At 37.8% G+C, this 576,716-nt stretch overlaps 4 protein-coding genes and 1 long non-coding RNA gene across 12 annotated transcripts in view; 2 read left to right on the plus strand and 3 right to left on the minus strand.

Moving 5' to 3' along the window:
• Window positions 1-5,658: 5,658 nt before the first annotated feature.
• CFAP46 (cilia and flagella associated protein 46) lies at window positions 5,659-113,068 on the plus strand. Its single transcript, XM_087964261.1, has 61 exons — window positions 5,659-5,828; window positions 7,180-7,268; window positions 8,325-8,449; window positions 8,663-8,794; window positions 11,540-11,604; window positions 15,902-16,066; window positions 18,213-18,336; window positions 19,626-19,720; window positions 20,404-20,505; window positions 23,897-23,996; window positions 25,275-25,373; window positions 25,692-25,882; window positions 26,325-26,553; window positions 27,063-27,183; window positions 29,470-29,593; window positions 30,541-30,671; window positions 33,588-33,733; window positions 35,008-35,147; window positions 37,965-38,177; window positions 42,892-43,111; window positions 44,702-44,851; window positions 46,437-46,544; window positions 47,454-47,632; window positions 49,488-49,619; window positions 51,423-51,591; window positions 52,360-52,444; window positions 52,552-52,690; window positions 55,138-55,321; window positions 56,785-56,944; window positions 57,324-57,484; window positions 58,535-58,636; window positions 59,698-59,775; window positions 59,865-60,029; window positions 61,150-61,298; window positions 68,920-69,018; window positions 69,331-69,457; window positions 69,709-69,855; window positions 74,060-74,260; window positions 74,548-74,660; window positions 76,905-77,087; window positions 78,263-78,398; window positions 80,917-81,105; window positions 82,711-82,899; window positions 84,316-84,456; window positions 88,053-88,232; window positions 89,442-89,609; window positions 90,531-90,628; window positions 92,499-92,647; window positions 93,552-93,712; window positions 94,572-94,684; window positions 96,691-96,803; window positions 97,506-97,667; window positions 98,431-98,489; window positions 99,705-99,765; window positions 100,718-100,753; window positions 101,459-101,558; window positions 102,738-102,850; window positions 104,273-104,354; window positions 106,315-106,451; window positions 108,853-108,933; window positions 112,006-113,068. The coding sequence occupies exons 2-61, from the start codon at window positions 7,220-7,222 to the stop codon at window positions 112,134-112,136; spliced, it is 8,001 nt and encodes a 2,666-aa protein (XP_087820387.1). The 5' UTR covers window positions 5,659-5,828; window positions 7,180-7,219; the 3' UTR covers window positions 112,137-113,068.
• A 14,719-nt stretch (window positions 113,069-127,787) lies between these two features.
• LOC113413997 (vertebrate ancient opsin-like) lies at window positions 127,788-139,382 on the minus strand. Its single transcript, XM_026670667.2, is given in 5 exon segments — window positions 127,788-128,114; window positions 130,374-130,613; window positions 135,243-135,360; window positions 135,445-135,655; window positions 139,016-139,382. Coding segments are annotated over 5 exon segments (1,263 nt in total).
• A 19,584-nt stretch (window positions 139,383-158,966) lies between these two features.
• NKX6-2 (NK6 homeobox 2) lies at window positions 158,967-164,044 on the plus strand. The gene is made up of 3 exons (XM_026670666.2): window positions 158,967-159,401; window positions 160,125-160,297; window positions 163,497-164,044. The coding sequence occupies exons 1-3, from the start codon at window positions 158,981-158,983 to the stop codon at window positions 163,752-163,754; spliced, it is 852 nt and encodes a 283-aa protein (XP_026526451.1). The 5' UTR covers window positions 158,967-158,980; the 3' UTR covers window positions 163,755-164,044.
• A 12,298-nt stretch (window positions 164,045-176,342) lies between these two features.
• On the minus strand, window positions 176,343-431,395 carry INPP5A (inositol polyphosphate-5-phosphatase A). 8 transcript variants are annotated; one of them, XM_087964256.1, is made up of 17 exons: window positions 430,351-431,389; window positions 380,083-380,124; window positions 354,342-354,442; window positions 350,837-350,924; window positions 302,324-302,387; window positions 300,100-300,203; window positions 299,819-299,878; window positions 294,121-294,173; window positions 290,650-290,769; window positions 268,374-268,458; window positions 225,677-225,772; window positions 223,434-223,508; window positions 206,548-206,621; window positions 185,166-185,277; window positions 180,300-180,368; window positions 178,630-178,717; window positions 176,343-178,418 (listed from the first exon to the last, which is right to left on the minus strand). In XM_087964256.1, the coding sequence occupies exons 1-16, from the start codon at window positions 430,423-430,425 to the stop codon at window positions 178,637-178,639; spliced, it is 1,299 nt and encodes a 432-aa protein (XP_087820382.1). In that variant the 5' UTR covers window positions 430,426-431,389; the 3' UTR covers window positions 176,343-178,418; window positions 178,630-178,636. The 8 variants fall into 8 exon arrangements, with proteins under 8 accessions (XP_087820382.1, XP_026526495.1, XP_087820379.1 ...); XM_087964253.1 differs by having other exon boundaries at window positions 177,322-178,450; window positions 178,681-178,717; window positions 430,351-431,392; XM_087964255.1 differs by having other exon boundaries at window positions 177,322-178,418; window positions 178,681-178,717; window positions 430,351-431,391.
• Window positions 431,396-575,142: 143,747 nt separating this feature from the next.
• The window catches only part of LOC148130847 (uncharacterized), a 3,184-nt gene continuing 1,610 nt past the window's right edge, over window positions 575,143-576,716 (minus strand). The window contains exon 3 of the long non-coding RNA XR_015749635.1: window positions 575,143-576,004. This is a non-coding gene — a long non-coding RNA (uncharacterized LOC148130847). The remainder of the gene's footprint in view (window positions 576,005-576,716) is intronic.

Raw genomic sequence — 576,716 nt, forward strand, 5'->3', positions numbered from 1 at the left:
AGAAGCTGCCTCATGGCAAATGGAACAGTTCAACTGAGTAGAAATATCATGTTCATAGACAGCAATATCAAAGATAGTCCAGGAGTCAAAATATAATAACTACCATGCAGAGGCTGCCAAAATCCAGACAAACATTAAATGATAGCATAGCAAGAGAGTTTTCTCTATTTGTTGTCTAACATCAAAGAGAAGAAAATGGCTAAAGTATTTTAGCAAGATGCTTATTCTAATGCTTATCAACCTCCATCTTCTGATGGAGCAAGACCAGCACAGCTAGTGTCCTCAAACTGAAACGATAAAGGCTGAGCTACAGAGCTTCTGTATATCGTAAGAGTTCTACTTCATTATTTATATATAACCTTTTACTGCTGCAAAGTTGGTAATATGGACATTGTTTTCTGCAACTTCTGCTGCTTGGTGGTGGCTAAACTTATCTACAGAGTCAGAGAAGCAGCTCTCTAGATTTCAAGAAGAGTGCCTGAAAGCAATTTCTTATGACAGACGAAAAGCTGCCAAATCAACCTCTGCATCTTTTACTAATCATTTCCAGCTGATATGCTTGCATACTACCAACTGTTATTTGACCATCTCCTTGCTGCTGAGGACACCTTTAAGGACTCCATTCTGAAAGTGTGTTTTCTCCCTTACATTGCCTATGTCCTGCCTACAGGCAATGTGCAGTGCCTTGGTGAAAGTGGAGGAAGCAAACAACCTGAAATGATGTTTTTTTGTTTCACAAACTTCTGGTTCAAAAAGGTTTTCCTGGTTCCTATTCCATTTGCTCTGTACTCCTGCTCCTCAATTTTCTTTTGGCTGTGAAGAAGACCGAAATCCCTGCTTCTCTGGCTATCTTTTCTTTTGTAAATGGGTTGGTGGACCAGTTGACTCGTCAACCTAGAAATGAATTAATTTGCTTGCATCTGATTTAACTTACACTAAACCTAACTGAAGGGTTGACATAAGTGGAGAGGCAGCTTGGTCTAATGGTTAAGGCACCAGGCTAGAAAACAATTCTTTTGGTACTGGTGACAATGAGTTATGTGTTTCAGAGTTGGCTGGCTGTCAGGATTCCAGCAGTCACCCCATTTAAATCATGAGTCTCGAGCCAAACTTCCAAAACTTCGAAGGATTCATTGGGAGTTAACATGCCAGCACTGCCTGGGTGTAGCTGACTCTGAGACACATAATTCATTGTCACCCTTGATCCTGGTTTTCTCCCCACCCCCTGAGTATATCGTAATTCATATTCTCCAATGGGACACATCCATAGCCAAGAGTCATCAATCATGCTCTCCAGTTAGAATTTTGCACAGCAAAAACTTCAGTCACCTAGTTGCTATCTTTGAAAACATTTATGGAATGCAGTTTCGGTTTTGCAAGCTGTTGCACTGCTCCCCCCTCTCTTTCTGTTGGCAACTCTAAAAAGACCATAGAAATATTTTATGAGTTGACACCCAGGGAGTAGAACAACTCGCCATGGCCAGCTTGCCACTGCCAAGTTGCCTCTGTCGACTCACAGCCACCACTTCATTGTAGGACAACTCAGCATGGCCAATTCGCCCTAGGGACAACTTGCTGCGGGAAGTCAGAGGGAGAGCCAGGCAGGCAAGCGAGCAGGTGGACAGAATGCAGAATGGCGGTGATGGCTGGGACCTTCCCATTTTCTCTCCATTTGCTGTCGCTGCTGACACTGAGTTCCACACTCTTCAGAATTCAGGCCATTCAGGGGTAACACCAGTGTTTGGGCCGTTTGAGAGTGGCAGTGGTGTGTGTGAAAATGGGATATGTCTGGCCTCTGCCACCTCCCCACCACCCATCCCACCCCAGCCACCACCTCTGCCCCCGAACAGCCTGATGTAGAGTTCCCCATACTTCCCGGCAAAATACAGAGTCTTTCTTACAGTCTCCTGCACTTGCCAATGATTTTCAAACTGCTCACATCTGGGAGGACTCTGTATTCTACTTGAGTAGGTACCCCTTCTTCTAGCAAAAAGCAGGACTTGGTTCAGGGATTAGGTGGCGATTGGCCTGGGGTGAGTCTCTTTCCTTCCACGTTCCCCTGAAATATTGCCCCTTTCCTTCTTACAGAAGTCTCCAGTCAAACCCCCTTCCCCAGACTCTCTTGGTTATAACATTTTAGGGCTTGCAAGAGTTTGGGTGTGGCTAGGAATAGCATGGAGGGAAGCCAGCAATGAGTGATTCAGGAGGTAGCAGAATTTTTCTTTTGTTCTTACAAAGGATTTCTTCTCATTCTTGGGGGACTTTTGTTTCTAATGGAGGGGTTACATTTTTAAACTTTAGAAGAGGGTGGTTGCTTCTGCAACACTGCACGCATACATTTCTGTTTGCATTGTCTTTGAATGATGGAATTAAACACTAGCAGTAGTGTTTGGCAATATCCCATTTATCTCTGATAGAGTTTTCATTTGGTACTGTTCATCTGTGAAATATTTTCCTTCTCTAAAACATGCTTGGGTAAGTATACTGAGAAGAGATCAGTTATATTAAGGCTTTCCATCTTAAAGGATAACCATTCACAACCAGTTGATTCTACTGATAGATAAGGGGGGGGGGGGGGGGGGGGGGGGGGGGGGGGGGGGGGGGGGGGGGGGGGGGGGGGGGGGGGGGGGGGGTGGGGGGGGGGGGGGGGGGGGGGGGGGGGGGGGGGGGGGGGGGGGGGGGGGGGGGGGGGGGGGTGGGGGGGGGGGGGGGGGGGGGGGGTGGGGGGGAGGGGGGGGGGGGGGGGGGGGGGGGGGGGGGGGGGGGGGGGGGGGGGGGGGGGGGGGGGGGGGGGGGGGGGGGGGGGGGTGGGGGGGGGGGGGGGGGGGGGGGGGGGGGGGGGGGGGGGGGGGGGGGGGGGGGGGGGGGGGGGGGGGGGGGGGGGGGGGGGGGGGGGGGGGGGGGGGGGGGGGGGGGGGGGGGGGGGGGGGGGGGGGGGGGGGGGGGGGGGGGGGGGGGGGGGGGGGGGGGGGGGGGGGGGGGGGGGGGGGGGGGGGGGGGGGGGGGGGGGGGGGGGGGGGGGGGGGGGGGGGGGTGTTGGGGGGGGGGGGGGGGGGGGGGGGGGGGGGGGGGGGGGGGGGGGGGGGGGGGGGGGTGGGGGGGGGGGGGGGGGGGGGGGGGGGGTGGGGGGGGGGGGGGGGGGGGGGGGGGGGGGGGGGGGGGGGGGGGGGGGGGGGGGGGGGGGGGGGGGGTTGTGGGGGGGGGGGGGGGGGGGGGGGGGGGGGGGGGGGGGGGGGGGTGGGGGGGGGGGGGTGGTGGGGGGGGTTTTTTTTTTTTTTTTTTTTTTTGGTTATGTTTTTTTTTTTTTTTTTTTTTTTTTTTTTTTTTTGGAAACATGATGTTTGATGCAATTACAAGGAACCATAGCCCAAAGCCATAGTTGCTGGTGGCAGTGCCTTCATCTCCAATAATTTTATCATAAAGAAAGGATGGAAGGCAAGGATGCATGTCAATGCAGATTAACATCTGCATGATTCTCTCATCCATACAAAGCTACCATCATCAACTGTTAACAAACAGCTCTTGAAATCTGATAATATTGTATTTACTGTACAGGATGCTTGTTAGTAAACTATGCTTCACTTTAAGGTTTGCTTTTTGTAGTAAAAGAAACCTGCATACTGCTGCCACATAAAAAAGACATATCAAACAATAGCTCTAAGATTGAATGATAACAGACAAAATTTAAGATTAAAGTCTCTCTTTCTTTTTTCTCTCTATTACTAAAGTTATTCAAATGGATAATCTTTGATGTAGGATTTAGCTATCCCAATGCTCATTTCCCAATTAATGAACTTTGGCTTCTTTCCTGGTCCTCAAACTACTGCTGTGCCAAAATAATAATAATGAGGGCAGGCATACCATTTCAGTGATAACTGAGTAGTATTACTGTAAGTCACTAGTGGATAAAAGGTTATTAACCATGAACGTATCAATTTATCATTCTCATTTTTAATGGAATTAATTCTTATGTAAATAGCCCTTGCATAAAGAGAATCTGCTTCTTTATAAAGTCATGATTTCATCTTTTAGACGACTTATTCCTCTCATTCTCCAATTCTCCAAGAAAAAAAAGTTCCAGAAACCAAGCAACTGAAAATCAAAATCTAATCTTGATTATGGCCATATGGCCAACAGTCAAGCTATTCTGGTTTTCATTCTCTGAGGAGTAAAACATTAGGCATATTTTATTTTTTGTAATATTTGTTGGATTATAAATATGCATATAGAACACAGGCCTCATTTAAAGGCATCAAAAGGCAGATTGTCTGTTTTGTGGACCTGATAAGAGGGCTATCCCTACCCTTATAACCAGTGGTGGGATTCAAATTTTTTTACTACAGGTTCTGTGGGTGTGGCTTGGTGGCGTGGCAGGGGAAGGATACAAGGGGTGTAAAGCTCCAGTCAGAGGTGATATGGTGCCGGTTCTCTAAAGTAAAGCTCCAGTCAGAGATGATATTTTCCAGTTCTCCAAACTACTCAAAATTTCCACTACCGATTCTCCAGAACTGGTCAGAACCTGCTGAATACCACCACTCCTTATAACCCTTGCATAAAGATAATCTACACTCCATGATAGGAATACCGTAGTGCACCAGTGCCTCTGCCCACGAAGAAGAGCTCAATAGAGTCTTTGAATCAATAAATCTGCTTCAGTTTGAGACAAAGTAAGTTTATGCAAAAGATTGTAAGAGAGATTTTTTAGTAGGAAACTATACCCTCCAGTAATATTGACATTGGACTATACCGTCCGTCTGCATTGTGTAAGATTCTTGTATGCCATTCTCTTTCCCTTAGCAAAATCCCAGACTGCAATAACGGTGTAAGAATGATTTCACAATTATTGGCAACCATCTTTATCTGTCTCTCATCCTCTCGCACAGAATATTGACATTGAATAGATTCTTGGTGGTGGGGAACATTGGCTTCTTAATGACTTGTAGACTTCAACTCCCAGAATTCCTGAACCAGCCATGGAATTCTGGGAGTTGAAGTCCACAAACCCTAAAGGGGCCATCGTTCCCCATCCTTGCCTGCAGTAAAGCAATGCTTTTGAACCACAAAAGCAGGCTGGCTAGGGAATTCTGGGCTTTGAAGTTCACACAACTTAAAAGTAGTTGAAGTGAAGAAATACTAGCTTAGAGCTTTCTTAAGTCATTTTCACAGGGTCCCCAGTGTGTCACGACTAGATCGGACTGCTACTAACATTCTTAGGAATAAGTTAACCCACCCCTTAAAAAATTGCTTCTAACATTTTTGTCTCAATTCTATTTTCTCTCAGCTTTCCCGGGTATTTTAAGTAACAGCTTAAAGCAGGGGCCTCCAACCTTAGCCACTTTAAGCCTGGGGGACTTCAATTCCCAGAATCCCAGCAAAGCTGGCTGGGGAATTCTGGGAGTTGAAGTCCTCCAGGCTTAAAGTGGCCAAGGTTGGAGGCCCCTGGCTTAAAGCGACAAGCAGAATCTCTAAATCTCTGCAGTTATTTACGTCTATCGGGGCGGGGGAAGGGGGGGGGGGAAACCGTTCGCTTGGGAAGGAATTCTGGCTTCTCAAGGATCCCGTAGGGAAGCGAGCAGGCTGAATGAATCACTTAGGAGCGGCGCGTTGCTAAGAGACCGAGGGACGCGGCGGCGCGCGGCGCTTGGAGTTGCGCCCGGCGTAGCGGAGAGCCAGTCCCGGAGCGCCTCGGCAGCGAAGCCGGGGCAGGTCCGCTTATAGTACCGGCACAGGAACGAGTGGAGACGGTGCTGGACTGGCCGTCGGGGGCGGGTAGGACTGAAGAAGACGCCGAGGAGAGCGGCAGCAGAGCTGATGAGTAATCCAAGCAGGTAACCTCTGTGCGTCTGTAGAGGTGGGTGCACGTGGACACACACACGCACACACGCACGCAGATATAACTGCTCAAATAAGCTCCAAGCAACAAACCTGAATGCTTGATGGTATGAGTCATACTTTGCAATATGTTGTTATAGATAAATCATCATATAAATATAAATCATATAAATATAATATAATTAATATAATATAATATAATATAATATAATAATATAATATAATATAATATAATTAATATAATATAATATAATATAATATAATATAATATAATATAATATAATTAATATAATATAATATAATATAATAATATAATATAATATAATAATATAATAATATAATATAATATAATATAATATAATATATAATATATATACACATACACACATACCATACACACATACACACATACACAGATAGATAGATAGATAGATAGATAGATAGATAGATAGATAGATAGATAATATATAGTAAAACTTTAACCTTAGACGGTCTATTATTGACCTCACCCCTTTCCTAAGAGGTCTGTAGGGGGCGTGCGTGCATAAGCGCACCAATGTGCCTACGGTCCCTGTTCTGTTGTTTCTTTTCTTACATGTATCCATTGCATGTATTCATAACTATATACTTATACTTGTTATCTTATAATCACTTGACTAAATAAATAAATAGATTTGCCACTGGATGGCGTATTTCTCATCCTGCTAACATCATTAGCAGCCAACCATAGGCAGACCTAAACCAGATTTTAGACAGCATTCAAAGTAGATAATAAAAAAAAAAGCTAAGGAGGAAACAAAAAGACCAGAACACCTTCTCACTAGAAGTCAATACCCAATAAGTAGAGATTAACATCAGGCAAACAATTAAGCGGAAGAGACTATCCTAATTAAGGAACAAATACCGAGGATTGAGGAACTACCAAGGAGATAACTCACGAGTTGAACTGTGGAGTTGTTGGTGCTCTTTGAGCTTAGTTGTTTTCCTTGCAGGTGTTTCATTACCCAACTAAGTAACATCCTCAGTGCAAGTGAGTGTGTAACACTGATTGTATATAGGCAGGGAGAAAACCCCACACTCACTTACACTGTGGATGTTACTTCATTGGGTAATGAAACATCTGCAAGAAAGAAAATAAGCTCAGAGAGCAGCAAGAACTCCACATTTCAACCCTGAGTTACACATATATATTATCTTGTATTGGAACTATATATAATTACTCAAAAATACAGCCAGATCTCAATGAGTGCAGATCAAAATCCCAAATAGTCTTGCAAAATGGCTGGTAAAAGAACCTAAAGTATTATTTTGCTTTTCATCCTGGATTGTTTTTTTCTTTTCTTCCAGCAGGTGCTGAACAAAGTCTGAAAAAAATAGCTGAAAAGGCATGGAGATATTGATTAGGCAGCAACTGTCAGATGCTGAGAAACAACAAAGTAATTTTTTTTAGTATTTATTGTGTAGTAGACTGTTAAAGTTTTCTTCCAGACATTAAAAAAGGGGGTGTTTTCCTATAATCAAAAGCATGTTTACAGAGAAGTAAGATCCAGAGAAGTAAGATTCAGGTACTTATTTATTCTTAGTTGAGGTAGACTTTCTTTACATAAGCTCTTTTGTCCAAGTTCATAATGTTTTGCACCATATAAATTTATGATATATGGGGAGGTGGAAGGTAAGGATAATATTTGACAAGTTAAGATGCTGATCGCTTGTCATAGATAATTGAATATCTATTTACATAATGAATATACAAATTATTTTTTAGTTTCCTTGCATGCAAAGCATTGTTTCCAACTGTCAACATTCTTGGAAACTCATTTAATCCCATTTCTACTTGACAGAAAAGGTTAGAGGTTGTTTCCAGTAATTATTTTCAATCTATGCATTGGTCATACAAATTCTCCTTTGCGATAGATCGATGTCTATAGCAGTCTTTTTTAATTAGGCAAGACTAATGAAGCATAATGCTATATGTCTCTGTTTGCATGATACAATTTAACCAGTTGCTTTGCCAACCACATTTTAGTTCAGTATAGTTTGTAGGCCCAGCTGATAGTTTTAGTTTATGCTTCAATGTGTGGCACAAATCTTGAAAACCAGTTGAATTGAGTAAATGGATTAAGGCTATGCAAACGCTTCAAAGAGTGCTTTTCGTTGATGATGCTTCGAATAAGCATCTCTTCAAAGTTGCTTGGCAACAGTTAAAGAGCAAATGTTCTTGTTACTGTGTTTTGTGTGGCGTTTGGATATACTCTGGCTTGCCTAGAAGGCTACTAGAAGAAATCTTTGAAATAAAGGTTAATGAAGAAAAACTCATTGGTGTTTTTTTTTTTTTTTATAAAAACCATAATATTGCTTCTGGGGCTCAAGCATGATATCAACTCTCTCTCAGGCTTATTCCTCAAGCTTCTAATTAGCCTTCCTCAAAATTATTTTCATTATCAATATGACTAAATGTTAAAAAATACTTTTCATCTAATTTTTTTTTAAAGATGTTGATGCTTTGAAAAGTACTTACAAGTTGATCAAATCAGCACACGATGGAAAATCCGCCCTTGATTCCTTGGAGAGTTTCTCTTTTGACTTATATGTCTTATGTGCAGAACAAGCATATCAGGTAACAGCGCGTTCACTTTCCTGGGGATAGCATGCCGTTTATTAATATTGACTAGATCAGGGGTGTCCAACCTTGGCAACTTTAAGACTTGTGGACTTCAACTCCCAGAATTCCTCAGCCAGGAGTTGAAGTCCACAAGTCTTAAAGTTGCCAAGGTTGGACACCCCTGGACTAGATCTTCTTTTTTAAAAAATGAAATACGTTTACTTTTAGATGGGTCTTCCTGAAATAAGCCATGACTGCCTACAAATGTACTTTAAAGGAAAAGCTCCTGTTAACCAATTCTTGGGTAGAGCATATTTGTGCCAGAGCCAGTTATATACTCCTGTATCTACTGACAATTTGGTGAGTATAAGACTGATTTTTATATTGTTAATCTAAAGCAGGGGTGTCAAACTTGCAATGTCACATGACGTATTATGACTTTTTTCCCCTTTGGTAAACTGGGCATGGGTGTGGCCAATGTGTAACGCTGATCTAGAGGCTTTTCTTTTGAAAGGGAAATTAAAGGCAATGGTAATTGTAATGCTGGCTGGAGAATTCTGGGAATTGAAGTCCACGCATCTTAAAGCGGCTACTGTTGAGAAACACTAGGTGTAATGATTATGATACACACAATAGTTTGGTTCTTAAATTAAATCAAGGACATTTATGAAAGTATTTTATTTATGCTTTTTGTTCTGCAGCTTGTTATATCCCTGACAAATGTCTCGCATCATTTATATGATAATGTCTGGAAGCAACGTTTGTTTTGAGATCATTATGCCCATGGTTCTGTATTATTAGATTGTTGAAAACTTGGGCTATGCAAAGCATTTGAAAAGAACCAGTGGTGGTATTCAAATAAAGTTGCCACCGGTTGGGTGGGCGTGGCTTGGCGGCCACGCTTTGCACACATGCACATACTTTGAGTGCACACACACGCCAAACACGCACTTTGCACATGCGCAGAGGTGTTCTAACTTGCCTCCTGCAAGCCTGCACGATGGTAGTCTGCACCGTGCAAAGCAGCTGCACTTTGAATTTTGGCCATAAAAGTGAGTATGGGAGCCCGGGCGGGCGGGCCAACCACAGAGCAGAACCGGTTCGGTCTCCACTGCTCATCGCCGCTACCGGCTCTCCAGAACCAGGCAGAACTGGTCGAATACCACCACTGAAAAGAACCCTTTTCAAAGTGTGTTAGGGCTGACCTCAGGGCCATAAGGCAAAGTGTGTGTGCGTGCATGAACAACAGACACAGATGTCTGTGGACAGCCTTTGGAGGAGCCACAAAAGTCTGGGAGAACAAACTTGCTTTAGTGCTTGGATTGTCATAGTTTGCAAAGTGTCCCTTTCAAATACTTCACAAGTCCCTACTCTGAATGGGATTGTGTTAGTTTAAGTGTGTTAAATAGCATTTGTTATAATAGCATTGTTAATATAATTAATAATATTTATTAATATAGAATTGTCAGGTTCTGCACATGTATAAAATCATATTTACTATTTACACACATATAAAGTAATAGAAGAGACATCCAAAGATTGTATTCAGACGTAATGGACATTCTGCTGTAATCTATACATTGTCCCCATTTAATTCATTAAATAGTTTATTACCTACCAACTGATACAATATAATATACACACATACATCATATTATATAAATTTTTAATTAATTTTCCAAATTTTAAAAAACATAAAACAAAACTTTATACATTGTTATCGACATCAAGACATCTTTTGCATTTCCTCACATTGTTCAGTATATGTATTTACTTATTCCTGTACCATTACATCTTACTCTTACTATAAATCAATATCTTTTATCCTTACATCTCATGGTATATTTACATCTTTACATCTTCCCTCATTCTTTTCCTAATTGCCATTTTATTTTCTTTTTATTTCTAAACCACTCATACCAGGCATCCCAGGCCCTATAATAAATTGAATCTTCTCTTTTGTTTTCATCGTTAGCCTGTCCATCTCTATACAATCTATTAAAGATTGGATCAACCTGGAAAATAGAAGAGCATTGTTGATAGAGGGTCACGACTTGCAGAGAGGGTGGCATATGGGATGGGAAATGTAAACAGCATGTATATTTTCAGAGACACATGATTACAGATTCATTAATTCAGACATGGAACAAGATTAAAAAGAATCATTATACTAAAATACTGAACTGGTTGTCAACTATGGAAGCACAAATATACCCAAACGCAATGGATCTGGGGAAAAAGAGGAGTTACAAAGACCTATTAGACCCACAAGGAAGATTAAAAACGAAACAAGAATTACAGCAACGAAATATAAAGATAGATTGGTGGCCATACATGCAAATCCAGGCGAGATATCAGAAGGACAAAGAACAATTTGGTTTCTGCATGGAAAAGCATCAATTAGATAAAATTCTACAAGAAATGGAAAAGAAAATGATTTCAAGTATATATAACTTTCTACTAGATTTTAAAATAGAAGAGGAGGTGGTCAAAGAGACGATGGTGGTATGGGCGAAAATGTTGGCCATAATATAGACCTGAAAAATTGGGAGAGAATGTGGGGATCATCCACAGAATACAAGGAAAATCAATACAAAATGTTCTACAGATGGCATCTTCCTCCCGCTAGATTGGCAAAAATGTTTAATTCAGACCCAAATTGTTGGAAATGTGGAAAAGAAAAAGGCACTTATTTTCATACCTGGTGGACATGCCAGGGGAAATGAAAAAATATTGGAATACAATTAGACAATGGATAGAAAAAATCACGAATCAGAAAATTGAATTTAATCCGGAAACTTTTTTATTAGGTATAATAACACAAAAATGCAATAAAACAGATAGATATATTATGTTACACATATTAACAACTGCAAGGATTTCGTACTCACAACTCTGGAAGGAAAAAAGGGTTCCACCAGAAGGCATGGTTATTAAAAAAATAATACATATACATCATATTATAAATAGAAAAGGAATTATACGTATATTTGAAGTATGTAGAAGTTGTGAATTCTGAATAGTTTGGGGTTTGTTGGTACTAGAAGAGTGATATATCAGAGGTGTTATTTTTTTTCAAAGTGAAATACTTACATTTCTTTTTAGGAACAATTTGAAAAATTCAATATAAACTTGCTGAAAACCATTGATTTTGCATTAAGTGATTCAAGGTAAGATCTTTTTCATTCCTTTCTTTTTGAAGATCATCTTCCTGACTTCATTCAATAATGTGCTGAAAACAATTGTTGTGCTTGGCTAAATAAATAAGACTTACTTTATAGCAGTGGTCCCCAACCTTTTTTGTACCAGGGACCAGTTTCACGCAGAAACACTTTTTCAAGGAGGGGGGGGGGGGAGAAGGAGTCCGAGTTTGGTGGTTTGCATGCAGACGTTTCATTACCTGACTAGGTAACATCTGATGTTGTTACCTAGTCGGGTAATAAAATGTCTGCCAGCAAACCACCAAGTTCAGGGAGCGCCAATACCTCCTCATTGCAACCCTGAGCGACAGATATTCTCTTCTATTGGGACATTTAAAAGGGTTTCAGCTGCAGATTCAGGAACTGCGCCGGGCTGAGGAACGCCTTCAAAACTGAGCGCTGGGCGGCGGCGGCCCACGGCTGTCTCTGCGGCTCAGGACAAGTCCCTGCAGGACAGCTGAGAAGCCCCGCCTCTCGGCCCTGCCTCCCTCAGCCCCATCCCTCAGGTGTCTCCCTCCCTCCCTCAGCCTCATCCCTCAGGTGTCTGCCTCGTTGCTCTCTCAGTCGCTCTCTTGCTCCTCCACCAGCCCAGGAAGAAACTGCTTCAAAGAAGCCGGCAGGGTGGCTTTTCCTGTCGGCGCAGCTCCTCCGAAGCGCCCATTCACCCCCACCCCCACCAATCAATCCAGGTTCAATCCAGTGCTCCGTTCTGCCTGCCTGCCTGCCTGCCTTCGTTTCTGGTTGTTTCGGAGAAGCTTCAGCTGAGAAAAAGAGGCGAATGGTTATTATTCTCAGCCGAAGCTTCTCCGAAACAACCAGAAACGAAGGCAGGCAGGCAGGCAGAACGGAGCACTGGATTGAACCTGGATTGATTGGCAGTGGGGTGGGGGTGAACGGGCGCTCGTGGGAGCTGCGCCGACAGGAAAAGCCACCCTGCCGGCTTCTTTGAAGCAGTTTCTTCCTGGGCTGGTGGAGGAGCAAGAGAGCGACTGAGAGAGGAACGAGGCGGGAGGAAACCGAAGCCGCTGAGCCGGAGAGCAGGACAGGCTTTGGTTGCTTCCTCCCTCCCCTTCTTTCATTTGTGTACTTGATCCCTGATCCCAGCAGCATTCACCGAAGGCGAAGAAAGCCGCCATTTTTATTTTATTTTTTATTTTTATTTCTTTGCGGCCCGGTGCAAAGTGATCCACGGACCGGTACCGGTCCGCGGCCCGGTGGTTGGGGACCCCTGCTTTATAGCATGAAAAGCATTGTCCTTTTGTTGGCTTCTTGGCAACCTCTGAGCATGGTTGTTTTGTTGCAGATGTTTCATTACTTCCCTAATGATGATAGCACATCAGTAAGAGAGAGAGTTAACTTGTGCTTTGCCATAATGCGGTTATCTATTTTATATGCTAAGGCATGGACAATAATGAGAATAGTTTAGAAGACCAGAATGCTTGATTTTTAATCACATTCCCATGATATGCTACTGCTTATATTAGTTAGTTATATTAGTTAGCTAGGCTTCAGGTTTTATTTATTTATTTAAAGTATGGCATCTACAGAGGCCGTGCAATCACTGATATACAAAGCTTCAGAAAATGTATGTATGTATGTATGTATGTGTGTGTGTGTGTGTGTGTGTATGGATAGATAGATAGATAGATAGATAGATAGATAGATGATAGATAGATAGATATTTAATATTTTCTCTCTTAGATTGTATTCTCCACATATCTGTCTGTCTGTCTGTCTGTCTGTCTGTCTGTCTATAGATAGATAGATAGACAGACAGACAGACAGATATGTGAAGAATACAATCTAAGAGATAAAGTATTAAATTAAGATTAAACCATAATAAATTCACCATAATAAGGGGCCATAGAATTGCAGTGGGATATATGTTATAATTTGATATCTAAGGAAGCTAACCATCTAACTGCTTCTGGTGCAGCTGCGTTGAGACATCCCAGCTGCCTTGACATTTCCTGAGGAAACATTCTTGACCTATATATGTGTGTTACAGTTTTTTTCCGGAGCACCACATCGTGGGCTCTTGGCTATTCCCCACTTAAAGAACTTTGCCTTGATTCAATTCAAGGGGCTCCATATTTTTTGAAACAACTCCATTCCTGGAAATGGTTTTGTTGGATCTGCATGATCTGTTTGGTTGTAGCTATTAAAATTCTCCCATCTTTCATTGCCATTTTTCATCAGATCATAAGACTGTGTTATGTTATCCCCAATTGGTTTCCTAAATTTAAGCCTGGTGAGAGGTAAAGAACCTAATACTTTATGTATTGGAAGATCTTTAGGAGTCAACGGCATGTTTATCTTACTCCCCTTTTGGACTGTCTGTTGTTGTCGCCTGAGATCATGAGGGTCAATATTAAAAAGAACATGGAACCAATAGAGCGGTGTGGACTTAACGATTCCGGATACTGTTCTCATTGTGGTGATTAGGTGCACATTAATCTTGTTGTGTGACAATTTATTCCCTGTACAGGTGCACAGTATTCAGCAACAGAGTGTATTAGTGATTGTGCCACTATATGCAGTGTTTTTGCTTGTGCTTCCCAGCCTGTTCCCATTATATTCCTAATCAAGTTATTCCTGGTTTTCAATTTTTGTCCAATTACTTCAAGGTTTTCTCCCAATGTAAGGCATTGTGTATCAAAAGAAAGTCCTGCGAGCAAGTTGTGGCTCTCACTTTATTAATTGAAGTCGGTTTCCAAAAAGGACTAAAAGTTCCATGGCTTTTATTGATTTGACTGCAGCTTATGTAGTGGTGAGATTCAACCAGTTCTCACCACTTCAGCCGAACCCGTTGTTACATTGCTAGCTGGCCCCGCCTCACCCCGCCCCTTCCAGGAGTCCCCCCGCACTTCATTTTGGCTTCCAGGTAAATGCAGGGAGGCCTGCTAGGCCCAAAACGGGGTGTGGGGGGTGCGGCACAGCTCTCCTGTGGCCCCTTTTTGCTCCCAGGAAGCTGCAGGGAGGCCCACTAGGCCCAAAATGGGCCACCAGGAGGGGGTGCCCCCCCACGGCCCATTTTTGCTTCCAGGGGGTGCAGGAGGCCGAGTGCTGCCTGTCACAACCCCTGGACATGCCCACCATGGCCACGCTCACCCAGCCAGTCATTAGGGCAGAGAAGCAGTTGTTAAATTATTTGAATCCCACCACTGAGTTTATGACATGGTGCAGCTTGACGGTTTGATGCTCAAGCTGAAGAAAACTATTTCATATCTAAAAGTAACAAGCCTTCTAGGGAACATGCTAAAAAAATGATACTTCAAGGTTGCTGTAAGAGGCACCACTAGTAAATCCTTTTCCATTAAGAGTGGCTTGCCACAGGAATCAGTTCTAGCCCCACTCGTATTTAATTTGCATACAAGTGATTTACCAAAAACCAACTTTGAAAAATTGGCTGTGCCAGTGATATGGCAATAGCTACCCAAATTAAGAGGTCACTAAGCCAATATTATGAGAAATGGGGGCTATGTCCTAACCCAGCAGTCCTCAATCTTTCTGGCTTTGCAGACTAGTGGTGGTGTGCCAGCTGTGGAGGGGAGAGGGAATGGTTCTGCACAAGCAGCAGGCAAACACACTTGCATGTGCAACTCCATTTGCACAAGCAGCAAATGCACGTACCTGCTGTTCACATAAATGGAGCTTCGTGCACCAGCATGCACACATGCCACTCAGACAAGTGGAGTGGCACACGTTAGCATGCTCACCCACTGCTTACATGGCCCAGTTCCAAAGAGCCACAGCCTTGTACTGGGCCATGGCCCAGGAGTTGGGGACATGAAGGGTTTGCAACTGTACCATGGAAATGGTTGGTGAGCGTGCATGAGCAGCGGGCAAGTGCATGTTCTCGCAAATGGAGCTGCATGCGCATGTGCACGCTTGCTGGTCGTTTGCACAAACATCCCCCCCCCCCGGTCCACAAAGCTGGAAACATTGGTGAACTGTGCCCTAACCCAAATAAAACCAAAGTATGCACCTTCCACCAAAGCCATCGTACAACAAAGAAAGAGTTAAACATACATTTTTGTGGAAAGAGGATAAAACACAACTTTCATCCAAAATATCTTGGAATAATCCTTGACTTACCCCTTACATTTAGCTGCTGGTTATCCATGAATAAAAACCCCAATATAATAACCTGATGGTAGAAAATCTTGATAGGAAAATGTCCTAGATCCATTTTTTTTTTTTGCATATTTCCATTTGGAGCCAACTAATCTTACATAATAATGAATAATGTATTTTTTTATTCCAGATATTATTTTTTGATATATAATGCATCAGTTATTTATTGGAAAAATATAAGACCATTTTTAAAGCCCGGGTCCCTCTACTTTCTTATACCAAGTCTCTCTCAGATTGTGTCTGCATTGAATCATCCAGACGAGGAAGACAAAGATTGGACAGCAGAACTTATGATGTAAGCTGAGTTCCTATTTGGGAAAAGAATGATTCCGTGTCAGTAAAATCAAGATGACATATTTTTTTTGTTGTTGCACCAATGCTGGCTTTTCCTAGATTATCAATGTCTCCATAGGAAGAAAAGAAGCTGTCCAAGAATTTCTAGTCAATGAGATGCTGGCTTAAATGTAGATTTTATGTCCTATTGTTAACATTCAGCAAAGAGTTGTTAAATTACAGCTTAACATTGATTATTATTATTGTGCATGAAATGCTGTATAATGTCAAGTTTTTGAATCAGAAATCAAGTTGGTTTGATTTGGCAATAGGATGGGTTAAAACTGCCTGCTATAGTTCCAATTTTTTTTAATACCAATCATTAAGTTATTGGTTTGAATATAACCTAGGTTCAGAGGTGGCATTCTGACCAGTTCTGGAGAACCGGTAGTGGAAATTTTGAGTACTTCGGAGAACCAGAAAATGCCACCTCTGACTGGCCCTGCCCCCATCTATTCTCTGCCTCCCAAGTCCCAGCTGATTGGCTGGGTCTTCTTTTGTTGCCCTGCACAGGAGAACGGAGCTGGAAAGCAGGTTAGTGAAATCGGGAGGGAATGGAGATTTTACAGTATCCTTCCCCTGCCACGCCCACCAAACCACACCCACAGAACCAGTGGTGAAAAGTTTTGAATCCCACCACTACCTAAGATACTGTAGTACAGTGATGGCTAACGTTTTCATCGTCATGTGCTGAAAGAGTGCATGGGCCTGCAGCCATAATGCAATGCTCACATGACCACCCCATGCACACTGCACACCTCTGTGCATGCGCACGTGACCACCACCCCACGCCACATGCCTCTGCGCATGTGAGCAAGACCCCCCCCACGTGTGCCCCGCTGACAGATACCTGAAAATCAGTAGGCAGGGGGCGTGCGCGCTTGTGCAGTGGATCTGTTCCGGGTGATGACTCGTGTGCCAGCAGAAATGGCTCTGTGTGCCATTTCCAACATGCGTGCCATAGGTTCACCATCATGGGTGTTGGAGATGACCAGGATGAGCCCCAGAGAGGGTCAAGCATGTCATAAGTCATGAGTCTCTGCATGTCCACAAGAGATTTAAGTCCAGCCCACCTTGAATTCCTCTCTTATCTCCTGCTCATTTCCCTTAATGGCCAGTTGGTCAGATTCTTGTCGAGTGCTTAAGCTTGCAATCAATCATTTGAACTGCCTGGATCTCCTGATTTCCCTAAAACTAATTTAGTAAGAGATTTAAGGATCTTCCCTTTTCGTTATGGTAATTTTTTTCTCATGGGACATGGTTTTTAGTTCAAACTCTATGACCTAAAGCAGAGGTCTCCAAACTTGGCAACTTTAAGACTTGTGGACTTCAACTCCCTGAATTCTTCAGCCAGCTATGGGGGACCCCTGTCCTAAAGTTTGGGTAAATATAATATGTGGACAGAGAGGGCATCCTTTTTGTTCTAACAAAAATGCAGACTAATTAGTCAGATTTCTCAGTAAGAGGAAATGAAAGAAAAGCATGTTTAATTTTATTCTGCTACACTGGACAGATTAACAGTTTTTAAAAACATTATCTGTGGAATAACTCAAATTATTTTTAAAACGTTTGATAGGATTGCATTTTTTCTTATTTGTTTCTTTTTTACTATTGTACCTCTGATAAATTAAGTAATGCCTTTTCTGTTTTCTTATCTTCAAAATGAGTCATCACATAAAATATACATGATGTAAAATATACAAAGCAAACATAGCAACTGCATTCTTTAGGCTTTGTAGTTAAGACTATTTTACTTGAATGTTGTATTTTAAAAAGTCTGGAATAAAAGTTAAAGATTTTATATCCAGTAAATAAGGCAGAAGATCATGCATGAGTTTCACCTATGCTTTTTATAAAATGGGCTTTAAATAGCTTTCAAATAAGACATATGATTAGTTGGTGATATTTTTATTTGTACAGAAACTAAAGTATTGTTACAATAATTTCAAAATAGTATCTTCATTTTCAGTATCTCAAGATTATAAAGTAAAAAACTTTCAAGTTGTCAAAGAGCTTTTGTCAAAAAAATAATAATAAATCACATAAAAGTTGTTTGCCTACCAGTATTTTTGAAAATGATATTTAATGGAAACATTTTTTCGTCCCAGAGAATTGCTTGAGTGTTTCCTGGATGCTTCCAGAATGGAAGAAGCCATAACCTTTTCATCCACTGCAGCCACATTCATTGAAGAAAATGCGCCAAGTAGATATAAGGATTTATTTTCAATAATGGTAATTTTTGAAAATGTAACAAACAACTTAAATTTTCCCCTTGATGCTAACAGAATGCTAGAAAAGTTTCAGGTATGAAAGGTAGTGTTTCATGAGTAATGAGTAATGAATGCATCTTGCTTTATATCCTTCTAATGGGTAGTTTATGGCACATAATAAAAACATGAGAAGGATATATTGCAGTAGGAAACAAAAAAATGAAATAAAAATATAAGAAGAAAAAGGCAAACTGTTAGAAAACAAAACAAATAAGACATTAAAAAGAAAAAGGTGTTATGTTGTGGTCCGCAGGCGGCCTGTGGAGCTGGCAGCAGAGTCGGGACAGTGAGGAAGAACAGGGGCCAGTTCTGGAGTCTGGGGAGGGCTCGGAGGAGGGATTTACGTTTGACACAGAGATGGGGCCAGGGCCATCTGAGAGTTATGTGCGGACTCCGGAGCCTCCAGAAGCTGACATCAGTGAGGCAGCGGAACAGGAAGAGCCTGATCCCAGTGTGCGCTTGCGCACAGCTGCCAGAAGGCAAGAACAGTTAAGACAAAAGGGGCGACTCAAGAGTAAGGCTTGGAGATGATTGTCCCTTCCCATAAGACATAAAGGAGGAGCAAAGGGACATGAGCCTTTGCAGGAAGCAACTTTGTTCATTCTGGTCGATTTAAAATCTGAAGCTCCATGTTGACTTTGTGCTGCATTTGGTCTTGTACAGCTAATTGGCAATTTAGATTGGTAGCATTTCAAGGGAGATAAAGGTGGGTGATTATCAGCCTTATCCCAAAAGACTCTGGCAGACTTCTGTTTGACTATTCATAAACTGTTTGGGACTCATTACAGGATGTGAATGCATATAATTCACAGCCGTTGAAATAATAAAAAAAGTTTTTGAGAGCAGCGTGTGGTTGTTACTGTCTCAGGAAGCCTTGGTCAGAACACGTTAAAAAAGACTAATACATATACACATATTATCCCCACAATTGAATGCTGATTATGTTACTATAATATTAGTTTCCCACCCTTATGAAACAGGCCGAAAGAATTTTAAACTACTGAAGAACTAATTTTATTTGCAAGTTGTTAACCTGTCATCTATATTTATAACAAAATAGTTAACAGGAAGAACAATAATAATAAAAAATAGGATTAAAATTCCAAAACCCTCTTTTAACACATTGTTATTGTAATCAACTTGTAGAAAATTTACCACTACTTCTTAATTATCCCACATCGTCCCATGACTTAACACTGATCATTTTCCTGTTTTCTATAGTGATGATATAGTTACTGTAACTGTTTACAGGTGCGTAACAAACTAGTGGACATTGCAGAAATAGAAGACAAGCTGGAAAGCTGTCTTAGTTTGAATATCATATATAAAATTCAAACAATCAAAGGGTAAGTACCAGCTTTTACTCATGTAATTCTTTGGTATTTATATATCTAAAGATAGACTGGTATCTTGGAAATCATAATGAAAAGAAAATGCACAAATGGAATTTATTGATCTGTTAGAATTACATCCTGTTTTAAGTTCAGTAACTCAAGGCAGCATAGGTGGCATTTTTTTGCTCCTATTTTTTTTACCTCTTATCTATCCTAAACTGAATTTGTAATGTTTTATTTTAAAAAATAAATCCTCTTGCTTAAAGTATAGTTGACTATTTCAGTCTAATGACTGAGCAAAGTACAGAAATATCTCAACATAAGCAAACTCCATATATACATAAATCATTAATAATACAACAATAAAAAATAAGAATACAATGGCCGTCTTCTTTCCTTGCTAATAATCAAAGTTATTGTATATCCATATTTCAGTGATGGGACCATTACTGAGGAAGCCTATCTTCTGACCCAAACCCCTGTCATTTCCTGTGGGAGCAAGAACTTATGTAGATCTGCTCCTGATTATTTGACAAGATGGATTTGATTTAGGCACAGAAGTCCCTAGGATGGATGGATGGATGGATGGATGGATGGATGGATGGATGGATGGATGGATGGATGGATGGATGGATGGAGATGGATGTATATAGATAGATAGAAATATTAATCATCTACTAATAAAATATTTTCAGGGAATTAGATAAAAATCAGATTCCAGAAGATGCTTCTACAGATTTGAATAACATATTTGAACTTTTGAAAGGATCTAAAAAGCAAGTAAACCATAATGAAAGGTGAGTTTCATATTTATCAACATTCTGAAAACTTTAAAAATATCAGTATTTATTATTTATATTGTATCCAGATCCAAAATATAAAATTGATATATATATACTTTGTTCAGATATAATTTTAAAACAGTATTTATTTTAATGATTGGTGAATAATTAGTTATTTGGCCAAATTCTAGTTTGTTTTCCATCTGTTAGTATACGTATGATATTCCAAACTTCCTAATAGCAATAAAGAAATTTTCTTTGACTGTGACACATTCTCTCTCTCTCTCTGTGTGTGTGTGTGTTTGTGTGTGTTTGTGTGTGTGTAAAAGAATATAAGGAAATTGTGTGTATGTGTCTGAATATGAATAAGAGGGGATATATATATATATATATATATATATATTTGTAGAAATATTTTGTTGATGTACTTGTTTTATTTTTCTTCTTGTAGGGAACCTGTAACTATGGTGTTTTTTGCCTTTTTAAATGTAAAATGTGTAGTTGCAGGTTTGTAGTATGTAATGCTTATATTGTTTTGGATGTGTATATTTTTGGTATGTATTTCTGGTGTTCTAAAGAATTTATTTGAGGTGGATGAGTGTTCATGGAACTATTTTTTTAAATTCAAGATTTATGCTTTGTTGCATGGTTGACCATTTCCACTTCCCGGTGCAAGATTTTTGTTTTTGTTTGTTTTACTGTTTTATTATTGTTTTATACTTTACAGTGAACCACCCAGAGTTGATTAAGAATGGCAGCCATGCATTTTTTAAAAATAGATCAACTTACCTAGCAAGAAGTTTTAAACAAGCTTGTTTAAAAAACAAATAGTTTTTTAAACAAGCAACAACCCTTCAAATTCAAGGACGCCAAGGACTGTGCAAAAGATCCATTCCTTCGTGAGAAAGTGGGGAAAACTACAATTTGAATAACTGGGGGTATAAGATACTTTCACCTTTAACACTGGCAGTGGGCTATTAGCTGTTTGATTAGGATTCATTTATCACTGCTGTAAAGTTTCTTATCTAGATGTCTGTGAAATTTCTGTCAAGGTTGTAACCCAGGAAATGAATTTAACCATATAAAGTCAAAAGGTCTTTGCTGCCAAGTCTTGATAAAAGGAGCCTGACAATTTGATTGCCTTTTCCTGCTTCAGCTACTCTAGGAAAAGAGTCATTACCTAGGTCAATGTTTCTCACCCTCAGTAACTTTAAAATGTGTGGACTTCAAAACACACACACACGCACACACATACACACACACACACAGAAGAATTCTGGCTGGAGAATTCTGGGAGTCAAAGTCCACACTTCTTAAATGTCTATGAAGATTCTCAGTCATCCAAGTCACAGTTGTCACAGAGATGCTTTTTCAAGAGGCAACTGGACTTTCTGGTTTTTCTTTGAAGACATTTCGCTTCTCATCCAAGAAGCTTCTTCAGTAAATTGGGAGAACAAAACAACCACTTCATAAACTCATGGCACAACATAGGAGAACAAACCCGTTAGGACTAGATTCAGCAATCCATCTGCATTTAAAAGACAAAGGCCACTTTTTTGAAGACAGCAAACTCCACATTTTGGACAGAGAAGACCTCTGGTTTGAAAGAGGTGTCAAAGAGGACATCTATGTCAAAATTGAATAGCCCTTTCGCAACAGAGGGGGAGGGTTACGACATCATCTATCACCAGTCTACAACATAGTCCTTTAAGCTGTTCCAAGAAGGCTCCACACCCATTTACACCAGTCAGGTGATCCTGATGACACATAAACCTCCAGGTGGCCTTAACAATTCCCTAAAAGAATGTAAATGACCAGTTGTCTGCAAGGAATATAAACCCTTCCATTCCTACCATCCAGTCAGAGCTGAAGAAGCTTTTTTGGACAAGAAGTGAAACGTCTTCAAAGAAAAACCAGAAAGCCCAGTTGCCTCTTGAAAAAGCACACACGACATGTCTTAAAGCTACTGAGGGTGAGAAACACTGACCTGTACGGTAATGATTTACTCAATGCCTACTGGCTGTCTGGCTCTTTCACCGATTGTCAAAATTACTGTCCAGTGCTTCACTCCAAAATACCAAAACTACAGTGGAACCTTGGATCGCAAACACTCCTGTTTGCGACCAAATCGGGTGGCGAACAAAAAATCCACCCAAGTCTCAGTAGGACTCAGACTGACCTAGCCACCACTTGTGATTCAACTGCACACAAGGACCATCGTGCATTGAATATTCTCTTCCCTGCCTAACAAATACCCAAGTAAATTTAATGCCTTCTGTTCTCAGTGTGAACTATTTATCTCCCTGATACCAAATGACTTCTCCACAGAATAAATGATAATTCTCTGTATATTTATCACATAAATCGACTCCTTGTTATGGTTCTGATTTACTCCCTTTCCTAACAGAGTCTTCCAAACATTCTGAAATACGTTCATGATTGAATGAGATTTGCCTCTTTCAAATAATGAGCACCATAGAGAGAAATACCCACAAAATACAGTTGCTGTTTCAGGCCACAAATATTAAGGAAAGCCTGATGGAAGGACAAGGCTTTATTTCCCCCTGTGATGTGTCCCATATCAGGGCTGCTAAGCCTTCTCTTGTGCGGAGGGAGATGTTTAATCCAGTTACTTATAACAAGATTATAGTTGCCAGCTTGAAACATAGAACTATTTATTTAAAACTAATATAGTGGGAGAAGAAGAATATAGCATTCTTTTCTTTCCTTTTCTCTCAATTTTGTCACACCTGTCTTAGTTGCTGTGGCTTGGCATGCTATTTAGCAAGAGAAATAAGGTAGATAGATGATTGTTCCAACTTTCTAACTAAATTTAATGTATGTATGTATATCAGATTTTATTTATATTACTGTTCCCTGTACTTCTACCTTAAGGTAAAGGTAAAGATTCCCCTTGCACATATGTGCTAGTCGTTTCCGGCTCTAGGGGGTGGTATTCATCTCCATTACAAAGCCGAAGAACCAGCGCTGTCTGAAGACGTCTCCGTGGTCATGTGACCAGCATGACTAAACACTGAAGGTGCACGGAACGCTGTTCCCTTCCCACCAAAGTGGTCCCTATTTTTCTACTTGCATTTTTACATGCTTTCAAACTGCTAGGCTGGCAGAAGCTGGGACAAGTAATGGGAGCTCATTCCGTTACACAGTGCTAGGGATTTGAACCACCGAACTGCCAACCTTTCTGATTGACAAGCTCAGCATCTTAGCCACTGAGCCACCACTTCCCTTCTATAAATAAACCAATTGGGGTACTAAATTTGCAGCCACTTTCCTATTTTTCTGTTCATAACTCAGTTGAAATCACTTCTGAGTGAGCACTATGTAAAAGTCACTGTTACTTGCTAGTTTTATTCTGATTCTGGTTTGTTTGTTTTTACTTTTGCAGAATTTCTTTGCTGCTAGAATTGGCACGACTTTCTTTGAGATTAAACTGTATAACTATTGCAATGTTATGTTTAAAAGAGTTGAAGAATTATAAAATTCATGTGAGTGTCAAAAAATCCTGCCTTGAGTTATATTGCCACGAAGCATCCTCATCACAAAAGATTGCTGGTTGTTTTATTTTACTTGTATATTAATATATATTTTGACAGGTGCCATATAAACAAAAGAAACAAATAAAAAATATTTCCAAAGTTACTTAGTTGAAACATAACAATGATCAAAGACCAGGGGATACATTTTCCCCTACAAGCACAGTTGTTCTTTTAAAAACAATAATTAGAAATAGAATGTAGAGGAATGTATTTATTGAAAACATAAAGAAATCACATTACATATAATAGGAAATTATATTACAGTTTATCTGGCTGTGTGTGTTACCTTCAGATGGGTGAATAAGATTTTTTAAATTTTATTGGGGTATGCAAAAATCTTTTTAAAGAATGGTTTGGAATTTGCATAATTACAAGTGAAAATTTGTGATAAATCTTAAAATAATTAAAGCTGCAATTTTCCCCCAAGTGTTTTTTAAAAACACTTTTAAAAACCTAGTGGCCCCCTGCACAGTCCTTTTTTAAAGGATATGGATTATCTAATAAATGTTGTTAGGTTTGTGCCGGTGCTTTGGAATCACTCTAATATTACATTTGTAATAGTCACATTATAAATAAAGTGACACATTTTCAAGTAATGAAATATTTGGAAGGCTTCCCTGGATAAGTACATCCGTTTGGGGGGAGGGCAGGGGGGGCAACATTTTCAGAAGTTGTTTGCCCTTGCTTTTTTCTAGGGCAGAGAAAGAGTGGCTGGCTGGAAGAGGCCTAATGATATTAACTTCTAATAGGCTTGCATGAAATTTCCCATGAATAAAGTAATTTTCTAGAATTTGCATGATGATGATGACCAATTAATATCTCATCATAGATCACCCTAAGTCAGTAAATTTTAGTTATACTTCGTTAAAAAAAAACATCACGGTATAGATTGATGGATCAATCCAGAGATTTCTTTTTTTTCTTGGTTTTGATTTTATTATTGTTGTGAGCCATCCAGCATTGTGTTTTACCAGATGGGCAGTCATATAAGTCAAATAAATAAATAAATAATTCACATATGGTATACAAAAAAAACAACACACCCAACCAAAACAAGAAACCAAACTCCAAAATCACAACCAAAGCATATTACAGCACAATGGTATATGTTAATTAGGCCTACACAGTATCTACAAAGAGAAAATCTGAACATTTTAATAAAATAATTGAAAGCAACAAAGATTGTTCCTGATTATTTGTGTTCTTTAATTATGCTTATATTAATAGGAACCAGGAAGAGAAATTGAATTAGATTGCTTGGAATGTGACTGCGAAGTCCAAGCCCTTGGGCCTAAAATTGAAACTTATAGTAAAAGTGTTGTTGAGGTATGTTTATTCCTTAATTAATACTATTCTGTAAGGGCAGACACACTCTCCGCATTAGGTGTATAATTTCAATGTCTATCTCTGTTGAAATTTAGAAAGCATGAGAATGATCTCTTAATTCAGGGATCCGTTTGTGTAGATCATAAATTGTGCTTCCAAGTTGTGGCTACCAATAAAAAGGCACAAACTATAAAAGTGAAAAAAACTTAATAGTGTTAACAGATCAGTCAGTGTGCTATCCCAATTCTGAGGGGGCTTTCGGATTGGGTTCATTAAAGCATTGCTTCCATAATTGCAAACCGTGTTTTGTTCCTACAGGCTCAGTTAAATGTTACACAGAAACTTGATTTAATTTTGAACCGTGCAATTCGGCTGAGAGATCCTAATATTATTCAGGCAGTATGTACTACCCAATGGAATATCTGCTTACCATTGTTGCAACACAATTTGCAACATCATGTACGAAAACCTCTGTTAGCAATTGCTGAAGTGCTAGAGAAGATTGACAGGTAAATCGGTCTTGGTCTACCTTCCATTTTGTTTTAGATAGCATGTCTTTTAGCTTAGTAGATTTAATAATGTATGTGATGTCAGCCTGATGTCAGCCAATTTTGAAAAAAATGTTAGGAATGGTACGTTACGGTTACAAGCCATAGTAATAGAATTGTGAACCTGCCTGCTCCTTTTTATACCAAAAGAATCGAGGTGGGGCTGTTTTGAGACTTTGTTCTCAACCCCACCCCTTTTACAAGACTAAGTTGTCATTTATTTTCTATAATTGCTATAATTACTATATAGGCCAACACCAGCTAATGAACGGGAGGCTGTGATTTCACATTGTTGTGTGTCATAATAGTCAATCTAATTATAATACATATGTATTGCATAAGGAGGAAAATTTACAGAATATCTTAATGTGTGTAATTGAAAATAGTAATGGTTCCTTTCTAGCATGTTGATTTTATTGCGTTGTCAAGTTCATATGGAAATTGCTCGTATTGAAGAAAAAGCAGACAGAGTAGAGACTGCAATGAAACATCTAGAGAAGGCCATCAACCTTGATAACAATGGACAGTACCATGAATACCTCAAAATGGCTTTCCATCGGCTTAGCTTAAATACCATGCTGTATAAATCATTGGAGCGCCTAGAAGACCAAGCAAGTTTGATGATTGAACAGGTATATATATATTGGATACATTAGAGCAGGATATGTTATTAGAGCATCAATAGAACTGGAAAAAGCAGGACTGCACATGTTTTGAAAAAAAGTTTTCATTTCAAGCTGTTGGAGTGCCCCCCCCCACACACACACACATTACAATGTTAAACATTGTAATCAGTATGATAAGAGAGAAAGGCTTGAGGTCGATACACATACATTGCTGGGAATCCAATAAATGCCACCTTTCTTCCCCTTGTTTGCCACTGAAATGCCATGTAAGGAAAAGAGGGTAGGAAGTGGCTGTTTCCTCCTCATTTTGTTGCTTTCCAGCAGCCAACAGTTACATGCTGCAGCAAAAGATCAAAGCTTGTTGTCACGTGGAAAGAAAAAAGATGAAGGGGGAAAATACTGTATCTTGAAGGGAACGTAGCTAATTGGGGTGAGGTCCTGAACAGAAGGAGTCTTCTTCATTTATCATGTTTTGTTGAAGTTTTACCAGTATAATTAGTCCTTCTTCTCTCTAGGCTAAAAAAGGAACCGCAAATGATAGTGTGAGGAAAAAACGCTCTCTGTTGGTGAATGCTGGTCTTGCACTAGCACCGGAGGCTTTTCAGGTTGTTCTTGATAGTGAAAACGAGGCTAAAGGTAATTTAAGTTTTTAGTCTTGGCAAAACTAAGATTTGGATTCAATGATCCCTTGTTGCAATTGGCAAAATTAAATAACTTCCATGCCAGGTGATTAATTTTTGAGACAGCTCCATTAATAGTGACCTCTCCTTCCCTTAATAATCCATGGCAGCTTCTCACATCTGAATTTGAACTGCACAACGTGATAATTACGAGAACAGGAACTCATTTTCCTGTCTCTGGTCTTCACTTCTGGTGGAGTTATTTCGCCACTGAACAGACCAGTTATAATTAAAAGTAAACATCAAAGTAATAAATCACATTTTCATGAGGTTTTTTCCCCTTCACAATCATGAAATTAATTTGAGACTTAATTTAAGATCCTTATGGGCAAAGAGCATTTTCAAAATATTCCACATAAATTGTTTACGGTAGTTCAATGCTATAGGAAAACTGTTCCCTCAAGCCATAAGAAATCCACAGCTTTTCTGCAAACTTTCTGTATAAATTAGAGATGTTTTGATTAAAGAAAGCTGGTAAAAATGTAGATTTGGAAAACTTGAAAAGATGTTGCTTTAAATATTTGTACCATTTAGCAGAGGAATGATTGACTTCTGAAACACATCCATGTTTTTGTGCATGCATGCGTATATTAACTTTAAAGTGTTTTGTGGTTACAACATCTTTTCCTTTGAATTGTTTATTATTTACTTATTTAATTTTATTTATATGGCTGACACTCTTACCAAAGTGATTCTGGGTAGTGTACAAAATTGAGGGATTAAAGCCATATAAATAACTCTAAAATATCAGCCTAATCTAAACAGAAAATAAATGGCATTTTTGTTACAACAAACAAAAACCTGGGCCTCTCTAACTTCTCAGCTCTCATCCCTGGGCAAGCAGCCAGGTTTTAAGTGCTTTCTAAAAGCCAAGAACGTTTTAAGAATTATTCTCAGAGAATATAGCAGCAGACAGTGGGGAAATGGTGAAAATCAGTTCCTGTCACCTTAGTTTCCTTGTGCAAATTGTTTAAGGAAAAATGAAGCACATATCTGATGGCCTAGTTATCGTTTTGTTCTTGTGTTTCCCTATCTTTGAATATCTCCCGTTTTCTAAACTGTTGAAGGGAAACAGAAAAGTAGAAAGTAACATACTGTAATGTAGCATTCCATTACTAATACTTTAGGTTTCCTAAAACATTTGCATATATCTGATTTTTTAAAAAGAGGTTAAGGAATGGACTTTCTGCAATATAAGGATTTGGGGGAATAACGGCAGACCAGGTTCATTGTACATATTTTTATTTATTTGATTTATTTATTTGATTTGCCAATTGTTTACAAGATAATAAGTATATGTGTATACATAGTTGTGAATACATGAAATGGGTACATATAAGAAAAATAAAAGAAGAATAAGAGAAACAATAGGACAGGGACGGTAGGCACGTTGGTGCGCTTATGCACGCCCCCTACAGACCTCTTAGGAAAGGGGTGAGGGTGAGGTACATATTTTTAGTTGGGGTTTTCCAGAATTGGGAAGATCAGTATCAAAGTAGAGATTGTGATTTTAGCAGACAGAATTCAAAACCAGATTTCAATCAGATTATGAACATTGGAAGGGAATCTCCATTTCTGAACTCTTGCACTGAGAAGCTTTGCTGGAACTCTTGGCAACCTGTCTGCAAAAAACATACTCTCTACTTTGGCACTGATTTCCCTGAGTCCCTGGGTGTGTAGTTGTCTAATAGCCTCCTCTCTGTATATTAACATTTATGGAATGTAGGAATAAACATGTAACACTGATAGTTCCAACAGCAGCTACAGGTAGTCCTCAACTTACAACCACAATTGAGCCCAAAATGTATGTTGCTAAGTGAGACAGTTATTAAGTGAGCCTTGCCCCTTTTTATGACCTTTTTTGCCATAAGTTGTTAAGTGAATCACTGCACTTATTAATTTAGTAACACCCTTATAAAGTGAATCTGGCTTCCCCATTGACTTTGCTTGTCAGAAGGTCGCAAAATATGATCACATGACCCCAGGACATTGCAATTGTCATAAATATGAGTCAGTTGCCACACATCAGAATTTTGATTACATGACCATAGAGATGTTTTAACAGTTGTAAGTGTGAAAAACTGTCATAAGTCACTTTTTAAGGACTGTACTGTGTTGTACTGTACTGTAGTTTCTATAGAACTTTTATTTACCAATCCTAGTCCAATACTTCGACTAATTATTGTGAAATAACAATTCCATGAATCTAACCCAAACTATGTTAAATTTTCTTCCTATTTAGTTCCCCCAAGTAAACATAAAGATCAAGTTAGCTATCTCTGTGCAAAAGCAGAGCACCACGCTAAAAATATAGAGAAAGCAGGTGGACATTTGAAGAGACTAGGACATGAAAATGAAAAAGAAAGGTAATTATGGTTGTAGACAAACATTTAAAAATAAGCTATTTTGTTGTGTTTCTTAAAAGCTATTTTATCTTGATAAAACTATACCCTGGTGTCCACAATTTTCCTTAGCTTAAAAAACACTGGAGTGTTAGTTAATAAGTATTGTTCCTGTTTTTTTATATTTTGGAAAGTTGTAATGTTGGAAAGAAATTGTGTACAGGGACTGGGAATACTGAGCAGAGGTATTAGAAAGGGTATAGAAATGGGATCCAAGCTGTTGTTTGAGTCCTCTGAGGAAAATGTGGAGCTGAGTATTGGTCAGGATTGGGGCTCAGAGAATGCCAGGCTGATTGGCTGGGTCAATTGGATGAGTGACAGGCTGAGGCAGGAGAGCCGCAGTCACAGCAAGTCACAGCAAGTGGCCAGAAGGTTCCATGCTAGGACCGGGAACAGCTGCCATCTGTTAGCAATGAGAAGGAGGTGGAGTCCATACTTCCTCCTGATCCAAGAACAGGTAGAGCAGACAGGCACAATGCCGATCAGCTAGACCAGAGATCGCCAACCTTTTGGAATTCAGGGACCACCAAACTCATTATTTTGAATCCTGGGGACCACTAATATGAATTTTGACTGACAGTGGCTTGCTGACGGTGGGAGAGAGAGGGAGAGAGAGAGAGATCTGATCTAACCTCTCTCTCTCCCTCCCTCTCTCTCCCTCTCCCCCCCCCCTCACACACACACAGACATAGAGGCAGGGGTGGGATTCAAATTTCTTAACAACCGGTTCTGTGGGCATGGCTTAATTTGTGGGTATGGTTTGATGGTCATGTGACTAGCTGGGCATGGCTTGTATGTAAATATTATAAATATTTATATAAATGTTGGTTTTTTTTATTAAAAATGGCAACTTTTACCCTAAATTGTCCTCTTAAAAGAAAATGAATTTTTATTTTAAATCGTTACTACAGAATCCGCCTATGGTCAGAAATAGCAAAAACAGCACGGAAACAAAGTGTTTGGGATGTTTGTCGGGCTGCATGTAGGTTTTGTCTCTTGTATGATGATAATCAAGTGATAAAGGTATCAAAACGCAAAAAATGTAAGTCTTAGTACTTGCGTATAGCATAATTTCATAATCAATCAAATAATCTCTTTTTCTGTACAGACGCAAGGGTAGAACCTTTTCATTCATAGGAAGTGCATTCAAATGCCTAGTTGCTTGGACCGTTAAGATCTGCAAATTAGTTTATTAGTTGCCGTGTGGACGAATGCTTTCTCTCCAATATTCCAAACAATTTACAGATATTCCAAGGAGATTCAACTGATATCCTCAAGCTTGTCCATTTACCTTAGCTATCATCTTCCCTTCTACTTTATTCAGTCTTGCCAATAGTAATAGTCCATCATCTTCTTATATCACATGTCCAAAATATGTGAGTTTTTGTTTGCTAACTATCTCCTCAACTGAAGAGTTTGACTTGGAGGACTGTGGAAATATCATTTTATTTTTTATATATTTGAAAGACATTAAAAGATGACATCTATGAGAATAGGCTTCCTTGCCATAGTTAAGCATTCCTACAGATTTTTAAAAACCTTATTTAAGAAGTGTTAAGGACAAACAATTGAAATGAGTTTAGCAATTTTCTCATGCTGAAAAGTGATGCCTCTCCTTAGAACAAATTTAAAAAACAATAGGTTGTACGGGTGTGGACAGAAGAAAACTACATGAGATATAGTTGGATATCTCAATTCTAATTCCTGAACTAGTATTACTTACATCTGAAATAGACAAACCATTGCCTTTATTACCACTACCATCATATGACATACAGGTTCTGATTTAGGGGGATGAACATTATCCCATTCACATAGAAAGTTACCACAGTTCCTGCCTCATCAACTGGCATCTAAATTTATCTAAATATTTCAGCCAGGTTTTTCTGGCACCAATATAGAATTGGTTTGCCAATGCCTTGATCTTGTGTATTTCTTTTCCTAAGCGAGTTAGGAAATGAGAGTTAGTTCTCTCATGTCTTTGGAGCCACACTTTCCTTCACTCCTGTTGTGAATTACTTTTAGCTTCGTTCTTCCCCTTGCCCTTCTCTTTCAGTCTTACCAGGACTGATGATCCAATTGAGAGCTCATCTTCTTCTAGCATCAAACTCAGGGTCATTGGAGATACAGAGCCCTTTTATCAAATCAAAGTGCTAAACCTCTGGGAAGATACAGGTAGTCCTCAACTTACATTTGGTGATGGTTCAAAGTTACAACAGGGCTGAAAAAAAGTGACTTATGTCCATTTTTCACACTTACGACATTGCAGCATATCCATGGTCACATGATCCAAAGTCAGACGCTTCGCAACTGACTCATATTTATGACGGTCGCTGTGTCCCGGGGGTCATGTGATTCCCCTTTTGTGACCTTCTGACAAGCAAAGTCAATGGGGAAGCCAGATTCACTTAACAACCGGGTTACTAACTTATCAACTGCAGTGATTCACTTAACCACTGTGGCAAGAAAGGTTGTAAAATGAAGCAAAACTCACTTAACAGATGTCTCACTTAACAACATAAATGTTGGGCTCAACTGTGGTCATAAGTCAAGGACTGCCTGTAGTTTCCAATCAAAGCAATAAAAGAGTATTTGGAATATACATCCTAGTGTTTGTCTTTACTGTTTCAAATATGTAGATGCTCCTAAAGACGTTATCAGGTTTCCTCACTATTAGGAAGAGTTCAGGTGTACTTACCTAACTCTCCTGGCAGATCTTTTATGTTAAGATTATGAAGATTTAAGCAGGAGTTAGATACAAAAAGAGCTGGGGTTATTTATTTATTTGTTGAGGTTATTCACTCCTGTACGTACGTCTTGCCCTGACTGTTTTTTGAAATCATCAGTTGAAAATGTTGGTTTCATGTTATTAATCACCGTCATTAGTTTATTCTTGTCACAAGGGAAGATGAAAATTTTAGTACCACTGCTAAAAGTGCTTCTTCTTTTAGTCAATGGGATGTGGAAATTTAATAATTTAGTTTGGATGTCAGCAACTTAGATTGCCTTAGAATAGCATTGCTAATATGATCTGGGCTACAGAATTCCACATGAATATTAGATTGCAGCAAAGAGATACAATGTAAGAAACTCTCTGTGCCCATCTAATTGTTATTGGATTTGCTTTTGCCCTCTTATGTTTTCATTGAAGGTGAACAAAATCTGAACCAAATGTTGCAATGCAGGTAGTCCTCAATTTCTAACCATATTTGAACCTAAAAATTTATGTTGCTAAGTGAGACATTTGTTAAGTTAGTTTTACAACCTTTCCTGCACAATTGTTAAGTGAATCACTGCAGTTGTTAATAGCAATAGCAATAGCACTTAGATTTATATACCGCTTTATAGTGTTTTACAGCCCTCTCAAAGCAGTTTACAGAGTCAGCCTATTGCCCCCAACAATCTGGGTCCTCATTTTACCCACCTCGGAAGGATGGAAGGCTGAGTCAACCTTGAGCCTGGTGGGATTCGATCTGCCAAATTGCAGTAGGAGTAGCTAGCAGTACTGCACCCTAACCACTGCGCTACTGAGGCTCCTTAAGTTAGTAACATGGTTATAAAGTGAATCTGGGTTCCTCCTTGACTTTGCTTGTGACCTCAGAAGGTCACAAAAGGGGATCACATGACTTTGGGACACTGCAACCGTCATAAATATGAGTCAGTTGCCAAACGTCTGAATTCTGATCACATGGACATGGCAATGCTGCAACAGTCATAAGTGTGAAAAATGATAATAATAAGTCACTTTTTCCAGTCCCGTTGTAACTTCAAAGGCTCACTAAATGAACTGTTGTAAGTCAAGGACTACCTGCATAACCTACCACCTCTAACCCACAGAACAGTGTTTTTTTTCAAATTTTAAGTTAGCCAATCTTTCACAAAGAATTTCTAAATTGCAAGTTTCACTAAATGATCACACAAAAAGTTATTAAACTAATGCATTTTATGTGTCTTTTAGTAATGAAGAAGAAAGCTAGTATAACTACAACATCTGATGAGCCTGAAGGAAATGCATTAAGAGAGTCACTGGTGCCTATGAAAGTATTTTCTTTAGAAAGAGATCTACTTAGAACCTTAGCAGAAGTAAGATGTATTAATGCAGAGGTTAGTAAATTATGCAACTATGAGATACCGTAGTTTTAAGATCCTTTTGTGCATTTGGTACAGGATGCTGATCTTCCTTATTCTAGCTTCTTTACATATGGCAGCTTTTTTATGGGGGAAGGGCCTCTGAGAAACTCTGGCCAATAGTAAAAAAATGTTCATATCCTTTATGCATGTAGTTTTGAAATAAAGGAATTATACCAGTTGGATTTTTTTAAAAAATTCTCTTAAGTACTGTTTCATGGGGACCGTGTTTTTCAAACTGACTGTTTTGGGCCACAGGAAAATGAAAACTCTAATATCATCATAAGATTTTACATGTTATGCATACAAGGAAAAATCTTTTCTGGTGTAAAAAACAGAAGTATCAGAATAGAAGTCCCATTCAGTGTGACCAGCAACAGACAAATTATTCATTTATTTTTATTCTGCCCTTATTATTTTTACAAAGAAGTCAAGGTGACCAATATATCCAACACACCTTCCTCCTCCTATTTTCTTCACAACAACCCTGTGGGGTGAGTTGGACTGAGTGTATTACTGGGCCAAGGTCACCTAGCTGGCTTCCATGGCCATGGTGAGACTTGAACTCATGGCCTCTTGCTTTCTAGCCCTGTGCCTTAACCACTAGTCCAAACTGGAGTTACATACCAATATGTGTAGAATGCAAATTCCATTGCTATGCAGTCTGCATAAGAGCTTTTATAACAGAGTAATTTTTTTTCCTAGCATTGGACTACTCATAAATAATGCATCTGAGAATACAACTGAAATTAAGCTTCTGTTGCACTTTATATTAAGAAATAAAGACTAAAATTCTTGTTTTGTCATAATATAGGCTTCGTTCAAATATAATAGATTAATAATAAATCTTCCTTTCACTTACATGTTTTTCAACCAATTTGGTTTCCTGTGATATGTGAATATGAAGAACTGATTTATTGAAACTCACCTTTAGGATAAAGTGATGGATTTAGATCCTGAAATATCCACCAAATGAAAGAAAATAAACCCCAAACCTCCAGGATCAGAATGAATATGCTGGGAGCCAATTTAAAATTAATAACGGAAGGGGTTTTTTTTTTCTACCGGTCTAAGCAATGAAATTGAGAAGTGAACATCCAGCTTTAGCTTTGCTATGGCACCTGTGCATAATAAGAAAACATAAGAATAAGAATAGTCAGTGTCTTATCACTAAGAAATTTATGCACTTTTGATCTTTTTATATTCGTACCTTGATAGTTGTTTTTTATTCTCCTGGTGTCTATATTTAGGCTACAATTCAATTATTAAGAACAGAAGGTGTCAAGCTCAATGATTATCCTGTCCTCCCCGTAGAAGCAAATACACATGTTTCAGGATACTCTCAACATTCAACAAGAGATGGAAAAGAATCCGACTGGAATATATACAGGTTGTTTTGAAGTACTGTTATCTGCTTTGATTTTTTAAAAATGCTTTCAAAGACGTAATTGAAGTTAAAGTTAGATATAGATATAGATATATATTTGTTTTCTTATGTTTTCGTGGGTATTAAATGTATGGTATTCAGCTTGCTTCGAGTATTTTCTCGAACAATCAAGACAAAAAAATGCTACAAAACAGACAGGAGGTATTAGAAAGCAGAACACAGAACTCCAAGACCAAGACTCTCAACCAATCAGGATGAAGAAAAAACCATTCAAAAAAAGCATGAGGCTAGCACCAAAATTTAAAACAGAAATGGCTGCCAAAGCCTGACACACACGATGAAGATGAACCCAATACACGAGCCTGATGATGGCAGATGAGAGTCTGCCGAAACGTCGCTACAACTTTAAAAGCACAATTATAAAGACGTGGGAAAATACCCAAACCAAGCCGAATACCATGTGTGTGTGTGTGTGTGTGTTTGTTTGTTTAGTGACTGTTCAAAATTACAATGGCACTGAAAAAAGTAACTTATGACCATTTTTGACATGACTGTTGCAGCGTCCCAAGGGTCACATCATCAAAATTCGGATGCTTAGCAATTGGTTCATACTTGTGACTGTTGCTGCGTCCCAGGGTCATGTAATCACCTTTTGTAACTTTCTGAGAAGCAAAGTCAGTGGGAAAACCAGATTCACTTAACAACCAGATTACTAACTTAACCAATGCAGTGATTCACTTAACAACTGTGGCAAGAAAAGTCATAAAACGGGGCAAAACTCCCTTAACAGATGTCTCATTTAGCAACATAAATTTTGGGCTCAGTCACGGTCATAAGTCGAGACTACTTGTAATTGGTGTTTTGAATTTTGAATAAGTACATATTTCTTTCAAAATCTGGATATGTAGCAGTGGTAGTCCTCGACTTACAACAGTTTATTTAGTGACTGTTCAAAGTTACAATGGCACTGAAAAAAGTGACTTATAACTATTTTTGCACTTATGCCTGTTGCGGTGAGTTACATACATACAGACCTTGGAGATCTTCCAGTCCAATCTCCCTCCCACCCAAGCAGGAAACCCCACGGTCTCCCCTTAGTCTCCTCTCCCCTGGTGCCTGGAAGTTGAAGTAAATTTTGTAAGATTACACTTACTGTTCTAAGAACCTTAGAACAGGAAGTAGCAAATTTATTTTAACAATACTATAGCACCACTATCAAAGACTTTCGCAGTTTACAGGTAATATAAAAACATTTAAAACATTGACTGTACAGACTTCCATGAAAGCAATTTTATAAGGATCACCCAAACATTACTACACAACAATAAAAATAGAATAAAAATAAAAGCTAAATATGCTATAATAAAATGATAAATTGTGGTTCTGTAACAACGCCATCTTTAACAACTTCTATAATATCAGCAAAGAGGGGGATAGCCTGATCTCCACTGTGAAGCTGCCCTACAACTTTGGCCTTGCAACTGAAAAGCAATGATTTCTTGCTTCCTCTCTTCAAACTCCTGAAAATGTCATATCAATAACAGTTTTGCCCTATTAGAACCGCAGTAATCAAGATGTTACTGACGGCAGTGATGGGATTCAACATTTTTTACTACCGGTTCTGTAGGTGTGGCTTGGTGGGCGTGCTGTGGCTTGGTGGGTGTGGCAGGGGAAGGATATTGCAAAATCCCCATTCCCACCCCACCCACTAACCTGCTTTCCAGCTCCGTTCTCCTGTGCAGGGCAACAAAAGAAGACCCAGCCAATCAGCTGGGACTGGGGGGGCAGAGAATAGATGGGGGTGGGGCCAGTCAGAAGTGGCATTTGCTGGTTCTCCAAACTACTCAAAGTTTCTGCTATCTGTTCTCCAGAACTGCTCAGACCCTGCTGAATACCACCTCTGACTGACTGACCTCTTTATTTGCATGATTTTTAATGAGATGAACTATTAATAATACTCTGTATGAAAGTTAGGGTAATTATGTATGTATACATGTATGCAAGTTTATATTGTGTAAATGTAGGAGAAGATAATGTTACGTTTTTAAGATATCCAAAAGACATCCGAGGAAAGAGAAATTTTAAGGCTAGTCTGTAGAAGAACTTTATGATGGTACATTATTTGAAAATAGTTACCGTATTTATCGGCGTATAACACGCACTTTTTCCCCTGAAAATAGGGGGCAAATGATGTATGCGTGTTATACGCCGATATAATGTTAAGAAGCCTTCGGTGAATGCTGCTGGGATCGGGATCAAGGACACAAATGAAAGAAGGGGAGGGAGGAAGCAAACCAAGCCTGTCCTTCTCTCTGGGTCAGCTCTCTCAGTCGCTCTCTCGCTCCTCCACCAGCACAGGAAGAAACTGCTTCAAAGAAGCGGGGGGCTTTTCCTGTCGCCGCAGCTTCCCTGAAGCGCCCGTTTCTCCCCACCCCACCCCGTCCGCCCGCCCGCCCGCCCCGCCCGCCCGCAGTGCTCCGCTGCCTGCCTGCCTGCCTTCGTTAATGGTTGAATCGAACAGCTTCGCTGAGTAAAAGAGGCGAATAGTTATTATTCTCAGCCGGCTGCTCCCAAACAACCAGAAACTAAGGCAGGCAGGCAGAATTTTTTAAATTTTTTTCCTGAAATTTCCTCTTAAAATGAAGATGCGTGTTATACGCCTGTGCGTGTTATACGCCGATAAATACGGTACATTTCATAGATTGAAAAAAAAAATTATGTTTCATATATTTTCCTGATATACACAATATACACAATGGATTGTTTTCTGGTTTCCTTTTCTTTTTGGCAATTTAATAATTCAAATTTCTACTTGTTAAGCAACTGGATAAAACACTTATCTCAGTACGCTATGGAAAACTTTCTGCGAGCTGTCAGAATTGGAGAGGAATTAAATGAAGCCTGGATTGTGCACAACACTGTGGTGTATGTGTTAAATCACAATAAGCATCTGATTATTTCGAAACGGCAAAGAGAACTTGTCGAACCCTTTCAAATTCTTTTCAATGCTGTAAAGAATATTGGAAACTTTGGGTAAGTTCTACAAGAGTTTAGTTGGATGTTTGATGTTTTTAAGGTTCATAATAGGAAAGTGCAACCTTTAATGGGCTTTTGATGTAAGAACATTGTTGGTTTTCGATTCGTAACAATGTTAACAGGTGAATCTTTTTTTTTACTAAGGCAAGTCTTTATAGTTCTCCATTTATAGTTTTCCATTTTGAAAAATTTGAAGCTAGTATAAGTATTCCATTTGTTATTATTGCTGGCTGAAGATACTCTGGGTGTTTCTTCACAATGTAGATCCTTAACTGGTCAGATCTCTCATGCTATATATTATTTTGTCTGATTGTGATACAAACATTTTTAATACATATATTTGCATGAATAATTTTAGTTCCCCCCTTTTCATTACTGTATATTGCATTGTTTCATTTATGATATGTATATATATATATATATATATATATATATATATATATATATATATATATATATATATATATATATATATATATGTTTCAAGTCATATCGCTGTACTCATTGTGTTAGCAACATCAATCTGCTTCAGGCTTTCAGTTGTGTCAACGCCCAGGTCAGATCAGTAGTTCAGATTTGACAGACGCCTTTGCAGCCAGAATGGTTCTTCCAGGCCGAAGCCATTGTCTCGGATTGATTGGCCACTATAGATCTGAAAGGAAGCCGGGTTATTCCCTAGCCGGAGATCACAGAATCATGGGCTTCGCGTGAGAAGGCTTCTGATCTTAGATTCAGATTTGTGCTCATAGGTCAGGTTTTGAAACAGGTGCCATTGAAGCTGATGCCATGACCTGTGGAGCTCCATGTGCTGGACTAGTCCAACACATGGAAGCCACAGGTCATAGCATCAACTTCAATGGCACCAAAACCCTGGCCACTATAGAAAACCCTAATCACAGAATCATCAGAGAAGCCATAGAGATTGAAAAAGACCAGAAAGCATGAACAGAAGAGATGATTCCACCAGGCTGTCAATCATTTGGAAGCCTGCACTCACAAACAAAAAAATCTCCACACCACAAGCCAGGCAAACACCTGGGCACAAACAGATCCCCTGATACCTCCAGCTCAAACACACCCCAACCAGGCACCCAGATGAAACCCAGCTTCCTAACTAATGATAGCCGCTCCATTTACCCGGGCTGCTGCACTAAAGGCCTCCATTAAAGCAACACAATGCTGCCAGCCAATCAAGATACAAAAAGAGCCAAAAACAGACAGAAGATATTAGAGACACCAATCAATCAGAACACAGCAAACCCGAGACCAATAAACACAGACCAAGACTCCCAACCAATCAGGAGGAAGAAAAACCATTCTGGCACAGCAATAGGCTGCCCCAAATTCAAATCTGAAACTACTGTAAAAGTCTGACTCACAGACGGACACAATACAGAAGCCTGATGATGGCAGATGAGATTCTGCTGAAACGTTGCTACAACTTTAAAAGAACTACAATGACGTGGGAAAATACCCGAACCAAGTCAACACTATACATATATATATATATATATATATATATTTAAAGATTATTAGCATTCAGTTATTTAAATAGCTAAGAGTATTGAGAAGAGAGGAAAGAAAGAAAAATGTTCTATTCTAATTGGTTACAATTTAGGAGTTGAGTTTAGAACTTGAGCATAAAAAAGTTTTTGTTGCATTATAGAGGTTTTGATCTTAAGCTGATTACTTAATATTAAAATCTTATTTTAATTGAAATATTAAAATTCAACCATTTTGAAATCCTGTGTGTGTGTTGAAAAAAATAGATAAATGAGCAAAAGTAAAAAGGACTATTGGATGTCTGACTTCCTCTTTTTAAGCACCTGCTAATTTGCAATATTTGTAGGCCTCCTTAGAAGCCAAGGGAATATGTCTTTCTTGCAGCATAATACCTGGTTATAATTTTTTCATCTCGTCCCTCCTTTCTTTTCAACCTGAAACTGTTTATATTCCAGCTGATTACTGTAAGTACCATGCCAATATGTAGACAAAATATTTTTTTTCCGCTTTTTACATCTTATGTTGTACTAGGCTGAATAAGCAACAGAAACATAAATAGAAAATATTTAAATAATGAATATGGATCTAAACTAAACATAATTGAACATAAAACAAAAATTATATAAAAGTAAGTATCCAACTACCAATATCCTAGTACTGCTAGTGTACTAACATTAAACAGGAAATAAAGGAAGGAAGGAAGGAAGGAAGGAAGGAAGGAAGGAAGGAAGGAAGGAAGGAAGGAAGGAAGGAAGGAAGGAAGGAAGGAAGGAAGGAAGAAAGATCTCTACTTATAACTCCAGTTTGGTTTAAGTTACTTCTCCATATTTGGAAATAAAATAAAAAAAATAAGTTCTATACTCATACAGCAACAACAACTGTTAAAAGAAAAAGAAAAATAGGAAGTTCGTTATTTATCTGATAAGCACAGATTTTTTGAGAACCACAAAAGAAGAATTTTCATCCCCAAATTAAAAGATAGAACATTGTTGGATACAATCCTATTTCTTGCTGAAATATATTCCAAATCAAAATATTTTCTTAAATTTAGTTCATTGAAAGGCAGATCTGGGTAAATTGTTATTTTTATCTCCAGGATATTTCAAGCTGGTAGTTTGTCTTGAAAGTTGTAAAAGGTGGTGTCTGATGCTGAATTCCAAAAACTATTAACTGTCTATGAGACATTGCCATTTTGATGTTAATCTGTAAGCACTCAGTATCTCAAATCTAACATTGGCTGACAGTGAGCCAATATCCTGAATACATAATGCTATGTAAATTAACAACAGCTTCTGCTCCAGAGGTAAATTGTTTCATAAGTGGTTTCTGCTAAGCTACTTATCTGATAGTTTAATTTGCAGCTTTTAAATTATTTATTGTGAAATTGTTCTTTTACAAAAGGTTAAATTCTGAGTTCCTCAGAAATGCTAGTAATTCTTTTCCTTGCTTCCATATGTTTAACAACTTAAAAGGCTTGAGTTTATATATTTTGCAAGGTATCCAAGATATGCCAACATCCAGATTTGCCTCATTAATTCAACAGAGATTACTTCTTCCTACTAACTTGGCTAGTCTAGTGAAGAGAAGGACCAGGGGAAACATGATAGCGGTCTTCCAATATTTGAGGGGCTGCCATAGAGAGGAAGGGGTCAAGCCATTTTCTAAAGCGCCTGTAGGCCAGACAAGGAATAATGGATGGAAACTGAACAAGGAGAGATTTAACCTGGAAATAAGGAAAAACTTTCTGACAGTGAGAACAATCAACCAGCTTGCCCTCAGAAGTTGTGGGAGCGCCATCACTTGAGACTTTCAAGAAGAGATTGGACTGCCATTTGTCCGAAATGGTGTAGGGCCTCCTGCTTGTGTGGGGGGTTGGACTAGATGACCTATAAAGTCCCTTCCAACTCTGATTATCTATTATCAACTGAGATAATAAGCATCAGGGCTCAGTATAGTTCTATATAATCTGGCAGAAAACCATTGCCCCCTCTTCCCTGTCCAGAATTTCAGTTTGATGCATAAGAATAGAGCTGGAATAGAGTTCTTGGCTCAAGATGACTGAGGAGAACTATCTTCATTATTTTACATAGCATACCATTAAAATAATGCTATATCCCAGTTAAAGCAAACTGAGAGTTTGGACATAAATCACTCACTGTTTTCCTATCTATATGAGCAGATTCACCTATAGAGTCAGAGCAAGGTTAAGGTGAAGTCCAAGCATTTTTTAACTCACTATTTTATTTATGAGCAGTGTTTTAAAATATTGGATAGGTCTAATGTCTTTCTATTTCTAGACTCTTAAGTCTGGAAAAGAAAGATGAGCTTTCCTGTTTTTTCAATCCCCAAATTATTTCCCAGATTCTAATTAATTACTCAAAAGGAGGAAAATACTTTGTGTTCAACCAAAATGCTACTGCTCTTTAATTGCTGTTTAAAAGTTGAATTACATCTGCATCCAAACATTTAAGTGACTTACACCAGCATATAGATTTTACTTGATATCAATAAAGGAGGGTTCCTGGATATTTTATTATAGCCAGCTCTCCCTCTTCACCCATACTGAGAATTGAGATAATTGGCTAGAAAATGAATTGGACTTAGTATTTGCTACATTCATTTCTTTAGGGCTATAGTTTATTTATTTGTTCAGCTTATATCCCACAGGTGATAAACGATTATTGTTACAATAATTATCATACTATGTTTTTTTTCTTTTTCCTCACTTTTTGGTTAAAGCACTTTCTAAGTGTGTTTTTTCCTCTTTCACTATTGATGAAGTACTCTGAAAGAAGGAGCAATTTTTTGGAATAATAAGCTAAACAATTTCCTCCTCAGTTGTAATATACTACTTTTTATTGTAAAATTGTCTATACTGGTTTCTACATGATGGAGTTTCTTTTTTTTTCTTTTTGTACCTATGGGCAGTATATTAGGTCTGTCGAGTGTACATGATGGGGCTGGAACACTATGATATAACTGGAAATAGAAATACTAATTATGGAAGGCTGTACAAATAGGCAGTATTCAGAGACTTGTAATCTGAGGATCGATCTGCCTAAACCAAATAAATACATAACTAATGTAACAGATATGTTAGCATATCTGTTACATGTTTGGTATTAATGAATGCGTATCTTAATTTGGCACAGTAAAGCAGTTATGTATAATATTAACTTTAAACAATTTCTCTTTTGTTTTGTTTCAGGAATACTACTGTTTTAGTAACATTATGCAATGCTCTGGCAAGAGGGCTGATTCTTCCTTGGATTCCCAAAATTGTTTCCAAAATGGATGAAAAGAAACTTAATGAGGAAGGGCCCACCAAGCGTAAAAAGACTGCCTTAAAAGGACATGATAAATCATTCACTGCTTTAATTACACCTGTGGATCCAGCTGGAATCCATGATATTAAAGCAGCCGTAGAGGTATATTTCTTATCATAGTGATTTTCTATGAGACAATAAACTATTCATGATTAAACATCTGTTTCAAACTGTGTGAGCGGATTTAAGATGTATGGTTGACTGTTCATCAGAGGTTGATTGAATAAAGTAGCTACAGTTTTGATGTGTGTTCTTTCTTTCATGGAATATGTAAGCATTTTTGTTGGAATCAGGAGAAAGGGCCGAATGAGGAAATGTATCTACAGATCTTAAAAATTGGAACTTTTATTTAAATCAAGCAAGACTTGAGTGGCTTTGGGTGTTTGGACATTCTTGTGCTGAGAACCTTCCATGAGTGGCACTGCTTCAGATAGACCTGGTGGGTAATCTGGGAGTCCTGAACTTAAAGAGCAGGTGGCAACCAGAAATTTCAACTTGGGCAGAATGCAGCAACACATGCCTTCAATGGCATTAGTTATTTGTTCACATGTAACAGCACTATCCATGAGCTGCATTGGCTGCCAGTATGCTTTCGTATGCCATTCAAGATGCTGGTTAAAGCATCATTAAAGCCTTTCATGGCTTAGGACCAGGTTATTTGAGGGCCCATGTCTTTTCTCAGTTGTTTCTATCATTCAATCTGATCAAGGCTAAAGAATGCCTGTTGGTGGACCAAGGAGACATGCCTTTCCTGCCATAGCACCCATCTTATGGAAAATTCACCCTCCAGAGATCAGGAAAGCTCCAACCTTGCTGGACATTCACAAGGTCCTAAAGACCTGGTTCTGTGCCCAAGCCTGAGGCCCCAAGTGTGTGCAAAGACCCACTTCTTGGTTGTATAAGGCAGGGGTCCCCAACCACCGGTCCCCGGAGCAGTACCGGTCCGTGGAACAATTTCTACCGGGCCGCCGGTTTGCTGGGCGCCACCATCTTGTTTTGATGAAAAAGTGCTTCGGTGAGCTTTTCCGGGTAGAAAGCGGTGTTTGGGTGCTGAAAGAATCCTCGCGCCTTAGTTTCATCAAGGGGGCCGAACAAAACTAAGGCGCGAGGATTCTTTCAGCACACATGGCAAGGCAAGCCGGCGACCATCCCGAAGCCGTCCCGAAGCCCATCAACACAGGTACAAAGGAAGAGTTGAAGGTGGCGGGGAGAAGCAGGGGCGGCTGGCTGGCGGTCGCTCGGCTCGCCTTGCCATGCGTGCTGATGCCGGTACCAGGCCGCAGATGATTTTGTGATGCGGTACCGGGCAGCGGCTGCACAAAAAAGGTTGGGGGCCACTGGTATAAGGGATTTGGGTGGATGTTTCTTGGATGCTTCGTATTTAACTTCAGTAATGTTTGTCATTGTTTTTATTTTATTTTAATACTGTTTGCTGCTTGGAGTCACTTATTGACATTGGCTGCCATATAAAATGGATGGATGGATGGATGGATGGATGGATGGATGGATAAACAAACAAACAAATGTAGTTATTTATTGGCAAACCAACAATCCTAGTTTATTTGATGGAAGAGCGTTTTATCAGTAAAACAGATGTTTATTTCTCCATCTCATGCTCCTCAAAATTTGTTCATATGCTTCTGCTTTAGTTTTTTTTTTTTAAGATAGCATTTATAACATAATTTCTTTAAGGTCTGTGAATTTGCTATGCGTTTGCCTAATGGAAGTGCACCTGATGAGCCTGTGCCTATTGCTGTACGTCAACAAGTTATTGCAACTTGGGTAAAAGCCAAACAATTACTTCAGCAACAGATTACGAGGTGGCATGGATCTGAGGAGGAGGTACCAGTGCTTTCTAACACAGAATATGGGGGGGGGGGGGTTGTTCTTGTATTATAAATTACCTAAAGCCAGGGTGGATAAAAATTGATAATTTTTTTAATTTAAATCGGTTTTTTTTTATTTTGATCAAATTTATTTTAATAAAATGTTGTTGGAGTAAAAATCTACAGATAGTTTTCCATTTAATATACATTAATAATTTAGTTTATTCAGCATGAAATGGAGCTTAGTTATGTAGCATGAGGCTATATATCAGGGATGGGATCCGACCGGTATAACTACCGGTTCTGTCTCTCTGCATCGCGCGAGTGCAATTTATGACCTCCTGAGCTGCCCAGACAGCTGAGCAGCGCTGCGTGCAAGTGCTCAGCGGTTGGAAAAGCCCTTTTTCCTGCTTTTTTTAACCACAGCTGTTCCACACAAAGCAGCTGCCGTTGAAAAAGCAGGAAATAAAGGTCAGGTAAGAGCCCGGGCAGGCGGGTGGGCCAAAACAGCAGCAGACATAGAACTGGTTCTATATATGTTCTCTGTCTGCTGCTCTTCAGAACTACCGGTTCTACAGAGGCGGACAGAACCGGTAGAATTCTACCCCTGCTATATATTCTGCAATATTGGAACTGTCAGTGAGTCAACAGCGGGTCAGAGGAGGAGTTGCTGCAAGTCAGAGGTGACAGTTGTTCTTTAAAAATTATGATTTAAATTGAGTTGATTTAAATCAACTCCATCCTGCCTTAAGCCTAATATAAGTGCATACGCCATGCTTTAGTGTTTCTCTCTTCAGAACCGAAGGAAAGTATTACAGGTATTTTTTGATGAGGTGGATGAGGTGGCTGCCACAAAGGGGACTTCAGAGATTGAATGCTGCTTGTGGGCATCAAATTGTTTAGCCTCTAACCACCAGGGAGAACTAGTTTGAAGAACAGAACTCCAGTCTGGGAATTTCATTGTATATAAATAGATAGTAGATCTTGGGCATGGCTCTATTCTCACGGGGTCTATGACAATTCACCATGGCCAACTCGCCATAGCCAAATGGCCACAGCCAACTCACAGCCAACTTGCCATGGCCAACTCACTGCAGGACAACTCACTGTGGGACAAGACTTATGCTAATATCAAAGAAATGATGGAATAGAATCATTAAAGAAAGGATGCAAAGGAAGGGACAGAATGAAATGTGAATGGCAGAAATTAAATTAATCTTTATTTATTGTAAATAATTAAATAGAATTTTTCAATTGTCCCTTAGCAAGTTATCCCATAGCAAGTTGTCCATGGCAAATTGTCCATGGTGAGTTGGTTGCGGTGAGTTGGCTATGGTAAGTTGGTTATGGTGAGGTGGCCGCAGTACGTTGGCTGCAGCAAGTTGTCCTATTCTCATTCTTTCACACATACAGTATAAAGAAAGGTAAATGTTTCCCCGTTCAGTCATTTCGCATGATAGATTGTTCTATGAAACATATTAGAGAAGTTAGGTTGAGCCTGTGTTTGTCATTAACCTGCAAACTTCTAGAAAAAGGTATATTTGTACCTATTTAATAATGATGCCTTGTTCTTTGTTGAATCAGTGCTTCTTTCTCTGCAGAGTAATGACGATGGGACAAGTCCCATGACAAAAGTTTTTATTGGCCTGGAAATGTATTCCTGCAACGGTTTGAGCCTTATGGACTTTTTACTTCCCAATTTGTCTCAGGTATATATATATGTACTTCTTCCTCCTCTTCCTCCTCCTTTTGTCATCAGAGCAGTAGCAGTCGTAGCTTTTTATAAATTGGTTAGAAGGCCACGTCAAACTCAAAACACAGTGGCACATCCAAAACATTAATTATTCTTCTACGTATGTATTGTGCCCACGAAAAGAATGTGCTTAACAGACATTCACGTTAAATATATGAAGGAGAATTAAACTTCAGTTTCTCAGACTGCTACTTTACTGTGGTTCAGGTTAATCAAAGCTTTTTTGGAATACAAAGTATAGGTGTGAAGGATAAGGAAATAAAAGGTCTGGGTGAAAAGAGCAAATGATTCCAGTCAGATGAGTAGTATAAACAGTACAATCAGACCAAGGCTCTAATAAATGTTAGTATCATCAGAACCATGGTCTGATTGTAATCACACTCTCAATCAGATGGGGTAGTAGAAAAGGGATATTTCCCCTTTCTTTTTCCCTTTTCTCTTCCATAAAGGGATTAAACATCCCTCGAGTTTCCATGACTCAGATAATCAGGAGAGTGGTTTTACAGGTTATCAATATTTTGAACCTCTTAAAAAATACGGATTTTTTAAAAAAATCTGAAAACATTTTATCCTTTTTAAAACTGGAATAAAATTCAAAGGAGATATATTCCAAGTACTACTTACTTGGCTCATCTCTCTAATTTGTTTGATTTATGGTAATTATAAACACCTATATGAGATTGTTAATGATCTGCAATGCAGATTCCCAAGCACTTACTGCATCAGTACCATTTTTTCCCCCCCGTAAGCCATTCTTTACAAAAATGTACAAGTCATTATTCTGAAACATTGTAGACTGGATGTGGTGTAGACTGAATATTGGTGTTATCAATTCATGACCATATATTTATCCACTTACTTGTAGTTGGTAAAAATGGCTCTGGAGTGCAGTTGGTCAGACTCGCTTGTACAGCTTCAGACGCTGACCAGACTTATGCATTTTGCACATAATCTCCATGACCATGAACTGGTGATAACTTGTTTTCAGAAGATTTTGGAATTAGATAAAATGCCATTTATCACAGATCCAAAGAAAAAAGGAATGTAAGTAGACAAGTCATCTTTACATACTGATTTATTTTTTAAAAAAACTTGCATAATTCTTGCCTAGAGAGAGGTACAGATATAAAAAAAGCTGATCTCTTAGCTACAGGTTTCCATCCAGCCCTTTAAAAAAAAAAACCTTCACAATGATCCCTATTTCGTTTTTAACAAATATTGTGTCCCTACTAGCACTGCCTTGGATTAAGGTTGTTAGGTTTCAAGGAATCACGATAGAATTTGAAGCTAGTATAAGAACTTGAGTAAGTATGGAATCTGGTTTGCCTTCCCTACCATGTTTGTAGTGATTGTCATTTAAACCAAGCTCCTGAAATGGGGATCTTATTGGAAAGAGTGGGACCATTCTTCACATGATTTGAGGGTAATGGAGCAATCGGCATAACATAATCTTTGTCTTAAAAATGCCTTCTTTTCAAAAGAAGGAAGAATTGTGATGTTCCGCACAATTATTTTGCCACCATATTTAGGTGATGTGAATTCAGGCTTCTTTTAGAGTTCTAGATAGGATTGCAGATGTCCAAATGGCCCTCCTAGTTTGCTAACCAGAGGTAAAAAAAGAGGAATTAATTTATTCAGGTGATGGTGTAAGATGTAGAAACAAACTCTGATATCTTATGTCCTACTACCAAGCACCTTACTATTAGTTAGAACCCGCCTCATACCAGCTGTAACAGTTGATTTCTCTGAACTCCACAGTGTTATTTTCAGATTTTGGTCTTTAATATTATTTTGTGTGAAATGCTTTGAAGCTTTCAATTAAATTTTTAGATGGAAAGTATCTCCAGATTTCTATAACTTTTAAAATTCATCTTAAACCCAAGAGGGTTTTTTATTTTATCATCTTAATACATCATGAATCTTTCCATTAAAATATCAGTAATTGGAGGAAAACTAGTTTCAGACATTTTTAAAAAAGAAAGGAATTACAGTAAATAGAGCAATACTGACCTCTAATGGATACAATTATTATACCATTATATTGATGTACAATAATGCCAATTTTTGCCAATTCCACATGGTGTATAGTAGTACAATATTGCACTGGCGATATCTTAAACTGAAAGCAAGATTCAGACTAAAAGTCCAAGTTAGAAGGGACTATATAAGATGTCAAGTCTGCCTTTCTGCTCAGTGCAGGAATCAGTAAACCATTCCTGACAACTGGCCATCCAGACCCTGAAAATCTTCATCAAGTAGGAACCTATCACTGTTCTAGGCAGACTGTTCCATTGTTTAATATATTAAATATATTAATATATTTAATGTTCAATCGATGTTTTCAGCCTGTTGGTTCTTATCCAGTTTTTTGTTTGTTTCAACAGAGAACAAATACACATTTGTCTGTTTTTCCTCTCAGTCTTTTGCAAGCTAACTATGCTTATCTTCTTTAACTAATCTTCATAGATTTTAGTTTCAGATTCCTTATCATCCTTTAATTTTCCTTCAAACCTGCTACAGCTTCTTCAGACTCCTTTAGTTGTCCTCTAAAACCTGTCACAGTTTCTCCATGCTTTTTTTAAGGTGCATAAACATGAAACATGGTCGTAAGTCACTTTTTTCAGCTCTGTTGTAATAACAATAACTAAACAAACCATTGTACAATGAGGATGATCTAGTTCATCTGAGATTCTTTGTACAAAGAATTAGATGAAACAATACACATTATGACATTAGCTGATAAAATGATAAGTCCCCTCCTAATCCAGCCCAAATGGGAGAATGGAAAGTTTTGATTGTCTGTTTCTCAATTCCTGCAGAGCGACAGATTGCTCTGTTCTGGCAGGATCTTGAAAATAGAGTTATTAGTCTAAAGTTACCTTTTGACTTCTTTACGTAGAAGTGATTACAGTGCCAGACAAGAAATGCTGAGTATTGCTTCTTGTACTCAAGGGAAGAGTATAATGGAAAACCTGGCTGGCAAAAAACATTTGCGGGTTACAGCATCAAAATCATTTGTTGAAAGTGCAAGGTATGTTGTGTTTTTTAAAAAAACATCTTTATTTATTTTAACGAAATCTGAATATGAACACCAGCAAATGTATAAATCCCGGGAAAATAGCAACTGTGTATTGAAAGCACTGAAATAAACCAATAAAATCAGAAACTTCATTAACATTGAGCGTTATTGTACAGGTGTCACTCATAAAGAATACAGTGCACCTCCTCATTTAACCATTTAACAATGAAGTAATATAAGTTGTATCAAACTATTTCAGGAGTAGAAACCTTGGTTGTTATTTTTTTTTTCCCCTTAATTTCCCTTTCTGTCTCTCAAGTATTAGCAAGTTGCAGGAAAGATCTCATATTGAATTTTACAAAATAAACCCGGATGAAATTTTGTCTTGTGACTTTTGATAACTTTAGATAAAATTAAAACTTTTAACTTTCAATGAAATATAAAAATAGGTCAAAAGATTAAATATAAAAATATTAAAAATTGAATCTAAAATATATATTTAGGACATGGATAAAGTTTAGTAGCTACTAGCTTTTAAAAAATTGCATTTTCAGTATAGAATATTGAAAAGTAATTGGCTTAGTCAATACAAAATTTCTAAAATTGTACATAATGCCTCCGTTTCTTCTTCTTTTTCTACAACAACCCTGTGAGGTGGGTTGGATGGCCAGTTGAAAATCACCCAGTCAGCAAAGGAAGACTAGAACTCACAATGCCCTGGTTTCTAATCCAGCACCTTAAACATTGCCCCAAACGTTTTTATTTCAGAAACAAACGCAAACTTAATAACGTTTATTGACAGGAAACAGTTTCAGAAATCTTTGAAGTGTTGTTAAAATAAAGCTGCACTTCATAAATGGAGTGCAAGAGACAGGTCACCCCATAAATTTTGACATAAGGAAAAACATTTGCTAATGTAACTTTTTTTACATTAGATTCACCAAAGGGAAACTGATGAAATTAAGAACAGATGGCATAATACGCATAACAAACTAATCTGTAAGAATGTAGAATCTCCTGAGAATAGAAAATAATAATGGGAGTTGATTGTAATTATGGACTACTTGATTCTTTGGGAAGAGAAACATCACCTAATATTATTAAACATTTATCACGGTACTGAAAAAGAAAGAGAGAATGAAAGCTTTACTATTTGTATTGACATTGAGATGTACATGTAAAACCTATAAATAATATTGATAATTGTTGTCAGCATCCAACAAACAGCAAGTTCTGGAGGGAACTAAGAAATTGGCTTAAATAAATATATTATGCTTGTTTACTTTGCTAATCAGGATAATTAAATAATAATTGTTACAACAACAGAAACGTAAACCATTAACTTTACATTAAATTCATTGGAGAATTTTGGGATTTTATTATGTATAGGAAATATTACATGGGTGTATTCATAACTGTATATATACTCTTAGAGTTTTTTTTAATGAGTCAGTAGAAAATTATTTTAGAAGACAAAATCTCAGGGATGATTAATTACTAAAAATTATCTCTGTTGTATGATTTTGATAAATGGATGGATGATGAATGGATGGATGGATAGAAGATAGATAGATAGATAGATAGATAGATAGATAGATAGATAGATAGATAGATAGATGAAAAGAAAAATTAAAACATAAACCTAATTTTTATTAATGGATAAGCCCTTTAGTTAAAAAAATCCAGTGCCTTAATGTTGAAATATATCCAAGAAGGTGGTTAATCAGAATCATTGCAATTGCATTACATACTGCTTACAACCTGCTACAGCAGGCATGTGGTTTTATTATATTTTTCCATTTATATTTTTTTTAGATATGCAGGAGAAGCAGGAAATCTTAACCTTGCCATGGTAGCAGCTCGAAATTTCTGGAATGCATGTTTACCTTTCATTGGTTCTTCAGCAGACAGGCAGCATCTCAAAGCACCTACTGAAGTCATTCTCAAGAGCATCATTAAAGCATTAGAGGCGAAAAATAAGCAGGTAAGAAATAGCACTTTCCTGCTGGATTCATAGCTAATTTGATTTCCAATACTCAAAACAAAACTGAAACCGGAGCAGGAAAATAATAATGTAACATTGTAATCAGAGGTGGTATTCAGCAGGTTGTGACCAGTTCTGAGAACCCATAGTAGAAATTTTGAGTAGTTCAGAGAACCAGCAAATACCACCTCTGACTGGCCCCGCCCCATCTATTCTCTGCCTCCCAAGTCCCAGCTGATCAGCTGGGTCTTCTTTTGTTGTCCTGCACAGGAGAATGGAGCTGGAAAGCAGGTTAGTGGGATGAAGAGGGAATGGGATTTTGCAGTAACCTTCCCCCAGGAGTAGGGAGGGAATGGAGTTTTTACAGTATCCTTTCCTTGCCACGTCCACCAAGCCATGCCCACCAAGCCACGCCCAAAGAACCAGTAGTAAAAAAATTTGAATCCCACCACTGATTGTAGTGTAAAAAGGTAAATAAATAAATAAATTACAATAAATAATTATTAATAACTAATTGTTTTACATAATAAAATAATGACTGACTACCTTTAAACAACCTGACTTTCCCAGTACAATGGGCAATTTTGGAAAGGATTTCAAACTTCTTGATAGTTTCCTATTTTCTGCCATCAGATAATAGATTCTACTATCTCAGGGGTTTCCCCCCTTTTTTATTTTAGAAGTTTATTTTGTTATATTCACAAAATTAACAATTCAAATGTCAGTGACATCTCTTCCACTACAATCAGCACCTCATATTTTTTTTAGGAAGCAGACCATATGTTACACTTGCATCAATGGCCTACAGTAGATTTTCATAGCATCAGCCCATCAGATGGGCATTTTTTTCCAGGTAAGTTTTTTTCCACTTCATCTTTTAAACATTCTCTTTATATTTGCTGATGATCTACCTGAATAGATTTTGTAATATTTGAGATATTGTGTTCATGTATTTCAAAGGTGCTGAAGAAGATTTGACCTTAAGAACGTTCTTGTATGTGTTACTGTTCCAAGCACACGCTGACAAAAATGACTGGGAGACAGGCCTTAAAGTTTTAGATGAAGCTGTTCAGATTCTTCCTCGCACAAAGCACAGACTGTAAGTTATTTTGGATAGTTTGCAAAATATTCCACTCAATATGCATTCCTATGGCTATGGTTATCTTAAGTAACACAATACCACAGTACCAGGCAGCATGTCAGTGGTGGTATGCTACCGGTTCAGCCCGGTTCAGCCGAAAAAAAAGCCTCCCACGATCAACTGAGAGGAGAAAAAGAGAAAAGTGCATGATCGGGCCTCACTTCCTCCCCTGCGCTTTTCTCTTCTTTATCCTCTCAGCTGATTGGCGCTGCAGGCCTCAGCTGGTGTGTGGAAAGCTGCGCGCGCGATCATCAAACCAGTAGTGGAACAGGTAGGATCCCACTGCTGCAGCATATATCATTAAAAGCATTTACAACTATATATATAGTTCGGGCTATAGGCCTGGGCGCATAATTCATAGCTTTACAAAAGGCCAATAGAGTCACGCTTATCCTAATATCTGAAGAGAGAATCTTCTAGAAGGCAAGGGCTTTGATACAGAATTGACAGACATGTTTCTTGTCTTAAGAACCTGTAATATGCCCAATCTATTATCCCCCCCCCCCAATTTTGCTTTTTTTTCCCCTCCGGTTTTCTTTACACGTAATGAAATATACAGTCTATAGATGTTCTAATAATCCACTAACCGAAGAAATTCCAACGTCATTTTCTTAAGAGCTTCTAATTAATCCTATTCCTCAGGGACAGCTTCCAAATACCTGGGTTTAAATGAAAGGGACAGTCCTTTGAAACAGGGATGTTTCCAGGACACTATTAATATCCATTCACTGCACACGTCATCTTCCTGGAATTCATTTATGCCATTTTTATGGTGCAGAAAAGGTTTCTCTTTAACAAAAGTCTATGTTGTTAAGAAGTTTCCTCCAAGTTAGTCTTCTTTTGACAATTAAATTAGGCAGTGGATATCCACAAATAGCTGACAATCTGTGACTGAGTTTGTTTATTCAACAAATAAAAATAATTTCTCCTTCATGTCAAAGCACCATACAGATAGTCCTCAACTTACAACAGTTCACTCAGTGATCATTCAAAGTTACAATGGCGTTGAAAAAAAGTAACTTGTGAACTTTTTTCACACTTATGACTGTTGCAGCATCCCATGGTCATGTGATTTACATTCAGATGCTTGCCAACTGATGCATATTGATGATGGTTTCAGTGTCCTGGTGTCATGTGATCACCATTTGCAACCTTCTGACAAGCAAAGTCAATGGAGAAGTCACATTCACTTAACAACTGTAGTGATTGACTTACCAATTGAGGCAAGAAAAATCATAAAATGGGCCAAAATTCACTTAACAACATAAATGTTGGACTCAATTATGGTCATAAGTTGAGGACTAGCTATATTTCTCAGTAACATTTCCTGCCTTGAACAAAAGCTGAATGTATACAGTACAGTCACAGTATTTAATAGTCACACATACATATTCCTACATACACATTCTCAATTTATTTCCTTTTCATTCCAATGTCTTGAAGTAAAAATGATTTCTCATTGCATTTCAGCAAGCTTTTTTAGCTCGACTGTTGCCTAAAACATTCCACATTGCAATTTTTTTACTGGATTTGTTGTCACAGCTATATTTTCCTCAATGTGGCTATTACTTAGTGCTAAAACTAAATCTACAAATGAGTGCACTTGGAGGCAGCTTCTGTTAACCTGTAGTAACCTCTTTTGAATACTAAATTAGTTTGTAATTGTTGGAATTCTGCTCTGTATAATCCTGAAATTGATATATTAAATTTCTTACATACTACGTCATGCTAAAATTTGGATATGAATGAACTTTATTCCTTCATGGAGCTAAATGTCCCTGCAATTCAAATAGTGACTTCTGATTTTAAAATCTATATGTATGAAAGCGAAATACCTTTCACGCATCATCACAAAATCTCCAGAACTTTAAAGCCTACAAACTTGAAATTTGACATGTATGCTCCTCTTGGCTTCTAGGTGCTCACTAAAAAAGGATTTTTCGAAATGATCCATCAGAGCATTAGTATTTCGTATGTTATTATTAACACGCTCTGATGCTAAGGAGTTCTACTCCCCCTCCCCACCTGAAAAGAAATCTGTTCCAAATGCAAAACACAAGCAGAGGAGAGGTGTTTCAGTTTCACAGCACCAAGCAGCTTTAATACAGAACAGCTAAGCTAAGCCACGCCCAGGCTCCTTGCCGTCTCCTTGCTCACCTAGCAAATACTGTTTCAGTTTCCAAACAGCCCTCAACTCTCTCACACACTGACAGGATGCTAGCCAGATGAATATCGATGAATGCTGTTAGGCAGAGGCACAATTTTTCCCCCTTATTTTCCTCCCCTAAAACTAAGCCCAACCACATAGTTTCGTAGTGAAGCATAGGTATAAAGTTTTGAAATACCACTTTGTCAACTTATTAAATCATTCATAAATACTGACTAAATAACATTTTCCTTCATAGCCCAATTTTTAAGCATATGGTCATGGTCAAGGCAAGACTAGGACGTAATTATATAATGGAAATCCAGAAATTCCGTGATGAAACTGAGGACTACATGTCACATATGTGGCAACGTTTGGCATCTGTTTCCTTTGATATTGTGGGACAATTATCCTGCTACCAAAATGCAATTGAAGTTTTACAGGTTTGTACATATCTTCTTTTTAAAAGATGCTATTAGTTTGCAGTTCTTGATGAAAAATCAATATCTGACAGTGGTAGAAAGAATATAAGCTTTATGTAATTCCTAATTCTTGTTTTGGATACAGTAAACTAATAGGTCTTTCTCCAGAGACTTCCTATCTTCCTTTGGAGAAGATTAGTAGCCTTCTGTGATTCCCCAGGTAAACATCCAGGGAGGCCTAAGAATTAATATGGTTAAGGATTTTCATGGCCTTAAGTAACTGTCCTTGAGACATCTTTGGAGTACCGCATATTAGAGGCATCTGAAATAGAAAGTCCAAGTCAATGATGTAAACTTTATTTTTGAAAGGTTTCTTTCATGCCATTCCTAAACAGTTTTCCCTTCCTCTAAATTCCTAGTTGTTGTTGTTAGTCGTGAAGTCGTGTCCAATCCATCGCAACCCAATGGACAACATTCCTCCAGGCCTTCCTGTCCTCTACCATCCCCCGGAGTCCATTTAAGCCCACACTGACTGCTTCAGTGACTCCATCCAGCCACCTCATTCTCTGTCGTCCCCTTCTTCTATTGCCCTCAATCTTTCCCAGCATTAGGCTCTTCTCCAATGAGTCCTTCTCATTAGGTGGCCAAAGTATTTGAGTTTCATCTTCAGGATCCAGCCTTCTAAAGAGCAGTCAGGGTTTATCTCCTTTAGGACTGACCGATTTGATCGCCTTGCAGTTCAAATTCCTAGTACTATCTCTAAATTGAAAAAAACTGTATGTATCTTAGAGATATATCAAGAATTAGGCTTATACCCCTGTTGCTACATAACGTAATCAAGGCATTTGGTCCTGACAGACGTAAAAAAAAAAATACTTCCCTTTTCCCCAGTACTTGGTTACAGCAACCAATAATCATTCAACTAGATTAATTTCGTGATCTCTTCCAAATCTATAATTCCATGATTCTCTGATATGACATTGCAGTTTGCCTAAAAGCAATGGGGGCTTTTGTATATAGTTAGTCTTTGAGTTACGACCACAACTCTCTATGTTGCTTAAGTGAAACATTTCTTAAGAGAGTTTTGCCTGACTTTACAACCTTTCTTACTACACTTATTAAATAAATCATTGCAATTGTTAAGTTAGTAATATGGTTGTTAAGTGAATCTGGCTTCCCCATTGACTTTGCTTGTCAGAAGGTCACAAAGGTTGATCACATGACTTTGGGACACAGCAGTGGACATAAATATGAACCAGTTGCCAAGAATCTGAATTATGATCACATGGACATGGGGATACTGCAAAAGTCGTAACTGTGAAAAATGGTCATAAGTCATTTTTTTTCCGTGCCATTGTATCTTTGTACAGTCACTTCATGAACTGTTGTAAGTCAAGGACTGTCTGAATTTACATTACTTCATTTTCTGAAAGGGAATGTGCATCAAGAATTACTCTAAATGTCTGCTCACTGTTTTCATGTAGAAAAAGGAATCTGAATTAAAGAAAGTGGATAATATCTTAGGATTTGCAGAATGGCTGTATTGCAAGCAGTTTCCTCTTAGTGAGGCTATTAAACACCTGGAATGGGCAATAAATAAGTTATTGTATATCAAACCTCTCCAAAAAAGCCCTGATGAAGAAGGTACATTTTTCTAGCCGTCTTCCAGAAATAGCTGTATTTATTCTAGCATTGGGGGTGTACTGTGATATAATATTTTTTCCCTTTGATATTACAAAACATTTGCATATTTTTCTCTGTGGCTTTCTACAGGTGACATTTTTCCTCTTTTTCATTTAAACAAAATATTGTTTTAGGCCTGATGATTTCTGCTTTTTAAATTAAGGGGTAACGGAAATAAAATGAATGCTTGAGATTTTTGGGACTACCTGGAACAGTTGCAGGTGGAGCTTACGAGTTATACAATGCATGTCTGTTATATAAATCATACCAACAACATGTTTATATTGTTATATTGTTATATAAAATGATACTGACTGATTCTTCATATATTTTTTTATAGAATTAAGAAACCAAATCAGTATTGGAGAATTAAGGAGCATAAAACAGTTAGAAGCCTTATTTAGAGCTTATACAATAATGGCAGTCATTTCTGGCCATGGTTCAACTTTTTACGAGCAATACTGTTTGATGGCGTATGCTTTTGTGATTCGCATGTGGCAGGTGAGATAAGAAAATGTGACTAGAAGACTGCTAAATGCATTATGTAAATCTATTAGGGTTTTTTAAGGAACAGTAACTTGAATTCAAAGCACTTACCTCAATCACATTGATCTTCCAAAAAGAATTATTGTAGCTTTTAATGAAGATAAGTTATATGCAAGTGTTTTCTTGACATACTTGAATGTCAAGTCTGTTCCAAAAACTTGTTCAAAAGAAATTCCCACTTATGTAGAATTACAGAATTTGTAATGCTATTAATCTGAACAAAAATGTATCTCATTTTCTGCTGGGTGCTGACATTATAACAAGATTTAATTGGAAACAAAATTACTCTACTTCTTTGATATTTTTATAAGTGCAATTATATTTGCCACACAAAACTATTTAAACTGAATCAGCAAACTTGTCAACATTAAGACAACAAAGGGCAATGAAGCTTTCAAAATTTCAGTCTTCTAGAGAAAAATGTAACCTAAATTGAAATATATCAAAATGAGTAAATCAGAACACAAATATAACAATGTATGTTAGCAGGAAAGTGGTAGATCACTTACTATTTTACAAACCTATTGGCTCATCCCAACCAAGGAAGAAAAACAGTCATAGTAAACACTAAACAGGCTTTTAGCCAGAGAGAAAGTAGTTTTTATGGTTCCACTCTTCATAGAAACCAATGTTCCCCTGCCATTTTAAGAAAAGATTTTTTTTAATTGCCCCTTAAAAATAGTAAAAATTTAGGGATTCAAAGTAGATCATACTGTACTCATTGGCTCAATTAAGTTTTTGAAAAATAAATATGAAAGATCCTTTTACTTTTCTATGAATTCTCTTAAACTAGCTTTTATTATGATACATGACATTAAAATTTATATATAGAAACTTTTTTGTATGGAAAGTAAAGGCAATCTGTAAATGTGTTTTAAAAGGGGGCTTTATTCTCAATAATATTATGTTTTATTTTCCATAACTAATTCAGCATTTAATTGGTTTTTTAAAAAAAATTCCTTGCATTTTTTTTTCTTCCCCAAAGTAAATGTAATTATTTTTCAGGTGTCATTCACAACAGTAGGATTGTTTTTAAAGGCACAGACCAAAGTTTCACCAGCTCAATCAGCAACTCCAAAATCAAAAGACAAAAAAGATGCAAAAAAGGTAATGCACCTCTCCCTCAAAAGCTGACATTGTCTTCATATCAGAACATTTCCTCCCATTGTGAGAGTTTGTGGAGGGGGGAGAAAACAATCACACATATGCCATAGTGTCATCATGCCAATGACATAGCTAACAGACATGGCACAATTTCATAATTGTGTTTACAGCTATGATGACATCATGAAGCATATGGCTTGTTGCAAATACTGCCAGGTTCCATAAATGTTATTTTATTAAGTAAGAGTACTGTTAGTACTTATAACCCATCGGTAGAGAACATCTGGATTTCTAGACTTGTTGGTTTACCAGGATTTATCAACATAAATTAGCAGAGTTAGTGCTCAGGATCATAAGGGTGATAATGCAGTAATATCTAGAGAGGTTAAACTTTGACACTTCCATTATTACATTTATATCTGAGAACATATTAGCAGTGAAATGAATGCTTTTTACTTGGAAACAAATGTATACATCAAATAAATGCTGCCACAGAACTTTACATTGTCAAAAACATTCACGAGCATAATCATCACAAATTTGGTAGTGACCATTTATTAGACAAAGTGAGATGGATGCATTCACAGAATCTTATTTATATAGACTCATCTGTCTAAAATTAAACTGATGCTTGATTGTCACCTTTTTGCTGTTTTTGAGCATCTTTTAATTTGTGGAGCATATAACAACTGTTTTATAATTCCTGTAATTTTTTTGTTGTTATTTATAGTATTTTAAGCCACCCAAAGTCATTTGGCAGAGAGATGAATGGCATACAGATTTAATAAATAAATAGTGAGTCTTTTCTTCCTCATTAGACTGAAGGATAAAACATTATCTCCTTACTGTTCCCAAATTTGGAGTTTCTATCCACTGAAGAAAGAAAGACAGTAAAGAAAGTCATTTTCACATAGCTAAAATATTACAGTACTTTTTATTATTATTTCTGCTTGGAAATCCAAGACGAGAAGAGTTGAGATTTATTTTAAGAAAAAAAGCATTAGTAGGACTGAATGCATTGTTACAAAAAAATCGATCACTGATTCTTTTTTTTCTCTCCAAAGCCTGATGCTACTCAAGGTTCAAGCCCTACAAGCCCTTCTAAGAAAGATAAAGATAAATCCCCAAAAGATGTAAAAAAGGTACATTTCCTTTAATGCAGTATTTTGATTTCATTTATGTTAACAAAGAAAGAAAGAAACTTTCTTAAACATAAGAGTCCAATTTTCAGGAACGCTCAGGCAGTAAAGAGAAGGTGAAAAGGAAGGGGCCAATTGATGCCTTGCCTGGAAATGTGGAGGAATGGGCTAACTATGAGTGCCCTGATGAGATGAGAGAAGCCTTTAAACAGGACTCAAGTGGCTGTGCTATAAACAGAGAAACCATTTTAGCACCTGTGAGTAATATCTTGCAATAGGACATAATTGAAATTATCTATTCCTCGCTCTTTTGTACTTCCAGCTGTGACTTATTTCTGGCTTCTTTTGTTCATTATTATTATATATTGAAGTTATAGGTAGTCCTTGTACAGTTCTGAACAAGTTTACTTAAGATTAATAACTACACCACTAAGTGAAGCATTCATTAAGTGGGAAATCCCATGATTATGACTCCTTTAAGATTGAACAGAGGTAAGACTAGTCACTTTCACACTTTCAACTTTTGCTTGGCTCCTAACTATTCCCATGCTCTTTGGAAAGCTTGAATGCCTGAATACTGTTTTGTACACATTGAAAACAATGCTACTGTGCTGGTAGCCAAGGGACTGGAAGCCAGACATTCTTTATAAACAGCTAACAATGCTCTCTTGAAATCTCTTCCTTTCCAGTCTCTCCACTCTGGGGGAAGGGAGAAGCAATTTCTATAGGCAATGTCTCCTTTACTTGACTCCTCCATGCTCCTAGAGAGCAGAGAGATTGAAGAGAAAGAGATTTCAAAAGAGTGCTGTAAGCTGTTTGCATAGAGTACCCAGCTGTCAGCCACAGCCAACTAGTGTGATTGCATTGCTATTGATGTGTAGAAGAGCAAACAGTTTGCTTTCTTGCAATCCCTTTTTCTCCAATCAATCTGCTCAGCAAGGGGAGAAAAAAAGAATAAAAACATAGGCACAAGACAACAGCTACTGTCCATATTAGCGATCACATGATTGAGGGATGCTGCAACGGTCATAAAAGGGTGTAAAGTTATTTTTTCAGCACTGTTGTAACTTCAAATGGTCTGACTGAATGGTGTATTTTTTTGTTGTAATATCTGCAAGTTAGTCCAAAGTGTTACATGTGCATGTAAGTAGCAAAGATAGTTTATTTAGTAGTTCAAAATATGAAATATTATTATCCTCACATTTGTGTAAGTACATGTTTACCCATTTGCAAACATTTACATTCTTAGTAGTACTGCCTTTGTGGGATTTATTTCAGGAGCCTTTTTTTTTTTTTTGAAGAATTGAAAAGACAAGTATTGTTGAGAGACAAGTATTGCCATCATAGTGAACTTGTCATTTATTCTTTTAATTTTAGACACGCACTTTATATTATTTAGACCTTTTACTTAAGGAACTACAGTCAATGTCGTGTACTCACATGACTCTTCCATTACTTCACTTGGCTGAAATCATTGCTCACGATGTCGTTGAAAGCAAAAGTCTGTCAAATCTCTACCATCTCAGGTCTGTATTCATTACTTTTTAGTAAATGTGAAGCATTTCAATGTCCTTTCTGGCCACTGATAAATTTTTGTTTGTTTGTTTGTTTGTTTTTATGGTGGAACATCTCAGCTCATGTTTTTCATTGCTTCTAAGCCCTTTAGATTGTATTGCATGCCAGTAGAATAGTTCTGCAAGTTTAAAGAGACTGGAATTGGAATATTTGCCCCAAGAAGTATTTGTTTAGAAACTTTTATGCTGAATGTATACTCAACATATATATTTATTTTGTTTATAACAATTATCGCTCTGTAGGATAAGAAGCTGTTTCAAAATAGCAATAGCAATAGCACTTAGACTTATAAACCGCTTCCTAGTGCTTTGCAGCCCTCTTTAAGTGATTTACAGAGTCAGCATATTGTCCCCAATAATCTGGGTCCTCATTTTACTGACCTCAGAAGGATGGAAGGCTGAGTAAACCTTGAGCCAGTGAGAACTGAACTGCTGGCAATCGGCAGAATTAACCTGCAATACTGCATTCTAACCACTGCACCACCACAGCTCTTAATACAGGTTGTCTTTTATGCATCTAAGACAATCTTCTAGAACTTTCTTGGTTCATGGTGTCCTAGCAGTTCAAACTGTGGCTTGCAGTGACTGATTAACTGTTCTCTTTTTAAGTAGTAAGTTCCCTGCAGCTATAGATTATTAACTAGAAATAAACCACCTTGAAAATAGTGGGAAGAAACATATGCTGTATGGGGTTGTTCTGTAAGCCATCTGAATATGAAACGAAGCACAAAAACTAAATTTATGGAATATCTATGTGAAATGAAATATGCTCTTTTTTTTTCTTTATAATTTTAATGTGAAATTTTTGAAGAGACTCCAAGGTGCATGAAACATACAGCTTACTGAACATTTACAGAAAGCAAATACTGAGACAGTTGTGCATAGAGTACAATGCAATGCAGGTAGTCCTCATCTTATGACAATTGGAACCAGAACTTCTATTGCTAAATGATGCAGTCATTTAAGTGTTGCAACTGATTTTATTACCTTTCTGCTGCAGTCATTAAGGAAATCACGCAATCATTAAGCAAGTTGTTAAATCACATAGTTGTTAAATAGGTCAGGTTCCCTATTGGCTTTGCTTGTTTGAAGCCCCCTGGGAAAATCACAATGGTGATCACATGACTCCAGAATGCTGCAATTATCATAAATACTTGCTGGTCACTGTGCTTGAATTTTGATCATATGACCACGGCTACTGCAACAGTTGTAATTGTGACAACCAGTCATAAGTCAGCTTTTTCAGTGCTTTGAACAATCATTAAATGAATGGTCATAATTTGAGGACTAACTGTAGATAAAACAAAATTCAAACTTAGTTCATTTTTCCTTATATCTCTAGTGAATAGATTGGCATTAAATTTATCTCTGTACCAATTTTCTCCCTGGAAAATTATTTTTTCAGGTACTGTACCAGCAAATACTTACTGAACCAATTGCAGCTTAGAATTAAAAGTTGCGAAATCATCTTGGCTCTCTTTCTCTTTCACATCACACCTTGTTCCTTTTCTCCTAGTGTCTTAATTCAGATTTTTAAAAGGCAAAGCCTGAAAAACACAGCAGCTGAGGGAATCTCTTCCTGCTGATATGAGCAGTGGCTTATCTCCTCCTAGAAGATTATGGGGGTATTTGTGTATGCCCTCTCTTTCGTGCTGGGGAAGCAAATGTGGATTCACAACGTATCTTGATTTTAAAAGAAATTTAAAATATCGTTCTGGATGGTATCAGAGATTAATCTTGGTTTCTTCCAGTACAAGAGAACTGAAAAGTAGCCTCAGCATATTTAAAACATTTAACTTGCTCTAGATCAGGGGTGTGAAATTGGCAGCTTGCAGGCCAGATGCATGATGTGCTGGCCACGCCCACCACAGCTCCACAAAGGCAAAAAACGCTGTGATACGTCATGTGACAGCAATGTGACATGGTGAGTTTAACACCCGTGCTCTAGATATTCATATTTGTTGGCCATTATTTCACCTGCGTCCAGCTATCATCTTGATTTTTTTCATTAGAAATAATAATCAACAGGCTATAGAGAAGAGTGTTAAATTCTTCCAGAGCTTGTCACTAGGAATCAAATCAAGCCTTGATTTAAGATCTACAATCAAGCACCAAGTTTCCTAAAGGGATGAAGAGCTGCTAATTTACTTCACTTTAATATGTTGGTCGAAAACTGATCTATTTGAACCCTACTTGCTCCTCTGACAGAATATTTTCCTGCATTAATTCATCTAACAGTTTCTAATGCAAACAATGTAATTGTAATTTGCTGGTCGTACTTTATAAATTGATTGAATGATAATTGATTGGATTAAATCCATCCTGTTTTTTTTTTTAAAAAAAATAGTTGCAATAATAGATCAGCCGAGTCCTCAGGGATGTGAAAGAAGCAGTCTAGAAAAGTGAATAAGGTCACCAAAGTTGGAGCTTACCAATCAATGTTCATTTTCAGTAGTTCAGTGTAATCATATATCCCCTAGGTGGGTTTTCCATTTTTCAATTGCGAGATTAATTTAGAAATGTCAAAGGAGGAAATTAGTGGCTGGCCATGAATACATTCTTGACTTAATTCAAAGATCAATATATTAGCTGAGTCATCACCAAAAATAGTTCAATAAATGCTTTTCCCAGACAGATAGTGGGAGTGTTTCCTCTATAATAGGTAGCTTTTAGGGGTTAGCCATAGGGTAGGCCTCAGAGGACTTAGCTCTAAATTGCCAGAAAGCCACAGAGCTTTGGTTTTTTTAATGATTTAAATTAATCACTGCCAACTATATAATTGTGTTTCCTACTTTGTTTTATACACACACAAATACATAGATATATTTCTCAGGCCATAATACAATTAGATTGGCTTTGATCCTGACATAATCAGAATTTGACACAATGAAATCATAAGTTAGATTTTATAATAGCAGTACTGTTACTGCTTTTGAAAATGATACACTGTCATATGCTGGATATTAGCAATTGGTTTTTCATATATGTGTATACCTTCTCATGACTTTCTTATCTACATTCATTTAATGAATACTCATTCAATGACCACTCAAAGTTGTAATAGCACTGAATGAGTGGTATTTATGATGGTCCTCAAAGTTCCGGCCATACCACCATCACCACAGTCCTATGATTGTGATCCTGATGCTTAGCAACCAGATTACACACCTTCCCCCACCCAGTAGCAGGCATCCCTGTTTCCGATGCACTCATTCTTCACCAGCCTGTTAATAAGCCTCCTGGAACTTGTGATTTCCTGCTGGCTTCCCCATTGACTTTGCTTGTTGGAAACAGCTGGAAATTGCAAGGTGATCTCCAACAACCCATGATCCTCACTTAGCAAAGCAACAGAACCGGTGAAGATTACCATCACTAAGTGATGTTGTTATGTGACATCACGCTTTATGACTACAATGCTAGCGACAGAAATTCAGGATCCCAATTACTGTCGTTAAGCAAGGACTACCTGTATTGGGGACAAGCCACTAGAATTGGGCATAAAATTAATTCTTATAACAAAACTCTTGCATTGCCCTTGCAATGCAGAAGAAAATGTTACGATACAATAACTATTCTGTGGTGGAAAAACATGCTGTCAAAACAATGTGATCACTAAGAAAAGCCACCTCACTTATCACATTGTTTGAGACCACAGTATGACCAATACATTAGTTTAGTTTAGTTTATTGTCATTGCACCTCGTACAACAAAATCAAACACCATCTTCAGTGCACATCATGACCATGACCATGAAAATAAACACAAACACACATCCTTCACCCTTCACACATTGAATCGGAAACCCCCAACACCACACCAACACTGCACTATACAGCAGAATTCAAAAGAGCTCCTGCCCTGGGATAGAAACTGTTTTTCAGCCTATTTGTCCTTGTTTTTATTATTCTGTACTCTCTACCAGATGGTAATAGTTCAAAAAAAAAGGTTCCCAGGATGAGATGGATCTTTGAGAATGTTCTGAACTTTCTTAAGGCAGCGGGAGCTATAAAGTTCTTCCAAAGAGGGGAAAGGGCAACCAATGATCTTCTGGGCAATGACATTAACCCTCTGGAGTGCTTTCCTATCTGCCACTGTGCAATTGGCAAACCATACAGAGGTGCAGTATGTTAAAATGCTCTCCATGGTGCAGCAGTAGAAGGTCACCAGCAGTTTTCCATTCAGTTATTTTCTGAGAAGTCTCAGGTAGTATAATCTCCGCTGGGCCCTTTTGACCAGGGCTGCAATGTGGGCACCCCAGGTCAGGTCCTCTTTTAGGGTAACACCCAGAAACTTAAAACTGGCCACTTGCTCCACTCGGTCTCCATTGATAAGCAAGGGCTTATCAAGGGCTTACTATTTATTCTGGATCCTTAGTCCCCATTCTGATCCATATCAACCACTTCATTTGTAGAATTTGATCAAGCCTTTTGGAAAGATGAGTTAATTACTATCTGTGAAAACTGATACCCTTAGACCAACTATGGCAGTGAGGGCTAATATTTTCATCATCGCATGCCAAAAGTGTGTGTGTGTATGCACACATGTGCCTGCACCCATAATGCAATGCACATGCGGTCCCACCCCCTGCACATGTGCGTGCCCCTCGCACTGTGCACTGCGTGCCTCTGTGCATGCATGCGCAACCTCCCATGCTGCGTGCCTCTGCGCATGCTCGACCCACCCCCCTGCGCATGCGTGCATCACATGCACATGCACCTCCCCTATGTGCGTCTCTCCCCATGCATACACAGCAGATACCCAACAATGAGCTGGTTGGTGGGGGCATGCGCGGATATGCAGTGGATCTGTTCCAGGTGACGGTTCACGTGCCGGCAGAAAAGGCTCTGCCTGCCACTTCCAGCACGCATGTCACAGGTGCACCATCACGGATCTATGGCAACGTAATCTGTATAGCAGTGGCTATTGAAGTGATTAATTGAAACATTCTAGAGTTGAAATTACCCAGTAATATGGTTACAGTCCTAGGATGTTTCAGTCTATGATTGCACTATATTGCACTCTGTTCACCTGAATATGACTATATTCAAGTGAACAGAGTCATATTCTTGCTATTTTGCTTGAAATAACAACACCTGTAGAGGAAAGTAAGCATTTATGACCAAGTAGCTTCATTCTAGCTACAAACTTTGGGCCATCTCAAGCAAGTTGCATAAGGTAAACTTACTTCTTAATCCCCAAAGTTTATTTGAGAGGAGAACAGCAAGACCTTTCCACCCATGTCTACTGGTATGCAGCCTCAGAAGAGTCAACTGCATTGCCTCTCAAATCAAAATTTCCTTGAGCCCATGTCTTTGCTAAAATAATAGCATAAGATTTAATTTTGAATGAATGTTTGTCACTTTTAGAAGATTTTGGCAACATTCCAAAACTATTGTTGAGCTCCCTGCCATCATTTGGTGAACTTTGGAAAGAGTTCCCCAATGAGGGCTATTTATTCATATACATTAGGGTTTCTATCTTCAAAACGATCTGAGAATAAACATTTCCAAATGAGCTGATAGTCAGCTCCTTACCTATTCAATAGAGCAAGAGTCGCCAACCTTTTGGACCTCAGGGATCACCAAACTCATAATTTTAAATCCCAGGGACCACTAACCGGTTCTGTGGGCGTGGCTTAATTTGTGGGTGTGGCTTGGTGGTCATGTGACTGGCGGGGCATGGCTTGTATGTAAATATTATAAATATTCATATAAATATTGAATTTTCTATAAAAAAGAGCAACTTTTACCCAAAATCAGGCAAAGCAGGCAGGCAGATTGAGTTGCTCACAGAATCACAGATTCATTCAGAGATCTACCTATCTGCCATCAGCTAGCTCAGTCTGTCACATAAAATCTGCTTGCAAGCAAACTCACAAAATTAACTCACAACACACCATGTATGTAAATATTGAATTTTTTATAAAAAAGAGCAACTTTTATCCAAAATCAGTCAAAGCAGGCAGATTGAGTTGCTCACAGAATCATTCAATGATCTATCATCGGCCATCGGCTAGCTCAGTCTCTCAAATTTGCTTGCCATGAGTCTGCACTGAATTTGCTTACAAGCAAAACTTCAGTCCTAAGGGAGGTTCGGCTGTGCTTAAAAGCAGAGCCGAAGATCTAAAGACTAGCTAGAAAGCAAGAAATCCAACCATTTTCTGCTTCCTAGCTAATCTAAATCTCCCAGCACAGCAGAACAGGTGATGGTCTGAAGAAGGAAAAATAGAAATTTAGCAGGCAAGTTTGCCAGGTAAGGAGTGAGTGAGCGGGGAGGGTTCCCGCGGGCCATGTGGGCTCAGCCTTGTGTTTCTGCACAGCCTGGATTAATTGCTTTGGAGGGGTGCTCTGGGGGTGATATTTCTCTGCGGCCCACCAAAATTTTCTCACGGCCCACCAGTGGGTCGCGGCCCACCGGTTGGCGACCGCTGCAATAGAGAGTGACCGGCACATTTGGCAGTAAATTTTGTCTCTAAGTCAGTAAATTGGAAACCCCATAGACAACAATACCCATAAGCCACTCATCGGTGTGGGGGGAAGGACTCCTCTCTTCTTTTGGGGATCTTCTGGCTGCCTCTCTACTAGGGGAAGAATTTCTATTTGCTCAGTTTCATCTTTCCATAAGCATTCATTTTCAGGTTCTCATGGATATGCTCATCTAAATATCTAGAAGATGCTAGGTTGGGAAGACGACCTAGAAATGTATTGCATACATTTAGTGGGAGTCATTCGTGCAGATAGGATGTAATACTTAGTTTAGAATCTTGATTGTAGAATAAATAATGTTTGAAATTAGGGTCTCCCAAAAATACATTGGTTTATGCCAAGCATATTCCTTTGCAAACTTTAGGTATCAAATAAATACTACCCTTTTGAGAAGTGATAAGAGGGTGGTGGATATGTTGCAATAGAAACCAGTACTTGGAAGCTGCTTCTTCCATATTTCATTGCTTTTTATGTGACCAAAGCATATACAGAAACTCAACTGTCAATGGGTATGGAGTCCTTTGCTGGGAGATGTAACAGGTAAAAGCATTAAACTTTTAAAAGCAGCTTTTCCCAGCCGCTTTTCCACTTCAGTTGTAATCACAGACATCATTGGCTACTTTGGGTAAGTTTCATCTGAGTTTCCCAGGCAGGCAGAGATATCTGTGTGATTCTGACTATGAGAACTAATTTTGATATTGTTGAAAGTTTTGTGCTGAGTAATTTTCCAATTTATTGAAGGTCAAATTATATTGCTTCTTTTAAGCAATGGTTGATAACTCAGCCTATTACATCGCTGCTTTAAAATGTGAAGTCTAAGTTAAATACAATTCTAAATGGATCTAGGAATAATCCATTTTTTTTTCAATTAGGCTTCACAATTGAAGTTCTCTCTGCATCTCCTCCTCTTGCTCTTTAAAAGCACTGTTGACTGATTTGTTCTTATTGGAAACATCACTTGCTCTTTTATGTGGATTTGAATCAATTTTTTTCTTTGTCAGTATATACTGTATGAATGCTTGCATCTGGGTTATATATATATGATACCAGTGTTATACTGCAAAAAGATGTCTCGTTTGCTTTCACAGGCTTGCCAAAATATGTTTAGATTTAAAAATGTATCAAGCAGCATCTTTCCATGAAAAGGCAGTGGGTGACATCTTTATTAATGAAAAGGAACAAGGAAGGTATGTAACAAATGGCATAATTAAGTGACAGGTTTGTAGTCATAACAAATTGGTATATGTTCCAGTCTAAAGTAGCCTATATGGAGTACTCAGATCATTCGTAAGTACTTTTCCAAAATTTGTTAAAATCCCATCTCATCTCTTTCATACAGTTCCACAATTGATTGCAGCAATAAGTTTTATAAATATATAGGTTATTATGCTGGCATAACAAAGTTATGGATTAAGGATACCATACCTGATAGTAGGCTAATATAATGGGGTTTTGTGTCTATACACCACTTACATTAATATTTTCTTTCCCTGTTTCAGATTTAGACAAGAGATTGCATTTAAAAATGAGAATGCCATACAGGATAATCAAATGGAAAATAAAAATTTTGATTGGACAGAACTAGATATAGAGCAAAGAAAGAAGCTATTTACTGCAAAAGATAAGGTAACCAATATCCCTCTTCTACATACGCATGAAAGTTGCAAGGCAACTCAACCCATTTTTCTGCCTATATATATTTTTATTGCTCTTCTAATAAAAAAGGCAAACTATAAAATTAACTATATACTGTGCTATATACCCTGATTGAGCTTTTAAGTACATATCATTTTAACATAATTAATGTTAACTTATAATTAATGATTTAAAATGTAGATATTTTAAAAAGAATAATTTCTATAATAAATCATTTGCAGTTTTTGGAACTCAATGCAGTTACTGAAAAAGAATTAAATGGGCTTTCTCTCCCCTACTTGTGGATAGAAAAGGCTGAAGTATTAATCCAACTATGTTTATATCAGCCAGCAAGATTACTACTCTCAGAAGCTCATCAAGCAACTCAGGTAACTTAATTATCATTATTATTTTTTGTTACCAATTGTTTCTTTTGATTTGTCATTTCCAGGAAATATTTATCCTATAACTATCAATAAGAGGAAAAACTGTGACTAGTCTTACAATAGTAGGTGCACAACTTTTGATCAGCAGTAGCATACTGTAATTGTCAGAAATTCAAGTGACTTGGCCTTGTTTCAGTTTGTCAAATTTCAGAGCTTTTTAAACTTAAAAAAAATAAAATAAAGCTGTATCTACAGAATATCTACTGTTTCCCATACAAGGATTAAAGGTATAAGCCTATTTGGAAGACATAGAGATAATGGGTGAAAATTTAATTGAAAGGGATTCTGCAAGGATACATAAGATAGTATTGTTATATTAGAACTAGAAATAAACTTAGAAAATGTGAAACAAGTGTGATTAAAATGATAGATAAAATACTCATTGTAATGTAATGGAATGTTTGTTAATAAATAAATGAAATAAAGAGAATGAGAGAATGAAATTAGGAAAAGATGGGAACATTTTAATTATTATTAATGAGTTATAAAAATTTAAGTGAAGAGGAATATGAAAGAAATATGAAAAAATTATGGAAATATAAGTGTTCCTAAGGAAGTATGATATCCCCTTGAAAAGAAATGTTAAAGATGTTAAAGATTATAACTAACATTAATGATAGAGAATAGCATAAGTATTTTATTTATTATTGTTATATATACTTTCTCTTTAAGAACTTAGTGTGTATTTTAAGAATATACCAAGCAGAATTCGACTGGAAGTTATGTGTTATATTGAATGTTATAATTGTAAAGGCATAAATTGAAGTTTAAATGAGAGTTGAATGGACAAAAATTAAAAGATACAAAGGTGTCATACTCCAATCAGTAACTACAGGGGAAAATTTTGTTTAATGAGAAAAGAAAATATGAAATTGAAACAGGACAGACAAAAGTATAAATATGATGACTAGAAAGATATTGAAACTTAGAAAAAGATACATATAATTGAATTTAGAAAGGAATGAGATAATTAAAAGCAAGGTTGAGAAAACTAAGGGAAGGGAAAATTATTGAGAAAATGTTAAAATAGTAATAAGATATGGAATAGAACATTAAGATGAATATGAAATTGAGTTTGTGTCTGTATGGAGAAGTGATAACCCGGGACCATGTTATTCTCAAAAAAAGATATTTTATTTATATTATTTTTTGTGAAAACTTAAATACATTTTTTTTAAAAAAGAATATCCACTGTTTTCCAAAAGAAGAGCTGAATTGAAAGATCACCTAAGGTGTAAAGTATATGTAATATTTAAATTTCATTGTTGAATTCCCAAAAAGAACTCTTATATGGATTCATTGAAAGAGCAATGATAACCCTTTGAAATGCCATACCTCATTACAGGATTGCTGTAATGAGATTAATATCAGTTTTTATAATTAATTGATAATTAATTTTTCTTTTTGAAATTATAAATGATTTGATGTAATTGAAGGGGAAAGTGCCATGCGGAATCTGATTTAAAAGGTATATGTGTGTTATGTAGTTGTTAGGAGATTATTGTTATTAATTCTTAAGGTGATAACTAAAAAGTTAAATGATTACTGGGATTTAAAGACGAACTAACTAAATGAAATATAAGGTATTGGGTGGCACACTCTAATTGGTAATTGTGGGGGAAACTTTTTTGAAATGTTTGAATTGAGATGGAATTCTTGAAATGATGAAATAAGAATATGCAATGAAATTGCAAACCTGACAGATAAAAGTATAAAGCACAATGAATATGAAGATATGAAAATTATTTAAAGTTAAAGGAAATAGGTTAAGAAATGAATTGAAAATATATAAAATAAGTTTGAGAAAAGTATTTGAGAAAATTAATAGAAAATTGAAAAGTAATGATAAGATATGAAATTAAATGTGAAAAATAAATATGTAATCAAGGTCATGTTTGTATGGAAATGTGAAAACCTGGAATCATGCTGTTCACTAAAAAAAAGATGTTTTTGAAATGTGGAAAAATAAAATAAAACTTTTTATTAAGAAAAAAAGAAATGCCATACCTCCTAAGATTTGATTTGTTCTTGATCCAATCAGTGTCAAGGTTCCAATTAATATGTCCCATTCAATAAGAACTCCAAGGCAGGCATATTCCTCAAGGAACATTTTATTGGAACATATCAAATTGGCATTTTCTTGGTGGAAAACTGGCTCTAGGTTCCCACCGGTTTTATATCCAATTAAAAGTAAAACTTTGTCACTTACCCCCAGAATCACCCATCACATGCTCCAATCAGCATGTAGCCCAGTTGTTAGGTGACCTCAGTCATCTCCTTTCAAGCACCTGCATCAACGTCCTTGATTCCCAGGAGAAATAATTTTATTTTGGCTACAATACCCCAGCTATCTCTACACCCCGCTCCCTCGCCCCTTTGCTCCAGGCTGTGTCAGCCTTGAAGCTGTGAGAAAAAGAAACTCCCTAGAGAAAAGCTACAAAAGAAAATGGCCCCAGTTCAGCCGACTTCAGGGTTGACAGTCAGCTTTTCAGAAAGACTTGGTTGTGTTTCCAGATGTGATGGTCATGAGATGTGGCTTTTTTTTGTAGGTATTGCTGTTAATGATTTTTTTAGGATCTTTCTTCCTATCAAGCTCATAAACTGAGAAAAACTTCTTATACTAGATTAGAGAACTTCACTTGCTTACCCTCCCATAATATTTTGACAGGCACAACAAAGGAGTAAAACATATAGTCTCAGAAGACTAACAACTTAAAAGTTTTTTGTATCCCTTTTCCTCATACAGGAGGAGGACTTGCACCATTTCTGATTTTTTAACACTTTTTGGAACAGATTACACAGTGTAATTCTTTTGCAGCTATATGAGAGGACATCCAATGCTTTTCTTTAGATCAGGGGTGGGAAACGGTGGCCCTTCTGGGAGTTGAAGTCCACAAGTCATAAAGGGGCCATCGTTTCCCCATCCCTGCTTAGATGAAGAGCAACTGTGAGAGCAAGAGGGAGTTGCGTTCCTAGCACAGCCACACTATGAATGGAACTTAACCCAGACACCTAGAAACAGCAGATCAAGGAACAGGGGTAGTAGCATTTTGCCAGATCAGAAAGACCAAAAGATTTCAGAAATAAGCTTAATAAAAGACTCATAAAGACAGATGTCTGTTCAACTAAGCAAAACTAGACAAGAAAGTGAGATTCTCCATTAACTATACCACTAGAAAGATATGTGTTATGAATCTGGTGTTGCTACATCTTATAGCCTGTGGCTTTGGTTTTTTTTTTTTTTAAAATGTATTATATGCCATTAATGGCTCAGAGTTGCTCTAATCTGGGCAGTCATACAAAACAACTAAATATAAATAAATAAATACTAATTTTAAACATTCAGATCATTTACCTCTTTCAATAAACATTAAAAATTAAGTACTTCATTTGAATTAAAGGATTACTTAAAGCTGCAACTGCTGAACTTGCCATCTTCTTTCCTAAAGAAAGGTAAAGACTTCCTTAAGTAAAAACCGATTTAGCAACTATTGCCCAAATTATTCAAATTAGCAACTATTATTCAAATTATTCACACCCTTGTTTTAAAAACTAAACAAAATATTGAGCCAAGTTTATCTAGTAGTTTTAGCGCAGATGTAAGCCCCTCTGAATTCAATGAGACTTAATTCAAGGTAGGTGTATAGAAAATTGCAGCTTAAGAAGTCTGCTTCTTTATGACTCGAGTTTCGGAAAGAGTGAATTCTGTGATAAATTGTCTTAGCTTAAGTAAGCTATTCTTCGTTTCCTGATTCAATTTAATTGAAATTATTCTAAAAAAGTTTTTCATGCCATAAATGACAGAAACTTGGAGATAGGTTCTGAAATCTGTTGCTTGCAATATATAAAGACCTAGAGCAAAATCGGAACTGCATGTATCAACTATTAAGCAGACTAAGCACCAGGCATCAGTCCAAAGGGGACACCATAAAGTTGAGAAAGAAAGAAAAAATCAATGAAGATTTATAAAAAAATCTTGTATGTACAAAGGAGGGGAGCACCAAGATTTGTCACTACTTAGGGCACCAGTGAGCCTTAATCCTCCACTGACTGAATGGGATGGAATGGGATGGAGTGCTCTGGCATGTTCTTGATCATAATGTTCCAACTTATGTTTGAAAGCATATTTGAAATCTCTTCTTTTTAGGAAATGAATGATCCATGTGGTGTATCACGATGCCTTTATCTTCTAGCTGTACTAGCTAATTTAGAAAAAAACCATGGCCAAGCAAAAGCACTGCTTGAAAAGGCCCGCTTGATAGGTGGAAATGAACAGTTTTGGTGCAATAGCACTTCTGCTCTCACCGATGCAATTTTAGGAGACGACCAGGAAATAAATGAAAAAATGGTAAGTAAATAATTCATTTATTTACGTAATTCAAATATCCGGTAGTGCATTCAGTATGTATCTTACAGTTGAACAGATTACTCTTTTCATACTAACAATCAATACAGGCAATCCCCTTTTAGTAACCACAATTGGTCTGGAGTAAAATGGTCACTAAGTAAAAACCATGTGACCACAACTGTGTTTACGGTTTTACTCCAGCTTTCTGTTGCTTTACAGAATCAGAGGGATATACAGTTTATCTTGAAATATATTGTCAGTATTTTTGACAACCAGTTTTCTCATAGATGCAGGCTTGCCATTTTCTGCAAAAAAACATAAACGCCTTGAGGCCGTTATTGAAGGAAAGACCCAACCGAGAATCTGAAGTGGGTTTTATAATTGCATGCTTTGAAGCCAGGTAATGATTACAAGTTAAGACAGTATTGTAGCTTGGCTTTACTTTTATGATCAAGTAATAATGCAATCCTCCACACGCCTCTTCGGAAATAACATTGCACCTTCCTCAATCTATTAACCTAGTTTAATAAAGTCATGCCTGCTTTGAAAATGATGCAGGTGTTTTTTTTTAGGTCTTGTGTGTGAGCAGATGTGCTCTTTGCTTTAAAGCAATCCAACTTTTTTTCCCCAGAATTCCACATGGGCCTAGAAAAAAATATTCTTCTGCTTTAAGGAGATAATGCCATGTGACTGTGAAAACAGGAGGCTCTGGATTGAATAACATCTTTGCAGATCCTCCTAAATTATCATTAGCAAGGAGGCTTGCCTCAAGTGCAATCACCAGCATCTAAGCCAGGGCTATCAAACTCGTGGCCCACGTGCTGGGTGCGTCACATGCTGGCACGCCCATGCCCGGTTTAGCAATGGGGGAAAAAGTCCTGATACATGACGTCGCCATGACAACGTGAATTTGACACCCCTGATCTAAGTGAAGGGAAAGGTTTTAAAAAAACTAAGATGGCACTTGCAGCTGTGTGAGTGAAGGTCTGCCCCTTTTGTATATTGAACTTTTTTTTGTGTTGCCATAGAAATAATTTCCTGTCACTTAAATAAACTGTCACTTGCCTGGATTAGTTCTTGCAGGATTTTTTTGGCCAGGTTTTTCAGAAAAGGTTTGCCATTGCCTCTTTCCTAGGCCTGAGAGAAAGTGATTGACCCAAGGTCGTCTAGCTGGCTTTGTGGCTAAGGTGGAACTAGAACTCATAGTCTCCCAGTTTCTAGCCTGATGTTTTTTTAATCCCTACACCAAGCTGGTTGTCTGCATTGCAGATACAATATGCATAGGGGAATCCTGGACTTTGACTGCACTGCCATGCCAGGCCACTGTCTTATCACTTTTGATCTCACCCGCAAGGGATGCTGTTGAGTGCAGTAACAATATTTTTTTTGTTACACAGGCCATTATATAGAGATATTATTTCTATACAGGTAGTCCTTGATTTCCGACCACAATTGAGCCCAGAATTTATGTTGCTAAGTGAGAAATTTGTTAAATGAGTTCTGACCCATTTTACAACTTTTCTTGCCACGTTTGTTAAGTGAATTACTGCAATTGTTAAATTAATACCATGATTGTTATGTGAATCTGGCTTAATACCATGATTGTTACTTTGCTCATCAGAAGGTTGCAAAAGATGATTACATGATCCTGGGACATTGTAAGTGTCATAAATATGAACCAGTTGTCAAGCATCCAAATGTAAATCATGTGACCATGGGGACGCTACAGTGGTCATAAGTGTCAGGCTCCAGACACGCTGCAACATGCGCCGGAGCCCGAGAATGATGTCGGGCGCCTGAGGAACTGCTATTTACCTCGACGACGCCCCAGCCACCACTATGGAGAGACTAGGATGATGTCATCAGGAGGCGACAGGGAGATTGCAGCAGGCTGGGAATGGGTGGCAGCTACTGAATCCAGGAGAGATGAGCGGTGGCTGACATTCGGAGGAGAATGGCCATGGTGGTGGGCAATCTGGGCACAATCGCGGGATAATAAGGAAGGATAGTAAGCCCACAGGTGAAGGGAGCTGTAGATAGGCGGATGTTAGTATAATGAAGGACCGGATGTTAGGCAGATTAGATGAGTGGGAGGGGCAGAACTAGGGTATTTAAAGCACTGAGAGGCAGTGGCTCTCAGCATTGGCTTTATTTGGAAAAGTCCTTACTTGCTGTTGCATTGTTTTGGTTGCTGGAATAAAGCGTAGATTACTCCAAACTGTGAGTCCTGGCTGCTTTTACCAGGTGGGAGACCAAGTCTGAAAAAAGGGTCATAAGTCACTTTTTCAGTGAAGTTGTATGTAACTTTGAACAGTCAGTAAATGAACTGTTGTAAGTTGAGGGCTACCTGCATAGAGAAATTATAAATAAAAGGTCTGCCCAACTTTCACTTTTGGTCATAGATTTATTTGATATTTATTGATTCATTCAATTTTTTTACAAACAAGCTGAAATTTATTTTTTGCCACTGAGTATAACATGAGATTTTTCTGCTTTTTTGATTTGCTGTACTAATTAATTAATTAATTAATTAATTAAAAGTTAGTCAAGCTATTTTTATAGCATTAAGAAGAGTTACTTAAATATATGTGCTACTATGGAGGAACCCCCTGACCTTATATTGCTCATATACTCTTCTGTGCAGGAAAGCATATATACAGATAGATTTGGTTAAATATCTCATTAATACTAGTGGTTTTTCTGAAGAGTTGGCAACAATATTGCTGGAATCCTACGATAAGTTAATTCACATACAGAAGATCTTCCTTTCTTATGGATATAAAGATCGTAGTGCTGATGCATTGATGGCATGTGCAAATATTCATGGGTAAGTCCTCAGATAGAATTTTTCATAAATACATGCATATATACCATGGTATTATTCATTTTTTAAAGCAGCATTTTTTAAGTAACATTTCACAGAATGCGGAAAGGAACAGAAAAGAGTCAAAGAAATTAAAAGCATGAGGTAAGAAAAAGAAAGGGAAGCACCATTCATTTCTTCAAGCTTTTCCATCCTTGTAGGCCAGGCCTGTCAAACTGGCAGCCTGCGAGCTGGATGCATCATACACAGGCCATGGCCACCCTAGCTCCACAAAGGCAAAAACACGATATGTCACGATACACAATCAAGTTTGACACCCGTGTTGTAGGCTATTTTTGCCTGTTTATATACTTCACACATTTCCTTTTGTTCTTTAAAATTCTCATTTCTCTCTTTTTGAGGATCTTATCAGTTCCATCCAAACATGATTCACGTGGTCTTTCCCTTCGTTTCAACCCATTCACTCTTCCTTCATGTATTTGTCCTGCAGTTCTGTTATTCTTTTTTTGTTTTAACACACATATTTTTAAGCATCCTATTCTTACTGCATTGTTTTGAATACTCCTGAATAGGTAAATCCACACTATAGGCAAAAATAATTTTTTACACACAGCCATTTTCACTTATTTTGAGAAGTATTAATTCTTTCATTTCTTTCATATATCAGTGAATTTCTGGTAGTATTTATGGGTCCTAAAAATTGACATTGTTACGTCTTTATTTTTTTAATATCTTTATTTTTTACATATTTAGTAAATATTCTACCAAGATACACAAGTTAATTTACTTTTTCATTTATGTACAGTATGACATTAAGTTATTCATTCCATTTCTCCTGTCAAATACAACTGCTTTGGGTTATAGAAAATGATTCCCATATCTACAATACAATGCAGCATGGCAAATATAAATACAGACTGTCTTCTAAAGGTCATGTACGTATATGCTGGCCATCTCACCAATAAGGCAACTCTATGCTTAAACTACAACATGTGTAAAAAAGAAAACATCGGAAACTCAAAAACTCTTTTTCAATATCCTTTTTCATCTCTTTTTTTTAGCTATTTTAAGTAATTTGATTTTGGTAAGTTTGTATTGCTTATTTGTTTTCTTTTTCCATTCTATTTTATTTAGAAAGGTACTAAATATTCTTTCTGTTTAAAATGTATTTTTTACAGGATACTTGGTAAATATACAGAACTTGCTGCAGACAAGCAGAGCCATTTCATAGATGCATATAGTTTAGCACAATGTGCAGTATCACAAATGGAAGAGCTTTTTCAACATATTAATAATATACTTCCAATTAATGAGGTATGATGTTTATGTGTCAGCATCCACAACACGGAGACTATTGCTAAATGGAAATATTAAAGTATCTCAGAAATACAGGATCGTGTAGATATAAACTGAAAGTATGACAGGTCTTCAGTCCCAAATCCAGTTGAAGCAGTCCCCAATTCAATGTGTGATCCAAATGTTAATTTTGATTGTAAATCCAACTTTTCCATTGATAAGAATTGGAAATCAACAAACAGAACTTCTTTTTTTTCTGTTCAATATAACTTTATCAAAATATTGCAGAATCGTCATGTTTTGGAGATCAGTGTGAAAATTTCAGACAAAATTACAACATTTTAGCAGGTGGATTATTGGCAATTGCCTTACCTGGAAACACCAAATTCACTACTTTTCAGTTTAATTTAAGGTTTTTGGTTTTTGCTAGTTGAAGAGCCCTTGATGACAGAATTATACGTATATAAAGGACATCCCAAACATTTTAATGCACATATAGGCTATCAATCAGACAATCTGCCTTTTCTCCCTCTCCTCACGCAATCTACAATGCCAAAATATGGTTTCTGTTGTTCCATGTGGTATAAACATGGAAGCTGTTGTTTAACTTAAGCAGATCATATTGTAATTAGCAATCCAAAGCCTCTTTTTCTGCACATCACCATATTTAGGTTTGTGTATCAGTTCATATTTCGTTTAGTTTACTTCAGTTTAACTCCTGAATCTATCCAAATATGTCTAATTCAGTTTAGGATTGAGCTAAATCTGAAGTACATTCAGGCTCTAAATAGTGAACATGTATAACCACCAGTGATCTTTATCAATATTCAGTACAGGACTTCTTTAAGTTTGGAATTTTCATGCCAATCTTCTTGTGAAAAGTGTGTGTGTGTATGTGTCTGAAATGTTATATAATCTATATAATATAGTTTCACTCGGGTGGGATTCTATCTAGTCAGTCCGGTTCTATAGAACTGGTTGTTATGATTCTGTCCAGTTCAGAGAACCGGCAAATCGCACCACTGGCTGGCACCATCCCACCCACTCACTCCTTACCTGGCATGCACACCATCCAACTTGCTTGCATTAGCCTAATTTTTGGTAAGTTGCTATTTTTCCTTTTATTTTCCGGCCATCAGCTGTTCCTACTATCAACTGTGCCGGGATATTTAGATTAGCTAGAAAGCAGGAAATCGTTGGATTTCTTGCTCTCTAGCTAATCTAAAAGCAGAGCTGAACCTTCCTTTGGACTGAAGCTTCTATTTTTCAGTGCAGACTCAGGTAGCAGATTGCAGAATGGTAGTGTCAGCATTCCAGGGAACCTCCATTCCTATCAGTAACTCCGAGACAAGCATAATCTCAAAAGTACCTTTATTAGAATAGCACCTGGCACATCTGTGGAATTTTGAAACGAAAAGTTTCCCGGACTTCCCACAATGTCCCAACCTACAAACCATCCCCTTTTCTCTCATCATCACATCACATGAACCAATCCCAAAGTAAGTTCCTTTTTGTTTCTGCACCACACTCTATGACCTTGAATTAACAAAAGAATTATATTTTGTCTACTTAGAGCTACTTAATAAAAATTACCCCCTCTCACTTTCTCAAACTATGTGGCAGCGATGAATAAGGATTCCAAAGCTGACAGATAGATCTCTGAGTGAATCTGTGATTCTGTGAGCAACTCAATCTGTCTGCCTGCTTTACCTGATTTTAGATAAAAGTTGCTCTTTTTTTTAAAATAAAAAATTCAATATTTACATACATGGTATGTTGTGAGTTAATTTTGCAAGTTTGCTTGCAAGCAAATTTTATGAGACAGACTCAGATAGCCGATTGCAGAATGGTAGATCTCTAAATGAATCTGTAATTCTAGGAGCAACTCAATCTGCCTGCCTGCTTTGCCTGATTTTGGATAAAAATTGTTCTTTTTTAATAAAAATAAATTCAATATTTATATCAATATTTACATAAATATTTACATACAAGCCATGCCCACCCAGCCACGTGACCACAAAGCCATGCCCACCCAGTCACGTGACCACAAAACCACACCCACAAATTAGGCCACACCCAAAGAACCAGTTGTTAAGAAATTTGAATCCCATCCCTGGGTTCACTGTATAGCTTCTCTTACAGTGAGAAGCACAGGCCTACTAAATACTGTATAAAAAGAGAAAACAATTGCAAAATGGAATACAGAGGAGAAGAAGGTATGTATGCTTTTAGATATATATTAAGATATATACAGTAATATACTGTATACTGTTTTCTCTTTTTATACAGTATTTAGTAGGCCTTTGCTTCTCACTGTGTGAGGACAGCCAACTTGTCAAAAAAACAGAATAGCAGAAAAGTCAGTGGCTGAAAGGAGGCACGGTGATCATGGTTTTCTTTCCTCCATACTTGTGTCCTATGTTTATCTTGATCTTTTCTGAAATTGAGGTTGGTTTTAAAGGGTTTTTTCCCATGTTCAGTATATATGTGCGCGTGTGTTTGTTTGTTTATTTATTTATTTATTTATTTATTTCAGACTAGAAATATAAATACACCTTTAATGAGAAGACTTGCAAACATGAAGGTGAACTTTGTAGAGATCATTTTGGATATTGTTGTTGTTATCAACATTGAAACAAAGAACAAAGAAGCTAGGGCACATCAAATTGAGCAAATTATTGAGGATTTTGTAAGGTTTACACCTGATTCTGCTTCATGTGAACAGGTATGCCCTTGTGCAATGCATTCATATTTAATCTCTTCCACATACAATCTGTGGCATATAGAAATCATCATTATCATGGAAGTCTCGCTGAAAACATGAGCAAAACACTGGTAGATTTTTTTTAAGGTTGGATCCAGATACAAGTAAGTGCCTCAAAGCAGATAGAAACAGATCTTTCCGTTCTTCCTTACCACAGTAGTCCCTCCACCCTTGAAAAATATACATAGCGAATTCTGAAGACTAAGGAATGAGAAAAGGTAAAAACATAGGTAGTCCTCAACTTACAATTATTCATTTAGTGACCATTGAAAAATATAGTACCCTTGAAAAATATACATAGCGAATTCTGAAGACTAAGGAATGAGAAAAGGTAAAAACATAGGTAGTCCTCAACTTACAATTATTCATTTAGTGACCATTTAAAGTTACGACACTGAAAAAAGTAACTCATGGTCATTTTTTCACACTGACTGTTGCATCATCCCCATGGCCACATGATCAAAATGGAGGTGCTTGACAACTGTTTCGTATTGATGATGGTTGCAGTTTCCTGGGGTCATGTGATCATTTTTTGCGACCTTCTGACAAGCAAAGTCAATGGGGAAGCCAGATTCACTTAACATCTGTGCTACTAACTTAGTAACTGCATTCACTTAACAGCTGAGGCAAGAAAGGTCATAAAATGGGGGCAAAACTCACTTAACAACTATCTCACTTAGCAACAGAAACATTGGGCCCAATTGTAGTTACAAGTCAAGGAATAACTGTAGACAAGGTTGCTATTCAAGTGGGCAACATTATCTGTGAGTCATCTAATGTACTTAATACAAAGGTATAATATATTACATTCAATTTATTGCCATAAATTAAGTATCATCAGATTGAAAAATTGTGGCCATCTCTTGGAAAAGTCTCATAATATTTGGGGAAACCAACCCTGTGTATCACAGGATATCTTCAACTTTTAGGCAACAAACAAAACTACTCACAGAGTACAAACCTATTATTTCTGAAAGAGCAGAAACTTCTGAATGATCTCACTCAGTGATTTTAGGTTGATGTTATTTTTAAAATCTTATGTGAAACTTACTAGTATAATTGCTCATAGAGTACAGCAGCATTCTCTAGTCACTATCCACAATAAGTAGCTATTTGGGGTACAAAATTCCCAGTTCCATCCTGAGTAGCTAGAAACATGCATGTTGACAATATCAAACTCTGCTAGAGGTACCAGAAAACTGAATTTACTTTTCCATTCTTTCTCCCAATGCTGGTCACTGTCAAAGTACTAAAGCAGTTTATAAGCCATGCGGAAGTTCACAAGTATTTGATCTCGTTTAACCAGTGTAAAATATCCTAGTGCAAACTCCTTGCTAAAAAACAAGTATATGGCAAGTGCTAAATATTAGGTTTTCCAGAGGTTTTCAGGAATGTCTCTCATGTATAATTTTTGTAGCAATACTTTAGGGCTATAGCACTAATTTATTTCTATGTCTGGTAAAAATTTTTGAATGCAAGTGTATTTTAAGCCCTTTTCAACACTCAGATTTTAATCTTTGGATCTCCTTAACAGTTTGTTCATTTTATTTTCTGGATTCTTAACAGGCTTGGATCACCCTTGGGCAAACAGCGTGTCATAATGCCCATGCTCAACTTACAAGCCTACCGAGTCTTTGTGGTGGTTGTCCTGACATCAGAGCCAAGTACCTCTATCTCACTGGAAGGAGTCTACATTTCTTAGCTAACCATATAGGGCCTTTTAGTTTGGACATTCAGTGGTGTGAAAATGCAATCGTAAGGCACAGATTACTCAATATAATTAAAGTTCTTTAAATCTCTTTTGTTGGATTATGTGCTTGTGTTGTTTCCAAATAGATTTCATTAGCCATTTTTAGTGCAAGTTTATGATATGTTATATAAGACCCACAACAAAATCTAGTCTCTCCACCAATCAGTATCCGCTGTCTTCTAAGCAGAGGGGCAAGGGTTTGATCACATGATTACAGTCACTATCTTGAATTTTTGATACCACCGACTCCACACAAGTGCCTCTAGCCACACTCAGTCCATACCAGGCAGTTTTTTAGGGGTTGATTTTTCTTCTGTTTTTTCCCTGACATAATTTGTGGTTTTTCAGCAAGTCTCAAAGTTTTTTTAGCAATAGACTTCTATAGCGCTTCATAGAGCTTTACAGCCCTCTTTAAGTGATTTACAGAGTCAGCATATTGCCCCCAATGATCTGGGTCCTCATTTTACCAACCTCAGAAGGATGGAAGGCTGAGTCAACTTTGAGCCTGGTGAGATTCGAACTGCCAAATTGCAGTCAGCAGAAGTAGCCTGCAGTACTGCATTCTAACCACTGTGCCACCCTGACTCTGATGAATCCACTAATACTGCTACCTTCTCTGAGCAATAAGCAAGAAAATTTCATTCCTGAATATTATTTTTGTTGAATCAAATGAGGTTTCTTCAGAAATTACTCTTCCATCTGCTTAGCTATGTGACTGATGAAAAAAAATTCAATGTTGACTTTTACAATTTGAATCTTAACTTTCCAAGAGTTACTAAGCAATTTGCACTGTTCCGAGGAGAATTTGGAGTAATAATATTGAGATGCAGCAAATTATTTCTTTCAGCAGTATTTTGATTTCTTGTGCTGAAAGATAAGGAAATGCTTTAAATCTCCTTTTTAAGTGTATCATTTCTGAAAAATGAGTAGAAAGAAAAAGCTATAAAATAACATCATTGGCCACTTAAGTCAATGTAACATAGAGATAACTCATTAATTATTGTTGAATTCATTTGTCAAGGGTACTGTGGATTGGTGTTCTGCTTAAACAATCAATTTATTCATTTTCTATTGTTGAATTTATTCAGGATTTAATATGAGCTAAAGCAAATGTAAAAAAATACTCTATCACTGTAGACATATTTGCTGTTTATACAAGTAGTTCTGAGTTTGTATCGCCTGCTTCTTCTCTTTCTAAAGCACATGATCCATATGTATATTTTTTGAGAATAATTGGTGTGAACTGAAAGCAATACCACTCATATTTAAATGCTCGTAGAAGACTGTATTTGTAGCATTCTGATACAAACTCAAGGGAAGGGCCTTCAAGTGTTTTTAAACTTTGCATTGGGCTGCATCCTTTTCTAAAACAAGTACATTTCTGTTTGACTATGATTCTTTTATATAATTGTCATATACAGGAGGTGCCTAAAGTTAATTCTGAGAAATCTCCACCACCAGAAGCAGAAACAATAGATGAACAAAATGAAGCCCCAAGTCCTCTGTTGCAACTTACTAAAAAACAGCTCGATGACTACAGGAAAATAGCCAATGAATTAAGGGTATGTTTCATTTAAATTAAGACATATCCTGACACGAATCAATTGTGCTGGATTTACATCTCCCAGTATTTCTTCAGCAATGCTGGTTTACAATTCTGGGAGCTGCAGCTCACAGTACTGAAAGTGTGCCAGATTCAAGAACAGAGACTTGTTGAATATATTATAGTAACAATTATAAGTAAAGATATAAATTAATTAATTTAAAAGTAAGTTGAACAATCAGAAAGATGAGCTATTAAAAATGGCAATTTTTTCTTGCACTGTTTTATGCCTTTCCTGCTCCTTTCCCTGTGTATTAAATCCATTCTTTCCCAAAATAATTTCTGAAAAATGGTTCTCAACTGAGATGAAAACTTAGTGGCTTCTATTTTTCTTCCATAAATAGAGCAAAAAATGGCTCAATAGTAACAGCCTGCAGGTGGGAGTGGTGAGGGTGGAACTATAGGTGGAACTATTCATTTCTTCTCAAAGTTATTCAGATGGATTTAGATCTGTAAAGGATGCAATGTAAGGAAAGATGATTTGGCCTGAACATATTGGTGATAACCATGCTACCAGATATTTGTCTAGGATTCAGGAGAGATGTAGTGGAACGTGAAGTAGTCCACTAGAGATGTTCTCTAAATCAGGGGTCGCCAACCTTTTGGACCTTAGGGACCACCAAACTCATAATTTTAGATCCCAGAGACCACTAACTGGTTCTGTGGGTGTGGCCTAATTTGTGGGTCTGGCTTGGTGGTCATGTGACTGGCTGGGCATGGCTTGTATGTAAATATTATAAATATTTATATACGTATTGGCGTATAAGCGAAGGACCACCACCACCGCCAACCCGCTGCGGGGCAGAGTGCCAGGGCGGGAAGAGCAGGCTTTGATGGCGGCCGGGGGATCAGAGCCAGGGCGCCGCCGTATCGCCAGCAAAATAGAGCAACTTTTACCCAAAAAAGAAACAGGCAAAGCAGGCAGGCAGATTGAGTTGCTCACAGAATCATAGATTCATTCAGAAATCTATCTATCTGTCATTGTCTAGCTCAGTCTGTCACATAAAATTTGTTTGCAAGCAAATTCATAAAATTTGCTAGCAAGCAAACTCACAAAATTAACTCACAACACACCATGCATGTAAATATTGATTTTTTTTATTTAAAAAAGAGCAACTTTTACCCAAAATCAGGCAAAGCAGGCAGGCAGATTGAGTTGCTCACAGAATCACAGATTCATTCAGAGATCTATCATTCTGCCATCGGCTAGCTCAGTCTGTCACATAAAATTTGCTTGCAAGCAAACTCACAAAATTAATTCACAACACACCATGTATGAAAATATTGAATTTTTTATTTAAAAAGAGCAACTTTTACCCAAAATCAGTCAAAGCAGGCAAATTGAGTTGCTCACAGAATCATTCAGTGATCTATCTATCTGCCATCGGCTAGCTCAGTCTCTCAAATTTGCTTGCCGTGAGTCTGCACTGAATTTGCTTGCAAGCAAACCTTCAGTCCTAAGGGAGGTTCAGCTGTACTTAAAAGCAGAGCCGAAGATCTAAAGACTAGCTAGAAAGCAAGAAATCCAACCATTTTCTGCTTCCTAGTTAATCTAAATCTCCCCACACAGCAGAACAGATGATGGTCGGAAAAAAGGAAAATATCAATTTAGCAGGCAAGTTTGCTGGGTAAGGAGTGAGTGGGCAGGGGGGGTTCCCGTGGGCCATGTGGGCGGCGCAACCTTGTGTTTCTGCACAGCCTGGATTAATTGCTTTGGCGGGGTGCTCTGGGGGTGAGATTTCTCTGTGGCCCACAACCGCTGCTCTAAATTGAACTGTGATCTTCATTTTGGGGCCAAACCTCGTGGGAGTCTAATCCTAAGATCAAGGGTCGTCAACCCAATTACCAGGCCAAACGAGAGGCTGACCAGAGCACACGCAACTCAACTGTCGTGAGTGGTGGCCTGCCAGCCCGCCACTCACACAAATCAAGCAATGTTCATGCCCACCAGATCATCACTTGCATGCCAGCCTGCCGCTCACGCAGCCCAGTTTCCCTCTTCCCCCAGCCAGACCCCCAAGCTGCAAAGTTTGGGGACCACTGCCCTAGATGACTTTTTCATTGAAATGGGGTTTCCTCATGAAATTTGGCGAGGATTTCTAGGGAGATGGAATGGAAAGCAAACATGTCTACTAGGCATAAAGAACCTCTAAATTGAACCATGATGTTCAGTTTTGGGCCAGGCCTCATGAGGGCCTAACCCTAACCATAGATTACTTTTTCATTTCAAATGGGGTTTTACATGCAATTTACCTAGTATTTCTACAGAGAGTTGAATGGAATGGAAACAGGCCTATTAAGCATAATTTCTAAAAGTAAACAGTGAAGCCTGTTTGGGGACCAGATCACTTGCAGGGGTTAACCCTAACCCTAGATAACCTTTCCATTTCCAATAGGGCTTTTCGTATGCAATTCACCTACAATTTTTAGAGAGACAGAATGCAGAGCAAAGAGGTCCACTATTCATAAAAAATCTCTCTAAATTGAATCATAGTGTTCTTTTTTGGGAAAGCAGTTTGATGCAAATTCAAACCCTGATAGCAATGATATTTCATATAAAAATCAATATCTTATTTGGAAACATTAAAAGGAGGGTCTTTAAGGATAGATAATCCTTTAACAATGTGGGGAAAATGTGAAAGTGAAGCATGACTGCCCTTTTTATTTAGAATTTACTAGTCTTTAGAGGTCAAACTTACGCCTATGGCTTCTGCAGAGGCACAGGACCTCCTTGCAGAGGTGGTATTCAGCAGGTTCTGACCAGTTCTGGAGAACCGGTAGCGGAAATTTTGAGTAGCTTGGAGAACCAGCAAATACCACTTCTGACTGGAGATTTTACAGTATCCTTCCCCTGCCACGCCCACCAAGTCACAGCCACGGAACTGGTAGTAAAAAAAAAATTGAATCCCACCACTGCCTCCTTGGTTGGTTATAGATGGAAAAGAGAAATTTTGTGGAAAGCACTGCTTACCACAGATATTAGTTGTTCTTGAAATGAGAAACAGATGGGGAAATGTGGGTTGAGAATTTGTAACTAAGGAAATCCATTATGCAACCTTGACTTGAATTTTTGTGCAAAAATGAATCAAAGCTATCACTGTAGAGCAGGGGTGTCAAAACTCAATTTCATTGAGGGCCACATCAGAATTGTGTTTGACCTTGGGGGGGGGGTGGCCAGGGTGGGTATGGCCACTCATGTTGAGGGCTACCTGTGCTAGCCCGAGTGCTCTGCTAACAAAAGTGGGCTCCTGAGCTCTGTTTTTGGCTGCGACTGCCTCCTGCAACCCTCTGCCAGTGATAACAGAGTTCGGGAGGGCTTCATGCTGTTTCCAGGGTAGCCCTGCCCCCCTGGGCCAGATCTAAGCACTCCATTGGCTGGATCCGGCCCATGGGTCTTGGGTTTGACATCCCTGCTATAGAGAAAGGCTAACCATTCAAATTGCCCAGTTGATTTTTGAAGTGAGCAATATATCTTCCATAAAGGAATGTGTTTCATTCTCATCTCTGAGAGTAACTCCAGCAATATTGAATGTTGTTCTTTTTTTAACCGTATAGAAGAGACAGACATGGACTTATGAATACATATTTCAGTCAACTGAGGTTTTGCTGCAGTGCATTAATGTTGCAATTAATAACAACCTGGTCGATACCTTGGCAGCTGCTAGTTTGGAAATGGTGGAGTGCTTTGGACAATTTGATCCAGTTTCAGCAAGTCAGTTTTTAGCCCTTTATCAGGTAAGACAAGAACTGTAAATCAAAATAATAACCACAATGTCTGCTACCAATTAAGCTACAATAGTAATTGTAGTTGTGTGCTAAACACATGAAAAGCTTTGTTCCAACCTCAGAATAAAACAATTCACCTCAGAATGTTCCATCAGAATGCTCTAAAAATACTCTATTTTAATGGGAAAAACCTTGAAGTGACCCAGGAATTACACCATAGGGAACAATAGGAAGTTGAAATAAGTTCCTTGCTTTCTCATTTTTTATCCTCTGGTAACAAAAATAAGTTGGATGGCTGTAGATGAGATCGTCTCCTTGGGGTAGTGTTAAAATGGTTTCAAGATTAAAAAAAGAAGCACAAATGTATAATATATCGCTATCCCTTTCTATAGTAAAGAATTTAAGAATATCTGCATCGTGTGTCTGTTTTTGTCACTGACCCCAGTTGCTTTTTCTTTGTTAGCTCCAACCAATGACAGCCTGAAAGAAACCTATGCTTCCTGGGTTTTTAGCTAATGCATAATTCAATTCTTGATCATTTAGATTTGGATTGAAATACTTTTATTCCAAACTTGGTAGTAATGTTAAAATGTCCATTCTGGAATCAGAATGTTTTTCACAACCCAAACAATAATCAGTTAAATTCATATTAAAATATAAAGGAGCTGTGAGTGCAGACCATTATATTATGGGATGAAATTGTCAGTCTTGCTTGCTTCAACTATAATTGTGTTAAATGTTTATTATTTTGAATATGATGTAAATGTAATTGAGATCTCTTGATCAATGCAAATCATCTTTCTTGGTTAGCATCTAGAGATCTATAGATTTAAGGCACATTGTAAGGAACTCTCCAGAAGAGTTAAGTTGCTTTCAATGCAAAGCAATTTAAAATGCTCTTCTGAGAAAATTACCAATGCTTTTCTTCTGAAATTTTCTTGAAACGGAATGAAGGAAGATCTTTAATAATCAGTGTTTACATAAAAGTTACATAATCCTTTTTTTAAGGTAAGAAAACGGCTAAGAATTATGTATAGGCTGTTCCCTAGAAGAAAGTAAATGGTTGGAAATGTTCTTTATATTTACTGTCAATCTGGTTGAAAATGTTTTTACAATATTTTAATGTATCCATAAATAGCTTGCTTGGGTTTTGAGTAGAAATCTGCTTTTAGAAACATTTGCTTACCTGTTATTAAATCTAATATTCCAATCTTCCAGAGTTGTACGGCATCATTGATTATGAAAGAAATCCTGTTAGCAGCTACCTTGAACAGCAGTAGTTCACAGATGGCAGCCATGTTGCACCTACAGCACCACTTACAACAAAGAGGAGAAACAAGTGGCCTCCTCAAAACTACAGAACACAGGTTGACTGCTATATCAAAGGTAACTCGGTCAGTTAAATGAAATTGAGATTCCCACTCAGTTACAGAGAGACAGGTCATCAAAACACTTGTCAGGATGCATAGATGATACCTCAGTCTCTTTTCTTACAAATTATTCTGAAAGAGTTCCTTCTAAAAAGTGCAGTTATATTACAATTATTTTACATAAGTAATTGACTGCCTAATTCTATTACTGTGCAGATGTTTTACTGCGTAATTGAACAAGTGATAAGTGAACTAATATAGTCATTTCATTTTCCAATATTGAAAGGTTCATGCGTTTATACATATTCTTAGCACCCCAAATAGTTTGTCATAATTTTGTAATGAAGTATCTTTATAGATTAGCATATAACTTATAAGTAGTTTTTCTATACGTTTAAGATATTATGCTTATGAGTAGTCCTTGACTTATCACCACGATTGAGCCTAAAATTTCTGTGGTTAAGTGAGACATTTGTGAAGTGAGTTTTGCCCCATTTTATTACCTTTCTTGCCACAATTGTTAAATGAATCACTACAGTTAATAAGTTAGTAACACAGTTGTTAAGTGAATATGGCTTCCCCATTGATTTTGCTTGTCAGGAGGTTGAAAAAGTTGATTACATGACCTTGGCACACAGCAACAGTCCGAAGTATGAACCAGTTGCCAAGCATCCAAATTTTGATCACATAATCATGGGGTTTCTACAAAAGTCATAAGTGTGAAAAATGATCATAAGTCACCTTTCTTTAGTGTTGTTATAACTTTGGTCACTAAATGAACTGTTGTGAGTCAAGGACTACTGTACATGTTAATCACTGACATATAAATATTTACAATATTTACAATATTTATATCCAATCAAAGAGAATGCTGTTCTAACATTTACGAATGGCATTCTGAAGTTTTTTGAAAAATAATTATTCTGTTTTTTTGTAGGCATGGGGAAGCCTCTCTATTTCTTCACATCATTTTAATATCATGAATGAACTGCCAGCAAATTTTCATATAGTTATTCTCCAGCATTCAGGAGACAGGTATGAATATAACAATGCTCATGAATAACTGGTGCAAGCATAAGGTTTAAACATGGTTACCGCTGAACATCACTACTTTTTCAACATAGTTTCTGCAATTCATGTATTTAAACATGGTTACCGCTGAACATCACTACTTTTTCAACATAGTTTCTGCAATTCATGTATTTACAGTTAGGACAATTAATCAATAGAACAACTTGCCTGCAGAAGTTGTGGGTTCTCCAACATAGGAAGTTTTTAAAGAAGAGATTGGATAATCTTTTGTCTGAAATGGTATAGGGTTTCCTGCCTAAGCAGCGGGTTGGACTACAAGACCTCCAAGGTCCCTTCCAACTCTGTTATTCTAATTCTACATACTGATGATGTGAAAAGTTCTGTTAAAAAGTTTCTAGTATTTAGAGGTTTTTATTAGGAATCCTTTCCCATAATGTGAAATACATGCCCTAGGTATGACTCTTGCCATACTCCCATTTCAGCTGATACAGCTGTAATATATTGGATAGACTTGTGAAATTCATTCAGGAATACGTAGTGTGATGATTAATCACTGAACTTTGTATATATTTGAAGGTCCATTTTACAATTACCAATACTATGGGAATAAACTCCTCCCCATATGAAAGAAACAAGTTTTCCTCCCCATATGAAGGAAGTTTTTGTTTTATTTATGGAATCAGTATAATATAATTATACTGAAGATGAGGGCATATAAGTTGCCAGAAGATGGACAGTGTATAAGTTGAATAAATAAAAAATAAGTAATTTGAGGGTAAGTAGGGTCTTGTAGATCATCCAAAAGGCTTGCTCGATATTATGCTCACATTAAACTCAGTTAAATAAGCAGAATTGGCTTTCAGTGAGACATATGCCTTCGTGTCATAGGTCTCACACCATTTCTCACAGGCCAATAACATCAGAGAGCATGGACATTATCCAGTTAATAGTTAAAACAATGTTATCTGATGGGCATAAACCATAGATCACATAGTATTTTCACATTGCCATAATTCTGCCATTTAAAGATCTCCCCAGGTACTGAGTTAGGAGAATTCCCTTTCATTTTATTGCCTGTAATTAATTAATTAAATCTATGTATTACTCAGCTCCCAGTGACATGATTTTATTAAGCTACTGGGTTTTTTTTAATTCCTGGTTATTCTTTTTCTATATAATGTATTGGATTTGTTTTTAATTATATATTGCCCTGAGTTGTTCTTGAGTTTAGTGGCATTTAAATATAGGAAATATATTCTGAATAGAAGATTATAAGTAATTATTAGCGGTAATTATTAGTAATTATAAGTAATTATTAGTATTGTGCAGCAACAGGTCCAGACAGTGACTATTCACAAGTACAATGATAATAAATGGTAATAAAAAATAATTTTCTGACCAATCTGTACAATTACCACAACTAAAGCCTTCAGTATGAAACTGATCAAGGTCTGGTCAGTTTTGGTCAGGAGCTGTAAGGTGGCCAGAGAGTTTTTAATCAACTAATTAAGGTTACAGAGTTGAGTTTGTGAACTTGAGTAGCATGTAGCATGTTTGGGAGGACACTCCAAGCTGCAAAGAAAAGCAGCTCGGGAAGAGATTCTTGGTTTAAGTCATCCCCCCACCCCCGTGGGGACAAAAATTGGAGAAAAAAGCAGTTCAGGCACAAGACACTGTATGAAAGAACTTTTATCTCAATGAAATGGCAGCAATCGGCAATCTTTGTAGGGTGTTTCTTTCCCTCTCAGTCATGTGGTTTACTTAGCAACCATTTCACCAGAGCCATCCATTTCACCACGACCAGTTGCAGCCACCAAACAAGAACTATTCGTGTTCAGGAAAATAAAGTTACCATTTTTGTTTCTTTTGATAGGTCTTTATTGTATGGCGCTGTGCTTGAGAAAGTAAAGTCAGCCAACCCTAAAGAGCAAAAGGAACAAAAGGAAAAGGGTGGACACCAGAAGGAAAAAGGTGGGAAGGAAAAGGGTGGACAACAGAAAGGAAAATCTGCTCAACCAACTTGTAAGTAATTCTAAGTAACGCAAACTCAATTGCATTTTTCTGCTGCACAGTTGCACTGAGTTAAGTCACACATGAGTATTTGGGTGATGAAAGTACAGTTTCTTAGCAAGCAAAGTATATCCTGGTGTTTACGTCTTCCTTTCATGTCCCACTGATTGACAAGAATCTCAGTATGATTTTTTTTTTTTCTGTAAACGTTGGTACACAGCCCCATCAGATTTGTTTGTATAGCCACATAATAAAGTTAGCTCAAACTTTGAAAATTAATTTTGCCTGGATGAATTATTTTCTCCCTTGCCTTCCCTGTTAATTTCTGAACCAGGGAAATAATTTTCATGGCAGCCCAAAGTAGCCTTTGATTTATTCCCACCTTCATTTTAATTATGGAACTTATAGCTTAAAGCCTGAGTTTAATGGATTCATTTGGACAAGAAGGCATCCATTAAAGGTGTGTATTGGATAAATCCAACTTGCATTGTATGCATGTTCAAAATTGAGAAAGTGGAAGAAGCTTCAGAATGAAGATATGGGCTTAGGCAGGGGTGACTTCAGAGTTGTTAATAGGTAAGATACATACCTTTTGTTGGAAGGACAAGGAGCTCTCTTAAACTGAGATTTTACTGAATTTTAGATCATTTCAATTCCTTGTATCTCTGTTATTTTGCATTTAGAAGAACTGAGAGGGTGATACTTCAGTGCTCATATATCCTTCATGATTGTCTATCTAGAAATATAGCTACTGTGTAATAATAACTAAACACACTTTTATTATTTATCTCTACTACTCATTCATTTCTATGTCTGTATGCTACATAAATGAGGACGTGCAAAAGAAAAAATGCATTGTTTTTTTTTTTAAGACGTTTGAATACATTTTTTTGGTTTGAATTTTTATTAACTGCAGTGCAGGCTAAAGTTGTCCGGAGCCCTGTAAATCCTGAAACATTCTTAAACATTTTGGAAAGAGCTGAGGTTTATAAAGAGGAGACGATGGTGGGTCTTTTGAGAGAAATAGAAGAAAATGAGTTTCAAAGAAAGCAAGTGTCATCTGCCAAACTAGAGAGTGTAAGATTTTTTTTTTTAATGGAATACATAAATATTTCGGTAATTTAGATGGTGGATTCATGTTGATTTTTTTTTACAAATAGTATAACATGTTTGAAAAATAATCATGTATTTTACTTTTATTGATGTAATAATATATAACAGTTGCTTATACTGTGTAAGTTTCTGTCCCCAACAGGGATGTGAATAAAGTAGGGAATGGGTTATTCTGTTTTAACTGCATTCTGGTGCAATAAAACACCAAAGTTGGAAACAAAATTCATGCTTGAGTGTTCTGGCCACAAAAACAATAGACATTCAGAAGAAGCACCTCGTTCCCTTGTTTTTTACCCAGAGTCACAAGATTAGGTTGGGTAGTAATTATTATAATTGCTACCTGTCTGCCAACCTATAGAAGAAGCCACTACATTAATGATTTTTAAAAATATTCTGAAATATGTATTAAAAAGACCTGTAAGGATTAACTAGGGAACGTCAACAATTGAAGGAAGGGAAAAAGAACCCTTACAATCTATTATTAGAAAATTAGAGGTTTCGCCATATACAAGTGTAGGTAAAAGTAGAGGCTAACATTGAAAGTCATCAATTGTAGAGCAAGTTCTAAGAGAATTTTATGAGAATTGCAATTATAATTCTATTTATAATTCTATTTATAATTCTATTTATTTGGAATCATGGTTATTAAATGCCATGCATACATATTTTATTTTTACTGAACAAAAAAGTAGCAAGAGGAAAGCTAACAACACGGAATTATTCTGTTTGTATTTTGTACAGACTTTTGCTTTTTTTTTTTTTACTCTTGGGCCTTTTAAATTGTACATGTATTCTTTTAAAATATGTTAATATTATGTTCTAGAATATAGAAGATGAAGAGGAACTAGATTTGGAATCCCTGTTTGAAACGATATTGTCAGATATGGAAGAATATTTGAAGCCTGTACTGTCACAACTTAATCTTTCTGAATTGAGGTAATTAGTGTATATGTTTATACGTTTATTGTTTTTTACAATATCCAAACACCGTGAAATTCATATAGAGCACATTGCTATAATCTGTTCTTGAGGTGCAGTGGCAAGAATGACCTCCCCCAGAAATTTTATATACATATTTAAAAGCTGGGGGGTGTTTTGCATGTTGTGTGTGTGTGTGTGTGTGTGTGTGTGTGTGAGAGAGAGAGAGAGAGAGAGAGAGAGAGAGAGAGAGAGAGAGAGAGAGAGGGAGAGACCTTGAGACATTTACCATGGGAGCCAATTTCTCTCCTTTCAATTCCATTGATTGAAGCCTCCCACTCAGAAGTGTGTGGTGCATTCACGCAGCCTGCCACTCCTAGCTTTCTCAGGTGAGCCAAACCATACTCAAGGTTACTGAAAGCCATCAAGGGATATAAGAAAATCAAGGAGTTCCCTTATCCAGGACCTGATGAAGATCTTTCAGTAGAGCAACCAGTGTGATTTTGTCTCATGCCCAGATGTGAATCCTGACTGAAAGGGAGCTTTATTTATTTAGTGTATGGCACCTGTTAACCAGGGATCGCCTCTGTGAAAGGAATTTTTTCGGGTGGAGTTATCTTTATTCAAGGGACACCTGAATGCCAGTAGGCATTAGGGGGAGGCTCCTTTCTTGTCCCTGCAGTTTAATCCTTTCTTGTCCCTGCGGTTTCTCGCTCATGGGAATCGAACTGCCGAGTTGCTGACCTCAGTGGTGCGCAAGCCCAGCGTCTTACCACGTGAGCCACCGCCATCCCTGAGAGGGAGCTAATTAACCCACTATGCAATTGAAGTTCCAGCATCTTCTCAATGACCTTCCTTAAAAGGAAAAAGCTACTTGGTCATAGCTATCAAAACCAGTAAGATCTATTTGTTTTTGGTATGCTATAAAGTCCTGAACCTTCCCAGAATTGCTACAGAGCTCTGAACAGAGGTTCCTCAAGGTTGATAGCTGAGGGGATTCCAACATCAGCTCTGCAATGAGACCCAGGGCTCAAAAAGGAATCTTGCCAGATAATAAAAGTGGGTGATACATTAACAACCCAAGTTTATGTACAGGCCTTCACAGCCCACCATTGGCAAGGCTCATTCAATTTCATTGTACGCATGTTGTGCATTGACAATAAAGGTTTGAACTTGAACTTGAATTAGGCATCACCCAGGTCTCTCAAATTATCATTACTGTTTGGTGTATGCTGATGGTGGCCTCTACCGTCAATGAGGGAAAAGGAAGGGGAGGAAGATATCTGTACAATTAATGATAGAGGGACAGAAGCTGCTTGTCTGAAATACAAGTGGAAAATTTCTGGAATAAAGGGAGCACTGATGAAGTAAGAGTTAGAAACACTCCCACCCCCACACACAATTTATGATTTTGATATCAAGAAAAAAATGGAGTAGGAGAGAAAGCCTACTGAAGAAGAAATGGGAATTCCCAACGCAGGAGGGAATGGTAGGAGGGTTTCGAGGGGAGGATATTTTGTCACCCTCTGCCCAATAAATAGTAATAGAAGGAGAAGCGTAATGCCATTCCTTCCTAAAGTAACAGATAACAGGTAATCAGAGTTGGAAAGGACCTTGTAGGTCATGTAGTTCAACCCCCTTCCCAAGCAGGAGACCCTACACCATTTCTGCCCTATTAAAAGATGTACCTTGTGCCCCCAGGTCCAAATAGAGAGGGAATCGAAAAAATAAACAGGAAGATGGCACAAGGCTGAAGCTTGCATGATGGGAAATAATAAGACTCTACCCAGTTAAAATTGTTTTATAAACATGTAATACTTCAAGTTTCAAAGTCAGGGGAAATGAATGGTTAAATTTCTATTGATTTGAAGAGATGTGAGAAAAGAGCCTAGGGTTTAATTTCTGGGATGGTGGATGGATGGATGGATATGGATGGATGGATGGATGGATATCATTAGTGCTCCTTAAAATTTATATCCTGTGTAATATTGTAAAGATGCGTCCTGCTGTTTTGATCTCCTCAGACGCCAGAGTCCAGCAGTATCTCCAGCTGACTCAGGAAAAACCAGAAAAGGGAGTCCAGGGAAAACTAAGACAGATGATTCAGGGAAAACTAAAACTAAAATAGCAAGTCATGGTATGTGTTATATTTCAAAGCATATTTGGGGCACTTAAATAAAAATGATTATTTTTTAATTTGCATGTTATTTACAGTTTGCGCCTGGGTTGATTCTTTTGGAACCACTCAGTGACTGAAATTTGGTTTCAAAGAGCAGTCACAGGCCCACTATGCTTACCCTCCAGTTGTACTCATCTGTCTGACAAGAAATGAGATTGGAAACATTATTCTTACTTTTTCTCCTAGCCAAAATTCTGATTCATAGAAATTAACTATCCCACAAGGGTGTTTTAATTCCAGTTTTCCAATTACAAATTTGAACAAAACAATACCCTATAAGGTTGCCTTAATTTAAGGTTGTGTGCTTCTAATAACATTTATTAATATGAAGGCAGAAGAGACTGGAGGTCGAGTTATATGTTCAAATCTGATAATGCATATTAAAATAAAACAAAATGTTGTTATATTTAAGTGGGTAAAGAAATGTTGCCACATAGTTAATTATAGTTAATTAAATATTTTTTATTGATCCTGTCCAAACAAAGGGGTTTGTAGCTTGTAGCATATACTATATTCCCAGAGCTTATCAGACAGGGTCAAAAATTTAAGGTTGAAAACAAAATTAGTTCATTTGAACAGAAAGGAAAATGTCAAAAGAGATTTTATTTTTAATTTTTTGTGTATGACAGTGGTTGACCTAATTTTTCCGGTTATCATCAGGTGCTGAAGACATAGGAGAGTGTGTGATTCTATTGGCAGATAAAGATATTCTGGAATTACCTTTGGAAGCTCTAACTATTTTCCAAGATGATGCAATAAGTTCTCTGTCCAGAGATTTCTCTCTCCAAATGGTCTACAATCGGATACGTAAAGACGAAGGAGGTGCAGCTATGTTAACAAACATTTGAAAATATAATCAAAACTTCCTGTACTTTAATTACAATCATCCAGAAATCCTATTTAAGTCTTCCTCCACAACCAGTGGTGTTCATTTGTGTAATTAGATTTGAACATCCTGATGTAAGTGTCTCAGGTTAGCCTTCCTACTTCCCAGCAGTGCTGGATTGAGCAGAAAGGTCTGAAAAGATATTCACTTTTATGTAAGTAGAACTTGCAGCATGAGGAAACGGTCCTTTCAGATCTCTGCTCAGCCTAAAGAACTAAGAGATCAGAGCATATGCAGAGATCTCTTTCATGTCTCATACACTTTTCAGATGTTTACATCCTCTGTAGAGATAGACTACCTCACTAAGGCTAGCATTTCAGATCTTGGTTTCTTCTGATGCTGCTAGAGAATATAGTCAGTCTATGAGGCAGTGTTGAAATGGTATGTGCTAAATCTTAAAAAGGAGGTACGGGAACCGAGGCACCAATGCAAGCTTTATATTTATCTGAATGATTTTCCAAACTTTTTAGATTTCTTGTTCAAGAGATCCAACCTGAAATAAAGAAAAATGTGTATCTAGGCTTTAAAAAAACCTCAAGAAGTATGATTGTCAAGTTAAATGGATAAACAAGTCAATAACTTACATGTTTATTGCTTTATTAATATTACCTAACAGTGCTATTGAAATACAAGAATGAAGAGCATGCATGGTCTACAGAGAAAAACGTTTTATTTACATGGTGTTTTTTATGATTATAGATAGTGAAGGAAAAAAGAGTGCAAAACCAAAAAGTGAACAAAGAAGAGGTACAAAAATAGTAAGTATATATTCTGTAGAGTTTCCCTGAAATGTTTAACTAATATCTTCATGCCATTGTCAGTATTACATTTGTTTTATTAATAGTTTTCTTTGTTTATTTTGAGCATACCTAATACGGTTAAAGTTACATGTTTTCTTAGCTCCTTGGTTTTGTCCCATTAGGTATATCTTAGCAAATATAGCAAATAAACTTTCATAAGACTGTTTGTGAAAATCTCTGTATTGATCAAAACTGCATATGGGAACTGGATGAAAAGTACAAGCTAGTAGTAAACTATTTTGCTAAACTGGTTAGCAGATTTCAACTCATCCGAAAACATTGCCTATTACAGCAGTAGCAATCTAGGAGTTTCTGTGTAATCTATACATTCCAGAAAAAAAGAGAAAAACGATTCTTCCCTCTACCCAAGACCTCTCAACAGTGGTCGCTGAGATAACGGGCAGCTCATTTTTCCCAATTAGCACATGTATGCACAAACACATTTGCATTTTTTCCAATCAAATATTTGTATAAAGCTATACAAGTGAAATAAGTGGTGTAGTATATGTGTCATCTGTTGCAAATATAAGTAGTCCTTGCTTGCTGGACTACGTTGTAGGAGATAACCAGGCTGAGCCTGAGGGCAGGGTCAAACATATCATTAGTTTGGAGTTGCTATGCTCCCACAAGAGTCCTAAGTCCTGTAACAAACCAAAGAAGGAAACCTGATTTTCATTTGAAATCTCATGTTCAGGAAAAAAAATACATTTTAAACATTTTTGTGGGGTTTTTTTCTTTCCTGTTTAGATAATTAATTAGACATTTTCAGTATATGTATGTTTAATAGAGAGCAGGAAAAAAGAAAATTGAGAATTGAGAATCATTTGAGGGAAACGTATAATTTTGCTCACTCAGTTCAGTTCCTCATGAGGTTTGCCCATCTTCAGCCTTTTCTCTTCACTCCTGCCAGTGGTATAACTCTAGGTAAAAATGTGAAACTCCATCAAGAAAATGGAGAAAATCCATCAAGGAAAAAAACACTGGGTTCTTTATCACATATTGAAATACCTGCGGAGAAGCATACAATTATGTTTACTTAGATTAATAAACTAGCTTGGTGCTATTTACTTTCTTTGAATTTCAAATTAGGCTTTTGTTTAGAGAAGTTGTTTGGTTTTTCAGCGTTGGGGCTGTGGCATGCAAATTAAACTGTTTTTTTTTATTATAAAACAGCCAACTCTTAACCGTATACTGCCACCCAATTGTATTTCCATTGATGTCCACAATGTGAAATGTATCCTTTAAAAATAGCTGTTTGTCAAATAAAATATCCAAAGAATGACTTTTCATAACAACTTTCATAAATAAGGTTCCCACAGCAGGGAACAATGGATATGTTACTTGGATTTCCTAAAATGAATGAATGAATGAATGAATGAATGAATGAATGAATGAATGAAATTAAATCAAATTTGAGAGCTAAAAAAATACACCCTTAATAGAGCAAAATGTCTGACTTACTAATGGCTAAATGCAAGGATGTTCCTCATACTATATGTTTATTTGTTATTTTATACTATTTCTGTATACACCAATCATATGGCTAGTTTGCAATAAATAAAAACAAAACTATAAACATATGGCTGTGGTAAACACAACCAACTGTAAAATATAATAGCAGCACCCGCAGTAGATTAAGATCCAGAAATCTGGCAAAAGAAGATCATTTTAAGCTTCCTTCTTGAATCTTAGCAGGGATAAAATTAGAATTAAGACGAAGATACAAAGGTCAAGTGAATGTTAGCTAGCATTTCCAGCTAAGGAAGCATAAATGTGAGGAGTTATTGAGTGTGACTTTTGAATAATAAAAAAGAATTGCTGTTAGGATGTGAAAGGAGGCCATTTCACAATGGGAGAACAGGCACCACAAGCTGGAGCATGTGGAATGGGAATCTGCTGATCCATACGACTAGAAAGCAGGAAGGTACAAAGAGGAGAAGAGGATCAGAAGTATGATGATACTGATGAAATTACATTCACATACATTCAGATAAGTTGGGGTGCCGTTAATATTTCTTTGAAAGAGATACATACTCACTGTTGGCCTGTTCTTCAAACCTAGTGGGCCTATTTTTCTGCAATATTATGATTGAGGGTATCTTATAGGTAGGCAGTATGAAAGAATACCTCCATTCAGACTAGCCCATTTCCCACCTTGGTTATAGATTCTTAATTGTTTGTCTCAGATATTGTGGATCCATATAATGATGGCAGAGAAGACGGTAAGGCTGGTAAAAATTATTTCTTAACCATGAAAAATAAGCCTGTGTTATGCTTTAGGCTGTCTTTTTCCAATATCACAGAAATCAATTTTATAGCTAGCAAAGCTAAGACTGACGTTAAAAATTAATAGTCATTCTTATGCCCCACCCCAGTATAATAAGTAGTGTATTACAAGCTTATATTAAGTTGCCTGATTTCTTGTAGGTGACTAGCAATTCTCTTTATCAAGTTCCCCCTGTAATGGAAAGTGTTTCATGACCTTGGCGGGATGAGGGAAAAGATCAGAAAAGGGTGGGTTAGGGTTGGGGTTGGGGGGACGACACAGGCTTAATGGGTCAGAGAAAGAAATCTGATTGGTCAGATAGTTAAAAGTGATGGTAGGAAATTTGTACCTTCAGACTTGCAAGGTTTTGTTAATAAAGTCTTACAATAAAATAGATTTAGCTTGTCTGGTTATATTTCCTGACTGGTTTTCCTCATTGTAACGTGGGCAAGTGATGCTTACGCCTTCTGTGTATTGCTGTCCAGTATGAAATCAAGCATTACAAATCTTTGTGCAGGCTACTTAGGGAGAAATATCAGGGATCTAATTTTTCTGTGCTTATTTATAAGCCTGCTTTTATTATATTTTTAATTAACAGTTATTTATATTTAGACTTGGAAAGTCTAACAAATGCTAATATCTTTTTTTGTTAATTATATAGAAGTGGAAAATCCTGCAAACAATTTTAGAGAGATCCTAGAAAAATTTGAGCCATTTACCATTCGTTGGGAAGGCATAATGGGCGATATACACTTTCCAAGGTACGTACATTCATTAGGAATAGGTGAATTCATTTCTGTTTATTCCCATTTTTTTCTTTTTTTGTGAATCTCTCTAGTTTCATTTGCTGAAAACCTGAGGGGTGTTTTAAAGGCTTACATTAAAATATATATTTTGGGGGCAAATTTTTGTTTGCAGTTTATCCTAACAGACATATTTAGGAAGAATTTTCCATGATGATACGCCTCATATTATTTTTGTGAAGACAGACTGCTCTTGCTATCTGTAGTTCTATTTCTCTTGTATGGAACCACAGTTAAAAAAATACAGAGCAATACATTAGTAAATTCCCCAAATAATGTACAGACCAGGCTTTTGCCCATGTATAAAGTGCCTTTTTCCTAGTCTCATTATTTGTAATTCCACCACCAGGAGTTGTTACGCTAGAACACAATTCCAATTTTTTCCACTTTCAACCAATCCTTTTCCTTTCATCCATTTTTAATTGGTGAACCCCACTGCAATATTTGAAAAAGGATAAATTCAGTATGATACCAACATTTTCATTTGTCCATTGATTTTAGAATTAAAGACGTTTGCATTCATATGTGAACCCCTAAGAGATTTCTAAAAAAAAATAGTCTTAAAATAATATAGTGCATTTTTAACGGAAAGAATCACAATACTTGTTATCAATTTTAGTTTAAAAAATTTAAAAACTCATGTTGAAATTAATAGGATTCAGGATACCTTAGGATACAGAGTGCTGCAGTCGTTTATGACAAAAGTCCACTGAAGTGGACCTTAAGAAACCTAACTGAAATAATATGCTATAGAAATATCCAAATAATGTTTAAAGCATATCCATCTCCAATGCTGATATTCTATGACATCTCTAAAAATTTAAGTATAAATTGCTTTTCATCCCATATTAACTGTAGCAGTATTCTAGACTGGCTGGAGTAAACAATTTGGCATAGCCAGGTGAACGAAACCTCCTGGGTAGCCTTGGGCCAGCCACTCTTTCTTAACTCTAGGAAGAACACAATGGCAGACCATTTTGAAATCTTCCCAAGAAAGGTGCAATGGAGGGAGGGAAAGGGAGAGGGAGAGAGGAGGTTGCAATGAAGGTTGCATTTGTTACAGTACTACCACACTTTGTTGTGGTTTTCCCTAAATAGAAAATAATGTTAAAATTTGATATTTTCCTCCCCCTGCAGTTACACAGAGTGGGAATACATATTGAATAACTGCAGTATGCTTTTTTTCTCTGCAATGGCAAGATTCCTCGCCCATGTAGCACTTGACAAGCTAGTTGCTATGAACATCCCAGGTGATTCACTTAAGCCTAAAAAGGCTCTTTTCTTTCTCTTTGCAGAATGTATTTCTTTTTTTTTTTAATTGATTCAGATGTATTATTGTCAGTGTTTCTATTCCATGAAGTCTTCAACTAATGATTACCTGTTTAACAAGAGTCCAAAAGTACAGCGGCCTTGGAAAGGGTGTAAAGCACTTCCAGTCATCTTAAAACATTCTGCCGCCGCGCCCCCCCCAACCCCCGTGGTCACATGATCACAATCTGGATGCTTGGCAATCTATTCGCACTTATGGCCTGTTGCCAAACACCCTGCAATCGTGTGGTCGTCATTTGCGATCTTCTCTACCAGCTTCTCTAGAAAGTCAGTAGGGAAGTCGGGGAAGATTGCAAGCTGATGCCTCCTGTCACAGACTTGAAATTTCTCCCTTCCCCTCCCCGCACCCCAGAAGGCACTAAGGAATTACTGCAAGAAGGGCTGCAAGAACAGAGATCCAATCCTGGAGATCTGAGCCCTGTTTCTACAGCCTCTCAAAAGAGTTACCCCTCCACGCACAAAGGGGAGGAGAAATCCTTCAAAGGGCTGCAGGAGCAAAAATCACGTCCCAAAGATTTGAGCCCTGTTTCTGCAGCCCTTTGGAGGCATTCCCCTTGTACGCAGAGGAGAAGGGGGCTCCTTTAAAGAGCGTCAGAAACAGAAGTCAGATCCCAAAGAACTGGCCCTGATTCTGCAACCCCTTGAAGGAATTTCCCTCCATGCACCGAGGAGAGTGGGACTCTTCTGAAGGGCTACAGAAACGTAGGTCAGATCCCCAAGATGCCGGTCCTAATTATGGTCATAAGTGTGTGGTGGTTTTGCTGAAGCAACTTAACCTTAGCTTTGTCCATTTCTGCCTCTTCTCTCTTTCTCTGTCACTTCAGCTGACTTCCCTTTTTCTTTCTCCAAAAGGAAAAAAGGAATCCCTGTTTGCTAATCTCTGGACTTGCAGAAATACAGAACAAGGCAGAAGTTTTTACATGGGTTGGGGGAATGGAGGGATACTTTGAGATGAGAGCGGGCAGAACTAAATCCAAGTAAAATGGACAATTGTGCTTCCTTTGGTGATTCCTGGAAGCTCTGACCGAGTTTAACTGTTGTGAAATGTCGCTCCCAAATTACGTTGCTTCCCATAGGTTCCTTAATTTTGACAATTGTTTCAGGTCCTTTTTCCTAGGCTCTGTTCTGTTTCTTTCTTCCCAGACTCTTAATAGCTTTCTATTTGCCCAAGCTCACCTCTGTTACTTTCTGCCGAAAGATGTCCTCCCTTTTTTTGATGTCCCAGGCATACCACAAAATTCTTGAGATTCCTTGATCTTTAAGAAAGGCTCAGGAAGAGTCTGCCCTCAGGTCTTGAGATGCTCCTGAACTGACCTCAGCTTTGCTGTTTCTTTCTTCCTCAGAATGCCAATTGATTATACTTTCAGGACGTGTGCATTCCAAACCAAGTCTTATACGATTAAGAAACCAAGATGAAGGAAGAAGGTAAAATCAATGTTACAACATATATCTTGCAAGAGAAAGGAATGCAAGATTAAAGTTACATTAATCCTTACATTTTACATTAGATGTAATTTAATATCCATCAACATACTTTTATTATTTTAAAACATGTCTGTTAGCAATAGCAATAGCATTTAGACTTATATACTGCTTCATAAGCGGTTTACAGGGTCAGCATATTGCCCCCAACAATCTGGGTCTTCATTTTACCTATCTCGGAAGGATGGAAGGCTGAGTCAACCTTGACCCTGGTGAGATTTGATCTACCAAATTAACAGATAACAGATAATCAGAGTTGGAAGGGACCTTGTAGATCATCTAGTCCAAGCGGGAGACCCTACACCATTTCTGACAAATGGCAGTCCAATCTCTTCTTGAAGGTCTCAAATGATGGCGCTCCCACAACTTCCAAGGGCAAGCTGTTCCTTTGGTTGATTGTTCTCACTGTTAGAAAGTTTCTCCTTATTTCCAGGTTAAATCTCTCCTTGTTCAGTTTCCATCCATTATTCCTTGTCTGGCCTACAGGAGCTTTAGAAAATAGCTTGACCCCTTCCTCCCTGTGGCAGCCCCTCAAATATTGGAAGACCACTATCATGTCTCCCCTGGTCCTTCTCTTTACTAGACTAGCCAAGCCCAGTTCCTGCAACTGTTCGTTGTATGTTTTAGCCTCCAGTCCCCTAATCATCCTGGTTGCTTTTCTCTGTACTTTTTCTAGAGTCTCAACTTTTTTATAATGTGGTGACCAAAACTGGATGCAGTACTTAGGTGTGCTCTTACTAAGGCTTTATAGAGTGGTATTAGTACTTCCCTTGATTGTATCCCTCTGTTAAGACAATTTAGGTTTGCATTAGTTTTTTGGCTGCTGCTGCACACTGCTGGCTCATATTTAGCTGGTTGTCCACTAAGACTCCAAGATCCCTCTCACAGTTACTGTTATTGAGCCTGGTTTCACCCAGTCTATAAATTACCAGTCTATAAATTGGAGGCAGCCTGCAGTCAGTAGAAGTAGCCGGCAGTACTTCACTCTAACCACTGCGCCACTGCGTCTCATTTTAGGTTTGCTTCTATTGACAGTTAAATTTCTCACTCCTTTTTTTCAAAATTGAAATCTCAGGGCTGATATACTACATTACACAAATAAGCTGCTACATATGCATCCTCAAATTTACCCCAGAAGATCTGCTATCATCCAGAGTAGAATTGAAGCATTATAGAAACATGTACCTGAATACATTGTGTCATGGATACCAAATTGCTATTTGTTTATACTTACTAAAATATTGTTTTCATCTGTGACTTAAACACATCTAGATATTCTATGAACAATTTCTCATAATGATCTTATATTACACCTTGGGAATAAACTACATGGAATAAATAAAATGCTTTTACCTTGGAATTTCAGTTTTGAACACTACAAACCCAGACAAAATATATGTGTTCTGATTGTTTTGAGGATTGGAACAAAACTTAATTTAATCCACTGTTTTAATTACAACAGCAGAGCTTCAAATTCATCATGCTGGTTTTCAGTGTATTCTCAAAACAAAAAGTGTGTTCTGAGAATGTTGTTTTAATTTTTTTTAAAGCACTTGAACTGTCCAGCTTTTGTTCTGATACAGTATTTGTCAACTCAGAATGTCTTATTGGAACATTCCAAGTGAGACACTTTTATTCTGAACAAAACTACAGTAGATGTTTCATGCATCTCCTGAACATCTATGTGACATGTTACAGCCTTTCATATCTTGCACATCCCATATTTAATCCCCAGTGTACTGATGAGGGTTGGGTTTAGGGTTAAGAAAATTACAATTATGTCTTGGCAGTCTGGCTGTAATGACAAATTTTGAATGCCCTCGTGTTTGCCTTTTTATTAAAGTTATTCAAGAATACTTGTAATTTTATGTTTCAAGTTTCTTAATATCTTCTTCTTTTTTAGCTCTTTACGCTTATCTCTGGAGAAGACAACTAAAACGGCAATCATTCTAAGCCTTATTGGAGTGCGTTCTGTCATAATCAACCAATGGTTTACTACCCTGGAAGAAAATACAATGCGATTAGACAGTTTATGTGAAAGTATGTAAAAGCAATCTCAGTGAAAAGCATGATTCTATTACATGTCATTTTGTTTTGATTAATATCTCTAATTTTAGAAAATGAATCATCTGGACTCCTAAAGGTTTTCTGGAACAGGTGGTCTTTTTTCTTAAAAAAAAAAAAACTATGTGTTTGTCATGTATTCTATCAAGAATTCTGGAAACCCTGATATTCTCTAAATCCATCCAGGGCACTCACTGAACAAGTAGAACTGTCATTTACCACCAAAATCACATAATCGCTCTTTCCTGTAACTGTCAATAGTATATAATCTGTAACATTTCCAGAAATGTTTGAACCATGTAAAATAAAATCCAGTGGGAACTTAGGGCTTAGGAAAAATAAAAGGGTTTTATGACGCTTTACACATTTGCTTCACTTTTAGTTGAATGTCAAATTATGCTTTGTATAATAATAGTGGTAAATCCAGGCAAACAGCATGTATAGATTTGAATTCACTATAAGCAGTGTTCCTGTCCTATGGCTCTTGTTCAGCTCTTGTTCATGCAGTAGATAATTTTGTTAAATGTTCGTTTAATAAAAATTCACCTTTTAATTTAAATAGAATAGAATAGAATAGAATAGAATAGAATAGAATAGAATAGAATAGAATAGAATTCTTTATTGGCCAAGTGTGATTGGACACACAAGGAATTTGTCTTGGTACAAATGCTCTCAGTGTACATAAAAGAAAAGATACATTCGTCAAGAGTCAAGAATCATAAGGTACAACACAATAATAGTCATAGGGTACATTAAACAATCAAATCATACTAGGAACCAGTCAGTAAAAATTATTAGGATACAAGCAACAAGGTTGCAGTCATAAGTGGGAGGAGATGGATGAAAGGAAGGATGGGAGGATAAATAGCAATAGTAATAATAATGCAGACTTAGTAAATACTTTGACAGTGTTGAGGGAATTTTTATATTTAGCAGAGTGATGGCATTCAGGAAAAAACTGTTCTTGTGTCTAGTCTAATTTATATAGCTTATGAAAAGATAGTAAAATACTTTTACTGAAGACAGTTGCATTATTTATATGCAGCTTTCTTCTTTGGTGGATTCCAAGAACAAGATCTAGGAGAGGTGTACAACTTTTGTGAAGCTTTGATCTCTGGAATAAGTTGGGATTTAAACATCTTGTTTTCCACTTATCTTCCTAGAAGAATAAATGACTGGTTCCTTGTTCTAGTGTACTTAAAGCCTGCCAAGGCAAGATCCATTGTCAGCAGATCTTGCAAATGACCAGTGCAATGGCCATTACTCTTGCCTCTGCCATTGTCAAATGCTAGTTTTCCAAGGAAAGAAATGCTGAGACAAGCATGTACTTGTCTATTGCTACCAGCAATTGATAACAAATCTTTAAGGGCAGATCCCTAACATAGTTACAATATGTAGGGAGGCTCCCCTGTTAACAGCTCAAGCCAGAATCTTACTTTGTTTTCCCTGAATGTAGGCTGCAAACTTAAAGTGTGCTTATTAGGAAATTAGCATTGCTACATAAAATTAAATCCAGAAATCAATGTATTTTCTTTCACTAGTTCAGGATGAATGTAGATTCAGCCTGTTAACTCAGATAAAGCATTACGTTTGAATAAATCGCTGTTTATGCTTTTGCAACAGAGTCATCTGCCATGAATGTGGGCCCATGCCAGCCAAAGTGTAGCCAATTGGAATTTAAGATCCATGACTTTAGAGAATAGATAATGAACAGGCAGCACGAATTTAGAGTTTGGCTCATTTCTAATAAATGTCAAGTGGTTCCTGTAATTCCAGCATTTCTTTGATTATGTCCAAACTCTGGACAGCCATTTCTTGAATCAAGTTTGTACTTTCAAAAATGCTTGAATCAAGTATTTATTTTGCGTTTAAAATCAAAGGCAGAGAATAGTCAGAATACAGGTCAGAGTTCTAAGCTAGCTTTGAAGGAAATTCAAACCATTGCCTGCAACTGCTGTTTGCCCTAGTAAGGTTGTAATACAGGTAGTCCACACCTGTATTGATTACCTTGTACAGGCAATGTTCATAACTATAACATGATGAAAAAATAACCTTGCAACCATTCCTTATATTTACAACCTTTGCAAGTCGGTTAAGCAAAATAAAGCTGTGAAGTGAGATCATAAGCCCAGTTGTGGTTTCAGTTAGCAATCACTTCACTTACTGAATTGTTATCCCAATCGTCCTCACTAAATGAGGGCTACCTATAAATTGATGCTAGAAAATATTTGTTTACAGGGATGGGAGGTGGGATATTTTATATATAACAAATGCCTAAAGCCAATGTATTACATGTATAACACTATCTGTTGAATCTGCATATGTTTTATTATGTATGTATGCGAGTCTTAATTTAGCAACTGCTCTTCTTTTATAGATTTCATAAAAGTAGGCAAAACAACTGGACAAGCTGTTCGTATTCTTCAGAGGAAAAAGACGATCTGGGATAAGCCAGAAAGTAAATTGTTTATTTTTATATATATTTTTTTATTTTTATAATATAAAAGCATATTCCTGAATTGTACTGTTTGTCCTATGAAATAAAATATACAGTTTCATCCATGTAGAAAGTAGCAACTTGGAGATAGGGACTGAGGAAGCTAATTTCAAAATACTTTGAACAAAAAATACTCCATCTGTCTTTACACAAAAGTTAAAAAAAAAAAAGAAGTCCAGCCTACCAAAAAACAAATACTGTAAAATGAAGATTAGGAATTGTAAGCCAAAATAAGCAAGAAAATGATTAGAGAACACCTATCCATTCTGGATGAGTTCAAATTACCAGGATCCGATGGATTACACCTCAAGGTTCTGAAGGAATTGGCAAACAAGCTCACAGAACCACTGAACTATATCTTCTAAAGATCCTGGAACACTAGAGAACTATCAAAGCTGATGGGGCTGGGAAAGCGCTTGGTATAGTTCCCATCTTCAAAAGAAAAGGTGGGGGGGGAAATAGATCCAGGAAACTGGAGACCTATCAGCCTGACATCAATACCTGGAAAGATTCTGGAAAAAATAAGTAAGCAACAAATCTGCAAACACTTAGAGGCAAACATGGGTTTGTCAAAAACAGATCATGCCAGACAAATCTTATCACATTCTTTGACAAAGTGACAAAATTAGTGGACTAACGAATGCTATGGATATAATTTACTTGGACTTCAGTAAGGTATTTGATAAAGTTCACCACAACCTACTACTTGATAAGAAAGCCATGGTGGTGCAGCGGTTAGAATGCAGTATTACTGGCTAATTCTGCCAACTGCCAGCAGTTTAATCCTAACTGGCTCAAGGTTGACTCAGCCTTCCATCCTTCTGAGGTTCGTAAAATGAGGACCCAGATTATTGAGGACAATATGCTGACTCTGTAAATGGCTTAGAGAGTTGTAAAGCACTATGATGGGGTGTATAAGTATATAAATCTAAGCGCTACTGCTATTAATAAGATAGAAAAATGTGGGGTTAGACAGCATCACCATGAGATGGATTTGTAACTTACATTACCAACGTTGTACTTGAAGTGCATTATTCAGTCACATAAATGTTATTTGGTTTCTGTTCATCAGAGATTTCTGTACATTCCGAATAGGTCTTGGTGGTTAGAACAATTTCTGGCAATCAGCTAGAAGGCAGAATTTCCTGACAGATAGCCTTACCGTTAGCTGGCCTTTGATATTTTCTAGCTTTTAGTATTGAATTTAGACACTACTTTAACCTTTGCAATAGCACAGTTTCAGGTCACAGGTTATTCTCTGAGCTGATTTTGGAGCTTAACACATGCCATTATTCTGTGATTTCAATAATCTTTAAAACACCAGCGAAATGCCAAAATGCAAAGCTAATCCTGAATGAAGAAACAATGACCTATCAGAAGAGGCTCAGTGCCTTTATACACCTGACACTGAAACGTAGAAAAAGAATGTAATACATGTGCTCACAACTGTCTGCTGATAAACTTGTCAGGGATCCCTTGTTGGCCACCAATCCCTACTAATACAGCAAAAACAAGTGTCTTTTCCAAGGAAACAGGCACTGCCTTATTTTCTAACAAAACAATAATTCTTTGGTTACTAATAATAGTTCTTTAAATCACATCTCTTTCCTAGGTAGATGAATTTTATTAATTATTGTCTGAAGAGGAAGTGGGACTGGGGCTTTATATATAATGCTTGAATGGGTCTGAACATTTATTTATTTATTTAATATCTATCCTGCCTTTCCTTCAGGAGCTCAGGGAAACATACATGGCACAACTTCCTCTTATATGGATATACTTTGCACAATCTCACAACAACCCATAAGGTATATTAGATTGAGAGAACCACTGGCCCAAACATCCTTCTACGGCTGAAGGGAGACTCCTAGCTGCCAGTCCAACATCTTAACCAGGGCTGGGCTGCTGGAGGCTCACAGGGGCTCAGGAGACCCCTAGCTAAGACTCTGAGGGGCTCGGAGAGGCCCCAATAATCTCAGAAAGACCTCAGAAATAACCTCAGAAAGACAAGCAGCGTGAAAGTTCTTAATAGGCTTAACTGAATTTCTGGGCGTTCAGCCAAAAGCATTTCACACCTCATAAAAGTGTTGCAAGCTAGATAAACAATCCACTCAGCGCTTGTGAGGGAGAGCTATTGAGAAAATCAGATAACATAGTCACTAGCTTCCGAGGGGATTGATTCCCAAATAATAAGAATCACGTAACTCACCAGAAATTCCACTAAGACACCAAGATCCCTCTCACAATCACAGCTATTAAGCCTGGTTTCACCCAGTCTTTTATTTAAGTCAGGGTCCCCAATCACGGTCCGCGGACCGGCACGATCCGCGGAACAACTCCTACCGGGCCGCTGGCTTGCTGGGCGCCGCCATCTTTTTGATGAAAAAGTGCTTCCGGTGAGCTTTCCGGGAAAGCTCACTGGAAGCACGTTTTCATCAAAAAAGATGGCGGCATAGCGCTTTCGGTGAGCTTTTCCGGGTAGAAAGCCATTTCTACCCAGAAAAAGCTCACCGAGCGTTATAGCGCCCCATCTTTTTGATGAAAAAGTGCTTCCGTGAGGTCACCGGAAGCACTTTTTCATCAAAAGATGGCGGCGCCCAGCTGATGCCGGTACCGGGCGCGGTGCCCAGCTGATGCCGATACCGGGCCGCGGCGTAAAAAGGTTGGGGATCACTGATTTAAGTATTAAATGCATGAAATAATAAACAACTTTTTGGTATATATCTTTTTAGGTAATTAGGGCAAAGAAGCGGTGTTGAGTTGACCACACCCATTCAGTCACATGCCCACCCAGCCAGTTTTTAGGACAGAGCCCCTTGCTAAAAAAATGTGAAGCCCACCACTGTATCACTGTATCTTAACCACTGTATCACACACTGGCTGGCTGTTGAAGCAAGCAAAAGTAAACATTCTGAACTCAATTCCACCAAATGCTAATAGAAAAATCTCAATCTAATTCTTCAAAAGATTTGCCTGGGCTCTTGAAATCTCGCTGTCTTAGGATGTAACTCAAATTTTGCTCTGTTCTGGCAGGATCGCCTGATTCCCCTGGAGTTGAGAAAGAAGACCAAAGCAAAAGTCCCAATCAGCCAAACCAGACTCCAGTTCATCCTTCGGTTATTGATTCTATTCTATATGGCTTGCCCAACACCATGTTTACGTGATTTGCAATATGTTTCTTTAAGTGCGCTTGGAGTGCGAAGGGAACAAGTTTTCATGGCATTTGATATTGTTTTTAAGAAGCCAAGAAGCCACTTGGCTATTTTAAAGCAGGGGTCCCCAAACTTGGCAACTTTAAGACTTGTGGACTTCAATTCCCAGAAGTCCACAAGCCTTAAAGTTGCCAAGTTGCGAGACCTCTGTTTTAAAGTTTAAGACTGACAATTATTTAAACTCTTTTGATTTTTAACTCGATGTTTTTGTTATTTTAATTTCCATCAGATGTTTCAGTTATAGGATGAAACCTTTTTAAAATTGGGTTGCGGTATATGGAAGCCTGTTGTTTTTTTACATTGGGTGTTTGAGACAAGGTTGTTATAGAAATAAAATTAATTGCTTGAATGGCATATAAGTGATAAAATAGTGATACTTAATAATTCATAGAAACACAGAGTTAGTATATTTTTAAAAAATACAAGCCTATTAATTAAACAAGATCATTTGATATGCCTGATGAAACCATATCTATTACACTCTTAAAATTACAGTTCTCAAAATTCCATCTACTTTCTAATTGATCAGACCAAACTTTCAGTCGGTTAACAATCCATCCACAATCACTTCGTATAAGTCAGCTGTAACTATCATCGCTATCACTTTTTCCTGTTCTTCAAGGACTCGAAAATTTGCAAAAAAAGAAAGAAAGAAAGAAAGAAAGAAAAAAGAACTGAATCCACCAGCGATACTGTTCAACTGTCACCACTTTTCTGCTTTTATTTCTAATAGGATACATTGCTGAGGTGATTCAAAACTATGAATTTGTATGTTCTTCTAGTTCTTTTTTTACTGTATATTGGTATGTTGGTATGATGTTATTGTTCTGTATTTTGTATTTTGATATGGCCTCATGGCTAATCAATAAAGTGTTATTACTATGGATGGCCGCATACTTAGCCAATGTTTAGACTGGATTTGCCATTTTTATCTACCTGTCGAGTCCTTCCAAAAAGATTGACCGATTTTGCTTGATGGTATTAAAGGTATCATTTGCAGGATGTAAGTTGTAAGATCCAAGAGATGATCTGGACTCCTTTCAGTTGGGTTTCCTGCTGGCTTACAGTACAGAGGCAGGTTGATTACATTTGATCACCTGCAGCAGAAACTGGATGGGGATAATGCATCCTTCCTTGTGCTTCTTGATCTCTCAGAAGTTTTCATTGCTGTCAATCATGGTATTCTTTTGAACCAGCTCAAGGTTTGGGAGGAAGGGACACTGTTCTGTGGTTGTTTTTTCTTTGTGGCCAGTTTCTATTGGTGTTAAGGAGAGGTTAAAGAACAAAAGTCTGCAGCCCATCACCTATAGGATGCTGAACGTTTTTCAACACTGTCACTCCTTCTGTTTAACATCTACATGGAACCATCAGATGAAGGCATCCATCAGTCTGAGGTCAGAAATCATCTATAAATTGACTGTACTCAATTATATATCTTGATCCTGGGCTAACCAAACAATAATATTGAAGTCTCAATATCTGGCAGTATGGATACTTAGGAAAAATATTCAGGCTCCGTCATGGCAAGACTGAGTAGCTGTGGATACCTGGGCCCCCGATTGAAGAATTTTCATGTTTGGTCTTGGATGGGGTTGGACTTCCTTAATCAAGGGTGGGGGCACAATATTTTGAGGGGGGAGTTATCTTGGACTCAGGGCTTCTACTTAAAGAGCAGGTGGCAACTATGACCAAGAGGACTTTCACACAGGTAAGTCTAGCATGCCATCGGCTCCCATTCAGACAGTTCCCTTCGGATAATGGCTCATGACTTTATCATTCTACCAGTGGATTACTGTAATGCACTCTATATGCCTTTAAAGACTCCTGGAAGCTTCAGTGGGTCCAAAATGTAGTGTTATGGTCAGTGATGAGCATACCTAGTTTTGCAGTGTAACTCCACAAACTGCATTGGTTGTCAGTTGGCTTTCAGTGCAAGTCAAAGTACTGGTTACAAACTGATTTATAACAAAGGGCCTAATTATTTGACTGGCTACATGACTTTAGTTGTTTCTTCCCATATGGTGAGACTGGGCAGATTGGCCATGTTTAGGTCCCATCAATCAAGCAGTGTCATCCAGCAGAGCTCAGAAAGTGTGCCTTCTTTATCATGGTGCCTGCCTCCAATATGCTATTCTCTTGGACCTGGTGATGGAGTGAAGATTGGCCCTCTGCTCCATGGGGTTGGATTGTTTAATATGTTTGTCTTTGGGTTATTCAATATGTCCCTTGGGGGAGGTTGTCCTTTTTAACTTTTTAATTGTAACCCACCCAACATTGTTGATAGTCATATTGCATGCATGTATGCATGTACATATGAATGAATTCATGCTGCTGGAGTTGACTCCCTGTTTTAATTCATATCTAATTTTTTTAAATGTAAATGTATCAGGTTTTTAATACCTGGTACCTGGTACAATGGTACAACACTTGGTACTTGGTACCATGCCTCAAAGGTGCTTTTTCAAGAGGCAACTGGACTTTCTGTCTTTTCTTCGAAGACATTTCGCTTCTCATCCAAGAAGCTTCTTTAACTCTGAGCTTCTTGGATGAAAAGCGAAACGTCTCCAAAGAAAAAACAAAGTCCAGTTACCTCTAAAAAGTACCTTTGGAACAACCATGACCTGGATGACTGAGAATCTAGTCTTAGAAAGTATGTATGATTGTGTATGAATATGATCCCAGTTTGCCAATGAAGTTATCAACCTGGCAATGATTCCTATGGCCACATAACATCCCAGCTCTCTGCAGTGAGCTAAATCAAACACTTAGGTATGTTATGCCTAGGGGTGGGATTCTGCCGGTTCGGATCGGTTTGGGTGAACCCCTTGCTCCAAAGATCAGCTATCTCCAAACCAGTTCACTGCAACAATCATATGGGCCCACCTGCCTGCCCCTGCGCAATACTAACCTTTATCCTCCCAGCTGATCAGCGTGGAAGAGCGGATTGCCACTCCTCAGCTGTGTTACTCTCTCAAAGTAACAGAGCAGGTAAGGACTTTGGCATTGTGTTGACGCATGCGCAGCACGCATTAGGCACGAAGCGCGCAATCACCAAAACAGTTGTTATACTGGCAGCATCCCATCCCTGGTTATGCTCATACATTATATAATTATATTGCATGTTATCATCTTCTTACTTCTGGTTAATAGAAAAAGTAATATCAAATAAAATTCCCAAAACCAATTATGCCCATGTCCTCTCAAAAGTTTTAGAATATTTCTTTCTCAGGAAGTTAGACATGTCTGTTTGCTACGATAAATTGTTTGTGTTCCTTTTAAGACATGAATGTGTCACTGGAAAATGCTACTGGAGGCTCCCCTGCTAGGCTAAAGTTAATTACAACACGATAAATAGAAATAAAAGAGGTCTGTTTCACAGGAGTATAAATATCACAACATCTGTAATATTTTGATGTTTTGAGAGTTTATCTATGGATAGAAATAAATGGAGTTTCCCCTTTCTGCCTGCCCAGCCTGATCAGATAACTATGTCAACCATGTTTCTCTCATCAAATTACTTACTTGAAAGCATCCATGGTTCCTTTCATATTTGCTCCATTTCATTCTTAGATATTCTTAAGCTGTAAAGTTAATTGAATTTTAGGGCAGTTGAAGTTTTGCCGACCTCTGGCAATTTGAGGGAAAGTGGGGCTTACATGAGGAACAAAAAGAATGTTGTAATTATTATGACTCTTGTCCAAAAAGCCACCGCGATGCATAATGTCTGCCTCCATCCAACTTTAAGCTCTTGGATGCTGTGGTTTCAATCCATAGGACAATTTTTAAGTTCATTTAAGCTGGAGACCAAAACGCCTTCACTGAGGCTTGAATTGGTCTATAGATTTTATCATGCCCTTGGTAGAATCAGACTCTGAGGGAGAGGAGGAACAGCCGACGGAGTGGAAATATGGCTCCGGAGGTTGTGGAGGAGGCTGGGGAAGGACAGAGGCCAGCTGGGTAGTCAGAGGAAGAACCAGGCCCATCCCCTCTGCATCCTAGGACACGCAGGGAGAAATGGAGAAGGCAACAACTTGGCTTAGGAGAGAGGAAGCGGGCCCATGATCCTCCTCATTGGTTGCAGCTGGGGAGACTAGTTTATAAAAGAGATGATTACAACACAGCGTTGCCAGAAGCAAAGCGTGTTTTATTTTGGGTTGAAGTTATCTTGGTTGGCGTCCTTCCAACAGACTGTGCCTTGTTATCTCCTTGAATTTGGTAATTACTTATCCTGGTCCACTGTGGAAATTTCGTCATTGTAGTTTGTTTGGTTTTCTTTTTTCACCTCTATCTGCTCATTAAGTTCAGACTGTGTTGCTTTCTTTTGAAGACTATTTTTTTGTACTTTTTATCTCCAACTGAGAATTATTGAGCAGTGGGGCCAAGTTGGAGGCATTAAAGGACATTTATTTATGTTTTGGATTTTGTTGCGTTTGTGTTACATTCCGGGTCATCACAGATTTGGACAGGAGTCAGAGACAAACTAAAGGGGGTTTACAGCTTCTCTTTCTGGACGTGTGTGCATTACAATATTCATTCAGTTAGCTTTTGATTCATCGATTGGGTTACAACATACAGGATGTGTGTTAACATGTGTGAGGGTATGTGGGAGTGACCTTGGGAGACGGCAGGAAGAGCCGCAACCTCAACAACTGTCTGTTAAATGAAATCTTAAGTCCAAAGGAGGGCTAGGGGAAGAAAGCATTTCAGAAAGGGCCCTCCCTAATTTTGGAGAGAGTCAACATGAGGGACAGGAAAGATGTTTTCAGGCATGCAAGATTCTGTTTAATGTAAATCCCTGTTAACCAAGGGACCTCTGCCCACTTTCTCTCCCTAATCTACTTCATAGTATTGTACTGAGCCTTAATACAATGCTATATTTGTAGCAGATAAACCATATATTTTTCCTGATATTCCTTTATAACAATATTTCTCAGCTTTAGCAACTTTAAGGTATTTGGACTCTCGTTCTCTGGCTGGGAAATTCTGGGAGTTGTACTCTCATCTTAACATCTATGGAGATTCTCAGTCATCCAAGTCATGGTTGTCCCAAAGGTGCTTTTTCAAGAGGCAACTGGACTTTCTTTTTTTTCCCTTTAAGATGTTTCACCTCTCATCCAAGAAGCTTTTTCGGTTCTGACTGAATGATGGGGGAATGGAAGGATTTGTATTCCTAGCAGTCATCTGGTCATTAGCATTCTTTCTTAGAGTCATTGAGGCAACTTGGAGCTTCATCTGTGCCCTCAGGATCACCTGAAGAGTGCAAAGAGGTGTGGAACCTCTTTGGAGCTGCTGAAAGGACTATGTTGTCTCATCATGCTGATAACTAGAAAATACATTAAGATTAAGCAACATTTATGGATAGAAATTAATTTTCAGTCTTAAGAAAATAGTTTCTCAGTGCAGAAGAAGTTTCCAGAAATGTCTGATAATTTAGATAAGACATTTATTACCTAGATTTTTTTTCTTTAATCTACTAGCTTCGGTTGCATTTTTCACGTAGATCTCCCATTTCAACCTGCTCCATTTTTAATAGCTTTTCATTTTGTACAATTTTAAATCAGGCTGAAGTTGTCTTCAGCATAATTGTTAACAGATTAAAAATAAAGGCATGTGGTTATTCTTTAACTCAAAATGGGAGATATGTTTGCCTATTTCTTACAACAATCAGCAGTGGTCTTTTAAAATGTGGCTCAACCCTGGAATTTTTTTTTCCTGCTGCTCTAATACAGCATGGAGTTTAGCAATAATTGTTTTAGTAAATGACATGAGAAAGTTCAAACATTTATTTTTAGCAACAGGTGACAGGCAAAAATTTATCATTTGCAGCTATTAATGTTGTTTCTTTAAAAAGATTGTGTCAATGCTAAAGCCAATTGGCATTGGGCAACCAAGATGAAGAATGATTATCCATCTATGTCCGGCATCAAGGTATTAGAAGCTAATTTGATAGTCTACAAAAGTTCGTTTTCTTGATGCAGCTGATGCAAAATGTTTAATCTTCCAGAGTGTTTCCCCCCAAAATGTTGCCATGTTTAATAGATGTTTTAGCATTGGCAACTACCCCACTGTCTTCTGTCAGAAAGATGGATGAGGAAAACCAAGAATTTCTTTACAGCCTGACAGCCCTACTTTATCATAAAGCATTGATAAAGAATTATGCTGAGATCCAGGAAACAACCAACTTGGAATCTTGACTTTTGGAGCCTAGATTCCAGGAAATATTTATCAATAATACTGTGGACTTAGGAACATTTGGAAATACATACCATTTGCATTTATTCTACTGTATACCCTTTAGTATTGTTGTTAGAGGTGGAAAATCTTGGAATATAAGCAGACTTACATAAAGAAAATAACTAAATTGAGCAAATCCGTGTCTCAAGAACAGGTGTGTCGAACTTGATTGCATTGAGGACCGCATAAGGGTAGTGGTTGACCTTGGGGGGCTCTGGGTGGGTGTGGCCACCTCACTCGTGTTGGAGGTACCTGTGGTGGCCCAAGCACTCTGCCAGCGAAAATGGGCTCCTGTGCTCCATTTTCAGCTGTGACGACCTCCTGCAACCCTCTGCCAGTGAAAACGGAGATCCGGCCCATGGCCCTTGAGTTTGATCCTTCTGCTCTAGGAAGTGAACATTTCTTCCAGCTTTTGCCTCAATAAATTGCTTTTGAGACCCAACCTTCAGAGGATCACTTATTAATGTATAGAGTCAGAAGGAATACTACCATTTGGGATAGAATAGTTCTCAAAGCTATTAGTATAGTACTATCAAAATAGTATAGATGTCAGGGCTAAAATTCCTGCCACAATTGCAAAATTGCAAATTTTTCTCTGATATAGAAACAACACAATAACAGCAAGAGCAATGCCAACAACATCTCTGTCATCATCATTATTCTATGCTAGACAGCCTTGTGACCTTGGGCTTCCTTTGGTCATATCAGTGGTGCACCAAGGATGGGTTGGCAGGAGTTGCCTACACTGGGTAAAGCAATCCAGAGCTGCTACATGCCTGAGGAGGCTATTTGGAGGGTCTGAAGATCTTGTGAAGAGGAAGATCTTATGTCTATGCAAACTCTCATGAATATGTACATGCAAACATGTCAGTTTGCCTGCAGACACATATGTTTATGCACTTTGGCTTTGCTCTTCAAAGAAATAGCTTTTCTAAAACTTTAGTTTGGGGAGAAAATAACAAACTTGCCTTCTGAATTCAGAAACAGGAAATAATAATTCAGTAAACACTTGAAGTAATAAACAATTGAGAAGTATAGTTTACACAAATAAGTATACACAGATTCAAATAAAATGGCAGTGGGGAAAATCATTTATCTTAGCAGAGAAAGGCAACAGTATTTACAAATGGATTAGGAATAGGGAATGCTAAGAAAGTTATGTAGTTATCACTGCAAAGATTAATGAAGCTCAGTGGACAGCATAATGTTCTCCTCAAATTATCTTTAATCTCTGGCTGCCCAAATTATTTTAAAGCTGCAACAATGATAACTAGAAGTGCTCCAAAGCATTAAAATGTCTGACTTTTCACTTAAAATGAACACAATAGCTATTTGCTAATAACAACTTTTTTAAAAAACATACCTTTAATATGCATTTTAAAAATCTAGTGCTTTATACAGAACAAAATATATCTCCCAATATATTTAATTAACAAATTTTACTTGGGCTTTAAACTACTTTTGATTTACTAGTGAAACTATTTTTTTCTAAAATTTATATAATCCTTGTTCTTTCTTAATAAAAACACATATGCAGATATTAAAGAAATATGTTCTGGTCAAAATTACTTAGAAAATAATGACCTTTCCATTAGAAAACCATTGGCAAAATCCCAAAACAAGAATAAAAGCTTCCAGAAATATTTCATTTACACAGCTCTGTTTTTTTAAAACCTGATGCTTTCTTTGTTAACACAATAAATATTAAACAATACTGTTTGTGTATTGAAGCCTTTAAAAAAGCTTTCTGAATTATGTATTAGCAACACAACAAATCACATTATCAATTAGTTTTTATGACAGGAATGGCATTTGCCTAATATATTTCAATAAAAAGAAAAAAATTGCCCTGCTTAAAACCTATGTAACCTTTTTTTTTTAAAAAGTGAACAAAGGGACTCGTGATTGAATTTTATTAATAATATTAAGGGAGAAGACCATTATTTGTCATTTGTGTGAGAAGTGGTCTTCCCAGAATCGTTTGCAAAATGCCAAAGCTTGAACTGTGTGCAGGCTAGAAGAGCAAATAAGATTTGAAGAATGTAATGTTGAGTATTTCCATGCTGCGTTGGTGCAAATGTCCATATTCTGACAAAAGGATCATTTACCCAAGATTTTTTTTTTCAGATATAAATTAAAAGAATGCACTTTTAGGGACGTCTATGGAGATTCTCAGTCATGGATGTCCCAAAGGTGCTTATTCAAGAGGCAACTGCAGCAGTGGTGGGATTCAAAAATTTTTACTACCGGTTCTGTGGCTGTGGCTTGGTGGGCGTGGCTTGGTGGGCGTGGCAGGGGAAGGTTACTGCAAAATCTCCATTCTCTCCCCACCCCTCTAACCTGCTTTCCAGCTCCGTTCTCCTGTGCAGGGCAACAAAAGAAGACCCAGCCGATCAGCTGGGACTCGGGGGGCAGAGAATAGATGGAGGTAGGGTCAGTCAGAAGTGGTATTTGCCAGTTCTCCAGACTACTCAAAATTTCCACTACCGGTTCTCCAGAACTGGTCAGAACCTGCTGAATGCCACTTCTGAAATGGGCTTTCTGTTTTTCTCTTTGAAGACGTTTCGCTTCTCATCCAAAAAGCTACTTACTTGCAGAAGCTTTATATTCCTTGCAGACAGCTAGTCATTTGCATTCTTCTAGCAAGTTGTTAAGGTGACCTGGAGGTTTATCTGTGTTGTCAGGGTCACCTGAGTAGAGCAAATGGGTGTGGAGCCTTCTTGGAACCGTTGAAAGGGCTGCGTTCTCTGCAAGGACTATAAACCCTTCCATTCCCCACCATCCAGTCAGAGCTGAAGAAGCTTCTTGGATAAGAAGTGAAACATCTTCAAAGAATAAAAAACAAGACAGTCTAGTTGCCTCTTGAAAAAGCAATCTTTGGGATGCTTTTAGGAAGTAGCCTCTGCCACAAATAAGTACATCCAGGTAGTCCTCGATTTATAACAGTTCATTTGCTGACTGTTCAAACATACAGTGGCACTGAAAAAAAGTGACATGATCATTTTTCACACTTACGACTGTTGCAGCATCCCCTTGGTCATGTAATACAAATCCAGACTCTTGGCAACTGACTCATATTTAGGACATATTATATGTCCTGGGATCATGCGATCCCCTTTTGCGACCTTCTGACAAGCAAAGTTGAGGGAGAAGCCAGATTCACTTAATGTCCGTATTACTAATTTAACAATTGCAGTGATTCACTTAACAACTGTGGGAAGAAAGGTCGTAAAATGAGGCAAAACTCACTGTGTTATTTAGCAACAGAAATTTTGGGCTCAATCGTGGTCGTAAATTGAGGACTATCTGTACTGTATTATTTCCAATGTTAGTGATTCATTGCAACACTAAGCCTGAGAATTTGTTTTGGTTATTGGAGCAGTCCCATTGCACAGATGAGTTCTTGGCCTGTACTAGAGGAAAACCACGGACAATGGGGATGCCACAATCATGGATTATCATATAATCATCTTCATTTAACAAACCCATAATCCCTTGAGGAGTGGAGACTAGGCAACTGAGTGGAGCTCGCAGAGTGTTTTAATGGCCGGATGTCCTTCCTGTCACCAATGTGGAGTTTTGTTCAGCAGATATATTCTCAGTATGCCTAGAGAGAGAAATATTTGCCTGTACCTAGGTGTCTACCCATAAAACATTCCTATGCCTGTGTTAGTAGTTGCCTTGAAGGGGGTGGGGTGGAAGGAAATCTGGAAGAGCAGTGCAACAGTTGAAAGTGAAAGTACATTCCAACTCTTATCTTTAAAAGATTGTAACTAAAATACCAGAGTTTTTGCCTGCTAATATATTTAATTGGAGAACGTGAATGATGACACCCAACCCATGAACCCAGCCCATGTGCTCAATTGGAGAACCTGGTTTATGAGACACCTGGGGGGAGGGTGGAAACAGATGACTGTAAGTTACGTAGGCCAGAGTTGGCTTCATACAGGGCAGTGCCAGTATGTCGCCTCTAATAAATCCTTTGAAGTTTTTTGAAGTTTGGCTTGAGAATCATGATTTCATTAGGGCAATTGCTGGAATCCTGACACTAGGATCGAACTCACAGCCTCCTGATTGTGATCAGTGGTCGGGAGTGATCAGGAGTGGTGCAGTGGCCTCACAATAATGGATTATTATCATGTGATTCTTGCAACTGCCTCAGTTCAGATTTTATCAGCAAATTTATGTATCACTTAAAGGCGATGAGAGGCTCATCACCGGGCCTTGTTCTTCACTGGGCTCATCCAGCGGTGGGAGATGAAGAGGAGGTTTCTGCTTGTCACTTTTCTGAGACAGCTAAAAATGCAGCTAGTCCTCAACTTACAACACTTCATTTAGTGACCATTCAAAGTTACAATGGCAGTGAAAAAAAGGAACTTACAACCATTTTTTTGCACTTATGACCATTGCAGTGAGTTACATTTGGATGCCTGATAACTGACTCACATTTATGATGGTTGCCGTATCCTGGAGTGATGCAATCCCCTTTTGAGACCTTCTGACAAGCAAAGTCAATGGGGAAACCGGATTTACTTAACAACCCTGTTACGAATGTAAGAACTGCAGTGATTCACTTAACAAACGTGTGGAGAAAAGTCGTACAATGGCACAAAACTCACTTAACAAATTTCTCAGCAACATAAATTTGGGCTCAGTTGTGGTCATAAGTTGAAGGTTGCTCTAGCCAGCATCTGAAAACTAGGACAATCAAATGTAAAGGCTGCCATAGTTTTGAGATAGAGTTAGTGCAAAGTACATTCACAACTTGTTTGTATAGAATAAGATTTGTATTTTTTCTTATAAACCATCCTCAGCGTGATGGATTGTCCCTGGTATGTTCTTTAAAGACAAACACAAGTAATTATCTTCCAATGTCATGGAAGATTTATAAGAGGTCAGTCGGTTTGTCTAAGCTGCATCATTAAAATTAAATAACTGACTGAGAAATTGAAAGAAAGCCTTTGGCTTTAATTTAGCAAATTGTAGATGGCAGCCCCTGGCCAACTTTGTCTCGATTAGAAAACTAAATCAGGTTGGGTCTGGTTAATACAGGATACACCAACCAGGGCCAAAAGAATGGAGACATTAAAAAAAATTGGAACAACTGTAAACTAACTGATTTGGATATGATATTAACGACTGGCTTTAAAGAAAATATCCATAATACAAAATGATTTTTGGAATTTATTTAGAATATATTTGCATGTAGTAGAAATGGATAAGCCAACCTCCAAAATTGCAGCCTAAATACCAGGAAAAATGGAATCTGTTTTGGAAAATAAGGTTTATTAGGTTTTTTTTCCCCATGTACTTTCTCTGGCAGCAATTTAATTGTTCATCTCCTCCACTCATCTAGTAACTTTTAGCTTAAAGGCTTTATCATCTGATACCTGTTAGCAATTTATAGTATCATTTAAAGACTTTTTCTTTAAAAGGCTGAGTTTTGGTCTTGTGGATAAGCCAAACACAATTTGGGGGGTATATTTTCAAGAAAACAAATTTGGGCGTTTACACAAGTATATATGGAATTTGTTTTCCAGCCTTGCCTGTACAATTTCCTGAATTTTCTTGGTAAGATTTTTCAGAAGTCATTTGCCATTTCCTCTTTCCTAAGGTTAAGAGAAAGCAACTGGCCCCAAAAAACTCAGTTGACTTTGTGCCTAAGATGCTAAAAATCCAGCTTCCCAAATAGTCTAAAACATGTCCTCAACCTGGGATCAATTAAGGCAACTAGAGATTTTTGTTATCATACATCGTAGCTCGATTCCTATAATGGCTGATTTATTAAGCTGGTAAAGCAGTGAGTCACATAATAAATATTACATAATGTATTATGTACACAAATACATGATAAAGTAGTCACAAGAGGACTTCTGTTTTAATTCTAGTAATTTTTTTCATCGTCATTCTTTGCACGATTTTGAAGAAGAATACAATAAAGTATAACGGTGAGAAAAGCTTTGTGGTGGCGTCTTGGTTCTTTGTAAATGGGAGTTGAATGAGTCTGTGTAGAAGCCATAAATTAAATTTGGGAGGTGTTGCAAATTCCTCAACTCAAATATCATTGGACAGCTGATCCAAACTATAACAGGTCCAAGAAGATTCCACAATCAAACAAACCCTGATTCAAGTGACCTTGAAGGCACAGATAAACCCCAAGTGGCCTCAAAAGCTCTCTGAGAGGGCTAACAATGACTGCAAAGAAATATAATCCTTCTATTTTCATCCACGGCCATCCTATCAGAACCTATCTTTCCTTTCCCCACCACTACCACCACCACCAGAACTGTTGACATTTCTTGGGTGAGAAGGGAAATGTTTTGTTCTTCTTCCTTGAGGAAAAAACAGTCCAGTTGTCTTTTGAAAAAAGCACCTTTGAGACAACTATGACTTGGATGACCAAGAATTTCCGCAGGCTTTATAAGCCAGTTTGTATTAGTGAGTGCTAGTAACAGAAGGCATTTCTGTTACCATCCAGGACCACAGTGAGTAACTTCTCCTTGATCAGGGGTGAGATACCTGCAAATCCTTTAGTCATTCTGGTTACAATTCACCAATTTGTGGCCCTGAGGAGAAAATTCAAAATTCTATCCAACTAGGGGGCTCAAATATGTTCCTCTTGCTTATGTACATGTTGTCAACTCATAAAACATTTTGTATACACGTTTTATAGTTGACAACAGAAAGAAGGGGGGAGTTTCAAAGAGCAGGCGGCAGTGTGGAATCGAAAGTACATTACATTCATATTTTTTTCAAACAGTGATTAGATGACTGAAGCTTCTGATGTGCAAAAATCTAATTGGAGAGCATGATTGATGACTCTTGGCTATGGATAGGTGCGGGGGGGAAGCAGAATCAAGGGTGACAGTGAATTACATATCTCAGAGTTGGCTACGCCCAGGTAACTGCTGGACATAGAATGTTACCTTCAAATAAATCTTCTTTAGTTTTGGGAGTGTGGCTCAAGGCTCATGATTTAATTGGAGTAACTGCCGGAATCCTGACACATGTATTACATACAAATAATTGTGCCCCTTTCTTGTAATCTTCAAGCCTTGTAAAGAAAGTAATACAGCTGGAAGACACAAGATGCATTTTATTCACGAATGTATTATTTACATTTGTCCCATCATCATCAATCCAGATCTGATGGTTTACATGATATGAAAAATAATTTTAAAACATTCACTTTAAGCAGAAAAGTAAAAACAAAAGGCAAACACATCCATAAATCTAAATGAAAATAATAAAAAAGCAAGAAAATAAAAATGTTTGATTAAACATCTTTTTGGAAAAGCCAATTTTCAGCATCTTCTTGAAGTTGAGCTGGGGCAGAGAGTTGTATCCGCTACAAGGAGGCTACCAAAAAGCAATTCCTTCAGGCCTCAGCTCCTCATACTTCCCAAAATTGGAGAATTAAGAATAATCTCTCCCTAGATTAGTGTTTTTCAACCTCAGCAACTTTAAAATATGTGTACTTCAACTCCCAGAATGCTTCAGCCAGCTTGAAATTCTGGAAGTTGAAGTCCACATAACTTAAAGTTGCTAAGATTGAAAATTGCTGTTCTAGATCAGGGCTGTCAAACTCCTGGCCTGCAGGCCAGATGCATCACACACTGGCCACGCCCGGTTTAGCAAAGGGGGAAAAGTCCCAGCAGTCATGTGAAACTGCCGTGATGTGAGTTTGACACCTCTGTTCTAGAGGATCTAATACAGGAAGTCCTTTTAATTAAGCTTGGAATTATGGTCATATTACCAATCATTAAGTCACCATGCCCAAGGGTTTATAGGTCAAATCCAGCACTTGAAATTACATTCCAAAGTCAACTGGTAGTCAATGCCAGGTCCAAAGCCATAAGTTGTCTCCAGCAGTGGGAACCAATTAACACTCAAGCTACTGGATTCTGGGCTAATTGCAGCTTTTGAGTGGTCCTTAAAGGCAGCTTCATGTAAAGAGTTTCTGGGGTAACTAGGATGTGAATGATGGTTATGAAAACTTTGCCACATAATAATTTAATAACAACAATAATAATATAACTAAAACTTCCTCCTTCCTCCTCTATTTTATTTTTTGGGGGACAATTGCACATAATGTTAGCCAAAGGGTTAACAAGCAATTTTATGGACATCTAATAGGAAAGGTATCTTACATGATTGAAACTCTTAGCACTGGTATCAGTTCCTCCACTTTTCTTTCTATTCTGTTTTGCATTTTCTAAATTAAAGCTACAATCACATAGGAAAAAAGAAACAGAAACAAGAAAAGTGAACGGCTATATTGCAATTTACATTTGCAATGTTGGATTTCAATCAACTTTATGGCAGAACTTTCCAGAAATGATTTCAAGTTTATAAATACAGAGTGTGCATATGGTCAAAGCCACAAAAGTTATTGATCACAAACATAAATGTATACTGTAGATAGATGCACAAATACATTCCTGAGAGCACAGTAATTTATAGCCGGTAGATATCACACTTTCAAAAATTAATAAGAGTAATCAACTGGAAAATAACGTGACTGTAGACACTGCCTGATTTGATGAAATAATTACTTTGAATTAGAATAAAGAATAGAGAATGGAGGGAGATGAAAACAGAAACCCAAATGGCTGGGGGGGGGGAGTTGTTTGAGAACACCTGATCTATCTTCCTTGAATAATTATTAAGAAATATCTTTCATATATATAAATTTTAACTTTTCTCCAGTAGAATCTTTTGGAGTTTTCTGCTTTGAAATGACTGAAGACCCTCTGGTTAGAGACTCAGTCTGACTAGCTTTGCTTAACAAGGTCAATGCATACGGACTATTTCATTCTACTAATTCAGCTTCAGCCAGACAAGGACAGAAGCATCTGAGAAACGCTGTCAAGTCCTCCAACCCAGGAAACATTTTCTAAATGCCAAAGACAGGTTAAACTATTACAAGAACAAGCACATTATGCCACCTTGAGAAATGGCAATTGTCCAACCCTGTGGATTTGCAGTCTTTTCCAATCACTACTCTTTAGACACAGGTGGCTTTCTTCTGGGTGCTGAAGTTCAGTATTTATTTACTTATTAGATTTTTATCCTAACTTTGTTACTTAAAAGTAACTCAAGGCAGTGGACATACATAATAGTCCTCCCTCCTATTTCTCCCACAACAACTACCCTTTGAGGTGAGTTGGGCTGAGAGACAGTCAGGAGCACAAAGTCATACCTTAAAAGGGGCTAGAACTCATACTCTCATGGCTTCCAGATCAGCATCTGAACCACCACAGAAAGCTGGCTCTGAATAGCTGGAGTTAGTCTGTTTGTAACAAGCTGGGAATAGGTAAGAGCTCAAATGGATGTCAATTAAATGCTGTAATAAATCCTGTTAGAAAGCTATTTCTTATCTGTTTTTGTCTTGCCTGCCATTTTGGAATGGAAAGGATAATGGAAGGCAGAATTCTGACTCCATCCTCTCAGAAAGTGAGATAGCCACATTGGACAGAACTTGCTTTCCGAAACGGAAAGCCAAGCAAAAGATTATCAGTTACTTCTCTCCTCTTCATTTCTCTGGTTGAAGACAGTCACACCGGCTGTAACTGTGGAGACCTTGCCAAACGTTTTGGTACGTGTTAGCACTCTTCTCTTTGAAATCTGATTCATGTTGATGTCTTCTGTTTCTTGTCCACTGCACCGGAACAGCCGGATTAGACATTTCTGGAACTTAAAATGAAATAACAAATGGTTACAATCGATATTTCATCAATAAATCAACGTTTATGAGAATGTTCAAGAGGGAAATTATGAGAGGGCAAAGAATGGTAAAGTTCCAGGCACAAATCATGTAATTCAGAGGAGGGGAATTATGGCCCCTTTATGACTTGTGGACTTCAACTCCTGAATTCTGGTATTGTAATTGGATGATTGCAATCCCTTGGACTGCAAGGAGATCAAGCCGGTCAGTCCTAGAGGAGATCAACCCTGACTGCTCTTTAGAAGGGCAGATCCTGAAGATGGAACTCAAATACTTTGGCCACCTAATGAGAAGGAAGGACTCCCTGGACAAGAGCCTAATGCTGGGAACGATTGAGGGGCACAGAAGAAGGGGACGGCAGAGAATGAGGTGGCTGAATGGAGTCACTGAAGCAGTCGGTGTGGGCTTAAATGGACTCCGGGGGACGGGAGAGGACAGGAAGGCCTGGAGGAACGTTATCCATTGGGTTGTGATGGGTTGGACATGACTTTGCAAATAGCAACAACAATTGGATTATGTTAAAATTTGGATGTATTTGCTTATGGAATGGCTGTGCAATTTATTGAAAGCGTGTATAAGGAGAGAGTGAATACAAAAGTGAATGCAAAACTATTGAAGGGTTAGTTTGTGAAGTATGACTAGAAAAGCGTTTGGCACAATGAAAGGCTACAATAGATAATGGGGACCAACATTTGGAAAGTTCAGTGTGACTTTATGCTGGGCAGGAGGTATAAAGGGCAAAAGGGTATAATTGAAAAGGATTTAACAAAACTGCATGATGAATTGAATAGGCTTCAATCATGGAAGACTCTTCATGGGAGTGGTGGAGTGGCCTAGAGGTAGAGATCTTGCCTCACAATTAGGAGGCTGTGAGTTCGATCCCAGGTAGAGGCAGATATTTCTCTCTCTCGGCACACTGAAAATATATCTGCTGGGGGAAAACCTCCACGTTGGTGACAGGAAGGGCATCTGGCCAGTAAACACTAAGCTCCATTCAGTTGCCCAGACTTCACACCTCAAGGGATGATGGGGTCATTAAAAGAGGATGGATGATGGAAGACTTTGCATGAGTTAATTGTACATTAGTTGTTTGAAGATTAATAAAATAAGAGCAGTAAACAACAGAAGTAAGCAAATGAAAGAGAATACACATGTCCCAGGATAAGTTGCAGGATCTGATCTGGGTCGGTCACCAGGACCAGAGGTTTGGTCTTGTGGGGGGGGGGGGGGGGGGGGGGGGGGGGGGGGGGGGGGGGGGGGGGGGGGGGGGGGGGGGGGGGGGGGGGGGGGGGGGGTTTTGTATTTTTTTTTTTTTTTAAGGGGGGGCAAGTGGGGGGGGGATTGGGTTTTTTTGGTGGAGGGGGGTGGGGGGGGGGGAAAATAGGAGGAGGAAGATGTGTTGGATATGTTTGCCGCATTGGGTTATTTGTAAAAAAAATAAAAATAAAGGTGGGAAACAAATTAAATAAATACATAAAAATAAAACTGGAGGATGCATATAATTTAACTAATGATGATTTTACGATGACAGGAAGGTATGAATAATGTGGTAAATGATGTTAAGATGAATTAGATTTAGCTATATTTTCTTTTCATATCCCATGGCTTTAATCTCTTTGGCTTATTGCTGCTTGCTCTTTTTCTGTGCTTTGCATTACATTGCTTGCTTCAAAAGGCAATAACAGCAAAATAGATGTATGTATCAAAATTGCACCAGATTAGGGAGCACTGCAACAGTTTCAGCCATGGGTGGCTCAAAGATGTTCAGAAAATAAATTAAATGCAACTAAATGTGCTAAAGAACAACAATCACCAACCAGTGGTCTGTGGACCACTGCTGGTCCATGAGAAAATTTCGGTGATCCACAGAAAAATTATGTGCATTTTTTTTATATTACACTAAATACTATTCATCTTTTTAAAAAAATCATATTAGTGATCCGCGGAATTTAAAATTATAAATTTAGGGGTCCCTGAGGTACGAAAGGTTGGTGACCCCTGCTACAGAAAATAAATGGGAAAAACTAAACGGGGCCCAGTGTTTGAAATCTACCTCACCAATACTGGGGGTGACTATTCCCTGGTCCCTTTGAATGACAGTTGTTTCCCTTAGAGCCCAGAGTTAATATGCTGTTAGTCAGATTCATCAATTTAAAGAATACGTAGTAAAACCAAGTAGGAACTTTCTTCATGGATTCATGAGAGTTTGTGTTTTTAACTACCAGTACCTGGTTGTTCATAAAGACGTAGATGACTGGATTATAAACTGTGGCTGTTTTGGAAAAAAAGGCTGGGATTGCAGCAAGACGAGGATCCAGCTCAATCGAGGGATGGCTGGTGACCAAGATGGAAAAGGCTGCATACGGAGTCCAGCAGATTAAAAAAGCAAGGATCATAATCACCACCATTCTGGCAACTTGTCTTTCTGGCTTCTGTACGGACCCTAATCTGCCTTGAGCGTCTGAAACCTAGAAAGAAAAGAGAAACATCTAGAAACATCCTGCGGGATGCTTAGATCTGGCCCATGGAGCCACCCTGGAAACAGCAAAGGGCCGGCCCACGGTGCCTCTGCCAACGAAAATGGAGCCCAGGACAGCATGCTGCCCTCCTGGGCTCCATTTTCGGCTGCAACGGCCTCCTGCAGCCCTCTGCCAATGAAAATAAAGCTCCATAAAGCTTCGCAGGCAGAGGGCTGCAGGAGGCCATCTCGGCTGAAAACGGAGCTCACAAAAGCTGCACACAGTCCTCCTGAGCTCCATTTTTACTGGCAGGAGGCGGCCGCAGACAAAAGCGGAGCTCAGGAGCCCATTTTCACTGGCAGAGTGTTCGGGCCCCACAGGCAGCCCCGACACGAGTGGTATCAAGGTGACCATGCCCACCCTGGCCACACCCACCCCAGCCCCTTGAGGTCAAATACCACCTTGATGCAGCCTGCAATGAAATTGAGCTTGACACCCCTGATGGGTCAGCAAAGTTAGGGCTTTTGCCCAGCATCCTGATGCAAGTGTGGATTAAACAGCACAAATGAACATTAGACCCTCTTTACTTGCAAAACCTAAATCAGTCTGTGGCTTACATGTCAAAATTTAGAATAGATCAAGCTAAGGATGTTACAGATGCTTATCATCAACCCAGGCAAAACAACAACGCACTAAATGCAAAACAATGACTAATTCAGTGCATATATAGCTTCAATTCTAATGCAATTAAAAATAGTAAATGATTGAAATTTGCAAGGCCTCGTGTTACTTTTCATAAAACTGCCAGAATGCATAAAGACAAATCAGGGCTAGTTCTTAATAAGCCTATGAGAAGCTTAAGTAGGGCTGAGACTTCTTTAAGCAAGACTAGAGATTTCCAGGGTCCTTTTTGAATATAAGATAATACACTGAAGAATTCTTAACATGTGATCTTAGACTTCACAAGAGCTTTGAAGAAATGCACCAGAGTTTGTAATACTTCGTGCTTAAAACATCAAGCAAAAGTTATGAAGGCCCAGGTTCAAATTCTCACTATAAACCATTGTTTTGTTTTAGGCATCAATCCATCAGATAGAGTCAGGCTTTTGTAAAATGAAAAAAGGGAGGGAATAGGAAGGGAGGGAGGGGGAGAGAAAGGAAGGAACAGAGGGAGGGAGAAAGGGAGGGGATGGAGGGGGAGAGAAAGGGAGAGAGGGATGGAGAGAAGGAAGGATGGAGGGAGGGAGAAAGGGATGAGGAGAGAGGGGAGAGAAAGGAAAGGAGGGAGGGAAGGAAGGAGGGAGGGAGGGAGGGAGAAAAGAAAGGAGAGAAGGGAGGGAGGGAGGGAGGGAGGGAGAGACAGAAGGAGGGAGGGAGAGGGGAGAGAAAAGACAGGAGGATAGGGAGAGGGAGGGAGGGGGAGAGAAAGGGAGGGAGGGAAGGAAGGAACGGGGAGAGAAAGGAAGGAACGGAGAGAATGAAAAAGGGAGGGAGGGAGGGAAGGAAGAAGGGAGGGAGGAAGGGAGGGAAGGAGAAAGGGATGGGGAGGGAGGGAGAGAGAAAGGAAAGGAAAGGCCTTTTCCTTGGTGTTTCAAATGCATCCAAAAAAAATTTATGTCCATCTTCTGGCCTTCCATCTTACCAGCAATTAAGGATGCGGTTGGTCCCGGCTTTGCTGAACTGCAACACCCAGGTACCTTAAGCAGCTTGGTCAATGGGAAGGCAGGCTAGGGCTGCAATTCAGCAAGATTTGGAGGGTAACTGATTTCTTGTTTGTTAAGCATATTAATAGGATATTCATATGGCTAATAAAAGACACTTAAATCCATGGAGGTAAAATACATGCACAGCAGTGGTGGGATTCAAATTTTTTTACTACCGGTTCTGTGGGTGTGGCTTGGTGGGCGTGGCAGGGGAAGGATACTGTAAAATCTCCAGTCAGAGGTGGGATTTGCTGGTTCTTTGAATTAGCCAAAATTTCCGCTACCGGTTCTCCAGAACTGGCCAGAACCTGTTGAATACCATCTGTGGTGCACATGAAGTTCATTTAGCACCATTCAAAGTTACAATACCACTGAAAAAAGTGACTTATGATCATTTTGAACATTTATGTCCGCTGCAGCATCTCTGTGGCCACATGATCAAAATTCGGAAACTTGGCAGCCGACTCATATTTATGATGGTATTCAACAGGTCACCTGATCACCTTTTGGGACCCTCTGACAAGCACAGTCAATGAGGAAGCCAGATTCTCATAACATCCATGTTATGAACTTAACTGTAGTGATTCACTTAGCAACTGTGGCCAGAAAGGTTGTAAAATGGAGCAAAATTCACTTCTCTATCTCGCTTAGCAACAGAAATTTGGGGCTCAGTTGTTATCGTAAGTTGAAGGCTATCTATCCAGAGGTGATATTCAGCCAGTTTTGACAGGCTCTGGAGAACCGGTAGCAGAAATTTTGAGTAGTTCGGAGAACCTGCAAATACCACCTCTGACTGGCCCCGCCCCCATCTATTCTCTGCCCCCCGAGTCCCAGCTGATTGGCTGGGTCTTCTTTTGTTGCCCTGCACAGGAGAATGGAGCTGGAAAGCAGGTTAGTGGGGTGGGGAGGGAATGGGATTTTGCAGTAAACTTCCCCTGGAGTAGGGTGGAAATGGCAATTTTGCAGTATCCTTATCCTGCCACGCCTACCAAGCCACACCCACCAAGCCACACCACACCCACCAAACCACACCACACCCATAGAACCAGTAGTAAAAAAAATTGAATACCGCCACTGATTATGTCTCTCTCTCTCTCTCTCTCCTCTCTCTCTCTCTCTCTCTCTCTGTCACACACACACAGAGCATTCTATTATTTTTAATTTTAAATCATTGCTTTACTTTGCATTTGAAATGGAAATTAGAATCAAATATTTTGTTTGATTGGAAGTGGAAAAGGACATTAATCATTTTTCAGTTTTGAAATTTGATTTTTCAAAGAGGAGCTGAAAACTCCAGAGAAACTGCGAAGGAAGAAGACAGGACTGAAACAACAGGAAGCCAAAATTTGCTTGTGCATAGGAATGTGCTCAAAACAACAAAACAGAAGAAAAGCAAATTAGATCACATGAAAGCAGGAATCGTTCTCCCTAAATTTCAGTCACTCTTGACAGATTCCCAGAAACATTTTGAGATGTTGATATTGCTTTCCAGTGCTTCTACTCTATGCAGTAATATCCTGCAACATAAATTGTTATATACTTGTTTCTGGGGACATAAAGTCCTTCTTCTATCCCTCTGGGGGTTATGAAAAAGGATGCTTAAATTGGCACTCCAGCAAAGGCAGATACATTATTTTAACCTGGCCATTTAATTTAATATAATATGGTTTCAGCTGGTTTAATAATTGTTTTATTGCTTCCATTGGTAAGGTTTCCTATTCCATTTATGTTCTGCTTTTGTCTGATACTCTTTGTGAATTGACTGAAAGGCTGGTTCATATTTACAGGAGCGCATAGATATGGTTTAAAAGAATAACGGGCATTTCTTCACGCTAGTGGGGAGAAGGGCAAGAACCACTTGTCCATCTTCTCCCACAGAGACTCTCTGAACTTCTGTGGTTTAGTTATAACTTCTGTGCAAATATGCATTGTTCAGAGCAACACCAAAATGGGTGTTTTGTTACTGTCAGTTAGGATTGTATGAGCTCACAAAATTACTAGCGTGAAAAAAGTGGAGTTGAAAAGGAATAGTATCTAACACTTCCATTATTGCCACAGAGAAAATATGCATCATCCTCAACGCAATCGATGCACACTATTATTAGCTGCTTTGTTGCCTGTGAACATTTATTTGTACATAAACATATACAGTGTGTGTGTGTGTGTGTGTGTGTGTGTGTGTGTGTATTTTTGTATCTATGTTCTACCAAGACATTTAGGCAGGGACTTATCTGAAGGCTAAATTTCTCTTTGTTGTTCAGCCCCAAGCTCACCCCAAGACCCAAAGCAATTCAAAGGGGAGAAGTATGGAGAAAGCCACCAGTCAATCCATTTAGCTCCATGGAATTGTAGAATTGTACAACTGTAGGAAATTTTGGTTTATTCTTCTGCTGAAATAGAAGTCCACTTTCTATCACTTCCTATCAGGTTATCAACCAAATGACATAACGTGGAAAGTGTCAAGTTCTATGTTATTGGCTTTCTTTCTTTTTCAAATAGGTGAGCGTATTCATTAAGCAACAAAGAATATTAAATTATATATTCTAATTATTTTGTAGAGATCAAAGGAAATGAAATAGAAAATAATATTAAAATGTTTCAGTGAAGTCACTGTAATTGTCCATTGATTTGGTACTTGCCTAAGATTTCACTCATAAAATAAAATAAACTTTATATTTAACTTTGGAGGCCAGTTAATATTATTCAGGGCATCGTAGATGTCCTGGTTTCTAAGGATGGCATATTAAAGATTACATATTTACCATTGCTAAAATATTTCCCCTTAACACAAAATGCCATGCCTTGAAATTCATCTTTATTTTGTGAGCTGCCCAGAGTCGGTTCAATAATGAGATGGATGGCATGTAAATTTAATATAAATAAAATAAATTATATTACAGTGTATATTTCTACAGTAAAAAACATTTGCACCTACCTTTCTAAGTTTCCGCATCAGTTTTCCATAGGATCCCAAAATAACCAATAAGGGCATTATGAAACAAGTGGTGAACAAGGTAATAATGAAAGTATGATCGTTATATTCTCCAGAATACCTACAAAAGAGGTGCAAGTAAACCTGTTAGATTCTGTTAGATGAAAAGTGGTTAGACAAACGCTGCTTCTCTGAACTGCCTTACCAGTTGGGTTCACAAGTGGTCCCAATCTTGCTGGGAGTGTAGCTGCTCCATCCCATTGTTGGAGGGATCGTCCATATCAAGGAGAAAACCCACACAAAGGCTATTCCTAGAGCAGCATGCTTCCCCTTGAAGTGCCAATTTCCCAGGGGACGGCAAATTACAACATAGCGCTCAAACGCAAGCAAAGCAAGCGACCAAAGGGCAACGATGCCTGTAATGAGAATAAGAGACATTACAGAGCAAGAGAATAGACCATAGTTTACTCAATTAAGGCCAGCTTTCCAGCAAGGAAACCTAAGTCCAGAATTCCATTTATAGGACCATCTACTCCAGGGGTGTCAAACTCAAGGCCTGTGAGCCAGATCCAGCCTGCAGGGTTGCCCTGGAAACAGTGAAGGACCGGCCTGCAGTGCCTCTGCCAGCAAAAACGAAGCTCCACTTTCACTGGCAGAGGGGGGCAGGAGGCCATTGCAACCAAAAACAAAGCTTGGGAGCCCATTTTTGCAGTCAGAGCACTTGAGTCACCACAGATGCCCCTGACATGTGTGACACCAAGCTGGCCATGCCCACTCTGGCCATGCCAACCCCTGAGGTCAAACACAACCTTGATGTAGCCCTCAATGAAATCAAGTTTGATATCCCTGCTCTACACTAAAGCTCTCTTCCGGATGTAACAATACATTGTCTAGACCAGGGGTCGCCAAACTTTTGGACCCCAGGGACCACCAAACTCATAATTTTAAATCCCGTGGACCAGAGGCCCTGGTAGAATCCCCAAAAAAGTCTGCAGGAAAATTCCCCCCACCCCATTTTCCTACTGATCGATCATTCTTTATTTGGAATTGCAGGATACTGTCTCCAGCTCCGTTCCCGGGGGGGGGGGGGGGGAGAGAGAGACTTTTGGCTTCTTGCAAGGAAAGCAGCAGAAATCTTTCTTTCTCTCCTCCAAATTCCGCCAGAAATGAGTCTTTGTGAGACTTGTTGAACCAGCACAGCCTCTTGAAGCAGGATGCTTTGCAGGGTCCCAGAGAATCGTTTCTGGCAGAGTTTGGGGGAGAGAAAGAAAGACTTTTGCTGCTTTCCTTGCGTACAGCCAAAAGCAGAAGAAGAAAGAAGCGGAAAGAAGCAGCACAGTGGCCAGCAGACTTATGGGGCGAGTGGGGCAAGTTCTCCCCCTCCACCCTTTCCCCCCTCCCCTCACTACCTCGTGTTGTTCACAATGCAAGCAACAGAAACCTTGTGTTCCCGTGGGCCATGTGGGCAGCGCAGCCTTGTGTTCCTATGCAGCCTCGATTAATTGCTTTGGGGGGTGCTTTGTGGGTGACATTTCTCTGCAGACCACCCAAATTTTCTTGTGGACCACCAGTGGTCTCCAGCCCACTAGTTGATGACCACTGGTCTAGACTGGTGGCTTATTTTCCAGAATACCAGACAGTAATTTTTCTCAAGCCTAGTTGAATACATCAACAGTAATACTGTAACTTTGGCCACCCAAAGCATGTTCCTTTAGTCCTGAGCCTTGGCTTTTCCCCAAAACTAATACAAGAAGCTGCCTGGACACTGATCCAGGGTTTCTTGGCCACAAAGCTCTCTGGATAATTTGGGGAGAAATTTGTCCTAGGATCATTACAATCAATTAGAAGGAAATGAACAGAAAGTTGTGATACAAATCAGTTTACAATATCAAAAGTTTGAAAGCAAATATCAGAACATTCAAATAGTCTTGTTGCTTCAGTCCAAAACAGTGTGGCTGTTTGGAATGTGAACTGTTTGAAGGTATACAGCATAACCTATGTGCCTGGTTCTGCATGGCTCCCAGACTGCAACACTGATATACGGTAGAGATGATGTTCAGGCACTGAGGCTTTACATCAAGGAGTGAAGATAGTAATACAGTAAGGACTGACACTTAAAATGGAATCTTTATTTTGAATTTTCTTTCTCTACCTCCTTCCATAATATTTAGACACATTTCCCTGTCTACTGACATCATTGTTCTGATCAACTTTCCTGTCTGATGATATCTAATGATGTTGGTGGAACTGAGCATGTTATTGACAACAGAACATGGAGAAGATCATAGGCATCCCTAACTGTGATGACTCCAAAGTGATAGAACACGCATTGTGACATCACCACAAAAACTCCATTCTTTTGTGCTTGTATTGTGATCAATATCATCATTTACTGACTCCATAATCCCTTGCGGTGTGGAGTCTGACCACCTGAATGGAGCTGAGTGTTTTCTGGCCGGATGCCCTTCCTGTCGCCAATGAGGAGTTATATTCAGCAGATATATTCTCAACGTGCCTAGAGGGAGAAATATCTCCCTCTACCTAGGATCAAACTCACAGCCTCCTGATTGTGAGGATGCTTATGCTTATATTGTGATGACACATATAAATTCACAAGGGGACACAATTGACTTCAAAATAATGCAATGTTTCATCACTGCCTAGTCCTATTCCAATGGATACCAACAGGAGAAACTGGGTGCCCTGACATGACATGACACTTATGGAGCTTCTTCCTCCCTCAATTGTTGACAACATCAGGTCTCAGGATTAGATGGTGAAGCATGTTTCACAGAAATTGAATGTGCTGAATTCAGTAGGTTTCCCTCACTGTACTTAAGGTTATAGATTTCTTTTTAAAAAATCTCAACACTTAAATTTACAAAAAAACAACAACAACTCCTGTACTATACATTATTATTGAGTAGGAAAGTTCTACAGTAGGATTACCCCTGGACAGTATTTGCAGGGAGGTCTTCTGGGTAAAACTGGATTGAAAAAGAGACCAAGAAGAAACTGTGGCAAATCACTTCTATATCTTTACCAAAAAATCTACAAGAATGTATCCATAAAGTCACAAAGAATCCAGCTTCACTCCAAGAAGACGTAATTTACAACACAGGATAACCCAATGCTTAATCTTAATCCAATATAATTTTATTAAAACAGTACTATGGACAGTGAAGTAGAACAGCTTACTAAATTTAACCTAGGGAGTAACTGTAGTCGCTAGAAAATATACTAAGATGATTGGAAAATATGTAGGATCCAGCTTTTTTTTTATGTGTATCTTAGATGCAAACTAACTGACCAGTACTTGATCAACTGAGAACATTATAGTTACCTTGGGATGCAATATTATTTGACAAGGAGACACACTTCATAATGATTGCTTCAAATTATATTACAAAAGTAGGTATTATTCCCACCTCTTTTAAAAAACGTTTTTTCTTCAATCTTTTAAGAGAGACATCTCTATAAATAAATGCATATATTAAAAAGGGCTGCCTTGCAGTATGTACTTTTCTCTGGCTTCAGAAATGAAAACAGTTACTAAGAAATCATTTTGTGTCTGATTCAATAATCAACATCAGCATTAGCAAATGCCAGCTTGGCAGTATTAGCCGGTGTCAACTGTGTACACACTATGAAGTTTGCAGATTGCGTGCACACATGTCTTTTACCTGGTCCATAACCACACAAACTATAGAAGTTAAAAGTGCAAATGTCACTTGTTCTAAAAGGTTGTGGAAAAAAAACCCAAACTTTCCACTTACCAAAGAAGGTGACTGCAAAGCCTTCCAGGACGCACGCCCAATGGCCCATATAAAAATAACCCTTCAGATTAGTGAGGAAGCTGATTGTTCCTCCAACCAGAGATACAAGGAAGTCAGCTACGGAGAGGTTCACAATGACATAGTTGAGAGGTTGCCTCAACTGTTTGAATTTAACAGTGATGAAAATGACAATAAAATTTTCAAATAGGGACAAGGAAGTCACCAAGAACATCAGAGCAGAGAGTAGATGGAAATTCCAGGATTCAATGAAGTGCAATGGTTGTGAGAAGGGATCCACCAGTGGGAAATGTGAGGAGGCATCTATCAGCAAAGACCCATTTTCAGATTCTCTCCTGGCTCCATCCATGTCTGTCTTTTACCACAGAAGAGCAAACAATATTAGGAAACTAGTAGTCCATTCAGATTGTATTCCTAAAATAAATAATTTCTCTAGAAGCTTTCTTCCTCCTCCTCCTCCTCCTCCTCCTCCTCCTCCTCCTCCTCCTCCTCCTCCTCCTCCTCCTCCTCCTCCTCCTCCTCCTCCTCTTCTTCTTCTCCTTCTCCTTCTCCTTCTCCTCCTCCTCCTCCTCCTCCTCTTCCTCTTCCTCTTCTTTTAAAATCACATCCAGTACATTAGCAAAACAAGATTTCACATGAAAAGATGCTTAGCATTCCAGGGGGTTCAACTCAAAACAAAGATGCAGAAGAAAACAGCCTGGTCTCCTTCGTTTTCTCTCTTTCAACTGTGCTGCCTCCGGACCAGTGAAGACTGAAAGATTTGCAGGGTTTCTGCATCTGACTCTTTCATGCCAGGCATAGCAATGCAGGGATGGCCCCAGCAGCATCTAATCCAGTGGAGACAAACCAACCACAGACAAGAAGGGGGCAAAGATCCTTCCCAGGATCTCTCATCCTGCTTCTCCTCCAAATCTCAGAGACTCGTTGGCTTTTATAGTTTCCAACTCTGGCACTGTTAACACATGAACACCAAATGCTCCCAGCTGAACAGCAGCTGTAGTTTTTAATGGAGCATTATAGCGGAAATTGCTGTGTATCCCATTTTTTCTGTCCTCTTTTTCCTCCAGTCCTGCAAGCCAGTATTTCTAACTAATAAAATTATTCTGGAAGGATACACATCCTTGGAAAACATCAGTCATATCAATGATTACACTGCAGCGAACTTTGCAATTTTTAAATTCGATTACTGCAGCATAGCTAATGAGAGAAGAAGATGGTACTCCTCTAACATGTCTGTAAAAAGCTTAAACCATTCCTAGTTGCAATGCTACTGTCTTTCAAACCTATTTCAAATGTGTGCGTTTTAGATTCCTGCACACCTTCCTACGATGCTCGATAATACTAGAAAAATTGTCCACATGGCCGAAAGGGAAGATGCTGCTCATTCCCACATTAACCAAGCACTTGCTAGTAAATACACTCCATGTGGTCCATTTTCTCTGAAGGGACAGTTAGTGTGAATGGGTCTTCAATAAGTCAAGACCTTCTCGCTTGAAATTTTTCTGGCATGGGTATGTGGCCTTGTAGCAGCAACGATGGCTCTTAATATTATTTGAGTCGTCTCTCAGAAACAAAGGAAGCAACCTGCCAAGGGAATGTTTGGCTCACTTGGGAGGGCATGGAAATGACAAGCTCAAAAGGATATTAAGGGAAGCATCTTCCAAGGGTTCTGTGCCAAAAAAGACAGATGATACCTTGGATTGCACCATCGCATGGAGAATTGTCATTTCCATTTCAACCATCTTGGCTAAGGGCCAGTGGTGGGATTCAAAAACTTTTACTCCTGGTTCTGTGGGCGTGGCTTGGTGGGGGTGGCCATGTGATTGGGTGGGCGTGGCTTTTTTTGCAGCCCCCACCCATTTTTGGGAGCTTTCTCGCCACAGTGGAGCCTTAAGGGGGGGTTGGTTTTGCTCCCCTAAAGTTCCTCTAAGGCTCTGGAAGAAAAGGAACAGAACATTCTGTTTTGGGAGCTTCCTAGCCTCAGAAGAGCCTGGTGGGCGTGGCCATGGCTTGGTGGGCGTGGCTTTTTTTGCAGCCCCCACCCATTTTTGGGAGCTTCCTCGCCACAGTGGAGCCTTAAGGGGGGGTTGGTTTTGCTCCCCTAAAGCTCCTCTAAGGCTCTGGAAGAAAAGGAACTTCCTTCCTTCCTTGTTTGGGGAGCTTCCTAGCCTCAGAAGAGCCTCAGCGTTTTTGCTCCCCTAAGGCTCCTCTGAGCCTCTGGGAAGCAAAAAATAGAGGGGGGTCTGAGCTCCTCCCTCCATTTTTTGCCTTCCTGGCCTCAGCAAGGGGAATCCTGGCACAGCTGATCTTATCTACAGCTGATTGTCGGGAGGGAAATGTCAGGCAGGTGGGCGGGGTGAGCAAGCATTGGGCGGGAGGGCGACCGGGTGGGGGGGCGTGGCCAGACAGAATGTACTACTGATTCGGCGACCCATGCCAAATTCTTCCTACGGGTTCACCCGATCCGGTGCGAACCGGCTGAATACCACTCCTGGTAAGGGCATATTGAGTTGCAGCTAAATCCACCCAACATCAAGTCCATTTAAGAGTTTCAAGCATCCATCGGTCATAATTAGTATGTCTTTACAATGTTATATTTTAGCTGGAACAAACCCAAACTTTTTAAAAAGGCAATAATGTAATCTGAAGGAGTTTATTCATCATCTACAGCTAATGATCCTAACATGGAAGTCCTAGTTCAGATCGTAAAGGGTTGTAGGAAAATACAGAGGGGATTCCTTTTGTAAACTTACTCAACATAGCATAAGCAGTATAAAAGGAAGCTGGCAGGCAGGGAAATGTTCTATCAGTAAACAACTGAATGAAAAGATTAGCAAAAAAAAAACTGCAGCTGAGATGCGACAGGGAAGGTAAATGAGTATTAGGAAGGGAATGCCTGTCAGTATTAATAGAAACCTTCAGGATTCACAGCAAGCAAAGAAGCCAATCTAGACTAGCAGGATGTTGTACTGATCATAGTTCTGAGTTCATGTGCAGACTGCTATCTCATCACCTTCCTTAATATTCTCCACTTAAGGCTGCTGAATCTCATCAGCCTGAAGATAAAGCTAGCTCTTTTCTTTGATTTCGAGATAATTTCATGTAGTGGCAGCAGTAAATAGAACATTCTGATGGAGTTTTTAGTTCCTCTTTATCTTTTATTCTTAGGTTTCACCAAAAAAAAAACACAACCCTACATTTTATCCTCACTTGGATGATCTCTGGCTGGATTCATGATGGAATTACATGACATGATAGTATGTCCTCACTTCTCTAGTAAAATCCAGGACATACATACTCTTTGTGAAACAAAGGCTACAAGTTTTGGGAATGAATAATTCCTGATTGCCTACCCTCCAGCAATGTAAGAATAAGAATCTATAAGATCCTTGTTTGTGGGTCAACAGATTCATAGTTTAGTATACCCTATTTTTAAGAGCCAACGTTGCACATGTGTCCGTTGATTCTGGAGGTCTGTTTAAAGATCATCTGAATAGGACAGCAAATATATGTTCAAGATCAGTTAGTGAACAGATTATAGATAATAGTAATGTCTACAATTGAAAACAGTAGCAATCTAATGTTCTTGCTTATTACAGCTATAAGATAAAACCTAATGAAGAAAAGCTAAATGTCAGAGGAAGATGCCTATAATAAGACAGGACATAAAGTTTTTATGAAAATTTATTATGAAATCCTTATTTTGAAGAGATTTATTTTTTAAAGTGAAACTGACCCAAAGATTTAAGGAAATTTTTATTTTGAAATGTAATTTCCCCACACTTTGATTCATTTTGATCCATTAATTTGGTTTAAGTCCCATTAATTTCAAAAGAATTGATTTCTGATCAGAAACATATAAGGATTAATTACATTATTAAATCTTTGTATTAAAGGAATGATATGCATTAGAAGTGTTTCACTCTAAGCAGTAAATGCAAAAAGTGATTATTCACTACTTATTGGGGCCAGAAAGATCTTTTTTTTCCATTGGCTATACACAGTGAAGATAGGCTATTAAAATCTTAGCTTTGTGCAATAAGGCAAGTTCCAGCATTGATTTACCAGGTATCATACCTTGCTTTCTTTTTCTGGCACTCAGCTAAACTCTCATGGTGAACTCACAGCCATTCACCTCTTCATCTTAACAGAAGAACAAATATAGAAGAATAAAAATGAGTTTTCAGGGGGAAAATGTGAAAAATCCTGAGTGATTGAAAAGGTTTAGGAATGAAGAATAAAGAGAAATTAGACATAAGATTTGAGAGGGTGACAAATGATACAAATAAATAAGACCAAATATAAACTGGTTGGAATTAAGTTATAAACTTTTCATCAATTCACGTAAGTCACTGAGTCCTGTTTGATCAAGTCGATGGTTGGCAAAAGAAAGTATGGCATCTGACTTTTTAAAAATTTCATCTCAACAAGTTTCATTGCAACACTGGCTATATTGATGTCTCTTGATTGTGTCAGAGACCCCTCTAGTGGACAATTACAGAATTAGAGAATTAAATTATAGAATGTCAAAAGCAATTCTTTATTTTTATTTTTATTTGTCAATTGCTTACAAGATAATAGGTATAAGTAAAAACATAGTTATGAATACATGGATACATATAAGATATATATATATATATATATGGTATTCAGCTTTGTTCGCGTATTTTCCCATGTCATTGTAGTTGTGCTTTTAAAGTTGTAGCAACGTTTCGGCAGAATCAAATCTGCCATCATCAGGCTTCTGTATTGCACAACTACAACGCACAACTACAATGACGTGGGAAAATACCGAACAAAGCTGAATACCATACATTAATACCAGAAAACTTAAGAAAACAAATATATATATATATATATATATATATATATATATATATATATATATATATATATATATATATATATATATATATATATATAATGAAACAATAGGACAGGGACTGTAGGCACATTGGTGCGCTTATGCACGCCCCCTAATTCTGTAGGAACCTCACATCTAATTCTTTTCTAATCTGCTTTTCAAAATTCACAAATCTCTAAAGCAGGGGTGTCAAACTCGATTTCATTGAAGGCCGCATCAGGATTGTATTTTACCTCAGAGGGCCAGAGTGGGTGTGGTCAGCTCGACATCACTCGTGTCAGGGGTGCCTGTGGTGGCCCAAGCCCTCTGTCAAAAAAAAAACAGGCTCCTGAGCTCTGTTTTCGGCTGCAACGGCCTCCTATAAGTAACCCTCTGCCAATGAAAACAGAGCTCAAGAGGGCTGTGTGCAGCCCACCCGAGTTCTGTTTTTGCTGGCAGAGGCACCACAGGCCAGTCTTTCGCCGTTTCCAGGGTGGCCCTGTGGGCCAGATCTAATCACCCCGCAGGCCGAATCTGGCCCCCGGGCCTTGAGTTTGACACCTTGCTCTAAAGCAAAACAAAATGAACAGCATTTCTTGTTTGGACAGTTTCCAAATTGCTGCAGCATGTTTTCCATGTATGTTTGTGTGTTATTTAAAAAAATTGAAATATTGACTTGATAATAACACTGTAAAACAAAAACATCCTATTCCTGTTTGTGTTTCCTGAATGCTTATAATTTTAAGGTGCTCTCTAGGATCACATAGAAACCACCTCTCCACCAGATTGTCATAAGGCTGTTCGAAAGAGAAGCAGGATCTTTCTATCCTAGTTTATGTGGGGATATAATGGTTCTAAACCAAAGATAGTTTAACTCAGGGGTCTTCAAACTTGACAGCTTTAAGACTTGTGGATTTCAACTCCCAGAATTCCTCCACTAGTCATGTTAGCTCAGGAATTCTGGGAGTTGAAGTCCACAAGTCTTAAACTTGTCAAGTTTGAAGACCCTTGCCTTAGCTGTAGAATTCTTGTAACCCCATTCTATTCACCTTAACAAATCTTGCTAAAATTTCTGAGAATCATTCTTAGAAAAGGGTATTTTTGGTTTAGACAATTGCTTGTTATTGTTGTCTTTCACACTTCAGCATGAAGACCTCCAAGATCAAATGGTGTAGGTATTTAAAAATAAACAAATAGCTAACCAACACACTGAAAGATATAAAAAGGTTGAAAGAAGTAATAAATTGTTTTAGGTTAACAACAGCAAACATTTTCTTTAACAAAAAGGACATATTGTTAATTTAATTAATGTCAAGAAACCTACCCCTACTTAATTTCTCCCTTCTAGACATTAACATTGTAGGATTCTTTTGAAGGAAAAGGGAGCAGGCCTTTTTTCTTTTTATCCATAAAAATAATCTACTGTATAAAAGTAACAGAATATAAGCAACTCTTTTGTTCTCCTTTAATTTAGTGGAAATAAACCACTTATTAAAAGCTGCAAAACAATAATGAGACAAGCAAATGCCGTTACATGGGAGGTTTTAGATAGCCGATGTATATGATATGATACACAGTAAGCAATCCCACAAAACCTCTGTAGGAAGGTTGTTAAATTATCAGTTTTTTGTGAGGTTTCTGCAATTCAGGGTGATAATCAGCAGGTGGCACTACCTGCCTCTTATATTGATTCCACTTTTTCCCCAAAATTCAATGATCAGAATCTCTTAACTGGAAGTTTTCCAGTTCCAGAAGCTTGTGGGTAATCAACAGAGTTGCAAATGATGGCAATCTGGAATAAAATCATTAACCAAAAGGACAGATTACGGATCCAACTACAAATTACTACAAATTAAATCCATCACATGCAGCAAAATATTTGTTTATTTTTTAATATTTAGTGCAGAGTTAGTCTTCATTGGACTACAGGATGCAGGGAAAGAAGCTTTACATTCTCCCTTCTCTGCCAAAATCCCAATAAAATGTTATTAACAGCAAGTTTGTAAAAAGGATAACTACAACCATGGTGCATCTTCTCATTGCCGTGTGCTAAAAAGTGAAAAGTAATCCAACAGTGAATAATCCAGAAGTAATTTAAAACATTTGACTTCATTCAAGCTTTGCATTTGTTTTACATAATTATATTTCACATGTATAAGTTATTTTAAAAGGCTTTTTAAAACCATCCAATTAAAGAGTATGCTGTATATATCAAGCATTCTCAGTGCAACATGTGATGCAAAGCATACTTGAGAATCTACTAAATATTTAGCCAACTTACCATTTCTCCTGCAAAAAAGCATTGGGAGGGGATCGTCTCCTTCAGCATTTCCACTGAGTAAAAACTTTGAATCCCCTACCAGCTGAGCCACACCTGCCCCAACAGATTAGGAACAGTACACCAGATACTACTCTTCCATATCTTGTGTAGATACTAGGAATAATTAGAATAGTTATATGCTATTAAATATAATACATTATAACTACAATGTATATGTCAATCTTAGAAGTTGAAAGATTATTATGTATACCTAAATAATATTATTATTGTTATTAGTACTTTGTACAAAGTAAACTGACGCAGACAATGTACTGTTCACTAAATATTTATATATGTTGAAGGGGGGGAAAAGCATAAATAAAATTATAATAACACAGGGAAAAGAAAAAAAGAATAGTTATGCTGCTCTCACATCAATATCCGTGAAGAATGAATAATTATTAAGCAAACCTCCTTCTTTCAGATATGAAACTATCCAAAATTGATGTGGTGGCTACTGTAAATCTTACATTAACACAATGAAAACAAGACAACAAGTGAGGCAAGCCAGCTACTTCTTTGTCCAATTGGAAGGAGGTAATGAAGCTCTGCTAGTATTCTTTTGCTACAAAAAATCGTGGTACATTACCGAGTTCCTGGGAAAATGTAGGAAGGCCCTCAGTGAATCAGAATAGTGCTTTCTAACCTGGTTAATAATGCTGTGTGCAGCCAATAAAGATTGGATTGGATTAGTAGCTGATCTGAATTTAGCTGTGCTAAACAAGGTGCGCTCTACTTGAATATTTACTTACTTCCAGGGCATATAAAGCTCTCCCATCAGACCAATGCTGAGTGTCACACAATTCCACAAATCTATATAATTTGGGTTAAAAAAATAAACAAGGTAAGTGCAACATGTAAAGCAAAGCCACAAATACAATCCCTAAATTGAAACACACACAAAGATGCAAACAGAAGCAAAATCATTGTGCAAATGAGTCGTATACCCAAGGCTTGATGGAATAACCAAATCTTTAGACTTTCGGAATATCAGGAGAAGGGATATTGGAGGACCAACAACTCAAAAGTAAGCTATCCTAGTTGCTTTTAGACAATCTCTGAGAAAATATGGAGAGAGCCCACCTGACTGGATCAGGCAAGCAGTGGGAATGGGAGAAGACGATCCTGCAAATAGTCAGCCCCGAGCATGAAGCAAATAGCATCTTGAATTGTACCAGGAGCCAATTGTCTATCAATGGAGCTCTCCAAGCATTGAGGTTCAAGTAGCACTTGACTCACAACTACAATTGGGACCAGAATTTCCATTGCTTAGAAAGATGGCTGTTAAGTGAATCTGCCTGATTGTACAACCTTTTTTTTTTTTTTTTTTGGCCACGTTTGAAAAGCAAAATGCAGCTGTTAGGTGAAACATGTGGACATTAAGTGACTCTGGCTTTCCCCATTGACTTTGCTTGCTGGAATGCCAGCTGGGAGTCAAAGTTCTGACAGCCAAAAGCCCCCTGTGGTCAGATCAAATCATGATCACATTTAAGGGCACTTGGCAACTGACATAGCCAATGGCCATAAATACGAACCAATTGCCAAGCATCTGAATTTTGATCATAAGATTGTGGGGATGCTACAAAGGTCATAAGTATGGAAAATGGTCACTGGCAAAGGTGGGTATTCAGCAGGTTCTGACCAGTTCTGGAGAACCAGTAGCAGAAATGTTGAGTAGTTCAGAGAACCAGCAAATCCCATCTCTGACTGGCCCCGCCCCCATTTATTCTCTGCCTCCCAAGTCCCAGCTGATCGGCTGGGTCTTCTTTGGTTGCCCTGTACAGGAGAATGGAGCTGGAAAGCAGGTTAGTGGGGTGGGGAGGGAATGGGGATTTTGCAGTAACCTTTCCCCTGGAGTAGCGTGGGAATGGAGATTTTACAGTATCTTTCCCCTGCCACGCCCACCAAGCCACACCACACCCAGCAAGCCACACCCACAGAACCAGTAGTAAAAAAATTTTAATCCCACCACTGGTCACCCGTCACATTTTTCAGTGCTAAATGAACAGTCACTAAATGAACAGTTGTTAAGTCGAGGACCCATACTTTAGAACACGGGTGTCAAACTCACTGCGTCCCATTGCCATCTCATGACATTTCATGATATTTTTCCCCTTTACGGAGCTGGGGTGAGCGTGGCCTATGCGTGATGCATCCGGCCCGAGGCTACCAGTTTGACACCCCTGCTTTAGAACATAGAATAATAGGGTTAAAAGGACTTTGGAAGTTTTCTAGTCCAATCCCCTCCTGAAGCAGGAGACCCTATATCAGGGGTCCCCAAACTTGGCAACTTTAAGACTTGTGGACATCAACTCCCAGAATTCCTCAGCCAGCTATGCTGGCTGGAGAATTCTGGGAGTTGAAGTCCAGTCTTAAAGTTGTCAAGTTTGAAGACCTCTGCCCTAAACCATTCCAAACAAATGGCTATCTAGACTCTTCTTAAAAACCTCCAGAACCTCTACAACATCCAGACATAAGCATTCCACTGATTAATTGTTCTCAGTCAAGATATTTTTCCTTAGTTCTAGATTGGATTTCTCTTTCTCTTCCACCTGTTACTTCTTCTCCTGTCCTTAAGTGCTTTGAAGAATAGGTCAATCCCTTCTTCTCTGTGACTGTAGACCAGGGGTCCCCAAACTTGGCAACTTTAAGAATTGTAGACTTCAACTCCCAGAATTCCTCAGCCAGCTATGGAAGAGGAATTCTGGGAATTGAAGTCCCCAAGTCTTAAATTTGCCAAGTTTGGAGACCTCTGCTGTAGACTGTGGAACCTGATAAAAACCTGGCTTTCCCAGAAGGCCTTGGGGACTGACTCCAAATCAGATTCATTTTTTTAAAAGAGACTAATTTTCCCATATAATACAAAACCAAAATGAAGAAGATTTTTTTCATTACAGCGTTGCAGATCGACTGGATGAGAGATGATAGTAGGAATGCTTTCCAAGGAAATATTGACAAACAGTTAGGAGCAAGTTTCAATCCTGCAGACTTAGTGTTCATGGCTGCTTGCTGGACAAGCAAAATCCCGTGATGGAAAATGAGGCTAAAGCACTTCCTCCAACCATGTTCTCAATGCTGTGCTGTTGAACTGGCACAGTTCCAAGGACAGACAAGGCTGGCCTCCATTACTGCACAATGAAGCCCATTTGCGTGAAAGGCCTCTAGGTCACAGAATACAATTCGTAGACAGCTTTAAGCCTCCATATTCCTTCTTTAGGAAAAGAATAGCGAATTCCTGCCTTCTGTACAAATTGCCATAGTTTATCGGTTCTGCAATCAGAAAGTGCAAGATGAACAAGAAGGAAAAGTCTCTGGAATGTAAACGCAGGTTTTATACCAGCGGGACAGGAGCTTGCCGATAAAATATGGAATGTTTTATGAAAGCAGAAACTATTAAGACACATTTCTGGAAGAACTAGAGAGAAATTCACAGAAATTAATGCACATATAGAGGAAGCACCATGATCTTCAATAGGCCCTGTATTTCTAGGAAGGAGAACTAATTTGATGACCTATATTGCAAGTTTTTTTTTCACAACAGAAAATAACTCCACCACCTCTCAAGACCTTCCAAAAGCTACCTTCACTAGGTTGGTATGGCAACTCTATTTATTTAAATGTCAGTGATTAATTAATCAACTGAAGGTCAACCTGTTAAAAATCTTAAAGTGGATGTTGGATCTACAAAGATTATTATATGCATGACTTTTTAATTGATGTTGTTAAGAGAGAATTAGAGGATAACATCACGGATATAATTACAGTACATGACATACGGCATTTGATACTGTATCCTTAAAAAGACTTTGTAACTGAGTGAAATTGAAACTCACATGAAACTGAATTTATATTTTAACTTCTCTGTAATGCGTTGTCATCTGTGGCCCATCCAGAAGTATCTTCCTCTCTGAAGGTGCCCTGGATATGTCTGTGTTTTCACAAGTTTTACCTGGGTGGATCTTAGGTATAATAATCACAGCATTCCCTAAAGTAGATTTTTGTTTATTATTAACATTTATTTTTATTAACTGCAGGTCTTTTATTGGTGTATTATGTTTTGAATACATAAACTATTCAGGTGGCGAGCAGCTAAAATTACTTTTACAAAGAACAAATTAAATATTTGAATGTTAAAATATTTTTTTAATGATTTTTTATCTTTCCCAGACAAAAATCTTTCTCCTGAGCCTGAACCACTTGCTCTTAATGCCTTAATGCAGGGGTCCCCAACCACCGGGCCGCGGACCGGTACCGGGCCGTGGAGCACTCTTTACCGGGCCGCAAAGAATTTTTTTTTTTTAAAAAAATGGCAGCTTTCTTCGCCTTCGGTGAATGCTGCTGGGATCGGGGATCAAGGACACAAATGAAAGAAGGGGAGGGAGGAAGCAACCGAAGCCTGTCCTGCTCTCTGGCTCAGCTCTCTCAGTCGCTTTCTCGCTCCTCCTTCTTCCTCCAGGAAGAAACTGCTTCAAAGAAGCCGGGGGAGGGGGCTTTTCCTGTCGCCGCAGCTTCCCGAAGCGCCCGTTTCACCCCCACCCCGCCCGCCCGCCCGCCCGCTCATGGTTCAATTCACAGTGCTCCGTTCTGCCTGCCTGCCTGTCTGGTTGTTTAGGAGCAGCTTGCTGAGAATAATAACTATTCGCCTCTTTTTATCAGCGAAGCTGCTCCGAAGCGAAGAAGGCAGACAGGCAGGCAGGTAGAATGGAGCACTGTGGATTGAACTGGCGGGCGGGCGGGTGGGGTGAACGCGCTCGGAAGCTGTGGCGACAGGAAAGCCACCACCCCGGCTTGGGCTGCTGGAGGAGCGATAGAGTGACTGAGAGAGGAACAGGCAGACACCTGAGGGAGGGAGGGAGGGAGACACCTGAGGGATGGGGCTGAGGGAGGCAGGGCCGAGGCGCTCCTGAACTTGGTGGTTTGCTGGCAGACGTTTTATTACCCGACTAGGTAACAACATCAGATGTTACCTAGTCAGGTAATGAAACGTCTGCAAGCAAACTACCAAACTCGGATTCTTCCCCTCCCCCTCCCCCGGTCCTTGAAAAAATGTTTCTGCTTGAAACCGGTCCCTGGTACAAAAAGGTTGGGGACCACTGCCTTAATGCATCCTGGCTTATTTATCAATACAGCATATTTAAGAAACGTTGGGGGATCTGGAGATCTTGAGGTAGCAACTCTATATAATTTACCAACAAATGCCTATGATTTGGTGTTAAATAGTGAAGAAAGTTCCTGCTTGAAAAAAGCCATTCCTGCAGGAAAGAAAGCCTAGGACGCATGACTTCGAAGTGCTTTGATTATAGGGATGACTGGGAAAATTGTATTCAAAATGACCTGATAAAAAAGAATTGTGTGATGACCCAGAGTGTAACACAAATGTAACAAAATCCAAAACGTAAATAAACATCCTTTAATGCCTCCAACTTGGCCCCACTGTTCAATAATTCTCAGTTGGAGATAAAACTTATGCAAAAATAGTCTTCAAAAGAAAGCAATACAGTCTGAACTCAATGAACAGATAGAGGTGAAATAAAAAACCAAAACAAACTATAATGAAGGAATTTCCACAATGGACCAGGATAAGTAATTACCAACTTCAAGGAGATAACAAGGCACAGTCTGTTGGAAAGACACCAACCAAGATAACTTCAGCCCAAAATAAAACACGCTTTGCTTCTGTTTTAACCGTCTCTCTTATATACTATTCCCCTCAGCTGCAACCAATGAGGGGGGGTCATGGCCACTTCCTCTCTCTTAAGCCAAGTTGTTTCCTTCTCCATTCCTCCCTGCATGTCCTAGGATGAAGAGGGGATGGGCCTGGTTCTTCCTCTGACTGCCCAGCTGGCCTCGGCCCTTCCCCAGCCTCCTCCACAACCTCCGGAGCCACACCTCCATTCCCTGTCTGCTGTTCCTCCTCTCCCTCAGAGTCTGACTCTAACAAGGGCATGACAAATTGTGTTAACTGGGAATGGGCCATCACGATGAAAACTGGAGAGAAAGAGAAAGCAAGAGAGAAACACAAAGAAAGAGATGGATAGAGTACATCAAGGTTCTCATAGCCAAAGACCTTGGCCAAGATTAGGTAAAGATAAAGGTAAAGGTTCCCCCACATATGTGTGCTAGTCGTTTCCGGCTCTAGGGGGCAGTGCTCATCTCCGTTTCTAAGCCAAAGAGCCAGTGCTGTCCAAAGACGTCTCTGTGGTCATGTGGCCAGCATGACGAAGGCGCACGGAGCACTGTTACCTTCCCACCAAAGTGGTCCCTATTTTTCTACTTGCATTTTTATGTGCTTTTGAACTGCTAGGTTGGCAGAAGCTGGGACAAGAAACGGGAGCTCACTCTGTTACGTGGTGCTAGGGATTCGAACCGCCAAACTGCTGACCTTTCTGATCGACAAACTCAGCATCTTAGCCACTGAGCCACCACGTCCACACTTGGCCAAGATTAGACATCTCCAAATGCAGAGTGATGAGAGAAACTGGGCTAGATAGTAAACCAAATCAAACTATGGTTCATGAAGACAGACCAGAGTGCCTGGAGGTACAGGTAGGCCTCACTTACTGCCTCGTTTAGTGACTTTCAAAGTTACTACAGCCCTAAAAAAAACCTTAGCCTCACAATTACAGTATGATCTTCCCTGTGTCCTTCTGCTCTTTATTTTCTCTTGCTTATTTATTCCATACCAAGATGTCTTCAAAGAGAAAAAGAAGGAACATAAGGAAGTAACAAGAAGCAAAGAAAAAGTGAGGTAAAATCCTAAGCACAGTCATGAGATTTTCACATAGTAACTGCTTTGTTTAACAACTGAGATCCTGATCCCAATTGCAGTCACTAAACGAGGACTTACTGTAATTCAGTTCAATACAGAACTATCTTTTCTTTCATATGAAAGTGTCTCATTTACATATAACTTTTTGTGTCATTTCCAACAAGAAAATGACACTCATTTTCACACAAACCATCTGTTAATCCTGTATCAATAATGTTAGTATAATTTAAGTGATTTAAAAAAAATTAAATACACTTTTAAAAACATTATTGATGTGGAAATCTTTTTCTTTGTGCTGTTTTTTTCTTATTTCTTGACTTTTAGAGAAATTGAATTACCAGGTAAGTAATATCCTGAAGAACATAGAATTGTGGAATTTATGAGGGAGAAGGGAATGCTGATTGTGTCAGATGCTTTGTTTGCAGGTAATACAAAAGGCCATTTGAACAAGGGATTCCATTAAATTTACTTAGCTGTACTATTGCTAACAGTTAAACCTCAATTTTACTCCAGCAAAGCAGGACCAACGTTTTCTAACAAACATTAGAGAGATGTTTAGAGAAGGAAGAAAATAATGATCTTGGAGACTTTATAAATATATAATAAAACTCGGTATTTGAAGTGCCTGAAAAGTTCTGCAAACCTTTTTGGGACACTGTTTGAGCTTTAAATTCCAGAATGACTTCTCAGGAATTGCCTACCTGTCCATGGCTGTGGATTAGACAGCTTTCTAGCCACTTCACCTTTGGGAAACCATCTTGTGGCCTGATGTTCTCTCATCTTCTCTCACAATAAAAAGTGGCTATGTTCCCCTCTAGGCCCTGCTCTCCAACACTCCTTGGAGAAAGGAAGAAGACGACACCATCTTTTCCTGGGTCAACAAATGAGGATACCTTCATCTTTTCCACTAAGCAATCTCCACATGGAAGGGTCTTCAAACTTGGAAAGTTTAAGACTTGTGGACTTCAACTCCCAGAATTCCTGAGCTAACATGACTAGAGGAGGAATTCTGGGAGTTGAAATCCACAAATCTTAAAGCTGTCAAGTTTGAAGACCCCTGAACTACATCCTCCATCATTCTCAGCTCTGCTTGAGGATTAGGTACCCCAGCAAGGGGATATAAGCGATGTCTTCCTTCTTCAAACTCATGTCTTGGCCGTCCTTCTGGGACAGTAAGGATTCCTCAAAGGCTTCAGGCTACATAATAGGGGTTCAATTTTACCTCCACTCCCACCGCTGGTCGGCTGAGAAGCACGCATGGATCCCCCAAATGTTGAATCATTGCTTGGTTGCCTCTCCCGGTCCTGACCAGTCGAAGAAGTTGGATTAAGTTGGATTCTCCAGCATTCTTCTTCCACCACCGTCTCTCTTCCCTTCGGGGGACGCACCAGCCTCCCTCTTCCTTCGGGTCTCTTCGGAGCAATCACGGGGGGGTGAGGGAAACGACAGTCTGGGTGGGGTGGGGGCGTGGCTGGAGGCATGACGCAGCCTTCGGAAGTGGAGGGAGTCCCTCTGTATCTACTGCAGCTAAAAGCAGCACATTGGCGGCCGTCTGAAAGCCAGGAGCGGCTCTTCCCGTCCGGGGGCACCTTAAAAAAAACAATGGAGAGCTAGCAGCGCCTCCCATCTCTTTGCTCTCGGAGTAGGATAAATGGGGCAAATGAATTCCCAGAGAAGATGCGGAGCAACAGGGGTCCCCAAACTTGAAGACTTGTGGACTTCAACTCCCAGAATTCTCCAGCTAGACTGTATAGACATATAATTACATACAGTATTTTGCAGACCTTCTTGGCAATTTTAAGATTTACTTCATAAAGAAATCTAGTCATCTTTTCTAGTCATCTAGTCTGCCTTTTGCGTGCCTCTGAGAACTTCGCGCATGTGTGTATTTTTCTTATTCTTACTCTTTCTTTCCCATCTTATTATGAGGGATTGTTCGCTGCTGTCACCTGGTTCTGTAAAAGGAGGAACTCGGGAAAGAATAGGAAAAGCGGGGTGGGGGGGAGGAAACCAGGATCCTTTTTAAAAAAAAAAGAGAGAAAGAGAGAGAACTACTCGTGTCCAAGCAAGCTTTGGCTTAAAAATGCCAAAGTGGATTGTCGGAACAATCTGTTCCACACGCGTGAATAAGCATCACATTGCAACTGTGAGTCTGCCATTGGAAAGGCATCAGACTAATAGGAAAACGTACAGCAGCGTTTCCTTTGAACTTCTCCTGACAAGAGACCCGTTGATTTTGTCGGTTGGAAATCCCACGGAATCGATCCGGTGTCCTCTTTCGACATTTCCCCAGAACTGATCACCTCGGACGGCCCCAGATCAGAGCGCTGAGTAGCTGCAGTCGCGGTACTTCCTCTGACTCTGGCCAGAGCTCATAAAATCCGCCAGCCCAAATTCCGCTACAAGATCCCAGCTAAATGAAGCATTCATTGGCTGGCAGAAAATCAGCTCCGCTGAAGTTTATCGCAAGGCACCTGTCAATTGCATTTCATTGGAAGCGTGAACGTGCGTTGGAAGAGGGTGAAATTAAGAGGGAAACGGGGAATCTCTAGAACAGAAGTTTCTCTTCTTTCTTTCTTTCTTTCTTTCTTTCTTTCTTTCTTTCTTTCTTTCTTTCTTTCTTTCTTTCTTTCTTTCTTTCTTTCTTTCTTTCTTTCTGTCTCTTTTCTTTCTTCCTTTCTGTCTCTTTTTCTTTTTTCTTTCTTTCTTTCTTTCTCTCTTTCTTTCTCTTTCTTCTTTCTTTCTTTCATTCTCTCTCTCTTTCTGTCTCTTTCTGTCTCTTTCTTTCTTTCTTTCTTTCTTTCTTTCTTTCTTTCTTTCTTTCTTTCTTTCTTTCTTTCTTTCTTTCTTTCTTTCTTTCTTTCTTCTTCTTCCTTTCTTTCTTTCTTCTCTTCCTTCCTTTCTTTCTTCTCTTCCTTTCTTGCTCTTTCTTTCTTTTCTTCCTTCTTTCTTTCTTTTACGAGAGGGCTTTGTTTCCTCTCTTTCTCTCCCCACCTCCCCTCATTCACCCCTCCCCCCAGGATTTAAACTCCCCACCCCCCAAAAAGTATAACCTAATGCCACAAGGACGCTGGCTTCTGGGGCTTCCGGGCCACACCAGCCTCCCTCTTCATTGCTTCTGGCTAGCACTCACTCTATGCAGGCAGCTGCGTTTGACGAGGGAGGGGTGGTGGTGGAAACTGCAGTTTTTGGAGACGATAGGAAGGATACAAATGCAACTTTCTGAGTTGAATAGTTAGGATGCCGTGGGAGAAACGGAGAGAAAAAGAACCAACTAAAATATCGGTCCAAAAGTACTATAGTCACCCACTGGTCTGATCGAAAGAATATATGAGGAGAAGGAGATGTTAGAATCCAGCGAGTTTAATGGCACTTAGAGCCAATAACTGCGGAAGAGTAGTTCTCTATTATGTGAGACACGTGTCTAGAAAATGCTCTTTTCCGTGCAAGGGAGAAAAAAGCAAAACCTTTGCGCATATTCACTATCCCAAATTTGGTGGCAACTGGATGTTCCCTTCACAGGTACAATATTGCTTGCGAGGTTGGTTCGTGGAAGGCAACAGGTTTAATGTTCCCACTCGCGCACAGTCATTGGGTACAGCTATGGCCGGGGCCGCCTTTTCCTCTGCACTGAAGACCACCAGCAAACCCAAATAGGTCTTATATAAAGATCTCTAAGGATGGGATCCTGCACGAATCCAAAAGCTCGGAAGACCGAACTCTGGTCCCGGTGAGCGACCCAGATTAGATCCTCACATAGGTCTGGTTTTAAGTCTGGGTTGCCTTTGCACAACCTTTTTTCTTTTAAGTGCTGCAGCTTTTTTTTTTTAACTTCTCCTTCGTCTTGGCCTTTCCTTCTCAAGTCCTTTCCTAGCATTCACAAGTATTAAATATCCAGCAAGGGTCAAGAGAAGCTGCCGGGTTGACACGGAAATGTTCCACTTTAAAAAGCAAGGCTTTTGGTGGATCCTCCACTGTAATTCAGAGGTTTTTGTCTTCAACGCTGAGAAGTCAAGGTCTGTTTCCCAAGAGTTTTTGGGAAGAACGCCTCTTGGGCCTTGATAGGATTCGGATTCCAATCAGTTCATTTTAAATAAGTGTCGTTATTATTGCTGGTTATGCCATCCTGGACGGTTTAAGTATTATTAGGCCGATTCCGGATCCAGCTTCTAAATAGGAGCGCCAGACGACTGCAGATGGTTACAAAACTCTGCCAGAAAATCTCCAAGGTTTATTTCTGAGTAATTAGTTAGTTTCAGAAGTGGCCTAAGAAACTACCCCTTGTCTAGGAAGAACGAAAACACAATTTCTTTAAAAAGTCAAAATATCACAAACACCGGGCGTCGTGGGCTGCAGGAATTCGAGATGTTCTTAAAGCCGGGTCGGAAAATGCACTCAACTTTACGCATTTGGGGGACCTTATATTTTTCAAATAAAAAAAAAGTAACGGGCAAGGAGAAACACGTACCTAAGCGGCAAAATAAACTCTTGACTGAAAGGATGGACCAAGAGGAGTTTCAGAAAAGATCTCCTCCTCACCCCCTCGTCCTCCCTTTGCTTGTTATTTGGAAAATCAGGTAATCCTAAGGTAATCGAGCACGGGAAGCGGCAGTCCTAAGGTAATCAATAGAGACACGGAATCTGCTATAAAAGGTATTTTTCAGGGGGAAAAAAAAAAGCATGAACCATCCTCGGAAGGGAGGGAAAAAAAACAAGAATATATATATATATATGTGTGTGTGTGTGTGTGATATATTCCATATATATATATTCCATATATATTCCATACACACACACACACACACACACATATATGGAAACGGTAAATCCACAGATTCCGTTTTATTTCTCTCGGTTTCTTCTGAAAACCGCGAGCTGCCGTGGGAAAAGCCGCGTTAATGTTTTTAGCGGTCTCAGAAAATCAGAAAAGCGGAATGAGCCGGATTGGGTGGGGGGGAAGAGGGCTTTCATTTGTAAAAGTGGCTTTGAGTAATGGTGCGAATGGTCTGGAGGACTTTAGTGACATCAACGCCGTACTTATTAATTTTTTTTTAATTTATTGCTTCAACCCAGAAGGGGTTAAAAAAAAAAAAAAAAGCAGCAGCAGCAGCTTACGCCTAACTAAACTCCCATTCCGCGGGATTTATTTAATCTTCGGAAAGATAAATCAGCTGGTAAATTTACAGCCATTTAAAAGTATCCCGACCGACTTTTATCACGGAAGCTTCAAGCAAGCCTCGCTCCCCCCCCCCGCGGCTCCTTTGCCCCGCCTCCGCCCGGCCCGAAAAGACACGCCGGCGGGGCGGCGGATGCAAAAGCGGGAGAGCAGCCTGCCGAGCCATTGGCTGAGAGCCGCGGCCTCGGCAGAGATCCCGGCCAATCGGAGGAGCGCGGCGGGCAGGTGGCTGCGAGGTTATCAGCGCATCTTGTCCCGAGCGGAGAGTCCTTCGCCGAGGCTCTTTTCGCAGGCAGGGGAAGCTCCGCGGAAGCCGGGAAGGAAAAAGGGGACCGCGCGGCAAAAGTCGCTGGAGGGAAGGGATCCCTCTTTCCCCCTGCAGGATTTCCACTCGGGCCTTTTTCGTGTTTTCTTTCTCTCTTTCCAAAGCCGCCAGGAAACTGGAGCGGGCCGGGGGGGACTTTCTCCCGCGCCTTCTTTCCCGGGCGACCGCCACGCCCTGGCCTGAAAACGTCCCGCGCCGGGCGATCGCGGCTGGGCTGGCCCTCCTCGTCAAAACAAGCGGGACTCGGGACCATCGCGGCTTCTACCGTCCACGTGGGGCCAAACTTGGTGACCCGCCTCGGTTCTCGCTCCTTTCTCTGCGCCGGCTGGGAGGCCGAGGGTTCCGCCTTCGCTTGCTCCGATTTGGAGGACGGGAAGCAGCGGCGGCGGCGGCGGCGGCTCCCTTTTCTCCCCTCATCTCCCTCCCCGTTCCCACCCCCCGTGTTCTTCCTCTTCTTCCCACCTCCCCCCACCCGCCCACCCCCGCAGCCGCCGCCGCCCCTTGATGCTCCCCAATGTTAGCCGTGGGGCAGATGGAGGCTAACCGCCAGGGCGCCTTCGTGCTGAGCGGTACGCCGCTGGCCGCGCTGCACAACATGGCCGAGATGAAGACCTCCCTCTTCCCTTACGCCTTGCAGAGCCCGGCCGGCTTCAAAGCGCCCGCCCTGGGCGGCCTCAATGCGCAGATCCCGCTGGGCACGCCGCACGGCATCAGCGACATTCTGGGCAGACCCGTGGCCGCCGCCGCCGCCGCCGGTAACCTGCTCTCCGGCCTGCCCCGCCTGAACGGACTCACCGCCGCGGGGATGTATTTCAACCCGGCCGCCGTCTCCAGATACCCCAAGCCCTTGGCTGAGCTGCCCGGCCGGCCTCCCATTTTCTGGCCCGGAGTTATGCAGGGATCGCCCTGGAGGGACCCCCGGCTCGCCTGTCCCGGTAAGGCGGGGTTTTTTGGGGGGAGAGGAGGCGCTGAGGGGGGGGAAGGGAGGCCGCAAAGGAGCGGAGGCGGCAGGTGGAGATCCGAGCGAGGGGATCGTTTGGGTCCCTCTCAAGTTTTTCCCGCCCATTAATTCGGGCTCCCCGCCAGGCTAGAGACTCGCTTTTACCAACGCCAGCTCTCTGCTCAGCCAGGGCCCCGGGAGGGCTCCCCACCCTGCTCGGATCCCGCCGCCTTGGACGAGACCCGCCTGGCGCTGCAGCCGTTTCTAGGACGCTTGAACCAAAGGCGGCTCTCGGACGGGAAGTCGCCGAGCTTGCCACAGGCAGCGGACTCCGCCGAGGGGGGGTCCCGTCCCGAGGCCCTCCGTTTGGGCTCCTCTTGCTGTCGCCTCCGTCGTCCGTTGAGCCGGGCGGGGGAGAGCGGAGCGCTGAGTGGGGGGCGGGGAAGCGGGCGAGGCGGCCTTTCCCGAAGGCTGCGCGGGGCGGGCAAAAGGCTTCTTTCGCTTGGCGCCACCGAGCCGCTCGGCCTTCGTCCGCCCTTGGAGACGGCGGTTCCGTTTCCTTGGCTTTCCCCGCCGTGGCTGTGGCAGGGGGCCCCCCGAGTCGCCCGTTTAGGATTCCGGTGGAGACCGAAAGGTAAATTTTCCTGCCGGTTCTCCAAAGACGCTCCCCTTGCGGAGCTGCTCGCTGAGGCGCTCTCTCGCTCTTCCTCGTTTTCAGCCCAGGCTGGGATGGTTTTGGACAAGGATGGCAAGAAAAAACACTCCCGACCGACCTTCTCGGGCCAGCAGATTTTTGCGCTGGAGAAGACCTTCGAGCAGACGAAATACTTGGCCGGTCCGGAGAGAGCCCGCCTCGCCTATTCGCTGGGGATGACGGAAAGTCAAGTCAAGGTAGGGCGCTCTCGGCCAGAGTGGCGCCGAGCTCGGCTTTGAGGCGTAGCAACTCCAGCGCGGATTCAGAAGCCAGGAGGGAGAGCTAAACGGCACTTACGCCTTGCAAAATCCTAAAATCTCCGGGGTCTCAGCCCCAGTGAACTAAAGCGATGGTCTCCAAGGAAGCCAGCAGACTATTAAGTTAAAATGTTCCCAAAGTCGCACTAGCTAGGATTTCACAGCTTGCCTGAATACAGGTTGTGCCACTTTCCTTAGAGAGACCTTCATTTTGCTGCTGCACTTAAATGAATGTGAGTGAACACAAACTACTGTTTTCTTAGATCAAAATTAGGTTTATTGTCAAAAACCTTAGGTTTCCTATCAGATACTTCATATTAATGCGCACAGTTCATTCCTGAATGCCCAAAACAAAACAAAAGCAAATCTTGAACTTTGGGAAACTTTGATATTTATCATACATCACATTCTTCATAGCAAAATGTACTAAAATAAAGCAAATGTCCATTGCTACTATTAAATAAGAAGTGTTATGAAGAGGTTAAATGCAAAGGCTGCCTTTTCAGCTTCTTTCCCTGGCTCTAAACTTAGTCTGCTGCTCTCCCATCCGTGTCCATTTCACCTTTCCACTCATTTTAAGTTCTAGCAATGAGATAAACTGAAATGTTTAAAGTCTGGAGAAAAAAACAACCCAGACCTTACATAACAACCTGTTGAACTGAAAATAAAATACCTATATGCCAAACCTAAAATATGGTTTGGAACCAGATGCTTTTCAAATTCAAAGATTATTTCTTCCTGAATATAGAAAGCCTCTTTTTAGGCAAAGTTAGTGCCTATGTGTTTTAGTCTTTCTAGAAGGCTGGAATTTCTCTCACAACTCTATACTATGGTCTTTCTGTGAATTGTCCTGAAAACAAAAGAAACAATCATCTTAAACGTTGCCTTATTTTCTAGTATTACAGAAGGCCAAAAAAGGATATTAATACGAACATGACTTATGCCTTTAAGAGGCCATGGGACTTGCTTACTGTGTAGCTAACAGCCTGATGCACATTGATTCTAGGTGGACCTCACTGTACAGAGATTTAATTCTGAGCAAGTTTTTTTTTCTTATTTAATTTAGAAGAAAGAAAAGCTAACTTTAAATAAAGTTAAGATATTTAGATGATATTCATTAGTGGATTGCTGCTAATACTAAGATATCCAAAGAATTTCAAAGCCTTCCCCCCTGCAAAGTTAGCAATTAATTCCAAGGGGGCTTCTTAGAAAGTAAGCTCTATTGAATTCAGCTGGTTTTTGTTTCTGGTGAAAGTGGTTCATCTGTATTTCAAAGAGGCTTGCTGGGAGTCCTCCTTAAATCAAAGGGGACTTTACTTTGGAGTAAATCTGCTTACAGCACAATTGAAAGCCCTCCTATTTGAAAGCAGGGTTCTTAGAAATTTCCTTCCTACAAATTACTAATTTTGGAATTGGTGGAATGAGGGAATGGTGTGACCTGGGTTTAGAGGCCTGTGCACCTGCACACAGACAAATTGTTCTGCAGGTGTCTTCTGCAGAAGGATTGCAAGGCAGTCAGTTGAATAATTATACCAAGTTCCAGATTCCAAGGGCAAAATGTGATTTTTTTAATATACATGATGAGTTTCCACCTAACCATAGGACCCTAAAACCAAATTTTCTTGGAATTGTACAGGAACTCAGGGGAAAAAAGATATAGTTGCACAAAAGTGATATTGACACTGTGGGCACCCACATATGATCTTCAAATCCAGATTACTACACTATTTTAGCAGAATCCTGAATGTCAGGGCGCTCAAAAGTTGGATATAGGGAACCCATTGTAGATGGATCTCCAGAACAATACCTTCTGGTGTTTGTATATTTGCATGGAAATGTCTATTTTTGTGGCTCTGGGGTAGAGCTAGTCATACTGGTAGGGGATTCAAAGAGCATATTATCTTTAGCATTAGCAGTCAGGATATTATTAAGCAGCATTTTTTTTGCCTTGTGCTCATTTTAAATATCTGATACCTATTTAGGAATAAAACGTACAGTTCAAATTTATTTCTTCAAAACAAGCCCTGTTGCTCCTCTATCTAAATCCCACTCGGATTCTGGTATCCTAATTGTGCCCTATTTACAGTTTTGGGGAACCGACATTTTACAGACTGAAAATCCAAATTCCAAACTAAGACAATGCTAGCTCAAATTAGAGTGTTTAAAACAGCATGCATTCTTTAAAACAAACAACACAAAAGCACAATTGATAAAATGGCAAAAAAATAATTCCAGAGGGAATGGAGTATATGCAGTTCTACTTTGAGGATGAACACCCTACCCTGCCTTCCTTCTCTTTCTCCCTGATTCTTGGCTGAGCGAAGAGCTTTTTTTTTTTTTTAATCTAAAAAACACTTTAAAAACTTTTGATAAACGATTAGTAAAATTCATGCCTTGAGTTTTTCTCCATCCTCCCTCCCTCCCTGAAATTTAAAATAATTTCTTTCACATTTTTAGAAGTTCGTTCATTTCTAGCTATTTGTAGCTAATTCCATTGGCCGGGCTTTCAACCAAGGTTGTGTGTTGCAGTTGCGGGCACTGAAAAATCCGGGGAAGCCCGAACATCCCAATTGGAGGAGTTTGCTCCAATTATTCGGCGGATGATTCCCAATTCGCAGGATCCCCGTTGCAAACCCCAGCAGGGGACGGCCGACACAGGATGGCTAGCCAAGGACGACGTCTCTTAAGCATCGGCCCTTCCTTTAGGGACTCCTTCCCCCCACTCCCACTTCGGCTGCAAACCGAGTTCGAGGCTTAAAAAATCTCCCCGAAGGACGCTCGGTGCTGCAACCGTTCCTCTAGCGCGGCTCCTCCTCCTCTCGGCTGTCCCGGCCCCCTTTGCCATTTCAAAGGTTGGAGGGAGGGGTCGCCCCCTGGCACCCCGAGGGGGTAATTCTGGGTCGTTTCTTAAGTGCCGTCCGGCTTGGTGCGGGATAAAGAGGGGGCCCGGAGGGGGAGATGCTACACCGACGGCTCCCTCAGCATTGCCATAAAATGCGGGCCGGGGGGAAGCGGGGCCTCGACTGGGTTTGGATGAAGCGGAGGGGTGGGCAAAGCAGCTCTCCGGGTCGTCCTCGGGCGGCAACAGGCTCCTGACTTTGACCGTCTTTCTCCCTCTCTCTCTCTCTGGCCGGCCCAGGTCTGGTTCCAGAACCGGCGGACCAAATGGCGGAAGCGGCACGCCGCCGAAATGGCTTCGGCCAAGAAGAAGCACGACTCGGAGACGGAGAAGCTGAAGGAGAGCTCGGAGAACGAGGACGACGACGACGAGTACAACAAGCCGCTGGACCCCAATTCGGACGACGAGAAGATCACGCGGCTCCTCAAGAAGCACAAAGCGGCCGCCGCCCCGCTGGCCCTGCTCAGCCCCTGCAGCAACGCCTCGGAGCCCTCGTGACTGCGGCCCGGCCCTGACCCTCCCGCCCCGTCCTCTCCGCCGGCCAAGCAGGGTAGTAGTCGACGACAGCCTCGGGACTGGCCGCCGCCACGTCGTGTACAGGCCGCGCGTCGGGAAAGTCCTTTCTGTACATATATATATATATATATATTTACTGAATAAGTTATGGCAAGGAATGGCCGCCCTTTTCTCTTCACCGCTGTCCGTTGCACAGGGAGGAAAGAAGAAGAAAAGTTATTCCGGCCTTCGTGGGGTAACGCCTGGCTTTCTTTGCCTTCCTCTCTTTAGACATCCTCCCCCAGTTCCCTCGTCCCCAGTTCCCTCGTCCCCGCTTCAGACTGCTGGCGGTGGGCCTCGAAAGAAAGCAACGCGCAAAGCAAGCCGGCTTCGGGGGCCTTTAAGCGGGCTTCGCGAGGGCCCGGCAGCGTGGCTAGCCAGAGGCTAGGCCCAGGCGTAGCTGCTAGGCGGAGGGCAGCCCCTCGTATCCGGGACTTGCGCTTGAGACCCGGCTCTCCAGAGCAGCGATCCCCCCCCCACACACACACACATACCAAAAAACAAAACAAAAAACCCCAACCTTTTGGCCCGCAGGGACCCTGTTCCATGGAGGGTCCTTTATGTGTGTGCTGCCTCGGATGGGGTTTGGCTTGTTTGCGCGGGTTGCTGGCATGTCGCGACCCCGGCGCCAGGGGGTTGGGGACCGCTGCTCTAGAGTGTCATCCTAGGCCCCCTAACTAAGGAGCAACCCCACCTCCCTTGAAGGGGACATGTCTCCTGTCCAAAAGGAAGGTAGGATTGCAGGTGATGAACAGATAATTGATTTGGGCCAAACTGGATTGCGGCTGGGTTTATGCATTGGGGCCTTCATCAGGGCTGAATAGGAGGCGGTTGAGTCTCTTCTGCCCCAGGAGAGTCCAGGCTGCATAACCTTGGTCTACTCTAAGGGGCCTATCTGCACTTAGGTGAAGCCTCTTTTAATTCCCTGCAAACTAACAGCTTTAAATGTCACCTGTAGCCTAGAACTTTCACCCCATTGGATTCTAGTCATTTGAAAAAGGGGTTGTCCGTAAATGCTGCTGGGATATGTCAGTGGGCTGAGGATGGAGTAGCTGCTGCCTTTGAAATTGTGATTTCCACCCCTCCATTTCCCCCACCCCGTCCCTTTCCTGCTCCTAACAATCAAGCTGTTGTTACTGTTTTGTATATGAGTGGAGGATACCAGCTCAGCTGTGTATATAGAAAATTACAGATTTTTGTCATGTATATTTCTAGTGTAAAGAAGAAAAGGTTTCTTTCCCTTTTTTTAAAAAAAATGTTGGGTTTGGATGGCTTGGCTTCCTTTGATTTTTTTCTTTTCTAAGAGAATGTAAAGGGAGAGAGAACTGCTTCACTTGATTTTCAGCTGCTTTCTGACTCATACAAGTTGGAAAGACTTTGTATGAATCAATAAATTATTTAACAAGCTTTTTTTCTTTGGAAAATATCTGCCTTTGGAGTGTGATGGAATGATGGCTGTCTTGGGCTCGTTTCACTGGAGTTTTGTGGGACAGCCCTTTCTTGTGTAGAAACACCACTTCTTTGTAAAATTTGTTGTTTTAGTGGAAATATTTTTGACTTGGATTATTTTCTGTAGAACAAGAAGCATAGAACTGGTCTTGTTAATGGGCAGAACACTTTCTATTTTAGAAATAGAAATAAAGAATACAGTACCAGATAGTTTCAAAGCCTTAACCTCCATTTCAGTGGATAGTTCCAGATAAAGCTACAAACTTGATTTAATAGGCATCAGATATATTTATTTGTTAAATATTCAGTCTTGGAAGCATGTTTGCTGTGAAAGGAAACTTTTCTGGGCAATTTTCTCCTGATTAGATGCTAGTTTTAAAAAAACTTCGTACTAGAAAAACTCTTTACTTATGGAGAATAAGTTATTTGGGTATTTGAAAATTTGACATTTATATTTCTCAGATCAAAGCCACATAGAAGAAGGAAACCTTTAGATGCAATACAAACATTTCTTCCCTATGATAATATAATATCACCATCACCATCATCCTTAGTGAATTTGTAAATTGTTGTCCCAAAGTATTGCCAAAGGAAACATTTTTTTTCAGGGTTCAGAATGGCTAAATAGGACCATTCTAAGGAGTGATGCCGTTTCCATTATAATATCCAACTATTAGAAAACATTTATCCTACTGAATCTCTCACTTATTCCATAATTATTAGGACAGACACAACTATTTGTAGCCAGACAGAACTATTTTTGGACTGATAGTATGATCTGGTCTTTGGCTAACCTTTTTACATAAAATCAGGGGACCAGTGAGTGAGCAGAATCAAGATCAAAATTGAAATTTGATGAACTCAAATTAATTTTACTTTAAAACTGTACATTTAATATGATTGCTTCTCATATGTTTAAAAAGTTCCCCTTCTATCATATTAATTAAACTGTGATCATAACTTTTGAATGGGTGCACCTGGAGACGCATACAGAACACATGAAATCAGTGTAAACAACTTGGTGTAACTCAGGCTAACTACCATCCTCATTTTGGTTTGATGTCCATTAAGAGTTGAAATATTTTAATGGGATCAAGTAGAAGAACAAGTCAAACAGAGCATGTTTCAAAGAGGCAGACACCGCTGTATGATCCAGTCATCTTAGACTGCAATATTGGTGTATGTAATATGAATCTTATTATACTTGAACAGGCTGCATCGGCTTCTGTGAGAAACATGACCTTTCATGCACTTAGTTCCGAAACAATATAGCCTTTTAGTCATAATGCAGAACTATTAATGCTATTTGGTTAGACAACAAAGCATAAATTGAAATGAAATTTGAATACATTTCTGACTTAAAGCTACTTTAGAGCTATATAGTTTCAAACATGTTGCTATGGGATTTTATGTCTGCCACACAAATAATGTGAGAGAAATGATATTGAGGCTTTGGGTTTCGGTGCTGTGCATGCTTATTTGGGAATATGTCCCCTTAAAATGTGAGAGACTAACTTCTGAATAAGTTATGTGTAGGCTGCATAATCAGTTCTTTGGTGGAAAGTGCATAGACTTTTTTAAAAAGTCAGAAATTGCAAACAAAATAAAAAAGGGTTAAGGCCTGTCAGAATGAGTGAAGCTATTTTCTGAATTAGGATGTTAGCAGAAAGGCCACATTAGGTTTCAGCAGGAGCTGAGTTGGTTTATTTGAGCATTTGATAAAGTGTGCCTTCTATAATTTGTGACTTTAGGCAGATTACATCAATGATTTTTTAAAAGTCAAAATGTAAATACAATACAGAACCAATATAACACATGGCCAACACAGCTGTTGAACACAGCTTGATGTTGGAGGCAGAAGATCCAAGTGGTAATTCCAATAAGAGTGGTGAAACCGATAATAGAACTATTTGTCCCAAGAACAACTGCTTAAGGTAGCCCATTTCATTTTTCTTGGTGGAAAAGTGGGGCAAAATATGAGCATTTTTACTCAATTCAGGTCTGGTTTTAGTTAAAGATTAATATGCAAAAGGGCAATTTATATTAATATTTCTTGTGATTTCATTTTTAATCTCATAATTTCTAATAATTCTATCAACAATGGATGATGTTTATTTTCCTTGTTTTTACAAAAGCACTCATATTTATGCACTTCTAACTCAGAGGGCTATTTAAACTGAACCTATTCATGCTTATTCAAAAATAAGATCAACAGGCTTAAATGAAGCTCTGAGGTAAGTGTACATGGATTGTAGTTTTAATTATTTACTTCACAAGGTTTCAAATATATAATACCACTAAGCTGAACAGATATGTTTCTGAAGAACGCAGTTTGTCTGCTTGAAGTATTTTTATAGCAGTAATGAAACATATTCCCAATTTAGAAATCATTGAAATATAATTCAACAAATTAAAGGAATACAAAAATATCACAAAGTCTGTGAAATGAGGTGGAAGAATAAAATGTTATTTTTAAAAGTCAGTGAAAATGAAAACTCATCATATACAAATATGGTATATTTTTATTTATATAAAAATGTCTGTCCGACTCTGAATGATACATACGTATTATAAAAGCAGAATATCATTTTTATCTGAATAAATAGGAATACAATGAACTTTCTTCTAATTGTGAGAATTTTGTTTAAAGAAAAAATATCCACCCATCTGCAATAGGACAATGCTTACATTAAGCTTCCTCATGTGTTGTAAAATATGCAGGCTTCCTAGATATACTGATATCTTCATCAAGCTAAATTTTAAAAGCAGTTGGAAAGGGAACAAGGAAGGATGCTGCAATGAATGAGGAAGTTTTCCATAGCTGGATTGTCACTACTGGGACAGTCACTTTACATGGTGGCTCCACTTTTCAAAGCAGACATGGATATGACACTAAATCCATCAAAGCAAGAATATTATCCTATGGTAAGATGAGCAGCCAATATGTTAGATAGACAGAGAGAGAGAGAGAGAGTGTGTGTGTCACTATTGTGTGATTCTTCATCTTATTGTGACACACTTGGTAATTATTTTCATTCTACTAATCATAACCATTATCTTAGTTTAGGTCAGGGTGGGCTTTTAAAATTTTCAGAATCACTTATTGCTAACTAAGCCCTTCCTTCCTTCCTTCCTTCCTTCCTTCCTTCCTTCCTTCCTTCCTTCCTACCTACCTACCTACCTACCTACCTACCTACCTACCTATATACCTTACTGCATCACCAACATTTAGCAACTGCTAAAAGCAGGCAAAGCAAGTAATGTGAGTTGCAACTGTTATAGAAACCTGCAAAAAGCCGTGCCAGGAACCTTTCTAGTCCCCCATCTACATGCATGGCCCAATTTCAGCCAACTGCTGCCACCTGCCTCCTAAAAAAAATAAGTGTGGCTTCATGGACTCCAAAACGGTGCCCTAGGCTGAGCTGTATCATGTGACAAACGAGGGCTAAAACATTGGAATTAAAACATTTTCCTATCCAGCCAGTCTTTTGGGATTGTCTCATCCTGGAAAATACTATATTTTTCAGGCAAAAAAGAAAGGAAGGAAAGAAAAAGAAAAGAAAAAAGGAAGGAAAGAAAAAGAAAGGAAAGAAAGGTTGCATTATCCCACAATGGCTCAGGAATAGTGCCAAATTAGTTCATGCTGAAAGTGTTGTTTCTTGATGAGAAAGCTACATTTTAAGCATCTGCTGGATGTCAAATATGTTAAAAATTTCTCATTTCTAATGAGGTTCTCTCTAAGCTTCATAATTTCCTTATGATATTGAAGCATTTAGTTTTCTCTTTTGTTTCTTTTGTGCTGTATTTCAAGTAATGAATGTAAATACGGCCCTTGGGAGGGGTAATTATTTTAGATGAAAGGGCAAAGATGTAATACTGCCTGCACTGTGTACAAGCATTGAATTAAAGAGGAGAGAGAGCCCACGTTTTCATTATTTCTGCACAGAATGAAAATATTTTCACATCCAGTAACTTTTTAGGCCTGGAGAAAAAAAAATCCCATTTCAGAGGAAGATTGTATGTAGTACTCATTGGAACTGTGCGTGCTATTTTCCTTCCAGGAACTCTTCATGGTGTTTTCTCCATGAAAAAACACATCATCAACAAACCTATGAATCTGATTGGGTATAAATACCCTGGCATGGCCCCATAGGCTTTATGTCTTGAGTATTTGGATCTCCCCAATACTCAGCACTACACCATATGTTTTTAAAAGCCTCCCCCTCTCTTTGAAGGAGAAAATTTATTTTGCAAGAAATAAATTCTTAGATTGAACATTACGGTGATATCAGTGTCTGTATGTGTCAAGTCTCTAATAAAGATGTAGAAGATTTCTTTTGCTTCTCCAATTCACAGAGCCACAGTTCAGGCCACATATAAATTCCTTTGGAGTTAGATCCCATTGGGACTGATTGGCAGCTTAGTAGTGTGACATAGCACTGGCAGGTAGAAATCCCCATTTTCTGCAAATAAGGATCTTTTCCAGCCCTATCTAAAAACAAGGCAGAACCTCTTCCAATTAATACAATATATTCTGCACTAGGTGAATCAACAGCCTGATATACCTTCATTGTTCTATATAGGTTGGGATGTTTTTCAAGGTATCTATGCAAATAGATTGCATGTAAATGGCTCTTTAACACTAGGGCTCAAAAATACCCAGAATTACTTCTATAATGTGCAGCACTGGGACTTACTGAGATTTGAACCAACAGCATATTACGCTAATGGGTAATGGAAGCTAAACTTAGGCTACCTTCTCTTTAATGTACAAATTTGAGCTTATCTTTTCTTACATTTTGAAGTTAAAACCTGGAAATAAATTGGAGTTTAGCTCCCCAGCCATTAAGGATACCTTGGAAGATCTAAAAACAATACAGCCCCTGTTCTGCAGGAAAGCCCAATTTTATAAGTTGTCCTAAACCTAGGATTTGCTCCTGTGACCTTCTAGAAGTGACTATGTTTCAGTTATTCAACTCTGGTTATGCATTGCTTGGTTTTGTAGCTCAACATCCCAGTCCGGAGGATTGCGGCAATTACAGGAAACACCACTGTTGGTTTTAAGCAATGTAAAAGTTGTTTTTAGATCAAACTTTAGACCTGAGCTGGCCTGGATAGGCAGAACTCCTTGGCCAAGCCCATGCTTATCTTCCTAATCTAAAATACAGTTTTGCAATGATAACCACTCCTTTCCCCAAAGTCAACTAGGTCTGAGCCAAGCCTCAAGTGTTACTCTCAACATTAGTTAACCTACATTCGGTGAACTTTAGGCTCACACACTGGTTTGTTAAACAGACCAAACTAGTTTCAGCCTCTCTGGCCCTTTCCAAAAGCTGAGAGCCCCCACCCCTTCTGGAAAACCTGACACTGATGCACTCACTACAGTGAGTGATAGATTGCTCCACTTTTAGGGACATGCTGGTATACAGGTAGTCTTTGAGTTATGGCCACAATTGAGCCAAAATTTATGTTGTTAAGTGAGACAGGTAAGTAAATTTTGCCCCATTTTAGGACCTTTCTTGCCATAGTTATTAAATGAATCACTGCAGTTGATAAGTTAGTAACCTGGTTGTTAAATAAATCTGGCTTCCCCATTGACTTCGCTCGTCAGAAGGTTGCAAAAGTTGATCACATGTCCCTGAGACACAGCAACTGTCACAAATAAGAACCAGTGGCCAAGCATCTGAATTTTGATCACACCATCATGGGGGAAGCTGCCAAATTTGTAACTGAAAAAAAACAAACCAAAAAACCGATCATGTCACTTTTTTCAAGTTTGTAACTTTGAATGGTCACTAAATAAACTGTTGCAAATCAAGGACTATCTGTACTTTGCTAGTAGTTGGCCTGTTCTGGGTGAAGGGAAGGTGCTGCTTGAGTGGAGTGAGGTTGTGACTTAGGGCAGGGGAGGGGGAGAAGGGGAAAATGGGCATCTCTGGGGCAAACTCTTTTTTGGAGGCCTGCTGATCTGGTGTTATTGATGGTGAACTGGAGTGACCTCGGAAGTGAAGGAAACCCACTTCAGCCACAAGGTTGCCTCTTTGGTCGGAGTCTTCTTGACCAGACCCCCTAACTTGGATTATGGCCATTGCAGGGGAAGGTGGAGGAGTCCCCTGGCTTGTGTAAAGGGCACTGGTTTAGGCAATGTAGAACAGCCTATCCCAACCTTTGAATCTTTCAGGTGTTAGAGTCCATAAAAACCAACCTTGGCAACTTTAAGACTTGTGGACTTCAACTCCCAGAGTTCCTCAGCCAGAAGTCCACAAGTCTTAAAGTTGCCAAGGTTGGAGACTCCTGTGTTAGACTACAGCTCCTAGAACTGTCAGCTAGCCTTCAACCATCTCGGGAGATGAAATCCAACACACCTGGGAGTGTGCTGTCCGGACAGTTTAGAGTTAATGGGATTTCGGATAGTTACTTAGGAATTGTGAGCTGTACCCTTAAGGTACATGGTAAATGCAGTGAAAGGTATCCTGGGTAATGTAGTCCATGTCACTTGACCACATCTGTAATCCTGATTGGTCACTATATTGACCCTTGTTGGGTTGGGGGAGGCTCCCTCACTCTTGCCTGTGACCACCATACTATACCATGCTTCAACCATCATGGGGTTGAGACCTTTTTATCTTTCTACGCTACAAGACAGATATGCAAAGGATTGGACATTAAGAAGAACTTCGTCACAAATGTGAGTTATGAGGCTACCTGATGTATCAATTAAAAAAGACTTCGTTCTGGATGTTTTGTGGAGTGACTCCGTCTGCTTTACACCATCCAGAGAATAATAATAAGCAGAACAGTAGAAAGATAAAAAGGTCTCAACCCCATGATGATCGAAGCGCGGTATAATGTGGTGGTTTCAGGCAAGAGTGAGGCAGCACCGGAGAGCAACGGCGATGCGGGCAGACCAAGAGGTTATGCAAAGGGAAAGGAGGGAAAGGAGCAGCGATTCTTCCTGCCGCCGTTTAGCTGTTCTAATGTTTTTCTCTCCTCGCGACTGAGAAAGGCTGGCCGGGCAGCCTTCAAGGGCCAGCGGTGCTATGAATACTTTCTATTCCAGAAGGAGCCTCGCCTACTCCTGCCTGGGCTTATGCGGGAGGGGAGGGGATGGGGATCAGAGATGCGTTGGGACCGGCTGCCTCCTCCTCTCGCCCAAAATCTGCAAAGCCCCCCAATCGCAGGACGGCCATTCTCCCTCGGGATCTTACAGGGCTGGGCGGGCAGGAGAGAGCGAACAACGACCTGGGCGCCTTCATTTGGACCGAGCCCCTTTCGAAGTCCCGGGGCAGGCTAAAGGCCTCCTTGCAGAAGAAGTCGGGCAGGCCTGGAACGCAAACCTGGTTGCGCGGAGTCTCTATGGAGATTCTCAGTCACGGCGGTCCCGAAGGTAGCTTGTTCAAGAGGCAAACTGGCCTTCCTGGTTTTTCTTGGAAGGCGTTTCGCTTCTCATGCAAGGAAGCTTTCCTCTTGCCTCTCGTAAAGGCGCCGCTGGGACTTAGTGGCGCCGAGGATCAGCCGCGCTCCTCCTTGGCGGCTGTCATTCCCCGGGGACGCAGGGTCGAAGGGCCTGGCCCGGGTTCGCATCCGCTGAAACAGCGCGGGTTCGCGTCCAGCAGCGGTGCCCATTGCGTCCTCCTCCCCCCTCCCCGCGTCCGTCAGGGCTGCTGGACTACAGCTCCCCTCTTTCCCGACCCACCTTGATGTCGACGATGGGAGTTGCACCGGCTTGCCTCTGCATCATCTTCTCAAGGTTGGCCAAGATTGATGGGACTTTGGATTTTGCAACATTGGTTGGCATCCTTGGTTGGAGAAGAGCGATGCTCACGCCCCCCCACCCCCACCCCCGCCTGCCAGCCTGGGGGCGCTTTCCTCGCACTCAGGTTCATTCATCCCAAGGGAGAGCCACCAGCAATGCCCACGGCTATTCTTCCTTCCTTTAAAAACGGAGCGCTGCGAACCTCGGGTGCAATGTGTGTGTGTGTGTGTGTGTGTGTTTTAAGGTAGGCGGGTAGGCAGGAGTTTGCTTCCTTGCAATACGGCAATCCGCTCCAGGGTTCAAAGGCCCTGTTAAACCCCTTGGTTGCTTTTAAGCCAAGATCTTATGTCATAGGCCGTAGTGGCCTGACTCGCACATAACGACGATCCAGACCTCAACGGAGGGGGTTTCGCAAGGTATAGTATGGTTTAAAAAAAAGTTGACGGTCGTGACGGTGCGAAACAGCGGGATTCAATCGCACCAACAATCTTAATTGTTTTGACCTTAACTCTGAACACCGCTGTAAGACAACACACACACACACACACAAAAGCTAAAATTAAACGCCACGTCCAGTTGCTGGGTCAATTATTCTGATGACCAGTAAACCAGAGACGGGCCGTGCAAATCCAGACTCTGCACGTTCTGAAACCCGGACAGATCCGGCCTTCAGCCCTTGGCCTCGTTTGCATTGGTAAACGGCAAGTTAGTGGTCCTCATTAAGTCGTTGTTCTCCGTCCGCATCTTAACATTAGCCTTTATTTTCCCCGTTTCCAAAGGGGTGGGAGTCAATTTCGTTTATTCCTGACCAAAATCAGAGAGCGAGAGAGAGGGAGAGAGAGAGAGATTAGATAGATAGATAGATAGATAGATGATAGATATAGATATTTTTAGGGCTCTCCCTTCCACAACGACGGCTGTGCTTAATCGCTTCCCCTTTGGCAAAAAAAAAAAAAAAGTGGGATCGTTTCTTCGCCAGTCCAAAAACTGACTTGGAAGGAAGATCCTTTTCACGTTCAACGATTTGGGCTCACCAAGACATCGATCCACACGCGTGATGGCTAATTTCAGGATCTAGAGCGGCTGGGCGGAAAAAGCGTTTTGGCTTCCGCCTTTTCGCTCCTACTTGGTAGCTGAACGGGCTGTCAATTCCAGGACCCTCAGGGCGCAGCTTCCTCAGTTCGCCTCTTCTGAAAGAGAGAAACCGCCGTTCCCTCCAGACCAACCTAGTGTGACAAACGCGGAGGGCGTCAATTTTATATAGGCGCGATTAAGGTGAGCGTCAAGCTTTAGGCTTCCTTTGCGTGAAATATCCGCTAGCGCAGGGGTCTCCAACCTTGGCCACTTTAAGCCTGGCGGACTTCAACTCCCAGAATTCCAGCAAAGCTGGCTGGGGAATTCTTGGAGTTGAAGTCCGCCAGGCTTAAAGTGGCCAAGGTTGGAGACCCCTGCGCTAGACCTGTCCTTTCAATCCAATGCAAACTTTCTCTGGGAGCTGCATGGCACGGGGGTTATATATTACAATAATATATATATATATATACTACGCACGTATTATAAGACGCGTTTTGCTATTGCTTTCACTTCCTTCCCGGGATGTATTCGAATTCCAGCCAATAGCCCCCACGTGCAAACCAAGGGGAAGCGGGCTGGACGCTGGGTTAATTTTCCGAGTTCGCATAAGACGCTGAAGTATGAACCGAGGTTTGCCTGACATTCTTCAACTCTACGGGGTTCGGTATTCTCCTGTGAGCAAGGCAATGAGTTCCATCAAAGGAATGCTTAATAGACTCCAGGAACAAAATTTCCAAGATCACCGTGCACAATTAACTGAATCTGGTGTAATGGTCGAAGGGTCAGATTAACAGAGAGGTCATTAGGGGTGATGTGTAGGAGGTCTCTCCTCTTCCCCATTTTCTCTGGTCTTGACTCCCAGAAACCGTTTGTAGAGAAGGGAGGGAAGGAGGAAGGGAGGGGAAAGAAAGGGATTAAAAAAAGGAAGAAGGAAATGAAATGGAGTGCAAGTCAAAAAGTGAAACATTTTGTATCAATTGAAGCGGCAACTTCTTGGCCTCGAATGAATGAAGACGGCAACTGTGTATTTGTCCCCTTGATTTCATCGCAGCTTCCTTCCCCAACAGGTCTGTGCTGGGGTCGCATTCATTGTTGATCAATTGAACAGGCTGGTGACCAATTCAATCGATATAAACCGATTTAAACAGGACTCGGGCAGGTCCTTAAGGCAGAGGAAACCAGGGATAAAAGAAGCAGCGCATCTTGATCGTTCAAGTTGTGTGGAAAAGAGCGTTTCGGGTTTGGCTAACATTTTTGGCCGGGGGCAGCCTGTTCTTAAGACGGGGACCTGACCTGTTTTTTTTTTTTTTAAATATCTCCCGAGTGCTGTTTGACTTCAGCATGTTTCCTTCTAGCGCAGGCGGCAAGTGGCCTCGTTGGCTTCGTGTCGTTCACAACGGCTGCTTTAATCTACCACAGCAGAATATATATGCAGAATGAGATTTACTCGCATTGAAAGTTTTGCACTGCTTGAGTTGAGATTTGACAAAAATGTAGTTAAAAGACCAGCACGGAATTCACACAATACGCACACAAGTCTGCCAAACTTGGGCTAATGGGCACATTGTGTGAGGATAGCCACTGTTAATCCATAAAGGGGAGTTAATAGGATTGGCAGCCTTTCTTAATTTTTCTGTAGCTTTAATGGGAAATCCGCAGGCTGAAACCCGCATTTAGGCTGTAGCCCTTCTCTCCCGGTGGACAACCTTGAGATAAATCCCTCAAAATTGGGCGCTGCTTTCGATCAGAGATCCAGGGGGTTAGGATCGGGAGAAGCCTAACGCAAACTCCGCTGAAAGCGAGGCTCTGCTAGGGCTGCCTGGCAGGAAGAACCCGGGACCACCCGGCAACTTTTTAGCCATGGGATTAGGAAGACGGGTGCATTGTTTCATCCCAGCCAGACAACCGGATAACGCTGGTCAGCTTGTGGCTTGTGTTAAAAAAAAAGGCACGCATCGCCTTAACAATCATCCACGCGATCTTACGGGAAGCCGGTTTCCTTAGGCTGATGCTCGCCACCCCCCCACCCCCCCAGCTGAGTTTGGCTCTTAAACTCTCGCAACCTTCCTCCTATCGGTGCGTGGGGACGAGGAGCTTGCACGAGGCAGGAAGCACCAGGCCAGGCAGGGTGCTTTAAAACGAAGCCTTCTACACCCCCCCCCCAATCTTTTTTTAAAAAACAAGAACCAATCGCTGTTTTTCACCCCAAAAGAAGACAAGGGAGGCGCAGAAAAAAAAAAGCCAGACACCTATTGAAACCATGATCATCTTTTTTTTATTGCTTGAGAACCAGAATGCTCGTTTCTTTCGCAGTGAGCCCGCCACGCAACAACCCCCCAAAAACCCCACCCCCAAGCCTTAGGCGGCCGCGTGTCCTTCCACCCGCGTCCAATGGCTCCCACTCCTGTAGGGATTCATCAGGGACCTAGGAGGCGTTGCCTTCCTTCCTTCCTTCGGAAGTTTCTCTCCCTCTCGTTCTTCTCCTCCTCCCTCTTCCCAGCCGCAAAGCTTGATTTGTTCTCCAAAGGCGTCTTCCGACTCCCCCCACCCCGCCCCCGCCCGTTCCCTGAGCTCGGTAGTGTTCCCAATAAATTCAATAGCGCTCCCCGCGTGTGTTTCTTCAACAGACTCCCTTAATCACCTTTTAATGCTGTACTGCGGAGGGCGGGGCTGGGGAGAGAGCTCTCAACGAAGCTTTCCCGACCCTCCTCTAGTCCAGGGGTCTCCAACCTTGGCAACTTTAAGACTTGTGGACTTCAACTCCCAGAATTCTCCAGCCAGCTGTCTCCAACCTTGGCAACTTTAAGACTTGTGGACTTCAACTCCCAGAGTTCCTCAGCCAGCTGTCTCCAACCTTGGCAACTTTAAGACTTGTGGACTTCAACTCCCAGAGTTCCTCAGCCAGCTTTGCTGGCTGAGGAACTCTGGGAGTTGAAGTCCACAAGTCTTAAAGTTGCCAAGGTTGAGACCCTGAGTCAACAAGCGCTCCCCGACGAGGGGCTGGTCCCTTTCCTCCTCCCCCCCCCCCAAATCCCCGATTCTTATGTCTGGTCTTCACGAACGTGCTTCGTTTGGCCCCCGAGCTGCGGGGGGGTTGTAGCCCTGGCCTAGTGGAAGGGCCCATGCCGCATCCTTCCCACGGGAGAACTAACTGGCGCTATGGGGTCTGCTCACGCTCGCCTCCTGAAACGCGCCTCACACCTGGTCAGCGCTGAGCCCGGGCGAGACGAGACGCCCCCGGAGGGGGGGGGTGTCTCCGTGAAAAGCCGGCCCTTTCTACCGTGGAGGAAACGCGTTTCAGGAGGGGTGTGTGTCTGTGTGTGTATGTGAAGCGTCCAACAGCCTCCCCTTCCCACGGCGGACCCTGCCTCCCTTTTCCCTCGGGTTGCAAGTTAATCCAGAGGTGAATAACCCGGTGGCAGAATTTCCTGCCGGACAACAGGGATCTTATTGTTGGAAAAAGTCTTATTTGTATCAGGAAAGACAAGACCGTTTGTAATTATAAATTATTTCTATATCTGTGTATATATATATATATCTCTATACACACTCACATACAATATATATATAAATATATACACGTATAGAAAGCAGCTGCTGTTGTGTGATTCAGAAACCATGGAACATGGCAGTATAGTAAATAACATGAGAAAACAAGTTATAAAAAGGACAACAAAACAAAACCCAAACAAAACAAACTTGGATCCTTTTTCCCACCCCCAAATATCACAGGATCAAACAACAACAATAATAACACAGCAGGACTTCTATACAAGGCAATATATAAAATCCCAACCTGGCTTTAAGCTAGGGAAGGGTGCTGAAAAAACGGTCTTAACATGGAAAGTGTGTCTACATATATACATGTATGCACACACTCATTCCACATTGACCAACTAAAAACACAAACCTCACAGTGAAATCCAAGACACAAAACACTGTGGAAAAAAAAAATTAATATGAGGATTTTTTTGTAGGTGTGTTTTGGCAACCAGACTGTAGTATAACATAGGCATTGCCATATAAAAATAAAAAGTCCACTTTTGATGACACAAGAATATACAAGACAGTGAGGTATAAGAGATTTTTTGGGGGTGGTGGGGACTTGTGTCCACGCCAGAAATAAGCTAGTGGAGCATAAACAGCCTAAAATAACAAGAACAGTAATAATAATAAAAGAAGAACAGGGCACGCAGGACTTGATGGATGGATGGCTAGAGCTGTCACGATTTAAGCGATGGGCGGGAGTTTGAAGCTTCCTCCTCCTCTTCCTCCTCGCTATAATGAACTTTCCCGAAGTATCTTCTCATGTCGGAGGCATCTTTTTCCTGTTGTAGAATTGATGAACAGCTGTTGCTCTCTTTTCAAAACCAAGAAGATTTTTTTTTAAAAAAAAAAGAAAGCCAAGAAGAAAAGCAAACAATGCCCCACAAAAAGAGGGGTGGGTGAGAAAGGGGAAAAGGAAGCAAAACTAGACCTTCAAAGGGAGGGAAGGGAGAGGGAAGAGCAGATAAGAAAAAAATCTAACGTGATATTTACCACCACGTCACTGCACGACACAACACTTGTGCATATTGGCAATAGGTTTACCTGCCCCAGCGGCTATTCGAAAGGACAGGAACACGGGCTGCGGAGGAAAAAGAAGGCAGTTAAAAGGTAAAGCTGCCATAGGCTGCACACCCGGAATGCTTCTAGGGCTTTAAGTCTTGTAGACTTCAACTCCCAGAATTCTCCAGCCAGTCCAAAAGTCTTAAAGTTGCCAAGTTTGGAGACCTCTGTTCTAGGGGGTGGCCCTTCCCGAGGCGAGGTGCTACATGGCTTCTCCCAAGCTGGATCCCAGGAGGCAGTGGGGGCCTGTAGCCATGCTGCTGGGTCAGGGGAAGGGGGTTAAGCTCAGGTCCTCTGAAATCAAGGACTACAGTGGGTCCACTGTAGACATTACTGAGCCTGGATCAAGTTCTGATTTGGCCCCCATCCTTTGAGGTGAAGGAAAGAAATTCCCAAACCGTTTTAACTTCACCAGAAGAGACGTCATTCTGTTATTAGTTTAAACCAGAATTTTCCAATAATGACGTCTGCCTTTGAATTAAGGACCACTATTCATGACTTCACGGAAGGTTCAAGGAGTTTCCTTGCCAAATATATGGAAGGGGTTTCCCCCGCTGCCTTCTTTTGGGATTCTGTTCCCTGCCCTCCAAACTAGCCTTACCTCCCCTCTTTCAAATACCTGTAAATCTTATCAAAATATGTCTTTTGAAGCACACAAGGCTGCTTTCTGTGCCAATGCAGTTTTAGGCAAAAAGTGCCAACTCATTCAAGGATGCAGGCAGCTCTATTTTTTACTGCTTTCTGAGATGTTTCAGAAAAACCAATGCTTTTCAGATTTGGGAGAACAGTTTCTAGTAGGCTGTTTTTAAATCATGTTTCTTCACCCTCTTTTTTCTCCCTTTCCAACTTTATCTCTCTATTCTATTAACTGTCCCATAAAACACTCTGAAAAGCAAAGTCTTTTTGCCTCACCCCTCTTCTTTCACCCTACAGGTTTCCTCAAGTCTTCTCCTATCCAGATCGTATTGAAATATGCCCTCAAATTAGACCTAATCCGTTCCCTGGGTTTTATATGAGGGCACTCTTTACGATAGCCCTAGACTACTTTCTAGAGTGACAGTTCTGATCAAATGGCAGCCTAGAACTTGTATTTTACATGAATGAATGCTTACGAGGGAGGAAGCGATCCTTGGGTCTCCTATAAAATTTTCACTGTCTGTAAAATTCCATGAGCTAGTTTCTAATACTGTATTAACAACAATAACAAAAAAGCCATAGCATAGCTATACTGTGTGTTTCCCCCCCCCCCATGGTTTATTTTCTGTTTTGAAAAAATAAAAAGTTGTTTGCATAATTAGGACAATATTACCTGGATTTTTTTCATAAAAGCTATGTGAATAGTTAATGCAGGTTAATTCTCATGAAAATAAACATGTCTGCAGGTAACTTTTGAATAAGGCTGGGCAACTGCACAAATGCCTGCCAAGAATCCTGCTCATCCTTTCCTGTTGCACTAGGTCCATATTCTGCCAGAATAACCAGTATTCTGGTTACTGTCAGAGGTCGGTGTCTTTCCAGATCCAATTTACCTGCAACTGCCCACCCCACCCGATCTGCCCCAAATGAACTGGGGTGTCCATAATAGAAGTAAATAAGATTACCTTGTGGTCCCCCATGCAGACATTTGGTCCTATATGGTCATACACCACTTGCCGTTCATCATTTTCAGACTGAGTGAAAACATAAAAGAAGCTTCTAGTCAGTATTGATATTTTGTGGAAAGCATTTGCCCAGGGTTCAGAAACATAGTTATGTAGATCGGTAAACCAAATTAACTGAAAAATATTTTTTTTAATTATTTACCATACATACATGATGTTTGAAAATAAGGGTTATTAAAATTAACAGCATCATGAGAATGCAGTACTCTGATACTATTATTTGACTTAAATATTACTTTAGCTATAGATGGAGAAAGCAGTTTGCTTTCAAGGATATTAATTTACAATGGATATTAATTGGATATTAATTAATGGATATTAATTTACAACCATATAGCAACTTAACAGGGTGGGTCATATTTTAACTAGAATTCTGGAAATCTGACTATAGAACTAAATGATCTCTACTTTTAAAGAGGTACACATAACTTTGGATCGCTAATGTTAAAAACGATACACTCTCACATTTCAAAACGAAACCAAGCAACTTGCTGCATTCAAGGAAGTTTCTCAATGCACCCATTATTTTTCCAAAGTCTACAGAGCATAGAGTTAAACACCTTCAATTCTGTTACTGCACTGCAAACAATTTCTACTTACTTGTATTTGACTTAAGTCAGCAAATACAAACAGCGAGAAGGTGTAGAACTGGGGATTTCAGCAACTCTTCCTGCATTCCATGCTTTCTCCAAAGTTAGCAAAGATCATTGGAGCATCCAGTCAGAAGCCCATGTCCATGTTATTTCATTGAGTGAGTTTTAAAAATTACAGGACTTAAAACTGTTAAAATTAGCTAAAATGAAAGCTTAATTGGAAATGATCAGGTCTCTGAAGATGCAGTCATTAATACATCTTCTATAAAACACTGTCAACAGATCAAACCTATTAATCAATTATCTTATGAGATTTTTACTAGTCAATTAATTAACTAAAATAAATAAGGCTGTATCTTAATCCAAGTGACTCTGTTTAGCATGTGAATTAAGGATGAAACTTCATACACAATAAATTGAATTTATTTTAGTATCAAGGCATCCACTTCCATTGTAACCATGTTGGTATAGTAGAAAAACTTGAGTTCAATTGGTTTGAATGGATTAATTTTAACATAATGTTTAAGTTGATAAGGTCATCTAGAGCTGGTTCGTGGCTCAGTGCCAGGCCATGGCCCATAGGAATTGGCCCATGCAAGCGGCAAGTGCGTGCACGAAGCTGCATTTGTGCAAGTGGCGCATGCACGAAACTATCCCCTCTCCCCCCTCATTCAGTCTGTAGAACCGGAAAGGTTGGGGACCGTTCATCTAAAGTGTTTTCAGTCCTGTTGTCTTTATCTGAAACACTTGTCAATCTCAGATTTTTAAGCTCCCAATTATTCATTCATTATTAAAATAGTCATTTAGGTGAGATAGGAGCAGCGTTCGAGACATGAGAGCTGCCATGTGGCAAGGTCCTTTCATGTCTTCCAGCTCATGCCAGGGGCATGAAAGGAGTCCCCAACTGGGGGTCCCCAGGGCAACAGTCATGTCACCAGCTAATCCTTTTAACCAGGAAGCACCTCAGTGCTTCTGACATAAATGCAGCAACTTAGGTGAAATGGGTGGTGTAGAAATTTCATCAAATAAACAAACAAACAAACAAACAAACAAACAAACAAATGAAGTGTCTTAATTGATTAGGACACTCATAAAACTGATTTATGCATCCAATTTAAACTTTTTACCAGAATAGATATGAACCTTGGTTAAATTTAAATGTAACCTTAGTTAAATCTCTTGATAAAAAATGGAAATAACATAGAAACGGGAAAAAGAACAATATGACACACACACACACACACGCACGTGTATGTCAGATTTCTTCACCAAGACCCATTTTTAAATAAAGTTCTTTGGAATTAAGTTTTGATTTCTGTGGTTCTGGCTTTCAATTAGATGTTGACACAACTACAAGCTTCAAAGAGTGAAAACAGTAACATCAAGGACAATTGTGCCATTGACTTTAGTAGCAGCAGCCGAACATTATTAAAATTATTACTACCCAGTTTTATTTCCATTCGGCACTGGCATTTTATTCCCTTCTTCCCTTCAAACAGATAATTACATTGCCACAGCTTTTGCTACTGCATCGACCACTCCAACATCTGTTTTGTTTATCTAGCATAATGACCTTGCTAAAGCAATGACTTAAGAGAGAGAGACTGCCTCGCAATTTCTCAGGCTGGTTAAACTGGGAGATAATTAAATCTGGAACCCATAGTCTCTCCCCAGATCTCTCATACATACGTACATGCGCAGCTGTGCTTGCAATTGGTTTACCACCCTAATTTATTTCAAATGATAAACGGTCAAGCTTTCCCTCATCTATAATCAAGTCAAGGTTGACTGGGTAAGAATTTTATATAAAAACAGCCACATTTTGGACTATAAAGTTAAAACTGAATTATTTTTAATGCAGTAGGAAAGCTTAGGGTCACATTTGCTTCCTAGCATGCTTGCCTAGAAATCTGTATCTTTATCTATCTACACGCGTGCGCGCGCACACATACACAACCGTAACCTTCTGCATTGCATGCATGAACACTTTCTAATATTTCAAGCTCATAATGCCACTGCTATCGGAAGTGGAGATACATTCATCAAAAACGACTTGATAATTTACAAAGGCAGCATCAAATTGTAGATTTTCAAGTGCATAATCTTTAGACAGATAAACAAATTACACTAGCGCATGAACACGCTCCACTCAGCTGAGCATTCATTACACTATGCTCTCAGGCAGTTCTGTGACTCCCAAACAGCGGGCAACCTTTGGTGTGTTAGGGCTCAGCAAGCATAAAATAACATGCTAGGGAGGTAACGGACCATGGCATGATAAATGAGGCTGTGCAAAAGCTGTTTACAACCCATGTCTGTACAATCTGTAAAGCCCACTGTGTGGAGCTGATGGTTATGGCTGTCTACTAATTTGGGCATAGATAAAAACTCTCCCCCTCAACAAACAAATATCAAACAAAACTGCAGGGGCTCACAATGCAGTTGTGAAATCTTATTCTCACTACTTCCCATGTAGCATCTCAAAGCTAGCAAAGGGCTTTAAAGCTTGTTTGTTCACTTATCTCAATTTAAAAATGGGAAATTCAGATTGAGAACAATGACTTTCCCCATTACGTTTTAGAGTCAGCATTCGTATGGTAAGGTTTTAATAGTAAATTTCTCCACATACAAGAAATTTAGCAAGGGAAACTTTTGATCAGTACAGGTAGTCCTCTACTTACAATAGTTCATTTAGTGACTGCTAAAAGTTACAACAGCACTGAAAAAAGTGACTTATGACTGTTTTTCATACTTATAACCATTGCAGCAAACCCCATGGTCATGTGACCAAAATTCAGATGCTTAGCAACTATATCATATTTATGAAGGTTGCAGAGGTCACACAATCACCTTTTGCGAGCTTCTGATAAGCAAAGTCAATGGTGAAGCCAGGTTCACTTAACAATTGTGTTGCTAACAACTATAGAGATTCCCTTAACAATCGTGGAAAGAAAGGTGGCAAAATGGGACAAAATTCACTTAACACCTGTCTCGCTTAGTAACAGAAATCTAGAGCTCAATTGTAGTCATAAGCTGAGGATTATCTGTCCAGGTCTGGAAAAATTCTCTATGATAATTTTTTTTATCTGGCCCCAAGGGTTCCAGAAAAAGAAATCCATTCTATGCATTAGTTCCCAGAAAAGAAGAACTTCAGATATGCAAACAGATCTGCCCTGAACTAAATTAACAGATCTAGCTACATCCTGAACCATTCCAGCATCTGAACCATATCCTGAACCATCTTAATCATATATTGCTGCCATGTTAAATACTACTGCAAGAAGAAATTAAAAACAGAAAGTTATTTCATTAAAAAAGGGAGCAGTTAAATGTTGGGCTTCAAAATGAAGGGTACAAATATCAATGAATTAGAAATCCAGCTGGTACAGAGAACAGCTACATATTGGTGAAGTAAGGTGGCTGTAATATCTGCTAATGTTACCAGCTGCAGTGTCTATGGAAATTCTCAGTCATCCAGGTGATGGTTGTTCCATCAAAAGGCAACTGGATTTTCAAAAGGCTTTTTCAAAAGGCAACTGGATTTTCTTTGCTTTTCCTTGAGGACGTTTCGCTTCTCAAGAGAAATATGTTCAAGGAAAGACAAAGAAAAGGATGAGCATATCCTCCCGAGGAAAGCGATCAAGAAGATATTTAGGTGTCCAGCTATAATGGTGCCTTAAAAGTAAAAACCAACACTTTGAATTGCACTCAGAAGCTTACTAAAAGTCACTGCACAGTCTGCAACACAAATATAGCTGTAGCAGCTTTCCCTAATCAGCATGCAGGCCATTGTTTTCTCATCCATAGGAACTTCTAAGTGGTCTTCAGAGGCAGACCCATTGTACTGCAAGAGTTCATACATTTTGTGATAAGGGAACAAGTCAAATGTTAGTTATTTGTTAGTTATCCTAAGAACTCAGTTGGTGAAAAAGTAGGATATGAATTTCAAGAGGGGTCCAGAACTGTTTTTCCTTGGTCACAGCATTCATTATATGAAACATTGTTCTGTTTGAGGTTCATGTTTTGGAAGGCTTTAAAAAGTATTGTGTTGACATACTTTTGATGTGGATGATGGAGCTAGGTTGCCTTGGTACATGTTTTTTTTTTAAATTCTCCATTTCCATTGTTTATAAACTACCTTGGGTCCATGGAAGTGGATAGAATACAACTAATTGTATAAGAACATACCCAACTGTTTCAAATAAATTTTTACCTTCAAAACAACTTCTTTGGCAGAATGTGACATAAGGATTCTGTCACACCAAGCTGGACATCTAGTGTTCATGTATTGCATTCCCTGGCAACAATCTTCACTATATGGATAGCTGGGAAAGTGGGAGAAAACAAATGGAATATCTGTTAGCAATTTACATCCTTTTAATTGCAAGACATCTTTATCAGTCTTCCATTCTATTAAACTCTATAAAAGCCAAGCAAATATGCAAATGTTTCCCAGTGTATTTACTATTCAGTCTCCAACCTTAAACTCTTTTAATGTTCAACACTATTTGGGATTATTTAAATAAACAAAAGGTCTGCTACTATGGAAATACAACATACCAATATAACCACGCAAGATAGAAAGGGGTATCTTAACATGCCAGACAGGATGTAGTGTTGAGTCTGGGCCATTGGATACCATGCATTTTCCTTTCTTTCTGGCAGCACTGCTTACCCCTCTATAGGAAAGTTCACACAAGCATGTTACTCAGAGGTGGCATTCAGCAGGTTCTGACCAGTTCTGGAGAACCGGTAGCAGAAATTTTGAGTAGTTCGCAGAACCAGCGAACCCCCATCTATTCTCTGCCTCTTGAGTCCCAGCTGATCGGCTGGGTCTTCTTTTGTTGTCCTGCACAGGAGATTGGAGCTGGAAAGCAGGTTAGTGGGGTGGGGAGGGAATGGGGATTTGGCAGTATCCTTCCTCTGCCACGCCCACCAAGCCACACCCACCAAGCCACACCATGCCCACAGAACCGGTAGTAAAAAAATTTGAATCCCACCACTGACGTTACTGGATGGAGGTTCTTATCTTGAATTTAAGACTAGGGACTTGAAACTGGTGCTTAAAATCAGAAAGTAATTTTAAGAATGTGAACATTTGCTAAATCTTGGCAACTTTTAATCCCTCAAAGCTTGACAAAGAGGACCTTCTACAAGTTCTTTCACTCATTATCTGCAGCAGTGCTAATTGTTTTATTTATTTTTTATGTAAGGAGAGGACAATCTTGGGTAACTGACGGCTGCATTTAAACATTTTTGGAAAATGCTGTGGAGTGCAGGAAACATTGCAATCATGTAAAGTTGCTCACATGGGCATAATAGAGATTCTGGTTTTTGCCTTGAAATTGAGAGGGATGGTTGGGTAGTTGTTTTTTTAAAAAAACAATGGTAAACAATACTGCTGAGTTTTAGCAGTTGGGTCACAAAGATTATGTGTGTATGTGTGGGGGATGCACACAAAGCAGGATGTTTTGTGGCTGCAGGTCGGTCTATGATCTCAGGTAGCATCTTTCAAAATTCACATCTACAGCAACCGTGACCTATTATATTTCTTTTAAATTTTTGCTCATCTTTTATTTTCAGGATATATAATCAAATGCACATTTTTTGAAATCCTTTGGAGAAAAGTTAAGGTAAAGGTTTAACAGTGTCACAGAAATAGTTTCCAACATATTTAATCAAATTTCACATTTTACTTTATCTGCTTTTAACTTTATGAGAACTTAAATTGAAGTAGACATAGAAAACATGACACACTTTTAAGTTATTATATTAATGCTAAAATTTATTTAAAAGGAAAAAAGGCTGGAAACTGCATTGCAGAAAGACCAAATAAAAAGCATTTAAAATCTAAAATGACATCTTCCTGATTCTTGGGAGAATAACAGATCATATAGAGTTTAATCAAACCATGACTTTGTTTTACTTGAATTTTATTTTGTTTTGAAAAATGAATTCCTTACGAAGAACATATTAAGATTCGAAAATCTGAAACACTTTAACATTTAGTTTTATTCTGGAATCCTTTTCCATAACTTGGGAGTTCATGAAGTTCATGGCAAAGAGACTCGTATTATCAAAATGTTAATCTCTTTCACATTTTTCAGTTTTGGATCAAGATCTTTATTATATTATTTTGTCTTTACTAATTTAAATCAAGTTGTATTGTCAGTATTTCTTGACTTACAACCAATTGCTTTGTTCAATCTTATGACGATCACCCCGCCAAAATACAGTACTTATGATCTGGATGCAAAGTTCCGATGGTTGCCTTTCCCCTGTAGTCACATGACTGCATTTTGGGCATTTGGCAACTGGCTCACATTTATAGCCATTTGCAGCATCCAAAGTCACAGGACTGCAATTTGTGTTGTTTTTGTCGGAAATCAGCATTAACTCCCAGTTTCCGGCAAAAAGAAAAGCCCCATAGCAAACAATGGGTTTTTTAATGAAAGAAATGGGGTTATTTTCTATATTCACTCCCAGCTACACCAGAACCTATACTGAAAGATAATTTGCATGGGGTTAAGGCTCTGATAGTTGGAATTTATGCCCCAAACAAGGAGAAAGTAACATTAAAAAAATTATGGATAGACTAATGGACATTTTAATGAAATTTGGTGGTGGAATGGAGGGGTTGGAATAGAGTGTTTTCCTATAAGAAGAGAGAACTTCTGAGTGAAATACTAACATTACACAGGATAAATTACAGAAAGTTTTCTGTGACTTTACTTAATTCAGAGCTTATTAATATATGGAGGCACAAATTGGCAATTCAAGAGAGTATATTAATTTTTCTGAAAAACACAGATTTTTTCAAAAATAGAAATGATTTGAATTTTAAAGAATTTGGCTACTAATGTTCATAAAGTATCTATGTATCACCTATCTCTCCCCATCTTTGCCCTTTTGGACTCCTGCCACCCTGTTCTCTGGTGCCCCAGTTGACACTTGTTGTCTTGTTGTTCCCGTGCTGACAAGGCATGCTCAGTTTGGCTACTGGGCGGGGCTAAAGCAGGCCTTCAGCTATTTAAAAAAGAGTCAAAGCAGCGCCCGAGCTGCAGCATGCCAAAATCTGATTTCATTATTAAATATTAAGATTCTGGTAGGTACCATATTGCCCTATCCCTATAAACCCCCAACCATTAGAAATACAGACAAAGCTCTAGTTTAATATGGACAATTATCTACATAATAATAGTTAATGTAAAACCATAATACACATTTTCCTTGATGACATTGGATGGCAAGAGTTTTGCCTTCAGGCGATAACTATATATTGTTCCCGAGGTCAAAGTAGATATTATATAAAAAGTGTATTAAGAAACCAGATGCCTCCTTTGCTGCTTGAGAAGCTGTTTCAGTAAGTTATTAGCAAAGAGGGGGTGTATTTTGCTGCTATGCTCCTGGTATTTCTCTAAATGAAACCCTATGATAAAGTGGGATTGTTATTGAGATAAGGAACTAAAAACTGGAATCTACGGTCTAAGGTTAAAGTTTTTGGGGTTTGTGGAAGAAACTACAGAGTCGGGTAGAGTATTCCAGACATTGACCACTCTATTGCTGAAGTCGTATTTCCTGCAATCAAGTTTGGTGCGGTTTACTTTGAGTTTGTATCTATTGTGTGCTCTTGTGTTGTTATGGTTGAAGCTGAAGTATTCATTGACAGGTAGGACATTGCAATGTATGATTTTATATACCATGCTTAAGTCAGACCGAAGACGGCGTAATTCAAGGTTTTCAAGTTCTAGAATTTCAAGTCTGGTGGCATAAGGTATTCTACAACGAGTAGAGGAGTGGAGAACTCTTCTTGTGAAATATTTCTGGACTTTCTCAATTGTGCTAATATCAGATACGTAGTGTGGGTTCCAGACTGATGAACTGTATTCGAGTATTGGTCTAGCAAATGTTTTGTATGCTCTGGTTAGTAGTGTGATATTACCAGAGAAAAAGCTACGTAGGATTAGGTTAACAACTCTTAATGCCTTTTTGGCTATGTAGTTGCAGTGGGCTCTAGCACTTAGATCATTAGAGGTGAGTATTCCAAGGTCCTTTACAGAGCTTGAGTCATCAACAAGATCTTGACTATTCAGCTTGTATTTTATTTTCTGATTTTTTTTGCCAATATGTAAGACAGAGCATTTATTTGTTGAGATTTGAAGTTGCCATTTGTTTGACCACTCTGATACATAGTCAAGATCTTTTTGTAGGGTAGCAGTATTGTCTGTGGAATTGAACAGCTTTACATCATCAGCGAAGAGAACGCAATTGCTCTTAATATGATCACAGAGGTCGTTTATGTAGAGTATGAAGAGAGTTGGTCCTAGAACACTACCTTGGGGAACACCACTATTGACAGGTACTGGATTTGATAGTACGCTCCCGATTTTGACCATTTGTTGTCTGTTTGACAGGAATGCTTCTATCCAGTTATTCAGTTGTCCAGAGATACCATAGGATTTTATTTTTAGGAGTAGTTTGTCGTGTACCACTGAATCAAAGGCTTTACAGAAGTCTATGTAGATTGCGTCTACTGCTTTGCCCTGGTCGAGTTGTGTCGTCCATATGTTTTTGCAGTGTAAGAGTTGCAGATTACAGGATAGTTTTTTTCTGAAACCAAATTGTTTATTGGAGAGTAGGTTATTTGTCTCTAAGTGAAGGATGATGGATTGGTTAATAATTGATTCCATGACTTTACAGGTGACGCAGCATAAGGAGATTGGCCTGTAACTTTCAACTAGGCTTGGGTCTCCCTTTTTGAAGATGGGGATGACTGTGGCTTGTGACCATAGGTTAGGCAAGGAGCTGGTTCTGAAAGATTTTTCAAAGATTATGCTTAGAGGTTTGGCTATGGCAGTGGATAGCTTTCTTAAGAAGTAGGCACATATTCCATCCGGTCCAATAGGTAGAGATGGTTTTAGGTTGCGTAGTGCTTTTTCAACATTGTCTTCTGTGAAATCGATATGTATTAGATCATTGTTGTTATCTGTGGTGCGGCTAGGAAATACTGGGCATGATCCATTGCTGTTTACAAATACTGAGCCGAAGAATGTGTTAAAGATGTTGGCTTTAATGGTGTCGTTGTTGCAGTCTTTACCATCAGGTCCTATCAAGGGAGGGATGGACCTTGAGTCTTTTAGTTTGTTGTTTACAAAATTGTAAAAAGCACGGGTGGAATTGGTGCTTAGAAGGTTTTCCTCTTGTTTAATGTGATAATTGGTGCATTCGGTCTTTATCTGGTGGCATAAATTTTTGTATCGGTTTTTGAAATTGGCAACGTGACCAGATTTGTTTTTCCGCCAGAGTGATCTCTTTTTGGATTGAAGTTTCCTTATTGATATGGGTAATCTGCTTTTTTTGTTTTGTTTTGGGAGTTGTTGTTGGTACATATAGTTTGATGACTCTTTTGACTTCAAGTAAAAATATGTTGTAATGGTCTTCAACAGTATTGCATCCAGTGAATAGAGATTGCCAATCAAGGGATGAGAGATCGTTGTGTATAAGATCATAGTTGCCTTTTTTGAAGTTACAATTGGGAATTACATCATTGTGGTGATTTTTGTGTGGACGTATGTTGAGACAAAAGTCAATCATATTGTGGTCGCTACTGGAAAAGGGTTCTTTAGTTTGTATTCCGTAAATTAAATTCAAACTATTGCAGAAGATGAAATCGAGGCAGTTGTTTAGTCTAGTGTTGTTGGTTACTAGTTGTTCCAGTCCCAGATTTGTAGTAGCATTGTAGAAGGTTGTGTGTATGATTTCAGTTGTACAATCATTTAGGGTCCAGTCAATATGAGGTAGATTGAAATCACCAAGAAAGATAAAAGGGTATGGGCAGGATGCAGCCCATGTTAGTAATGTATTTAGCTTGTTTACATGTTCGATGTCATAATCAGGTGCTCTGTAACATAGTAAGAATCGAATTGTGATATTTAAGGATAGTTCACAGATGATGGTCTCAGGAAGAGCAAGCTCCTGGGTAACTTGGATATTTTTAGATGTAAGGATTTTTATAGAAGATAGCAACACCACCTCCTCGACGATTTTCACGATCTGATCGGTAAACATGATAGTCTCTTACTGTGGTAATGGAGTCGGGAGAGAGATGCATTGAGCCATGTTTCACAGACAAATATAATGTCAAAGTTAGCCATATTTAGGAGGATGAGAAATTCAGGTATTTTATTCACGAGGCTTCTTGCATTGAGTAGTTTGCATTTAAGGCCGGCAGTAGTTGGAATTGAGGTAGTTGGGGGCGTGCGTGCCTAGTCTTGGGTGATGGTGGATCGGTTGAGGTAGGGTTGTGGTTGAAGGTAAAAGCTGAGTATTGGGTTGCGTGGCTTACTTTTGATACAGTTCCCGTGCTGACAAGGCATGCTCAGTTTGGCTACTGGGCGGGGCTAAAGCAGGCCTTCAGCTATTTAAAAAAGAGTCAAAGCAGCGCCCGAGCTGCAGCATGCCAAAATCTGATTTCATTATTAAATATTAAGATTCTGGTAGGTACCATATTGCCCCATCCCTATAAACTCCAACCATTAGAAATACAGACAAAGCTCTAGTTTAATATGGACAATTATCTACATAATAATAGTTAATGTAACCATAATACACATTTTCCTTGATGACATTGGATGGCAAGAGTTTTGCCTTCAGGCGATAACTATATATTGTTCCCGAGGTCAAAGTAGATATTATATAAAAAGTGTATTAAGAAACCAGATGCCTCCTTTGCTGCTTGAGAAGCTGTTTCAGTAAGTTATTAGCAAAGAGGGGGGGGGTGTATTTTGCTGCTATGCTCCTGGTATTTCTCTAAATGAAACCCTATGATAAAGTGGGATTGTTATTGAGATAAGGAACTAAAAACTGGAATCTACATTCTTCTCTGTCAATTTCTCCAGTTTTCAGGATTCTTGACAAATCACCTTTGAATTTCTTTTGGTGATTGTTCTGAACTTCACTGTTGGAAATGGCTGTGGGTGTTATCATTGGTGTTGTTTTCCCTCGTTCCTCTTTCCATAATGCTGGAACCTCCATGGTGTCGATGCCACCTAATTTTGAAAAGGGTATTGCGAGGTAGTCCCTCATAATGACTTTTCCTGGCATTTAACGGAAGTGTAGACTACTGGAAAAATGGATGTACAGAGGAAGACTAGACAGTTACAAACATCTGTTGATCATCTTGTCAATAAGATTGTGCAAGAACATCACATTCTGCCCCTGAGAATATTACTGAATGTTTCTTCTATTTTAAAATAACTGTTGCAGTAAGATCTCTTTCAACAGGCTGAATGAGATGCAATAGGAAAAAAAATGCATGGCATTGCTTATCAGGTAAAAATGTAGTGGGTTTCATCCAGAGGACCAGTTATCCTTAGGGTAATTCAAGTTTACACTATCTTCAATTAACCACAGAAAGAAAAAATGTATTTGTGAATGGTTTCAAGCTGAGTTATATGCTGTTATATTTTAAACTCTGCTGTTATTAGGTTTTATAATGGAATTGCTTTATTTAAAGTGTCACAATTTTAATTATAACTCCTTAGAAGGATTTAAATTTTTAAATAAAACAATTAAATATTTCAAATAAATAAAAATTAAATCAGGGTTTACACTAAGGAATGCTTATTTATATTAGCAAGTGTTTACATAGCAAATTTATATGAAAACTAAGGATAATCAGGACAGGCACATTTTTGAAAAACAGAACAATAAAAGTATAAGGATTAAATACATGTGGAAAAGTATTCTAGTTGTTGCTAGATTCGAAAAGAAATCAAGGCTTTCAAGGTGAACGTTTTAAAAAAAGATTTGTGGGATTGAAACAGCAAATGCTTTCATGCTTGAACAGAAACTTATTTACCACCCTACTTGGTGTGATATTCTAAAACTGAGATGCATAGCTCTCTACCAAATGGGTTTACAAGCTACACTGCCATTAAAAAGATTAGTTGTGGCAAACAGCCAACTAAAGTATACTGAACGTATTGGAACAAACCAGTGAACTCAATACCTTTTCCACCTCATCAAACCTAACAAGGCTCATTTTCAAAACATATTATGAGAATTCAATTTGCTGCTTCACTGCCATACAGAAGTACAGCTTATTTTCTGAATCTTCGTGGGAGGCTTTGATGATGTAATATTCTTGCTAGCAGAAGCTCTTTGTCTGCAATTTAAGGCTTGACTTTTGCAGAGAGCCTATTAATATAGTTCTGCTTTTAAGTTGTGCATGAACCTGACATAACAAGACTATTCTTTTACGAGAAATTATTCAAATCCATCATATTTGATATTGCTCATCCTTTTCATAGCACTGACTTTCTGAGCTTGCTAGTATTATGCTCCAAGTATAGTTCATAGGTCTGCCAAGAACTGTGAATAAATTAATATAAAGTCTGCAAACTGGTATTCTGAAGTTTCTTTTAATGTTCATATAGTTTGTAAAATTGGTATTAATGCATCCTAAGGTCTTCTAGTTACAATGGCCATATGCAGAATTATTGACAATAGATATAACAAATAGAATGAATGTTATCAGTTGAACAGGATCATGACTTCTGTAGCAACCATGGACCTGTCCCAAATAATAGAGGGCCTCTGCCCACTGGGGACTGAATTTTAGATGAATGGTGTATCTCAGGGCAGCTGTGATGTGATCTGATTTTGGAAGGTATTACCATTGCTGAAGACAGATTACTATCTGCTTGTTCTCTTGTTTACTGGTGCTATGGGAAGTTGGGTCCTGTTCAGTTGGTCAGTCTCAGGTGACCAATGTATCCTGTCGGGTTTCCAAAGAGAGCTTAAAGGTATTTCCCAAGGACCGGATGGAAAGCCCAACCAAGGTCTTGGTTACAACCTGGAATAGGAGGATTACCAAGGCCTTGGTCTGGATTGTTTTTATGTAGTCTGTCTCGGTGTACTGATCCCAGGGTGTACCTTCAGAACATGAAACATTAGAAACAACAACTGGAATGCCACCAAAGGAAGACAAAGAATGAATCCAAATGAAGAGCCCGTATTTGGTTCTACATCATGGAGATAAAGCTGGCAAAACATTATTTTTTCCACCATTGTTGCCTTCTCTGAGAATTACACCACAGCCCTGTTTAGAGTGGCTATTTTCTGCTGCAAAGGACAGATCAAAGATGCACCTACAGGTCATTGAGGGATTGAACTTTTCTCAAGGGTATCTTTAGCTTTTTTTTCTTAGTCAAATCAGCTTTGATTTTTCATTATTTGACTACCTTGAAAAAAAAAAGACACTGGACTACTCTGCAAGGTTATCCAGTGTCATTCTTTCTTCCTATAGATATAAATAAGGTAACACTGCAAGACCTGAATAATTTACAATCTCTTAGCTGCTCTCTTGCTTTTCTTGCTTGCATATACACATCAATGATAGCATTGAACTTCCAGGACACTTAAACAAAACATATTTTAAAAAAAGTTAAGTTATGAATTTAAAATGCCTCTCTTTTCTCCTATGTTTTTGTTTTAGCTATATCTTGTCAATTCACAGCGATAACACCCAAATTTCTGAGTTGATTTTTATGAGGCAGAAATCATTTCTCACTAGGGAAGATTCTCCTGACAGAGATTAATCACTATTTAAACTATTCCACTATTGGTTAAAAATACTGAAAAGCAGCCTTTTAAAAAATATTAAAATGTTTTGAGGATCCTCAACAGCCACATTTAGGTCAGAGCACAAAATTATGTATCTCTAATTTTTGACAGCTGTTAGGGTAGCCTGCATACTTAAGAATACATATTCTGAACATCTCAAGAAGGAAGTATTAAAAATCCATGTAAGAAAAAGCATAGAAAAGTAATTGTAATAGAGGTCTATTAAATATTATCCATGGAATAAATAGATAAGTTCTAAGACAGGGGTGTCAAACTTAAGGTCTATGGGCCAGATTTGGTCCACGGGCCAGCAGGGCTGTTGCCCTGGAAACAATGAAGGACCGGCCCACAGTGCCTCTGCCAGCCAAAACAGACCTCAGGAGGGCCAGGCTGCAATGGCCTCCTGCAACCCTTTCTCTGCCAGTGAAAACAGAGCTCAGGAGGGCTGTGTGCAGCCCTTACAAGCTCAGTTTTTGCTGGGAGAGCGCTCGGGCTGCCACAGGCACCCTCGACACAAGTGATGTTGAACGGCCATGCCCACCCATCCCCCTGAGGTCAAACAAAACCCTGATGCGGCTGTCAATGAAATTGAGTTTGCCACCCCTGTTCTAAGATATATACACACTATACTTCATAAAATTCCTGGTGCTTTAAAGCATCAAAATAAAAATATCCATAAGCCAAATATAGGTACCTGATAAATATTATAAACCCATCAATAATCCACCCTGGTACCCTGAGTCCAAATGATGGTTATTACAGATAGACCTTTCTGAACACCGAGAAAACTCCATCCAGATGTCTGGGCAAGCAATTCCAAACAGCTGGAGTATAAAAATATCCTCCATAGGAAAAGACACACAATCCATATATTTGTCTATTCAATGCACCTGATAGTTGAGATTCACCTATAAGCAGAGTTGTCAAACTCCCAGCCCACAGACTGGATGTGTCACATGGCTGGACACACCCACACCCAGTTTAGCAAAGGGGAAAAAGTCCCAATATGTCACATGACTCCTTGACGACATGAGTTTGACACCCCTGACCTACAGGATACCAAGCTAGTAGAATTCAATTGGTTAGTTTGCATTTAGAAACCATAATAGCCCTTTCTAATGCTCTGTTAGCCAACGGGCCAAGATGTGTATCTCATTTAGTCAAAATCAGGAGGGTAAACATGGCTTGCAAACATGGAAGTTAAGGTACAACGTCTTAAACAGCTGCTGCTTGCATAATACAGATCACCATGGTGACTAAACTAACAAAGTCAAAGGTCGTAAAAAAGAGGTGTGTGCATATATAAACCACACAATTCAGTAGCAAAGGGAAATGAGGGTAAACACAGTCAAAGTTTAATATAGTACTTAATGCAAAAACAGAGAAAAGATATGAATCTTTCCAGTTTGGTTTACGACTGTATACTGTATTTCAATAAACTCTCTCACAGACATTGAAAGTAATTCTTTTGAGTAGATCTATATAGACCTGGAATTTCAATTTGACTGAAGTGGCATAGGTGATACAATAAATATTTTTCTACCATTACAAGTTATTTGACTTCTACTATGTTGCAATAACCCCAATCCAGCTGTCCCTTACATAGTTAGCTGCTTTAGCATCATGAGTGAAATGATAATGTTTCTATTTGCCTAACAGGCCAAAACTAGTTTTATTTTCATTATCAGGTAACAAGTTATTTGCTCCAAAATAAAATATCCTTCAACAGATTGAAAAATATATCTATCACTAAAGCATAGAATTTTGGGAGTGTTAATGCAATACAATGACATATCATATATTTTCCTGAGTCAATTTAGTTGCAATGGCTATTGTAGAAAAGGCAAAAAATGCTGACTATATTATATTTAGAAAATAAGATTCTGTATTCAACAGTATCCAAATAGTATCCAATCTGATCTATACAAATAGTATAGTTCCAGTAACTGTATTCCAAGATTTACAATTCAATTACTCATGGGTAAGCCCATCTATGGACAAGCCAACTCTGAGTTTTCGGGTGTATTTTGGCACTAAAATTCCTGGCTTATATTTGAATATACAGTATATGGTAAGACAAGTAATTAAGATATCATTAGATACACCAGTACAATACTACCTCTTATAGAAGAAATAAACAGTTTTCTAATCTAATATTGTTGTAAAAATCAACACAGCCAATCGACAAAACAAACACTGGACAATTTGTAATATTCATTTTTTCCATCTCTACTTTCTTATGGGAAGAGCTGATTACAGATAGTCCTCAACCTACAACCACTTGTTTAGTCACCATTCAAAGTTATGACGACATTGGAAAAAAGTGACTTATGACCACCATGGTCACATGATTAAAATTCAGATGCATGGAAATTAATGATATTTATGACGATTGCAGTATCTTGGAATCATGTGATCACCTTTTCCAACCTTCTGACAAGCAAAGTCAATGGGGAAGCCAGATTCATTGAACAACCGCTTTACTAACTTATTAACTGCTATGATTCACTTAACAACCTGGGAAGAAAGGTTGTAAAAATGAGACAAAACTTACTTAGCAACTGTCTTTAGTAATGGCAATTTTGGGCTTAATTCTTGTTGTAAGTTGAAGACTACCTGTAGTTCAAGATACAGGATAAATCTTGATAACTCAGATCCTGACACAGATGGGAATCAGTTTTATAACATTTAAAATTAAACTTAACTAATTGGTATTTCTTAGCTACCAAGGGTTGTAATGGAAGCAGTGGAAAACTAAAGTAACAAAAGGAGTGCCTTCTAAGAAGGAAAGAACAAATTGCTGTAACCTTGCATGATGCTGTTCAACATGACACACAGCAAAAAGAACTGTGATATTCTGTAATTAGAGACATCTGGAGGAAAAATCAGAAAAAGTTAAGATGGCAGCTGCAACCATGTGAACACAGCAGGTATATAGTTGCAGCAGCTATCTAGACTTTTTTGGATTCTTCTTCAGATGCCCTGTGTTTAGTTGAATAAAATGAAAATATGTTATAGAAGTAAGATTGTGAGAGAATGTCTAACAATTCAAAAGTATGTATAGGTTAGAAAAAAACCAAAGAAATCAAATGTGAGAAGAAAATCCCTAGCATGGATGAGATTTGACCTATTATTTTTTTCTTCTAAGTGTCAGGGCAAAGAAACTGTCAGCTCAGAAGGGGTCTGTTGAAAGAGAGAGGGAAAAAATTACAGAGGAGAGAAGATATCTAAGACATGAACATATGTCCAAGCAGTAAATTACATGACAGCCTAATGCAATGACAAACAAGAACAGGTCACTTTAAGAGAATGATTAATACATGAGATTACTGTGCATGCACACTTATCTTAAAGCAAACCTTGTAGGTGGGTGTGAACCCCTGGTAAGTCAGCTCCTATCTCCTCCATACAACAGCTACAAGAATAATTATAATTAATGGAGAGAGGTGATAACGTTAACAATTGCCCACCTGTATCGTGGCTAACCACAATGTCCTTATTTTGTTTTTCACACCTACTGCCTTTCCATAGTGATTATAGTCTACCAAATACCCATTTCTAGCTCACCCTGAGCTTCCTGTTTGCCAAATGTCAAGGTATCAGGCAGCTGATAGAACCTACAGTGCTCAAAAGAATGACAGTGTGTTATAACTAGCATAGTACAAAATAAGAATACATTAGAAACAAAAAAGGCTTGAATTTTGCTGCAGACAAGATTCCTGAAAAACAGGACTTCTCAGGTGTCAGGCAAATTGGTTCTGACTCCAACAAGCCACAAGTAGACTATGCCAATTGACTGGCTGGCAAAAATGCAAATATAATGAAATCAAGGTATGCTCGGCAAGCACATTGTTAGTTGAGCACCAACTTTCAGCAGAAGAGAGAAGTTCTCAGTTCACATATGGGAAAAAGTTGAACAATCATTTTCCTCTTCTTTTATGCATACTGGTATAAAAGCAGAAAGCTCTTCGTAAATAATCAATAATTATGATTTATACCTTTGGAAAAATGGGGACATAACTTGACATTAATTAGATATCTTATCTCTGCTCTGAAGCGATTAACCATAATGTTACTCTTTAGTCAAGACTATACTATATTTAGCTGAAGCTTCATTGTTTATTTTCCAGCTGTCATAAATTACTGCATGTTCAGAAATTATGACTTCATTGCACAAAAATTATGTACAGAAATTATGACTTCATTGCACAAAATAGGAGTCAAATCATGTCATTTGTATAATTCATGTCATATACACGATGATGTCAATAATGCACCGTAAGTCACTTGTTCTTCCGTGAACACCCATATAGATAAACTGTTTTAGCACTGAACTTTTGAAAATGTTCACTATTAGGTCATATAAAATAAGCTAAGATATATTTTAATTGCAGGTAGTACTCAACTTAAAAATAGATCATTTAGTCATGATGCTTGCAGCATCCCCCTGGTCATGTGATCAAACCCTTGGAACCTGACTAATATTTATGATACCTTTTGCTAGCTTCTGACAGGCAAAGTCAATGGGGAAGCCAGATTCACTTAACAATTGTGGCAAGAAGGGTCATAAAATCAGTCAAAAGTCACTTAACAACTTTTTGCTTAGTAACAGAAATTTTAGGTTCAATTGTGGTCCTAAGTTGAAGACTACCTACAATGATGTTCATTATTGCTTTATTCTAGATTAATATAAACCATTATATCCCACTTGTGCAATGAAGCCAGAGAGTTTCCTACAAATAAGACCACTTGTCTAAGTCACTGCAGACACCTTTCTTTATTTTAAGGCCACCTGTTGCATTAGTGCCATCTCTGGGAGTCTTGGGGCCATGACTAGTGAATCATGACATCACTTGAGTGGGTAGAGCTGAGAGGGATTCTGTCTCTCTCTGTCTTTGCATTTTGGGAAGGGTTGTTTTAGTGATAAAATGGGACAAAGCTGAGACAGAAAATGACAAAATTGTCTCAAACTTCCCAAACGTAAACAAAAATGGACCAAGTGGTTTTGTTAATTTATGAGGTTATTTCTAATTCTTTATTTCATGAGTGTTAAACTCGCAGCATCTGACATTTTGCCATGTTTTTTCCCTTCACATGGTGGGCATGGCCTATGCGTGATGCATCCAGTCCGTGGTCCACTGGTTTGACGCTCCTGGTTTATTTTCTTCGTTAACATAACTAGCTGTGAAAAAACTCAATAAAGGTAAAAAAAAAGTTTAATCCCATCCCTGAAAACTACAAATGGGATGATGGCAGATGCAAAGGGTGTGGTAACTGACTCTTTTTTTAGATAATGGAAATAGCACTTTTTACATGATGTTTATTTAGCTATGCATTTCTCTTTTCTTTCATATGGAACACTAGGATTTGAACAATTGTATTAAAAGTTACAAATTCATGTGGTGATGGATGTCAGTTGGGAAACGCCAGAATAATAATTTGGGGAACAACTTATGAACAATAAAGGATTTTGTATAAGTGAGTTTAAATTATTTCTTACAAATGTTTATTCTAAACCTGACTGGAACAACTGGAATTTTAAAATACATCATTTTAAACTGTAAATACATTGACTAATATTTAAAACCATTTCTAAAAATATGCATTAGAATTATTCTTAGTGATATTTATGAAAATGCTGCTAATTTCTGCTTCAATTTTTGGAAGAATCTGAAGTTCACATAGATTGATGTACAAGTAATTGGTTGTGAATTGTTATTCATATATATGAACCAATGTCCTAGGATAATCAAATAGTTGTTACATCTAAAAATAAATCATTGCATATCTATTACTGTTATGTTTTACAATCAAAAAGAGAAATAAACAAGTATATGACATTTGGAATAGTATATTGGAAAATTGTTTTTTTTTTCCTGGACACAACATTGGATGCTAATGACCATTAGTTTAGGGCTCACTACATATGTTAATTACTGTATTGCCTTATACTGCCTTAAGAACTGTCGACAAGACAGCTACAAATTACACGTAGTTTCCAAATTACTTTATTAAGTGAAATAGAAGATTATCATCATTAATATGAAAAGAGGGTTCCTTGATAGCAGACATTAAACGCTTAAAATTCTTTTTTATACTTCATAATCATCATAGGAAAAAAAGTAATTTCAGAATATGATAAGAAAGCAGTTTTTATCATATTTGCTATGATAACAAAGGTAATTTTGGAAAATAACTGAACCATACAGCAATTCTTTTCAAAAACAATAATACAAACTTCTGGGTGGAGAATTACCACAAACCCAAAGCATTTAAACAACATAATTTTAAAATGCATCCTTATATTTGTCACAGGATTAATTCTGGGGTAATATAATCACTTTATGAAGGCAGGCATTCTAAACCCCAAGAGTGATCCATTTCTGGGACTTCTGTTCCACTTTGCTCTGTTCATTTTGTTCACTGAGCTACTTTTGGGAAATAATCTATGTAATTGAGGGTATTTAATACATAGTCAGCAATATATTATTCAGAAATTTGAACATTTTAAATCAACATTTCTTAACCTTCAACAACTTTAAGGTCTTTGACTTCAACACATGCTGTAAATCCACAAATCTTAAAGGGGCTGAGTTGAGAAATGCTGGTTTAAATGCAGGTAAAGACATACACTGCAATCCAGGCATATTTGAACATTTTGAAGGATTTATCTTTCATTTTATATTCCATGGATCTTCAAAGGTACTTGGCTGCATGATGCTTATGACAGATTTGTTAGATGAAACAATTTTCAATTCTTTTGAAAATGTTATTAAAAACTTTCAACTATTTCAACTATACTTTCTTTCTTCCTCCATCTTAAGAAAGAGACTGTCTAGAACTAAATTGCCATTTTCAAACTAGTCGGAAACAAATAAACAAACTCTACAGGTTTGTTTGAATGAATCACAATAGAAACCTGGAATTATTTCATTTTCAGTCTCATTTTTGTCAACCTTCTACAGTATATACGAGTGATAGGATATATATCATATATACTTCATATCACTCATGTATTAACTTAAATTGTGATGCATTGCTATATTGGTGAACTTATAATGTACCTGAGCTTAAGAAGAACACTTGAAATTTTGAGTATTCCCAAAATTCCGATTTCACAGAAAGGCAAACTGATGAGATTTTAGTGGAGATATTCTCTCCCAGTCACCCAAACTCCTTTCACTTTCACACATACATGTTAGGAAATCATAAATCCTGCTAGAACAGCAATCTTGCAGTTACAGAAAGCAAGATCTTGGGAAACTATCTGACAAGGTCTTCTGGCATTGACCGTTTTGTTATTTTGCATTCTCTCTCTGTGTGTGTGTTTCTTATGTAGATTATTTTTGGTTTATCATGAGGTATACAACATAGCCAATACAATTTGTGCAAAACAGGTCATTTTCACTTATTCAACATATCAGAATTTTAAAACCTTGGTTTAGTATTATTTTTTAATATAGACAATGTGTTAGTGTTTGTTTACAATTTGGGACTTTTGATTTTTCATAAGTTAATTTTTGCATATGGAAAATGTCTTTGTGTAACATGCAAGACAAATCCATTTCCTATAGAAAACCCCATTCATCCTTTCTTTAACCCACTTACTTCACAAAATAAAAAGTGATTGTAACGTATTAACATATAAATGATTATTGTCACAATGCATTAAAATATAACTGACTCATTTCAACTAAGCATAACTAAATCATTTTAAAGGCAAATTTCCTATGACCTTATTTGTCTTTTTTTTTTAAAATATTGTGTGTCTGGTATTTGGATAGCATTTGGATTTACAAGAACCCAAATTATTCTGCATAACATCATACCAGAAGACAGGTTATCCACTCATTAATTTCTTATAAATCAGGCTCTGTAATTCATAATCCAGATAATAGTGTGAATCTGTTACATGCCACATATATTGTACAGTATATATTATAACATACTATGATATATGTAGTCAGCTAATATTTATAAAGATAAAATCAGTAGTTCCAGATAATATAACAATTTTTATGTATTGCCAAAAGAGCAGAATATACTAGTACTAAATGTGTCAAGTAACAATCAAGACACAGAAAGGCAGATTGGCAATGCTCTTTTCCAGTCATGTCACCTTGTAATTCTTTGTTTCTACTATTAAATATTCATTTATTTGTTTAGATATCTATTTAAATTGGATTTCAAAGACTGCCTAATCTTCCCATTGCCACTCAGGGAATGTAGGGAGAAAAGATGACCTTGAAAAAGATATGCAGATATACAGATTAAACAATGGAGGCTGAAGCATTTTTTAAGAGTGAGATAACTTTAGGAAGCAGTTCAGGCAAATGTCCTCCAAATTCACTGGAGTATAAAGAGGAAGAAGTACAATACAACATTACCAATCTAAATAAAAGTATTTGGCTTTGCTGGGGAATCGATTCTCTGTCCTGATCTATCAAGTGGGTTAACAGGAAGGTCTAGGACAACTTTGTACGGCCAGTTCACCACCGCCAGCTTGCCAATGTCAGCTCATCTCAGCCAACTCACCACCACCAATACAACCAATTTGCTGTGGGGCACAACAAATTGACTGTGAGGACAACTCACCATAGGCAGTTGCAGGGAAAGCCGGGCAAGCAAGTGAGCAAGCAGACTGCAGAGCGGTGGCAGCAGCCGGGGGGGGGGGGGGGGTCCTAACAATGGGAGAGCCAGCTGGCCGAGCAAGTAGACACAGTGCAGCAGCTGGAGGCTTCCCATTTTCACAACTCCTTTCACCACTGTCCTGAGCTCCAGATTGTTCAGAGTTCCAGTGGTTTAACAGCAGCCGTGGGCGAGGACGTAGCGGAGGCTGAGTGTGTTTCATTTTCAGTCCTAGTGTGAAAATGAGTGTGTCATGGCCTCCGCTGCCTGTTCCACCACTGCTGCCACTCCAAAATGGCCCAAACTCTGAGATTGGTGACAGTTGGGGTATGTGAAAATGGGAAACTCCCAGGCCCCAGCCAACACTGCTCCGCGCTCTGCCCATCTGCTTGCTCATTCACCACCCAAATCTGCTCTGGCTGTGAGTTGTCCCTTTGGTGAATTGAGCATGTTGAGTTGTAATGTGTTAATCACTGAGTTGCAATGATTTGGCAATGGTGAGTTGGCAGAGGCAATTTGGCACTGGTGAACTGGAGGCAGTGAACTGGTTGTGCTGCGCTGGCCACACCGAGTTGCTTCATTCCATAACAGGGAGGCCTATAAACACAGTATAACAATATAGAACCACCTAGAGAATAAACAAAAGTAATATTTAAAAACTCAGATTATACTTGCAAGTTCACATATTACCCTCAGTCTTAAAAGGCTCTCCTGAAGGACAGCAGATTAGGGAGCATGGAGAAAATGCCAATATCAAACATACCATAGGTATATAGAATATTTATTTTAAAATGCAAAATCTAAAAAGTTAAATGGGCTTAACAACCAAGAGCATTTCACCACCAATTTCAGTGGTTAAAAATTAAGCTTTGCACACTCCATGAAATTCAGATACTACAACAAAGATCCTTGTTAATAGCAAAAATAGATTAGTACTAAACTGATGCTGATGTGATTTTGCCTAAAATTAAAATTCCCAGAGAAAAAGTAGGATTTCTGATCAAAGCACAAATATCAGATCGGAAAATTCTTGTTACCACTACTTTTTACAAGGCAATGGTGATCTTTTCAGGTGAATATATGAATGGAGATTGTGGATTATTAGCACCTATGTGTCGGGCACATAGCAGATGCAACCATATAAACTATCCAGTATCACTCCTTATGAATGTTAATAACTATATTATTGTGAGCACATACTTTATTATCCTTTGGATTCTGTTTAGAATCTCTCTCTCTCTCTTTCTCTCTCACAAATGCACAACTTTTGCATAAAGAATCATTTAAAAACATAAATGGAGATGTCTGAAAAATCCAATTCATGCCTTGCATTGCTTTAATAAATTGATTTCCGAAAGAATAGTTGTTATAAGGAACTCAAGCAGTCTTGAGAACTATTTTATTAACTTGAGGCCATTTGATTTTCTCAATGGAAAAACAACTAACTGATTTGTGGGAATGTTTCAGTGTCTACGATAACTTCGTATCGTAAAAGTAAATCCAACGGACTTCAGTTTTTAAACTGAAAATTAGATTTGCACAATGTTAAAAACTGAGATTGATGTATACATTCTATACATCAATTTTATTTGATATCTAAATCAGAATACACTATTGGTAATATGGATTGAATTTTTCATATTTTATACTTGGGTGACTTATACTGTGCTGACCATGAGTTTTGTTATTCATGCTTAGCTTGAGTTTAATAGTAACTTTTAGTCTTTTAAAGCAATACAATATGTCCAGCCACTCATAATTAATCTTGTTACATTGGAAAATTATCACCTGCATATTATTTTTAAATCCCTTATCTGTATTTCATGCTTTTATCCCTTGTTCCTTTTAATGTATCATTTTAAAAAACAGTTCATAAATCTCTTTCTCCCCTGAAAAAACTATTAGTATAATTTGGAAGGAGAGAAACTAGTAAGTTGATAATACAAATTATGTATTATAGAAAATGTTTAAGCTATTAATCTGATGAATTTTAAGCTATTCATACTTAGTGTTACAACTTGTCTATGAAATTATCTTTGAATTTAGGGACATAATTATACTAATCATCTATTTATACTATCATTTATTTATCTATCAATGTTATATGTACAGTACTCAGCAATTTACATTTTCAAGATGATCAATATTAACATTTCAAACAATAAAAATAACAACTGAAAAACACAGGGAGAAAGGAAGATAAAATAAACTACTTGAAAAATAAAGCTAAATAACAGCTTAATAATAGAACTTGGTGACTTGATGGGTGACTTCCACTCTACAAGTGAAATATTATTACTATAAAAACTGTATATTCACAACGAGTTTTCAGAATGTACTCTTCAACCTTGGATACAAAATAGGTTCTTTTTATTCTTTTCTATATGTTCCTAAAGATGAAAGCAGCCATTTGTATCAGTTTAGTTCCTTATTCAATCAAGCGGCTGTTCCACTCCTTCATGAAGACTTACAGTTGAGCCTACAAGTTTAATTTGATAATTGGTTTTGCTGTTAAGAAGTTTCACTTAATGTCAGACTGGAATTTCTTTTCCAATAATTCAAGAGCATTATTTCAGTCTTGATTTTGAAACAAGAGAGACCAATTTCTGTGATCCCGTTCAGAAACTTCAAGAGTGCTTTCATTTCTTTCCGCTGTCTTCTTCCTAATTCCAAATTTCATTAATGTAATTTGGACTTTTTTCCAGTCCCTTCTATTGAACAGTTTGCATGAATTCGTCTTAAAGTATGATGCCTTGAATTAGACAGGTTATACTCAGGGCAGAACATGATTGACTCAGAACAGAATAGAACCTTGTTTCTTGTGATTTGGAAATTATTTCTTTTTTCTCTTGATAACAAGAAATGGATGTTCAATATTTTTATGTGCACTATAGCACTGGAGGGACTAATCCAGGCAGTTGTCAGGAATCAACACTGACTCGAAGGCACAGAAGCAAACAAGTAAACCAACAATCCTATTCTCATACTATTCTAAGAATATGATAGCAGACAAAAGCAAACAACGAAAATGTACAATAAACAAACCAGAAAAGAAAACCATAAGAATATTAAGGGGCCGTCTGTAATTTATATTCAGCAAAACATCCCATACAACTTACTCCTAGTTATATTTGCATAAGAAATAGCATTTACAAATATAGATATGTAAAAGTACATTCTGGTTTTGATTTAAAAATGTTGAAATTTTGAGATGGAATCATATCCTTTCACAGACCCAGTAACAAAAATCCTATAATGACCAGGAATTAAGTTTACTATATTTCAAGGCTATTTAGGATCAGGATGTTAAGAAATAAACAATTTCTGTCTCTCTTTCTTACCTGGGAGGAAATGAAATGTCCAGTTCATATAATTTGTCTTTAAAGACTGACAGCTCTTTGTCAAATTCCAAAAGCTAATGGAAGAAAAACAAAGATAACATTAAAATAAATACAAGTTCTGTTCTGCTTAAAAATAAAAATAGTTGAGAACATATGACTTTGAGATTTTGCTAGTGCCATACTTCATTATTTCATGGCACATAAAAAAGCATTTTAAAATATTAGCTAAAAGCAAAACATAGAAAGAAATAATGAAGTTTGCTGGAAATTCTATAAAGTTTTCTAATATGCTGAGAAAAAAAACAACCTCAGCATTAAAAATTACCCTGTTAAATGTTTTTAAGAATGCACAACTTCAGTGATAATAAAGATTAGATCAGATTTTTAAAAGTAAGGTATAAAAGTAAAGTATGTCAGAAAAATTGCACTTTCTGATAAAACAAACTTCCATTCATTTTATTATTTAGTAATAAAAGGAAAGGTTAAGGGGAAGAAGATGTGAAAATTGAATTTTTTGTTCACAACCGCACCCCCAGGAAATATTTCTATTCAGCTACTTTGAGACAGTTAACCAATTTTCTCCAGGTTAAGAGAATAAAACATTACACTCATATGGAGACTGTAGAAATCTCAGGAAGGTACCAAAATAGAACCAGCGGAATTATATATTGTAAGCCATTTTTAATATTTATACATAGAATAGTTTGTCCACTATGAAAATTGGTGCATAGTCTAAGCTTGCATTCAAAATTAGTGGACATTTCAATCCAAGAAATATCCTGATGGACAATAATAAATCCCCTCCCTCCCCATTATTCCATACCTAACAACTGGTGGTGAATCTGACATGCAAATGAACGTGTAACATAATTGGCCCTTTGCTGTCTAAGCCACTTTCAGTTTTGGCATGCATGCCATTGAAAACAACACTCCTTATAATACTGGTGTGTTTACTCCCTGTTCATTAATCATGTCCCAACTCACAGCTGTGCTGATACCATTGTATCAATGGCAGAGGTTCCGAATGAAATTAGATTATGTTCTTCTTTCCCCTCTGCTCCCTCATAAATCATTCCTGAAATGTGCAATTAGCAGCTACTTGTACACATTAATTATCTGTGTGAAAAGCAGATACCTGAACCACCTGCACAACTGATTAGCTCCCTCCCTTGTGTCCCACCTATGTTGCTTTCAGTCTCCAACTGCATTGTTCCTGGCCACCAATCTAGGTGGATGTTTGCCAACGGTGGCTATGCACAGATGCCAACATTAAAACCTATTCCTCTTTTTCTTGAATTACTTCTTGTCACAGTGAGCAAAACTTCGGTTCTCTAAATGGAAATATCAAAAGTTCAAAAAAAAAATCAGAAGTTTACAGTGAGATACCAATATCCATAATGAAATTCCCAATCAAATGTCTCAAAGGACACAATAAAATAGTGCAAGTTGTATGCTTCATAAATGCCTTTAAATCTATTCTTGAGAATCAAAATTGAGGACATCTAAGCACTATTTAATTTTAAGAGTTCAAGATCCCCTGTGACCTTATAATTTAATTGACATCCCACCTTTCTACAATGATAGCTTATGCAAAAATAACATCAGCCTCCATGAGAAGAAGAGAAGGAAGGAAAAAAACCCAAGCTGAATTTAACTAAAACTAACAGAAACCTACAACAGTTTATAAACAAGATGCTACAGACTGCTTAATAGATGAATACAAATATTTGTATTGTTTCCTTCCCCTCATATCATACAGCTCAGAGTCGATATATCATGGGCAGCATAGACATTTAATATATAAGTAAATAAGTAAGTAAATATCTGATACAAATCAATTTGACCTGCTTTAATTAAAAAGTATCACAATGAAGTGATATGTAAATTATATTAATAAATAAAATTATTCTCTCTTAACTATGATGTGAACAATAGATTTGGGTTGCTTTCTGTATTAAGACATTTCTAACTCACATTAACAGTGGTTCAAATTAAAGCGGATAATGAAAGATGAAGCTTTATTAAAGTCAGAAAGAGCAAAACTATTTGGAACAAGAGAACTAAATCAGGTCAGAATTATGTTACATAGATGGGCATCTTTCCCTTTAATTTCATGCCTAGTTCATTTTCATATAAGTCACTGTATATTGGTATATGCTGTGTATTTAACCACTAGTATTATCATAGCATAATATGTGATCAGGGTTTATTATAAAGTCATGTATGTATGAGGGAAAAATAAAAAGGTACATGCATAAGATACATACATGCATCATATAAAGACACATACGTGTCTTGCTTTTCTTCCTGAAAATGGATGGGAAGGAACTTCTCTGACCCTTCTGCTTTTGCTGAAATCCAGCTGCTAAGGCATTTTCCCTCACTGGCCTCACATGTATGAAATGATTTTTTCTCTCCCAAATTTTAGAAAAAATATTATTATTAATATCCAGAATATTAAAATCTTCTACAGGATATCTGGAAAACTGCTATACATTTCTCCTTTTTGTAGGCCAGGAAAGTATCTGCTTATATAACTATCCCTAAACTCCAGAGAATGCTAACCGTAACATATTTTAATGTCCTCCTTAAGGCAATTCTTATGGAAAAAGTCCATGTGCGGTAAGACTCTTGAGGAGAAGGTGTATTAAATCCATAGTCCATATCTTGATATACTGCATTTTTATAAGGATGTGAGGTTTACCTCATCACTCTTATTTAACCAAGTACCCAGACAATTCTGATTTTTTCCTCTGTGCAGCTGTTATTATCACAAGTATAATTCAGTTTTCACGAAAGCAGACAAATTTTGCTATATTGTAAAACCATGTAGATATTGATTGTATTAATGGGGTACCTAAAAACAATATTATTACGCTGTGTTTTATCTGTTGTTAATTTGCTGAATTCTAGTCAGTCTAGACCCATGGTGGCGAACCTATGGCATGTGTGCCAGAAATGGCTTAGTGAATATCAAATATAATTAGCACAGCACTGAATAGCATCAGAATAATTATATTAGAGAAAATTGTATCTTAGCACACATTTCAAATAAGTAGCTTTTGAAGCATATTTTTAAAAATGGACAGAAAAAAAAGACATTTAGATGAAGGCAGATTGCTTGTAAAATGTAAAAAAAATACAAACAGAATAAACAATGTTTCATAGAACACAATGGTAAAACATACTCATTAAGAATTCCAGTGGACATGGAAAGTTAAATAGAAGCATTGTCTTCCTGGATGAATTCAAAATATCTACAGTGTATGCATCCAGCTTCTTGGTATGTACTTTTTGTTTTGTTCTCTTGATGACAATATTCAAAAGTTGACAGAACTAAGGCTGATAGTATTGAAAATGTAAACTAATAGAGCTTTCAGCTAGTTTCAACATTTTTAATATACTATGGGTAGCTGCTTGTATAAATGTGTTGTATGTTGTATATAAGCTACTGATATTGTTGCAATACAGATGACAGATAACTGGAATACAAATATACTGGCAGCTGTTGGAGCCTACCAAATTTTCAAGTAGTAACAGGATTTTTTTTGGGTGGGGGGGCAGATGCTGGAAGCAAAATTGTTTAAAGATATTTAGTGTCAGCTGCAGGAGAAGTGTTATTAACAATTTCTGCTTTTATTGTTATGTTGTAGTTTTAATTACTAGCTCAGGCAAAAGCATCTGATTTCTAAAGAAAAAGGAAAGAAAACACTTTGAAGTTTGGTTCAATAGATGCCATGACTTAGTTGGAGTCTAAAAATGTTAAAAGCTTTTCTCTAGAAATATTGCTTCCATGTAATCCTTGTGTGGTCTTTTAATTTTGCAGCTTTAACCCTGTTTGGAGGAGGGTGGTCTATTAGGGACCTATGATGCATGGATACTATCTTTCAGGAAGGTTATTTGAATAGCTATGTCAATGAAGTTCTGAACTAGCTAAATTAAAAATTAAGCAATTACTTGGATCGGGCAAGAGTTGTAATGGTAGTTCAATGTGAAAGTTTTGATCTGTTAACAAAACCATGTGCTTTGTAATAAAACAGTAAGTCTAAAAACAGTAAGCGCAATAGATTTTTAAAAAGGATTTCCAGCTTTTTAAAAAGGGAATACAGAAATTAAAATTTTATTGGCAAAACTCTTCTAGGATCTAGTGATTAGGCAACATAGAGTTAGTTGTAAACAACAAACAAATATAAGGAAACACACTCACAAAGAAGTGTTGAGTAAGAATTAAAAGAAGTCCTGCATCACTACTGATTTCACTTAGCCACTAGGCCAGGGGTGTCAAACTCATGTCGTCATGTGACGTATCAGGACTCCCCCCACTTTGCTAAACTAGGCGTGGGTGTGGCCAGCGCATGATGCATTCGGCCCATGGGCTTGGAGTTTAACAGCTCTGCACTAGATGAACAGGGTGATTCAGCTGAAGTTATATTCTTAATCCCATTTTTTTTGTGTTTTGCCATTCTTGCTTCTTAGTGGCCCCATCACTACTGCATTCCATTTTTTATATTTTTTTTTAATGCACCCAACTCCAAGTGGAATGAATAGCAAATAAGATAGTGAAGAACATTGAAAATAACATCTCCCAAAGCAACTTAATAGACAATAAAATGGCAACTGAGATTTACAAAGGATGTAGAAATCACGATGGAAAGCTTAAAGTGTTAAGAATTCAATGTCAGGAAAATTTAATATAACTATTAAGAAAGGCTTTTAACATAAATGATCCATATCATATTTCTATGTTAATGCTGCCATATTTACAACTTTTTCTTTCTGAAAAACAAGTGGAAAAGATGCAAGAAAAAAGAATGTAATGAATAACTAGAGCACATTTCTATACAGAAAGTCATTTTATATATTTTAGCTCTCTTATTTTAATTAAAAACTCGTATATGCTTTTTCCCTATGGAACAACATACCTTCTCCAACAGTTTTTGCCTTGTGCCAAGTACTAAAGACTTGGTTGATCTCTTGGGCATTTGTGCTGGGATGTGAATCAACCCTTTTTGGTTAATTTGGCTGTTTTTTCTTATTATTTGTAAAATAGAGCCATTTTTTCAGACCTCTGGCTTGTGACTGATATTTCTGTTATTGTTTTGTTCTGCTGTTTTATTATCTTAATTTCTTGTTCAGTGCCAGAGGAATAGTTGTGAGATTGGTGGCCATATAAATTATTTAAACAAATAAACAAACAAAGAAAGAAAACAGATTTTAAAAATTGAGTGATTTGTCCTTTCTGTAAAATAATTCTTAATTCATAAGAACTGCACAAAATACCTTAAAGGAGTTTCTATAGTATGAAAATATAAAATAATGATAATAGTAATTTTTGTCTTTTTCATAAGCTTACTTGAAGTTTTAATCGTTTATATTACTATTAATAGAAAACAATGTGAAATGTTTTAGACTAACCATAATTTTTGTGAGGTAATTATTTCAAGGTATTTAAATCATCCAGTAATACTTCAACTGTTACAGGTTTTCATAGTTATATTACAGATAGTCCTCAGTCACTTAACAACTGTTTGAACTTATGTCAGCTCAGAAAAGGCTGCTTTATGACTTGCAAATGATTTCTGAACTTCATAAAACATCATGTTCCCCGGTTATGTGACTACATTTTGGTCACTTGGAAACCAGTTTGCATTTGCAACTGGTTACAGCTTCCTACGGTCACTGGTTTGCAATTATTTTTTGCTGTTTTCCAGCAGAAAACAGCCAAAAATATCAATTTGATATGCTGGATTTCCTTAATGACCATGTAATTTGCTTAATGGCTGTGGTAACTTGCTTTATGACCATCATAAAAACAGTTGTAAAATTGAGTCAGTTCACATGGTGACTCACTTAATGGCTGTCCTGACTTAGGACCAAAATTCCAAGTCTAATTATAGTTATAAATTGTAGACTACCTATATAGCCTATTTAAAGTATACAAGATCTATTGTAGTTAATTGGTTCACCAGATAATTTGCAATAATAATAGAGTCACCTTTAAGTGAGATGGATGACATATAAGTTTAATAATAATAAAAACAAATAACAGGAGCTCAACTCTAGCTGCTTTTATAACAGCTTTGGACTGATTGATAGGAGAAAAATCAATATTTTCAACATTAAATTAAATATGAGAACATAGAAGGGACATTTAACAATTTCCTAAAGGCATGGTGACAGATGAGTAAATAATCCCATTTGAGGTAACCCTGGCCAAGGACTAGAACTCCCCATTTCAATTCATTTAATAAAAAAAAGATGGAAATCTGTTATTTGGCTAAAATTTGCTCCAAAATTATCCATTTCACTATATCAAAGGCCTTTTCCATATCCAACAAAACTGTCTTTGCTGATTCCAGTTTTTCCTAAATGTATATTTCAAATACCAATAAGTAAATTAACAATCTGATGTTTGCCTCCCTTTAACAAACTTAGATTGCTCTGGATAAAGAACTGATGGTAATATTGTCTGTAGTCTAAATGCTAGGATCACCATCAACATTTTGGCATCAATGTTTATCAAGGAAATTGGGCTGTAACTTCCACATTGGGCAGAATCTTTATTAATTTTCAAGATCAGAGTTATATAACCCTCATTAAAAGGGGTTAGAAAAGTTTATTAAAAAACATGATTATAAACCTCTATCAGCTTAGGAGCAAAAAAAGGCCAGCTTTTGTTTTCATATAGTATATTATTTCCTTATGTGTTACTTCCTATACAGATAGAGTAAAAACATAATAATACTTGATATTTGGAAGAGCTATATAATTTTAAAGTGACTAATGCTTTTTGTAATTGACAGTATTTTAAAGTCAAACACACACAAAAAAGGCTGATTTATTAGTTTATAAAATTATTATATATTTTTGCCTTGGACCTCTTTACTTTTCTTGTTACAATTTCAGGTGAGAGGCCAATAAACTAATATTGCTTTGTTCCCAAGGAGGTGCATCGGGCAGGACCTAGGAGAAGGGCCTTCTTTGGGGTGGCTTCCTCCCTTTGGAACCTCATCCTTGCAGAGATTAGACTGGCCCCTACTTTGACACTCTTTTACAAGGCCTTAAAGACCTGGAACCCAGAGTGGAAGCGAGCCCATCAAGCGGCTTATTTGATTGCTTGTTGTTGCCAGAGGGCTGGCGAGTTATGATTTTTATATGTTTTTGAGTCACTGAAAGTGAATGGGCAGCCATATACATTTTATAAATAAATAAATAGATAAATAGATAAATAAATATTCTTTCCCTGGGGTTGAGCTAGAATTCCCTTCCAAGTATGTTTCCATGACCTTTCTTTTATGTGATTCAATAAATATCTGTACCCAACATATAAAGGAAATTAAGTTTTAATTTAGGAAACATATACTTCCTTAATTTTTTTTTCCAAATGTTTTTTTAAAGAATTTTTATTCTTTTTTCATTATTCTTTATTTTATTCTTTATTCTTTTCCATGAAACATGCAATACTTACAAACGTTCTTAACAGCATTTCGAAAAATACATTCACCAAATTCGTAAAAATTCTTCACAATCGTATTTCATTTATTTAAAAAAAGTGAATTCTCTTCTTATAATAACTGTTAGTGTTACTGGAACATGATCAGATATTGCAGGAGAACTCACACTGCATTTATTTGTCAAATCAATTAAAGATTAGGATATTAGAAATTAATTGCATTGGAAATAAGTCCAATATAGAGTTAAAAATAAGAAACTTAATTTAGTGAAGATATGTGGGCCCATCACGAAAGGACACCTCAGATTAATAGACACAATAAGAATAACTAAGTTAAATAATTGGGATTCTTGGTGGCATGCAGGTCCATTAGTTATTCTTTTCTCCATCACTTTGTACACTTGAACAATATAGTGTAAAAAATTAAGAAAGTGCAAAATATTATTTGCTCAAAGCAAAATTGGTATGTTGAAAAACTGTCTGTTAGATTACTATTATAAACTGATTGGCTAAACTCATGAAAGTATGAACCCTGTACTAGAGAACAACTTAATTCAGTCATTGGAGTAGAACAACAGCAATTATTCATCAAGACCTACAGACCAAAGTCAGAGCACTGTTAGATCACAAGGTGATATTAGCAGCATTTATCAAATCTATCTACAACAACCACAAGAGAATTCACAGCTGTGGTTGGGAAATTAAGGTTTAAACCTTTCAAAATATTCAAGAAATCTTACAAAAAGTATTCATACACAGCTGAAATAATGGGACCTGAATAATTCACAGATATTGTTTGCAAAAACAATAGGGAAAATATCTAGCGACCAGTTTTGCAGCCTTTGTATCAGCTTGATGATGCTGATAATACACTGAATATAAAATAGAAAAATAACTATGCTTTCTATTATAAGTGATGAACAACATGATGTTATTTCCATCTTTTCCATGCATGGTAAGACTGGTGTATAATGAATGCTCAACTTGGAAAATTCGACACATACAGAAGGAATAAGAAATATTTTAAAGTTTAAAGTTTGACTGTTTCTTATTCACTTTTCTAGAGTTTTAATATGCGCAATCGGAAAAGATACTGCAGCCAGAGACCAGTATTTCACCATCAAGTTCAATTCCTTTCCTAACTGGCTGGCATTTCATAGTTTCTAGATCATTAGGGAAATGTTGGGAACTAAACCTGGAACTTTTTGAATGAATTTACATACAGAATCAACTTATATTGAATTATGTCTTTTTTCTTGGATTGTATTCCTCCATCTACCACTCTCCATGGGATCTGAATCTAAAATCTTGTCCTCTGACTACTCAAGGTAGTCACTTAATTTAAAAAAAATCAGTTATTTATTTTATTTTTCTGTTGCCACTATTAAAGCTCTGTTGCCCTTACTAATGTTACTGTATTATAGGATTTTATGTAATGTAAGACAGGTGTACAGAGTTAAGTATCTGTCAGAAGTCTATAATTCTTATAATCCCATTGCCATAGCTTGCATTGAGGTCCAGAAATACTGGAATGCATCTTAATTGCTCATACCTAGAATTTCATCAAAACATCTTCGCTGGATTTGCTAAAGAAAAGAAAAAGGTAATTTCTATAAAAGAAATTTAAAAAGTAGTTAAGATATGATACAATTTTCTCATGGAACAATTGTGAGTTCAGGAGACTAATATATAGGACTATATATACTCTCAAGGTTTTGTTTGTTTGTTTTCCATTCTGTCCTAATCATCCATAATTAGTCAACTAGATGCTAAGCTATAAGTTTTCTTTTAATGTTTATCCTAATTTACTACTTATACATCAATCTAAATATTTTACTTGCCTGGAGACTGGATACTTATCCCTGCTTTTCACCTCTGGGATCAGGGTTCAAGTCAAACTCTGATGAAATGTATTTAATTGTCTTAATCTAGTTCTTAGTGGACAGTATTCCCATTATCTTTAAAAGGGTCAGAGCTAAGGCCATTGGGAAGGGTGCAGCATGCTATATCTTATCTATTGATTAATACGTTTTCAGTGATGCCAGTTCTTTAACCTTCATATGCACCTATTCATATACCTATCTATCAAAGCTTCAAAAATATTTTTGGTCAGAAATCTTTATCTGAACCTCATATCTCATTTGTTCTCCTGTTTTATTTTGATGTACAGTGATATTTTAAAATTTAAAATCTGATTGCTTTGTTTTTCTTTAAAACAAATGTCTTGATATTTTAAAAATAAAGGTTAATATTTATAAATATTAAACTGTTTTAAGCTCTGGCATGTCATATGCAAAATACAAATTCTATAAACTAAATCACTTTGAAATACTTATATATTCAAAAGCTTGCTTTTAATCTATTTTAGGAAAGATATTTTGCCCTCATTTTTTTCCGGCCTCAAAATGGCAACATTGTATTTTTCCTTTATTTGTACTTATTTCAATCCCATAAGAAAACAGGAATGGCACAAATAAAATATTATGAATTTAAGTCTTCTGTTTTCCCATATTCAAATTCTACAAAAGGGCAGATTTCTTCCACTGATACTAGCCATCAGAATGTATGAATGTATTTAAACAAGATAGATAATTTTGTTCTTGTATGATTAAAATTCTTTTCTATACAACCTATCCCTCTACTTCCAGGTCAACTTTTCACAGAGAACTCTGTGACTTCATATTAATCCAACCATATGGGTACTGTGCCCCATTTTCTAAATCCCTCTCATCTACTACTGTGTACTATAGTATATACAGTATATAATCCAGAAACCACAATCTAGCACAGAAAAGGTATCTAATGAATTGAACCAGAAGATTGAAAGAAAAAACAGTACTTAAACATCCCTTAAATAAAACAGATGATGCCAACAGAATCAATCTTAAATGATCATCAAGCTCATCAAGTACAGTATCCATGTATTGTTCAAAATGCATCGAATAAAATATGGAAATTATATATGCCAATACAAAAAATAGTTATATTAATGATATTAAATAGAAAAAGTAATGTTTTTTAAAAAAACAGGAATGTAATATATATAAAATTCAGGAAGAATTCTATCTCCCAAGCAACCAGAATTTACTTCTATCTGTTGCAAAAATAGAAAAATCATTTTATAAAATTTATTTGCTGTTGTATATGTAAAGTTAAATTAGAATCAAATTGGCTGCAGAATTTTAAATCCCCTCTTTCCATCATTGTCCCTACATGTCTATATGACCTTTTAAAACTTTTAATGTGAATGAATAAGTGAGTGAGTGAATGTATGAATGAGTGATCTAAATGTTATTCCAACCAGTTATACCTGGTTAATAGAACTAATCCAGGTCTCAACCATATGCTGATATTTTATCACTCAAAAATTCAACAGCAGGCAAATTCTATGTGTGAAATGGAACTCATACACCAAAAGCACAGAAAATATTTTAATATAAACTCAACCAAAATGCCTCCAATCAATAACATACTAATGGTATTTAACAAGTGATAAATAAAAAATGGTATGAATCAGATTGTTGGTGAATCAATGCAGGGGATCAAACCAATATATCTATGTGACATATTTTGAGGAAGGATAAAACATAGGCCTTTCACCACTTTTGGGGGGAAATAAAATATGTTTTAATTGACTTTTAAATGTGAAGTGGAAATACACTGTACTTCCTGCTCTCTACTTAATATAGTTCCCATCCATACTATAAAATGTTCTATGGCTTTCAAACCTTTAAATTTGTAAATACTTATAAACTTTTGTATATCAGCAATGTTATTATTAAATTAATCAATTTATTACTAATCTTCATGGTGAACTTCTATTATTTCCTGAAGTTATACCTTATGTTTCAGCTATCGCTATCTTGAAAGTCCTTAAATGCATTTACTTAAAATCGACTTTTATATATGTGGAGTTTAAACTGAAGCTCTTGGCTTCATGACAAAGGGTTTTTGAAAAAGATGAAGTGTCCTGGGGATTGGAGTGACTACCTGGCACATATTATAGTAAGACTAAAATGGAAAAAAAGCCCGTAGGAAAATACAGCTCTCAAGAAATTGTACAGTATTTTTACTGAATCAATCATTTGCATGTTTTAGATTTCTCAATAGGTGGCTTGCAATTTCTATATCTTTTCTTTTGAATTAAGAGATAAAAAAGAAGAGGAGGTAACAGTATATGGACAATGATAAAGGAGCCTGTTGATAATAAATATTTGTCAGATGTTGTCACATCTGCACAAATTCTGCTGTTGCCAAAGAGACATCACACTGATAAAAAAGGTGGCTCTGAAGAAAATCAATGGATTTTGAACTAAAGCACTGCTATACACATAAGAACACATCTCTATCCAACAACCATGCTGCTGTGAAAATTCCCAAGCCTTGCATGGTATAGCTAAGGAAAATTTAATCTTCCCAAATACTCATCAGAGCACTCCATCCTGCAGACCTGACAGCCCCACTTATAATTAATTATACAATTTCGATGGGAATATCGACTAAACAAAGCTATAAATCATAGAAAAAGTCAATAGGCATGGACACATTCAATCATGTCCTGACCAATGATTACTACTCTTAAAATACAATAATTATTTTCAGGAGCCAGCTTGAATTAAATTTCTGTCAGCATGGTACAAGCCTGGTGGGTGATGAAGGATGCGATGGATTTTTTGGGGTTGAATTTGGCCAGGGACATTTATCCTTTTAGATAGGTAGTTTGTTTTTAGTGATCATGGTGCTGTGTGTTTAACTAGACCATGAAGATTAGATTATCTCCAATGGCTCATTATATCATTTATCTTTTTCTTCTGTACTTGATCTGGAAGATTTCCTGCTTCCTGGTGTGTGAATGAAATGGCTACAGATTTTAAAATATAATGTTCTGAAGTGGCCCATCCATATAAAAATCTTTGGCGGAAAACATGTGAAGAAGCATGCACGGAAAATTAACTTAATGCTTAAAAATGCTACTGGCATGCCAAGAACTGCTACGGGCAGAAATGATAATCTTTTAACATTAAAAAAAGAAGAAACTGAAATATTGCACAACTATAAATCAAACTGTTTTAAAAATAAAATTATATGCTATATCAAAAAGGAAATGTTGACTTTCATATTTATTTATGGATGTTCATAATTCTACTGAGTTAGGATATTCTACACAATGCTCATGAATTCTCCATTTACTTCATGCAGCTGGAATTATCTACATGAGCAATAGGCTAACATCAACTACTTTTTATTCTATTTAGGAGACACTACAAACCCTAGAGATACGAACTCCTAATTCTAATAACAATGAATAAGAACTATATTTTTACATATGTACTCTCCATTAATAGGAGTGTCAACAGATTTCTCATTTCCAAATATCAGCCCCTGACAGGTAGAACTTTGGTTAACCCTTTGCTTAACCGCTTTAGTAAAGGGAACGTTTTTTTCTTGTGGACAATAATGTTCTGGCTCTCTATTGCTTGTGTTGTCTGAATGGTTGATCCAGTATGTCAAAAGAATTTGACATCTCTAAAGCCAAACTGCTACAGTACTTTAAAAGAAAAACATGATGTAAGTTGTCATATAATGCCCTATAATGTTTCCACAGCCGTGAAGTGGGCATGGTTGTTAGTCAAGATACCAAATTATTCATTAAGGGTATACCAGCTACACGTTTAATCATTCCACCCCTCAGAAACATCCTTCTTGCTATCTTGTAAATTGTTCTTGTTTTCATCATGCACAGACTTTCTGTACAAACTGTCCACCACTCTTTCCATCTGATGACAAAACAATACAGCCAGCCCCTTGCCCCCATCTGTCTTTCTTCCTTGCTGTAGTTCTTTTCATCACGAGGGGGGAAAAAGCTGCCCCTCTGTTAAGTAAAATAGTAGCAAAGCACCATGTTGCTTCAACTTCTACTTCAGCAATTCCAGTGAAATTCTCAAGAAACAGTTTCCGGGCAGAGATGAAGAGCAAAATATGTATGCACTGTAGCTTGCATTCATTTTTGGGGGAAAAATAGATGACAAGACTAATGTCAGTGTAGAAAGTACCCTCTGATTTAAAAAGTTTTCCTCTGATTATTGAGGTCTGAAGAAATTCCAACATTACTGAATGGTGGAAGGAAGTTCTTTTTGCTAAAATGCAAGTTGAACCCGGGGACCAATTAAACCCTGTATAGAGCTCTTAAATGTGACCCACAATGATTTTACACACTACATGGATAGTCCCCAGATAATCAATGTTAGAAAAAATAAAGATTTGGTACATCCTTTACGTAGCAAAGGATAAAAAGACGCACTCTGGGATGGTTATTATACCCTTTATAAAGGCATTAGAGGCGACAAAGAGAATTTTATGCTGCTATAGTAACACGTGACCTTTCACCATAAGTTGATATAAATGTAATATATAGACAGACCTAGCAATATATTAAATTCTAAGAAACATTCTGTGTATGGACATTTCTCATAAAATTATTTGGAAAAAGGGCTACAAACTTCATTCACTCTTTTTTTTTAATTAAAGAGCAAGATTTTTTTAAGTTGCTGAAGTTTCAAGGACTCAGTAAAATTAAGATGATTTTAAAGCATCTGTAACTTTTAAAAAATAAAGTTCAAACTTTAATCTTTAATAGCTGTAAGTGCTGCTCTAAATATCAATACTACGGAGGTTTGTGGCTTATCATATGAACTGCTAATGTTTAGCACCTGAAGTTGTGGGAGAATTAAATGACCCTCAGCCTTCAAAATAAATTTGCCAATGTGGAAATCTGTATCAAAACATAACTGTTCTCTTCCTGTAGTTTCTAATAATATTTTTTTCATAAGGAAATGGATATGAATCTACTTACACTTTCTTAATTTAAACGTTCTGTGAATAATGTTAACAAGCTGTGACTTTGGTGGAAAATACTAAATTGTTGTAAAAACTATATTCTGTCAAACAGTTACTAAGTTAATAGTTGATCTTACAAGTGCAAAACTGCACCTAGAAGTTTGTTCAACTGTTAAACTTTCCATAAAATTATATGTAATACCCACATCCCACAACCTTCTTTTACACTATATATAATACTATTCTTTTACACTAATACTATGACAGCAGTGTTCCAATATTTAAACGACTACTACAAAGAAGAGGGGATCAAACTATTCTCCAAGGCACCTTAAAGCAGGACAAGAAGCAATGGATGGATATCAATAATGGAGAGAACCTACCTAGAACTAAGGAGAGATTTTCTGACAGTTAGAACAATTAATTAGTGGAATGACTTACCTCCAAAAGTCATGGGTGCTCCCACACCAGACTTTTTAAAGAATAGATTGGGTAACCATTTGTCTGAAATAGTATAAGAATTTCCTGCTTGAGCAGGGTGTTGAATAAGAAGGCTTACAAGTCCCTTCCAACTCAGTTAGAATGTTCTGGTCTAATACAATTTCAAATTCAATTTCAAATTGTATTAGAATGTTAAAAGATTTGTGAGGCAAAAGATCAAGCAGAAAAGAATGCAATTGTGAACTATGTATTCATTTTAGTTACAATTTATGGATTTAAAATTAATAATCAGCACTATGAGTTCATGTATAAATATATTGGTAACCAGTGTAATCTTCTCCCTCCAAATAGAAAGATTATTTCTGGCTGGGCACTGTTAAAACAGTCAAACACTTCCTAAAAGTAGCTCTGCAGAAATGTAACTAGATTATTAAGAATAACATTTGCATCAGTTTTCTTAAAGCTTTGTAGTGGCTGTATCAGTAGATACAAATAGAATCACAATCCTCTGTTTCCATAAACAGTACCACATGATGGACTAACACATCCTTCAGTCTCAGTTTAGCTACACAATCTAGTAGAATATATTAAAAAGGCATGATAAACAACAACTTCAGCCTTTTCTAAGTGCCCTTCAGAGCTTTGGCTCAAGATCACTGGCCTTCAATACAGGTAGTCTTTGATTGAAGAAACAATTGACCCCAAAATTTCTATTGCTAAGTGAAACATTTGTTAAGTGAGTTTTGCCCCATTTTACGGCTTTGCTTGCCAACGTTGTTAAGTGAATCATTGCAATTGTTAAGTTAGTAATACAGTTATTAAGTGAATCTGGCTTCCCCCACTGACTTTGCTTGTCAGAAGGTCACAAAAGCTGATCACATGACCCCAGAATTCAGCAACCATCATAAATGTGAACCAGTTGCCAAGCATTAGAATTCTGAGTTTGTGACCATGGGGATGCTATAATAGTCATAAGTGTGATAAATGGTCATAATAAGTCATTTTCTTTCAGTGCCACTATAACTTCAAATGGTCACTAAATGGACTGTTGTAAGTCTGTATATTTTAAATTTTTAGAACAACATAATGTGGGCACAATTACAAAAGAATGGATGAGTCAAAAATGCCAGTCTATCAGAAATCAAAGTGGAAATGTTGCTTCTTATCCCATTGTATGACTCTCCAGGATACTCTTTACTTCTCTTGAGCTTACTAGTTCCAGCTTTACTTTTTCTGGGCAAGAGGACCCATTTTCAGTGGTTGGATATAGCCTCTATTTTTTTAAAGAACACTTTGGAAACTAAGTGAGAAGTGCAAATTATGCTGGAGGCTGGAATTTTGCTTCCTACTTACCAGTTTGCAAGCTACTGATTCATTTTTTTATTTATTTAAGAGAACCTAGATATTATTATTTCAAAGCCAAGTGAACCAAAGAGCCTAGTGGTTTCAACTGAGATGTTGGAAGAATTCTGTGGATTCAATTTTAGTAGAAATAAGTATGGTAAAAACAACAAGGATCTTCCATCAGGGAAGTTCAGACAGTTCTGACATTAAAACCAGAAATATTTTAAGTCTCAGGAAAAAAGAAAGAATTAAGCAGCTGTGCCTTTAAACTACTCAAAAGTGACCTGGGAAAGGAAAGATCACATTTTAAGGAACATATACAGTTTTAAAGATAGAAATGTTTCAAGTATGACAAAAGGCTTATGCGTTTTGCACTTTTTACCTGGGCCCAAAAATCCTGAAACATCTACAACTCAGATTATTACTATACTATCTATGTATTATATGTACTTGTCCCTGAAATCAGGATCTTTAGAACTTAAGACAGCTAAGCAGTGAGACTGTTGAAAAAATTGTCAACACAGTTATATAATCCAATTATTTAAAATACTTTAGTTTGCCTTTTAACATATTGTGGTTTGCATTTTAATATATTGCAAGGTGTACTGCCTTGATGTCATTTTTCATAAAGAGAAGCATAGATATGTAAAAATTAAACTACACTAATAAAAGATGTTCTCATTAAATAAAAGATTATTATGTGAAGGATAAACAGGATATGAACATTTTTCAATTGCATTTCTTGGAGCACCAGGTTTCTTAAGAGCAAAGGTTATATCTACAAAATGTAATTTTACAACTGGAAACTCACCGCAGTGCCATTGTTATCTCTAAAAACATCTTGATTAAAATAGTCAAAGAGTTTCTTTTCTAACTGTAGCATAACCTAGAGAAAAAAAATGAAGCAAAGCTTAAAAACTAAAACAACTATCTCCAATTAAATTCTGTATAATCATTATAAGTAAACCTTTGCAATTTTATTTTTAAACTTTTATTACCTTCCCCATTAAATTATATCCTTTTCTGACTTAAAGAAAAATAAATGCACAGAATCTTAAATAGGCTGCATATATTGCTTTAAAAGATTTGAGGTTATTATTCACATCCTATTCCCTGTAACTAAGAGAAACATTGCTGTATAGAATACCAAGATTACTGTAAGAATTAACTGATTGATTGACTGATTATGTCCCATCAAGCAAGTGTCAACTCTTAGTGACCACAGAGATAGATTTTCTCCAGTTTCTAACTGGTCTTTTAGATTTTCCAGCAGTGTACTCATTTCTACTGTAACTATCTATCTTGCTGCTGGTCATCTTTTTCTTCAATTCCCTTCCACATTTCTCAGTTCTTCTCCAGAGAGCTAGGTCTTCACCTAAAATGTCTGGAAGACTACAATTTGAGCTTGATCATTGTGTTTCAAGTGATAAACCTGGGTTAATCTGTGATCCATTAGCTGTTTTCTTGGCTGTCCACTGAATTCTCAAGAGGTTTTTCCAGCTACTTTTCTAGAAGACTGGAAAGCCTTTATGGACTTTTTGCTGAAAATAGATAAAAATGAACTGTTTATTTTGAAATTTATTGATTAAAAAGGTTTATCTTGGGAAGAATGGAACCATGACAGGCAACATGGGAGGGTGGAGAAAGTAATTTCTATGCTTGTAACTGCTGCAAAGAAGAGCAGAAGTTGCTTCTTTAGATACAATTCTTTTTTTTTCCCGTTTTTATCTATCAGCCAAATTTTAAGAGTCTTCTTCAATATCAACATTCAAAAGCATACATATTTTTCTTATTCTGCTTTTTCGAAGTCCAACATTTGCTTCCTTAGAGTGTCACAAGGAATATCATAGCTTGCATCATACTTATTTGACGGTATAGACACATTACAATACCTAAATATCTTTTCCAGTGCCTTCATAGTTTCTGTAACCTATGGCCTATTTCTTGACACTAGTTCCTTTACTATTGATGATGGCAGAAGCTATGTCTTTCATGTCTTCATTGTCAGTTCTAAGGTTGTTTTTTGGCTATTGATATTTCTTCTTCCACTTTTAAAACCACATTCATCTTCTTCCAATCCAGCTTCCTTTAATATGTATTCAGCATATAAACTGAATGAATAAGGGAAGAGTATACAGCCTTGTTTTATTCCTTTGTCAACTGAAGGTGTTCTGTTTCACTATGTTCTATCACTTTGTTACTGATAGTTATAGAGCTTCCCTATAAGAGGATTGCAAATATTTTAAAACATGAATTAAGAAAACTGATTTGAAAAGGTACAGGTACAGGTAAAGCTCATTCCTGCAGCACATATTTTATGAAATATGCAAGTCTTAGGCATTGATCTAAGCTGTGTTGACATTATTTTTTAAGAAATCACATTTACTAGATTAGAAAAAAGTTGTGGGAGCAGTGGTATGGGAGATTAATATGCATATTACTTTAATTGCACAGCAATGAATTGGGAACATTGAATATAATTTGAATGAGTGACAGATTTTCTCTGAACAATATCTAGTTTGAGAAATTATGTTGTTTCCCAAGTGAGGTTCTTGCTTGATCTTTCTTTTTTTAAAGTATATAATTTTGCTTGCAGCATATTTCCTGCAATATATATAAATTATTGAGTTGTGCTCTGTCACTGAGAATTGGCACACAAAGTTTTCTTTTTTGTTTGCCTTCGGTTTTAGGTAGCTTAAGGCACACCTTTGCTTTCCTCCCCAACACCTATGAAAACTTTGCTTTTTTCACTGGCACATATCATTATATCTACACAGAGAAACAGCTGCAAGAAACAATGCAGACTTCTTGAAGATTTACCATGGTAGACTCAGTAAGGGGTAAGTGCAATTATAATCTCAGTACAAATGCAGATCTCACGTAACTCATTGGGATCACAACTTAATGCACACTTCAGTAAGTTAATATTTTGAAATAAGTCACCTCCATTGAAGCAAAGAAATATTTTGTTATTGGAATTTTGAATAAGAGGGGGTGGTTGCTTAGTTGTGTTTGCATTCTCTTCAGTGACAAGAATTGCATTTGGTTACATACCTTTCGGTCATTATCAGATTCACGGAATATTAGTTTGACTACTTCATTAGTGTCAGCAGCCCGGATAGTCTGCATTGTAGCCTTTGCACAAAGTGTCTGTTTTTAAAAAAAGCAAATGGGATAGGGGAGAAATAAATACGTTTGTCAAAAATACATTACAAAGATTCTTAAAGAGATTAAAAACTTTGGTCAAAAAATTAAAACATAAATATACAAGCATATACTTTTAATTCATCCTCAATTATTAATATGAAGAATACAATTCTTTAGTTTACTTTGTTCTTCCTCAAAATTGGACAGCAGTTTGAAAATTTAAGGATTTGTTATGGATAGTACTGTAGAAAATTTTTAAGCCCCATGATTAAATTCATTTATTATTATTTTTTAAAAATTAAATTAAAATGTGAAGTTTGTATAAGGACTAGTTTTCTACTTTTGTATTTTTTTTATTTTCCAATGGTTTTTGTTTCCAAAAAGATAAACAGATCCATAGGGCAGAAGCCTACTACTCTTTTTGTACTACAAGCAGAATCCTCAAGTGAGAAGCAGTATATTATGCCATGTTATTGGCACAGCTTTTCAACTTGTAGCTCCATGCAAAACCCCTTAATGCCCTAGAAATTTAGACTTTTTAAAATTACATACTGTTTGAGGTTTATTGGATTCTTGTTGGATTTGGACAGTGGAGATGCTGAGTACTTGTTAATTTGACTTTAAGAAACACTTTGAGATAATGCTTAATACACTTTGTTCTGATTAGGAGTAAATTGCTTATTTTATTCTTTTATCCTAATAATGCTAAGAGAAACTGCTTGAGTACTCAAAGTATTTAGCTCAATGCTTTCTCTTCTGCCTGGGTATGGTTCTCTTAATTTCCCATTCATGTATTCCTGGAGTTAACTAAAATTTGTCTCTGGGATTTTCTATGTATAATCCATCTAATTTTGAATCTTTCTTTTTGGCCTAGATGATATCCTTTAAAACCTATTTCTATTTATATGACTAGAAGTGTGGAGAGAGCAATGGAGTTTCTCATTTTGATAATACATACAGAATCTGAGACAAAGAAAGACATTTCATTTCTGTTATTATTTTTATTTTGCTGTATGAACATCAACATGACAATCTGGCTAAAAGTCTTCTTTCTTTCAAAACTCCATTCAGAATTTTTCTAAATTCTGGCCATTCAGAATTATGGTTAGAAGCCATAACATTGTTAGAATAGCTACTGAGAGCACCGGAAGTTGTTCTAACTCCAAGTATTCCTTGTCCGGCAGAGAAGCAAGAGAAAAGGTGGCACACTAAGATTTTGGGAGCAACCACTGCTTTAAAAAAAAAAAAAAAAAACTTTGTTTCATTTAGCCCACAACTAATCACTTTTTCCACTCATCTTCACAATTTGATTTGGGTCCCATTCTGTCTCTTTTGACAAGTAATTAACATTTTGCCATCTGTGTCTGTATGCCGTTAACTGTGAGGTCATCCACCAACAAGCCATTCCCAAAGTGCCTCTCCTTCAGATACCAACCATTGAAATTCAAAGCACAAATTAGCTAATCAGGTCAAGCCCCCCAAAGTAGCCTTTTGGACTCATGTGTCACAAATCAGTCTGGTCGCCTTTAAACAGTGCACCAGATTAGAACAAGCAACCAAACAAACCAAAGCGGAAAACCCACCTCTCTCTAAAGCTGGTTTTCTAAAGCCCTAACAAATCGCTCCATCTTTCACTCATTTAAACCTTCCAAATGAGGGTCAATATGGTCCCCAAGCATCCAAATGCTAATGCGCTTAAGTGCGCTTAAGCAGCTTTTTGGAATGAATGGGCCGAAGAGCGGCTCGAAAGGACAAGGCAGAATTACTGTCACTGTCAAAAAGACATTGTAGCCACCCCTAGAGTGGCTGCAATTCAAGAAATTCATGATTTCTGTCTTTTAAAGGCATCTGCTTGGGAACATTCCCCCCTCTGCACTTCGCCTAAAGCCCCACCAATCTGCTTCATAGCTCTTACAAGTTCAGGTCTGTTCCTAAGGAACCATAATCATAATAATATGGAAGTGTAAAAATCTGGTACTCTCTTGACCACTAAAGAGAAGGCGCTACAATTGCATGGAGACAAACACTTATCTTATTCACAAGCAAAAAGTGATTATGCAAAGGTTCATTTCTTATACAATCTGGAACATTCCTCCTCCCCAGCCTACCTCTTTTCAATTTCTACAAAGTCGTAGTCACCCAAGCAGAAACTTTCAGAAATATATGTGTGTGTGTGTGTGTTTGTGTGTTTGTGTGTGTGTGTGTGTGTGAATTTTAAAGGAAAGCCTGCTTGCTTATGAAGGGTTTTTTTTTTTTTAGTGGTGATGGTGGTAGTATTTTAGAATGGGAGAAAATTGAAAATACACAGCCCTTTTCATTCTTATAAAAGTTACATTTATGAAGGATGCTTAAAATAATGAGACAAAATCAGAATAAAATTCTGGGGTTTTCTTGCCTTACCTAGAGATTATTTTCTAACATTTCTTTATAAAGCAAAAACAAAAAACAAAAAACCCTTTGTATAAAATCTGAGGCACATGCTTTAAATAATATGGGAAAAATATACGTACGACCAGAGAATTACAATCTGGAAGAAGACTTGTTGATGATGATGATAATAACAACAACAACAATAATAATAATAATACTGCAATAACCCACATACTCTGTTTGTTAGGAACATACAGTTAGAAACACACAGTCAAAAGTGTATTGCTGAAAAGTGCACTAGTCTGGTCTTAAATATACCAAGTACACGTTAAAAAAAGAGAAACTGGAAAATAACTATAGGGAAACAAGACTTAAAACATTCATATTTAGTCAAATATGCTTAAATGATATAGGCAAACAGTATGTGAAATATGTTGTATGGTGTACTTGAGAGGTAGAAATGAAGAAGTGGCTGAAACACTGAACAAAATTATTGGGAATGAGAATAAGCATTAATTTTAAAAAAATATAACAAGGTAATTATGTTTTATCCAAATTACCATAGATTACAGCATACATATAGTTTGAACATACATACGAATAGTTTAAAACGTTCACTTTTAAAGTCTAAAGAAATTTAATAGTTACATTTCATTAAAGAACAAGCCCTTTAAACCTATTTGGAATGGGAAATAAAATAAATTGTTTTCCAAAATATTCAATAGTAAACCATCAGCATAGCATAAAAAGCTTTTTATCAAGAAAGATGTATTTGAACCATTTAAGTGGGGAGAACACCCCCCTCCCCCAATCTAGCATGGCAAGAAAATAGTACAGAATCTGAGATTAAAAGACTTAACCAGGAGATGATCCAAGAGCTATCCATATTGTATCATTCTTGAAGCTGAACAGTTGTGAACATGAAAAGTGCCTGAAAGAGACTCTTGGGAATATGGCTAACTGCTCAGAGATTTTGAAGGCAGAATTAGTTCTGTGTAATGCACATCGATGGGCATTGCACTTCACAGAGTACAAGACTGATCCTTATCCAGAGCAGTTTATAAATGCTAATTCTTCATAAGGAAAATTCAAAGAAGTGAAGGAAGCTATAAACAAAAAAATATGTACAGAACTGCTTTATTTTAGGAACTTATACTTAGATGTCGTTAGAGAATAGAAGGGAGCTGATGATTGTTCCAAGTCTTCGTGTGGATACTAAATAAATGAAAATAGTTGCCTTTCCCTTTTGAGAAATTTTTACCACTGGTTTATATTTATATGTTTTTTATTATATGTACATATGATTCTTAATTTTATATACCTAAAGGTGGAAAAACATTAAAAAGTTTACTAAATGTTAGTGCTAATACTATCAATTGAATGTGCTAGAACAAAACAAATTTTGCTGCTTCTAGACTAAAAATTAGAAGAATCAGAACAGTGTTATTTCAATACAAGAAACATACACTTTTCCCTAAAATGATGCCATACATTATTCGTCTCTTACATTTTAGTATAATGTTTTCCACAAGTTAATGAGTAATATAATCTTCCATTAGTGTTGATTGTGGAAATAAATTATTCAGACTTACCTAACAAATCTTATTTTTAATTCAAAGAGATGAAATGAAAAAAGGTACAAGTTTAGATAAATATATGACCATCCTTTCAAAGTCGTGTCTTGTTTCTTGCATTCAGAATTGATAAAGATTCTCCAGGCAACTGAAAAAGTTTCATTCTTCCAGCTGTTATTGATATAGTTGCATCTGTGTTAAGGGAGTCTAGTGTGAAACAGATTTAAGTATCCTTATGTCTAATTACAATATTTTATGCAACATCACAGATAAAACAGAGATATAAATGACTAATTGAAAAGCTAAAAAAACAATTTGTCATTTAGATAGAGATGATGGATAGTGCTAAGGGTACTTATTTAATAACACGTTAGATCTGTTGGCTTAGAGTAAAATAAATGATAATGTGTTTTTCTGGAATGAAATTAGGGATGTGTAAAGCCAGGATCTTTTTGATATTGAAAATTATATGAATGCAAATTGTGTGGGAATATGTACTGCTGGAACAAGCTGTATCTCAGGTTATCACAAATGACTTCAAGCTTTTGAGACATCAAGAATCTCTTATTGGGATTTGGACACAATAAGAGATTTAATAAGCAAACACTTGATTGGGAAGATTTCAACCCTTCACTGGAGACAATTCTATGAGTATATATAAATACTGTAAGCTATACAAAAACCAGGCCTATAAAGAAAAGACTTCTGTGAAAGTTTTATGAGTGTAATATACTTCTTTGTTTTACCTGAGTCAAATGGCTGAGTCAAGCAAATGTTTTGTCATGTTTGAAATGAACTTTTATCAGAATTTAACTGAGGAATGGCACTACAGTGTACACTTGTTTTTATCAACAGTGGTTTCAATATAATAGTTAACACATTTAAGTGACAATTTTGATAAGCTAAACATTCTTACTGCAAGGTGACAATAATATTCTGCAACATAGTGACAAATTAAAAGCATTTATCAAGGAAGCTGGACATTAGAAGAATAAAATGGAAAATACAAATTGAGATGAGACTTCTACTTTAAAACAGCTTATGAACAGTAGTAATAATGAATGAATATCTGGATCTTAAGTCACCTTCCTACTCTGAAATTACATTATTTTCTGAGTTGGAGACAGAAAAAAAAATAGCCAGTCATTTTCTTAGAGTCCCTTTATGCTGAACTGACAGCTGGCACACTTGCTATGACCTACAAGAAGCAATGTGTTGATGTTTCTTCTGCACTTCTTTGAAAATAAATTTTCTAGCAATGTATTTTCCTGCATTTTGGAGGAGTATCAGTGTGAAGTGAAAAAATTATGAGCATTTTTATTCAATTTATAAGATCCTATTTGTATAGGATAAAGGGCTGCAATAATACAAAACTAAATAAATTGATCCTTCACATGTTAAAGGTGATGATTTTATATTTTTATTTCCAATGAAAAGGTTTTTCTTTTATACAATTGTACTCCCACTGTTTTATTTTACATTAGGAAAAACTAGGGGTATGAGTATTTATTTCTTGCCCAGCTCTAAAAGTCAATAATGTCATTTGTTTTATTCATGAGAGTGAAAGGATGCCATATAAAACAATAAGCAACAAAGGAAGACATATTCACAGAGTAGGGTTAAAAAAAAGTCAAGAGGGTGGCCATTGTGCCTGGCTTGTCATGATGTATAAACATGCTCGAAAACTTCGCCTAGTTTTGTATAAAAACTCTACTCAAAACTCTACATTAAGACTAAATCAAAGGACTTGTTGAAGGGTATGCTGATGGAGTTGTAGGCAATAGTAAAACCTGCTATTATTCTGTAGGATAACATTACATGCATCAAAACATACATCCTTCTCTTTCTAATACGGGTAGTCCTCAACTTACAACCATTCATTTAGTGACTATTCAAAATTACACCACCATTGAAATACGTGACTTGTGACTCTTTTTCACACTTACAACCATTGCAGCATCCCAGTGATCAGGTGATAAAAATTCAGATACTTGGTAACTGGTTCATATTTATGACGGTTGTGGTGTCCTGGGGTAATGTGATCCCCTTTTACGATCTTCTGACAAGCAAAGTCAGGTAGTAGCCACATTCACTTAACAATCATGTTACTGATTTAATCACTGCAGGGATTCTGTGGCAAGAAAGGTCTTAAAATGGGCCAATACTCACTTAACAACTGTCTCACTTAGCAACAGAAATTTGGGCTCAACTGTGGTTGTAAATCGAGGAATACCTTTATTCTGTAGTTCAGTTCTTATTTGTAAATCCCAAGTTTCACCTTGCAGTTATTCTTTACTCCCAAATTCAGATAAATGATTACTGTGAAAAGTAGTTGAGGAAAACTACTTCAAAATTTGGTTTACCATCTTGACTTCTTTCTATAAAGCCTAGGTAACACAAACACTATTTTTGGACAAGCTAAAATTTGAAATAAATGTTTCCAATCTCCCTTTGATAATGCCAGATAAAAAATGATAAGCACTCAGTTCAGAGGTTAACAGATTTTTACCCCAGTTATGATTTATCATTGTGTCTGAATGTACACAGTACACTGATATTTGTGGAAAGGTAAACTTGAATTTGGTTTGTTTTACTTTAAACTGCTGAGTAACTAACATTCATGTCCCCCTACCCGGCCAAATTATTTGCACAGAAAAAGTGTTAGGAAAGAGAAATCTAATCTAATGTTCTCCTCTACATGCCATCTGTGAATGTTTTGTTACACAAGGTTTCAATTGTATCTGAAGTATTACAGCCCAGACACCATTTTATCACCTCTATGAGAATGATATCAGACTCAAATTAATTATTCTAACTCAGTTTATTCATAGATAGACAGATAGAATGAACTCCCTGCCTGAATTCTTCAATGGGTTAGGCCGTTAGCGTCTCTATAAAATAAATAATGGAATGTTATATGTCAATCATGAAACATACGTTGCATATGTTCCAGAAGAACATTACAACTTTTTCCAAATACTGTAAGGGACAAAGCACTGAATGTTATTAGAGAGAATGACCAATGATGACTAAAAATGCATGATTGAAGAAATGCGGTACATGGGCTGAACTGTGGTCAGCTTGGTAATCAATGTCCAAATGTATTGTCTAATAATTTTTTTAGAATGATCTTTAGATCTTTAGAAACTAGAAAGAAAAAGTTTGGGAGAAAGCCGGAAAGCATAAAATCTCTATGATATTTTAAAACCAGCTAGATGTAGAAGAATTTAGACAAATCATTGGGACAAGGTCGGGGGAAATTGGCTTATAATAGAGCATGCCACCAGGCCCTAACCTCTAATAACTTTAGTCCCACCCACCTTCAGGAAAAAACTGCATCTCTAAGATGGCTGGAAGTAGCCAAGAGACACTTTGATAATTTAGCTTTCAGCACAATAAGTTTCCAGAAGGTAGATACTATAGAAAAAGCGAGAAATCACTTTAGCTTTAAACAATTTACAAGTTGTTAGTACAAAATAGCCTCTCTCTATCCAGAATATTTTAAGGATCACATTCTTACTCTTAAGAGCACAACTGCCAAAATACTTAAAGTTCATGACAAAGAGGCTTATAAACAAATGCCAAGATACTTAGAAACACATACTTGTTTCTATTCTCTTGCTAGATGTGATTTTTTTTGAGCTTAGATCAATAGTTTGACTTTCTGATAGCTTACACCCAGGTTTTCAACTTTGCAAAGGGCAGCTGAAGATGTCAATACTGTGCTTATCTCCTCAGTATATTTGGAATACGAAAATGAAGCAATATAAAGGCAGATAATGTTCAAGAATAACTTTGAGTTAATTAAATGCAATTAATTTTGTAATCACATTTAGCTGTGTGATTACAAATGTGATGCTACTCCCTCCCAAAACCAGGGCAGTATTTTGGACAAACAAAATAGAGGCCCATTCTTAATCAGTTCAGGTAAAACAAGGGAATATTACCTCAACAGGGAAGTACTGTATTAAAAACGTGCTATATTTGAATATAGAAGCAACTTCTCCAACTTCCATGCCTCCTTCTGCTATTTAAAATAATAAGAGAAGAACTCTAGCTATTCCTTCTTTAAAATACTAGAAAAGATATGAAGAGAGAAGGAGAAAGAGCACTACTACTGTAGTTATTTCTTTTTAGTATGAAGAATTTTCATATGAAAATAAGGCTTGGGTTCCTGGAATATTCTAAAGGCAGCATTATATTCAATAGCAAATGCTGTAACAGTAAAATAAGGCTTGGGTTCCTGGAATATTCTAAAGGCAGCATTATATTCAATAGCAAATGCTGTAACAGTAAAAGCGATCACGCTCTTGGGTGGTAGTGGTGCTGAGGAAGATATGAAGCAAATTGATTATTTATGTGATCCAGCCAAAAAGGGGTTGGACAGCCTAACTTGATGCTTGGTTTGCCAGGTACTGTGGGTCAGTAGCTGTGAGCCATCTCACAAGTCTGCTGCCCCTGTTCTTTTTCCTCTGATGACTTCAACAATGGAAGTAGTTAGTTGGCGGGAGTCAACTTGCTTTTGTTTCTTTCTTTGTGGTCTCAGTAATTGGAATTATGAAAGTTCATATGCACTTACAGGACATTTTATTTAAAGTAACATGCAAAATAGATCCTACATTGATATTTATAGCTGGCTGTTTATCTTGGAGACAGTTCGGCAAAACAACTAAATTAAAGATGCAATTTTAAATGTAGCTAAAGATTATGCTTATAGTTTCCCTCTATTATCTACATATTCCCTGTAATTCCTAGATAACTTCTATATTATGATCTATATGACTACTATCTACATTTATATTCCAACAAGGCTTAAGTCTATTACACTCATTTCTGATCCATCAGATAACTGTTATAAAGAAAACCTGGGATAAATGTAATATTAGTATGAGGCTTCAGTTCCAGAATGATTTTCTAAATGTCTGAAACACAGAACAGAAGCATACTTTAATTAAAGTATATTATTTTTATATTGACAATAAGATAAAATCATTTCAGCAATGAGAGGAGGAAAGGAAAAGAAATTCAAACACTCTTAGCATGAACTGAATAGAACAGAACTAAAAACAATCACTTCAACATATCCGTGTCACTGTACTATCTTTTAACAATAGGAACTGCTATTCTTTCCTTTTAGTATAGTATATTTTCAAGAACTATTAAATGCATTTGTCACTTGCTCAGATGCCAAGGAGTCACAGATCTGAGGGCATCTCTAATAGTCTGCACTGACAGAAGCATTCTGTTCCACTGTAAAAGTACACTGGTGTGCTCCTCTGTTTAAAGTTATACATGCAGTTTTAACTCATCTGCTTCCCCATTCTCTCTGGGCCAGGAGGACAAATTGCCCACAGTGGCTCCTTTTCAGAAGAAGCACAGCGCGCAAAGAATCATGACTGAGCAGAAACACAAGGAACAGGCACATAAAAATTCATCACTTTGGCCTCTTGACCTTATACCACTGGGCTTGGCACACCCAGTCTCAAAAAGTAGCATCAGGGGAGGACTAAGCAGACCAGCTGAGTGAAATTACTGACCACCACCACCCCCTGAAAAAAAAAACCAAAACAAAACACAAACCACCCTACTTTGGACACAGGAAAAGCCCACCAGATGCTTCATTGTCTTTGTGGAGAAGTGGTGCTGAAAAAAAGGGGTGATCTACCACATGACATATTGGGTGGAATAAGTAGTGTCATTGTTTCAGGCCAGCTCTGTCACTTTACTGACTGCAATACAAAGGGGTGTAAAGCAAGATTTAATCCTGACTTTTTAGCTAGCAGATTAAAACCAATCATGCCAGATGTCCACAAGACTGTTTAACATACAGAAAGCTTTACCCCCACCCAACAATTTGTGACGAGTCAAAACTTCTTTTCTGCATTTACTTTCTGAAAAGGATAAAAGGTACTGTAGTGGGCTTTAAGATGGGCTTTAATTTCTCCTCCTAAAGCATTTAATTATCAAAACAAAGCATTAATGTATAACGTCCAAATTAAGTTAATAACACCATTGCTAAAATAAAGATAGCCATGAAACAAAAGAGAATTAAGAGAGATTGGGTTAGTCAGCTTCCAACCATTTCTTTTCCTTATAAGAACAGGTTTATATTTTTCATGGTAAAATTTTATACTGTCCACTAGTGTTATGCTAGTATTTCACTGCAGCAAGCAAAGGGATGATGTTCATACACCTACATATTCCTTTAAACACGTGCACTCGCTTATCTGGACTCTGTATGTCCAGCTACGTTTTCCAGATATGTGCATATATAGACATATTCCATATTAGAACAATGCCTTTTAATATGGCATCAAAAAAGTCACCAAATAGCATACAACATTCTAATTTGTTTAAAATTGCTTATCAATCAATAGTAAATAAAGCCCAAAATATGAAAGGCAGAGAAGAAAAATAAATAATATGGTTGATATGAAGACATGAATTCTATATTCAGTTACAGCTGTCAGATGATTTGGGGGATATGTTTTCAGACATTCAAATTAAACTCATCCAGATGCTCTGATAAGTTTTCTTTATTTTATCAGGTGCTGGCATAAAAAACCAAATCATCATTACATGGCTCACTCTCTCCATCCTAAAGTAAAGCACCTTCTTAATAGATGAAAGTACAAATATAAAATATATGGAGATTCTCAATCCCTGATGAAGAGCTTTGTATCGGTAGAGATTTCCCCACAGTAATTTCTATGAAAGCATAGCTAAAATTAACAAGCATGATACAGTGTTTACTCTTTGTGTGGATCTTCTGTGAGGGACATACAGACAGGTAAGTCTTTCCTTATCGATTGCCTTGTTTTTTGACTGTTATGGTCTAAAATAATAGCTTTGTGATAAGTCCTCACATTTATGACATATGGTATTTATAACCATCACTATATCCTGCAGTCATATGATTGCCATTCAGGTGCTCTGCAACTGGCTTGCCATAAGCAAAGTTAATAGAGAAAGCCAAAGTAAAATTTTACTTCTGTCATATTAACTTTGCTTATTGGGATGCTGTGATGGTCATGGTATCTTTTGCTTAACGACCAAGTTGCCAGCCACAATTATAGTTGCTAAGTGAGGACTATGTAGTCAGCAGACTGTATCAGCAAAAGTGTTTGGCATAACACATCTCAATAAAATGTTTGGAATAGAATATCCCACAAGGAAGGAATGGGTTTTATTAGATGTTAGGGACTAGTGAAAAAGAGAGGCTAAGAAGATAAAAAAACACCTTGGCTTATGCTGACTTTGCTTTTCCATTAAACATGAAAGAGAATAAACAGTACATTCTACAGGTCTGGCACTAATCAAGTGAAAATTGATTTAGAGAGAAAATAAAATGTAAGAAAACAATTGTTAGAGAAAGGAAAGAGATTCCCAGAATATATTAGGTCAGTTGTTGGAAAAGGAGCTGAATGCTAGGAACAAAAAGAAGATACTGAGAGAGAACAGATTGTACTAACATTGTGACATCCATAAGGACAACGAACTTTGGAAATTGACAGTGGTCCGCCATCATCCTGAGGAATATGATAAAGGAAAGTATACTTAGTGAGACAGCTATAAGATGGGAAAGCAGCCCCTACCTTATTTCTCTGATTAAAAAGTCAACTATTTTTCTTGTGTGATACAATATTCTCTCAAATAGGATGTAGAGCCAAAAGGAATAGAGTTTACAATAATAATCTGGCTTATCAAGAGATATGTATGGTAAAATTGCTTATTAGGTATTTGCCCATTTCCAACATTCCTACTTTCTGTCTCTACTTCCAATGGTACTTCTGTATCAGTAACTAAGGAACACATTCCTACATTACCCAATCTTATTTTTTTTCTTTGTTTTCTTGCTCAAAATAGAATATTTATGAAACTTTTTGAATTCTATTGCTACCTGCACCATCCTTATCCCTATGTTGAATACAGAGTCCACAGTAAAATAAATGAACACAAAGTTTTTCCCCACCCCGGGTGAAAAGATAGCGACAGCAATAGCTCTTAGACTTCCATACTGCTTCACAGTGGCTTTACAGCCCTCTCTAAGCAGTTTTCAGAGTCAGCATACTGCCCCCAACAATCTGGGTCCTCATTTTACCAACCTCAGAAGGATGGAAGGCTGAGTCAATCTTAAACTCCAGGCTGTGGGTATAGTTTGTACTGCAATTAGTATTGCATTCTAAACACTGGACTGGGCACCAAATATTTGTTTTAAAGAAAAGAGGATGATTTTTTTTCCAGGAATATTGAAGGATGAGGAGGCAATTTAGAGCCTATATAATTTACTTCAGGACTATACGGTAATCCTTGCCTTATGACCACTTGCTTAACAACCATTCAAAGATGCAACTTTGTACTCCCCAGAGCTAATTATAATCCAGATTCAAACTTATAGCAGCTGTCCCCAAATTGGCAGCCAAATTATAGTAGTCCTATTGTATTTCTAGCCTTAAATGAACGAATTCATCAATGAATGTACGACACAAACAGGATTGTAGGACAAGCTCTGTTACCTGCAACACTCAGATGTTGCCCTCCACCACAACAGGACTTTTCAGTTAACAAGTTCTTGGGGAAGAATAGCAGCAGTGGCAGCTTAAGATGATCTTTTGGGTGTGGGATGGTTCCAGTAGTTTGCATCAATAACAAGATTACCAAAACCGGTTGACAACTAGATGGCAACAAAGAGTTAAAACAGGTGTCGTTTTGTGAGGGAGATGGGTTGTCTTTGATAAATAATAAAACACATGTCTCTTTGTTGCCATCTAGTGGCTATCTTAGTAAGTACCTGGCTGCATGGCTCACTGCTGTGCAAACACATAGCCTACTATCACCTAATTTATTTTATTTTTTAATTTTTTAATTTTGATTTATCAATTGCTTACAAGATAATAGGTATAAGTATATACATAGTTATGAATACGTGAAATGGGTACATATAAGAAAAATAAAAGAAACAATAGGACAGGGACGGTAGGCACGTTGGTGCACTTATGCACGCCCCCTACAGACCTCTTAGGAAAGGGGTGAGGTCAATAGTAGACAGTCTAAGGTTAAAGTTTTTGGGGTTTGGGGAAGAAACCACAGAGTCAGGTAGAGTATTCCAGACATTGACCACTTTGTTGCTGAAGTCGTATTTCCTGCAATCAAGTTTGGTGCGGTTAACCTTGAGTTTGTATCTATTGTGTGCTCTTGTGTTGTTATGGTTAAAGCTGAAGTATTCATTGACAGGTAAGTCGTTGCAATGTATGATTTTATATACCCTACTTAGATCAGACTGAAGACAGCGTAATTCAAGGTTTTCTAAGTCTAGAATTTCAAGTCTGGTGGCATAAGGTATTCTACAACGAGTCGATGCCCTGTCCCTATTCACTGTATTTCTCTAGTCTAGTCTAGTCTAGTCTAATCTAATCTAATGTAATCGAGGCAAATGCCTAGGATTCTCTATATTGCAAGTTTAATTCAGCCCAGCTGGTATCATGGCTGGTATTACACACACACACACACACACACACATACACACACACTACACACACAAAAATAAACACCTAGTAACACATATACAAAATTGTCTGCCACTGTCTTCTTTCTAGAACTAAGATAAATTGACTGACCCCAAATCACCAGCTGACTTCGGTACATAAAGTAGAAGTAAAACTAGTGGTCTCCTCACCTTCTAGTCCAGTACTTTTAACTGCTATGCACTTTCTATCATGAAACATATAATAATTTCTAGAAAACTTGGTTATTATGCTATGTAATTTTATGCTACTGAAATGGCTAATTTAAGATTTATAAATGTTGCAGCAACTATTGCGCACAATTTCTTTCTTTCTTTCTTTCTTCCCAGTGGAAAGTTCCCTAAAAGGAATAGCTCTATTCAGCTTAGGCTTTCTTAAGGGTCAACACAGTTGTGACTTCAGAGATACATTAAGAGAACATTTGCTTGCTTGCTTACAGTTTTTGGACATAGCTGTACACAGCTTTTCATAAAATCAGAATGAAATACAGTATAAAAGCTTTTGTCAAGTTTATCAAACTAACTGAAATTTCAACTTCAATTTGGTGGTTGAGTAGGATTGATTTATTGTACTACCCAGTTGCAATTAAAAAGATTGGCTCTTGATGGCTTACATAGAATAAATAACAAATAATACAGCTAAACATTTATGGTACAATTTAAAACCCCATAATCATAATCATAACATACATCATAACCATAAATAAGAATAGTATCAATAAGAAACATTAAGTGAAAGATACAGTAATACAATAAAGAAGAAGACAAAATAAAGATAGTAACACTAAACCAAGAAAAATATCTGAAACAACTTAAGTTTTCAGGGGTATTTTTTTAAATCAACAAAAAGGCCAGCCTCCAAAAGGCATTTTCCCATATTGTTGCCTCCTTCCTTCATTTAAGTGAAGGATTTGTAGGGACTATAGGGTTGTAAAAAGGGAGATTTTTAAAAAACTGTATTTGTATCTCTATGGTAGATCTAATATTGCACCAACACTGCTGGAATAAATGATCTGTGGCTATCCAGGGGCCAAACTTTAAAGCCAGTTAAACAGGACTCAGAAACCAATTCGTGCAAGACCTGTAAAACCAGTGTTATATTGTGAGGGCCAAAAATGTGTGAGCCACTGCATTTTGAAATAATCATGATTTCCAATATTCTTTAAAGGTTGCCTCAAATACAGGGTTTTACAGTGGTCTAACCAAGCAGATCTCCCCTAACTTTATCCTTAATTTTTTAAAAAAGCCCTGGGAAATACATTGGGCTGAGATATAGTTTTTAGGTCAAAGTCATCCAGTTCATGTTCAAGTCAAGAAAAAACAAAACAGCTTGGGTCATATCAGTTTCATCTGAGTACCTCAGTCATTTCATTATGCTGGTTCTCAGTAACAGATTTTAGCTTGATTTATTTTAATTGAATCTGCTATTCAAACAAAATGCCACATTATTTTTATTATTTTCCTATTAGAGACCTTTCTGTTATAGATGCAACATTATTAAGCTTCGCTTGACTCAGCAGTATAGTCATAAAGATATCTCAGAAAGTTTCTAAGTGCTAGAGACTCGGCCAAGAAGTCAAGGAATCTATCCTTGTTAGAAACTTTGTAAATTCACTATAACACATGCAGCGTATAAACATAACGCAATCATTCTCTATATATGTATTTCTCCAAGCAATGTTCTGGTGGTGGGTGGGCTCCAAGATACTTTTTACCAATTTTTCATGCCCATCCCTCTAAATCTGACCCCGCGCCTAGGCTTTTATCTTTCTGACAATTTCACGCAAGCAAACATGCAGCTCCTCTGATAGCATGAAATTGGAAACAATGGTCTAAGGAAACAAAAGCAGAATTGGAGAGCAAAGAAACAGCCCGAACCTGATTTTTAGACACAGATGTTTGTAGGGCCCAATCGTGAACTGGATGAAAGGGGGAAAATGGGGGAGGGTTGAATTAAAAGTGTATAGTATTAAAAAAAAAAAACTAAGTGAAGCTAGGTAGGTTTTCAATGGCTGAATCTTTCAAATAAAGTAAGTTGCCATTGTGAACTTCAATCACATTTCCTCATTTCAAAATTAGCATAAAAAACAAGCAAGGCAACAAGAAGAAACATATATGCACAATGAACTCCAAGACAGGGATTCCATCACTATCTCCATGTGTTTCCCAGGCTCGATGTCCTCTATCTGATATATACAGTATTATGAAATCACTGGCTAACAGTCGCATCCAGTTTCACAAGCATTGTCATTTACTGAAACTTCTGTGTTTAGTCCTGAAACAGGAACCAAAGTTATTCTGAAAAGAGGCTTAGAGCACCAGCAGAAAATGTCACGCTCAGAGAATTTTGATTGAAAAAAAGATTTAAGATTGGGTTGGAATTATGGTTTCTTTGGCTTCTCATTCCCATTATTTTGGGCTGAACAAAAAAGGGGGCTATGTGAAGACTCTACGATATGCACCATTATGAATTGAGCAGGGGGTTTTGTTTCACAAAAGGCGATATGCACCATTTACAAATGAAGCAAAGTGGAGAATTGCTTTGCCATGTAAAGTTTCTTCCTTTGTGATTAAACTTCTCTTCCTTTTTTTCTGTATAGCCCGTTATCCAAAAGGCCAAGCACCATGCTTCAGTGCACAAAATTCATGTATTCATTAAAGAAGGGGAAAATCCTTGAAAAATTAGTACAAAGGCAGATGCATAATTTAAACTCTGGTAAGAGTAGCCCATATTGGAACTCTTTCACATTTACATAGTTTAAAAAAGCATTTATGGAGCTTGCATGCTTAATAACAACAACAAAAAACTTTTCTCTCTCAAAACCAGAATCAATAGCTATTTTGTTTATGGAGCAATTCTGAAGAAAAACTTATTTTAGGGGGGAGGGGGAAAGAAATATCTGCTACTATATAGAAAATGGAAATCTCCCTCTCAACCTCCTTTTAATCAAATCTTGAAAAAGCTTTCCTATCTGCAACTTACATACTAATTTTAATTAGTCTGATCAGTGACAGATCTTGGCGTACTTCTATAATCCTTAAAGCCATTATTTGAATTGGTTTCACAACTGATTCCTTAAATGTATATTTTCAGACATACTGTGTTTTCCTGTATTTTCCTGTATTGAAAATATTGAATAACATCATACATAACAGCAAGGAATCTGGTAACCTATAGACACATTTTTATGACTGTAAGCTGCCGAGGATTACCCTATGGTAAGATAGGAAGTCAATAAATTTTATAGATGAATGAATGAGTAAATAAATAATAAATAAATAGCTATTGGGTAGATTTGTTTCACCAAACAGATTTATGAATATCTTTTGTTTTGTCTTCTTCCTTTGAAGAAAACTATGGATTTTTTTATTTGATTCTTTAAGTTTAAGATATATATGTTATGTACAGAAATAATATCTATAACTTACTTTACATTTGCATTTGCATTTGCCTAAATATTATATTTAGCCTAAATATTATATTTAAATATAATAAATATTATATTTGCCTAAATATTAAATATTATATTAGTTATTCATCATTTAAAAAAACCACCTTCAAACTGCAGCAAAATCTCAGAAAGTTCAATTCATTCGCTTAGGAATTTCTAATTTGGGGATGTGAAAAATACAGGCTTTACACCTGAACCAGTAACTAGATAATTAAAATATAAAAAGATCTGAATAGCTGCCGGACAGAATTCCTGTGAGCCCCAAACCACCTGGCCAATGGAAGATATGGGAGTTTCAGATTAAAAAAATCAGAAAAGTGGAAATTAAAGTAAAAATTAATTTAAAAAATAAGAAAGACATATAAAATAAGATATTGTTAATCATGTATCAGATATTTGTGAATAACTATTTGTTATTTGATATTTGTGAACTACTGTAGTACAAAATATGGCAGTACTGTATATGACAGAGGTTTCATCAGGCTAACATGGAACACATACAAACAGGAGAGGAACAAGGTTTTTCTCCCCACCATCAATGTAATAGTAATATTAATTGGCCCCCAATGAGTCACTATCTTGATGTGGTTGTGGGGCTTGTGTGCTCTTCTGAAGATGAGAGCTGTGCCAGTGGTTCAACCATACTGGACAGGTTTCATCAGAGGAGTTAGTGTCTCTCCCATAAAAAATATAGTGAGACATCAATTTCAGAAACCCATATTGGCTCAGTTGTTACCAGGGAAAACAAGGACTGTGCCAGCTGTTGGATTTCTTGGACATCTGGTGAAAAATGAGTTCTGCCTCCTTTCACAAAGCTTTCTTGCTATAGTTGGTAAGTTAGGCTGTTGGTTTGCACTCCAAGCTCAGCAATTTGGTTGCAAACGTTTCATCACCATTTGAGGAGACATCATTGACGATGTCTCCTTGAATGGTGACAAAATGTTTGGAACCAAATTGCCAAGTTCGGAGCTTGAACTGCCGAACTACCTGAGCTACTAATATTCAAATACATTTCATAGTTGTTAAGTGAATCACTGCATTGTTATGTTAGTAACACATTCATTAAGTGAATCTGGCTTCCCCATTGACTTAGCTTGTCAGAAAGTTGCAAAAAGTGATCACATGACTGCGGGACACTGCAATTGTCATAAATATGAATCAGTTACTAAGAATATAGATTTTGATCATGTGACCATGGAGATGCTGCAACGGTTGTAAGTATGAAAAATGATCAAAAGTTATTTTTTTTCAGTTCTGTTGTAATTTCAAACATTGATAAACAAATGGTTGTAAGTTGAGAACTACCTGTACCTGATCAAGAAATATAACCCTGAAACAAGGAAGATCGAGGAAGCACTGGGAATAATAAAGCAGAAAATAATAGCTATAGCTATTATATTATTCAGCTCAGATTGCAAATTATAGGCAGAACCTCCAATTTCAATCTTATCAAAAACGTTTCTACCATTTCATCAAAGGAGGGACTGCAGTGAATCAGTCAATACTTGGCAAGGAAAAAACAGTTCTGCAGTTCTGGATGCGGATATGGGATAACCAGAAGAAATACAACAGAAATGCAGCGTGGTTATAGGAAGTGGATAAGAATTTTTTAAAAGCTGAAATAAAGGAACTTGCAATAATGGCAGAAATGATGGACAAAAAAAGGACAAGGAAGATCAAAAATTGGTCAGTACCAGGTGAAGATGAACTGCATGGTTTCTGTTGAAACATCTGACTAGTCTACACCTACTCGTTGCCAAGCAATTTAACAACATAATGCATGGAGGTGAAATTGAAGAGTGGCTAACATCTGGGAAAATCTACCTTACAATAAAAGATCCAGCAAAAGGGGCAGCAGGCCAATCAAATTGCTAACTGGTGTGTCAGCTGATGTCCCACAGCATCTAGTTCAAAACAAGCTCTTTCCATCTGAACAGAGAGGAAACCACCCAAACAGCAGAGGAACAAAGATCAATTCCTAATTGACAAGATGATTCTGGAAAACTACAAGAGAAGGGAAACCAACTTGAGTGTAGCATGGATTGATTACAAGAAAGCATTTGACTCCAAGCCACATATTTGATATTAAATGCCTAGAAGTAACAAGAGTCAGTAGAAACATCAGAAGCAAAGATTGATGGCACAATGGAAGACATTGTGGTCATCTTAATAGGTTGGAGAGATTAATTTAAGAGAGGACTCTTCAATGAGACTCAGTATCACCATTATTGTTTGTCATTGCACTGATTCCTCTATTAACAACACTGAATGGCTATCAAACATAAAAAATATATGCCAGGCTATCCCACCTCCTTTACACAGATTGTTTGAAGCTGTATAAAAAATACCATTGGAAACAGACTCACTGCTCAAAACTGTCCACGTATACAGATATTATAATGGAGTTTGGACTGGACAAATGTGCCACACTCACCATTAAATGAGGAAAAATAGTAAAAACTGAAGGAATCAATATTCCCTATGGAAATAACATCAAGAATCTATATGAAGATGATCACTACAAATACAAAATCAAGCATACTGAAGTCAGGAAAAAGATTAAAAGAGGATACATGCAAAGAGTGAAGAAGATCTTAAAGTCCAAACTCGGTAGAAGCAATACCATCAAGGCAATTAAGAACTCTGCAATTCCTGTCACATCTGTAATAGAACACTTAACTCAAGCAGAACTAAAAGTCCTGGAAAGGAAGACCAGAAAAATAATGACAATGAATCATGCCCTTCATCTACTCAGCGATGTTGACAGACTCTACTTACCAAGGAAAATAGGTGTCCGTGGAATGTTGCAAGTACACTAGATGGTTGAAGAAGAAAAAAGGGCATTGGAAGAATATCTGAAGGTTAGTGAAGAAGATGCATTGAAGCTGGTATACTAGGAAGGTATACTGAGTACTGGAGAGAGAAAACTGGCCTCAGCCTGCTCTGCTCAGTCAAGTCCAAGACAGAGCAAATCTGAGCAGCTTTATCCACCACGTAGCCTGAATAATCTGAACAATGGCCTAACAGATGGGATGCTTACTCTACTGAATAGGAACAAGCCACCCTAAATAGGGCTGCTGAATAACTATCCCCAGATGCAATAAGGGTGGGAAAATATTGATGTTTTGCCACCCTTATCATCACTAATATGGGCTCTTACCCATATCCAGTCTGATTTACTTCAAGTCTCCTCCTGGTTTCTCCATGTACCCTAGGTGGCTCTTCATCTTCCAGAGTTGCTCAGTAAACCAAGGTGCATCCCAGGATCAGCATAGTTAGAGAGGTAACATAGGAACAATCCAATCCAAGGCTCCAACTATTTGCCCACTCCAGATTATGACTGGTCAAGCCACTCAGGAAAACCCCCAGTTCTTCTTGGAACACTGCTAGGCCTATCAATTGCCCAAGGTGGGCCAATCAAATAAGCCCTACCTCTCTGCAGGGAGAGCAACATCAATAAGCCGAAAGGCAACCAGGAGTGATCTGTCCATGATAAAGGACTGATGTTATTATCCTCCACTGCCAGATCACGTCAACCACTCTGGAACAAAACTCAGATCTAACATGCAACCTCTGGTATGCACTGAGCCATCAATGACTTGGGATAGTTTCATAAATAGCCAACTCTTGAGCTGGCACAGACTCAACATCCTTAGATGGCAAATTGAAATTCCCAAGCCCTGATCTTCTACTGCCATCCCAATAATGGAATCCAGCAGTTCAGGTAGGGAGGCTATTAGGCAAAAGACCATTCACAGCAACACTCGCAGTTGTTTTCTTGAGTCCAAATTCAGCCAAAGCACCTCACATCCCATTATAGGTAGACAAGAGTCCCTGCAAGCCTGTAATGATTCTTGGATGACAATAGCTACATCTCCTCCCTCCCCTGATTTCAGCTTGTGCAAAACCAGAAACCCATGTTTTAATCATTGACAGGGTGAGCCTTTCAAAGATAAAAGATTAATAATTAAGATGGTCAAAGTATAGGAGACAATTAAAATATATACAGTATGTACTATGCACTGTATCCACATGCATAATTTGTATGCTGCATTTTGGGCAATTTATTGAGTATAACTAGAGACAGATGGACAATAAGTATGGGATGTATGTGGGCCACTAATTTGTAACATTCTACATGTGGACAAAGGAGCACAAAAGAAGAACCCAAGGCTCTTTTTGTCAGAGTCAACATGGACTAGAAAACAGTTCCATGACCTGAACACAATTGGTTTAGAACTTTAGAGAAAAGGGGAAGACTAAATCTCCTGTGGTTCTATTTTTGTCAAGCTACAGATTCATTTGCCAAAGGAAGCCAATGGAAATCAATAAGGACCAGTACAAAACAAACAGTGAACGATAAAGAGGAGAAATTCTATTAGTATGTCTATGAAGCTTGAGAGTTTTGTACTGCCTTCATGGTATCCTCCAGAAGTGTTGGCATATAAATTCCTACCCTTACTCAACATAAGGCCTGGATGATGATGTAGTACAACAAATCTCTGTATTGAGTTGGAGAAACCTACCCTAAAAGAAGTGATCATAAGTTCAAATGCCAATTTTCAAGAATTGTTTTAATTTTCTTCCTGGACTGTTGCAAAAGCACACGCCCAACATCTATTGCTAATTTAGAATAACACCAGACTTTATAGGTCAAAAATTGACTGACATCACTTTGTACAAGCAGTATTGAGATACACAAAGAATCTGTTGTGCTTTAGAGCTTATGTTACATTGTAATGCAGTAAATGAAAAGCCACTATTATGAGGAGATGTTTATGTCAGTATCTGGAACAAATCTCCTTTTTCCTGGAATAGTATTGTCCTAAATAGTAATGTTGCCCTGATAAACAACATGTGATGAAAATCCTATAATCTCAGCTCATAAGATCCACTTATTCACAGCTTCAGTTTATTGTGCTCATTCCTTCCTAGTTTATCTCTAAAAGTAATTTCGCTTAGTTGTGAAATTACCTCTCTTACCCCCAATTGTATTGTTTACTTGTAATATTCTTATTTTATTCCTGTAGTTTATTTTTAGAAAGTATAAAATAGAACCAACTTAAGAGAAGAAATTGACACACTTATCCTTAACATAGCAAATGGAACTGGGAAGTAGATATGCTACTCTTTCCACCACATTCTCCTGCATACTCTTTCTGCTATTGCTGCTTATCTTTTAAGTTGGTCAACTGATTGCAATCAATCAAAATAATTCTTTGTAAGGTGGAGTTTGCATTTTCCTATACAGGAATCATTTTTGACACTCCATGCGGCCTAGTGAGGAAGAGGAAACAGTCAGCTTACTATGCATTTCCTTGATACTACTGTTATAATGACGCAGATTAGATAGGGATAGAAAGTTTTTCAGGAAAATAGCCTTAGTTTTCTTAACACTTATTCATCCAAGTTCATCTTTTTGGATTTCTGTGCCACTGTATTTTTTATCATACAGCCTAGTTACTCCTTTGGCTTCTGTTTCTTCCTAACAAGTTTTATTCTTCAATTGCTATAGTACAGTTATGAGAAAGTATCATGACATTAGGCCTCCATTATACGTGTTAAGTCACATTGGCCTTCCTGAAAAGTAAAGTTCATTTCATCCTGTTTGTATCTTTGAACATCTTTATATCACTATCAGTATAAACTTCAAAAGAGTCAATGTTCTTTCTTATTTTTCATTGAATGATTTTAATAGGTCTCAGTACTACTCTTCACTCACTCTTTCAGTGTATTAGTTCTTGTTGAACGCTGATAACAACACAAACATATTTATTTATTAAACAAATTCATATGGTCACCTAACTTACACATTGTAACTCTGTGTATCTTGACTGAGTGGCTCATCTTGAAAATTAATTGCTTATGTTTTAACCAATTCACCTTTTTCAAAGGAACAGGGAAACAACTCAAATCTGAATATAACTATTTTGAATTCTGTAAAGTTTTATATTTCAAATCTTGGGCTAGGAAGAATAGTGGCCTTGTAACAAGGTGTGTTTGTGAATGGAAAAACCTCATTATACAGCTGAGTACAGAATATACCAAGTGAACTTGAATTTTTTTAAAAAAATTTCACATCCTTAAACGATGAAAACTGAAAGACAATTTTATTTTAAGTTTTGAATTATAATGTTATATAACAGCATGATCTTTTATCTCTATCTATTTTGTTGATAAAGGCTGACAAAACCCATAATTTTTCTTCATGAGAAAGGACCATTTGATAACTGAATAATGGAAATATGTAATTTTTTTTTAAAGGCAGTTATGTAACATTCATGGTAGATGTGGAATCACAGAATTTAGAATCAATGATGCATAGGGGTAATTTTGTACTTTCTACACTGATTCAAAAATTCCAAACATATCTGAAATTCAAATCTGGATTGGCTTATATTAAAAATAATTTCAGTACATCTTAATGAGCATCAGCAATACGATTTTGAATAATATACTCCAAAATAAAACTTTTTATCTCTAAATTAAATAACAAACATACTCAGTCTTCAATAATTTTAAGATTGGTCATTTTTCAATTTACAGAACTTTTCTTGAATCCAAGAAAAAAAAAAGTACCACAGAGATTTTATTCAATGTCATAATTATCTTACATGCTATAACTAGCAGAACTACATTCAGATTAACATGATATGAAAGTGACAATGTGCAGACATTCCATTTTTTTCTTGAGATTTGGATGTTACCTCCAGTCTAACTTTAGGGAAGTGGTAATAACATTGAATGCTCTGCAAAAGCAACTTTATGATATTAGCTTTGCAAATTTAAATGTATTCTCACTTGGCATATTACATATTGGAGTTAAACGTATATATAATATCTACAGTTTAAACCCAATGCCTAAAATCAAGCCTAAATTTGGTGAAATATCAATACTGTACTATACAATGCTTTAATGGAGAAATGGCTTGATAACAAATGCAACATTCTGCTTCCATAAATCTTTTGAAGAAATTTTCATTACATCTGCAATATAATAGAGATGTCCATATATAGACAAGGCCTCTGAAAAAATAATTTTATGCACTGGAGCTCATTCTTCTCATGATGAAACCAGTCCTTTTGCTTTCTGTTTTTAGAAAGGATATGTAGACATATCTATCAATATATTTTGAATATTTGTCAGTTTTTATGCTTTTATATTTTATCTATGTTGTTACATTTTTAAGAATAAATTTGTTGTCATGCATGTACTTTTTCTGCTAACTATCTTGAGCAATTTTGGGGAAGTTAAAAGTTAAGCTATAAATACTGAAAGCTTTGCAATGAGAACAGTATAGAAATTATTTAAATACATGAAGGAAATAAATAAATCTTACATAAGTCAGATATAAACACTTTGAGATTCTAGTCAGAAGCAGCTTATTTTCAGGAGAATATCATAAATATAAGCAGATTTAAAATGCATTGGTTCTTAATCCAAAATTATGATATTCAGTAGTTTGGAATATGCTTTACATATTTTGTTAAAGAGGAAAATATGTCTGGCTTTAATAAATTCAACCTCTCAGTCATTCTTGGACAAGGCCAGAAGTACATTTAAGATCTAAATTTGAAAACTCTATTTTCTTCCAGAGGATTACATTTTTAACAGTAAATGGTAATGAGTGCTAAAATAAAATCCAGGAGAAAGAGCTTCACTGCCATCTAGGTGATGAATGGCAGGTGTAGCAGCAGCCAGCCAGTTCTACTCTGGACTCAGCCGCGACAAGCGTTGCTGGTACAGCTTTCACTCTTTGTCACCCAGTGCCAGCTGAGTCCCCCAGCTGCCAGTTGCTGCCACACAAGGCATAAAACATACACTTGGAACAATTGCAGTGGCACACAACACATAAGACTGCAATATTAATTAGCTTAATGATGCTCATCTCTATTAGAAAGCATGCAGTAATTGTGTTAAATTTGTGTACACTTTTAATTATTGCTACAAATGATGCCAAGAGTTTATTAAGAGTATCATTTAATTCTGTTTGGCTGTGTAAATAGGGTTTGTATTCATTTGCATCTGAAATGTAGGAAGGGCTGCAAGTTACTTCCTGATGGGAAAAGTATTCCTTTTTATTTTCTAAATGCTGTCATCTTTCACATGATGATGCCAAGCAAAACCCACATGCCTCCTGAGAAGTGTGTCATCTTTTCCTGTCACCACAAATTAAAAAGCAAGTTTATAGCCACCTTGCTACCAGGCCATTCTAGCTGAACAACAGACCAGCCAGTCCATCCTTCTTCCCATGATAGAAACAATTGCATCAATTACTGTAATTTACTATTGCAAAGAGTGTATGGCTCATTGGCCTGTCATTATTTTGAAGATGGATTTAATTAACCTCCCTTGAATCTTGCCAGGAAGTGTGAGAGTATTAGTATGGAACACTGGAAGTGTCAAAAAACAGCTGAAGAGATGGGTAATCGGTGTACTGAAATCCAGCTTTACCTAACTACAAACCCTGCTCATTTTAATAATGAGGGAGCAACAATAACAAACTACAAAAGGAAGTATAATCTCACTTCCAATACAATTCAGGGTTTTAAGCAATGTCTGTATTGTTTTTTAAGCATGCAAGCACTTTGCCACCCACAACAAATAAATACATTGCTAAATAGATATTCAGTCCTCTGGAAAAGAAATCTGGACTAGAAGCTTGGCAATGACTTGACATTTATTACAACATTCACCACAAAATTTATGCTGCATATTTATAGGTGCTTCAGGTGGACAGATTTACTTTGCTTTCATTAAGACAATCATTTTTACCAGAAGTTACATCTGATAATCATTTATTATGTATTCATTAGGCACATGGTCATCTTGAAAAGTTAATTTACTTCACAAAAAGTGATTAAATCCAAAGAATGAATAAAATACTTTAACATAACCTGAAAAGGCTTGTGATGAAAGCTTATATGCTACTAAACATACTGAAAACATTCTGAAATAATGGGATGTCTTTTGTCTTGAAGTAAGAGGACGTCCTTTGTCTTTTACTAACTGTATGTTTGGGATCATTACTCAGAAAAGTAGCTACTGTGCTTAGTTCCACTAGAAGTGGACTTAGTTACTTGTGTTTTCACATAATTGGTAAATATAGGGCTGAACTTGTACACTGTTTGTATTTGCAATATTTTTGGTATGATGTTCTGAACAGCCAGAAGTACTCAACCAGCATCCAGCCATTCCATTTCTCAGCAATTCCAACACCTCCAAATTCTTAGCAGCATTTTCCAGAGTTCCTTTATGTTTCTGGTGATTTTTTTTTTTGATTTTTAGTTATTGTCCAGGGTTTTGGGAGCTGATCTGTCAATTCTGGGCTTTTGCCCGTCTTGGCCATTGTAAATTTCTCATATGGGAGAGGGAAATACTGGCGTTCTTGAAGAAGCTATTGGTATACCATCTCTTTAAAAGACCAACCATGACCTAATTAAAGAGGATTATTACACAGTCTTCAACCTTCCGTTCGGAAAAGGTTATTGTGAAGATGGAGAGCCAATCAAGAGATTGAACCACCTACCCAGTGAGATCAATAGACAAATTAATGGAACCATATCAATTCCCAGAGAGAACCTATTAACTTCTGTAAGTGACATGGGCAGTATCTAAATTTGACAAACAAATAAAGCAAATGACAAGTGTCATGAAATAGCCTCTGAGAATGAATGAAGAGGATTCTTTTTCACAGAATATACTATTTTAATAGGTAGCTTCAATTTCAGTTTCTTGAAGATATATAGGACATTTTATTTAATATGTTATGTACAAACACACACAATCTGTGCTCCTTTGAGTCATTATTTCAGAGACATTTCCAAGGGTAGGCAGAAAAGCAAAAGGAGTGGGAGTTTGCCAGCTTTCCCAATAAGTTTCTTTGTGGGAATCTGGCAGGGAGCATTGGAAATCTTCCTCTCGCCATCCCTCTCCATTCCTGCAGGCAGATAGTGATTGCTGCCGGATGGGGGAGGAAGTGAGGGATTCTGAGACTGGCTGGGAAACTGACACAGAATATTGAATATGAAGATCATCAGCAGCAGCCCAGCACTACAGCAGCCAGTAATACTGAAGAAGGACAACTTCCCCAAATCTCATTCCCTTGGGGTCACGGATCCTGGATTTTGAACATTCTGTAAATTAGTTCTCTTTTTCACGCATGCACACGCAACATCACACACACATGCCTGTGTGTCTGGATATGTATTTATAGTATAATATATAATAAAAATCTAGAGGAAATAAGTTATTTGATTTGACTGAACATAAGTACTGTTTAGGCCTCAATTAATTTAGCATCTCTGCTGGAAAAGAGACCATCGCAAGAGAACTTACTGCATTAGTCTTCATGTGGCTATGCCTTTTGTTGCATATGAAAGCTTCTTTCTATATGGGGCATTCAAAATAAGTTCTCTTTTTTTACCACAATTATTGTGTCATGACAGCTAAAAACCTCTTCATGGACCACTGCTTTGTTGTGATTAAGGGGATCAATGAAGCTATGAGATACGCCATGCAGGGCCGTCCAAGATAGACAGGCCATGGTGGACAGTTTTGACAAAATGTGGCCCACTGGAGAAGGAAATGGCAACACACTCCAGTATCAAAAGGCTAAAAGAAATGATGGCAGAAGATGAGCCCCCTCAGACTGGAAGGTGTCCAATATGCTACTGGAAAAGAGTGGAGGGCAATTATAAGTAGCTCCAAAAAGAGTAAGGCAGGCTGGACCAGAGCATGCAAAGTGAGTAGATTAATAAGTACCACTTTGATGGGAACGTAACAGCGTAACACATGCCTTTAACCTACAACCATACTGGCTACATAAGCATGGAAAACATCTTCAGATAATGCTGATTCCCTTGGCCAAGAAATAGAGATGAGCACCGCACCCTAGAATTCGGACATGACTGGACAGGGAAACCTTTACCTTTTACACACGTACGTACACATACACACACACACACTCACTAATGCCAACTGCTAAAATCCAATTATAAATAAGGAGAGCGGGGCAAGATGGGGCGAAGGTGGGACCTGTTGTTAATTTGATCAACCATCTCCACTGTAATGCTCCCCCATTGGGGTCCCATGCTAACTGGCAGAGCCAGGTCTTTAGGCCCTTATGAAAGATCAGGAAGGTTAGGCTGACCTCACATTGTGGGGCATGATGTTGCAGTGGGCAGGTGCAACAGCAGAGAAGGCCCTTCTCCTGGATCCTGCAGGGTGAAATAATCAAGCCAATGGGGCCTGCAGCATGCCTCCTCTTTCGGCACAGATGGGACAGGCCAAGCCCAGTGGGATGAGACAATCTCTCAAATAGCCTCGACCCATGCCATGAACGGCTTTAAAGGCGATTACCAACATCTTGAATTGCATCCGGATGCAGACTGGCAACCGATGCAGCTCGCAGAGCAGTGGTTTTAAATGGGCCATTCTTTAGGCACCAAGAGCTGCCTTTGTCCCTGCACTCTGGACCAGCTGTACCTTCCAAATGTTCTTCAAGGACAGTCCCATGTAGAGTGCATTACACTAGTCCGTCCATAAGATGACTAGGGCCTGAATGACTGAACGCAGGGATTCCTGATCGAGGAGAGGCCACAACTGGGCACTATCCAAAGTTGTGCAAAGGCTTCCCTAGTCACAACTGCCACCTTTTTGGAGGGTCCATCATAATTTCAAGCAACTGGTCATTAAGCAAAAAGTATCTGTAAGCAATCAGAGCACTGATGGATAATACTGGATTGTCAGTCACATGAAAATCTTCAAAAGTTTTGATATGATCTACCATAAACACCTTTTTATTTTTATTCTTCCCACTAACTTATCATTGTTGCTGCTATTGCTCCCACTATTAATTTTCTACAAGGCCTAAGAACTAGAACCATATATTATGATGTTTTTTCTAACATATCCTTGCTCTAGTTTGCCACACTATAATCAAAGATATTACAGTAATGATATTCAGAAAGGGATTAGATCACTTAATCTTTTCTACAAAGCAAGACTGAATAACGCTTCCATTTGTAGATTAATGTAAAACATTTCACTGTGAGGCCTAACAAATTATTTTATCGAATTACCTCTGAAATAAATTAGCATATTTATATAATAGTTTATTATGCTACTACGCATGGAAAAGACATCATAGTGACATTAATCTGTCAAACTGCTGAAGGATAAATAGTATTGAATTGTTGACTATATGAAGCATGATCTGATCAGATTTAATCTAAAACTGTGGGAAATAGACCTTAGCTACCTATTTATCTTTTCTTTAGAAATAATTTGTGCTGGCTCATCCATAACATAGATGGTACCTTATTATGTTCAGAGTAATATAATCTAAGCAGTTAGTTATGCAGTACAGAAGGTAACAACAACAATGAAGTATACAAATGAGAATGTCATCAAATATTCTCTAATATGAACTACAATTCTTAAAATCCACAACTGCAAGATATGGAGTAAAGAATTAAGTTTTCTTTTTTGAATTTATTTATTTTAATATTGTTTATTAGTAATTTTTACAACATAAACAAGAACATGTGTATATAAAATCAAAACACTATAAGATATACCTAAAATTTACATAGAAAAGAACAATAATATTGCAACAGTATTTTTGAATATGAAACTCAAGCGACACAAAGAGATGATGAAAAATAATGTTGCTATCAAGGTCAGGTTGATGAAAGAATTAGAATTGCAATTTCCAGAATTATCTTAAATGAGTAACTTATACAATTTGTCTAAAATCTGGGGCTCATGACTCCCATGGAATTGAAATTTGGCACATTTTATAAAACATTTTGATGTAATACAAAATGTCATAAAACATTCCCTGTGATCAACTCTTGAGGTGCTGCAGTGCCTACTTTCAAGGCAGATACATCTCTAAATATCTCCCTAAATTTTAAGAACTTTTCATGTACATTAGAAGCTTTCCAATTTGATGAAGGCATTGAAGAATCTGGTAAGGAAATATCTCAGAAATGATGACCCAAGGGCTCATGGGTTGACTAGTTTATTTATCACAGTATCTTCTGATAGAAATTGGCATTACTTTGTGCTTTTCACAGTTGAATAAAAACTCAAACTTAAACACCAAGTTAAAAGCATGCCTCTGTCTCCAACTGTAAAACAAAGCATTAAACTGACTTATAGTTTCCACTGGAAGATGACATAGAAGTTCTGATTAGCAATTCCTTGAGTGAGAAGATCTCTCTAATTTATAGAAAACTCTGTTTCCTACTTTATTGCATGAAGAACTATAGAAAGCAGACAATTCTTTGTAAGTCAATTCCCTCTCCCCCCAGCTAATCAATCAAAGACATCTACTCTAACAAACACAGGGGAAGGGGAACCTCTGCATGCTAAAAAGACAAAATAACAGTCAGCCTTGCACACCAATGGAAGGCACTTTACAAATTTAAACATAAGTTGTGACCTTTTTACTAACACCTTATGTGAATTACGGGGTAAAAATGGAATTATAGGATTAATTTTGCCACCAATTTTACTATAGTTGAAAATAAACTGTAGGGTTTGATCTACAAATATAGCAAGACAAGATATGATTAAAGTAAAATAGCAAGATATAGTCAAAAGCAAGTCTGTTCAATAATAAAGCCTCAAGAGCAAGCATGAAAGACAAGTGGAAACAAGCTATATTCTCTTTTTCTTCAGTTATAAAATTTTAATTTGCTGAAAAAATCTTGACCCAAAGGTGAGTTTTCAAAAGGCAACTGAACTTTGTTTTTCCTTGAGGATGTTTCATTTCTCATCCAGGAAGCTTCTTTATTTCCAACTAAATCAGAATGGAAGATGTTTCTTGGATGAGAAGTGAAATGTCTTCAAGGAAAAACAAAGTCTAGTTGCCTTTTGAAAAAGCACCTTTGAGAGAACCATGACTTGGATAATTGAGAATTTCCGTACACACTGAAAAAGGTATTGTGATTGCTCTTTGAATTGGTTTTCCACAAAAATTTGATAATCTAATCTAAATTTGAGTATACTATAAATGAAACAAGCTTTCTCAATTTACATTTACAGATTATTTCCAAAAATACCATACAGCTAAAATTTATTCAGAGTAAAGTTATGTTTCAAAGACAAAATTAGGCAGCAAAATATATATTAAAACAACAACAACAACCCTGTTGATTCAGGCCAAAGACCATCCTAGTCAAGTATTTTGCTTTTAAAAATGCCCAAACAGATGCATCTGGAATTTTTACATGTAGCAGATGGAGATTTGTACCTTTTCTATCATGATTCCCCTACAATTAGTGTCTGAAGACAAACCGCCCTCAACTGGAGATCTCCTTGAGTCTTCATGTTCAATGAACATGAAGCCCTTAATCAATCTATCTTCCATCAATTAGTGGTAATTTTGTCTTCTAGTTATGAAGTCCATTGGTTAATTGTGGACTATATGAAGAAACACTTCCTTTGGTCTCTTTTAAATCTCCTTCCACTCAACTTCAGTGGATGGTTCCTTGTCCAAAGGGGGAGAAATTGTCCTTGTCCACTTTCTCCACACCATTCATAGAATAGAATAGAATAGAATAGAATAGAATAGAATAGAATAGAATAGAATAGAATAGAATAGAATAGAATAGAATAGAATAGAATACTTTATTGGCCAAGTGTGATTGGACACACAAGGAATTTGTCTTGGTGTAAATACTCTCAGTATACATAAAGAAAAGATACATTCGTCAAGAGTTGAGAATCATGACGTACAACACTTAATGATAGTCATAGGGTACAATCAAATCATACTAGGAAACAGTCAAGTGGGAGGGGATGGGTGATAAAGAGTGGTGAGAAGATTAGCAGTAATAGTAGTGTACACTTTGTAAATAGTTGAACAGTGTTGAGGGAATTATTTGTTTAGCAGAGTGATGGCTTTCGGGAAAAAACTGTTTTTGTGTCTAGTTGTTCTGGTGTGCAGTGCTCTATAGTGTCGTTTTGAGGGAAGGAGTTGAAACAGTTTATGTCCGGGATGTGAGGGGTCTGTAAATATTTTCACAGCCCTCTTTTTGACTCATGCAGTATAGAGGTCCTCAGTTGAAGGCAGGTGGGTAGTAATTGTTTTTTCTGCAGTCCTAATTATCCTCTGAAGTCTGTGTCTGTCCTATTGGGTTGCAGAATCAAACCAGACAGTTATAGAGGTGCAGATGATAGACTCAATAATTCCTCTGTAGAACTGTATCAGCAGCTCCTTGGGCAGTTTGAGCTTTCTGAGTTGGTGCAGAAAGAACATTCTTTGTTGTGCTTTTTTTTTTTAAACAAGTTTTATTAATTTTCAAAACACACAAGTCATCATTATCCATTACATATTTAAACCTTTTTCCATTATAAATTTAACAAGTCAGATGAACTATAATTCTGTTTTAAACCATTTCCATATAAACATACAAAACCTCTTATCCAATTTCTCTTTATTTCTCTTTACTCTTATTCAATTTTATTATTATTATTTCATCTATTTCTTTCTGACTTAATTACCATTATTCTCATTCTATATTTCTGCAAGGTTTTATTAATTCTCCCCAAAAAAACCATATATACACAACACACAAAACATAAAAAAAATCTTTTTGGAAAGTAACTTGGACCCAGGTATCTCTCTCTCATGGACTTCAACTGTATTCATGCTCATCTTACATATCATTACTTATTTTATTTACCATTCTAAGTCTTCTATATTGACTTCTCCACATATTTCACTCTTCTTAATTCTATCTTAATTAATCATCTTAATTTGAGTCATTATATTTGTATATTTTGTCCATTCTTTATTGTACCTTTGTCTCATTCCTTATAAAAAAAAAAATTTCTCCTGAAATCACTAATCAGAGTATGATGTCTTTCTATCTCCCCACTAAATTAATCAAGTTAATCTTTAAAATACCACCCAATACCCAATCTGATTTTGCTTGGTACATTCTATCTGAATAATACATTCAGAATAATTAAATACATAGTTAAACAATAGATCTAAATATTAAAAACAAATACTATAATAAAATTTTATAATAACATCAATACCATAATCTTATTAAACTCTTTAATTAAAACTCAATATTCTAAACCTCCCTCATATTATTAAATTTTAAAACCCATCATTATTAACATTTCAACATTTTAATCTCTTATCAACTCTTAAGCCATTTAAGTTTTCTATTTCTAATACAATACTACAATATCATCTTATGTACCTTGCAAAATCTCTTTGAAGAAATTATACTTTATCCTTTATCCCTAAAAAAGATTCCTTTTTTTCCATTTAATTTCAAAACTTTGTAGCTTTTCTCCACCTTTTCCCTTTCTTTCTTCTCCCAACAAACCTTTCTACCCCCCTTCTTCTAGCCTCTGCCTTACTGGCTTCCCTTCTCTGTCGATTCCTTTTCCCTTTTGTTTACTATCCTTATATTGATTTTGCACCTTATTTTTCCCTTTCTTAAATGTTTTTTAAATCTTAAGTCCTTTATTTCTCTTCCTTTCCTCTTCCTTCTTTCTTGGTCGAGTTCTGAGATTTATTAAAGATGGCTTCCTCTCCTTCTTCTTCTTCTGCTGTCTTCATCTGTTGTAATGTTTGTTGATAGTTAATAAGCGCCATTTCTAAAAAAAGGAAGGCTTCTTTCAAACCAGCTTTACCATTTTTTTGCTTGTTCATAATCTTTTCTCAGTTCCTCAATAGAAAGAGCCATTATAAATCTTTTCTTTTCTTTTCCCCTTCTTTCTTCTTACAACAACCAGAATATTCCAAAGAAAAAATAAAACAGTCCCAAAGTTATCAATCAGTCCCAACCAAGGCAGAGTTCTCACTTTCTCCTCCTAGGGTAGTATCAATCAGAGAAAAAGAAAGTCCAAATCTGTTTCTGACATTTTTAATGTTAGGTGTCTATTTTAGGTCATGTGAACCTAGAAATGTGAAGGTCTCTACTGTTGATACTGTGTTGTCTAGTATTGTAAGAGGTGGTAATATAGAAGGGTTTCTTCTAAAGTCTACCACCATTTCTATGGTTTTGAGTGTGTTCAGTTCCAGATTGTTCCAATTACACAAGGCAAGTTGTATAACCTCCTGTCTGTATGCAGATTCATCGTTGTCTCGAATGAGACCAATCACTGTTGTGTCATCAGAAACTTCAGTATTTTAACAGATGGATCATTTGAGATGCAGTCATTGGTATATAGGGAGAAGAGAGTGGTGATAGCACACAGCCTTAGGGGCCCCCTGTGCTGATTGTACAGGTATCGGATGTGCTTCCGCCTAGCTTCACCTGCTGCTTCCTGTCTGTTAGGAAGCTTATGATCCACTTACAAGTGTGTTCAGGTACTGCTAGTTGGTTTAATTTACTTAGAAAAGTGTCTGGAATGATGGTATTGAATGCTGAACTGAAGTCTACAAAGAGGACCCATGCATAGGTATTTGGAGATTCAAGGTGTAATGCAGAGCCATGTTATCTGTCGACCTATTTGCTCGATATGCAAACTGCATGGGATCTAACAGTGGATCCGTGATGGTTTTCAGGTGGGACAGCACAAGCCTTTCAAAGATTTTCATAACTACAGATGTTAGAGCAACTGGTCTGTAGTCATTCAGTTCCTTGATAGAGGGCTTCTTTGGCACTGGGATGATGGTAGAATGTTTGAAGCAGGAAGGAACATAGCACATCTCTAGTGATCTATTGAAGATTCGGGTGAAGATGGGGGCCAATTGGTCAGCACAGACTTTTAAGCAAGAAGGAGTTATTTTGTCTGGCCCTGGTGCTTTTCCTGGCTTCTGTCTGTGTAATAGATCTTGCACTTCTTTTTCTGTGATCACCAGAGATTGTGAGTCCAATGGATTGGGGCCAGTTGTAGGAGGCTTGGCTGTTGTTGGTGTGTTTGAGATGTGGGTTGTGGAGATAGGTGGCTGTAGTTTCTTTTCAAACCTGCAGTAAAACACATTCAGGTCATCTACTAGTTGTTGATTTCCTTCTGTCTGGGAAGGAGGTTTGCTGAAGCCAGTGATGTTTTTAAGAGTTTTCCACATGTTTACTGGTTCATTTGTTGAGAATTGATTCTTTAACTTTTCAGAGTAGCTTTTTTTTGCTGCTCTGATCTCTCTTGTTAATGTTTCTGGCCTGGTTGTATAGCATTCTGTATCATTAGAGAGCATTTCACTGAGGCAGCCGTCGTTGGCGCCATCTTGGCTGAAAGATTTTATGCACCTTAATTATTAATTATTAATTTTATACACCTTAATTATGCTCCTCCCAGTTGCTTATTTTATGCACTTTCCCCACTTCTATTATATATATTTTCAAATCCATTGACCAGATCTGTACACAGAACTTCAGAAGATAATACTCTGGATTACAATAAGGACATTATAATGTTGGGATTTTTTTTATTTTCAATCCCTTTTCTAATTATTCCTAGCATGGAATCTGCTTTTATCACAGTTGCTACACATTGACTTGGCAATTTGATTGAGCTACCCAACCAGATCTTTTCTTAGTTACTTTCAGAAAGCTTGAATCTCATCAGTATATTTAGAGGGGTTTCTTTGTTCCAATGAGAATCACTTTACACTTACTCAGTGGTGGGATTCAACTGGTGCAACAACCAGTTTGGTGAGCATGTGCTTTGCACACGTGGGGTGCATTTGAAAACAGCTCTAAAACTTACCTTCTACAGCAGCCCCAGTGAGTAAAACAGCTGAGGTGCAGCAATCCGCTCTGCCGTGTCTATCAGCTGGGCTTCAAACAAAGAAACTATAGGGAGGACTAGCGCAAGGGCAGGTGGTAGGGGCCAACTGATCATTAGAACTACCGGTTTGCCCGAACTGGTCTGTAGAATTGTGTTTGTGATTTGAATGATTAGCTCATATAGGGAAAAGCTACTCACAGTCTCTTTGGAATGATGAGGAGGACAGAAGCTAGATGCCATTCTTTCTGACAATAGCAATGTTTTAGAATGGATTCCACAAGGGGACTTCCGGTTTGTCGGCTTCGCGAGCGGCAGGGATTTGCGAAGCTGCGCGATCCCTGCCGCGCTAGCCGCTTTTGGGGCTCCGACCCAGACGGAGTGCGGAGCTAGAGCTGCCCTGCAGGGGCAGCTGAAGGTAGGGGGATCCGGAGAGGGGTTTGGGGTGTTGCAGACCCCTCCCGGCCGGTAGAACCCCTTTCCCAGGACAGTGCAGCGGCGGTCCGTAATGGCCGCCACAAAGAAGCTGGCAGCCGGGTAAGAATGCGCAGGAGGAAGTGGAGAAAGTGCTTGAAAAGAGAAAGTTTTTCTTGGCTCCTAGGACTCTAAGACATATTTAATAAAATTCCTGAAAAGTATGACTTTTTGAATAATACCTGCCAGAAGAGGAAAAAAGCGGCAGTTTGATGGTGCTGAAAGGATAGCTTACCCTCTTTTCCTACGGAATAAATAACTGGATATTAAGAAACCTATTTTTTTTAGGTGAAAATTGGTTTTAAGCGATGAGTGGGAAGAGAGAGGATTAAAAGAAAATATTTGTATGCTAAGACTTTGTTGGAGGAGATGCCTTAAGGATTTGAAGACTAGAATATATTGCAATAAGATTTTAAACAGATTTGGACTTTCTTTCTCTTTGATTGATATTACCCCAGAAGGAGAAAGTGAGAACTCTGCCTTGGTTTGGACTGACTGATAACTTTGGGACTGCTTTATTTTTTTTATTTTCTTTGGAATACTCTGGTTGTTGTAAGAAGAAAGAAGGGGAAAAGAAAAGAAAAGATTTATAATGGCTTTCTCTGTTGAGGAACTAAGAAAAAAATATGAACAAGCAAAAAAAATGGTAAAGATGGTGTGGAAGAAGCTTTCCTTTTTTAGAAATGGCGCTTACTAACTATCAACAAACATTACAACAGATGAAGACAGCAGAGGAACAAGAAAGAAAGGAAGGAGCCATGTTAGGAAGCTTATGATCCACTTACAAGTGTGTTCAGGTACTGCTAGTTGGTTTAATTTACTTAGAAAAGTGTCTGGAATGATGGTATTGAATGCTGAACTGAAGTCTACAAAGAGGACCCATGCATAGGTATTTGGAGATTCAAGGTGTAATGCAGAGCCATGTTATCTGTCGACCTATTTGCTCGATATGCAAACTGCATGGGATCTAACAGTGGATCCGTGATGGTTTTCAGGTGGGACAGCACAAGCCTTTCAAAGATTTTCATAACTACAGATGTTAGAGCAACTGGTCTGTAGTCATTCAGTTCCTTGATAGAGGGCTTCTTTGGCACTGGGATGATGGTAGAATGTTTAAAGCAGGAAGGAACATAGCACATCTCTAGTGATCTATTGAAGATTCGGGTGAAGATGGGGGCCAATTGGTCAGCACAGACTTTTAAGCAAGAAGGAGTTATTTTGTCTGGCCCTGGTGCTTTTCCTGGCTTCTGTCTGTGTAATAGATCTTGCACTTCTTTTTCTGTGATCACCAGAGATTGTGAGCCCAATGGATTGGGGCCAGTTGTAGGAGGCTTGGCTGTTGTTGGTGTGTTTGAGATGTGGGTTGTGGAGATAGGTGGCTGTAGTTTCTTTTCAAACCTGCAGTAAAACACATTCAGGTCATCTACTAGTTGTTGATTTCCTTCTGTCTGGGAAGGAGGTTTGCTGAAGCCAGTGATGTTTTTAAGAGTTTTCCACATGTTTACTGGTTCATTTGTTGAGAATTGATTCTTTAACTTTTCAGAGTAGCTTCTTTTGCTGCTCTGATCTCTCTTGTTAATATGTTTCTGGCCTGGTTGTATAGCATTCTGTATCATTAGAGAGCATTTCACCGAGGCAGCCGTCGTTGGCGCCATCTTGGCTGGAAAGATTTTATGCACCTTAATTATTAATTATTAATTTTATACACCTTAATTATGCTCCTCCCAGTTGCTTATTTTATGCACTTTCCCCACTTCTATTATATATATTTTCAAATCCATTGACCAGATCTGTACTTCAGAAGATAATACTCTGGATTACAATAAGGACATTATAATGTTGGGATTTTTTTATTTTCAATCCCTTTTCTAATTATTCCTAGCATGAAGATAATTGAAGTCCATGAAGAGAGAGATACCTGGGTCCAAGTTACTTTCCAAAAAGATTTTTTTTAATGTTTTGTGTGTTGTGTGTATATGTTTTTTGGGGGGAGAATTAGTAAAAGCTTGCAGAAATATAGAATGAGAATAATGGTAACTAAGTCAGAAAGAAATAGATGAAATAATAATAATGATATTGAATAAGAGTAAAGAGAAGTAAAGAGAAATTGAATAAGAGGTTTTTGTATGTTATATTGAAATGGTTTAAAACAGAATCATAATTTATCTGACTTGTTAAATTTACAATGAAAAAAGGTTTAAACATGTAATGAATAATGATAATTTGTGTGTTTTAAAAATTAATAAAACTTGTTTAAAAAAAAAAAAAAAGAATGGATTCCACATAAAGTTCAGGCAGGGCCCTCTGTTGCTTTTCCAGAAATATTAAAAAACACAACTAATTGGGAGAGTATGCAATGTATCACCTTTTACTTTTCAAATTCTTTAATTTTATTTTAATTTTTGTTCCAGTTTAGTTAAGTTATATTGTATACTTATTTCTGGGATTTTATGACTGTTAATTGTCAATTTAATCATTTCATGAGTATGTTAAGTGTTTTCTGTACTACATACTATACCAAGTGAGCTGCTAAAAGTTGCTAGATGGCAGTGGAATATGAAATGCAACGATAGATAACTAGGCCATTCATCCAGTTTAAGAAGCCCTTCCTGCAATTCTTTATACTCACTTTTGAATTTTATTCCCTTTCTGAATATTTTAGTACACCATATTGTTAAAGTCAAAATCACTGTCAACACATAAAGAACCACTGCCACTAATAGAAATCTTTTTGGGACTCATTTCTTATTTTCTTTTATTTAGAAAATTGCCCCTTTATTCCTACTTTTTGCTTTCTGTTTTTTAACCAGTTAGCAACCCATAAAAAACATACCCCCTCACCCACAACTACTACATTAGCTCAAAAACCTTTGATGAAGAACAGGCTTATAAAAATCTAAACAAAAAATGTACATGAGATTACGTCTATCCTCATGTCTGTTGACATCTACAAAAATCCACTCTAATAAAACTGAGGCAGGATTTCCCCTTGGAAAATCTATGCTGAATGCAAGATTTGTTCCCCTAGCTTCCTAATTAATTTTCTTTGCTTTTAATTTCTAATAAATTGCTTGGAATAGACATTAAGCTAACTAGCCTTTAATTTCCCAGATCTCCTTTTAAAAAATGGATTCATATTGACTATTTTCCACTTCTCTGGCAATGAGCCTGATTTGAGCGATAAATTACATATTTTTGTAGGAGGTTACATTGTGGTGTTTCAAGATACTGAAGCATTATTTTCTCATGTAAAATAATTTACTGCTATTTTGATTACCTAAGTAGATTAATAAAGACTCAAGTAGCTAATAGCTTTTGTAATAAATACAGATGTAAAGAATTTACTTAATCTCTCTGCTTTATCTCTTATCATAGCTTGTCAGGATTGTTTCCTGTTGCACATACCATCTAAATAATTTTTTTATTCCAACAATAAGGGAGGATCTATTTTGGAGAGATCTGAATATGTCAAACCAAACCAAGTCAAACTTTTATTCCCAGACCTATCATAGCTAAGCAATATATATTGTGGACAACAGTTATTTACACACACACAATCTCTCTCAAAAAGATAAAGGTTTCTCATGTTATGGTCCAATTCTAGGTGGTGGTGTTCATCTCTGTTTCCTAGCCAAGAGAGCCAGCTCCAATGGTAAGGGGGTTGCTGGACTTCTAACCTAAAACACCCAATGGCTACCACATGGTGTACATGTTTCCTAGAACATCTCTTAAATGCAACCAGAAAACGAAGTTTCCTACTTAATTTCCCCCCACATTTGTAAAATTGTAGGCAATGCTGTGAATTGTTTGGTCATCCTTTCAGAGAGTTTTTTAAACAGATTCCTCACTGCCTTCAACAATGTCAGAACTTCTAATGTACTGTCTTCACTGGAAACTTGGGATACATTCATAGATATATCTGCCTTGAAAATATATTACACATATAGCACAGTCAAACATCAACATGTTTTATGACATTTTGTATTATGTCATAAACTGCTGGGTACAACGGACCCAGAGCAACATGAGGAGTTACTTCAAAGTAGTTCCTTTATTGTTGTCCACTATAGAAGGAATCCTGCCAGAAAAAAATCTGCATAACTATTAGATATCCTGTGAAAGCCTCTGGCTTTCTTCCTGAATACCGAAGATTCCATGCTAAGCTGTCTCTTTGATCCTTGGGAAAGACCCTGCCCTTCTGCCACATATTCCACCACATAAACTGTTTCATGATCATTTTATGTCATAAAATGTTTTATAAAATTTGCCAAATTTTCAGTTCCATGAGAGTTATGGGTCCCATATTATGGACACCTTCTGTAAATTAGCCCGGTTTCAAAACCAGTTTCCCTATAATGCATGATTTTGCCCAGTTAAAGGTTACAGAAACAAAAGTTTTACTAATAAATAGTTACTTATTTCTATATTTTAAAAAAGTTTGATGTCTTCCAACTTTCAAAATCACTAGCTGGTAGGTACTATGTTGGAGAACCTGGGCTATATGTAATCCATTCCTTTCCCCAAATTATAGCACTTATCTTTACATTCCTTAAATTTACAGGCAACGTGTTATTTATTGTGCAAAACTACCTAGACAGTTTCCATTATATAAGGATGGACTGACTTAATATTAATGCTACTATTTTACAAAATGTTTTAATAAACAAGACTCTTCTTGCAAAAGTTCCAGACATTTTTGCATAGGAATACTTCAATATTTATTACCCTGTTTCTCCAACAATACGGCCTCCCCAATAGGAAGTCCCAGCATGTTTTATAGGCATGAAATGAAATTAAGCCCTCCCCCAAATTAAGGCCTATATTAAAACATGCAAAATGGGGGAATGGTGGGGGCTTGCCATTAGGAAGTACTTTGTTACACACCCAGATATGGTGCTGCCTGCGTTGACCCCGATAATGGGTGCCCCACCAACGCCGAGGTCAACATCCAAGCCATCGCCGCCGCCCGAAGATGCAAGGGGGGAAATTAAGTCACCCCAAAAGACGGCCTAGCCATTTTTTCAGGGCTCAAAAAAAAATAAGACCCGGCCTTATTATATGAGAAACACGGTAATTAGAAACTAAAGGGCTTTTAAAAGGATATTGAAAACAAAAGGAACTGTAACTTTCAGGTTCAGCAGCCTCTAAGAGATCTGTGACATATGTCTTAAAAAAATTAAATAGGAATTGAACAGCAATCTACCAAATACTTTTGTTATTCAAAACATGTTTGAACTTTCAGACTGCACAACAGCAGTGCAAAATGGAATAAGTACAAAACAACAACAACTTGCTATAGCCTACTACAACAAACATAACTAGAACAGACTTGCCTTTTAATTAGCTAATCAAGAGCTAAAACTTCAACCTACTCTATATGAACAGTGACAGAGTAGGTGCCAATTGATGATGGATTAGTGGATCCAGCCACTGATTAAGTATGCAAGAAAACAAAACAAAGTAATGGGATTATTTTTTATCTGTTAATAGGGTTAGGATAAATTGGCAATTTACCAAGAAGCTTACAACTCCAAGTAAACTTTGATGGCTTATTGTTACAATAATGTAATAGTTAGTTCAGCTACTGGGTTGACTGACAGATATAAAATGATTTTAAAAGTTTGTGAACCCTTCTGATTTTTTGAAATATCTCTGACTCATTTGTATAACAAGGTTCTCCCTGCCCAGTTTTAGAACTTGTGTGCAGAAGTGATCACATTTTAAGTTATATTTTTGTAGAAGTATTGAATATTCAAAAAGTTCACAGCTTTTAAGCACCACTATATTACAGAGAGTATTTTTCCTACTCCTGCAAGAAAATGATTCTCGTATTATTTTACAATATAGTAATTCTTCATCATGAAATTTTTGTGAGAAAACAAGAGATGGATTGCTTTAATTATCACTCAGCATTTTTCAGACTTCAGTCCACAATTTTAGAAATGTTAAAATGAATGAATGGATGGATGGATGGATGCTGTTCCCAGCAACTATTTTTTGGCAAATATTTGAATCCTTCCAAAGTGGTACAGATCTTTGTAGCATCTTTGTAGGCCTTTGACCTACAATGGTTTTCAGTGTTTCATTCACAGGAAATATGAATTAAATCAGAAATGTTGGAGAATTTAGCTTGTATTCCTAAGGACTGAAATGAACCAAATCAATAGCTACCAGATAAATATGATGACAAAAGCAACATATTGTTTGCTAGCAAACAACCAAGAAAGACTCCATAGATTGTTCATTTCTGTCTATGGCATCAGAGAAGGAACATTTCTCAACCATTCAAGCATAAATCCCCTATTGGTGTAACCTTTGACTCCTTGTATTGGAATAATGGATTTACTATACATTCAATATATTATGGTTTGATAGCTATTTTCAAGTTTTATAAAATTTACTTTTTTGGCAAATTTAGTATTAATTTAAATTGCTTACTAATTGTTTTTTTTTAATTGAAGAATTTTGAATGGAATGTAGATGTAAACAAAGAAGAATGTCCTACCTCTACCACTGACTTTGAATCCAGTCGAAAATTGAAATCACCAAAGATAAAATATGAAACTCGTTCAAACCGCTGATCTATAATTCTGAAAAGACAAACAAACACAAACATTAAATGTTTAATTTAATGTAAACATTTAAATTAAATGCACATCATCAAAGAATTTGGATCAAACAGTTTTCTGGAGGAGGATGGGGAATCAGAAGCCTTGAATGATCTCAAAAAATATGAATGGATTAGAATAAACGGAGAAGACCTGTACTTCTTTAAATTTACTATAAATCTCTATAGCTTTTCAGATATTTGCAAGATCTCTCCCTTCTCAAATAAAAGTTTTGTAAGTTGCATGTAATTGTGCACTATATTTTCTTTTGAACATGCCATGAATCACAGTTCCTATAAAAATTGTGATTACTCACTCAGAGGAGTGATAAATTTCAATAGAATAAGAAAGAATGTAGCCAAGTTATGTCACCAGAATTAATTTTATGTTTCTCAGTGGGAGGATCTACTGCTATTTCAGTTATTGTCTGATGCTTGTAACATATTATCAAATGTATTGTAATGAATCTGCAAGACTTACAACTCAGTTTTACAGTGCTGCCAAATACATGATCAGATTAAATTATTTTAGCAGTAGAATGAGTATAGACCTCATAGCCTTCAGCACACACAAGCACATTCACTCACACTCATAAAAGATGATTTGTGCTTATCATAGAGGTGCTATCTATCAATACACATGAAATTTAATCTAAGCTAATTATATGTAATCCATCAATCCATCACACAAATATGGGATTTAGATTCAATTACTTGGTATCTCTTGGTATTATAAAAGACATTGGTACCAATAACTAGATATTCCTGCCTAAAATTTATGCACAACAGACAATACAAAGCCATTTATAAAGTTGTTTGGGACAGAAAAACAATATTGTATAGTACTGCCATATTCACTACATCTTCTACCAGTATATAATCACATGTCCTGATAAAATTTAAGTAGCAAGTAATATTTCTGTTTGTCAGAAGATTGATACATACAAGGCAAAAATGGTATTATCTCAAACAATTGCTTTTTGTGTATGTTCTAGAAACTGATTTTACATTGACAGGCTACAGTTTTACCAATCTTATGTTTATCTTTGGACTATCACTTCCTTCCTGATAATGTCAAAGAGTCTATTTCTGCAAATTTTCTTGTTTGGCTGAATCAAACATAGAAACTGAATGATTAATCTCAGTTCTAGATGTTTGCCCTACACAACATTAGTACTGCAAATATTTATCTTCCATTTATTTCTTGAAGATACACACCACTTTTTGGCAGTATTGAGCAATGAGACTTATATTGTCCTCCTGAACAGAATAATTCATTTCTAATGATTCATATTTATAAACTGCTATCAGGAAAAAAAAGTTTAAAAGGCAAACACTGAACTTCTGAAGTCCACTACCTACTTTAATTCAACTGTATAGGGGAGGTCATGTCATCCCTTCCAGGTAGAGCTAGAAAAAATGTTATGAATGCTAATATTACTTTTATTATAAGGTTATAGTACAGTAACAGAAGCTCACAAATTTTAATACTGCATGCTTCCCCCTCCCTCCTTTTATCATGATGAGAATTTGGGAAGGTCCTATTTGAGTTACTTTCTCAAATTATATTTCTGTCTCTAGACTCAGATTTCTTTTGTCTTGGCCACAGCTCTTTCTCCTGTTCTTCAAGGTTATTCTTACTGTCCATTGCAAGTAATGGTTTTAGCAAGTTCATCTTCTCTATAGTTGCTTCTTAATTTCTGAAAGAGGATTACTAATTTCGATTCCTTAAAGCATCCAACTACTCCAATAATCATTCTCAGAAAACTAAATACCCAGCTCAGACATACCAAATTAAATCTGACTGAAAACAATCAAGATGAGACCTCAAGGAAACTGAAGTTTCCTTCCAAGAACTCAAGAAAAACACACATTTTGAGAAAAAAAGCAACCATCAATTTTCTTTGACATTTTGGATTCACATCAACTTATACAGCAAACCCAGGTAATCTATAATATTGGGTTAATACGAGCAGTAATAGAGGTTACCCTTAATTGCTCTGACCCCAAAACATGCTGTTCAGACCTCAAAGAAGTGTTGTGATTTAAAAGTGGGCCTTTTGAGGTGTTTCAATCACAAAACATTTTTCACACTTTTGGCAACTAGGACTTGTCTGTTTTTTTCTATATAGCCATCCAATTCAAAACAACTTGGGGAGAGATGGGGGAAATACAACCAGTTTAAAAATCATGAACAAAACTAGCCTCCAAAACACCCATCAAGAAAACATTTCTTAAAACATTGCTCAGTTTATTTCTATCAATCCCCTGGCCCAATTCTTGTGTGAACAGCCAGGTCTTTGTTGCTTTTCAAAAGGACTGGGGACTGCCTGGATTTCAATGGATAGATATTCCACTGGTCAGTGACAGATAAGGCGGGTTTTCTATCAGATTGCATTATTTAATAGAAAGTATCAGGAGCATGCCAGTTCTGTCAGATCTGTTGGGATGGACAAGAGGTAATAGGAAACAAATAAGCTGCTAAAAATCCAGTAAGACAAACAGGAAGTGATTAAGGTATGCATGATAGTAAGCAGGATGCTTGCTCCAGGAATGGGTGCAACTGGTGTACAGGCCCTCCTGCCCACAGGTGGTATCTGTCCCTCAAGCAGATGCCAACAATTAGGATAATCCTCAAAATGTGCATCCAGTTCTGCCTCGGGGAGGGCCATCCCAACCATAACTGAACATTGAAAGTCTCCAATAAAGGCCATCCCTAAAATCTATGCCACTGAGTCTTTCTAGAGTTAAGCATAAGCCAAATGCTCACAGCACTCAGACACTGATAAAGAATCTTAAAGGCGTCACTTGGTTGGTTAGAGATAGAGGTGCACAACTGAATATCATCAGCATACCATGAGGTCTCATCCTATTCTAACAGATGATTTTAGTGAGCAAGTTTGATCAATGACATTTCAATAGGAAACCCAGACCAAAAGCCTGGAATGAGGCAAAATGGGCCCTATAAAACTGCAACTTAATATATTCTCCATAAACTTTCATCAAAAGAGGAAGTTGAAAACTGGATGAAAATTATCCAGTATTGTTGAGTCCAGGAATGGTTTCTTGAATGTGAGTATATACCGTTGTATCTTTAAGTAAAAACAGACTACCCTCTCTATTGTGGATAAATTAACCACTGCCTAGACTTAATCACACATTACCTCCTCAGGCAGCCTAAACCTACCATGAAAGATACAGATCTAATGTACAATTCCAAGAGCTCTGTCCACTTCTTCAGGACTAGAGGTATCATTTCTACCCCAAAACATAATGTGCCTCAATTAACCTCGTAGAATCTGCATTTCCTGAGTTCAACTCCAAATTTATCCATCAGATGATTTGAATACTCCTCAGAAGAGCCTTACAGATTGTTCTGTAGGTTTTTCCCCAAAATTTCTTAAAATCTTTTGTGAAATACAGTATATTCAGATTTTAAAGGTTTCTGCATCTCTTGGCATGTAGTAATCCTCTGGAATGGTAGCCACAGCTTCCAAGCCCCTAGTTTAGGCAATGACTCCAATTTATGGCCTCCCAATTAGCCTTGTAGCTAAGATGTTGCATATGAAACACTGAGAGTGGAGCCTTTCCTTGGCCTGGGTTGCAGTGGGCACGGGGCAGGCAGATAAGACTGAGGGCAAGCAGGAACTCAGGGAGGGCTAAGTGTTGCATGGGGAGGTGAAGTCCTGCTTAGGGGCCCACAGTTTCTGCAACTTTTTCAAGCTGCCCTCACAATGGTTCATGTGTACTTTTGCATTAAAGATATTTATGAACAGAAATGTGTGTTTGGAAAAAAGCATAAATATAATTCATTTTTTCTCTTGGGTAATGTATAAACAGTATCAGTACTTGCTCTGTAAATCACAATAAAAATAAAAAAATAGAAATATTGGACATGTTAAGAGACCATTTAAAGAAGCTACAGCCTCCCCAAAATCTACTTCAAAGTTACAATGGCTGCATGCTCTCATGGTCACATAATCACATTTTGGGTTCTTGGCAACCATCTCACCATTTATTGATTTATTTGTTTGTTTGTTTGACTGTCTATCTGTTTGTTTATTTGACTTGTCTGCCACCCATCTTGTCTAATGATATTATGGGATTTGCAATGTTCTGTAGTTACATGATCACGATTTTCCTCCTTGTTTCCAACATTTACTTCCAGTTTCTGGCAACCCCCAGCCCCCAATAAAAACCTATCAATAGCTGGAAAAAGTGCCATAAAATCAGTCTGGTCATGTGATGGCTCGATTTATGACAGCAACAACTAACTGACAATCATAATTTCATGCTCAATTATGGTTGAAAGTCAAAGAAGGACTACCTGTATAGGCTATTGTTTCCAACATTTATCAATTGTTCAAGGTTGATTTTAACAGAAAAATTTCTTTAAATTAAATATTGGGTTTGATGACAGCCTTCTTTAAAATCCATGAAAGTATGTGAAAAGGTTTGCTTATTTAATAGGAAAAATATCATGTATATATGTTTACAAATGCTCAGTAATATATTTGGGCAAACATGTTACAGTAAATTATGTCTATTTTGAAATAAATACACTATATCCAAATAATATTCTTTCCTAGACAATGTATTTAGCATCTCAGCTCTGAACTATGAATTCACTGAACTATGAAGGCACTTTTGGGGTATTTCTTCCTATTTAAAGTGAAAAATTAAAACATATTCAAAATGATGAATATGACAAGAGCTATATAACTGAATTTTACTATTTATTCTCATATTTATTTCTAATAAGATGGCCCGGAGATGAGGATGTAGTGAAGAAGAAAAAAAAGTTACATATCAGTGATTTTGTGAGCCTGGGTTTGTGTGCATGTTGGGAGCTGGTGAACATGATTCAATGTGACAAGAGGAACATGATCTAGCTAAACCATTTCTCAGGGCACTTTGTAAGAAGGATCAGCTGCATTATTCCTTTAATAGCCATGTCTAATGCAATAGGCCAGTGCTTTTTGTCCCAAGTCAAGGTATCAGCTGCAGGTCAGAAGGTAACATTCTGTTTACAAGATTATTTCCTAAAGCACTTATCTTGCCTTCGGTGTGAAAAGTTGACTTTTCTGTTTGTAAGGGGGCCAAAAGAATTGAAGGAATGGGAAAAATTAGCTACACTGAGCTGGAGCTGAATAGAATTAAGTGGGAGGTCTGAGAAAGGCCCGCTGTGGTGCTCAGCGGGATACCTTATTAGCCACGTCATCACAGTTCATTCAGGCAAACAGTAACAGTGTCACCAACATTCCCACACAAAGACAAAGTTCTTTACACAGTCTATAAACATGCTTCCCTTGGCCGATTCATCCTGGTTTGACACCACTGAAAGGATGGTGCTTCACGCACTTTCTCTCCCTCCCTCTCTCTTTTCTGAACAAGAAAACAAAATCTCAACCATGGTCCAACAAGATGAATAAAGGAAACAAGGAATAACATTTTAATATTTCTAGGGAAGAAGTAATTTAGATGACAAAATATTTTTATGTATAAAAAGTTTTTGGGTGCTTTCAAAAATTAATGTTAGCCATAATCTTATTTATTTTTGTGTATTTATCAGCACAAGCATGTATGTGCCTTGAATGCTAATGAAAGGAGATCATTTGACCCCAAAATGAAAGAAATTACTAAGAGCACAGGACAAATTAATAAGAGCAAAATGAAATGTAAAGTTTGAACAGTGTTAAGACAGAGTGCTATGTTCAGCAGTGGCCTGGACAGATTTTGAAAAATCTCTTCAAAACAGAGTTAAATGCATATTTTAAGTATTTTGAAGATCACTTTTTGCTTTTTAACTTTGTATGCAGAATTTAGTAAAGCAGCTTACCAAGTTTATTAAGGTAGTTGATATAAAACAAACCTGAGGTCTGTATGGTTATCAGTGCAGTATGGTTTGACGATATAGAATATATTTCATTTTTTTAAAAAGAAAACAATAAAAATAACCTTAAAAGGCTAAATACTGTTGCAACCAAGCACCAGCATAAACTGACTGCAATGATAAAGGTGTTCATTTTTGTGTGGAAGGACTTGGTCTGCTTAAAAGAATCTCTCTTTGAGGAAGATGGTCTAGAAATGCAACATATAAATAAATTTTTTAAAAAAGATAATCTAAACATCAAATAAACTCTATAAATACGAATATCCTAAAAACAATGTTGTTGCATGCAAGAACTGCCATATCATATCATGTATCTATATAAGGCTATTTAGAAGTAATTTTACTAAACAAACAATAGAGGTATTTTCATTTGTGTGCAATGTTGAATGTCCTCTGGTCAAGAAAGGGGCCCAGAGAAGTTTTGAAACAAGGTCATAGAAAGGTGACTCTATAGAAGATTTCACATCTTTTATTTCATTTACACACAGTTGTTCATCGAAGCATATTGGCTATAAAGGACAGCTGACAAATAATTAAAGGAGTAATAGAATATTAGATTAGATTTTTCAATGGTTATATGAATTGCTTGAGAAATTCCACCATTTTTTAAAGTTTTAGGTACTACAAAGCTGTACTGCTATGATGGAACTACTATGACAATTCTTCCTTCTAGCCCAAATTTTTCTTTGCTTGCTCAAAAGCAAAGGAAGTTTTCATATTTTATGTCAGACTGCTCTGAAGCAAAAGAAATCTGTAAAATCAGTATGGTATGTAGTCTAACCACTCAAATCAGAAAAAAGCATTGAAATCTCAGCACACTCATGCTGATTTTTAAAAGTTGTATTACAAAATATGAATTTTATTTTATTTGACTCCAGTGGACTAGAGTTGGTCTCTTGTGTGAACTCAAACACCACTTTGGATATTGGTTACTAAAAACTGGGGGGGAAACTCCATAATCATAGACACATAAATATTAATATAAAATCTTCCTTCACTTATCAGTACAGGGGTTAACAACAGAGGAGAATGAATTAGCATTAGCTCCCAAATTAATAGTTAAAATAAAAGCTGCTGATATTACAAGTAGTCTTCATTAAGTGACCATAATTGGGACTGGCAGCTATGTTGTTAAATGAAACAATCACTAAGCGGGAAATCTTGTGCTTTCCTTTTTAAGAATAAGTCATGACAATGTGTATTGTCTGAAATAGTAATCATGTAACTAAGGGTTGCTGCAGAGGTCATAAATGCGGGCATTAGTCATAAAGCTATATTTTTTGGCACCATCATAATTTCAATCACTAAACAAGTCAGTTGCTAAGTGAAGACTATCTATATAAAAGCAGTAATGTGGTCAAATTTATAAAACAGTAATGTTAGACTATTTATTTACCAACAAATGAATTTGTCTTGTTGCTTAGCACACTATGCACTCCATAACTTATCTTGGGACAGTTTTTAAACATTTTTTTTGCTTTATTCCCCCACCCCCCCCAAATTTATACAGCCACCATCTGAAACAAATGATTCTGGGTTGTGGGCAATCATAAAATCAATTAAAACCAAATTACAAGCATAATACAAGGAAAATTAAATATATTCAACAGACAAGAAAATTATAATCTGTAGATGCCAATAAATCCAGGAAATGGGAGCCTTTGGGGAAAAATGAAATAGTGTCAGTGTAGAGTAACAAAAAAAGATCTAAAGTAAGTGTTTTCACCAGCATGTTGTAATGCTGACATTAAAAAGCTGAACTTTATCATATTTTTGAACCTTTTTGCTTTTCGATATAATAGCCAAACCTATTAATAATATAAAAACATTTCAAAATGTCAGGCAACAAACAACAAGATAAAAGGTGTTGTCAAGAGTCTTAGGTAATCATCTTATTACTTAGGGCATTTGCCAGGATCATTTAACTAATATGTGAGTTCACTTTTAATTTCATTATCGAGCCCCATGAACAACACCAAAATAGCAATATTTTTTAAATCAATTATCACGTCAGCAGATATTAACATGGCAAGAAAGACCACATCAATAATATATATTTAATTTAGGGAAAGGATTACAAGAGCTATGAAAATCAATTTTTAGAGCTGGAAAAATGGCTCTGTTTAGTTAGAATGATTTTCCCCTCTATTGACAAAACCATGATCTTATCTGACATTGACATTTAAACTAATGCAATGTTAGATACACATAGTGATATAAGTACTTGTCAATTCTGCTACAATAAAGCACGACTACTATTGTAATGGGCAAAGCTCTTATAAATGTGAATTGTTTCCTAGTAATAGAATTCTTGTAGTACAGCACCCTGGCTTCAGATCAAAATCTACAGTTCATAGGCATGTAAGAAGCATTAGATTTAAAAAAGAACAGACAAGCAATTATATTCAGTAACTGGACAGGCCAGATATGCAATATTTGGATTGTATAGTTCTTTATTAATCATAATTATAATAATGTGCAATGTGGTAAAATCAATGCTGAATCTCCAGTTCATAGTAAACTAAAAAAAAACCAAACCTCAAATAATCTTTAATTTTATAAACTATGCAAAATGGTTTTCTAATTTAAAGACATAATTCAATTAGGTGGAAAGTGAAGCAAATGACCTTGGACTGGTCATCAGAGGTGGTATTTAGCCAGTTCTGACAGGTTCTGGAGAACCGGTAGTGGAAATTTTGAGTAGTTCAGAGGACCGGTAAATACCACCTCTGGTTGGCCCCACCCCCATCTATTCACTGCTGATCAGCTGGGTCTTCTTTTGTTGCCCTGCACAGGAGTAGAAAGCAGGTTAGTGGGGTGGGGAGGGAATGTGGATTTTACAGTATCCTTCCCCTGCCATGTCCAAGCCACACCACACTCACCAAGCCATGCCGTGCCCACCAAGCCACACCCACAGAACTGGTAGTAAAAAAAATTGAATACCACCACTGCTGGCCCTTCCATCTCAACCTTAGGAAGTAGGCAATGGCAAACTAATTTTGAACACTGCAGGAAAACATTGCTAGGAGTCAAAAATAACTCAAAGGAATGATTTTTATATTTTCTAGTTTCTATATTTTAAGAAACATTGTAAACATTTGACATGTCAGTATTACATGCATTTGCAATTTATGTATATACAAATTTGTACCTAGTTTGGGAAAAGCTGCAGAAGACAGTATTTTCCACACAAGGGATATCAGGAATTAGAGGGAGTCTGGGATAATCCATCTCCCCACACAGCACAGATGTAAATGGAACCATACTCACATACAATTTTTGTTCTATATTAGCATTCTTGAAATAACCTTTTCTGATTGGTCGACAGATACTGTAAACTGATTGGTTCAAATATCCTACTGCTATTGGTCCGCTAAGAATCACCCGCGATTGGCACGGCCGATCACGGGAGATTCAAAGAACTGTCATTTGTTGCAAGCCACGGAAATTCCTATAAAAAGCCTGCTGCTGCTCCAAGATCTTGTACAGATCTATACATGAAATAAAGAGCTGAAAAGTCACACTGGTCTCCGCTCTCTTTCCCCGCAATCTAACAATTTTAGTATAAGATCACTCCTTTTTTCCATAAAGAAAAGAGTTGGTACAGGAATATCTATCTATCTATCTATCTATCTATCTATCTATCTATCTATCTATCTATCTATCTATCTATCCATTTTAATGTTCACAATAGTTGCAGATTCAGTTGGTTTAAAATGAAAACATAGTTATTTTTTATAATCCCTGTCAAAAGCAACAGTGTCCTATTATTGGAAAAATATATTTTTAAATAACAACAGTAAACTAGTATTTACAAATATGCCAAGTGCTCAGATTTTTTCCAGTGACCTGGATCATTCACACAAGGTTTGCCTCTGCCTAGAAACAAAGTGGCTTTTTTTTTCAGTTCATTTACTTGCTAGTTCTGGGAAAAGCCCAAAAAGAAACCTTTAGAGTAGAGGGGTCTTTGAGAAGATTTGACAGTTGACTGATGAGCATCTATAAAATGACAAAGCATTGCTCTGTGCAGGCTGTGCATCACATTGCCTCACCCTGGGAAAACTAATTGCTTTGAATTGTTAATAGTAACATTATTTTTCTGGCAATCATTTCTTTTGAATACTCAAAATGAGCATGAAACAGCTCCTTTGACTGAACATAAAAGTTAAATGTCCCAATGTTGATCAAATTAACTTCAGCTATGTGACAATGGACTATATTTGTGAGAAAATAATGAGGATCACAAAAAGGGGCTTTATGGCAAGATTTCACAGTTGTAATGTAAAAAAAATGTTTTTGTTCAACTAGGCCAAATTATGTTTTGAAGAGACAACAGAAGATCTATGTCAGGTTTGAGGGGATGGGAGTTAAAGAGAATATCAGGATAAATTTTGATTTTAGAATTGGCATATTAAGCACAGCTGTGTGTAATTACTCCTCTTCCATACTATTACTGTCATTACTGTCCATACTATTACTGTATGGTAATACTATTACCTACCATTTTCATTGAAGACCTGCTTATTCAATTCCTTATATTAAACATTTCTTGTGTTTTGTTCCTCTCTATGAATATGATCTGCGTAGTAAGCAGTATTTGCATAGTAAGCAACTAATTAGAGAATAGTTGTTCTATTTCAAAAGGCACAAGATTTATCAATTAAATATTTATTAGGAACTTAAATACAAGGTTTGTAAGACAAAGATTTTCATAGGAAACTACTGGCCTCAAAGCAATTCTTGTTATAAGTTACTACAATGACTCTAAATGTGACAAAAGTTCATAAGGTTACTCTTAAAAAATCTGCATGCCATTAATGAAAAGCCAAGAAAACAATTTCAAACAATGTTAATGAAAATCAAAGCATGCTATAGATTTGGTTCATTTTTCTTGTGATATTTTTTATTCTTTTCAATACTGTTTTACTTAACTACAATATTCCAGGACTATATTTCATTTTTGGATATATATTTTTTAAATATTTAAACTCATTTTCAAAAAATAAGAACCCTCAATTTTCTTTTCTTCGAAATAATTAAGACAAAACACAGTCTATGATGCTCAGTTCAATCTTGCATAAGCAGACATAATTAATTGGGATTCACACTTGCATCCAGCTGATGGAACTGTTTTACTTACTCCCACAAATCAAATGTGAAAAGATGTTTCAGTTTCATTCAGTGAAGGTTTAGCTCATTAAATTCTTTTCCTTTTTAGCTTTGTTCCTGAAACTTGAACTGCATTTGCTCTTAAATGCTCTTTAGCAGTTTAAAGACTATAGAGGAAAAGACTTATCAGCTCCTGGTTTTAACAGCACTAAATCTGCATCATTAGAGGATGCAGATAAGGGGATTTCAAAGCCCAGCTTGAAATTTCTTTCTTCTGTCTTTATCTGATACTGCATAACTCCTGTAGCTCAGCTGGAAATGTAGATCTATGAATCCTTAAAGGGAGATTAAAAGGCAAGAAAAGAACTACTTTCTTTCCTATAGATGCTCTTACTTTCCCCTTTTCTACTGTCTGAAGGAGTGATGACAGACAATAGTCCAAGATGGTTCCCAAAACCGTCTGAATGGGGGCACTGTTGGTGGTAGCATTCATTCAAAGTGAGCTTCAGTGTATTGTCCTCCCTCATCAGCAGATCAGAATAGAGTTTGCTGGTGGCTGCCAAAAGGTTAGCAGCCCTGATGAAAGGGGTTTCCCATTATTCACTGCTCTTACAGAAGTCCCTTTTGTGCCGAGAAGCCCACCGTTTCACTACGGAGGTCCGGATCTGCGGCTGGCTGCTTTCTCAAAATGAGCAATCTATGTGAATGCAAACCCTCTGTGATAGTGCCACCTAAAACTGAAGATTTTCTTTTCTGAAAGGCAGGAGAGTCAAGTCTGGTTTTGGCAATGTCACATCGTAATGATATACTGCCATGACATATTTGACCTACAATTAGTGCTATTGCAACTGAGCAGTTTCCTTACTTTCGCCAAGATGTTTGTGGAAGCATTCCAAAGCCTGACAACATTAAAAGAAAACAAACAGCAAATCACAGTAATATACAAATGTTCCCTTGGAACACTATCATAATCAAAAGAGATGGAAATAAATTCCACATCAAAAATTAATTCATTCCCCTTGAAGTTTATGCACATAACTGCATGCTATTTTATAGAGTGGGATAATGGGTCAATTATTTTCATTAGACCACCTACTATCTGCTAGTTGCTAGGATCAGCTACAAAGAATTCTGGCCCAGGTAGAGCTTAATCTTATCCACCAAAGGATATCCACAAGAAAAGTAGACTCACAATCATGTTACCCAGATTAGTTATGCCCGAATTCTAAAAGGGACACCAAATATTTTTCTCGGTACATTGGCTCACATTGGTATACTACAGAGACTAGGGGCCCACACAGATAATAAGAATGAAGTCAAAATAGTTTTATCTTAGAATAATTAAAATAAAGCAAGAATCAAAACAAAAACTTTACAATACTCCATTTTTAAGATGGGGAGTTTGGGGAAAAGAAAATTCATGAATTTCAAACAACTGGGTAGTTGAAGCATACCAATTAATACATTATACAAGAATCCTTTGCCAGGTGAGGAGTAACCAAATCAACTGACAGTGCAATATTCTAACATCCACATTTCTTTTTCCCAAATGTTCTTCATTCTGAATATAGAACAGTAGGCATGAGAAAGCATGAAAAGTTGGTTAGAAATAAAATATTAAATTTGTATTTAGCATTATGTTACCCAAAAAGTGAGGATTAGAATACAGTATTGGACATTTTTATCCTATATTATTTTGTAAGCTCTTAAATATTGCCAAACTATGTACAATGAACAAATTTAGCCTATCATTGATACCTTTAGAAAGTAAAAAAATCCAAATTCATTTTTACTGTATAAAATGGGAATATTCAAGGACAGAATGGTAGTGTTATTAAACTATGGAACAAAAATGTTGAGTCTATTAGAATTGAAGCCTACTATGTTTTAATATTATTATGTTATATCATTTAAAAAAAAAACCTTGCACAAGATGAATTCCTTTTCTGGTAACCGCATGGACAAGTTCATATAATTCATTGTATCAACATGGAATTGATTCACCATTCTTTCTTCCAAGATATTTCTTTGATTTTTCAATTTATCTTCCAACTTTGGTATTTCCTGGTGATACCCTATCCAAGTATTACAGTAACAATGTTTACTTCTATTTAGCTTATTTGAGTTTGTTGATGAAACTCAAATACTTTGGCCATCTAATGAGAAGGAAGGACTCACTGGAGAAGAGCATAATGCTGTGAAAGATTGAGGGCAAAAGAAGAAGGGGATGACAGAGAATGAGGAGGCTGGATGGAGTCACTGAAGCAGTCGTTGTGAACTTAAATGGTTTCCGGGGGATAGTAGAGGACAGGAAGGCCTGGAGGAACGTTGTCCATTGAGTTGCGATGGATTGGACACGACTTCACGACTAACAACAACAACAACAACAAAGGGTGTTAGGTATAACATTGATACCAAATATGGTTTGGGTGAATAAATATATAAAACTTAGATATCATGGTTTAAGTGCTTATCACTTTAAGCACAATGCAGCAGGCAATTAGCCGATTAAGGGTGCGGTTAGAAGTTACAATATAAGGAAGCATTAGAAGCTGGAAAGCTTACTGTAACTGTGTGCTGCTGCGACTTACTGTTACTGTGTGTTACTGCGACTAACTGTGATTACTGACTGTGAGTGCCTGTGACTGAACTGTTATTGTTTGCTACTGTTTGCTGATTTACTGCGTAATTCTACTGAATATCCAGCGTTTGTTTCTCTGGAGAGTGAAACCGGAGGAGGAGAAGATATCTTTATCGGCTGATAAAGATATTGCAAGGACTCTTAACTTGGACTATACTAGTGAGTCTTACTGGATGGAAATACTGTGAATGACTTAATGGACTGAATGACAATGCTTAAACTCTAACTGGATTAAAAACTATTTAAACTACAAACAGTGTTTGTGTTCAGTGTGTGTATACTCTGGGGCCCTTCCACTCTCGCTTGGCATCCTGGTTTGACTACTGCTGCAATACTCTTCTAGGGTTAATCCCCAAACCCTAACATTGGTTATGGGCCCAGCAGCATAGTCTAACTAACCAGGATATAGCAGAGAGAGTTGGTGTGAGTTGCACATTACTGTAAAAACAAACTGTTTTAATTAGTTTAAAATAGTCAAAATATCTGAAGAGTAATGGCACAAGTAAATTTGTCACAACTGTCCATGATATCCAGGCTGGATGGAACAAACTATGTTTCATGGTCAATGAAATGTAGTTTACTTCTACGCAGAGAAGGTTTGTGGGACATTATAGCAAACCCACCAGATGTGAGTAGCTGGGATCCTGCTAATGATGATGATAACGAAAAGTTACAAGACTTTAAACTGAAGAATGAGCAGGCTTTATGCATCATAGGACTGACTCTCTGTGATCAGCAGCTTGTCCATATTCGTGGAGAAGAAAATGCTGCAAACTGCTGGGAGAACCTCAGGAAGATTTATGTTCGGGACAGTGTAGGAGCACATATAAATCTTACACGGAAGCTTTTCGAACGCATCTTCAGAGGAATGGAGATATGTTAGTTCATTTAAACTGTATGAAGAGCATTTTTCAAGATTTGCAAGAAAAAGAGCTTATATTTAATGAACTGCAACAAGTCTACATAATATTATCTTCATTAGATCAAAGCTATGATGACTATGTGACTTCGTTAGAGGTATTGCCAAAAGAAAGCCTCTCATTAACCGAGATTACAGGCAGGCTACTAGAAGAAGCCAGAAGAAGGCGTGATCGTGACGAGCTGAGAGAAGATAAGAAAGAAGAGAAATTATCTTCAAAGCTTGAAAGAAACCAGCAAAGCAAAGTACAGCACCTGGAAGACGAGAATTTATCTTCAACAGCATACACAATTAAAAAGTGTTTTAATTGTGGAGGCAGAGGACATTTGGCAAGGTTCTGCAAAAAGAGAAAAAGCCAGAATATAAAAAAGCCAAAGAAAGCATTTGAACTAGCCACGTTTAACAACTCTGATGTGAAGAATAATTTATGGGTGGTTGACAGTGGCGCATCCCACTGCATCACAAGAGATAAGACAAAATTTATAAAAATGTCTACAAGTTCTCAACATATATCTCTTGCTAATGGCTGGAACCTGAAAGCGAAAGGTCAAGGTTTTGCACGTTGTCCGTACATAAACCAGGATATAAAAATGTTGTATGTACCGCAACTAAAGTTTAATTTGCTTTCAGTAAGGGTATTAGATAAATTAGGTTATGTAATTACTTTTAAGGATAATAATTGCATAATTGAAAAAGATAACAAAAGGGTAACTGCAGCTTTAAATGGAACATTATATGTATTAGATAATTGTAAGAAAGGGGAGGCACAAACTGTATTTAATAATATAAAGCCTCATGATGAATGTATCCATTTATTGCATAGGCGTTTGGGGCATGTAAATTTTAAAATGCTAAAACGTACAGTTGAGTTATCTGAAGGAATAAGGTTAAAACCTTGTGATAAATATTTGCGTTGTAATGTTTGCTGTGAAGATAAGAGCAAAGTATTGCCTGCAAATAGGCTAAATGGTTTCAAAACAAAAGAACCTTTAGAAGTAGTATTTGCAGACATAATAGGTCCAAAGAAACCCAGTATGGGGGTGCTAGATATATACTGAGCATTATGGACCATTATTCTAGATATGGGTTTTGCTATTTAATGAAAAGCAAAACTGAAACATATCAACATTTTTTCAATTGGCTTAGGTTTGCTGAAAGAAAGGCTAAAAGGCAACTGATAACCCTGGTGACAGATAACGGTACGGAATTTATTAATAACAAATTCCAGAACAGACTTAAGATAGCTGGAATAGAGCATAAGAAGTCTGCTCCATACAGGCCAGAACATAACGCTTTTATTGAAAGAAGAGGCCAAACACTACAGGCAATGGTTAGAACAATGTTAAATGATTCTGGGTTACCTGATTCTTTGTGGGGAGGCTACAATGTGTGCTAATAACATATTGAACAACGTTGTTAATACAACAACAGGTGAAATTCCATTCACCAGATGGCATGGCAGGAAACCTGATCTAAGTTACCTGCACACATTTGGTGCACCAGCATGGGTGCATATTCCTGCACAAATCAGAAAAAAGGGCAACATAGAGCTAAAAGATTTTTCTTCGTTGGTTATCAGGCAAACCATAGGGCATATAGATTTTGGGAGAAAGGCACATCTAAAGTATTATGTAGTGCTAGTGCCCAATTTCTAGAACATGAAGGATGGGAGAAATTAGAACAGGATGCCAATAAAGATGTAATTATTGAATCCTATAGAAATCCCATTAGTTATCCCTGTAACTTTAAAAAATAAAGTAAAGAGACAAATACAGGATGAAATAGTGCCCATAAAGGAAGAAACAGATTCAATAGCTGAACAGGATGAGGAAGATGAACAGGTAGTAGTTCAACAAAGTCCTCCTGTAAGCCCTGTAATTCCCAGAAGAACTACACGTATATCTAGACCGCCTGATAGGTACCAGGCTAACACAGTGTGCCAGATTAATCAAGTTCCTAATTCTGTAGAAGAAATTAAAAAGTATCCTACTAAGGAAAAAGAAAGATGGTATGCAGCAATGAATAAGGAACTGAATTCATTAAGAGATATGAAGGTGTATGAAAATGCTAAATTACCTGTAGGTAAGAAATCCATTGGCTGCAAATGGATATTTAAGGTAAAAATAGATAAAGATGGTAATTTAATCCATAAGGCAAGGTTAGTAGCCCAAGGTTTTAGGCAGAATGCTAATGACTATGATGAGGTGTTTGCACCTAGTCTTAAGGCAGCAACCTTGAGGGCAGCTTTAGTGTGGGCAGCTAGTAAAAACTATATAGTTAACCATCTAGATGTGGAAACTGCTTACTTGCACGCCCCATTAAAACATACTATTTATATGAAAAACCTGTTGGTATTAAAAGTGAAAATAAGGATAATAATGATTGTTGGTTGTTAAAGAAAAGCCTCTATGGTCTTAAACAATCAGGCTATGAATGGAACCAGTATATTGTAAAGGAACTAGACAATATAGGATTTAAAGCTGGTTTAGCCGATCCATGTCTGTTTAAGAGGGAGAAAAATGGGAAAGTATCATTATTATTACTATTCACAGATGATATTGCTTTGATAACTGAAACTAATGATGAAGCAAATAAAATAATAGCATCATTAGGAAAGAGAATAAAGATCAAGCAATTAGGGGAGATAAAGAAGTATCTCGGTTTGAATATAAAGAAAACACTAAAAGGTTTTAAGATATCTCAGGAAGATAAGATAAGCAAATTACTAAAAGATTACAAGATGGAGCTTTGTAAGCCAGCTAAGACTCCAATGAGTCAGGAGTTTAGCAACACTGATGAACAAAGCCCTGAGTTTGATAAGGTGATTTATCAATCTTTAATTGGTAGTTTGAGTTATATTAGTAATTGGTCTAGACCAGATATATCGTACTGTGTGAATCAGTTGGCTAGATTCAATTCTGCACCATGTAAAAGACACTGAAATGCAGCTAAGAGGATATTAAGATATCTTAAAAAGACAATGAATTATTCATTGTATTTAGAACCAAAGGGTGATTTAATTCTGTGTGCTTATGCAGATGCTAGCTTTGCATCAGAAAGAGACACTAGAAAGTCGACTTCAGGAACAGCCATAATGCTGGGTAAGACATTAATAGGCTGGAAGTCAATAAGACAACAGCATATAAGTTTGTCTACTATGGAGGCAGAATTCTCCTGTTTATCATTGTTATGTACAGAATTAATAATGTATAAACAAATGTTAATTGATATAGGTATAACAGTAGATTATCCTATAATTATACATGAAGATAATCAGGCAGCAATTCAAATGGCCACAAATATTGGAGTAAAAACAAGGAGCAAGCATACAGATCTAAGATACCTAAACGTGAGACAATCTGTAAGAAGTAAGATGATTCAGCTAGAGTACTGTATGTCGGAGGACAATTTAGCTGATAATTTTACTAAAGCCCAAGGTGCCAGTAAGCACCAGGAGAGTTGTGAAAAATATGGGGTTAGATTGTAAGGTATTATATATTTATTTCACCCAAAAGGGGAGTATGTTAGGTATAACATTGATACCAAATATGGTTTGGGTGAATAAATATATAAAACTTAGATATCATGGTTTAAGTGCTTATCACTTTAAGCACAATGCAGCAGGCAATTAGCCGATTAAGGGTGCGGTTAGAAGTTACAATATAAGGAAGCATTAGAAGCTGGAAAGCTTACTGTAACTGTGTGCTGCTGCGACTTACTGTTACTGTGTGTTACTGCGACTAACTGTGATTACTGACTGTGAGTGCCTGTGACTGAACTGTTATTGTTTGCTACTGTTTGCTGATTTACTGCGTAATTCTACTGAATATCCAGCGTTTGTTTCTCTGGAGAGTGAAACCGGAGGAGGAGAAGATATCTTTATCGGCTGATAAAGATATTGCAAGGACTCTTAACTTGGACTATACTAGTGAGTCTTACTGGATGGAAATACTGTGAATGACTTAATGGACTGAATGACAATGCTTAAACTCTAACTGGATTAAAAACTATTTAAACTACAAACAGTGTTTGTGTTCAGTGTGTGTATACTCTGGGGCCCTTCCACTCTCGCTTTGGCATCCTGGTTTGACTACTGCTGCAATACTCTTCTAGGGGTTAATCCCCAAACCCTAACAAAGGGTTTGTTGAGGAGCTTTCTGATTGTAAACATATCTGAATTCTACAATCATCAAACCCTGATGAGTTCTATAAAAATAAAAGGATATCCATATAAACTGGGGTTTATGAATATTACAATTCCAACTCATTTGGAGGGCACGATCTGGAGAAAGCTGCTGAACTTGTAAGTAATTAGAACATGCCTTTTATACCTGGCACATCCCTCATTTACTTTCAAAACATACTGGCAAGATTTCATAAGTCTAGTACAGGGATGTGAAACTCAAGGCCCATGGGCTGGATCCCACCCGTGGGCTGATTAGATCTGACCCACAGAGCTGCCCCTGGAAAAAGCTAAGGACTGGCCTCTGGTGCCTCAGCCTGGCCAGGCCAACCGGATTCTGATCATGGCAGCCATCCAGGCCAGAACACGGTCAGCCTTAGATCCACGGAGCTGCCCTAGACCCAGCGAAGGGCTGCCCCCTCCTTTCCCCATGGGCACGCGCAGAGGAGGTGGTGAGTGCATGCGAGGCTTGGCATCCCCGGGGACCATCTTACCCCGCAGGCTGACTGCGTTCAGAGTACTTCCCTTTCTGAAAGGACATGCAGGGGTGAGGCCAAGGTGACAAGGCAATCTGTCACTGGCTCCAGGGGGCCACGTAGGTTGTATCTAAGGCTGACCATGTGCTGGCCCGAATGGCTGCTCTTCCTCCTCCTCTCTTTCTCCAAGTTCTTTCCAAGTTCTGGCACGTGCGTGCATGTGTGTAAGTTTCTAATTACTAGATCTTTGAACAGTGGGTGCTAGAGATTCATGGCTGGCAATGAGCACAGGCTGGTTGCTGCTGGAATTTGGCAAAGAAAAGGGAGGGAGGAATGCCTGAATATGATTTTATTTTTCTGGGGGTCAGGGAAGAAAGCCATGCAGGCCTCTCAAGGAGGGCGGGGGGCGCAGATTGGAAATATGCAAAGAGAATGGGGGAGCTCCCATTCATTTGCGGTTAATGGGGGAAGCAAATGAACAGGGAATTTTTGGTTTTTTTCTGGTCCTTCTTTTTACAGCTTCTTCTGGGCCTCTGACAACTTTTAATGTCCTTTGTCCCAAGTTCATTCATTTGGGGAGGGGGGGCTGGGGGAGAAAATTGACATCAGGGATGAGAAAGAAAATCTCAGTGGAAGGGGGTATCTGTATACCAGTACATTTGGGGAGAAAATTGGAATACGCAACTGGGGGAGAGGAATCAGCGGCTAATGAAATGCAAAGCGGTATTTTTTTTTTAAAAAAAGAAAGTGCCCAGGAGAGCAGGTTCTAAGATTTCAGATTCTTCAACTGTAAAGTGATGATTTCTCCCCCTTACTTCTTCCTCATCCCTTCCCACGCAAAAAGACTTTTCTTTCCAAAGAAGCGAGGAGTTTGCTCGGCTCTCGGAGAAGCTGAAGCTCGCTTGTTGTTGAAAAGTTTCTAGCTCCAAGTTCAGGTCAGCTCCAGACTGTTGCTATGGGTGGGTATGAATTGGGTGCTGAATTTTATTTTATTTTATTTATTTTTTAAAAAAATGTTCCAGCTGTTCGGCTTGCCTTTTTTGGGTTTTATGGACACTGTGTTTGGCTGTCTGTTTCTTGCTAAAGCTGGTAGGAAATATAGACTCAAGATTTTGGAGCAGAAGAATGTGGTTTTAAGTTGCTCAGAAATCGAATGGCTGGGAGAGGCGCCCAAGTCCAAAGCAGTGGCACTTCGACCCTTAAATGCAGTGGGCGCTCCGGTTGATTTTACTGGGATTCCTTCCCATGCAGAGCAGTTTTGTGATAGGAAAATTAAGAGGTTTTGTTCCTGCTCCCCCCCCCTTGCCCACTCCCAACTTCTGTTTAACAAGCTCTCCCTTCGTCTGCGCTCCTCCTTTCAGCTGCCTTTTCCAAGAACAGAGCAGTTCTTTGCAAAATGCTTAATTTTTCTTGGCTGGCTGGAGGTGGAGTTGATCATTCTGCCGAGGTTTTGGTAATTGCACCTCCCCACACACCCCTCCCCTTAAGATAGGAAAGGGGCGAGTTTTCTCATTGCCAGTGTCAGTCTCTTTTTGTTGGGGTGATTCTTGTTAACACTTCCCGTGCAACGTTTCTCCGGTTCTTGTTCAAGATAATTGCAAGCAGCAGCTTTTTGCTCAGTCCTCCCACCCAGACTGAGCCTCAGTCTTTGCTTTCTCACTTGCTCTGCATAGTTTTCTAATTCTCCAGCTATTTACAAGTGAAGCAGTAGCTTTGCACAGCTGATTTGATCCACGGAAAAGAATAAAAGTTTATATGTTTCTGCAGTAACATCCAAATTTAAAAGCTTACTCTCCCTTTCACCATTCACTTAAATAAGGAATGGATAAAACTTACCATGATTCTTTCTTTTTTCCCCTCCCTCATTTAATTCTTTTCTTCCTTCCCTGCTTCAAATTCCTTCCTTCCTTCCCTGATTCTAATTCCTGTCTCCTTCCTTCCTCCACACTCAGGAAGGGATGAAGGGAGGGGCAGAGATTGGCAGCGCCCAGAGCCTGGCATCCTGGATGAAAGTGAAGTGCTCAGAATACAGTCAGCTTGCAGGGCAAGACGATTCTCAGGAATGCCAGGCTCTGCACGCTCACCATATCCTGTGCACATGCCCGGTGCTGCCAATCTCTCCCCTTCCCCTCATCCCTTCCTGAATATAGAGAAAAGAAGGAAGAAAGGAAGGAGATTATAAGAGAAAGTGGGGGTCTGAGGGAAATCCTGCCTTAGCACTTGGCCACTAGCAGCCCAGCTTCCTTTTGCCATCCCTTTGTCCCCTCCTTCTGATCTCTCCTGGTGGTTTCCCATCCTATCCCTGAGGATGCCGTGGTTACAAACCCGGGTCTCCTCACAAGGAGAGGGAGTGGGCCTCCCTCTGATCCACACACTTTGCCCTCCCGCACACACAATGAACAACCTGGCCAAGGAGAGCAAGCACATCAGCAGTGGGAACTGGCCACGCCTACCCCAGCCACGCTCATCCTGCCCCCCAGCCACGTCCTCCCCAAGGTCCACCAAAACCCTTATGCGACCCTCAATGAAATTGAGCTTGACACCCCTGGTTTAATACCATATTTGGAAATTACATATTTTACAAAAGGCACAAGCTTTTTATACCTTTTAAAAATTTGCACAAAATAAAACATGTTAATTAGAAAAAGTGTTATTAGACTCCTGATTTTTATTACATGGACTAACACAGCTTTCACAATGTCAGAAAAAAAAAGCAGAACATTCCAGTAATTTATTTTTATAAAGGACTGGATCAGTACATTGACCATAATTTTCAACATTAAACTTTTTTTTCTTTTTAAAATGCTTTTTGTTAATTTATGCTTTGAGCTCTTCAGGGATATGGACATTTTTTTTAAAAAAAGTATCAATAACTACCACCACCACAATAACTTTTCATATTGGAAATATAACATAGATATAATACAAGGAGCCAATAAAGTCTATTGCTTACCTGTCAAGTACATAACCAAGGGCCTTATGCCTTATTCCTGAGTAAACAGATGGGCTTGTTTCCCAAGCAACTAAATTGGAAGCATCATGGAAAAGATGGATGTTTACCAAGTCAAAGGCACTGTGACAAAAGGAAAAAAAAGATGATCTCAGAATACAAATAAGAATGTAAAAAATGTGAAATGCACAATGACAATCTTTAAAATATCAATATACTACATATATTGTAAAAGCAGTAAATAAAATAAAACAGCATGGCACAGTAAAAATAGCCAAATACAAACCAGAACAAATCAGTGTTTAAGGATTCATAAAGCAGAACCCAGGACCTTAGAAGATAATTCCCAAAAAAGTACACAGAAAAGACCCTGTTGTACTCATCATTCAGTTCTTACTTGTGAATTTGAAAGGAAAGTTTAGAAACTGGTTTTAAAGTTCATCAGGTTTGTGCAAGGACTGATCCATGGCATGGCATGCCAGAAATTGGGCTGCACAAACAAGTGAGGCCCCATCTGTGGGATTTAGGCAGCATGCAAAATCATGCCTCCTCCAGCTCATGGAAAAACCTTTCCCCATGGAATCAGTCCCTGATGCCCAAAAGGTTGGGGGCTGCTGTTCTATAGAGTATTATAGACTTGAATCTAGATCAACTTTAAGTTCCCTCTCTCCCTAAACTGTAAAGATTAAGCTTCTACTTGTCTTCTTGCCCCCAAATACCCTTTTGATAGGATTATCATATAGCTGTTCATTTAATATATATTTCATATTATAACTTTTTAAATGTGATCAAATATTAAATTCCACCTAGGCATAAATCAAAGAAGGATTTATTCATCTATTGAGAAAGAATAAATTTTTTTTGAGGATTTCTAGTGAGAATACATGGCAAACTAGATGTCCCTGAAGGAGGGGGCAGCTTTGCGACTTAGATCAATAGCCCAGGCAGTGAAATCTGTCCGACAAAATCTCTTTTGAAAAAGGAGAGATTTTTTTTAACTTGGAATATAAATGGAGGCAATTTCCCCCACACCAAGAAAAAAAGTATTCTATTACCTAAAATAACTAAAACAGCATAAAATTTACCTTCAGGAAATACTTATTGAGAATAAAGTTGTAAAATATTTAATTTGCAAAAATTACAAGAAGAATTTATTTTAGTAGGATCAAACAAAACCAATGACCAATAGGTTGATACACATCAACCCCTGATTGAAACCACAATTAATGACCAGGATGGTAGAGATAGCGATATATAGGAGTAGAAGCAGAATTAGATGGATAAAAAACTTGTACGAACTTTAAAAATTGGACACTAGAGGGAAGCAGAAAGAACTAAAGTTTACAATGAAAAGAATATATTTTTATTAAATTTTTTCACCCTTGTCCCTTTCTTTTCTCTCTGCAATTTTAATTTTTTTTAAATTTTCTTAATTTATATATTACAATTATAAGAGAAGAACATTTTTTACTTACTAATACAGAATGGAGCAAAATACTTTTAACACTGGAAGTCTTGAAGGATATTTGTGAATAATGGACCAGAAATTAATTTAAAAACATGCCTGCCATTGTAGATAAACTGTTTAAAAGATTGTATGGTGGAAGAACAAGCTTTATTGGACAAGACTTAGTGATTTAAAAATGACAGGGTATAGGAATGATATAAGAGAGCCTATTTGGTCTAGTAGTTAAGACAGGAGGCTAGGAAGTGGAAACCATGAATTCAAGTGCCGCCTTAGCCATGAAAGCCAGTTGGGTGACTTTGGGCCAGTCATTCTTTCTCAGCCCAACCTACCTCACAGAGCTGTTGTGGGGAAAACAAGAGGAGGAAGGTATGTTGGATATATCCGCTGCCTTGAGTTACTTGTAAAAATAATAAAGGTGGGATACAAACAAATAAAATATGGAAAAAGATGCTACAATGGACCTAAAAGGAACTGACTAATATCGTAATAATGAAAAGGAATATACAAATAACAACCGAAGAGAATGATCTGAACAACTTTCCTATATTGGATTTATAAAAGAATCTTATCAAAGTTTTGAAGAATTTTGAGAAGGAACAAAGAAAAAATGAAAAGAAATCAAGATCTAGAATATCATTTAAAGGGAATAAATATCATATTAAAAAGAAAAGAATATAAAGTTGGATTATTTGATAAGGTTAAAATAGGTGTATTGTTATCTCTGGTACCACTTAAGAGATTTTGCTGGCCAGGACTGAATGATGAAGCTTTAAAGATTTATTTATAGACAAGAGATGAGATATGGGAAGAAGACATCATTTGTTGTATTTTAAGAGAAGGTGATAAGTTACTAAAATTAATTATGCTTGTGATGAAGGAGGAAGGAATTTCTTTATAAATTTCCTTTAGTTTTTTTTTTTACTATATTCCATTATTATTTCCAAAAATATTCTATTTTTTCTTTTCTCTTTCTTTTCCCCCATTACTGCACTATTTTGTTCTATTTTTTAAAAAGTTTATATTTTATGAGGCATACAGTAATTGTAATCCTTAATAAAATTTCAATAAAAAGTAAAAGCCAAAAATAATTTTCCTTGGTTATTATTTTTTAAATGTAGCTAAATATCAGTTGCAGGGAACTGGTATTAATGTAAGATAACTTAGAAACATGGCAGGGGATTTAATTATTGTCTACATATTTTCTCTTTAAGATAATATAGTATCTTAGGGGTCTAATTCAAATACCAACTATATCCTTTGGCTTCAACTCTTCCCAGAAAGTAAATGTTTCCAATATCTTAAAAATTAAGAAAATAAAATACTAGTTTATATCTAGAAAATAATGTGGCAATATTTAAGACCTAATGTTTTTCATGTGACTACTAGCCTGAATAAATTAACCATAAGTCATAATAGTATAGTCTAACATAAAATATGATAACATAAAGTAATAAAGCGTTAGATACAAAAAAGTCAAAATGAGATCAAGTCAATTAAAAAATTATTTCAGAATTTGAATAATGGAAAGAGAGGTGGCATACTATAATGGTTAAGGCATCAGGCTAGAAATCAGAAAAATGTAAATTCCAACCCCACCTTAAGCACACAGCCAACTGATTGCTTTGGGAATTCACCTACCAGCAATAATTTGCCCCTAATCTCATTGCAAACAGAACAGTGCAGAACACAGAGAATAATGTCTTCTTGGTTGGCACCACAGAGACAGAGATGCTTTCAATAAACTTTCTCTTCAAGATATGCCACTAAGTCTGTAAGCAAAAGTGTAGTTTTAGGCCTAATTTTAGGCCTAGTTCTAATACTTTCTTTATTCTAAGAGTTAAGTTCCTTTTGATAGGCAACGAAGGTTTTATATATGCCTAACAATGCCTAAAGATTGCTTCAGTATTTAGATGGAATATGCACCAGCTGTTCCAAACCTTATGTCTTCCTTAATAACTAGGCATTCATGCAAAACTTGATGTTCAATTCTCCTTCATATTACGTACCAGTCAGTAATACACCATCTTGTTCGTATGAATCCTTTTCTGGACCACTTGCACTAAAAAGTAATAAAGCACAGCAGCAACATATTAAAATATAGCAAAACAGTAAGAAATGAATCTACTTGTAAGTTTCACAAAAATTGTGTTAAATATTTTCATGGAGAACGCTATAGAAAACATGAGGCTTAATAATACAATAATGCCAGGATTATAAGCAGTCTCTGGAGAAGGTTCTAATGCTGGGACAGGAAGAAGGAAAGAGGAGAGGACAACCAGCAGGAAGATGAATGGATTCACTTACAGGAATGATGACTGCATTGTTGGAAGAACTGAAGAATAAATAGATCATCATAGAGAAAGTCTATCACTAAAAGTTGGTCACTAAAAGTTGATAAGAATTGATGAAAAAGTTGATAAGAATACATAGTTAATCTAATGATGTGGTCTTCAAATTTTTCCCTGTTTCACCTCCCTCCACTTTCCCATATCCCCATATATCAGAATCACAGCCTGGAAAATAAAAGTATACAAAACTTAGCCTTCTATCCAAATGGAAAGGAATATATTCAACATTATGTTAAATATAATGTTATATTTAACATTATTAGGAACATAATAATATATTAACTTGCCAAAAGTTTTCATTTACAGAGATAAAGGGTTAAATGAATTGTTAAATGATAAAGGTACTGATGAATTAAATGAATTAACCTTTAAATGATAAAGGTACTGATGAATTGCAAATATTTCCAGTAAAGTCATTTTTCCCAGGCAGATATATTTCTTGCCTCAGAGCCTATCTGAATAAGAATGTAGGAGTATAAACATGTCTTTCCTTGTAATTTTTCCTAAATTATAAAGTAGTATAGGTATTTGGAAAATAGAAATTGGCCAAGCCAATCTCTTTCCACAGGGCTGAAGTAGCAAAGATTCCATATATCAAAATGAGCAATTTTCCATCCCATGAACAAATCAACTTATTACAAGCTATGCTTGAGTGGCATAGAGAAAAGATCTCCAAGTCTATGAAAAGCAGTTATGAATTTATTGGAATAACCTCGTAACAAAAATGCCAATTGTAGCAAGTTTTATTTTTTATTGGCTTCAACCTAACTAAAATGACAATATATTAAAACATATATAAAACAATTAATAACTAAGGCCTATATCTAGAACAATGCTATCTGAATTCTGTTTTCACAATGAAGTCTGACTGCTTCTTCCTTCCAGGTAGATTCTCATATCCTTGTAAACCATTTGCTAGACCAGTGGTGGCTCACCTTTTTGGGCTCCTGTGCTAAAAATTGTGAGTGTGCTTGTACGCTCATGCTCGCGTGCCAGCACCCAGAAGGCAATGCGCGCCCCCACCCTCTACACATGCACACGCACTCCCATCCCACTCTCGCCACCCCCTTACCTGCACTGTGCCTCACAGCTGATTTTCAGCCTGTTTGAGGCCTTTTTTGGCCTCCCAAAGGCTTGAGGAAGACTTCTTCAGGCTTCTACAAACTTTGTAGGCTGAAATCTAGCCCCGTTTTGTCACTTCCGGTTTTTTTTCAGAAAAAAACCCGGAAGGCCAAAAATCAGCTGTGAGGCGTGCGCATGCCCAGTGAGGTAAGTTTGCCTGCAGCTTGTGTGCCAGCACAAATGGCTCTGCGTGCTACCTGTGGCACGTGTGTCATAGGTTTGCCATCATAGTGCTAGACTATCAAGATGCCTGGTAGCACAGTTGTTAGCCCTGGGTTCTCCAGAGGGAATGCTTCTTTAGAAAGGTTTGAAAATAATATTTTGTTGATGATTAAAAACCTGTATAGTTCTAAATGTACATTTGCAGCAATATAAGACAGCCTGCATTTGTGATAAAAGTTTTGAGGATGGATTATCTTCTTTCTTTTGCTGTTACTAGTTATGGTCATTTTATAATCTTTAGCTACTCTGACTTGCACTATGCTAAAAGTACATTAAAAATGGACCAGCTAAATATATGATATGTTTGTTTTCAAGACAAAGTTCTTTCTTCTTTATTGTCAGTCAGCATTTTAACGTGCATCTCCAAGAATGGGTCTGCTCTCTAATGAATTATCCAGTCCAAGAACCTGGGTTGGCTATATGTCGTGTATCAACATAGTGTTTTCCAGTTCTATTCATTGAAAGCAGGGACAGTTTTAGAATTTTCCATCCCAGAAGGGACTTTGATCACTCTCAGTCCAGAGTTGTCCCATGTGTCATAATACTGGATGGCGAAAAAAACCCTATTAATGCCTGTACACGCCTCTTTATGCTTTTCAAACATCTTTGACTAATGATCTTTTACAATGTTGCTATTAATGTGAGTGAATAAATGGAAGCTTCTATTATTTTTTTAAAAAGCAAAATAGATCACAAAATTATTTAGATATAAACTGAGTCATACCTACATAACATTTAATTAATATAGCATTAATGTTGAATTCTTTTCACTAGGAAGCCTTTGCCTTACTTGATATTTTTACAAATATTAAAATTGAAATACAATGTTGCTGTTCTTGTCTCCAGTGCCAACAACAGGAAATGAGCATGTAACTGATTCTCTGTTTCAATTTTGAAGTGGATTATACCTAACATTAATTCTGCATGTCATCTAACTCAGTGATCCCCAACCTTTTTTATGCCGCGGCCCGGTACCGGCATCAGCTGGGCGCCGCGGCCCGGTACCGGCATCAACTGGGCGCCACCATCTTTTTGACGAAAAGTGCTTCCGGTGACCTCACCGAAGCACTTTTTCATCAAAAAGATGGCGGCGCCAGCGCTCTGGTGAGCTTTTTGGGTAGAAATGGAAAAGCTCACCGAAGCATGGCGCCGCCATCTTTTTGATGAAAAAGTGCTTCCGTGAGCTTTCTACCCGGAAAAGCTCACCGGAAGCACTTTTTTATCAAAAAAAGATGGCGGCGCCCAGCAACCAGCGGCCCGGTAAGACTTGTTCCAGTCTGCGGACCGGCGGTTGGGGACCCCTGATCTAACTGATTAAATTAGAGTAGAAATGCTAGTCTTTTAAAAAGCCAAATATGAAGAAATATCAAGAAGCAATAATTATCTTTGCCCCTTTCTCAAAGACAGGTTAACTTTTTTTTTAGAAGGTCAAGTCCCAACAAACCATTAGTTCAAAATGATATTAATATGGAGTATTTTCAGCAGCACTGAAAATAAGTTGCAAGCAACTAATCAACAGCAGGTAAATTTGTGTTCACAGAAGGAACATGATGACCACTGTAGAAGACAGAAGTAGCCTTAATTTGGCAGTTCCTACAGAACTTAGTTACAGAACACATGATTAGTCAGAAACAGAAACAATATTAACTGACCAAATTTTAATTTGCTCTAGAGAGGCATTTCTCTATTTATGCCATATTGCTTTGAATTCTATTGGCTGCCCTGAAAAAAAAAAATGATATAGTTTTTAAGGTGGTTCCATTAAAATGATAATGAATAATCTGCAAAAATAGCAAAGCAAAATGAGTTCAAATTCATTTTAAAAATTACAGTTTTGACATGTAAAACTAAAAACCTCACTCTGAAGACTTAGAATATATAAGCTAAACTAAATATTTGGTTTATAACTTTCATAAAATTCAGCCAGTTCATGGACAAATATTAACAAATTATAGGAGACGATCTAAAACATTGCAGCTAATTCTGTCTTAAACCATTTTGCTGGCCTTGGCATTTTTTAAAAACAAGATATATTCTACTATACCATGTTATGGATGCATATATACAATAATTTTTCAGAGAAGGCTGAAATTTCACAAAATTGCTAAATCTGGAGACTCAGCATTCTGACACCAAAAATCTTGTAACATTTCTTAAATCTTTCTTACAATGAAAATCTCATGTAATCTGGAGAGATTTTGGACATTTTAGAAGTATTTCTTTGAGAACAGATTCTAATTCCCCCTCAGCCATGGAAGTTTACAGGATTATTACAGGCCCAACCTTTCTCACAGGATTGTTGTGAGGAGAAATAGTTATGTATGCTGCTTGGGAGCTTCTGAAGGAAAGTGGGGGGCTTGGAGCTTTTGAAGGGTGGGGATGGAAGTCAAATAAACATTTATATGAGTCTTTGATATGAGAAATTATATGACCACTCCAGGTGCTCACTGTTGATCTCTGTACTATGTTTTCCCTTTCTGAATATGGTACTCATTTACTATTTTATTTTCAAGGACAATAAACTCTTTGGGAGACAGAAAGGCAGGCAACAGAGTCTAATAGGAAAAGAAGCTTTTGATTCAGGCATAGAATGAAAGCTAACAAGAGAGTCCCAATTTAAATTAATACTTGAAATTAGATAATTCCTTCCTTACTCAAAAAATACCTCTAGCAAACACATCAAAACAGTCCTCACACATTATTATCACTAGACACTTCCAAATAGTGACTTTCCTCAGGAAATCAGAGTAAGTAAGCATTAATGCAAGTAAGCATTAAATATCAAAATACTGCAAGATTATCTGTTACCATCAATAATGTGCTATCTAGATTTTAGAATATGGCTTCTTTTCTGCCATAAGAAATGAGTTCAGCATCTTTCACCTTATACAATATTAAGTCACTCTCCAGTTTTCCTGTTAATAAGATTCCTTTAGTCAGGAGACAGATTGTGAATATAGGCAGTTTCATCTACTAAAAGACAACATAAATCATCATTGAGAAAGAAGAGACTGCAGTAAGGTTATCACCATACAGCCTTTACCATGAAAGGTTTGCATTAAAGCATTAGTGAAATTAATTCATCTTTCACAAGAGCTTTGAGCAGTATCCGTGATCTATGATAACAACCAATTTCTCACTATGGAAGGGAGGAAAATTACTCAATCCTGATAGACTACACAAATCTGCTTTCTTAAAAATGACCTAACATTATCTGGAGTGTTACTCCCAGAGGCATCATTTGAGACTCATGCACAGCCAAGAAAAGCAATAAATCAGCAGAGAAAGTTTTGTTACTTTTACATGCAGTGGGCTGTAATTATTTTGAATTGCATTATGGCTCAATCATTGTAATTAATTTTAGATCACTCTTAAGCAGCATTAATAAAAAGAAATCTGTTTTAAACTAAGGGCAATGCACCCCCTAAAAGAACATAAATGGTACATTAAAACACGGTGCCAACAGTGTAGTAATGCAAAGTTGAAAATCATTTTGCTTTCAGGCATATAAATGTTTTAGTGTAACAGTCTTATACACAATGAAATTTAGTCCTATTGAAAGCTGTATTGATTAGCCACAAATATGTTTATTGATTTCTTATGTATATATTTGTATTTGCATTAATCTAAATAAAGTGTTTGATAATGAAAAAACAAACAAACATTGCACCTGGATTGAAAAGCCAGATCAGTCACCATCATGCCAAATATCCTTCCCAATTGATTAACCATATTTGGCTGGCTTGGCTGAATTGTAATTCAGTGACACATATTATTATAGCTAGATTAGGTTATTGTAATATATTTTGAAGTGACAGATCCTGGGTTCAGAATGTGTTAGCCAAAAGGTCTGAGCATATGACATAATTGCTTATTTTGAAATAGTTTTAAAGTTTAAAATTCCGTTTAAAATGATGGTTTGACCTTCAAAGATTCTAGACATTTTGAAAATAGGTTATTTGGAATTCATACTCAATATGACCTGGCCAAGTTTTCAAAACAACTCCAGTACCTTTGCATTTTGACTCAGTGATAACACCCAGAGTTGCTCTGTGAGAAAGATGGGTGATTTCTAATAGAAAGATATAAGATATATAATAGATAAAATATATAAAATAAGAAATTCTTCCCAAAGAGGCTCAAAAGGCTTTTAGTAAACAAAAGAAAAGGAAAATAATTGATAGGATTATAGTTTACTTTAGATCAGGATTCAAAAATGATTCCAATTAAATGAATAAAGCAATCACATCCACACGCTTCACTTTCAAATATTACTATTTTGTCTATATTTACCTCAGGGAAATAATCCTGTGGGAACTTTTCTTTTTCCAGCATAGGTGTACTTTCTAATGTATCTGAATAGATCTCTTTCCCCGTAACTTTTTTGTATTTCTTAGCTGAGAAGAAATAAGATAATTTAGAATATTAGTTTTAATATGCCCAGTATGAGGAAAACAAATATAGTAATTTAAGAAACAGGTAAGTAATAAACATCCAAGGAAACAAATTAAGATGCCTCCATAAAAATTCAGTTGAAACGTGTTCTTAAAAAGTAATCAAAATGAAATAATTCTTTTTTTGCATTTCATGTTGATATAGTGATAAATGTTGTTATATTAATAACATATTTCTACAATGCTACAAAGAAGATGCACTAATTCCTCAATGGATAATATTCTGTTCCTTTTTGCTAGACTAATATTCTCATTAATCTATCTGCTGTTTTCATTTAACCCCATCATGCAGGAATGTCCATAGAATTAGTGGATATAAATGAGGATTTAAATTTCTTCTTTAATATGGAAGTGTGCATGTATAAACTCTCACATTCTACAGTAACTCCATATTTCAAACTGTCAGACTTCACAAGATGCTCACTGTCCTTGAAAACTTGTGTATTATATTTTTGAAAGAATTAACTTAGTGACACTGCTTCTCCAGGTGCTGTCCTTTGTACTCTCCAAGTTTAGCTACCAGTGTATAAAATTTTGGCCATCACACTCTAATGCAGGGGTGTCCAACCTTGGCAACTTTAAGACTTGTGGACTTCAACTCCCAGAGTTCCTCAGCCAGCTACAGTTTTAATGAGGTAATGTGGTACAAAGGTATAGAATGAATGTGACTTGTCACAACAAGCTAAAAGAAATTTAAGATATTTTTATACTGAAATTAGAGCAGTCATTTATCAAATCCCAAATAGTTTTTAAACAATCAAGGTTGTTCCAAATATTGGAAAAAGCATTATTTAAGCTGTTATACTAATATACCAAAGATGTTATTATTCAGTGTACAAGTAAAGAAAAATGAAATGCAAGTTTTGTTAACATTTATCTCTTTGATTTCAAGAGCTGGGGTGTTGTCACAGTCAGAATTGGATAGGAGCAAGTACCAGGGAGATGTCATTCAGCCTTGAAACACATTGGCAACACACTTACAGCTTGTAAGCTTTAATGTCTAAATGATACCAGGAAAAGCTTCTATTGCCTACTCCCGGATCTATTTGATGCAGATGTCAAAGATGAAATGCACAAATTTCTGCATGACAAGTGAGTAATAGCTCTTCCAAGCATGATCTTCTTTGGTTAAGTGCTTTACAGTCCTCTATAAACGGATTACAGAGTCATCATATTGCCACCAACAATCTGGGACCTCATTTTACCGACCTCAGAAGGATGGAAGACTGAGCCAACCTTCAGCCCGTCAGGATTGAACTTCAGACTGTGGCCAGAGTTAGCCTGCAAGACTGCATTCTGAGCAGGGAGCCACTAGGGCTCTAGATCAAATGTACAGTTAATTGTCCTTTAATAATATTGTCACTGCCACTTCTAATCCTTTTTCTGGTGACTAAGGTAAGTCAGTGAACATTAAGCAGCAGTCATAAAAAGAAATGTGTCTAAGGGCAATACAGCCCCTAAAAGAACATAAATCATCCAATAAACTTCCATGGCTGATAACTAACATAAATCCAACATTTTCAATGCTGTATTATATTGGCCTATGAAATGATCTGAACACTCCAAATATCCTGAGCAGAACACTGATTGGCGAAAGTAAACAAGTGGCAGACTGTTGTGCCAAAGCCCAGAGATGACACATTAAAACCCAACTGAGTCCAATCCTTGATTTGCTTATCCTTAGTGGACAGAATCTTGGTCAGGTAAAGCTATAACTTTCGAGCTTATGAGATAAATCCTGAGAGATTCTAGGATATGGTTACCCTGAACCTCTTCCCTACCTCCCCCTTCCAGCTCAGCTCTACACAGACTCTTAATCCAACTCAGTGTTGCCAAAACTCTGTCCCTTAGTTCCTGCAGGGGCACATTTCATCACACAAACTCACATTTGCTGTTTTCAATGTATAAAAGCTCTTAAAACTCTAAGGAGAGTGTTTCTTCTAACGTGAAAAATGAATAATATAACCCTCCAAATATTTTTAGTCGAGAGCATCCCTCAAGTCAATGGAAATCACTTCTCTATTGAATATGTATAGTATTGAAGCACTGTTTGTGTTCCTTACCTTTAAAGTCAAATTGGTAAATATTTTTCAAGGATTCATGTAGAAAGTAAAAGCTGCCCAGTGCCTGTGAAAAACAAAAATAAAATCAGCAAAGCACACAAATAAATAAAATCCATACACCAATAACGGATTAGAATAAAGTATACATTCTTGAAGTATAGTGAATTGAAGGGGCTTTCAAAGGATGGTATGGTAAACTGAAGTTGGGTTGTTGTGAGAAAGCAGAGCTGATGACTGTGGCAAAGACCAGGCATCTGGTGAGTATACCAATTATTTCGAACCTCTCCAGATAAGGAGAGAACAGGAGACTATCCATATGTGCTCTGGATAATTTCTCCTTGCAAGGATCAAGGACATTCATTTTCTTTTAATTTTAGCACAAGGAGTTGATGGCATTAGCAAGCGCAGAGGAGACTTTTAAGGGACGCTGAGTTCAAAAATCTCACTTTCTAATCACTTTTAGAAATGGCTTATTAACCATTTTAACAAGTCTGAAAAGCCTTTATCAGGTGAGTTTTATCTCCAACTCTGAAGAAAAAAAAATTAATTACTGTATAACCTTAAAGAATTTGAAATAAACAAAAAGCTAAATATGATTTTGATCTAAGAAAGTTATAACTGGGTTAAGGGTCCAGAAAAATTTGGAATAGGTGTGCCTTAACTTCAACTGGTTGTTCATAAGTCAAGATCTACTTGTACATGTAATAAATTTGAAATTTGAAGAGACTTTTCCATATATATTTCTTTTATTATATTCTCCTTTTTATTTTATTTTTCTTGCAGTTCTTATTCTTTCTTTTCATTCTTTTTTCTTTCTTTTAGTTTTGTTAGGTTTTACTATTGTAGTCAAAGTTCCTAATAAAATTGTGTATGAGTGTGGTATGTTTCAAGAATAGATCAAATTTTATAGCAATTAGTATCTAGTACATATTATATTTCAAAATCTATTTCTTAATATAAACATGTATCTCCTTAAGGTTTGGGGCACCTTAAATGCTGAGCCTTAGCAAACTTGTATAGTTGCAGAATACAAAAGCATGAATACACGATTTTTTAATGTAAATGTGAGATAGGGTTAAATAGATTTATGTCTACAAGAATATGTCCTTCCAGGATATTCCTATTTACAGAATTATTATGATTCTTAAAATGATGCATGTATCTTTGAGATATTACCAGATGTTAGCTCTCATTTTTTATTAATTGCAAATAAAAATTATATTAGATTTCCTTATTTTTACCTTATTTATTTCTTTAAAAAAACTCACTTATCTTTCCTTCCAAAAAATAGCTGTTCTTGGAGTTCTGTTTTTAGGAATGACTGCTAATTGCTTGTACTTTTCTCCTGAGTGAATAAATGCTTAATAACAATATAACACAATAAAACAATAATAGTAACCAAAGAAAGCTGCCTGATTCATAAGAAAGTGTACTCATTAATTAAAAATGTGTGACAGTGTTTTCTGTTGGATGAACTGATATGTCAAGAAGACGAGCAGGTGCTCATGTTTGTGTTTTTGACGAATCAGCAAATGTTCCATCCTGAGATATGCAATTTCTCATACATAATGCAGCAATCAGTCAGCCACAACTTAGCTTTGCCAGAAGGGTGCCCCTGTCTTTTCATTATTGAGTTGTTTTTTAGTTGAAGAGTCAGAAAATAAACCATTCCTTTAATTAAAAGTATAATCCTGTTTTTCTGTTACCACCTATACCGTGAAAAACTTGAGATGTGTGCCTAACATATTTACAGATACAGTTTTTACATTCCCACCCCTCACCTTCGAGTAATTTATAAATCATAAATAGGTTCAATGTTCAGTTTCTAGCACTACTTTGTCAATTGAAGACATTTTTAATCTACTGAAAAGCACAAAAGTCGCCTTTCTTTGTGTGCAAAATCACCCAAGAATTTTTCTTGAAACTGAAATCAGCCGTTTTAAAAATACACAGAGCAGGATCATTAATACATAAGGTCTGTTTTTTAAACTGCATTATGCACTAAAATCACTTTATTGCCTAAGGCGCAACCCAAAAAGCAGCTCCCTCATCCCAGCACATACATACATACATACATACATACATACATACATACATAAAACATATTTTCTTCTCATTTAATGCCTCCTGAAGCAAGTTGCTTTTCCCAATGCATGGGAAAGCCTAATCTGCTTCTACTTAACAAAATACTGAGTTAAAAAAAAATAAAAATAAACCGAGGTAGATAAACTATTTCCCTCTGTTTGTGAACAGTTCTTATTTTTTAACCAGGAAAAACAACTGTTAGATAGACTGAACAATTAATATAGATTTAAACGCCTGTTTATATAAAAATATCTCAGGTGAACACAAAAGATTGTAAAGTGGCAAATAAATTGTAAAGTGTAAGTATTGAGTATTAAAGGTGCCAGATTACCAGTCTCTTCTTTTTAAATTAGATAATCTTTTAATAAGAAAACTGTCTGAATTTTTTTTGAAGAATTACACTAAGAGTGGTGTTAATATCCCCAATTGTCATGCTTCTGTTGCCACACTGTAACAGCTATCCCAATATAATTGCTTATGGTATTGAGTCAAATTTGATTCCAGGTGACCTTTAAGATAAATGCATACATTTTTGATTTTTGGTATTAAGTGGCCTTTCAAGAACATTCTACTTCCTAGCTTCTTTGAACTAATACAACCACCACTGTCTTCTGCTTCTTGTATTTCCTTGGTCTAGTCCAGGGCTGTCAAACTCCCGGTCTGCATGCCAGATGTGTCACGCCCACTCCCAGTTTAGTGAATGGGAAATAGTCACAATACATCACGTGACGCCGCCATGATGACGTGGACATCCTTGGTCTAGTCAAATATAATCATCTCTTTATATCACATACTTAAGTATACAAGATTCTGCTTGCTGATATTATCTCACAGAAATTGTCAGCTTATTCTTGATCAGGAGTGATTCTTCTAATGATCGCTGATACTTGGGGAAACCATCTCCAAAACTTATTTGAGGGTATCTATTTTCTTCCTTTTAATTTTTACCATTCAGAATTCCTCACAATCCAAAACACAAAATCATGGTGATTAATTACATCATAATAGAAATAAAAATCAAGATCCTTTCAGTCAAAATGCACCCTCATTGCAAGGAATTATGATATAAGGTAGAAAGAGTTGTGGTTGTCAGTTGTTTTCACAGGCTGCTGATGCCCAGGGAATTCATTTTCAAATTAGGGATTTTACATGAAACATTGCTCTCCTGAGATTAGGTTAATTGAGCCCTGGAGGATTTTAGAATTTAAAGTTATCTGTGAATGGGTAGTTACTTCCATTAAAATGAAGCAGGCAACTATACTGTACATGCATTACATGAGGATTGATTACAGGGACAAATATACAGAAGAACACAAAGCATTTAAGAAAGAATACATTATATTCTAGATGTTTTCGTAAACCATTCTGAGTTGATTATCATTCATCAGAAACAATATCTAGAATGTTTTGGTTGTTCCAAGTTTTAGATGAAGCAACATCACAAAATCCAAATAAATTTGGATTTATTTTACACGATTAGTCAGGCACAACTAATGTGCAAGAAATCCTTCCTTACTTTTTCTTCTCAAGAGATTCCACTAGAGCACACCATAACAATTCCTTCAATGTTTCAAGGGCTTTTCCTTCTTTCTCTGCAGCCTCATTGATATCCCAGAATGGCATATCTCACTGGCTCAGTGGCTGTCTGATCTTTTCAAATCATTTATTTCCCTCCTACCACTCAGCTGCAACTACGGCTGATGTACTGGCCTATGTTACTGTGGCTGACTCAGTAGCAAGGAATAGTTCCTTCAAATATGGACTCTCTAATTTTGAGGCTAAAGAGGAGAACTAGGCAGACTCTCAAACCTGGGGTTTCAGAGTCAGCAACTGCCAGCCACCTAAGAATGACTTAAATCCAGCACTTAGAACTGCCAATTCAGAGAACAAATTATTTGATCCTGAATTTGGGAGATTGCCAATCCCTGAAATACCCCTTAGCTAAGGAGGGCTGAACAATGAAGGTCAGCAAGTTTCCTTAAGAAAAAAAAAGGATACAAATTCCTCTAATCAAGCACAGTTTCAAACTTTAAGAACAACCACCCCCAGAAGTTCCCATCTATTTTTGTTTTCCTGGCCTCTCATTTTTGATTTCAATATTCCTAGCTTCTTACAATGCAAACAGATCCTGCCTTACCATGCTTGGAGTGGATACTGCAGATTGCAACAGTTCAAAGTCTATAGAACAAGATCTGCTCACAGCTATGAGTCCAGGCAAACAATACTTTCTCTAATTTACAGCCTATAGCTATAGCATTATTTGTTAATCGATGAACAAGCTTACAAAACTTGTGAAGATGGTGTCTCCTACTTGTTGCAACTCAGATGAAGTCAGATCTCAAGGTGACATATCCCACTGGCTCACTCATCTTATTTTTGCACTGCCTTTCCTTCCCTCAGAGATCATTGTTGATGTCCTTGGCTTTTCCCTATTCCATCCAAGATAACCTAGCTGATTTAATGCCTAAGGCTGGATTATAACTATGGTCTCCTGGTTTTTAGCTTGGTATTTTAATTACTATGTCAAACTGGCTCTCTTGTCTACATACTCACAATAAAATTAATATATACATCTCATGAACAAGTGGGATATTTCTATGCCAAATAGATATGTCAAATAAAATGCCTATGTTGTGATGTACACATATTGTACATCAATTGACAAACCATGAGAAGCAATAAAATGCTTTGTAAATGCAAAGCACTTTTGTCAGATATACTACTATCATTCAATTTATTGTTCTATTCAACTCAAAATCCACTTTCAATCAATAGTCTTATTCAATGAAATATGAGAAATGAAAAAATATATACAAATCCCGATTAATAATTTTTATATTGACTAAATAAGAAATTACTCTCTTAAAAATATATATATATAAACTGTAATGTATATCTAATTGTTAATTAGATACTGTTAAGTATGGCATTTTACTTGTGCAAACTTAACTACTACAAGGAAGTATTTAAAATAAAATGTTTAAATAATTATCACACAGAATAAACATTCACCCCTTTAATCACTGAATGTATTAGAGCTAATAATGTAATTATGAAAAATGCTTTAAATATATGTAAAATAAATGGCCAATGACAACTTGGAAAATGCAATTCATGAAGTCATAAAATCCATAATTAGCTCTAATGAATATTTAAAGTCAAAGTTCAACCTAACTTTTTCAATGATAAATCCACTGCATCAATATAACTCAAGCAATACATTTATCACTGCAAATGACAGCAACTGAATATTAATTAGAATAACTCTCTGCTGACAGCAAGTCCTTATCTCTTGCTAGTCCTTTTGACTATAGTGCATGTCACCAGTATGTTTGTCACGTCTGATATTATTGATTATCTGCCTGTATGGCCAAAAACAATTAAAAAGATTTCTTTTTTAAATATTTATAAACCTGACTGTCGAGAGCACTTATTTTTCTATTAGAAAAATATAGTGAATTAGCTGCCATATTTCAGTTCAAAGAGCAGTAGCAAATAAGGAGTTGCTATCACTCTAGACAGCATGACATTTTTATATAAAAGCACTCTTTGTTGTAAGCACTCTTTTGTTGTTTAATTTTTAAAAATAGTTCATTGTGCTCTTTTGTACTGAAATATAATTTATTGTTATTGGACATAACCTATTTAAAAAAACGTAGACTGAATCTTTTGTATTCTTAATGGCCTAATGCAGATGTAAATAAAACAAATTTAGTTTTCGCTTATATCTAGAGCTATATGAAGACATATTTCAATTCAACCAGTTCTGGTCAAATGGTCTTACAGAAATGGTAGTTATTTTTGAAATATAGACTATAAGACCATCTCCTATCAACTGATAAATATGATATTGAAGTAAGTCCAAGTACTAGAGATCAAGATCAGATAAAAGATTCAAAATAAAGTCAAAAAAGCAATTATGGTTTTTAATAATCTTATGTTATTAATTAAAGTGTCTTTGGTTCTCTGAATAGTAGTAAATGTCTATTCTAAATGGAAAAGCTGGGTATACAAATCAACTCATTAAAAAATAATCTATCACTTTTATCTGCAGACAAATTAGTTGTCCATCAATTTATCATGCTTTGCATTAGCCTTATCAGACAAAGTACATAGTATTAAAAAGCTATTGCTTTTTGTTTTCACCTCAGGCCTTGTCTATCTAATATGCAGACTTCTGGGAAGTTAAAAAAAAGAATATAATTAGTTGTATTATTAACTCTTTAATAACATATTTTATTTATTTATTATTTGTAAAATTTATTGGCCACCTATCTTACCTCAGGGTAACTCTGGGTGGCTTATAGTCGTAAAATCATCAATGTGATCCCAAGGCCTGGCATTGAACTAAATTATTGTCAACATACAAGTTCTAAGCAATGTAAAAGCTAAATCTGTCATACAGATATTAAGGCAACAATGAGGACCAGGATAGGAGACCAAAGTCCATTTAACTTTACTGCTGTCTTTTGGAAATACAGAATTCATTACAAGTTTTCTGAAGTTGCTGTTTTCTAAGTATCTATGCCTTCCAGAAACTGCAAATTCTAAGAGATCAATATAAATTCCACTCTCCACACAAATCATGACTTAAGCTCCTGAGCCTGGCAACTGCAACAAGGCAATCAGTTAGCTGGTTTCTCACTGGTCTCCTTCTATTCCACAAAATGTATTTTTTAGAAATGTGTACTTTAAAATTGGGAAACAGAATTATTTATGTCTGATGATTTGTGCCATCCTTGTCGACTGCATTTTTACACAATTGCATATGTGTTCTTTTACATCTGAGCAAGTAATCGAAAAAGTTATTATCAATATCATAGTGCATTCTTGTTTATTCTTCTGAGCACATTTAATATCAAAATATGGTGTCAATGATTTTAACTGATAATGTAGAAATACAAATCAAATCATAAGTTAGCCATGCACTTTGATTCTCTTCCCACAGTATACACACAACAGGATTTTTCACTAATTGAAATGATAGAGTTTATAGAGAAGAGTTATCTCATTCAACACCTCTCTTTGCAAAATACAATTGAAAGCCTGATTACCTTTAAAAGAAATGTAAGAGCCTGACATACTGTCAGGTAGTTGTGGGTTGACATTTATGCCACGTACAGCATAATCTTATACATTTTACGCAGAAGCAAGTCTGAATAAGTTCAATGAGGCTTTCTCTTAAATAAATAAGTTTCCATAGAATTAAAATCTTGCTGTTTATTTTGTCCACACGTAACATATTTTGCCAGTTTTTAAAAAATTAAATTGACTTTTAATTGAAGTAGCCAAGATGTTAATAGCTTGGAGATATATTCTATAAATGATTCTGCTGAGGATAAAAAAAAAATCTAGATTTTTAAGCAAGTTTTTAAAAAGCTTAAGCAGTTCTATAACTCTTCCCCATTAAAGAAATTGAAATGTTGCTTCACTTTCTAATTATATTTCATAAAAATGAAAACAATTAAGATAGATATCTCAAAAGTTTTTTTTTTAAACTGATCCTTTGGCTTTGGTCCAAGATATAATAAAAATAGATGTCATAACAAACATAACAAAATGGATGGCTTCTGGTTAATTTTTGAATTTAAAAACAATTGTTTATTTATTCCTAATACATAATTTAATGTCATACTTTTTAAAAAAAAAATACCTGGGGTGAAGAGGTGAAAGTCTGTTCTGCCATTTACTTTTAACAGGTATGAAATACCATAACCTTTAATATTCTTCCATTAAAACTGTGCCTGAAGCTAAACCACACCTCCTTTGCTTCCTTGTCTTTAAACACTAATTAAACTGCAGCTCAGCTTTGGATCAATTTAATATTTCATAGATCTCTTCTTCTCTAATAGACTCAGTGAGAGAAAATTCAATCTGTTGGAAAGCATTATTGCCCATTTAGTTTAGTATCATTCTGATCAGCTGTCAATCCGAAGGATAGCATGTGGCAAAGATGGGTATTTAGCATGTCAGAGTCATTGGATGTTGTTCTGTATTTCTAGATATTTGGTAAACTGCCTTGGAATAAGGGGTGATTGATTTACAAAGTAACAAATTTCAAATTTCATATTCTAAGACTAAACACAAAATAATTGGACAGAGCTATTCCCTTGCCTGACCCAGTACAATCAAGCTTGTTTCAAGGTTGACTGCCTGCATGAGAAATATGTGCATTATTTCATTTTGTCTCCGATCCAATGTTCAATGTTAGAAGTTAATTAAATTGCTTGTCCATTGTATTCATCCTCTTACAAAGTTAATGATATTCTGTCCTGAATTAAGGAGAATTTTATAAAGCTTGCACTATGGAACCTGGCATGCTGTACATGGAGGAGCTGAACTCTGTCATAGCTTTGGGTTGCAATTCTTCTAATTAGGAAATAAAATGAATGTTTCTGTGTCTGCCAAAGTAGACGACAATTCATTCTGGCAGTGAGGCAAAATGCTTTGACAATAGCAACTTAATTATATCTTGTGTTTGACTACAATAAATTCTTCAGAATTAATAAACTTGTTAAAGTTTTTAGATCACCATAGGAAAGATAAACAGGAGTATAACAAGACAGTCTTTTAAGAGAGCACAAAGATTTGTACCCAAAATGGAATTATTTCAAGGACTTAAGCCCTAAAAGTTTTGCAAATTATCAAAATGCTCTCTCTAAGTCAGTTGTTAAGTGAATCACTGCAGTTATTAAGTTAGTAACACAGTTGTTAATTGACTCTGGACTTCCCCAAATGACTTTGCTAATCAGAAGATTGTACAAGGTGATCACATGCAACGGTCATAAATAAGAACTAATTGTCAAGCATCCTAATTTTGATCTTGTCATCCTGGGGGCACTGTAAATATTTTAAGTGTGAAAACAACCATAAGTAACTTTGTCAGTGTTGTTGTAATTTCAAATGTCCACTAAATGAATGGTTGTTAAGTCAAGGTCTACCTGTGTTTCAAAAACACTCTCACAACATAGACTTATGATATGATTTGAAAATTGATCTAAGAAATTAATGAGTTAAATTGCTGTGATTATTGTGTCAGCACCAAGATGGAATCATACTATTAAACTGATTTTTAATAATTTTAACATTAATGTAATAAACTACTATGGAAATGTTTTTGGTATGACATCTTGAAACCTTCTTTCTTCCTAAGAACTATGAATAACTTATGGAATTGTTGCTCAATTCATTTCTCAGCTATGCTATGAGATACATTACCCTGAAAAATAGTGCCTGATTTGAGGTTAACCAGTAACCTTACGGTTTGAGTAGCTACTTACATTCTTGAGTAGAGGACTTAAATTCTTAATTTCCTAAACTAACTACTGCACTATATAATAGGCTTCTTTGATTCTCTTCATGTGTCTGTATAATCCAAAACAACTAAGTTGGCAAATGTCAAACTGGACTACTAGAATTCACTGGCTATTTATGCATTTTGATGTTTGTAAGGACTAGTACCCAACAGCATGCAGACAGTTGATGTATATAGATCATTACTTTTATAGTAATTGCATAGTCATCAAGATGAAGTAAATAAGCTATACAGGTTCATGTAGCCTCAATGACTGATGGTCCTTGGAGACAAATTTACTTGTAGTTCAGCTTTCTGATTAAATTGATGGTCATTTATTACACAGTTCTGGAAATGCTGGCTGCATTTGAGTTCTGTCCTTCCTCTCCCACTCATATTATTGAACATTGGGCTCTTTCTGTCTCTAGCCCAGTTGTCTGTTGTTGAGGCAGCTGTGAATATTGATGCATCACCATTTGTGTCACAATTACTTTGCAAGTTTGAAACTGATGGATGATCTACACTGAAGGTCTCCCTACAGTACTCATTATGCTGAACCAGAACTTCTACAGCAACACAATATTTTAAAATATTTTGCTGCTTATTTGCTGCTTATTTTGTATAGTGAGGAGATAAAGAATGATCAGAAAATTTTGGTTACTATTTTCCCATTGCAGAAAAAATTTGTATGTGAGTAATTACGTTAAACCTCCGCCAAAATAACATCCTACTGCCTAAGTACTAATTTACTAAATGTAGGCAATATATTTACATATGTAAGGATTTAGAAACATATCTTCCCACCAGCTGTCAATCATCTTTGTTTGAGTTGCAGACCAATGTAAGAAATTCCAGGACTTAGAAATTAAGATATAGAATAATATATTAATAACAAAAATTATAGAGATTGCTAACAGAAAACTGTGTAAGGGATAGCTTTTAGAATTCTATCTACTATTTATATTAAAACTAAAAAGAATAAGATATGGCAAAACAATATAAATATGAAACAGAAGCATAAAGTAAATAAATAAAATATATTAAAATACCATATCAAATAATCTAGGCTGCAGAACCACTTTCATAGATTTTATGTCATAACAACTTCACTAGCATCATAAGCAGACTTATGATTAAATTACAGTAATTAGAATTTAAAGTATAAAATAAGAGATTATGGGTTAGGTAATAAGGATTACCTAAAAACTTTAAAAATCTAATTATAGATTTATTATTGATATTAAGACTATAGAGACTCTGATAGGGCAAATTAATGTAGATGATAAAACATTGGTAACATGAACACAACAAAGCATAGAAAGTAAAGGTCAGATCAACAATCAGATCAACAATCCAATACTATAAGCAGTAACAAAGGTATATATCATTAGCATTAAACTGTAAAAGATTCAGTTAACCTAGTGTATCAAAGATCAATACTATCAATATACTGAAAATAAAACCGAAACATTTTAGCTACTGAGCATAATTTTAATTTTCAAAAGCCTAGAAAAAAACTGCTGTACAAGTGCTGATTTATCTCTGCTTATATTTTAGTGAAAATGACAAGCAATATGCTTGCAGTTAAAAGTACATTTTGAAACAAGGTTGTATTTTATAAACGATCACTTGGATAAACATCCCACTAATAAAAATTAATTTAGCAAAGTGCTTCCAATCAGACTTTTAATTATGAAAAATGAAACTATATTATGCATTGCATAAATACAAATCAATAATATCTCATGTTCATTAGATCATGAAGTAAATTTGCATCATCATTAAAAGTGCATTAATATTTTCTTTTTAATCTTTTCTGAACATTTAGCTTGCACTTTGTGTTATTATTCCATTTACTCAGAAACACATCCAATATTTCATGCATACTAGTCAATCTAAGATGCATTTGAAAAGAGGAAAAACCTTTATTGCTGTTATAGAATTCAGCAAATTTAAACTCTCAAAATCAATAGGCAAAATGACCTATCTCATGTAGTGGGTATCAAAGTATTTAACATAGCACCAAAACCATTAACAGTACTACTTGAATTACTCATAATACAGTTTCACCATGATTGAAGACTAATCAGTGCTAATAAATAAAAACCAAAGCCAAATCTGATACACATTATTAAATTATTAGCTCCGTGAATGAAATTAAAAACAGTTTCTTAATATGAAGTATTTTAACATAAATCTGAATTATTACTACTTCTTCAACAGGTGTAATTTCACACATACAGATTCTTTGCTGTATGCTAAACTATCAGGTATGTTTCAAATTTTAGAAAGTTGAACTGACATAATATACTGAGTTCTGAATGCTGAGACAGTCCATAGATTCAAGACACCTAAATTCACATATAATTACTAGAAGAATCATAATTACAGATAAGTAACCAATCTACATAAGGACTTACTCCAGTGTTTAGCAGTAGAGTTCCTGGAAGTAGGACAGAAAAATAGAGAACATTGTTACACCAAGCCACATCTTTTATTGACTATAGTCCTGTAGGAAGGTATGATCTCAAGGAGTGGTGGGCTGATGATGCCAGCACCCTATGTGAAAGCTCTCTAACAGGAGCCAGACATAGACTATGTGTCAATTTACAACACCGTTAATGCTCCTTATGATGCACATGGGAAAGCACTTGTGTGACACCAGGTACTTTGAGAGATGTTGTTAGCGTATAAAAATCTTGAAGGGTGCTCTGAAATAATGAAATATTTCAGGATAGGGACCAATTAACATCATATGAGTGCAGTGCCATAGGAATCCATAGTAAGTCATGATGGTGCCAACATGTATATCATAATTTCATTGCACAAATTACATAATGTAATGGGTGTATATACATGATGGAAACAACCACAACCACAACCACAACCCCTGAATAGTCTTCTTTTGAATCGGGCTATATATCTCATACACTAAGTTTGTATTTGTGGGCCAAGATAAAATACCTCATAGAATCATAAGGTTGGAAAGGGCCTTGGAGGTCCAACTCTGCTGAAGATAGAGTCAATTACAGGGTTAGATCTCATTCAGGTAATAAACTTCCATCAGTAAACGGTTGATGAAAACAGTGAGATATATCTGTGATAACTATCTGACAATACAATACAGTAAATATAAGAGAAGCAAATCAGACCTTGAAATGAGCAGGGTGTTAACACTCAAAAGTCAAATAAGTCATGTATTCTGTTGCATTGCTGTATTGTATAGAGAAGCTGTACCTTGAAGCCCATTGGGTAAGTACAGTAATCAGGTATCTCTGGAGGAAAATACCAGTTAAAGAATGGTACCAATCTGTCTAAGGAAAGTGTAATGGGACAGATGGAGACCTAGCTAATTTCATTGTAAGCTTTTGGGAGGTTTGAAAACCTTTGATTTTTTTTGAGACATTTATTAAGATGTCTCAACAAAAGTTTTTTGGCCAGTGGCATTTTCTCATTGGTAGGACCTTCAACAACCCTTCATTCTGTGGATTCCTATGACTAGCTGCTTGTAAACCTTGCTCAATCCCATAACTAGGAACTTGGAGCCAGACCAATTTGTAGTGTGATCTTGTTCTTCTTTTGACTCAGCAGAAGAGCACTTGAACTTTTGATAGAGCCTGTCTCTAGTTTACTTCCCAGCTATTTGTTGTTACCTAAGACACAAGTTCTCAAATATTGTGGTGCCATGACCCTTAAAATAATAAATAAATTTGTCTGATACAACCCATGAATAAAAAAATGAGAGTGAGAAAAGGACAAGAGAGAGAACATAAGTTCATTCTTAAGTCACCACTATACATATTGTTCATAAAGTACCATACAAAAATCCTTTTCTCTCCCCAACTCCCTTTATATTGTACATTTTCAACTGTAATCTGTTCGGGACTGGGACTTGGCCTTTGATACTCTGCAAAGATCAAGCACAAGAACAGTACTATAAATAAATCACAGTCAAGACAATAAAGAGCAAATAATCTGGGGAAGCAAAAGGTGATGATTCATTCCCATGCCAGGATGCCCTTCTTTTCAACCTTATTGTTTTCCCTGTTCAATCTAATCGTGCATGGGAACTCTGAAGGCCCAGTGGAGCTTGTTTTGCTACCCTAACTCCTAACATGCTTTGCTGCACTGAATACGACACTTGATGATCAAAGAGATACTGTATGTTTCAGCACCCAGCCTATAAATGTCAACTATTGGCCAGCATTGCCTCAGATTGACCTGTGAAAAAGGTCTCAAACTTAGTTTCCATATTATTGAGGGGAAAAAAAAACCCAACATGGAAAATTAAATCAAATTCTAGCTACACAATTCAATCTTATTCTTTGCCAAGAAAATTATCAAAAAAAACGGAGCTCAGGAGGGCGTGCGTGGCCCTCCCAGGCCCCACTTTTGACTGGACAGCCTCCTACAGCCCTCTGCCAGAGAAAATTGAGGTAATTGGCTATTGCTTTAATATTTTATGTTTAATAGTGGCTTTTGCCCATCTACAATTTTCTATTACTCAGTTCAACTAGATGAATAAGGATTTCATATTATGAAAGGGTTTTTTCCCCCTATATTGTTAATAATGACCATGTGGATTGGTATTATCACACCTCTCAAGAGCACTCAATTGGAGAAAAGTAATAAAGAACTCAATTATTCATATATTTATAAATATTGCACAAAATAGGTAAAGTATCATGTAATCTGCATGCCAATCACAACCCAGCTGACTGTGTACCTATTGGATGAAAATAGAGCCATAAAGTCACCTCCAAAACCATATTCTTAATCTAGGATGATATTGAGTTTATATGCCAAAGAACAGGTGGTATTCTCCTTCCTCAGAATTTTCATGAAAGCAGAACTGTTAAACTTGGAGTAGGACACTGTTATCACATTCCTAAAGTTTATATACATTATCCATTTGTCAGGAATACATTACTCTGAATACACATCCAGAGGCAAATAATAAGTGATAATTTATTAAATTTACATTTAATAAATTAATAATTAACAGTGATTCTGGGTGATTTTTACAAATCGTTAGAAACACTTAAAATCAAATACCAATACAAGAAAATATAAAATATATATTTGAGTAATACCAGTTTGTTGTCCCCACTTCCTCATCTGTGAATGGCTGCGCACCTGTAATGAAGAATCTTTGTTCACATTTTCGTTTGACTGGTTGCAGCTGGAGGATCTTGAATAACAATCACTTAAGTTTTAAAACAACCTTGGCCCTGTTTGTCAATCCTTTCCTTCCAGCCCTCTAAAATAAAACTGCTTTCCAGCTATTCCTTCAATAAAGACAACATTATGTATCATTACAGATAAACAAACAAAGCATTGACAATAACTTGGGTCACAGTAGCTTAAAAACGAACAGATAGAATCTACAGAGACTGAATTTATCAGAAACTGAATTGATGAGATTTTAGTTTATAGTACACATACGAATAGGGGCAATAAATTAGCTTAAAACCAAGATTTGTTCCTGGCTTTAAAATATTATATATTTAAGTACAATAAGCCATGAACCCAAGTTTGGATTTAACACTAAATGCATTCTTCGTTGATGTTTTCTCAGTTTGCATTCACAAATAAAATAATGAAGCACATGCAACAAGCACACTACTTAGATCACATTGCGATTTAAGAAATCTGAATTTTACGCTTGTTAAAATTTTATAGCAATACAGTAATACCAGAAAGGCGGGGGGGAGGGGAAGGCACAATGACATTTCATACACTGAATGACATAGAAGATCATGAATGGCAGCTAACCGAGAACATATGATTACAGATGCTATTTAATTTTATTTTTGACTGGTTTAGTTAAATGACTTATGCACCATTCATTTGATGAGACAAAACGGATTAAATCACATCAAATAATATAATCATATAATTATAATTAATACAGATTAATTTAGCCCTCTAGGCTTGCACTTAATTTTGAAATTCAAGAATAATAATACTAGATTTCTGAAAGACAGTATTAAATTGAATATGTATACTAATATAATTTATATAGATTTCCCAGAAAAAAATTAACAAAAAAATTAGTTTCTAAAACTTGCATACTTGTGAAAGAAATATTTTATAAAATTAAGGAAAAAAGGAAGTTAAAACATATGTCCAAAATGATCCAGCAAAATAGTAAAGGCTTTTAATAAGTCAGTACATGGAAATGAAACATTTAACAAATCAGAAAGGAAGGATGCCGCTCAGTTTAATTTAGTTATTTGAGCCTGACATAAGAGATTAATCAAGTGGACAAAACTATTAATCAAAAACAATGACTATAATAAATCTTCTGTTATATTGCAAATGAGAAAAGAAACAATCCTAGAGGATTGTTTTAATACTAACATAACCTGACTGGATGCTTTGTCTTTTTGTGACAAATAGAAATTATTGTTATATTTATGTATTTACATGTGCACACAGATATGCTAGAGAAAATATGCTGCTTCTTTATCAAGGAAAATATTTGACATTCACATTAAAGTTGCTGATTTACTTCATACAAAAAAATAGATTAGGAATCAAATCTTGAATCTAAGCTACATTTATTAGCCATAAGTAACACATTAAGAAATTCAATAGACAACATTTCTTGCTATTTACAAATAAAGTACAGAAATCCTTTTATTTCCACAACGATTCTGATTTTTTTTGCAAGGATTATTCATTTTCATTGAATTCTATGGTAAATATTAAAATCACTAAGGATCACTATTATCATTTTTTCCAAAATGATTTTGGACTTGCAGTTCCAAATGCTACGCAGAAATCATTTGAAACTAGTGATACTTAAAATGGCCAACCATTTAAAGTGCAACAATCTAGATTATATGACTAAATTTTTGACAAGGGTGGAGAACTCATAGCCATCCAGATGTTTTGAAACTCCAACTTCCAGTATCCTTCACCATTAGTCCTGCTTCCGGAAATGAAGGTAGCTATAGCAGGATGTTTGGGAAGGGGGTGTGGAGAAAGCAATATCAAAATGACAGATGCAGTCAGGCAATTGAAGCCCTGACTTTCGTTATGCAGGTTATATGCATATAAAAAGTGGGTGGGACTTTGACCCAGAATCATTCCTGACATCTTAATTTTTTTTATCCCACCCCCCTTTAAGACTCCCATGAATCTTTAGCAATATCTAAAGATTGTAGGCTACAGAATTTTGACCATGGCCCTTAGGCCTATTACATAGAAGTTTCACTGTTGGTGAATACTGTAAAATAGTGTAGGTAGGTAACTACTATAAAAATAAATGTTGACTCTTAAATACTTGTTTACAAGAAGGGCAATGCATAGGGATGGTTCCTGCAAATTCAGTTAAATTTGCAATGTCATTCTGTTAGCAAATTTGTGAGGTTCTCAATTCACAAGCAAGCATTGAGAATGGCACTTGAAGAAAAAGCAAAGGGTGAAGACTTCTGGGGGAAATAATGGCAAACTGTAGATGGCTCCATCAAAAGCAGAAATGTTGACTTATAAAATGAAAACTGGCAAATAGATCGGTCTTCATAATTCCTCTCTGGACAAGGAAAGTATTTGAGATTGTTCACAGATGTTTCAGTCAGTTGCTCCTTATAAGGAGACCACAATACAGCTATTTCCAGTGATTTAGAGCTCTGTGAGAAAAGAGAATAGCCCTTTTGTTCAGACTTTGGCTAGTACCTTTGAAAAGACAGACTTCCTTTTTTTTAAAAAAGGACTTTTTTAAAAAAAAAATCTGGAATATAGAGCAAAAGTCTGGACACTAAAGGGAACTAGAAAGAACTAAATATTATAATTAAAGGAGAAGAACACTCTAACTCAACTTACTAATGTAGAATGAAGCAAATTTTCTTAACACTGGAATTCTGAAGAATATTTTTGAACAATGTACCCAGAAGTTAATTTTAAAAGTATCTGCCTCTATAGATGTTTAAAAGATGCTATGGAAGAGGATCAAATATTACCTGTCATGACTGAGACTGATAAATCCACTTTCAAATGACAGGCTATAGGAATGACATGGAAAAAGATGTTACACTGGACATATAAAAGAGACCAGCTGATCACTTAATAATTAAATCACAAACCAAAATAGTGACTTGGATAATTTTCCTATAATTGTACATTGTAATTGGATTTACAAAAGAGGCTTGTTAAAGCTCTGAAGAATTTTGTGAGATCAAAGAAAAAATGAAAAGAAATCAAGTTATTGGTCCTTATTTGAAGGGACTAAATATTAAGATTGTTAGAAGTAAAAGGAAGAAAGCAAAAAGGAAAGTTTTTTTTAAATCAAGGTTAAACAGATACGTTGATATTTTTGGTAATTTTAATGAATTTTTGCTGACATCAAGAAATAAATTATGAGGTTTTATGGATTTGTTTATAGATAAAAACTATAGAAGAAGATATTATTCATTGTATTTTAAGAGAAGGTGATCAGTTAATAAAATTATTGATATTTAGGATGAAGGGGGATATCACTTTATATACTGTGTATGTGTGTATAAACACACACACACACACACTGTGTATCTTTTTTCTTTACTTTATTCTTATCATTTCTTTCTATTCTACTGTCTTTCTATTTTTCTCTTCTGCACCTATTCTTTCTTTTTCTTTTAGTTTTAGTTATATTAATTTCTATTGTAGATTTTAGTAAAAATATGTGCTATTAAAAAAGCAAAAGCAAATGTCTGAAGTAATATAAATAATGCACACTTATAATTATGTATAACTGCATTAAATCAGTGAGTGGTGCAGAAATGTATTTGAAATCTTGAGAAATCAGATCTTTGTCTGTAAATTATATAAAATGAACCATAAATATTAACAATTGCTATATATTCCATTTTTATTCCCTGCAAAATGACATTTTTATGATAGTAGCCCAATGGATGATCCTGCAATCACAATTTTGAAATGCTGCCCAATTAAACAGCAATAGACTTATACGCCCCTTCATAGTACTTTACAGCATTCTCTAACTGGTTTACAGAATCAGCATATTGTCCCCAACAATCTGGGTCCTCATTTGGAAGGATGAAAGTCTAAATCAACCTTGAGCTGGTCAGCATTTAACTCCTGGCAGTGGGCATAGTTAGTCTGCAATACTGAATTTTCACTTTTGTGCCATCATGGCTCCTACTTTTATATATGGACTGTGTTGTCTTTGACCAGCCATACAACAAAATTTGTTATTCAACTTCATTTTTACAGAGGAATTGCTTGAAATGCTCTAGCACTTCCAAATTAATATTGTTGGGCATAAATGCAAGCCAGTGGGAGGCCTTACATTAGAACAATAACACACATGTAAATAAAAGTAAAGAAAAACCCTGGGGAGATGAGAGCTCCAATAAGCTGAAAACACTATTACTATCTATCTATCTATCATGTGTAAATAGTAGGTTTATTTGAAAAACCTTCAGGCATTGTAGGGACTTTATCAATAAAGTTATATATAATTACATGTTGTAAAAGTTAATCTTTTTAAGCAGAGATATTCATAAATGTATACTTCAAACAAGATACTTAAAATGTATTCTATGCTGCCACTGAATTAGATAGAAATCTAATTGGTTATAGGCCAGTAAAGCTATAAATATAGGCCATCCTTTCACCTAAATAATTTTTGTGATCATGCCCAACTCTGTAATTCCTTTTCCTTGGATTTGTATATTTTGCTGCCGCAAAAACCCATTGAACTGCAAAGGATCCAAGGCTAACCAAGGACTTATCCTGAGCAATAAACTTTCAGTAAAATAAAAGAATTAAGCAAGTGATTAGCTGAATCATCTTATTACGCATTACAACAGGATTAGTTACAACACTTTCTGTCAGATTAACATGTACAAATGTACAAATACAGCACAGGCTTGATGTTTATGGTGGCAAAATGACTTTAATGTTCATAACTGTTTAGGCATTTTTCTAAATTATTTAGGAACACTGTAAATTCAGCAGGTTGGACGTACATATATTTGAAGAATTAAATCATATTTAACACTATGCAGAAACAAGAATGATAATATTTTAACAAGTTACACCAGAGAGATTTCATTCGGCCTGATATTAAATGCTCTTAGCAAAAGGTCATAACTCTTAAATTTGCTAGATAAATAAATGTTGGTGAATTGGATGAATCACTGGAGAATTGGTGCATGGCAGCGAATGAATAACCTGCAAATGCTTCCCAAACCCCATTATTTCCCGTTTTCCAGTAGGCCAAAGATTCATGTCCCCGCATACTGCCAGTTCATTACGGAAAAATATCATTCCTCTTCTGGCACACTCTAGATGGCCCTCTCAGCCCCTTGAGGACCCTTTAATGTTTAATTCCCATCATCTGCTCCAGTGAACAGCTTAATCTCTGCTTGTATGATCAATACTATATCAGTGTAAATTAAAATGACAATTTTAAAGTAATTAAGCCTGTTAATGCTCGATTCAAATGTCATTATTTGCACAAGGGATTGAAGAGAAATTACATCGTGTCCAGGGTGACAGGAAAATGTTTGAGTGTTCTCGAGCCTGTTGCCACTCTGCCACTGGAGGCTTTAGCAAAGCAGATTAACTTCTAGCTTCCACTGCCAGGATACCTATCCAATTTCAAAAGAGAATAACGCAATTTGATAAATTTAATTCCAACTACAAACTCAATTATTGTGATAATGGATGAAAACTGGGAGGAGACACTAAACAAGACCCATATAAAAATACACTTAACTTCAGAATAAGATACAACAGTAATTGTTTTATTTGATTTGTTCTTTTCCTTTTGAAAACCCTTTAAATAATTGTGATTGTTGGCAAAATAACCAACATTTATTAAATAGCATCCATTCATGGCTCAAACAGCCTGCCATTTGAAATAAATTGGCAACAGTGAATACGTTTACTGTCCTTTACCTGGGTAGCAACATTTATTAAACTAGTAGCGTTATACTACTACATTATTAAATCTCATAAATAGATTTTTAAAGCTCAACTAAGTTCAGATGAAATCTCAATTTCTTCTGCATACTTGTCTTTCTAGACTACAGGTAGACTATATACATTTCTTATTTCAAGGTTGAGTTAAATCATAAAAAACTCTTTATACATTATGTTTGTGGTCAGTGTATATCTCAAACCTGAGTGTAGTTTAAAAGTCACAACTACAGTAGAAAAACTCCAAACATTTCCATGTCATAGAAATATTATTTCACAGAGACATATTTTTGCTGAATAAATGTTTAAATGCCGGAAGTCAAATTATGTCAATAAAATAAGAAATACAAATATAAGTAACTGTAAACTTATGCTTGTGTACCTAGGTATCTTTAAAAGCATGATTTCTGAACCTAACATTTCAATAAGCAATGAGGTATTTATTTTATTTTCCTTTCTAGTTATTTCTTCTTTCCTGAAATCCTGTATAGTTTTCTATTAAGAGTATATGTTTATGATTTATGTATGTGTAAGCACACTTTATACTCTCCAGTATCTTGTAGAGGCATTGGCGGAAAGATGATGGATAAAGATTTTGAACAATGTTAATACTACCATTTAATAAAATCATTAATTTATATATACGAGAAGAATTCTCAGGCAGACACTGCCATTTGTCACAAGCCAACAATGTAAAATTGTATATTCCAAAATCTTGTAGGCCCAGTGTTGGCAATTGTATTCCCCCTTGGTCAAATCTGTGCTGGCGCAAATCTCAGCTCAGAGTCGGCAGTTACATGAAAAATGAAAAATACCAAGTCCTCACTGTACAGAATCTATTAATTTGAGAGAAAGGCAGGAAGAAAAAGAAAATACCAAGTCCTCACTGTACAGAATCTATTAATTTGAGAGAAAATGATAGGTTTTGAATCATTATGTGTCTAAGTGGCACTTATCCTCCCCTTACTTTGATTCTTATTTGCAGTAAAAATTCGTATCTAGCCAAATTGTTTCTGTAAAGTGTCTAGGAAATGTGTCCTGGTCAGAAGAGAATAGTATCCATCTAGTAACAATACTATTCAGTTACCTGGCTCTTCTGACCAGGACACATTTCCTAGAGTAGGATTCAGCATATAATAGGATTACAAAGCCTTGCAGATTATATTGTTACTAATTATTAATTAGTTTCCTATGCAAGGCTTTGAAATCTTAAATATCAGTTTAGTAAACAGAATCTTTGATTTGTGAAGAAGTATTTCTACCAATCAATATATTGTCATTTCTACCAGAGAAAAGTTGTTGTGATCTCTCTCTATATATGTATCTATATTTATATACTAATTTGTTAAAAATGTATTCTGTTTAACTCCTGAAATATGTTTTTCACGCTATAATTTAATTAGCATTTGCAACCAATATTAATCTAATTACAAATAATCATCTTTTTTATAATGAAACAAATGAGTGAATACGGGAGGGGTATCCACAATAATTAAAAATTATTGATTTGGTTTACCTGTGGATGGGGTTATCCATAAGAATATATAAAAATACTTTTTAAAGTACCCACATTTCCCATATATATTAGTGCACAAATGTATTCTTTACTTTGCTGGATCACTAGCTTGCCCAAATTTCCTTGTCTCTCCTTGTAATTAATTCTACTTACTTTTATGAAACTGTGTGGTGCATGTTTTCTAAATAAATAAAATGTCAAAAGTTCTGTTGATATGGCTATATGGAGTTTCCAGCTTTTCTTGCTATTTACTGGTTGTGCTGCTGGCTGAAGATATGAGGAATTATACTGTAGTTCAGCAGCACATGCAAAGCCACAAGATCCCTGCTTTTAATTTAGCTAATATTAAAACAAATAAAAAAAACAGTTTTCACATGTTGCAACTTGCCAAATGTCTTACAAATCAGCTTCAAGCTAGAATAGGATCATCATGACTAAAATTATGCAAGCCCTGGAATAAGGTCAACTACACCATGTTCCACTGCTTAATTTCCTTGTCTCCTTTTCTGTTACAGTTATGGAAGAGCAATATTGATCAGAAATCCATTTTCTTAGAAAACAAGAATGAACAAATGAGCAAATGGCATCAACAGCAAGAGCTGAAAACCAAAGCACAACCAATTTTACTGTAAAACAAGAAATAATTATTATTGTGACTAATCAGGTAGTTAAAAGTAACTTTCATATGACACCAAGGTTGAAATCTAGCTCCCTGTTGCTTTGAGTTAGATTGAGTTGCCTGTTAAAATGTACAGTATTCAACCAAGCAGGAAATGCAAGTTTCAAAGAATGAAATATCAAGAGGAAGGGGACCAGGCAACAAGTTGAAAATTAATGTTTAAAGAATAAAGGGAAGAAATGCTTTCCTAAGGAAGCTTGGTTCAAATTCAAAATGCATTACTTTACATACTATGCTGCTATGGCTTTCTAACAGAAATGCTAACAAATCTTAAATAAATGCATTTGTTCTGGTTATATACCAATGCATTTCTCACAGAATATTTGCTTCTACTGACCAGAGTTATGACAAGCATTTAGTCATTCTTGTCTGTTTTCTGATATATGAAGTGGCTCACACACAGCTTACTCAGGCCTTTCACCAAAGTGTCATATTTTTTACTATTTGTGAAATGGCTTGTGACAAGTGATTGACAAAACCAAAACATTTCAAATCTGTCACTCCCCACTTAAAAAAAAGTGTTACTCTAATTCAATGCACTGACAAAAGCATGATTCTGCTGTTATTTACTTTTTGGTTCTCCTGGTTAGCTGGCTTTTATTTTTTTTAGAGAAATAGGGAAAAGAAAAGAAGAATGTAATAAAAAACAGAGAAAGAAAGAAAAAAAATGCAAAAAGTCTAAGTTTTCTTGTCTCCCTCATGATCCCAGCTGTAAGTGAACATCAGCACATTAACACACAGAAGAAAACCACTCACTTTGCACATTGCCATTCTCTGATACAGAAATGCTCCATCCAATCTACTGTCACCCTAAGCATCTATAAGTAATTCTAACATGGATTGGGATACTCTGTGTTGTAATTCATATTTATCACTTAAACTGATTTAAGATTATATTTGCTATCAGGGCGACATAGACAAAAATTGTTCAGATGTTTTTAATAAGTTGGCCAATTCACAACAAAGTGAGACAAAATGATACGTGCATTGTCATCATCATGGTAATATAACCATTACATAATCTGACACATAATCTGACACAAGTATGCAAATTGTGAAATTTGCATGAAGACATTCTTACATGTCTTTCTTTGCCCCAAGGATACAACACAGATGCCCATGTGGTTAAGATCACTGTTGGAAAAGGACACCTAGTAATTTTTATGACAGCATATTGTTCTTATCTGGTTGTTATACATTCATTCTTTTCTTATATTGTAAACTGAGATGTGTCTTTAGAGAGGCTAGCAATTTATAAGTCCAGTAAATAACAATAAATATTCCACCATGATTTTTAAAACAACACAGCTATTATGATTTTACTACAAGCACAATTTATTAATGTAACATTTGCAGTGTTAAGAAAGGTGCAGCTGTGCTGCAAAAAATGTAAATACTGGGTCTTGTTATTCAGTACATGCCATAATGACATCACATCTATCACAATGCAAATGTGCGAATGATGTGTCATGACACATATGACATCACCCCTTTCCCCCAGATATTCTATAAAAAAATTGATAACTTGATAGTGATTAGTTTGGGAGATATTGGGAAGAAAAGGGAGCATCTTCATTATTTTTGCTGAGTTAAACAGGTATTGTGTCCCAAGGAGATAGAAACATATGGTATTTAAAGACACAGTTCTCAGCAGCATAAGTTCAGCAAAGAGCTGGATGATCACAGTGTAAGTTAGGCAACTTGTGTAATTTGCAGGATGATAACATGATACAATTTATCCAAATTATATCATTTTCATCTATTGTGTGGTGACGTAAGTGACATATGTAACATCCCCTCCTTCCTCTTGAGTAAGTTGAGATCAGCCTCACACTAAGCTCATGGCATAATTCTAAGTATATTCCTGGGCATGTTAATTGTAAATACAGGTAGTTCTTGACTTATAGCAATTCATTTAGTGACCATTCAAAGTTACAATGGCACTGAAAAAAGTGTCTTATGACCATTTTTCGCACTTACAACTATTGCAGTATCCCCTTGGTCGTGTGATTAAAATTCAGATGCTTGGAAATTGTCTCATATTTATGACAATTGCAGTACCCTGAGGTTATGTGATCACTTTTTGTGACCTTTTGACAAGCAAAGTCAATGGGGAAGCCAGGTTCACTTAACAACTGCAGTGATTCACTTAACAACTGTGTCCAGAAAGGTCATAAAATTGGGCAAAACTCCCTTAACAAATGTCTCAGCAACAAAAATTTTGGGCTCAATTATGGTCAAAAGCATCAAGACAAATTCCTTATGGGTCCAATCACATTTGGCCAATAAAGAATTCTATTCTATTCTGTTGGGACTAACTATTAGTTGATGAACTGAGCTTTTCAATAAGGTTCAAAAGATGGAAAAACAACTGACATAAACAACAAAAAAGCTGGCTTCATGTGTATGCTTTGCTGTTCAAAAAGACAACAAATTGCAACCTGCTTTTTTTCAGGAAGTGAAATAGAAAGAATGATACACTTTATTTAAGTAGAACATAATGTATACATACTTCTGGTACAGTTTTTAATGGAATAATCTCTATAGCATCTTGGACTTCAGAAACTTATGGTACCAAGCAATTTATGATGTAATCACTATGAAGTTAGCCTTCATCTAACAATAGTTCTTAACTGATCATTATACAGGGCTATGCAATATAATTCTGCCTCATCATTTCAGTGCAGGTTAGTCTCCTTTAGCAAACTAAGCTTTAATATGCTCCAGTCCCATTAAATGTTTCCTCAGTGACCTCTTATTTATGGTCACCTATTTCCTCAATAGATTACACAACATATTATTCAGCTTCAACTCTTGAGTCATAAACCATCTTGCAGTAATTCAAAAGCCAGAAAATCTGTTCAGTATAATAAGGGATGCGGGGGTTTCATACATTAATTTTTTGAACTACTTGTAAATTACATATTTATGTTCCTAAAACACAAGAAACCGATGGGAATTGCCAAATCATTATTCCTATGTGTATTGTATAAAAACATATTTTCTTTGCCACTATCCATTTCACTGCCAAAATGGGAAGAAAAAGTGATTCTTTAGGTTTTTCTGTAGATTAAAAGTAATGGCATTTGTATTTATTGTCTTTCTGGAATGGACATAATTAAGCCACCTTTTAAAATACTAAATAGGCTTCCAATAGAAAGCAGATAAATTCAAAGAATGTGAAAATTACAGTGGACATTAAGTGTAAAAGGGAATTCAAAATTCTGCTTAACTAGACCCAAGAGAACCTGGAATTGTATTTTCTGAACAGCAACCCCCCCCCTCCTCATGTGTAAAATATGTTTCATAGCAAGGAGCTTTGAAATGAAAGGGAGATTAAAAAAAATACTGCATTCGGGGAGGATTTTTCTTCTTTCTCAATTCCTAAGGGGTATAATTGAATTACATTCCGTTTTTGATAGCTTGTGGAATCTTTTTCTCAGAGTCTATTTTGATGGAATCACCTGAGAGTTCTTTAATGTAGGCACTTGTTAAACAAATATCAGTCCATGAGACCAACCTAATCTTTATCAACTTATCCATTATGGAAAGTGCTGCTGCCTACAAAAGCAGGGGCAGGTTTGCAATACCTTGTCCAGCAGCTTCTTTTCCAGTACTACTGGTTCACCTGCAGTTTGTGACTGTCTATATTGGAGAGTGGTTTTGAGGTACATTGGGATTAACACTGATTAAGTATTGTTAGTGTATCGTTTTACCTCCTGTAGCGGATGAGGTATATGCTGCTTTGCAATTGAAGTAGCTCTATGTCTAACAAACAAACGAATAAATGGTACTCAATATATAAGAAGAAGGCCCTATGTGGTTAACAGAATTACAGTGCCACCAATCCCACATTTCAAAATGCAGCAGTTACCCGTAAAAAATTAATGGCATTTATTTCCATTACAAATTCTTCCAAAATTTTAAAATTTTGAATGGACACAAAATATTAAGGTAATATTTAATGTATCTGCAGAAATATGAAAATCTTTGAAAATGTAACATTAAGATATGCAGCTTAGTGCTGAAAAATAAGGAAATTCAATGCAGCTTCAGGTCCTAAGACCCTTACAACATACTAATAGCTAGGTATAGATATCTTTACCTAGGCACATATCTTTTCTGGATATAACATAAACAGATGGCATATAACAATTTGAGGAAAGCCTGCAGAGAAGGAAAAGGAAGCAAAACAACTCGAAGATCACTGCAATAGATACTAGCAACATCATCAAGTATTAGTCCTAAAAACACTGGACATTACAACTAAGTTTTTGCTTCCTGAACACTTTTGCGTGTCTTGTAGATTTTTGGCTGTTAATCATGAAAATAACATATAATTTCATCTATCACATATCGCAGAGGTCTCCAAACTTTGCGACTTTAAGACTTGTGGACTTCAACTCCCACAATTCTCCAGCCAGCTATGCTATGCTGGTTGGAGAATTGTGGGAGTTGAAGTTCACAAGTCTTAAAGTCGCAAAGTTTGGGATCTCCTGACATATTGTTTTATAGCAGTCTTCTATTTTGTGGGTGTGTGTGTCTATAATGTGTGTGTGTGTCTGTGTGTGTGTAAACAAATAAAATTTTACTTAGGTTATAAGATGCTAGAATGGCATGTCTTTACTGATTCATCAGTGTTACGTCTCATGGCTGTCTTGTTATACAGTGGCAATATATACCCTTCAGTATCGGTTGGCTATGTTGCACACATGAAAGAAACATATGAAAACATGGAACTGTTGTTGAAGCACATCCTGTATACCAAGTACAACTGGAATATTTGTAGAGATCTAATGGCTCTGGTGCTTGGAATGCAACTTGGATACATATGTGAATGGGGCAGCCATGTAAGAATCACATTACATTAAAAAAAAGGCCACTCTGAAATAATTTGGTTCAAAAACAGGAAAATGTGGCACATGAATCACTTGTTGATCTGACAAGGATAAAATGAATGAATGAATGAAGGAAGGAAGGAAGGAATGATAAAATTTTTGCCTCTCTTCACATAAAACTTGGACTGATGAAAAATTCTGTGAAAGCGATGAACAAGGAAAGAGAAGATTTGCATTATTTGAAACAAATGTTCCAAGAATAACTGATGACAAGATTAAGGAAGGCATTTTTGTTGGGTCACAGATCAGATACATCATCAATGACAAGCAGTTTGAAAATGTGTTTGTGGGGCCAGGGAATGCTTGGAAAGCATTCAAAGATATTGTTGAGAATTTTCTTGCCAATTAGAGAGCAACAAACTACATTCAGCTGGTGACAAACATCTTACAACATGTGCATATGTCAGTTAAGATTCATTTTCTGCATTCATATTTGGATTTCTTTCCCAAAAATCTAGATGCAATGAACGAAGAACACAGTGAAAGTTTTCACCAGGACATTGCCCCATTGAACAATGGTTATCAGGATTACTAGAATACATCAGTGCTGGCTGACTATTGTTGGACATTACAGCAAGATGCATCAGATACTGAATACAAACAAAAATAAGCAGCAAAACACTTTTAGCCCTGTTGAACTCATATAATTTGTTGGAAACATTATGTGATTACATACATTATAGTCATTAAAAGGTAATTTTACATGTCTCATTCTGAATTATTTGTGTTAAGTTTGAGGGGCTCTATGATAATCACCAAAAGTTGTTCAGGAAGCAAATTTTTTGAAAAAAAAAAGTTGTCCTGGGTAATTACTGCCACTTCTTGTTCTTGGGTCCACATAATTCATCCTTTAGGATCCGGATAAGGAACCACTGATAACATACTTTCACTAAAATTATTTTGTGTGAATTTATTAGGAAAATATATGAAATGTTTTTATTTCAAGAAATATTTGCTGAGAGAAATGAACCAACAGCGTGATTGTTTACCTAGAATAAAATACTTAGGAAACCAAATTGCAGAATTCTATCTCATGCTCTATTAGGACCTAGAATAAAATACTTAGGAAACCAAATTGCAGAATTCTATCTCATGCTCTATTAGGAACAGGCAACCATTTCACTCACTTTACTGCATGAATAACATTACAATAAGTGTTTTATTACTGAAAGCTTGTTCTTTCCTTGAACATTTAAATAATATAAATATATTACTGAAATAAAATGTTCTGTCCCCTCCTGTTTGCTCTGCAATACATTTATATAAGTGGATTTTTGTTGTAGTTACTGTGCTCCCATTCATTTTTAAGCTTTAGTGGTTCATCAGCAATTTATCAGTCGGGAGTGGAAAATACCTAACACCTACTTAAAATGCATGGAACTGGCAATAAAATTAACCCTGTGGCAATTGTTTTCCCACATGTTTGATAGTTCAATGTCAGCTCATCTGTTAGAGGGAAATAAAAAAGTCAAGCCTAAATGTACAAAAAATTATGATGGAAGTCTTAAATAAAGCAAGGGTAATGCAAGTTTATTGAGTCAAAAATCAATCAATCAATGAGTGAGTGGATTAGGAGCACCTCAGAAGCTCCAAAGAAATAATTTGCCCGAACACTGGGATTTAGCAGTGGAGGACCAAATTCCAACACTTTTAGGAAGTAAATAATGAAAAATCAATTCAAAAGGAAAAACAGATCAAGAACCCTGGATTCTGACACGCCGACACATTTACTGCTGAATACCATTTCTCGGCTGACCTGAAAACTTCGGAAGGTGTTTATTTACTTTCAACACCATCCAGAGATCAATATTTTTAATTTGGATCCAAGTTATTATTTTTCACATCACAGCATCAGGGAGCAGAGTAAAGTGGCTCATATTTTAGAGCTAAAAAGATCGATATGACAGCTTCACCTTCAGTGTGGGCCCCTGCAGTTGCCTAGGTGCACATCATAATGTCCCATGGGGGGTGCAGGTGCCATGGTGCAGGGAGCAGGTCATTACCCAGCCAGGGAGTGAGACAGCCTGTGATTTAGCTGATCATGAAGGGCCTAGTGCCCTTAGAAAACCAATCTTGTTTCCTCTCACTTTATCAGACCTGTCTTCTGCCCAACATAAAGGGAAGCGGGGAAGGATGGGAAAGGATAGAAAAGGAGAAAAAGAGACAATCTGTTTTATAAAGCAGACGTTGTCCTAATCATGAATGCTTTTGTTCTTTCTTAAACTCCCCTCCTCCACATTTTACTAGGCAATATCTGAAATGCTATCATTTTTTCATACATTTCCCAAAATATTAAAAAAGCAACATAGGGCGTGGGAATGGAAAATGGGAACTTCAGCAGTAAAGAACCATCACCCATCGATTCCAGCGGTTCTATCAATCGCAAGAATTAAGGAGGAAGGAGGAAGAGTCAGGAACAAAGTCAGCAGATCACCGGACCTGACATCTTTGCACCAAGATGTGCTGCTTCCTTTTCATCAGAAAATTAGATGCTTTTCTGGCAGCTAAGTAACACTTATCAGAATTCAGGGAGTATAGTCAAGGACGATGTAGACATTAACAAATAAAGACTACAACAAACACAAAGAAAAATCTTGTGGCACTGATTCATTTTGTTAATGTTCACATTTTATGTAATAAGTGCTCAGTATCTAAATACAACTGCTCACACAATATAAAATTAGAATGTTGGGGAAATGCGACACTTAGAAACATGCTTTGATATGTTAATTCCAATCCCTCAACTTCAGTTTAAATGTCACACAAAGGAGGAGCAAAATAAATTAATTTCTGTGTGGTAATATATCATATATCAATGCATCTTTCCACCATGAAGGGATGCAGAGTTATGGCCAATAGAAAGAATTGCAGCTGTGTGTTTTTGTATAATCTGCAGCAATGAATGGTATACACTAGCTTTTCAATCAGCTTGCTCCTGAAGAAAACATGTAGGTCAGTAGGGAAACTATGCTAATAATGCTCAGGTACAGAGGTGGTATTCAGCAGGTTCTGACCAGTTCTGGAGAACCAGTAACGGAAATTTTGAGTTGTTCGGAGAACCGGCAAATACCACCTCTGACTGGAGATTTTACAGTATCCTTCCCCTACCCCCCCACCAAGCCACGCCCACAGAATTGGTAGTAAAAAAAAATTGAATCCCACCACTACTCAGGTACCTTTGATTATTACAATGATAGATATATGGAGTGAATAGCCATTTTTAATGAATAGCAAAATCTTCAAATGACTACCTCCAGATGCTAAACCCCAGAAAATATGGTGGTACAAATATAACAGACCAAGGTTCCCCAATTTGATGGCCTGCAAATTAATATGTCTAAAACTCTCATCATCCTTCAATGAATTCTAGACTAAATTATCTGACAAATGGAAAATTTGGAATGTACCTGGCGATACAATTTTCTGCATGCACCAAGTTGTTTTAACATTTGGGGTCACTCAACCAGAAAAATCTAAAAATCTATGATAAATACCTCTGTCATAGAAAACAAGGCTAGATATCTTAATTTCAAATTCTGTTAAGTTTCAATTTTTTCACCAATATCAAGGGACTACTAGACATTATTTTATTACCTCCTGCTAATGCCCCGTTGTCCTTTCGGCCCTCCTTTCAATGCCACAATGAAACACATGGAAGAATCTACTCACTGAAATTCAACTGCCTATTTCAACTATCCTAAAATGTCTGAATTGCTAGCATTTTATTTTATTCTTCTAATACAGATTGATGTTTAAGGCAGGCAGAAGGTGACAGGACATAGTCCCCCACCCCAAAACTGGATACCAACAAGAACTAGGGAAACCGGATAAAGAGACGTATAAAGACTACAAAAGCTTTCATCCTAGCCTCATTCTAGTGTTACTCCTTTCTTTCTTTCTTTCTTTCTTTCTTTCTTTCTTTCTTTCTTTCTTTCTTTCTTTCTTTCTTTCTTTCTTTCTTTCTCTTTCTTGCTGAGAAATAATCCACTTATAATACATTGTTTTCAAGTTAAGACCATCACAAAGGAAATGTTTGTAAAATATAATGAAGTAACAAAGAACAGTGATGCAGAAGAAATAATCTATAATGGGGACAAGAGATACTGTATTAAATACTCAGTTGTTTCGTAAATCAACTTGAAGATCTCTGTTATAAAGATATTCTTTATTTTACTAAATGGAATGTGACACCAAATATCATGTAAGACTCTGTTTACATAATAATACTAATATTTATGGTGGTGGTGGTGGATAAAAATGCCAATCTAAACATCTGGATGACTGCAACAAACCACAATAATATCACACAGCAGTGATACATTAGAGTTGAGATACAACACTTTAAAATAAAGGCAACAATCACCTAAACAGAAATTTCATTTGGAAAGATGATAATTCTGAGCTGGTATCAGCAATATGAAAAATTTGAAGGAAAAAAATAAGATCAAGAAAAAGTTACAGAAAATCTTATTCTGGTGCTAAGATGATTAAAGACGTATCAGAAAAAAAATCAGCTTTTTCAAAGAAAATTGAATGATATTGAGGTAAATAAATCAAACCAGCATTTGTTCTATAAAGTACTGCTGGGAAATACTATAAACATGTTTGCCCTGCTAAACATGAAACATTAAAATTTTGAAATGACATCTGGCATAATCTAAAAGAACATAATAAAGATGAAACATGAATAACTGAAAGTGGAAAAATCAAAATGGATGATACAATCTTAACATCAGAAATTATTAAAAAACAAGCAAAAAGGTTAAAAACAACAGAATAAAAAGAGTATATGGATTTTGATTGAAATATCTGAGGAATCTCTATAAAAGACAAATTGAAAAAGTTGAAGAATAGATGACAATTAGATTTTTTTTCAAATAAAAGAGGCAAGGATGCGGTTTCAAACAACTACAGATCATTTTACTTGTCAGCAGTGTTTAAGCTGCTAACTGATATATTAGCAACCTCAATTTCAAGTTACATATCAAAAACTAATTGTACCAATGCAAACAGAAAAATAACTGCAAAAATTTACATAAAAGAAAATGATTTATTGCTAAAACTTCCAGTGAAGACAAACCAAGTTACAAATGGTTTATATTGATTATAGAAAGATTTGATTCTCTTACACTTCCATAGCTGGATAAGAGAAATGCTTGCATTACGCCAAACATTCAGAATTTTGCAACAGAAGCTATGAAAAACAAAAAACAACTTTGATGATAACTAGTGAAGAAAATGGAAATGTAAACATATGAGAGGATTTTTTCAATAGATTTCCATTGCTTTATATCACTGATACCCTCACTCATATACTGAATGAAACAAAATTTTGATATGAACTGTTAAAACAAAGTGGAAAGATATCCCGTCTATTAGGCAAGATGTTTTAAAGCAAAGATAACAGAAAATCAAAACTGAAATGTTTAAATCTTAATCTTATAATAATATAAGGTAATAATGGAATTTTGATTTGATAAATGTGCGATGCTCAGCATAAGGAAAGAAAAAAGGGAACAAAATGGAAATATATAATACAAAAATGTGAATCTCATTAAAGCTTTGCCCATAGGGAAAAGCTACAAATACCAAGGAATACTTGAATGGTGTAACATGATGAAATTAAAGTTTAGTCCATTTAAAAACATTAAAAAGTTAAGTTAAACAGTGGAAATACAATCAAAGCTATAAATATATGGGCAGAATCAATAACCATATATACTACTGGTAATGTAAACTGGACTCAGTTTGAACTGTACAAATTAAACTCCTGACAACACATCATGCATTGCATCCACGAAGTGGTATTAACCAACTATTCTTAGTATGAAAAGTGAGAGGCTGTGGTTTATTTCAAACAAAATATTCAAGCAGAGAGCAAATGCTGGTTGCAGTTTACAAATGAAACACCCTGAAAGTAGCAGAAAGAAAAACGTGATTATAAAAATAAATGGTTAAAAACTGTTTGGAAAATTGGAAAAATAAAATATTACATGGCCAATACATGAAAAACCCTGAAAATAAAGTGAAAAATATCAGGAATTGTCAATGGCTACAAGTTGTTACTAAGAAGGAAAAAGAAGGTACTAATTTTTACAGCTTAAGAATGAACATTACAAACAAAAATGATGAAACCAAGGATTTAATATGTATTAGCCAACAACAACAAATGCAGATTTTTTTTAAAGAAAAGATGAAACCATGAATTACATAATTATTGGGTGCAACAAAATTTCTCAGGCTGACTATAAACAATATCACATCAAAATAGCCACTATGACTCATTGAGATCTGTGCAAAAAAAAAAAAAAAAAGATTTTCCCTGAATGTGATATAAACCCCAAACTGGAAAAGTTGAAGAAAATTACGAAATTACAATTTTATGGGATTTTTGCATTTAAACTGACCACTATCTAGGATACAACACACCAGATATAATTGTAATTGAGGGGGAAAAAAGAGTAATTATCCTGGGAAATGCTCCAAGAAAGATTTGGTTTGATGCAATTGTTGAGGCAACAGTGAAAAACTTGGAGACTGTAAGTTCTACTTCTGCATTAGGCATGAAGCCAGCTGGGTGGCCCTGGGTAGTCAATCTCTCAGCCCTAGGAAGGACAAAATGGCAAACCACTTCTGAAATGTTGCCAAGAAAACTACAGAATTAATCTAGGCAGTTGCCAGGAGTTAACACTCATTCACAGGTGCACATATAAGTAAATGAAAACTCAGGATAGAAGAATGAAGGAAAAAATTGAAAAAAATGTTCTATCATTCAGAACAGACAGATTATAGAAATGATCTTTCAATGTCTTCCCTATAGCAATTTGTGCATTAGGTACAGCAACAAACTAAATGTTTTTTTAAGAAGAATAAAATATTTTGGTTACATCGAATATGGATTTATATCCCCTCTTTTACTTTTTGGATGGAATTCAAATTCTCAAAGAATATCAAATATGTGATTCTTTTTGTTTGTTCTTTGTACAATGGTATTCCCTGATGAGTAAAAATGTAATGATAATGATGATGATAATAATAATAATAATAATAATAATAATAATAATAATAATAATAATAATAATAATAATAATAATAATAATAAAAAATATTTAGTACGGTTAGTCTTTGACTTACAATAGTTCCCTTAGTGACTGTTTGACATTACGAAGCCACTGAAAAAAGTGACCTGTGACTATTTTTCACACTTAACGACCATTGCACCATCCCCATAGTCACATGATCAAAATTAAGGCACTTTGCAACTGGTTCCTATTTTTGACAGTTGCCGTGTCCTGAGGTCATTTGATCACCTTCTGCAAAGTAAATGGGGAAGCCAGAGTCACTTAATAACCATGTTACTAACTTAACAACTCCAGTGATTCACTTAACAAATATGGCAAGAAAGGTCATAAAATGGGCAAAACTCACTTAACAAATAGCAACAGTAATTTTGGGGTCAATTGTGGTCATAAATTGAGTACCTATTTGCTATCATTTACTTAGTTGCCAAAGGTAATGTGATCATGAACATTTTAATTAACAATGCACATATTTTAAAACACATTGGAAGTATATTTTGTTAGGAAAGTATATTAAATCTATTTTGCACTATTTAAATAGGCTAATGCAAAGACTGAGAAAACCCAGTTCACTAATTTATATTAATCCTAAAACAAATATAAGTTTTTCATATTTCCTGTTTTTATAAAGAAGAATTTTCAAAATGCTTATATAAGACTCACAGAATAAAATCATAATACTATATAAATCTCATTATCTCCAAGCTTTGTTTCTTTCAGACTTTAAAAATACGCATATCTAAAAGCCATCAGTGTATCATCTGTTTTCATGCACCATATTGGCTAAGGGATTAGACTGGAGCTCACTTGGAAAAGTGAAGTGTCAAAAGAAGACATTCACATCACCTTACAGCCTCAGCCTCCGTGCATGTGTATGCCACTTTCGGATTTAAGTGTGTAAAACTGCCATTATAAAAAGTAACAAAATCTCGGTGGATATCACAAAGAAATTCAAGGTTAACATGAAGTAGAATTACTCTCTCTTTCTGAAATTAGAAAAGTGTTCTTTTCTTTTAGACACTCAAAAAAACTGTATCTGAATCGATTCCTTTTATTTGCTTACATTTTAATAATAAACCAAACAGCAGCATAATTGCATTTTTTTTAAAAATTGCACCTCCTTTGTTAGAAATTTGTTGGACTGACCCTTTATATTGAAAATCAATATCCAACATTACATATTGTTAATATAAAAGAACAATTAATAAGTAGAACAACTTGCCTCCAGAAGTTGTAAATGCTCCAACACTGGAAGTTTTTAAGAAGAGATCGGATAACCATTTGTCTAAAGTGGTGTAGGGTTTTGTGCCTAGGCAGGGGGTTGGACTAGAAGACCTCCAAGGTCCCTTCCAATCTGTTATTCTATTCTAATATACTAAGAATAAGCTTTTATATAAAACTGCCTGGAGCTTAAGAACAGCACCACATAACTTCATTTATCTTTAATTGGCTTTTTAAAAATTATAATTTGCAATATTCAATGTAATACAAACATTCTAATCTAAAAGTACATTAGAGCTATCCTTATTTAATAGTCCAAGAACAGTGATTCCTGTCTTGGACAATTTAGCAGTGACAATGTAGTTGTAGACTTCCAACTGTAAAGTTCAAAGTGTAGTAGATTCCTCCTATTTACATATCTGGATCACATTCCCCCCCCCCCCAAAAGGCATTTAAAAGATATAACTGTGCTTGCTCCTTGTTTTATATGACACCCCACCCCCCTGGTTTGAATGCTACCATATGCATTTCATATTTCTTCCTCCTTATGTGATTTCTATAAAACAGTACTGCAATAACTTTATTCTATGCATGCTCCAGATATGTATGCCAAAACTTTTCAAGGAAACCAGACAATCTTCTAGATAGGAACCATCTAGAGCAGGGGTGTCAAACTCAAGGCCAGTGGGCCGAATCTGGCCCAAGGGGTGCTTAAATCTGACCCATGGGGCTGGCCTGGAAATACCAAAGGACCAGCCTGTGGTGCCTCTGCTGGCCAGAGTGGGCCACGGGAGTCCCTGTTTTTGGCCTCCCCAGCCTCCAGCAGTACTCTGCCGGCCAAAAACAGGCCACGCGGCGGCCTCGCGGGGCCTCCACATGGCCCGTTTTAGGCCAGCAGAGTGCTGCTGGAGGACGTCAAGGCTGAAAACAAGGCACAGGGGACCACGCTACAATCTGATCCAGCCTTTGAAGAAATCCAATTTGACACCCCGATCTACAGGACAGAAAGGAAACGCTTTCCTCCATTGAATGCTCATAAAAGTAGTTGGACTCCCAAGTTGATTAACAAATACCTATGTACCTATACTTATGAAATATAAATATAAAAACAGTATATATTTTATAATGAAATCTCATATAATATTTCATTTTTAATTCAGAGATACTACTTTTCTTAGTCATTTTCAATATTAAGGATCAGTCCAACAAATGCCTAACAAAGGAGTTGCAATTTAAAAATGTGATTATGTTGATACTTGATTTATTTTTAAAATGTTTTGCAACTGTCCAATTTTATTGTATTTCTATCTTACCCAGCACATGTATGTATTGGTTAAAATGGCATGGCTCTATAAACCTAATGATTATCCTACTTTGTTTGAAATGGTCTTGGAAATAATGACAAATGTAATTTTATAAGAAGGCTAAATCCTATTACCAATTTAGACCGTAATAATATTAAGCAGATACACCCTATAATAAAGACGGAATTTTTTTTCTGTTCCAAAGCTAATGTTATGGAATAGTTAGACTGATTTAGACTGACTGGTGAGATCCATGTGCAAATCTCAACTCAACCATGAAGCTTGATGAATGGTTTTCCCCCAATCACTATCTTTAAGTTTAACAAATTTAACCTCCCAGGATTATTGTGAAAATAAAATTCCATGTTGCTTTGTACACCTGGGCAGAATTTAAGATTTCAATGCAGTATATAAATAATCCTTGTGTAACTCTATCCCATTTCTTTAAGCAATTCGTTCTTATCCCTGTGCAGAAACAGAATCCAGGTACCTCCTCCCCACTTGCCTTCAGTTTTCCACCCCCTTTATTACTTACATTTTGTAAGAGAGAACATTATGTAATCATGTCGTGTATATCCTATATGCCTCTCCCTAAAAGCAGGAAATGCAGAAGAGAAAGTGAAAAATACTCAATATTATAATGTCCATGTGTTTTTCTTAGTTTTTTTTTTACATTGAAGGACATTTTATATAAAAACCATGATCTGCTTTCCTGTCGCTTCCACCAGCACACATTAGGTTTGCCCAGTGTTCTATTATATGTACTCTAGCAGCTGATCAGCGGGAAAACGTGTCAGGAAGTTGCAAAGCTGCGATTCAAATAATTGTAAATTAAGTTCCATAGTACTCACCTAGGAGAGCCCATGGCTTGGCTCTGGAGTGAACAATCTTTCCCCCTTGCATTGTGAAGGGAGGGGGCAGGGAAAGGAAAGCTGCATAGTTTGCATGTCAGACAAATTGTTAGGAAAGAAGTCTTAGTGTGACATTTCACTCTTAATGCCTTAGCGTTGCAGTAAAACAAGACAACTGGTAAAATTATAGGAAAACAAATGCATAATTTCTTCCCCATTTAGCCATTTTTGAGGTTGCAGTATAGGAAAGTCATTAATGTTATGTCCTCCTATTGATATTCTAAGCCTTTCAGGGGATAACTAATGCTTTTCCTATACTCCTCCATGTGGCCAGTTAAATTAGACACATTATTTCTATGCTGTTGGAGAACACTGATCAATAGACACTTGGAAAGCCCTCTACATCTAAGTAAAAACATTTTCTTAGTGTCAGAGAGTGTCTAGTTTGAGTTGTACATTGCAACTATTGTTAAATTTAACAAAAGAACAAATAAGTATTTTTGGCATTTGAATACTCAAGGCAAAGAACAAACAGCTAAAAAAAGTTAGGAATTAGTTACCTTTTGTTTTTAATAAAGTAATAAAACTTGCTGCAAAACCTCATACACATTAAATTCATAATGCAAAACAGGACTTTTTTCTGCTTGTAAATTGCAGAAAGTATTGATGCAAAGTTTTTCTTTTTTCAAAAAGATTTTTCATCCATAGGCTACATTTAATTTATGATAAATAGACACACATACACCCAAGTACAAGATCTGATCAAGACATGTTTGTGTACAAACAGAAATCTTTTTTTCCAATTGGTACTGCAACACTTCCATGTAATTAATGAAACACCCACATCTGTGATTCACCAAACTCCATGCATACTGTTACCTGATCATTACCTTGTATTCTGAGCTCTAGAGCAAATTTACAGATATTGAACCTGTGTTCAGTTTATTTAATTCATTTATATATGATATACAGTTGGTTATTAGTTATGATTAGTATTTTTGTTTTATGTTATTTATTACTGTGTTTTTATAATTTTTTATCTTTTTTATCTTTTACACTGACTGTTTTGTTTATTGTTGTGCACCAGCCAGTCATTTTAGGGAGATGTGAAGCTGTATAAATGTGATAAACAAACAAACAGACTACATAATTTTATATTGCCATATTATTTGAAAACAGCTAAGATTTGTTAATATTTACAGCAGCACTTTACAATAATACCTCAGTAGTTCCTATATCGTCATAACGACTAAAGGTTGTTAAGAAACACAGCTAAGAAACTTTTGTAACACTGTCTCATTTAGCCTCCATCTATAAGTTTTGCCTTCTCCTTATATATTTAAGATATAGGGTTATGCTCCAAGAAGGCTTTTGGTAATATTTCTATTTTGTTAGTACATATAGTTAGTTCCTTAAAAATACAAAATGTATCAATTTCTTGGAATTCATCTCTGGATAAAGGATAGGACTTGGGATCACCCATAAGTGCTCCAGGTAGTGGCTCCCTATGAAACAACGGTAAGACATTAGTCTCCGGTGGGTTTAGAGCTCTTGGAGCCTTGGTATTGCCATCTTTGCCCAAGCTCAAGGACATAGGTTCACATTGTATTTCTTTATCACTTCTGGAAATTGCTTATTTTTGGACAATAACAACCTTCAGAATGGCAAATTTCATTACACTGTGTGAATCTCCCTCAATTTTAGGATAGCAATTTATACTGTCTGAGATTTTTTTAGGAAGGCTTTCAGCATACTATATCTTCCCACAACACTAGGTGCTTTATTCAGGAGTCCCCGATTGGTTCCCTCTATATCCTGCAAATTCTCCTTCAATAAATTACTCTTTGGAGCTCGTGGCAATCTCAAAACCTTTCCCTTATCTGGTGAAGCCCTGTTAGTTTGGGCATTATACCTGACTATTGATATTTTGCTTTGGTGACAGTGCCAGTTCTGTAAAGACATGTCAAGTCCACCATGTTTTCCAGCTGAAAATTGCAAAACATAGCTGAGAAACAACTTGAATATCATACAGTTGATGCCAAGTAGAACCAACTTGAATCTGCCCATCAGATTATTTTCTTCTCTTGAATTTTGCATACATATGCAACAGTGTTTAATTTGTTCTATTTCTGCACAGTATTATTTTAGTAACAATTTATACATAGCTCTAATAGATTATCTTGATTTTGTATAAGCATTACAAATGCTAACATATTCCTCAATATCCTTCATTCTTTTTAAATATCTCTTTTTTACTTTTCCAGTTATTTGCAGACACAATAACCATGGTAGATCCTTTGTTGAACAGTTTCTGTTACGTCTTTCATCTATTTTCTGAATCTGGATTTTTTAACAATCTAAATTAAGCATAAAATTTGTTTAGCATTTGTCACAGGTAGGATTAGTTTCAGTGTATTAGTACAATATAATCCCATTCAGATATATCAGATATAAATTGCACTGTATCCAATGGGGCTTAACTCTATGAAATGGTTACATCAACAAGTTACAGTATATCAACAAGTTATCAAGTTAGAATATGTTTCACAAATACTGTGTAATGTTCAACATTACTGCTTTTATGAAACAGAAATATAAATCCACAAATAAATATTATGAATTAATGCTTCTAGTGTGAAATTCTAAATAGATAATACACAATATATTAGGAAATAGGTTCATTATTTAAAATATTAGCCTATCCATTAAATTCATTTGGTACATATTACTGAAGTTTCTATTTGGAAAATTATACAAGAGAATATGTGACTTTGGACTGGACTTTCTTATGATTTTAATATAAAAAGAGCATATAGCATGAAGTGCTGCTTTGTTTTCTGCCATCAATACTTCATTATGGTAAATGCAATAGTTCTAAAGCTCTAATATACCCAAGAGTTCATAACACTAATAGCATTCATGCTATTTATCCAACAAGTCACAGAGTTCTTATTTATGAATTAGCTGAATGTCTACTGGCACATGCATTAGCAATTTTTTTTTCACATAGCACTTCATTATTTTGTAAGCAATTATGTCCCATTTTATCATTGGAGACACAGTTCTATTCCAAGAAGATAACTTTATCTAGCCTAATATTTGCCTTTCAAAAGGTTCGTTTTCTACTTCCATCACTGCTACATTACACTGAAACTTTTAAAATACCATTAGTTTGTACTTAAATTTCACAGAAATGAGGACACTATGTGTACTCACAGATCAAGACAAGCTGTTGAACAAACTGTTTTCTCCTACTATATTTTCCTTGAAGACCACAGCAAAAATTTTCTTTTTCTTTTTATAAAACTTATTTTTTAAACAACAGCATGTAAAATCTGAATGTTTAGTTTAGTAGGACTTACTTCACAGTAAATATGTATACAATGAAAACCTAATTAAGTCTCTTTCTGATAGACTTTAATGCTAATCTTGTCACTAATCCCATATAGACTTAATGATTGTCCTATTTAGTGACTGTTTGAAATTGCCATGGTGCCAAAAAAAGTTAACTTTATGACCAGTTATCAAACTTATGACTATCACAGCCTCCTCATGGTCACATGATCAAGATTTGGATGCTTTACAATTGATGCGCGTTTATGACCATCACAGGATCCTGCAGTCATATTATTGTCATTTGGAAGCATCACAGCTGACTTCTGACAAAATCAATGGAGAAGCCGGCAGTAAAGTCACAAGTCGGAGCCCCTTGATGCCTCACTTAATGATCATGGGTGATTTGCTTAATGGAACACCGTAAGTCAAGTGTGGTCACATGATGTTTCCATTAATGATATGTTGCCTAGGAATGGGATTCCCAATCCCAGGTATAGTCATTTATATAAGGACTATCTGTAACTTGTTGGCTATGTCAAAATTGCCTAAGTTTGGGCAACAATAAGGCTTCAGTCACAGAGTACAAACTAAAATGGCTGAATCCGCCTATGCCAAAATAAGACTAAGAGTATTATCATTTAGCCTGATATCTGAATCTTGCCACATGTTGCTCTGTTTTGCTTCATTCTCTCCCATTTATTCCAATATACAGCTTAGCAAAGGGAACACCCTCTAGTTGCTTTCAATCTTGAGCTGGGATTCTACAAAGGGATCTTATTGGGAAAGCGAGTCAACTAATGCATAAATACAATCATACGCAAATGCATTTGTTGTGATATTAATTCACAGGCTTCTGGCAGTGGTGGGATTCAAATAATTTAACAACTGGTTCTCCACCCTAATGATTTCTTCCAACAACCAGTTCACCAAACTGCTCAGAAAGTTAACAACCGGTTCTCCCGAACTGGTGCAAACTGGCTGAATCCCACCACTGTTCTGGGCTTAACTTGATACCTCATGAAAAATATCAAGACGATAGGGAAAATATTCAGAATGGTTTCTAGAATTCTTTGAAATCCTTTTCAATATTGGCTAGAAGAGGCATTAATATGCATATTTTCCCTTCAGTGTACGTTATGTGTGGCTCTGGGAAGATTGGCATGGCTACATATATTCTGGTCACATGTCCCAACTATTTACAAAGTCTGCATTACTATTCATCTTCTCATCACCCATCCCCTCCCACTTGTGACTGTATGACTGTAACTTTGTCGCGTGCATCCTTACTTTTTATATTGACTGTTTCCTAGTATGATTTGATTGCTTATTGTACCCTATGACTATTATTAAGTGTTGTACCTTATGATTCTTGATCCTTGACGAATCTTTTCTTTTATGTACATTGAGAGCATATGCACCAATACAAATTCCTTGTGTGTCCAATCACACTTGGCCAATAATAATTCTATTCTATTCTATTCTATTCTATTCTATTCTATTCTATTCTATTCTATTCTATTCTATTCCATGACTGAGAGAGAGTGATCGTTCTAGCAGAACACAACAGTTGGCAATATTTTAATCCGCTGCCCAATTGCCTCTTCCATAGGCATGCAATGGAGGAATTTTTACTTGCAGTTTCTATTAGAATATTTTCAGACTTAATTTTTTTTTATTGTTCCCACATCAAATCTGATCCTACTCATTTCTGTTTTTAGAATTCTACTGCGGATAAAGTAAAGTCTTCAGTCCCTTTGCACAATATCTTTCCAACATTCCCTTGAGTTGGAAAGAATAAAATGAGTAAATGTATAAGCAGATAAGTTTGCCAGACAAATACCAATTGAAATCAATTCCCCACAGAAATATTGAGCACAGAGCCAAATATGCTCCTGTGATTTATTAGAAATAAAAGAAATATGTAATCAATACTTATCCAAAGCAATCAATATAACATATATACTTACAAATAATTATGCAGTAAAATCTTTTAACTTTTACTTTGAAGAAAATAGGCAAACATTTTAATATCCAAGGATAAAGTTTATGACAAAAATGGGTTGGAATTAAGATGATCAGTTTTAACCATTTTCACTAAAATCAAAGTAATAAAAAAGACACTAATTTTGCAGTGGCTACTTCAAAGTGGCTGTATGTACACTGATAAGCATTTCACAAGTAGAGAGTTTGTAGGCTGTACCTTTTCCCTCCAATGTGAATAAAATATTTATTTTTTGAATGGCATGACTTTTTCTTACAATTTAAAAAACCATAGCCATAGCCAAAAACTGTCTCAGAGGAAGAGGAGTTTTATATATGTAATTATTACTACATATTGACAAAACATTTTTACTACGTACAATAATGCACTTTTTTAAAAAAAAATCAGCTTAAGATCTACTAATCTATAAAAAACCCTGTTTATTTTGAAAGCTAACCCAAAGACTCTTAAACAAAATAGCACTTACTTCTAAATGAACACATATAACATTACAGTGTTGAACTGTCCTTTTCCTATATGTGAACCATAGGTTGTGTTGGAGGACGTATTATTTTATTTTAGGAATCAACTGTTCCTTGAATAGTACTGAAAGTAAGTATTAAAAATTACTCCAAAGGTTACATTTGAGAATAATTAATCAATTAACAGTGTAATGTTACTAAAAGCAAATGAACCAAATATTGTTTCTTCCCATGTTTCAGGTCCAAAATCTTTGGTTGGGCTCATGGTGTTTTCTGAGCTTGGCTGTTTAATTGAATATGTTTTGTTACCAATAGTTCAATTTATGAGTTATATATACTATATTCTACATATATTCTCTATAATTGAACCATAATATTCTTTCATCTTTTACTTTTCAAGCTGCATCATTGATTAAAACAACATTTGTAAGTCTGTATTATTATTTGGGGGGAGGATCTATAACAAAAAGATCAAAGTATTATGTAGTTTTTGCCTTTCTTCTAAACAATTGAAACTATTTTTAAATAATCAGTATAATACCAATCAACAAAGAAAGATCAGGAAGGGATCTTTTTCACGTTAACCATATGTGAAGTTTTGTATGCATCTTTTGAGTAGCATCTCCATTTATACCTTATTGAATAGCATCTCCATTTATAACTTATTAAATTAACATTTATTATATTTCCTCCATAAGTGTGTGCGTATTTATGTTAATCTGCATGCACAGAGATTATGCAGTTACTATTGCTAGTGCTCTGTTATATGCAGAAAGATCAAAAGAACTTTGCAATTAGTTCTGCAAACACAGCAGCTTTATATGTACCTTCAACAATAAACTCTCAGCTGGCATGCCGGTGCCACTGATTATTAATATGGAGGTGAAACATTTGCACTTTGAAAAAGAGGCTGTAGTTTCATAAGGTTACTTGATGATAAAGACTATGCCAAACACGATTTGTTTTAAACCTGGCTTGAAGAAAACATTGTTACTTGTTTCATACAAAATGCTAACTATAAATGGTTTACAAACCATGCCTGGTTTAGCATATCATTTCAAAATCAAATGGAAGTGGTGAGTGAACACAGCCAATAAGGATTAGTAGACTATTTATTAATATCAGAAAAATTGTCAACAGGTTTCACAATGGAAAAGCTATTAAAAAGGCTTCTGTTGTAATGTCACATTTTTTTAAGCATCAGAGTTGTTTTTAAAGAATTAATGTGTTTTACTGATAAAATATATGATATCTGGAAAAAGATAGAACATATAAGGAAAAATTGTATTTATATTTGAAATTTGTATTCAATACATTCATGGTTAATATCACTATTTTTAGCTGGAAAAAAATCAATTAAATATTTGAGGTATGTTTACGTGTGTGTGTATGTAAATTAAAATAATAGTTTATAGTCACTAAAATGAAAGGAAGTAAGGGGAAAGTCACTTCCAACAATGATTTGCCACATGAATTTTTGAAAACTTTCAAATCATTTTGCATGCCTAACTGATGGCAAATAGTTAAACCTCTTTTAAAATAATAAAAAAGTTAGATATTCAAGTAAGAGGCTTCATGGAAAGGATAACAAAGAGAGATAATAAAGAAATTAGTGGCTTCTTCCAATCCAACATGCATAGGCCTAGAACTGGCATACTTGAAAACCAACTTGTGTGAAATAAAAGCAATTCTTAGTAAAGCATATCCAACTAAGATTATGCATCCAAATGGGGAGCACTGTTGATAAGAATATAAAGCACAATTTCTATGCCCATTCAAATAAAGTTTTAATCTAAACTGGCCTAATATGTTTTTGACTCAGAGATAATAGTCAATTATTCCTTGTGACTAAGGACTGAAAAGAGAATCACCTCTATTGAAAAAGAATGGCACAGAAGAAAAATGCAACTAAATAGAACATCAGCTAGATTTTCAAATTACAAAGTTTAAATCTCAATCCCATATTTATAAATAAATATACAAAATTACTACATGCATTGGTTAAATAGTTTGTTCATTTTAGAAAGAGAAATATTATTTTAAACAGAAATAATAATATGATCATCTATTAGACGTTTAGTTAAGGTGATGAACAGAAAGGAGGCAGAAGACTGTCCTCTCAATTTTTCCACTCTCTATAGTAAATGGGTGCAGAAAATGAGATTTGGAGTGAAGAGAAATCTACTCAATTGCTTGATGACAGCCACCATTGGAAACCAAATGTGGCACAGGAAACCAGATCCAGTTCTATAATACACTCTTCTGAATTTCTCCAAATTTGCAAAAAGAATAAATCCTTTAACTGATTGCTATAATTTGCACACAAGGCTTTAGTTGTGTGTAAAAGTAATGCCCTGGCTCCACCTCGTGGTGAAAGTGTGCTCAGCATGAGAAACAGTGGGGATACAAGGAGTCAAGAAAATGTAGTCTTCCTCCCGCCCCCACTCCCCAGAGCTAAAATGATCTAAAGTGAACTAATCAAATATTTGAATTCTCCTTGTACTAAATTAAATTATATCAGTCTTCCTGAATCATTTTATTATATTTAGAAAAGTTCCTTCTGACAGATAATATGCTCATCAAGATCAAGCATGCATTTTCCAATTCTGGGAACACACTGACTTTTCTGAAAGCCATTAATAACACAGGATTTATATACAAGATAAATTCAATTTCTTTTTTCAGTTAATGGCCAATTAATTGAGGCAGGCCTGACTGAAAATATTGCTCAAATGTCATTAATCTAACAAAAATTAACTTTACAATTTTTTGCAATCAGGAGAACATGATTTTAAGGTAATGTTATTCAATACTGCAGCATAGTCCCTATCTTATTTAAAGGTCACATTAGCTTAAAGTACTGAAATTCATCAATGTAGAGACATTTATATTGAAAGTGAAACATCTTCAGCATTCATTACATATGCATTTCTGTTAGCTCACTGTTTGTTATTTGGTTGATGTACTCTTCCCTTGTTACTTTCAGTGTTTAGGTTTTCAAATAAATTGATTCCAAACAGTCACAATTTTGTTCATTATATACTTCTTATCTGTTACGACAATATCACAGATGTTTATAAACAAAGTACTCTCTACCACAAACCAAGTATTCATTCATTTCCTTTTTATCATGACTTATCCCTGAAAATTCAGCATGGAACACTTGGGAAGGGTCTCCTCATTTCATCCCCAAAGCAGTAGTGGATAGACTAGGAAGTAACAGAATTGAGAGTGGCCTGAAGTTACCCAGTACTTTATGATTGAGTTGGCACTTGAACGTAGTCCAAAATCAACATCTGAATAACTACAGTGCATTCTCCTATCCTGGCAACAAACAGAATGAGATCTGAGAAAAATGAAAATGGCATTAAGAAGATAAGCCATTTTTAACATACATTCTTAGTAAGCCAGGGGACAGGTTGAATACAGAAGTGGTGTTCTGACCGGTTCTGGAAAACCAGTAGCGGAAATTTTTAGTGGTTCGGAGAACCAGCAAATACCACCTCTGACTAGAGATTTTACAGTATCCTTCCCCTGCCACATCCACCAAGCCACGCCCACAGAACCGGTAGTAAAAATTTTTGAATCCCACCACTGGTTGAATACATGCAGTAGTTTATATAGTCAGGGTTTGCTGTGGATTTATGGTAAGGTATGATGGTTTCTGATTCTTAAACTGTGTCCACATGTTAACAATTTTTAATTCGGTTTCTTTTTAATTTGTGTGACTAATAAGGAGTTTTGTGGGGTTATTTTTCTTAGCTTGTATTTGTAAGAATGTGTCTGTGAGACAGTTGCTCTATTGAGGACATATGGAGTTTCAATGCAAATTATAGTAATCTATAATTAAGCAACCCACAATTCTGACCTCAAAACCATGACTGACTGGGGAGTAGTGGTGGTGGTGGTAACATTTCAGACAGCATCCAATTCTGGTTTAGAATTATGTACTTGTAAACTATGTACCATGTAAACTTGTACTTTATGATCATTTTATGATAATATGCATAATATATTACTAACATCTTACAATCTTGTGATGATTTTTATCTTAGAAAGCAATTAAAATAAGTAATTACTTTTTTGCAGGATTCAATCTGGGTTGGTCACCGGGACCAAAGGTTTAATCCAGAGGTGGTATTCAGCAGATTCTGACCAGTTCTGGAGAACCAGTAGCGGAAATTTTGAGTAGTTCAGAGAACCGGCAAATACCACCTCTGACTGGAGATTTTACAGTATCCTTCCCCTGCCACACCCACCAAACCACGCCCACAGAACCGGTAGTAAAAAAAATTGAATTCTACCACTGGTTTAATCTTCTAAGCTTTCAGACCTGTGCTGAAGCCCATCCTCAGATAACTTCTCTCCACGGGAAGGGGCTACTTTGCTTTGGGCTACTCTATGAGTGGTATTTATATGGTGCCTGGTTGGGTATGCTTTCTTATTGGGTGTTTTTTGTTATCATAGCTGAAATTTTTGTTACTATATGGATTTATAAAGTCATCTATTTTATGTGGTGAATTATCTCCAGCCATTATCACACTGCTGCAAACAGATTTTATTAATGCCTGTTCTGTCTCTTTAAAAATGAAGCTAACATCTAGAGTGCTCTTTAAATACATTTGTGGCTGCAAATTAAATGCACTATACTTCTGACCTTCATTAAGTTTCCAAGAAAAGCCTTCCTCAACCCGATTCCTCCATATATGCCAATAATGCAACTCCTGGAATTTATTTGACCAACATTTGATCAAAGTTATTGGGAATTGTATCTAAAGGTTAACAAAAGCCACTTTTTGTAAAGATGAGTAAGTGAAGTCATCTATAATATACAAAAAAATGTCAGGAAATGTACCGTAAAGTGTTCCTGTGACTTGAAATTTTCATCCAGATAAACCCGGGCTCTGTTGTAGTCTTTCATTGCATCACTAGATAGCAATTCTCTGGGGAGGAAAAAATTGAAAAGAAAATATGCAGAGTAAATTTCTTTTGAAATATTAAGGAACTGTTTGAGAAAAATCAAAGCATATTAACAGCCCCTTACTTTTTGGGAGGTTACTAGAGAAATCGGTTACAAATGAACAATGGAAATAAATTGCTGCATTCAATTAATTGCTATTCTATTGTTTATTTGTTGAGTTCTCCTTCACAAGTCAAGCCATATATCTTTGCAGGCACCTTTCAAGTATGTTCCACTAAAAGGAATCTTAGTATAATAAAAATCAGAGGGGACTTTTTTCTTGTGCTCAGGAGAGGGCACTGTTTCTCTTTTTTTCAGCAAAGGAAAAAAAAACATTTCTTTTTATATTCACTTATGTGGTAAAAATATGTCTAAAAAAATTATACTCCAAGAATAAACTATTATTAAACCACATCAGACAGAAGATCTGTGGGGACTAATTTTCTTTGAAGTGGAATACAATTACTGTTCTGTAGAGGTAAAATAATCAGAAAAAAAATCCATTCAAAATGGAAAGTACTATAGCATTCCTCCTCCTCCTCCTCCTCCTCCTCCTCCTCCTCCTCCTCCTCCCTCCTCCTCCTCCTCCTCTCCCCTCCTCCTCCTCCTCCTCCTCCTCCTCCTCCTCCCTCCTCCTCCTTCAATAAACAAATTGTCTCGTCCAACACATGAAAGCCACAGGTCATAGCATTAATTTCAATGGCACCAAAACTCTAGCCACTATAGAAAACTCCAGCTACAGAATTATCAGAGAAGCCATAGAGATTGAAAAAAGACCTGAAAGCATGAATAGAAGAGATGACTCCACCAGACTCAATTATCTGGAAGCCTGCACCCACAAACAAAAAAACACCACAAGCCAAGAAAACACCTGGGCACAAACAGACCCCCCTGATACCTCCAGCTCAAACAAACCCCAGCCAGGCACCCAGATGAAACCTAGCTTCCTAATAAATGATAGCCGTCTGTTTACCTGAAGCCAAGCTGCACTAAAAGCCTCCAATACAGGAAACACAATGTTGCCAGCCAATAGAGACAACAAAAAAAAAAAAAAGCTACAAAACAGACAGAAGATATTAGAAACACCAATCAAGCAGAACACAGTAAACTCCAAGACCAATAAACACAGACCAAGACTCCCAACCAATCAGGATGAAGAAAGATGAGACTCTGCCGAAACGTCGCTACAATTTTAAAAGCACAACTATAATGATTTGGGAAAATACCCGAACAAAGCTGAATACCATACATATAAATTCCTGTGAAAAATTAAGAAAACATTAATTTCATGTCCTGTGGCTTTAAGGTGCTGGAAAAGGGAGAAAAGAAGAAAATACTTCATCCCTTTTCCAGCACCTTAAAGCCAGAGGACATGAAATTAATTTTGAGGGAACCAAATTAATCTCCAATACTGAACACTTCAACAAGAGAATAATCAGGGAAGCCATCAAAATAGAGAAACAACCCCATAACATGAATAAACGGGATGATGCCTCCCGCCTACCAGACATCTGGAAACTAGCCCTTATCAACAAACGAGTCCCAGCCACAAAAACCAACACTGGACCCAAAACAATACACAACACCACCACCATTCTCCCTCACCAGACTCAAACCCAAACCCATCCCATAGACGAAAGACAACCACCGTCCAGAAACCAGACCACGGCTGTATCACCAGCTGCCACACACCCCGACTCCCAAACCAAGCAAACAGACACATGCCATGAACACATATCCAGGCCTTAAACTTGGAGCCAAACCAAAACCTGGAACGTCACATCACTACCTCAGGATATCACATCAAGGAACTCAGGAGGTTACACCACAAAACCTCAGGATGTTGCAACACAGCCAACGACCCAGGAGATTACAGCACAAGACCCAGGTTGTTACAACAATAGAACTCAGAAGGTCATCACACAGCCCATGACCCAGGTCATTACGGCCCAGGAGATTACAGCACAAGACCCAGGATGTCAAAACAATAGAACTCAAAAGGTCATCACACAGCCCATGACCCAGGTCATTACGACCCAGGAGATTACAGTACAAGACTCAGGATGTCAAAACAATAGAACTCAGAAGATCATCACACAACCCATTACCCAGGTTGTTACAACACAGGAGGCTGATAGACACACAGCCAATACCTCAGCCACACATGTTCTTACGAAAAAGCCAATCTGCAAACATCAACTCCATCAACCAATCAAGAAATGACAACACAGCCAACCTCCCCACCAGTATATATAGGGCCCCGATCACGCTTTACTTGCACAAGCACAAAGCCGAAAGCACCAGCCTGAAAATGGCGAGTGGGACCTCATCTAAACGTTGCCAAGATACTCTCAATCTTACACGGGAAAAGACCCAAACACGCCAAGACCTGCATACATACATACATATGACCTCTATATTCCTCTTATCATAATCTCTTATATATCTTTTGCCAATCTCTACAGAGCTACACACTTGTCTCGACAGAGTTCAAGCTGTCTTTTCTTTTAGTTAATCTTTTCTATTTCTGTTCTGTCAATGTTATTGCATTTCTTCATATTTCCTTTTTACTTGTTCATGGCTGGGCTTTTTTCATTCTCCTCCTCTTCTTCCAAATCTTTGTTCCACCTGAAGGAAATGCTCAAATAACTTTTACCTCATACCAGTTCTGCTGAGGGAAGGCAATAAAATGCCTCTTTCCCCCCAGTGGTTGCCTTCTTTCCAGTTGCCTCATCATGGCTTTTATTTTGTTTGTTTGTTTATTAAATTTGTTTGACACCCATCTGTTTGGCTGAGCTTTCCCTCTGCTAAATTACCCTATTCTTCATAAGGCCTATAGCTGCAGAGTTCCCGGGAGCCATCTTGTCTTCCCTCCTGCCTAACACAGTCTGATTGGTAGCTGGGTGGTCCTAGTGATGGGGGAGGGCATGTTTACCTACAAAAAATTAAGCTGCACAGAAAATCCGTAGAGCCTGTGCAGAGTCCAAGGGCATTCTTGGAAATAATAACATAGAGGCTGGACTTTGCTCTATGCTTGTTCCTTTTTATTTAGAATAATATTTTAATGTATCAAAACAATAGAGCAAAACAGGGCCTGGCAGGCACTGAAAGAGGAGTCTAGGCTGCAAAGGTCTATGGCTTCCTCTTAGTGTTAGATAAACAAACAATAAAAATCTTATTTTCCAAAATGGTTGAAGTAATAGCAAGACAAGTCAAACAAGTAGTGCAAACAATTCTCCTTCTATAAGTAATAAAATAATGTACTCATTGTAGAGGCGAATAGAGTAGTAATTTGAAAAGGATATCAAACTATTTGCATTTATTTTCTTTTCAAAAATAATCAAAGTTGACTAAGCAAAAGTATTTATCTAGCTTTGATCTGCCTTTTTTTGTTACTTACTTAACAAACTTGTCCACGTGAGACATAGATGCTTCATAGTTTTTCCCTCCAAACTCTTGACAATGTAATGCCATGAAGTGTGGCTTATGTGCATGTACAATCTGCAAAATAAAATAAATGTATGAATATCGCATCCCAAAATGACATTAGACGAAGCCAGCTAAAAATCAATGTTCAACAAATCAAAGTTCAACAATCACAGTAATGACTCACTTCAAATAAAAAATTATCAAATCCCATTTACTGTACATGCTTTTCTAAATACTATGTTAAGGTTTCTGAGTCTTTAAGGTTTCAGAATGCATATTTTACTATATCATTTTTGTTCAGCTTTTTTAAAAAAGGAGATAAAGACAGGAAGAGACATGTAAAATATTGATCAATCAATCCTTGGGTACAGATGTATGAGTAAATAAATCTAATTTACTGCTCATTTTCATGATACTTTCTCAGTTAAACATGACACACCTGCAAAGCAAATGAGATGAAACGACCCAAAGTTTTATGGAAGTTTTATGGAACTGGAATACCTGCACTTTGTATACTTGGAAGCCACTGTAACTATTCTTCTCCAACTTAAGTAGTATTTTAAGTTTGCATGAACAACTTCAGAAGCTTTGACAAATAAAATACAAGAAGTGGGGATGCATCTTATGTACACATAAACCAAACTAAAATATTGTGATATAGGCAAATAAATCAGCAGCTTTCATTCCTACGCAGATTAAGAAATTGACAACAAACTTGTCCTCGGGGCAATATTAATTTATATTTTTCCTGTTGCTTAAGTGTCAGAAACCTATGCCTGTTGAAATTACGCTGTCCTGGTAGCTGAATTCTATTCTGCCAGAGTAATGAGTCTTCCAAGTGAGGCTTAATTTCCCTTCCCAGTGAATATCCCTGCTGGTGATAAAAACAATCACCAATCTCTGTTCCTTATGCATGGTAAAGTAAGACTGGGCCAAGACAGATAGCGGCTTAGATCATACCTTTCAAGATTTCAAGCTGCTGATAGGCCACTTGTCAAAGCCAGTGACTTGTTAATTGAACTTTTTGTAACGTTTTGTAGAAATATGTATCCAGGAATAAAACTGATACTAGAGACACAAAATGGATGGAGGGTGGGAGGGCATCACGCCCCACAAACTGAGATCTGCATACAGGTAGTCCTCAACTTACAACAGTTCATTTAGTGACCATTCAAAATTACAACGGAACTGAATAAAGTGAGTTATGACTATTTTTCACAATTACGACCTTTGCAGCATCCCCCATGACCATGTGATCAAAATTTGGATGCTTGGCAACTGGTTCATACTTATGATCATTGCTGTGTCCCAAGGTCATGTGAACACCTTTTGTGACCTTCTGACAAGCCCTAATGGATCAAACAATTGAAAGTGGCAGCCAGGAAGTTTTGTACCTTCAGACTTGCAAGGTTCTGTTAATGTAGCCTCACAATAAAATAGATTTACCTCATCTAATCATGTTTCCTGTCTGGTTTACCAGGGAGGTCTGACACGACAACGGAATGAATCACTGTAACAAGGTCCCCCACCCCCAGATGTAGCTTCCATCTGCTCTTCTAATAATCTTCTTTTAAATATTTTATTTTAAAATTCACTGTGGAGTTATTAATGCTGGATTTGTTTGAATCCTGTTATGATGCATGTTTTATTGTTTTGCTGTAAAGCACCATAAATCAACAAATTGAACTCAGTGATAAGCAACTTAAATAAAAAAATATAAATTAATAAATGGGAATTATCCTTATGTATATTTAAAATAATTCCATAAAAGGCCAAAGTAACATAGTCTCAGTATAGTTAGATTATTAGTATGCGCGTGTGTGTGTGTGAGAGAGAGAGAGAAAGAGAAAGAGAGAAAGAAAGAGAGAAAGAAAAAGAGAGAAAGTGGGGAGGGGAAAAAGATGGAGGGAGGGAGAGAGGGGGGAGATAGAGGCAGGGGAGAGAGGAAGGGAGGGAGGGAGAGAAAGAGAGAAGAGATATGTGGGTATGTGGAGAGACAGAGACAGAAAGAATACTTATAAATTATGGAGGTACACAACAGATGCAGAATTAAACCAAAATAGCAATTGAGAGTAAAGTGGAGACAGCACACACGCAGATAGAAGGCTAACTGTATTCGCTCCAAATATAATTTTAAAAGAAGAAGTAGGAAATATACAAGGCTAAATTATACGACTGAGAACACCTTGGCTCTTCTACCACCACATAAAAGGGGGTGGGGCGAAGAGTAAGATTACTGGTTTTGGTCATCTAAAATTATCTGTCTGAATGAAGAATGAAGTGGGACAAAATGGAATTCTTCTAGTTTTTAAAGCTCAAATGGGAGAGCCACAAAACTGCTAACCACACAAGTTAGCTTCTCATTTTTGGCCCAGTATGTAATAATGGAAAAGGTGGAGCTGTAAGATAATTTGTAGGAAACAGAAGTATCAGAGACAGCCATTGATCACCCAATCACCTCACAACTGGATTACAGTGATGAGCTCAGCACTGGGTTCTCCTTGAAGACCAACTGGCAAATACTTGGTCCAGAAGGCAGCAATGCAGGCACTGATGGGGTCACCATGTTATGCACATGTGACTGATGTTTTGTGACCTGAACTGGTTCCCAGTTGGCTTCTGCTGCAATTTAAGGGTCTGGCAGAGACTTTCATATCATAAGAGGGCCTGGCTAGCTGAAGGATCACTTATCACCTGTTGTCTCTGCCTATGCACTTCAGTCCAGTAGAGTGAGTGAACTACAGATCCCATCAATTAAAGAATATCATCTTGCAGACCTAGGAAGCACTTCTACTCTACTGCAATTCCAGCCTTTTGGAATGATCTCATCCCTGTAATTTTGTGTGGCTATCATCTTTAAGTTCTTCAGGAAACTACTGAAGACCTGGTTGTTCTCCAGTGGTGGGTTTCCAAATGGTTTCCTACCAGTTCTATGCGCACGCATGGAGGACTCAAAGACCAACCTCTGTCAATGATGGTAAGCTGAGCTGTTTTTTTTAGCTCAGCTGAGGTATGCAAATCAGCTGAGCTAAAAAAACAAGGGAATATAGTAATGGCGGGGCGGGTGGGTGGGACCAACCAGAGGTGGTATTTGCCGGTTTTCCAAACTGGTCAAAATTTCTGCTAGCGGTCTGAACCGGCTGAATACCACCTCTGTTGTTCTCCCAGGCCTTGGAAACAGGATGATTGTGGAGGCCCCTTTTTATTTTGCTGTATTTTAATCTGATTTATTTTGGACTTTTTGTATTTTGCTATTCTGCTTGGTTGCATTTCTTTTAATATGTTGGACGTAACTATCCAGTCATTCAGGAGTTGGGCAATCTATAAAATAAATTAGCTAACTTAAACAAGGGGACATTAGGTTCAGATCTGACTTTTTTCTCAGTTTATGTATTATTCTCAGTTTTTTCATAATAGCGTGTCACTTGAATGAACTTTTAAAAATCCCTTTATTTTGTTGTTTTGTAGAAATGGTGAATCCTCTGGATTCCAGCTATAAACTGCAAAGCAATAAACAAACCTATCCAAAGAAATCAACGTTCTCAGCACAAACATCCACAGGCTATCCCTCAATTACATGGGAAGTTCCTTATAGGCCTTTTGCTGGCAAATCATATGACCAAAAGAAAAACTGTAATTAAATTTATATTTTGAGAAAGTTAAATATCTAGTTCTTTTTTTAAAAAAAAGATTTATAAAGTGAGCTGTTTTTTAAATATAGAATGTTCTTATGTGCTATTTTTCAATTTCCACTTTTCTGTAACCATAAATCTGCTTCTTCTTCCAACTGTGTTTCTCTGGAAGGCGTCTTTTGGATATAGATATATAAAAAACTGGGTCTTATTTTTGGGGAAACACAGTAGCTACCATATAAGAAATGAAAGCACTACATTCAGTCTGAAAATGTAATAATAGTGCCATCTACTAAAATACTCTATACTCTAACTTATAAATGCAAAGTATAAAGTGCTGGTTGCAGCCAGACATGTTTCAATTTATATCTGCATGAACTGCATGGTTTCTATCTAATGTTCAACTATTTTTATAATATAGGTAATCCTCAACTTACAACTATTCATCTATGAACTGTTTGAAGTTACAATGGCACTAAAAATAGCTATTTGTGACTGGTCCTGACATCTAGGACCATCATAATATCCTCACGGTCACATGATCAAAATTTGAGTGCTTGGCAACTGACATATAATTACCATGGTTGCAGCATCCTAGTTGTCATGTTATCACTATTTGCGACTTTCCCAACTGGCTTCCAACGAGCAAATTCAACGTGGGAAGCCAAATTTACTTAATGACCGCATGGTTCACTTAACTGAAGTGATTTACTTAACAATCATGGCAAAAAAAGTTATAAAATCGGGCCTGACTCACTTAACAATGGAAATTCTGATTCCAATTGTGATCGTAAGTTGGGGACTACCTGTAGAGGAGAATAGGCTTATGCTGATCATTCTCTGGACTGAGTTCTGAGCTCCATGGAGCTAAGGCAGTGGTTCCCAAACTTTTTCAGTCCACTACTGATGCTACAAACTCATCCTCAATGCCCCCCACTCAGGGGAGGGATTCAAATTTCTGTGGGCATGGCCTAATTTGAGGGTGTGGCTTGCTGGTCACATGACTGGGTGGGCGTGGTTTGCTGGTCACGTGATAGGTGGTGTGGCTTGCTGGTCACGTGACTGGGTGAGTGTGGTTTGGTGACTGGCAAACCAAATACAAGTGGTCCTCACTTAATGGCCGGTTGCTTAGCAAGTGTTCTAATTTATGACTGGCCTCCCCAGAACCACTTGACCTGTTTTTGGAGTTTTGACAGCCATGCACACACATATACACATACTCCCTTCCAACCCTGCTGGAGCTGGTCATTGGACTAGAATCAGCAAAGCATCTCTGATTAGATTCTAGTAGTGAATAAAATCTAATCAGAGATGCTTTGCCGATTCTTGTTGATTTGTTTTATTTGTATTTCTTTATTTTATGTTGCTGAATTGCATTGACATGTGTGTCCCTTCTTGTGCACAACCCAGAAGCTTTTGTGATTCTTTGCAGCAAAATTACCAACCTCTGGCTTTGTTCTACTTTTCAAATGTGCTGGCACTGCCGCGTTCTAGGTGCCGGCCCCGCAGGTCCACCCCATTGAGCCCGCTGCACTGGAGGGACCTGCCCAAGCAAGTCCAAGTGGAGCGGTGCACCAAATCAATGGGGTGAGCCTGGGAGAGGGAAAGAGAGAGAGAGAGAGAAAAAAGAGAGAAGGAAGAAAAGAAAGAGAAAAGGGAAAGAAAGAAAAAGGGACAAAGAAGGGGGGGGCATGGAGGGTTGGAGGGGGGAGAGGGAGAGGGAGAGAGTGAGAGAGAGAGAGCGCTGATGCATCAGATTGAAATGAGGCCTAGTTTAGAGGCCCTTTTCCACATTGAAACATCTTTGCCAGCATCTTTGCCAGCACATTGAAACTTCTTTGGCTTCTATTAATTAAAGGTTTTTGTGGACGAAACATGACCAAAACTATCGGGAAGCTCTCACATTTTGTTGAGGCTTTAAACAGGATCCATTGGACCAGATCTCCACCCTAAAAAATTACTTTTCCCCAATGGATTACAGGGCCAATTCTGAAGAAGGCAAAACCAAAATGTACTGGTAAATTACAAGGAGAACACACATGCACACACTCCCTTCTAACCCTGCTGGAGCAGGTGATTGGACTAGAATAGATATCTCATTATCTTTCTCCTCCCTCCCTCCCTCCCTCCTTATTTCTTTTTATTTCTGTCCCTTCCTTCCATCCCCCCTCTTTCTTCGTCTGTCCCTTTTTCTTTCTTTCTTTTTCTTTCTGTCCCTTCCTTCCATCCTCCCTCTTTCTTTGTCCCTTTTTTTTTCTTTCCCTTTTCTGTTTCTCTTCTTCTCTCTCTCTCTCTCTCTCTCTCTCTCTCTCTCTCTCTCTCTCTCTCTCTCTCTCTCTCTCTCTCTCTCTCTCTCTCTCTCTCTCTCTCTCTCCTCTCTCTTTCCCTCTCTCAGGCTCACCCTTCATGCACAGCTCCGTTCGGACTTGCTTGGGCAGGTGCCTCCGGTGCAAGGGGCTCAATGGGGTGGAACACGGCAGCGGGAGGATGTTTGAAAAGGAGAGCAAAGCCACTCTGGCTTTGCTCTCCTTTCCCAACACTGCGTTCGTGGGCAGAGCTCCTTGCACCAGAGCATGCAAGCCAATGGGATGATCCTGCGGCATTTTTTCTCACTCCTGAATTGTGCCCTGCCGCTCACATCCAGCGCCCCCCTGCCGCCTCTTAGCACCCCCCTGCTGGCCCCCTTGCCTCTCAGCGCCCCCCTAAGGCACCCCACTGCCCCCCAGGGGGCAGTACCACCCACTTTGGGAACCACTGAACTAGGGTGTGGAGCAGCTGCTTTAAGACTTTGTGCAAACATTCCCAGCCTTTTCAGAGACGTTCTGGCATGTTTGTTGTGGTTGTGTCTTTGTATATCCAGAAGGCACTCTGCCAGGGTAGCTAACAAAATGAAACCGGTCTGTGAGCAAATCATCTCAGTTAAATCAATTGATGCTCAGCCTAACAAGGATACCTCACGGATAAAAAGTATGGGAAAATAAACTCATTCTTCACCTCAGGGTGTTTGCAAGATGAATGATATGAAAAGGTAGTACTTAACACAAGCAATGAATAATGCAAATAGTGTAATAGATAAATTAAATATTGGCACGAGCTGACCAGGAATAACCTACATCCACTAAATTAAAATAAGAAAGCACAAGAACATGGCATCCATAAGGTTATATAAGGTTTAAATATGTGTATAGCATGGTATAAGTCTGCTATAAAATGTCCATTAGCTCGACAAGTTTGAAACTTTGATTAGGGCAGTCTTGGCATGATGAAGGTAGGTCTCTAACTTGGGTAGAGTTCATTTCATACTGTTAATTTACTTCCAAACTTTCTAGAACAGCATCTACCTAAATCTTGTTATTACTGACAATAGGAAGGGAACCATTGGATAAACACATTAGCAACCAGTCATGTAATGATGGCTTAAAATCATGTTTTATGGCCTGTAAAGCACATCCAACCATTGTAAATGTTCCACGTATATATGCATGTAACTGCATTTTGGGTACTTGGCAACCAGCTCAAATGTTGCAGTGTCTGGTCCTAATTTGTGATTTGTGATTCTGTTCCAGCAAAAAATGTCCAAAAAGCCCATTAAATATGGTGGGTTTGCTTAACAGCCATATGATTCAATTAACAACCATGGTTATTTGCTCTACAACCATCATAAAAACAGATATAAAATTGAGTCAGGCCATGTGGTGACCTGCTTAATGACTGCCCAACTTCACGACCAAAATTGTGGTCATTAAGCGAGGCTTACCTGTAATCCATGCTGATTCAATTATTATATGGGTCTCTGAAAATGAGAAAGATCCTTTTTTTTCTCTCAAAAGACTGATCATATAACTCTAACAATATAGTCATCAAGGTTTTTTTTTTCATATTTTTACAGTATTCTACAGCAGCTCTGAGCTTTTCTGAATTTCATAAATCAAATATTTCCTGCAATAAATCAATGTGACTAAATCATTTGAATGAGTTTGAGAAATCCTTGGAAGCTTTATTGTTTTAAAAACAATTTGTTCAACAAACATCTCCACAAATATCTCCATTATAGTGAATTCTACGCAGCTTATTAAAATATAATAATATTGAAAACTAAAAACATACAATCAAAATATAAAAAAGTATACCTGGCTAAAAACAACAATTGAAACAAACCACAATAGCCACTTGCCCCCCGCAAACCCATTAATTCTAGACCTGAGACCAAAAAGCCAGGGTTTAGGGGCTTTTTGGAACCCCAAGAGAGAGGGAGCATTATCACTTGTCTGAAATGATATAGGGTTTCCTGCCTGAGATGGGGGTTGGACTAGAAGACCTCCCAGATCCCTTTCAACTCTGTTATTCTGTTATTCTAATTTGGGAGGGGAAAATAGTGTTTCAGAGGGTGGAGCCCTCAACAAATTTGGTTCTCTATCAGATTACTATGGATCAAGACAATGCAAAGTAATCAAACATTGCACCATGAAGAATTAAAAAAATATTTCTAAATTATATTTAATTATTTTCATGTCAACAAAATAAAATCCTTTATATAAATATTAAGAATGTTCCAGCTTTATGGTTTAGTTTTCTTAGAAACGTGTTCCAATTAAGTCCCATACTAAATTAAAATCCCCTGTCTGCATTATATGGTCTTCCTGTAAACAGAAAGCTTAGCAAAACCTCTATGTAAAATAATTAGTTTATCTGTGATTGGCCCATAAAAATCAATTACAGTGTTCTGACTCTCACTATTTAACTAAAATGATATAATAACATCCAAGGTTTGAAGTGTATTGTTCAGTTATAAAATGAGAAGCCTTAATTAATGTAAAACTCCTGTAACCAATTTTGAGTTGCCACAATTACAAATCTTGCTAATCCCAATTTTTTGCATGGAAATATTTTTCATCAGAAACAAAACTTTCAAATTTCAGCATACTCAGTTTATAAAAAAGTGCCTTCTCTTGAATATACATCTCAATCATCTAACACTCCATGATACACAACCAATCCAACAGAAACATTAAACTGTTATAACTATGTATAGAAGAAAACTTAACATGACCCTTGATTAAGGTCAAACAAAATAAAAAAATCTATCAGAGCAATTGAAACTTACTCTTAAAATAAAAATGAAAAGATATGCAGTAAAAGTTAAAAATGAAAAATGAACATATAAAAACCCCTAGTCACGAATTAGAAATTAAGGGAAAAATGGAAAAAGCAACAGCAATGCTTTAAGAAAAAAAGGTGAAAAGGAAAACAGAAAGAAAAAAAGGAAGAAAATCCCTATTTCTGAAAGGACTCCTGATGAGACATATCTAAATTGCAGACTTAACTACTCTATTCCTCTAACCTAAAAACATTTCCAACTGCAAAATTAAATCTAAAATATAAGATCTACTACAAACCTAAATGTAAAGGGAAAAAAAATCCTTTTGACATTTACATAATTATGAGGATTGCTTTTGTAGTCCCAACTTCAGTTCATGTTTTTCATTTTCATATGTGTGTGTGTGTGTGTGTGTGTGTGTGTATCCCTCAACTTACAATAGTCCATTTAGTGACCATTCGAAGTTACAACTGTACTAAAAAAGCGATTTATGATTATTTTTCACACTTATGACCACTGTAATATCCCCATGATCACATGATCAAAATTCAGATGCTTGGCAACTGACTTATTTATGACAGTTGCAGTGTTGCAGGGTCATGGGGTCCCCTTTTGCGATTTTCTGTCAATGGGGAAGCCAGATTCATTTAACAACCATGTTACTAATTTAATAACTGCAGTGATTCACTTAACAACTGTGGCAAAAAAAATCGTAAAATGTGGCAAAACTCACTTAACTAATTTCTCACAACATAAATTTTGGGCTCAACTGTTTGGGCTTCAAAAGTTGAAGACTACCTGTAATCATAGCATGTTCACTTCAAAAATTGCAGGGCAGAAAAAATAAGTCTTTATTTCTATCTATAACTAAATATTAATTAATTTACCACGGTTTGTACTATCTTGGAAGGCAATTCAGGAAAGAACTTTAATTTCCCCACAAGTTCCAAAGAGGTTGTTTGTCTGGAAAGCTTACAATATTTTTAACATATGGGACTTCAAGAAATTTCACTACTGCTGGATTCAGTCTACATCAAGATTGGAACCTTGATGGAACATTTCATTTCATTTCAACACAATCTTTCACATTAAATAGCTCCCTAAAACATTTCCACACAGAAGCAAGGGATTTACAGGATTGTAAAAAACAAAGCAAGAAGGCTCCCTAAAACATTTACCCTTCAGAGCCACTAGAGGATGCTCATTCTTTATGTATAGAAAGTTCAAAACTAATTTTTTTTCCTGCAGCTCTTATCTTGAATCTGTGCCAGTTTCTCTTGACATACTGGCAGCCCCTTTAAAATTAAGTCTTTTTTCTTTTCATTTTTTCAGGAGATATATGCATTATTTTCCTAAAAGTCTTTAGTTTTCCTCTACACAAAATTCAACTTTAACTAACTTTTAAAAAATATTATGAGCCTTCTACTTATGGAGTGTAAATGAACTAAAATTAGTTCCATTATCTTGACTTGATTTCATATTGCAATCAAGAATTGCACAACACACACCTCCAATGTTATATACAATCAGGCTAACAACTAAATCCACTGTATTTTCTATTGTAGCTGGGTTCTTAAACAGAAATGTATGGTCCTTTGCTGCAGCTGTTATGGATTTTTCCATTTCCAGTTGAGATGGTGCCATTGTACCAGGAAATGAATGGGGAAAAGCAAGAGAAGGGAAATAAGCAGTCCAATTATAGTTTTCAACAGCTTAAGAAGGGAGACATCACCAAAGTGATGCTCAATTCTTCTCCACCTTGGCTGGAACTCCTAAGTTCATTAATTTTTTATTAAGATATTTTGCTTTCTATTTAACATAAAAAGGGTCTGTTAGACGTCATCAGGTAGAATTTAATTCACGGTGACTGCAGAGAGAAAAGCTTACCATCTCAACCTGTGTCCAGAAATAACCTCTTCCAAGGACATCACAGTAATCTCTTTGATTTCATTTTACGCATCGTCTTCCCCTTCTTCTATTTCCTTTAACTTCGCCAAGCATAATAATTTCTTTGACTACATCATCCACTGGCATCATATGCCTGAAGTATGTGAGAATTTCCACAAGGGTGATATCAGCTTTTATATGTAGTTCATGACCAAATGATATTTTTTTTGCACTCTTTTGGTACTTTTAGAAAATATATCTACTTCCATAAGATCTCCTTGACCTTTCTAAGGATTGCACTGGCATACATTACCTGTGGAAAAACCACTGTATTTATTCTGAATTTTGTTGTCACTAAAACATCTATCACTCTTGCCCACAAATCTTAAAGTTGCCAAGGTTGGAGACCCCTGCCCTAAATTATAAATGTATTACCCATGCAAGCTAACATTGTATTGTTGGCATTTAACGTTAACTGGATTCTCCATTTTCTGTTTTACTCCCATAATGAACTTTTCTTCTTTAGCTAAGTAGTCTACACATATTTCAAATAGTAAGTGCTCAAGCTGATTCTGATTCTAGCTGTCATTTCTTCTATCCTGCCTTTCTTATAATCTATACATTGTATATCAGGACAATATTTATCCTTGTTTCACTTGCTTCCCCACTATGAGCTACATTATTTCTCTATATTAAGTTCTTACAGTATGTTCTTGTTCATTCTATAGATTCCCAAAAGAACAATCAACTCCTAATATAGCACATCTCCTCTGGACTCCCAAACTTGGGAATGGCCACCAGATAGCAGTAAAGAGACTAAATATTTTTCCCCTCTTACCGTCTCCACTATACATCTTATGGCAATATCTGATTTTATATCCATCTGGCTTTCTGAAACCTGTATGAATTTCTCTGTCCATAAGAACTTAAATAACTTGCTTTTGTGAGAAGTTAATCCAATGGTAATCTGCATATTCTCTTGCCTCTTTTTTTTAAATATAAGGAAATGCACTGATTTTACAATCTCTAGCAGTTTTGTTCCATGCTTGTTGACATATAATCATTATCACTTAAACTACCTCTTCTCCTGAACCTTTAAGCAGCCCAAAGGTATCAGATCAGCATCCAATGCTTTTTCTATTTGACAGCTGGCCTATTTGTTTGTGCACCTCACTTCCACATAGAGTTAGTTGAGGAATATACAGGTATATTCTGCTGTTCTACCATCCAATTTGCAAAAAATGTCAGTACAATCATTCCATTTTTCGTCAACTATATTTGCCTCTTTCAGCTCTGTTTGATTGCTGTTTTGTATTCTTTATTCCTTGTACCTTATCTGGGTTTTAAAAGTTTAGAGAATTGCTAAAGAATTGCATAACGGTCATTGATATTTTGGCAGCCCGATATGCCTACCATTCCTACTTTTGACCTAATTACTTTGATTATCTTTAAAAGGATTTCCCTTTTTCCTTTTCTCATCATATTTCTGCTTGAGTTATAATTCATTTTCCTTTCTTGCTTGACACCGAAAGTCTGCATTTCATTGTTGCATGTCCTTCTTGCTGACCAAAGCTTTCATCTTCCATCTTTCCTCAGCTCTTGTGAAAGCTTGTTCTGAAACCCATTTAATTTGCCCCTTTGCTCTTCTTCTCTTAAATATTTTTCCACTTCAGTTTTCCCAGACGTGTTTGTAATTATTTTCTCTGCATTTGATGTTGAGTTCCTTTTCAATGGTCCGTTGGCTTCTTTCACAGCTGCAAAGCTCCCCCTCATCTCACTCCCTGGCGCATGCACTTAGTCTCTCTCCTCTTCTGAACCTCACCAAGTGTGACCCTCCTAGGAGCACCTGCTGGTGCCAATTTTGGGGTCACCCTCCAGGAAGGACAGAAAATGGGATCCAAACAATAATCTTTATATGAAGCTATGGAAATGGATTCATCACTCGGTTCCTAAAATATTATAATCAGTAGCAGGACAATATTTTCGCTAGGCCAAGTCATAAAAATGTATAAAATTTGAATTGATGTAATTAATATGCTTACCCAATATGAATGTTGAATGTTATTATGGCCAACCTGGTTGTGTTTACTTTTTCTGAGTCTGTTTACTTATTTATAGGAATCACACATTTTTCAGCCAACAAACTAACCTTTACGTGCTTAAAATAACTTTTTCTATCATTAATCCCTGAACCAAAAAAATATCCAGAGGTCCGGTTAAGCAGAATAGTACTATAAACCAGATTTAAAGGATATGATGTAACCCTAAAATCAGATCCGAAAGTTATTATATGTATACAAAATTGTTAATTAAATAAACACTCAAAAGAGGAAAGCTCTCACTAATGACATAATCACTACTCTTCCTTTAAAAACAAAACTGTTGATGTTCCATGTTGTTGTTTTTCCTGTACCATCTAGCTAATGTACTAAAAGCAAGGATCCAACACATATTTTGCTATCCAGTTCATGCTGGATAGAGGGGACTGAAAACAAAGTAGGTCATTATAAAATACTGCATGGAATAAAAGCTTTTAATGTACAAAACATGGAACGGTAGTTTCATTAGCAAATAACACAATGCATTAATGCTGAGACTATTTCTTTATTCATACAGCTGAACCTTTGTAGCAAAAGTCAGCATCCTTTTAAAGTACATCACAACTTCGCAATGTACAGTGGGACAGGGGCTAAAATAAAAAATACATTTAAAGTGACCAAAAGTCTACATACTCTATCAGTATATTGATAGGGGACTTCACTTGGCAGTTACATGTAGAGGTTACAGAGAAATAGTGAGAAACATATTCTAGGGGACCCACAATTCAGGAGCCTAGAGCTTGACCTCTCCCATACCATAATGATTGGAACTAGCCCCAGAAGACAATGGAGAACCACTGCAAAATAATGCCCCTGTTCCAACCACTAAACCTGGCTGAGAATAATAGCAAAGACAATAGCACTGAAAGCCACTGAGGAATTAGATAGGATGGGGACACTACCCTATTCCATGTTTACCAGAAACGCAATCGTTGCTGCCTTGATTCTACAACCCAGCCTAAAACTTAAATGAAAAGGGTCTAGATTAGGGATTCTTAACCTGGATCTACAGTTATATTTCAGGGTGTCTGTAAATGTGGATGGGAAAGAATATAACTTTATTCTCATTAATCTCTTAACTGAAATATAGTTTTCATTTAATAGTGAATGTAGACCACAAAAAGGTAATTTATGATCTCTAGATTCTAAAAATATTAACTTTTGCAGGTCTCACTATAATTGAATATTATAAAGAGTATTGTGTTGCTAATGATTTAATGGATTAATAAAGATGCCCATCTGTTATTTTTTAAATATTTCTATAACTGAATTTGAGCATAATGGGTCCCATTTGTAATACAATCTATGCTTTTTCTACTTTACGCATTTAAATTCATTTTTCTGAGAAGGGGTTCATAGGTTTTAGCACACTCTCTAAGGAATCCAAGACACCAAAAGTTTAAGGATGTCTGTCTAGATCATGCTGCCTAGAGAATTCTAGGAGTTGAAGTCCACAAATCTTAAAGTTGCCAAGATTGGATATACCTCTGGTCAATATTACCCAATCCAATTGGATCCAGTGATGATGCTTAAAGAGAGCGCGAACCAATGTTTCTTTCAAAGCAGAAAGAACCATGCCCTCCCTTAAAAAAAGCATTCACTACCACAAGGACCAACCACAGGAGGTCCTGACCAGATAGATGGGACATGGAGCACCTCACAGCCCCAAGGACCTTGTCCACTTCCAAAGACACTCTTCGGAGATAAATAAGCAGTATAATGTCTCAGTCACCTCCATGGGACTTCACAGCCAAAACTGAGTCACTTCATCCAACAAAAGTCTAGGAAAAAAATCCTTTAAAGAGCTACTCCACTTAGAAAAGAGGAAGCATCCTGAATTGTATTCATTATTGTTGTCTTTTTAGGCAGCCCAGACTCCCTTGCTGAGAAGCTAATAAATCCAAATCTGTTAATAAATAATAAATAACTTGGCTGCAGACACAATGAGTGGAAAAATAAGCATGTTTTGCCGCTCCTATCACTGTGAGTAGTTAATAAAATATTGTACCTGTACTCAGGTGAGCTCACAATTATCTTCCTCCAGTGGCTTTCCAGGTGTCACGGACGGTATTTTATTTTCCAGATATTTGTGGAGATTCTCAACCATCCAGTCATGGTTGTCCCAAAGGTGTTTTTCCCCAAAATATAACTGAACTTTCTTTTTTTTCTTTGAAAATGTTTCACTTCTCATCCAAGAGCTTCTGCAGTTCTGAATACTAGAACAATTCAGCAATGGCCCTCACCCCCCACCCCCCTTTATAATTGCTCAAAGGTAAATTCCAAACTTTTGGAGTATAATTCAGTATCAAATTAACATCTTTACCATTTAGAAATTTCCACATAAATCTATGTATACCGAAATGTTTTTCCAAAAAGGTACCAACAACTGACAAGACAGATCACAAATTTCAGTGATTCCTCAATTTTTATTTTCTATCTCCAACCAAGGAAATGACATCCTTAAATAACATTCTTTGGGGAGTCTAGTAGTTATAAAATGCATTTTTAGATGAATCAATTTTGCCTGTCAATTCCAGTGTAACATTTTAAAGGACCATTGAAGTGGCATTAGTGATTATTCCAATTGTTTATTAAATTCCAAATCTAACAACAAATAAATTCAATCACTGTTTTATTGAGCTTCTGCAGATCCTGTAATAATAAAAATAGCTTCAGCTCAAATCTATTCATGCAAATGAGAAAGAAAATCAACTGTTCTCTCTCTCACATACACATATACAGCACGCACACACAACAAAAATCTTAGTGCTTCTTAAGAGCAAGTACTGAAAATTGTCTTGAATGAGCAGAAGCTGAAAATCGTGGTGAAGATTTTGCAATAGAGTAATCAAACTGCCTATGAATCTTACAGAGCTCCAGCATTTTTATTATTATTTTAACTGACATTTCAAATAAACCGTACAGTACAATAGATATTTATCAGCTCAATTTTTGAACACAGCTGATGCCATGGGATCAGAGAGGTCCCGAATGTCTTTTAAAATAGCAGAACCCTCTCGAAGATTATTTCGCTTCTGTGCTTTCTATCCAGATCACAAAACAGGGATGCTGAGGATGGCATTAATGCCAATGTAAACGAATTGCCTTATGCAATTAGTTTTCACAAGAAAGCTGCATCACGATTTTTATCTCCCCTTTTTTTTGTCCTCCTAGCATTCTCTTCACCCATCCCTTTTCTTTTCTTTTTCTCTTTCCTTTAACTCAGTTGCCTGCCAACCTTTTGGGCACCAGGGACCGGCTCCATGGGAATAAGTTTTTCCATGGACAGGAGGGGACGTGGTTTGGTGTGCTGCCTGCAACCCTTGGGTGGGGCTTTGCTTGTTTGCACGGCCCGGTTTCTGGCATGCTGCCGCAGCCTGGAGCCGATCCACAGACCAGGGGTTGGGGACCCCTGCTTTAACTTTTAAACAGTCAGATTTTTTTTAATTCCAGCACTGAGTGGGTTTGGATTTAATGACCTGTAACAGAGGATATAACAAAAAATCTTTTTTTGCAGTAGTACTCCTTCCGTAGATAACATAGATTGGACCTTGGAGGACAGAACAAAGAGCCACTACCAAGGCAATGATGAGCTAAGTTTGACTTAAGCCCGTTCCAAGAAACTAACTTGAGAAAATACATCAGACAAGTCACAATTCACACCAAGATAAAGAGGAGGAGGGGGAAGCCCATTCAGACTTGCCCATTCTGTTATTACAGGTAGTCCTCAACTTACAACAGTTCACTGATTGGCCATTCAAAGTTACAATGGCAATGAAAACACGGACTTATGACCCTTTTTCACACTTACAACCGTTGCAGCATCCCCATGGTCACATGATCAGAATTCAGATGTTTGGCAACTGGTTCATATTTATGACAGATGCAGTGTCCCGGGGTCATGTGATCATCTTTTGAGAAATTCCCACAAGCAAAGCCAACGGGGAAGCCAGATCAATTTAACAACTGGGTTATTAACTTAACAATTGCAGTGATTCACTTAACAATTGTGGCAACAAAGATCGTAATATGGGGCAAAATTCTCTTTTAACTGTGTCACTTAGGAATAATAATTTTGGGCTCAATTGGGGTAAGTCGAGGAGTACCTGTATAGCTGATCTAATGGAATTAGTTCTAGACCTATATGGCATTTTTATTCTTTTCTTCCCTAAAACCCATTAAAGGACAAGGTGCCCACAAACAAATGGCAAACCCTGAAAGCAAAATCCAATTTACAGTTGCTTTGCTGTAATATTGATAGAAAGGGAATACAGACTGTACATAAAAAGAGAGAGGTTTACAGTTCTCTGTCAGAACTAATACCTAAGCAAGTAATTGATTGCCCTAATGCTACTTTCTGCAAGAGAAACGTAAAATAGCTTAAATATGTTTAAACATTCAAACATTTTACCTTGCAAGATTGCAAGGAGAAAAAGATTAAGCAGATTTATTTGAAATCTGGATGAGGGTGATAGAGGAGTGTGCAGCTATTTAATTAAGGCTCTGAACTTAATGCTCTTACCAGGAGACGGGGAGTGGCTTTAGACAGCCTTCTGTATCATTTCAGTTTGGATGCATACATAATTTTTCTTTTCACTCTCTACTACATTCCTGATATAATTAGAGAAAAACAAACAAACAAAAAACTCACAATATTCTGAGCATTTGCAATTTCCTCTTTTTAACTCACTTAAATCATGGTGGTTATGATAGATAGATAGATAGATAGATAGATAGATAGATAGATAGATAGATAGATAGATAGATAAAATTTGTGTTTGCATAGCAAATGGTTTTGGTGATCCAGGTGCTCTTGTACCTGCTCTGGTGGGTTTGATTTGTATAAGAAGCTGTTCTTTCAGTGACCATGTGGGGCACCAGAGTTGCTCCAAACCTAGCTACCTGCACATACTGGTTTGCCTTCAAATGTTGTTCTCATCTACTCAGAAAGAAATTGGCAAAGGACATCTTTTTCTTCCTCCTACACCCCAGCTCTTCCCTGTATCCACATCAGAAGAGGCAAGTTCGTATGAAGGAAACAGTTCCTGTACATGGATTGGCCCTCCCTGGATTTGAATGCCCGTAGCTTAGCATAGTTGGCTGACCTAAACTCCCTGTAAATAGTTTAGAGAAAAGAATGGAACGGAAGTATAATGCAACTGTGTTTTTGAATCTTTGAAGTGCCAAGTTAGCTTATTGCTTTAAAAATAGCAATTAAGCACAGCTTAAGATATCATTCTGATTGAGTTCTCTAAAAGCTTAACATCTATTCAGAAAACAGGGCTGTGTGAGCAAAGTATGCATTTCTTGCTGCTATAACACAGGATACCACAAGTTTCCATGATGTCACAGGCATTGTCACACACACGGCTTGGCTGCAGTCCCAAGCGTGATAAATTCTGAGTTCTTCTGTCCTTCCCTTCTGCACACTGCCCGTGATTCAACAATAACTTTATGCTCTAGTTTTTCCATTAGAATTGAAGTAGTACCCATGTGTGAATTTTGTAGCACAAAAAAGCAAACTAATCAGAATACAGGGACTCTAAAAGAAATTCTACTGATCTGTTTGATTACAGAAAAGACCAATATTTATGTTTACGGCTGTAAACCCCTTATGTACTTTTTGCATAAAATAGAAGAAAATGAATCTATGGTGCTGATGATTAAGATAGGTTAGATTATAGAAAGAAGAGAGTCATAAGAATCACAAGAAGAGAGTAACTTTAGAGAAACAGGAAAATACAATTGTACTTTTAACTGCTCTCAAGAAAACTGGAAGCCATTGTTAACTTTTTTCCTATTTTTCTTCTCCCTATTTTTTTTCCTTTTTGTACTTATTTCTATTTCTTCCTTTTTCTTTTTAGTTTGTACAGGCAGTCCTCGATTAATGGCCACGATTGGGCTTGGCAACTTGGTCATTAAGCAGTGGTTGCTAAGTGTATTTATGATCTTCAGCTTTCATTTGTTTTATAGACCTGCAAAAGTTATAAATGCAAGGATTGGAAGCAAAAACCATCACCATTATACCTGAAAATGATCACTAAATGATGCAGTCGCTAAGGAAGGACACCCGGAATTAATTTTTACTTTTGTTTTTAAAACTGTTAATAAAATGTAATTTAGTGTCATATTATAAATGTTTCTTTCATCTTGGGTTTGGCACTTTGGAGTAAAGGAAGATTTTAAAAGATTTAAATTTCATAGTGCTCTTTATTGCAGGCTGTTTTCAGATTAGATAAATTGGTGTTATGAGGATTTCCAGATGGAAGAATAAGTCTATTATTTTAAAAAATGAAATTATTTAGTATTTAGCAAAGAACAGAGTCCTTTCCTGCTCACTTAATTGACCTTCGATCTCTAACATAAACTCAAAGCCTTCAAGTGCAGCAAACCAAGACTCACATAAGGAATGAGGAATTTTGGTAAGAGAGAAGGGAAGAAGAAAAGAGGTTGTATATCAACTTTCATCATTTTTGGCAATTAACTCAGGTTCAGTGTTGGCTGTTAGCTCCAATCTAAAAATTCAATTAGATTAGGATCTTGTGGATTGGGTTTTCATTGAGAGGAACGGAGTACTAATGTTTTTCCATTCCATCCTGGAAAGCAGGGTAGAAATTCCTAGAGGGAGAAAAATACTGAATACTGAGCTCCAATTGTAGCTTTGAATCCCCAAAAACTGCACAACTGCACTATATAATGAGCATTGCAATGTCTATCTGTAATTTCTTTTTTTTTTCTTTGTATTTCTTCTTGTTGTGACATATCTGTCATCGGATGTTGGCGATCATGTTGGCAATCCAAGTACACACAGACTAAATAGCAAGTAAATCCCACTACAGCCTATGAAAGCCTAGTTTGGTGCTGGCTGAGAAATCAGGAGATTATGAGTTCTAGTCTCCCTTAGCGGTGAAAGCCAGTTGGGTGACATTGGGACAGTCACTGTCCCAATGTCACCCAGCCAATGCAAACTATCTCATAAGAACACTGTGGGAAAAATAGGAAGGAGGAACATTAAGTATGTTCGCCACTTTGAGCTATACATTTAAAAAGCAGGGTGATAATGGCTTTTTAGCATGCCCAAGCCTCAAGCCTAGGGACAGTTAAAAATGCCTACCACAAATACTGAGTCAGGGGAAAAAAGGAAACCTTCAATCTTGCTCTATCTAGGGATTTAATGTTAGCAATCAAAACAAATATCGTATAACACCAACAGCTACACACTGTGTGATTCTAAAGCCTATCCTATATCTGATGGTATATGTTCCAAGTGAAATAACATCCACAGGGAAAACTGCCAGCCAGCTTTTTCCATAACATGGATAATCTGCAGAACCTCCCTGTTATTCTCTTCTTTATACAGTGATTAAGTCTACCACTCTTGACCTTATGATGACATGCAGAGCAACTGTTGTTTTATTATGTCTTCCATTCACTTCAATTTTATCTTTTCCTTGTTGCCTTCTTCCATTTCTATATTTTATCTCAGTATTTCCTCTCTGCTCTTGCTGATAGATTATTGTAATTAACTTCAACCTTATGACTGCTTTTTTCTCTCCTACTGAACCAACGTCCATCTCCTTCTTCCAATCAAAACAGCTAATATGGTGTAGTTCCACTTAGAGCATACAGATATGGCCAGAAACATATGACGGGAATGTCCAAAACACTAACAGTAATTGATAGAGAAGCCATTTTAAAAAATAATAATTGGCCAGTACAATGCCTTCAATGAGTTAGCTTGAGAGTTGACTGATTGATCATTGGCAACAATTTGTCTTCATGGTAAAAGCTTTCCTAAAAAACTCCCATGATCAAAGCTGATGACAGCTTTGGGTCATTAACAAGGACAACTGGGGCCCCATATCAATATTTATCAGATCCTATTCCATGATAGCAATAGCATTTAGACTTATATCCACTTCACAGTGCTTTACAGCCCTCTCTAAGCGGTTTACAGCGTCAGCATCTTGCCCCCAACAATCTGGGTCCTCATTTTACCAACCTCAGAAGGATGGAAGGCTAAGTCAACCTTGAGCCTGGTGAGATTTGAACTTCCAAATTGCAGGCAGCTGGCAGGCAGCAGAAGTAGCCTGCAGTACTGCTTCTAACCACTGCGCCATCGGGGCTCTTGATATCTCTGATCACTACCTTCTGGTTACTTTTAGCCAGAGATTTCTGTAAAGAAGCAGCTGCAGCAACAACAGTATTGACTAAAAAAAAGGTACACTGGTGCTTGAGGCCAATTGGAGTTTGCCATCATTTTCAGGTCATAGGAGGCAATGCCTCCCAATGCCTCACATTAAGGCTAGGAAAGTTGGAAAGTGCTTGGTTCCTCTTGTCTATGCTGTCATAACATTAATCCATTTCAAAAGGAATGTAAGATTAATTCATGGTTGCATGAATTAAACCACTACACAATATTGACATAGATATCTGATGTTTGTTTTTAATATTGTAAATTTTTCAACCAACCTATCGAAAATGGCCCATACTTAATCATCCTTGGAATGATTGTCCACCCAAACATTTGGACAAAGACTATACGAGCTTTCTGTGTTTGACTACTTAAAACTGTGAATGCATTGACACAATTTGGAAGAGGTTGTTCTGATTCTTTATTGGTTAAGGTTACCTCTCTGATACCTTGCCGTAGTTACCTGGTAAATTTAACACATGAATCACTGGAGTTAACAGGTACAAGATACCTGTCACTTCCACCATCTGGATGATCTTAGCAAACTATAGGTAGTTCTCGAATTATGACCACAATTGAGCCCAAAATTTATGTTGCAAAGTGAGACATTTGTTTGTCCTATTTTTTGACTAGTTCTTGCCATAGTTATTAGGTGAAGCACTGCAGCTGTTAAGTTAGTAACATGGTTAAGTGACTCTGGCTTCCCCATTGACTTTGCTTGTCAGAAGTTTGTAAAAATTTATCATGTGACCCCGGGACACTGCAACCATCATAAATATGAACCAATTGCCAAGCATCCAAATTTTGATCACATGACTGTGGGGATGCTGCCAATCATAAGTGTGAAAAATGGTCATAAGTCACTTTTCTCAGTACCGTTGTAACTTTGAATGAACACTAAATGAACTGTTGTAAGTCGAGGACTACCCTGTTTTTCAAGTTGTTGTCCCACAAGATGTCCCCTCCCCCATTAATTTCCTTTTGAATCTTAGCATGTGGATTCTATTTAATTGGATATAAAATTTAGATTATTCCCATGTAGCTCTTCTTTTTTATCTTACACTGTTGTACGAAGAATCCTAAATTTGTAAAACTGCTTGATATATTTTTTGTGATGCATACCAAATCTTTGTTTCTACTAGAAGTGTGTTAAGATTTTTTTCCTGCCAGCATAAATAAAAATCCTTCCAGATTGCTCATTATCATGACCCATCTACTCATGACTCCGGTCAAGATGCTTTGCCCAGTTATTGCTAACAGCTTAAACAAACATGTATGATCATTTTATACAAAGATATATGGCCTTTCTTCAAATGACCTGGTCTGGATAACTTTCCCAAATGTGCCAGTTGGCAACTTTTCTTAAGTTACTCCTAAGTTAAGGCCAACTTTTCTAAAACTGAAAGGATTCCAAAACTAAATTGTCAGAGAAAAACAAGCCAGACTTCTTAGTCTTATTCTAAGTCAAGGGTGTCAAACTCAAGCCCGCAGGCTGAATCCGGCCTGCAGTGTGCTTAGATCTGGCCTGTGGGGCCGCCCTGGAAACAATGAAGGACCGGCCCGTGGTTCTTCTGCCAGTGAAAACAGAGCTTGGGGAGGCCATGTGCAGCCCACCAGGGCTCCATTTTTGGCTTCAATGACCGCCTGAAGCTCTCTGCCAGTAAAAATGGACCTGAGCTCCATCTTCACTAGCAGAGGGCTGCAGGAGGCCGTTGCAGTCGAAAACAGAGCCTCGACGAGTGATGTCGAATTGGCCACACACACCCAGCCACGCTCCCCAAGGTCAAACACAACCCTGATGCGGCTCTCAATCAAATTGAGTTTGAAACCCCTGTTCTAGGCTAAACAAACTGTGGAAACAGTTTCGACAGATTTAGCAAACTCCTTTTGGTAGGAGGAGCCAAAGAAGAGAGTGAAAATTCATTTCACAATATGCCAAATTTCTTCAGAATTTTTGCTTAGCATGTGCAAATATACTGTCTCTTTCACTGTTTCTTGTTTTTGCCTCATAGTATAAGGTAATTAACAAACCTAACACAGCTTCATGAAAGCTAGAAAACTGATAAGTAACAAGTTGGCATCACAATAATACAATGACAGTGATCGTTTTTATGATTTCAAAACACACACAAACACACATATGAAAAATCTTTATTACCTCTTCCATTATTGTATAGGAACATAATGAATCAATGTAACTGAACTATTTAAAAAAAAATATGTTATAGCTATTCAATAAACCTTAAATTTACCAATCTTCTCCAAACAGCAAAATACAACCAGTACTTTTAATCAAAACTTCAGTTGAAACAGTTAAAATAACCAAGAAAACATGACAACAGTGTTTTTCCAAAAATTACAAAAAGGGATTTGGGTCATAAATTGTATTTTCTAGAAATTCATGAGAGTGTCACCAAGAATATTCTTCCTCATTTTAAAATACTTTACTCAAAGAAAGTTGTACAGTTGTTGGTTGACACAATGACATATGTAAATTCATAGCCCAGAAGAGAATAAAAGGAAATGTGGTTTGCGGTTTATCTTAGTTTTTAACTTCCCAAAACAAACCATCTAAACTTTAGCTCTAATTCTTCTGCCGCATAGGTGAAACATCTCTGACTGCAGTGATTTCCTCATTAATAATAGAACGTTTTAACCTTTATTTTTACAGGATCTAAGGTGATGATGACCATTTTGGGGGACTCGGTGTAAAGGAACTGTCTTGCACAATGATTAGTGGGACTTGAAGGAGGAGAGCAGGAAAAGATTTGTGTGAGTCACAATGACCAGCTTAATACATTGTGTGATGGAAGAAATGGAGAAACAGAACAAATTAAGGAACAGGTTGAAAAAACAAACAAACTCCCAATACAGTGATGTCTTGACATACAGGTAGTCCTCAACTTACAACCACAATTGAGCCCAGGATTTATGTTGCTAAGTGAGAAATTTGTTAAGTGAGTTTTGTCCCATTTTATGACTTTATTTGCCACAGTTGTTAAGTGAATCACTTCAGTTGCTAAATTAGTAACACTGTTGTTAAATCTGGCTTCCCCATGGACTTTGCTTCTGAGGAAGTTGCAAAAGAGGATCACATAACTCCAGGACACTGCAACCGTCATAAATATGAACCAGTTGTCAAGCATCCGAATGTAAATCACGTGACCAAGGTGATGTTGCAATAGTAATAAGTGTGAAAAGTGGTAATGTCACTTTTTTCAGTGCTGTTTTAAGTTCGGTCACTAAATGAACGGTTGTTAAGTCAAGGACTACTTGTAAAATCCTGATACTTGACAGCATTTGGAATCCATACAGCTCTAGTTTATGGACTGGAAAAGAGAGATTTCAGAGTCGAAAAATATGCTGAAAAGAATAAGCAAAATATTTAGAGGACTAGACCATTTTCAGAGACAGGGGCATCCCCAGGCTGGTTAAAAAAAATGGCAGTTGCAATTGCATTTTTTTTAAACCTATTCCCTCTAGACTCTCCAACTGTGGGGATGGACTGGGGAAACAGCATTTGAAGGTTGCAACTTGAAGAGGAGGATGACAAGGGGCAGTGTGACAGAGATGCACAAAAACAAGCTTGACTTGGAAAATGTGGAGATAGGTTAGTATTCAAAATCATATTATTTGTTTCTTTGTTCAATTTTTATAGTCACTCCACTCAGCCAAGTGACAGTTCTAAAACTATTTTAAAAAAACAATTAAAAATAGTTAAATAAAAACCTCCAGAAAGAATTAATGACAATTCAGGATCAAAACAATGAAGTACATCATAAATGGTAATTAAAATGTAGGATTCAGTGCCCTCAAATTTCATGACCGCCATCAATTTCAACAGTTTTTTTTAATTAAATAGTAATAAGTAACATGATGTAGAAGCCATATCTGATTGCTGGAGATTACATCCAGCACCCAAGCAATAAATACAAGTTGCTAGAAATCCTACAAGTGCTTATTCAAAAGGCAACTGGACTTCCTTTGTTTTTTCTTGAAGACATTTCATTTCTCATACAAGAAGCTTCTTCAGTTCTTCTCGGAAGCTTCTCAGATTAAAAGTGAAATGTCTTCAAGGAAAAACAAAGGAAGTCCAGTTGCCTCTTGAAAAAGCACTTTTGGGACAACCATGACCTGGATGACTAAGAGTCTCCATAGACATTAAGCTCCTAGAAAGTCATAGAGAAAGAGACTTTCAGTTCTTGGAGTCATCCAGTTGGCCACAGACTGATATAGACAGTCAGCTTTGGTATCTCTTGCAAGAGGATTGTTGCATGGAATAAAGATGAGGGAAAACTTCTTATGGTTTCAGTTCTTTGGGTAAGGAGTGGGAGGGGTGGAGAAAGGTAAGATGTAATGAACTACAGGTAGTCCTCGACTTACAACAGTTCATTTAGTGACCGTTCAAAGTTGCAACATCGCCGGGGGGAAAGGACTTATGATCATTTTTCACAGTTACGACCATTGCAGCATCCCCACAGTCACATGATTTACATTCAGACTCTGACTCACATTTATGATGGTTGCAGTGCCCTGGGGCCACGTGGTCTCCTTTTGTGACCTTCCGACAAGCAAAGACAATGGGGAAGCCAGATTATTCACTTAACATCCGTGTTACTAATGTAACAACTGCAGTGATTCACTTAACAAATGCGGCAAGAAACATCGTACAATGGGCCAAAACTCACTTAACAAATTTCTCACTTAGGAACATACATTTTGGGTTCAATTGTGATACTAAGTGGAAGATTACCTGTACTTAAGGAACAAAACAAAAACTGAATGAAAACATAAACAGGTACCTGATAGAATTCCCGAAGCCAGTTCTTCTGCAGGTTTTCTGGCTGGAAAATAAATAATTAAAGTGAGTACATAATTAAACTATGTGAGTATCAATAAATATTAAAACGAGTCATACATAGAGTGTCTATATTTGACTATAAAGACCAATGAAATAATCATTCATGTCAGTACACACAGGGACATACACAAATAGACACAGATAAAAATGTGAAGATTGTAAAAAGCAACCATGCATTAAACTTCAAAATCACAGAATTTGGAAGCAACTGTTTATTAACCTGAGTGGATTTGATTTAAATCACTAGTAAAAAGGCTTAAGTCAACTCGATTTAAATCATAATTTTTAAAGAGCAATTGTCATCTTTGTCCCGCAGCGGCACTTTTTTTAAAAAAAAGTACTAAAAAGAAATACTCAGCACTCTTCCAAGAATTTTAGAAATCAAATTTGAAATGAAATATTCATTCATTCATTCATTCATTCATTCATTCATTCATTCAATTTCTATGCCACCCATCTCCCCCATAAGATGACTCTGGGCAATTCTTCTTACGAGGCATCATTTCAAAACATTTTTAAAAAATCACAAATTATTAAGATACATGTTCATGTCTTTGAGAACAACCTTTGCACATTCTATGAAATCAGACTGGGAGCTTAAACTTGGAGAATATGAAATAAAGGCAAAATTAACAGCATATGTTCACAACAAAAGTTAATCAAATTTAAACTTTCCTGAATACTATATATAACACAGTGAGGCAAATGTAAATATTTAGAGAATGGTTGTTAAGAGGGAAAAGAACTGAGTAAACCACTGAAATCAGAAATACACAAAAATTTAAAATGTTTATAAATACAGTGCATCAGTCCAATAAGGGAAAGTTATACGCTATTTTTTATTGTTTATTCATTACATTTATATGCCTCACCATCTCACTGTCAAGCAACTCTGGACAGCTTACAACATTATAAAAGCAGAATATAACACAATCCGAACATGAGCAACATTAAAAGCATTTAAGCATTAAAACTAAAACATTAAAAATGAACAACAACAAAAAGATAAAAGAGAATATATATGTAAACTGGATGGAGATGGGATCTTCTCCTAATCTACTAACCACCCCCAAAGTGGGATGCTCCATTGGAACCCCACTCAAATGAGTTGACAGGTTTTCAGACCATTTTAGAAGGCCAAGAAGGTGGAATAGATTTCACTTCAAGGGGCATAATGCTCCAAAGGGTGGTAGCCATGCCAGAAAATTCTCTTATCTCTCTCTCTCCCTCTCCCTCTCCCTCATCCAACATACTGGCAATTGCAACAGAGCCTTTTAAATGACATAGAGTTTGATAATTTCACTTTGTAATCATTTTCAGAAATTGCTTATTTAATTATCCTAAAGCTACTGGAGATCTTTGGAATAAAAAATTTGAAAAACCACCTGGTGAGTTTACTTTCTTGAACAAGAAAAAAACCCCACAATTTTAAGAATGGAAATAAACAGCAAAAGGCTAAATAAAATTTTAATCCAAGAGTTATAAATTTAATTAAAATCCAGACAAATTTAAAATATTGAAACTTTTATTATAAGATTTTAAAAATAATTAAATAAAATACACATCTTTCTGTGGGAACCAAATTGTTAACTCATAACAGACATTTTAGACTTTAGGATTTCAGAAATTGGACACTAGAGGGGACTAAAGATTATAGGTAGAAAAGAAAAAGAGAAAAAAGTGTAAAGTTTCCTTTGGTTTTCATTTAGTAGAGGAATTTACAAAACGACACTAAACATTGGAAATATTTCAGATTTCCAAAAAGAATGGGGTCAGAAATTAGCAGCTGTGATGTCAGCAATGATATCTGCTTTCATGAATAGTATGTCCAAAACATAGGACTGGCAAGAATAAATTTTACCTGATGCCAAAACAGCATAACAAGAAATACTTAATAATAATAATAATAATAATAATAATAATAATAATAATAATAATAATAGTAGTAGTAGTAGTAGTAGTAATAGATAGAAAAGGCAGCTAAAGTGGAACTACAAATGACAAGCTATGAAAATGACCTGATGAGGACTTTTTATTGGATATATAAATGTTGGTTAAAGTTTTGAAAATCAAAGTGGAAATACAAAGGATAAACCAAGGGAATAAGCTGGATAATACTTTTTATTGGTTTTACGAAAGATGTTTGCTAAAGCCTCAAACAAACCTTTAGGGTGGAAAAAGAGAAACTGAAGAGAGAACAAACTCCATGATAACATTTTAAAGATCATCAGAAGGAATATAAATCTGTTTTGTTTGACCAAGGTTAAAATAAGATGTCTCTATAAAGCTCTGATCATCTTTACAGATGTTTGCTCCTACCAAGACTGAAAAGGTGAACAATTATTGACTTGCATATTGATAAGGGATAGAGTACAGGAAGAGATATATTTGTTTATAATCTCATAGGGGGTGAAGAATTATCAAATTTGCTTATATTTGTTGTGATGAACATTGGAAGTCACTTCTTCGTGTATTTATTATCTTTTATCTTACTTTCTTCTTTTTCTTTCCTTGCACTTTTTCTTTATTTCTCCTTTCTCTGAGTTTAATTTATATTTGCTTCTACTATTGTAATTAAAATCTTCATTAAAAATTATTGTAAAAAGAATCAGTTTACCATCAACTTTTAACCGCAGCAGTTACATGCAACAGAAGCAGCTGAAATGTTGAGCTGGGTGGGCTCCGCATTTACAGATAGTCCTCGACTTACAGCCACAATTGAGCTCAAAATGTCTTGTTGCTAAGCAAGTCAGTTGTTAAGTGAGTCACTGTACTTGTTAAGTTAGTAACTCAATTGTTAAATGAATCTGAGTTCCCCACTGACTTTGCTTGTCAGAAAGTAGCAAAAGCTGATCATGTGATCCCAGGACATTGCAATTGTCATAAATATGAACCAGTTGCCAAGCATCCAACGTTTGATCACATGACCATGGGGATGCTGCAATGATTGTTAAGTATAAAAAATGGTCATAAGTCACTTTTTTAGTGTAGCTTCAAATGGTCACTATATAAATGGTTGTAAGTCAAGAACTGCCTGTACTGCATGTTAGTGTGTTTTAGAGGTTTGGAATTTCATTAAGAGGACAAAGTTTCAAAATCTCAGCTTAACAAAAAGAGGAAGGAAGGAAGGAAGGAAGGAAGGAAGGAAGGAAGGAAGGAAGGAAGGAAGGAAGGAGGGAGGGAGGGAGGGAGGAAGACACTGAACCTCTGTTCTATTTATTTGTGAAGTTTTTCATATTTAAATATAGATTGTTTCACAAAATTAATTAACATTAAAACCAAAGTTGTAATTAACACTTTTTCAGATTATTATCCCTAGGGAACACATATAATTAAGTGCAGAGTTCTTCACATATTCTAATATTAGTGTGTCAACATTCTTCAGTGCCTGCCTTTTTTCTTTTATCCTTCCAAGCCCTTGGAAGGGATGTTGTGGGCAGTGCAAGATTTATCTGGAAAATGCGTAAAACTGTTAGTAATTTTGATTTACTCCTCAACAATTATGCAATGAAGATTAATAAAGGAGAAATGTGAAGGAGAGGCAGGGCTTGAGGCCAGTGGATTTAAATTTAAAAGACTCCTTCAAGGTTGATGATGGACCCCTTGTGATTGTACAGACATGAATAGGAAAGAAAGAAGAATTCAAAAACAAAGAAATCCCACATAAAGTGTTCTATTCACCATGTTCTAAGTGCTAAAAGTCTTTTAAAAATGAATATGCCAGACTCAATTTGTTATATAAACTGGACATTAGCTTTTTACGGTTGGAATTCAGATCAATAAATCTCTGATGGGCAATGAAGAGCTGACTCACTCATAGCAATACTGAAAGACTGAAGAACAACGTTGTACCCAGAAAAGGAATTTGTGGAAAAAGCAGTCAGTCAACAGTGTTATGAAAAAGAAAAATGCTCTATAAAATACTTTATGAGAGCTGTTTTATAGATGTCAAATAATTCCAGTATTACATAAGGTTTGAAAGAGAAAGGAGTATGGAAGAATTCAGTCCATGTACTAAACAGTTTGGTAACTCTTCATTACTGTTTACAGTAATGATTACAGTTACGATTATTATTGTTCATTTCTTTGTTCTTTGTTCTGGAAAATTTCAAAGAAAGTGCACTTGAACTACAAGTTCCTCAACACCTAGAAATATATGTGCCAGGTACTATTTGAAATTATATAAACATATTATATATCATGACGGTATATCAGATTTCTCTGAAAACAATAAAGCTGAGGAACTAGGTGATAGTTTTGGAGTTCCTTTCAGGAGGAACAGCAAGCAATGAAGAAGGAATATTCCAAAATCTTTCCTTTTTACCAAGCCTTTGCTTCATGTTATCTCCAAAGTTTCTGTTACAGCTGGCCTCAACTTAACAACTGGTCATTTAGTGGCCCTTCAAAGTTAGCAATGGACATCCAGAAAGGATCGGGATTATCACCCTGTTTTGAAGTTCTGGTGTTGGGTCACATCATGTGACTACATTTTGGATGTTTAGCCATTTTTCCTTATGGACTTGCCCTTCCAAATGGAAGGGTCAGATATCATTCTGTTGTTGGAAGGATTTTGTGGGTGCCTTCAAGTCAGTTTTTGACTCTTGGTGACTATTTGCAAATTCTTTTGAAAATGGTTTGCCATTGCCTTCTCTTTAGGGTTGAAGGAGAGTGACTGGCCTAAAGTCACCCAGCTGGCTTTGTGTTTAAGGCGGAACTAGAATTCATAGTTTTCCAGTTTCTAGCCTGATGCTTTACTCCAGGGGTATCAAACTCAAGGCCCGGGGGCCAGATCCAGCCTGCTGGGTGCTTAGATCTGGCCCGTGGGGCCGCCCTAGAAACAACAAAGGACCAGCCCACAATGCCTCTGCCAGTGAAAATGGAGCTCGGGAGGGCTGTGGGTGGCCATGCCCACCCTGGCCCCACAAAGTTAAACACAACCCTGATGCGGCCCTCAATGAAATCAAACTTGACACCCCTGCTTTACTCATCACACCAAACTGGCTCTTAAAACTACACCTTATCATCTTCTATTAAATAATTGTGTGCTAGACAGCAGTGTATACTAACAAAATGCATACGACGAAATGAGTAAAACAGGAACTACCTACAAATAACAGATGTGAACTCAATTCCAAGTTGAGATGGAGGCTGAGAAATAATTTCCAAGGCACACTATTTTTGGACAGAATTGGCTCAATCAATGTTTTGGCCATCTTGCATCCAACACTATGCTTAAGAGAGAAATTCAAAGTATCATAATTTCTATCAAAATTTAGATGCAGTCATTGGTCAGCACAATATTAGTGCAACTATAGAAAGTAATTACATAATTTAAAATACAAAATTAACTAAAACAAACTCTTCAAATTGTGAATTGTCCTAGCTAAAAAATCTAGGACAGAGTATGACAGAGATACCTGAAGGAAATAAATTCACATCAAATGATTTGATCTAAATCTTTGCCCCTTGGCTAATGCTGAGAGGTTATGATTTTAACATTTTGTAGTATTAATATTTGAATAAAAATAATCAATCATGTGAATATCGTATAATATTTGGATATTTGGATTTTATCATTATTTTAACATTTTTTTCTCAAGCTTCTCCATGCACAACCTATTGGCTTTGGAGCAGTATTATTTGACATAAGCAATTTTAAGATGTGTGAGCTTCAATTGCTAGAATTGCTAGCTGATGCTGGGGAAATGTTGCTCTAGACATAAACCTGTAACAAGTGTCAGATTCTAGAAAACTGAGGAGAATTGAACAAAAAGGTTTGAATATACCTTCACTGAATTTATTTGTAAGGTTTATTTATTGAACTTTGAGGCGAGCCAACTCAAGAACAATTCTGGTGGCAACCAGCAGCTTTAATTTAAGAAAATAACCAAATGAAGTAGGATATATATTTCTTCTAAGTAAAAAGATTTTTGATAATCCAAGCTGCTTCTCACTTCATATCTGGAAAGAAATAAAACTGGCAGAGGTAATAATGGAAAAATGCCAGCCAATTCCTAAAAAGCCAAAGCTCTGTTCCTGGACAAACAAGCTGGTATTTCATTGTTATTTAGTTAGCTGTCTGAATCTGGTTGAATGTCCATTAATAAACTGTGATCAGCTCAAATGTTGATCAAACATGACATAAAAATCGGGACTTCCCACAGCAGATATAATTCCTTGTATTTCTTCAGCCAAAGACAATTTGTTTTTTTAGGACAGATATAATATAGGATGTCAGCAGGAAAAACTACTTTCCATTTCATGTCTCATTTGTATACAGTTTTGTCCTAAAACTAGAGATGAAGATGATAGGTTGCAAAACCTCTGTGGAGATTTGATCATATTCTAAAAGCAAGGTTCAAGGAGGACTACAAGGATGCAGAAATTCAGCTTTCAAAGAGCATAGTATTGTACATTAAATACAGAGCTGATATCAGATGTGATATAAATAAAATATAGCCAGCGATGACATCCCAAATAGACAAGTTAATATGGAACAGTAACATGTAGATAAGAAGCCTTGGTAAACTTTCTACAAGTTGAATACAATAATAAATTGTTAACAGAGGGGTTTGGAATTTTAATTTTGCTTTTTTATTGTTCTTCCAGTTAACCATTTTGTTTTTAACATAATAGCTAGATAACAGGTCAATAACTTGCAAATATCTAGAAATTTTTAAAAAATGATCTGCTTTGCAACAAGTGGGAAATTAATATTGTTGCAATATATTTATCAGTATTCAACTAGGGGGATAATATATGTATATATGTTTATGTCTTTTTTTAATGCACTTTTTTCAAAGTCTTGTTTATTTTTCTTGCATTTTTGTAAAATATTTTTTTTCCTTTTTTGGTTTGTATTTTAACTTTTTGAATTAAAACAAATAAAATTTAAAAAAAACCACTGAACAATAACATGATCTGAGGGATCAGATTCCCACAGCGGGCTAATTCATGGTCTGTTTAACTGCAGTGTGTTGAACCAACCAGACATAATGGATTATGCATCTTAATGGATACAAATAAAAAAACAGTTTACAAACCATATATGCTAATCCAAAAACAAACAACTCTATTATGATTTAGTGCAATAAGTAAATCCTATCCATAAACAATTACTTCCTAAGTTTGCTGTTGCACAGTTTTATTTCAGAAAACATTTTTTATATTACATTTCTCCCAAGGAACTCCTAATTTTTGTATTCCTAGCATTGTACCAGATACAACAATATGCCCTCTGGCATCTTCCTAGGATTCTGCCAAGCTTCCTGCATTGATTACTTTTATTTTTGTAATGTTCTTTTTCAAAATAAATTGAAAACTAGAATACTGCAAAGGATACCAGCCTCAAATATAAAATATATTTTCAACTATTTCAGCGAGTCCCATATGGACTGCACAGGCATTCATAGACAATAAAATTGTGAGTGACGTCCCTTAAAGTATAGCCTTCTGCCACATGGAGGTACTGATCCTGATTCTACCTATCATGTTGGTTTTGTGAGAATACCTATAATATACACTCAATATTCAAAATGTCCTGACTGTCCAAAATCCCCAGATGTGATACATGTTCTATTGGAGGAATCCTATTCAAAATCCTGATTCAGATTTTATCACAATAATATGTGAACAGAAACATTGGCCTAGAACTTGGATGTTAAATGACACTGCAAGCTGCTTTTGAAGCAAAACATCTGCAGAGGTGAAAAAAAAGAATTTTAGGACAACTTGAGCTGAACTCTTAAAACTGTATTTTTGGTTAGTAGGAAGAATGATTCCTTTACTCAACTCTTCTGACTTACAGAATACTGAACATAATTTGAATGGACTTCCTCTTTAGTTAGTCCTTATTGCTTCTGCTAGATTTTTTTTTCTTTAACATTCAGAAAGCATCTGGAATCTTTTAAAATGGCAAGCCTTGTGCACAGTTCATCACAGTTCCCTTTAATTAGGCACTATTTTGACCTTTCCCTGGAATGTTGGGTCCCAGAAGTTGAGTTACTTATACACAGTTTTGTGTGGTCTTTGTTCATTTTAAATGCTAAAAAATGGAAATCTCCCTCAGCCACATTGCTTACAGACCTACAGCAGTACATTTACAAGCACGTGAAAACCAAATGACTTGCTCAGTTATTGAAACAAAGAACATTCCACAGCACAGTTAATTTGTTTCCCTAACATTCAAACTATTTTTAAAGATTTAACTGTAATAATATCAGCTACCAAATAAAGATTGCAAATGAGAAAAAGTACACAGCAAGTTTTCAGAATTATTTTTAATTGCTTCGTAACAAATGTTACTTGTAAATAGAAATATGTTTGCAGGAGTAACACTGTGAATGAAATTGATTTGGAGAAAAGAACCAATAGCCTTAATTAGGTGAAACAGTGATAGTGGAAATTATTTTTCAATGAACTCTGCTATAACATCCGGTTGGCACTGGAGGCATCTAAATTGACAGTCTTAACTGCAGTATCTGCCTTTCTAATTTTTTCTGTCATAGCACCTGAACACCATCTCTCCTGAGATTTACCTGGCCATCACTCTGACTGTTTAAAAGGGCCTTGAAAACTTGGCTATTTCCCCTAGCCTTGGATTCAGCAAGTGGTGGGACCTCCATATTTCTTTTGGCTAGAATGGCTGTTTTTCAAGATGTTTAGGGATCCTTTTTATCTGCTTTTCATTACTGCTTTTCACTGTATGCTGCTCAGAATCCTTACAGACTTGTACGTTTAATTTAATGCAATTAATTGATTAGAGCTCTCCTTTAGTCCAACAAGTTCCATTTGTTGTTTCAGGTTCCTGCCTATGAAATTGGAGGGTTACCAATGGGACCTATGTAAGTAGCTGGATGAGACATCCATGAGGATTTTAAAAGGGTAGCTCTATGCCTGTCCCACATTTTGAACAGAGTAAACAAAATGCTCAGTATAGATATCTACTTGCAACAGTTCATTTAGTGATCATTCAAAGTTACAACGACACTCAAAAATGCGACATGACCGTTTTTCACATTTATGACCTTTGCAGAACCCCCATGGTCACATGATTACAATTCAGATGTTTGCCAACTGGTTCATATTTATGACTTTTGCTGTGCCCTGGGGTCATGTGATCATCTTTTGTGACCTTCTGACAAGCAAAGTCAATGGGGAAGCCAGATTTCACTTAACAACTCTGTTACTAATTTAACAACTGCAGTGGTTCACTTAACAACTGCGGCAAGAAAGGTCGTAAAATGAGGCAACACTCACTTAACAAATGTCTCACTTAGCAACAGAAATTTTGGGCTCAATTGTGGTCATGTTGAATATACCTGTACTATATTCAGGTGAAACCAAGCTCTAAATATATAATTAAAGCAATATAATCCTGAGTGCAATTTTTAAATTATTATATTTTTTTTCCAAGAATGCCACCTGCATTCCTGCCTGAATTTTATTGGCAGAGAAGGTATCACGTCAAGAACATCAGCCAAACGGAAAAATACCAACTACTCAAACCATTAATTAGCAGTGGAAAATTGCAATGCTTTGCAAGCTTACAAAAGCAACACAATTCAGAAACAGTTTAAAACAAAAGAAAAACCTGACCATCATGTTAAAAGGTAGCATAATGGAAATATATACATATATATATACACACACATACATACAGTATATGGAAACACACAAAACACACACACACACACACAGAGGAATTATGCAACAATAGCATATCATGAAATATTTTAAAACAACTCCATTAACTAGTGACAGAGAAGCATAAGAACTAGAGAAAAACTAGCGCAAAACTTAGTCACCGAACCAGTAGTAATACCTGTTGAATCCCATCACTGGGCTGGTTTGTCTGCACATGAGCTTGCTTGCGTGTGTGTGTGTGTGTGTGTGTGTGTGTGTGTGTGTGTGTAAACAAACAGTTTCTTAAAATACTTATATTTCCCATATACACCATCGAATAAGCCCATCTACAGATAAACAGACCTTCAAATTTTTAACTAAAATACTATGAAAAAAACAAGTCAGTTAATCCACAATTGTTACTTTTTTATAGTATTTTGGATAAAAATTCAAGGGTTGGCTTATTCAAACTTGGACTTATATAAGAATATATGTTCTCTCTCTCTCTCTCTCTTTCTCTCTGAGGGTACTATGTATACTAAACCCTAGATCTGAACCTGCTGTCTTTCATCAAAACCTTAAAATATGTAATGATAGTTTGTTTAAAAAATAAAAACAAGCAGAGGGTGGGGGAGAAAGGATACTTCTAAAATCATACCAGGAAAAGACATCTCAGAATATATATTTGTTCCCTGAACAACAGAGATACCATCTGGATGTGCTGAAATTTTGGGCTGATACTATAAAATTTTATTCTAGTACGAAAAACACCTTTAGAATGCATGGTAAAAACGGCCAACACAACAGGGGAGATCCACTGGTTGACTTGTTAGATTAAATCAAGATCCATAAAACAACTTATTAGAAAAAAGGCAGATAGGATTGCCAAAATTGAATTTATTTTAAAGGCCAATTTTATGCATTTGTATAAAACACAATGCTTTTATTGTTCATCACAAATTGGCTGATAGAATACATTTAAAAAGGAGAAAGCTTGGGATGCTTTCCAACACTAGCCCATTAGAGTAAAATTTGCACAAAAGACATTGTAAAAAATAACTATCAAATATTTTTTTGGGTTGATACAAAAGGGAGAGGGGGTGGAGAAAGAGGGAGGGGGAAAGGGAGAAGGGGAGGGAGAGAGAGAGAACCCCTGATAAGAAAATAATGACTGCTGCATGGGCACTGCAGATACTGGAAAGCCAGGAAATAAAATAATGGAACAAAGTACCTCAGAAAAGTGACTAACCAGATGAACTAGTAAGGCTCAATACAAACGACATGCACATGATTAAAGAGTAAAATGAGACAAAAGGAATAGATTCTTGAAGGAATCAGTAGGGCTAGTCATGGGATTGTATGTGTATGCTCTCTTTCATTCTCTTTTCCAAGTCATAGATAACTCAGCAGACAAGACAAGTATCTATACTGTACCAAAAAATTACTCCATCCTTAAGAGAGATGTTCTTTTGCTAGAGAGCACTGAGGAATATCAAAATCCATGCCCCGAGAAGGGCTGTTTTGGGATTAAGCACAAGATCTTCGATCTTGCATAAACATTTCAACTATAAAGAAGGCGAGAATGAAGGCAGAATTAAGAGAAATCACAGACTAGGAGGAGAAAAATAGTACAGCTTACTTGTTTTAACAGAACATTAAATGAAGAAGGAAAACCTAAAGGCATCCTATTAGCTGCACAGCAAAAAAAATGAAAAAAAGACAGCAAAGAACCAAGTTCTAAGTTAGAAAAAAAAAAGCAGCCACACCTAAGGCACAGAAAAACTAAATGGAAGATTAAGTAGAGAAGGCACACCTTTGATAATCTGAAGGATATAACTAAGAATTTATTAGCAAAACTGATGCAAGATATGGGAAACTGAACTCCTTTCTTTAAAAAAAAAAACATTTATGAAGCTGCCCAGAGTCTATACAGAGTTCACAGTTATTTACAAGTGGCTCAAGGGTGTATTGGAGTGGGTGGTCATAACAAATTTAAGTAAATAAATACTTTTCCAAAAGTAGCAGAGTGAATGAATGTAAATCTGCCATTTGGGGCTGAGCCTAAACCAAGTCCAGTTTATTATGCATTTTTAAAAGGTCATTTTCTAGTTTAACAAGTTAGCTAGCAGGTGTGCTTCTCAATATGCAAATCATTAAAAAAAACAGAACACTTGAATTCAAGCCATTTTAAGTCTCCAACCAAACACACATTTATTTAAAGGAAAGAGACAAAATTCACTTCCAAGTAAGTAAACAAGGGGATAACAGACTTGTCGCCTGAAATGATTGTTCAGTTTGTCCCAAAGGTAATTTTTTTCCAAAAGGCAACTAGACTTTCTTGGTTGTTTTTTTTCCTTTGAAAACATTTAGCTTCTTGTCCAAAAAGTTTCTTTAGTTCGAACTGATTGGTGGGGAGAAGTTTTCAAAGAAAAAACCCCCAAGAAAATGATTTTGGAAAAATCACCTTGGGGACAACCATGACCTGGATGATTGATTTCCATAGACGTATTGTTCAATTTAGTTGCCTGCAACTATTTCTTCTGCCCTCTACATTTATTGGCTTTGCAACACTGGCAACTTCCAGCTGGGATTATACCTCCCAGAATCTCCACCCATACCTGGAACATCAGGCTAAAAGCTAATATTTAAAAAGTCTTCAAAATAAAACAAGTACTTATGGAAGATCACTTCTCCTGACTGTTAGAAAATCAGAACTCTCTTTCTATTGCCTTCTTGGTGCAACCTTATGGGGACTGTTCTTGAGTCTTTTAAGAAACATCAGCATGCCTCTAAAGGCAGCTCTGGCTCTTATCACCCTCCATCTGCGTTTCCCAAAAACACCTTACATGGAATTGCTCTTGCTGCTGTGCTATGGTTGCTTCTGCCAAAAAAAGAAAGAAAAAAAATCATGCTTGCTTTGGGGACAGCAACAAGCAAATCAGACAACTTATTTCGAATTTGAATTGTATTTGGGAGAACCTCTTTCCCAACAATATTTTGCTCCTATATAAAGAAGCCAGCTAGACTAGAATATCTATCACAACCAGAAGAGGTTGGGAAATCTTGATTAAGAAGCAACTTAGTTTGCATTAACTCTTGTTAACAGCCCAGATACTATCCTCAAATAAGGAATCCTGGTTATCCAATTCAACAGGGCATCATCTACAGTAAAAGTTTTCAGCCTATGGCCATGATGGCTGGTGCCCTCTGAGTCCTATTTGCAAACTTTCCATTGATCGGAGTGCCATCTGACTCCCACCCCTTTCTCAGTGTCTTGACAGTTTGGGGGTTTCTCTTTCCAATAAATAATAGTCCCATATTATTATTTAGATCAGCAGCCCCCAATCTTTTGGGCACCAGGGACTGGTTCTGTGGAGAGATTTTCTGCAGACCAGAAGAGGCAGGGTTTTGTGTGCTGCCTGCATTCCGCGGATGGGACTTCTCATGTTTGTGCAGCCCATTTTCTGGCATGCCATGGACAATGATGGTCCATGGTGGATGGACCGGGGCTGGGGACCCCTGATTTAGATGGCAGGGAAAATGGAAAGACCAACTGGTATGAAAAAACAAGAATGTAATCTTGAAAAATTACAGATAGTTCTCAACTTATGACCATAATTGAGCCCAAAATTTCTGTTGCTAAGTGAGACAGCTGTTAAGTGAATTTTGTCCCATTTTACAACCTTTCTTGCCACAGTTGTTACTTACTGCAGTTGTTAAATTAGTAACACAGTCGTTAAGTGAATCTGGCTTCCCCATTGACTTTGCTTGCCAGAAGGTCACAAAATGTGATAACATGACCTTGGAACACTGCAACTATCATAAATATGATTCAGTTGCCAAGTGTCTGAATTTTGATCATGTGAACATGGGGAGGCTGCATTGGTCCTAACTATAAAAAATGGCAATAAGTCACCTTTTTCAGTGCTGTTGTAATTTTGAACGGTCACTAAACAATCTGATTTGAATATGCTAAAAACATGTCATTCATTTTAATATTCAAATTTAAGTGTAGAAATCTATATAAAACTGGGGGATTCCAGGTTATTTATGAATGTACTTATCCAAGAATTTTGATAATAACTTGGTTCCGGAGTTATAGCTAATGGAGCCAACCAATGACACTTTAATCCTATAGAGCATGGATGGGAAACTTTGGCCAGTTTATGACTTGTGGACTTCAACTCCCAGAATTCCTGAGCCGTGCTTACAAATTACTAAGCCTGGATCCAGTACAGACTTAAAGAGAACTACCCTTATTCTAAAAAAATAATATTGTTGTGCAGTACTATAGCAAGATAAAAGTCCTCACTGAAATATTCTCTTCTCCTATCAAAGGAGAATTGAAATCAAAATACCTGTACGATGGAACGAGTGCAAAATAAATGAAGGAAGATAATTACAGTCATTGTTTTTAAAGTGTATTTCTATGGCTCAGTAGAACAGCAAGGACCAACAGAATGATAAACACATACTGTTCCACTAACAAACACATTAACAGACAAACTACTGGACAAACAAGTTGTTTTCATTCCATCAGCACCACTTATGGAGAAATATTGGGTCCTCCCAAACAGCTCAAAAATCTTGTTATAGGCCTAAAGAGACCAAGGCTGTTTAAAGTTAGGAAGGAGCAAATGTGCACGTGGGCTGTGCTAAGAATACCATTTCTCTTACATGGGCCGCCATACCTGTTTGTATGATATATCTATTTTACAAAGAGAGATCAATTTGACACACTATGGTAATCCAGCTCTAGGAAGCTGAGCATTCAGATCCAAAATTCATGGCTTGATCTCACATTTTTAAATGCGGGAAGATCATATCAAAATACTACCACCTTAGACAGTCATCTAGTTCCACTCTTCTCAAAATATATTACTGCAGTAGAAAGGATTGCACTAATGGATAAAGAACATTCATTTGGGCATCTCTTATTTGTGTGTCTGTTAAGGAAAAAAATAATTATTGCTAAGAGTTCAAAGCAAATGTCTGGTTATAAGGAGTATCAGTTTCCCCAGGAAATCTTATTCCACATTCACTCTTATCCTTGCAGAAAGATGTTTCCGTCCAGTAGAAAAGATCACACTGTTTACTTCCATGCAACAGCAAGTAGATTTGAGAGCTAATAATAGATCAACAAGGAAGGAAGTATTAGAGACAGTCCAGAAAAGTTTAAAAATTATTGTGTTCCATATGAGATGGTATGTGCTTTGGTGAAAACTACACTGTATGTCAAATCCCACATGATCTTGTTGGAATAATGCCAAAATAAAAAGATGTATTAATTTCAACGGAGACTTTTGCATTTTGATACTGTATTATTACACAAGTATTTGTTTACTTTTCTTTTGTCCCCTTTTCCAATTTATCTGGCCTCCCAACTACTGGTATTTTACAATAGTTTCATAAAATACTTGTTGATTCAATATGTTTTCCCTATGTTAAAGGGCCTTAGGAGATGAGTGCCCTGCAAATATGTCCCCATGTTTCAGTCTCAATGCTTTACTAGCTGTTCATATTTGTCATACACGGTTTTTGAGAGAAAGAGACTTCAAGTCAGTTTTGATTCCGTCAGGTACTTCGTGGAGAAGTTTCTTGGCAATATCTTTTGGAAGACATTTGGTCTTCCCTTTTCTCTAGGGTTGAGAGAGTAAACCGACCCAAGGTCACTCAGCCTGCTTTTTGTCTAAGATTGGGCTAGAACTCTCAGTCTCCTGGTTTCCAACCAGGTGCCTTAACCGCTATATCAAATTGGCTCTCTTGCAATTAATAGTATCCTTCATTATTGTAGTAGTGATTTATCTCTAATGAAGACAAGCTGTGTACTGCCATAGCAATGGATGTTATCAATTTTCTAGTGTGGAAATGTAAAAAAACAACCTTATTTTCCTTCTAAAGTTTTTATTGGCAGTTTAACAAGCCATTATTGCTGTTTAACAAGTCCAGTTTACAAAACATTTCTCTCAGACCACATATTACAGAATTATTTTCCACACTCCTACTTATTACTAACACAGCCTATTAATTCAGTTGCTCCAAGAAGTACTCTTCTCACAATCAAGCGTAACATTAACAAGCCTGGTGCTGGAACCCTGATTACAGATTCTTATAAACAGCCTGTATGGGATCCACTTTTAAACTCCCACACTGCATAAAAAATAAATCTATGACACAGCCATCAATTACTCCTATACATCACTCATTTGTAGAGATTTCAGTTTAAAAAGGGAAGGAGGGCAATGTTCTCATCCATATAAGGTAAAAATGAGGACTACAGAATTCTGGATGTAAAGATAAAAGGAACCTTCAGAGTATAGAGGTCTTTGTGTAACACCTATCTCCAGTTCCTTAAATCAACTGACTTTTCCTGGGGTGACACTGCAAATAAAAAGGGCAGCTTTGGATATTAGGAAAACAGGTAGTGGTTTTAATGAGTTGTAGACAGTGCTACATGAACATTCTCATTCCATAACATCTTGTTGCTTTCAAATCCAAAGCATTGCATAATTCTAGTATAGGTGAAGGTTCATGCTCCAAGCATGTGAGTTGGTTAGTTATCAGGCTAAGTAACATCTTCAGCAGAGTTTAGGGCAGCTTATGGTCAGTGGGCCGGATGCATCACTCACTGGTCACACCCAGGCCCAATTTAGCGAAAAAAGTTGTGATATTTCATGTGACAACGCAAGTTTGACACCCCTGGTTTAGAGGATGTCAGTGTCAGTGTTCTTCTGTTTATAATGGCTTCAGGTGTGGGTGTGTCAAGCGAGGGTCTTGTGATGAGATTACACCAGATTAGGGTCACTGGGATGAACTGCAGGTGGGGGGGCTGAATGGTTTGGTTGAGGGACGGTGCTGTCTCTGGTTCGCTGCGTGGTTGATTTGGATTCTGAGGAGCTCTTTGAAGAACACAGGCAGAAATTAGTAGCTATAATACCAACTAGTTTCAGTAATGATGTCTGATTCTATGGACAGATTACTCCAAAAATATGTCAGGGAATGACAGATGTGGAGCAGATTTTGTCTCCACTGAAATTGGAACTGCATATGACAGGCCAAGGGAATAATTTGGAAAAGGATGCTTTACTGGATATATAAAGTTTAAAAATTAAAGAGGAACTACAAATGACAAACCATGAAAATATTTTATTGTTGGATCTACAAAAGGGGCTTTTTAAAATCTTGAAGATGACTCTGCAATTGGATCAAGAGAAATCAAAACCTGTGACAATATTTGAGTGAACTAAATATTAAGAAGTAATACTACTGTTAGAAGTAAAAGGAAGAAATATGAAGTTGATTTATTTCAGCAATGTAAGTAAGGCATTTATTTACAAAGTTCTGGCAAACCTGTATGGACTTTTTGTTTTTGTTTTTTTGTTCACATCAAATTTTAAAAATTGATGTTTTATGAATTTGCTTATAGGTAAGCAATGGGGTATGGGATGAAGGCAGAACAGTTTCCTTATTGTTACTAAATTTGTCTCTACTTGTTGCAATGAAAGGTTAAGGTAACTCACTTAATTCATACCCACACCTTCTATTTTTTTCTTTTTCTTACACTTCATATTTTTCTTATTTTTTTAATTTTAGTTTTATTATTGTATTGTCAAATATCTTTGCACCTCTTTAGTCCTAGTTGTGTATCCCTCCATAGTAGGTTACATGGTAGTTACCTCCAGGGGTGGGATTCAAATTTTTAACAACCGGTTCTGTGGGCGTGGCTTAGGTGGTGGGCGTGGCTTGGTGGTCATGTGTACATGGCTTGGTGGTCATGTGACTGGCTGGGCGTGGCCAACTCAATATCACTCACATCAAGGCACGCATCTCCTTGCCTGGCCTCTCATGACTGTGGGGATGCTGCAGCAATCATAAGTGGGAAAAATGGTCATAAGTCACTTTTTTCAGTGCCATTTAACTTTGAATGGTCACTCCCCACAAGCAAAGTACCAGCAAAGGAGGGGAAAAGAAACTCCAGATAAGTTCCTGAGACAGGAAGTCTAGTCCTGCCAAGAATGTAATAAGGGTTAACGGAGAGGCAGTTTCTGTAAGCAACACCAGAATGTTTCCTTCCTGCCTTCCTTACAGGATTAGGCCAGTAATTTCTTCTAACAACCAGTTCTCTGAACTGCTTAGAATGTTAACAACCAGTTCTAGCGAATAGTTGCGATCTGGTAGAATCCCACCCCTGGTTACCTCTTTGCCTAACATCAAGCCTTCATGTAGGTTCAGAGAACAACAAAACCTCAGTTATGCTGAATCCCTTTAAGGAATTACAGTTAAGGCAAATCTAGTGTTTTCTGCAAATTTTAATAGCTGACTCAGATCTTCTTGGACCAAACCCAGCACTATTTATTTAGACAGCTCTGAAATATCTCTCACAGTACTTGAGATGGTTACAATAACATAAAGGAACAAACAAAGAGAACTGCCTGATATCAACATGTACACTCTCTGATGTTTGATTACCACACTGTAGTTTCAGGGAGGGCGGCCTTTTTTGAAGGGAGGAGGGCTTTAGGATCTTTTATTACTGCCACTTTCATTGTGTTACTTTCTTGGCCTGCTTGTGTGCTTGGTTATAATTTTGAATTTTATGGCTTTTGCATGTGAGGCAGCTTAAACATTTACAGAAAAATAATTGAACTAATCTCAACAGAATCTTGTTGGTTTATTTATTTGACTGTTAAAAGTTTTCTCCTTGGGGTAGTCATGCACAACTGCGGCCTAACTTTTTAGAAGACTTTTCTTACTGTTACAGATTTTGTATTAAATCAATATAAAGTAAAGGTTCCCCTCGCACATACATTTAACAGATTTAACAGATAATCAGAGTTGGAAGGGACCTTGTAGGTCATCTAATCCAACCCCCCGCCCAAGCAGGAGACCCTACACCATTTCTGACAAATGGCAGTCCAATCTCTTCTTGAGAGTCTCAAGTGATGGCGCTCCCACAACTTCCGAAGGCAAGCTGTTCCATTGGTTGATTGTTCTCACTGTCAGAAAGTTTCTCCTTATTTCCAGGTTAAATCTCTCTTTGTTCAATTTCCATCCATTATTCCTTGTCTGGCCTACAGGCGCTTTGGAACATAGCTTGACCCCTTCCTCCCTGTGACAGCCCCTCAAATATTGGAAGATTGCTATCATGTCTCCCCTGGTCCTTCTCTTTACTAGACTAGCCAAGCCCAGTTCCTGCAACCGTTTGTTGTATGTTTTAGCCTCCAGTCCCCCAATCATCCTAGTTGCTCTTTTCTGTACTTTTTCTAGAGTCTCAACATCTTTTTTATACTGCGGTGAATAAAACTGGTTGCAGTACTTTCTCCCCTTCACCTCCCCAAAAACATCCTCTTTGTCTCTCACAAATACAGAGAATCTGCAACAAGAATATTTTCCTGGATTCACTTACTTCAGCTTAAGTCAGCATTTCACTAATGGCAGCTGTCAGTCATTTCACTAATGGCAGCTGTGCTCCTTGGCTTGGATATCCCCCTGTGTAAACTCAGATTCATTCTCCATCAGGAACAAAGCTGTTGTTGATATTGAGATCCAGGAGAGTCACCTGCCTTCCCTAGGTGTTTCATCGATCAAGTCAAAGTGGCAACCACCATCTTGCCTTTCTTTCCACTTCCAGCTCCTCTAATCAATGAAGTAAAGGAAATTCTTGCCTTTCCCTCCAGATCTCGTATCCCTTGGGTTTTTATTGAGTATTCGTTCCAAAATAAAAATACTGACACAACATTAGGCCTGTCTTGGAGAAGCTCTCTTGTGCATTCTACGTAATAGCCAAGGGACAGTATGGTTAAATATGGAACACCGGATGCTACCTAATGTTAATTAGAGCTTGGGCTCAATTACAAGGATCTCCCTTCAGGATAAGCCACAATTTGTTGGAAGGTAACTCCCATAAGCAACATGCTAATAGGCCTTATGGAAACTGTACTCCAAAATATCTAGACAGCAGAAGATTGCTTTTCCCTAATCTAATTTGAATGGCAGCAGATCTACAGAACCTCAGGCAGAAGTTCTTAGAGTTTTAATTGAAAATGCCAGGGGTCTGAGATTTACTACCCATTGAATTTGTATTTTACCTCTGTGATGCTTTGCATTTTGTCAGAGTGGAATTTTAATCTCATTTTTAATTGATTTAAGAAACTATTTATAACCCAGATCTATCCAGAGAATATCATGGTGGACTTCAAGCCACAAAATAAGAAGCTAAAATCCAGTAAAGGAAATAATAATTTAAAATGTACTGTTTTGATGCTAATAACAGTGACAAGAAGAGAAACAAGTGATATGAGAAAAATCCTAAGATTCAGGATTGTTCATATAGCATAGAGACTGTATTTGTCAGTAACTATGATACAGATTGACATGTGTGTATCACACATACCAAAAGCTAACACATATTCCTGTTTCAACTACTACCGTATTCATATTTCAGACAATGTAGTGGTCCAATTCATGCATTTAATTATCTCATTCCAGTTTCTGAAATCAGTACAACTTAATCACTCAATTTCACTGAATCACACTCTAAGTCTAAATGTGTGCTACATTTATTTATTTGTTATCTTTCCTTATTTATACAAGGAAGAATAAATACTAGTTCCTAAGAAGTATTCAGGTTTTGATGGGATAGTCTACATTTATCTTTTCTGGTTGAAAATGCATTTCATAATATTAACATTTAAAATGGCATTGGAATTACTTTTTTCCTGTAAAGAAGCCAAATTTCCAAACTACATTCAAATATTCTGCACCTGTTTCCATATATTTTATGATCTCCAAGCTTACAAGAGCCCCACTGAAGTCACCCTGACTTACATATGGTATTTATGCACTGAAATCCTAGGCTACTTGACACCTGTGTATAAACCAGCTAGAAATGAAATGCCTTAAGAAATCCCTTTCCATATTTCAACCTCTTTTTTTTTTTTTTGCTTTAGCCATTGGGATGTCCAATGTTCTATCTCAACAGCACTGACCACTATCTGATACCACCCACAGCTTCTTTTCTCATTGCTCCCCATCAGCAAAGCATGGACCAATCACTTGCCTTTCCATGAAGTGGCCTTGCTGAACAAGTGGCTTTCTTTCTTACCCCAAGCAATAAACAAAGAAAACCGCATAGTTGTATGATTATCCCTGTCACTTGATTTAATAGGGAAATTAGCAGAATCTGATCCAGCCCAGAATGAAATAGCCCATGAGGACAGCAACAGAGACTGGAAATGTGGGGGCACTCCTGCATTAGCCAGGTGACTGAATGGATGGGGTTGCTTATCACAAAATAAAGCATTAGCACATAGACCAGAAGGTACAGCATTACTTGAGCCAGCATATTAGAAAACTACTTTTGACTTGTGGCAGGAAAAGAAGCTGGAGGATGGCATCCAGGTGAATACAGGTAGCCTTTGACTTACGACCACAACTGATCCCAAAATTTATGTTGTTAAGTGAGACATTTGTTAAATGAGACATTTGTTAAGTGAGCGTTGCCCCATTTTACGATTTTTCTTGCCACAGTTAAGTGAATCACTGCAGTTGATAAGTTAATAATCTGGTTGTTAAGTGAATCTGGCATCCCCATTGACTCTGCTTGTCAAAAGGTCGTAAAAGGGGATTACATGACCCTGGGACACAGAAAAGGTCATAAATACGAACCAATTGCCAAGCATCTGAACTTTGGTCACATTATCATGGGGATGCTGCAAAGGTTGTATGAAAAGTCACATTTTTCAATGCTTATAACTTTGAACAGCCACTAAACAAACTGTTGCTAAGTCAAGGACTACCTGTAAAAGATATTGCACATATGGAAAAACCAGCCCTTAAACATGTAAGATTGTGCTGCAAATTAGTGCCTCAATTTGCAGCTTCTAAAGTTCAAGGATTAAAGTTTAATACTACAACGGGACAAAAGTAACCAAAGCAGCAATGTGCAGTTCTATGTTGTATTGTGTTAGTTCTGTGTTTCCATATTTAACTAGATCTGAACAGTATCTACCAAGTCATTAATTAAGCACATTCCTTTGTTGTACCTTCACCTTAAACAAAGATGCCCCAGCAAAAGCACATGTTTGTATATTGCACACTTTTTACAGCTAGCTCATTATTTGATTTGACTTTAGACCAAGCCAAATAATTCTGAGGGGCACTTGACATTTCATAAATACACCCACAGCAAAAATAACTTATGAAGGCTCAGTGCAACAACTGTTAGGTTGCCAATTGTTCCACAGCACAACACAAGAACAGTTGTACTTTTTTTTAAAGAAAGGGCTGATCCAGGCTAGAATGTAATCTGACAGCATAAACTCTGGTCACCGTAACATTTTGGACACACATGGCAATCTTCCTGTTGTATTTCGGGGTAGTCAACTAGTACAATCTGTGGGTATCAAGACGCCATGTACCACTCTCTCATGCCTTCCAATCTAACTTTTTTGTTTTGTTTTTATGCTTGTAATTAAAATAACAAAATTTGGTATCTTCTATAGAGCAAATCATCAACGTTTATTTCCCAAATACAAGACAACCTTGGCAAAGAATAATGGATTGGGTTTAGAGAGAGACAAGCGTTTTGTCACTCTAACATCTCTGGAAACAGTGTCACCTGTCCAGAAAAGTTAAATAGTGGATTAAAGAAGAGTGAGTGGTAGAGGTAGAACGAAGGGGTAGGAGAACACCTTCATCAGCTCCCTTCTAAGATATTGGTCTTTTGTATCTGGTCTCACTTCAGCAGCCATTCTGTGATCAAAAGACCCCCTCCCATGGCAACCAATTTGTGAAGGCATCTACATTTCAAATCTAGACCCAAAAGAAACTAATCAAGTTTAGATGCTCTTCACTGCAAACAACTCACCAAGGATAAAGTGCTTTTTAAAATGGTGAATGTTTCGTTCAGATTTCCAATACTTTAAAAAAGTCTTCAACTTGTATACTTGTAGAGTTCATCAAACCATCAAACAAAAGTTAAAAAGTAAATAACTCCTGTATTATTATGTTGTTTCTATTCTAAGATCTTTATATCCTTCGGAATGAAGCTGACATTTCCCTATCTATTTTCATTTAACTCATCAATCCTCCTGCAAGAGGCCCATGAAAAAGCTTTCTTAAATACAAAAGAATATAGATTTAGCCTTGGGAAAGAAGCAATAAACTATTGAAAAAGAAGACTACTCAGTGCTAGGAAGATGGGGGAAGCATGAAAAAAAAAATTAACCCCAACTTGATTTTGCTTGATAGAAGAAAGATGGGGCAGAAGGAAATTCTGAAAGGGTTTCAAGTTTCTATTATCCTATCCAACAATAAATTATTCTATCCTACAATAAAAGTTTCTGGATTCTCTGCTACTTCTGTTTCTTGCCCTTACCTAGTTTGAAGAGCTGAAATCAAGCCTTTCATTTCTCACTAAAATCACACAAAATTCTTTTATCATTTTAAGCGACTTCAATCCAGCAAATCTGGTCTACATTAAATTTGGCTTCAATTAGATTCAAACATAGTTAAAAATTCATAGCTCACAATTTGCCATGAAAAGCCGTGGTGGCGCAGTGGTTAGAGTGCAGTATTGCAGGCTAATTATGCTGACTGACAGAGTTCGATTTCCATTGGCTCAAGGTTGAGTCAGCCTTCCATCCTTCTGAGGTCAGTAAAATGAGGAGCCAGATTGTTCAGAGGAATATGCTGACTTTGGAAATTGCTTAGACAGGTCTGTAAAGCATTGTGAAGCAGCATGTAAGTTTAAATGCTATTGCTATATCAAATATATTGCCTAAGACAACCACCTTGTTCTGTCAAATTCAATCCTATCTATGACATTTCTATCGATTCAACATTCTTCCTGTTACAGAATCAACATATCGGATCTCATCATTCTCTCTATACCAGGGGTGTCAAATTCACATCGTCATGGCGGCATCAGGTGATGTATTAGGACTCTTTTCCCCTTCGCTAAACTGAGCATCTGGTCCACGGGCTGCAAGTTTGACAGCTCTGCTCTATACAGTGCAGTTTCCAAATTCACCCTAGAATGGAAGAAGCTGTACATCAAACCCATAAGGCTACAATTTCCCCTTTAAAAGCTGCCCTTCATTGTGTTGTTTATATGGTGCTGGAATGGATTTTGAGACCAAAATAACAGTGTAACTATGCCAAATCCTAGTGCCAAGAGAGACCTGAAAGATATTTATAAACAAACTCCCAATCCTGAAAATGGTTTCCAGAACATTATGGCTACATAGGGAACCAAAGTGAACAGGCTGCATCCAACGCAGCAGTGCAGGAGCCAATTCAAACAAAGGCTCTGAAACATGCAGGTGCAAAAATTAACACACTAAGAAAAAATGTCCAAGTGAGAATCTGGCCAAGTGAAAAGTCTGAAAAACGCATTTTGAAACAGTGACTTGTTTAACAGCCTTGGGGAAAAAAGGTTGTAAAATCCACTGCAGTCACATGATGCTTCATTGCTTAACAATGAATTTTCTGATCCCTATTGTAGTTATAAGCTGAGGGGTACTTATATAGCCTTTGCTTACTATTGGAAGAGCTGAAAGACCAGGTTAACCATAGATCATCATGGAGAAAATCTATTTATGTAGTTGCTGAGAGTCAGATGATCCCATCTGCTCAATTAATCAATCAAGCCCTCTCTTGTAATTTTCTTCTTTTCTGGAGCTACAATGGGATTACAACTAATGGAATTCAGCCCTCTCTCTCTAGATTGTTATTGCCAATACCAGCAACAAATAATATTGCTGAAATAGCAAATGCCAGAATTGTGATTTGGTATCCACAGAGGAGCAATCGTTAAAGCACAAAGAGGTGAAGATAGGGCGAAAGAGTTGCCAGAAAATTGCAGAAGCCCCAATAAATCTGCACTTGGAATGAATAATTGGTCATATTCCTTCCATGTGGCTTTTATAAAGGCAAACACAGCTTGCCTTCAGAAGTTGTGGGAGCTTCATCACTGGAGGGTTTCAAGAAGAGACTGAACTGCCATTTGTCAGAAGTGGTGTAGGCTCTCCTGCTTGGGTGGGGGGTTGGACTAGATGACCTCCAAGGTCCCTTCCAACTCTGTTAATCTGTAAAATCTGACTTTGAAAATTTGAAGGAAAAAAAAAAACCCTCTGTTTCCTTCCCAAAACTCACAATGTCTGCCCCTAAATCTCATTACAAGCTTTTACCTATATGGAGCTGTTTCAGGAACTGAATAGAATTTCTATATATATATAGAATATAAACATAAATACATATATACATACATACATACATACATACATACATACATACATACATACATATATAAATAAAAATAATAATTTAGAACCCTAACCCTTAAATGACTGACTACATTATGGAATTCTTTCATTTCAAGTAGCATTGTGCTGAATGAGATTACTATTATTTATTTAATTTGTTGAGATTCAGGAGTGAGGGCTTAATTAAATGAGTAAGTGGAAATGGAAAATGAGAATTCTTTTTTTAAATTCCTGGTAAGGAGGGAGTTGACTGAGACAACCTTGCTTTGGATTTGATTTTTAAAGCTTTTTTTTTAAAAGCAGCCAAATTCCCAGAAGTGTCATGCATTCTCTATTGCAAGAGGTTAAGCTGATCACGTAACAGAGAAGATTGTACTGCATGAAACTACAAAACGAGAAGCTCTTTGTTCTATAAATTAAAGAAACACAAATCATCCATTTTCAAGGTAAATGATTTCCACCATTACTACCCATCCTTTTTTTTTACTTTCTTAAAAAATAGTCAGAGGTGGAAAATCTCACCTACACATTCATTCCAGTATGTATTCATATACTGTGTAGAGCCCCTATGGAAAATACAATTTAAAATGTAAACCTTTGTATCTTCCCTTTCCCTCTCACTCCCCCTACAAATCCCTCCATCTAAGCCTAAATTTGTGACCAAGAAAACAATGGCAATTGCTATCTTTGATATATATCAGCTCAACACGTGAAATTGTGTTGACAGCATAAGCTGTAATCTGCAGCAGTTAATGAGGACTTGGGTACTTTGTTTCTCCAAATACGAAGCCAAAATCTATTGCTCCCTGCCTACTTTCCTGTTTGCTTGGTGACATTTCCACAGGAAAAGGGTTAAGAACAAAGAACAAACATTGGCAGAGCTTAGAGAAAAACCACAGCCACAGCATCCATCCATCCAACTGGCCTGGAGCCTTGAATCCATTAGTATCCCATCTTCTCCAGGTGGAATTCAGTTTCTTCCCACCAATTCATTTTATTTTCTCTTAATAAACTTTTTATTAGACTCTGAGAAGCAGCTCAAGATAATTTGTTGCACTTAGCACTAAGAATAGCACTTAGACTTCTATACCGCTCATAGAGATTTACAGCCCTCTCTAAGCAGTTTACAAAGTCAGCATATTGCCCCCCATTAACCTGGCTCCTCATTTTACCAACCTCAGAATGATGGATAGCTGAGTCAACCTTGACTGGGTCAGAATGGGCGTTGGTAGAAGTTACCCTGAACGCCCTTTCTCTCTATGCTACGAGAGAGCCCAGGATGGGTTGACTCCTTCCTATGACGTCATTTAGCTGAGTCTGTACTAAGATATAAAAGCCAGCCCCCGGAAGAGACCCCAGCTTTGGCGAAAATACTTGACAGACTGAAAGGTGTCTCTGAAAGCACAAATGAATACAGAAATATGACTTACCCTCTCCGGACGAATCAAGGCTGGGCTCTCTTGCAGCATAGATAGAAAGGGCATTCAGGGTAACTTCTACTAACGCCCATTCTCCTCCATGCTGCATCGAGAGCCCAGGATGGGACATACCAAAGCTTGCATGTCCACTGGTGGGTCCTCGTCCGGCTCATCACACCGACTGTTGAACCACTCGTTGAAGCACCCGTCTGCCGAAGGCTGCAGTTGCCGAGGCAAAGACATCCAGAAGGTAGTATCTGATGAAAGGAGACGGAGATGTCCACGTGGCTGCACGACAGATCTCCTCCAAGGGTGCTTGGGTCGCCCAGGCAGCCGAAGTGGCCACGGTTCTGGTAGAGTGTGCCGTCAGACCTCGAGGAACCGGAAGGGCCGCAGCTTTGTAGGCCTGCTCAATGCAAGATCTGACCCACTAATAGGAGAAGAGGCCTTGTGCCTCAAGTGAGAAGGGAAAAGGAAACAAAATGGTTTCAGACTTCCTGAAGGAGGAAGTGTGCTTAATGTATATTCTAAGAGCCCTACCTACGTCTAGCAAGTGCCACTGCTGCTCTAAGTCATGGTGCGGGAGGAGGCAGAAGCCAGGCAACATAATGTCCTGGGACCTGTGAAAGAAGGTGTTAACCCTTGGAATAAATGAGGGGTCCAGACTGAGGACAACCCTATCATCGTGAAAGGAACAAAGGTCCTGTCTGATGGAAGGAGCAGCGAGCTCGGATACCCGCCTGGCTGAAGTGATGGAAACGGGGAACACTACCTTCAGAGTCAGGAAACGGAGAGACAATGCTCTAAGGGGTTCAAAAGGGGGCTTTGTAAGGGCATAAAGGACCACATGAAGATCCCAGGAAGGATACCTCCGGCGTTCCGAATCTGAGGGAAAGGTCCCTGAACAGAGAAGGAGGAATAGACCATTCTGCCTGGTCGACTAGGCTCCTGCTGAGCCAGTCGGCCTGGGAGTTGTTGATCCCGGAGAAGTGGTCCGCCAAGATCAACAACAGGTGTTGCTCTGCCCATAACCCAACCCTCCCATGAGGGCTCTGGACCTCGTCCCCTCCCCCGCTGGTTGACATGAGCCATGGCTTGGGAGCCGGTCACTGAGTGCCTGAAATGCTTGAGAGCTAGAAAAATGACTCTGAGCTCTAGCCAATTTATGGGAAGGGCCTGCTCTGACCTGGACCAAGGTCCTGAGCTATCTGGCCCAAAGCATTGCCAAAAAGCTTATCTCCCGCAAATGGAACTGAAACCAGCTTCCATTTACGGCGTGACTCCGCCTGCCAATTTCTGAGCCATAACAGTGTTCTTGCTGCTACTGAAGATGCCATGGCCCTCGATGCAAATTTGGCGGAATTGAGAGTGGCATCTTCAGTGAATTCCGCCACTGCGATAATCTTATTAAGGCCTTGGTGAGACCGAAGGTCAGATGTAGGCAATCTAATCTGGAGTTGGTGCAGCCACCGTATGGATGCCCACGTGAGAGTGCCAGAAAATGGAAACGAGGCCAGAACCGGAATGTCAACAGAAGGCACTGCCAGGGAATTGTCCAGTGCTGCGCTGATGTTGTAGAAACACTTATCCAGAGAAGATGGGCGAGGACCTGCCGAAGAGGAAGCGCACTGTTCCTTTACCATGTCCAGGAACAAAGTGGGAGAAGGCAAAACCTCTGCATGCACTACAGGCTTGGAGAAGAGCGAGTCTCCCTGGCTAGAGGGATTTCCTTGTGGCTCAGGAGCCACTTCCTCTGGTGACAGCTTGACCAAGGCCTTGCTGAGCAATGGCCTGAAGAGAGAAGGATTGAAGACCAATGCAGAGGATGTCTGCTCTGGGCGAGAGTCCTCTTCCTCTGAAAGATTTTGGTCAAAGGTCTCGCCCTCTTCACGTTCTGAACGAGAGGAGTAACTGTGTTCAGATGGTGAAGCCCTTCCCTCCTCATCAACCTCCTCCCATTCTGGTAGAGAAGAATGGACCCTGAGGTCCTGGGACCTGTGTAAATCAGGGTGATGAGGCAACTTATAGATTGAGAAGGGAGAAGGGCCTGAACCCTTTCCGAAGGTCAAAGGATTTGCTTGAAGCCTTCAGCCAATCCCTGCCTAATGGCCAATGAGACAGCATCTTGGATATCTCCTGGTCTATGCTCAAAGGTAGGGGCAGAAGGCCAAAGGCCCACTGCTGAGGGAGTGAAGGTGGCTTCAGGCCTAGATTGAGAAGAGGTTCGAGGCCTGGAGGGAGGGGGAGGGGGAGGAGCATAGGTCCCAGAAGCCTGTTGGAAATAAGGCCCAGATCTGCTTAGATCTTGAGGATCATTGTACTGCAAAAGCCTCAGGAGACCAGGATGGAGGATGGAAAGGCTCATATATAACTTCTCCTCCCCTGGGAGGGCTTGGCTGGGGCCCACAGGTATCACCTGAAACATGCTGTAGTTGCACTCCCTTCTGTTGAATAGTTCTATTGAACTGCCTCTCTAGGGCTGCATGTCTGAGCTTTTCTGCCCTCAACTCAGCCTGAGTTGCCTTCTTAGGGGCTAGAGCCTTAGCTCTGATTTTAGCAGCCACCTCCCTCTGGACTGATTGGGTACGTTGCCTACAACTTTTTCTCTTATTGGCTTAAGAGACTGTTCCACTGGGGGGGGGGACTCTGCCTGACCCTTATCTTGCTCCATTTGAGGAATAAAGGCTCTTACGATGGAAAGAAACTGTTTGTAAATTTTTTGTATTAAGCCCCTTAGGGTATAAATTGGCCCCCGGGCTTACAAAATGGCCACTCACCTCGTGGTGGAAGGCTTCAATCCAAGATGGCCACTGACTATGGGAAACAGGCTCCGAGATTTGAAGAATTTATCCTTAGGCTATAAAGAGACCCGAGTGAAGTCAGCAAAGGAAAGGGCAGCCTCTGGCCACACGATCAGCTGGCTGACGCTGGTATCAGTTTGCCGATCACTTTTTACGACTGCTCAAACCGCAGGCGTGGGGGAGGTCTACAGACGCTGCCCAACTTTCCTGAACAGCGCTCTGGCAACGCTGCTCCCAAACTTGCAGGAGAGAGAGAGAGAGAGCCCTGCTCTCCTGGAAGAGCAGCTGCCCAGATCCTGGGGGCTGCTTGAAACGAGGAAAAACTGAAGCTTTCAGAGACACAGCTACTGACTGAAAGGAGCTGAGTCAAAAGCTGGGGTCTCTTCCGGGGGCTGGCTTTTATATCTTAGTACAGACTCAGCTAAATGACATCATAGGAAGGAATCAACCCATCCTGGGCTGTCGATGCAGCATGGAGGAGAATCAAACTCCTGGAGTGAGCTGTGAGTTAGCACTGCATTCTAACCACTGCACCACCACGGCTCTTATGGTAAACTTATGGTAAACAGAATCACAGAGTTGGGAGAAACCTTAAATATCCCTGAGTCCAACATTTGCTCAGTGCGGGATCTATTATTTCATCTCTGACCGATGACCATCAAGCCTTTATCTAACAATGTAGACATCCTCTATTCAAGGGGAACTTACCACTTCAAGTGGTAGCCTGTTCTACTAGCTACTACAGTTAAGGCGTTCCTCATGATTCTTACATTCCTACTACAGCCACATAAAAATGTCCTGGCTATAATAGAAAGAGGGCAGTTTTCCTCCATTTACTGCCTCCTGGGAATGTATTTGATGTGCATTTTCCATAAATTATTATTCTGTGACAGTGCAATGCATTCAGCAGGAACATGTTTTTACCTAGTCAAGGACAAATCTCATTTATCAAGTGACTCACTCCACATGTTGTCTAAATTATATCAGAAGATCATTATGAAGTTTCTCTACTCCAGTTTGTCCAGTAAGTCTGAAGTATGTGACTTGAGTGCTCATGGCCACATCTAAGGCTTTAGATTTATTATAAAAGATTTAATGTGGTAGGAGAAAATGATTACTACGTATAAGGAGAATCAGTTAAATGAAAATGAAATGAAAACGAATTAAGTTTGCTTTAGTCCTCTCTCACTTCTAAGAATGCAAGCCATTCTGTGCCAGTCTAAGATCTAGCCTGAAAAAAAAAATGCACCTATTTTATAAATGAAAAAGGATTTTTAAAAAGATTTTCTAAAAATCTGATTAGTATAAGTGTAGTAATTATTGCTTGAATTACATAATTTGATTTCTGGTTTATATGTACTTGTAATATTATTACAACGTGGATAAAACTGGACTAATCCATAATGTAGTAGCTAGAATTATACACTGATATTTTCTTGGCTGCAAGGCACTGGGAAATGCATGGAGCTTTTATGCTTTAGCTCAAGGGTCTTCAAACTTGGCAAGTTTAAGATTTGTGGACTTCAACTCCCAGAATTCCTGATCTAACATGGCTGGAGAAAGAATTCTGGGAGTTGAAGTCCACAACTCTTAAAGCTGTTAAGTTTGAAGAGCCGTGCTTTAGGTGAAGGATGGGAAACCATGGTTCTCCAGATGTTGTTGAATTACAATTTCTAGAAGTTCTAGTTGGTATGATCAATGATTAAGACTGTTAGAAAATGCTGAAGACCCACAAATTCCCTTCTTCATTTTAGATAAACAAAATACTTATTTATTATGAATCTGAATACCAATTTCATTCCACTCACCAATAGGATTTTTAGAGGCTGCTAGCACAATTCTTTCGTTTTTCTAAAATTGGTAAATCTAAACCTGATTATAACTTGAAAACAGCTAAGATCATTATGAATTCATTCCTCTGATAACCAGGAATCCTTAAGAACAGTCAAGCATGGTTTCAAAGTTCAGGAATCGGTGAAGAAAAAAAAATCCCAACTTTCAAAATATAGTATTAATTCATTGAGCATCATGTTCAAAAGAGAATTGTGTTATGAAGGCATGGCTTTCAAATGTATCATGATTGCTTCATGTCTCCCTTTTTCAAATATCCAAGCCACTGGCAGTACAGCAGCATAGAAATGTTAGTAATAAATAAGCCTAAATATTTAGAATCTGCAGCATCAATATTTTGGGACAGAAGATAGATAAGAAGGAAATGCATGGCACAGGACTTTCACAGGAACTATAACTGATGCAGAATATAAAACTGCCCAGGGCATGGATTACAGTCCTGACCTTCATTCGTTTTCCAGGACAATTTAATGGGTTGTTGTGAGATAGAGCATTATGTGGTGCATTGCAGGCATTGCAACTGCTAAAAACCATGGCTTTGAAGGCAAATGGTGTGAAGGCTTTCAGCACCTTCAAGCAAGGTTCATTTGGAATCATTAAAATACGTCATGTCTTCCATTAGGAAGAATTCACTTCCACATGAAAACACAAACACAAATGAATCAAGCTGTACAATGCTTCAACAGCTTGTAAAACATTACCACAATGTTTGCTTCACTGTTAATCCCCAGACAGTTTTAGTTTAGGCTTTTGCCTCAAGAATACCAAATACCATTTTAATGCATAACAAATACATGCAGTTTAAGTTGTTGTAGGCGGCAGACCACTTCAATAAAGGTGTGAGATTTGTGCCTCATATGTATATGTATAAATAAATGTTTGCATGTTTGTACAAGAACACAAACATTTATTTATAGATATGTATATTCAAACAAAGTTGGGGGAGGAAAATAAAGGAGTAATTAGGAAAAAAATCACACGTAGAAGATAAAGTCAAAAGCTTTAATTCTGATTATTCATCAAACAGATTTTGGATACTTGGAATTTAATATGAATTTAAACAGTAAAAATAGTCTTAAACATCATTTGTCATAGATTACTCATATTTATGACGGTTGCCCTATGCTTTGATCCCAGCACAGGGCAACCGTCATAAAAATGAGTCAATTGCTGGCTGTTGAAGTCCCTGCATCTTAAAGTTGCCAAGGTTGAAAAATATTGCTCTAGATGCTTGTATGAAGCTATCATCCAATAGTGGCCTTCAAACTTTGACAGCTTTAAGACTTGTGGACTTCAACTCCCAGAATTCCTCCGTCAGTCATGTTAGCTCAGGAATTCTGGGAGTTGAAGTCCACAAGTCTTAAACTTGTCAAGTTTGAAGACCCTTGATCTATACTAAGAATAGTGGTCCAACAAGTCATACTGATAGACAACAATGTTTCAGAGGTTTATATAGAATTCTTTTCTACTCCCATCAAACTCTTGTTCATGGCCACAGCTCCTTCTCACTCTCTGTTTCCATCCTGATTTTATCATGTTACCTACACTGAAGATATAAAATTATTAATTATGCAAGAAGAAGGATTTTTTTTTTTAAAAAAAAGGACTTATACATTGGAATGAAGCATTTTTTTAAAAGACAACTAAAATCCCAGTATCAGTTTTCTTTTTCCATGTGAGAAAAAAAGAGAACTGTGAAATCAGTTTCTAAGACATTATGTCAAACTCAATGAATGAAAGGTATGAGATTGTGGCCATCATGGTTGACTTCAGCCTTATCCATGGAATTCCCAGAAATCTTCTCACCAGACAGTTCAGTACTCAGTCTGGGGGACGGGGGGAAATCTTGAACTGCTAAAGTCCATGTCATGTTAATTTCATTAATGGTCCAATAAAAGCAGTATTCGGGGATCCAATCAACAGGATCCTATTTTATGTAGGATATATAATATTACAGTAGCATCACATTGCTGTCCTCAGTTTCTTAGGGTCAAGAAAATAAGCTGGTGACATAGTTCCAAACAGAGTTTCTGTACCCATCACTTAATAAATATAACAGAGATCCCTAATCTGATATCCTCTATGTGTTTTGGATTATATACAACACAATCCATTGCTGAATGGTGCCGATGGGATGTGAAGATCTAATATCTGGAAGGCACCAGGTTGCCTACTGATGGCCTCCAAATATTCAAGTGTGCATCCCCTTGTAATTCTCAAAAAAACGTGGCAGCTGCTCTAAACCCAAACAGTGAATTGGAAAATGAGTTTCCCATCTAACAAGAGATATTGCGAGTACATATCAATTTCTCACACTTTCTCTTGCACACATCCTTTGACGTAGAAAGAGCTATTCCATATAGTCCCAGGGTTCCAGAAATAGGTTACTTAAAAAAGATTGTTTAATATTTGTTGAGACAGGATAGAAAGATGACTGCCATCTGCCATACTCTCCCAACAGCCCCATTCAGGATCTTCTGAGATGAGGATTTCTCCGCTTAAGAAAAAGTTAGAAGAAGCTGGCTGGGAGATCAGAGAAAGAACCAATGGCCAGTTTATTTTCCTCCTGTCACTCCCCAATTAATGTTATCTTTAATACATGTTACAAAGAAACGCAGTTTAACAAATGGTCAATGCTGAAAGCATAGTTTTCCAATGTATCACAATACCTAAATGTGCTCTGTAAAATATCACTTGCACTTCACTCTTTCCCAGTTGAAGTACGCCAGTTCTACCAAGAGAAATCATCACTGAAGTTCATTTAAACTTGACACATGTTTTTTGTTAGTGAGTTCTTTGTCCTCCATGTAATCTGCATGCGTTATCCCCATAAACACTGTCACCTAACATTAAACTTTATAAACATTTGGAAGCTAACCACTGGAACAAAGTCTGTATTTATGACTCCATCTTTCCAAACATTAACTGTTCTTTATGAAAATAATTAACCCTTCGGGGTCCTATGGTTAATCTGTTCTTTCCAATGCTCCAAACAAGGATTAATTTAGATTTTTTTAAAAGCCACAGCAAATATTTTGGCATTGTCAAATTACACATATGACTACAATTGGAGCCAGAATTTCTGTTGCTAAGCAAGGCAGCTTTTAAGTGAGTTGTACACAATTTCATGAGCCTTTTTTTGTCATGACTTTGAAGTGAATCACTACAACTCTGAAGTAATTTTTGTAGTTGTTAAGTGAATCTGACTTTGCTTCTTGGAAGCTGTGGTGATTGCCAAGCACTTGAATTTTGATCACATGACCATGGGGGAATGCAGCAACGATTGGGTGCGCACCATTTGTAAGTCATTTTTCCCCCCTCGGTGCCTTTGTAACTGTGAACAGTTGACAAAAGAATAATCGTAAATACAGACTACCTGTACATCCTCAAAAAAATTAGCCTTATTAGGATATATAGACTGCCGCAGTCAACATGCCGTGTGACATGTTTTAAAAAGGACAGCCCAGATAGCTGTCCTACATATGTCTCTTAATATTACTCTCATGCCTATCAAAATAGCTGCTTTCTCCTCCACCTCCAGGTTGAGCATTGTAGTTTACTTATTCAGCATTGCTGTGAATGGCCTGGTATTCAATTTTTTTTTTTTTTAATAAGGGGCCACTTGTATGAAGTCATCTAAATGCTGGCTCTCTTCCACACTCAAGGCTAACCATTCTGTTTAGAGTTACTGTTTTGGCCTAGAACTGTGATGGCAAACCTATGGCACACATGCCACAGGTAGCACGCAGAGCCATTTGTGCGGGCACGCAAGCCCCAGCCAAACTTACCTGCACTGCGCACGTGCGTGCCTCCCAGCTGATTTTTGGCCTGTTTTTGGCCCCCCAGAGGCTCGAGGGAAGCCTCTGCAGCCTCAGGAGGCTGAAAAACGGGCCTTCTGGAAATACCGGAAGTGCCGAAACGGACCTGTTTTCAGCCTCCCGAGGCTCCTGAGGCTTCTTTCCAGCCCCCCTGGGCTGGAAATCAGCCGGGAGGCGTGCGCATGTGTAGTGCAGGTTAGTAGGCAGGGATGTTGCACACGCATGCGTGGGGGGGGGTGTGCATTGCACTGTGTGTGCTAGCACATGAGCATGTGCGCTATCGTGAGTGCGCACGCTTTTGGCACACCTCAACAAAAAGGTTCACCATCACTGGACTAGAAAGTAGGGTATTGCCACTTTGCCCTCTCAGGCCGCTATGCTTGATCCGGGTGCCAGAGACTCACTGCTGTTGATGCCACCTGCCGCCTTACCCCAGAGAGGTAAGGTTTAGCAAACTTCGGTCCTGTCACTCTGCAGCCGTCCTTCACTTCTCACTCCCTGTGTTGCATTTGAACCCCCTGGGCATTGCTGACTGGCCAAGCAGACTGCTTCATAATGTAGCTTTGTGTCCCGGCATTAGGGCTGGAGGAAGGCAGCCTCTACTCTTGTAAATTTGCCCGCCTGGATTCTAAGTGCAATTGCAGCATCAGCAGAACTTGGATTTCCTATACAATGGGACACTTCCCCTAGGCTTTTTTCAATTAGGTAATGAAAAGAATTACACGAATGACCTATCTTAATGGTTTGGTTTGTGTATTTTAAAATTTTGGAGGCCAGATATGAATAAACTGCTTAGAATAGCACTATGGAAAGAGGTGGCAAATAAATAAATACATACATACACATAAATACATAAATTTAGCTGCATACTCACAGCAACTCTAGGTGGCTTACAACCATTAAAAATACGATATAGAATTAAAAAATAAAAAATGACATCCCCACCCAATCATGACAGCACATGATTAAAATGCAATGCAATGCAATGCAATACAATACAATATAAAAATGACTCAACAGATAGACAAAAATGCCAAATCCAGTCTGAACATCTGGCTGACTGCACGATGAACCATAATAATGGTTCTCTAGTTTTGCTTTACGCTTCCACAAAAGTAGTATAGTAATACTAAGCTATAAACTATTATTCACAATTCAGAGAAATAACCATAGATACCTGCTGATTGCTTTAGAAAGAAAATGATGGGTTCAACTAATAATTCCACTGAGTAATAAATATCCTTACCTAGCAAAACAGCCTTATGTAGCTTCATGTCATGCTACATCATACAATTATTGTTTGAATCAGTTCACTTAGGAATAGGAAAGTATGAGTCAGTTGCCAAATCAATATATAAGCATCTGCAATCCAGATTCCTTAGGATTTCTAAGATTTCTAAATAGTCCGATAAAATTCTTCTTTAAGTATCAAAAGAAAACTAAATGTTTCAGGCCACAGTACACAGGAAGTCCTCAACTTGGTTCAGTGACTGTTCGAAGTCACAAGGGCCCTGAAAAAAGTGGCCTAGGACCATTTTAGGACCACTGCAGCATGTCTGTGGTCACATGATCCAAAATTAGGATGCTTGGCAATTGGTCCATATTTAAGAGTGCTGAGTGTCCCAGGGTCATGCGATCAGCTTTTAAAACCTTATGACCGGCAAAGTCAATGGGGAAGCCAGGTTCACTTAACACCTGTGTTCTTAACAGCTGCAGTGATTCACTTAACAACTGTAGCAAGAAAGGTCATAAAATGGGGCAAAACTCACTTAACAACAGAAATTTTGGGCTCAATTGTGGTTGTAAGTCGAGGACTACCTGTCTAATGCTAAAGGGTTGGGCTAGGAATAAGGAAACCTGAGTTCTAGTCTTGCCTTAGGCCACGGGCATCAAACTCGATTGCATCATGTAACATATCGTGACTTCTTTGCTTTTGCAAACCTGAGATGGCCTTCATGTGACACATCCGGCCCGTAGGCCGCCAGTTTGACACCCCTGCCTTAGGCCAATGTTTCTCATTCTAAGGAACTAAGATGTGTGGACTTCAAGTTCCAGAATTTCCCAGCCAACATGCTGGGATGACATGACTGGCGAGAGTCTTCTGGGAATTGAAGCCCACACATCTTAAAGTTTCCAAGGTTGAGGAACACCACTCTTGGTGGTCAAATAAATATTCAGAGATTCCTAAAAAGCAGGGTCAGCCTCTTCTAACAGAATTGTTTATATTCACAGCCGACTAACCATATTCTTTCTCCTCCTTTCCCAGTCTAAACCTCCATCCACATTCCATGGCTGCCAAGCCTGCTTAGTTCTTATCAGGCTGCCTTTTCTTCATATCTATTTCTTCTCCTTTCATGTTGTTTCTGTTTTGCAGGACACACTTCTGTAAGGTTTGGGGTGCTCTGGCTTTGTCAACACTTCCCCAACTGGATTTATGATACCAGAATTCTCCACCAATAAGAGAATACACAAACCACAGAGGTGCACTCTCTACTGAAAGCTTCATTAATTTATCAAAAGGGCACAACTTCCATATGGCTGCAGCCTTTAGAGTTGCTCCAAACATTGCTGCTATTTTTCTTGTTTTTAATAAGCCAGAAGGGAATACATCCATGATTCTTCCAAACCCAGCCACATTTTGAATGGCGGCTCTTAATGTGTCATTCAAATGCCGATTATGGCTCCCAATTGTGAAAAAATGATAGGGAAGAAAGCAATTTCTCCACAATGGCAAATAGCTAAATTCCTGCCCCAGAAGAATCCATGGTAAGGATTGTCTGTTATATGAAGTCTACTTCTACTTCTCCTTCTCAGAAATTTGGGGCAGATGATATTCGAAGCAATAATTTCTCAGGGAATCAACAAGGTACCCTGGTGAGATTAAAAGCATTAAAGCACCACCAATGCAACTTTGTAGAATTTCCTAATAAACAATCAAGAAGCTTTACATGCTTTCTCAACCAGTCTTTCAAACCAGGCAAACACATCGTGTTTTCTGAAGCATATAAGATTTCATCCCCCACCACTTTTTAAAGCTAGACTAGCTTTCCCCAACAAAAAGAAATCTTAACCTCTGCTCAAGAATAATTTGGGTTTCATTTCTAAAAAGTGGTGGGGGATGAAACCAAGACTCCTTTCCTATTATTTTAAAGTATACAATGCTATACGCGGCAACACCTACATTACGAAGTACAGGTAGTCCTCAACTTATAATAGTTCCTTTAGTGACCATTCAAAGTTACAACAGCACTGGAAAAAAGTGACTTGTGACCATTTTTCAAGTGTAGGACCATTGCAGCATCCCACAGTCATGTGAATAAAATTTGGATCCTTGGCAACTGACTCATATTTATGACGGTTGCAGCGTCCCAGGGTGTCCTCCTTTTGACCCTTCTGACAAGCAAAATCAATCAGAAAGCCAGATCCACTTAACAACTGTGACAAGAAAGGTCGTAAAATGGGGAAAGCTTCACATAAATATTTTGCTTAGCGACAGAAATTTGGGGCTCATTTGTGGTCATAAATCGAGGACTACCTTTGTACAAGGACTAGAGGTATTGGCCTTCTCTATAATTAAAGCAATTTAATTATCCTATCATATTTACTTGTATCTATACATGTATTAAAAATGTAAAATCATCATTAACATTTAACATCACAAATGTGCTGTTTGTATCTAACAGCTGTATACAGGATCAAGACTGAAGTGCATTTTCAGTCAGTTCCACCAAGAATAAATTACCAAAAGGAATAAAATCCCAACAGATAAGCAGATTATCCCAGCCTAAAAAATCTGTACAATCTTTTAAGGAGACAAATCCTTAAATTTATCAAATCAAATTGTAATACCAGAGATGCGACTAGAAGGAAGAAATGAAAAATTGGGACAGATAACATTTCTAACATCAAATGAAGTTCAGTTTTCCAATGGTTCCTATGGGAAAATGAATTTTGTGGTTCCCGTGGGAATTTTAGGATTCCAATTTTAGGTTACTTGATGCAATAACATAAAGAAAGCAGGTTTGCAAAGTCATGGGAGGGGAAATATTTGTTGCTCTCTTGAGTCACAACCCTGATGAAATTGTATGAGACCACACTTTAAAAAGAGTACATAAGACTCCCAAGGGTTCTTGACAGATGCAACAAATGTGAGTCATTTCAAATCTTCACTAGGGACACATGGAACTGAAACATGAATATTGGGAGAAAATGAGAAGATGCACCCAATGCTTTTCTTCTCACTAGCCAGAGAAGCTCTGCAAATTGGCAGTTTCTCAATAAACTGGGTAATTCCTATCCTTCACAGCAAGGGTACAAAATACAGAAGTTATTAATCCAAAACATATGGAAGGTGTCAACATGGGAGAAAATTGTTCTAGAGATTTCTCCATGACGACATAGTTCAACCTGGGGGCACTATTCAAACATAGGTGCTTCCATTTGTCTTCTGACAATATTCTGAGATATTTCATAGCTCCCTTTCAGAACGGTGTAGTAAGACTTTCTGCTACTTCATGTTTGATACTTAAATTGTTTGGGGTTAACCGTATTAACCATTAAGCAGACTAAGCACCAGGCCCAAAGGAAACACCACAAAAACTTTTATGTAGCCTAAGTTTGGCTTCATTTGTACAGTATGTACAAAGGGGTGGGGGGCACCAAGATTTGTCAGTGCTTAGGGCACCAGTGAGCCTTAATCCCCACTGACTGGGAGCTAACTACATGAACTGGCTTACAGTTGCTGTGGTTAGTTTAAATGTTTTTTTTAATGTATTTGTATTTAATTAAAAAGTCAATATGTTTCTATATGATCACATACTAGGTGAGTTATGTGGGAAAGTGGTATTTGCTGTAGGAAGCCCAATGGAGTTACAAGTAACATAATAACCCCACCCATCCCTGGACAAAAGAAAGGAGTCCTATTCCATCCTATTGATTAACAAGGTGCTATGGACTTCCCTAAACCAGTGAAAAGGGAGGTTTCACTTAGTGAAACTGGATGGACTGGACCTCATCACTCCAGAGGCCTCTGTAATGGGCTCAGGAGATGTCCCACTTTGGTAATGTGGCAGGCTGGGTTTTCAGGTCACAGGAAAGGTAATGGATATCACATCCTAGGGGTGTGGAATGGAAGCTGCTGGGAAGGGCAAGACCTATGGAAGATAGACGAAAATTGAAAGCAGGAGGGAATGGAAAACTAATTCCAATATTTCAATGATAAGAATGAACTGTAGTTAGCCTGCTTCCCACGCATACAGGAAAGAGCTTAGATGTTTTGATTAGCCCCAGTTGACTTTTACATCCCTTATGATTAACTTATTACCACAATAGATAACATTAGCACATACATATGTTGCTTATGAATATTAACTGTAGTCAGTGGTGGGATTCAAAAATTTTTACTACCGGTTCTGTGGCCGTGGCTTGAAGGGTGTGGCAGGGGAAGGATAATGCAAAATCTCCCGTCAGAGGTGGTTTTTCCGGTTCTCCGAACTACTCAAAATTTTCAAAATTTGAGGCCCACAATCTTTAGCCTTCAAGGGGAGCTGTGAAGATCTGGCTCTTAACGCATAAATTGGGCTAGGATAGAAGCGAGTAAAAAATACAAATGGAAATGTGGGTTTGATGGGATGTTATGGTACTATGATATTTTGAATTTATTTTGTCCCATCTTTATTGTTTTTATAAATAACTCAAGATGGTGAACTTACATTAACATTCTTTCCTCCACCTTTCTATTTTTCCCAGAACAACAACCCTGTGAGGTAAGTTGGGCTGAGAGAGAGTAATTGGCCCACGCTCACCCAACCAGTTTTTAGGACTAGAACTCACAATCTCCCAGTTTCTAGCCTAATGCCTTAATCACTAAATGAATTATAAGTCACCTAGAATATCATGTATAAGGACAGGTAGATAAATCATATACGGTATGTTTTCTAAATAATTGAGTGAATGTGGTTTCAAGGAATCTGATAGTTGCAATAATACCCCAAAAATGAAAATTGCCAGCATGCTCTGATCTTCAAAGGAACTTGCCAATTTAATATGGCTGCCCACCCATTCAGACTCAACATTGAGCCTAAATATGTTGGACTAAATATGTTGGTCAATTTCTCTGTATTTGTTTATGACTGAACTGCACATTTTTGATCTGTGAATATAAATTCATGCAGTGGGACTATTTCCAGAAGGAAGAGGCCAGATTTCACCCTAGAAACCATTCCATTTATACTTGATAATGCCTGTGTAACATATTTCTCTGCCACAGTCACAGAACTGTGAAAAAATGATGACCCTGTCAACCAGCTACAGACCCAAACAATTCAGTCAAACAGTTCAGTCATGTATTGTTTCCTTAGTGTGTATCTCCTCAATTTTCTTAGGAGTAAAAGTGTAAGATAAATACTGTATTACTATTTAAATATGAAGCCTGCATATAATACTGCATATACTTCCATGGGGTGTAATCCATAAAAATCCTGCATTTATAGGTTATGTAATTACTTTTCAAACGCCATGATAGCCCTGTCAGCTAAATGCAAAAGCAACAGTGCTTTCTGCCTACCCACTTTTAAAATAAACCTTAAAATGCTACCAAATCTTCCTCACACCAATTAATGTCAATCAATACATCATGAACACCAGACTGACTAGAGATTACAGGATTTTCCATCAGGCAGACACAAAATAAGAGATGACTGATCTTAGAAGTTTCCTAAACATCAGCAGCTGCATTTCTGTTAAAGAAAATGCTGATACACTGTTCATTCCTCTTTACCATCCATTTTTTTCAGTTTCTTCTAGATGGATTTGAAAATTTAAGACTTCTTTATTTTATCATACTAGCGAACCTAGGGGAAAATCAAATGGCAATGATCAAAGGTTTAGAGGTTTATACAAAATTTATGTTGTCTTGTAGCTATTTTGAGTCTTTGCTCCAACTATAATTAGAGCAATGTTGTTTAGTTTTTTGGGACAGACTAAGGGGAGGGAGAGTTACTGTTTGTTTAGTGTTGAAACTTCAACTGTAGGACTCCTTTCTCTGCTATTTATTGCTTACACATTTAACCTGTTTTGCCTTGAAAGATCTTGTAATGCATGGAATGAAGGGCATTTTTCATTTATTGTCATGTCATAGACCTGAAAGATAGATTAAAATCATCCATTGTGGATGGCTCCAGATTATCAATAAAATGTTTACAAATTTAAACTTTAGTTTTCCCATTTCAATTTGATATGACAATATTCTAACTTATCATTTGATACAGGATTTCAATTTCCACACAAAACTTAGTATTACATAAAGTAAAAGCTTTGGGGAGGTGTGAATCCTTTCAAAGTTGTTTTTCCCATGATGGATTGTGGTCACAACTTCATTGTTTTTCTGTAGAATGCTAAGTATGTTCCCCTCTTCCTATTGGGTGTCCAAGTTACCATAATGTTAAATTTTAGTCATAGTGGGAACAAAAGACTTAACACTAGTAATGTTGAACAATGTTGTAGTTAAAGGTAATTGCTTTCTCTAACTTAATTCTGTTTGATCTGAATTGTTGTTGTTAGTTGCTTTTTAAGAAAAGTAAAAAAAAAACCCAACCATCAAGACAATAAACCAAGATCTAAAGGAAATGAAAATAGAGAAATTGCTTGGGAGTGTGTGTGTGTGTGTGTGTGTGTGTGTGTGTGTGTGTGTCTTATGTGTATGTTTGTATGTTTTATATTATGTTCAAAATTACAAAGGAAAATGCATCAGGAATAAATGTTAATGTAAATATGAAAAGAAGAAACGTTCCATTATGTGTTTGCATGTACATAATTATATTTGTAATCATAATGAAAAATACATTTTCAATATATTCAGTATAATTAAAGTTTTTATTATTTTATTATTTAAGTTTTAGGAGTAGTGGTTACCCCATATACCTTTTGGAAAAAATCAAAGTGGAATTAAATCATTTTTCCAGGCAGCATGTTCAGATGTCATAGTAAGGAGATCCACCTAAACTAAATACTTACCAATATTCTGTTCCCACTTGTTATTTCTCATGCTGTATCCTTCATTTAATGGGCAGATGTAGCAATATACTTATCATGAGGTACAGCAAATGTTATGAAAGGAATGTCAGTTTATAGATTTGCATTTCAGGAGGCTCAGTCTAGTTATTTTCTTTCAAGTTTGGCTTGGTCATATATTGTAGATTTCAAAATGCTTATAAAGAGTCCTTGGTGTTCTTTGAGCTTGTTTGCTTTCAGATGTTTTCATTTACCCAACGAGGTAACTTCAGTGCTAGTGAATGTGGGATTTGCACTCTGTTTTTATCTGCCAGGGTTTTTTTGTTGTTTTTTTTTGGGGAGAAAGTTCCTTGATTGGGGTATTGTTTTCTGCTTGATAATTTATCTGGTGTTAATCCCTGCTTATCTGGGCACTGACTTCTGGAAAGGATGTTTTTGGGGTGTTTTATTTCCTTTTTAGCTTTTTTATTGTCTTTTAAATGGTGTGTGAATGTTGTTTATCTCTATGTGTATACCAGTGGCTGATTTGTTGAATGCCAAGCTTCCAGTAATTCCCTAGCATTTTTGGATTCAGCTTGGTCCAGGATGTTCAGTTTCTCAGTCCACTACTTTTCATCCAACACTGTTCTTCTTTTGTGATTTGACATTTCTTAGTTAGGTCGTTGAAAATTCTCTTAATCAACGTGTCCAATTTCTATATTGGGTTGCTGATTCCTGGGATGTAGGTTTCTTTTTCCAGAAGTAATTATTTGGCTTTTTGTATGTATTGTGTTTGTGTCCATGATAAATGTGGTTCAGCCTTTTTTATAATCTAATTTTTTAGTCTAATCTCACAATCTTATTTTTCTGTGATATGATATCTTTAAGTATAAAGGAAATCTGAATTATTATCACTTTTGAGCAATGGATCAAAATAATAAGCAACAGCACAGGTTTATGGCACATTTTATTACTGAAATATTCCAAATACTGTTTTCACTATACTAATCTATTTTTCAACTGCTAAATCCTTGCAGAATAGATGTTTCAGTAAGATGGGACTGTATACAAAGAAAATATTTTTATAACTGGTATTTCTAAATATTTGTGTACTTTCTTTTTCCATTTAATTTGAGAAAACCACAAAAGCAGAAGCCTGGGCAAAAAGAAGAAATGTTAAACCAGAGGTGTGCACTGTTGGTTTGAGTGTCACACAAGGTTTTGTATAGCACATGACAGCCGTACTTCAAAACAAGGCAGGACAGGGCCTATTTTGAGTAAAACAGATGTCTTAAGCATCTTTAAAAACTGAGAAGTTTATTTTACTATAAGTATGGGTGGATTAGAGTCCACTGTATCAGAAAACCGAGGAGTTTTGCTCTTATAAATTTCTTAGCCTTAGCCTTATCACCCTCTCCATCATTCCTCTTCCAAAATTATTTTCCAGGAAAAAACGGTAACAGAATATTGCAAATTAAATGCAAATGAGAAGAAAAGCCATTTATAAAGACTAATACTCATTTAGATTTGTAATAGTTTACAATCATTGTTCAATAAAATCTCTAATACACGTGAGGGGACTAATAAACACTCATAAAAACTCTATGTCTTTTAAAGAATTTAATACTAGGATTTCAAGAACAATAGAAAAGCAAACCCCTAACTAATTATTTAGCATATTCACTGAAAGGGAATCTATACTCAATTTAAGGCAGTTTCTCCCAAAAAGAAATATATAAAACACCTGGTTCTCCATTGGACTACGCTAAATATCATTCAAGCCTTACTCTTCACGAGAGGAGGGCAATCAATAGTATCTTTCTGAATGCCAAAGCAGTTTAACCTATCTCAAACCAAATCAGCGAATTTTGCACATCGGTAATGCTGCTTGGCAAATGGAACAATCCCCTCACCCTCCTTCCATGATATGGAGAGCAAGGAATTTGCTGGCGTTTTTTGAAGAAGGTTTTTCTTCCAGGCACTGAGGCCAGATTGCTGCCTAAGAGAGCTCAGTCAGGAGTGTATATGAATTTTGCATGATCTGAGATTTTCTTGTGGGACAACTTTTATTTGTGTTGGAGTGATGTTTTTACTCTGTTTGTCTTCCAAATTTTTATTGGCTACACTGGCTAGATAGGTGGCGGTATACATTTAATTAATTGATAATTTAAAAAACATACTTGCCAGAAGCCATAATTCTAATAGAAGGCCAGCAAGAATGAATAAATGGAGTTGAACTAATACATGCTAATTAAAATTGTCCCCATATGGTGTTCCATGTGTAAAATTGAATTTACAACTATCTGCATATATTACCTTTGCACAAAGAGTTCTGGAGTTCACACAAATATAGGCTTTTCTCTCTTTCCAGGAAAAACAACAAAAGGAGAAGAAAACAGGATGGCAATGGGAGTGAAGGAAAGTGTAAGAAAACAAAAAGGACACAATTAAAGAGATGAGGCGAGAGCCAAAACAAACTGTAAATAATATTGCACAAAATACATAAATGCAAATATCCTACCACTATCAATTGGGTAACTATTCTATTGTCATCATTATTTTGCCTCCGTCCACCATGAGGATAAATCGAAAGAAACTAAAATGTTTATTTGCAATTCAACAACTGATTTGATTCCAAAAATTAGATTGAAGTTAATGAAAACCAAACCAGAATTGGGGAGAGGGGGGGGCAGTTTGCAAATGTAAACATTAATTTACTCACACCCATCAAAACATTTAGGTTTTTTTTTAAGCCCAAGGGCTTAACTTTGTTTTAATTAATTATTTAATTATATTCATTATACTTTGTTTTTGTATAATGATTTCCCTCCTCAAATAATAGAAAGGAAATTTATCTGCTAGCTTAGTTTATAAATGTCAAACCTCATTGTTCACCATGTAGAAACTACTCTATTTCTTCATAGGACAACACTTTTAATTATTGTCCCAATTCTTTTTTTTTTTTTTTTTAACTTTTCAGTCTCCAGCCCTATTCAGCCAGCTGGAAAAATAGGTCTTCTCCCCCGCTCCCATTAAATACAACTATTTTAGATGATATAAGTTTCAAGAAGAAATAAACCTCACTGAAGAAGAAATATAGCTCACTGAATAAATATGCATAACATATTCTGTGCACATCTACTCAGGAACTTACTCATGATTATTCCCATTCCTGAGCAATTAATAAATCACACATTCAGTGAAAGTAGCTTTTGATGCAAAAGTCTCTGCAACTACTAGAGAATCACTGAGGAACAGCTCTTAAGTATCACCAGAAGGGAATGTGTATATAGCAGCATTCATATTGGGTACAACAATCCAGAAATCATAGTTTTGGGAACAGTATGTTCTTAGGTCACAAAACTTTAAGTCTATTTGCAGGCCCCACTTTAAAAATGCAGCACCCTGCACGCAGCCAGTCATATTTCACTTTTGTTGTCAAGACTACTTCATTCTCAAACATGCACTGTTTATTTAGAATCCCTGGCTTGGCAGTTTGTGAGGTTAAAACAGGCTTACTACTGCAGGAACTGGCCACAGATAAGCCTTAAATCAAATTTAGGCTTCATTACTGGAGCTGTGGCTACAGTAGTTCTCAATCCAATACCCCCTAAATTGGGAAGGGGGAAAATGTTTCATTTCTAAATTCAGTCACATTCCAGTTGTTATTTATTCACTGCAAAGCATTTTATCCCATCACTAAGTGTGATGAGTCTCACACTTCTATGGTTTCCGTAGAATTGTGAAGTCTGTTTTACAAGTGGCAGAAGTGTCTCAGGACAGAATTTTTAAAATGAATTCTATTCCACAAAACTCTTCCCTGAGAGGTGTCTGACTACCTGACACTTGTATTACTTACTATGCATGGCATTGTCCCATTCTGAAATAGAACATGGGCTCTTGATCCAACTTGCAATGGTTGTGCCATGTTCGTGTTATCTCCACAATCATTTACTGGAATATTTTTTAAAAATAATTTATAGCTTTTCCTGAACTAATAAAAGTCACACATGTATTCTTTTTCTTAACACTTCTCAGATTTCAACGCTACAATAAAAACTTTAAATTTCGTTAAATTGTGTATTGCTGAGATAAAAGGGAGCATTTTAAAAGAGGGGACGCTATTGCAAAGTGCCATGGAATTCTAATCTCACAGGCTGTAGCTCAGATTTTCATTGCAATCTAATTTGCAATCACAGGCAAATTTCTTTGGCCTTGGATAACCACAGCCAAAGTCCAGTCATATCTGCTTCATACTCTAGCGGCAACAGAGATGGGAAGTAATTAAATAATTCTGATTTCCCCCACACAACTCTGTTGATGCCTGCAAGAGCAAAAATGCCATGGACCACTGAGGCTGTTACTTGCAGCTCTGCCAATGTAGATAGAGAAAGAAGAGAAAGTTGCCACAGGCAAGTAGCAAGCGAAATGGGCAGCAATGGGTTTGAGAAAACTTGGAAATTTTGGGCCCACCCTGGACAGAAGCTGCTTCTTTGACCACATAAACTATCAGGCAGTGATTCAGGCAATGCCTGGAGCAAGTTCTGACAAAATTTCAGCCTTACCTGTTATAGGCTTGATGGCTTTCACGCAGAATTGCCCAGTGCAAAAAGTCCATGGTGTCAGAAACAGTTTTTAAATTCACTGAGCAGACAATAAGTTTTTTAAAAAATAAGTAAAAAAGTAGTCCTCGACTTATGATCACAATAGAGCCCAAGATTTCTTTTGCTAAGCGAGACATTTGTTAAGTGACTGTTGCCCCATTTTACAACCTTTCTTGCCACAGTTTTTAAGTGAATCACTGCAGTTGTTAAATTAGTAATTAGTAAATTAGTAATACAGCAAATCTGGCTTCCCCATTGACTTTGCTTGTCAGAAGGTCACAAAAGGGACATTACAACCATCATGAGTCAGTTGCCAAGTGTCCAAATTTTGATCATGTGACCATGGGGAGATTGCAAAAGTATAAGTGTGAAAAATGGTCATAACTCACTTTTTTTCAGGGCTGTTGTAACTTTGAACAGTCATTAAATGAACTGTTGTAAGTCAAGAACTACCTGTATAATCATTCATAGGTGGTACACATAAACTCATTTACTATTTTAGGGATCCAAGGCACCAGAGTTGGAAAGTGTTGACCTATAGTAAAATTGACGTGTTCTTTTTAATATTACCGCATCTCAATCTATGAACAATTTCTGTATTTATGGAGATCTTTGTCTGTTCCCAAATGAACAAATTGAAATGGAGCTGGAACATAAGAGACAGCAAATATATCATACGTTCCTTAACATAATCCAGTTCTGCCTTCTGCTCATGTATACACATACACACAATAAACTTTCACCAATACCCTTTATGTATAGCTATCAACACTCTTAAGTAACCAAAGTGATTTTCTGCCCTATTTTTTCAAATAGAAGTGCTCAGAATGAACTCATTTCTATCCTGAAACTAGAAAACTTTTTTTCATATTTGCATTTTTTTAAAAACATAGTGTAGTCTTCTTTCAAACAAAAGCTGACCTATTTAAGATATGCCAAATTTTATTATCAGAAAACATTTTAAAGACAATATGACATAACAAGCCTAGAAAGACCCATCCCTTTAAAGAGCAAAATCCGTATTTTTAAAGGAACAGGTTATGTTCACAACCTTTCTCACTCCTTACATAGTGAGCCATGCAAAAATCTGCGCAAGCTTTAACAAAACAACAGAAGGCTTGTACATGGTTATCTCCCATGCTTATTTATTTACATATTTATTTATTTACATTATGATTGCAGGTGAGCCATCTCACGTCTAATTCTTAAAATGCAACTTTTTTTTCCTAGTCAGAAAATTACGGAGGAAATTCATTGAGGAAATTCACCAAGGTTTTCTCTAAAAACTTATCATTAAGACCACATAATACAAGATGTGATTGTGGGAACCAGATCCACCCATGTAAAGGTGAGATGTAAAAACACAAAAAGCTTTCCATGCTTTATACAGGTAGTTCTCGACTTATGGCCACAGTTGAGCCCAAAATTTGTTGCCAAGCGAGACAGTTGTTAAATGAGTTTTTGCTCCATTTTACAACCTTTATCACCACTGTTAAGTGAATCACTGCAGTTAAGTTAGGAATGCAGTTGTTAAGTGAATCAAGCTTCCCCATTGACTTTGCTTGTCCAAGGGTCGCAAAAGCTAATTTTATTTATTTATTATTTAATTATTTAATTAATTTGTCAAGCAATTATAACAGGTATAAGTTATGAATACATGAAATGGATACATTTAAGAAAAATAAAAAGAAACAATAGGACAGGGATGGTAGGCACGTTGGTGCGCTTATGCATGCCCCCTTCATTCATGACCCCCAGGACACTGTATGAGTCAAGTTGCCAAGTGTCCGAAATTTGATCACATGACAGGGATGCTGCCATGGTTTTTAAGTGTGAAAAATGGTCAGAGGTCACTTTTTTCTGTGCCCTCATAACTTCAGTCACTAAATGAACTATTGTAAGTCGAGGACTATCTCTATAAGTATGTGAAGCCTCACTTCCACATATTCTTATAAAAATAATAATAACAAATAAGCCAAATCCAGTCTACCACCCCTGACTGGACTGGGCGATAAAACTTTAAAAAAAAAAAGTCAGGAAAGATGGGTGTTGAGAGGAAAAGCCCCGGGGCCACCCCAGAGCGCGATTCCCAAGGAAGCCGGAGCTGCCCCTCGGGGGGTCAGCCCGGAGGCCGCTGTTTCCTCGACGCCGGCTTCCCTCCAAGAGGTAAAAGGGGCGAGCAGGTGGAGAGCGCTCCGCGCGCCTTCCGCCTCCCGACGCTGGGCGGCCCAAAGGGAATCCCCGTCCTGACGCGCGAGGCGTCGCCGCTGGCGACAATCCCTAGAACTGAGATTACACACCGAGTTTGCTAGCCCAGCCGGAATGCGACCGGGTTGTGGGGCGGAGGGGAGAGATGGGAGCGAAGCTGGGCAGGTCTCCTCGCACGTCTTCCTCCAGGAGAGAGAGAAAGCGCGGGGGGGCGCTAGGACCGGAGGAAACCCACTCAGGCGCGCACCGACTGACCGACCTCCTCCTCCACCGCCGCCGCCGCCGCCTCTTCCGAGCCACCAAGGAAGTCGGCTGCTGCGGTCATGATCGCCGAGCGCTCCCGGCAGAGATGCGGACCGGGGATCCCGCCCCCCCCTTTGCAAGCCTCCCCAGGAACTCCTGTAACCCCACATCACCCCCGGTTCTCTCTTCCCCCCCCCCGGGGGGGGGGGTTACAAGGCAGGCCCGCCCGCCCGCTCCCCGTCCAAGCGCGCTGCTGCTGCTGCTGCTGGCCAAGCTGCCACAAACCTGCCCTTTTTTTTTACCTTATTTGCAAGGGAGAGAAAAGCAAAAGTGGGTGCCTGGGGAAGGAAGGCAAACGTACCCCGCTCTCCAACCCCAATTACTTACATCATCGAACAAGGATCCGACGTTGGCCGTAACTAACAAGATCCCGGGGTTTGCGACAACTCCTTTCATCGCCATGATATTGGCCAAAAATAGTTCTGTGTGTGTGTGTGTTGTGTATATTTTTCAAAGAGCCGATTGCGACGCCTGGAAAAAAACTGCAATCAGGATAATAATAATAAAAAATAATCTCTCGGCCAGGAAGGCTCCGGGGCCAAAGGAGAAGCGCAATCGGGAGTTCAAGGGAAGTTCAGCGGCGGGCTCGGGAGTCTTAAGCGGCCGAATGGAGTTTTCCTCTCCCCGCTTTTCCCCTCTTCTCCGGGCGCTTCCCGCTCGCAGCTTTCGCGGTCCGCGGTGCCCCACAGGAGGGAAGTGTCCCACCGGGGAGGCAACGGTGCCAGCATCAGTGCTGAGCCCCCGGGCTCATGGTGGCTTGCCCGCCTCTTCTTCCCCTCTGCACGGCTCTCTTCCCGGGGCAGGATGAGGCGGGTGTGGGGAGGGGGGACTTCGCGCTTAGAGGTTCACCTTCGCAGCCATTAGGTTCCTGTTTGGGAAGTTCCTCCTGCCGCCGCCGCTGCCGCCGCCGCCGCCGCTAGCGGTGGTTCGATCCTGGTGCATGGCAAGGAGGACAAGCGAAGGAAGGGGTGGGGGTTGAGCGAATTCAAGGAAAACTCTCAGCCGCGGGGAAGGGAGGGCGCTCCGTAGAGGCGGCTTCCAGCGTCCTTGGTTGCGGAGCGGAGCGGCCCAAACAACCCCGAGCCGACAACCCCTCCGGCAGTGGGAGAGCCAGCCGCCTCCTCTCCCGCTTCCCCGCATCTGCCTGAAATAACAGAAAGAGGGGCGAACGGCACCGCCACTAGCTCGCTGCACTCCCCTGACGTCACGAGCTTGACACGCTGCGTCTTAAAAGGGCAACGCCGCCCCACTCGCCGAGGTTGTCCCGCTCGCCGAGGACGGGGGGGTGGGGGGGAGAGGGAGGAGGAGGAAGAGGGGAAAGGTTCGCGCTCAGCCCGGCCAGCCTTCCAGCCTGCTTTCTTGGAAAGGAGATGGCCGCAGTGTGCGTTGGAAGGGGTGGGTTGAGGGGATGGTGAGGACGGGGAGGGGAGGTGGGGGGGGCAGAAGCAGTTCGGCCGGCGGAAAAACACAGCTTTTTTGTTTTGGTTTGGTTTTGTTTAGCAAAGGCTGGCTTGGGTCGCGCGCGCGCCTGTGGCGAAATTGCGCAACGGGCGAGGATGTGAAACTGGAAATTTGCGACGGAGTCTGAATCGCGCAACCCAGCTGACAATTAACTGGGAACGACCGGGTGTGCATTCATAGAACGGGCTATATAAGTTAACTTCCGGTCTCTTTGGACAAAGCCAAGAAGGCGTTAAGAGTTGCTAACCTAATCCTACCTAGCTTCTTCTCTGGTAATATCACACTACTAACTAGAGCATACAAAACATTGGCTAGACCAATACTCGAATACAGCTCATCAGTCTGGAACCCACATCACATATCTGATATTAACACAGTTGAGAAAGTCCAGAAATATTTCACAAGAAGAGTTCTTCACTCCTCTACTCCTTGTAGAATACCTTATGCCACCAGACTTGAAATTCTAGACCTAGAAAATCTTGAATTATGCCGTCTTCGGTCTGATCTAAGTATGGTATTTAAAATCATACATTGCAATGTCCTAACCTGTCAATGAATACTTCAGCTTCAACCATAACAGCACAAGAGCACACAATAGATACAAACTCAAGGTAAACAGCACCAAACTTGATTGCAGGAAATACGACTTCAGCAACAGAGTGGTCAATGTCTGGAATACTCTACCTGACTCAGTGGTTTCTTCCCCAAATCCCAAAAACTTTAACCTTAGACTTTCTACTATTGACCTCACCCCTTTCCTAAGAGGTCTGTAGGGGGCGTGCATAAGCGCACCAACGTGCCTACGTCCCTCCTAATGTTTCTTTTATTTTTCTTATATGTACCCATTTCATGTATTCATAACCTATTGTAAGCAATTGACAAATCAAAATAAATAAATAAAAATAAATACGTTTTCGCCCAGGGTCAGTTTCTTGAATAACCATCGCCTTCAGGCTGCCAGGTTGCTGCTCTGCTGTTAAAGGTCAAGAAATTGCCTCAACGTTTATGCTGTTTCCCTGGAACTGTAGCATCCGCTAACTCTTCATGGTAGAAAAATTGACTTTTCCTGTTGCTGGTGGGTAAATAAGACATCATTGCAACTGTCTTGGGTACAGAGGGGTTGATTGTAGCACTAGCACTTAGACTTATATACCGCTTCAACAGTGCTTTTATAGCCCTCTCTAAGCGGTTTACAGAGTCCGCCTATTGCCCCCAACAATCTGGATCCTCATTTTACCCACCTCAGAAGGATGGAAGGTTGAGTCAATCAGAATCGAACTGCTGGCAGCCGGCAGTCAGCAGAAGTAGCCTGTGGTACTGCATTCTAACTGTGCCAGGAAGGCTGATTTAATATGTGCCTGTACAAAAAACAAACAAACAAAACAAGCTTCCAAACCCTGACCCCAAGGAAAGGTGGATACACAAGGTTTTCACACTTTATGTTGCATACTGACTTGGGCACAGTTGGGTCCAAGTGAACATGGAAATGATGGCTGTGAACTAAAGTCCTACTTTCCATCTTTCCATAGAAGAACAAGAAATTACACCTAAACTTGTGATCCGTTCTGTGAATTTTAGCCAAATACTTTGAACTTTACAATTCTGTTCAATAAAACTCACAGCTACTGATAATTAATAGTTTCAGTGTATTGTTTATTAACCAATGGACCGTATCAATTGATAATTAGTACTCAAACTTAAGGTAAGTTTCAAGTTTCCTAAGAAAATATATACAATCTTTGAGAAAGAAAAACAATAACCAGCAAATAATCCCTTTGACATATGCATAAATTTCAGACTGCATGGAAACTATTCTCCTAAAAGAAATCTGTGTTTAAAATACATATAATATTTCATTAGCATCTGTATTTTTATTGTTCTGTTAAAAAAAAAATACTGAGGTCTATCACCTATGCAAAACTCGGATGCAAATTGAGTACAGTGTACAGAATCTGACTAGCTTCTTATTTGCTTTTGCAGATAAAATTCTGCATCTGATTTATAGATAAAAGATTCTATCACTTCACAAATGATCAGTGGTGCTGCACAAAGTCCTCAATCAGTTCATGTTTTAAATTTGAAGAACAGAAAGCCTAACAACAGATAAACAACTGACATGTGGCCAGTCATAGCAGCAATTTGCTTTCACAAGTATTTACAATGGATAAATCTCTATAATTAGAAACCTGTGTGGATCTATGCAAATCTCATAGACCTCTGCAAACAGTTGGATTGTGTGTGAGTGCTATATTTTGAAACGGCTTGGATTTACAGGGCAGCTCTCTTAACAGTCATGGTGTAGGGTCTCCTACTAGGCAGGGGATTGACTAGATGACTTCCAAGGTCCCTTCCAACTCTGTTAAACTGTAATCTGTAGTTTCAGGCCTTCTGATTCACACTTTGAAGCAGTCTGGTCATTTGAAATTTGCCAGCCATGTCTTAAACTATCCACAAGATGGCATCAATACAGATAAACAGATAAGACTAGTCTTCCTTAGCTTTATAGAAATCTGTCCCAAGGTTCACCTGTGATGGACATATCAGGTTGAATGAATTGTCTTAATCTCCAGAAACCAGAAAGTGCCTGGTTGCACCTTTTAAGAACTACAGCTTTATTGTTATATGGGTAGTCCTTGACTTATGACCACCCAACATTTCTGTGGCTGAATGAGACATTTGTTAAGTGAGTTTTGCCCCATTTTACGACCTTCCTTGCCATAGTTGTTAAGTGAATCACTGCAATTGTTAAGTTAGTCACACGATTGTTTTGTGAATGTGGCTTCCCCATTGATTTTGCTTCTCAGAAGATCTCAAAAGGTGATCGTGTGACCCTGGGATGCTGCAACCATCATAAATATGAGTCAATTGCCAAGCCTGTGAATTTTAATCACATGACCACGGAGATGGTGCAACAGTTGCAAGTGTGAAAAATGGTCACTTTTTTCAGTGCTGTTGTAACTTCAAATGTTTATTAGATGAACTGTTGTAAGCCAAGGACTACCTGTTATAGTGTTTAGGTATAGAGAATGAAGCAGTCCAAATGACCTTGAGATGTTTGTTGAAGGCAAGTTTTTCAGGTATAATTTTGGCCAATGAATTTCACTTTTTGTCAATTTTATTGTTTATGTGGATCTGTTCAGCAGTTAAAGAAACATATAAAGGGTTGCTGTATTTGGGAACTAACAATGCGGGATTTTTAAAACATAGCCTAGGGATATTTTTACAACTAATGTTTCTTCAGCCCATTCCTACTCACTCCCAGACCACATGCACACACAGCAGAGCAATAATTAGAAAATTAATAAGGATTAAAAAAATCTAACCTTATCTAAATGTCATTCAATAAAAGCAAAAATGTTTTAAGAGCTTGGTTTTATATGTAGTATATTTTTGCTGTATCACATAGAACTCTGTTTTAAATTCTGTGCCTGACTGTGCTATTAGCGTAGGTACATTTAGATGATGATGGGAGGTGATTATGATACCATGTTCTTGCCTCAGAAACTGAGGAGGAGTTCATATATTTCTGCTCCTCCTCTTCTACTTTTTTGTTTTACAAAAGAAAATTATTAAAAAAGATAATATCCTTTTTCATATTTCAGTTAGATAGATACTATAGCTGGACAGACAAACACACAAACAGATAAACCAAGGTTAGGCAGACAGATAGAACATGCAAATATTAAAATGATAGGAAAAAAAAAACCAATCTTATATTTCCATAAATTAGAATATTGTGCTTTTGATAGATTTTCCCTGAGGTGAAATGAATGCTACAAGCTAGTGAAACTTCAGAAGCAGATAATTTGGGGGAAAGATTGTCACATCATTTCAAGGTATTAATCAACCAATACAAAATCTCCCATAGGTTATATTACCTATTGAATGTATTCACATCGATGTCACCTTTATTATCCTTATTACTTTAATTATTTAATTAGAAGCTGTTTCATACTGACTAAAGTGTTGATTAGTATCAACAGAAATCTTGAATCCTGTGAAATGATTTATGCTAAGATCTTATTTCATCTTTCTGGTCCACTGAATTTAATAGAGCTTATTCCTCTTGGAAGATATACATAGTAGTAGATATTATTGTAATAAAAGCTTTTCAGTTAAAAAAAAATGGAGCCAACATAAAATTCCAAAAGGCTTCAAACAGTAATTTCTTTTGGAATCAATAATTGTACTCCAAGGAATTTATAGAGTGATTGCTTAAATCAAAATATTCCACATAAATTTTATTTTGTGCTTCTTTTAAATTTGCCTTTCTTATTCCATATTCCATCAGATGGAAAAACATTAGCATCAGTGCCCGTTGATTGGTTCTTCGATCATTCTCTTCTGTTTGACTGTGATTAAAAAGAGCTAAGCCTCACACATGTGCTTCTGTTAAGTTTGCTATAAAATAATCTATTTTTAAAAAAATCAATTTTCCTCAACGTGATGCCCTTCAGAAGCATGAGTATTAAAATATAGAGACAGACAGAGATGAGGATTTATAAATTTAATTAAGGAATGCCTCTCATTTTCCCATAACTCTCTTTGAAAAATAGGATAAAAATATAATGCTTTAATGTTTTAAAACCTGTAGATCAGGGGCGTTAAACTCATGGCCCATGGGGCGGGATGTCTCACACACTGGCCACCCCCACCCCCTGGTTTAGCGAAGGGGTAAAAAGTCACGATATGTCACATGATGACAATGTGATGCCGTGAGTTTGACACTCCTGCTGTAGATGATCAAGACAAGACTAAGTAAGAAGCACAAGCGTGGTTCCTCTGGTTATGGACAGGGTGGATTTCCTGCAATCTCCTCCCCCCCAATATGCTACTTAGAGAGCTAATCAAATTACAGGTAGTCCTCAACAACCACATCCCAAAACTGCTGTTGCTAAATGAAACATTTGTTAAATGAATTTTGCCCCATTTGACACCCTTTCAATTTTTTAGCAAAACATAAACATCGGTTGTTGTTAAGTGAATCATTTCGCCGTTACATAGTAACACAGTTGTTAAACAATGAAGCTGGCTTCCCTATTGACTATGTTTGTCAGAAATTCTCAAAATATCTAAAATTAAAATTCATAGGATCATCCAACCATTAAGAAACCCAAATTTTATAGAATATATCCTCTTGTTCTATTGACCCTGGGATACCATAATTGTCATAAATATGAGTCAGTTGTGAAATTCTCAAAGAGGATCCCCTGAAGCACTACTCTGAATTTTGATCACATGACCATGGGGAATGCTGCAATGGTCGTAATGTGAAAAATGGTCATAAGTCGCTTTCCCCAGTGCTTTTGTAACTTTGCACAGTCACTCAATGGACTGTGGACTACCTGTATTTCCACAACAATGGTGATGCAGCTAAGAAACAGCTCCTCCTGCAGTGGTGGGATTCAAATATTTTTTATTGGCGGTTCTGTGGGCATGGCTTGTTGGGCGTGGCAGGGGAAGGATACTGTAAAATCTCCAGTCAGAGGTGGTATTTGCCGGTTCTTTGAACTACTCAAAATTTCCACTACCAGTTCTCCAGAACTGGTCAGAACCTGCTGAATACTGCCCCTGCTTTGATCCCTCTTACCTCCCATAGTGTTGAGCACAAGAAACCAGAATGACACCATGAGCTGATAGGAATTTATTCTTTATCGTTGCTAACTTTTACACAAGAATCTCACCAGACTGACTGAATTATCTTGAAAACCGCTTCAGGGAACCGGAGTCATGTGTGCATCATTTCCTGACCTGCAAAGGCCTCTAAGCTCACTGAACTCTTCACTCCTCCTCCTCAATTTAACTGGAGATTCCACCATGCCTTTTGGAGAACTGTGAGTTGCTTCTCTCAGAAAGTTCATGTCCATCATTCTAGTTCCAGTCGGAGAATGCTGTTCTGAAGATGTCCATAGTAGTTGTCAGCTGCCTGTCTCCCTCTTGATGGTAAAAGACTTGTGGCAAAAAGTCTAGCTGGAGTAGTATATTTCCTCATGTGCCCCCAATTTGTTTGTGTGCCTATAATCTATTATAAATTAACCTCCTTACAGGCTAACTTACAGGCTCATATGTCATTTAAGATTTTGGTTAAAATTGGTGTTCAGTTAAAGGCATTGCTAAATCCTTGGATCCTTAAAAGACAAATTTTCATCATCTAGAAAGAAAGTTACAGAATTAAATCTCAAACACTGTGAACTCTCTGCTCCACTTGGATTTGAGAAAGTCCATTTGCAGCAGAAGCAATGCTTCTTCAACTCTGACCTCTATAAATAATTGAGCCACAATTCCCTATTATTACAATGGTGGCTTGCTTGGAAGACCTTTTACTTTACTAACATTTATGTGCTTTTTACATCAGACAACTTTGTCTTTAAGCAGAGCAAAAGCCCTATTTTATTTATTTGCTAGCTAACTAAAACTTCTGCTGGTACTATTGTATATTCCTTTGTGGATGCTTTTATAATGTATTTTATAGAACAAATTACATAATATGGTACACATTTTGAGTAATTTTGTATTTGTACATCCTACCCCATATTTTTTTTTTAATTGTAACATGTACTCAACAATTGGTCTTAGGTTGTAAGTACAGCATACTAACAATGGTGGTGAGTAACTGCATATTTTCTGCACAAGTTAGACTTTGTAAAGTATCCATACACTGTACATGTTAAATGCCTTTTCCCATTTGCTGTAATCAGATTGAACAGAATAATTTTGAGCTCTAAACTCAGTCTGCATATCTTGCATTGAACTTTAGTGCTGAAACTTTGACCTAACACTTTTCAAGTCATGTCCTCTGCCAATACAGTTCTTAAATGAATAAATCCCAAATACTCCCTCCTTTACAGAATAAACCAGTAAGGATTAGTTTTTTAAATCAGGCACAGCATTTTAAGGAAATGAAGTACATCTTTATATGTTAACGCATGCATACATTTGTTCAAACAAGGCAGCACAATCAATACTGTTCTTATAAAGGTAGTCAACTGACCTAACAAAATCGACCCAATAAAACAACACAAATAATAGATTACTCTAAAATTCCAAAGAAAAAGATCAGAGGGCAAGGCATATTTAAACAAGTCAACCCATGCGGTATCAGGACTCGGAAATCCAATCAAAATCTTTTGGTACGTAGTATTTATAGGCTTCAAAGGAAATCCTTTAAAACAAATATTTCTCTTGTTCTAAAAATACACCTCTTTTTTTTTGAGTGGAATGCCAGGAAGCTTCACCTACTACAGGTATACGATACACACAGCTGCTATTGCCCTTCAGCATAATTTTCTGGTTCTTGAATATCCAGAATCACAATGACGAATTAGTCATTCTGGCCAAATAATTAAAAAAATGTGCATGTGATGAACACTCTCTCATTTTCTCTCTCCATATTTCCAAGACTATCCATCTAAAAATAATAATATTGAAAAAAAATGGTCTTGGCCCAGTCTCCCAAAGTTATTCCCACATGCCATCAGGGTGGTATCAGCTGGATTTGTCATTACTTATACCTGATGAGTTCATTTATATCACCTCTTTGAAATCATTGTCTGCTTTGGACAACCGATAAAAGGCTCAGAAAGGTGGCTTCGTTTAGCCTGTCATTTTTATCTTATATTTGATCATCTATTTTGCTGTATTGATTTAACCTATTCTCAGTATAAACCGACATTTATGTAACAGTTAGATTCTAACCATTCTGGGGAATATGATGTAATTTTACATTATCAGTTCTGCACCTCATGTTCAGTTGGTATAGTAACATCATTCACAGTCCCTGAAACATATTAAACCTCTTAGTAGGGGCAAATTTGCAGGGCAGTTTAAAATTAGACATCTTACTCATGGATCTGGTGTTGAATCTAATCAACACTCTAGCCTCAGTGCATGGTGTGTGAAGTGAAGTGTCATATGGATTTCACAGCCACTATGATTACTTTTTAATTGTTTTTGTTCTGCTTCCTTTTGTGTTGATGCTACCAGCCAAGATTATTTCATTAAGAAGGAAGATGGTAACATTACGCTAATATACTTGTTCTCATATTGTACAGAAAGCAGCACGTACAAAATCTATATATTACCATTCTGTATATAAACTATAATAAGACTAGAATCTTAAATACATTTACTTGATCACATGAACTGTCTTTGGTGAAGCTGTAACTCTGACACTAGATTGCTTCATGTCATTGATAATATTATGTTGCATTGTTTTTCGTGCATTATTGTATAGTAGGATTAACCTTTTGGGGTTTTTTTGCTTAATTTTTAAAACATTTTTTCTTGTAAAGGGAAGAACTGGCAAATTCATAATAATTATTTTAGCAAAATGGAACTTCTGGTTTGAAGGGCTTCGGTGACAGACAGAAATCCGCGATTGTGCGTGGTTTCTGTCTGGGCTTGCCGCTGGAGAGCCCCGAGCCGGCTGGTTTCGGGGCTAAGCCACCCCGTAGAGGTGGTGAAGAGGGGGGAGACCGCCAGCAGGGTCGAGGAGAGCCGCATCTCTCCTCCTCAGCTGGCCATTACTCCCTTTCCCGAAGGCGGTTGCAGCGGTGGTCAGAAATGGCCACCACAAAGAAGAACTTGACCAGAAAAGAATGTGCAGGAGGAAGATAAGAAGTGACAGTTTTGGCTGACCGGGTTAAATTGTAAAAGCAACAACCAAGGTACCCTGGAATTTAAACTTACAAAAAATAACATTGCTCCCAAAGAAGAGTTAGAAGCAGCGAAGGAAAGTGAAAAGGGAAAGGTTTGGCTTTTTTTTTTTCTTCTCTCTCCTTCCCTATACTGACAACTAAGAGACTTAAATAAGAAATCGGAAAAATCCGCTTTGACATCAATAGGCAATTAAGCTGAAAATACAACAAAATGCCCAAGGGATAATAAAGATTTCTGGACATTAAAAACTTTCTTTTTCATAAGCAGGAAGGAAGAGAAAAAGAATAAGGGCAGGATCTGGAAGAGGAAGGAGACTGCCTGGAATTAAAAAGAATCTAAAGTAAAACTTCAACAAGACTTCTAAAAGATACATTTTAACTGAAACTTTGCAACTAAATAGTAACCCCAGGAAGAGAAAGTGAAAAAAAAAGAGCAAAAAAGAAATAGCTTGCGTGTATTTGGATTATTTGGTGATTTTTGGATTTTTGGTTATTATATTTGAATGACTAAAATCAATCGGGTGGTTGTTTAAAAATTTATACAATGGCACCACTTCTGGATGAATTGAAAATGGAACTTAAAAAGTACAAAGAAGATGCACAAGAAGGGAAGGGTTCTTTTGGCTTCGTTTTTCAATTTTTAGAAATGGAGATTTGGAACTGTGAGAAACAACAAGAAAAGACTGCAAAACAAGAAGACTGGGACAAAGAAGAAGCCATCTTTAATGAACAAGTAATTCTATGTGGGGAAGAAAAAGGAAAGGAGGGGGGGGAGAGAATGGAGAATTTAAGACTTAAAAAAACAACCAAAGAAAAGAAAAATAATTCGAAAAATAAGTATAATACTGGAAAGCAACAGAAAAGGGGAATAGAGAAGAGAGAAATAGAGGTAGAGAGACAAGGGGGTAAAAAGGGGAGAGAGAAGAAGAGAGGGAAGAAGGAAAGGAAAAGAAGTTACAAAGGACCGGAGCAAGATATAGAGAAACAGGATCTATGTAGAGATAATGGGTGAAAATCTAACTGAAAAAGGGATTCTGTAAAGGTACATAAGATTGTATTGTTATATTAGTAATAGAAATAACTTTAGAAAATTGGAAACAACGTATGATTAAAATGAGGGATAAAATAGTTAGTGTAATTTAGTGAAATGTTTGTGAATAAAATAAGTGAAATAAAATAAATGAGAAAATTGAATTAGGAAGGAACGGGAACAGTCAATGTTTTATAAAATATAAGTGAAGAGGGGGGGGGAATTAACTATGGAAAGTTTATAATTGTTCCCATAGAAGTATGATATTTAATTGAAAAGTAATGTTAAAGATGTTAAGACTTTAATGAATATTAATATTAATGATAGAATTGAATTGGAATGGAATGTTGTTTTAATTATATAAATTTATATATTTTTTTCTTTTTTTAAGAATACAGTGTGTATTTTAAGAATGTACCAAGCAGAATCCGAATGGAAGTTATGTATTATATTGAATGTTACAACTTGAGGGAAAGGTGTCATACTCCAATCAGTAACTACAGGAGAAATTTTGTTTAATGAGAAAAGATAATAGATAATTGAAACAGGACAGACAAAAAATATAAATAAAATGATTTGAATTGAGATGAGATAATTAAAATAGATAATAGATAATTAAAATAAAATTGAGAAAATTAAAAGAGGGGAGAAGCTATGCAGAAAATGTAAAATAGTAATAAGATATGGAATAGAATATAAAAATGAGCATGAACCTGAATTTGTGTCTGTTCTAAGAAATGTAATCCGGGATTATGCTGCTCTCAAAAAAGATGTTTTATTTGTATTTTTTTTCTCTTTGTGAAAACTCAAATAAAATTTACAAAAAAATAATTATTATTATTTTAGCAAAATATACTTTCCATGAAACAAAAGTGAATCATGCAACTGATAGGACGTTCAAGAGATGCTGTGTTTGATCCAATGAAATGTATTGCTCTCATTCTTAACAAAGGGAAATCAGTAATTTTTATAAGCACAGATTGGCAAAATCAGAGTCTTTATCTGCTAATTAGTTAATGCTTACAATTTAGTTAAGCACTGTAGTTCCCTTTCCTTATATATTAGTTTCAAAATGCCTATGTTTATAAATCCTCTACCACAGTATTTCTCAAATCTGGCAATATGTGGAGTTCAGTTCCCAGAATTTCCTAGCCAGGGAATTGAAGTCCACAGATCTTTAAAGCTGCCAATTTTAAGAAACACTGTTCTACAATGCTAACCTCTAGCCTTGCTCCAAATAAATCTCTGAGGACAGAATATATTCCTAAATAACAAGTGATCTGTGATATATTTTGAGCAAAGCCACAGATTACAGGTTAGGCTACCAAAACCAGGCTTCCCTCTGGTTGAGCCAAAATGATGCAACCTTTCTCAAGCAAAACTCTGTCCTTTAGATCAGTTACCCTTTCCATGCAATTAAGAGGAGGAACCATTGCCCTATTTTCTCTCCAAAGAGAGAAAGAGACAGGAGAGAGACAGCGTTCATCAGGAGGCACATAACCAGGGGTGGGATTCCCGCGGTGTAACAACCGGTTCGGTCATGTCATCCACAGCCTGCCTGGAATGAGCAATCTGCAGCGCAAGGGAACATGTGCCTATAACCTAATTTCACAGGGTCTTTGTCTTAATTTAAAAACTCACAGCCTCTTTACCCTGCAAACAGCTTCACCATTATAAGGTAGTCTTGGTCCCTGTTTAGCAACAGTTCGCATTTGCAACAGGGATGAAAACGTAATTTTACAGCCAGTCCTTGCATTTACAGCCTTTGCAGGTCTGTAAAGCAAAGTAAAACTGAAGTAAGATCAGAAGCGTAGTTGAAGTTTCTCTTAGCCACCAATTTGCTTAATGGTGGCCAGTCTTAATTGTGTCACTAAATGAGGACTACATGTATAGGTTAATATCATTCTGTATCTAGCTATACTGCACAGAGCTGTTGGAAGAAATGTCCATCTGGGTTCAGTTCCAAGTGGGGGAAAAAGACACTGGAATCATGGAAGTTGCTTGGAAAGAAGGTTTATTGATGAACAGGATCACATGCCTTGGAGCTCTTGGGCAAAGAAAAGGGCAGAGATGCTGAGAGTCCGTGGGTTTCATGAACCTCCCTGGCACAGGAAGAGTGTCCTGACTGGTTGCTGTCAGAGGTCATAGATAGCTTTTTAGGTTATCTGTGTGCTAAGTTTGGTTGAAACTTGGTGGGTGATGCAATGAAGGGCAATTAAATGGCTCTGCCTGAAGGAGGTAGATCTTTGTCATGTAGAATAGACTGGCCCAGGCATTAATGGCCCATTAACAAAGGGGGGGGGGTGAGTTTCTGCCTCTCTGAGTTTCTACTTCTCTTTTGGTGAAATATTCTGCCTTTTTAATATATCCTAAAATATTTCATTTTTCTAGGAGAAAGGTGGGTTTTAACTTCCAATAGAGCTACAAAGGAAGCAACCAATTCTGAATTTCTAAAGTGTTCTTGCAGAGCTTTCATCTTTTGAGGTTCGTTGGCTGTCTCTATAATTTAAAGCCGCTTCAGGATTACCTCATCCATTTCTGGATCTGACAGGCCAGCTTTCTTCTCCCCTGGCACAGCCTTTGAAGATACTTGTTCTTCTGCCCCAACCTATTTTCTCCATGCGGATGGCAGAGAGTCAATTATATGGTAGGGAATAACTCTTCGAGTGCTTTCTCTGTTGCACAAATGTGAAGCTGAACAAAGGTGAAATTGCCCAAAGTAGTCTGTTTCAGAGGAATCGTTTTCAAAGTTGAGTTGCTTGGGGGGAAACATTTAATTTAAAAACAATTTTGCATAAATTCACAGCAATAAAAAAAACCCATACCAAACAAACTGCTTCTTACATAAAGCATACTGTTTTACTGGCACTCAAAAATAAAGAAGAGCAATGCATCTCCTAATTTTAAAAAATGGCAATATTTTACAATATCTTCCTTTTAGAATAGTTACATGGTCATAGGTCATTTTTGGCAAAATTGACAAGGTCTGAAGCTGAATAATATAAATGGTGATGACTGACATTGTAAGCCATTATAGAAGCTATCAGATTGTGCCAGGGTATGTGACTCACTATAAATACATCAAAAGATATGATGTGCTTTTTGGTAATCCTTGCCAAATAATCTAAAATAAGTTAAAGCAAATGATTGGTAGCTTCTTCACATTTCTGCATGTCAAAGGAAGTTTTGAAGTTTTGTTTTCTGTTGAGCATGAAAAATCTAGGCTGGGTCAAGAAATTTCACAAATATTTTATGACAAAGAATAAAATTTCATATGGCTCTTTCAATTCTACATACACAGACAGAACCTGAATGGGTTGAAACTTACTTCTACCACAGTTCAAGGCAATAATAAGGTAAAGGTAAAGGTTTCTGGCTCTAAAGAGCGGTGCTCATCTCTATTCCAAAGCCGAAGACTATTACACTATCTGAAGACGTCTCCGTGGTCATGTGACCAGCATGACTAAATGCCGAAGGTGCATGGAACACTGTTGCCTTCCCACCAAGTGGTCCCTATTTTTCTACAGGCTTTCGAACGGCTAGGTTGGCAGAAGCTGGGACAAGTAAAGGGAGCTCACTCCATTACGCAGTGTTGTGGATTCCCACTGCCAAATTGCCGACCTTTTTGATCAACCAGCTCAATGTTTTAGCCACTGAGCCACTGCATCCTCAAGGCAATAACAGTTCATCTCAACCCAAATCTGTGGTACATATCCAGTGTTCTGACTAGATCTAAGCACAAGTGCCCTTTCAAAATTCCCCACCAAATCTGGGGTAGTGGTGGAGGATAAAGGATGGACGATTCCTTTCAATTTCTCCAGGTAGGGGGAAAGTTCTCCAAATATTTCTCAGGGACATGACTCCCTCAAATGATGCTTCTGAAAAAGCCCTGGAAGATATTCTCTCATAATCTCTTCCCTTGGAATTTAATTGAAATATGGAAATTCAAGGATGCTGCAGCCTGCTGCAGAAATGACTGGAAAGGTAGGATATTCACACACATCCCTTGAAGATCTTATCACAAAATACGTCAATTTGAGAGTTACTCTGGAATGTCCTTCCTACATTTTGCAAGCATCTTTTTTTCCCCATCAAATTAAGCGAGAAGAAATGCAGGAGAATTTTCTCTTCCTCGGATACGTTCTGACTTTCAGTATTTGAATGTCATTCCATGTCGCTCTTGCTGGCATCTGCCACTTAAAGGCTTGATTCATTCTGCTTAATGATAGGGGTAGCCATAATGGCTGCTTGTCAGGAAGGAAACGATTTCTAGGACAATCTCTTCTTTCTCTTCTTACATACGATCCATTTAGAAATATGATATAAACATTTATTTGAATAAAGGGTCAGCCCCAAAAAACAAATGTGCAGTTATAATAGGGAAAAATTATCTAGAAGAAATATTTTCCTTGCTGGAACTTTTCCCAATAAGTATCTCTGAGATGCTCATCCAGTGAAACAGTGCTGTGATGTGTCAGTGAAAAGATAATATCTTGCCTCATGTTCTTCAGTTTCATTCCTGTTCTTTCATCCCTTATTCAAAGAAACTCAGTGGCATTCTGAAACTCCTTGTTTCTTGGAGATATGCTGGAAATTTCATCAACAAAAATTACTGTTTCAGTAATCCAGGAAGAAGCTTACAATATTCAGCATATTACTCTGATGGGGTCATCTGTTCTGTATTGATGATACACCATATTTTTCTTGCAATTTAAGTTAGATATAATGTTTATAATTTTGGTATATTTTTTCAATGGAAACATATGATTGTCCAAGTCTCTGATTCAGTAGTTTTGGAAAAAATACCTCTCTAAAAATATTACATGTGCCTTTCTAGTTTTCAGTATCAAACACATGCAAATATAATATTCTCTGATTTACCAGATCCCGACAAGTCAACTGCAAATATTCATAGTTTTAATCCCTGTTGTTGTTATCCATTTGGATGGGCTAATTCGAACTCTAATTTTTAGTTTAGAAGCTAATTCTGTTAAGCATTATATAGCTACGCTAATATTAATAATTATAGTTAGAGCTAAGCCACATATAGTGATCATGGCTATAATACCTTTACATATTGTTATGAGCTGAGAGGGGTTGATTTCAGTAGTGGGATTCAACAAATTTTACTACCGGTTCTGTGGGCGTGGCATGCTTAGTGTACATGGCTTGGTGGGCGTGGCAGGGGAAGGATACTATAAAATCTCCATTCCCACCCTACTCCAGGGGGAAGGTTTTTGCAAAATCCCACTCCCTCCCCACCCCAGTAACCTGCTTTCCAGCTCCGCTCTCCTGTACAGGGCAACCAAAGAAGACCCAGCTGATCAACTGGGACTTGGGAGGCAGAGAATAGATGGGGGCGGGGCCAGTCAGAGGTGGTATTTGCCAACTGGCCAACTCTGAACTACTCAAAATTTCCGCTACCGGTTCTCCAGAACTGGTCAGAACCTGCTGAATACCACTTCTGGTTGATTTAAACTCACTGACAAGGTTTAAATCCAAGGTTCCTCAGTAAAAGATGCTCGCTATAGGCAAGCAGTCCAGCAGAACATTATGATGCTTTCAAGTCTGTCCAGCTTGTGAGTTTATATTACTTTTACTGTGGTCATCTTCCCCTTTTAGCACAGCCCAATAGAAATGAAAGGAGTGGAAAATGGATCTCTCTGCCCAAAGCCCAGAAGAAGAAAAAAGACAAAACTCAACAGACCTTGTGCCAAACCTACAAGAAGAGGATATAATGAGAAATTTGCTTATTAAACATATGGCCAGATTTGGGGGAAATTAAAAAAAAAAAAAATTATTTGAGGAAAGGGAAATATAAGGGAAAGGCAATAATCACACAGGGAGAATTCCATCTAAAATCAAGACAGTCATCCAAGCTGAACTAAATTATTTTCTTTAAATAAGCTCTTGGTTATCAGCACTGTTCACAATTCAGATAGACAATGTTGTAGACTGAAAAGGGCAAGGGAAGGGTCTGTTCGGCTTGAATTAATATAAGGGTTTGCCTTACTCCTAACAATAAAAGCAAATAGAGTAAGGTTGGTGGACACAACCCCTTTCCATTGCTCTCCCTAGCAGCTCCCAGCACAACATATCCCCACTGTCTGCCTGTCACTCATACCCTCCCTGTCTGTCCCTTCCCTTAATGAATGCCAAGATCAGTGGTGGGATTCAAATTTTTTTACTACTGGTTCTGTGGGCATGGCTTGGTGGGTGTGGCTTGATGGGTGTGACTGGGGAAGGAGACAGTAAAGTCTCCATTCCCACCCCACTCCAGGGGAAGGATACTGCAAAATCCCCATTCCCTCCCCACTCTGTGCAGGGCAACAAAAGAAGACCCAGCCAATCAGCTGGGACTCAGGGGGCAGAGAATAGATGGAGGCAGGGCCAGTCAGAGATGGTATTTGCCGGTTCTCTGAACTATTCAAAATTTCCAGTACCAGTTTTCCAGAACTGGTCAGAACCTGCTGAATGCCACTTCTGGCCAAGATCCTAGTGCAATATATCCTATAGGCCTACCTATCTCTTCTACCTTCCCTCCATATTCTCAGCCACCCTCACCAATCCTCACTTCACCATATCCCCATTCATCACATCTTATTTGTCAAATCCAAAGTCTGTTAAACTGAGCCATTATGTCAACTATACAATTGGGGGAGAGGGAATATGAGATTTCTGGTTTGCATGTTGATAAGCAGTATTTATTTCCCTAACCATTTTCTATTTGTTCTTCTTCCACTCTTCCATCCCTCCCCTCTTTTTGAGATCCATACTCGTTTTATATAATTTTTAATATAATTTTTTATAATTGTTTCATATAATTTTTAGGATAATTGAAAGCAAGGTGCCTTTGGGGAGGCTGACTTGATTTGCCCAATCAAGGAAAGTGCTTTATCTCATATATCCTGAGTCTAGTAAGTGATAAGAAATTATCTGGTTGCCGAACCCACTTCCCTGTCAGCCCTTGATGGAATTATAAACATGCAATCTAGTTTTTACCAATTATATTATTGTATAAATAATAGCATATGAGAAACATTCTTTGGAGAAACAAGAGTTGAATTTATTAGGGGCTTGAATTTACAGTATTCAAGGCTTTCAACATGAGCCCAGTAAAAGATTAAATGAATTGACTGCATATTGGCATCATCTAATTGAAATGTACTGGAAGCCTACTGCTGTGCCAGAATGGTTTTTTCTTCATCCTGATTGGTTGGGAGTCTTGGTCTGTGTTTATTGGTCTTGGAGTTTGCTGTGTTCTGCTTGATTGGTGTTTCTAATATCTTCTGTCTGTTTTGTGGCTTTTTTTGTGTCTTGATTGGCTGGCAACATTGTGTTCCTGTATTGGAGGCTTTTAGTGCAGCTTGGCTCCGAGTAAATGGACGGCTATGATTTGTTAGGAAGCTAGGTTTCATCTGGGTGCCTGGTTGGGGTGTGTTTGAGCTGGAGGTATCAGGGGGGATCTGTTTGTGCCCAGGTGCCATAATTGACAGTCTGGTGGAATCATCTCTTCTATTCATGCTTTCAGGTCTTTTTTCAATCTCTATGGCTTCTCTGATAATTCTGTGGCTGGGGTTTTCTATAGTGGCTAGGGTTTGGGTGCCATTGAAGTTGATGCTATGACCTGTGGCTTTCATGTGTTGGACTAGTGAGGAAGTGTGTTCCAGCTTTTTTATTGCATTTTTGTGCTCATCCAGGCGGGTACTTATTCTTCTATTGGTCTGTCCAATGTATGTGGCAGGGCATGATGCACAGGGGACTTCATATATGTCTTGGTTTTCCAGGTCAATTTTACATAAGAGGTACTACAGACAAAATCAGTAAGATCAGTAAATCACAGGCATCACATCAAGACTGCCTTCAAATCAGACAGAAAAATAGCAGCCATCCTAAGAAACCCCAAAGATAAAATTGACCTGGAAACAAATATAAATATAAATATAAATATAAATATAAATATAAATATATATATATATATATATATATATATATATATATATATATATATATATATATTCGTAGATTTTCACGGGTACAGGTATGCAGGTCTTGGCGTGTTCAGGTCTTTTCCCATGTAAGATTGAGAGTATCTTGGTGACGTTTCGATGAGGTCCCACTCACCATCTTCAGGCTGGTGCTTTTGGCTTCATGCTTGTGTGAGCCGAGCGCGAAGCCGAAAGCACCAGCCTGAAGATGGCGAGTGAGACCTTGTCAAAACATCACCAAGATACTCTCAATCTTACACGGCACACACAAACACATACATATACACCATTTTAAAGCAGACTGTTAAGCAGATCTGAATCTTAGAAATTTGAAGACAGAGGAACTGCAAAAGGAAATCACAGAAGTTGTTAAAGATGGTCTCTCTAGTCCTGAAGAAGATTGCCTTAGCTAGAGAGGCTCCTTTCAGCCTTGAGAAAGATGGCCTTTTGGCCAGAAAGCTAGCAAAGGCCATTTTCCTCAAGACCAGCGAGTGAGACTTTCTTGAGGCTGGCCAGGAACAGGAAGTCAGCCAGCTAACCCTCCTCTTTTTCCACCATTTAGTGAGGTTGAGCTGAACTCCAGTTTGGTAGGATACAACAAAGGTTTTTTTTTCTTTTGCATTAACATTTTTATTGAGTTATAAAGTAATGTAAAATACAAAGTACAAAGTAAATAGGAAGGCAGTGGGGAGGAAAAGGGGAAGGAGACGTGAGGAAAGGTAAGAGGAAGAAGAAAAACACATTTTAGTTTTGAGTCCTATTTAATTGATTTTGTTTTAGTAGCATGTACCGTTTTCCTTTTGTATGTTTGTGTAAAAATTTTGTATACAATCCAGTTTTGGGTAGCCCTCTAGAGTTTTTTTTTAATTAACTAAATTTACAAACAAAAGAAACAATACATAAAATTATAAAAGAATAAAAAATTCTTTAAAAAACATACAAAAGATATATTCAAAAATAGACATAACATCAATAAATTGAAGTCATGATTCAGTACAGTCACCCTAGCTGTTCTATATTAACAAATTCTGCAGATCACAGTCATGTTTTCTGCTGAAGTATCTTTTGACAATAAGCCCATTTTCTTTGTCCAGAAGTCAACGCTCATGTGATAGAGATAAACTTCAAAAGAATATATAATCTAAAAATATTAAGTCTCTTTTTATTATATTTATTAAGATTTTTCTATAGAATAGACCAATCAAAAGAAAGAAAAGGTGAGAACAAAGGAGTATAAGAAACAAAAAAGATAGAAAAAGAATCAAAAATTAAGAAAAATAGAAATGACTTCTGATCTTATTTTCAACAAATAATTACAATCTTATTGTCCTTCCTCTGTCTTAGTTGTTATACAAATTCAGTTCCTCATTTAATCCATGCTTTTCTTAATCATCAAATCATCGAATGAAATCATCATTTCATGTCTTTCTTCTTTCAGCAAAAAGTCCACATAAAGTCTCCAATCTTCCAGAAAAGATTTTTTTTCCTGACTAAGCAGGTCAGTTTTGCCTTTTCTACCAGTTCTGACATTTTCACAAACTATTCCTCCACTGTGGGATGAAAATAAATCTCACAGTTGACTTAATACATGTAATTCTTTCTTATCAAAATGGAACAATATATTTAAATAGAACATTACTTTCATTTCATCTCCAACAACATAAATGCAATGATATCATTTCTAAAAATCAATGACTACAACAATGGGATTATCTGTGGAAGACCCAAAGGGCGAGGTTGAATGCAAATCATCCAATGCATTGAAAATCTATTGATATAGTTGCTAAAAATTGATACAGACTTCTTGGTATATTATCAATTATTGCATCAATGTAGTATTGCATCAATGAATATGCAAAGAGATAAAATTGCCCATGGTTCTAGTCATTGACTGTCTTCACAGAAAACATCAGTGTGAGCCATTGTCTTCTGAAGAATTTTCAATATAACAATGTAATGTGCACTATATTTCCAATATTCTTACCTCAAAACACCACTGAGATATGCGTATAAAGGATGGTTAACCAAGCTTTTGGCTTTTGAGCAGCACTGAATAAAGAGGAATTATTTTGGGCTGCATATAATATACATAATATAATTAATGTATATAAATAACAAACTTTTTATTTTAAAATTAATATATATTAATTATCTTGTGGGATCACATTTCTAGCTGTGCAAGACTACATGAAGCCCGTGGACTATGGATTGGATATGCTGAGGAAAAGGCAATAGTAACTTTTCAAACCAGGCAGGAAAGCATCTCAAACCATTTATGCTGTTTTCAGTCTGAAAAAATAGAGCCAATCTAGAACTGAATTGAAAAAGCAATCTTTTGCCCTGCTGAATTCTTCAACTGGATAAGCCATTTGTTAGTTACCACCTGTTTTTGCTGATAGCATTCTGCAAATCAGTGTTTTCTTTTCTATATTAGTTGTTTTTAATATAATCTGTATTAAATTCATATAATAATATATGTATACTGTATATATGGTTATTTCATTCTGTGATGAAAATTGTAGTCTATTTCTAAGTCACAGGAGAAAAGTCTGTCTTGCTAGATATGATTGGACTGTAACTCCTGAAAATGTAAAACAATATATTTAATGTTCAGGGTGAGATCATATCCAACATCCAGAGAGGCACAGATTCTTCAACCCATCTGTAGGTTTTTATTTAATTTTCTCCTCCTCCCTTTGAATATACTTTTTCTTAGTAATTTTGCCTGGAATAAATTTGTCTTGTTATTGTCTTGCTTAAAGGGTATCTTTAAAGCCCCATCATTAATGCCAGTGGAGCCTATTAAGACATAGGAGGAAAAAGCTAATTATCAACTGCTGGTAGAGACAGAAAATACTCTTTGCAATTAGTAGAGTGAGTCAAGCCTGTATATGTTACACATGTATCAATAAAACACATCATCATCATTTTCAATCCTATGCACGTCTTATTTTCATTCTTGTACAGGTGGTGCTGATTTAAAACAAATGATTGAATCTGTTGTTCACATTCCAAATTGAAAATCTACTACACAAATCCATTTTCATAATAAACTATGCAAGTTAAGAACGATTATTTGCTTTTTTCCTGTGACTTAGAAATAGACTACAATTGTCATCACAGAATGAAATAACCATATATACAGTATACATATATTATTATATTAATTTTCCAGATTATTGTTTTCATAATTTATTCTGCTTTAAGATTTTGTGCTTGAGTAGAAAACCCATGTTTAACACCACTATCCAGCTGACAGTGAGAACCAGAGGTGGCATTCAGCAGGTTCTGACCAGTTCTGGAGAACCAGTAGTGGAAATTTTGAGTAGTTCGGACTTGGAGAACCAGCAAATACCACGTCTGTCTGGCCCCCACCCCCATCTATTCTCTGCCTCCCAGGTCCCAGCTAATCGGCTGGGTCTTCTTTTGTTGCCCTGCAAAGGAGAATGGAGCTGGAAAGCAGGTTAGTGGGATGAGGAGGGAATGGGATTTTGCAGTAACCTTCCCCAGGAGTAGGGTGGGAATGGAGATTTTACAGTATCCTTCCCCTGCCTTGCCCATCAAGTCATGCCCATCAAGCCATGCAGTGGTGGATTCAATTTTTTTTACTAACGGTTCTGTGGGTGTGGCTTGGTGGGCGTGGCTTGGTGGGCGTGGCACGAGAAGGATACTGTAAAATCCCCATTCTCTCCCCACTCCACTAACCTGCTTTCCAGCTCTCCTGTGCAGGGCAACAAAAGAAGACCCAGCCAATCAGCTGGGACTCAGGAGGCAGAGAATAAATGGGGGCAGGGCCAGTCAGAGGTGGTATTCTGAACTACTCAAAATTTCCTCTCCCGGTTCTCCGAACTACTCAAAAATTCTACTACCGGTTCTCCAGAACTGGTCAGAACCTGCTGAATACCACCTCTGAAGCCATGCCTACAGAACTGGTAGTAAAAAAATTTGAATCCCACTGCTGGTGAGAACTGTTTTCAGTCACTTGATTTGCCTGTTTATATTAAGCTTGATAGAATTGACTTACACAAATATTAATCTAATCTTAATATATGTATACTTGAGAGTGGAATGTAAAGAGGATCTTCTTAAGTGTTTCACATAGCAGTAAATTTTCATACAGCAAAAGTGTGAAGTTTAGAGGAGGGTCCACAGAGATAACAATCAAAAGTTGTCTTGACAGTAATTTGTCCTTTCCTCTTAATAGAAAAAGACAGAACATTCCCTTTACAATAACAACAAAAGGAATGAGGCTGGATATTGATACAAAAACCATCTAGCCTGGAAGGATTCTACTTAAGCATTATTTCTGATCTCATACTATTTTAAAAGTGGTTGGTCCTTTCCAGGGGGATACATGAAGAATTCCTGGTATTAATTTTCAGTACTGGCTGCTATTTTCAGAAGACTAAATCAATTTTGAAATTTCTTAGGAAAGGGAGGTTTTTGTTATTGTTGCTGTGGGTGTGTATCTTAGTTACAAAAAGTTGTTACAAGTAGTCTTTGACTTACAACTACAATAGAGTTTAAAATTTCTGCTGTGTTTTGTTCCATTTGGTGACCTTTCTAGCCACAGTTGTTAAATGAATCACCAAGTTGTTAGGTTAGTAACATGGTTGTTAAATGAATCCGGCTTCCCCAGATTGTCAGAAGGTTGCAAAAGGTGGTCACAGGACCCTGGGACACTGTGATCATCATAAATGTGACTTGGTTCCCAAGCATCTGAATTTTGATCATGTGACCCTGGGGATGCTGCAACTGCTATGTGACAACTGGTCATAAATCACTTTTTTTCAGTGTGGTTGTAACTTTGAATGGGCACGAAACAAATGGTTGTAAGATGGGGACTATAGGTACACTATGCCTGCCATCTTGCCAATTTTGTGCCCCATGGTACCATATTCCATGTTTGTTAAAAGAAAAGTTTGCTGCACTTATGTTTCCACAGACTGTTTTCTATGGACCTAATATAGTATCCTCTAAAGTGGGGTCACAAAATCTGCAAGCAAAGCGTTGCAATCAAAGACACCCCCCCCCCCCGACATACACATGGTTTGGATTGTGTCACTGTGCCTGCCATCTTGTAGCTTTTGAAACCCTCTCCCTGCATACCCTATAAATAATACCTTTTTATCCCCCTTAATAACAGATTAGAAAATTATCACATGACTTTAGAGAGTTAAGGAGATTAAGCAAATGGGTTTGTAAGCACCATTAAGAATTAATGGTTGATCAAATTGTATCACTAACTTCTGTAAATAAAACTGAAGTGATTCCACCATTCACCAATCCAGCGGGAATGGCATTAATAAAATAACATCCAAGAAAGGCTTCATAGGTCATAAAATGTTTAAAACTAAACAGAAATGTAGGCTCTTGTGCCAAGAAAGAGGTAAAAGAGGGAACATTTTCAGGAGAAGTAGCATTTACCTCAGAGCAATTTGTTTCAACTTTGTATAAAACTATATAGAGCAGTGTTTTCCATCCTTGGCAATTTTAAGATGTATGAGCTTCAATTCCCAGAATCCCCCAACCAATATAACTATTCCTGACCATTCTAGAAATTGAAGTCTGAACATCTGGAGGACATCTAGGCTAATGGGGCTGTACAACTACAGACAGTCTTGTTCTTCAATAAACAGAAGTTTGAGGGTAAGAAAGATAGGCAAAGCCCAGCCATGGTTTGCTGGCTGGAAACTTCTGGGAATTGAACTCCATACATCTTAAGGTTGCCAAGAATAAAAATTCCTTATGCAGAGAATTGAAATAAACTATATTCAACCCCCAAACCTGCAGCTTCAACAGTCAAATTAATAATTTCTCTCAAATCTTATGGAAGACGTGAGTGGAGTATAAAACAAGCTGTGTTGAAACCATTCAGAGTTTTTCATCAGTATTTCTGACATTTAAAAGTACTACTTTCAGGCCCTGTTGTGGACATTCTATTTATTTATTTATTTATTTATTTATTTGATTTGCCAATTGTTTACAAGATAATAAGTATAAGCGTATACATAGTTGTGAATACATGAAATGGGTACATATAAGAAAAATAAAAGAATAAGAGAAACAATAGGACAGGGACGGTAGGCACGTTGGTGCGCTTATGCATGCCCCCTACAGACCTCTTAGGAAAGGGGTGAGGTCAATAGTAGACAGTCTAAAGTTTTTGGGGTTTGGGGAAGAAACTACAGAGTCGGGTAGAGTATTCCAGACGTTGACCACTCTGTTGCTGAAGTCGTATTTCCTGCAATCAAGTTTGGTGTGGTTTACTTTGAGTTTGTATCTATTGTGTGCTCTTGTGTTGTTATGGTTGAAGCTGAAGTATTCATTGACAGGTAGGACAGGTAGGACAGGTAGGACAGGTAGACATATTCTAGATATGCTTCTAGATATTTGATGCAGATTTAGCCTAAATTTATGGCACTCAATTATTTACACAAATTATAACAAACTTTAGTCCATCTAATGTCAATAAGCCAATTCTAAGTATGACTAATTGGATGAATGAATTCAATCCAGACATTTCACTTTGATTTTTCAAGCCCTCTTAACTGAGTGTTTCAAGAAGAATGCTGCTGGATTAGACAGAACCTTTATATGACAACATTTTGTATCCTACAATGGCTTGAGCGGAAGTAGGTAAGTGCACACCTGAGTAAAGCTGAGGTCACTTTCCCGGAGCTGGCATTTAAAGGATACTGCTTATGATTTATGAGTTACTATATGACTGTCAAAACTAGCAGCCACTGGGAGCCACTATGACACATGAATTTATTTCATCTCCTTTTAAAAGTGTCTGAGTTAGGAGGTCATGCCCCCCCCCCCCATCTCTTCACAGGGGATTCTATAATTTAATCATCCTTTTATTAGTCACGAATCTGCTTACATTTAGCTTTCATGAATGATCTCATGTTTTAACTCAGCTAGAGAAAGATAATTATTGTTCATATCATGCATGGTTTTCAGTATCTCTATCATATTCCCCCTTAGCTATCTTTGCTCTTAGCTAAAATATTTGAAATGTTGGAAGCTTTTCATTTACAGGATCTGCATCACTCTGGTAATTGCTTTGATATATTTTTGTGGAGTATAATGAGCAATGGTGAGAAGGTATCCCAGGTACAGATAAATAAAGAGATTTGTTAAGTTCAAAGGGCTTAATAGTTTGTAAAATATGGACTAGTAAATTTTTCATCTTGCCAATAAGATTTTTCTTGACAAACCTTGGTTGGAAAATTGGAACTATGACATCGAGACTGCAAAACATCTTGATAATGACTAGATGACAACATATTTCATCCATGCTGTCCTCTAATGGCATTGTGGTTCACCGGCAGCAGATGCAGAAAACTGAGGTTTTGGAGAGCAAGGACTTAGATGAGGAGCCTGCGTGTGAGGCAGGGATGGGGCCAGGACTACCAGAGAGTGGAGTGCTTGCTGCCTTTGGAGCTTGTGGAGGCTGGCAGCAGTGATGCAGAGGACCCCAAGGAGCCTGTGCCCAGTGTGCATGCGCGCAGGGCTGCTCGAAGGAAAGAGCAGCTGCAGCAGCATGGGTGACTCGGGAGTAAGGCTGCAAGGTGATGGCCCCTCCCTTAAGGGATAAAAGCCAGCCCTCAGAGGTGGGATTCTTTTCAGGAAGCAAAGAAGTACTTGCACTTCAAGTCTTGTGGCAGTTCAGACTATCCTGGTTTGTGTTTGGAGACTTTTGATTTTAATTATTTCCTTGCAATTTAATCTAGTGTTCTTGGCAGCCTTGCACAACCTTGGCAAGGCTTGTTCTTATCTGGGACAATTAGTTTTTACTAGCGTTTTTACTGTGAATGAACAAATTCACAGAGAAGCATTAAAAAGGTTTTGCTTTTGTCTTATTTTGTTTGGTGTTTGTTTGCTTTGACTGAGGCTTGGGTCAGAACAAATGGCTGTTTAGATTTTTGCAGCCCTAGTATGGTAGCGCTAGCATACACTAAGCCAATGTGTATGACTTCTTTACACAAGCAAAACAGGATTGGCCTGGGATTAGAGCTGTTGAATACATTATATGGCATGGCCCATATATTTTCTATGGAAGTAAAGTTGGCAGATAGCTGGAAAATTGCATGGTACTTCTAATTGCAGGTTACTGTCCTCAATAATTTTTTTAAATACTAAAGTTAATAACCCGGTTCTCTGCTGCTCTCATAATTTGTAAACTTACTGGGACACCGACGTGATAGAGGAGCTCTGGAAAACATCTTGTCCAGGGCCCCTAAAATTTATTTATTTATTTATTTATTTTATTTATTTGATTTGTCAATTGTTTACAAGATAATAAGTACAAGTGTATACATAGTTGTGAATATATGAAATGGGTACATATAAGAAAAATAAAAGAATAAGAGAAACAATAGGACAGGGACGGTAGGCACGTTGGTGCGCTTATGCACGCCCCCTACAGACCTCTTAGGAAAGGGGTGAGGTCAATAGTAGACAGTCTAAGGTTAAAGTTTTTGGGGTTTGGGGAAGAGACTACAGAGTCGGGTAGAGTATTCCAGACATTGACCACTCTATTGCTGAAGTCGTATTTCCTGCAATCAAGTTTGGTGCGGTTTACTTTGAGTTTGTATCTGTTGTGTGCTCTTGTGTTGTTATGGTTAAAGCTGAAGTATTCATTGACAGGTAGGACATTGCAATGTATGATTTTATATACCATGCTTAAGTCGGACCGAAGCTTCAAACTATTATTATGGCTATAAGATCAGCAGCAGCATATACAGATAAAAACAAATGGAAACACTAACCCTGAAGGGATAACAGTAAAAGAGACGATGACTCAAGATCTCTTGATGCAGGGGAGTCTTTTGCAATGCCCTAACAGAACCACAAAACTGGCCAAAGTGAAGACCCAACAACATTTCAGGATTATGATAGAGGGGGGTTAAGAGGCTGGCATATACCCATTTCAGAGACTCCAATGCTGCAAGTGGGCACCAGACCTTGAAGATCAGTATCCCAAATAAGCTTTTTGAGGATACTTGGATGTTTTCAAAGTCTAATTGATAGAGGTTTTCCAATAAGAATCCTAGAAAGTCAAGATTACCAATAACTTTTTAAAATCAAGTTGACCTAAAACAGTCTGAAAGAACTGGCGGGGCTAATATACTTTAGCCAACATTTACAAAGGATAATAGTTCTACAACCATCGAGACCAAGCCCGTTTCTAACTGTTCTGTATAAGTAATAAAAATCTAATAAATAAGTAGTAGGATGGCAAGGATAATCTTTGCTTGACTAGCTTCAAGGATATCAAACTTTCTAAAAAAAAACAAAAAAACCTCAGACCTGGAGACTATAGACGAGTGTTTTTGAAACTTGGCAACTTTAATGTGGATAGACTTCAACTTCCAGAGTTCTCCAGACAGCATTCTGACTAGGGAACTTTGGATGTTGAAATCTACCCATTTTAAAGTTGCTAAATTTCAAAAGCTCTGCTGTAGAAAAGCTGGGAGATGAGCTTGGCTACAAAAATATTTTAAACTATAAGAGTAAAAGCTCCTTTTTTATGGAAAAAAACTCAGTTAATAGCTATGCCAAGCAATACTTGCTGAATACATATACATATATACACATAGTATGTCTGTCTGCATATTCATATATTTATCTATCTATGATAGTGAGGCCCAAAAAGGTACTCTAAGCTTAAGTGCATATCTACCATTAATTTGCCAATTAATAAATCTAACTGCCCAGATAAATTTATAGTAAATTTAAAATTTCCCAAGGTGAAATGCCTAAATGCAATCAGCCTTAATTTGTCTGGGCCATTTCACCATATTTTATAAGCATCTGTATCTCCTAGTTTACTTCTCTGCTTTCATCTAATTAATCATTTCAGAATAATTGTGACTCTATTAATATCACTCCATCATTGTTTTGCAGACTTTGGAAATACAAAATAAGAGAGAAACTATTGGCATCCCATATGTCTAATCTGCCTTCCTTACATACATTCTTTCTTTCTATTGATTTCTTTTCATTTAATGTTCTCTAATACTTTGTCAGCAACGTTTCTGGTAGCGATTGCCTGATCTGGTAAGATAGTTTGGATCATTCATTTATTTTATCAGGAAGCAAAGCTATTCCTGATCTAACTTGAAAGAACTAGGGAAATAGTTAGCTTGGCTGGAATTAAAATGTAATGGGAAATTGGATGGAAAAAGATACCAGCAGGTAGTCAATCAAAAGGATAATTACAAGTAAACAAAGAGAGGGTGAAGACATTGTAGGAGGCAAGCTGTGTTAATCTATGGTGGCAGGAAAAAGAAAACCAAGATATCTGATAGCACCAGGAAGCTAAAGAAGAGCAAAGAGCAGGAATGGATTGAGAGAAATTTGCTGAATAGAATAACTTTATTGTCACTTTCAATGTACACTAATTGGTATACATTAAAATGAAATTTCGTTGCATAGAGCTCTTGAAGGGTCACCACCTCCAATACACACTACGTAACCATGACAGAATAAATAAATAAATAAATATGCATATACCTAATATGTTATATGATACAGAGAAACAACACAGTCTAGTTCAGATTTATACATGTTCATGGCGAGAAAATCAAATCATACCAGATGGATGGCATAGAGAACAAAGCTGTTACAGAATCTGGTAGTCCTGCTATAGATACTTTGAAACCTCCTCCCAGAGGGGAGCAACAGAAACAGACCGTGAAATGGGTGTGTGGGGTCTCTAACAATGCTTTGAGCTCTAATCACATAGTGCTTATAAACAGTATCCTGAATAATGGGAAGTGAGTTTCCTACAGACTGCTCCTGCACTATCAATTGGAGAGTGTTATAGAGTTTTTATTTTTCCTGTTTAAAAAATTACTTTTTTTTTAGTTTTCAATTTCTTATCCGAAGAAAAATCTGAAAAGGTGCATGATAAAATTCAGAACCATTGTCAAATGAATGATGATTTTTGCAATGGTATTCCTGTAGAATTTGAAAAAGGAAGCAGGATTATTTTACAGTCAATGCCTCTTTTCGAAGCACCTAGAAACACATGGTGGGGCAAGAGAAAGTCAAAGGGGAGAGGAAGAGAATGAAGTTTGAAGAAAAGGTGAGCCCTCAGAGAGAATTGAAGCAGAGTGGAACAAGCAGCAGGAGAGCTGGAAAAATAATGAACAGATGATAATGGAGAGGAAGGGAGGGGCCTGAGGAATTGAGGTAGAAGAGTTTGCAGTAGCTTTTTGAAATCAGATTTAAAGAAAGCACTCACTTTATGTTTCCCTTTTTTCTAATTGCTCTCTCTCTCTCTCTCTCTCTCTCTCTCACACACACACACACACACTCACACACACTCACACAGTGTTATTTTTTGAAATATAAATATGAATACAAACTAATATTAAATGAGAAAAAGAAAAGAACAAAATCAAAGAAAAGGTTAAAAGGGCAAGAAAGAAGAAAAAAGGAAAATAAAATAAAGGTGGTATAAAAAATATAATAATAAATACACAAAAAGAATCAAGCTTGATTCCTGGTAATTTCCTGGATTTTCTTGGCCACAATAGGAAAGTAATTTGTCTTTGTCTTTTTCTGAATTCTCTGCTTGCTTGTTTATTTGACAGACCAGTCTAATCTAATACACTGGGGTTTCCTAAGGGCTAAGCTGTATGTACATTCATCCAATTGACCTTGGTAGTAAAAGAAAAATGTAAAAAAAAAAGCCCAGATCCTCAATCAGATGTAACAACCAAACGTGTTGGCTGGGGAATTCTGGGAGCTGGAGTTCTTAAAAATACTGGTTTATATATTATTCTCCCATGGTGGCACAGTGGTTAGCTGCCATCTTGACTTCTCTAACCTGCCTTGAAGAACCCCTGGGAGTTTAACCTGAAGTGAGACAAAGAAGTATAGTAGTGATTGTTCCCAAGCTGGACTCTTTAAAAGGGAATTTTGCATTCTCCCAACTGTAGCCCCATTAAAAATGTGGATGAAGGTTTTTCCCGAAGTAGATTCAATAACTCTTTTTGCCAAATGCAGAAAATAAAAATAATTGGATTATAAAATTACTTTTGAGCAAATTAGAGGCTGCAGTTAAGGTTGGGTCTGTCCCATATCTGTATTTTTTTCCCCTACCACTTTCTAAAAATGTTATAACACTTTCTAAAATGTTATAGAAATGCTAAAATATAATGCTAAAATACCACTTTCTAAAAGTGTTATATAAACGCCAAAATATCCTTAAAACACGAGGAACTAAAAAAAAGGATGTTTGCAGATTTATATCATCTCTAGGAAATGATGCAAATGCCGAGTAAATGGAGTTTATATAAAAGTCATTAATTCTTCTTTGCTTGGAAAGAAATCAGGGTAATGTTCTCTGAAATACATATTCTCTTTCTTCCTTCAAAGCACATCGAGGCTATGTTTAAGCGTTTGCGTTAACAAGCAAGAGACTGAAAAGCTGATTTGTTCTCACTTAAATTTACCCAGAGCAAAATAGCAAAGATAGAACTCCTCCTTTTGAACCAAGCAATGGAAAAAATGATGTAAGAGATCTAGTGAACAAATATGTGCCCTGTGACCCTTTGGAAAGAAAGAAAGAAAGAAAAAGGAGAAAGTATCGCTCCGAATCAGACCAAAATAGCAAAACTTTGCTTTGCTGAAGATTAAATGCCTTGGTAATAGTTAATAAAGTTATTTATATCAAGGGATTGGAAAACAGATTGCAAACATTAATTAAAAAAAAAACATTGAACAGGGGATAGAAGTGCTGAAAAAGAATCAAAAGATTGGCTTTCATTTGTTTGTTTCCAGCTTGTGTTGAATTGCAGCTGATGCTGTTAAGGATTTATTCAGTCCTAAGGCAAAGCTTCCCTTTCTTTTTCTCCCCAGGTTCAAAGTAACAGCTATGAAAAAATCACATAATAACTTTGGGTTTGTCGTTTCCCCTCCTAGCTCAACTTACCTTGCAGAGTTTTGGTGTGTCGTTTGAAAGTTGAAAAGATATGTATAAAGATTTTTAGCTTTCCTAGCTGAGTATGGGTTTTTTTTTTCCTGTTTAAAAATTGCACCCCTTGTACTAGCTGTAGAAGTGGAACTATGTAAAAATCACAAAAACTTTGAGGAGCCCAGAGATCCTTTGGCATTGTAATTTAGTTTGGTGTGACCCAGGGATGGAATGCAGCCGGTCTAACAACCATTTCGGTGATCACAGCCTGACGGACGCTGCGCATGTGTGAACAGTGATACAAAAATCCTTACCTGCTATGTTGCTTCAGGGGAGTAACACAGCTGAGGAGTAGCAATCCACTCTTCTGCGCTGATCAGCTGAGATGATAATGGTCAGTAAAGCGCAGGGGCGTACGTGTGTGTCCACATTATCGTCAGAGCGGTCAACCGGTTCGCTCCCAGCTGATCTTGGAGCTAGGGGTTCGCCCGAACTGGTCCTAACCAGCAGAATCCCACCCCTGCTGTGACCCTGAGGAAAGGAGAAGTCAGCTAATAAGGTGTAAAAATGTCAGGAAAAGAAGGGTATAAAAGAATCACTTTATAATACTTTAAATAGTGAAAGAATGTAGATCAAGGGTGAAAGCTGCACTGCAACACCAGCCTCAGATTTGGGTGATCATTGCTGATATATAGTTAGCTGGGTTTCCTGCCTAGGCAAATGTAAATAATTATTCATTAAGTATATAGCTATTGTCTTTCATTAGCTATTTATTTATCAAATGGATATGCCACCAATCTCACCTGAGCGGTTTACAAATAAAAGCCAATACAGCCATAGAAAACGAGATGCAGTTAAAAGCAAATTTAAAAACAGGATTAAAACAAAATTTAAAAGGTTAAAAAAAGGTGAGAGGGGGCACCTGGTGCTACCAGCCACTCCCATGGATGCAGGCTTCTTGTCATTAATTATATATAATTAATTATGTACCTTTTGCAAAATTGTATTCAGAACTGCAATACACTGAACATAGAAATCCAGTGATAGTGAAAGAATGGTGCTGGAGAAAAGCCCAATCAATGCAGAAATAGACACCCACACCCACACCCCTAATAAGACATTTACTACCAAAAGAAAGAGCTCTAATAAAACAATATACAGTAAACATTATTAATGATCACAAAGGGAGTTACACAAATGGACATAATCTGGAACAACCAGTAGTACACAGAATACCACAAAATCCATTGCCAGCTGTGATGGATAAGCCAACCTAGATTTAGAGCACTTAGTCTGATTGGCTGGAAATCCAGTGATCTCAGTTTTAGGGTATTTCAACAAAGAAAAACAGTTTTTTTCTTCATTGCTTTGTTCATATAATTCATATAATTTTCCTAAAAAAAAACAACAACGAAGGAATATTGTGCATATTGCTTTTATGTTCCTGTATCTCAAGCCACGGAATGAGTGAAACTCAAGTCTTTTCCATAGTGAGGAAGTGTCTGTAAAAATTCTGCTTCCTAGCTAGATAACTCATATGCCATGAAATTGCAATTTTTAGTGATCACATAGGTAGATTTTCTCCAGGATGATCTGGTTCCTTCTTGGTCCTTCAACACTTCCAAATAAAACATCACTACTGCAATTGAGTCTATCTACCTTGCTGCTTCTTTTATGAACTCTTTATAAATCCCTTTTTATCTATAAAAACTTAAAAAAGGAAAGGAAAGAGAAAGAAACACAAAGAAACAACCTAATGTGCTAATAATCCATCTATCAAAAGTAACAATGGAGAGAGTGGATAAGATTTAAAAGCTAATGTGTTACTGTTTGACTGTATGATATCAAAGTCATTTTAAATGCAGTTTATATTGGTGCCACTTTACATATGCATCAAAACACAAAGTATGTGTCAGTTCAAGTTCTTTCTTATATTTTCTGACAGCTTAATTAAAAATTAGAATAAGAAATCAATCATCTGGTGTTTGGGATTTGTAAGAAATATGCAGAAATTGACATCTCAAATGAGGATTCACGTAGTTTAAAAATCTACAGCAAATTCTCTTTTTTCTCCTTTTCTTTAGAAAAAGAGGTTCTTTTCTTTCCATAATCGTTTGTTCATAAGTGCATAGGTTGAACAAGGTTCAGATTCGATAATCCATTGAAACCAACAGAACAAGTTCATTCCAATCAGCTTTGGTCACACTTAATTTTCAAAGTTTAATAATCTCTTGGCAACAATTTAGAAATATTGACTGAAAAAGTTGCTAGTGGTATAAAATATTCTTTGGCACCTGTGCATGAATTGCCTTCAAAATCTGTTCATGGCTACCTGGGAAGATCTGGTACCCATACTAAATACGTTTTAATCCATGCATTTATACCTCTGATTGAAGTTAATTTCTCCAATTCTGCAATTTCTTGGCGAAGATCAAAGAGCAGGATTTAGGGTTTTGGTATTATTGTCGTTTTGCTCAGATGCCATCTTTTTTTTATTGCAACATAAGTAAATGTAGAAGACAGCAAAATATTTTTGTTATCACCTATTCTGCCTGTTGTAAGCTGGTATTTTAAAGAATTAGGACATTAGTTGCTTGATGTATTCCTAAGCAATGTAGCCTTCTGTGTATCTGTTCAAAAGTAGATCATGAAAGATTAATATCCAGAAAAATAGTACAAAATTAGCAGCATGAAACTTCAGGAATATCTTACAACTTTCTAAATCCAAGAAATCAAAAGTCAATTCAGAGTACTAACAGTGGGAGAGCAGTGACTGTGCTATTTTAAGTGCAAATGTGGACAGGACACACTTCCTTGGCCCAAAACAGAAATACCAAAACTCTGGGCCTGAACCTCTGCTTAAACTGGGAACCACATTTGGCTCAGCCAGAATATCCTTCTGTCTCACCATGGGTGATGACCTGTTGTGTGTGGGTCGACACTCTGCACACATAACATTAGGCATTTAGTGGAAAAGGCTAAGCAGCAGAAATGGAATCTTACCATGAAGCAAGAAAGCACAGAAATGTGGAATTATACTTAAGGAAACTATGAAAAAAATATATGACAAATGATTGAGGGAATTAGGCATGCCTAGGCTAACAACAACAACAACAAAAAGACTAAAGACGGTATGATAGCAGCCTTCCAGTATTTGAGAGGCTGTCACAGAGAAGACGGAGTTTATTTATTCTCCAAAGCACTTCAGGACAGGATTAAAAGAAATAGGTGGAAGATCATTAAAGAGAGATCCAACCTAGAACTAAGGAGAAATTTCCTGACTGTGAGAACAATCAGTCAATGGAATGGCTTGCCTCCAGAAATTGTGGGTGCTCCTCCAGTGGTGGCTTACCTTTTCAGCACCAAGTGCTGAAATGAGACTGTGCACATGCGTGGGAGTGCCAGATACCAGAAACTTAGCTTCCCAACACGTGCATGCCAGTGGTGGGATTCAAAACTTGTTACTACCAGTTCTGTGGGCGTGGCTTGGTAGGCGTGGCAGGGGAAGGACACTGTAAAATCTCCAGTCGGAGGTGGTATTTGCCAGTTCTCCAAACTACTCAAAATTTCCACTACCGGTTCTCCAGAACCGGTCAGAACCTGCTGAATACCACCTCTGGTGCATGCGCCCTGGCCACCTGGTTTTCCAGTTTCTAATGCGGTGGGTTGGACTAAAAGACTTCTAAGGTCCCTACCAACCCTATTATTCTATATTTTTTGAATGATGAAGTAAAAGAAGCTATAAAGGAGGAAAAATTATATAAGGAAATGATTGCTGCAGAAATGAGAATGAAAGAGAGATATTGTACAATGTATATAATGTACAGAGAAATAGTTGGCAAGAATAGAATCAAGGAGAATAAGGAACCATTATAATTAAAAAATAAAGAAAATGCAGAGCAATTTTGATGGAAATAAAATGTATTGGAAATACATGAAGTAGGATATAGAAGGGACGTCCAACAGGGTGGATTAAGAGTAAAAGTGAACTCCAGAACTCCGTTTTTGCTGGCAGAGGTACTGCGGGCCAATCCTTCGCTGTTTCCAGGGCAGTCCCGCGGGTCAGATCTAAGCACCCTGCAGGCTTCAGCCCCTGGGCCTTGAGTTTGACACCCCTGCACTGGAGGCAACAACAGATTCTTATCTCTCTGTTGAAACATTTTTTTTCAAATGCAGTCAATTGATACCAGAAATATCATGCCTTTTTAATAATGCACATTCTTGAGTCAGCTCCTGTTATTTTAGAAATATATATTTAAGGAAAATCAAAGCTGTTTGATGATTGTGGTGGACCAGCATAATTGGAAGCCTTGACAAGTATCTAAAGCACCCCATAATCTAAGATCTTATTATTCCTTTTAAAGGCACAGTTTGTTCCATATTTATATTGTTTTTTTTAAATACATGGCTTAATGATAATGCAGTGATTCCTCAAAACTGAAATGAGGTTACAGCTGCTCTTCAGACTTGCCCCATCAATGAGTAGAGGTCTGGGGTGTGAATGGGTTATGATCTGCAGCTTCCATTGAGTCATAAGATTACTGAATTCTAACAATGACTCATGATGTGCTATGGCTGGTCTATTGCATCTTCCCAAGCCACAATGAGGTTTGTTTGATTTGGGTTTAGCTTCCTGAGAAAATTAGTAATGTGCAAACTATGGTTGTTTATGATTATACGTTGTGTGCATTTACGTTTTTAAGATTAAATAAATCATGATTTAATAGGTAAACTCATGGATGCCAGCCCTTATGGCTTGTAAATCATGGTTTATAGTTGCTTATTGTATTAAATGTATAATTGTGGGTTAACGTTGAGTCCAGGGGTGGGATTCTACCAGTTCGTACCTATTTGCTAGAACCGGTTGTTAACATTCTAAGCAGTTCAGAGAACCGGTTGTTAGAAGAAATTACTGGCCTAATCCTGTAAGGAAGGCAGGAAGGAAACATTCTGGTGTTGCTTACAGAAACTGCCTCTCCGTTAACCCTTATGACATTCTTGGCAGGACTAGACTTCCTGTCTCTGAAATTTCTCTGGAGTATTTTTCCCCTCCTTTGCTTGTGTGGAGTGACCATTCAAAATTACAATGGCACTGAAAAAATGGCTTATGACCATTTTTCACACTTACGACTGTTGCAGCATCCCCACAGTCATGAGAGGCCAGGTGAGGAGATGCGTGCCTTGATGTGAGTGATATTGAGTTGGCCACACCCAGCCAATAACATGACCACCAAGCCACGTCCACCCAGTCACATGACCACCAAGCCACGCCACCAACTAAGACATGCCCATAGAACCGGTTGTTAAAAAATTTGAATCCCACCCTTGGTTGAGTCTTGTGCTGAGCGGGTAGTTATTTGAACTGAGCTAAGGAAAAAACAAAGGAATCAATGTATTGAACCAGTTCCATAACAAAGCAAAGGATGGCTTAGCACAATGTATAAACTACACCTCTCTCTGTTTCGTGCCTGCCCTTGATGTGCATTTCACACCCATGAATGGCAGGGCAAGAGGACCACTTGAAAATTGAAAGTGCTACACAAATGCACTTATGCACAGATTGCCAGACTCTGTCTGGCAGCCGTGCTGTAGATTCTTCTCAGGGATGTGGCAACAGTGACCAAACACTGTTCTCTTGCCTTTCAAAATATAACACCACAATGAAGGAGCACATGGCAGGAAGTGAAAGCAGGCAAGAGAATCCAAAGTCTCTTTTTCCGCTGACGGAAAAAGTCGTCTTCCAACAGAGGAAGCCTTCCTCCCACAATGGAAGCTCCTTCTGTCAGAGGAAGCTAATGTTTGGCTCCCAGTCAGGATGTTCAGCCTTGTCACATTTTGATATAGCATGTAGGATCCATTTTTAGTTCTTTCCCCCAGTTTAGCATTAATTTGGGCAAGAGGTTCGTTCTGGCTGTGTATAATTCTCAGCTGTTCTTTCTTTATCCATCGCACCAAACTTATTGCTTAAAGAGTATTCAATGGGGCAATAATACTATTTCGAAAGCTCAATTTATTAAGAGAACTAAAAGCATGTTGATGTGAAAGAGAACATTTAGGTGTCCAGGATCACAGCCGTTATCCCTCCTAACATAGTGTGTGTATATTGAGCCGAGAGTTGAAGCTTACAGTTCGTGATTTACCACCACTTGTTCAGAGTTATGACAAACCTCCCCAGGGAGCACTTAAAACCTGGTTCCAAAGTTCTGATGCCATTCTCCTCTTGTGGTCATGTGACCACATTTTGGGCACTCAGCAACTGGGCTCATTTGTGGCCATTTACAGCATCCTGCAGTTATTGCGATCATGTTTTATAACTGTTTTGCCAAAAACTGGCATTTACTTCTGATTTTCAGCAAAACAAGCCCGTAGCAAACAACTGGTTCTCTTAACAGCTTCAGCATCCCTTAACACTACCGTAACAAAAAAGGTCATAAAATCAGTTTGGTCATATGGGTGATCTACATTATCACAATTTATTACTCTAATACAGGGCTGTCAAATTCCCGGCCTATAGGCCGGGTGCATCACATGCTGGCCACGCCCACGCCCAGTTTAGCCAAGGGGGAAAAAGTTCTGATACGTCATGTGACGCCACCATGACAACGTGAGTTTGACACCCCTGTACTAATGGGCAGGCTCCAGTCGTAAGACAAGGACTACCTGCAATTATTGCTGGACTGTCAGATTAAAACCAGAAATATCTACTTTCAGAGCACCTATTCCAGCTGCCAGGCTGAAATAATAAACTGAATTAAGACTGGACACTCATGTGTTTGTGTGCGCGGGCGCATTTTTAGTGTATAATAAAGTAAATGAAGCTTTGCTTAAGTTCTATGAAAAATATCATTTATCATAATGTTTGTGTGATGGAAAAGGGCTGTATAATGATCTTGGGCAACAACAAAAATCAGATGAGTTTTAAGCTTGATACTTTTATTTAAAATAAACTTACTAAGATTTTGTGAGTGATAATTAAGATGTGGCAGAAGAAAAGAGACTAACTGCTTCTGTTTGCAGACAGTCTCTCTCTCTCTCTCTCACACACACACATACAGCATAGCCATTCCTCATTTATTTATTCAGTCAACGGCACAATCTTTCCATTACATGTGAAATCCCACTGTTTGGACAAAGGCTCATGGTGAATCTTTTTCACCTGTGAATGAAAAGCTGCTTGGTCAGAAAGATAACTGCCGTACTTCCTTATCTAGCAACAAATTTCATCTGAGTTGGTTTTGGAGGTCTGCCATAATTGTCCATGCACGGCTTTCTTTCACAGTCCAATAGAGTTGGAAAGTTGAGGTGTGAGATAAAAATGTCATCCCCCAAAGAGCTTCTGTCTGTGTTGGACACAGAGTTGAACCAAAATGTCTCTGCCCAGATTTTCTTCAAAGGACTGTAACCCAATTTTTTAAAACTATTTTTGTCAGCCATTAACTCAAGTAAGTCTTGCATAGGTTAATAGAAGACTATTTCCATTGTATCAGCATAATATAAAGCACTTTTGCAGTTTTTATTTTCCCTGATTGGCCTTTAGTCTTTTCTCAGGATTTCTCAACATAATATTTTCTTGATTTGAATTATTTTTCAATCTTGGTGACTTTAAGATGCGTGGATTTCAACTCCCAGAAATCCCCTGGGAGCATTTTAGACTAAAGCAGAGGTCTCCAAACTTGGCATCTTTAAGACTTGTGGACTTCAACTCCTAGACTTGAAAAGCTGGCTGAGGAATTTTGGGAGCTAAAGTCCACAAGTCTTAAAGTTGCCAAGTTTGGGGACCGCTGGACTAAAGAATCAAGAGAATAAGGCTAACAAAAGCAAATACGTCACCTTGAATATATCAGACTTGGGGCTGCAATAATCACAAATACTCTGCTGATGAAAGGAAGAGAATCTTTATTTCTTGGACAAAATGACAGCAAAACACATCTCTATAATAGGAATCCTGCCTAATTTAATGGGTGGGCTTTTTTTTGTTCCCTCTGTATGCTGGAAATGGGAAATGTTCAACAGACACATCTCTAAAACATCAAACCAAGACTCAAATTCACTACAGTTCAGCTTTTCAGTCTGCTTCAAGCACATAGTGTAGTTATTCCATATTTATAATGAGGTTGGCTTAGCTTTGATTTGTTACATTATGTGAAGCTGTGCTGGCTTTAAAACTATGGGTTATTATTTAGTGTACACTGTAAACCCACTGAGTGGCTGAATTCTATATCAGATTAAGCCATTACTTTTGGTTCGTTTTAGCCTTAGCATACCCACTGTGTTTCATTTGTGACACAGCCCATTTTGGGAACCCAGTCAAGAAAAGATAACTAAATAGTCCATGTTGTGTGCTATGATCAATTCAATTCTAAGGCACGATGAAAGGCCCCCCACCAGAAGCCTTCTCCATTCCCTCCACATGTATTGAAACTTGCTAGGAGTTCTGGAAGTTGTAGTTCCAATATATTTGGAATTTGCCCATTGAGGATAGCTATTGGATATATTATCTTGGCCTATAAACTGTTTCTTTCAGGGCGCAGAATATAAGAGAAGATCACTTGGTATTCTAGTTGCATCTATACTCTCCTCCTATACTCTTTCATAAAAGGCTTATATTTGGGGTCCTCCATACTAATTTTTAAAGTTTATTGTGAGGCACCTAGAATTACATAAAAATGAGGCAGTTATATAAAATAAATAAATGAACCTACACACTATTGTTTCCAGGCAGGGTTGAATTTTACTCTGTCTTGTGATATAGTTCTAGAGATAACTAGATCATGTTAATGCCTGCCTATTGTTCGTGTCTCTCTACCTGTTTCTGCCTGTATTTTATCCTGTTTTTGCTGAGTTGGTTGTTTTGATGCTTGCTGGTGTTAATGAACACAGAGTATCTTTTGCTAGCTGAGCTGAGTAACATGTGTTTTTGTTCTGATTTGGATAGAGAACTGACTGGCAGTGTGCTCAGCGCAGCTTAACTGGAAATTACTCCTAATAATTTTCAGATAAAAGTTTCTATTGTGTGTTTGTGTGTACCTTTAAGTCAGGGCTGACTCTTGACAACTGCTGGGACCAGTTTTCTTGGCAAGATTTTGGAAGTGGTTTGCTATTGCTTCCATTCCAGAACTGACAGAGAGTGACTATTCCAAGTTACTTAGGTGACTTCATAACTAAGGTAGGATTAGAACTCAGAGTCTCATGGTTTCTAGCCTGATCCCTACACTAAAGTGGCATTCTAATACACAGTAGCTTTTTCAAATTGCTGTAGAATCAAATTACACCCATATATATCTAATAAGGTCAAAAGGCTTTTAGGCTTTAGTGTGCAATCTTTCAGCTAAAATAGTGTCCTGTTTACATTTTCTGATAATGTGGAAGATAACAAAAAAATCAATTAGACAATTGCAAATTCTTTTATTTTTATTCATTTTAAAGTGTACCTTCTAAAACACTTTTTCAAGAGGATAAGGAGAGGTCTTTTAAGATCAGCTGCTTGCAATGCCTGTGGCTTCTCCAAGGAATGTCTTTTATATCTTCTGCAAATTGAAACGTGAATTATAGGATTATAATTAGAATGTCATATTTATGATGAAAAAGTTATTCAGTGAATTAACATGCTGCTTTTCTTTTCTCCTCCTAACAGTGATTCACTTTCTTACAAATCACCATGTTGATAAGGAAAATAATTTAAGAGGGTGGAGTATGGAGTAAACTACAGTTTATTTCAAGGCTGCCTGCAATCCTATATCCACACCTGGCTTTATAGATGGTGGTAGATGGTAGTATACTAAGAGGATTCACTGGCAAATAGTTGAATTTAGCAGCAATGTCTCAGCATAAGTGTAAATACAATTTATTAAACAGAACAATTCTATCACAAAAGTAAACCCCACTGAAGTCAGACATTGTACTAACCATATGTGTTTTTTTAAAAAATTTGCTTTAGCATATTTGAACAAAGCGGTTAGCCTGAGTTCACACATCACATTCATTCATGCTTTGTTATAACTATTTTAAAGAAACCATGATTTAGTAGATATAAAATGAAACGTGGCTAAACCCAAAGCAAATTATAACTTCAAGTATGGGCCAAGGCTATCTGAAGGCTATGGTTAAAAAAGAAAATCAAGATGTGCAATTGAATCTTGCCATATTTTCTGATCACACCCTTCAGAAACTTCTGAAACAGAGACATAAACATTTCCAGTTTTGTTCTTCATTCATTCCAGTCAGATGGTTGAGCTCCTAATGCCTCTGGCATTTAGTTCAATAAAGGCACAAAGCATTTACATTTTATTTCATGTGGGAGAAACCTTTTTCCATAAACAACAATAGTGACACACATCATCATGGTGCGTGCACACAACCCAGTCACAGGGAATAAGGAACAGTTAAAAGATCTATGGGTGTTTAAGCTGCAGAAGAGACGGTTGAGAGGGGACATGATAGCTATCATCAAATACCTGAAGGGCCGTCACTATAAGTTTCTTTTAAATTCCTTCCAGCTCTTGATTCAAAAATTAAGAATAGGCGTAGGGTAGCGGGATTGCAACTTTTGCTTGTTAAACTAGCACAAGCACGTTGTTACTCTGCAATACTAAAATGCTTGAATGTGTATGAGAGAGAGAACGAACGCAGGAAATTATTATTATTTTTTTTCAAAGGCCCAGGCCAAGAGTTTCTCACATTCTTAAGAAAAGCACATGCAGGTGAATGAGGGAGAGAAATGAATCTAATCCATATTTGTATCCATAGCAGGTTCATGTCATTCTTGCACTTGTTCAGCTGTTACCCTCTCAAATCTTCCTGTTTGTCTTCATCTCCTTCCAAAAGGACGTCTTTGCTGGAAAGAACGGCAGATTTCTTTAAAAGTCAAACTGCATGTTCCGGCACTGTGTGGCATTTGCCTTCTGATGAAAGATAATAAGAAAGTATTATTAGCTGAGATGAAAGTACAGAGGAAAAAGTGGTTCAAGGCTTATTATGGGAACAGGCATTATCGGGAGATAACAAAGATTGCACAGATGTCATTTAAACTAAGAGAGGGACAGGTTGGGAACACTTGATGATGGTGATGTCCTTGAAGAAAGACATCCACAGGAGATATTACACGGTCTGTATTCTTTATTTCAGCAGATCTACTGAGGCCTTTCTTGCATCTGTATTTTAAGCCTCTTTAAACATCAGAATATCTGTCTCTTTAAAAGGACTTTGCAGGTGGCCTGGCTTTGCTTGTCCTTCTTTCCAGCTCATGCAGCTTGAACCCCCCCACCCCTCCACAAATCCCAAGGGAGAAAGCAATTCTATTTCTGGATCATTAGGTTGGGAAAATAAACTTTGGTTAAAGGAACATGCTAGTTATAGCAAATCAGCAATCAACTGCCAAGAATCATGTCTATTTCTGGTCCAGTTTCTCTGTTGTTTGGGGCTAGTGTTCATTTGTTATGTGGTGTGAAGGAGAAAGGTGACATCACCCCAAGGCCCTCTGCTCCAAGCTTGTAGGAGTAGGAGCAGCTGCCACAGCAGTCAGGTCAGCCAGATGTGACAGAGTTACAGAAGTACTTCTCCAACACATGGATTGGGAAATAATCATGGGGTTATGATTCCTCTTCCACATCAGAATCAGAGGTGGTATTCAGAAGGTTCTGACCAGTTCTGGAGAACCGGTAGTGGAAATTTTGAGTAGTTTGGAGAACCTGCAAACACCACCTCTGACTGGAGATTTTACAATATCCTTCCCCTGCCACGCCCACCAGGCCACGCCCACAGAACCAGTAGTAAATTTTTTTGAATCCCACTACTGATCAGAATGTATGCTTTGGAGTGCATAGCTCTTCTTGGAGTGCATAGCTCTTCATAAGCCATAGCTTATGAACTAAATTAGTCTCATGGTTAATGAAAATTACATGGATGGGTGCAGCCTATTGCACCCATCCTATTGCACCTATTGCACTCATCATCATTTCTGGTGAGCTGAAAGATGTAGTTATGGGATAGGTGGAGTGATGATGGCAAGTGCAATCAAAGTTCAGGATAGCCATAGAAAGAGAGGTGCCCACTTTTTTTAAAAAACATATTTCCAGCATGTTATAAATAACAACTACTGTGCAGAGTTACAACAGAGATATCCTGATACTCCAGACAGGCATTATAAGTAGCAAAGAGTTAGACCAGAGTTGACAATACTTGTTTGTATGTGGCCAGATCCTGTACTTCTTCAGCCTCTGTGGGTATACTTGGCAAATCTGTAAGCCAACAACTGAGGCAACTGTTGGACAGTACAGGGCCACAGGCCAAAACACCATCAGCCAACCATTGCACTCTGCCTCTCACCCCAGGAGCAATCTGTTGCTCATCCACCCATTCTCAGCTTGCAAAACAAGCAGCAGCCTGGATTGGGTCTGTTTGTCGACCCTTACATTAGACTTTTTTAAAAAAATTTGCAGCCATTTAATGTCATCTATATTTTTGCCAACTATATAGGGTAGCTCTACATTACATGATGTGCAAAAGTGTGCATGGATCTTTTTTGCACTTTGCACTTACCTCCCCCCTTTTTTCCCCATCACATTTAGAAATGATGATCCTGTTTCTCTAAAAGTCAGTTTCTTCTTCTATTGATGCTGCTCTTTCAAGACTCAGAGAGAATAATGAGCTCAGAGCCAGTGTAAATAACAGATGTTTTGCATTTGCCTCCCACATTCTTATCCAGCCCTTCCTCTTGATCAGTTATACTGTACATCTTTCCAGCAAACAGCCATTACCTAACATGTTTGTTTGCAAATACAGGTAGTCCTTGCTTAGTGACCACAATTGGGACCTGCAATTTCATTGCTACACACTGCAATTGCTAAGTGGAAAAACATGTGACTGTGATGTATTTAAGATATCACTTCCTATTCAGTTAAACTGTGGCCATTAAGTACAATTTTACTTCTGGTTTCTCCATTGATTTCGCTTCTCATAAGCTGGTTGGGAAACATGCAAATGGTGCCCATGAAGTGCCCAAATGGTGTACATGTGAACACTGGATGCTGTGTTGATTATAAATGTGAGAACTGGTTGCAAAGTTGGGTTTTCTTTTATACTGTTGAACTCTGGTTGCTAAACAAGGCAGTTGGTAAGCAAGGATTACCAATAAGGCTTTCTAATATCTCTTAAAATTGTGGATAGGGTTTCCATTATAAAACATTTGTTTGAAAAGTTGGTCACTTTGACAATCACTACTAAAATCCAAAAAGCACAATCTTAATAAGAAATGTTTTATTTATATTTTCAAACTCTTTGAAATGTTTTGGAACTCTGTTTTATTTACATTTCCAAACTTCCAGTACTCTAATATGAGTACAATCTGTGAGACTTTTAAAAACTAAAGTAAATATTTGATAAACATATTTCCAGAGGTCATGTTCTAGAAAAGATCCAAATGAGCAAATTAAAAAAAAAAAACTAGCTTTTTGCTGGAATCAGATGGTCATCCATTTTTGTCCCTGTTAATAAAATATCACAATATTCTCCAGTTTTGCTGCTTTCCAGAGTTCTTTTAAAAGTGTCCAAGCAAATTCTTCTTCCCCTTCAGATGTCCAGGATTTAGTGTTTGATATTCTCCACTTTTCATTAACAGACTTAAGAAAATGTGGGGACCTTTTGTGCTTAAGTGCATTTTAAGAGGATAGCCATTTTAGTCTATAGTCCGTTTTTAATTGAATGCATTATTATGCTGTTTTAGAGTTTTAAAATTGCTCTAAAGCAGGGCTGTCAAACTCCCAGCCTGCGGGCCGGATGCGTTACATGCTGGCCATGCCCATAACCCGGTTTAGTGAGGGGGAAAACAGTCCTGATACGTCACGTGACGCTGACATGACAACATGAGTTTGACGCTTCTGCTCTAAAGATTTAAATATTAGATCATTAGGGAGGATATTTTCAAGACTGAAAGATGACTCTGAAACAATTTTATAAATTCAAGCAAGCTACCTTTCCTTTAATAGGTATATGAGAACTTAATTATAATCACAATTTTTGAAATGTTACAATCTAATTGAAGAAAATTCAATGTGTATGTGACCTGAAATGCTTAATTGTGGGGACAAGACTTAAACATTGTAGTCAGAAACTTTGAGTAAAAAGGTGCCATTCCCTCCAAGAAATCTGACTCTATGGGCATCCATAGTTTCTTGCTGCTTTCATGAAATGATGGTAGTGTGTTGATGTGATAGAAGCTCTCCTCCTTTTTTATGTGTGGGCAATGTCATAACACATCTAAAAGGTGTGGTTTTGTATCATGACAACATAATACTGTATTACTTTTTTCAGGTCGGTATAAGAAGGATGATACTGAAGCTCCCTCCCTGGCAAGACTAAGTGATTATGCTTACTGGATTCTTTGGGATCTATTTCAGGAATTTTAAGCTTGGTCTAGGATGGGGTTGCATTTTTCCCAACTAACTCCAATTCCATCTTTAAATGCTCTTTGATCATCCCTCCAGATGCTACTGTTTGTTGCCCTACTCAAGGCAGAAATCCAAATTAAACAATTCTCTATAAATATTGGGTAAGGTAAGATAACCTTTATTGTCATCTGTGGGCACTCTGGCACACATTAAAAATGAAATTCTGTTGTTTGCTTTCAAAAGTGTACACAGACATAACACACACATAGATTTGCTATATGCATACGTATGGATATATACCTACACCCTAACATATAAATATTAATCACTGTCCATCTTGAATACATAGCAGAAAGAGGAAGCTTGAGAGTTCACAAGGTTGATGCCATATGGAACAAAACTGTGGCTGAAACTGGATGTTCTGCTTCAGATACCATGAAGACTCCTCCCAGAAGGTAACAAGCAAAACAGGTACCTACTTAAATACATTTCACAGAAGGGAGGCCACTAGGAAGGTACAAAACTCACCAATGAATGGCCTGGCTGACAAGTGTGCTTTTTGCCTCTGGACCCTGCTGTTCCTTCAAAAGTTTGATAGCTTCCAGAAGCAAATCCTCCAATCCTTTAGTAGTGAGTGGTATCCAAGCTGGTGAATTTTGTGCATCTCTATAGCCTATGGAGTTGAATTGCTGTTAACTTTTACAAAGCTTTTGTGAGTATTCAACCAGAGTCCACCTACTTGTTAGATAAGACTATAGTTCATCTTTTGTTCTAGTCCTTTCCTTCCACTGCTTTTGTCCTTCATCTGTGTAACCATTTTCAGTTCTTTTCTCATAGGACAATGTTTCCAATCCCCTGATCATTTCATTGCCTTTGTTCCTGTCCCAGTTTATCTGGATCTTTTTTTAAAAAAACACAGGTAAATTATTTCTGAACATTATAGTAGAGTAGATCATTTTATGTGGCCTTCTCAGGTGTCCTCAATCTATATCTGAATTCACAAGAGAGAAAATAGTCAAGGTATTCCATTGCCTTGCCCTGAGATGAAGGCTCTCATTAAATCAATAATACAAGAAATGTAATTGCTTTTCAGTAATATCAGGTCTTCATTAATCTTCTTTTTAAATTTACCTCAGTGGTTCAATATGGTAGCTGAAATCAACTCCAAAATGATACTTCATGTTCTTGTGAGCATATGCTACATGAGCATGGCATTTCTTCTTAAAGCCATTGGCAGGAGACCAATTGCAGCTGTGCATTTGCAAGATTCTTCATTTCTTCCCTTTTCAAAGGCTATCTTGTTTCTCCTACTTATCTTGAGTCAGCTGAAATATCATTTATAGAAAGAAATAGATGATTCTGAATCTTCCCACACAATTGATCAGAAATATATACTGTGCGTGCACATCCAGTGAGTAATTTGTTCTTGCGTGCTCAGATTTTCAGAAAAAAGGTATCAACTTATATGTGTGTACATGTTTGTATCCAGATAATTGAATGGAAATGTTTTCACCAAAATGTAGTGCGTTTAGCAACAGCTGCTGTTGGTAAGATGGCAGAGTGTTATGATAAAAGCTCTACTCCTTTGGTATATTTGTACATGCATTCAAAAGGGGTTTGATTGCATTGCAATTCTTTGTCTACTCTCATGCTGATTTTATCATACAAACATAAATACTGTAAGCATTTAGTGTTGCATTTATTAGTGTGCAAAATATTTGAAAGGAGTGCTTTGCAAAGAATATCAGCTTGACTGAAGCATCCTTCCTTAAAGCATGAAAGCAGCCGCATCTTCCAGAAGAACTGGGCAGCCATTTCAAAAGCTTTCTCTGTTATCTCCACATGCATGTAAAGTAGAATTCTAGCATTTTTGTGATGTGTGTTTCCATAGGCATATTAGTCAGTGAACCTGAATCACTGTAAATGTATAAGCAGACAGGAAAAGCTGGAGGTGGAAGTTCCTAGAGAAGTGTTTCAGTGTATATTGTTGTTATGTTTTGTCAAGTTGTAGGTGACTCTTGGTGGTTTTATGACTAACTGCTGTCTAAGCTGTCCTGTCTCTCATTGCATTAAAAATGCAAATGCTTTTTGTGGCTTTCAGTTTGGTGCCTATCCACCTTATATGCTGTCAGCCTGTTTTCTCTTTCCATTCACATCACATACCATTAATATAGTTTCCATAATCAGTGGTGGGATTCAAATTTTTTTACTATGGTTCTGTAGTCGTGACTTGGTGGGCATGGTTTGGTGGGTGTGGCAGGGGAAGGATACTGTAAAATCCCCATTCCTTCCCTACTCCTGGGGGAAGGTTACTGCAAAATCTCCATTCCCTCCCCACCCCACTAACCTACTTTCCAGCTCCGTTCTCCTGTGCAGGGCAACAAAAGAAGACCCAGCTGATCAGCTGGGACTTGGAAGGCAGAGAATAGATGGGGGCAGGGCCAGTCAGAAGTAATATTTGCTGGATCTCCAAACTACTCAAAATTTCTGCTACCGGTTCTCCAGAACTGGTCAAAACCTGCTGAATACCACCTGTGCCGTAGAAGCATCAGCCATTGTGATGTATCCTAGCTACGATACATGATACCTCTGACCCAGTTTCTCTAATAGTGAACTGTTTGAGTGAAACCAGCCTTCTTCAGCACCACAAAGAGCCAGCCTCCTCCTTCTTGCTCTTGTGCAGAAACTATGATTCATATCCATGCATTATCAGAGGGAATAATGAGTTCTTTGCTTTTAAATTTTCCTGTCAAGCCTACAACCCTGGATCCCCTGGTCATCTCCCTTCATTCAGCAGCTATAAGCAACATGTTTCATCTGAAGATCTTGAGACCAAACATGGGCTTCAGTTTTTCATCCACTCAGGACCTAAAGAGGTTCTCCTGTAGTTGCACTAACATCTAGAACTGGGAACTGAAGTGGCATAGGATACAAACTCAATAGGTAGAAAGAAGGAGTGCCCAAACTCCTTTTGAAAAAGGGTCTGGTTTTGTGTATATATTTTTTTTAAAATTATTATTATTTGTAGAAATTCTCCAAAGCAATTCAAGATGGCCTGCAGGAGTTCTTAGGCAGAGAACTAAAAATCAGGTTTCAGAGCTGCAGCATCTGTTCAGTAATCTTTCATTTGTTGACCTACAAAACCACCTGTCTATTTTTTTTCCTGTCTTCCCATCTCTGAACATTAGTCTTTAGTGTACTTAGTGCAATTTTGTTTTCAGCAGGACAATTCTCACAAATTCCTATTTCTAAATGATATTTGTTCAGGGTTAAGTTTTTAAAAAGCTAGTTCACCTTTCCTTCAATCATTGTACTTGAAAAGCAGCTGGAAAACTACCTTAATGAGAATGATTAATTTCCTTCTACCCTCTAGTGGATTGCAAAAATAAATGCAACAAAAGTATAGTGTAACAAGGAGGGCAGCTAATTAGTCCTCTAATTTTCCATTGTTTATCTTCTGCCCTCCTTCCCCAAGTTACAGAATTAACTTCTAATTTACTTAGCTTTATTAAACTGGGTGCTAAGTATCAAGGGCTATTTGAATGGAACAATCAGATATAAATAACTTTTCAAGCCAAACATCAGTGAGCAATTCAGCATTTCACACAGTTTGTGATAAACCAAGTGCAGATTTGGAACCCTCCTGTTTTATGAAAGGGCCTCTTGTATGATTGTAGTAGCACAGATCCAGTGCAGATCCAAGGTTTATATGCCTGTGCAGCCAGCCCATGGCTGCTAAGTGGGCACCGTTTGTATTTATATACTCATTCTTATAAATAAATGCACTAACCTGTCAGACACGAGAAACCACAAGCCCAGTTAAGGTTAAAAAAAAAAAAGCACTGCAAATTAATTCCCTGCAACCTATACACAAAAAAATGGTTAAGGCAAATTGGCACCGGATAAGAGTCAACAGACTACAAGGGGCAATGGACTTAGGTCTGGCATAGGGATTTCCAGACTGATGATGCATTTGACCCTGCCCTCCGGCTCAGCCTGGTCGTCTCCTACATCACCAAGGCTTCCTATCATTCAAGAGCACCTGTTCAAAGTCACTGGTTTATATAGTAAAAAACTGGTGAATTCCTATCAGAGGTAGAATATCTGATCTGGACATCAAATTTTGCATGCCATTTCTATGTATCTTTGCGACAGTCTACATTTTGTCTAGTCTACATGACTAGATTAATAGTCAAAGCAGGGCAGGAGCACTACTTTCTTCTTCCACGTAACTCTACTCAAAAGTGGTTGGGGGGGTTTGGTATAAGAAGGAATGGGAATGATAAATGAAAAGGGCAGTCTGGTCTAGTGGTTTAGGCACCAGGCTACAAAGCAGGAGATTATGAGTTCTAGACCCACCTTAAGCACGAAAGCCAGTTGAATAACTTTAGGCCACTCATTATCTCTCAGGCCAACTCACCTCAGGGGTTGTTGTGGGGAAAACAGGCGGAGGAAGGTATGTGGATATGTTTGCCTTCAGTTATTTATAAAAATAATAAAGGTTGGATACAAATGAATATATGGTAAGTGTGGTATAGATTAATGCAATCCCATCCTCTTATATTAATCAACAGAGCCCTCACGTCTGAAAAAAGGTGATCTATCCCTTCTTTAGAGGGGATACAATCCCTTAAAGAATGTAAAAACAGGTTGGTCCTGGGGGAAACAATTTTTTGGGATCTTTTTTGTTTTTACTAGAACTCTAAAATCTATCAAATTGAGGTAGAGGCAAACACGATTCTCTGTGTGGGTTTTTGTGTCTCTCTGTGGTGTGTGGGTGTAGTATATGACCAAACAACAATGTACATTGGAGCTATAACACCAGTTTTACTTCTTAAAATAAGAGTCAACAGACTTCAGTGAGGGGATTCTTGCTTTCCTGTGGGATTTTATATATAAGTATATATAAAATCTGATTTGTTGACAGTTCTAATAGATGCGAGTAGATAGGATCTAATAATAAAGTACAGCCTTTATAAAATTAATTAAAATTAATCATTAGCAGGGAAAGGTTTTAACTGATCCAATCAGATTTCAATAGCAGATAAATATTTATTATGAACATTTGCTCAAGAATGTTTGGATTAGATGGAAATTAGGAGTGTTCAACCTTTAGGGCTGGACCACATTTAGAATTCTGAGGTGGACATATTCATAAAATAACCACAAGAGGCACCTGGAGTATTGACAAAAGACATGGTCTATCAAAAATACTAATTTAATGGGGGGAAGCCCCTCCCCCAATATGCTGTCTATCAGTTAGGTATATCCTATGTGATATCCAAAGGCATTATATTAAATAAATACAGTGCTGAAAGTTGGGACATGCTTTGCATGCCACCCCCTTCTTTCTCATTTCATTTTTTAAGAAAAAAAATCAATTGGGACATGTAGCCTGGAAAGTTCCAAGAATATTGGAATATACCATATTTTAATATACCATTAAAAAGTTTTGTTAAATTCTCCTGTTGGAAAGTAGGCAGGAAACTATCATTTACAAATTGCAACACTAACATTTAACATCTGAAATGCTTTGTTAGCAATGATAACAAGATAGCAGGAACAAAACACTTAATTAATAGATGTTATTTAAATTTTCCTAAAACTTTCCTACCCATTCTAGCCCCTGGGATTGGATCACCCCCTTGCTTTATTATTTGTTGCAGAGCCATAAATCACTGAATCAGAAGGATGTAGAGAAGTGCTATTTCAGAAAAGCTGACTTTTTGATAGGCATGGTAAATTTAGACGCTATTGCAATATATTTTTTAACAAAGTCTGCAAGGTCTTGATTGGCAAAGCAAAGCAGGAAGGGAATATTAAGCTTGAGCTGATAGCTTCTGAAAAAAGTAATCTATTCACAGGATGAGCAGCGTAGCAGATAGGACAGGAAAAGGCATTGTGTTGATATTGTAATGGTCCCAGGGGACTGAAATCCTGTATAGTTTTGAGGGAACCTGAACAATACAGTGCAATATTTTCTTTCAATAAATTTTACAGATTGCAGGAAAAGAATACTCTTTCCCAACCTGAAATTACATTGGTCTCAACACGTCAGGAGACACCTGGTTAGAGAAGGATGATCTGGTATATATAGAATAAGGAACACACTCATGTGATCTTTGACAAACTGCACCTGAATCCCGGTTGAAGTTGGCTGAGAGAAGCAGTAGCAACATCTGCTGGTTTTAAATTCTTGTTTTTCAAAAAGATAAAGTTTGGCTGAGATTTGTCTTTTATTGTCTACCAGTGTTTCTTCAGAGTAGCTTTTGATTTTTCATCTATTTCCTGCTCTTGTCAATGTCTTCACAAGTAACAAAGTTATCTTTAGCAATAGTTTGTGCTAATCTAATTCTTCCCTTTACCGAAATAGTTCAAGAAATATCCAAAAAGGATGTGCTCCAACCATAAAAAACCCACGATAAAGCTAGTATGCTTCATATAAAATTATGAGTAAAGTCAGTAGGAAGCACTCTAGTTTTAGATGTGTTTGTAAAATATTCATTAAAAATAAAATAATCATTAAAATGTGAAAATAATTTGGGTGTGAAAGCATTAGCTCTCCTATATTCCCATCCTGGATTTACTTATTCCAGATTAGGTTTGTTTATAGATGAAGCATTCTGATGACAACAGATTACATGCATTTTCTGATGACAACAGATTACATGCATTTAAAAAATGGCTGAGCAATATAAGACCTAGTGTTTTAATGGAAAAGTTGTTGGCTAGAGTAGGAAGTTAGTTAATAACAATTAAACATAAATTGAACTTACTTGAACAAGATAAAATAGAAATTAACTTGAAAAGGTCCAAACAAAATTATTTTGAGCATGCAAATAAACCAGGAAGATGGCTATCCCATAAACTTAAAAAGTGAAAGAAAAGAGATTGATACACCAACTAATGGATGAGAAAGATGTCTTACAACATGAGATAGAGAAGAAAAAAGATATCATTTACAACTATTTTCAAAGATTATATAAAAAGGAGGAAGTTAATGAAGATAAAATAAGAACTTATTTAGAGGAGACGAATGACAAGGTAATTGGAGAGGAATGGATAGAGTTATTGAATAAAGATATTACATGGTCTGAATTGAAGTCAGCAATGGAGAACCAAAGTAATAACTAATCTCCAGGACCAGATGGGATTCCGGCAGAACTATATAAAGCAATATTGGAACTAGTAGGACCACTGATGCTGGAAGTGTTTAATGAGGTACTTCTGGCAGCCAAGATGCCGGACTCGTGGAGGGGCGCTGATTTCGCTAATCCCGAAGGAGGATGCAGATCATAGATACATCAACAACTATAGACCGATTTCACTTTTTTTTTTTTTTTTTTTTAAACAAGTTTTATTAAAAGTTTCAACAACAAACAAATCATTACATATTAAATCTTTCCCTGTCTTTCTACAATAATTTCCCCAATATTCTCATAAAACACAAACAAACACAAACAAACATAAAAAAATCTTTTAGTAAAGTACCTTGGCCCCAGTTACCTCTCTTTGCATGGGCTAAAATAATAGCGCATATCACTCTTCACAATTCTATCTTATTTAATCCATCTTAATTAAATCATTAAATTTGTATCTTTTGCCCATTCATTATCCCTCTATCTCTTCTTATAATAAAAAGAATTTCTCCTGAAATCACTAATCAGAGTATGATGCCTTTCTATCCTCCCCTAAGTTAGTAAAATTAACATTCAACATAACAAATACCCAATTTGGTTCTGCTTGGTACATTCTATCCACCAAAAATGTTTAAATACATTGTATCCTCCTTTCCTTCGATATTTTATTACATTTTAAAAATCAATCATTATTAAAAACTTCAACATTTTAATTTCTTATTAAATCTTAAACCATTCTAATTTACTATTTCAAATATAAATGTTACAATACCATCTTCTGTACCTTAGCAGAATCTTTCTTACAGAAATTTATATTTCATCCTTTGTCTCTAAAAAAATCCTCTTCTCCCATCCAATTTTAAAGCTTTGAGGCTTTTCTCCGCCTTTCCCCTTTCTTTCTTCCCCCACCAAATCTTCCTACCCCCTTCTTCTTCTAACCTCTGCCTTGCTGGGATCCCTTCTCTGTTGTGTTCCCTTTTTCTCTTGTTTGTTATCATTATATTTACTTTGCATCATATTTTTCTCTTTCTCAAATGTTTTTTAGATCTTAAGTCCTTCATTTTCCTTACTCTCTTCCTTCCTTCTTCCTTAGATAAGTTTTGGGATTCAATGAAGATGGCGTCTTCGTCTCTTCCTTGTTGTTCTTCTTCCGTTCCATCTGTTCCATTGTCTGTTGGTAATTGACCAGCGCCATTTCTAGAAATAGAAAAGCTTTTTCCATGCCATCTTTGCAGGCTGCTTTTGTTTGCTCATATTCATCCCTCAGGTCTTCAAAAGGAAAGCCATTATAAATAAATCTTTTCTTTTCTTTATTCCTCTTTCTTCTTACACCAACCAAATATTCCAGAGAAAGGCAAAACAATCCCAAAATCCACAATCCTCAATAAATCCAAGCAAGCCAAAATTCCCCCTTCCTCTTCCAGGGTGGTATCAAACAAATAAAAAAAAGAGTCCAAATCTATATTTTAAAGCCTTATTAAGATTATATTTCTGTCCTCAAGTCTTCAAGGCATCTCCTCCAACAAGATCCAAATTTATATATTTTCTTTAGAAACAATGATGGGGATACAGGTAACAAAAAGGGTCAAATATTTAGGAATATGGTTAACACCACAAGGTAAATCACTCAAAGAGAACAATTATGATAAACTACTTCAACAAACAAAGAAAGATTTAGAATCCTGGAATAAGTTGCAGCTTTCCTTATTGGGCAGGATTGCCTCGATTAAAATGAATATATTACCAAAATTTCTTTATTTATTCCAGACAATCCCAATTAAGTTGCCAAAAATTTTTTTTGAAGAATTAAATAAGATCACACTTAAATTTATTTGGCAGGGGAAAAACCCAGGATCAATGTAAAGGCCTTACAAGATGCGAAAAGTAGAGGGGGTCTAGCCCTTCCAAATTGGGAATTATATTATGCGGCAGCTATCTTATTATGGATAAAAGACTGGGTGAACTTACTTAACAAAAGAATTTTAGCATTAGAAGGGCATGACCTCCAGAGAGGGTGGCATGCCTTCTTATGGGAAGTGGGGAAACCCAAGCAGTCTTACTTTCATAGACACCTCATTAGGGACTCATTATTAATTAATTGGAAAAAAATATGCAAAAAACACTATCTATAAATTCCGATCTGGCTAAGAAAATGGTTGGAGGAGATAACCAAAGAACAAATCGAATACAAACCAGAGTTCTTCCTACTAGGGATATCTGATAAACATTTACCCAAAAAGATGAAATATGTAACAATTCATATCCTAACTGCAGCCAGATTAGCGTCTGCCCAGTGTTGGAAATCACCCTATGCACCTACAGAACAAATGGTCATCCAGAAAATATGTGATTGTGCAGAAATGGATAAATTAACTATAGCACTTAAAAACAAAAGAGGCTTCAACATTTTACGATAATTGGAACTCTTGGTATAATTGGTTAGTCCAGAGATAAACTGCTTAATGGACAATGGGTAATTTAAGCATAGATATCGATAAGATGTGTGTATTCAAATTAAGGTAGGAGAATTGGATCTTGCAGACTGTCAAAAAGGATATTGTCTGTTTTTAAACGCATCTTTTTTCTTTTTCTCTTTCTCTTTCTTTGTTTCTTTCTTTCTTTTACATCTCCTCTTCTCTTTTCTTTCCAGTTTGTAAGACCGAGTGTTCTTTTTTTTTTTTTCCCTTTTGTGTATGTAATGTCGATATGTTTTTAATTGTAAATTTAATAAAATTTATTTAAAAAAAAAAAACAAAATCCCAAATGAAAAACACTTTGCATTGTTGCCAACAAAACTACTTTTAATTAAAGTCATTTTGGCAATTACATTACCTTCTCATGTTGATCACTGCCATCATTCCCACAGTCCTTGGTTACATTGGCTCAAAATAACAGTATCTGAAATCAAAACTTCTGGAGGACATGAGATTAGGATAGGCTATCTTAGATTTCTTTTATATAGTTTCAGTAAGGAAACTCTCCAGCTTGTTACATCAGATGACATTTTCTTCTGTATTAATTAAAGATGTTTATTATAGACTTTTGTAAATACAGTTCCTTTGAATTAACTATATTGTCCTACTTGGGTTTAATCTGATTTTAGTTAAGCCCCATCATTTTTCTACTTCTCCACAATTTAATTTAAATCAGTTTTAGCTTTCTTCAATTTATAACCCAGATGACAAATTTTAGACCCTTCTTTTTTTAAAAAAGTGAAATCTCTGACTACCATTGTTGATGTCAGTACGATTCCATCTTGGAGTAAAGAATCCTTGCTTCTCCCTTTCCTGACCCCTTAAAAGCATGAGTTCAGGGTAGTTGCAGGTTGTTTGCTTTCAATTCAAATAATTTTGTTTGGTTTGTGAGGATAAATATCAAGATATGACCTCTTTCTTGACGAAAGCTACCTTGGTCATAAGAAAACTATTGTGGCCACTGTCGGAGAAATATTTTCAAGGGAAAAGTAGGGTGGGCAGGAAATAAACATTTAATTTCCTGCAGAGAGATATTTTTCCCAGTCTATATTTTGTTTTGAAATAGTTAACAAACGATCAGATCTGAAATATATAGCAATTGTTCCTACACATCATTCCCTTCCTGGAACACTATTGAAATGACAACAAATCCATATTTCAGTGAGTTTACAGGACAATTGCAGGAACATTCCTTGATGAATAACATTATCACCAGTTGTAGTTTTGCTGTCTAAATTCTGATTAGAATTAATAAAACAACTTTATGAACAGCTTGATTTTGGATTTAGCATTTCCCAGAGTCAGAGATACGTAAACTGGGGCTTTGCAAAGCAATGTGCTTGGAAAACAAATGAACAAATATGGTGAGAAACACAAAGAAAGGAGCCTTCTTCGGCTGATTAGGCTTTCATTGCTTTGACACATTTCCAAGCGGAGAGATGTAGTGTTGTATGCCCATTATCTCATAAATCCTCTTTATGGCATGTTATGAAATTCTGGATTAGCTTCTATTCAAGTTGTAGTCAAACTCTCTCCTGTTGCCTGGGTTTATCTTTCACATGAAATTCAGAAACAGAAACAGCTGCAAGGGAGGCATCACATTAAGCAACAAGTAAGCTGGAAACACACATCAGAAACATGCAGTTCAGTTTGGAAATAACTGCTCTCCAAGAAGATATTGAAAAATAGAAAGGGAATGTATTTGATAATCCCTCAAAGGCAAGCCCCCCTTTTGAATTTGCATTCTTCCTAATGTATCAGATTATGATTCCTATCGTATCGCCCTTAGACAACTGAGCTTGGCCAACTGGAAATGATGAAGATTGCAATTTAATCCTTCCAGATGAATGATATTTTATGTTTGATTTGAGGTACAATGTTACATAAATGGTAGAGTTATACACACTTTATTGAATTGAGAGACTAAGTTCTCATTAAAAGTTTCACACAACTAAGGGATTGGAATCAACAACTGTGATCTGATGGTTAATATGGGGTTAGGTGGTCAGGAAAATCCATTCAAGTCAAATTTTGGAGGTTACTGTTCCTGCCCACTTCTATCTTCTCTTTTTCTATAGTTCTTTTGTTTTTCAAACCTTTTTTTCTTGTCTATCTACCTTTTAATCTTTTATTTTTGAAAATCAATACATTTAATAAAAAGAAATTTTCCCATATTGAAGTTGGAATAATTAAAATCTCCCATCATGATGATTTCATGCTTATTTGAAAGATAGGCATTTTGCTTTTAGGAAACAGCTTCCAGATGTTCTTAGAATAGAATAGATTAGAATAGAATAGAATAGAATAGAATAGAATAGAATAGAATAGAATAGAATAGAATAGAATAGAATAGAATAGAATAGAATTCTTTTTTGGCCAAGTGTGATTGGACACACAAGGAATTTGTCTTTGGTGCATATGGTATCAGTGTACATAAAAAGAAAAAAATACCCATCAAGAATCATAAGATATAACACTTAGTGATAGTCACAGGTTACTAAATATGTGGTCAAATCATACTAGGAAACAAATAAAACAATATAAGTCATAGAGATACAAGCAACAAGGCTAGAGTCATAAGTGGGAGGAAATAGGTAATAGGAAGGATGAGAAAAATAATAGTAATACAGTCTTAATACATAGTTTGACAGTGTTGTGGGAATTAGTTGTTTAGCAGAGTGATGGCATTCGAGGGGGACGGACTGTCCTTGTGTCTAATTGTTCTGGTGTGCAGTGCCCTATACTGTTATTTTGAAGGTAGACATTGAAACAATTTATGTCCAGGATGTGAAGGTTCTGTAGATATTTTCACATCCCTCTTTTTGACTCGTGCAGTTTACAGGTCCTCAATGGAAGTCAGGTTGGTAGCAAATGTTTTTTCTGCAGTTCTAATTATCCATTGAAGTCTGTGTCTGTCTTGTTTGGTTGCAGAGCCAAACCAGACAGCTATATAGGTGCAGATGACAATGTCACTTATATTTGTTCCCACATTTATATTAGCCCAAATGTTCTCCATAGTTTTTGCTATTTCTGAGCAGGAATGAATATTTTAAGGTAAAATTCAACTTCTCCTTCTTTTCAACTGGTTTATTTTCGAACACCTTGTGCCTTTTAATTGATATTGTCCATTGGATTCATCCAAAAAGTCTCCCATTATACCTATTATATCATATTTGCATTTTTTTTACTAAGATCTAAAGTTCATTTTGATTTTGTTTTATTTTCTATATGGTCATTGTTAATGTAGAGACTTTGAGAACTTTGGAGAGCCCTTGCTGGGAATAGAAGAGAATGTCTGTAACTCAGGATTGAACTATGGAATCTATGACAATTTGCCACAGCCAGCTTGCCACAGTCAACTTACCATGGCCAACTCATTGGAGCCAACTTGCCACGACCAACTTGTCATATTAGAATTATACTAATATCAAAGAAATGATAGAATAGAATCATTAAAATATGCAAAAGGAGGCACAAATGAAATATGGATAGCATTTTTTTTAATTTTAATAATTGATTTGAATTGTTAAATTGTCTCATGGCGGGTTGTCCTGTAGTGAGTTGGCTATGGTGAGTTGTCCCTTTTCACTCTGAGTCTGGTTGTTGGCTTGTAGACATTTCATTACCTAACTAGGTAACATCATCAGCACATCAAGGACTCCTGTGCAATAGAAAGCACCAAGGATTCCACAGTGTACACCAAATCAAACAAAATAGATCAATAATGTAAAGGTAAATATCTTTGGGTTTTTTTAACAATGCAAATTCTGTATATGTAGTCAGACATACTAGGATTTATGAGTGTCAGAAAGGCAAAATGCCTTGCTTTTACTGTAGTGGATAAACATTTATGTTCCAGTGGATTTAGTCATAAGAGAAATATTCCATTTATATGAGAGGGTAGCATGAAATATTTTTAATCATGCTTACCCTTTGCTCAGTTAAATTATAAGTTGAATTAATCTTCAAAACATGTGTTGCTAGGTCCAATTCATCCCCTCTCCTCCTTTTTCTTTCAAGTCCTAAAAGTTGAAGTTCATAGAATGAACGCATGATATGTGTGCACACATTAACTGATGTTCATTGATGACAATGACATTGAATGATGTTTTGTTAAATGAAATAATTACTGGAGATTACCTGCAATATACACAATATTTGTATCACTCCTAAAATAATCCTTTCAAGCAAAGACAGTCACGTGCTGTGTTTTCACTGTTTTGCAACTGAAACATTAAGGGATGTGTCCCATGAGGGCCAATCAACTCCACACAAGGGTATTTAATGAAAGTAGTTCAGACAGTGAAGTCAGTGGTAACTTTTGGCCAAGAAAATGTGGGTGAGGCCTACAGAGTACCAGTCCATCTTGAATATTATATCAGGGGGCCTATATGTATGTCTGAATGGATGTATAGATTTATATACTGCTTCCCATTCTGTTCAGTAGTAAGATATTCAGTGCCAAGCTGGAGACATGAAGACTGGGTGTTACTTTAGATTAATCTGATCGCATTTGAGAAAAATCTGAATTCCAAAATTCCTGACCTGCCAGGACAGGATTAACATTTGCTTTGTTTACTAGATCCTATCCAAGACAGATTTTCTTTATTCTTGTCCATAGTAAATAAACCTGCAGTCCTTAAGCAAATGACTTCTGACAGCAACCCTCACTCCAAATAACAATAATACCTTGTCTTAAAATAGATGAGTGACAACTCATCGGTTAAAGCAGGGGGGTGCTATAATGATCCCTCAGCACCCTCTTCCAAGAAACGAAGGCCATTAGCAATGTCATAGTTTATAACTGTTGAGTGGAAGAAATGCAGGCTGTAGCTCAGAATATGCATAGCTGTGTAAACATTGGTTCCTTGCCATTTTACTCAAGTGACTGTTGTTATGATTCATAATCATCCATGTTATAATGAAAATAGATCAAAACAGATCAATAGACCTAAGAAAGTAGAAGAAAAAGGAACAAAATAGAAGATCAAAACATTTAAAAATCAGATTGGTATAGGCAAGGTTCCAACGAATCCTTATCAAGCCACATGTTTTAGCCATACGGGCACTGAAATAATGATCCCATGGAATAAACTATAGATGTTGCCCTTTGCCCCTTTCTTGCTAGATGGGCCCACCATGTTCATTTTCTGATAAATCTTTGGGAAGTATTGCTGGAATTAAACAAGCAAAACGCTCCTCATTTTTAAATGTAAAAAAGTTACTTGAGGCAGAGAAATGGCCAGCATATCAGGAGGACACCATGGGCACAGTGGATTTAGATTATTCTTCTGTTTTAGGAGCTTTGATCCCATGGGTGCAATGAGATTAGAGTGTCTGATCCCTTACTCCAGTACAGATTCCAGCTCCCCTTCAGAGTCAAGTAAACAGTTAATTTTAAACTCTATGTATTCGTTTAAGTGAAAAGTTATAGGGATAAGGATGTCATAATGTCTCTCTAGTGTATCTTGACCTAAAATCTTAATTAATTGTCAGTGTGGTTGTGTAAGGCAATGACTTTAAACTCTAGCAAAAAGGCAATTGGTAGCTAAAAGTATATTTTGATGGAGGAAGATGATTGTTGATAAATACTCATAATCTAGGGGTGGGCTGCTACAGGTTTGCCTGGGTTCAGGCGAACTCATAGCTAATGTTATGGATGGTTCGGTGAACCACCAAATCCCACCCCTGCCTGGCCCCACCCTCCCCTCCCCTCCCAGGTGTCTCCACACGGCCTATTTGGATGCGAAGTAAGTGCAGGGCCCACATGGAGGCTCGAGGAGGGTGAAAAATGGGCCTCCCAGAAGTTTCAGGAAATCTGAAAACAGGCCCATTTCCGGCCTCCGGAGGGCCTCTGGAGCATTTTCACCTTTCCAGAGGCTCAAGGAAAGCCTCCGGAGCCCGGGGAGAGAAAAAAAAAATCCCCTCTAGGATTCAGGAGGCTGACTTGGCCACGCCTACCATGGCCACGCCCATCCAGCAACCGGGCAGAGAACTGGTTAGTGAAATTTTTGAAGCCCACCCCTCTTATAAATCAACGAGTTTCCAGTGTGCATTGGGATAGGTGGAAGTTATTCATTTTTCTAATCTTCCACTCGTCTTTTCTACAGCCAGAAAATTTTGACAGCAAAAATGAATAGTAGTAAATTAAAGACTTGACAATTTGACCCTCTTTCCTGATATCCAAAACCCCCTGCCTGAGGCAGCTTCTTCACTGCATCAAATGCTTGGGCTGTCTTTACAGACGTCTTTATTTTAGCAGTGGAGACTGAGAAGAATATCAGGAACCAAGTATAAGCAAAGTCTATATATTGAATAAAGCCTTTTCTTCTCCAAATTTAAATGGCTCTTTCTTAGCATCCTAATTTTTAGATTTTATTTTATTTATTTATTTATTTTATTTGGTTTGTCAATTGCTTACAAGATAATAGGTATAAGTAAAAACATAGTTGTGAATACATGGATACATATAAGAAAAAGAAAATAAAAATAATCCTCCTGCTCCACAACAAACCAAAATCTTTCAAAACACTTGTTTATGTCACAGTTCCATTGGGCCTGGGATGTCGGAATCCTTATAAATAGACTTAGAGATGGGAATGGTTCTTGTAAACTTTAAAGAACGAAAATAGTGAAACATTCATACAGTTTAAACAGCAATTTAGATTCACTTCATTTGTCTTCCAGCTCCAGATAATATTCAAACTGAGCTGATTTAAGGGGGGAGTGGGAGGTGGCTAAGCCACTTTAAACATAGCTGCACTCATGCTTATATTTTTTTGTTTGGTGAAGATGCTTTTTGTTGGCTTTAATTAGAAAACTGCCCTAATGCTTTTTTTTAAAAAAAAAATATTGCACCTTTCTTTTCTCTTTCAAATGGATTGCTGTTTGGTTGCCGTAGTGAGTGAAGGAAAACCCCTAAACTGCCTGAGGAGCTGTGGATGTCCATTTTAGGAAGTTCTTGCCTCTCTGCTGTGGTACATGGTGTTATGCTCTATATCGAACGACATTCCTATCTCGTAAATGCAAAGAAAAGCTGTTCCAAATGCTTTGCTAATTTTAAACGGCTCACTTATTTGGCTGGGATTCTCCATGTGAAGTTTTAATTTATTGATGTTCATAGTGAAGACATTTTATTCTTCCAAATGTCCCATTGGGAACCCGGCAGTTGTATTCAAAGTGGATGTGCCTCCCCAGAAAACCTGTCTTGTTAAAAATGGGGCAACTTGATCGATGATCATAAATGGGGGTATTTGATGTGGTTTCACATCCTGTCCCAAACCCTGTGCCTTTCAAGAGGCAGGCTAAGGACAGACTTAGATTGTTGGAAGTCTGGAGAAAGCAGGATTTTACCCCCTTCCTATTCTGTGTTGAAAAACAATTAGGAGCAGTATTTCAAAAGTACTCTGGTGACAGGCAATGGATCTTCATTGCAGCTGAAAGTGGCCAGCCAGCTGATCTAGCACCAATATGTTGTTGGCATCATCTTCCATTGGCCAGTTGACTGATCCCTCATAAGGGGTCCTTGGTGCTTTCTGAACTTGCTTGTTTTCTTGCAGCCATTTCATTACCCAAACTAGGAAGCATCATCAATGCAAGTAAGGAGCATGGTTTTCTGTCTGTTTATATTCTAGTGGCTTGCCCTGTCAGTATTGGTGGGAGTGAGTGGTCTTAGAGATTCTTTGGGTAGGCTGTTTACTGTTGGCTTCTTTGGCAGTTTCTTGATTGTTGGTCTGATATTAATCTTCAAGTTAATCTATGCTGATCTGGGTACTGATTGCTGGTGGAAAGTTGCTTGGGTCTTTTTGTTCCCTTTTTGACCGGTTGATTGTGTCTTTTGCATAGTCTATAGATGTTGTCAGTGTCTATGTGTCTATTGATGGCTGATGTGTCAGAGTGCCAGGCTTCTAGAAATTCCCTGACATTTTTGGACTTGGCCTGGTCTAGGATGGTCACATTTTCCCAATTGAAACTATGATCCCTCATCAGTCAGGTTGCATATTTCTAGCACTTCAAGCATGCCAAAAGATAATAAGCACTAACAAACCTGAGAAAGGTCCATCTATTTATATTATTTATTGTACTTTAAAACCATTCTGTAAGTCAGTTGTCTAGATAATGTGAAAATACTTTTAAATTTATCATATTTTTTAGAAACATTGCATACAAGACAGCACAATTATATAAAAAGATAAATGGTGACAATAAATACAGCATGTATTGAATAACTGAGGATAAAACAATATCCTGTTCTTACAAGACCTAACTGAATTCCTATGTCAACTCTTTAGGCAGGAATCGATGGCAGGGACTCCTTATAAATATCCATAGAAGAGTAAGTGGGAAGTGGGAATGTTTGACCGGAGGTCACTGCTACTGAAGTAGGGAGCAATGTTGTAACCCAAGCAACAAAGGGTAGAGCTTCTATTGTGACTTGATGATGCACTTTTCATCATTTTGGTTAGAAAAAGATGCCCTTCCTAGTATTGTTCTCCAGCACCGATCATTCAGATTCAGAGTACAGAAGAGGGCAAGCAAAATAATCAGAGAGTTGGAACCTTACATTAAAAGTCTTGAATGTTGGGAATTCTTAACTTAGAGAAAGGATGGAGACATCATACGAAGCATGACCCATTATCAAATATGATCCCTCTCTTTTTCCTTTTTCTTTTTGCTAGTTTTTCTCCACCAACACCAAATAATAATTTGGAGGATTATTTTGCTGAAAGACAAATAGATTCCCAAGCCCCTTTATATAATCTTTTCCAATACTTTGTTCAGTTGGAAAGAATAAAAAGTTGATTGAGCAGGAGGAACATGAACAGAGAATGAATAATCCAATGATGCTGAGGAAAAGGAAATATAGAACAGATAAAAGAACAAAGATTTTCATACCACATCATTAGTTCATGCAATTCCTCACCATGAAAGGTAATGGACACTAACTTGGATGACTAAAAGGATCCTACCAAAAGCTATTCACTTTAGGGATTTAAGTCTTTGTTATCTCCAAATCAGGGGCAACCTGCTTCAGAATACATTTGTTAAAACAAAGTATGTCTCTATCTCTTGTTTATAAATACCTCAGAATTTTTTGATTGTCAGAAAGAAAGAAAAAAGAAACAGTGGACTAAGTTGGTTTGAAGATAGGTAGTTTAGTATAGGAGTTAAGGCATCAGGCTAGAGAACAAGAGACAGTGACTTTTAATCCCACATTACATACAAAGCCAGCTGGATGCCTTGGGCCAATCACTTCCTCTCAAACCTAGTAAGAAAGCAAGGGTAAATCACTTTTGAAAATGACTGCCAAGAAATTGCAGGCACTTGTCCAGGCAGTCACTAGGGATCAAGACAGACTTGAAGATATTAAGAAAAGAAAAGAAGAAAAGGAAGGAAGGAAGGAAGGAAGGAAGGAAGAAAGAAAGAAAGAAAGAAAGAAAGAAAGAAAGAAAGAAAGAAAGAAAGAAAGAAAGAAAGAAAGAAAGAAAGAGTTGGCTTTAGATAGTCATGTATTTATAAAGACTAGTGTAGAAAGTTAGCACCCACCCCTTTCCTAGAAGAATAAAATATTTTGAGGAATATTTTTAAAAGACAGGATAAAATATTTCCCCTAAAAGAGAAATAAAAAATCTTAAGGGAGACAAAAACTCAGAGGCCCATCTCCCTGCCCTTCCCCCAAGCAGATACCAAGCTGGGACAGCTTTAGAAATGCAGTTATGGTAATCCATTACTCCCTGCAGCAAGGTCTGGACAAAGATAGGATTAACCCACTACCATCTAGCAACAGAACTCACTATATTGCACAATATCCTAAGGACATTGCATCACCCTCCAAACTTCAACCAAACTTAGCTCAGGCAACCTACAGAGCCAACTATGACCCCTACAACAGTCAATTTAATAAATACATGTTCTTGCACAGGAACAGGAAGCTCAAGTTCAAAGCCCAAGAGAAGGTATAAAAAACCCTCACTCTCAACTCCATGTGGTCAGTTGTACCAGAACCATGTGCTTGGTGGTTCTGCTTCATCACTTTTTCCAATCAGCCTCCATGTTTCCAGTGTCTTTCTCCCAGGTGAGAACTGAAGCAGATGGATATTTCTTCCAACACTAGCAATCTATCCATTTCCCTTGCAGTTTCTGCTAATGGAAGCTAGTGTCAGAGTTCAGGTAGAAAGCAATAAGTCCATGTCTAAAAGAATAAAAAGTAAAACATGTTTAAAGTCTGGACTACAAGTGAATTGCATATAACAGCATTCATTCACGACTGAAAACTGAAAATAATCCAGAAGAAACAACTATACTGTCAGCATCTGGCTCTCTGAAGAGTGTTGCTGAGTAGAAAAGTGACCATGAAAAAGAAATGCTATGGTACAAGAATATCTCACAGGCATGTATTTATTTATTATGCTTATAGGAAATCCTTGACTGATGGCCACAATTAAGCCCAAAATTTCTGTTGCTAAGCAAGGCATAGTCAAGTGGATTTTGCCTCATGTTCTCATCTTTTTTGCCACATTTGTTAAGTGGTCATTAAGCAAATCTGAATTCCCCCATTGACTTTGCTTCTCAGAAGCCGACTGGAAAGGTTACAAAGGGTGATCACATGACCCCAGGACAATGAAATGGACATAAATACATGCCAGTTGCCAAGTGCCCATAATTTTGATCATGTGATGCTGGTCATGAGAAAACCCGCCATAAGTCACTTTTTTCAGGGCCATTGTAACTTCAAACAATCATTAAACAAGTAATTGTAAGCCAAGGCCTACATGTATATTGTGATTCTTTGCCAAATCTTCAAAAGTATGTACTTTCTACTTAGTCTCTCCAACCCTTCCCCCAACATTTTACTCTCAGAACAAACTTATGAAGGAAGTTGGAAGTGGAATACTTAGTCAACATTATCTAGCAAGATGCAGGCCTAATTGATAATTTGAGCTCCGGTTTCTCCAGTACTAACCTGGCACCATATAATGCCATTGGCACCCAAAAGAAGAGGGACTTACATGTCTCTCCATTTTGAGAGAAATGAAATTAATTATAGCTACTGTCTGCTAATAATAGAGCACTGAAAAACCCTTCCTGCTTTTCAGAACATTTTGCTTTCTTTCAAGTCTTCCCCACCCGTAATAAGATAATTTTCAACTCTCAGTCTTGCACGGAGGGGGCTTTTGTATTTTTTTTTTATTAATTAGTTTATTTTGAAAGTAGCCTTTGATGGCTGGAGGATTGCTAACAAGCCTTTGATAACTGAATCCAGTTAGATGAGTGCTTCTGAGGCTGAAGGTGCAAACAAGCAGACCCGATAGAGGCCTTTTGTGCAAGAAAACTTGTAATAGCCTGTCCCAATTCCGAGTGTCATCCTCTTTTGACGTAAGTAGTAGGAACATAAAGAGTGCCATTGTTTTCTTCAGCTTTGGGCTTCTTTCCTCTTTTTAAAATAATAATATAAAATACCTGATGCAACATCTTTCCAAAACTCTCTTGTATTTTTGGGGGTGTGGGTGTGAGGCTGGGAATAATATATGTTGTTTAGACTTTTTTTTTACCCATTTCTTTTCTTTTGGACATGCTTGATGTACACCATGCGTTGTAAATTCTACTTTTAAAAAATATATGGAACTTTCTTAAAAAAGAAGAAAAAAGACCTTGCCTTGTATGTACAACAGAGCGCATATTCAACATTCTTTGACCACATGTGTTGCATAGGCGGACTTTGTTGCTCTGCAACAAAAAGTTTATAAATTAATAGTAATTTGATAATAAGGAGATAGTGTATTGAGGCTGATATGGACGGTTCTTTGATCTAGGGATTAGCTGTTCTCCAGGAGAACATTTTGTCTCTTCTCCCTTCCCCATGCTCTCCTTCTTATAATATTCAGAAACAAGGCACAAAATGTGGCCCAGATATCAACAGAGTCCTCGAAGCTTTGATAGTCAGAGCCTCTTTTCCTGCAAAATGAACAATACAACAAAAGACGGGCCTAACTTTGAAAAGCACCTCTCCCCTGATCGCCTTCCCTATAGAGAGATATAGAAGAAACACGTTAGATCAGCAGCCACCAATCCATTGGGTGCCAGGGAACAGTTCCATGGAGAGAGGTTTCACATGGGTTGGGGACCCCTGTGATATGGGAATCAGAGGTGGTATTCAGCAGGTTCTGACCAGTTCTGGAGAACTGGTAGCAGAAATTTTGAGTAGTTCGGAGAACTGGCAAATACCATCTCTGACTGGCCACGTCCCCATCTCTTCTCTGCCTCCCAAGTGTCAGCTGATCAGCTGGGTCTTCTTTTGTTGCCCTGCATAGGAGAACGGAGCTGGAAAGCAGGTTAGTGGGGTGGGGTGGGGAGGGAATGGAGATTTTGCAGTTACCTTCTCCCAGGAGTGGGGAAGGAATGGAGATTTTATAGTATCCTTCCCCTGCCACCCCCTACCAAGGGTGTCAGCCATCCCATTGGTATATGCAGCAAAAGAAATTCCTGGCACATTATTTTACCAAGAGTATAACTTTATGGATAGATCCACACAGGCACAGAAGAAGTGACGCTAGCTCTGAGGTTTTTGTGCAAAACCAACATAGTTAATTTCCCCTTTTGCCCATTTGTGTCACCTATTGTCAATTGTTCACCAATGTTGAGGTAATTCCCCGTTAAGAGAATGAGCGCACACAGGGAGACATAGTGAGAGTAGTGAAGAATAACACACAACCAGCACACAGATACACTGTATAGTAAAATGTAGGTTTTTACTTCCAGTAAATGATTAAGCAAAGTCCAACAAGCAGTCCAAGTCATTCACGGTTAAAGCAGTCAGTTTTCAGTCCAGGGATAATCCAAAAACAAAGTCCAGTATCATAAACAGTTCAGTAACAGACTTACATCAAATCCAAGAAGAACTATGATCAGCAACAGTCAATAGGAAAATGCAGGAAGGCAACACTCTCAGCAACAACAGAACAGAACAACCCAGGTTTCTGGCTCCATCTTATGGCCGTTTGAGGAACCACACCCAATTACAATTTTAGCATTCCCTTAAAGAGACAGTATTAAAATGTCTATCCTGGTTTATACTGTATATTTTCCAACCCAACCTAACAACCAATCCAACACGTTCTTTTTATTGTGGGAAAACAGTCTGAGCCTTTGGAAGATTCCCATCTCACAGTCTTGAACTATCAGGATGTTCTCTGGCTGCAAACGGGTCACATAAATTCCTCACCTCCCTCCCAGCTCCCAATAAATTCCAAGCATTGTCCTCACGCCTCCCTTCGTGTCTGTTATCAAGTTGTGAGGTGCGTTACGAGTCAGTCTTGACAATTCGATTGGAAAATCTTAGAGAAATCCAAGGCCAGAACAAGGCAATGGTGAACCACTACAGTACTATATTATTACCAAGGAAATAATATGGGCCCCAATGGGGAAGCATCACAGTGAAGGTGGGTGATCGAATAAGAACAGGTCCCGCCTCCCCCTATCCTTCCCATGCCCTCCCCATCTGTAATTGGCTCAGACTGGTTGTTGGTATTAATTTATTGATGAGATCAATAGATAGATAGATAGATAGATAGATAGATAGACAGACAGACAGACAGACATCTTTTATGATTATATGCCACCTAGAGCTACCCTATGATAAAATAAATAAATAAATAAGCAAGCCCTAAACACTGAGGTTTAGCTGAAGGTGACTTTGGCTTTACATTACAGAAGGAGATATTGATAGAAATTATGCAAAAACACCAGATCAAAATGATCACCTCTTTTTAAGCAATTAAAAATGTCCTAATTAGTGATGGCACTCTCACTCATAACCCGGTTAGATTGAGGCCATTGAAACAAATTAATTTTTATCACACCTAACTAGAACACTCCCTCCCCCTGAACATCTCTTCAACTCATAAAAAGATTTTGGGAATGAGAAGAAATGCAGCTCTCTGTAGATTCAATATAATTTTTATTGAGATGAAAGCTCAAGACTCTTATTTATCCTTGTTATGTTATGTTGCTTGGTCAACATTTTACATTTTGATTTTATATTTTATATATTGCACATGTTTTAATGTTATAGGATTCTCTTTTTTCTTATGCTGCACACTGCCGAAAATCACATTGTTGTGTTAGTTGCTTTATAAATCTGGTTACTAAATAATGTGTGCATGGAATAAATAAAAAAGAATCTACGAGCACCTTTTCTGACTAACAAATGTTTTTAAAGTTTTTGTGAACTGCAGCTCACTTCATCAAATGCATTCAAAGAGATTGCTTTATCCCTTGGTTAATATCTAACAGAAGATATGCCCTTCATATGACAGTAAGGAATAAAGCTGATGCAAAATAGCTGCTTGTATTTAACATTAAGGAAACATTCTGCAATAATTATTTAGCAGCAACTAATGGTAGACATGTAACAATTTAGTAGCTGAGAGAGAGAGAGAGAGATTTCAGAATATCACATTTTCAGATTAAAAGTTTATTTAGATACTCAGTGTTCTAAGTCTGGATAGTCAAGGAATTTTAAAATTATGTCCTCTTAAAATACTGTATGAGGAGGCAATGATATGTGTTTCTAAGGTAGTTTTCCATTCGGGATGTAGGTATAAGTGGCAGAGCCTGGGGGCAGAGTCAAAAGAGGAATAAGCTTAGAGCTGTGCAAATTTACCTCACTGTGCATGCGCATGTGCGTGCCTCACAGCTGATTTTTGGCTGGTTTGAGGCCTTTTTCGGCCTCCCAGAGGCTTGAAAAAAAGCCTCTGCAGGCTGAATAGGCCCGTTTCTTCATTTCCTGTAATACTGGAAGTGACAAAACGGGCCTATTTGGCCTGCAGAGGCTTTTTTCAAGCCTCTGGGAGGCCAAAAAGGCCTCAAACAAGTAAAAAATCAGCTGTGAGGCGCAGTGCAGGTAAAGGGGGGCGGGGGGGCAGCGGGGGCAGGAGGATTGCGTGCGCATGTGTAGGGAGCATGGGGGCGCGCTTTGCCTTCTGGGTGCTGGCACGTGAACGTGAGCACGAGCGCGCCCAAAAAAGTTACCCATCACTGGCCTAGAGTCTCTTATGTTGTCACATCTAACCTCTCTTGACTTCCATTGACTTTTATCTAGCATCAAAATAATGCTAATTGTAAGTTGACTAGATACCTATGTGTAGTCATGAGCAATAAATCATTTTAACGGGAACTTAATGTGTAGCCCTAGTCTTTCACACCTAATACAGTTACTGTGGCAAATTCTTTGCTGGTTAATAAATCAAATCCATTTGTACAAGTGCATAGCCTTATGTCTATCATCTCAGAATCAATCTCAGTGAGATGGGTGATACTGAAATTTGATAAATAAATAAATAAATTACATTGGGAGGCAGAAGAGCTATTGCCTTGGAACAAATAGAATTGGGGGTCCAAATAGAATTATGCTCTTTCTGAGTTTGTTTGTTTTCTTGCAGATGTTTCATTACCCAAACTGAGTAACATTATCAGTGCTAGAATGGAGTATGTCTGGCTGGAGAATTCTGGGAGTTGAAGTCCACAAGTCTTAAAGTAGCCAAGTTTGGCGACCCCTGATGTACACCAACTAGCAGTCAGAAGACATGATGAAAACTCTTCACAAATGTGGACAGACTTAACCATAGTTTCAATTGGGAAATTGTGACTATCCTAGACCAAGCCAAATCCAAGCACACTTGGGAATTTCTAGAAGCCTGACACTCTGACAATCAGCACCCAGTTGAGCATAGATTAACTCCAATATTAACAGCAGACCAACACTCAAGTAAACAATAACCCTAACAAGAGTGTCTTCACCTCTAGGTCACAGCACTGCTCACCAGAAATCAAGAATAAAGGAGTAATAAAATTGGAAAAAGAATGTAGATTCCAAGAAGACATCAGAAAGCAAAATCTAGAAGAAAGATGGCTCAGATTAGAGACCACTAGCATTGTTGGATAATTTATTCTAAACTTTCCCTACTCTTATCCTAATTTTCAGTCAAAGTTGATCCCAGTTTAAGTCCTATTAGAGCTAATTATATCCTCTAGGGGCAAAAATAAAATATTTCCAACACCAGGTGCTTAAAACTGCATCAAGTGCTTAAAACAGGATCCAGCTGTATTTTTAAAACTAAATTATATTTCCTTTAAATTTTCCTCCAATGATATATTTTCATAACTCTAGCCAGCCCTGTCACACTCAATTGAATACTTTTGTTTACCTCCATCTTTGTAAAATGCAATATCTAGAACACGTCATAATATTTGAATACTTCCTCCTGTGCAACTAAAAATACTGTGAATAATTTTTTTCTGGTAAGAAAAATATAACAAAAGATATGGTACAATGAGAGGATAGGAAATGGAGAGATCTTCTCTAGGCAATTGTCTAATAAAAACCTGGACTAGTAGTAGTCTTCCAGATTATGTTTAACAAGTATAGAAATAAAGTAAAACTATTACTAATATCTAAATATTTTATAATAGCCACTGGGTAAGCATGAACAAATGTTATCCATGTTCTTCATTAAAATATATGTAGAGGTAAAAGCAAAACAACTTATTACATACTTGTCAAAAATAGATATGTAGTTTGGCTGCTGTGTATGTTGCTGTACTTTATTATATTTTGTACTGTTGTTAACTATTGTAAGTCCTTATTGTGAGATAGTTGGCCATATAAATCTAAATTAATAAATACATTTAATGAACAACAGCAAAAATTAGTCTTTTCTTTTACTGTGCTATTTTATATTGATGATAATTAATATCACAGTGTCCTGTAGTTTTGATTTTTTTCAAGTTAATGATATTAATCATTTAATCAGCTGCTGCCTTCACTCATGTGTAATTTCTGCCAACGTTTTTGCAAGGAAGGCCACAGAAGACAAGCATTCGAAGTAGGTCCCAGACGGGAGAAATGAAGCTATTTTGTTGGAAGTATCATTGCAAACATCAATATTTATAATAAAGCAAAATAAATAAAATACATTCAATCTTTTCAAGACAGAACGACATGCAGCTAAAGAAGATAACCGGTGCCCTCCAGGTACTGTGGCTTTAATTCTCAGAATTGCCAATTGTTGGAACCAATTTGGCCCCAATGCAAAATGTTCACAGGGTATGACTTGAAGTCCACTCCTTTTAAAGTTGTTAAGGTTGCATTAATTGAAAGAGAGAGTTTGATTCAATGGCAAGCAGGTTCAATAGTAACAGGTAACAGCCTTTTTTTCCACAAAAAAAGCCATCAAATGAAATGAAAAGCTGTGATCAAAGGTAGATCATTTCCTTCTGTTCTCTGAGCCATCAGTCCATAATTTTGTCTGTTGTGTAGCAGGGCTTCAGTAAGAAATGCTCCTCTGCGTATTAAAAAATCTAATTAACAACATTTCTCTGTCCAGTGCAACTTGACCTCTTCAGCAGTTCAGACACTTAACTAATACATTTTCCAATGGTTATTAGGCCTGTATGTTTATTTCAAGAAGGAAAACATAAATCTCAGTTTTTCAACAGTTCTAATTATACCCGAAGGTAACTTATAATCAATTATGCAGAAAATAAATGCAAAGGTTTCTTATGAGTATGAGAATAAAAGTGGATGTTATATTGGCTGTCCATATTTGGGTGGATTTTATTAATTTAACCAGTGGATATACCATAAATGCCCATTCAGAATTGTGACACAGAACTTCAGATTATAACCAACAGGCAACAAAGTAAAAATTAATTAATAGCAACAATAAACAGCAATGACACAATGATAACATCATGCTTCCTTAGGGCAATCTAATTCAGTGCACAGACACAACTCAAGGACTTAAGACAGAGGTCCCCAAACTTGGCAACTTTAAGACTTGTGGACTTCAACTCTCAGAATTCAATTCAGCTATGCTGGCTGGAGAATTCTGGGAGTTGAAGTCCACAAGTCTTAAAGTTGCCAAGTTTGGGGACCCCTGACTTAAGAAATGGCAGCAGGGCCTGGTCCAAACAAAGGAGGGGGTAATGTTCCAAAGGACAAGTATTAAACACCTCATATTGACTGGACCCTAAATGATTGTACAACTGAAATCATACACACAACCTTCTACAATGCTATTACAAATCTGGGACTGGAACAACTAGTAACCAACAACACTAGACTAAACAACTGCCTCGATCTCATCTTCTGCAATAGTTTGAATTTAATTTATGGAATACAAACTAAAGAACCCTTTTCCAGTAGTGACCACAATATGATTGACTTTTGTCTCAACATACGTCCACACAAAAATCACCACAATGATGTAATCCCCAATTGTAACTTCAAAAAGGCAACTATGATCTTATACACAACGATCTCTCATCCCTTGATTGGCAATCTCTATTCACTGGATGCAATACTGTTGAAGACCATTACAACATATTTTTACTTGAAGTCAAAAGAGTCATCAAACTATATGTACCAACAACAACTCCCAAAACAAAACAAAAAAGCAGATTACCCATATCAATAAGGAAACTTCAATCCAAAAAGAGATCACTCTGGCGGAAAAACAAATCTGGTCACGTTGCCAATTTCAAAAACCGATACAAAAATTTATGCCACCAGATAAAGACCGAATGCACCAATTATCACATTAAACAAGAGGAAAACCTTCTAAGCTCCAATTCCACCCGTGCTTTTTACAATTTTGTAAACAACAAACTAAAAGACTCAAGGTCCATCCCTCCCTTGATAGGACCTGATGGTAAAGACTGCAACGACGACACCATTAAAGCCAACATCTTTAACACATTCTTGGCTCAGTATTTGTAAACAGCAATGGATCATGCCCAGTATTTCCTAGCCGTACCACAGATAACAACAATGATCTAATACATATCGATTTCACAGAAGACAATGTTGAAAAAGCACTACGCAATCTAAAACCATCTCTATCTATTGGACCGGATGGAATGTGTGCCTACTTCTTAAGAAAGCTATCCACTGCCATAGCCAAACCTCTAAGCATAATCTTTGAAAAATCTTTCAGAACCAGCTCCTTGCCTAACCTATGGTCACAAGCCACAGTCATCCCCATCTTCAAAAAGGGAGACCCAAGCCTAGTTGAAAATTACAGGCCAATCTCCTTATGCTCGTCACCTGTAAAGTCATGGAATCAATTATTAACCAATCCATCATCCTCCACTTAGAGACAAACAACCTACTCTCCAATAAACAATTTGGTTTCAGAAAAAAACTATCCTGTAATCTGCAACTCTTACACTGCAAAAACATATGGACGACACAACTCGACCAGGGCAAAGCAATAGACGCAATCTACATAGACTTCTGTAAAGCCTTTGATTCAGTGGTACATGACAAACTACTCCTAAAAATAAAATCCTATGGTATCTCTGGACAACTGAATAACTGGATAGAAGCATTCCTGTCAAACAGACAACAAATGGTCAAAATCGGGAGCGTCCTATCAAATCCAGTACCTGTCAATAGTGGTGTTCCCCAAGGCAGTGTTCTAGGACCAACTCTCTTCATACTCTACATAAACGACCTCTGTGATCATGTTAAGAGCAATTGCGTTCTCTTCGCTGATGATGTAAAGCTGTTCAATACCACAGACAATACTGCTACCCTACAAAAAGACCTTGACTATGTATCAGAATGGTCAAACAAATGGCAACTTCAAATCTCAACAAATAAATGCTCTGTCTTACATATTGGCAAAAAAATCAGAAAATAAAATACAAGCTGAATAGTCAAGATCTTGTTGATGACCCAAGCTCTGTAAAGGACCTTGGAATACTCACCTCTAATGATCTAAGTGCTAGAGCCCACTGCAACTACATAGCCAAAAAGGCATTAAGAGTTGTTAACCTAATCCTACGTAGCTTTTTCTCTGGTAATATCACACTACTAACCAGAGCATACAAAACATTTGCTAGACCAATACTCGAATACAGTTCATCAGTCTGGAACCCACATTACGTATCTGATATTAGCACAATTGAGAAAGTCCAGAAATATTTCACAAGAAGAGTTCTCCACTCCTCTACTGTTGTAGAATACCTTATGCCACCAGACTTGAAATTCTAGAACTAGAAAACCTTGAATTACGCCGTCTTCGGTCTGACTTAAGCATGGTATATAAAATCATACATTGCAACGTCCTACCTGTCAATGAATACTTCAGCTTCAACCATAACAACACAAAAGCACACAATAGATACAAACTCAAAGTAAACCGCACCAAACTTGATTTCAGGAAATACGACTTCAGCAATAGAGTGGTCAATGTCTGGAATACTCTACCCGACTCTGTAGTTTCTTCCCCAAACCCCAAAAACTTTAACCTTAGACTGTCTACTATTGACCTCACCCCTTTCCTAAGAGGCCTGTAGGGGGCGTGCATAAAGCGCACCAACGTGCCTACCGTCCCTGTCCTATTGTTTCTCTTATTCTTTTATTTTTCTTATATGTACCCATTTCATGTATTCACAACTATGTATACATTTATACTTATTATCTTGTAAACAATTGGCAAATCAAATAAATAAATAAATAAAATAAAATAAATAAACACCATATCTTTTAATCACCCTGGCAATTGGACAACATGAGGAATCCACTTAGATTCACCCTTAGGAACATGTTATGATTTATCATAATGCTAAGTTTTCAGCTGGGGTAGAACAGCATGTTTTAACATGCTACACAATGTTTTAAGTTTGGGAGAACTTTACATCTACTTTATGTCTGTTCCAAATCTAAGATTTCCTCAATTCCTCTCACAGGAGGAAGGGTAACATATATATGTGTTTGTATATTATATTTCTCTACAGGGGAATGATTTCTGTGTGTGTGTGTGAGAGAGAGAGAATGGTTGGTATAGGTAGAAGGGAATTAATTTTTAAATGCTTTACTTTCCCTTATATACTTAGTTTCTATAGGTAATCCTCAACTTACAACCACAATTGACCCCAGAATTTATGTTGTTAAATGAGACAATTGTAACGTGAATTTTAGCCCAATTTATGACCTTTCTTGTGTTGTTGGATGAATTCCTGTAGTTGATAGCTTAGTAACACAGTTGTTAAGTAGAATCTGGCTTCCCCATTGATTTCGCTTGTCAAATGGTTGCAAAAGGGGATCCCATGAGCTTGGGACATAGCAACAGTCATAAGTATGAGTCAATATGTTTTGAAAACACAACTTCCAGTTATATTATTTATATTATGATTTTATGTTATGATTTGGTCATATATTCATCAAGGCTAAGTTAATATGTGTTGCAATTCAATAACTGTAGCTACAATTCAGTATACCCTCACATCGTATTGCCCCACAAAATTTCTTCTAACAGATATAACACATACGGCTCAGCAATTGTTGTTTTCTTTTGCTATACAGTTAATTAATGAGAGGTTTTCAGCATGAGGTAAATGTCAATTGTGGTTACATTACAGGATCAAACCAGCATTGGTAACTATGGGAACCCTTCAGGCAGGAGCAGCTGCAGTGATAACTTATGATGATGGCAAACAAGCAAGCAAACTTTGTTTTATTTATTTTCATCTCATTTTATTTGCTGAGGTGTGACAGGAACACTTAAGATCGTGCTTTCCAATGTAGAAATAAACTATTTTTTCCAGACATGAGGCATTTCATGCCTGATGAAATACTGCATTATACAGAAAATGTAAGTTGCTTATGAGCATGCCCTAAAAGTGAGAAAAGTTGAAGACTCATTTGAATAATCTTGTAATAGGAGAATGTCATTTTTTTCAGTGCCTTTGTAACTTTGAATGGTCACTAAATGAACTGTTGTAAGTCAAGGACTACCTCTATTATAAATGTAAATTGAAAGAAATGGAGGATTGTGTAGATGTATGTATGTGCCTTCAAATCAGTTTTTTGATTCCTGATATCTGCTTGGACTAGTTCCTGAAATTTTCTTGGCAAGGTTTTAGAAGTGGCTTGCCATTGCCTCCTTCCTAGGGCTGAGAGAGAGTGACAGGCTCAGTGTCACCCCAGCTGGTTCTGGGCCCAAGGTAGGACTAAAACTCACAGTCCCCTGGTTTCAAGCAGGGGTGGGCTTCAAATTTTTTAACAACCGGTTCTGTGAGTGTGGCTTAGGTGGTGGCTGTGGCTTGGTGGTCATGTGACTGGGTGGACATGGCTTGGTGGTCATGTTATTGACTGGGCGTGGCCAATTCAATATCACTCACATTGAGGCACACATCTCCTTGCCTGGCCTCTCATGACTGTGGGGATGCTGCAATAGTTGTAAGTGTGAAAAATGGTCATAAGTCACTTTTTTCAATGCCATTGTAACTTTGAATGGTTACTCCACACAAGCCAAGTACCAGCAAAGGAGGGGAAAAGAAACTCCAGAGAAGTTCCTGAGACAGGAAGTCTAGTCCTGCCAAGAATGTAATAAGGGTTAACGGAGAGGCAGTTTCTGTAAGCAACACCAGAATGTTTCCTTCCTGCCTTCCTTACAGGATTAGGCCAGTAATTTCTTCTAACAACCGGTTCTCCAAACTGCTTAGAATGTTAACAACCGGTTCTAGCGAATAGGTGCGAACTGGTAGAATCCCACTCCTGGTTTTCAAGCCTAATACTTAACCAAACTGGTTCTTATAGATAAAAGTTATCAATGTATAAATTGGCACTTTATTATTTCCAATAGTGAACTTAAAGAGCCGGTTGTGAATTCATTTGGAAAGTTGTTTTTATGTATTGCTGTTGTTTTTTTCTGGGGAATTATTGTTGTTGTTTGATTAAGCATGCCAGTGATCTTATACCATTATTTGATTACACTGGCTTGCCCACATGTTGTAATTCTTACAAACTCACTGGAATTACTTCTCCTGGGAGTTTTAGTAAAAAGCAGCAAGCAGCAGAAAAACATACTCCTGATTGTAGCTGGTTTCATACCGAAGGCGGGACTCAAATTCACAGACTCTCGGTTTTAAGGCCAACACATTAACTGCTACACCTCTCTTTCTCACACTTTCTCTCACACATCTACACACAAACACATAACACCTTTAATTGGTGCTAGGAAGGTGGTTGGACTTTGTCAGGAAGCAAATTAAACTAATACTGCTTATAGTACATATAAAAGACTGCCTTTCCTTATATGGATTTGTACAGACTTCAACATCACTCTCAAAGGACCTGCTCACTTTCCAGTACTAAATTTAATAAAGTTTGCAGACTCTAGAACAGGAGTTCCTAAGTTTTCAGCTTTCACACCTCCCTTTAGAATCAGCTTAATGTACATGTCTCACCTAAAAATATAAACATCAAAATGAGCAGAAATGAACAATGGATTTTTTAACTAAACGACTTCAGCAACAGAGTGGTCAATGCCTGGAATGCACTACCTGACTCTGTTGTTACATCCTCTAACCCCCCACTCCTTTAACCTCAAACTATCTACTATTGACCTCACTCCATTCCTAAGAGGTCTGTAAGGGGCATGCATAAGCGCACAATTGTGCCTACTATCCCTGTCCTATTGTCCCCATTTATTCGTACCTATTTTCTGTATTCTTACTCATGTTTATACTTATACCTATTATCTTGTAAGCGACTGACAAATCAAATCAAATCAAATAAATAAATGGTTTTCCCCATGTCCTAGGACTCTCTCTGTAGGTAGTAGGTACTCTTATGGTTTGGAAACCCTGCTCTAGGCAAAGGGCCTTTCGGGGTGGAGCGGGGCTATGCAATGCCAATTCCTTTCCTACATCTCCTTGCCCAGCTCTATCAAGTACCTACTTTTAAAAGGGCTTGAAAACACCATCTCTCTCTCTCTGGATTTCATCTGCAATCTAATTTAGTGGAATAATAGGGGATTAGCTAAGAAGCAGGGATGAAAATGAATTTTAATAAGTGGTATCTATTTATACGAGAGACATATGGCGCAATCTAATTTGGTGTGCCTATCATGCTGTTGTATAGGAGCTTTATATAATTCACACAGTATATAAGCTTGCCTTTCATTGTGCAAAAGGAGCATGCCTAATGTTTTCTGTATTATGTAAAAATATCTATTTTTCCATTTTATTTATGCTTTAAGCTTTATGATTCCTCTGTGGGGGCTTTCCTTCTTCCACAATAAACTTTATGTGCCTCCAAAAGAACAGTTTGCTCCCGGGAGTTATGAATGCTTTCTGTGAAATTTGAAAAACCTTGTCTCTTTCGGAGGGTCTTTGGGGGCTGACTGTTGAACCATTGACCCTGGAATTAAATTTTGAAGCAAACTTTGCTTGCTTCCACATGATTCAGAAATGCTCCCTACACAACCTCTGTGCTATTCTTTAAAGTAGCCCAACCATTCCAGTATGGATGTAAGGTTTCATTGCTTTAAGAATTCTACAGATAGTCCTCGATTTGTGACTTGGCTAAGTGATGCGGTCATAAAGTGAGATACCACATGACTGTATCATTCAGTGACTGCAATCCTGGCATTCCCCCATTGCCACTGTTAACCAAGAACTGTACGTAATTAGGTGAGCACTCAACTCAATTTAGGCCATTCCATGCTTGGTCCTTCTCAGCCCAGGTCCTTCTTGCCTCTGTAAGGTAAGGGACTGCCTCCCTCACTTGCCTATCTCCACGCCCCCCCCATCTCTGCCCTATTGGCCACTTTGTACCTTGCCTTGCTGAGCATCAAGGAGCCCTATCCAGCTCTGGGATTGCTGACTATCCTTAAAATAACAAAACCTTTAAAAAGTAATTGACACCTATATGTCTATTGAGATTCTCAGCCATCCAGGTCATGGTTGTTGCAAAGGTGCTTTTTCAAGAGACAGCTGGACTTTCTGGTTTCTATGCAGGCACTTTGCTTCTCATCCAAGAAGCTTCTTCAACTCTTCGACATCTATATGTTATATTCTTCTTCTTCTTCTTTTTCTTCAGCGTTTGTCTCGCGCTCTGGCGAGGTCCGCTAATGTCCTTGAGTATTGCTTCCACGCCTCTCTGTCTGCCACGTATGTCGGGTCTGCCTTCGCGATCTCTAGATCGGCCTTGATCGTGTCCATCCAGCGTTGCTTAGGTCTACCACGCGGTCTCGCTCCTCCGACAGTCACCTTCATCGCAGATTTGATGATGGATTCTTCCTTAGCGCGACTCACATGGCCGAACCATCGTAGCCGGGACTGCCTCATGACCGTGGGGATGGGCACGACGTTGAACCGTCTACGCACTTCTTCGTTCCTGACGCGATCGAGTAGGGTGAGGCCTACCGACCATCGGAGCATTCGCATCTCCATTGTCTGGAGTCTGCTTTCAACTTCTTTGGTCGTCGCCAGCACTCTGCGCCGTATATGGCCACGGGACGCACCACAGAGTTATAGATTTTTGCTTTCAGGCGCATCGGCATCTTCTTGTCACAGAGGACGCCCGTGACGGACTTCCATTTGCCCCACGCTGCGTTGATCCTGGCTGCCACCTCAGTTTGTAGTAGGCCTTCTTCCCCAAGAGTAGTTCCCAGGTACTTGAAGGTGGAGGCGCGCGTAGCTCCTGCCCGTTCACGTGGATGGAGCCTGTCGTTTCGTTGTCAGTGGTCAGGTATTCGGACTTCTTTAGGTTCAGCCGGAGCCCGAACTGCTCGAGGCGGTCGTGCCACTGTTGGATTAGGTGCTCGAGTTCAGCCTTGCGAGGTTGGCAAGGAACACATCATCGGCATAGAGCAGCGTCCATGGGGCGGGCGTGTACAGGTCGTGTGTAATTGTATCCATCACCAGAATGAACAGCAGTGGTGAGAGAGCAGAGCCCTGGTGTACGCCGACGGTGATATTGAACTCCTCTGATATCCCAGCTGCCGCTTTTACACGGCTTTTGTGACATCTGTATAGGAGTTGGACCCATTGTACGAGCAGCTCGGGCACGCCATGATCTCGCAGTGCGTACCAGATGAGATCGTGCGGGACTCGGTCGAAGGCCTTTTCCAAGTCCAAGAAGGCGGTGTGGAGCGCGATTTTCTTCTCTCTGTGAGCCTCCATCAGCATCCGCACACCAAAGATGGCGTCGGTGGTGCGCAGTTCTTGATGAATCGGCCTGGTTGGCGCTGATGTCGACGATGTCCCGAATGCGCTTATCGAGGACGCGTTCAAGATCTTCATAGTGTGTGACAGTAACCTGACCGGTCTGTAGTTGGAGCAGTCCGCTGGGCTGCCCTTTCCCTTCCAGATCGGAACAGTGGTGCTGCGGTACCAGTCGTGTGGCACTTTTCCCGTGGAGACGATGTTGTTGAACAGCTCGCACAGCCACAATGCCGAGCCCGGTAGTGCCTTTTCCAGAAGTCGGCAGGGATGTTGTCTGGTCCTGTTGCCTTACCGTTTTTCATGGCCATCTATATGTTATATTATAATTTGCATTTTTAAAACTGTCATTAACAGGCCTTTCCCCCTTTGTCCATTTAAATTTAAATCTCAGCAGCTCTTTGAGAAAAGAAATAAGCTGGAGAAAATGATGAAGATGTGCCTGTGAAGAAAGTATTAATGCCTAAGTTATACAGGTGCACAGCAGAACTGGTGGACTACAGCTTCCATCATCATTCAGCTGATACCGCTATGGTGGGTGAGGAAATGAATATTGCACTCCAACATATCTTGAGGGCACCAGGTTGGAAATGGCTGCCTTAGAACAAGGTGTTCTATATTAACATACTCCAAACCCTGAATCCTGATTGGTCCACACGGACCGCAATCTGATTGGACAACTAAACGGCCGTGATTGGTGCGCTAAGAATCAACCGCGATTGGCCGAGCTGATCGCGGGAGATTCAAAGCGCTGTCATTAGCCGCCGAGCCGCGAGCAACCCCTATAGGAAGGGCTGCCGCGGATCGCAGGTCTTGTACAGAACTGTATACTGAATAAAGAGCTGAATGTTCACTTTTGGTCTCGCGTCTCTACCCGATCTAACACAAGGTGTCATGATAAGATATCATCTTGACTTTGAATAGTTATTCAGCTTCTGGTGATTCATATATTTGCAAAGAAGGAAACTAATTTGAAAAGTGCTGTTCAGGGAATGGGGACATAAAGTAGTCCAATTCCCTAGACAAGAGATTGAAAGGGAAACTGCCAATGTTACTGGCAACATGAAAGCCTGTTTTACAGAAATCATTAAGCAAGGACTCCTTGATTAATCCTATTTCAGATCCAGAACACTTATAATTTTATTATTGCTAGTGGGACTGGTAGTTCTCTGACACAATTTTCTGTTCTCTTCTACAGCAGCAGTCGGGAAAAGATGTGTGCCAAGTATGGCCAGGAGGGAGGAAGAGATTAAAGCCTCTTGTTTATCAGGCATCGTTAGTGAGAATATGGGAATTTTGCAATTTTAGATAAACAGTGGGGAGATGCTAATTTCTGCCACCCGATTTATGGATAATCTTGCTAAATTAGAGCTCCCAGCTCCCATTTACAGCCTCATACATTCCCAATAATGTGCATAGCTGCTATTTTGAGGCAGCATATTTTTCAAAATTTTCCCTATCCAAAAAACGTACAATATTAAACGCAGTGAGGCGTAGCCTATCTATTTTTATCTTTCAAAATTTTGTTTTACATTATGTTAAACTTCTTGGGTGGGAAACTGTACCACTGATTTCCAGAAATTGTGGACAGAAGAGGCTCTAGGGATATAAACTAGAGATGCAGGGACATGTATAGCTTTGGGACTTCTTTCCTGAGCAAAATTGTTGATAAATAAGAAATCATTAAATCCATTGATATTTCCGTGATTGGGAAGACTGTTTATCAAGTCACGTTTATGTTCAGGACAATTTATATGCTAAAGTCTTCACTATTTTTATTTACTGTGTTTCTATTAACTATTCTATTCTATTAACTATTCTATTATTTTAGGATGCCAAACAGCAAGAGGTTTTCTGCTAGCAAATGGCTAAATGTTCGTTGTGCAGCTTAGATAGAGCTTTTACTTTCATTCATTCTTTTTTCATCAAAGCCATTGTTTTAAACATAATTTTAATGAACCATCTAGAGATGAAAATCCATCTCTTTCTTTTTCCTAGAAGAAGATTGCTGCTTCCAAGAGTGCGTTGTGTGCTCCTATGCCAACCTCAGAAGTGTAGAATAAAGGCTGAGTATATACTCAAAAGTATAAAATATTGAGCATCGGGGGTGAGGGGGTGGAGGAACGTCAGCATTGACGGAGGGGAAATTGGAAACTTGGCTGGCTGATAGTAACTTTCACTCCTGCACAAGCTCAAGATACATTCTCCCCCCACATTCCAGTCCTGCCTTGTCTAAATACTTGAACAAGGTTTTTATAAGATTTCCTATTTTGGCATGGATGCTATGATCCTGTATTCAGTCTTTCTCAAATCGGGGTAAACAGAGGATGTGTTGGAGGTTTTAATTCAGTGGTAGCCCTCATTAGAGGTTGTGCTGAGTAGATGAACAAATACCCAATAATTAAATAGCAGCAGGTCTAATTCAAAAGGAAAAAAATGCTCATGATTTAATTGTCTTAGATGAAGAACATAGGGTCAGATCAGCTAACAGGAGTTTCATTATAAGGGAAAAGTAGATTTGCTAAGGAATGCATAGGATAGGAACACCTCACTTCTATCTAAATTATATCTGAAAGAAAAAGGAATTTCCTAGAAATTCATTTTAGTAATGCTAGACTACCTGAGGAGCAGATATAGGGACCACGAATAGAGAACCTTTCTCTTGTCACTTACTTACTATTTGCCTCAATGTTCAAAAACCTTATACAGTACTTGCAAAGAGGTGATGCAGCCCCCAATAAGCTCTCTAGACAGAATGAAATTCCTTTCCTAAATTTGGGATAGTGTCAGGGAGAGAGGGAAAGAACAGCCAAGTACTAGTCTTTGATTGAATTGAAAGAACTAAATATCTTAATAAAACTTTTCCTGGACCAGAGTGGAAACCTGTACAGAGTAAAGAGTATGGGAATAGGGGAGAACTGTTTCCAAAGCAATGTGGAAGGAAGCATTGCTTAAACCCAAACAAAGAAGGTTGATTGTGGAAACATCTTATGAGAGACTGACACCTCAGCAATTCACATTAGTACCAGAGAGGGGTGGGAGAAGTAATACATAATCAGACTTGCAACATACCATTATTATAGCCAATCTCAATAAACGTAGCCTTGCTTTAATGTGAAGTTGATTTCTTGGTCTGTTTCACATCTTGGAGCTGACAAAATCACTTGTGAAAGTTTTGAGCTTAAGAGACAAAATATAATAACAAATATTGTAGCTCTCACAATCCCAAAATAGGAACTAAGATTTTATGCATGCACTACCCAAATTAAATTCCTGGTGCAAAATCACACAAATTGTTAATTTAAAAAATGTATTTATTCATTATATTTATACACTACAAATTGAATTCAAGGTTGATACAGAACTAAAAATGTAACATTAATTTCTCTTGTTCAGAAGCATCCTGTGCTAGGTAACCTGTGACACACTGGATCATTGTTTCAGAGATATTTTCTTACCAGATTCCTGGTAAAGAATGCATTCAACAATGGCACAGCTTCTAATGTACTTGAAATGTTCCTAAAAGTTCAGGGAGATATTTAGAGTAATTCTGCCTTGAAAATAGTCCATGTTGAACTGTACAGCACAGTCAAACATCAGGAATTCACCACAAGAAATGTTTTATGACATTTTGTATTATGTCATAAAATGTCTTATAATTTTTTTATTTTTTTTATTTTTTAACAAGCATAAACAAACAAACATAAACACAAAACATAAAACCTTCTTTCCATTGTACAGTGTGTCAGTCGGTACAGATCTTCTTGTGCACAATATCAGCAGTCCTTAAAATACATTATTAAAATTCGTATTACATAAATATGCATATTGTATTATATTATTATTAACTTCTTGTTAGACTTTAATTATAAACTACATCATCCATTTTGAGCAAATTTCAGTTTTTAACATATCTCAATTCATAATATTATTCATTTCATTATAATCAATTGTAACATATTATCTAGCCATTGATAAAATAAATCCCAAATTTTATAATACTCTTTGTCTTCTTGCTCTCTAATTGCTAATGTCAATTTACTCATTTCTGTACATTCCATTATTTCCATAACCACCTCCTCTTCTGTCGGTATTTTCCCACTTTTCCAATTTTTAGCAAATACAACTCTAGCTGCTGTCAAAACATTTATAATCAAATATGTCAATTCTTTACTGTTTATCCTTCAGGTAAGATACCCAATAAAAATATTTCTGGTTTCAAGTCTGTATGCTGTTTTGTCATTTTTTCCAGCCATGTATGAATTTTAGTCCAGTATCTCTTGGCTTTTACACACATCCACCACATGTGATGGTATGATCCAGGTATCTGATGACACTTCCAACATTTCTCCAATTTATTCTTAAACATCCTTGCTATCCTTGCCGGGGGTAGATGCCACAAAATGTCTTATAATTTTTGTTTCATAAAATGTTTTATGAAATTTGGCAAATTTCAATTCCACAAGGGTTATGGGTCCCAGATTTTGAACGGATTCTGTAAATTAGCCCATTGAGATACCTTGGTTAAAAATGTTTTGCCCTATGATCGGGGGTGGGCTTCAAAATTTTTAGCAACGGGTTCTCTGCCCGGTTGCTGGGTGGGCATGGCCATGGTGTGCGTGGCCTAGTCAGTCTCTTGCAACATGGCAGGGGTGGGATTTGCCTTCCCTGGGCTCCATAGACTTACCTCAAGCCTCCGGGAGAGCAAAAACAGCCTCCTGGAGCTCTGGAGGCTCCTTGGAAGCCCGTTTTTTCACCCTCCCCGAGCCTCCGCATTCACGCTGCACTTACCTGCATCCAAACTTGGCAACTTTAAGACTTGTGGACTTCAACTCCCAGAATTCCTCAGCCAGCATAGCATTCTGGGAGTTGAAGTCCACAAATCTTAAAGTTGCCAAGTTTGGAAACCTCTGGTCTAAAACCTCATTTATAATTCATCCGCATGCTTTACTCTGAAGATTGAGCCCAGAAATAACTTTGATATAAATAATCTGTCAACCCCACCAAGCTGGTAGGCTGTGTTTCCTGCCAGTCTTATACCCATATGAATTAGGAAGTTTTCTGTCTCAGCCATTTCTGCCTGTTTGGGACTTAAACTATGTTTTTTTCCTCTTTCCTCTGGTAATGGATCTGGCCAATCTTGGTCAAGGTCGTCTTCTTTATTGTCTTCATAACCACATCAACATTATGATTTTGGTTAGTCAGGAAGATGTAAATGCAAAAGTGCCAACAATATTATTTTCTTTCTTTATTTTTATCCCACTGTTTCGATCATGTCAGAGTGAAATATATATCGAATGCTCCTGCCTCCTATTTTTTCCACAACAAATATCCCAGAGAGGCTCAGAGAGAATGACTAGATCAAAGTTACCAAGTCAGCCTTTGTGCCTAAAGAAGGACTAGAACTTACAGGAACCTAGTTTCTAGCCCTGCACCTTAGCCACTATGCCAACGAATAGTTCAGTTGCCAACTACATCAGATGCATAAGATCCAGATATGCATGCACCAGATGTCCACATCAGTTTTTTATGCAAAATTTTTGATCCAAAAATAGACTCTTTCCAGATAAATAAAAATAGTGTGATCTGTTATAGATTAAAAATTCCTTAATCTGTTATTTCTTTCCATTTTCTAGTTGAGTTGCAGTTCTTTCTAATCACAATCAGCCTGCCAAGGAACATAATGACCTTGGTGATAACATACCAAGAAACATAATGACTGACCCTAGCAATAAACTCTCCTCTTTGTTTCAGGGCAGAGCCTGGAAAAACAACAATATTTATATACCTCATTTGCTATTTCTTTGCTTTTAATTTTCTCAGAATAGAATATTACTTATAAATAAAAATATTTACATAATAACTTTTCCTATAGTCAGTGCTTCACCTACTTTATTAGACATGCCGGCTGAAAGGAGTAAATAAGTTATTTTTAAAGTATGTCTAATGCTTACTTTTAGAACATGCTAATATTCTTCTAATTTAAAGTGTAATATTGGAGAAAAGTAATGAGATATTTTCCTGTATTTATATTAAAACAGAAGGAAATGTTACAGCAAATCATCTAGTATAATTTACACTTTGTCCCATAATCCTCATTTAAATACCTCACTTACACTTCCCATAATCCTCACTCATTTGTTTGGATTCTATAAAAACATAATATAATACAACCAGAGAGCTATGGAGGGCTTAGAGATGCCATATTTCCTTGAAGGGTAATTTACCCATTTGGGGTACATATTGTATATTTAAGATTAATTTAAGGCAGCAGGTATTTGGTACAACTAACATGAAGCTCAGTCTTGTTCCTTGTTATAGTTGTCATTTCTTCTTTGAAACTTGAATGAATGCAATACCTGAGTGTTTACCAACAGTCATTCTAAACCAGGGGTGGGCAATTAATTTTCCCAAGGGACTTACATGAGAAACTTGGAACTTTTGTGAAGGGCAGCCATCCTTTCACCCATCCTGTCCTGCTCCCGCTGCTGCCCGCCACCCCCTTGCCAACACTGCCCCTCACAAATGCCTGGCCCTGTGACAAATGAACATAAACCTCCTCCATGCAAGAAGGGAAATCTAGACCAATCAATTCCTTCCCCTGCTATAAGGCAGCTGATAGGATCGAGATACTTTGCTTTGTCTGCTGGTCCAAAGGCTTCAATAATACTGTTGGAAGAAATCAAGTTAGATATTCTGAGGACTGATGGCTGGGCAGGCACCAATAGCCAGGAGGCCTTGTAATGCCTACATTCGGAATCTGAAATGATCACATACATATGAACACATCGAGATATGCATATGAAAGCCACCAAGAAGATAAATATAAATGATGCCACAGAGCAGCCCTTGTAACTCAATAACGGTGCCACTGTCAAAGCTGTAACTTCAAATTTATGAATGTCATAAATACAGGCTCATCTTCAAGGCTGTTAGTAAATCAGCTACTCAGCTGTTATTATAGAAGTGATAAAGCTATAATAACTCAGATAAATATTTCCTGTAAATATGAATAAAACGATTGCATTTATCATAAATTCACCCAACTCTCATGTATAGGTCTCTGTTATATTGGCAAATTATTGCATGGAAATATAAAATTTTGATAGATTTACTCTCAGAGCTTTACTCTCAGAGCTTTTTAAAAAAATAAAAGATGCTTATCATTGTTGTTTTTCCTATGCTATCCTAATGATCAACAGCCGAGTTTGACTTCACATTGATATATGCTGGCAATGTACTCTGAGACAAGAGAAGGCTAGGAGATTAAGATGAGTGTTTAGAGTTTATTAATAGCCATTGGCAAGCATGCCCATTGAGTCTCTTGTTAGAAAAATTATAGGTAATGACTTAGAATGGCTAGGAAATAAGTGGAGATTCCTAAGGACATTTGGGGGAAAGAAACTCATCAACCCTTCTCCGGGGTGGGCTTCCAAAATTTTAGCAATGGGTTCTCTTCCCGGTTGCTGGGTAGGCGTGGCCATGGTGGGGGCATTTTTGTATATATCTTTGTGTTAGTGGTGATACTTAAAGGAGCAGGCCCGCCTCTGAGTTAACACTCTCCTGCATACTCATCTATACCAGGGCTGTTAAACTCGTGGCTTGGGGACCAGATGCATCATACGCTGGTCACACCCATGCCTGGTTTACCAAGGGGGGAAAAGTCACGATACGTCACATGACAATGCCATGACGATACGAGTTTGATACCTCTGCCCTATACCATTTCAGACAAATGGTTGTCCAATCTCTTCTTAAAAGCCTCTGGTGATATTCCAGGGATTAGATTGTTCTAACTATCAGGAAAATTCTCTGGTTCTCTCCTTGATTAGTTTCCACCCATTTGTTTATTGTCCTGCCTTCAGGTGCTTTGGAGAATAACTTGACCCTCTCTTCTTTGTGGCAAATTCTTAGGTATTGGAACATTGCTATGGTGTCACTTCTAGGCCTTCTTTTCATTAAATTAGACATACCCAATTCCAGCAACTGTTCTTCGTATGTTTTAACCTCCACTCCCCTAATCATCTGTTGGAGTTAAAGGAAAAAAGCAGGCTTGTTTGCTGAGATAGCACATATTACAAGACCTTCTGGAAAGGCATAGTGATGAAACAAAAGTTTTTCTTTTTTTTTTTAATTTCTATTTTTGCTTTGCTTCTGTTTTTCTTAAGAAACAGGGAAGGGCATTTGTTGATTCATAGAGGGCTGGGATTGCTTGTAAAGGATGAACTCTGTGACTGTCTTTACTCACTGGCTTGTGATAGCGGTGCTGTTACTGAGGACAGGATGGGTGGATAAAGTGAAGTTGCTTGCTATGAGTTCTATCTCATGTCAAACAAGGCTGCAATCCTGGGATAGCAAGACAAGAACAAGGTATGGGAAGCATATAGCAGCTTGAAGGCGCCTTCAAGGAGATAGTGCTGAGGCAGAACTCAGTATTAATTGAACAATGCAATTCCTGATATTTATGAGTCACTGCTACAAAGAACTGTAACAGGCGTGTTACAATCAGACCCACCTGTTTGTGAAATGTGGTATTTGCTAGGAGCAAAGTTCAGAGATGTGATAGATCAACCTCCAAACCTTATCAAATCCACGGACAATTATCCTTTCCTATTAATCTGCATTGGGTGGGGGGTGGGAGCAGGGCAGCGGTGGGATTAAAAAAAAAATTACTACCCGTTCTGTGGGCGTGGCTTGGTGGACATGGCAATGGAAGGATACTGTAAAATCCCATTCCCTCCCAAACCCACTTACCTGCTTTCCAGCTCCATTTTCCTGTGCAGGGCAACAAAAGAAGACCCAGCTGATCAGGGACTTGGGAAGCAGAGAATAGATGGGGATGGGGCCAGTCAGAGGTTGTATTTACCAGTTCTCCGAACTACTCAAATTTTCCGCTACCGGTTCTCCAGAACTGCTGAATACCATCTCTGGGACAGGGGATTATGCAAATAACTGCTATAATGCCACTATAGACTCATGGGAGTTTAGATGTCTTCCAGTCTAGGGGCCCTAACCTTTTGGGCACCGGTTCTGAGGAAAGAGGTTTTTCCACAGCCTGGAGGGGGCGTGGTTTTGCATGCTGCCTGCATCATATTTCTGGCATGCCGCGGCCCAGGGCTGATCCATGGACTGGAGGTTAGAGACCCGTTCTAGTACACAGAAGGCAGTTGAAAAGAATCATACTGAAAAAGTATGGTTGATTATGCAGGAGGTTGCTTTTTGAGACTGTGATCTCAATTGTCTGGATGATGGCTAGCTGGCATGAGAAGAAACTTATAACAATGTATTTGGCCAAAGTGGCACAAGAGCTTCAAACTGAATCCTGTGAGATTTGGAGTTGAAAACCCTGAAGCAGAACTCCCGATAAACTCTCAGATGTGGTATTTAGAAAGAAATTGAAGTGTTACTGTAAGAGGTATAATAGACAACTCAGCAACACATATTGGTTCATAAAGGTCGTGGCTTTAACTGTCTAAATATTAATACTCAGAGTATGAGCAAGATGAGCTGAAATTACAGAAAGACAAATATGATTTAATACTGGTGATCTTAGAAAATGGGTCCCGTGTGTGGAATTTAGCAAATGAAGCATAGTTAAAAAGAGGAGTTGCACCAGGGGTGGGATTCTACCAGTTCGCACCCATTCGCTAGAACCGGTTGTTAACAGTCTAGCCAGTTCAGAGAACTGGTTGTTAGAAACAATTAATGGCCTAATCCTGTAAGGAAGGCAGGAAGGAAACATTCTGGTGTTGCTTACAGAAACTGCCTCTCCGTTAACCCTTATTACATTTTTGGCAGGACTAGGCTTCCTGTCTTAGGAACTTCTCTGGAGTTTTTTCCCCTTCCTTTGCTGGTACTTTGCTTGTGTGGAGTGACCATTCAAAGTTACAATGGCACTGAAAAAAGTGACTTATGACCATTTTTCACACTTACGACTGTTGCAGCATCCCCACAGTCATGAGAGGCCAGGCGAGGAGATGCGTGCCTTGATGTGAGTGATATTGAGTTGGCCATGCCCAGCCAGTAACATGACCACCAAGCCACGTCCACCCAGTCACATGACCACCAAACCTTGCCCACCACCTAAGCCACGCCCACAGAACTGGTTGTTAAAAAATTTGAATCCCACCCCTGAGTTGCACTGTATGTAAGATCATCCATACTGTTCAGAAATCCAAGTAAATGAATTTGGTGAAGCTGTCTAGAGCAGCTGGATTAATATCAGTAGAGAAATAAATAAAGGCCATGTTGTTTGGAGTGTTTATTATTGTCAATCCAATAAAAAAGAATACGTGGATGACATTTTCCAGAAGCAAATTGCAGATGATTAAACATAACCATCACAAAGAAGTTATAATTTAAATTGACCTGATGTTTGTTGGGAAACAAATTCTATCAAGCCTGAAACTTTTTACCAATAGCTACTAAAAAATTCTGGATTTCATTTCAAGGGTAAAGGAAAGTTAAGATAGGGGAATTACGGGGGAAAGGGACTGTGCAATGCTGTGTTATGCTAGAGTTCTGGATTTTACACAAAATTAAAGCTGAGCGTAGCTAAATCCACATCATTGTCTTTAGAAAGGAAGAAAATGTTAATGAATTCAGGGGATGATAAATGAAAAAAGCTAATGCAAAAAAGCAGCCCAGTATGGATGGGAATCTCTAAAATAGCTCAAATACAAATAATTGAAAAAAGCAGTGAAACACAGCAGAAGAAACTAAAATGAAGGTCTGAAAACAACAAATAGCATATGTCAATAGTGAGAACAAGAAGAGATCACTAAGGAAAATGTCTCTATTTTCAAACATGGGAAAACAGGACCCAAAGAACAACAGTTCATCCATCAACACTTCTAGAATAAATAGAGATTGCTCTATAAACAGTTCATTAAAAAATGCAGCATAGGTCAACATAGATTGTTCAACAAACCTTCTCTCTCTTCATCAAACAATTTGTTTAATAGATACCAGGAATGTTGTGGATACACTATAACTTGATTTCAGCACAACATTTTGACCAAGTATTCCACAACATTCCCAAACCTCAATGAGATATTTCAAGAGTAATAGTTGCCTGAATTTGATCTCCTTTTGGAGGAAAAATATTGCATGAAATTTAATGATAGACAAAGCAAGCTGGGGAGCACCATACCTCTATAAATAACAAATTAATTGCCCCAATAGGATCTTTTGAGAAAAATTATTTCAACTCAAAGTTGGCTTGTAGCTACAACTCAAAACTTGTTTCAAGGCCCCAACATGCCACACAAATATTTTATTTATTTATTTATATTGTGGCTGGTCCAAGCTTTCATGGGTTAGGCGGGACTTGAATTCACAGTCTCCTGCTTTGTAGCTTGGTGCCTTAAACCTTACACCAAACTGGGTCTCGTATGATGTATACAAATTGTTATATTTCCTATTGGCCAATTGTTCTTTGCTTCCTCCTCCTCCTCCTCCTCCTCCTCCTCCTCCTCCTCCTCCTCCTCCTCCTCCCCTTTCTAATTGCTTTCCTCTTTTGTAAACACATGTGTGGGTATATATGTACACGTGCAGATACAGCTGTACTCTTATTTGTTACATATGCATTTTTTCATTTGCTGTCGAAACGCATTTAGCCCAACATTTACATTTACTTTTCCAAATGCATGCACCTATTCATGATTTGAACATCTTTTACCATGGAAAATACTCAGAAGGACACTTTATTCCTTTCCCCCCTCCTGTTTACTGTGTTTTACTTTGTCTCCTCCATAAGCTTCCAATTGATTGATAATAATTAAGCTGTCACAGAGACCTCTGCAAGGGCCAATCCAGAGTGGAGTGGTGACAAATTTGGCTGTTTATGTGCCTGCAATTTTTCTTTGAGTTAATGGTGTGGCACAAGTTTTGTGCTCAACAATCCCTAGTTGAACTGATGGGCACAGCTGTTCACAGTGACAGTTTTGTGGCTTGAGAAGGAATTAAGGTTCTGAAGAAGTTTAACAACACCTATTTAGGACAATCCACTGCTAACTCTAGCGTGCAACATAAAACCATATGCTTAGAATAGACTTTTTGCTATCCAGGATGACAGTTTGAATATTCAAACAAAAATCATACTCTCCCATTGTTTTGCAAACAAAGAGAGATAAAACAAGATTTTTTGTCTCTCCAACCCCATGATAAACTATACACTGTATTTGGGACACATTTGTATGTTTTTTCTATTGATTGCAGGATCTCTCTCTGTCTTTCTCTGTCTCTCTGTCTCTGTCTCTTTCTCTGTCTCTCTGTCTCTTTGTCTTTTCCTGATATTGATTCTAATCTGATGTTGTATGCTATTTTATCCCATAGGGATAACGATACTGGCTTTAGATAATGTGCTTCTTATTGTGGTTGCTGGACACTCATTAAAAACTGCACAAGCTCATATAAAATGTAATCTTTCCTTTATTTCCCCCCACTAAGGATCAACAGTGAAGCACTTAGCCTGAGATGAAATATTTCCACAGAAATGACCCTTTTTGTGTGCCAAACAGGATGAGCAATAGAGAGAAAAAACCGGGCAGATTTCTGCAGAGGGTCGCAAATTGCTTTATATTTGAATTGGGGGGGGGGCTGTATCAAATATTTGAGGGGATACTTCACTAAATAGTGAAGTATTGGGGTAGCCCTGTCTTCCTGAAGGCTTCAAGGGGCCATTTTGAGGGCTTTCCCTGATGCAGACTATGCATTTCTACTGGGACTGAATTCTAATGTGCAGAAAGACCCCAAAGACATTCTTCAAGCAAACCAGCCAAGCCTTCTTCTTGTAGCTGCCTCATGCTTCTCCTTCAAATGCTTTGCCATGCTTTTGTGTTAAGACTGAATGTAGGCAATCCATCATTTGTGGGTGGCATGGGGCCTTTTGAGGGCTTTGGTCAATGTGCCCTTTCAGATGATCAGAGCGCCCCCTCTCTCGCATAAGGATGCTGCTGAATCCCAAGCCTCATTTGGCCAGTTGAGTTTACAGATATGCTGTGGGAAGTGTGACAGGGAGGTGCATAAGTGCACCAACGTGCCTACCGTCCCTGTCCTATTGTTTCTTTGTATTTTTCTTATGTGTATCCATTTTATGTATTCATAACTATGTTTATACTTATACCTGTTATCTTATAATTGCTTGACAAAATAAATAAATAAATACATAAATAAATAAAATAAAACAGTGATAAGAAGATGGTGCATGGCAAAAAGCAACCATATTTAAAACACGCTGCCTCTGATTTAGGCGGTACTAAGTAGCCATCCATGTGAATAGCAAATGATAGATGAACCTGTAAAAGCATCCAAATTGGCTGCTATTACAATCGGGGCAGTGAATTTTACAACTTAACGTAATTATGCCCTGAGTATAAAAGTATTTCCTTCTAAATCATTTGCATTTAGTTTAATAGAATGCAGAATGCAATATAATTCTGACATTGGGGGGAGGAGGGGGGGGAGGAAGTTCATCATTTTTTCCTTGCTTTTGCTATTGTCTTCTCTTTTGTTAATGCTCGGCTTTTACATTCCTTCATCACAACTCATCTTCTTTGTTCCAAGAATGTTACTGAAATAATTTCACCCAAACCAATCAGTGCGTTATTCCTGACCAGAACAGGTTCTTGTACAAAATATGCTTTACAGACACAAAGAAACAAAACATTTTTGTGGATGATCCTTTTTTCTTACAGAATCAAGTGGGAGTTCTAGCTTTTGTTTCAATTTTTCTTCTTCATGCATGGAACTGCAACAGCTCTGGTGGCACAGTGGTTAGAATGCAGTATTGCAGGCCGACTCTGCTCAAAGTTGACTCAGCCTTCAATCCTTCTGAAGTGGGTAAAATGAGGACCCAGATTATTGGGGACAATATGTGACTCTGTAAACCACTTAGAGAGGGCTGTAAAGCACTGTGAAGCAGTATATAAGTCTAAGTGCTATTGCTAAGTGCTATTAGGTCAGAGCCTGTTCCATATACTAGTGCCATCTATCTCAAATGGCTTCTGGATTCAGCAAACTGATTAATATGAAATGATCTTGGATAAATCTGGTTTTTCTTTGGTCAAAGTACAGCATTAACACAGTGTTTTAAACAGAACTAAAAGTATAGTGGTACCTTAAAGCAAGTACATTATAATGAGTGAAATGATGTATTATTGTTTCTATTGTTGTGCAAGAGATATCTGCAGCGGCAAAAGAAAGGAAGGAAATCATTATGCTGTTCACACATACAGTATATGAAAAGGGTAGAGTTTGCATTGTAAATGGAAAGACGCTGTTTTAATCGCTTTGACCAAAGCTTTGGACAATGAAGAGATCTCAGAACAGGCCCTCATGTTAAAAGTGCCTTGTGTCAACCTTGTGGCTTTGGGTTGTGTCAAAAAAATTCTTAAATAAATTCTTAAAATTTATTCCTAAATATACTGCACTTCCTCATTCCTAACCAAATAACTTGGTTAGGTACAAACAAGTTTCCTCCGTAACCATAAATTTTGTACCATCGTATTCTTTAAATAGTTGGGACTTTCTCCCCTTCTGTTTGTCTAATGACTATTCTAGTTTCAACACACCTCCCAGCTCCAGGATTAACTAAGCCCTTGTTCAGCTTCACTGCAACAAAAATATGCAAGGCAATGAATACAGGCAATCATATCAAGGAACAGGATCTTTTCTAACCAGTTTCGCAATCCTGACTAAAAAGTACAACAACTTGCCAGATTTTATTTTCCCTGCATGTATAGGAGATTTGGAGGTGACCCTATATATCTAGCCTTCCACTCTGTCATAAAAGTGCTTAATCTTAAGTGGTCCGATAAGGGGGGGAAACACAGCTATCAGAGTGCATGAAACTGTGTCTGAACACAGATTTTTGAAAATGTCCTTGTAGGGTTATTTTTAAAACAAACAAACAAACAGGACATGCTTTCTACCTTTCTGCAGTTCTGAGGCAGTCTCTCTGGATAGGCTATAGAAATGTGGAGGAATAGTGTAGAACCCAAACAGTCAGCAGTGGGCAATTTAAAATAGCAGTTTCCAGTTTATAGCATGCAGCCACAAGCCTCATCTGTATAAACGAAAGATTTCAAGAACTTATACTTTCCCCGTGTGATTGGACACACAAGGAACTTGTCTTGGTGCAAATGCTCTCAGTATACATAAAAGAAAAGATAAAGAATAAATAAAAGAAAAGGGGATGGGTGATAAGGAGTGATGAGAAGGTTAATAGCAATAGTAGTGCAGACTTTGTAAATAGTTGGACAGTGTTGAGGGAATTATTTGTTTAGCAGAGTGATGGCTTTCGGGGGAAAAACTGTTCTTGTGTCTAGTTGTTCTGGTGTGCAGTGCTCTATAGCATCGTTTTGAGGGAAGGAGTTGAAACAGTTTATGTCTGGGATGTGAGAGGTCTGTAAATATTTTCACAGCCCTCTTTTTAACTCATGCAGTGTACAGGTCCTCGATTGAAGGCAGGTTGGTAGTAATTGTTTTTTCTGCAGTCCTAATTATCCTCTGTTAGCCCTAGAAGGTAGATCAGAAAAATTATAGTATCTAAATCTTGCAAGTTGGAATTTGCTTTCCCCTCCTATCCTTCATTGTCATGTAAACTAAGGGCGGGCTTGTCTGAGAGGCTTTCTCAAATTACATTCTTGGCCTGGGCTCAGGGCCCTTTTATGTGACCATTGGTAAGCATTCTTCTTTCTATTCTTCATGACCAATCCCTCTTCCTCTACAGCCATTGAAATTTCTGTATTACATTTCCCCCAGATATTCAGAATATAACATTCCCTTTTGCGTAAAGCAAGGAAATATCTAGTCCCTCATGTCTAAAAGAACAATGAGATATCTCAGGAGGCTCATTAACTAGACATGTGGAATAGAGTTCCTGTATGCTGTTTTTCTAAAATCTGGCATTCAAAAGAAATTCCCCATCTCTACATAAAAATACCAACAACAATGATGGCTATTAATTCTGGAACAGAGATCAATTTTTTATCTACCTTCGATATACATCTTATAGTAAGACACAGTAGCTAATATTTCATAGCTTGGAAAAGAAATAATATTTCATCGCCTAGAAAGGCAGAAACAAAGAGCTGTTATTGGGAAACAGAGAATCTATTTCTATTTTTTAATCTGCTGCTTTCCATCATCACAGATACTGTGAAAGTGAACCATCTTAAGCAGGGGTGGGATTCTACTGGTTTGGCCCGGTTCTGGTGAATTGGTAGCTCCGAGGATCAGCTGGAAGCGAACCAATTCAGTCTGACGATCAGCTGTTGGGCCCACCCACCCACCCCGGCTCTCTTCTGTGCCTTATATCCTGGTTTTCAAGCTCAGCTGATTTGCGCAGCACAGCGGATTGCTGCACATCAGCTGTTTAACACAGAGCGATTACGGGAGATGGTCAGTAGCAAATGCTCTGTGCATGCTCACCGAACCAGTTGTGACACCCGTTGAATCGCACCCCAGATCTTAAGGGATCAGAGCTGAATTATCTTTAGAACCATAGTTATCTTTCTTCATCTTAATATTGCTTGCAAAAACCTATTGCCATGACATTTACTTCTCCCATTATCTACCCTATCCTGCCTCAAAACACAATACCGCCAAATAAGGGGCTATCCTTATTTATTGGGTGCAGGGAAATTGCTGTGCCTTGGCAAGTAAAGAAAGAACTCTTGGGTGGGAATATTATAGCACTCTTAAAGTAATTACAACATTAGCCTTGCCCTTTTGTCTGTTATCCCATACAACAGAAGACAGAACAATTGGCTTAATTCATGTAAAAGCAGATTCCAGTTGAGCGTTAGTAAAATTTCCTAGTAATAAGAGAAACTGAGCTGTGGGAACCAATTATTCAGAGGTGTTGTTGGCTTTCTTTCACTAGATGAACTTGACAGTCTATGGTGGACGTTTAATGTGCCTAGAAGGGCATTGGACTCAGTAGTCTAAGTGGCCTGTCTCTATGATCTGATGAGATGCAAGCACATCTCTCAGCACAGAAAATAGTAAATATGAAGATTCACCACAGGAGAGAAATGGGAACTGAAGCACCAGAGGATGAGATCGTTAAGCAATATTGCTGCCTCACAGAATTCTAATTGAACATTAGAAGGATGTAATAAAACCTAATGTCAAAGTGACACCAGAGTTAAAGAGATAATTAGATAGGGATATATGACTTGGTGATATTAATTTAAGCTCACTAGATGTATATTGCTTGATAGCCTGCAGTACAGCAAAGTGTTGCTGATAATTTTATATTTATTACAACTTATTACTGAAGAATGATGGCTCAAGGGAAAAATACTTTCATCATTATTTTCTCTTTCATCCTTTTCTTCTCCTAACTGCCTCTCTAACACAGAGCTGGAGGAAAGAAACCTATGGATTTATTTGCTCTCAGTCAATATAAATCAGAACCTCTCATTAAAAGGGAAATGCTAACCTGGGAAATGGGGCCTAGGATGGTGTAATTCTTGAAGAGTGCTTAAGATGTTTTCTTCCATCATTACATATCATCCTAGAGAACTACCACACCAAACCATTAAAAATAAAAAAAGATTTTACCGATGTGAGTCTGCAACTCTGCACTTACATTGTAATTTGGCACAGTCTTAGGTTACTTGAATGTATTTCTCTCTGTGGGATTTAAGAGGCCTTATAAAGCTTTTCCTGAGCCATATCACTGTCACTTTTGCTTAACAAAATTGCCTATATTAGTAATAATGAGTCTAATTCCAAACACATTCCTTTGGCCCACAGGTTTTCCAGGTTTTCAGAGCAAAAGTCAGAGACTAATTCTGAATAGCATTGGTGTATAATTGTTGTTCCACTGTGACTTTATCCCATCTTTCACATCAGTGCAGTAAAGCAGAAACATAGGAGAAGGACAAGTGCATGCCAAAAGATATCACTGTCACTTTCATTATCCTGTTTTTTGTAAGGCTGCTTGTTGGACAGCATTTTGTTAACATTGAACAGATTCAAGCAGGCTTTTGAATGTAAGTAAAGCTTAGTTATTAAGGCATTTTTGTAGCTTGAGCACAAATAAAGCAAACTGCTTGCCCTGATTTGACTAGTTTGCATATAATCACTCATGAAAGGGAATTGGATTCAAAGTTCAAAAATAAAGATGCCTGGAGCACATTATAAAAGGTGACAGTTCTCCATCTCTTGTATTGGTTCTTCCTAATCTTAGTGCTGGTGACATCACTTTTATAGATTTTTGCTTCAGGACAGGGATTATTTCTTCCTTCCATACACATACACCTTCTCATGCTACCATTATGAAGCAATATATTTGCAAAATAGTTGGGTATGTATCCTTTCCAATATTAGGTTCCTATTTTTCTACACTTTCAAGAAAACAGTGGAAGGATGGTGGGCTTCCATGGCATGGCTAGCTGGGGAATTCTGGGATTGAAGTCTACAGATCTTAAAGTTGCCAAGGTTGGATATCCCTGGTCTAAAGAATGTGAATATTGATGTAGAATAGCCATGAATGTCATAGGTTTATTTCTCTGTTGCAGGTACAGTTGTACACAAGGTGATCCTTCTCAGGCTGTCAGTGAGATGTGTGTATACATATACATGTGTGTGTGTGTGTGTGTGTGTGTGTGAACAGATACAGAGTTCTTCCTTTATATTATGGATTTAGTAGTCTTGATTGCACAAGGTGGGTTTAATTGTTTGAATTAAAGGAGCATATAAGGACAAGTCTACAAAGGCTGCCTTTTTGTCCTTGTTGACACATCTTCTTCACATTTGTTCATGCATGTGCTTTTTGCTGTTTAAATCAGTGCAGATCATAATATCAGACGTTTAAACCTTTCTGGCTGCTTCTGGCAGGAGACAAAGCTGATTCCCAGAGGTAATGCTCTGTCAAGAGAAATAGAATTCTTCAGTGGTCCTATTAATCTAAGATGTCAAGTTGCTGCTTTCTTAATGGAATTATCACCATGTAGGCCGGAGAATTGAAAGCATGCAATGGATACAAGTAATCGTCTTAAGATCAAAAATGAGCAAAGTGAGATTCTGAATTTCAGAATTTAACCTACCAGATTTGTAACCCACTTTTCTTCAAGGAACAAAAGGTCGGGAACCTAATACTCCCTCCTTGAGTTTCCTTTGTAATTTTCAGCAAATAAATCTATTGGAACTCAAATTATTCCAGGTTCTGCCCCATTGCTGCCTTTTCATTGTGAAAGACCAGTTATATCTAACATCTTGAGATTCTGATAGAGATAGATAAAATCTAGAGGCTAAACCACTGGATGATTAAGGGAACTAGGTATGTCTAGTCAACATAGATAAAACCTAGGGGTGATATGATAGCAGTTTTCCAGTACTTTAGGGGCTGTCACAGAGAAGAGGTTGGGGGGGTTCAACCTATTTTCCAAAGCACTTTAGGATGAGACAAGAAATAATGGATGGAAGATCACTAAAGAAAGATCCAATCTATAATCTCTTTATGACCTAAGGAGAAATTTCCTGATGATGATAACAATCAATCAGTGGAAGGACTTCCCTCCAGAAGTTGTGGTTGTTCTATCACTGGAGGTTTTCAAGAAGACACTGGACAGCCATTTATTTGGAATGATATGGGCTCTCCTCTGCTTGAGCAGCAAGCTGAACTAGAAGACCTCCAAATGTCCTTTCAATGCTATTATTCCGTGTTCTGTTTCTGATCATCCTTTATTCACTTGAATGGGGTCAGATTGTTTAGGGTAGATGGGAGGTATGATTTCATATATCTGGATGGCAACAGATTGCAAAAAGTAAGATGATGGACACAACCACATAATCAGATATGCCCCATTCTTAAAACACACATATCCACATCCAGATAAGTACCACTGAACCTACACAATATTTTGAAAAACAAAATACAGAGATAGAATTCTGTACTTATGTGCCAATCATTTAAATAGCTAATTAAAAAAAAACAATGTGCATGTGTATTATAAAACAGATTTAAGTAGGTTTTCCCTGTAGGTTTCCACCTAGGATATTGGAGATTTTTCATTTATGCAACCTAGTCACTTAGGACTAAAAAACCTGTGTGGATTTTCATTCACTAATTAGGTCAACTATCATTTTGGGTCCACCTTCAAATGCCCCCAATATCTATCTAAAAAGAAATTATAGAACAAGATTTTTCCCATATGTCACAATTTAGTTCGGAATCTGTGGGGATTGCATTTTTTTTCACCTCTGATATATCAGTGTTTTGAAATGGTAATTTTAATTTCCTCCCAGATTTAACTAACTGGGTGGAATTATACAGAAAAACAAATTAATAGCACAGTGTGGAATAAGATTAAATGTCTAGAATTTTGAATCCCTGGTATGGATTTAAACAAATGTCACAGAACTGAATTCGAACTATAAGGAAAATAAGATAAAAAAAATGCAGTGGATTTTATAAAGTTTGCCCTGTCCCTACAACATAAATAGAATGAAGTGGTTCATGGAATCTGGATTTAGAACTGAATTCACAATTACTTTATCAGAGATCGTACCCAATAGTTACATTTACCATAGGAATATTATTCTTACTATTGCATAGAAAATAAAATTTGAACCTCAGCATTATGGACAAGTCACTTTGGTTTGGAAGCAGTCCCTATCTAAAATCTAAAAACATCATCCAGTGATGAGTTACAGTATAACTGTTAAACATACCAGTATGGTTTGTATAAGGGATGCGGTGGCTCAGTGGCTAAAATGCTGAGCTTGTCAATCAGAAAGGTTGGCAGTTCAGCGGTTCGAATCCCTAGTGCTGCATGACGAAGTGAGCTCCCATTACTTGTCCCAGTTTCTGCCAACCTAGCAGATCGAAAGCATGTAAAAATGCAAGTAGAAAAATAGGTACCACTTTGGTGGGAAGGTACAGCATTCTGTGCGCTTTCGGCATTTAGTCATGCTGGCCACATGACCATGGAGACTGTGATGGCTCTTTGGCTTTGTAACAGAGATGAGTACCGGCCCCTAAAGCTGGAAACAACTAGCACATATGTGAAAGGGGAACTTTTACCTTTATGGTTTGTATGTATGTTGTACTATCCTTCTATAACCTGGTGCCCTTTATCATCTGGATTGTTGGGTGGGAAAGTCTTTGCTAAGTTGTACATCAGGGGTGTTCAACTTCGGCAACTTTAAGACTTAAGGACTTCAACTCCCAGAATTCCCCACCCAGCCTTGCTGCCAAGGTTGGATAACCCAGATTTAGAATAAGCAGCATGATTGGGTATAAACAATAACTGCTTCTAAACCGGCTATTGTGGGTTTCATTTTATCAATTAGGATAGGGGTGGAGTGGGGTGAATTTTTCATTCTGTCCAGATAGCAGTCAGAGAAATCATACTTCAAAAGACAGAAGAAATGAAAATACCTTGCTTTAAAATGTTTCACTCAATCACTGTATTGAGATTTTAGAAGCCTTCTTAAAAAAAAAGTTAAAAGAGAAATTGAGATGTTGCTATGCTGGTGATCATATTAGATACAAGGAAAAAATATCTTAGATAATTCAGCAGTAGCACCATAAATTCCATTTCAGGAACTTTGGACCAAAATTTATTAAAACTGCCCCCAAAGATTGTTATTGCTGTTGTTGTTGTTATAGGGTACACTGAAATATACACATTCATACACCATTCTGTTTCTTTCCACATACATGCATATTGTTCTTTTTAATTTTCACATTCTTCAACCACAACTATTTATAGTGAATCAAGATCGTGGCTGCGACTGAGTGATCAAAGTGCCACCTTTTTTTAAAATCTGGGTCACATTTGCAACATATTAAAAAGGGACAGGGCTTTGTTAGCACAGTAGTGACTGTCATTTGACTTTTCTGACAGCCCTGGCTAGACACCTCCACTAACAACAATGAGAACTATTTTGAAGCTTGATGGCAATACATTGAAGGGTTGCAGCTGGGAAAAAATGACACTCTCTCTTTCCCCATTAGTAAGATGCCCCCAAATCATTCCCTATAGATTTCAGATTTTAAATAAGCCTTGGTAAATATCCATACAACACAAGGAAGGAAGCAAGAAGAGAAATGTATTAGGAACCTACTTTTTTCTGTATTCATTTTGTAAGGTAAAGGTAAAGGTTTCCCTCACACATACATGCTAGTTGTTTCTGGCTCTAGAGGACAGTGCTCATCTCCATTACAAAGCCGAAAGGCCAGCGCTGTCCGAAAATGTCTCAGTGGTCATGTAGCCAGCATGACTAAACACTGAAGGTGCATGGTACGCTGTTACCTTCCCACCAAAGTGGTACCCATTTTTCTACTTGCATTTTTACATGCTTTCGAACTGCTAGGTTGGCAGAAGCTGGGACAAGTAACGGGAGCTCACTCCGTTACACGGCGCTAGGGATTTGAACCGCCAAAACTGCTGACCTTTCTGATCGACAAGCTCAGCATCTTAGCCACTGAGCCACTGTGTCCCATTCATTTTGTAGTAAGCTTCAAATTCAAAAAGATGGCCTGCTGGTACAATGTTTGATATTAAGAATTAGTGCACACTTTGAGCCAAATACAAAGCTAGTCTTACATCTTCAGTCAATGTCTTGAGCAATACTGTATAGAGTAGACCCTATCATGATGTGATGCCTAAATTAGGCTTGTTCTGTCCATATGCACTTTAGTTAAATTATGTTTCCAGTAATCATACTATGTATTTTGAGTAACAGCCCTGTTTTAAATATTTACATCCAGAGAATTTTTAATACCCCCTAAGAAGAAACCATTTCATGAATGATAAACATTATTAGAAAATAAATTATTACAACATGGAAATGTATATTCCAGTTAGTTGATGCACGATAAACAATCTTTGTTATAAATAGAATCTAGAAACACTGATGGTCATATCTGGAGGAAAGAATTCCTGTTATGGTATAGAAACTGCCTATTAAACAGAATTAAAAATAGTGCATATTTCTCTTCCTGCCCTTTGGTCTAGGAAATCTTGGACACATTAAGGAGAACTGATCTATGGCCAAAAGTATAAAGAAAAACAGGAACATCTGTTCACAACTATTTCTTTACTCTGTAACAGCACCATCTACTGTGTGTGTGTGTGTGTGTACACACACACACACACACACATATATAGACATATACATATACATATATATAAAGACTTATATCAGATGAAAAAAATGTATTGTAGGTAGCTCTGCTAAAGTCCCTAAGCAGTTTTATTTCTAAGTTTATTTGTCTAGTACAGAATACGTCGAGTTTCTTTTTTTTGACATTTTAACTATTCTTTTCCATACCTAATTTGACTGCTATACTTGACTTCTATACTTGATGCTGGCCACTTGTTCCTTTTGTCTTTCCTTCCACTGATCCTGATAGATCAGTATTATTTTGCGAAATTTCAGTGTATGTCAATTTTTAATTATGACTTAAAATTTGTGGATCACAGAGGAGAAATTTGATTACCTGTGAGATCCATCAGGATCAGGTATTCAAAATAACTTTTACTTCTTCTACAAAGTACTCAGTGACATTATCCCAGATAAGCAGGTATATAAGCATTGTAAATTTTATTGGCAAATTATTGCTTATTTTAACAATTTGTGTCTAGTAAAGTGTGCATGCATGGTGTACTCAAGTATATGTGTTTGTGCAGAGGTGGTATTCAGCAGGTTCTTACCAGTTCTGGAGAACCAGTAGCGGAAATTTTGAGTAGTTCAGAGAACCAGCAAATACCACCTCTGACTGGCCCCGCCCCCATCTATTCTCTGCCTCCCAAGTCCCAGCTGATCGGCTGGGTCTTCTTTGTTTGCCCTGCACAGGAGAACGGAGCTGGAAAGCAGGTTAGTGGGTGGGGTGGGAATGGGGATTTTGCAGTATCCTTCCCCTGCCACACCCACCAAGCCACGCCCATCAAGCCACACCCACAGAACCAGTAGTAAAAAAATTTGAATCCCACCACTGTGTTTGTGTATGATTTTTAAAAACCATATCAACATACTGGACCTTGATTCTGCCCACCATTCAAAGTTGTTCCTGAATCAGATTTGCTGCCACCCCCATCTATTTTGACAGTGAGAATTTTTAAGGCAAAAAACTTCCTTGTGTTTGAAAATAGTAAAAGAGTAAATTGAACAGAAGCCTTAATAGTCAGTGCTCTGATATGTAGTAATTAGTTACTCCCCAGCTCTTTTTCTGGTGCCATAATATGCAATAGTTAGGAATAGCCAAAGCAAACTAACCCAGGCAGTCATTCTTTTAATGTGGGAAAAGGTTTTAATGAGTACATAGGCTTACATCAGCTCAGTAAGTTGAAGCCCATAATTATCACATTAAAAAAGAACAGGCCTCTTCCCAACATCTGTGTTTTCATAGAATATAAACGGCAGGTTTGTAAGTTAAAGAATTGCTTCTTTTCCTTTGTGGTCAAAGGCTGAAATCCCACCCCTCCAGGGTGTGTCCCTGAATATTTCCAAGCTAAAGCAGAAATAGAAATCTCATGAGGTTTCTAGGAATAACCATAATCAGAGCAGTGAAACTTTTAGTTCCTGGAGTTAACAGCCAATTTAAGAAACTCAAAAATTCATAGTTTGAGTAATCTTGGCTTTCAAGAGCAATTGTAGTCAGAAGGGAGAGCAAAAATATACTAAAAATGTACTAATTCGGTTTTTAAATGCGATAACTTTATTTTATTTGTATCATACTATAACATTATCTCCAGAGGTGGTATTCAGCAGGTTCTGACCAGTTCTGGAGAACCGATAGCGGAAATTTTGAGGAGTTCAGAGAACCAGCAAATGCCACCTCTGACTGGCCCCACCCCCATCTATTCTCTGCCTTCCAAGTCCCAGCTGATCGGCTGGGTCTTCTTTGGTTGCCCTGCACAGGAGACCGGAGCTGGAAAGCAGGTTAGTGGGATGGGGAGGGAATGGGATTTTGCAGTATCTTTCCCCTGCCATGCCCAACAAGTCATGCCCACCAAGCCATGCCATGCCCACCAAGCCACGCACACAAACCTGGTAGTAAAAATTTTTGAATCTTACCACTGATTATCTTTCTTCTGGGCTTACATGTATAATCACATTGTTGGTTCTGGAAGAGTCTTAAGATTCCTGTTTGATCAGATCATGGCTCTTTGTATTCTGCATCATAGTAGTTTACCAAGTACTTCAAGAAGCTGATAAGGTCAATATCCCTTTTATACAGGGGTGGGATTCTACCAGTTCACACCTATTTGCTAGAACCCGTTGTTAACATTCTAAGCAGTTCAGAGAACCGGTTGTTAGAAGAAATTACTGGCCTAATCCTGTAAGGAAGGCAGAAAGGAAACATTCTGGTGTTGCTTACAGAAACTGCCTCTCCGTTAACCCTTATTACATTCTTGGCAGGACTAGACTTCCTGTCTCTGGAACGTCTCTGGAGTTTTTTCCCCTCCTTTGCTGGTGCTTTGCTTGTGTGGAGTGACCATTCAAAGTTACAATGGCACTGAAAAAAGTGACTTATGACAATTTCACACTTACAACTATTGCAGCATCCCCACAGTCATGAGAAGCCAGGCAAGGAGATGCATGCCTCAATGATATTGAGTTGCCCACACCCAGCCAATAACATGACCACCAAGCCATGCCCACTACCTAAGCCATGTCCACAGAACCGGTTGGTAAAAATTTGAATCCCACCACTGCTTTTATACCTAGAAGCTGGTATTCAAAGTTTATTGTCTGATTAAGGAGGTCACCACAGTAATTATTGCGATAGTTGGATTCAACCATTGTAGCCACCATCCCATTGGGTGGCAGTAAATTCTACAATTTTTCTAGGTGTTGTATAAGGATTTCCTTCCTTTATTAACCCTGAATTTATCCACAATTAGCATTAATGGATTACCCCAAGTTCTAGCATTGCGAGAAAGAAGGCAAGGCAAAAGGCAAAAGGCAAAAAGCAGTCCTCAAGGCCAGACAAGGAAGGCAAAAGGCTGAAGGCCTTTTGAGTCAATGCCCGGGAAGTGTAAGCCAAACCAAACAATTGTTTCTGGCAAAAACTAACTCCCCACAGCTTCTCCTTAACTCAATCCATTCCAGGAGTTCCTTATGAGGAGGAGTGGGGCAACCTTTCCCAAGTAGCCTTGCAACCCTTCCTCTGAGCTTCCTTACACTCTGCTCTCCCTGCCCATGGATTGATTGGGCAAGGCAGCTGTTCCTCATCAGCAGATGAGTCTGCTACCTATTAGCACCACTGCCTGTCACAAGCCAACCCTCCCATGTGCCTGTGAGGCCAAGCAGCTCACAGTTTGTTTCACTATACCCCCAAAAGTCTGAGGGGCCTGAAACAGCATCTTCCTCAACTTCTGGCCTCCCAACATACCAAGGGAGACATGCCTTCCATGCCAGAGGGTCCCAATTCCAACTCCAACTCCTCCTATGAATTGGGCTATGAAGGGGGCATGACACTAAGAACATTTGCCTCTGAATTGGATTTTCCCAAGCCTTTGACAAGGAAACGTAGATAAGGGAAGCTCAAAAAACTCAGAGTCCCCCCAAACATAACCATGCGCTCCGAATTCATTGGTAATGTCCATTTTGATCTATGAATCCATACAGACCTAACACTAACTGGAGTGGGCCCCAATGGGATTTTTCCATGTATTTTACCAGGAAATGTAGATAAGCCAGACTCAAAAAGTCAGTGCCCTCCTAAACATACCCATGCACTCTGAATTCATGAGCGATGTCCATTTTTCCATCAGAATTCGTGGAGGGCCAACCCTAACCCCAAGTGGATTGTCCCGCAAAAGAGATTTTTCCATGTATTTTACCAGGAAAGCCACAAACAAAAAGTCAGCGGCTTCCTAAACATACCCATGCACTCCGAATTCATTGGCAAGGTCCATTTTAGTGTCCAAATTCATGGAGCCCTAACCCTAATTAGAGTTTCCCACCAATGAGATTTTTTCATGTATTTTTCCACAAAATGTAGATAAGCCAGGCTTGAAAAGCAACTGCCCTCCTAAATATACCCATGGGCTCTAAATTCATTGGCAATGTCCATTTTTCTGTCTGAATTCATGGAGGCCCAACCCTAAGTGGATTTTACAACCAATGGGATTTTTCCACGTATTTTACCAGGACATGCAGATAAGCCAGTCTTGAAAAGTAAGTGCCCTCCTAAACATACCCATGGGCTCTAAATTCATTGGCATTTTTCTGTCCAATTTCATGGAGGCCTAACCCTAACCCTAAGTGGATTTTCCCACCAATGGGATTTTTCGATGTATTTTTCTATGAAATGTAGATAAACCAGATTTGAAAAGTAATTGCCCTTCTATACATACCCATGCGCTCTGAATTCATTACCGATATCTGTCAGATCGAATTCATGGAGGCCTAACCCTAAGCTAAACATAACCACGCTGTCTGAATTCAACTGCAATGTCCATTTTGAAATCCCACTGAGGGTTAGGGTAAGGCCTCCATGGACTCGAACTTAAAAATAGAGATTTGTAATGAATAATGAACGCATAGGTATGTTTAGGAGCTCCCTTACTATTCCAGGGTGGCTTATTGATATTTCCTGATAAAATACATGGAAAAATCCCATTGGCTGTAAAATCCAGGTAGGTTACGCCTCTATGAATTCGAAAAGCCAATGGGATTTTTCCATGTATTTTGTCTGGAAATGCAGATAAGCCAGACTCAAAAAGTCAATGCCCTCCTAAACGTACCCATGTGGGAAAATCCACCAAGGGTTAGAGTTAGGCCTACATGAATTCGAACAGAAAAAAGGATATTTCCAATGAATTCGGAGTGCATGGGTGTGTTTAGGAGGGCACTGATTTATCTGCATTTCCTGGCAAACTACATGGAAAAATCCCATTGGCAGGAAAATCTATTTAGGGTTAGGGTTAATCGCACCAAACTTGATTGCAGGAAATATGACTTCAGCAACAGAGTGGTCAATGTCTAGAATACTCTACCTGACTCTGTGGTTTCTTCCCCAAACCCCAAAAACTTTAACCTTCAACTGTCTACTATTGACCTCACCCCTTTCCTAAGAGGTCTGTAGGGGGCATGCATTAGCTCACCAACGTGCCTACCGTCCCTGTCCTATTGTTTCTTTTATTTTTCTTATATGCATCCATGTATTTATAACTATGTTTTTACTTATACCTATTATCTTGTAAGCAATTGACAAACCAAATAAAATAAAATAAATAAAAATCTCCACTTGGATTTGCTCCCAAATAGTATTTTTTGATTTGTTTTTCAGGAAACATGGATAAATCATGCTGAAAAGTTATTGCCCTCCTATGCTTAACTTTGCACTACAATTCTGTTGGTGATGTTCTTTCTGCTGTCTGAATTCATGGGGACTTTGTCTGTAACCTAAGTGGATTTGCCCTCCAATGGGATTTTTCCAAGTAGTTTGGTCATGCAAATAGTTGAAGCATGCTCGAAATGTCAGCATCCCTTAGGCTACTGATGCCTTATGAATCACTTAGCAATGTCCTTTTAGCTGTTGAAATCATGGAGCACTAACACTAACAACCTCAGGAGATTTGCCTCCTATGAAATTTTACCGTGTATTTTTCTGGGAAGAAACATACCAAAAATACAGCGTCTTCCTAAGCATAACTGTGAATCCGTCAGAGATGTCCATTTTGGTCTCTGTATTCATGCTACCCTAGCCACTAGTAGCTACTTTGTATTTTCCCAGGGAATGTATACAACGGAAGCTCGAAAATTCAGCAGCCTCCTCCACCCGAGATGCAGGTATATATTAACCAAGTTGTGACCCATCAAAATGGAAGTACATGTCTTCTTTCTGGCTAGCCATATTGTCGTGTCCGGAGCAGGAAGGAAGCTCGGAGTCAGTGACAAGTTCAGCTCTTTATTGTGCTTCAGCTACAACTTAAAGTGGAAGGGAAAACTGCGGCTATTTATTCCCAAGCCGCGGCGGCTGTGACCAATGGCATCGCTTCGAATCTCCCGCTCTTGGCTTGTCCAATCGCGGGAGGTTCTTAACGGGCCAATCAGTGCGGCTCGCTCGGCCAATCCGGTCGCCGCGCGCTTTAGCCAATCACGGTGCGGGGTTTACGAGTATGTTAATTACTGTACAGAACACCCCTCCCCTCTTGGTTCGTTCCTACGTAACGTAGTCCTGTAAGTAGGCGGGCTTCGTACCTGTCTACTGGACCTGCGCAGGTCAGTTGTTCTTTGGCTTTCAACCTGTTCGGTCGGGGTCTTTTTGTCTCTTGGCCTCTTCAATGGAATCGTCTGGAAGGTGTTGCCTGGCCTGTCGTTGCAGCTCCCTCCCGGTCTACCCGGGTTGGTTGAGCTGGCCTGGCTGCTTCTCCCTGGTGAGGCTTCGAGTTGGCTGTTACCTGGTGAGTATTGCTGGTTATGTTCTATTCTTTCTTGGCCCCCTGTATCTTCCCTCCCCCTTGGTTTGTGTTAATGGGGTTGCCTGTGCTTGCTTGCATGTCGGTTGTGTTTCTTGCCCTTGATCTTAACTGATTGATGTGGCGTTTCCATGATTGTCCGTCCGTTGTTTGCAGTCTGTATGAGTGGGGGCCTGTTAGTTGGGTTATGGTTGCGGTACCCATAGTGGGTCTCCGGTAAGGTTTTTTGCATAGACTGCATCGCCTGGTGCAAATGCCCGGTGTTTGCTTGATGAGTCTGGGGGTTTTTCCGAGTTGTATGTGGGGTGCAGTCTGTCAAGTGGGGACCTTAGTTTCCTCCCCATCAGTAATTCTGCTGGGCTTTTGTTTGTTGTTGTATTAGGGTTATATGTTGTATTAGGAGCATTTTATTTATTTTTCTTGTATGTCCCGTTTTCGATTTTTGGATGGTTTTTTTCGTAAATTGAACCATCCGTTCCACCCTACCATTGGCCGCCGGATGTGCCGTCGCTGTCAGTGCATGTCGTATGCCCGTTCCGCTAGGAATTTTCGAATTCCAGCGAGGTGAATTGGGGCCCGTTGTCTGACACGATGACATCCGGGAGACCGTGGGTCGCGAACAGTTTGTTGAGTACCCTGGTGACAGCTTCTGTTGTGGTGGTTTTCATGTTGCTTACCTCCAGCCAATTGGAGTAAGCATCCACCATGATGAGGAATGTGTTTCCTCTTGTGGGGCCAGCGAAATCTATATGTATTCTGGAGGTGGGTGGTGGGGGGGGGGGTGGGTTGGGTGGTGGGGGGGTTTTTTTTTGTTTTTTTTGGGGGTTTTTTTTTGTTGTTTTTTTGGGGGGGGGGGGGTGGTTTGGGGGGGGTTTTTTTTTTTTTGTTTTTTTTTTTTTTTTTTTTTTTTTTTTGGGGGGTGGGGGGTGTGGGTGGGTTTTTTTTTTTTTTTTTTTTTTTTTGGGGGGTTGGGGGGGGGGGGGTGTGTTTTTTTTTTTTTTGTTTTTTTTTTTTTTTTTTTTTGTTTTTTTTTTTTTTTTTTTTTTTTTTTTTTTGTTTTGTGTTGGGGGGGGGGGGGGGGGGGGGGGGGGGGTTTGTGTTTTTTTTTTTTTTTTTTTTTTTTTTTTTTTTTTTTGTGGGGGAAAAGGGGGGGGTTTTTTTTTTTTTTTTTGTGGGGGGGGTGGTGGGTTTTTGGTGATTTTTTTGTTTTGTTTTTTGGGGTGGGGGGGGTTCTTAACGGGCCAATCAGTGCGGCTCGCTCGGCCAATCCGGTCGCCGCGCGCTTTAGCCAATCACGGCGCGGGGTTTACGAGTATGTTAATTACTGTACAGAACACATATACTATCTTCTCTTTTTTTTTGATGTTAGAATGTTAGAATTATTTATTGGCCAAGTGTGATTGGACACACAAGGAATTTGTCTTGGTGCAAATGCTCTCAGTGTACATAAAAGAAAAGATTAGTCAAGAATCATAAGGTTCAACACTTAATAATAGTCATAAGATACAATAAGCAATCAAATCAAACTAGGAAACAGTCAATATAAATCATAAGGATGCAAGCGACAAAGTTGCCAGATTTATTGAGCTCTTGTGAGTCCTCATACGTTATTTGTGAATGTATTGTGTGTGTGTGCTGTGTGGATGTGGACTGATCCCTGCAGTTTTTCTTGGGAAGGAAGAAATTCCTTTGGGAATGGTTTGCCTTTGCATTCTTCCTGGGGGCGGGAGGAGAGAGAGAGAGAGAGAGAGAGAGAGAGAGAGAGAGAGAAAGAGAGACTCACTGGCTCAAGATCACACAGCTGGCTTTATGGCAAAGATGAGACTAGGACTAGAACTCTAGCCCTTTGAGGTGTTTGTGTATGTTTGTATACAAGGAAGGAGGGTCAGGTAGTTGCGCTTGAACAATCCAGTTGTTTAGTTCAGTCAGATAATGGAAACAATAAACACAGGCAAATAGGCGAATCCTTTGTTAACTTTTCCCAATTCTACCCTTCCCGTTTCTTGCCTTTAACCAGTACAGGTAGTCTTCAACCTGGAGCCCAAAATTTATGTTGTTAAGTGAGAAATTTGTTAAGTGAGTTTTGTCCCATTTTACAACTTTTCTTGCCACATTTGTTAAGTGAATCCCTGATGTTGTTAAATTAGTCACAGGATTGTTAAGTGAAGCTGGATTCCCCATGGACTTTGCTCCTCAGAAGGTTGCAAAAAGGGATCATGTGACCTCGGACACTGTGACCGTCATAAATATGAACCATATGCCAAGCATCTGAATTTTGATCACGTGACCATGGGGGGTGCTGCAACAGTTGTAAGTGTGAAAAAATGGTTCATAATTTTTTTTCAGTGGCGCTGTAACTTTGAATGGTCGCTAAACAAACTGCTGCAAGTCGAGGACTTCCTGTACACCAAGCTGGCTCTTCATACATGACATATACTGGCAATGCTGGCAATGTAATACGCCAACAAAACCACAAGATGGCAGCTGCTTACAATAATGTTTCTGTTCTCTTTCATTGTAGCTCAGAGAGGCTGCGGTTAAATGATATTCATCCAGTGGACTTGATTTTTAAAAAACTCTTTGAATTGCAATTTGTGAGTCAGAAAGATTGCTCCTGATTTTTACATATAAACAAAGGCAGAGTAGACAGCTTTGGAGGCTTAAAGACTCATATCTAGGAAGTCAGATTATATCAAGCAACAAGTAAGCTTGTGCCCTTATATAGATAAGTTCTGTATACATTCAGAGTCACAAACTTTGCCCTTCGTACACACCACCTTTCCTTACACATACATACCACCTTCCCCTAAACAGATTCAGACAGATTCAAGTGGGCACACACCTGCAGATGCAAACAAGCAATTGCATCCACAAAGCCTCTCTCCTCCTGCCTACCTCCTTCTCCTGCCACCCCCAATCACTCCATTTCCATCACCATGAAAAGAAACAACAGAGTAGACTTGGAACCTTTTTTTTTTTCTTCAATGCAATGATGTTTGTTTTCTTTCCTCTGGCAAGACAGTTTTTGTGGCGCTTTTCCAGTAAAAGATTCAAGACAGCTCAGGGTTTTGTTGCAGTAAGAATCAATATCTCATCAAATCAATATTTCATCAAAGCTGCTCCCCTCTGTTTCCTTCTCCATTTCCTCCTCTATTACCTTGCCTTCCCCGATGTAGCTTTCCTTCACTCCCACCATTTCATTTCTTACTGCTGCCTGCCTAGTTCAGATAAGCTAGAGGATAACTCTGCCAGGCAGCTGATTGAAAAACTAGCTAAGTCTGCAGTGTCTCAAAATTCTCTTTACTTCCTAAGGCCAGCAGTGAGCTGAGCAAATTAGCTGATGCTTAGGGGAGGCGGACACATAGGCAAGGAAATAAATTCTATTGCCCTTTAAAATGGGGGCATGAACCCCATTTGGGTTGCTGTCTGAGTCAGGCTGTTTGCTGGTGCCAAGAGCTTTGGAGGTGCCCTAGCAAATTTCTGCAGGTACCATTTGAAGGTATGGTAGCTTTGCAACTTTGCAGATATGCCTTAATCATGCACGCTGACAGTTACTGAATGTTCTTGTAGGCAGAATGAAAGTACTGTCTACGAATGAAAAGAAGGTTAAGAGCCTTTCCTGTCACCTCCTGTTTGATGTGATTGGAAAGATAATTATAGAACCTTAAGAAATATAATTTTCTTGGGGCTCCTGGCCTTTAATCTGTTGTGGCTATGCATCAGGCACTTGGGAGAGAAAAGATTTTCCTCCTGGATTTACTGTCAGTAGCACTGCTTAGGAGTGGATGGCTGTGTTCTCTGGTTCACATTAAAATTCACGTTGAAGCAAGCACGAGCACTGGAGACAGTACTGCAGTGTGCATCCTGAATAAGAAATTATGAACTTCAGCAACATATTCAGCTATTCAGAAGTGGAAAGGTTAGGACTTCCTATATAGTCAGTCTCTAATAGAACTCATATTTATGGAATTATAGAACAACAGAGTTAGAAGGGACCCTGGGGTTCTTCTAATCCAATCCTCTGTTCAGGCAGGAGACTTTATACTATTCTGGATAAAAGATAAATGCTCTTCTTTAAAAGCTCAGGACCTACAACCTCTGGAGGCAGGCCATTCCATTGATTAATTCTTCTCACGGACCGGAAATTTCTCCTTAATTCTAGTTGGTTCTCTCTTGGTGAAGCTTCCGTCTGATGCTTCTTGTCTTGCCCTTAGCAGCTATGGAGAATAGGTTGACCCCCTCCTCTCTGTGACAGCCCCTCAAATGCTGGAAGACTGCTATCATGTCACCCCTAGCCCTTCTCTTTGTTAGACTAAACATCCCCAGTTCCCGCAACTGTTCAGTCCAGTCCCTTAATCATCTTTTTTGCTCTTCTCTGTACTTTTTCTAGAGTCTCAACATTAGGGGTGGCATTCAAATTTTCTTAACAACCATTGGTTCTGTGGGTGTGGCCTAATTTGTGGGTGTGGTTTGGTGGCCAAATGATTGAGTGGACGTGGCTTGCTGACTGGCATGACTTTGTGGTCATGTGACTGGTTGGGCGTGGCTTGTATGTAAATATTGTAAATGTTTATGTAAATATTGAATTTTTTATTAAAAAAAGAACAACTTTTACCCAAAAACAGGCAAAGCAGGCAGGCAGATTGAGTTTCTCACAGAATCAAAGATCTACCTTTCTGCAATCTATTGCCTGAGCTTGCACTGAAAAATAGAAGCTTCAGTCCTAAGGAAGGTTCAGCTCTGCTTTTAGATTAGCTAGAAAGCAAGAAATTCAATGATTTCCTGCTTTCTAGCTAATCTAAATCTCCCAGCAGAACAGCTGATGGTCAGGAAAAAGAAAAGGAAAAATAGGAACTTACCAAAAATTAGGTGAAGGCACAAAGCAGGCAAGTTGGATGGCGTGCATGCCAGGTAACGAGTGAGTGGGTGGGGAGGAGCCAGCCAGTGGCGCGATTTGCCAGTTCTCCGAACTACACAGAATCATAACAACCGGTTCTATAGAACCGGTTCGGCCAGGTAGAATCCCACTCCTGCTCAACATCTATTTTGTCTAGTAGTGACCAAATGTGGATGCCATACTCCAAGTGTGGTCTTACCCGTGCAGTATAAAGTGGTACTAACAGCTCACATGATCTTGACACAATCATGATATGCAGTCTTTCATCTTTTGGGAAGCATAGGAGCTTCATCACTGGAGGCTTTCAATAAGATATTGGACTGCCATTTGTCAGAAATGGTCTAGGGTCTCCTGCTTAGGCAGGAGGTTGGACTAGATGACCTACAAGGTCCCTTCCAACTCTGTTAATCTGTAAATCTGATAGTATTTCCTCTGTTGATGTCAAGGATACAACCAAAGACTGTGTTGGCATTTTTGGCAGCTACAATACACTGCTGGCTCATACTTAAACGATTGTCCGCTAGGACTCCTAGATCCTTCTCACAGTTACTATGGTTGAGCCAGGTCCCTCTTTCAATACCTTTCTATATATTCAATATACCTATTTAATGGGAGGGAAAACATATGTTCATTAGAATGCAGCTGGTCCTCGACTTACAACAGTTTACTTAGTGAGTGTCCAAAGTGACAACAGCAGCGTAAAAAGTGACTTATGATCATTTTTCACACTTATGACCGTTGCAGCATCCCCATCATGATTAAAATTCAGATGCTTGGCAACTGACTCATATTTATGATGGTTGCAATGTCCCGAGATTATGTGATAACATAAATCTGACGGGCAAAGTCAAGGGAGAAGCCAGATTCACTTAACAAACAGGTTACTAACAACTGCAGTGATTATTTAACTATTGCAGCAAGAAAAGTCATAAAATGGGGCAAAACTCACTTGACAAATGTTTCACTTAGCAACATAAATTTTGGGCTCAATTGTGGTCGTAATTTGAGGACTACCTGCAGTGTCTATCAAGGTCATATTTTAATGCATGTAATCCAGACATGGTATTCAACGGATTCTGACCAGTTCTGGAGAACCGGTAGCAGAAATTTTGAGTAGTTCAGAGAACTGGCAAATATCCCTTGACTGGCCCCGCCTCCATCTATTCTCTGCCTCCCGAGTCTCAGCTGATTGGCTGGGTCTCCTTTTGCCCTGCACTGGAGAACAGAGCTGGAAAGCAGGTTAGTGGGATGGGGAGGGAATGGGATTTTGCAGTAACCTTCCCGTCACGCTCACCAAACCACGTCCATAGAACTGGTAGTAACAATCTTTGAATCCCACCACTGAATAATTTCTCCTTTCCCCTCCCGCTCCCTCCCGATAAACACTTTTCCCTTAATTAGTATACAAAAACACAGCATACAAAATATTCTGAGGGGTTTTTTTTTGTTTATCTTTGCTTATTTTACTTATCCTTCTACTATAGCAACTCTTTCACACATCCAAAGTTTCCTGTATCTTATATGAGGTAACAGGAACACCCGCAGTTTCTTGGCATCAATAAGGAAGACATTCTGGAATGCCAGAAAGATTAGATGGATTAAAATAATCTTCTCGGGAATTCTGACATATGTGACTAATCAGTAGAAAGATGCAGGAAGACACGAGATGCAGATCAAGATAGATCGAGATGCAAGATAGATCAAGATGCGAGATCGAGATAGATCAAGATAGACACGAGATGCAGATCAAGCCTTCGATAGGAGTTACAGACTGATGTGAGATGCATATCAATGACTTTGAAGAAGTGGCGTAGGTAGAATGTTGATGCTTTTGAACATTGGTGTTTGAAACGCTTTTGAGAATACTGTGGACAGCCAAGAAAACAAGCCAGTGGAGAATACTGTGGACAGCCAAGAAAACAAGCCAGTGAACATAACAACACAAGAGCACACAATAGATACAAACTCAAAGTTAACCGCACCAAACTTGATTGCAGGAAATACGACTTCAGCAATAGAGCGGTCAATGTCTGGAATACTCTACCCGACTCTGTAGTTTCTTCCCCAAACCCCAAAAACTTTAACCTTAGACTGTCTACTATTGACCTCACCCCTTTCCTAAGAGGTCTGTAGAGGGCGTGCATAAGCGCACCAACGTGCCTACCGTCCCTGTCCTATTGTTTCTCTTATTCTTCTTTTATTTTTCTTATATGTACCCATTTCATGTATTCACAACTATGTATACACTTATACTTATTATCTTGTAAACAATTGGCAAAAATCAAATAAATAAATAAATCCAGAGTTCTCACTTGAGCCACAAATAGCCAGATTTTAATTATTTGACACATTATGTGAAGATTGAGCTCTCGGGAAAAAGCACTGATGGAGGTGGAAGCTTAGAGAAGAAGAGGATGAACATCAGCAAGGTGGATGGACTCATTTATAGTGGCAATGAATGTACCAACAATGGAAACTTAACAAGACCAGGTTAGGGGGAGATTGTCATTGAGAAATTGATATATATATTTTCTCCCCCCTATCTTTCCTTCTTCACATGAGCTGGATGTGAATTCGAAAACAAGCATATAAGTCTTCTTGAAGAGTCCTCTAACTATCTTTCCTCACTTCTCTTCCCCCTTTTTTTCTCCCCCCTCACTGCTCTTCTATTTACTTTATAATACTTTATAACTTAATAAAAATGCTTACACAAAAAGAAATATATTAGAGAAATGTCTTATTTATACTATTATGGAAAAGCAAAAACTGGTGATTTGATGTTAATGCCTTATTTTACTGTAACTTTTACTGTAAGTGGGAAGTCAATGTTCCTTTTTCTCCCCCCCCCTTATCTTTCCTCACTTCTCTTTCCCCCTTCCCCCCTTCCACCTCACCGCTCTTCTATTTACTTTTGTATTTTGCATTTTATAATACTTTATATAACTTAATAAAAATGCTTACACAAAGAGAAATCTATCAATGCAGTTGATAGGAGTTGCAAATGACTTGATGGCACACAAGTCACCTGTAAGGCAAAAAAAAAAGAAAAGAAAATGGAAATATTTTGCAACAGTTCAGATTGGGACAAGTTTTGCTTCAGGTAATTAATCTTGAGTAAATAACTACTCAAATGGAAAATATTGAGTTGACTTTCAAACAGCTGAATTTCATAAGATGAGCTGGATGTGAATTCGAAAACAAACATATAAATCTTCTTGAAGAGTCCTCTAACTGGGTTGGACCATAATTCCCAAAATATTTAGAGCAGGGGTATCAAACTCGATTTCATTGAGGGCCACATCAAGATTGTGTTTGACCTCGGACGGACGGGGGTGGTGGTGGTGGGTGGCTGGGGAGTGGGCGTGGCCATGGTGGGCGTGGCCATGGTGGGCATTTGACACAGGCTCAAGATGCATTTTTTTCCCTTTGCATTCAAAACAGCTATTCCAGATAAAAGGAGATTTGCTTTCTGCCACAAATAGTCTCAATTCCATAATGTAGAGATTAAAAAGACATGTAGAGTCCTCAGCTGCTATGGGGGCTTGACTCTTTTGTATAGGAGCAGAGCATAAATGACAATTTCTCCAGATGTCTCTAAAAGTTGTCTGTCCAACAGTCTATCAATCTTTGTTACTACCTCTGACACAGCCTTAGAGGAGGACTTAATATTAGTAAAAATTTACAAGATTGATATACCACCCAATTCTCAATGAACCTGGTTGGCTCACAACAATAAAAAAAAATCACAATTAAATCAATCACAGGTAAAAGATTAAGATAAAAGTGATACGAGGGGACTCTCTTTCATCAAAGACCTGGGTGAAGAAGAGCCAGAAGTTTTTGGCTCTTCTGAACGAAAGCCATCCAGATCATGGAGGGCACCTAGTTCTAGTTGGCAGATGCTGCTAAAGAGAAGGTGAAGAAGGTGCTGCCTCCTACAACACTTTGCCAGCTAAAATGGGCCATGGAAATGGATGTATCTTCTAATGAGCTTCTTAGAAAATGATTTGAAAGATGATAGAGACGACTTGCTGTCTTGGGGCCTAGTCAGTTTTGACACAGCTGTATTTATGTCATTATGCTGCTGCCAAATGATTTAGACACCATCTTGGAGGAGAAAAAAAAAAGAACAAATGTTAAATGAATCGAATGTGAAAGGATAAAGCAGTTTCAGGAGGCAGAGGCTCAAGGTTTAGATATAACACTGATCCCAGTAGTCCAAAGCTTAGCATCTGATTCTCCTGATCTGGATTTAGAAGCAATGCAGAATTAAGCCTGGTTAATATTTGGGTGGAAATATTGGGGAGGGGGGGGAATAATGACCCAATCTTGGAGGGTACTTGTTTCTGATTGGCAGATGCTGCTAAAGAGAAGATGAAGAAGGTGCTGCCTCCATATATTTCTATGCAACTGAAGTGGAATAGGAACTGTTAATATCGTAGAAGTCTTATGTACTATACACAGAGAAAGAACAAAAATTAGGCAGGAGTCAAAAAAGAGAAATGAATTGCATATAGCAGCCTGAGACTTCGTTGTAAATAATTGGGACAAAATAACTAGTGGTACAAAATTAAGAAAAAGGAGAGCAGATCTGACTAGGCTTTTTTACACCATGTATTTTTGAACTCCAGAGCTCTATAAAAACTAAGACTAAGGGCAAACAAAAGCAGCAACGGTTATAGAATGCAGTCAATTTTCTGTCTTGGTATTCATGATTTCAGATTTTCATATTCACGTTTTCAGTTTCCATGCTTTTCATTCAGGGGGAAAAACCCCAAAACAAAACGAATTCTTGATAAAAGGGGAAAAAAAAGATAGATCTTGGAAATAGAATAACAGAGTTGGAAGGGACCTTGGGGAGGCCTTCTAGTCCAACACCCTGCTCAGGCAGGAAACCTTATACTATTTCAGACAAATGGTTGTCCAATCTCTTCCTTAAAACTGCCAGTGTTGGAGCATTTACAACTTCTGGAGGCAAGTTGTTTATTTATTTATTTATTTATTTGATTTGACAATCGCTTATAAGATAATAGGTATAAGTATAAACATAGTTATGAATACATGAAATGGGTACATATGAGAAAAATAAAAGAAACAATAGGAAAGGAACAGTAGGCACGTTGGTGCGCTTATGCACGCCCCCTACAGACCTCTTAGGAAATGGGTGAGGTCAATAGTAGACAGTCTAAGGTTAAAGTTTTTGGGGTTTGGGGAAGAAAACAGAGTCAGGTAGAGTATTCCAGACATTGACCACTCTGTTGCTGAAGTCGTATTTTCTGCAATCAAGTTTGTTGCGGTTAACCTTGAGTTTGTATCTATTGTGTGCTCTTGTGTTATGGTTGAAGCTGAATTGACAGGTAAGTCATTGCAATGTATGATTTTATATACTATACTTAGATCAGACCGAAGACGGCGTAATTCAAGGTTTTCTAGGTCTAGAATTTCAAGTCTGGTGGCATAAGGTATTCTACAACCAGTAGAGGAGTGGAGAACTCGTCTTGTGAAATATTTCTGGACCTTCTCAACTGTGCTAATATCAGATACATAATGTGGGTTCCAGACTGATGAGCTGTATTCGAGTATTGACCTAGCAAATGTTTTGTATGCTCTAGTTAGTAGTGTGATATTACCAGAGAAAAAGCTACATAGGATTAGGTTGACAACTCTTAATGCCTTTTTGGCTATGTGGTTACAGTGGGCTCTAGCACTTAGATCATTAGAGATGAGTATTCCAAGGTCCTTTACAGAGCTGTTGTTCCACCGATCTGTCTGTTGCTTCTATTTTCACCCCAAGTTATTTATTTGAATTTTTATAGTCATCCAACTGCAATGGACTCCATGTAGTGTATAAAAAAACCCAAATGCATAAAAATAAATAAAACATATAAATAAAACATGAAACCACCTAAACGGATGGGACTGTTGGTCAAATGTTCCAAGGAGCTTTTGAGTGTGTAATTTGTTCTATGGAGTTTACAAAATGACCAGTAGGAGGCTCCCATGACATTTATTAAGCCAACACTAAGAAAATTTCCTTGACTTGAAAAGTTTGGAACATCACATGTACTGAATGTATTTCAGTAGCAGGATTATTAAAACTCTGAAAGGGATCTTACTCAAAATAATCACCCTGATCCACTGAAATTCCTTAAGAGCAAACAAAACTAGAAATGCATGCTGCAGACATAGTAATATAGCCACTGAATCTTTGTGATGCCAAATGTTTTCACATTCAAATCCAATTAAATCTGGCACGAATTTTCAGGGACTGCATACAACTTCAAACATTCAGGAATGTCCCATTTCCTATATGGAAATCAATAATTGCTATAGCACTTTGGTTCATAGTAGTGAAAGGAAGATTTATTTGTATAGCATGCCGAAGCCACAGCAAATCACTGCCCAACTTAGAGGCTGTTTCTAGGGTGGAGATTGGCTAAATTTAAAAATGAATACCTTCTCAGACAACCTCATGATTCTTCCAGGGGTGGCATTCAGCAGGTTCTGACCAGTTCTGGAGAACCAGTAGTGGAAATTTTGAGTGGTTCAGAAAACTGGAAAATACCACCTCTGACTGGATTTACATTATGCTTCCCCTGCCACACCCACCAAGCCATGCCCACAGAACCGGTAGTAAAAAATTTTTTGAATCCCAGCACTGGATTCTTCCATGAATTTTCAGTGAAAATCAAATAATCTAATACTAAATACACTTTTCAAAATATTAGATACAAATATTAGATACAAACAATATCTCAAATATAAATGTATTAAATATGAAACAAGTGGGGGCTATAGATTATAACCAAAACAATGTCATAGAAGCAGAAACTATGCAAAAGCTTGGGCATGACTTAGTGGTGTATCTAATTTCCCAAGCAAAACAAAATAGATAGATCTCTGGTACAATCAAAATGTGTAGATCTCCAGTTAGCAATCAAACCCCGTATCTTATTTCTGTTGATCAAGGGTCAGGCAAATTCAGCTATGCATTAGACTGACCCATCCCTCCCTACTGGCCCCTTTACAGATTTCAACATTCCCTGGCAACATAACCAATGCAGACAGGAGCAACAGATTAAATAAACCTGCATGGATTTGCTTCTGTTCTCTCTTGGTGGCCTGGACTTCACTTTCAGATAAAAGTTTGAAAGCAAATACTTGAAGAAAGTTCCTGCTGTGGGAGGATGGGCTGGTTTTTGTTTTTTAAAATAGCTTTATTACATTGTAGATCTTTTACATTTTTTAAATGTTGTAAACTGCCCTCAGGGTGAGTTGGGTGGTTTATTTAATAAACATATAAAATAAAGGGGGAATGCAAAGGATTGGGGCATTTTTATTTTTATTTTTTGTCCATTTTTAAAATAACACAACTAGCTTCTAAAGTACTGCTCTTTTGTACAACTTCTTTTTTCCCAAAATGATGGCATCGGTGTTTCTCAACTGGACAGCATTAAGATGTATGGACATTAACTCCCAGAATTCCTCAGCCATACATCTTAAAGTTGTCCAGGTTGAGAAACAATGCGATAGACAAAGAATGCCTCCATAGACCAGAAACATAATGCTTAAACACTGACACAGGATAGCTGTAGCTAGCAATAGCACTTAGACTTATGTACTGCTTCATAGTGCTTTACAGCCCCTCTCTAAGCAATTTACAAAGTCAGCATATTGTCCACAACAATCTCGGTCCTCATTTTACTGACCTCAGAAGGATGGAAGGCTAAGTCAACCTTGAGCCTGCTGAGATTCAAACTGCTAAATTGCAGGCAGCCAGCAGGCAGCAGAAGTAGTCTGCAATACTGCATTCTAACCACTGCGCCACCTCGACTCTTTTTAATAAGAATAAAATATTCTAAGGTATTTTTAAAATTAAGAATAAAATAAGATATTTTAATAAGAATAAAATGACAGACTGCCAAAAGAGAATCTCATCCAGATTTCCCAATATATTTTATTTAAAGAAAAAGAAGGAAGAGTGAAGGCTGGAAGGACAGAATGGTAATATGAGAAGGATAGAATATGTGAAACAGCTTGGAGCTTATTTGATTACACTAGTTAGTAAACATAAATAACAAACAAACAAAATTTGCGATCTGGGTCCAATCTTACCTGACTGAGGCAGTCACAAAAATATATAGATCAATATCCACTTTTACATGAAATATCTTCATGATGTTGCCTTTGTCTCGTTCTCTCAACACAGTTGAGCCATCTTAAACTTGCCTTTAGCTGTTCCAGTTTTAAAGAAGTGTTTTATTTTCCCCCCAACAAATTTGTTTGCTATAGTCTAGGAAGATGTAGTTGATAGTACAGAGAGTATCCAGTTCCTACAGACTAGCTAGCATAAGCTAAAGTGGATACGCCATCCCCTTTGTTGACTGCAAATCATGGCTATTTTGGCTTGGTCACTTGTTTCTGTGGAGTTAGCTACCTGTGGAATGCCAGGTGGTGGTTTCCAAAATACTAGCCAGCTCGTGTGTGTGTGTGTGTGTGTGTGTGTGTGTGTGTGTGTGTTAGTATGTGTAAAGCTGTTTTAGAGAGATGCTGGATCTGTTTTTTCAATACAGATATACTGTCCTTCACTAGACATTTTAAAAAAACAGGCTGGACACTCTCTTGAGAGAAATCTGTGCTGCACGGACGGTCGATTTAAACGGAGAAATTTTCTCTGTTTCTGGTTCTGTCATCAATGGATACGCATATAGGTTTTTCTGCAGCTGCTGAAAAGGATCTCACGTGGCTGTACTTTATGCTGTTCTCATTACTTGGGGTGGCAGCACTACTTTGCATACTCTGTGCCATTTCATCCTTTCTCAAGACTATTTTGAGACGTTGCTGGCTCTTGCCACTCATTACAAGCATGGCCGTCCCCTGCAATAGAAACAAATCCATGCAAAAGTGGCCCCCAACTTTTCGGGCACCAGGGACCTGTTCTGTGGAGAGAGGTCTTTCCATAGTCCAGAGGGGGTGTGGGACACTACAACTGTCATCAATATGAGTCACTTGCCAAGCGTTTGATTACATGACCATTACAATGAGGCCAGGGTTGTAAGTGTGAAAAATGGTCATAAGTCCCGTCTTTCAGTGGCATTATAACTTTGAACGTCACAAAATGAACTGCCATAAGTTGAGAACTACCTATAATTGCTTTCCTTAATTTGCTGTCTTAAAACTATCAAGATAGCTCCACCCTCATTTCATGAAACCGCTCCACCATTGGGGCAAAGCAACTTATATGCTGACTTATTTTTCCGCCTTCTCAAGGATTGGAGGATAGCATGTGAATATCACCTCCTGTCTCTGCCCATTGAGTTAGCCTGAAAGTCTACTTGCCCACCTCCTTCTGCTGTAACCCCTTCAACTGAAATTCCTGGACAGAATTCTCAGCTGTTATACCTTCAAAGGATGTAAGCTACCGCCTATCTGTATGGCATGTGAACTTTGGTCTAAACTTTCTTCTAGTTGCTATATAACTTTATTCAAAGCCTTGAAGGGGTCATTACATGACTCAGTATCTGAGTCATTCCAAAACCCATCAGCTGATATTGTTTATTTTTTTATTTTATTTTTTTATTTTTGTCAAGGTTATAAGATATAAGTATAAATATAGTTATGAATAGAAGAAATGGATACATATAAGAAAAATAAAAAAGAAACAATAGGACAGGGACGGTAGGCACGTTGGTGCGCTTATGCACGCCCCCTACAGACCTCTTAGGAAAGGGGTGAGGTCAATAGTAGACAGTCTAAGGTTAAAGTTTTTGGGGTTTGGGGAAGAAACCACAGAGTCAGGTAGAGTATTCCAGACATTGACCACTCTGTTGCTGAAGTTGTATTTCCTGCAATCAAGTTTGGTGCGGTTAACCTTGAGTTTTTATCAATTGTTTGTTCTTGCGTTGTTATGGTTGAAGCTAAAGTATTCATTGACAGGTAGGACATTGCAATGTATGGTTTTATATACTATACTTAGATTGGACCAAAGGTGGAGTAGTTTTAGGTTTTCTAGGTCTAGAATTTCAAGTCTGGTGGCATAAGGTATTCTGCAAGGAGTAGAGGAGTGGAGAACTCTTCTTGTGAAATATTTCTGGACTTTCTTTAAATTCATTTTTGGAAGGGAGGAACAGGGCCTATAGGGAGAGGAGACACATAATACATTGTGAATAGATCCATATGGCTAGAATACTGGTAGTAGAAGATAGCAAAGCAGCCTCTGTGTATAGAAGACACATCCAGATCAAGGGCAGCCCCTTCTGGCTTTCATTTACAGCATTAGGGACACAAATAAACAAATAAGTAAAAGACATTTCAGCAAGACAAGCAATGGAAAATAAATCAGACCTGCAGAGGTGGGAGAATGAATGTTGCAGAAGAACAGTGTTTGGAAGTCTAATCCAATGGCACAGTTTTAATTATGCCTGCAAAGAGCATTTTTATCTTTATCTGTCATATAGTTCAACTATGAAAAACCAAGCCTACTTGATTGGGTAATCCTTTTTAGAGCTTGGAAGGGAGAGAGCATTCACGCTTTTCTCTGTTGTGCCCAGTTTGGATGACAAAGACTTTGTGTTCTGGGCTTCATAAACAGATCTGACAAATGATTCTGATCTGACTTGGCCTTTTCGCCAATGCCCGTGCTGAGCTTCAACATTCTGTTTTTACCTAGGCTTGCTCTTCTCAGTGGCTGCTGAGGTTAATGGGGCCCAGGACTGCTATGAATTAAGAATATTGGAATGATTGGGGTTTGTTTGTTTTTTTTCATTTTATTTCCCAGGATAGAAGGCCTTGCAATTCAGAAAGCTGCTTTCTTCAGCTTTCCTAAGACATACGCTTCTCAAGCTTTTGGAAAAGATTAATACAAAGAGGCAGACAAGGATGCTCAGATTTCACCGCCACCACCCAATCTAAATTTTGCCATGTCAAGAAATAAGAATACAGCATAGTCTCTGTCCTTCAGATGAGAATTAAGTCTGTAAAGGCCCTTTGAAAATATAAATCCTCACTTTTAGATTTCCTATCAACATGTATAAGTTGAAAAATAGGTATCAAACACACATGTCCAAATTCTTTCTACAAACTCTTTTTCCTAGCAGAAAGGATGTCAAATCTACATTAAGAAAGCTAGTAGTATAATCCTATTCGAATCCCAAAACAAAGAATAGGATGGATTAAGATTGTATTTCCTGCAGCCCACTTGCTGCCATTATTTTTTAATTTGTATCATCTTCTTTTAATGACCCCATAATCCCTTGCAGGGTGGAGCCTGGGCAACTGAAAGGAGCTAGCAGAGTGTTTAATGGCCAGATGCCTTTCTTGTTGCCAGTACGGAGTTTTGTTCATCAGATATATTTTAATTTATATGCACTGGGGATATACATCCTATTCGATTCATTCTTTATTAGAAAAAGAGTTTCACACCCAACCTATCTTTTTCTTACTCAGATGCACTTGTACCTATTCTACCCATTAGGCTTTGTCAAATTAAACATGCATGCAACATTCTGTGGTCTGGTTTGGTTATCACGGATTTACACCAGTGGTGGGATTAAAATTTTTTACTACAGGTTCTGTGGGCGTGGCTTGATGGGCATGACAAGGAAAGGATACTGTAAAATATCCAGTCAGAGGAGGTATTTGCCGGTTCTCTGAACCACTCAAAATTTTCACTACCAGTTCTCCAGTACTGGTCAGAACCTGCTGAATACCACCTCTGATTTACACCTTGGCTGCACAGATATCAGTGCAAAACTCAAGATTCATGCACCTAACCTGATTCTAATTCTCATTTAAAACTTTTGCCATCAGTCAATTCTACATATTCATTCTGCACATGCTCTTTTCCGACTGCAGAGCTGAATTATGGTAATCAACAACATTTTGGACAAAACAGAATAGTACTGTGTCTAATTTTTCCCCAAACAACATGTTTTCAATAGTTCAGTATGATGCATCATTGTCGCAAACAAGAGTTTCATATTTTGCACAATAGATGTCTGCCTTTGTGCAGAATCCAATTTTGCTGTAGCCCGAATACCCTCTTGAAATAGTACATGTTCATTCTGAAAAGGTAGCTGTAATTAGTCTTCAGCCAAGTTTTCTATGAATTTGTTCATCTCCCCTGAAATCATTCTGCATTTCATCTTTTTCTCATCTCCACTTAGAAAAAGAAAGTTATCACGGTAGTCTACTGTACTTATATAATAAGTACTCGGCGTTATTTTTTCAACATTTGTGTTATTCACTATAGTCCACGTTAAGTGGAGAGGGGGCATAGTGGTGAAGATGCTTGCCTCCCACTCAGAAGGTTGAGTCCTAGGTAGTGGGAAATGTTTCTCTCTCAGGGTGCAAAGAAAAAAATACCTGCTGTCAACTCCACGTGGTGTTAGGAAGGGCATCCGACCAGTAAATGCTCAGCATCCATTCTACTCGACTCTATCCAAAATTAATGGATTACAGGGTGGTAAAAGGGAGTTTATTCACTATAGCCCACATCTATAAAAGAAGCATCCCTCTGGAGAGGGGAATTCAGAAAATCAAGATGGCAGATTTGATTGCACTACAGCAGCTGCCACCTTGTTTTCCTTCACTGGTGGATGCTCCTGAATACTAGGATATGGAAGAAGCAAAATAAGTCCAGGTTCTCCAATCATTTTTTGCCCCAACATTAAACAAACAGCATGTGCACCTTCTGATATATCCACATGCTCACCAACAGAGAGGTACAAAGCATTCTGTGCAGAGGTGGTATATTCAGCAGGTTCTGACCAGTTCTGGAGAACTGGTAGAGGAAATTTCAGAGAACCGACAAAAACACCTCTGTTTCCTTCCCCTGCCACGCCCACCAAGCTTCAAAATCTAAGGGACCGGTTTGGACAAAACTCAGCAGCACTTTTTCATGTGGCTGTTGATAAAAATAGGATTGGCAACATGATCACCAACGTCCGATGATGGATATGGCACAAGAAGAAGAAGAAGTGATGCAAAAGTACAGCTAATCATAAATGACATATAAGCAAAACTATACAGGTAGTCCTTGACTTACAGCCACAACCGAGCCCAAAAGTTTCATTGCTAAGTGAAAAATTTGTGTGTGGTCTTTGACTTACCACCACAATTGAGCCCAACATTTTGGTTGCTAAATGAGACATTTGTTAAGTGAGTTTTGCCCCATTTTATGACGTTTTTGGCCACATTTGTTAAGTGACTTGCCGCCATTGTTAAATTGTGAAGTGAATCTGGCTTCCCCATTGACTTTGCTTGTTAGAAAGTCACAAAAGGGGATCATGTGATCCTGGGACCCTGCAATGGTCATAAATCTGAACCAGTTTTTCAAGCATCTGAATGTAAATCGCGTGACCATTGAGGTGCTGCAACGGTCATAAGTGTGAAAAATGGTCATAAGCCACTTGTTTCAGTGCCATTGTAACTTTGAATGGTCACTAAATGAACTGTTATAAGTTGAGGACTACCTGTACTTTAATAAATGGGTGGCTTTGCAGAAGGATAATGCAGAAGGATAGTGGTTCTTATATTTATAGACTAATCTGTATTGATCACTAAAAGTGGTAATCACAGCACTTTTACTTTAAAATATACTTTGAAGTAAAGAATATGGTTTAATTAGTGGTCGTATATTAATTACTTGGGCAAGGTTGACAAGCTATATTCCTATTACTGTACCATCTAGTTTGTTAGCGGCCAGCAAAAAGCCCTTCTGTGACTCTCCAAGGAAACTAATAATGTTTATGTAATTAGTTTATGTAAACTAATAATAATAGTGAACCAATTTGGAGTAGTGATTAAGGTGCTGGCCTAGAAACCAGGTTCCAGTTCTATCTTAGACTTGAAAAACCAGCGGGGTGATTTTGGGCCAGTTACTTTCTCTCAGCCCCATCTACCTCACAGGGTTGTTGTTGTGGGGAAAATAGGAGGAGGAAAAAATATTAGGTATGTTCGCCAGCGTGAGCTTCTTAGAATGCAATAAAAGCAGGGTACAAATCAAATAAATAAGTGAATAAAATATTCCATGCCATTTGTTTGCAACATTTCAAGGCCTTGATTCTGAAGCGCGAGAGCTAACTTTTGAACACTGAAGGCTGGTGCTATATCTCTCAACTTCTGGAGCTATCCAGAGAGCCTGTGCCTGAAAGAACACTTAGCTTAATGGGTTCCTTAGAAAAATTCAAGAAGCACAGCGTTTTTATTTCCCTTCCTTCTAACCACGTTTCCAGCATGGAAATAATTTCCATGCTGCAAATCCATCTTTTAATCCATAAAGGTGTGGGATTCATAGCGAAGAGGTGGGTAGGGCAACCACTGATAGACATCAACCATATGTAACATTTGTAAGAATTTTGAGGACTGGAGCGGATAGAGTGATAATAATGGATCAGGGAGAGTGAGTAGCATCATCCTTTCCCCCTCAACAGACACAGTTCTATCCTTACAATGTTTGTGTATTTTAGATTTTTACTTTTTTTTTTAGACTCAAAATGCTGGAAAGTCATCCTACTAGTTTTTAACTAATTGTTGGCTAGAAAAGAGGTTTTGGGGGGGAGGGGGGTTATACCAAAAAGGGTTTGAAGCTACTTGCAGCTTTTGAGACTCCTATTTTCCATCTCTCTTCTAGTGTTTGTAACCAGGGGTGGGATTCTACCAGTTCACACCTATTTGCTAGAACTGGTTGTTAACATCCTAAGCAGTTCAGAGAACCGGTTGTTAGAAGAAATTACTGGCCTAATCCTGTAAGGAAGGCAGGAAGGAAACATTCTGGTGTTGCTTACAGAAACTGCCTCTCCGTTAACCCTTATTACATTCTTGGCAGGACTAGACTTCCTGTCTCAGGAACGTCTCTGGAGTTTTTCCCCCCTCCTTTGCTGGCACTTTGCTTGTGTGGAGTGACCATTCAAAGTTACAATGGCACAGAAAAAAGTGACTTATGACCATTTTTCACACTTACGACTGTTGCAGCATCCCCACAGTCATGAGAGGCCAGGCGAGGAGATGCGTGCCTTGATGTGAGTGATATTGAGTTGGCCACACCCAGCCAATAACATGACCACCAAGCCACATCCACCAACTAAGCCAGGCCCACAGAACCATTTGTTAAAAATTTTGAATCCCACCCCTGTTTGTAACCAGCCCACCTCGTCCTCTGTCTTTTTCCCCTGCATTTCTAGACTGTCTGTCCTTGAATATTAACTTTTGTCTCAACAACTGAATGTTACTTTTGAGATTAATCAGTGCTGACTGCTGGAAGAAAAGACAGCATTCTGGAGGTGAAGGGACTGAAAAGTGCAAATGACAGATGCTGCAAATGATTAGGCTGTCTTCAAACTTGCTAATTATAGATTCTGCTGGGGAGCACCTTCTGTGGCTTCAGTTGTGTGGCTCTTGTGGAGTAGATTGTCTATTCTGAATATATTTGTTTTTTATAAGTGTACATTGTTCTTTATGGCTTCTTTGGAAGATAAAGCTTTGAGGAGAACTAGGGCACTGTGCCCTAGAAACAGAAGGGAGTGAGGTTAGGTGCATTTTCAGAAATATTTCAAGATATCGTGACTTGTTCAGTTCAAATGAATCGAGATACTGTGTGAGGCTGAACCCCAGAAAGGGAGGAGTAGGTGAAATATTTCTCAAGTTTAATGAATGAAAAAGCTCTTTCCTCCTCTTATGAAATTGATTCCAGCTTTCATAACTACCCGTCTTAATTACTACAGTGTGTTCTATGCAGTGCTGCCTTTGATGACAATTCTCAATAATTGACTTGGGTAAAAAGCTAAGAGTTTCAAATCCAAGATACTTTGTCCCATGCTGTTCAGGTTGTATCTCCTGTTACATGTAGGATTAACAAAACTGAGGTGCAAGAATTAAGATGACCACTAGATGAGGGCAATGGTTTTTTTAAAAAAAAATTATGTTGCATTCTAGTGGTCAGATGGTTTATGCAGCTTAGATATGATAATCCTACTTTCAGGACCAGTTCATAGACCTGGGATCCTCATACATTCTTTCCCTGTACGTACATGGAAGACTCTTCGCTATCAAGGTTATCTGTAGAAGAGCAGGAAAGTTGGCTGCTTTGCACTTGATGCAAGTATTTCATATTTTATTTCCTCACAGACTTTTTGTACTGATGGATGGAAATAGATGATAGAGATAGAGAGAGATAGTTAGATGTGGATGGATGGACGGACGGATGGACGGACGGACGGACAGACAGACACACAGACAGACAGCTAGATAGAGTGGTGGGATTAAATTAATTTAACAACTGGTTTGCCCAAAGTCAGGTTGGCTGTCGTGGGAAGTGTGGCCCATTCCTGTCCTCCAGCTCCACCGCACATGCAGGACAAGCCTCCCACGATGGCCAACCTAACTTTGGGCGAACCAGTTGTTAAATTACACCCCCACCCCCCGCTATCAAAGTGGAACCTGGATGCTGCACTGCAATGGAGAAACCGGAAGCAGAGGGAAGGAGGAGGAAGGGGGGTTAATTTAACAACCAGTTCACCCAAACCGGTGAAAACCAGCTGAATACCACCACTGGATAGATAGGTAGAAAGATAGAAAGATAGATAGAAAGAAAGAAAGAAAGAAAGAAAGATAATAGATAGATAGATAGATAGATAGATAGATAGATAGATAGATAGATAGATAGATAGATAGATAGATAGATAGATAGAGATAGATGTTGTATGTATGTATGTAAATGCTTAAGCCAAACAGAAAAAAAAACCAAATGATTGTTAATCTTACTATGGACATCTCTGTCCCCCCAAAAGAAGAATAGATCTTGTTTTATGTAACTTCAGCTTGTTGCTTTCCCAGGAGAAGACACACCATACATGTGAGGAGCATTTACTATTTCTGAGCAAAAATATTTTACACCAGACTCGCTAATGTGAACCTGGACATTTCCTTGTTAATAACAGTGCCATCACTTATTCAGAGCCTGCAGTAGGTGTGTTATCTTTATCAGCACTGCAACCATTATTCTGTCTTCAAGCAGGTTTCCAGAGTATTGCTGGATAACATCAAACACTGATATTCACTACAGCATTTGTTTCTTTTGGGTATAACCTGGCATTTAAATTAAGCAAATCAATTTTTCATTGGTCTTAATGAGGAATGAAACACGTTTTCAAGGAAGTCCAGTTGCCTTTTGAAAAAGCACTTCTGGGACAACTAAAGCATGTATTAAGGTCTCACTTCTAGGACATGAAATTCTAAGATTGGAACAGATCTAACAATCATACCTATTTTTATTGTTCACGATGTTTTCTTCAAAATACTTTTATTCGCAGTGTAGACCTAATGCTTAACTATAATAAGATTGGCTATAAATATTTGGATCATTAAAATGTGGCCCGAATATGATGATATCTTCTTGGGTTGTTATGCAACAAAGTACAAGATATTTTAAAGCACATTTTTTTCCAGTGAATGGCCTCCTCATTTATTTTAGTTTTTATTTCAGAAAAAAAAGAGGAAATATTTTGATATTTAAATTAAGTGGTTAAAACGCTGTGCTTGTTAACCGGAAGGTCAGCAGTTGGAGTGTTAGCAGTTAAGTGTGTCATGATGGGATGAGCTCCTGTTACATGCCTCACCCCCTGCCGTCACATGACCCCAGGACACTGCAACCGTTGTAAATGTGAGTCAGCTGCAGAGGTGGTATTCAGCAGGTTCTGACCAGTTCTGGAGAACCGGTAGCGGAAATTTTGAGTAGTTCGGAGAACCAGAAAATACCATCTCTGACTGGCCCCGCCCCCATCTATTCTCTGCCTCCCGAGTCCCAGCTGATTGGCTGGGTCTTCTTTTGTTGCCCTGCATAGGAGAACGGAGCTGGAAAGCAGGTTAGTGACGTGGGGAGGGAATGGGATTTTGCAGTATCCTGCCCCTGCCATGCCCACCAAGCCACACCCACAGAACTGGTAGTAAAAATTTTGAATCCCACCACTGGTCAGCTGCCAAGCATCCAAATGTAAATCACGTGACTGTGGGGATGTGGCAACAGTCAGACATGTGAAACAATGGTCATAAGTCACTTTTTTTCTGTGCCGTTGTAACTTCAAACGATCACTAAGTGAACTGTTGTAAGTCGAGGACTACTCGTAGACATGCCAGCCATGGACAACACCGGTTCTTCGATTGTGAATCGGAGATGAGCTTCACCCTCTAGAGTGGGACGTGCCTGGCAGGGGAAACCTTGACCTTTTACCTTTACAGTGAAAAGAGAGGAACGTATTGTTGGGTCCTTCCTTTTTTTAATTCAAGAAAATTCTGCACTTTTTAAGCTGCAGCTATCCACATTCAAGCAATGAAATACAGGTGGTCCTTGGCTTAAAACAGTTCGCTTAGTGACTGTTCTAAGTTACAACGGCACTGGAAAAGTGACATGACCATTTTAGACCAGGACTGTTGCAGCATCCCCAAGGTCATGTGATTTACTCAGTGGTGGGATTCAAAAAATTTTACTACTCTTTTTACTATGTGGGCGTGGCTTGGTGGGCGTGGCAGGGGAAGGATACTGCAAAATCCCTATTCCCTCCCCAACACACTAACCTGCTTTCCAGCTCTGTTCTCCTGTGCAAGGCAACAAAAGAAGACCCAGCCAATCAGCTGGGATTCAGGAGGCAGAGAATAGATGGGGGCGGGGCCAGTCAGAGATGCTATTTGCTGGTTCTCCAAACTGCTCAAAATTTCCGCTACCGGTTCTCCAGAACTGTTCAGAACCTGCTGAATACCACCTCTGATTCAGGTACTTGATAACTGGTTCATATTTATGACAATTGCGGTGTCCTGGGATACTGTGGCCACTTTTTGTGACCATTTTTCACACTTAACAACCGTGTTACTAATTTAACCACTGCAGCGAGTTGAACAAATGTGGCAAGAAAAGTCATAAAATGGGGCAAAACTCCATTTAACAAATTTCTCACTTAGCAACACAAGTCTTGGGCTCCACTGTGGTCGTACGTGGAGGACTACCTATAAAATGAAAAGCAATGCCGCAAGAAATGCCAAGGAGGAGTTGTGCAAAGCAATACCTTCCTTGGATTTTCCCCTTTCTGTGAAACTGCTGCAATATCGCTCTCATGCTGGAAGAATGCCTAAAGCATTCTTTTAAAACCTCGCAAAAGTATTTGAAAACAGAACTGCAGATCCCCTCAGTGCTTAGGGCGATCATCAAATATATATGCATACATGGATGGAGGTGTATTTTTTAACACACTGGCTAGACTATCCTGGCTTTTGGAAGCACTTATACAACAAAACATAGGTATGAAGAGCATTCCAAAGCCCAACATTTAGTTTCAGGCAACCACGGCTCATCATAAATTACTTAGTAACTACTTAGCCACCCAGTGAAAAACCCCATACATAAAAAATGGGGACCCTTTCATCTTTCTTCTCTTACAGCTGTTTAATCCTAGAATGACTCTTTTCAAAAGACTAGCTGGATCTTTGGGGAATATGAAGACAACACACACAGCTTAAGCGTTAATACAATAAAAAGGAAAGTCCTTTTGACAACTTCATTTCCCTCGTTGCAGTTGCTTGAGATTTTAAAGTCTATTGGTTTGGTTTTTTTAATATCCTGCCTTTATTTATTTTTTTACAAATAAGGTGGCAAACATTTCTATTTATTTATTTATTTATTTATTTATTTATTTATTTATTTATTTATTTATTTATTTATTTATTTATTTGATTTGATTTGATTTGATTTGTCAATCGCTTACAAGATACAGGTATAAGTATATACATAGTTATGAATACATGAAATGGGTACATATAAGAAAAACAAAAGGACAGGGACGGTAGGCACGTTGGTGCGCTTATGCACGCCCCCTACAGACCTCTTAGGAAAGGGGTGAGGTCAATAGTAGACAGTCTAAGGTTAAAGTTTTTGGGGTTTGGGGAAGAGACTACAGAGTCGGGTAGAGTATTCCAGACATTGACCACTCTGTTGCTGAAGTCGTATTTTCTGCAATCAAGTTTGGTGCGGTTAACCTTGAGTTTGTATCTATTGTGTGCTCTTGTATTGTTATGGTTGAAGCTGAAGTATTCATTTGCAGGTAGGACACTGCAATGTATGATTTTATATACTATATTTAGATCTAATGCTCCTCCCTCCTTGTATTTTCCCCACAACAATGATCCTGCGAGGTGAGTTGGACTGAGAGAGAGTGTGCTTGTTTCAAAATCATCCAGCTTTGTGGACTGGTGGGTGTGGGGGAAGAAAGGGGACGGTTCCACATGAGTGGTGGGCGAGTGCAACAGCTCTTTTTGCACAAGTGGAGGGCACACATGCCCGTGGCTCGCACAAATGGAGCTGCATACATATGCTGGCCCAGCTACTGTGCGCAGAAATGGAGTTGCAGACACATCCGTGCTCACGCACTGCTTCCACTTCCTGGTTCTGAACAGGCCATGGCCTGGTAGTGAGCTGTGGTCTGGGGAGGGGTTGGAGAATCCATGATTTAGACCAGGGGTCCTCAACCACCGGGCCGCGGACCGGTACCGGTCCATGGAGCACTCTGTACCGGGCAGAAGGCAGGCAGGCAGGTAGAACGGAGCACTGTGGATTGAATCGCGCGGGCGGGCGGGGGGGTAAACGGGCGCTGGAGGAGCTGCAGCGACAGGAAAAGCCACCACCCCGGCTTCTTTGAAGCAGTTTCTTCCTGGGCTGGTGGAGCAGCGAGAGAGCGACTGAGAGAGGAACGAGGCAGACACCTGAGGGAGGGAGGGAGACACCTGAGGGAGGGAGGGAGACACCTGAGGGATGGGGCTGAGGGAGGCAGGGCCGAGGCTCTCCTGAACGGAGTTTGCTGGCAGACGTTTATTACCCGACTCAGGTAACAACATCAGATGTTACCTAGTCAGGTAATGAAACGTCTGCAAGCAAACCACCAAACTGGATCCCCCCCGGTCCTTGAAAAAGTGTTTGTGCTTGAAACTGGTCCCTGGTACAAAAAGGTTGGGGACCACTGATTTAGACAAGACAGGTTCAGAAGTGTCTTTTCGCTGTGTTCTCCACTTCAGCTTTATGCATCAAACCAGCATTGCCATTCTTGAGAACGTCAGGAAAAACTAATGCCAAAATGTAAGAGATTGCTTTGGGTTATCTGATAAAAAAAAAGTGGAGAGCTGTTTTCTGAAATACAGACGCTGTTAGGTTTGTGATTCACATTTGTGTGAAAAAATTTTCCCCAGCCTATTCAACCTAGGGATTAATGTGAAATTACCATTTAAGCATTAAACTTCTAAGGCAGGCTTTTGAAAGAAAGAAAGAAAGAAAGAAAGAAAGAAAGAAAGAAAGAAAGAAAGAAAGAAAGAAAGAAAGAAAGAAAGAAAGAAAGAAAGAAAGAAAGAAAGAAAGAAAGAAAAGAACAAAAATATTTCTGATGGCAGCCAATCCCATTAATCTGTCTATTGGGGAGCAGAAAGTGTTACGTCTAAATCTGTTTTCCACTCCACCTTAGAATTTACTGTTCTCCAAATGTAGCATTAGTCAATTAAGTGCATAAAGGATAAATAAATCATTTAGGTAAATAAGTCGAATCATAATATGGCAGGGTTTTTTTTTTTTTTTAAAGTTCCTCCTCGGGCTGAGTTTGAGGGAGATGGGTAATCCAGAAAGGTGAAAAATGAATGAATGAAAGAAAATAAATAAATAAATAAATAAATAAATAAAAATATAAATAAATATGATAAAAGTCTAAAGTTGCTTGGGGTGGGTAGGAGGCAGTAGGCAAACTGTGTATTACAGTGTCTGGCAATGAAGGGAACAGTTGTAACTATCCCCAAGGACAGTTGTATAAAAAGTTCTTTATGGATTATTATAAAAGACTTAGAGGAAACTTAACTCGGCTGACAGTGTGTGAAAGCCACCCACCTAGCTTTCCTGGCTAAGGCGGACTTTATTTATTTATTTTTATTTTTTATTTATTTATTTTGTCAAACGCTTACAATATAATAGAAATAAGAATAAACATAAATTTAATTACATGAAATAGGAACTAATAATTGGGGACAATAGGACAGGGATAGTAGGCACGATTGTGCACTTATGCATCCCTTGAACTCACTATCTCCAGCTTTCTAGCCTGGTACCATAATCACTGGACCACAGGTGTCAAACTCGCACCGTCACGTGACATTTCGTGATTTTTTCCCCACTCGCAGAGCTGGGGTGGGCGTGGCCTGCATGTGACGCATCTGGCCCATGGGCCGCCAGTTTGACAGCCCCGCAGTAGACTAAACTTACATTCTTACATTCTGGAATAGCCAGATTTTTGGGAACTTCCCAGTGGGCATCCTTTCAGGTTTTGCCCAGGTTGAACGAAGCACGTTCCACTTATTTTCCCACCCCCTGCCTGCAATGTTGTCCCTCCTTCCCAGACTCTCCTTCTCAGATCTTTAACTTGCAACATAAGCACACTGGAACCCAGCCACAAACTTCGCTTCTCTGAAGTTGAACTATCTGTTCTTCCTTATTGCAGAGTTCCCATGGATCTGCTGCAGGAAGGATGAATGAGGAAATAACCAATTCCCTTATTTCAGATGAGGGAACTAAAAGAGAAAACAATAAAAGAGTTTGCATTCATGCCAAAATAGGGAACTTAGAAGGAGGCACGAAGGCATCCGTAATGGGAAACATCTGGCACAGCAAACCGTCACTCAGGTGTAATGATTAAGGTACTGGCCTAGAATAGCAATGGCATTTAGATGAATATACCACTTCATAGCGCTTTACAGCCCTCTATAAGGGGTTTACAGAGTCAGCATCTGGGTCCTCATTTTATGGAACTCAGAAGGATAAAAGGCTGCGTCAACCTTGAACTGGTCAGGATTGAACCACTGGCAGTTGGCAGAGTTAGGCTGTAATTCTGACATTCTAATCACTGCACCATCATCAAGAGACCCTGAGGCATGAAATTTAAAACAATTAGACACTTTTAATAATTTAAACAATGCAGTTAAAAGATGTAGAGCGGTAGATGCAAGCATTTCATACTGACATTTCATCTTGACCTACATTACAATAACACGGTTAAAAACTGCCTCAAATATAAGATCTAGCAAGAGCATTAATTAAGCCTATAAACGTACAGAGGAAAGCAACCAATGGAAAGCCTGATGCCCACGGGAAATGTAGATTGACATACAGCTGTTTCAATTGGTTAATGGCAACCACTTCAGCAAACCACAGGAAACAAGAGTTCCTATGGCACAGTAAAACTTTAAATACAGAGTTTTGATCCAACCTGTGGCCCGTAGCTAGCAAGTGTTTTGCAGTGGCCAAAGAAGGCATTTTATGGCCATGATTTGCTGTTGCTGTTGGATTACTGAAGGCTGTCTGGACCCACTTTCGAAGATGCTCCTTTATTCTGAAAGCCAAGCACCTATCAGTTCTGCTAATGTAATTGTCTCCGCAATTACAAACAAATTGATGAACACAATGAGCTTTGGCGCTGATAGGTTGTGCTTTCTTAATTCATGCCTTGGGCATGAAAGTCACCTGGGTGATTTTGGGCCAGTCACTTTCTCTCGGCCCCACAAGAACCATAGGGGAAAATAGGAGGAGGAAGGAATATTGTCAAGTTGAGTTACTTAGGAAGCAATAAAGGCAGGAGGGGGGAATCAAACAATAACTAATGGCACAAAGACTAATAATCTGAAATTTTGAAAGTCGGACTTCAGGAATACCTGGAAACAACAAGGGAGAGAAACAGCTTAGGCTGCTGCACAGATTAACCCTAAATCAGAGTTGTTGCAATTGACCCTTAATCCAGGAGCTTTTTTTTTAAAAGAAAGAAAGCTGAACAAGCAAAAAGGTTGCAGCTCTTACAAGATTTTTATAAAAAAAAATATCCAGCATTATCAGCAACTAAGGTTATTTTGTATTCAATATTGTTGATGAAAACTCCCTTTGAAGCCATAAATTCAGCAAAAAGAAAGAAAGAAAGAAAGAAAGAAAGAAAGAAAGAAAGAAAGAAAGAAAGAAAGAAAGAAAGAAAGAAAGAAAGAAAGAAAGAAAGAGTATGAGTATTGTCTGCTTCCCCACTGTAGCATTATTAGTGAGTAATGATTGCCATTGATTCTAAACACAGCCTCAACTCTGCTATATTGGCAGTTTAGAATTCATATAAAAACCTGCTCCAAAGCCACAAGTGGATAGAATTGCACAGAATTATGCCTATTCCAAAGAATTAAAAGTCTTTATGAATTTCTAGAGAAATAAATATATATCTTTGAGAATGTCTATTGTAAATACAGTCTACTATTGACCTCACCCCATTCCTAAGAGATTTGTAAGGGGCGTGCATAAGCACATCAACGTGCCTACCGTCCCTGTTTTAATGTTCCCTTTTATTCGTATCTATTTCATGTATTAATAATCATGTTTATACTTATGTATATTATCAAATGCATGCTTGACTAAATAAATAAATAAATAAAAATACTTGTCCAATCTGAATAAAATGAGAATGTCTACTGAAGGCCCCACAGTCAAAGATGAGACAGAAAAGGAGTTTTAAAGTCGTCATTTTCTGTGTGGGCTCTCTGGCTATGGAACAGCTTCCTCCCACCAAGGCCACGGAGTTATTTTGGCCTTCTAGAAGTTGCTAAAAACTTAGTTGTTCCAGAGGTCCTTTGGAACTTAGCTGTTGTACAATTGGCAGTGGCAGATGTGTTTTTAGTGTAAAGGAATGCTAATTATTTTATTGCATCTTATTATTTGGTTGGCTAGGTCACCATTGCTCTTTTGTAAAATGCTTACAGACTCTTAAGGCTGAAGTGGTCTAGACATTCTATAAGCAAGTAAATCAAACATGCAATGTTTCCCACCCCAAGATTGGCCAAAGTAAATTAGATTTAAAACCTGCCAGCAAAAACTGCTACTAGATGGCCATCCATCTGACTCTATGAGATGTAGATTGTGATAGATTTGTTATTGAGTGACTTGGCTATGATGAATTTTGCATCTTGGAACCAAAGAGAAAAAGAGGAATATAACTTTGGGGCCATAACCTCAGGCCTAAACCAACATCCGTCTTTAATGAAGCCTGCTTTAAAACTGAACGTCATTCCTGCTTTGCAAGGTTAAAATAGATACTTGTTATAATGTAAAATAGTCTTTCAATTAAATAATAATATCTTAACTTATTTACAGTAGGCGTATAAAGATTGCTTGGGGCCTTGGGACATGTCCACATTGTACCCTTAAGCTGCTCCTTTCCTTTGCTTTTGTTGAGTTGACTCTAAACTGGCTTAGGACGGTGCTCTCTGATCTGAGGTAATGGGCCAACAGCTTTTTAATCAGTCCTCTAATGCACCATTTTATCATTTTCCTAGGTAAACCAGACAGTAGCACTTAGGAGGGAAATACAACACTGAAAGCAGGGCAGAAAAATGGTCTGGAGCCCACAATTGCAGGAAGTGAGGTGAGCACAAGGCCTCTTGGTGATCCTCTTTTTAATAGCCTGCAATCACCTTTCACTCTATTGAGAAAAGGACAGCTCTCCAGATCTTATGAGGTTCAACCCTCTCCATTGGTCTTCTTTGCTGGGGCTCCTGGGAGCTGATTTTTAGCCACATCTGGATGCTTGATCTAGAGCTCTTTCCTATAAAAAAAAATGGTACCTCCCTCTTCTGTTTTTATTTCCTAACAGATTAATGTATTACACAGCAGGAACAGCAAGCAAAATGCAGGCTACCAATATTGTAAGTACAATCTGGTGTTTTGTCCCCAAAACTATCACTGCTATGAATTTTAAGAAAGGGGGATTATCCCACCCACAACAGTGCTACCTTCTCCCCCTGCCCCACTATATCAAATATTCAGCTGGAAGACTTTGTTATTTTGATATATTGCCTCTGAATCATAATGAAACATATATCTTGACAGGCAACCACCAGAACATGCTGAGGCCATTGCTGTGTATGTTTACTTCCGTGTGCACGTACGTGCATGTAGGTGTTGAAAAAAAGGCTAGCAAGGAAAGAACGTTCGCCTGGCAATAACAGCAAAATGTGCTTATTACTGACCTCTCGAAAAGAAAACCAAATCAGTTTATCTTCCTCCATATTCCATCTGTTCAGTACACCGGTTTTATTTTTTGAAAAATTGTTATAATTCAAGGCAGAATGAATCAAAGCTATTGTTGCTGGGATGTCCTTACTATTGCATAACTTGCCTTGTTTGGAAACTTTTTGAATTATTCAGCTGGCATTTCAGAAAATGTTGCTGTATTGACAGAAGCTCTCAAGATCACCTCCAAGCTGTATGAGCTGAATTTATATCCTGGGCCTCATAGGTGTTAAATGAACCCTTTGATTTGGATGTTTCCACCATGGCCTAAAGCCAAAAGTTTCTAGTTCAAGTTTTGAATTAAGTTTCTGGGGCATGTTAAATGTCATAAAGGAGTTGTGATGCTATGCATGTTACATAGTTGGACCCACATTCTTCCAGTGATACACTCCAGAAACATCTGACTACAACTTTCCTCTCCTTTATTTACTATAGCCAATGGGCTTACTGGTTCAAAAAAAAAAAAAAAAGGAAAATGTGATATTTGTTGCCCTTATGTCCAGCCACAGGGCTAACACAGTGTGTGGTCCAAGAACAAACTTATTTATTTGATTCATATCCATCCTTTCCATCAGGAGTTCAAGGCATCAAATATGCCTCTCCTTCCATGACAACAAAGTTGGGAAGTTGAGCTGAGACAGAACCGTCAAGTGAGTTTCCATGGTTGAAGGTGGACTTCAGTTTTGGTCATCCCACTCTTAGTTCATCACATGAACCATTATTCCATACAGTAGCTCTTTTATTCCATATGCAGGACTGGCATTTGAGGGGAATTACGTCTTCCATTGCACCTGAGATGGTACAGATTTGTTTATTTATTTATTTATACATTTTATTGGCTGTCTATCTTACCATAAGGTAACTCTGGGCAGCTTACAGAGATAAAAATATGTCTATATATTGAAAGGTAAATACATTGAAAGGTAAACAAATTAAAATCAAACACTAAAATCTAAGGACACATCAGGAGGTCAGGGATGGAATAGGGAGAGGTGGAATTTGTTGGTAATCAAACACCTCCACTGTGCTGTTCCCCCAGATCTAGGTCTTTAGGCCCTTACAAAAAGATAGGAGTGAACATCAGGAAGCAAGATGTTCCAGAGGACAGTGTCAACTTGTAAAACATTCCTATGCCTGTTTACAAGTTGCCATGAGAAAGACCTGAAGGAGGATACGGCAAATAAAATCAGAAGCACATTCTGAGCTTATCTCACAAAGATTGTAACCTAGGCAACCGGGTATTCTGCCCGAGAAAACCCTTTTTTTGGAGAAAGTGAGTGATGACACCCAGCCCATGAATGTGTTTCGTTGGAGAAGCTGAATTATGATACACGCAGGGGGGGGGGGGAGACAAAGTCATAAGTGATTGTAAATTACGTGTCTCAGAGTCGGCTTCATACAGGTCATGCAGGCATGTCACTCCTAATAAATCTTTTGAAGTTTTTTGAAGCTTAGCTCGAGACGTATGATTTAATTAGGGTGATCGGCAGGAATCTTGACAGCAAGCTGACTCCCTTAATTAATCAACATTACCGGGGTTCCTGGGTCGCGGCCTCTCCAATCATTCCCTGACATCTGGGGCATGTGGAGAGAAACTCAGGCAGCCATGGCATAGGGTGGGTTATCAGAAGAAAGCCTGCTCCAGATGACCCAAGAAGAAACAGACCTGGTCTCCAGCCAGAAGCAGACAGAAGGTGGGCAAACCCACCTTGAATTCCAAAGTGGAGAAACTTGCCTGACAGGCAGGAGCACAAGCAGAGAAGGCCCTCCTCCTGGACTCTGCCAACTGGAATAATCAGGCTGATGGGATCTGCAGAATGCCTCCTCTGCTGGCACAGGTGGGATGATCCAATCCCAGTGGGGTGAGATGATCCCTCAAGTAACCTGGACCCATGCCACAAAGGTGATCATCAACACCATGAATTGCACCCAGAAGCAGACTGGCAACCAGTGCAGCTAGCAGAGCAGTGGTGTTACAGGGTCCATTTTTTAGGGTCCCCAAAACTGTTAGCACCACTGCACTCTGCACCAGCTGTAGCTTCTGAATGCTCTTGAAGGGCAGCCCCATGTAGAGCGCATTACAATAGTCCAATCATGAGATAACCAGGGACTGAACAACTGAGTGGAGAGAACCCAGGAGAACCACACAATGCTCAGTTCCTTCATTTGGTCCACCATGGAGCTTAATCTCATTGCTACCAACCTTTCATTCTAAGTGTTAATGAAACTTCCTCCCCCTCCCCAGAAATGCATTCACTAGTTGATCTACCCTTGCAATGGATTTATTTGGAGGGAAAAGACGAGAGTTTTAGTCGCTTAACTTTCCATTCACATGTCAGCCCTGGAGCCATCTTCTTTAGCGTCTTCAGGGCTGCCACGGCCTGAAAACATGTTATCAAAACTATTAAATCTTGCTTGAAATGATAAAGATTAAAAAATGACAGCTGTGTCTTATGTCATCTATGCACTGTGTCCTTCTTGGGTCCTTTGCAACTATCTGAACACCAGTTATTAACTTAATGCACACGTTTAAAACAATTCACTGCTATATTAAGGGGCAAAGCTATTTGAAAAGCTCATCAAAAATTCAAGCTGTCAACAAACATTCTGTAATGTAATTGCCTTATAATGTTTATTATGATCTTTATTTTCTATTAAAAGTCTTCTTTATTTTGTTACACTGGAAATAGTGGTGATGTGGAAAAGACACAGAAACTCTATTCCAAACAAGGCATTTCAGAATAAATAAGCATTTCAGAACATTTAAAAATAAAAATTTTGGAACCAAATAGTAGATTTCCCAGGATGTCTGTCAATATCTACCCCTCATTTTTGTTTTATTTGGAGACCTCCAGATATGAAAAAAAAAGATACATTGTCCTATTGATTTGAATTAACCAGGAAATTTCTTAGCTGCAGAATTCTGGTGCCATTTATACATTAACAGCATAATGAATCTGGTTTATTAAGTTTCACAATGCTGATCACATCACACTAGTACATGCAGTATAGACAGTTGGGCCCTAAACTATCCTCAGAGGCTGAGCTACAGATGCTCTGTTAATAGACTAGTTGTATCTCTCTTTCCTCGCTGCCTATTTCAGTCTCTGGGTTGCAAATTTTGATTCTGCCCTATTATACAGAATGGTGCCTTTGCTTAAACAATGGATTTTCCCTCCTGAAGTATTACCTACTATTCTTTGAAACAAAAACATGGTAAATCAAAAAGGTAGGAATAATCAGTCATCACCATCACCTCACAGGCCTCAAACTGTGCACAACTGCCTCAGTTTTTCTGTTGACTGGCCTTCTCTTTCTCCCTGACTTATAAATTCACTGTCATCAATCTTTTTCTCTGGTGCGTTATAAAACCCCACCTGCAATTCATTCCAAGGACTTTTATTCAAGAAAGCTTTTCCTTCGCTTCTCAATTCTTCACTGGCAATTGGATGAATGTCTTTAGTTCCACAATTTTCACATCTTATCCTATGTCACTCCCTCAAGAAGTAAAATGAAAAAAATTGCTTCTTAAGAATGTTGGAAGAGAATATATGAAATTGTAAACAAGACAGATGAAAGTATAAGAACAATGAATAAAAAGATATAGAAATTTAGGTAAAAGAAATACAATTGAATAAGAAGAAAATGAGATAACCATAAAAGAAAATTAAGAGAAGTAAAGGGAGAAATAGTGAGAAGTTGGAAAAAGAGTAATAAGATATGAAGTTGAATACATAAGATGAATATTCATATGAAATTGTGTCTGTATGGAAATGTGATAACCCGGAACCATGCTGTACTCAAATAAGATGTTTTATTTGTTTTGTTAAAACTCAATAAAACTTTATTAAAAAAAGAAGTAAAATGAAAAAAAGAATGGAGACAGTGGGCACTCTTATCTTTTCCCTTTTTGAATCTCACAAGGTTTTGTTAGTTTTCTACAGTATTAATAATCATTTGTGCTTTCTTTCGGTCAATCTTACCCATTAAATTATCTTCAAGGTTATCTCCAAGCCACAAATATAGTAAATAATTGGTAGCCATTATTCAATAAAGATATTGGTCAATAGAAACAGCAATAGCAATAACACTTAGACTTATACAGGTAGTTTTGGGAACACTCGTGCCCAAAATTTCTGTTGCTAAGTGAGAGACTTGTTAAGTGAGTTTTGCCCAATTTTACTACCTTCCTTCCCACAGTTGTAAAGTG

The sequence above is a fragment of the Notechis scutatus genome, chromosome 4, assembly GCF_049901735.1.
Source record: "Notechis scutatus isolate UNSWTSFEM ecotype Mainland chromosome 4, rNotScu1.2, whole genome shotgun sequence".
Taxonomy (NCBI): Eukaryota; Metazoa; Chordata; class Lepidosauria; order Squamata; family Elapidae; genus Notechis; species Notechis scutatus.

Bases quoted from the DNA above. Each gene is read 5' to 3' on its own strand.
- NKX6-2 (XM_026670666.2), top strand. From the start codon at position 158,981: ATGTTAGCCGTGGGGCAGATGGAGGCTAACCGCCAGGGCGCCTTCGTG. The intron at 159,402-160,124 runs GTAAGGCGGGGT...CCTCGTTTTCAG, and splicing joins CCCCCGGCTCGCCTGTCCCG to CCCAGGCTGGGATGGTTTTG. The intron at 160,298-163,496 runs GTAGGGCGCTCT...TGGCCGGCCCAG, and splicing joins TGACGGAAAGTCAAGTCAAG to GTCTGGTTCCAGAACCGGCG.
- INPP5A (XM_087964253.1), bottom strand. From the start codon at position 430,425: ATGGCGATGAAAGGAGTTGTCGCAAACCCCGGGATCTTGTTAGTTACG. The intron at 268,459-290,649 runs GTAAGCAATAGA...TTGTCTTTTCAG, and splicing joins CTTGGTTATGTACTTGACAG to AATTATAGATCAGCGGTTTG. The intron at 225,773-268,373 runs GTAGGACATTCT...TTTTAAAAACAG, and splicing joins ATTCAAAGTCAGTGGTAGAG to ACACTTTGTGCAAAGGCTAC.
- CFAP46 (XM_087964261.1), top strand. From the start codon at position 7,220: ATGGAGATATTGATTAGGCAGCAACTGTCAGATGCTGAGAAACAACAA. The intron at 29,594-30,540 runs GTAATTATGGTT...TCGTTACTACAG, and splicing joins CATGAAAATGAAAAAGAAAG to AATCCGCCTATGGTCAGAAA. The intron at 44,852-46,436 runs GTACCAGTGCTT...CTTTCTCTGCAG, and splicing joins GGCATGGATCTGAGGAGGAG to AGTAATGACGATGGGACAAG.